Source organism: Spermophilus citellus, assembly GCF_964194105.1.
Source record: "Spermophilus citellus genome assembly, chromosome: 4".
Classification (NCBI taxonomy): Eukaryota; Metazoa; Chordata; class Mammalia; order Rodentia; family Sciuridae; genus Spermophilus; species Spermophilus citellus.
Genome location: NC_138185.1, coordinates 38548313 through 39037735, shown reverse-complemented (window position 1 = coordinate 39037735; position 489423 = coordinate 38548313). Strand labels below are relative to the sequence as shown.

General features: G+C 36.9%; 2 protein-coding genes across 4 annotated transcripts in view; one reads left to right on the top strand and one right to left on the bottom strand.

Annotated features, from left to right (window-relative positions):
* Positions 1-54251: 54251 nt before the first annotated feature.
* On the top strand, positions 54252-355464 carry TASP1 (taspase 1). Of its 2 annotated transcripts, XM_081289122.1 has the most exons (16): positions 54252-54851; positions 58368-58445; positions 59051-59091; positions 64196-64414; positions 68330-68397; positions 70541-70609; positions 91918-92038; positions 99092-99176; positions 108836-108915; positions 132440-132546; positions 165132-165251; positions 177059-177137; positions 222112-222222; positions 301773-301883; positions 324499-324572; positions 355005-355464. In XM_081289122.1, the coding sequence occupies exons 4-16, from the start codon at positions 64270-64272 to the stop codon at positions 355095-355097; spliced, it is 1263 nt and encodes a 420-aa protein (XP_081145248.1). In that variant the 5' UTR covers positions 54252-54851; positions 58368-58445; positions 59051-59091; positions 64196-64269; the 3' UTR covers positions 355098-355464. The 2 variants fall into 2 exon arrangements, with proteins under 2 accessions (XP_081145248.1, XP_081145249.1); XM_081289123.1 differs by lacking the exons at positions 54252-54851; positions 58368-58445; positions 59051-59091; positions 64196-64414 and adding an exon at positions 76345-76611.
* A 74739-nt stretch (positions 355465-430203) lies between these two features.
* Positions 430204-489423, bottom strand: part of ISM1 (isthmin 1) — a 72539-nt gene continuing 13319 nt past the window's right edge. Inside the window, exons 2-7 of one of the 2 annotated variants that reach the window (XM_081293191.1) lie at positions 471067-471150; positions 458363-458602; positions 449318-449582; positions 441749-441892; positions 438741-438830; positions 430204-431897 (exon numbers count right to left, since the gene is read on the bottom strand). In XM_081293191.1, coding sequence (XP_081149317.1) covers positions 431380-431897; positions 438741-438830; positions 441749-441892; positions 449318-449582; positions 458363-458602; positions 471067-471150 — 1341 coding nt within the window. In that variant the 3' untranslated portion in view covers positions 430204-431379. The remainder of the gene's footprint in view (positions 431898-438740; positions 438831-441748; positions 441893-449317; positions 449583-458362; positions 458603-471066; positions 471151-489423) is intronic. The other variant, XM_081293192.1, reaches the window with a different exon arrangement.

Here is a 489423-nt window from a genome sequence, read left to right as displayed (position 1 = left end):
CCCCAATGGATGATGGATAGACAAATGTGGCATAGCCCTACCATGGAATATTACTTGGCCATAAGAAGAAAAAAAGTAATGGTACATGCCATGACATGAATGAACACAGAAGACATTATGCTAAAGGTAATGAGCCAGACATAAAGGGACAAACATAATATGATTTAATTTATATGAAATATCCAGATTAAGCAAATTCTTAGAAACAGAAGACAAATTTCTAGAGATTGAGAGAAAAAATGGATGAGAAATAACGCTTAATAGGGCTTTCTTTTGGGATGATGAAAATGTTTTGGAACCAGATAGAAATGGAGGTTGCATAACATTGTAAAAATACTAAATGCCACTGAACTATTCATGTCAAAATGGTTAATTTTATGTTATGTGAATCTTGAGCCTCTGGATATGAAAAATAATGAACTATAGAAATGATTATAGGTGACTGTATGACCAATGTGATTCTGCAACCTGTACAATCAGCAAAATGAGAAATTATACCCCATTTGATTCAAATGTATGAATTGTTAAGATCATTGTACTGTCATGTGTAGCTAATTTAAAAAAAGAAAATGAAAAGGAAAGGAAAAGGAAACCTTTAAAAAATATTTTAGGTGTTCTACTCTTACAAACAACAGTAGGGTTTTTTTGGGGGGGGGTACCAGGGACCGAACTCAGGGGCACTCGACCATTGAGCCACATCCCTACCCCTATTTTGTATTTTATTAGAGACAGGGTCTCACTGAGTTGCTTAATGCCTCGCTAAATTGCTGAGGCTGATTTTGAACTCGAGAAGCTCCTGCCTCTGCCTCCCCGAGCCGCTGGGATTACAGGTGTGCGCCACCACATCAGATAACAATAGGTTTTTAACAATTTAAAAATACTGCCTAAATGTGGTCATAATCACAAATAATTACTATAGTGTTCTTATACTTGGTTTACATTTTCATTTTTTAATTTTAAATAATGTCAGACTACTAGTAAGTTTGCAAGAAGAATAAAGAACTTTCATATGCTCCTCACCCATCTTCCCCAATTGCTAAATTTGTGCTAAATTTGCTTGATTATTCCCTCCCTCAAGTGTGTGGCAGAGGGACAGAGATATAACTCAGGATCTTACACCTAAACTAAGCATGTGCTCTACATTCTTAGCTTCCTTCCTTCTTTTCCCTCCATTTCTACATATCTAGTGTGTGTTTGTTCATATTATCATTCTGTTTGTAAGGAAGCATATTTTAGGGTCAAAAAACAATAACTCAAAAGTCTGATGCTTTAACATGCTGAGCACTTGCCTAGCATGTGTGAGGACTTGGGTTCAATCCCTCGTACCCTCTTTTATGTATAAATATAGAAGACTTTAGAAGCCACCTGGGCAAAGAACTTTCTTTTTTCAATTTTATTTTTATTTTGTTTTATTGACACATAATATTTATACAAGCTTATGGGATCCGTAACAATAGTTCACTACATACACATATATATAATGATCAAATCAGAGGGATCAGCATTTCTATTTCCTCAAACATTCATCATTTCTAAGTGTTGGGAACTCTGAGTTTTTTTGTAACATATCATAAGTTGCTGTAGACTATAGTCATTCTACTGTGTTATAGAACACCACAATTAATCCTTCAGTTTAACTGCATCTTAAATACTTGTCATCTTACCTCTCTTATCCTCCTTATCCTTCCCAGCTTTTAAAACCAAGAAATCTCTAACCTTCTCCCATGAAGGGAGGGACTCCCTCTGGAATTCCCTTATCTGTCTTAAGACCATATCACCAAAGAGAACGCCCATTCCCTCCTTGAAATTTCCTTATCTATGAAGGAATAGGAGACAGAGGAATAGAAACATACCCCATAATCTTTATCATAAGATATCAATCATCAGTCTTTGAGGTTCATTCAAATTCCAAAGAGAATCATTTTCAAGGCAATTTCTGTTTCTTTGGTCCATTCAACTTTTCTAAAGTCATGTACTACTCCTTAAAGTCACCTACATTCCCCCATTTCCCACCACCTTTTAAAGAAAAATAGATAAACCTGTAATTCTCACTGGGTTGTCAAGTAATCACACTCATGATTTTTCTGTTTGCGAGTGTTAAATAGACTTCTATGCCTTTTTCTTTTATTAATCTGTTTATTGTCAGTTCATGCCAGTGAACCCTCAGAGGGAGATGGGGAAGCTTTCCCTTCAAACTTATATATGCAGCTTTCATATTCTATGAGTCCACGAATAATTGTGGAAATTGAGGCAAAGCAGCAAGAAAAATATAAATTATGGTGCAGGGGTTTTTTTTTTGTTCTTGTTTTGTTTTGTTTTTAGACAGAATAACACTAAGTTGCTGGTGCTGACCTCAAACTTGTGATCATCCTGCCTCAGCCTGGCTAAATTATGCTATAGTTTGAATGTACCCCCTCCAAAATGTTGCCAATGTGATAGTATTAAGACATGGGGATTTTAAGAGGTGATAAGGCCATGAGGTGCCTTTATGAAAGGAGTTCTACTCAGTTTTCAGCCAGCTTGCCTTTCTCCCTTCTGCCATTGAACACTATCACCAAAGCAAATGACAGTACATTGGTCTGGGACTTCCAGGCCTTCAGAACAGTGAGAAATAAATTTCTGTTCTTTAGAAATTACCCAGGTTTGGATCATTTGTTATAGAAATGCAAACAAACAATGAACAGACAATAATTCACTGCCTTGACTTAAGTAAAATCTAAATGCATCATTTGGGAGGAGAGTGGCAGAATGGGGGGTCAGAAGGTAGTGGTGAGGGAGAAAGTTCCCCGAAGACTGTGTGAAGAATGGGTGGCTGCCAAGATGAGTACTGGGGTCACCAGCACAGGAAACAGGGGGCAGGATGGCTCTAGTCCAACTCCTTAAGCAGGGAGCCTGCTCAGCAAGCTACCAACCCCATCTGCCCACATTTTTGGTTCTTCTTTTTACTGTATTTGCTGTCCTCTGCTTTTGAAGATAACACCACCAGTAATACTCCCCAGCTGGAAGTGCAGGTGTCATAAGACCAGTGGCACCCAGCAGACTTCTCACACTGGAAACATATGGATTTTCTCTTTGTTTCGGGCTGTGATTGCTACTCAGTCTGGTATTAGGTACAGTTGGTTTTCAGGCTCATTAAAATGAGTCATCTTCTCATTCTCACATGAGCAAAAGCCTCTCTAAGCCACAATAAATACTTATCCAGTTTCAAGAGAACATTTTCAGAGAGTTCTTTTTAAAATAAACACAATTGTATATTGAATAAGAGGAAGAGTTTAACAAGGTTATTTAGTCTTGCGTTATCACAGCTCTATACTGTATGCATTGATGATGAGGTTGGGTTTTTTTTAAAGGCATTAGAAAGGTCTAAATTTATTAATTTCAACTCCCCTAGAAACAGACCCTGAGACAAAAATCTATAGTCTATTTAGGATGTGATCCAGGAAAGGCTAATGTAGAGAGTGAGGCAGGGAAGGAAGTCTACAGGGTGTGTTTATTGATAGGCAGATTACAGCTCTGGATAACTGGAGTTTAATCCTACTGAGGTACTCTTGGGGAAAGCACACAATAGTCACTTTGAAGTGATCCTACCCAAAGGCTAAGAAAGAGTGGAGCAGAGTCTGGTCTAGCCAAGAAACTGTGATCAAAGAGGTTGAGATGCTGGTAGTTGGGATTTAGGTGGGCCTGTACTATGGTAGAAGTGCTCAAGGGGTTATGATTGAATCTGTTACATACAAGGTAGACAGGATTTATAGTTCTATCATTTTACTGTTTGGGAAGTAGGCTTCCAGACATTTAGTGAATTTCCCAAAGTTACATGATACACCAAATTCTTTTTAATTACAAGTTAATCTAAAACCCAATTCAAACTGGCACAAGCAAAATGGAGAACATATAGGCATCTAACTGAAAAGCTCAGGGATAGATCTTCAGGTCAAGGTGGGATCCAGGAACTCAAACCATGACTTTAGCATCATAGTCTGGTCATTTCCATCTATACACATTTATTCATTAAATTAAAAAAAATTGTTTCCAAAAACTAAACCAAAGAAATAATTTTTAGAACATTTTATGAACACTATAACTTAACTGAGGGAGTGAATTACCTATGGTCATATTGTAAATTAATTAAAATAATTAAATATCAGTGATAAAATAAATAGAGTCATGTGTCACATAACATTTTGGTCAAATATCACACATACAACAGTGATCCCATGAGATTGTATTGTGATTACCCCCACTTAAGCAAACATAATGGTTATTTCAGTATCTACCACTATAAATTCTTTGTGTGTGTGTGTGTGTGTGTGTGTGTGTGTGTGTGTGGAGGGAGAGGGTGTTATCAGGGACTGACCCTGGGCCACACATAGGCTTGGCAAGTGCTCTTCTTTGGAGCTGCAACCCCAGCCTTTGAAAAATTTTATTTTGTAGTCAGGATCTCGCTAAGTTGCCCAGAGTGGGCTTGAACTTGTGATCCTTCTGTCTCAGCCTCCCAAGTACTTAGCCTCCCAATCACCACCATGTATTCTTTTGGTTTGTCCAATCCAAATAGGAGAGTTAGTCCTCATTCTGTCCCAAGGTGGTAATGTCATGGACCAAGACTATAAAATCTAGGTAGAAGGATTCACTTGATAACTGAGGGTGTTTCCTGGTGTTGAGACCTACAGAGAATGACGTGTGAAAAGTTCTAGAAAATTCTGAACAAAAAAAAAGGGGTCAAGTTAGTTTTGGCAAAAATGGGATTAAGTGCCACAAGGCTGTAAGGAACCAGGGAAGATAGTCAGGAACCTAGGTGCATAGCCAAAACAAGAAGGAAATGACGGATCATTCCACAGTATGGGCTTTCTGGAAAGCAGTCTCTGAGATGGCGTTCAGTGTGCAGAATTTTATTAGGGGGTGTCCTTGCATTCAATGCCTGAGGAGAGAAGGGGAGAGGAGAAAATTGGGCAGAGAGAGCTGCAATGTGAAGTGTTATAATTTGGATCTAGAAAGTCCCCCTAAAGTCTTGTATTAAAAGCATGGTCCTCAATGTAGCAAGTTTTGAAGTGAGGCTTTTAGGCAGTGATTGTATCATGAAGGTTGTGACATCATCAGTGGATTAATCCTTTGAGTGGATTAATACATTGATACCTGAATGGACTACTGGAAAGTGGGATTTAGCTGGAGGAAGTAGATCATTGGGGGTGTGCTCTGTACAGGTTTATCTTCTTCCCAGTCTCTTCCTTTTTTCCTGTACTTCCCAGATGCCACGAGATGAGCAATTGTCCCTCAATTATGCCCTTCTGCCATGATGTTCTGTCTCACTTCAGGTTCATGGCAATGGAACCTTTTAACAATTAATTGAAACAATGAGCCAAAATAAACCTCCCCCCCCCTTTTTGTGTGTGTGTGTGTGTGTGTGTGTGTGTGTGTGTGTGTGTGACATATTTTGGTTATAACAACATAAAGTAGACTAGTACACAATACTAGTGACACACTCAGTCAGTCCATGGGAAATTCAGAAGCCAGAATGGGTTCTGAGTCTTCAGAGTTGTCCTGAGTCTTACCAAGATAGTGGATCTTTGATGAGTCATTGGATGTGAGCTGTCCTTGTAAGGAAATATCTGTTTCAAATTTCTATAACAAAATACCTAAGGCTGGATATTTTATAAAGAAAAGCAGTCTATTTAGTTCACAGTTTTGGAGGCAGAAAATCCAAGATCAGGTGGGACCCTGTATGAGAATGAGAGATCATATTGTGATATAGGAAGCCAGAAAATGGTAGGGCCAGGCTTATATTTATAAAAATTCTTCTCTTGGCAATGAACTCAGGGTCCCATGAGACCAAATGTGTTAGTCATCTTTGTGTCATTGTGACTAAAATACTTGACCAGAACAACTTATCGGGGAAAAGTTTATTTTGAGCTCACAGTTTCAGAGGTTCAGTTTGAGGACAATCCACTATGTAGCTCTGGCCCCAAGGTGATGCAGAATATCATGACAAAAGGGTATAGTGGAGGAAAGTCACTTAGTGCATGATAGCCAGGGGACACATAGAGGGGGTAGGGGGAGAGAGACATGCACCAGGGACAAAATCTAAACTCCAAAGTCATGTTCCCAGTGACCTACTGCCTCCAGCTACATTTTACCTTCCTGTAGTTACCACCCAATTAATCCATTCACATTTTTAATCCATCAAATGTTTAGGTTATAGATCTTGTGATCTAATCATTTAACCTCTGACCATTCCTACATTGTCTCACATATGAACTTTTGGAGCCAGGAGTGGGAACATAGACAGCAAGATTACAATGGCAGTAAAAAGATCACAGAAGACAGAGGCTAGAGTATCAAAGCCTGCATAACTTTCTTCACAATTTTAGTAAGGACTGGTCCTTCACCTGGAAGTGGTTCCATGAAGAGTGGACCCCCAGATCTTCAAACATTGCTATGAACTCCTCTCTTCCACCTAAATGCCCCCCAGTTAATGTACTCCTCACATTTCACACAGTTGTATGAATGTGTTTCCTTTTACTTTGAAAGTTGATTTCTTTCTTCTTTCATTATATAGTTCAGTATTTATGAAAAAGCCTTTAGGAATTAATACAAGACCAAGGTAATTTGAAGCCCTCAGAGCCAAAAGACTTTGGAAGAAAGGGTTTCAGGCCTTTGAAGCATAGATGGCAGCCAATGCCTTGAACTATTTAGATTTTCTGGGCAGAGAAACTCTGGAATACTGGAAAGAGAATTTCTTCTTTATACTCTCTCTACTTCCCTGTCTACAAATTGTTCCATAGGTCGAATATTGAAATGGAAGAGTCTTACATTTTGATCTCCAAAGCTACAATTCATCTCCAAAAATTTAGAGGAAGGGAAAACAAAGAGAAAAAACATCAGAAGAATAAAATTGTACATTTGTGGTACTGGAAAGACTACAGGATTAAAAGCCAAGCTACTTGGTTTTCTGGTCCCAAGTCTGCCACTAAAAGTAGCTGTGTGACTTTGAACAAGGAGCTGATATTTTCTTGGCTTCTTTGATGAAAGGAAGAGCCCTGAGCCCGGTCATATTTAAATCCCACTATTGTTTCCCCCACTTCACTACCACTACCCTCATCTCTTTTCAAACTTGTAAAACAGCTTTATCCTGGGTTCTCCATCATCCCTTTTTAAGTTTACTCGGTGGAACTCATTGTGTCCTGTCCCTGGGTGAAAATTAGGCAGCCAGAATGACTTTTTGATAACTCATAAGTAAGATGACTTCCCAGTCTAAGATTCCTTTTAAAACTAAGATTTATTATTTCCACACGTGTAACAATTGCTAGGTTGAAGTCAGCAATGTGCTTCCATATATAGTAACTCACTTGAGTCTCACTAATGTTAACAGGCCTATTGAGGTAGGTTGTGCTGATTATAATGGTTTTACCATTTTGCTGCTTGGGATTCTTCCTGGAAATCCAACTAAAAGTCAGCTCAGTCAAAAGTGAGAGCTTATTGTCTTGTGAAATCTCAAGCCCAAAGGTAGGTCTTCTGGTTCAGCTAAATCAAAAAGCTCAAATTATTAGTGCCTTGTCTCTCTCTAGAACCTACCATTGTTCTCTGTGTATTTATTAATTGTAAAAACAAATATTCATGGAACACCTGCTATGTGTGTTTTCAAAAAGATCTTAATTAGCTTTATTTTTGATTCTAGAATTGCACAAAATTGCATTCCATAAAACAGAATAAGTACTCCCACATTGTTCTAGGCAAAAGGGGTACAGTGAACAACATAATGTATTCAGAATAGTAACTAAACACATAACTGTGTTCCAAAAATACCCATGAAATTTACATTCTTACATTCATAGGAATATTCATAGAACTCACATTATACTGGAAAGGAGAAGGCAGAAGCAAACAGATGAATAAAATATGCTATTGCCATAATCCATTTTCATTCACTGGTTCTATCCCGCATGTGTTAAAGTTGTTCCCTTAGTTGTTGCCTCCATCACATATCGTTGAGTATCTATGCATGCAGAGCACTTAACAGATTTCTGTAAGCTTCCCAGCTTGCAGTGACATGGAAGCTCTGAGGTGGAAAGCAAGAGAAATATGTATAGCTGAAGTGAGTTATCTGCTGATGGTTGGTCGGCACAGGATTGACTGACATAAAATTGTGGAACGACAAATTATGAGATGAGACAAGGTATTTTGAGATAGCTAAGATTTCTTACACTTGACTGCCTGAGGACTCATACTTCAAATGATGCCAGATGTTGTCCCATATTACCAGAACATGCTTATGGGGACATATGTCTAACCAGCCACCAAAACCAATATTACACTGTAGCAGTTAAAACTGCCATTTCCCAGTATCTCTGCTGGATTTCTTCCATACTATGTTCTTTCTGACATTTTGTCTGAGTTCATCTTAACATTCATTAGGCACATAGAACAGACTTTCTTGCCCCTATATACACACTGTCTACACTATATAGTACCCATTTCTCTTTCCTTTCCTAAAAGCACATGTGAATTAGGTGACAGTAGTCTTATTCTCAGCTTAAGAGGTAAGTGATAATTGGTTTAAGGCAATCAGTGCAGCCCATCTTCCAGCTTTAATGACTGGGATAGAGACTACTATTCTCAATGATTTCTGGATGTGGATGAGAGTTCATGTTATACCCAGTTGTTTACTGGTAGCCACCTTGTGCCACATAGAGAACCAGCCTTGGGATGGTAGAGTCAATGTAGAAACACCCTGAGTTTAGCTTACCTATAGATTTCTCAGTTACATGTGCCAATCAATTTTCTCCATGGTTTAAACCAGTTTGAGTTTGGTTTTCTGTGTTTTTCAATTGATTGTATTCTACCTGGTTGCTTCTTTGAAAATGATGACCAAATTTCAAACTCAACTAATCACATAGGTTTATGAGATTAATTACCTTAGGCCTCATTTTTCAGGATGTCTCTAATCTGTGGAAGAAAATATAATTATTTATTTGGCATGATTTCACTATGTTTCTTCCCTAACATATATTTGCTCGCAAGTATAGAACCTCAACATCCTTCCAGAATTCTGGTTGAAGGAGTCTGTAAGACAGAGATCATTTCTCCTGCCCCAGTACTGGGGAGTTGAACCCGGGGTATTGGGGGTGGGGGCAGTATCACTAAGCTATATCCTCTCCCCTAAATTACTGAGGTTGAGCTTGCATTCCTTCTGTCCCAGGCTCCCAAGTTGCTGAGATTACATCCATGCACCACCATATCTGGCAAGAGATTTGCTAGGTTTGGTGGTCCATGCCTGTAATCCCAGTGACTCAAGAGCCTGAGGCAGGAGGATCAGAGTTCAAAGCCAGCTTCAGCAACTTAGCAAGACCCTGTGTCAAAGTAAAATATGAAAAGGGATGGAGATGTGGCTCAGTGGTTAAATGTTCATGGGTTCAATCCTCAATTTAAAAAAAAAAAAAAGGTTAGTTAAGAATATTGAATAAATTTTAATTTCCTGATTTTGGTCCTTGATCTATGGTTATATAAGTTGTACCTTTGGTGAAGCTGAGTGAAAGATATACAAGTATCTGTATACTATTTTTGCAATGGTTTTGAAAGTTGGAATTTATTTCAAAATAAAAAGCTAAAATGTTTTTTAAATTAAATAATAAAATGCAGGTTTGAAGTGGTCCTTTGTAGTACATTGATTAGAATTTTTCCTGCTATCATATTTCATGAATACAGAGAGGTTTGGGGTCTCCAAGACTTTCCTGGCAATTTATTCATTTATAAGATTCAGAATTCACAGTTCTGTCCTGGAAGACACCAAGCTGAAGGCAATCTGTTTATTTCTTTCATGATGCCTTATTAAGTGTATCTGACCTGGTCTTGGAAGAATGCGAAAAACATATTTGGTTTGAGAGTAAGATAGATGTCAATCCAGAAAAATTTAAAAGCAGGCAATTGTTCAAATAAGACATTCAGTTTCAGATTGGATAGTAAAATGATTTGACAGAGAAATGCAGAAGAGACTCATCTAAGAGGGTTGTTTTGGCACCAACGAATGAGCTGTAAGCCAGCATTTAGAATGGGTGAGCCTGGAAAATAGATTTGGTGGAAAAGGAGATGATTCACTCACTAATAATAATAATAATGATAAATACTGCTGACAAGGAACTTTTAATTAGCAAATGGAAAAATAGGCCCAAGACATGAGTGAAGTCAGAACAAAATCTCTTAAAAAAATGAACATTTGTTAAGTAGCTCCTAGACCTGGAATCTGCTGACTTTTTTTTCCCCCCCTGATGTGGGAGATATGTTCTTTCTTTCAGAGGAAATCTAATTACATTCCCACTGAGTTAACATGAAGATTACTCTGAAATGCATCAGAAAAGCACTTCACAGGATATTTGTTTCATTCTTCAAGAACAAAGAAACATCTTAAGTCTTATTTTTCAGAGTCATTAACTATGATTCTGATTCATATTTTGCAATTGGAAAAGAAGGCCAGGACCAAATTCTGGGAAGTGAGCTTAATCAGAAGCCTTAATGTGGAAAGTTTGGAGGACTTCCTGTCCCAGAATGAGGCATTGACTGGCAGTGAGACTATGTCACTCTCTGGGTATTCAGTGGGAGGAAGGGTTAAAGTTCTGTGCATGATGTTGTGGGTTTCTATGTCAGAAGCAGGCCATCCTATGTTTAACAGGATCATCTCTGGTTACTTTTTTCTACCATCTGAGAGAAAATTCCCTAAAATGTCTTCTTCTTTTTCATTTGGTCTACCTATTCCTTCTTTTCCTCTTCTTTTTTGTCATTTTACTTTTTCTCAGGTCCATACACACAGAATTTTTTGCCTCTAATTCTTTGTAAAATGAACTGCAGAGTTTCATTTTGCCTAATTCTAGGGGGCAAGATGTTGAAAACAGGAAAAAAAAACCACATGAAAATCTTCCCCCTCTTCAGACTTTCCAATTCCAACTTCAGTTCCTATTCATGGTTTGGTGGAATCATTAAAAAAAAAACTCATTTGATTAGTTTTATTGTGGGCCAATGCAGATCTCCATCATGGAACCACCACCAATATCTTTGATCTGTCTTGTATCTCCTGGAGGAGCTGGAGTTAATTGGATTATTGCTCCCGATTCTTCACTGCTTATAATAGCATTTATATGTTGATGTTTTAGCCAAGGGACTTTTCAGTGCCTCCAAGTAAAAGAGACAGGGACTCCTTGGTTTCCTGTCTAGCATGTAAAGATCATGGAAGTCACTACACCATCCTAACAGCAATTAAAAATCTGAAGAAACTAAAAAACCAACAACTCTTCTTAAACCTCTTATAAAATTGAGGTCAGAGGCTACAGCTCAATGGTAGATCATATGCCTATCATGGGTAAGGCTCTATCCCCAGCACAAAGAGGAAGAGAGGCAGGGGGAGAAAGAGAGAGAGAGAGAAACATTTAGTATATTTCAAAGTAGCTAGTAGAGAGGATTTTGAAAGTTTATAACACAAAGAAATGAAAAATGTTTGAGGTAATGGATATGCCAATTACCCTGAACTCATCATTGTGAAATATATATTAAAATACCATTCTTTCCCCTATAAATATGTACAGCTACTTTGTGTCAATTAAGAATAAAGAATACGTTTACAAGAAAGGAACCCCTGAAATGGAAATGCAAACAAACAAAAAGACAGAAAAAAACCCCAGAAAGGAATATCCAAGAACTGTGGTACTGGTACAAATGGAGAATATGTATAGTGGGAATAAAATAAGAAGAAAGAGAATGAAATGAAGCCATGTTGGAAGAAACAATGATTGAGTATTTCCTCAAATTAATGCCAGACACCAATCCATGAGTCCAGGAAGCTCAGTGAATACCAAGCAGGATAAATGACAAAAACAAATGAGCCAGTGTGGTGGCACATGCCTGTAATCCCAGAGGCTTGGGAGGCTGAGTTAGGAGGATTGCAAGTTCAAACCCAGCCTCAGCAACAACAAGGTTCTTAGCAACTCAGTGATACCCTGTCTCTAAATAAAAATACAAAATAAGGCTGGGAATGTGGCTCAGGGGATGAGTGCCCCTGAGTTCAATCTTCAGTACCAAAACCAAAACCAACCAAACAAAAAACCAAAAACAAATGAGACCATAATAATAATAATAATAATAATAATAATAATAATAATAATAATAATAATTTTAGGCATATTATATTCCAGTTTCAGAAAATCAAAGATAAAGAAAAAATATTTGAAATATACTAATGGACAAAATATCTGACCCATAGAGAAAAAAGATAAGAATTATATCCAACTTTTCTTCAGAAACTATGTAAGCAAGAAGAGAGTGAAGTGAGATACTTAATATTTGAGAGAAAAAGACCCCACCAAACTAGAACTCTGTACCCTATGAAATTATCTTTCAAAGGTGAAGGAGAAGCTGTGCATGGTGGCACACCACTGTAATCCCAGCAACTCAGGAAGCTGAGGCATTAGTATTTAAAGTTCAAGAACAGCCTGGGCAATTTAGCAAGACCTGGTCTCAAAAAAAAAAAAAAAAAAAAAAAAAAAAGTTAAAAAGGGTTGGGGATATAACTTGGTGGTAGAGCATCTCTGAGTTCAATTCCTAGTGGAAAAGAAAAAAGAAAAAGAAAAGAAATAAAGACTTTTTCAGACAAACAAAAATTGATGGAATTTGTTGCTGGTAGACCTGCCCTGTAAGAAATATTAAATTAAGTTCTTTAGAAAAAAGAAAATAAAAAGTGGTTTGAAACTTGCATCTACATAAAGAAAGAAAGAGCACCAAAGAATGAATAAGTAAAATAAAAATGTTCATTTTTCTTTTTCTTGATTGATCTAACAGATAACAACTTGCTCAAGATAATAATGGCAACAATGTATTTGATTATATATAAGTGAACCAAAGGACACAATGACATGAAGGACAGGAGGGAGGAACTAGGAATATTTTGTCATTGTAAAGTACTCGCACTGCCTGTGAAGCAGTATAGTATTATTTAAAAGTGGACCTGGGTTAGTTATGAATGTATATTGCAAATTTCAGAGTAATCACTAAAAAATTTTTAGAATCATAAATGATGTGCTAAGAAAGACAAAATAGAATCATAAAATGCTCAACTAAAACCACAAAATGCAGCAAAAGTGCAGAAGACAAAAAATAGGAATAAGGGCCACAAGTAAAAAACAGTAGCAAATATGGTAGATATTAATCCAGCTGTATCAATATCACTTTAAACATCAAAGGTCTAAATACACTAAACAAAAGAAAAAGATTGCCAGAATGGGGCACAAAACAAATGCCCAACTGTAACTTTCCTATAAGCAACCATTTTAAATATAAAGATTTATATATAGATAGATTAAAAGTAAAAAGGGTTACTGGTAGAGCTCAATGGTAGAGTGCTTGCGTAGCAGGTACAAGGTCCTGGGTTTAATCCCCAGCACTGCAAAACATATTTTTAAAAAGTTGACCAAATTGCTGGTGGAATTGCAAATTGGTGCAGCCAATATGGAAAGCAGTATGGAGATTCCTTGGAAAGCTGGGAGTGGAACCACCATTTGAACCAGCTATTCCTCTTCTCAGACTATACCCAAAGGACCTAAAAACAGTATACTACAGGGACACAGCCACATCAATGTTTATAGCAGCACAATAGCTAAAATGTGGAGCCAACCTAGATGTCCTTCAGTGGATGAATGGATAAAAAAAATTGTGGCATTTATACACAATGGAATATTACTCAGCATTAAAAAAGAACAAAATCATGGCATTTGCAGGTAAATGGATGGTGTTAGAGAAGACTATGCTAAGTGAAGTTAGCCAATCCCCCCCCAAAACAAATGCCAAATGTTTTCTCTGATATAAGGGAGGTGACTCAAAGTGGAGTAGGGAGGGAGAGCATGGGAGGAAGATTATTTCCAGATAGGGAAGAGGAGTGGGAGGGAAAGGAAGGGAGAAGGGGAATAGCAAGGATGGTGGAATGTGATGGTCATCATTATAAAAAATACATGTAGGAAGATTTGAATTTGGTGCCAACATACCTTATATACAAACAGAGATGTGAAAAATTGTAATTTATATATATATATATAAAGAATTGTAATGCAAAAAATAGTACATGCATAATAGCATAATTTGGCACAAACATACTTTATATATAGAGTTACAAAAAATTGTGCCGTAAATGGGTAATAATGAGTAATGCATTCCACTATTGTCATGTATGTAAAAAATAAATTAAAAAATTTTGATCAAAGATAAACTATACAAACATTAAACATAAAGTAGAAGAGTTACACTGATTTCAGACAAGGCCAACTTTGAGCAAGGAAAGACATCAGCAATAAAGAGGGGCATTGCATAAAGATAAGGGTTAGTACTCCAAGCAAATATAATATTCCTTAGTGTGTCTGCATCTAATAACGAACCTTCAAAATATGCAAGGCAAAAAATAATAGAGTAGCAGGGAAACAGATGAATCCACAATTATAGTTGGAGATTTCTACACCCCTCTGTTAGAAATGGACAAGTCCAGTAGCAGAAAATCAGTAAGAACATAGTTTAATGCAACAGCACCATCAATGTGACATCTATGGGTTACTCATCTAACAATAGCAAATTACACATTCTATTCAAGCTCATGTGGAATCTTCACCAAGACAGATCAAATTATAGACTATAAAACACATCTGAATAAATTTAAAAGAAATATAAATCATACAATGACTACTTTCAAACTTTAGTGGAATTATATTAGAAATTAATAATAGAAAGATAGCAGGAAAATCCCTATATACTTGGAGATTGAATAACACCCTTATGAGTAACACATGAATCAAACAATAAATGTCAAGATAAATTTAAAAATATTTTGAACTAAATGAAAAATACAACTCATCAAATGTTGTGGGGTGGACAATCAATAAATGGGCCAGGGAACTGAACAGTCACTTCTCAGAAGAGGATATACAATCAATCAACAAATATATGAAAAAATATTCAACATCTTTAGCAATCAGAGAAATGCAAATCAAAACTACTCTAAGATTTCATCTCATTCCAGCAAGAATGGCAGATATTAAGAATACAAACAACAATAAGTGTTGATGAGGATGTGGGGGAAAAGGCACACTCATACATTGCTGGTGGATCTGCAAATTGGTGCAGCATATATGGAAAGAAGTATGGAGATTCCTTGGAAAACTGGAATGGAACCATCATTTGACCCAGCTATCTGATCCCTTGGTCTATACCCAAAGGAAATAAAAACAGCAGACTATAGTGACGCAGCCTCATCAATGTTTATAGCAGCACAATTCACAATAGCTAAACTGTGTAACCAACCTAGATGCCCTTCATTAGATGAATGGATAAAGAAACTGTAGTATATATACATAATGAAATATTACTCAGCATTAAAAGAGAATAAAATCATGGCATTTGCAGGTAAATGGGATGGAGTTGGAGAATATTATGCTAAGTGAAGTAAGCCAATCCCCCAAAACCAAATGCTGAATGTTTTCTCTGATATGAGGATGCTGATCCATAATGGGTATGGGGGGGGGGAAGCATGGGAGGAAACTTTAGATAGGGCAAAGGGGATTGAGGGGAAGGGTAGGGGCATAGGAGTAGGAGAGATGGTGGAATGAGATGGACATCATTACCCAGTACATGTATGAAGACACGAATGGTGTAACTCTACTTTGTGTACAACCAGACAAAAAATTGTGTTCTATAGGTGTACTGTGAATTGAAATGCATTCTGTTGTCTTATATAACAAATTAGAATAAATAAATAAATAAATTTTTAAAAGTTGTGGGGTGGAGTCAAATCAGTCCTTATAGGGAAATCTATAGCAGCAAATAAATATGTTTGAAAAAAAGAGAAAGATTTAAAGTCAATCATCTAAGCTTTCATCTTAGGAAACTAGAAAAAAATAGAGCAAAGTAAATCCAAAGTAACTGGTAGAATCGATAGAATATACACCCTATTTCATTGTTTTTTGAGTTTGGTCATTTATCTTTCTTTAAAGAATGGAATGTCAGCAGGTACCATATAAATAAAGGTTTCAAATAGGCTTATATGGTTTGGTTTGGTCTCTTGTGCTTTTGCCATCTTCATGATCATGCCCTAGGTACCTGCTGTTTCTAGAATTAGAAGTCCATGGAGCAGTCTTGAACTTGACTTCCAGTTCTATAGCCAAGCCTAGTCAACTCAAAACATAAAGTGGAATTTCTGCCACCAATCTGAGAACCTATGCTTGTGAAAAATAAATGTTATTGTGAGTCAGTGAAATTTACTTGTTACACAGCACTGTTGCTGACTGTTCGAGGAGCCTCTTGCCTTAATATTCCCAGTAAAGAACACGTTTTTTAGTTTATACATTTTACCATTGTGTGGACTTTTAGGGGAAGCACGTCTTCTCTGCCATCCTTTCTCAAGAGTAACAAAGAGAGTCATGTGATCTGACTCAACCAAATGTTGCCTTCTCCCAGAAACTTGAAGTGATTCAAGTGATATAGAGAAGAGATTATCTCAAATTTATTTCCTTTAACTAAAATCAGCACACTGTAGTGATACATGCATACAAATGTTGATAGCAGTGCAATTCATAATAGCCAAGTTATGCGTTCAGCTTAGGTGCATGTAAACAGACAAATGGTAAAGAAAATGTGAGACACACACAGACACACACACACACACACACACATAAAATGGAATTTTATTTGGCCATACAGAAAAATGAAATTATGTCATTTGCTGGTAAATGGTTGGAACTGGAGAACACTATGCTAAGTGAAATAAGCCAGACCCAGAAAGTCAAAGGCTGAATATTTTCTCTCAATATGGAGGCTAGAGAGAAAAAAAAGAAAAGGAAAAAAATAAAGGGTAGGAGAATCTCACAAAAATAGAAGGGAGACCAATAGAGTAGAGGAAGATCAAGAGGGAGGGTGGATGGGAGGGTCTTAGGAAGTACTGGGGATCAAAATCTACCAAAGCATTCTATGTCCATGTATGAGTATATCACAATGAATCCCAACTATATATGTTAATAATATACTATTAAATTAATAATAATAGAAGGGAGGTAGGTCAGTAGAGTAAGCAGATGGAGGGAAGAGGGAAGAAAAAGGGAAGGTACTGGGGAATGAAACTCATTAAATTATGTTATGTGCATATTCAAATATGGCATAGTGAATCAAACTATTATGCATAATTATAATGCACCAATAAAAAACAAGAAAATATATTCAATTAAGTTACAATAAAAATTTAATTTTGGCAAAGAGTATCTTATTGGATTAATAGCATAACCAGACTTTTTCTTCAGTAAGACTATTATTCTTTTAGTTGTTGCCCATTTTCCACCTTTTCAATAAATTATGTAATCACCTAATTTTTGACTAATTTCTTGACTGCTATTGTTTGTAACCAAGAAAACTGACTGAACAGCTCTTCTGAGATGTAACTATTTAAGAATATAAAATACTTCTAAATTTATTTCTAAGATTCTAAAATCTCTGGAGCAAAGGGATATTTTCCCCCACTAAAACTATTTTTTGATATTTACATGAAACAATACCAAATTTCATTAACAATGAGTGTTAATCAGAACCATAATTCTGAAAAAAGTCTTTCTTCCTTTAACCTACATTAACATTATCTTTCTAGAAGGGACAATATTTTTCAACTCCAGAAGACACATATACCTTCATCTTTTTCCTTCATCTTTGGTAAACTGGAGGTAATGAAAACATCTGTTGTAGCCACATCACTGTTTATAGCAGCACAATTCACAATAGTTAAACTGTGGAGCCAACCTAGATGTCCTTCAGTGGATGAATGGATAAAAAAATGTGGCTTTTATACACAATGGGATATTACTCAGCAATAAAAAAGAATAAGATCATGGCATTTGCAGGGAAATGGATGGCAGACTATGATAAGTGAAGTTAGCCAATTCCCAAAAAAACAAATGCCGAATGTCTTCTCTGATATAAGCGGGGTGACTCAAAATGGGGTTGGGAGGGAGAGCAAGGGAGGAAGATTACCTCTAGATAGGGAATAGGAGTGGGAGGGAAGGGGAGGGAGAAGGGGAATAGCATGGATGGTGAAAGGAGACCCTCATCATTGTACAAAACACATGTATGAAGATGTGAATTTGGTGTCAACATACCTTATATACAAACAGAGATATGATAAATTGTGGTATAAAGGTGTATTAAGAATTGTAATGCAAAAATAAACAAATAAATAAATAAATAAGAAAATATCTGTTGTAAAAAAAAAGACCCTCTCTGAACTAGGTTATCATTGTGAAGTGATAAATTCTGAAATTAGTGAGTATGAAAATTGCTTACTCATATTACACGAACCAAATTAAGCTTAGCTAAGATAAAGACTGGCTCTAAAAGGATATTTGGATAAAGAATATTCCATCATTTGTAAGACTTGAGAGTTGGTGAAATGAATATCAGAAAGATAAAGGGAATGCTCAATATTATATGTTACTAGGGAATTACAATTAAAACATTGAGCTACTACTATATACATATTAGAACAGCTAAAATCAAAACACTGACAACATCAAATGCTGTCAAGAAAGTGGAGCAAAGAAACTCGGTGGTGGGAATGAAAAGTGGTATAAACACTTTGGAAAATGGTTTGGAAATTTCTCACATAATTAAACACTCACCATATGATCCAGCAATCATATTTCTTGCTCCTTGCTGTTTATCCAAATGAGATAAAAACATATGTGCACATAAAAGCCTGCACATGGATGTTTATAGCAGCTTTATTCATAATTATCAATATCTGGAAGAAACTAAGATGTCCTTCAGTAGGTGAATGGATAAACAAATTGTGTTAATTCATACAATGGAATATTATTCTACAACAATAAGAAATAGACTATTAAGCCATGAAAATAAATGCCTCCAAAGTAATTATAAACGTGTGTTAATAAATTAAAGAAGCCAAAGCCTATGAACTGTATAATTTCAACTATATGATTTTTTTGAAAAATACAAAACTACACACACAGTAAAAAGATCAATGATTGCCAGGGGGTAAGAGAGAAAGGGAGAAAAAATAGGTAGAGCACAGAGGACTTTTAGGACAGTGATACTATATAGTATCATTATGTCACTATAATGATGAATAAATACATTATATATTTGTCAAAGCCCATAGAATTATAACACAAAGAATGAAAATCAACTATGGATTTTAGTTAATAATGATGCACTAATATTGGTTCATTAATTGTAGTACACTAATAAAAGATGGAAAAAATAAAGAAAAATTGTGTGTGAAGGAGGAAAAAGTACACAGAAAACTTCAGTGCTTTTTGATCAATTTGTAATTTCTGATTTTTATCCAAACCTAATATTTCTCTAAAAAATACTTAAAGACAAAAAAAATCCATCCCAATCTATTCACCATGTCAAATTACATATTGAAATCTAGTTCAGCCAAACCAGATAATATTATCAATTAAAGTGAAGAGGTAGGGTAAAAGCTAACAGAGATAAGGTCTAGAAAGAATTGTATAAGATGGGCAATGGGTCAGTACATTCCAAAAGAGAGGCAAAGAACCGCTTACCTTTAATGTGTCTGTCATATGCCAAAGCAGAGGGCCTTGGAAGAACTATTCTGATCAGTATATGACAAAATAAATTTGAAATCTGGAAAGGATTTGAAAGACCCAAAATCCTTGTTCCACTGAGTTTGAAATCTCAAGACAATTAGTTTATCTTCTCTGAACCTCAGTTTCCTCATGCATAAAGTGAACATAATAAATTGATTGTGAAAAAATTTTAAATCCCAAAGGAGCACACAGAGGGAAGTTATTATTGTTATTGCATTCTGAATATGTATGTTGCTGTACCCATCTCCTAGATGAGAAATTTTAAAAAAATAGGAAAACTTTATGGAAAGATTGATTGCTAGTGGCTTTATCTGGCAAGAGATGAACATTACAATAAGGAAAAAAAAGGCTCAGGCTTCTTGGAGTTTTTGGCTGAGCCCTCAGTTAATCATAACTCCAAATTCTGGCCAGCACCACAACACAATCACATTTAGTTAGGCTCTTTTGCAATGTTATGGAACATGCATTGGAAAGAGCAGTCCTGGGGTGTGATGCACCTGGGACTCCCAAGAATGCTGTTGAGACTCTGCCAGGAGAGGCCACTGAGGTGTTCCAGTCATGTAAAGGAAGTGATTTTCGAACCAAGTGTTTCTACACTTGGCTGAACATCAGAAAAATGGCCCAGCCAGAAGGAGGTGAATACAGTGTGCTTGCAAACTTAGACACATCCTGAGTGACTTCTCACTGGAAGCTTTGCCATGCTTTTGGTGAATCATGTTCCAAAGATAGAGTATGCTAACTATTGTTTTTTTTCTTCTTGACTACATCTTTCCAAAATTAATCTTCATGGATAAATATGTATTTTAATGAATGAATCTGTTACTACAGATTAACACATGGACTCCTATTTAAAGCCAATACTCTCCTACATACTAGTGATTCTCACAAAGCATGATGCTTATACCAGCAGTATCAGAATTACTTCGGAGCTTGGAGAAATTCAAATTCTCCCCTGGTGTGTCTAGCTGCGCGCTGGCCACTGTGAAGCGTGGAGGCGAGCTGGCACGCAGGCGCGAAGCAGTAAAGGAGCAAGGAGCAGGAGCCAGGTCGGTCCCCAGGACGCCCCTCCGCACAGCTGACGCCCCGCTGCTCCGTGGATCCCGGCCTGTCCCCGAAGGAAGCGAGGCCCAGCCCAGCACCCGCACCGCCTGGCACCATGCCCAGGAAGGCGGCTGCCCTGGGCACCGCAGTGCTGCTGGTCACCACCAATGTGGGCTCGCTCTTCAAGGACCCAGAAAACCTGCAGAAGAACTGGCTTCGTAAATTTTACCAGCTAAGAAAGGGCCCAGGAATCACAGTTGGCCCCATAGGTTATAACGGAGCTGGAGAGTTCCTGTTGCCTTGTAAACTGAACAGGAGGCAAGAGAAGGGGAGGCTGCAAGAGGACAAAGAAGAGCCCCAAGAACACTCAACACGTGGGTAGCAGAAGCTCCTAAGGACCAGCCCTTTAAGCTCCTCTTTAAGAGGAGCCTTCCTGTGCCTGGTCTAGGAAGAAAGCAAGAAGCAAGCCAAGGAAGCCGCTTGGATGCGTTCTGAAGAGTGACAGCTCCCCAGAAGCGCCCAGGCGAGTCCCTAGGGAGGGATTGCAGAGGCAGCTCCTTCGTGTGGCTGCCCTGAAGACCTTCCAGAGGGGAAGTGGTACTGACGGACCTGGCGCTTGGCCGGCTGACGCTGTGTGTGTTTGTGCTTTAGGGTTTAACAAAAACTCTAAAACGTTAAAGCTGGCCCTAGTTCTCAGCACCGTTGCTCTGCTGGTTGTGCACATGCCCAAGCCACATTCCATGGCCTTGCACTGCCAGAAGTTCAGAGGAAAGAACTATGAGGCCTCCATGTCCTATGTGGACAAGTCCGTCAAGGAACTGCTCTCAAGCAGTGCAAAGAAACAACACAACAGGGCTCAAGAGGGCTTGAGTCTACCTGGATGAAAACTACAAGTCACAGGAGCATTTCACCGCACTAGGAAGCTTTTCTTTTCTTTATGAATCCTTAAAAAAAAAAAATCTTCCAGTTTGACTTTAAAGGAGCCCCAAGGAGAAGGAAATGATTTTCTATGTGTTCCCACTGAATGTGAGAAAATGAAGCACAATGAGAGAATTAGATACATCAAAAACAGAAGTGGGCAGGAGCATGTGTTTATGGCCACTGAAAATGCTGCCCTCATTTCACTGCCAGAGTCCCTTCTTGCACTGTGTCTGAGATGTTCCTGATGAGACACCTGCCACCTCTGGCACTCCTGAGGCAGAAGGGAGATCTCAGAGTGGGCCCATCAGGTATTGGATATATGTGTCACCATCTAGGCCATTTCCTCTATTCATATTGCACATGAACCTTCCTGAACCCCATGCAGGTCAGGAGCTAGCACATCAACCTGAAATGTCATTAGGTTGTGACAGCTGTAAGGATAACTAACTCTGTTAGTGGATTTAAGTTTGTGATTTCTGCTCCTCTCCCACCAGACAGTGGTCTAGTGGGAGTTTGAGGAGAATCCGCTGCATTGCTTGAGCTGCAGTCCCTTCACTGTCTAGAGAAGAAAGGTTTTTCACTGCCCTCTGCCTGTGGCTTTTCAGATATTTTTAAATATCAGCACCTGGTGCTCCCATGAGGCGTGTGGCTGGAGAGAAAGTGCTAGGGCTCTCACCTATGGCTCTGTAGGCACCAAGTCCTTAACAGCCGATATTCAGATACAGTGTGTCCTGGACAAAGCTGGGGGCAGACAGGGCTAGCTCCTGAGAAGGTTTTATGTCAAGCCGAAAGCGGTCCCAAACCCATAGAACTTACTTTTTTTTTTTTTAAGGAACCATCTGTATACCTATCTTACTACTAAATGAAATCAATCAATTTTTTTTTTAAGAGAGAGAGAGAAAGAAAGAGAGAGAGAGTTAGTTAGTTTTCGGCGGACACAACATCTTTGTTTGTATGTGGTGCTGAGGATCGAACCCGGGCGGCACACATGCCAGGCGAGCGCACTACCGCTTGAGCCACATCCCCAGCCCGAAATCAATGGATTAACGTAAACTTTGTTCAAAACTGCAGCACATAGATTGATGTGTAACTCAAGCAAAACCTTCCTGAGGGACTTCCACAGTGTTGGAAGAGCATCAGTGAGGTAGGACAGGACAGTGGGCACAAACTTAGCATTTGTGTACTTCCTGGGTGGCGTTTGTATTGCAGAAGCTCACAGTGGTCAGCCAAGCAGGTGTTGTGGCTGACACTTCACCAGAGAGGTGTCTTGTGGGGTCTCAGGCTGGTGTGAGCATGGCTGTCCCTGCTCCTCACAACTCTCATTCTTCTGGCTTTAACTGAGTTACAGCAGAGCAATTCGGAATTTGTGAAAAGTTTGAATAAACTTTTAAAAAGCAATATCCTGAATTAAAAAATAAGGACCTAGTTGAAATTAAGGAGTACCCAAAGATACAGATACAAGGATGTCAGAACTCCAGGTTCTGGCCAACATGTGAAGAGTTTGGAAGGCCTGGCTTCTGTTCTCAAAGGAAGTTAAACAAACCTCAAGTAGAACCTCAAGCCCTTTCCAGATCCACCAGAGATGTGGAAACAGGACCAACCCCTGCCCAGAACACACAGATGGGCACAGGATCACAGTTTCCTAGGAGCAGGAACTGCCCCTGGAGTCTGCAATTGTGGGAACTAAGGCTGAGTGTGGACTAACGTGGAGAGAAAAAAATCCCAGGACCCACACATTGTGAGTTCTACCAGGAGGACCCCACCACATTCTCATGGTCAAGACCAGGATGCTCTCTTCCTCTGCACAAGGTCTTCCCTCAAGAGGACTGTGTCGGGCTGGGGATGTGGCTCAAGCGGTAGCGCGCTCGCCTGGCATGCGTGCGGCCCGGGTTCGATCCTCAGCACCACATACCAACGAAGATGTTGTGTCTGCCGAGAACTAAAAAAAAATAAATAAATATTAAAAATTCTCTCTCTCTCTCTCTCTCTCCTCACTCTCTAAAAAAAAAAAAAAAAAAAAAAAAAAAAAAAAAAAAAAAAGAGGACTGTGTCACTGGGCCCAATCTGCTAGGAATATCTGTTATAAGAAACATGTACTGCTTATAAAGGAATTCAGTGGTTTTTAAAGGTGAACTTGAGCTGGACACAGTGGCTCATGGCTGTACTCTGTGCAACTCAGGAGGCCGAGGATCACAAGTTCAAAGCCAACTTCAGTAACTTAGCAAGGTCCTAAGCAACTTAACAAGACCCTCTCTCAAAATAATCATCGTCATCATCATCATCATCATCATATTGATTTGTTAACTATAGGCAAGTAGGGTATGGCTGGAGGAAGTAGGTGACTGGGGGCATAATTTGGGTTTATATTTTGTCCCTCATATCTCAGTAGTTCCCTGCTTCTTGGATGCCATGAGTTGAGCCGCTTTCCTCTGACATGCTCTTCTGCCATGACATTCTGTCTCACCTTGGGCCCAGAGCAGTGGAGTCTGCTGAGTAAGGACTGAACCTCTGAAACCATGAGCCAAAATAACCCCCACCCCCCAGGTTGTTCTTGTCAAGAATTTCAGTCACAGTGACAAAAAGCTGACTAACATACTGAATGAATCAAACTTGAAAGTGAGGTCCCAGCTATCTATGTTTTTATAGGCCTTATAGAGGATTCTGACCTAATCTCAAACTCGGTAGCCACTTCCCTCTACCATCGCCTTTCCCCGTTTAAGAACATAGCTCCAACAATTCTTCCCTCTGCTCTGACATCATTATTTTCTTTCTCCATTGGATTATCCCATTGGCACATTTATTCATGCTTCCATTTTCCCCATAAAACAGACATTTTTTGTTTTTGTTTTTGCTCTCTAACTATAGCTCTATTCTTTGCTTCACTGTAGTTTGGATAAATGATACTCTTCAAAACAACTTTTCTATGTTTTCCTCTCAATATCCTTTACATTTACTCAAGTTAGTTTTTACCACCAAAACTCCAAGAAATGGCTCCAGTCAAGTCACCTAATGAGCTCCATGCTGCCAAATCTAATGAATAATTCTCAGTTTACATGTTACTAGATAACTCTGTCTTCCTGAGGAATGCTTCCTCATTTGAGTTTTAGGATTCCACACTCCACTGCTTTGCCTCCTAACCTCTTAATTCCTCCTTTTCCTTCCTGGAGGGCTTTTCTATCTACTTGGCTTCAGTGATAAACGCCATAGAAATGAGTATCTGAACACTTTTTTCTTTACCTGAACTCACTCCCTTAGGTGATCTTATACTTATTCTCATAACTTCAAATATAAACTATATATTTAAGGCTCCCAAATACATATTTCCAATCTGTAAATATCCCTTGAACTCTAGACTCATAGTCCTACTACCTATAGCTTTGTTTGGATATCAATTAGCTGTATCAAAGTTAACATATCCTAATTTGGCCTTTAGATCTTCCCTTATCACACAAAGATTCTTCTATTCATATTTTTCCACATTTCAGTGATTAAAAATTCCATCTTTCCAGTTGCCAAGGATGAAGAACTTGGAGTCATCTTTTATCTTTCTATATATGACATACAACCAGAATTGTGCCTTGTGTCCCTGCTCTCTTCATTACTTCTCTATAGTTGATTTCTTAACAAGTGGGACAGTCCATTTAAACATGGAAAGATCATGGCACATATAATGTGATCCTTATTTCATTCAAAGTCAAGGTCCTTTCGTTAATTGCCTCTCTGCCTCATCTCCTGCCCCTCTCCTTCTTGCTCCTTCTCCAGTTACATAATTTACTCCATCTTTTTTTTTTTCTTTTGTGGTGCTGGAAATTAAACCCAGGACCCTGTGCATGCAAGGCATGCACTCTGCCAACTAAGCTATATCCCCAGTCCTAATCTACTCCATCTTGAGTATTCTGCTCTTTTTCTTTTTCTTACTGCACTTACCATCTTTAATCTTTTTCTACTATTTAACTGTGGCCTTATTCCATTCCTGATGCTATAACAAAATACCTTAAACTGACATTTTATAAATTATAGAAATTTATTTCTCACAGTTCTGGAGGCTGGGATGTCGAAGATGATGATGATGATGATGATGATGATGATGATGATGATGATCTTGCAGTACTGAGGTATTAAATTAAGGGGGATTCTACCACTGAGCTAACATCCCTAACCCTTCTTTATTTTTTATTTTCAGACAGGGTCTTGCTAAGTGGCTGAGGCTGGCCTTGAACTTGCTATCCTCCTGCCTCAGCCTCCTGAGTTGCTGGGATTACAGGTGTGTTTCAACTCACCAAGCTCTGAAACCTCTTATTTATTTATTTGTAGTGCTGGGGATCAAAAACAGGGCCTCATGCATGCTAGGCAAGCTCTCTACCACTGAGCCACATCTCCAGCCCTGAAACATCTTTAATAAGGGCATTAATCCCATTCAAGAAGAGACTCTTCTCTAATCACATCTGAAAAGGCCCCACCTCTTAATCACTACTTTGTGGTTTCAGTTCCAACATAGGAATTTTGGAGGGACATATACATTCAAAGTAGCACCAATCTAATTTCTTTCCTGTCTCCCCTTGCCAGAATATAAAATTATCTCAAGGACAGACATTGTTGTCATGGATGAATCCCCAGAAACCAGTGCAGTTCCCTGCGCATGGTCAGCACTCAACAAATATTTGTTCATGTTCAGTCAAATGAATAAGTGAATAAGTGCATGAATAAATGTATGTGGAGTTTTTGGGACTTTGGTGATACCGATGTCATCACTCTGTCTTTGATCTTAATGTATCTTGTCCAGAGGCATTGGTAAATTTCCTCCAGTTGTCATAAGGCCATCTGGATTTCATTTTTTATTGCTGTCTCCACTGAACATCATATCTTCAAAGTCTCAAATTAAACAGAATGGAAGAGGAAGCAAAAAAGGAAGCTGGACACCCCAAAGTGTAACTTGCAAGGAGGAACTAATATTTCTAACTTTGAAAATATCCATTATTGTGGATGTTAGTTTTGTAGTGAAGCCAGAAGAAAGTAATGACACTTCAAACATAACTACAGAAGAGTACAAATACAGAAGACCCTGGTGACAGCCTAGAAAAATGACAGGGCATTTCAAATACGGGTAGGGGAGTCAAAACTGAGTGAATGGAAAATGGATTATGTCTGCAACATATGAGAAGATTCTGTGATTTCTTTAGATGAAGCAATGTGCCTGTAAAGCAGATGGAATATCAGTTTCCTATGGTTGCTGTAACAAATTACCATAGTCTTACTGGCTATTGTATAATTCTGTAGTGTGAGATGAGTATCACTGAGTTATAATCAAAGTACTGGCAGGAACATGTTCTTTCTGGAGCATCTTTCTTGTCTTTAGGGGATACTTGGTTTTCTTGCCCTTTTCAGCTTCTAGAGGCTGCTTTCATTCTTTGGCTCACAGCCCCTTCCATCTTCAAAGCCAGCAGTGGTCACCCAAGCCTTTCTCATATCCCGTAACTCTGAAGTTTTTATTTCTGATTCATCTTTCACGTTAAAGAACCCTTCTATTTCCACTGTACTCACCTTGGTAATCTAGGATAATTACTTTACTTCAGGATCATCTAATTTACAACCTTAATTACAACTGCAACTTTAATTCCTTCTGGGCATTGGTATAGTTTGGATCTTAGGTTTCCTCCAAAGATCCATGTGGTAAATCTTGCTCACTAGGGGGGCACTGTTGGGAGGTGGTGGAGCCTTTAGGAGTAGGCATCAGGTGAGAGGTCTTTAGTTCATTAGGAGCATGAACTCAAAGGGGATAGTAGGACCTCAGCCTCTTCCTTTTCCTTGCTTTTGCTTCCTGGCCATGAAATGAGTGATTTTGTTTGGCTACATGCTCCTTCTATGATATACTGCCCCACAGCAGGCCCAAAAGCAAAAGGGCTAACCAACTACGGACTGAAACCTCTAAAACCATAAGCTAAAATTACCCCTTGCTATTTATAAGTTGATCATTCCAGGTGTTTATTATAATGATAGAAAACTGACTAAAATAGCCACATAAATTAACAAATTCATAGGTTCTGAGGATTAAGGCATAGAAATCTTTGGGAGAGCATTCTCCTGCCTACAATGGATAGTATCTGAGTCATAGTAGCTTTTTTTGCTTTTTAAGAAATGGGTTCTAGCAAAAAAGATGACTCCCTTTATTTCTGTTTTTCACTAGAAATTCAAAGTCTGAGCACTTAGGAGCCATGTAAAAACAAAACAACCCTCTTCCCCATCACCACCAAAACAAAGGCAACAACTTCTACTAATTAGAAACAAGACATTAGCAATGGCTCTCAATAAATATTTATTGGATCAAAGATTCATAAGGAGAGTTAAAATACAGATGCTTTTACTGGCAGCTTCCCACCTGACTGTTTAGGATCTTTTTGGGACAAATAAAACCACCAACTACAAAGAATTTCCTATCTCTCATTAAATTTTATATTAGGAAATCTTAGAGATAAGCAATATAAACAAAAAGGAAATGATATTTTTTTAAAGAGAGAGGGAGGGAGGGAGGGAGAGAGAGAGAGAGAGAGAGAGAGAGAGAGAGAGAGAGAGAGAATTTTAATATTTATTTTTTAGTTTTCGGCGGACACAACATCTTTGTTTGTATGTGGTGCTGAGGATTGAACCCAGGCGGCACGCATGCCAGGCAAGTGTGCTACCGCTTGAGCCACATCCCCAGCCCCAGGAAATGATATTAATAACCAAATAATAATGCTTAAAAGTTTTCCCTTTTGGACTCAGGAAAATTCATGGATATTTTTCCAATGGCCTACTTTAGTTGGTTTGGATGATTTACATAATTTTTCCAATCAATCTTTATTACATTTCTCTCTTTCCCATCTTCCATGAGTGTTAGTTAATAATGTCTGAATGAACACTGAAATGCATGAAGGAATTCACACACGGGACCCTGCCCTAGATTCTCAAACTGTCCCTGTCAGAAAATAACACAGAGCTTTGGGTTTAAGGACTGTGTCATTTCCACTTTCATAGAGATCCATACTTCAGGCCTAAACTGTGTCCAACATATAGTAGGTCTTCTACAAGTACATCTTAATAAATAGATCAGGTTAAACATTTATGAAATGAAAGCATTAGAGCAGATGATCTGTGTGCAAGTAACATGCTAAGGAGGACTTTTGGTAAAAACAGATAAGGGAGTTGGGGAGACAGTACAGAGAAGAAGTAGCCAAATGGAGTGCTTTCAGGCAGAACTCCAGTCTCTGCCTGATTCCAGAGGGATTCTTATACCTTCAAGTTTGTACTTCTTGAAGATAGGGAGCTGGACATTTATATTTCATTGCTAGCCATTGGATGATCAAAGGCCCCCTTATGGGGCTGTTAATACCCAGGCACTTACAGTTCTCAGAAAAGTGGGCAAAATGACTGTAGAAGCCCCAGTGATGGACTCCAAAGAGAGTCACAAGTGCTAGCTGTTAGAAGTAAATGCACAGAAGCCAAAGTAGGCATATAGAAATTGTTATAGTTTGGATCTTAAATATCCCACAAAGGCTGATGTATTGAAGGCCTAGCCCCCAGCCTGTGGTGCTGTTGGCAGGTGGTATAACTTTTAGAATGTGGGGCATAGTTGGAAAAAGTTAGGTAAGTAAGGGCATGAACTCAAAGGGGATTCCTGAACCCTGGCATCTTCCTCTTTTTCTTTCACACCCAGCTATGAGGTGAATGGACCTCCTGTACCAAGTGCTCCTACCATGATGCATTGTGCTGCCACAGGCACAAAGCAATGAGTTCACATGGGCATGGACTGAAACCTCTCAAAAGAAGATCCAAAATAAGCATATCCTCTGTTTTAGTTGATTTATGTCAGCTATTTATTAATCAAAAGCTGGCTAACACAAAATGGCCAAAGGGTCCCAAGATGATCTAGGTAGAACACTAATAGTACACATCATAATTTTTTCCAGCTCTACATTTGTAGAAATATTGCTATAAAAGTACAATGTAAAAAATTTGCATTTTGAAAATTCTAAGAGATACCTCTGTACTTGAGATACATTTGTTTTTAATAAATATGGCTTTGCTCCCAGGAAATAATTTTTTTCCAGTGGTAAATCTGGCTTTAAATGACCATGTTATATATATAATTTCTGCTTTTAAAAAATTCCATTTGGTTGTTCTAGGAATAGTTGGGACTTTTGGGTCCAATTGTACTATGCTTGTACAAAAGGACTAGAAAAATATGCAACTGACCACAGACTAGATCCAAACATTCTCTTGATCAGTTATGGTATTAATTTGGTTTAATATTGATGTTTTGGACATTATTCATGGCATGGTTAAAAAACCATAAAAATAAAACTTGAAGCATATGTTCTGTAGTTCATTTTTGAACAAATATCTCAACAATTAAAGAAAAGAGTTATTGAAAATAAAAGAAACCAAAGAGGCCTATCTCATGATCTTGGAACCACTGAAGGCAGAATGGTCCCTTAGAAGATTAAGACATTTCACTTATAAAGCTTTAAGTTAATCTAGTTTCCACTGAGGGCAGGTCAAAAAGGCACTTGAAAGCCATGTAAAGTGTTGGTTTTGGATCATTTTAATGCTAAAACACATATTTAAACCATTTACACAAGATAAACTAACAATGTTTTGGCCAACAGTCTGCCAATTATAATGTTAAAAGAGAAGCACAAGAAACCAAGAGTTGTTTGGGATGTAATCTGAGTCTGTTCTTTGGACCAGCAAAATTTGTGAAAGATCAACATGTTCCTATTTAGGACCAGTGTTTTTCTTAGGCCTATGGGGCTTCTGTGTGTCAAAACTACTCTTAGAGCTGTTCAAGTTTGTCTAGAGAGAACTGGCAGGATTACTGAGTTACCACTTGGCTGACAGAGGTAGGAGGAAGATGTAGAGTTTCTGCTCACCTTAAAACTTCAATGACTGATCATGAAATATTCCACAAGTTCTTCCCATCCTAATGAGGGCATTGATGATGATAGTGTGATTGTGATGAGGGAGAGAAGATGGAGGACACCTTGCCAAGCTTCTTTCTGTCACTAGAACATCCTGGGACCTTTGCATTTGCTCTTCCTTCTATCTGAATCTCGTTCCTCCAGATCTTGACTTGGCTAATACCTTTCCTCATTGAAATATAATTCAAATGTCACCTCTTTTATGTGACTGTCCCTGACTTGCTCTAAGATTATTTTTCCTGACACATATATATGTTCTACGACATCACTCCACTTTATTTTCTTCTTAATACTTATCGCTAACAAAAATTATCTTATCCATTTGTATTTTTACTTATTTATTGTGGAACTTCTTTAGGCTCACCACTATTATTTAGAGAGGCCCCTGAATCACAGCTCAACCCTCTTACATTTTTATGCTGACTACATCCTTTACCATGAAGGGTTCTCATATATTCTTGGGGACAAGCTAGCTTGTCCATCCAAGCTCCACCTGCATAACACTAAGCATATGAAGCTGAGATATGATACAACACAAAGGGAAATGGTTATAATTTATTTTGAAAAAATTTAGATTTATGGCTGAAAACAGAATGACTAAACTGATAGATGTGTGATAAAGCAAATACAGTTAAAATGGTAGAATCTAGGTGGCAGATATAAGGTATGCAAAGTTCATGTATTAGAAACTCACCCCCCCTCCCTCCCAAAATGTTGAGTGGTGGGAGCTTTAACAGGTCATTAGGTCATGAGGACTCTGGTCTCATACTAGGATTAATGCTGCTAACCTAGGAGTGGGTTAGTTATCAAGGGAGTGGGTTACTGATGAAAGGATGAATTGGACCTCTCTCTCTCTCTCTCTCTCTCTCTCTCTCTCTCTCTCTCTTTCTTTTCCTCTCTCTCCCACCTCCACCCTCCTGGCATGTGATCTTCCCTTTTCTCCATCTGTCATGGGATGACACAGTAGGAAGTCCCTCAACAGATGGGGCTCTGTGATCTTGAACATTCTAGGCCCCAGAGTCAAATAAATTGTTCATTATAAATTACCCAGTCTTAAATATTCTGTTATAGCAGTGAAAAATAGACTAAGATCATGTGCTTGCTCTTTTTAAAAATTTTTCAACTTGTTTGTATGTTTGAAAATTTTCATCAGATAAAGTTGGAAAGACCATGAAGATAAAGGAACTGGTTTGAAAGTTAGGAACTCTGTGACTAAGTCCCTGCTCTGTTACTCAATGAAATGCAACCTTAGATAATTCACAAACACTTTGAGAATTGGTTTCCTTATACTAAAACAAAAAGCTTATTTGAAGTCTTGGTTGAAATTAATGGGTAGCCTTCTTCTCAAACCAGGGCGGGGGGGGGGAGATAAGAGATACACATAACTGGATGGGAGGAAGGGAACTCCAAACAAGGTTATTACTAATTTCTCTTTTGGCTCTTCTTATTATGCATTGGCCTTAGTTTTTCCAGTTTCACATGGAATTTCTCCATGTAACAGGAAAAGACACTGGTCACAGATATTACCTCTTTCTGATTTAGGAACTCCACATGTGAAAGATGATTCTTTCTCCAAAAATTCAGGGAACAATTTGGATTGGGTCAGCATGAGTCATGAGCTGAGACAGCTGAGAGGTTGGTGTGTAATACTAGGCCTGGATCACCTGCTCATACATGGACACGCCTATCAGTGTGCTGTGACTGGAAGGCCCTGCAAAGTCACATAACATGGGAGTAGGAACCAGTTCCCAGGGTCCAGGGGACTGTTGTTACCAGGGAAAAAATAGAAAGGGACACTGGAGAAAGACCAGAAAACAGATGCCTACCATAGCCTGGGCTCTCTAAGGAACCTCCCAGTGCTTTTATTTTATAAGTGCATAATCAGATTGCTATGTACATAATAGATGATCATAAAATATTTGTCAAAGGAAAGGATATGGGGGCTGGGGTTGGGGCTCAATGGTAGAGTGCTTGCCTAGCATATGTGAGGCACTGGGTTTGATACTTAGCACCACATAAAAATAAATAAATAAATAAATAAATAAATAAATAAATAAATAAAGGTATATGTCCATTTACAACTAAAAAAATTAAATATTTTTTAAAAGGAAAGGATATGTATATGATTCATAAAAATGACAAGTTATATAAAGTATTAGTAATGAGAAAGTTTTTTTTAGAGATCAGCTAAATCTAATCCTTCATTTCACCTGTAAAAGAAAATGAGACCCAAACAGGTGAAGTGCTATTTCCAAGCACATGAGGTTACCTCTGGATTGTAAGCATCCAGGATCTCCCACCTTGACTCTCCATCTCTCTTTTAATGTATTCTTAATTCAAACAGATATCTGTTACCCCAATCTCAATAGATTAGCTACTAGCTAATACCACTGCAGGTATCCTGATAATAAAGAAATTAGAAGCTAAAAATTACAAAGGAAAGGAAAAGGAGGAAAAAAATCCACCTGAGTTTAATTGTTATGCTAATAAGTTAAACCTTGGAATCAACACAGTCAGGCTCTCTTAAGAGAAAAGAAGACAGATTTGGCTGCTCACATAGTCAAGCTTGTGGATAAAAGTTTGTTTATACAGCTGGATGGGTCTAGAAGGAGCCAGACCTGAAAACATTCAGTGAGCACAAAGATGGTAAGTGACAGTTGGGAGCACCTGTTTCCCATTAGAGACACTAGGCTATGATAGTTCTGGGACCTCTGAGCTCAGCTTCCCTGGGGGCCTCAGTGTGTTCCCAGGTCTCAATGTGCTCACAGCCAATTCACTTACTAACACCTCTTAAGAGTACCCATGGGTTAGAATGGCTGCAGTACAGGATTTGGAAGTAAAGCTTTGAATTCAGTTTAGGTGAGTGAAGTTATTTATGTTCAGCTTCTAAAGTACATTTTAGTTTTGTAGTAAAAACTGTCAGAAAGAACAGCTCATTCATTTCCCTCCCTCCCTCCCTTCCTCTCTCTCCCTTTTTCTTCCCTCCTTCCCTTTCTCTGTTCCACTCTTCTTTCCTTCTTTTCAGTTAAGCAGTATTAAACCAAAACTTTTGAGACCCGAGAGATCTCTGCAATAAAAAGATTTATTAAGTTGTGATAGATGCTAGCCAGAAAAAGGACGAGGTCCTAGGACAAGATTCCATGAACTACCGGCAGCAAGGCTAGATAAAAGTTGGAAAAATATCCACTGTACCAGAACTAAGAACATTTTATAATGAAAATATGGGGAGAGAAGACATATGTCATTTACATCAAATCTGTATTGGCAATAGATAACAGGGAAGGGTTTATGCCAAGTGGGGAAAGCTTTGGGATGGAAAGGGGGTTCAAAAAGAGAGGCATTAGTTGATTCTGGATTGGGTGGGGTTAACAGTCCTGAACAGTCCTATTTATATATGAAGAGGGTGAGGTGGTACTGGTGGCTATCAGTGATGGGATTCAAGTCAAGCTTTCTTTTGTTGGTTTTCCCTGTAGCCATTAACTGATTAACTTCCCTTAACTCTTCCCCTACCCGACTCCCATCCTCTGGGCTTTGGCATTACATTTGGGGGAGCTCAGAATTTTTTTTTTATCAGCAAGAATATTGAAAGAGAATGCTACTCATTTCTCCACAAAAGCAGAATAATACTGCTACTAACATCTCTACAGCAGTTATTCACATTGGATAGCATCTTGAAAAATGAGTCTTGTCTACAAAATGAGCATCAAGTAAATGAATATCACATTTGTTTTCTGTTTGTTTTTGCAGTATTGGGGATTGAACCTAGGGCCTCACACGTTAGTCAAATGTTTTGCCATTGCGCTATATCGCTGTCTTCATCCTCTTTATATATATATATATATTTTGTTTTGAGACACAATCTTGCTAAGTTGCAGAGTCTGGTGATTCTCCTGCCTCAACCTCACAAATAGCTGGATGAATACTGGATTTAATTTTTTTTTAGATGTTGATGTTTATTTCATTTGTTTATTTGTGTGTGGTGCTGAGAATTGAACCCAGTGCCTCACACATGCTAGGCAAGTGTTCTACCACTGAGCTATAGCCCCAGCCCTGAATACTGGATTTTCATGGTAACCAAAATTTATGATTGGTTAAGAAGATGCCAGTCATAGCTTGAGTCCCCCTAAATATAGACCCTGAGACAGGAACTTAGATGCAGGGAGTTTTTCTTTTTTTGAGGGGGGAGGCGGTGACTATAGGAAGCAAATGTGAGACTGTGAAGGGTAATGTAGGGAAGAAGGAAAAGTCAATGTAAGGATGCTCATTGATTGTGCAGGAACTCAATAGCCTGAGAACTGTGAGAAGTTGACAGGAGCCTCTCAGAACTGGCCTGAAGGACAGATGGCTGGAACTTTAAACCCCTCTTTGGTAGAAGGTTGACGTTAGGAAAATGTTAACTTTCATGCACCTCCAGGCTGTGCATGGGCATTGAGCAAAGGCATCCAACATTGAGCAAACTACTGCAAATAGGTGATAGCCCTGGGCCAGGAAACAGAAAGACAAGAAAGCTGACAGTCAGTGCAAGCTGGAGCAGCCTGCCAGGCCTGAAGCCAGAGACAGTCAAGATGTGATCTGGGCACCAGAGACATCTGCTAACAAAGTGAGGGCAGCTGAATAAAACCAAATAGACTATGGGTTAATAGGTGATTGGAACACAGAATTCCATCATACTATCCTCTCTTCTTTTATATTTTGTATATTTGAAATTTTCCAAATAAAAGTTAAAAATATATTATTTTAATATACAAATTATTTCCCTTCAGTGTCATCCTCACACTTAAGAGAAACATTAGAAAAGAAGTTGATTATTTTTTTCCCCAAATGCTATCAGGTGTACTCTTCCTTATAAATAGACTAAAAGGTGAAGAAATGTTATTAGTTCTAAGCTACATAAAATAACGAGGGCTAATAATTCCAAATTATATGTTGTAAATTTGCTGAAACTGCATTAAAATCACAGAAATAGACAATATAGCATAGGTAGGTGTTTGGAAAATAAAATTATAGGCAGGGGGAAAATTCTGACCAGACCTCTAATTTCAGGCAAATTTACACACAGAACATCCTGGAAAATAAATGTTTTCTGCCTATGCAGCCTAGCATTAAAGTCCTTCCTCTTGGAAATTGTCTCTAAATGATCTTCTCCCATTTTATGCAGTTTTATTGGGATTATGTTCTTTTGGATGAGATTTGAACACATTATCCAACTTATGTTGTAAATATTTTCACCTTAGAATTTGAATCTTGAGCAGTGAGACAAGTACCAGAAACAGATTAATCTGATTAATCCTGACATTTTGTCTTGAAAAGCCTGTCCATTAGTATGAGCTGCATAGCTTGAACTTCTCTGACTCCTATCTTTTCTGTGAGTTTTCCCTTTGATTTTGTAAGCTACCCACATCTTTTTAATAAAATCGTATTTTTCTTTATACTTAATCAAAGGGATCTTGGTCATATGTAACTTTTTTTTTTTTAAAATACTGGAATTGAACCCAGGTATGCTTTACCACTAAGCTACATCTCCAGTACTTTTTTTATTTTTTGAGATAGGGTCTTGCTAAATTTCTGAGGCTGGCTTCAAACTTGCAATCCTCCTGCCTCCACCTCCCAAGTCACTGGAATTACAGGCATGTGCTACCACATGCAACAACATGCAACTGTTAAACCCTTATTGAGTATGGCAGTTTGTCTCTAAGAATATCACTATTGATTATTTCCTCCCTGTAGATTCATGCTACTCCTCCCATCAACAGGTGGGCACCTTTTTCATCCCTTTAAATCTAAGTTGGTCTTTGACTTGACTTTCATGTGGTAAGAGTGACACTGCAAAATTTCAGTCAATTTTAAGAAAACTGACAATTTTCAATTATTTTTCCTTAGAATGCTCATGTTGGGGAAAGTCAGCTGCCATGTAAGAAGTCCAACTATGCTTGGCCTCCAGATTATGAGGAAGCCCAAGTCATATGAAGAGTCTGCATGGGGAGGGAGAGAGAGATGGGGTGGGGGAGATATGCCCAACCAACCCCCAAATTTTCTAGCTATTCTAGCTCAGGCTTCAAACATGTTAGTGAAGAAATCTTTGAGGGGACTTCAAACCCAGCTGCCATATAACTAGAAATGCTCATGAGAGACCCTAAGACAACACTGCTCACCTGAGCTTAGTCAACCTCTAGAATTGAGTATACAGAATGTATACATAGGAATAGCAAAAGACAGGCTCTAGAATATTCACAGCAGCACTATATAATAGCCCTATATTAGTTTGCTAAGGCTGTTATGATAAAGTACCACACACTGAATGGTTTAAAATAAGAGAAATTTATTCTGTCATAGTTCTGGGGGGCAGGGTCTAAATTCAAGGTATCAGTAGAGTCACAAATAAAGAGTCTCTTCCTAGTTTCTTGTGGTGGTTGTATATCCCTGGAGTTCCTTGGATTACCTGCTTCATTCCAGTCCTTGCCTCTGTTGTCACATATTGTTCTCTCTTTATGTGTCTTTGTCCAAATTTCCTTCTTCTTATATGATCATTAGTTATATTGAATTATAGGCCCAATCTGATGACCTCATTTTAACTTGATTATATCTGCAAAGACTCTGTCCTTGTCACAGGAACCTGGGGGTAGGACACCAACATATTTTACTGGGAGACACAATTCGAATCATAACAACCTTGAAACTGGATAACACCTAAGTGTAGAGAATAAATAGTCACAATGATGTACCACAAAGAATAAGAATGAACCCACAATATGGACTAATCTCAAAGCATGATATTGATGAACATGAGTTCATACTATAAAATTTTGTTTAAATGAAGTTTAAAACCAGAGAAAATTGATGTATTGTGTAAGAGTCAAGATTACCCTCGGGTGAAGTCATAATTTCTTTAATTTGATCTGAGAAGTAACTATCTACTGTGTATGTTTACTTTATTAAAGTGTCATCAAGATGAACTTTTCTGTATTTATGGTTTAACATCAGTTAAAAATATATAATTAGATCCCTGTCCTCATTGATCAACAATCAAAATAAGTGGGAAAAATTATAAACAGTTAGCTGGGGTTACATTCTACTGACAGAGATAAAGCAGGGAGAGCACTAGAGAAAGAGAAGGGGCTTGATTGAAAGGGTAAAGGCAGTAAAATGCTGACATTGCTTCTGGTTTAGTCAGGCTCATTTAATGACTCCTTTTATGAGAAAGTCTTATTTTATGAGAAAAGGTGACTATTTAAATAGTACAATAAAAAGTTAAGTGATAAGGATGCAAAGAAAGATGCTAAGTTAAACTACAAACAGGCAAGACAATTGCTGCTCAGGAAACTCACTTGTATTGCCCTATGAATGAGGGGCGGTGACATAGGCAGACAAATATGTGACAACCAGTCAGTCAAGGCCATCTTTGGCCTTATCAGTCTTTGTTAGGACTCTGAGGACTATGCATTTGTTATCATCAAGGCTTGAAGTGGGAGTCAAGTAATCTTTGGTTTATTTCTCCCGCTAAAAGTTTTACAAATTACAGAAAAAGAAAGGAATTTGTTGGAAGAACAGGGAATAGCTTATATAATTGAAAGAAAAACTAAAGAAAACTTTGGAAAAAGACAAGTACTGGAACAGCAAAGGGAATCCGGTAGCTATGTTGGATGAATATCAACTGCTTTTATCCTTTTTGTTATTCCTATCAAGATTCTAATTCTGGCAAGGAGTAGCATGAATCACTTGTCCACCCCTTGGTAAGGCAAATGTGGAGCAACCTGACAGTCTTGCTAACACTGGATGCAAATAATGAGGCAGGCAATGAAAGTGAAGTGTGGTTCCCTTAACAGAATAAGGAGGCTTTCATGCCAGGCAGTCAAGATAACATCTGTTTAACATAGGTTTGCTTATAGGATTGTTGTAGTCCATCTATTGTTGAAATTTTCTTTCATCCATTTAGTAGGTAAAGTTCTAAGATAATTGCCACCCTTGATGGTTATATATACCCTGCATGATATTCTCCCCTTAAACATAATACATATCACTCCTGAAACTACTAATCATTAACTTTATGTTTATTGATCCAACATGGCTGCCGGCGAGGAAGCAGCGATTCCAATGTCTCCACATTAACGGGATCAGAAAGACCCATTGGAACAGCTGCAGTCTACCTACTGAGGAACTTCTAGCAAAATTCCGTTAAGAGGGGACCTGCCGGGAATTGGTAGGTTTATTAGAAGTGTCAGTTTGTCCCAGACAAGTGGATCTTGGCCGGCCACGTGGGCGCAGAGGTCCAGTCCCGCAGCCACCAGCCGCTTCTGCAAGTGGCCGGCGGCCCAGAGCGGCGCGGCCCGCCCAAACCCGCAGACGGCACCCGCCATCCCTCTGTCCCGGCTCTCCCGGGAGGCCCTACTCTCGCTCTGCGAACGGCCACCCCGCCTGCCAGGCTCTTAGCCACGTGGCCGCAGCTGCCTGGCTCTATAGGCGGCCCCCCGGCGGGTGCAGAGGTCCAATCCCGCGGCCACCAGCCGCTTCTGCAAGTGGCCGGGGGCCCGGAGCGGCGCGGCCCGCCCGAACCCGCAGACGGCACCCGCCATCCCGCCGTCCCGGCTTTCCCGGGAGGCCCCGCTCTCGCTTAGCGAATGGCCACCCCACCCGCTCGGATCTTAGCCACGCGGTCACAGCTGCCCGGCTCTACAGACGCTCCCCGGTGGCCTGGCTCAGCAAAAGGGGTCCCCGCCTGGCCTGCAGACGGCCCCTGCCATCCCGGCTCTCCTGGCGGCCCCGCCCACTCTGCGAACAGCCACCCCACCCACCTGGCTCTTGGCCACGCCACCGCAGCTGCCTGGCTCTACAGGCGGCCCCCGGCGGCCCGGCGCAGCGAGTAGTGTCCCCGCCTGGCCCAGCAGACAGCCCGTGCCCTCCCGGCTCTACTAACAGCCCCGCCCACCCGGCGAACAGCTCCCCCCCGAGACAGCGTGAAGGGAATCTAACCAACCCTTTACGAAACAGCGAACTGAGAACTAAAACCAGAGATTGTGTCAGACCAGAGACAAGCCATTTCCACTCCTCCTTCAGACACTCTGGCAAGGAGCCAGGGGCCCGCCATAGCAGAGAGGGGAAGTCACCAAAGTTCGGCCAAAGAGATTCCTTCCCAGCAGAATCTACTTTAGCAGCTGTGTGACTCCCACCCACATCAGATACAAACAACCAGGAAACTTCAAAATCTCTCCGTGGGCATGACCGTAGGGCCAAAGGACTCTCGACCCCCAACTCCCCCTACTGCCAGTGACGTGGGCGTGACTGTAGGGGCAGAGGGAAGCAGAGAAGACTCCCCACCCCCAACTCCCCCAGCCGCGAACTGAGAGGGTGTGACGGTAGGGGCGGAGGGAAACAGAGGACACTCCAGACACCTAACTCCTCCTACCGCCAGCAGAGTGGTTGTGACTGTAGGGGCTGAGAGAAGTAGAGGGGATCCTCGCTCCGCAACTCCTATTACCACCAGCAGTGACACCAATGGTCTTAGCTGCCAGATTCCGAAGGTGTGCCCACCAAAGGGGTCCGGAAAAATTAAACAATTGACTCCCAGACCATAGCTCCACAGCACTGGGGCTTAGATGAATGACAGAGAGTGCTCAGTAGTTAGGGAAATAGAGCACTCGGTGGGGCTGAAAGTGTAACCAAATCCTTGGGGAACTGCCTCCGGTGAGCAGGACCTGGCTGGCTGGCAGGAGGAAGGGGAGGAGGGGCCATAGAAGTGAAACAGCTCTGGACCAACAGGACTGAGAGACTCCCAGGAACCGCCTTACAGGGATTGCTGTTGACACATTGAGGGCAAAACTCAGCCCGGAGGGCACAGCTTTGCCTACGGGAAGAGAAGAAAATGGATCTCTAAGACCTAATTTTATTTCCTATTACATTTTATTTTTTTTCTCTCCCTTTTCCCTCTCTCTCTCCCCTTCCAAGTTTTACTGCTCTTTCCATTCTCCTCTATGCTATCTATCTCCCTCTCCTTCTTTCTTTTCAAGAGCACCTACCTTCCCCTTCCCCCCAAATTTCATCCCAAGCATTACGTCCTCCATTTCGCGTAACTGTCTAAATGCAAATAGGTGTGCGCCCTCCCCCCGCGCCTGCAAGGTAGGTGGACCTGCAACACACTGGCAGGTCAAGCCCAGCAACCTGGGAATGGCAGAGCCGCCCCACGCGCCTGCAAGGTAGGTGGACCTGCGACCCACCAGCAGACCAGGCCCAGTGGCCTGCTGAGGGGCAGAGCTCTCCCCTCCCCCGATGCCAGCAAGGTAGGCGGAACTGTGACCACCAACAGAACAGGCTCAGTGGCCTGTGGAGGGGCAGAGCTGCCAACCACGCCTGTAAAGTAGGCAGACCTGCGACCCACCAGCAGAATAGGCCCAGCAACCCGCGGAGGGACAGAGTAGCCCCACATGCCTGCAAGGTAGGCGGACCTGCGACCCACCAGCAGATCAGGCCCAGTGGCCTGCTGAGGGGCAGAGCCGCACCCTCCACCCGCGCCTGCAAGGTAGGCGGACCTGTGACCCACCGGCAGGTCAGGCCCAGCAACCTGCGGAGTGGCAGAGCTGCCCCACGCGCCTGCAAGGTAGGCGGACCTGCGACCCACCAGCAGACCAGGCCCAGCAGCCTGCTGAGGGGCAGAGCTACCCCCTCCCCCCGCGCCAGCAAGGTAGGCGGAACTGTGACCACCAACAGAACAGGCTCAGTGGCCTGCGGAGGGGCAGAGCTGCCAACAACGCCTGAAAAGTAGGCGGACCTGCGACCCACCAGCAGAGTAGGCCCAGCAACCCGCGGAGGGACAGAGCCGCCCCACGTGCCTGCAAGGTAGGTGGACCTGCGACCCACCAGCAGATCAGGCCCAGCGGCCTGCTGAGGGGCAGAGCCGCGCCCTCCCCCCGTGCCTGCAAGGTAGGCAGATCTGCGACCCACCAGCAGAGCAGGCCCAGCGGCCTGCTGAGGGGCAGAGCTGCCCCCTCCCCCTGCGCCAGCAAGGTAAGTGGAACTGTGACCATCAAGAGAACAGGCCCAGTGGCCCACGGAGGGGCAGAGCTGCTAACCACACCTGCAAGGTAGGCAGACCTGCGACCCACTGGCAGAATAGGCCCAGGAGCCCGCAGAGGGGCAGAGCCACCACACTTGCCTGCAAGGTAGGCGGACCTGCGACCCACCAACAGAACAGTCCCAGTGGCCTACAGAAGGGCAGAGCCGCCTCCCGCGCCTGCAAGGTAGGCGGACCTGTGACCCACCAGCAGAACAGGCCCAGCGGCCTGCGGAGGGGCAGAGCTGCCCCCCCCCCCCGTGCCTGCAAGGTAGGCGGAACTGTGACCACTGACAGAACAGGCCCAGCGGCCCGCAGAGGGGCAGAGCCGCCGCCCTCGCCTGCAAGGTAGGTGGACCTGCCACCCACCGGCAGAACAGGCCCAGTCGCCTTCAGAGGGGCAGAGCCGCTGCCCGCGACTGCAAAGGAGGCGGAACTGCGACCACCGACAGGACAGGCCTAGCGGCCTACAGAGGGGCAGAGCCGCCGCCCGCGCCTGCAAGGTAGGCGCACCTGCTACCAACCAGCAGAACAGGCCCAGCAGCCTGCCGATGTGGTAGGCACATTGCCCCAATTGGAGGAGGAGCAGAGTCCCTGCCCGCGCCTGCGCCAGGAGACTTTGCAACTATACAAGAGTATTACAAATATATAGGGGGAAAATTCAATAACACAACAGTTTCAGTAAGCAGAAAGAAACGCGAACGGTATGAAGAGACAAGGAAAGAAAGGACCACAAGCAATGCAGGTCAACTCAACGTTAGAAGAGGTAATATCTGCAGCAGATGGAATGTCAGATAAAGAATTCAGGAGATACATGCTTCAGATGATCTGGAGTCTCAAGGAAGACATTAGACAGCAAAATCAGACAATGAAAGATCTCTTCAACAATGAATTACATAAACAAATCCAGGAAGCAAAAGATCAACTATACAGGGAGATAGAGGTTATAAAAAACAAACAAATAGAAATCCTAGAAATGCAGGAAGCAATAAAACAACTTAAAAACTCAATTGAGAATACTACCAGCAGAGTAGAACACTTAGAAGATAGAACATCAGACAATGAAGACAAAGTATTTCAACTTGAAAAGAACATAGACAGCTCAGCAAGACTGTTAAGAAACCATGAGCAGAACATCCAAGAAATATGGGATAACATAAAGAGACCAAACTTTAGAGTCATTGGGATACAGGAAGGTATAGAGGTCCAAACCAAAGGAATGAGCAATCTATTCAATGAAATAATTCGAGAAAACTTCCCAGACTTGAAGAACGAGACAGAATCCCAAATCCTAGAAGCCTACAGGACGCCGAATGTGCAAAATCATAAGAGATCCACACCTAGACACATTATAATGAAGATGCCCAGCATACAGAATAAGGAGAGAATTTTAAAAGCTACAAGAGAAAGGAAGCAGATTACATTTAGGGGTAAACCAATCAGGATAACAGCTGATCTCTCAACACAGACTTTGAAAGCTAGAAGATCCTGGAATAACATATTTCAAACACTGAAAGAAAATGGGTTCCAACCAAGAATTGTGTATCCAGCAAAATTAAGCTTCAGGATGGAAGATGAAATTAAAACCTTCCATAATAAACAAAAGTTAAAAGAAGTTGCAGCTAGAAAACCATCTCTCCAAAAAATCCTCGGAAAAACATTACAGGAAGAGGAAATGGAAAATAACAATGAAAACCAACAGTGGCAGGTAGTACAGTAAAGGGGGGAGAATAATCAAAGAGGAAAACAAACTATATTCAGTAACATAAATAAACAAATATGGCTGGAAGGATAACCCATATCTCAATAATAACCCTAAATGTTAATGGCTTAAACTCACCAATTAGGAAACACAGGCTAGTAGAATGGATCACAAAACATGACCCAGAAATATGCTGCCTACAGAAGACGCATTTGATAGGAAAAGACATACATAGACTGAAGGTGAAAGGTTGGGAAAAATCATATCACTCATATGGACTTCGGAAACAAGCAGGAGTGTCCATACTAATATCAAATAAAATAGATTTGAAACCAAAGTTAATCAAAAGGGATAAAGAGGGACACTACATACTGCTCAAAAGAACCATACACCAACAAGACATAACAATCATAAATATATATGCCCCAAACAATGGTGTAGCTATGTTCATCAAACAAACTCTTCTCAAGTTCAAGAGTCTAATAGACCACCATACAATAATCATGGGAGACTTCAACACACCTCTATCACCACTGGACAGATCTTCCAAACAAAAGTTGAACAAGGAAACTATAGAACTCAATAACACAATTAACAACCTAGACTTAATTGACATATATAGAATACACCACCCAACATCAAGCAGTTACACTTTTTTCTCAGCAGCACATGGATCCTTCTCAAAAATAGATCATATATTATGTCACAGGGCAACTCTTAGACAATATAAAGGAGTAGAGATAATACCATGCATCTTATCTGATCATAATGGAATGAAACTGAAAATCAACGATAAAAGAAGGAAGAAAAAATCATGCATCACTTGGAGAATGAACAATAGGTTACTGAATGATCAATGGGTTATAGAAGACATCAAGGAGGAAATTTAAAAAATCTTAGAGATAAATGAAAACAGAGACACAACATATAGGAATCTATGGGACACATTGAAAGCAGTTCTAAGAGGAAAATTCATTGCATGGAGTTCATTCCTTAAAAAAAAAAAACCAACAAATAAATGATCTCATACTTCATCTCAAAATCCTAGAAAAAGAAGAGCAAAACAACAGCAAAAGAAGTAGAAGGCAAGAAATAATTAAAATCAGAGCTGAAATTAATGAAATCTAAACAAAAGAAACAATTCAGAAAATTGATAAAACTAAAAGTTGGTTCTTTGAAAAAATAAATAAGATCGACAGACCCTTAGCCATGCTAACGAAGAGAAGAAGAGAGAGAACTCAAATTACTAGCATACAGGATGAAAAAGGCAATATCACAACAGACACTTCAGAAATACAGAAGATAATCAGAAATTATTTTGAATCCTTATACTGCAATAAAATAGAAGATAGTGAAGGCATCGATAAATTTCTTAAGTCATATGATCTGCCCAGATTGAGACAGGAGGATATAGACAACCTAAACAGACCAATATCAATTGAGGAAATAGAAGAAACCATCAAAAGATTACCAACTAAGAAAAGCCCAGGACCGGATGGGTATACAGCAGAGTTTTACAAAACCTTTAAAGAGGAACTAATACCAATACTTTTCAAGCTATTTCAGGAAATAGAAAAAGAGGGAGAACTTCCAAATTCATTCTATGAGGCCAACATCACCCTGATTCCTAAACCAGACAAAGACACTTCAAAGAAAGAAAACTACAGACCTATATCTCTAATGAACCTAGACGCAAAAATCCTCAATAAAATTCTGGCAAATCGGATACAAAATCATACCAAAAAAATTGTACACCATGATCAAGTAGGATTCATCCCTGGGATGCTAGGCTGGTTCAATATATGGAAATCAATAAATGTTATTCACCACATCAATAGACTTAAAAATAAGAACCATATGATCATCTCGATAGATGCGGAAAAAGCATTCGACAAAGTACAGCATCCCTTTATGTTCAAAACTCTAGAAAAAATAGGGATAACAGGAACATACCTCAACATTGTAAAAGCAATCTATGCTAAGCCTCAGGCTAGCATCATTCTGAATGGAGAAAAATTGAAGGCATTCCCTCTAAATTCTGGAACAAGACAGGGATGCCCTCTCTCACCACTTCTGTTCAACATAGTTCTCGAAACACTGGCCAGAGCAATTAGACAGACGAAAGAAATTAAAGGAATAAAAATAGGAAAAGAAGAACTTAAATTATCACTATTTCAGATGACATGATTCTATACCTAGCAGACCCAAAAGGGTCTACAAAGAAACTATTAGAGCTAATAAATGAATTCAGCAAAGTGGCAGGATATAAAATCAACACACATAAATCAAAGGCATTCCTGTATATCAGTGACAAACCCTCTGAAATGGAAATGAGGACAACCACTCCATTCACAATATCCTCAAAAATAATAAAATACTTGGGAATCAACCTAACAAAAGAGGTAAAAGACTTATACAATGAAAACTACAGAACCCTAAAGAGAGAAATTGAAGAAGATCTTAGAAGATGGAAAAATATACCCTGTTCATGGATAGGCAGAACTAACATCATCAAAATGGCGATATTACCAAAAGTTCTCTATAGGTTTAATGCAACGCCAATCGAAATCCCAATGGCATTTCTTGTAGAAATAGAGAAAGCAATCATGAAATTCATATGGAAAAATAAAAGACCCAGAATAGCAAAAACAATGCTAAGCAGGAAGTGTGAATCAGGTGGTATAGCGATACCAGACTTCAAACTATACTACAGAGCAATAGTAACAAAAACCAGCACGGTATTGGTACCAAAACAGGCGGGTGGACCAATGGTACAGAATAGAGGACACAGAAACCAACCCACAAAACTACAACTTTCTTATATTTGATAAAGGGGCTAAAAGCATGCAATGGAGGAAGGATATCATCTTCAACAAATGGTGCTGGGAAAACTGGAAATCCATATGCAACAAAATGAAACTGAATCCCTTTCTCTCACCATGCACAAAAGTTAACTCAAAATGGATCAAGGAGCTTGATATCAAGTCAGAGTCAAGGCATCTGATAGAAGAAAAAGTTGGCTACGACCTACATACTGTGGGGTCGGGCTCCAAATTCCTCAACAGGACACTCATAGCACAAGAGTTAATATCTAGAATCAACAAATGGGACTTGCTCAAACTAAAAAGTTTTTTCTCAGCAAAAGAAACAATAAGAGAGGTAAATAGGGAGCCTACATCATGGGAACAAATCTTTACTCCTCACACTTCAGATAGAGCCCTAATATCCAGAGTATATAAAGTACTCAAAAAATTAGACAATAAGATAACAAATAACCCAATCAACAAATGGGCCAAGGACCTAAACAGACACTTCTCGGAGGAGGACATACAATCAATCAACAAGTACATGAAAAAATGCTCACCATCTCTAGCAGTCAGAGAAATGCAAATCAAAACCACCCTAAGATACCATCTCACTCTAGTAAGATTGGCAGCCATTATGAAGTCAAAGAACAACAAGTGCTGGCGAGGATGTGGGGAAAAGGGTACACTTGTACATTGTTGGTGGGACTGCAAATTGGTGCAGCCAATTTGGAAAGCAGTATGGAGATTTCTTGGAAAGCTGGGAATGGAACCACCATTTGACCCAGCTATTCCCCTTCTGGGTCTATTCCCTAAAGACCTAAAAAGAGCATGCTACAGGGATACTGCTACATCGATGTTCATAGCAGCACAATTCACAATAGCAAGACTGTGGAAGCAACCTAGATGCCCTTCAATAGACGAATGGATAAAAAAAATGTGGCATTTATACACAATGGAGTATTACTCTGCATTAAAAAATGACAAAATTATTTCTGGCACAAATGTTAACATAGTGTTAAGAGACTGCTTTCAGGATTGTGCCCCTATCCCCAGCAGATAAAAAAAAAATCTGAGGATGCCCAGGTCCCTTAAGTAAAATGGTATGGAGGGAAATGGATGGCATTAGAGCAGATTATGCTAAGTGAAGCTAGCCAATCCCTAAAAAACAAATGCCAAATGTCTTCTTTGATATAAGGAGAGTAACTAAGAACAGAGTAGGGAAGAAGAGCATGAGAAGATGACTAACATTAAACAGGGATGAGAGGTGGGAGGGAAAGGGAGAGAGAAGGAAAATTGCTTGGAAATGGAAGGAGACCCTCAGGGTTATACAAAATTACATACAAGAGGAAGTGAGGGGAAAGGGAAAAATAATACAAGGGGGAGAAATGAATTACAGTAGATGGGGTAGAGAGAGAAGAGGGGAGGGGTGGGGAGGGGAGGGGGGATAGTAGATGACAGGAAAGGCAGCAGAATACAACAGACATGAGTATGTCAATATGTAAATCAGTGGAAGTGTAACTGATGTGATTCTGCAATCTGTATACGGGGTAAAAATGGGAGTTCATAATCCACTTGAATCAAAGTGTGAAATATGATATATCAAGAACTATGTAATGTTTTGAACAACCAATAAAAAAAAACTTTATGTTTATCAAAAGGGAAATTTATACTGTGGGGATTGACTTAATCAGGTGAGTCCCTTGGAAGGCAGAAAAGTCAGAGAGGCTTTTGCCTGCTGACCTTCAAGATGATCAAATCTGCTAGGAGTTCTACAGCTGGTCCTACCTGATACCCCAATTTCAGCCTTATAAGATCTGAGCAGAGACCTGGATAGTTGACCCATAGAAATTGTGAAAGATGAGCCAGTGTGGTGGTGCATACCTGAAATCCTACTTGGGAGGCTGCGGCAAGAGGAAGGCAAGTTTGAAGCCAGCCTGGGCAATTTAGCAAGACCCTGTCTCAAAATAAAAAGGACAGGTTCAGTGGTAGAGTGCCTCTACGATTAATTTCCAGTAAACACACACAGACACACACAAATTGTGATAGATGAAATTTGTGTTGTTTTAAGCAACTAAGTTTGTGGTTACTTGTTATGCAGCAACTGAAAACAAATATACCATGCTATCATCTTGTAGGATTTCTGGCACAAATGTTAACATAGTGTTAAGAGACTGCTTTCAGGATTGTGCCCCTATCCCCAGCAGATAAAAAAAAATCTGAGGATGCCCAGGTCCCTTAAGTAAAATGGTATACTTTTTGCATTTAACCTGTGCACATCTTCCTGCATATTTTAAATCATCTTTAAATAACTTACAATATCTAACACAGTATAAATGCTAGAAAAAATACAGAAGGCTGACTGAAATAGTGTTTTCCAGGATATAATACCTGGACGGAGGTTCCCAGAGAACTATGACAGAGGGGGCTGACCAAGGGTACAAGGATGGAGATGCAGCAGATGACATCATCACCATCACCATTAGCATCATCATTTGTGGTACTGGGGATTTAACCCAGTGGTGCTCTGCCACTAATTACATCCTCAGAACTTTTTAAAATTTTTATTTTGAGACAGGGTCTCACTATGTTGCCTGGGCAAGCCTTGGAATCGCAATCTTCCTGCCTCAGCTTCCTAAGTTGCTGGGGCTATACATGTATGCCACTATATCCAGCCTAAACATTATTGGAGATAAGGTAAGCAATTTTTTTCAGATGCCTACTAAGTAACAAGAAGGGGGGAGATAACAAGATATTTCCTGAGTGAGATTTGCTAATAGAGACATTTCAGATTTAATATTTTGAGTGAGTTGATTAGATAGATAACTGTTCATTCCTAATTTCATAAGACCCAGAGGTAGTGCGTCTAACACAGGTTAGAAATTTGAAAACTGAGTCTGAATGGGGGTTAGATAGAATTTTGTTACTTAACCATATTAAGCCACCAGAGGATGGCAAATGTGAAGAGCAGCATTGGGAGGTGATTATTAAAATGTAGATAAATTCTGAGAACACAGTTGGTTGTGATGTTGTCCAAGAAATGGAAGGGAAACCAGACAGGGTGGCATAACCCTAGTGTCTCAAGAGGCTGAGGTTGGAGAATCCAAGTTTGAGGCCAGCCTGGGAAACTTAGCAAGACCATCTTAAAATAAAAATAAAAGGTATGATGATATGGGTTTGGGGTTGTGGCTCAGTGGTAGAATGCTTGCCTAGCACGTGTGAGGCCCTGGGTTCGATCCTCAGTACCACATAAAAATAAATAAGTAAAATAAAAGTATTGTGTTCAACTACAACTAAAAAATAAATATTAAAGGAAAAAAAAAAGGGGTGAGGATGTAACTCAGTGGTAAAGTGACCCTGAGTTCAATCCCCAGTACTGCAAGAGAAAAAGAAAAAAAAAAAGAAAAAAAAGAAATGGAGATATGTATTTGTTTAAAACCCTTTCATTTTCTTTTATTCCTGTCTGTGCCTATTAATACTGCTGTGTAAGAAAATAATCCCAATGTAATGGCACAAAGGACCCCCCCCCCTCCCTTTTTTGTTAATGCTCATGGATTCTGGGGGTAATTCAGAAAAGTAACAATAGGAATGGTTTTTGTTTACTCCCTGTCCCTCAGAAGCCTGGGTCAGACTTTCTGGTACTACATAACAAGGGTATTTTCCTCCAGTTTCTAGCTTAGCTCTTTAATCCCTCATCGACAGCCTCCTGAACGCCTTTGAGACTTCTGCTAACATGCTCCTTTAGGTTCCCTTGGCATCCTTGCTACTTCACATGGTCCTAAAGCTGAAGTTACATCCTTCACTTTGTTATTTTGTTATGATATTCATCTCACTTCTAGGTAACAAAATCTGCTTCAGTTACTATTGCTAAATAACAACTTGTTACTATTTACTATGTAATAAATTTCCCCATTTCTCCCTTCCTGAAGTTAATAGCAGGGAAACAAAACAAAACAAAACAAAAAACCTCCAAGTTACCTCATAAAACTAGGAATCCAGGCTACGTATGAATGGGGGTGACTACAATGTTTTTCCAACATTTTGGTTTCAAGACATTTGTGTGTGTGTGTGTGTGTGTGTGTGTGTATGTGTGTGTTACTATGGATTGAACCAGGGGCTCATGCATTCTAGGCAAGCACTCCATAACTGAGCTACATCCCAAGCCCTAAATCCTTTTTAATTAGTTATTTTCTTTGGGGGGTAAGGGTACTAGGGATTGAACCCAGGGCTTCACAAATGCTGGGAAAGTGCTCTATCAACAAGCTATATCTCTAGCCCTTTTTATTTTATTTTGAAATAGGGTCTCACTAAGATGCCCAAGCTGGCTTTGAACTTGTAATTCTCCTTGCCTTAGCCTCCCAAGTAGTGGGGATTACAGGCATGTGTCAATGCATACCACCCAATTTTAATCTTTACTAAATTTACACACACAAATTTGCAAGATCATTAAGAAAAATTCCCATAGAACCTTCAGCCCAAATCACCAATTGCTAATGTGTCACATTTGCTTTATCATTTTTGTCTCCACTATAAAATCATAAGGGAATGTATTACAGAAATTTCCCCTTTTAAACTTTTAAAAATATAATTGCAAAGAAAAAGGACATTTTTATAATCAAGTACTATGTACTCAACAAAATTAGGAAATTAAACACTGATTCAGTGTTCTTATCTAATATGCAATCTACATTCAAATTATACCAAATTCTTCGATAATCTTCTATACCATTTTTTTTTCCTCAGCCACAATCCAATCCAGGATAACCTATTGCATTTAGTTGTCATGTGTCAGGACACCTACATACTCCTAAAAAAATAAGACAGTATGGCAATGCTTTTGTTATGTAGGTTATTCCTACCAGTATTTATTATATTCAAAGCTGAAATGTAAAAAAAAATTAAATAAGAGACAATTACATGCTAACATGAATAATATATTTTAATGAAGAATAAATATATTTTCCCCAAAACAAAATGTGAGAGAAGTGTTATTTTTTGCATTATGCAAATTCACTTAAAGAAACCAGCTAGATTCTCATTTCAGCTTCTGCATTCAATTTGATGTGATATCTTGTGCTGGTTGAAGTATAAAGAAATCTCATTCTCACAATTATAAGTGGAAAAGGAAGGAGTATTTTAACAGCTTTATTGGATAACTTTGAATATTCTTGTTTGATATAGTAAAACTTGTCGAGTGTCAGTTTCTCAAAGGTTAGCTGCAATATAAAATTTGAACTCCTATCTATGAACTTTTTGAACATTTTACTTTCATGAGAGAACAAAAAAGGCAAATGAGCATATTAGTATTTTAAAATGTAAATTTATCACCAAAGATCTCATGAAATGATCTGGGGATTCATACTCAACCTTAGCCCACACTTTGAGAATGGCTGCATTACATATTTATGTAGATAGTATGTCTTTCATCTAAACTTCGTACTTGAGGACAAGTTTTGCCTCTTTTGTCTTTATATGTACACCTGTGGCTGGTATACCTGTACTTTAGTGGTCCCATCTTGGGGCTGTGTGCTTGGCTTCTGGGATTGACTATGCTTTTTTATCCTCCAATCCTCTTTTCAAATTTTCATTTTTCCAGCACTTCTCACTATTGTGTAGTGTCTAATTATCTGTTGAATGAATAAACCCACATTTTATACAGAATTCACCTCCCAATAATACAATAATTTATTTTCCCAATTTTAATAATAATTATTCACAGAACTGGGCATTTTTTAAGTTAAATATTTGTGTGCTATTTATTTGAGAAGTTTGATTCTTTACAAATTTCAAGCTAATGAGTCTGCATTTAATGGAGATTTTGTATTTTAAAAGTAACATTAATTGATTACTATGTTAGCTTTCTGTGATGAAATACTTGAGAAAATCAACTTAAAGAAGGAAAGATTTATTTTGGCTCACAGTCTCATAGATTTCAGTCCACGGTCATATGGCACTGTTTCTGGGCCTCCAGAGGACAGTATATCATGGCAGAAGGGACTGGTGAAGGAAAAGTGCTCACCATATGGTGTCCAGGAAGAGAGAGAGACACAGAGAGAAAGACATAGAGAGGGAGAGGGAGAGAGGGAGGGGGGGGGAGAGAGAGAGAGAGAGAGAGAGAGAGAGAGAGAGAGAGAGAGAGAGAGATAGGTAGGTATGTGTGTGGGAGGAAGGAACAGCCAGGGTCTCAATACTTCTTTCAAGGGCACACCCCTAGTGATACTTCTTCCAATGAGGCTCCATTTCCTCAAGTTTCCACCCGGCTCCAATAGTGCCACAAGCTGAGGACCAACCCTTCAACACAGGAGCCTTTGGGGAACATTACAGATCCAAACTATTACAAATACTACTAAGGGTCTAATACTTTTCTAAGTACTTCTTATGTTTACTTATTTATTCCACACAACTTTTTGAAAGATACTATTATCATCCTCACTTTACAAATGTAGAAACTCAATCACAGAAAAAGTGTTCAAGGGGACAAAATTGGGGCAGGACTGTGATATGAACCCAGATTCTCTTGGCTCTAGAAGACTTTCTGTTAAGCTCCACAGTGCCTGCTATCTTTTTTTTGGTTTAAGTATGAGGACACTGTTTTAAAGTTAAACCATTTTCATACATTCCCTTTGAAATCTAAATTTGTTTTCATTGATAAATTTCACAATATACTATTTTATATATATTTTTTGCTCATAGAGAAAAATATTAGCAGAAAAACATCAGGTAATACAAAAATTATTAAATATAGATTTGTGATTATTAGTAGTTGAGAAATCTTTACAATTTGCAGATATTTTCATCTAGGAATACCAGAATGAAAATCAGTTCCAGGGACTCATTCCCATCTCAGTCCCAAACTACTTTCCTGGTGCCTTTTTGATCAGTGTAAGGATCAAAGTCTTGGTTGCTTCTCTCTCTTCAGTGGAGCTGTATTTATCACCCTCTCCAGCCCATTTCTATAACTTGGTTAAGCAGAAGCCCCTTTAGTTCAGTGGTTTTCAAAATTTTGGTGCATCAGAATCACCTAAAGAGCTTGAAAACAGATCCTTGGGTCCCAAACCCAAAGTTTTTGATTTGGATAAGTCTGAGATGAGGCACAAGAATTGCATTTTTTTTTTTTTTTTTTTTTTTTTTTTTTTTTTTTTAGTGAGAGTACAGAGGATGCTAAAGCTGCTGGTCTCATGTAGAAAAGTATATGTTGGGCATCCCTTATCTAAAAAGCAGAAATCTTAAATGTTTCAGAATCTTAACTTTTTTGAACACCAACAAGACATCACATGAAAGTTATTCCACATTATGAAATTTTGTTTTATGAATAAAATTATTTAAAGTAATATATAAAGAGATTTAGGCTATGTGCATAAGGTGCATTTGAAACATAAACGAATTTTGAGTTTAAATTTGTGTACTATCCCCAAATTGTCTCATTATGTACATGAAAATATTCTGAAATCCAAAATACTTGCAGTCCCAAGCATTTTGGATAAGGGGGACACAGCCTGACAGTCCCAACACTCCTTCCAAACAAACTCTGCTTCACCAAGACAAGCTTCAAGGTGGCTACATGTTAAAAAGATTCATGCTTATAGTTACAAAGAAACATTAATTGGATTATACAAATGTTACTGAGTCTTAGTATTAGACTCTAGACAGTAAAATTAAGGCCACCCACCCCTTCTTTTCCCTAGGGCAAGGTTGACTCCCTCCTTTCATACGCAATTCAGCAGTACCTTACTTTCCCGTACTGTATAAGTAAGCTGCAAAAATGGGAAAAAACGGAGTTCTTAAGTGACACCTCAATTAATGATGGTCAGTTTAATTTCACTTCCTATTATAGAGTTAATCAGATAACCACTCTACTCATATACACACACAGGCCTGCAAGTTTTAATCTTGGAGCGTAGTCACGAGAGACGTACAGAACGGCGCCTGCGCACCTCAAAAAACGAGGCCCAAAGCGGAGTTCAGATCGCACCTCTGAGGCCAGGTGAGCCGCTGTGGACCAGAAGACGGAATCAGAGCAGCGCGTGGTGCAGCTGCTTCCGGGACACGTGGTACTGCTAGCGACCAATGGGAAGGCTATACGTCACTCCCGCTTCCTCACCCTGGCAACGGGCGGGTGACTACTTCCGGTGCAGTGAGGGCTCTAGGCTGACACGGGTGAGTGTCCCTTTTTCTCACACTGTCCGCGCCGCTGTCGGCGCCGCGCAGCTGTCTGTGTGGGCCCCGCAGGCTAGCTGGGACGTCTCTCTCTGAGCTGGCGGGGCCGATGCGCAGGACGCCCCCTGCCCTGGGCTAGCGGAGGGGGCCCAGGATGTTCTTCATTCCCTAGTCTCGGTCGCGCGTGGGGCCCTTGCCAAGTACCTTTCCAGTCCCTTTCCAGCCTTGTCTCTTGCTTGGCGGTCTCAGCGCCTGTCCAGGGAAGACTGCGGGCTTCTCGCAGTCTTTTACCCACTTTGCACTCTCAGGCTGGAGGTGTCTCGGAGTCCCCAGAGAGTGGTAGAGACCTTAGAGGATGTGCTCTAGTGCTGATGGGCGGGTGGAGTTCTAGTAGCCCCGGGTAGAGGCCTGGTTAGAGTCCTGCGGGACATTAACATTTAACTGTTAAGGGGGATGAGAAGGAAGGGACTGAGTAGAGGAAACTGCTGGAGTGGAGAGTGAAAAGCAGGAGCTGGAGGTGTCTGAAAATAGAGGACATCGTGTTTCCGGAAGGAGGGAGTCTTTATTTCACTTCTGTAGGGAAAAGGAAGATATATTGGGGACGATGTGAGTGAGATCTTTGAATTGTAAGCTAAGGAATTTTTAATTATAGCCCTGGGAGTTCAATACTTTGTTGTTTGTTGCAAATAAAGATTCCCCCTCTCCGCAACTTACAAAAGGCAGTGGTTATTAAAGATTATATGGAAATGCAAAAATATTTTAAAAGAGATCACCTATAGTTACAGCAAACCAGCATTTTAATTCTTTTTAGTTTTTTTAAAATGAACATTAGCCTATTTATGATCATTGTATGTGTAAAATATGGTTATAACTAAAAAGGACAATTTATATATATTGTATCCATTGTATGGATAGATTATTGGTTTGGTTTTTTTCTTACTTAGATATAATTTACATACCATAAAATGCATCCTTTTACTTTATAAATTCCAATGTTTTTTAGTGTATTTAGAAAGCTGTACACACATCACTACTATTTAGTTCCAGAACATTTCTTCACTTCCAAAAGAAATCCTGTACCCATTATAGTCTTTAGAATATGCCTCCTTGTAACTGCTAATCTACTTTCTGTATGTATGTATTTTCCTTTTCTTGTCATTTGAAGTAAATAGATTCATATACTAGTTGTCCTTTTGTGCCTGGCTTCTTTCAGGTAACAATGTTTTCAGGGTTCATCCATGACTAGGTATCATTACTTCATTCCTTCTCTTTTTGGGAAGGATGGTGCTGGGAATAAAACCCATGGCCTCACAGAGGCAAAAGTGCTCTATCACTGAGCATCTCCAGTCCCATTCTTTTTTTATTGATGAATAGTATGCCATTATATGAACATACCAAACTTTGTTCGTGCTTCCTCAGTTGATGAATATTTGGGTTGTTTCCACTTTTTGGCTACTTTGAATAATTCTATAAACATCTTTGTACAAGATTTTGTGCAGGTATGTTTTTAGTTCTTTTGGGTATATACCTAGAAATGGAATTGTATGGTAATTCTGTTTAAATTTTTGAGCAGATTATGGAGGTTATGATTCTCCATATTCTTGCTAACATTTATCTGTCTTTTTGATTTTACACACCTTAGTGTTTATGAAATTATAGCTTATTGTAGTTTTGCTTTTCATTCCCCTGATGGCAAATAATCTTAAGTATCTTTTCATGTGCTTAGTGGCTCTTTGTATATCTATGGAGAAATCTTGTTTGTTGTCTTGTTTTAAAGTTGTATGAGTTCTTTAAAAAAAAATTTGTTCCAATTAGTTATACATAACATTAGAATGCATTTGACATATTGTACACAAATGGAGCTTAACTTCTCCTTCCTCTGGCTGAACACGGCGCAGTCACACCAGTAGTGTAATCTGTATGAATTCTTTCTATATTCTGTATAACAGTGCCTTACCAGATATCTGATTTGCAATATTAATATTTCCTCCCATATTGTGGATTGTCTTTTCACTTTTCAGATAGTATCCTTTGAAGTACAGAAGTTTAAAGTTTGGTGAAGTCCAATTTACATATTTTTGTCTCTTTGGTTGCTTATGGTTTTGGTGTCATATCTAATAAATAATTGCTAAATCCATGGTCACAAATATTTACCCCTGTGTTTCCTTCTAAGAATTTTATATCTCTTCATTCATGTTTAGATTTTGATCCATTTCTAATTAATTTTGGTATATAATATGAAATAGGAATTCAAAAAGTTTATTCTTTTTTAATTAATTTATTTTTTAAAAAATATTTTGTTTAGTTGTAAATGAATACAATACCTTTATTTTGTTTATTTATTTTTACATGGTGCTGAGGATCGAACCCAGTGCCTCACATGTGGGAGACAAACACTCTACCGCTGAGTCACTACCCCAGCCCTCTTTTTTTTTTTTCTTTTAGAGAGAGAGAGAATATCTTTTTTGTAGATGGACACAACACAATGCCTTTATTTTTTATGTGATGCTGAGGATCGAACCCGGGTCCCACCCGTGCTAGGTAAGCGCTCTACCACTGAGCCACAATCCCAGCCCCTCAGCCCTCTTTTTAAATTTAAATAATTTAGTTATCAAGATCATTCTTTTGGGCCTGGGATTGTAGCTCAGTGGTAAAGCACTTCCTAGCACATGTAAAGCACTGGGTTCGATCCTCAGCACCACATAAAAACAAATGAATAAAATAAAGGTATTGAGTCCATCTACAATCTTTTTAAAAATATTTTTTAAAAAAGATCATTCTTTTGCTGGTGGCTATCTAGTTTCCCCAACAGCATTTGTTGAAAAGAGTGCCATTTTCTATCAAATATCATAGCCCCATTGTTGAAAATTAATTGGCCATAAATATATGAATCATTGTTTTAACCATAACTCTGTGTTGAATTTTTAGGTTGCTCCCAGATTAAAAAAAATTGTATTCTATGTTAAACACAGCAAAGAAGACTTAAAATCCTTTCTGTGTTTAAAATTTTGGTAGAAAATATTCTCAGAAGTGGAATTAATGGGTCAGAGATGTTCTGGAGCTCATTTAATTAGGCATTAAACCTGCATTGACAACATCAACATCAACAACATCAACAACACTAGGTTCCTTATTCATCAGTTGAAATGGTTTAAGGGTTGAATTTCTGTAAAAGCTTTCTGCTGTGAGATGACGTCCTTCCTCCTTAGACCACTTCTGAAAGACTAAACACAGCTAGGGTGAAAAACCTGAACTCCAAACTAACATGACTTGGTAGTTTTCTTAATGGTTTAAAGAAAAAAGTGTTATCACATGCATTAGAAAAATAATAAACCATTGAGAGACATGAGGTCAAGATTTAAACCTTAAAGTAGTGCCATGTAGGTCTCTGGAGTTAAAAAAACAAAAACAAAACAATGTTTTATTATGATTTTATTTCCTGGCCTTGATGTTCAAGTTAGTTAACATTCATCTTGGTCTCAGAGATGTCAAAGTTAAATAGTCTCTATTCAATAGTTGATACTGAGCAAAATATTCAAATGCAAAACATTATTAGAAAATCAACTTTCCCCTTCATCCTTGCTCCTCAGTCTCCTAATTTTCCTTAGGGGTATCCATGGTACTATTAACTGTGTCTGTATAGACTAGTTCGTATATAGAGTATCTCTGGAAAGATAGTATATACAATATTATACATTTTAAGGCTCTTGCTACTTACTGACAAATTCCTTTTCAATGGTTACATTAGTTCATCCTGCCAGTACATTGTTAGTATTTCTTTGAATATTGTTTCTTAAATATTGAATATCCAGTTTATATTGCCTCTTTTATATAATGTCTACTCATGTCTTTTGGCATGGTATTTGTTTTAATTGGAATTATTCTTTATGAGATTTATTTTGGCAGCCTTTTATAGATAGTTGCTTTATGATAGCTTGTATTTGGGAAGAAAAGTACAAATGTTATAAAAATTATGCTAAAAAGTGTATAGGCTTAACAAGGGTCAAGATAAGAAAAATGCTGGAGGAAGCCTATAAGATTTGAAAACTTGGGTAGAGTCCAAAATGACTATAAGGGCTTTTTTTTTTTTTTTTTTTTTTTTTTTTTTTTTTTTTTTTGTAGTGCTGGGCATCCACCCAGGAACTAACTTGTTTATACTAGGCAAGTGCTCTACACTCCCAGACCCCAGAGGACTTTAAGGTGAGTTAGGAAAGGGTAATGCTAGTAAGAAAAATAGAATAATGTGGTAAAAAGACTAGATATTTGTGGGGAGGAGAAAAAGGAAAGTCAAGTTTGAGCTGTCCAGGAAAAAAAAAAAAGTGTTAGGAATCATCTGACTTGCTGAGAGGATACTTTTGAAATTTCCCCCAGTACATAAAATTTCTAAAAGAGATATTTGAGAATGAAGTCAGAGGGATCATAGAGAGCTAGTTTAGTAGATTGGTATGCTTGCCAAAGGAGAGCAGGTGATCTAGAGAATTGAAGGTTGCAAGCAGAAGATTAAGAAAAGAGTGACTGGGTTTAGTAATTTGGAAAAGATGTAATTTATGAAGAGCAAGAAGTTTGCTTTTTTATAAATAGCTTTATTAAGATATAATTTATCTGACAATTTAGTCATTTAAATTGTACAATTCAGTGATCTTTAGTGTATTCACAGAGTTGTACAGTCATCAGCACCCCAATTTTTGAACATTTCTTATTAGTACAAAAAGAAACTTTGCACTCATTAGCAGTTACTTCCATTTCCCCTTGATCCCTCCATTCCCAAGCAACTGATCTATTTTCTGGTTTTTTTTTTTTTTTAGATTTGCTTCTTCTGGATATTTCATATAAATGGGATCATATAGTAGGTGGCCTTTTGTGTCTCACCTCTTTCAGTGTTTCCAGTGTTCATTCACATTGTGGTGGTTATGTATCAACATTTCTTTCCTTTTTATAGGTGGCAAATGTTCCATTCTATGAATCTACTAGTCCGCCTCCCCAAACACATGGTCTTTTGATGGATATCTGAGTTTTTCATTTTTAGGGGGCTAGTTTGAATAATTCTATAAATATCTAGGTACAAGTTTTTGTGGATGGATATCTGTTTTCAGTTCTGAGTATGTACCTAGAAATGGAATTTTCTGGATCATATGAAACCTTTATATTTAACTTTTGAGTAACTATTGTGGTTTATGGACAAGCTGCCAGTGTTCAGAAATGATAATAATCATAATGAATTTTACTGCATTGCTTGTAGGAAATTGAGAAACTTTCATATTCAAACATATTATTCAGAAATGAAGGGATTATAAAAATGGTCTATAGATTTTTTTTTTTCTGTGTGTGTGGTTCTGAGGATCAAATTCAGGGCCTTTCATGCTTGGCAAGGGCTCTACCACTGCGCTAAACCCCCAACTCCTATATTGTTTTTTGTTTCACAAAACTATCAACTACTTTTGATTTCCTTTCATTAGAAACCTTCTATTTTGAGTGTTACCTAAAAGTGTTAGATGTCTTTCTTGTAGGTCAATGTGTTGGTGTGAGTATGTTGCAGCAGTTTCAAATAATGATTCCTAATAATGTTTATAAATATGATAAAACTGTACAGGGATATTTAATGTTAATCTACTGTCATTATATTATTATTTACTCTCTAATCTTAACTTTAGAGATTAAATAATGTGATTCCACCCTCTCCCTCCCAGTTTGACTTTTCTGTAGTTTATGTGTCCTGTAAGTTAAAGATCCACAAAACAAAACAAAACAAAACAACAACAACAACAACAACAGAAGACCCTTTGAGAATCTTTGGGCATGTTTTTGTGTATTTCTTAGGTAGGATAAGAGGCTTATGAATGTGGTATTTCCCTTTTTACTGCAGTTTTTAAGAGAAATCTTATAGGCTTGCCCTATTTTGGATGTTGGACTTAGCTCATTAATTAGTGTTTCCATGAAAATACATTTTTTTTTGTAACTATCACATTCAGATGGGCCAAGTTCAAAAGATATAAAAGGATGAACAGTGAAATTTTCATCCTGCTTTTGTTCATTGGTCACTGACATCTCCTTTTGATAACCATTCATAAGGAGGGAAAGGGAGGGGGCAAGGGATTAGCAAAGATGGTGGAATGTGATGGACATCATTATTCAAAGTACATGTATGAAGTCATGAATTGGTGTCAACATACTTTATATACAACCAGAGATATGAAAAATTGTGCTGTATATGTATAATAAGAATTGTAATGCACTTTGCTGTCATTTACTTTTTTTTAAAAAAATAAAAACCTTAAAAGATAACCATTCATAAATAAAGAAATATGTACATGTACATATATAATTTATATATTTGGTATACCCATCAATATTTATACATTGCATATATAGTTAGCTGATGTGCTTCCCCCCTCCACATGGCACCGCATATACTTCTGTAGCATGTCTTTGAAACAATTTAATTTGAATTATTTCCATGCCTTTTTAAATTTACCAAATGTCTTTGAGATTTTCATATCTGTATCAAGTACTTCCTCATTCTTTCCAGTGGTTGCTTTTATTTTTAACCACTTTCTTTTTTTTTAAATATTTTTTAGTTGTTGATGGACCTTTATTTTATTTGCTTATTTATATGTGGTGCTGGGAATTGAACTCAGTGCCTCACACAGAAGAGGCAAGCGCTCTACTGCTGAGCTACGACTCTAGCCCCTTATCCACTTTCATCAAGACATATTTTTGGTTCATATCTTAATTTTGCCAAATTGCCCATATTGAGTTGTACCAGTTTTTGCTGCCTCTAGCAATTTATGAATGCTTTGTTTCTTTGTTCTCTCAAGACCTGTTATCTTGTATTTTGAGGTTTGCCAATCTAAGTAAAAAATGGTATTTGAGTGTAGTTCTTTTTATTTGTATCTTTCTTTTGGTTTAAACCATTGTATAATTTTCCTGTAAACTAAGATTGACCATTTGCCCTTTTAAATTTTCTTTTTGTCATTTCTAGAAACTATTTATCAGATCTTTAATGAGTTCTGTGTTAAACAAAAACTGATGTTGGAGTTGAAGTTGCTTCATTTCTAACTGAATTAAAATACATTTCAGGAATCATTGAGAATTGGAGGCCAGAATTGCACATTGGATAGTACATTCACTCGAGTTCCTTATTTTTCAGTCCAGTAGAAGTTTGGGGGTGGCATTTGTGAAGGGGTTTGTTGAGATTATATCATTTGTTGAATAAATATATTTCAGATAGTCTCCGAGGGAGGTTAAATTGCTCATCAAATAGCATATTGGTTCATCTTCTGCCTTTTCTCTTTAGGCAACCTTGAGAAGCAATATTTTAAAATCTCTCATTCATTTAAAATGCCTATTACTTTTAACCTTATTACAAAATGTAGATGTTATAATTTATTACTATATTTGCATATTCATTATAAATTGTAAATGTTATAATTTGTTAGTTGTGAAATAATACATTAGATAACAGTGAGAATAGCTTGAGGGTTAATAATAATTCATACTTCCTGGATGTGTTTTTATTTAATCTGAAGCTCTTAGTTTTCCAAGATCTTAGTTTCACTCAGAAGTGTTTATGTTTTTAATTCCAGTGGGCCCAAGTTCATTTCGTAGCCAGGCCAGACATGATGGCATTTTTATGTTGACAGATGAACCACTAAATTCCAGTTTGTCAACTGCTGCATGTCAAATGGTAGCCTATCTCAGAGAAATATTGTAAGAAGTAAAATAAAATAATAATAAAAAGGTAATTGAGGGGCTGAGGCTGTGTCTCAGTGGTAGAGCCTTGCCTGGCATGTGTGAGGTACTGGGTTCAATTCTCAGCAGCACATACAAATAAATAAATTAAATAAATGTCTTTTAACAACTAAAAAAAATTTAAAAAAAAAGGGCTGGGATTGTGGCTCAGTGGTAGAGCGCTCGCCTAGCACGAGCGGGACCCGGGTTCGATTCTTAGCACCACATAAAAATAAAGGCATTGTGTTGTGTCCATCTACAAAAAAGATTCTCTTTCTCTCTCTCTCTCTCTCTCTCTCTCTCTCTCTCGCTATCTCTATCTCTTTCTCTTTAAAAAAAAGATGATTAAAGCATATTTTTGTGAAGTCATTCAAAGAAAAACATTGTTATGAAGATAGCTACTACCACAATCAGAAATAAAAATAGGCATTTTAATTTACTGTTAATTGAAAGCTCCACTTGAAATAAAATTTTTTCCTGTGCTTTGAATATATTTAAATATTTTAACATTTCAGTGTGTGTATACATATATTTGATTTTAAACTATTTGTCTTATAAGTGAAATATTATAAAATAAATACTAAATGAACTCTTTAACCAGGAATTAAAATAATTTAAAAATACCATATTGCAGTGCTTCTCAGACTATTTCTAGTATAAAGGACCTACTTAAAAAAATTTCAGTCTGTTGTTTATTAATACTGCTGGAATATTAAAAAACTAAGACAAATTGAAATATGAAAACATGAAAGATAAAAAAAGCTCAAAATTTTTGTTAGGATTTAGCAAATAAAATTGTTCAAAAATATAATTTTAATATGAAGGAAATAGAAGAGCATTGTGAAAACTGTACACATTTCTTATTGAAAATATCTATTTACAGTAATGAATATATTAATGAAATAATCTCATGTGCTCTGGTAACTAACAATGGGATACAGAATGTGCTTTGAATAGTAGCTGTTGTTTGGACTGGGTAGCAAAGTTACTTTTATGTTTCTATTTATGTTTTACACTGAAAAAGGAAGACTTCACCTCTTTTTTTTTTTTTTAAAGAGAGAGAGAGAATTTTTTAATATTTATTTTTTAGTTTTCGGCGGACATAACATCTTTATTTGTATGTGGTGCTGAGGATCGAACCCAGTCTGCGCGCATGCCAGGTGTGAGCATGCTACTGCTTGAGCCACATCCCCAGCCCCACTTCACCTCTTTTTTTAAAAAAAGATAATTGAAGGGGCTGAGGATATAGCTCAGTTGGTAGAGTGCACACACAAGGCCCTGGGTCTGATCCCCAACACCATCACCAAAAAAAAAAAAAAAAAAAAAAAAAAAAAAGATAATGGAGGCATATTTTTGTGAAGTCATTCAAAGAAAAACATTGTTATAAAGTTAGCTTCATAATCTTCACCTCCTTTTTTCAGTTTAACATCAGGTGCAGATTTTTACCTAACAGTGTAATTTAAAAAAATTCTCATTGTTGATTTTTAATTTTTTCCCTTAAATTGTAATATGTTCTTCCCTTGTTGTTAAGTCAGGATTGTTCAAAGTTTGTGAATTTGCAATGCATAGTGAGAAAAATTAGAAGCTTTGTGGCATAAGTTGCTTGAAAATTGTTTTATTAAATTTTATGTCTCATTTATCTCTGGAGAGCCTCAGAAATAATATTTTACGTGATACTTGCAGAAATGTTATTTTAATTTCTTGGTTTAATCATATAATTTTGTTAACATTTGTGTTTTAGAATTAAGCTGTGGAGCATTAAATTAGTTAGCTTAAGAATTTCTTACACGTAAGTTTCTTTCTTTTCTTTTGCTTTATTTCTTTAAGCAGAAATCTAGGCTTTATAGCAAGATTCAGTGATGTTGTCAGCAGCACTTGTGATTCCAAAATGTCCCAGTGATTATTAATATTGGATTTGGAGAAAGGAGAAAATGATATTTAAGTTATATTGAGGATTATTACTTCAGTGTGGCTAAAAGAAAGATAAAATATCTTTGGACTCAGTGTAAAGTCTTTTTATAATAGTTCTTTCGTTTATATGTCTTCAAGTAAATTCTGTAAATGGGCGGAGATTTAAATTCTAACCTTTTTATAGTCTTTGTGTTACCCAATTAAATAACTTTAAAAATAGTTTTTAAAAAAATTATATTTTCTGGATTTTTTAAGTAATGTACATATTGGTGGAAAGAAATCATACCATTTGTGCCTGTTTTTTTCTCTAGGGTAATTCATCTCCTACAATTGCTTTTGGATAGAATTATGCCCTTTTCCTAATAGAAGATGATAATGTTGGAGAATGACCATGGAGAAGGGGATGAGTTCTGGAGAAGGGCTGCCTTCCAGATCATCTCAGACTTCAGCTGTTAAAATAACAGCCAAAGAATTGGAAACAAAGCAGTCCCACAAGGAGAAACGTGGAGGCTTTGTGTTGGTACATGCAGGTAAGACCTTCATGGGTAAGTGGAAAGATGAAAATAGTGCTGATTTTCTTTTCTTGCCTTGAGTTACACTGATAGTTGCATTTCATCTGACAGAGGGGAGTTGGAACCAAAGAGACTGTTTGACTTCAATATAGTGAGAAGTTCCTCTATTCCCCAGTTGGAAGATCTTATAATGACAAATTTTCACTCCTTTCCCTTATTATTACTTTTACCCCAGATAATAGGTATATTTAGATTAGGTAATGTTAAAACCAATGTAATTTTTAAACTCTGGTTTTGATTTTTTTAAAATAATGCTGCAGAAAATGTTTTATTGATCCCTATTGCAGGACGGTCATCTTAGAGTAAAATACACCATCTTAGAATTAGTTCAGCTTCCTAGGGAAGTTTTCAATTTTCTCTTTCCTCTGAAGATTCAGTAATTCTCATCTATGAAATGAACTGACTATAGAAAGATCAAGAGGAGAAAAACTTGCAGATATGCACTATAGACAAACTATGGGATGGAAAGAAATGGACAGATGGTTGAAGCTTCAGTAGCACAATGAACTATGGAGAGGAATAGGGACTTGAGGCTTCTGAGGGGAGGTCAGGATAGGTTATGAAATGTACTATAGACAAATGTCTTATTCTGTAAATAAAGTTTCCCATGTAACAGTCATCTAGAAGTATATGTGATATGCTGTGCCATTCTCTGCGCAGGGATAATCTGATATGATCTCTCCTAAATCCGGGTGAGGGAGATAAGGAGACTTGAGAGAAAGCCTGCTCACTTCAGTAATATAGATGTTCTCTAGAAATACAAATCTCCCTGATAGAACAGCTTTTCAGAGTGTCTGTACCCACTCTGAATAGCCATCTTAAAATATGATAAACAAGTATATTTTAGGGTGGCATGTTTTACTTTCTTGGTATTATAAATGAGGAACCTTAAGACTAGAGAAATTAAGTGACTTAAGTGGTTTTTGTCACTTTGCTGGTTAATAACAGAGCTAGGCTGAGAAACCCTTAAGTGATTTTGGCACTGCATCAGCCTATGCTCTCTCTACTTCAGAGGACCTTGAGGTGCTGACACACCATTTTAAAGGTGAAAATCTGTCCAAGTTTACTCGGTAGGCTCTTCTTTTTTCTTTCTTTCTTTTTTTTTGGTGGTGCTGGGGAATTAACCAAGTGCCTTGTGCAAGCTAGGCAAGCACTCAACCATTTGAGCTATATCCCCAGCCCTTCAGCAGGCTCTTTATTCTTAAGTTATATTTGTTTTTCTGCATTCAGATTATAAACTGTATAATATCTGTGAGGAAAGAAGAGCTGGCAGGATTTCTTTTTAGCTTTCTTTTTATGAAACTGGTATCTTGTCTGCTCATTAACCTTTGGCTATATATAGATTGGACAGCTTGGAAAATCCTATAGAATCTAATCCAGAAAGGTCTAAAAAATATAACAGGTTCAATTCCTTTTTCTGATAGGTGCTTTTACAAAGAGATGAGGTAAGTTTATAGGAATTTCCCAGTTAAAAGTAGAGCAGGGGCCAGAAGTTCTGCCTTCAGATTCATAGTCCAGTGTTATTTCTACTGCACTGTTTTATTGGTGTACCTTCTGTAGTACTCAGTGAGTTATTGTGTTCAGAATGAGCATTTGGAAATGCACAAGTAAGGGCTGAAACTCATAACAAACAGTAGCATAGAGCTTTTAATTATTTGTAAAACATTGCTATCTGTGACTACCATGACTCCATTCCTCCTCTCCCAGGTGCATAATTGATTGTGATGGCTATAAGGTAAAGTTGGTGCTGAAGGCCAGTAGTAATAGGAGGAAATCTGGATTATGGCAGGAAATTTTGTTGTTTAAGGGTGATCCCCACTTCTAAATTATTACAAATTCAGATCAATTGGCTGATTTTGCGGAAGTTTGTATCTTGTATATTTAAGGAATGGAAATTCAAATTCTCATCTAGGACAGAACTGTTTCTTTCTTTTTCCTTCCTTCCTTCCTTCCTTCCTTCCTTCCTTCCTTCCTTCCTTCCTTCCTTGGTATGGGGGATTGAACTCAGGGATATTCGACCACTGAGCCACATCCCCAGCCCTATTTTGTATTTTCTTTAGAGACAGGGTCTCATTGAGTTGTTTTTTGCCTCGCAGTTGCTGAGGCTGGCTTTGAACTCGTGGCTCTCCTATCTCAGTCTCCCAAGCTGCTGGGATTACAGGCATGCACCACTGCGCCTGACTGTTTTTTTCTTTTTTTAACAACAGAGTAGACTTGGCCAAATTTTTGTCATTTGACTAGTAGATTCTTAATTTTTCCCAGATCTGTGTACTATCCATAATGGCCCATCTAATTTTGAAGAAAACAATAGAAACACTTTTACTTATAAAAATTGAAAGATGAAACTTATAAAGATGAAACTTATATTTACTTTAATGAAATATCAGTATCATTTGCAATTAAGAGAAAAATAACTTTGAATACAGAGTAACAATCAGTATAGTTAAATTTTAACTATATCTTATTGTGTGGCAGTGGTTTGAATCCTGATCCTTTCTTTCCTTTATTAAACAGGGAAGTTAGGAAGTGTTAGCCAGATATTAAATATAGTGTGGGGTGATGCTGAGACTTCCTCTCGTTCTAAGCAGAAGAATTACATGTTAGTACTATTTAATGCTGTCATCCGTACACTAGATTTATCTGGCTATAATATCCTGTGGCTTAGGAAACATTGATAAAAGACTAGGGCTTCAGGTCTCAGAATAGACCTGGGATGACTTGTTCCTATTATAGAGGCTGTATCAGTTTACTTGGACTACTTATAGGCAAGGGCTCTGATAGTTCAATGAAGCTAAAGTTGGCTTTTATTTTTCTACTATAGGTTCATGGTTCTTAGAGAACCATGAAGAGAAGTTTATTAAATATTGGCACAGGTTCTGTGAACATTCCAGACTTCTTTTGAGAAACAGAATTACTATTTGGATGCAATATGGAATCTGGTTGCTTGAGCATTGTTTTGTGGGCCAGTTCTTGGCTTTGCGAGAAGGTGGGCTAGGTTTGTGGCAGACTTAAAGGGGGAGTCTTGAGGCTTAAGGATGTAGATCTTAACCTTCCTTAGGGCGGAATTCTATGGGGTGTTGTGGGGGAAGGTCCGATGGTTCTGAGCTTTTTTAAAGAACTTTGATTAGAAGCCTAGTTATTAAGAGGATTTAAGGGCTTTTTCTTTCTTGTTTGGATTATTTTCAAGGCACAAAGCACGTATGAATCTTCTTAGGGAAACAAATTTATTCAGAGTCATTGTCTTGACTGAGTTCCTGGGTCACCAGGATTTCTCATAGATAGTCATGAATTTGCCATCACTGAGGTTTTAGAGATATTCTGAACTATATTCTAGGCTGTGAGAGGAAGTAAAATGGGTGGGAGTGTTGGTATTGGTGGTGATTGTAGACATATGGGAAGTAAGACCCCTTAGACAGATATTTCTTTTCCCCCAGAAACTACCTAGTTTTATGAAGTTATTCTTAAGAATTATATATTCTGAACAAATGGCAGGGCTTTCTTAAAGTCAATAGAGATGACTTTGAAGAGACTGTTCCTGACACCTCCCAAGCTAACAACTCCAGACCAAAAGAACTCCCAACTTTGGAGAGAGGTTCTTGAAAGGAGGAGGGGAAGTAACCTTGATGAAGGTTATTTGGGAACATGAGTTGTCTGTAGGGCTTCTGTCAGGAAGACATTTTGAATAAAGATAAAAGGCATAGTATTAAAAAGATTGATGTTGGAGAAAGAAGCTATTAAAATTTTAAAATTTCGTACAATTAGGGCAATAGTTTTATTTTCACTGGGACTGAGTCAGTCTGTATGGCCTACTTATACAGTCAAGTCTCTGATAGTTGAATGAAAACTAACAGATTTTTTCTTTTTCTATTATAGGTGCAGGTTATCATTCTGAATCCAAAGCCAAGGAATATAAACATGTATGCAAACGAGCTTGTCAGAAGGTATGAACAGAATATGTATAATTTAAAATTTTCTATTTTGAACATTAAAGTCGTTTTACCTTTATCAAAGATTTCAGGTGTCATTTACAGGACATTTTTTGGTTTGGACCATGAAATTATTTTGCTCATATTTGTAGGGTCTTCTTTTGCTTTTTTTTTTTTTCTTAAATTCTCTGAATGATGCTTAGCTCTTTTACCTCCTTTTCCAGATTAATCTATACTTTTGGAACTGTGAGCACATAATCATATCGTATTTCTTTTAATCTTTGCAAGGCAAAATACCCTGATAGAAGGGATAGAAAATGCTGCTTAAAAGAAGCCAATGTCTTTCCATGAAGGGGAGAAAAAAATCATAAAAAAATTAAAATGGATACTTTCTTAGATTATCTTGTTACTTTATCCTTCTGCTTTTCATCATGTAGTTATATGGTAGCAAATTCATTGGTTATTCCTGAGTATAGCTTTATCCTTGAACCTGGTTGTGCTTTTTTCTGCTTTGATTTTTAAGGTTTTGCTGAATTGCTTTGCTTAATATGGAAGCAGGAATGGTATCAAAAGAAATATTGTTTATTTTTATATTGATCCTGCCTGCATACTATTGTAGGCAAACTTTCTGTTACTTTTTTATGCAAATAAAATGTTAATTGGATATGCATATCAAGTCAACATAGGTCTCCATCTCTTTTACTTATATTTACATATCATTTAAAAGAAAGATAATGTTTTATTAGATATCTTTTTTCTTTTTTTTTTAAAAGAGGAAATTTAGCTTGTTTGTTTTATTTATTTTGAGACAGCGTCTCCATAATTCCTTAGGGTCTTGCTACGTTGCTGAGGCTAACCTCAAACATGTGATCCTCCTGCCTCAGCTTCCTGAGTCACCAGGATTACAGACATGTGCCACCACTCCTGGTTTAGAGATATTTTTCTTAGGAATGGAATCCCATAAGGAAATAAGACTATTTTATTATAAGAATTTTATTTCTTTACAATAATATGGCTAATGGGTCTCTAAGTTTTATATTTTTTTCTTATTTTTCAAAGTGTGAAATCTTTTAATTGTCTGAAAAGAATGTTTTATTTTTATACAACTATAGTTCTAAAAAAATCTAATTCATTTGGGCTGTATAATCAACCTCCTTGATCTATATAATTAACTAGCTTCTTAAAAATTTGATAATGTGGAATATATTTCTTGAGCTGTTTGTAAACTAAGTTGGAATGTTAGTATTTCATTTAGAAACTAGCTTCCCTTCATTCTCCTTCTTCTCTTAATTTATGGCCAAGAAAGCAGGTGATTTTTACAATTTTTTACTCTCTGTAGTTTATAAAAGTGATTCTGCTCTCATTGGCACATACCTGTAATCCCAGCTACTTAGGAGGCTGAGGCAGGAAAATTGCAAGTTTCTGTCTCAAAAATAAAATGAAAGGTCTGGGGTTGTAATTCACTGGTAGAGCACCCCTGGTTGCTCCAGTACTGCAAAAAAATTATTTTGATATAAAATATAGTATTAAAAATATTTGTTAAGTGTATACTTCCATCTGAGGATTTTGACATGCTGCTGCTGGGATTGAGACACTTCTTTTTTTAATGGGTGTGGGTGGGAAGAATAGTAACAGTGGGAGGTAAAATTGAAAATTATTAGCTTAGTCTGAGATTCAGTTACTTATATAAAATATGAATTGTCAGGATATTTTAACCAAACTACATTCACATAATTTCTGTGGCTGTTTTAAATTGTCTTATCATGAGTGAAGTAATTTCACTCACTAAATTTCTTGCATCTTAACATTTTGTGGCTGTACTTTATTCCTTGTTTTAATTTGGATGAGTGAGCTATATCAGAAATTAACCTGAACAGAACCATTACCTGTTTTAAATCTGAATATTTTATATCTTGAAGTATGGAATTTATTTAGTGTTCAAGTGCTTTTTTTTTTTTTTTTTTTTTTTGGTGCTAGGGATTGAACACAGGGCCTTGTGCATGTGAGGCAAGCACTCTACCAACTGAACTATATCTCCAGCCCAGTGTTCAATTTTTAACTCTGAACAACTCTTATACTTCTTTTAAGCCTTTATGAAGTTAAAGAGATCTTTGAGAAGTTGTGTTTTACAATGAATTATTTGTCCCCTTGGTTTCAGGCCATTGAAAAACTGCAGGCTGGTGCTCTGGCCACAGATGCAGTGACTGCAGCTCTGGTGGAACTTGAGGTATTGCTTTTCTCTGCTTATGTTTTATTTAAAATATTTGTGAGTTTATGTTTTTGTTCTCAAATGGCATGAAATTGCTCAGTTAGTCAACCATAAGTTACTTAACTGGTGCTTCCAAACAATATTAATGAAGTTATGAAAAGATTGTGATATTGTTAGGTTTTTTTTATTGGGGACTTTTCTGAGTAATAAAGTTGGTTATTTCCTTTATTTCTCATTTTTATAGATTCATGAGAACAAAAGTTGATGGTGACTGGATGTGTAAATTTTTTCAGTATTCTCAGTGGGAAAATTCTTAAAGTTGACTCCCTCAAAGTGATATATGTTTAAAAAATGAAAAAGTCTAACCACCCTGAAAGTGTCTGAAGTAGAAGAGCAAGTTTCACCATGCGCATAAACGATATATACCCTGGTATATCAATATATACTGTGAAGTGCCTTTGTCATAGTGTGATTTTTAGGTTTGTCCCCAGTTTACAGCGGACATCAAGGAACTGAGTGGTGAGGCTCTCGAGTTTGCTGTAATTTTTTGTATTCCAGAGTGAGGGTGTCTCATTTCTCCTAATATGGAACTTTGATGAGTATGTATAGGGACTACTGACACCTTCAGAAAACTCAAGACTTGTAGAAGATAGATTTGTGTCAGTCAGGATTATTTTTGATATATTTTTTTTTCTGGATAAGAAGACCATTTGAGGAATAAAATTAAGACATGAAGGTAAAAACAATAATGAATATGAGGGAAGAGACAGTAGTTAAAGGAGACATTCCTAAACTGAATGGACTGTAGCCCAGGGGATTGTTCAAATAAATGCCTTCCTTGTGAAAATTGCTAAAATTACTAAAAGTAATTAAGTTAAATAAATTAAGCTGTGTTATTTGTATATCCTTCCCCTTAACTGTGGAATCATACTTTTGATCATTGCTTTGTAAATTTTAATCTCTTTTAACATTTTCAACTTGATACTAATGCAGTCAAGGCAAGTGACTATGTAGTCAAGGTAGGTGGGCATCAGTTCTATTATAGTTTGGTCCCTCAGAGGATATGTGGTGCCTTCCCATTGTGACTGATTAATCTTCCAGCTCTACCAGTCATTAGCCAAATGTGCCTGAGGATATCACAGCCTATCCTTAGCTCAGTTTCCACATTTTAAATATGAGAATAATAATCCCTACTTCACAGAAGATTAAGTTAATATGCTAATCACTTCGAATACTCTGTGGCCCATAAATACTCTGTGGCTGGTAGCAATTATTACCGTTATCAGATGCTTTGGAAATAATAGATATGAAGATAATATTTATGGTAACTATTAATTATAAGTATTACAATATCAAAGGTTAATTATATGCTGTAGAAGAAAGGAAAAAAATGACATAAGAAAGAAGTTTGATGTATTTATTGTAAAATTTTACCTTTATTCAAAACACACACACAAGGAGGGCTTTATTTAACTTAATTTAATTTAATTCAATTGTTAGTTGAAACTTACCTTTGTGAAGAAGGTGATGTCCTGAGATTACCAGTGTATAGAGTCAGTGTGTGTCTGGGGAAAGTTAATGAGTATCTGGAGAATATAGTGTAACGGTAACTATGGTTACAAATTTGAGTAAAATTAAGTTTTTTAAAAAATACTTAGATTGGGAGGCTGAAACAGGAGGATTTCAAGTTCAAAACCAGCCTCAGCAACTTAAGCAACTCAGTGAGACCCTGTCTCTAAAACAAATACAAAATAGGGCTGGGGATGTGGCTCAGTGGTTAAGTTCCCCTGAGTTTAATTCCTGGTACCCCCTTTATTCCCCCCCCCCCCCAAATTACAATAATTTTGATTTTCTCAAGTCATACTTATATCATGTTGAATATTTTATTCCATTTCCCTCTACCTTTAAAGGGATTACATATTTATACTTAAAAATACATTTTGAAATAGTAAGTTATTCATGAGTAAGTAGGATTTATAGTTTTAAATAATGACCTGTTTTTGAGAGTGTGGGTATGAATTAAGAAAAAATGTGTTGTACTATGTTTAATTGTAATAATACATATTGATATAATGGTAGAATAGGGTATTGCCCTGATTGAGGTTTAGTGTACTCCCCAACCTTTTGAGTATTAAATTTGGGGAAGAATTTCAATTATTGTTATTATTATTCTTGGTACTGGGGATTGAACTCAGGGGTACTTGACCACTGACTCACATCCCCAACCCTAGTTTTGTATTTTATTTAGAGACAGGGTCTCACTGAGTTGCTTAATGCCTCACTGTTGCTGAGGCTGGCTTTGAACTTGAGATTCTCCTGTCTCAGCCTCCTGAGCCACTGGGATTACAGATGTGCACCACCATGCCTGGCTCAATTATTTTTATAGTTCATTTTTTATATCATATCTTTGATTTAATATATGTTAGTAGTTTAAAGCTACTCTAACTAGAAGAATTTTCCTGAATCTTAAGAATTATGTTGGAAGTCATGCTTATATTGCCCCCTGAAGTTTCTACCACCTTGTATAATTGTTCTCCACTGAATTAAGCCAGGATAGATTTTCAAATGAAAAGTTCAGTTGAAGAAATATTGTAATAGTTTGGGTCAATCAATAGTTTGGGTAAGAAAATTGGAATCTAATATTTTCTGTACTTAGAAGAATATTGAGTCCTTTCAGCCTATATAGAAAAGTGCTAAGAAAAATCCCAGAGAGCCTTATATGTTCTGTTTATGTTTAATTTGAGACTAATCACTTATCTTTAATTTTGGTGAATCTATTCAGTTGAGTTAAATCTAATTATTCAGTAGGTATGGATAGTCATCAGACCTTTCTCTTTTGACTTCATGATATATTATTTTGATTAAAGAAAAGACACTACTTAAACTTGCCTATTATATTATTACTTTGGCAGATACTAAAATTAGTGTGAAATCCTTGAACACTTTACTAACTGTGGAAATGACTGAATGTGATTTAATGGTCCTTATTGATTAGAAAAGATATCTGGCCTTGTATTTTTTAAAAAATATAATTTGTACATTCCCAAATGTTGAAAAATACACTGATATCAATTTAATGTATTGGAGGAGGAAGAGGCAAGGTGAAATAAAAGCAACTTTTCATATATCACTAATGCTGGTCACCAAGACACATCATTTTTGAGCTTTTCTTAGAAATATTTTTCTTGTCTGCCACAAAGGTGTTATCATTAGACTACCACTTCTTGACACCAGAGGGGGTGTTTTCTTCATTTAAATGAAGCAGGAGCAAGGGTACATAAGTCCCTAATTATTAATCTGACTATCTTCTCCCTTTAGAGTTTTTGGAGGGAAGGTGGCCATTCCTGTGAGAGGTGTTTAATGGTGTGAAAATGGAAATATAACTCCAAAGTGCGTTTTGTTTTTCTTCAAAATGTGGGGAAGGGAATGGAAAGGTCAGTTTACTCATATTTTCGTGATTTATTGTTAAATAGATTTGGCCCCATTGTTCTATAAATCTTTTTTTATGCCTTTTTTTTTTTTTTTAATGTAGTGCCAGGGACCAAACCCAGTGCTTTACTCATGCTAGGAAAGCGTTCTACCACAAAGCCACAATCCTGGCCCCTGTTTTATAAATCTTTTATAGATCATCCCTATAACTGATGAGAAGGTGAATTTTATTTATTGGGTAGTACAACTCTGATTTAACTCACAGCAGTAAAGATTAATTTTGTGAAACAATTTGGTCTTCATATCTGGGATTCTACATTTGGAAGACAGTTGCTTTCTTGGCTGCTTTTGAAAGAGTTTTGGTTCAGTCAATGTCAGTAGATTTATAATTCTAGACGGTAATTTTGCATACTTCACATAGTGTAGTTTCTGATGTGAATTTCTTCTGTGAGAAAATTGGACATAGATCTGGGTGAGTCATGTTGTTACCTTTTCTTAGGATTGTTCCTAAAGTAGAATGTTTTATTAATTCTGATTGAAAATGAACTATTCATAACACTGAAATTTCCTTTGCACATTGATATTTTTCTAAAAAAGTACTGAGATCTGGTTCAAAAAGATATAATAAAGAATAATAGGTGAAATATGAATTGCAAACCTTTGGGAATTGAGTCTTATGTGAGAAAACTGAGGAGTCAGGCAGAGATTTTGAAGATCATGTAACTTTTGGGAAATTTTGGACAATTCATTTTGAAACTGGGTTATTATAATAGGTAGAATTCTGTATGTTAAGAACAGTGATAGCTTTTAACTTTCATATGACAAATTACATAGTCTCCTCTTTAAAAATGATCTGTTAGGCTGAGGATGTAGCTGAAGGATACAGTACAAACTTGGCATGCACAAGGTCCTGCGTTTGATCCCTAGTGCTGTGAAGGAAAAAAAAATTATTGAACTTATGTATTCTAACTGAACCCTACAGTTTTTTGATGAATTGCATTCAACCTTGAAGGCTCCCTATGGTCAGGGGAGATTAGGTAATTAATGGTTGAAACTGATTACCATCCAAATTTTTAGTGTTTATAGAGCAGATTATATTGGGCATAAATTTTTATATCATTTTGCTGAATTAATAGTCTATCATTTTTTAAATCTTTATTTAATCCAATATAGTGATTACTTATAAACTGTTGGAAAGTCCTTTGAGAAGTCACTTATTTAGATGGCTGATATTTTGGGATGTAAGAAAGTAGGTATTTGCATTATTATATACTTACATTATTATATATAATATTGTTATATATTTTTATTTCTTTAATGCAAGCTTAGAATGTTGATCACTGTTGAGTAGCCTTCATAGGTGTACCCCACCCTAGGCCTCTGTTCAGTTTTAGAAACTGGCATACTTCCTTCCCTGGGCTTTTTTACTTCTGGGTGCAATTGTTTGTGTGCCAGAAGATGAAAAAAAAGAATACCTAAAGTTTGCCAGTCTTTGAAATGGTTAGAGATCATGAAGATGGTGTGGTGTGCCATTGGCATATGGGCGTATCTAAGTTGGAAAGAGACATTGAGCAGAGCTAATATATTCCTAGTTTCCCTCCCCAAACTTATAGCAAGTTTGCCTGTGGTTTCTCTGGGATCAGATGCCTTACCACACACACCCTGTACCCTGCCTCACTCTAGTTGTCTGGTTTTTATTGCAAAAAAAGGGGGGTATCGACTTTAAGCTTGTTTGTATTTATTCGGGAAGTCAGAAATTATTTAAATAAATGACTACTTTTATTCTCCTGTACAGTTTTTGTCTGCAGAAATCATCTTTTCATAAGCAGAGGGTAGCTGAGTATTTCAGCCGGCCTTTGCTCCTTCTTCCCCTCCCCTTCCCCACAGAGCTGAATCCTTTGGAAAGACAGCTTGATGCATTTAGTTCACATATATGTAAGTGCTCATTAACTAAAGTGTGGCTGGTGAGTCTAATTTTAGGCCTGCCACCTTTGGAAGTTTCAGTTTTCTCTTCCATTGATAATATCTTTTAATCTTTGTAATGGGTTGGGGGCAGTCCTGCTTTTATGTATGTGAAGTAGGAGATTACTTTTTTTCTTTGTAGTAGTCAAAATGTTTTCATTGCATGAAATTTGAGTTTTGACTTAGATACTCTTTCTCCTTTTTATTTTTATTTTTTAAACTTGGTATTGTCGATTATTTCAAAGACTCTATTTTGCCTGTCTGTTTAGCAGTATTTCCAGTGGTGGTTCAGTATTTCTGTGTATTCCAGCTGTTTATGGAGTCTTTATGTTTCTCTGCATTTTTTTGTTTTATTTTTTGAGGTGTACACACACAGTTACACTTCATGGAGTTGCATCCAGCCAAGTATCCATGTTCTTCTTGTGAAGAGGCAGAGAAAATCACCTCTCCCAAGAATTTCCACCTTCTGACCAAGGGAAATGTGTCCTGAAGAGCTGTACGCAGATGGGAGGCAACTTGTTTGCTTGTTCTGCTGCTAGAGCATTGATTTAATTAGAAGACAGGCTGTGGGTGGCCATGTGCAGACAAAGAAGCACCAGACAGAGCCCAGTTAGCCTGGGACAGTAAAAGTAAGTTACGCTCTTTTAAAACACTTTTTTTTTTTTTTTTTTTTTGAGTACTGATGCTGATTCTTGCCTTTAGTACTGAGGGGCAACTTGTAACTTACTGATTGTGTTTACACATTAGGTACATCTGTTCTTTTTCTAAGACCCTAGAGATAAAATGTGCTTTCTAGCACTGAGTACCTGCTTTAGTGGAAAAGCAGTGATCCCCACCCCCAATTTTTTTTTTTTAAGAATAAAAAGGAAACTCAATCATTACATTTTTAGATTAATTTTACACTGCACAAAAAGCCTGTATTAGTTTTTGACCAAGTGAAAATATGTTAAGTGCAGAGTTTGTCATGTTTATTTTGTTCTGATGGGAACATGAAGACTTGTTTTAGCCTTTTCTAGCCATTTCTTGATGAGCAGTGTTGACCTCATCAAATATATTCATCTTGACTAAATTTGGTAGGAGAGTTGGTCTAAGATTAGACTTAACAATTCCTGCAGACTATGTAGCTTTATGTGTGAGCCTTTATTTTTCTTTGGGAGTTGTTATTTTATTTATATATATATATATATATATATATATATATATATATATATATATATATATATATATATATATATTACATTTTGAAGTTCAGTTTTGAACTATTTAAAGTAACGTGATAGTATGATAGAGTTGGTAGTTTGACTTTGTTGTAATACTCAGAACTTTGGACTTCAGAGTAGAAAATATCTAATAATCCTCAATTCATAGGAATGTTACATAAAAGGGATTTAATTAGATTTAGTGTTTTTAGAATTTATAGTGTTGTGATTTTGGAGTCATTAGGTGTGTGTGTGTGTGTGTTGTGTGTATTTGGATCTATATCATTTGAGGCATCAATTTTATAGTCTAACAATGATTTTATTGTTGTTTTTGTTTTTTTGTTCTTGATAGTGAAAGGAGCTAGGCTAAGATTGAGTCCAGCAAAACCAAAGGCTGATACTAAGACACTTAATGTGAAAGGCCGCCTTTTGATTTTAAATTTTTGTGCTTCTCTCAAACCCAGGCCTTTATTCAGAATCTGGAAGAAAATGAAGAAGAATCTTAAGCTATATAATTTTTAAGAATCCCATCAAGATCATATTCTAAATCTTGCTTTAAAATAGAGCAAAACATTACTTAATTTTTTTTTCATTGTTTGTGCGTGTACATCTCTCTCTCTCTTTTATGTGTATAGCAGACTTTACCTAAGTGTTAGAGTAATGATGAATTGTAGATCACTTTAGGAAACAGCTAGCCAGGCATGATGGTGCACACCTTTAATTCCAACCATTCAGGAGGGGCTGAGGCAAGAGGATTAAAAGCTTAAGGCCAGCCTGTGCATTTTAGCAAGATCATGTCTCAAAATAAAAGTAAACTGGAGATATCGCTCAATGGTAAAGTACCCCTGGGTTCAATCCTTAGTACTGAGGGTTAGGGAGGGGGGAATCTTAAAATTTAGTTTTGGACATCCCAGTTCACAAAATGTCTTTGCCTATTTACACTGCCAGATAATTTTTTTATTCATTATTTATTGTTTTTAGTTTGGTAAAATATATGCAACAAAAATTTTATAGTTTCAACCATTTTTAAGTGTACATTTCAGTAGCATTAAATGCATTCATAATGTTACACAACCATCACTGCTGTGTATGTTCAGAACCTTTTCATCATCTCAAGCAGAAACTGTACCAACTAAACAACTTTTGCCAGGGAGGTTTTTACTGACTGATCACTCCCACTAAGTGTCCAGAATCTGGCATTGTGTACACATTTCTTGACAGTTCATGACATGCTGCATATACCTTAGCACAGGGCATCAACATTGTAACACATTAAGCTTCCCAGAAAATTCAGAGTGGGAAACACATTTGTTTTCCTCTCCTGGAATATATGCAGATGTTAACAACATTTTTTTAGTGGATTGGAAGTGTTTTTTAATAAGAAGGAGATATTTAGTAGAGGATTTGAAGGTTGGTAATAGCCACCCCCCCTTCAATTCTGACCCTGTCATATGATAGAAGGATGGTTTAAATTATTGTAATTCCATGATCTGTTAGGTTCTTTTTGAGTGATATTTCCATATTATTGTCAGCATGGTTAAAAGGTGTAATTATTTAGGTTGAAGGGAAGTATAAGTAGCTGCCAAATTTGGCAATATTGAAGAAACAGCTACATTTGTCTTTTCTATTGTAGCTCATGTGGAAAGGACAATTTCAGGTACTGTGTGTGCTAACTTCTTCCTGGACATCAGAAAGAATCCAACTAAAACAAAGTTTAAAACTATTTCAGATGTGCAAGTCTCTTGAAGCCAATATTTTATTTTAGAGGTTTGTGTTATGTTTGACAAGCAACTCTGTACCGCAATTCTATGACTTTCAATTAAAAAAGTGAAAACCAAACTGCTGTGATGTCGTTTTTCTGCTTAATTATGTTACATTCATTTGTAAAATTAGGTAGATTAATAAGTGAGTATAAATGTGCAGTGCTTTTTGCAAAAATATTTTAAATAATAAGATTAATGGTTCCATTTTTTGACAAAACATTTTATGCTATGCTAGATCAACAAATCCTCTAATGAACAGATATCAACATTTGTTTATTTATTTTTTTCTTCTGACATTTCCAGAAGATCTAAGAAAAACATGGAAGGGCTTTCTTAGTACATATATTTGTTGTGAGATCATATTAAAAATATACTTTTAAGAAATAAAGTATATTGTCTTTTGTATAATTTGAGCAGTTAAAAAATGAACTGTCACAGATACTAAAACTTGGTTCAGCATACTATATTTGACTCAAGTGTTCATAGACTGTGATACAAACAAATGTTCTCTCCACTTACATTCAGGATAACTAAAATATTACTTTAACACATGTTAAAAGTAGAACACTGTAACTATTTGGCTAGATATAATTCCAGGCTGTCTAAGTTGAGTAATTTCCTCAGGCATTCCAACTTTGATCAACCACAGCAAGAACTTTTAGCATGTCTGTAAAGCAGCCAGTGCATCTGTAAATATGTCCTGAGGAAGAGAGAAAAGAGGGAATGCCAAAAAAGAAAGAATATTTTGTGTCGTTAAGGAGCAGTTACAGAATGAAAATGGAAAGTATTTTATTTCCTTAGAAACCCTTTTTAGATAATTGAACCTCTGATTTCTAAGTATGCCCTGTGGTTCTGTATTAATGAATGAAAGATACTTCATTTGGGCCCAATAAAAATATTTTCTGACTAACTCTGCTGAAACTTATTAAAGTACATTGATTCTTGAACTTTCTACTCTTTATAAATGTAATAATTGAATAAAACCCAAATGTAATTAATAGTATGTGTTTCAGTAAAGTGTGTTTTAATGTTTATAATTGTTCAGTATTTGGGTGAAAATGTTTGCATATGGCTGAGTTTTCAAGAATAACTCTAAGAACAGGCAGTACTACTAAGAAACTTTTTTTTTTTCAACACATGGATGAATGTAGATTTTTTTGATTTTTATTTTCAGTGACCTAAAAATAAATGTGCAAATAGCTACTGGTTTCCATATGTAAACATGGACTTAAGAATATTAATAATGGTAAATCACCCTCTCCTGTATGGGAATTACATATTTTCTGTATTTTTGGATATAACTTGCTCATATCATGGATATAACTTCCTGGAGATATTTTAAGATACAGTTAACAATTACTTATAAACTGGATATTCAATTGGATGATCTATCTAGCTTTTTACTATGTTAACAACAGATACTATTACCTCAAATGAATTAGTTCCAGTTCTGAAAATTCTGCTTTATAGTATCAAAATTTAGGAGAAATTCCTAATCCTCTTTGGCTTTCATGTTGTGATCTCAGTTATTGTCCATATTCTTTAATTATTTATTCCTGAGAAATAAGGTTAACACAGTTAAATAAAATTTACTAATAAAAAACATTTGCCATAATTTCATTGAAAGTTTATTCAGAACAGAACAAATGGCGCTATAACTGATAGATTTATATCTTTCAAGTCCTTCTCCTGTACCTTAAAAGAAGTGTAGAGAAATGATGAATGGAAAAGCTGGGAGAGAAGGTAGAGGGGCAGGTTCATTAATTGTGGTGTTCATGGATGGGTGCTTGAATAGATATCTGAGTTGGTTACTGTATTAGTTTTATGTCATTATAGCAAAATACTTGAGGCAGATAACTTTATCAAAAGTTTATTAAGTTCACAGTCTTCAAGGTTCAATGGCATGGCACCTTCATTGGCTCAATTCCTGGTGAATAGTGGGTGGCAGTAGTAGGAATGCCTTTTGGATCAAGTGATCATATCTCAAGCCAGGAAGGAGGGAGAGCTGGGAGTAGGCGAACCCCAATTTTTAAAGCGACCCTCCCAGAGAAGTCCTGTGGGAACTCTCTTCTGAGGTAATACCACCAATGACCTAAGGATCTCCTCCCAGGCCCTACCTCCAAAGGTTTCATTACCTACCTTCCTGTAGTATCACCCTGCAAACTAAGCCTTCAATCATAATAGACCCTTGGGGAACACTCAAACCACATCCTGACTACAGCAGTTACCTTTTTAGTGTTTCTGTGTTTACCTGAGAATTTTTCTTCCTTCAAATATTGTTCATCTGAATGCCATAGTTTATTCAAAATATATTACTTATTTATCTTTTCTGCCTACTACCTTGTTTTTGAAGTCTCTAAAGTATACAGGGAGAACATAAGAGCCAACTTTTGCCTTTCGGGTGGCTGGTTCTCTAATTTATATATATATATATATATATATATATTTTTTTTTTTTTTTTAAATAATTGTTTTACCTGATTATTTCTTTGCCATTTTTTTGCATTCTACCATGCTTTTCCTTTATGTATGTATTCTTGTGTTTATTTATTTGCTACTAGTTTCAAAGAACATCATGTTTTATTTGTTATCTTGATGAAGACAGTCACAAGTTGTAGATGAAAGTTGTCTTACATTAATGGCATTTGAGAAAAAAATACCATTATATTTTGTCAGTCTTTTCCTGTAGATTTTGGGTAGTAGATTTTGGGTAGAAAGCCCATTTGACTCATTTTGAAGAGGCAGAAAAAGTATTATAGATTCTGTTTGTTGTAGTCAGAAGATATGTGACATTTCTGACCACTAACCTGGTTCTTCTTAGTAAAGCTTAATTAACATGGTATTTAGACTGCAACACAGATGAAATGACTCACTTCCCTCTTTTCTATTTTTTAGGTAGTTATATATATTCAATGTTTGAAATATTCAAGTAGCATGATAATGAAACCATGATCTGTTGTTACAAGTGGCATTTGTGTGAAAGAACTGTTTTGTCCAAAATCTGCATTGCATGGAGAATTTAGAATTTACCTGAGAAAAAAGCTCAGATTTTGCATTGCAGAAGCTTGAGACCTCCTTAACCTTTACAAAAAGATGTAAGCCAGAGGTTGCAAAGAGACAATTCACAGATGTGTGTGAATTGGCCCATATACTAGTTTTTAAAAGTTGGAATTTATTGTCATCCTTTAGTATTCAAGAGACATAAAAATATGGATTTCTGATTAAAAAAATAAAAGATCTGGCCACATGGAGCATGCATTCTTTTAGGGCTGCAGTTTGCCAGGGCTGAGTGACAGCTGGCCCTTGAGTGTAGGAGTTTTTGAGTATAACTTAACACTGTATTTCAGTTTAGGTATGACTGAAAATAAGTCTTGGACAGAGATGCCAACTTTTGCAATCTTGTGAGGGCCAAGAAAATGAGTTGATGGCTTAACTGACATTAGTTTAATGCTCTGGAGGTTGCAAATTGTTGTAACAGAGACTTCTATTTTTTTCCCTGCTCCGGGGCTGAGGTAGCGAACTTAGGGCCTTGTGCTTACTAGGCAAGTACTCTACCACTGAGCCACATTCCCAGTTATTAATAGGGATTTCTACCAGAACGTAAAACTGTAATAAGTTTTGATGTAATTTTTTTTAAAGTAGGAATTGGGTATTAGTGTTACTTTATCATTTTATTATATAGAATTATAATATTATATAGAATTTCTGGTGAAACTAAAAGACTTTTCAAAAAGTTTCTTATTGGAACAGTTGAACCAATACTAAAGCAGATCAAAATACCTTCTGACCCAAGTTAATTTACTAAATTGTTCCTTTGTTTACTTCTAGTCCCAGGAGTAAACTACTGTTTTCAGTGTTTATGATGAAGAACATAACATATGTCCAACCATGTTGCATTGATCTCCAAACTTTTGCTAACCTCCTTAATGATAGTTAACTTCCAACATCATTTATTTTATCTTGATTCCATTATTCCTCCTCCTCCTCCTCCCCCTCCTCCTTCTTCTTCTTCTTTTTTTTTGGTGATACTGGGGATTGAACCCAGGTCCTTGTGCATATTAGGCAAATGCTCTACCACTGAGCTACATCTTCACTTGTCTATTATTTCTTAATGGAAAACATACTAATAAAAATCATTGAGTTGCATATAATATTTATATAATGGTGGTGCGCACCTGTAATCCCAATAACTCAAGAGGCTGAGACAGGAGGATTGCAAGTTCGAGGCTAGTCTCAACAACTTAGCCAGACCCTGAGCAACTTAGTGACACCCTGTCTAAAAATAAAAAATAAAAACGGATATAGGTCAGTGGTAAAGTGTCCCTGGGTTCAATCCCCAGCACCAAGAAACCAAAAACCAGAAACACCCCCCCCCAAAAAAAAAAAAAACAAACAAAAAACCCCAACAACCCCAAATCTAGAACCAAAAAAGTCTGATAAGGCATCTCTGATGATTGCCCAGAAGCTTGCTATGTCCATTTACCAGTGACTCCCATTTTACTTATGTTTTTCCAACCCTTCTAATTTTTTTTTCCACTGAAAGGTGAATCCTAGTTTCAGAGCACTTAGCTTTTATATTTTCTCATAGCTCATTTGTAGCTTTTTATCCCTGTCACTGTCCTGATGTTAATAGATACCTTTACAAGCCTTCTCAAGATGTGGTTTGTGGAGAAAGTGAAATTAAACAGCTTGTGAAGTTCATTTAAATTTGGAGTTTCTCAAGAGGAGGAGCCTGGGCCAGCAGAATCATAATCATTTGTGGTAACTTATTGGCAAAAAAAAAAAAAGAATATCCTTTAGCTTCAACTCACATTACCAAAATCAGAATATTTAGGGGTATGAGAATGGGAATTTTCATTATTATTTTTTAAATGTTGAGTTAATTATAAATACCTGCAGTCATAAGAACTAATACAGAAATTCTTTGGACCCACAGCAGTAATAGTCTTTAAGAAATTTGCATTTTAAAAATTTTACATTATATTTTCGAAAGTTTTTGAGCATAGCATATATACAGAAAAATATAACGCCTTTTTTGTAAGGGGACAGACCCATGAGTTTTTCAGAGTGAACATAGCCCTGTGTCAGCAGCATCCCAGATCAGGAAACAGAACATTTCTGCTCTGTAAAAGATCCCTTGTTCCCTCTTCCAGTCACCCCAGGTGAGAACAGTGTTCCTACCTCTATTCCTGTATGTTAATATTGCCTGTTCTAGAACTTCACATAAATGAAATAATACAACATGTATTCTTTTGTTTCTGCTTTGTTAAATTGAGGTAAAGATCACAAAGCACAAAAATAACTATTTTAAAATAATTAAGTGATTTAAAAATTTCAGTGTTATGTAACCACCATCTCTCTCATTCCAAATATTCTCATTTCCTTAAAGGAATTCTCATAACTATTAAGCAGTTCCTCTCTGTTGCCCTCTTCTCTACCTCCTGGCAATCCCATTCTGCTTTTTGTCTTGATGGATTTACCTATTCTGGATATTTTATATAAATGCAATCATACATTTTTGTATGACCCCCCCCTTCTTAACTTAGCATAGTGTTTTTGAGGGTGAAGCACATTTTAACATGCATTCGCACTTTTTTTTTGAGGAGTATTCAGCATTATTTATGTGTATATGTTTATCCATTCATCCATTGATGAGCATTTGGGTTATTTCCACATTTTGGCTATTTTGAACAATATTGCTAATGAGTGATCTTGTACAAGTGTTTAAACACTTGTTTTCAATTCTTTTGGGGATATACCTATAGGTAGAATTGCTGGTAATTTTATGCTTAGCTTTGTGGAAGCACCAAATTATTTTCCACATGAACTGAATGAACCATTTTACATTCCCAGCAATAATGTTCAAGGATTATAATTTCTGTATATGCTTGCCATCCTTATTATTAATTTCTATTTTGTCCTTAGGCCATCCTTGTGGGTATAAAGTGGTATCTCATTGTGGTTTTGATTTTCATTTCCCCAATGATAATGAAGTTGAATATTTTTATAGGCTTGTTGGCCATTTGTATATCTTCTTTGAGTAAATGTATGTTCATCTCTAATCTGTTGCCTATTTTTTAAATTGGGGTTTTAAAAAAATTTTTGGATGTTGAAAGTTATAGGAACTCTTTATATATTCTGGATACTAGACTTTCTGGATATTACACTTTTATTTATTTATTTATTCATTAAATCTGAAGTTATATCAAAACAAACAAAAGTAAAAAATTATAAAACACTTGCAGTCTTTTTCTTCTCTTTTTAGCCCTCTGACTTTGTCTGGTTTTATGTTTCATCATCATATTTTCTGCTGTCTAATATGGCATCTAAGGCACAGTCAGTCTTCATATCCATGAGTTCTGCATCTTCAGATTCAACCAATTGCAAATTAAAGATACACCAAAAAATTGTATCTGTACTGAACATGTATAGATTTTTTTCTCTTTTCATTCCCTAAATAATAGAGTGTAACAACTATTTACATAGCAATTACATTGTATTTGGTATTGTAGATCATCTAGAGATGATTTGAAATATATGGGAGGATGTGCATAGATTATATACAAATGACGGACCATTTCATAGAAGGAACTTAAGCGCACGTGGATTTAGATGTGGGGGGATGTACTAAAACCAGTTATCCTTGGGTACACTGGACATCTGTATTTAATTTTCTTCCTTTCTTCTTCTTTGTCGTCGTCTTTTTTTTTTTTTTTTTTTTTTTTGTGCTGGGATCAAACCTAGGGACCAGTGAGCTGTATCCCCAGCCTCTGTATTGAATTCTTTATTATCTGTTGCCTTAGCTAGAATTGAGGCTCCATCTAGGCAAGGATTTTTTTTTCCTTCCTGTTTTGTTAACTGTTGTATCCTCATGATTTAGATCAAGGTTTGGCAAAGTGTGATCAGAAACCTAAACAGAACTTCTGCCTATTTTTGAATGGCTCATAAACTACTAATGGTTTTTATTTTTTAAAATAATTGAAACAAAATAAAAAAGAAGACCAATATTAAATTTCAGTGTCCAAATTAGAGTTTTAGTTGAACACAGCCATACCCAATCATTGGTGTATTATCTCTGGCTGCTTTTTTCCCATAGTCACAAAGTTGAGTGGCTGAAGCTTTATCTGTGTGATTCACAAAGCCTGAGTTATTTAATGTATACGATCCATTATAGAAAAGATTTGCCTGCACATAGGTGCTCAATAAATATTTGTTGAGTGAATGAATCCTAATCTGTACTGCTACAAGGAATTTAATTTGGGAAACTTTAAACCATATAATTCTTGAACATAATAGAGTATTCTTCTTCTTTTCTTTTTTTTCCTCTCAGGCCAATGCATATGCTTACGCAAATATTTTACCACTGAACTACTTCCCTAGCCTGTTTCTCTTATATAAAAATAATTCAATAAAGTTTGTTTCAAAGACTATCTTTCCCCTTCCTCATCATTTCTGATGCTGGTTTTCAGTGGAGGTCATAATTAAAATAATTTTGATAACATACTTAGTTTTGAGAAAGAAGCCATGTTATCATACATTTTTCTATATTTTATTCATCTAATGATGTGTTTGTTGAAGTTACACTTGAGTGACAGGGTATGAACAGGAACATATTAGTAATTTCCTGTTAATGTCTAACTTCTCTTTAATGGAAAATTGGAAATTGGACAAATAAATCATTTTATATAAAATGACTTTATAATGTGCCAGTCTAGTTTTTGTACAACATTTGAAAACTAAATTGTTTGCATCTGTAAGAGCTGTTAATAGAGGTTACATAATAGATCCCCAGAGGTACAGTATACTCTGTAGCTTTGCAAAAAGTTCTTATTTTGTTTTATGCTTTCAGCAAAGGACATTAAATGGGTAATACAGGTTGTGGGTTTATAGTAAAAGAGTAATGCTTTACAGATCTTTGCCTTGGCGTGGTGTTCCCAAATTTTATTAATAGGAAAGTGTTTCCATGTCATGGTGGGAGAGTAATTCCTGACTTGCCTCTTGGTCTTCCCTTCCTCTCCTTGGTAGATTAGTCAGTCAGAGGGATCTTATTTTTTAAAAGCATGTCTCCTTTAATAGTTATGAGTAAGCTTAAAATATATTTTGCTTTTAAAATGCCATCTTTTAGACACTTAAAACGCTATGGCATGAATTTATTTCATTTCTCTTGTTTTGATCAAGAGAAGATTAAATTGTTAACATTCCTTTGTATTTTCCTGGCATTTCTCTGTAGGAGTATCCTGTAAGAATTAGTATCATTTACTTTTGGGGTTTTAGTTCACAATAATAAATAATTATATTTGTACCTAATTGTGATTAACTTTTATTCAATTATTCTGCAAATATTTCTTGAGTGTCTACCAGGTGCCAAGCATTGCTTTAGACATTGACATGCAATACCTAAAAAAACATATTCGTGAGTTTATGGATCTCATATCCTGTGAGGAGGATTAGAAAAACAAAAATTATAATATCAGGAAATGCACCAAGAACAGTGTGATTCCTGTGTAGTATGGGATAAGAATAGGTGGGAGTAAGTTGGGAGAGGGAGAGAGAAGTCAGATTGTGGAACGCTGTAAACCTTAGAAATTTGGACATCAGGTTTTATTCTAAGTCTCATAGAACATCAACATAGAGTTTGAATAGCAGTGTAATAATGTCTGACCGATTTTAAAAGGATCGCTGGCTACATACTAATTCTATATAATGTCACATGAGAAAATCAACAAATGACTATTTAAAAAAGTTTATGTCTATTATTTATAAGGGGAAAGTTACTATATAGGGTGATTCATTTATATCAAGTATTGGTATGCTACTTTTTTATCAGCTTCATTGAAGTTTAATTTTTTTTCTCCTTGTAGTACTGAGGATTGAACCAGGGCCTACTCAATACTAGGCCATGCCCTACATCCCCACCCCTTTTTATTTTACTTTGAGTTGATCTCACTAAGTTGCCCAGGCTGGCCTTAATCTTGGAATTCTCCTGCTTTGGCCTCCTGAGTTTGCTGAGATTATAGGTGTGTTCCACCATGCCTGGCTTGAAGGTATAATTTATAGCAATTTACCAATTTTAGGTATACAATTTGATAAGTTTTGACAAATTTATATAATCATATAATCACCAATACAATCATAATATTTAATATTTTCATCAACACAGAAATTTTGTTGTACTTGTCTACAGTGATTCTCCCCTTAGCAACCATTTGGCAACCACTGTCTGCTTTTTTATCACTGTCAGTCGGCTTTTTTCTAGATTTTGTTTCAAATAGAATCATATAATTTGTGGTCTTTTATGTCTGGCTTCTTTTACTTAGGACAATGCTTTTGAGATTCCTCCATATTTTGAGGCATATTAGAAATTGTTCCATTTTTTTTTGCTCAGTAGTATTCAATTGTTTAAAATATCCCATTTTTTTATGCATTTACTGGTTAATGGAGTTTGGGTTGTTCCAGTTTTTGTATGTTATGAATAAAGCTGAAATGAATATTTAAATACAGGTGTTAATGTAGACATATGCTTTCATTTCTCTTGGATAAATACTTAGGAGTGGAGTTGCTGAGCCTATAGTAAATGCATGTTTAACTTTAACAAAAATGGCTAAACTGCATTTGTATTCCCATTAGCAATGTATAACAAAGTTGCTCCATATTCTTGCTAATACTCAATATGGTCCGTTTCTTTAACTTTAGCCATTTTAGTGCTTATAGAGTGATATCTGGTGGTTTTAATTTGCATTTCCCTAATGTCTGTTAAAAAGATTATGATTATGATTATGATTATGATGATGAAGATGATAAGGTAGACTTTATTTAAGGGGGAACTTTATTATAATGGATATAGGTCCATTGCTGTAGAATTTTGCACTGAGGGACAGAGATTAACTTTGAATTCAGCATGGGCATGTGGGAATTGATAGCCAAAGAGCAGAGTTGGGGTCAGTGGATGGAAAATTACTAAGAGGAAACGTAAGGGACAAGGGCAGATTCTAGCTAACCCAACATAATGGGATTCTTGCTGGAGGCTTTATTTTAAAGACCTCATGAAGCTTGTTGGTAATCCAAAATTTCCTGGTTTTGTAGATTATGTTGGTCTCACCTTAGAATGGACCCAGTTTTCTGGATTACTTCAAGTTTTTGGAATGTGAGATAGTGTTTTGCATATTAAACATATTACTTGTTATTTTGGAACAGACTCTATGTCTGTTCAGTGCCCTAAGGAGTGTTCAATCCAAACTTTCCTATCTTTCTTTTCTAAAGATTGACTCTTAGAACGAATGTCTCTAAGACATTTATTTTTATTGTAATATTTTACATTAGCTTTTTCCCACTCTTCTCTGGTTGAAGATCAAGTATGACATGGTCTTGAGCGACATGACTTGGTATATATTTTTTAGAACTATTCACAGTATTGGAACAAAAAAGTAGTGTTTTTCGTTAGACTTCATATAAGTTGCTGACCTCTAATTCCAGGCCTTTTTGTTCTGTTCAACATATTACCTTATTCTTTTCTTCTTTATAATATTTTAAAAAATTCAAAATTTGCCCTCTTTTAGTATACAGTTCAATTGTTTAATGTAAATTTTCAAAGTTTTATAACCATCACCACTATCTAGTTTGATTTATTTTCACCATGTCCAAATGAAATATTGTACCCATTAGCAGTTATTCTCCATTCTTCCTTCTCTTCAGTCCCTGGTCACCATTAATCTACATTATAAATTTGTCTATTCTGAACATTTCATTTAAATGGAATAATCTAATACATGGGTTGTTTTGTCTGGCTTCTATCACTTGGCATAATCTTTGTAAGGTTCTTCCATATTGTATCATGCATCATTACGTTTTAGTGCTAATTAATACTCCATTGTATAGATACATCACATTTTGTTTCTTCATTTATCAATTAATGAACATTTTTTGAGTTGTTTTCAGGTTTCGTTTATTATAATATTTAATTGCTTTAAATACCCATGTATTTGTTTTGGGTAGAAATGTTTTCATTTCTCTTGGGTATACATGCAATTGCTGGGTCAAATAGTAACTCTGTGTTTAATTTTGGGAGGAGCTGCAAGATGTTTTCCAAATTGACTGCATCATTTTACATTCCCCTCAGCAGTATATGAGGATTGTCATTTCTCTACATCCTTGCCTCCAGGTGTTATTATCTGTCTAATTATAGTTGTTCTTTTGGGTATGAAGTAGTATTTAATTGTGGTTTTATTTGCCTTTTTATGAAGACAAATGACATTGAACATCTTTTTATGTGCTTACTGGTTATTTATATATCATCTTTGGAGAAATGTTAATTGATATCCTTTGTACATTTTTATATTGTTTTTTTTTTATTTTTGTGTGACAAAGATTTGTTATACATTCTGAATACAGGTCACTTATTGGATATATGACTTGTAATTTTTTTCCCACTTTGTCAAGTTTTATAACTTCCTTTGAAATACAAACGATTTTAATTTTGATGAAGTTCCATTTATCTAGTTTTTTCTTTGGTTGCTTGTGCTTTTGATTACATATCTAAGAAACTATTGCCTAATTCAAGGTCATGAACACTTGTCCTTAAGTTTTCCTCTAAGAATTTTAGAGTTTTAGCTCTGAAGTTTTGACTTTTGATCCACTTTAGGTTAATTTTTGTGTATGGTCAGAGTTAGAGGTCCAATTTCATTTTCTTATATATAGATAACTAGTTGTACCAGAACCCTTTATTTAAATGACTATTCCTTTTTTTTTTATTGAGTTGTTTTTTCATTCTTATTGAATTAGCCGTAAATGAAGGGCTTATTTCTGGATTCTCAATTCAATTGCATTTGTCTAAATGTCTACCTATTACTGATTACTATAAGTTATAAACCTAGAAGTGTGAAACAGATCTGTCCTTTTCAAGATAGTTTTAGCAATTCTTGGTTCCTTGTATTTCTATATGAATTTTAGGATTAGCTTGTCAGTTTCTGCAAAAATGGCACCTAGGATTTGATAAGCAATTGTGTTGAATTAAATCAATTTAAAGAGTATTGTCATTGTAGCAATAATAAATCCTCTGCTCCATGTACATTGGATGTACTTCTATTTAGGTATTAAATTTTGTTGACATGTTTTAGAGTCATGTTTTATAATTTTTATGCTGCATAAAAATTATACTACTTTTGTTAATTCTCAACTATTTTATAGTTTTTTATGTTGTAAATTGATTCTTAATTTTATTTTTGGATTGTTCATTGCTACTATATAAAAGTCAATTTGAATTTTGTATAAATTGATTTTAGATCCTACAATCTTGCTGAACTTATTAGTTCTAATAGTATTTTTATGGAGTCCTTAGGACTTTTTATATACAAAAAATGTGTTATCTTCAAATGGAGATAATTTTACTTCATCCTTTATTTCATTTTCTTGCCTAATTATCTTACTAGATTGTTCAGGATATTGTTGAATGGAAGTGGTGAGATTGAGCATCCTGTCTTGTTCCTGATTTTAGGGGAAGTAGTTGGTCTTTCACTATTAATCATAATGTTAGCTTTGGACTTAGGTTCCCTTTATCATGTTAAGGAAGCTACTTTGTATTTCTAGTACATTGAGTGTTTTGGGTTTTGTCAGGTACTTTTTTTTTTTTTAATAGGGTTATGCTTTTTATCCTTTATTTTGTTAATATGAGGTATTATATTGATTTTCAGCTATTCAACCAATCTTTCTTTCCTGGTATTCTTCTTATTTATAGGATAATACCTTTTTGATATTGTGCTGGGTTTAGTTTGAGATTTTTGTGTCAATATTTACAAGATATATTAATGTATAGTTTTCTCATCATACATTTTTCTTGTTTTGGTATCAGGGTAGAACCGGCATCATACAATAAGTGAGGAAGTGTTTTCTCACTTTCTAGTTTTTAGAAGTTTATCAAAAATTGGCATTAATTCTATTTTAAGACTAACGGCATTTTAATTTTAATTTTTGTCTTTTAGGATTCTCCTTTTACAAATGCAGGAATGGGATCTAACCTAAATCTCTTAGGGGAAATTGAGTGTGATGCCAGCATAATGGATGGAAAATCCTTAAATTTTGGAGCAGTTGGAGCACTGAGTGGTATGTGGGCATTATGACATACTACCTCTATTTTTTGAAAAACTTCTGCATATTACCATTTCATACCTTCTAAAGATATTCCAGTCTTCTTTACCATTCTTGCTTGAAATAGTGTTGAAAACAAACATTTTTCTTCTTTAACTGAATTTAAAATATAAAATCTCGCTATGAATGATTTTAAAGAAAACAGCAAAGCAACCTGTATCCAAGTTTTTGGTTAAAGAATGAGATCATCATCCTCTATCCCTTCTAGAGATTACAGATATTTAAAACTTGATTTAGAATAATCTTATTAATTTTTCCATTTGAAATACACAAATATTCTTATCATAAAAAATGATGTAAATTAGGTTTATGTTTTATCTTCCAAATCCTTTCTTTTTATCCTCTTCTGCCCTCAAGTTTAACCAGTGAAGATCCAATGCATTTATCTATGTATTTATATAATAGAGACATAGTTTTATTTTGTGAATTAAAAAATGTATATATTATTACAAAACTTTTTTTTCTTTCAATAGGATGTCTTGGAGACTTTTTTCCATACCTTTACATAAAAGATATATTTAATGTTTTGTAATTCATTTAAATATATATGAAGTACACAGGTTTTAATTGTGCAGCTTCTTGAATATTTAAACGTATATATACCACATACAACTGAATAAATGTATACACCTTTACCAAGGAATTAGATGTTTTCATGTTAAGAAGTAGGACATTTCTATAATCCCAGAAGGACCCTTTATGCTTCTTAGCCCATACTTCTTGTGCTTCCCTCCCCTGTTCTGCTTTTAGACACCATGGACTAATTTGCCTGTTCCTGAAATTGGTGTGAATGGAATGAAATGACTGTACGTCTGGTTTTGTTTTTTGCTTAGCATTATGCCTGTGAGATTGATTTGCATTTTGTGTCACTATAGTTTTTTTCTATTGCTTAGTAGTATTTCATTGCATGAATATACCACAACTTATTTTATCCACTCTTCTTTTAGTCAATGTTTGAACAGTTTCTCGTGGTTTTTCAGTGTTCTGAATAAAGTTGCAATGAATATTCTTATGTACACGTTTTGATAGAAATATTTGCTGATTTCTCTTGGATATATACCTGGAGTTAGAATGCTAAATTTAGGTACATATATTCTTTGTTTTAGTAGATAGTGCCAGTTTTCAAGTTGTTACAGTTCATACTCTTACAATGTATGAGCATTTCAATTACTTATATCCTTCCAAATTTTGTATTGTTGTTATTTTTAAAATTCAGGCATTTTGACATGTATGCATTGATATTATTATTTTAGTTTGAGTTTTTCTGGTGACTCATGGTACTGACAACATTTACATAGGCCAGGTGAACTTGTTTTGAAGTGTGTGTCCACATCTTTTGCATATTTGTATGGTATCATCACTTTTATTGATTTGTCAGAGTATTTAAATATTTAGATACAAATCTATTGTCAGATATGTGTATTATGGATATCTCCTTCCAGCCTTTGGCTTTGCCTTTTCACTCTCTTGATGCTATCTTTTGGTGAATAGGTCTTAAAATTATGATGAAGTTTAGGTTATTAATCCTTTTGTGGTTGATTCTTCTGGCATTTTAAGAAAAATTCCCTATCTGTGGTTATAATGATAGTCTTGTTTTCTTTTAGTAATTTTATTATTTTTACCTTTCATGTTTAGCTTTCTAATCAAGTTCAAATTAACTTGTGTATGTGAGATGGGGATCAACATTTATTGTTTTTTTCACAAGGACTTCCAAATTGTTCATTGTCCTTTATTGAAAGGTCAATCCTTTCCTCAGAATTTCCTTGTCAAATCAGGTATTTGAATGTGTAATGGTTTGTTATGGCTGGCCTCATAAAATGAGTTGGGGGTTTCATTTTCTCTATTTTTTGAAAGGGTTTGTGTATGATTGGAATGATTTCTTTCTAGTTGTTTAGAAAATTTGTTAGCTATCCCAAATTAGTGGTATTTTCTTTGCAGGAAGTTTTAAACATGGGAGTCAATATCTTTAGCATTTAATAAGATTGTCTGTATTTACTTTTTCTCATGTATGTTTTTCAAGGAATATCTATTTCATATCACTTATCAAATTTACTTTCCTAAAGACAATTTAATTAGCTTTATTTATTGGATTTTAGTTTAATTCTACCGTGATCAAAGGTAATAATATGTATGCTTCCAATTCCTTGAAAGTTTTTGAGACTTGCTTTATGGCCCTGCTCATGGTGTGTTTTGATAAATATTTCATGTGAACTTCAAAAGAATGAGTATTCTGCAGTTGTTGAGCACAGTGCCTTATATATGTCAGGTTAATTTGGTTATTCATTTGTTCTTATTATTTATTCTCTTTTGTACTGTTATAATATGTAAGAAAAGATATTTCAATTAGTTTTAATTTTATTCATTATGAATTTTACTACTTGTGCTTAAAGGCTATTAATATTTCTCTGTAAATTCAGTGTTTAAACCTCTTTTTAAAAATTTTTAGTTATAGATGGACCCAATACCTTTATTTTATTTTTTAAATTTATTTATGTGGTGCTGAGTATCGAACACATTGCTCCACATATGCGAGGCAAGCACTCTACCACTGAGTCATAACCTCAGCCCTGTTCATACGTCTTGTATGGCTCACCTTGTGAAAGGTCTGTTCAGCATATTTTTTGTCATATTGGAATTTGAAAATTTTATTTGTCAAAATTATTACTTTACCCTTTATGGATTTTGTATTTTGCATTTCTTAAGTTTTCTCTCATGATTTCTAAGCAACAGTCACCTATATTTTCTTAGTATGTATAATTTATTTTTCATTCACCTCTTAAATACTTCACTTTTTTCCTAAGGTGATTAAAAACTGTCCCTATGTGATTTATTGAACAACAGTAATAATAACAAAAATATCACTTATTGTGTGACTATAATATACTAGGCATTATTATGTAGGAGTCTACACATATTTAATTATGTAATTCTCAAAGTAACTTTTTGGAGTTATTACTTTTATCCTTATTTTACAGGTGAGAAAACTGAGAACAAAGAAAGATTTTGTTTAAGATTATTGTCTGTATGAGTCTAAGTATAAGACAAAAATCATACAGTAATTTAAGCAAGAGAAATTTAACATAAAGAGTCATTAAGAAGAGATAGGAAAGGGTTGGCGTTGTAGCTCAGTGGTTGAGTACTTGCCTCGCAGGCATGAGGCACTGGGTTTAATCCTCAGCACCACACACACACATACACACACACACACACACACACACAAAAGAAGTAAAACAAAGATATTGTGTCCATTTACAACTAAAAAAAAAACTAAAAAAAAAAAAAAGAAGAATAGGAAAGTCACTACATAAAGATGGAAATAGGTTAGGTGTGGTAGCACATGCTTATAATCCCAGTAACTCAGGAGGCTTGGCAGGAGGATTCAAAGTTTGAGGCCAGCCCCAGTAATTTAACAAGACCCTAAGCAACTTAGTAAGATCCTGTCTCAAAATAAAAAATAAAAAGGGCTGGACATCAATGTTTATAGCAGCTCAATTCACAATAGCTAAGCTATGGAAGCAACCTAGGTGTTCTTCAACAGAGGAATGGATAAAGCAAATGCGGTATATATACACAATGGAATCTTATTTAGCCATAAATAAGAATGAAATTATGGCATTTGCTGGTAAATGGATGGAACTGGAGAATATCATGCCAAGTGAAATAAGCCAATACCAAAAACCCAAAGGTGGAATGTTGTCTCTGATATGTGGATACTAACCCAAAATAATGGGTTAGGGAGGGAAGAATAGAAGTTCATTTAATTAGACAAAGGGGAATGAAGGGAAGGAGAGGGAATGGGAATAGGAAAGATAGTGGAATGAATATGACATAACTTTCCTATGTTCATATATTAACCCACAACCAGTGAAACTGCACATCATGTATAACTGTAAGAATGGGATCCAAGTTAGAATAAGTTATACTCCATGTATGTATAATATGTCAAAATATACTCTACTGTCATGTACATCTAAAAAGAGCAAATAAAATAATAAAGGAAAAGGAAAAAATGCCACAATGAAACACATTTTTAAATTAAAATGCTATAGTAACATGCAACCCACATAGAAAAGTAAAAAATAAAAAAGGGCTGGGGATCTAGGTCAGTGGTAAAACTCCCCTGCGTTCAATTGCCAGTACCAAAAAAAAAAAAAAAAAAAAAAAAAAAAAAAAAAAAAAAAAGATGGAAAGAGAACTCAGTGTGTCCTAGGGCAGAGGGAGAATACTCAAGGAAGGATAAACTTGGAATTGGGTTTGGATCTTGTTCAACAATACCTTCAAGGTGTGGTTGCAGCCCACTAGAAGTTGATGAATTACCCAGGCTAGGGCTGGCCCAGACTCATTGTGTGCAGAACTAATCTTGTGATGCATAGGTGAACTCACACTGGTAGATGGGCACACTGAAGTTAAGAGGCTTTGAAATTAAACTCATTTATATAGGATAAAGGTTGGGTTTTTGGCTTAGTAGGCAACTATCCCCATTGAACATTTGTTATATATGCCTCTGGGACTAAGGACAGACTGTGGGTATCAGGGACAATGTTTAGGGTATAGTCATTCTTTCTGGGATTGTCTGCTGTGTGTGCTGCTGTGTCTGGACTCAGAAGCTGGACAAAACATGTGGTGAGCTAGAGAAAGCCGTGCATCCAGGGCACGTAGCACTATAGAATACCTTGTCAGGGCCAAATAGTGGAGACAAAATTGCAGAAGCCCTCCCAACAAGCTACCCTTTCCTACTACAATGTATCTCCACTGCCCTCTACTGACCATGACTACCACTGTGCCCTCTGGCAAGGGTAGTATATTTAAAGGGCCCATATTCGCTTTTGCAGATAGGCAACAGAGGGTGTAATTCCAGTTGAGAAGTAATAAACTGAAACTGGTAGAGTGACAAAGTAGTCTGATTCCTGTGCTTTTCACTTTGTGTTCTTTTTACCTCTCCCGTATAATTTATTATTTTCCCACTTGTTTTGAAATACTCTGTATATTATATATTAATTACCCAAATCCACACTTAATTTTACTCTATTCCATTGATATATTTGTCTATTTCTCAAACCACACTCTTTTTTTTGAGTCTTTCATTTTATTTTATTTTTTTTTTGCCATACCCTATTACAGTTTATTTATTTTTTTATTGGTTGTTCACAACTTTACAAAGCTCTTGACATATCATATTTCATACATTAGATTGAAGTGGATTATGAACTCCCAATTTTACCCCAAATGCAGATTGCAGCAAACCACACTCTTTTATTTTATTTTATTTTATTTTATTATTTTTTTTAAAGAGAGAGTGAGAGAGGAAAGAGAGAGAGAGAGAGAGAATTTTTATTATTTATTTTTTAGTTCTCGGCGGACACAACATCTTTGTTGGTATGTGGTGCTGAGGATCGAACCCGGGCCGCACGCATGCCAGGCGAGCGCGCTACCGCTTGAGCCACATCCCCAGCCCGCAAACCACACTCTTTTAAAAAATATTTTTAGTTGTAGATGGATACATACCTTTATTTTTATTTATTTATTTTTATGTGTTGCCAAGGGTGCAACCCAGTGCCTCACACGTCCTAGGCAAGTGCTCTACCACTGAGCCACAATCCCAGCCCTCAAACCACACTCTTAATTAGAGTAACTTTGAATAAAAAATTATATCTTGTAGGAGGAATAACTCTTCATTTTTCTTTCAGAGTTTTCCTGATCAATAGTCTGCTTGTCATGTATCATAGAAGTCCTTTTGAAGTTTTGATGGTGAATTTATAGATTTGAATTTATATGTTAATCATTAATGTCTTTACAATATTGAATCATTAGATCTAGCTAGAAATATATTAATGCCTTAAGAACTGCTATAGAGATCTTATCTGGGCTATTTCTTTTTTGATATTTCATACATCTTTTATTTATGGCAGAACTTCTGGTATTTAGCTAAATTTCTACAATTCATTTTATTTTGAGTCAGTCTGATAGTCTTAAGTTTTTGTAGTTTCTTTATATTCTGCTGCTACTGATTATTATTATTATTTACAAATAGTATATTGAGAAGCATCCATAGATTACTGGTTAAGGGCATGGTCTCTAGCACTAGCTGCCTGTGTTAAAATCTCAGTTCTGTGACCTTGGGCAGTAACTTAAACCCTTTGTACAAATGTTTCCTCATTAATCAGGGAGGGTTCCTAAGCATAGTTATGTGGTAGAATTCAGAGATCTGTTAAATAAATAACCTGACAAAAGAGTTTGGCACTGAACCTGATGTATACTAGGTACTGGTGCATATTCATTGCCTTGTATCATCATCATCATCATCATCATCATCATCATCATCATATTTGCTATTGTTGTTGTTATCCTGACAGTGTTTGTAATACTAAGCTGTCCTCTGAGATAAGATTATTGTATGATTAACATTGTTATCTCACTTTTACTTACAGTTTTACTTCCCAGAAACTGTCTAAACCACGTTTTAGGTTACAGTCTTGTCAATTTTTACCCAATGTGAAGATCTTCCTTTCTATTCTTTCTCTCTTATAGGTTAGGTTTTAAGATTTTGTCTCCATGGTAAAATTGAAACTGTTTATAATAGTATTTATTCCTTAAAGGTTTTATGGTCAATAAATGTCTAGGGCATTTATGTACTTTTGATAGTAGGTAAATGCACATTTTCAGTTCATTTTGTTCTTTTCTGTTGTGAAATCTATTAAAAAGAAACTTTATTTAAATATTTAAATAAACCTATTTAAATATTTGTATTCAATCTTTGTTGCTGTAATTTATGATACAACATGAGAATATTTATCATATATTTGTTTTTTCTTATATCTACTAGATATTCATCTATTTATAAATTTGAATTTTATTATCTGTGATAACTAAGTTTTCATTACAATATTTAATACCTTGAAAGAGAATGATTTCCAAGTTTTTAAAAAGTTTTTTATTGAAACAACATAAAACTGAGTAGGAAACTTGGTGACATTTCTGATTTTTTTTCCTGCCCATTTTACTTTATAGGAATCAAGAACCCAGTCTCAGTTGCAAACAGACTTTTGTGTGAAGGGCAGAAGGGCAAGCTGTCAGCTGGCAGGATTCCTCCTTGGTAACCACTTTGTTCATTCTGATTTTCCCTGGGCTTTGGTCTTTGGTGCATGCAGTGTGTAAAGGTTTTTTTTTTTTTTTTTTTTTTTATCCACAGAAGGTTATAGCTCTTGGTTATGCACCAGCAGTAGGATGCCTTTGAGATAACTTTGTTCTGTGATCTTGGAATGTTTTGTATACTTGATAAAACTCCAGATGGAATAGAATATTGTGGATTAAAGCAGAGAAGATCCAAGTTAATTTTTGGTTTTGTTTTTGATTATCAAGAGGTTTTGCTGTTACTAAGTCCTCAAGTAGGGCCATTTATTATGAAACTTTAGAAGTTTCTTACACATTCAAGTCCAGAGTTTAAAGTGTGCCACTTTGGGGTCATTTTATTGTGAAACTTAAGTATCTGACACAGTAGACTTTAGAGTCTAAATTAATTAACTTTGGGGGAAATTCTTAGAATAAAGTACATTGAACGTTGTAAATAACTTTCATGAATGTGTTATCCATCACTAATCATTAACAATGTTTTATCCTTGCATCTCACCAAAAAAAGATAAAAAGATTTGTAGGCCAGAACTACATATCCAGAAGCTCTCATTATGTGAGGGAATTTGATCTATGTAAATGGTGTCATCTCAAATTGTTGTGGAGAAAAAGAATGGTGCAACCAGTAAATTGTGTTGGAACAATTGGCTACCTAGTGAAAAAACATTGTATTAAATTCCTTTGTTACATCACTCAGAAAAATACAGTCTAAACATAAAAAGTATAATGTAAAATGTTGTTTGTGGAATATAAAATTATAAACAACCTAAATGTCCATCAATGGCAAAATAAATTGTTTTCTAGTCATGTTATTAGGTACTCTGTGGCATTAAAAAAAAAAAGAAAGAAAGAAAAAGGCAAGCTAGGGTATTGTGCTGCCTGTAATCCCAGCAACATGGAAGACTGAGGCAGGAAGATCACAAATTTGAGGCCAGCCTTTACAGCTTAGTGAGATCCTGAGCAACTTAGCATGACCCTATCTAAAAATAAAATAAAATAAAAATGATTAAAATAAAAAGCACTGGGGATGTAGCTCAGTGGTAAAGTGCCTCTGGGTTCAATCCCCAGTTACCCCCCTCCCCGTACTCCCCTTCCCCCACCAAAAAGAGGAAAACATTTGTATATATAGTAACATTGATTACTATTAACATTAATTTGTTTGGAATACCGTGACAAAATACCATAGATTTGGGTGGCTTAAATAGCAGCCACAAATCTAGAGGCTGGGAATACCAAGATCAGGGTTTCAGCCTGTTTGGTTTCTGGTGAGGGCTTTCTTTTCAGCTTGCAGATGGTTGCCTTCTTATTGTGTTCTCACATTTGAGATGAGATGGGGTGGAGTTTGAGAGAGGCAGGGAGGGAGAAAGAGATATTTTATTCTTCTAATGAGGACAATAATCTCATCATGAGAGCCCTACCTTCATGACCTCATCTTTTTAAATTTATCTCCCCAAAGCCCTATTCCCACATATTGCAGTGGGGATTAGGGCTTCAATCTATGGTTATTAGGGTACACAATTCAGTTCCTAGCAGTAGATCTCCACATTGTAGAGTTAAAAAAAATCAAATTGCTGATGATATGTTTAGATGAACATATATTTTCTTTAAAAATTACAAAATAATATGATTAAACTTTTTAATGAAATGTCAACAAAGGGTTTTAAATTGCTTATACTGAAAATTTTCTAATGGAATCCTCATCTTTCCCAGTGTCTCATGTCCTCATCCTGAACCTGTCTCTGTTATGTTCCTAGTAACAATTGACCTGATTTTAAGCTTTTCTCATTCTTATATATTCTTTATACTAGTATATAAATGTACAATAGATAGATGTACAATTAGTTTTGGAAAGAATATTACCAAAGTCACTGTGATTACCTCAGGGAAGCAAGAAAGAGGGAACAAGATAAGGCAGTTGTCAAAGGGAATGTTTAGCATTTCAATATTTTATAGGGAGAAGATATATGAGAAAAAGTGATGTCCATCTCTTCATTAAAATGAGATTATATAATAATGCTATACCTGCTTGTAACTAGCTCTCTGATTTTGTCAGATACCTAGTTCTTCATCTTTATTGTTTTCAAAATTATTTTCATGTTTTGCACTTTATATATTTTAGAAAATTTAAATTCATGTATTTTAGGATTAGCTCACTCATTTCCTTAAATGGCTTGCTGGAATTTTGATTAGGATTCCCATAAATCCATTTTTTAAGTTTTTTTTTTTTGTATCAGAGATTGAACCCAGGAGTGCTTAACCACTGAGTCGCTTCCCCAACCCTTTATTTTGAGACAGGGTCTTGCTAAGTTGCTTTGGGCCTAATTGCTGAGGCTGGCTTAGAATTTGGAGTTCTCCTGCTTCAGCTTCCCAAGTCATTGGGATTACAGACAGGTGCCACCATGCCCATCTATTAAGGTCTTTTTTTACCCTCTCTGAACAGGGTTTTATATTTTACAATGTCTATGTCTTATACAAGTTTTTCTGTACTTACACTGAGATATTTCATTCTTTTTTGACATTATGGTAAATGTGTATTTAATAAATATTAATTTTCAGTTCCTCATTGCCAGTATATAGGAATATAATTGATTTTATTATATTGAAGTTGCATTTGGGGAGTTTGCTAAAATCATATATTATGGTACCATTTTCATAGATTTTATAAAATTTTCTACATAGATATTATGTCTTCTGGGAATAAAGATGGTTTTACTTCTTTCTTTGTAAGGGTCCTTAAATTAATTTCTTTTTCTTGCTTTATTGCACTGACCAGAACCTTCAGTGCAGTGTAGAATACAATTTTGAGAGAGAACATTCTTGCCTTTAATGTGATCCTAGGGAAGAAGCATTTGAAGCATTTGATCTTTCACCATTAGGTATGATTGTTGTTGTAGGTTTATCATAGATCCTGTTTATTATGTTGAAAAAGTTTTCTTTTTTCTTAAGTATGCTGAGAGTTTTTAATGTGTCTTACTTTTTCAAGTGCTTTTCTGCATCTATTAAGATGATCTAACAATTTTTCTTATTTAGTCAATATAGCGATTGACTGATTTTTAACTATTAAAAGCAGTAGTTGTATTAGTGGAATAAACTCTACTTGGTTATAATGTATTATCATTTTTATGTTCCTGGTTGTAATTTACTAATTTGTGGAGAATTTGTATATTATGTTTATGTGTGATCTTGGTTTATATTTTTCTTGTAATTCTTTGGTTTGGTTTTCTGCTCCTTGGATGTATAGTTATGTATTTCATCAGATTTGGAGAAATTTAAGTCATTATTCTATCAGGTATATTTTTTTGTTACCCCCATCCTTTAGGACTCTGATTATATGTTTACAGACATACCCCCAATTTACTATGGTTCAACTTAGAATGTTTTGATTTTACAATGATGTGTCAGCAATTTGTATTCAGTCAAAACCATACTTTTGTCTGCAGTGGGCCTTGGCATCCAGTTAGCCACCTCACTAGTAAAGGTAAATAATCACTGCTCTGCAGTTGCTAATACTATGTTACTGAGCTATGATGTTCCGTAGATTAGCTGTATCAAATGTATTTTTGACTTAAAGGTATTTTCAATTATAATGGGTTTACTGGGGCATAACCCCGTTGTAAGTTGAGTAGCATCTATATCTGTAATAGTTTTACAGACCTTTGATGATTTGTTTACTTTTTTCATTCTTTTTTTGTTCCTTTGTTTCATTTTGAAGTTTCCAAGGTTACTGATTATTTTTCTGCAATATCTAATTATTTGCAAATCTCATTCAATTTAGTATTTAATTCTGACATTATGGTTTTTAATCTCCAGAAGTTTGATTTGCATTTTTTGAGCAATGTCTTCCATTTGTCTACTTAACATGTTTAATCTTTCTTCGACCTTCTTGAATATATGAATAGAGTTATAATAATTGTTTTAATATGTTTGTTGATTCTATTATCTTTGTTATTTCTGGCTTGCTTTCAATTAAGTGATTTTTCTCCTTTTTATAGTTCACATTTTTCTGCTTTTTTGTATGCTTGGTAATTTTTTAGTAAATTTCAAATATTGTGAGTTTTACTTTTTTTGGTGCTGAATATTTTTGTATTTTAACAAATATTCTTGAATTTTATACTAGGATGTGGTTAAACTATTTAAAACAGTTTGTGGTTAAATTATTTAAAACAGTTTCAGATCTTACTTTAAACTTTGTTGCATGGAGAAGAAGTGTTTAACCTTGAGTTAATTTTGCTTTACAATTGAGGCAAATCCTTTGGAGTAATAGAACTGATGTAGAGGCTTTTTACTCTTGCTGGTGGCAGCCAAAGCTGTTCCTGGCCCTGTGCAAATTTAGGGATCGTTTCTTTTAGAATAATCAGATTATTTGTTTCAAGGCTTTGGGTAATTTACTTTTTCACATGCACCAACCTCAGGCACTTGAAAATTGGAAGAGTACTCTGCAGATCTCTGGAATCTTTTCCCTATGCAGCTTTTTTTCTGCCACTCTGTCCCGAGAATTTTGACCTCTCTGGCCTGTCTGGTTGTCCATTCTGTCTCTTTAACTCAGAGACTGCTTTGCTCCTGTGCTATGGCCTGGAAACTGCTCACAGGAATGAAAGCAAACCCTATGAGTGCAGTAAGGTGAGGTTTATGGTATTTTTTTCAAAGATGGCAATCCTCTGTTGCCTCATATCCAATGTCTAACAGCTCTTGCTTTCTATATTTTGTCTGTTGTTTTATTCATTGGTTCAGACAAGAAGGTAAAATTCTTTCCTGTTATTCAGTTTGTTGAGAAGTAGAAACCTCTCAAATATCCTGAAGTTTGCTATATAACTCTAGTAGTTTAAAAACAAATTCTTTGAATATCCTAAATCAACATGACCAAACATCATGGTTTAACTTTGAACTTATAATAATAATAGTTAACATTTATTGTATTGGAATATTGTAGCAGGCACCATTTCATGTGATTTGCATGCATCATCTCATAAAAATTTTTACAATTTATGTAGGTTTCACACATTTTGCAGTTAAAGAACATGAATGCCCAGACTTGCCCAAGTTATATTGTTGGAAATTTGTGGAGTTCATTCATATCATGTTAGAAATAAATGTTTACACCCAGTCAGTTATTCATTTATTTATCCATTCACTCATTCAGCAAATATATATTGTTCATGCATGAAGGTAGAAAAACTATTAAAGGCAGATGGAAAGGAGGGCATGGCATTACATGCCTATATTCCCAGCAACTCAGAAGGCTGAGGCAGAAGGATTGTAAGTTTGAGGCCATTCTGGGCAGTTTAGTGAGACCTTGTCTTCAAACAAACAGAAGTACTGGGTAGCTCAGTGATAGGATGCCTTTGGGTTTAATTCTTCTTGGGTTTAATTTAATTCTTAGTATTGAAAAAAAGGGAAGAAGTTAAAAGCCATGCATCATCTGTTGAAGAAGCACACTCTTCTATGGGGTGGCAAGAAAACAGTGGATGTTTTCTAAGAAGTCTTACTATGTAAGATATTAATTTATTTATATAGGTAATTGGACAAGGCAGAAGGTATATGTTTGGTCTGTGTCTAAAATTGTAAAAACATTCAGCAGGATCATAGGTTCATTGAACAGTTCATTGCATTCATTCTTCTCTTGGCATCATTATATGTTGCACTATGTAAATAGTGGTGTTTGGTCAGACTACTGAAATGCTTGATATCTTAATAAAGTTGGTGGCATTGTCATCATAAACTCTCAAATCTCCTTGTTTCTTTATTTTACTTAATCTTTAATCCTTGCCCCTCTTATGATTGGAATGCAACTTTGGTAGCCATTACCATATAGATCAGGGATTGGAAGCCTATATAACCTGTGGGCCAAGTTGAGTCTGCTGTTTTGTAAATAAATTTTATTGGAACATAGCCATACCGATTTATTGTTAAGACAAAATTGTTGGAACAGAAACATTCTGACTCACAAAACCTAAACTATTGGCTACCTGGTCCTCTAGAAAAATTCATTGGCTTCTAATATAAATTATGGAAATTATGTGTTTTTTTTTGATGAAACAAGAAAGCTAGACAACTGTTTTTGTTTTATGTTTAGTATGAATAGGATCTGAATCTGAAGTGCTCATTAGACATTCAATTTTTTTGAGAGGCAAATATAATATTGTTTATTTTAAATTCTATTTTATCTATTATAGTTCATAAATTCATTCAGATTTACAGTACTTTGGTTATATGAGTGTGAAAATAAAATTTAAAAACCTAAAGGTTAAAAGAAACATATACCAACTGTGAATTAATCAGAAAGTATAGACTTCATGGGATTGTAATTCAACTAAATAGTTTAAAAAACCCAAATAATAATAGCAAACTTTTATAAGGCAAGTAGGGAAATGTAAACACTAAATATTTTTTGATTTTATTTTTTGTATCTAAATTTTAAGTGTTAAATATATATATATATATATATATATATATATATTAATATTCTTAGAAAGTCATTTTTGGGAGCTGGGGCTGTAGCTCAGTGGCAGAGTGCTTGCCTTGCAAGTGTGAGGCACTGGGTTCGATCCTCAGCACCACATGGGAGGAAGGGAGGGAGGAAGGGAGGGAGGGAGGGAGGAAGGAAGGAGAGAGAAAGACATTGTGTCCATCTACAACTAAAAAATATTTTAAAAAGTTATTTTTAGAGATGCATATTAAGATATTTATAGTTGAAATTTTATAATGTTGGGATTTGCTTCAAAAATCTTGGCATATTCATGAGTAAGATTAGCAATGTATTAATAATTATTAAAGAAAATTGATGATCTATTGGAGTTATCATGCTATTATTCTCTGTACTATTGTTGCCTTAATCAATTTGGGCTGGTATAACAAGATACCATAGTCTGGATAGCTTATAAATAACAAAAATTTATTTCTCATATTTTTGAAGTCTGAGAAGTCCAAGATCAAGAAACCAGCATATTTGGTTTGTATTTTGTGAGGGCTAATGTCACTTGCTGAGTCCTCCTTGCTGAGTCCTTATAAAGGTAGCTCTCTGGGACTTTTAACTCCATTCACAAGGGCTTTGCCTTCTTGACCTAATTACCTGCTCGAAAGACTCACCTCCTGATTCCCTCCTAAAACTTTGGGGGTTAGGGTTTTAAAATATGATTTTTTGCGGGGGTGGACATAAACATTCAGACCATAGCAATTATATATTTTGAAAATTTCTATAATAAAAAGTTAGAAGTCAATTTTTTATTATTTAATTTATTGTTTGCACTTTCTGTCTATCAGCTTTGACTAATCAATAGTCTAATTTGTCTTTCTTCAATTTCATATATTTATGATAAACAAAGAAATGATAGGTAAAATAAAAATCAGTTTTTAAGTTCAAAGAAATAGCTGTTTTTTTCTCCTATGTTTTTTCTTATCTAGAATAACCACTTTGATCATTGGGGTCCCAGAGGATCCTTGAGAGCTTTTTCAGTCACTTAATTACACTTTTTTAGCAATTATAGAATCAAGATGCTTTGAAATGGGTGGTTTCTTTTCATAACATTGTCATTCACATCACCATTTTTGCCCAGGTAGCCCATTTCAGGTGTTTTGCTCAGTAAGCATTTGCAGCAGTATTTTCACTCAGCTTATTGAGAGTTTTAATCATCCTACCTTAGTGCTGATCTCAGCTGATTGGTGCAGCTTTGTTTGATAACACTTTAGACCTACTTTGATGTAAATTAAGATGGGTGTAACATAAGGAAAGTGCTGTTTTCTAGTTGATTATTTAATACCTTTCCCATGTTTACTTAATGCTTAATATGCTTCAGACACTGTTCTAGATTGAGATTTATTGATGAAAAACAGATCTCTATCTTCATGAAGATTATAGTATATAAGAGGGAGACAGAAATAAACGGATGAATATGCAATGTCAATTACAAATTATATAGTATGTTAGAAAAATATGTAAAGCAGGATGAGGAAGATTGGGAGTACTGGGTAGGTGAGTGCACTGTGGAGAAGCATTTTTATTTTTTTATTTTTGCATAGTTTATTGTAGCAAATTTATTTGTCAAACATTGTAATGATGAATAAATGAAAAAAATATTTTATAAAATGCCACTGATTTGAGGTTTTGGGATTGAACTCAAAAGGACCAATAGGAGTAGTAAGACTACCAGATTCAACTCTGGACTGCCATATAGATCACTTAGTTTACTATTTCAGCATCTCTTTTACATCTTCACATTAACAGAAGTTATTTCTTTTATCAATCCTAGAAGAAGAAGATGCTAAAAATGCTATCAGAACAGTTTAAATTTATATCTAAGTTCTTATTTCAACATTTGAATTTTATTTGATTGTTTTTCTTTGTAGCAGTCTTCATTTGGTGTAAGAATAGGAGAAAAACTTTTCTATTCTCAGAATCCTTTGGAATTTTTAATTAAAAATCAAAACTTGAAGAGATAGAGGTACAAAATATCCTTGTTGGCTCTCTTTTCTTTTTTCGATGCTGTAAACTTCATGCCTACCTTTATATATATTAGAAAACAGTTACTGGGATTAACTGGTTTGTCATTGGAAACATCTGGATATGTTCTGAGTGTCTACTTAGTTTTTTGTTTTGTCAATCTGTTAGGGGTCTTATAAACAAGTAGATCTTAAAACTTTAATATGTGTGGGCTGGGGCTGTGGCTGTGGCTCAGTAGTAGTGCACTTGCTTGGCATGTGTGAGGCACTGGGGTCTATTCTTACCGCTCCATATAAATAAATAAAATAAAGGTCTATCAACAACTAAAAAAATATTAAAAATACTTCAATATGTGTTACTCTGAGTTTTTAGTGTTGAAATGATTAGAAGAATAGAAATAAAATATAGAAAATGAGGAATTAACAAGCAGGTACAAGTTCAAGGAATCCATTATTAGCTGACTGAGATCTTTAATAAATTGGTTATGGAAGAAGAAATGATTAATTATTATGCTTACTGCTTGCTATTGCTATTTGCTTAGCCAAATTTCTTGGGGAATGGGATAATTATCTTGCATGCTGTTTGAAATTTTGAAAATGAATCTTTCACAGTAATCTAGTAGTAACATATTAGTCACTTTGTTAGGTTAAAACTTGCAAAAGTAGTTTTGGGACAACAGTACTGTACTCACCACAGAAAAAATGATTCTGTGGGTTCTGTATTTTTGTTGCATCAAGACTTACAAATATAAGCTTATCTCATTGTGTTTTGGCATCACAAGATGTGTCTCCTTATTTGGGGTGTGTCTTGGTATTCTACTAGGCAAGAATACCAAATTTGAAGATTTTCTTAATCTTAGACTCTTAACCTGATTAAATAGATCTTGTGAAGTAAACTCAGAACCATGGTGATCCAAGATAAATCTTCATATTTTTTACTGGGAAGTCAACTATTTTAAATTTTATTATGTTGATTTTTTTCTGTTTTTTACTTGTTAATTATTGCAAATGAGCAAAAGTTTAAAAGAAATTTGAACATATAGCCATATTATTATTTTGAACTATATCAAGAACTAGATTAACATGCAAGACTTTTTTCAGTTAGCACACAGTATTACTTGTATTACTTTATAATATGTAGACAATGACACTATGAGTTTTTAAAAGAATATGTTTTTCTGTTGTTAGCTTTTTAGTTGGAGAAGGAGCCTACAGATGGGCAGTAGATCATGGAATACCCTCTTGCCCTCCTAACATCATGACCACAAGTGAGTAAAAACTTCAAAATTTAAGCTATATGAGCATACCTTCCTGAAAGTGTTACATTACTTCTGTTATGGCCCATGTAGTACAAATATTTAAGGAAGCATACTAACATGTTGAAATATTTATAATTAAAAGCTATGTGAAAAGTTATTTTAAGCTATCTTTGTATTCCTGAGGTCTCCCTGTTGCTTTCTCATGCTTTTAATAAAACCATAGCACCACCTGAGAGAGAAGAGAGAGAGAGAGAGGAGAGAGAGAGAGAGAGAGAGAGAGAGAGAGAGAGAGAGAGAGAGAGAGAATGTGTGCACACGCACAGGCAGAGACAGAGACAGAGACACAGACAGACAGAATAAGGCGGAAGAAAACATAGGTTAACATTTAACTGTCCTTAAGCTGAGGGAGGATTTTTAAAGTACAAATATAAGAAAAGAAAAACAAAGCTTTGACACATTAAGAATTAAAACTGAAAAATACTTGTCAAAAATATGACAAAAGGATATATATCTTTATGAAGAAGTTTACCAGATTCAAAACTACAGAAATACAAGTTAATAGCCCAATAGAAAAATGTTCAAAAGTCACAGGTATTTAATATAGCATAACCAATAGAGAAATTCAAATGAAAATGAGTACATGGTAAATTTGTTCTCTTTTAATTTTTGAAAGGGTTAAAAATATATTATTCCTAGTAAGTGTGTAGTGAAATGAACATAATACATTGTAGGTACAAATAAATGTAACTTGGCAGAGACTGCTAAGTAGAACTGTCTGGTGTGGTGGTACACACCTGTAATCCCAGCTGAGGCAGGAGGATAGCTAGTTGGAGGCCAGTCACAGCAACTCAGATAGACCCTGTCTCAAAACTTAAAAAAGGCCTGGGGTTGTAGCTCAGTGATAGAGTACTTGCTTAGCATGCATGAGGGTTCAATCTCTAGTACTTAAAAAAAATTGCATATATAAAAACTTAAAAGTAAATAATAAAAAATAAATAAATAAAAAGGGCTGGGGATGTACTCTAGTGGTAAAGTGCATTGCAAAGAGGGAAAAAAACACCTTAAATTAAATACACATTTGCATAAAATATTAAAATATATACTAATGGCTTTTTCAATTAAGTCTTTATTTTTGTCAAAGTATTCTGAAGCTAATTTAAATAACCAGTTGAAAAAACGAACCATTAGCTTGAAGGAAACCAAGCTTTATAAAAAGTACATGATTATATCTCATGGCAAGTCTATAATAAGTTTCAACTCTTACAAGTTGTAATATAGGGAAGTTGGAGGGAAGAAACCTGTGTGTGGCAGTAAAGCAGAATAGGAATTTCCATTTTTCCTTTTTTTTATATTTATTTTTTAGTTGTACACAATACCTTTATTTTGTTTATTTGTTTTTATGTGGTGCTGAGGATTGCACCCAGGGCCTTTCATGTGCTAGGCGAGCGCTCTACCGCTGAGCCACAACCCCAGCCCCTGTTTTTCCCTTCTTTGCAGTAGAATTATGTTAGAGTCATATGTCAGGCAAACAAATTAGGTCACTTGCTAGTCTATTGTTTTTTGTGGAGATATGCCACCTGGCATTTTCCAGTCTAGTCTCAACTAGATCTGCTGCATAGCTCTCATCCCTGGACTTTACTTCACTTTCACCTTGGGATTCCCTTTACCTCTCTCCAGTATCAGATTCTCTGTTTCCTGGATCTTATGTGTTTTTCTTTCTTGTTTTACTCTTTATTTGATACATGTGAGACTGGAAAGCATTTTCCCTTAGGTTTTTGAAGAAACTTATTCTCTTATTATCTGGATTCTAGTCTTGCTATTATGCAAGACTCTTAGTTTTTGTGGAAGGAAGCTCTTAATTTCATATTTAGATTATTGTTAACAAAAGCATCTTGAGATTTTTTTTTTCCTTTTCATTCTTAATGTTGAATACTCATTTTGCATTTTCAGTTTGGAAATTTGTGTGCTTCAGTTTTGGGGAAATTAGACAATGTGTAGTAACTTCTTCATATTTTCTCTATTCCTATTACTTTGTTTCTATTTCTGTGAATTAGATATTAACTCATGTGCTTCAATTCACTGTATCTTCCTGAGAAATTACTTTTTCTCCTTTTAAAAATACCTGTTTACTTTTGCTGTACTTCATGAAGATTTTTTTTCAATATTCTCTCACAAATCATCTACTTTTGATGAATTTATAATTTTAGTTTTCATAGTTTTAGTTTTTGAAGGACCAACTCTGATTACTACTTTTTTTTCCTTTTTAATACAATCTTGCTTTTGTCTCAATTATTCAATATTTTTGCTTATCTTTCTTAGGATATTATGGTTTGTTCTTTGTTCTTATCTAATGATTCCCCTTCTATTTTGTGTTTTTCGTTTGTTTGCTGTGGACCCTATCACATGTTGGCAAATTCTCTCAGCTATCTAGTACTGGTCCTCTGATTTATTTTTTTTTCTTTTCTTTTTTTTATTGGTTGTTCACAACATTACAAAGCTCTTGACATATCATATTTCATACATTAGAATCAAGTGGGTTATGAACTCCCATTTTTACCCCAAATACAGATTGCAGAATCGCATCGGTTACACATCCACATTTTTACATACTGCCATATTAGTGACTGTTGTATTCTGCTACCTTTCCTATCCTCTACTATCCCCCCTCCCCTCCCCTCCCATCTTCTCTCTCTACCCCATGGTCCTCTGATTTCATATTTAGGAATGAGCCACTTAAAAGCCACTGTCAAGCATTGTGTGTGAGGGAAGGTCTTGATGACCTCAAGGCAGTTGTGTGATCAGGTTTTTTTGTTGAGGAATCTCTTAGGTTTTGCTCCAACACAACATTCTATTTTCTTAGTTCTGACAGAGTAATAGCCAGTTTTCTGGTTACAAAAGAAGCGACGGGGCTGAAGTTTTAATCTTTCTTTTTGCAAGCTTTTATGTGAACTCTTTTCAGTAGAGCTCTTGATACCTGCCTCCAGCTGTACCTGATGTGCACTAACTAATTTGGGGCCTATGTGGTTCAGCCTTTCAAAAGAGTAAACCTCGTGTTTTCTGCTGCAAGCCTAAGGCAGGGATTCAATCATAGATATTCCTTATTGATAAAATCTTCCCAGTTCTCTTGTTTGTAGTCCCAACTTGACTGTCAGAGCTACCAGATACCTTATATTCTAAGCTCTTCTGATGTTTCTTGGTAAGAAATTAGTTTATTTTGTGATATTGTGCCTTTCAGGTATTAGAGTTCATATTCCTCTCCTCAGTTAGTTACTATTTGTCTACTTGCTTTTTATTTTCCAAGATTTTGTTTTTATTGCCTCCATCATCATCATACCAGTTTGTATTCCTTGTATATTTAACCCTCCCTTTAAATTTTGTTTTGATAGATTTTAATAGGGTGTGGAGATAAACTCAGCTATTTACCATGACAATTTTATTTTACTTTTGTTTACATAAAAGGGTATTATAAAATGGCTATTCCTAGATTTTGCAGGATGACAAAAATATTTTGGCTGTACATTAGTCTTTTGTGTTTGTAACAAGAAAAACACAATATGCTGTAGATTTCTTATGACTTGTTATAACTAATCAGCGAGAAAATTTCCCTGAATAAATAAGGTACTTAAATATTAAGTGATAAATTCTATTTTTCAAAATAGAATAGTATTTACCTATGGTGGATGCATTTAAAAGGAATGATTATAACGATTATTCACATTAAAAAAAAAAAACCCAGACATTGTCTGACATTACACCACTGTCTAGTGCTCAGTAAAAATTAGATTGTGTATTGATGTTGGCTAATGATATGCTATATACCAGATCACTTTTTTGAGGGGGATTATAATTTGTAGGTTTTTAATGCTCTTGAGTATTCCAAAAGATTTTGGGATGTTCTTGTAAGTTTTAGCCTGAATAAATTGACCAAACCTAATATTTTCACATTCACTTAAGATTTCATTCCTTCCTTCAAGTTTGAATTTCTAGCTCACTTCATTACCTTCAGGCCTAGATCTTCTTTTAACGTTTCTGGTAATGTGGGTATGCTGGTGAAGATATCTCTCAGTTTTTATTTTCTGAAAAATCTTTATTTTACCTTTACTTTTAAAAATAATTTTTCTTGGATATAGACTACTAGGTTGGTAGGTATTTTTCTTTTAGCCTATTTTTTTTCACAAGTTTTTCTTTATTGTGGTAAAATACACATAACTTAAAATTTACCATTTTAGCTATTTTTAAGTGTACAATTCAGTTGTGCTAAGTATATTCAGTGTTGTACAACTATCACCACTCTTTATTTCCATTATTTTATAGTTTTTATATTTCTCTTGAAATTCTTCAAGTATTTACCCATATACCCATTTATAACATATTCATTTGTATTTTAAAATCCTTGGCTTATATTCTAAAATCAAGACAATATTTGGGGTCAATTTTCCCCCTCTTGTATCTAAATCGCGTCTTCCTGTTTTAATGCATGTCTAATGCATGTTTTTGTCTAATGTATTTTTTAATTTTTAAATTTTTTATTATTTATTTTTAAATTTTTTGGTCTAATGTATTTTTAAAATGTTGCAAACCAGGCACTGTAGATGGTATATTTTAAAGACTATGGATTTGTTATCTTCCTTTGAAAAATGTTGAGTTTTGTTTTGGCATGTAATTAAATTATTTGTAGATCATCTTGATTTTTGTCACAGCTTGGTTTTAGACTTTCTTAAAGGGGGTCTATGTTAATTTAGCTTTTAGTTGTAGGCTTATGGTCTTCACCACTAAGATAGGACTTTTCTGTGGTTTCACTGGACACCTTAAACTTTGACTTTCCCACAGTGGAAATTTATCAAAATGCCCGTAAGTTTTTCAGCTGGTATTTTTCTCACTAGGCTTTATGGGTCTTGCATCCTACATGAACAGGACTTACTCAGTGATTTGGGGGATTTTCCTAGAGTTGGTATCTTACTTCTGTCTAGGATTTTGCCCTCCATTTCTAGCTGCTTTAGTAGCCCTGATTCTTCTTCTTTTTTCCCCCCTCAGAGCAATAAAATTGTAGTTTTCTGCTTGAATTCTTGTGTCTGTGTGTGTGCGTGCACATTTCGCAGGGGCCTATGGGAAAAGCTGCATGAAAGGGGTCTTACCCAGTAGTTGAATCCTCTCATAATTTTACCAACTTTTGGTCATTCTCCTTCATGAAGTTTTTATTTTCTTTTAAAAGTTTTGTCTAAAGTTTGTAATTATTAGGTTGGTCTGGTATAATCTACTGCTTCATTACCAGGAGCTGAAACCTGTCCTTTATAAATGCATGCTATTAGCAAATATCATACAAATAATAATAGAGTAATAACAAATGATATGCATTAGCAAATAAATTTATATTGCAGAAGTAGATTATTTAAACATATATATTACTTTATTATTACTACTATCATTATATCGTTATTAATGAATTATGTATTTTTTGGCAGTACTACGATTAAACCCAGGGCCTTGCAAATGCTAGGCAAGTACTCTACCACTGAGTGATATCCCTAGCTTTTTAAGTTTTATTTTGAGACAGGGTATTGCTAAGTTGCTCAGGCTGGCCTCAAGCTTGCAATCCTCTTGTTTCAGCCTCCTGACTAGCTGAAATGATAAGCATTTGCCACTATTCATTGCTAAACAATTTTTTTTTTTAGTTTTCAAAGTAAAAAAATTTTTTTTTATTGGTTGTTCACAACATTACAAAGCTCTTGACATATCATATTTCATACATTAGATTGAAGTGGGTTATGAACCCCCAATTTTACCCCAAATGCAGATTGCAGAATCATGTCGGTTACACATCCACAATTTTACATAATGCCCTATTAGTAACTGTTGTATTCTGCTACCTTTCCTATCCCCTACTATCCCCCCTCCCCTCCCCTTCCATCTTCTCTCTCTACCCCATCTACTGTAATTCATTTCTCTCCTTGTATATTTTCCCATTCCCCTCACAACCTCTTATATGTAATTTTGTATAGCAATGAGGGTCTCCCTTCATTTCCATGCAATTTCCCTTTTCTCTCCCTTTCCTCCCATCTCATGTCTCTGTTTAATGTTAATCTATTCTTCCTGCTCTTCCTCCCTGCTCTGTTCATAGTTGCTCTCATTATATCAAAGAAGACATTTGGTATTTGTTTTTTAGGGATTGGCTAGCTTCACGAAGCATAATCTGCTCTAGTGCCATCCATTTCCCAGCAAATTCTATGATTTTGTCATTTTTTATTGCTGCATAGTACTCCATTGTGTATAGATGCCACATTTTTTTATCCATTCATCTATTGAAGGGCATCTGGGTTGGTTCCACAGTCTAGCTATTGTGAATTGTGCTGCTATGAACATCGATGTGGCAGTATCCCTGTAGCATGCTCTTTTAAGGTCTTCAGGGAATAGTCTGAGAAGGGCAATAGCAGGGTTAAATGGTGGTTCCATTCTCAGCTTTCCCAGGAATCTCCAAACTGCTTTCCAAATTGGCCGCAGCAACTTGTAGTCCCACCAGGAATGTACAAGTGTACCCTTTTCTCCACATCCTCGCCAGCACTTGTTGTTGTTTGACTTCATAGTGGCTGCCAATCTTACTGGAGTGAGATGGTATCTTAGGGTGGTTTTGATTTGCATTTCTCTGCTAGAGATGGTGAGCATTTTTTCATGTACTTGTTGATTGATTGTATGTCCTCCTCTGAGAAGTGTCTGTTCAGGTCCTTGGCCCATTTGTTGATTGGGTTATTTGTTATCTTATTGTCTAATTTTTTGAGTTCTTTGTATACTCTGGATATTAGGGCTCTATCTGAAGTGTGAGGAGTAAAAATTTGTTCCCAGGATGCATGCTCCCTATTTACCTCTCTTATTGTTTCTCTTGCTGAAAAAAACTTTTTAGTTTAAGTAAGTCCCATTTATTGATTCTTGTTATTAACTCTTGTGCTATGGGTGTCCTATTAAGGAATTTGGAGCCCGACCCCACAATATGTAGATCGGAGCCAACTTTTTCTTCTATCAGACGCAGAGTCTCTGATTTGATATCAAGCTCCTTGATCCATTTTGAGTTAACTTTTGTGCATGGCGAGAGAAAGGGATTCAGTTTCATTTTGTTGCATATGGATTTCCAGTTTTCCCAACACCATTTGTTGAAGATGCTATCCTTCCTCCATTGCATGCTTTTAGCCCCTTTATCAAATATAAGATAGTTGTAACTTTGTGGATTAGTCTCTGTGTCCTCTATTCTATACCATTGGTCCACCCGCCTGTTTTGGTACCAGTACCATGCTGTTTTTGTCACTATTGCTCTGTAATATAGTTTGAAATCTGGTATTGCTATACCGCTTGATTCACACTTCCTGTTTAGAATTGCTTTTGCTATTCTGGGTCTTTTATTTTTCCATATGCATTTCATGATTGCTTTATCTATTTCTACAAGAAATGCCATTGGGATTTTGATTGGCATTGCATTAAACCTATAGAGAACTTTTGGTAATATCGCCATTTTGATGATGTTAGTTCTGCCTATCCATGAACAGGGTATATTTTTCCATCTTCTAAGATCTTCTTCTACTTCTCTCTTTAGGGTTCTGTAGTTTTCATTGTATAAATCTTTCACCTCTTTTGTTAGGTTGATTCCCGAGTATTTTATTTTTTTTGAGGATATTGTGAATGGAGTGTTTTTCCTCCTTTCCGTTTCAGAAGTTTTGTCGCTGATATACAGAAATGCCTTTGATTTATGCGTGTTGATTTTATATCCTGCCACTTTGCTGAATTCATTTATTAGTTCTAGTAGTTTCTTTGTAGACCCTTTTGGGTCTTCTAGGTATAGAATCATGTCATCTGCAAATAGTGATAATTTAAGTTCTTCTTTTCCTATTTTTATTCCTTTAATTTCTTTCGTCTGTCTAATTGCTCTGGCCAGTGTTTCGAGAACTATATTGAACAGAAGTGGTGATAGAGTGCATCCCTGTCTTGTTCCAGATTTTAGAGGGAATGCCTTTAACTTTTGTCCATTCAGAATGATGCTAGCCTGAGGCTTAGCATAGATAGCTTTTACAATGTCAAGGTAAGTTCCTGTTATCCCTAGTTTTTCTAATGTTTTGAACATAAAGGGATGCTGTACTTTGTCGAATGCTTTCTCTGCTTCTATCGAGATGATCATATGGTTCTTATCTTTATGTCTATTGATGTGGTGAATAACATTTATTGATTTCCGTATATTGAACCATCCTTGCATCCCAGGGATGAATCCTACTTGATCATGGTGCACAATTTTTTTCATGTGTTTTTGTATTCGATTCGCCAGAATTTTATTGAGGATTTTTGCATCTAGGTTCATTAGAGATATTGGTCTGTAGTTTTCTTTCTTTGAGGTGTCTTTGTCTAGTTTTGGAATCAGGGTGATGTTGGCCTCATAGAATGAATTTGGAAGAGCTCCCTCTTTTTCTATTTCCTGAAATAACTTGAAAAGTATTGGTATTAATTCTTCTTTAAAGGTTTTGTAAAACTCCACTGTATACCCATCCGGTCCTGGGCTTTTCTTGGTTGGTAGTCTTTTGATGGCTTCTTCAATTTCATCCATTGATATTGGTCTGTTTAAATTGTGTGTATCCTCCTGACTCAGTCTGGGCAAATCATATGACTTAAGAAATTTATCGATGTCTTCACTATCTTCTATTTTATTGGAATATAGGTTTTCAAAATAATTTCTAATGGTCTTCTGTATTTCTGTAGCATCTGTTGTGATATTGCCTTTTTCATCCCGTATGTTAGTAATTTGAGTTCTCTCTCTTCTTCTCTTCGTTAGCATGGCTAAAGGTCTGTCGATCTTATTTATTTTTTCAAAGAACCAACTTTTAGTTTTGTTAATTTTTTCTTTTTTTTTTATTGGATGTTCACAACATTACAAAGCTCTTGACAAATCATATTTCATACATTAGAATCAAGTGGGTTATGAACTCCCATTTTTACCCCAAATACAGATTGCAGAATCACATCGGTTACACATCACATTTTTACATACTGCCATATTAGTGACTGTTGTATTCTGCTACCTTTCCTATCCTCTACTATCCCCCCTCCCCTCCCCTCCCATCTTCTCTCTCTACCCCATCTACTGTAATTCATTTCCCTCCATGTTTGTTATCCCATTCCTCTCATAACCTCTTATATGTAATTTTGTATAACAATGAGGGTCTCCCTCCATTTCCATGTGATTTCCCTTTTTTTCTCCCTTTCCCTCCCGCCTCATGTCTCTGTTTAATGTTAATCAATAGTTTCTTTTGTTTCATTTTCATTGATTTCCGCTCTGATTTTAATTATTTCTTGCCTTCTGTTACATTTGCTGTTGTTTTGCTCTTCCTTTTCTAGGGCTTTGAGATATAGTGTGAGCTCATTTATTTGTTGGTTTTTTGTTTTTTTGAAGAATGACCACCAGGCGATGAATTTTCCTCTTAAAACTGCTTTCATTGTGTCCCATAGATTCCGATATGTTGTGTCTGTATTTTCATTTATCTCTAAGAATTTTTTGATTTTCTCCTTTATGTCTTCTGTAACCCATTGATCATTCAGTAACATATTGTTCATTTTCCATGTGATATAGGATTTTTCCTTCCTTCTTTTATCATTGATTTCCAGTTTCATTCCATTATGATCAGATAAAATGCAAGGTATTATCTCCACCCCTTTATATTTACTGAGGGTTGCCCTATGGCATAATATATGGTCTATTTTTGAGAAGCATCCATGTGCTGCTGAGAAAAAAGTATATCCATTTGATGATGGTTGATATATTCTATATATGTCAGTTAAGTCTAGGTTATTGATTGTGGTATTGAGTTCTATAGTTTCTTTATTCAACTTTTGTTTGGAGGATCTGTCCAATGGTGAGAGAGGTGTGTTGAAGTCACCCATAATTATTGTGTTGTGGTCTATTTGATTCTTGAACTTGAGGAGAATTTGTTTTATGAATGTCGCAGCACCATTATTTGGTGCATAAATATTGATAATTGTTATGTCTTGTTGGTGAATGGTTCCTTTTAACAGTATATAATGTCCTTCTTTATCCCTTTTGATTAACTTAGTCTTGAAGTCGATTTTATTCGATATGAGGATGGCCACCCCTGCTTGCTTACGAGGACCGTGTGCATGGTATATTTTTTCCCATCCTTTCACCTTCAACCTGTGTATGTCTTTTCCAATCAGATGTGTGTCCTGGAGGCAGCATATTGTTGGATTTGTTTTTTTAATCCATGATACCAGCCTATGTCGCTTTATTGGAGAGTTTAAGCCATGAACATTCAGAATTACTATTGATATATGGTTTGTACTTCCATCCATGTTTGATTATTTATCCTTTTTTAAAAAAATTTAGTTTGTTTCTCCATGATTATCTTTCCCCTCGCCCTCTGTCTTTACCGAGGCACTTCCTACTGATGGTTTTGGTTATTGTTTTTCATTTCTTCCTCGTGTATTGTTTTGCTCAAAATGCTTTGCAATGCTGGTTTTCTGGCTGCAAATTCTTTTAACTTTTGTTTATCATGAAAGATTTTTATTTCGTTGTCATACCTGAAGCTTAATTTTGCTGGATACAGAATTCTTGGTTGGCATCCATTGTCTTTCAGTGTTTGAAATACATTGTTCCATGACCTTCTTGCTTTCAGTGTCTGTGATGAAAAATCCGTTGTTAACCTTATTGGTTCACCCCTGAATGTAATCTGTCTCCTTTCTCTTGTAGCTTTTAATATTTTCTCTTTGTTCTGTATATTGGATATCTTCATAACAATGTGTCTTGGCGTTGGTCTACTGTGATTTTGTGTGCTCGGTGTCCTGTAGGCATCTTCAATTTGTATATCTGTTTCCTTTTTTATTTCTGGAAAGTTTTCTGTAATTATTTCATTCAGCAGGTTACTCATTCCCTTGGTTTGAATCTCTGTACCTTCTTCTATCCCGATGACTCGTAAGTTTGGTTTTTTTATGTTATCCCATAACTCTTGGATGTTTTTCTCGTGATTTTTTACCAGCCTTTCTGAGTTGGCTAGACTGTTTTCAAGATGATATATTTTGTCTTCATTATCTGATGTTCTGGCTTCTACTTGCATCACTCTGTTAGTGATACTCTCAATTGAGTTTTTAATTTGGTTTATCGTTTCCTTCATTTCTAGAATTATTGTTTGATTATTTTTTATAATCTCTATCTCCTGATAAAGATGCTTAACTTCTTCTCTTATCTGTTTATGTAATTCATTCTCAATGTGTTCTTTCGCTGCTTGAATTTGCTGTCTTGTATCCTCTTTAAGGTTCCATTCCATCTGTCTAAGGTGTTCCTTGAGTTCTTTATATGACCATTTTTCTGATGACTCTAGGTCTTCCTGAATATTTAGGCTGTCGCTGTCCTGCATTGTTTGTACTCCTTTTCTTCCTTGCTTTTTGAAGCTGCTCATGTTACTTCTTGTTCTGTTTGACTGCTGAGTTAGTGTTTACTCTTATAAATTTATTAGATGCTTGGGAGGAAAGGTATTAGAAGGGAAGGGAAGAAGTCACTAAAGAGAATGAGAGTAAGCAGGTAGAATTCAAGGAAGGGGGTTAAGATAATTGAAAAGAAATGAAAAGACAAAAGAATAAAAAAAAAGGAAATAAAAATTTTTTTTTAAAAAATAATAAAACAAAATTAAAATTAAAATTAAAATTAGAAGAAAAAAAATTTAAAAAAATTGTAAAAAATATTTAAAAAAACAACAAGAAAGAAAAATGAAAATGAAAGGAAAACCCAAATCAAAAAAAAAGAGAAAAGAAAAAAAAAACTAATAAATGCAGTCTTAGAGTTTGATTAACTTCTCTTCCAGTAGGTGGCACTGTGCCCACCAGGCCAAGTTTCTCCTGTCAATACGCGGGAACCAGTCACTGTGCAGCAGCTCCTCCCATACTGGGCGAGTCTCCAATCCTGAGTGCCTAGGGCCTCCTCTTGTGTCTAGTCACTTCCCACTTTTCCTCTAGCCAGGCCCCTCTCACGGGTGCCGCTCACCACAATACTGGCTACACGCCAGGTCTGCTGCTCCCGGGAGCCCTGTTTTCATGAACGACTGGGCACACTCTCCCAGTTTGCCATTCCCTCAGACCCTAAGTTTGTAGAGCTTGGGGCTGAGAATCCTCAGCGAATTTTACTTGCCCTCCGGTAGCCACGCCCCCGGTAGCTGGTGCAAGAGACCTCAGCTGTCAGCAGTGGTGGGAGCGGTAGTTCCGCGCCGTGGGTCCCGCGCCACCTCTGATTCCCTCGGTCTGGCTGTGTGCTCACGGGAGAGCTGGGAGGGGCCCTTAAGGTTTCCCCGATGTGTGGAGAGGGAAGGCTAGGGAATTACACACCTGTAGCCACAGGTTTCAATGAAGTTATCTCCTCTGCTGCAGTCTGATGACGTCAGTTCTCTGCCATGGTGGTATCTCTTGCAAATGGCGACAGTTTGTTTCCCTTTGCCGGGCGACCAATGCAACGGGTGGGTCCTTACTCTCTCTCCCAAGCCCCGTTTCAAACCTGTGGCCACTACCTATGAAGGCTCGGTAGGCATTTACCTCCGTAGGATGAGAAGGGCTGACCAGTTGTTTCAGCCGGATGGATTAGTGCTGAGTCACAGCTGTTTGTCTGCGGGAAGCAGGCGAACGGGAGCTTGAATTCAGCTGATCCAGGCTCAGAGTGTGTTCTGAGAGGCCCAGACTGTTCGCCCCAGATCCACGTCAGCTCAGCATTGCCTAGTGATCCTGAGCAAACAGATTTAGGTTGTTTACGACTCCCTATGCCTGCATAGCTGAAGAGGTCAGAGACTTGATCTCTTTGCGCCCGCCGCCATGTTCTCAAACATCCTAAACAATTTTTTTTGGTGGACACATATTTTTACATATTTATGAGGTACAATGTGATGTTTTGACTCATGTATACATTAGATAGTGACAAAGTGAGATAATTAGCATATTTATTAACTTAAACTTTTATGATTTCTTAATGGTGAGTGTATTCAAATTCTTTTATTCTAACTAATTTGGGATGTATAATGCATTATGTTAATACTATTCACCCTGCTGTGCCATATAACATCAGAACTTACTCCTTCTATCAAGTAATATCATTGTACCTGATAATTTTTCCCTCCTCTTCTCCCCATTCTCCCCAATCTTTGGTGACCACTATTCTACTCTAATCCTCTGTGAGATCCAGTTTTTTTTCTTTCTTTTATTGTAAGATTTCATTTATGAGTAAGATCATGCAGTGTTTATCTTTCTGTTTCTGACTTATTTCACTTAATGTAATGTTCTCCAGTCTATCATTTTGTTGCAAATGTCAGGATTTTCATATTTTTTATGACTCAATAATATTCCATTGAATAGACACAGGTAGACAGACAGACAGACACACACACACACACACACACACACACCATATTTTCTTTATCCATTTGTATGTTGATGGACATTGAGGTTGATTCCTTATCCTAACTATTATGAATAGTGAAGGTATCTTTTTGATATGTTACTTTCATACCCAGTAGTGGGATTACTAAATCAAATAGTAATGGTTTTATTTTTTGAACCTCCATTAATCTTCATAATGACTGTACTAATTTATATTCTCTCTACCAATATGTAATCATTTCTTTATCTTCATATACTTTCCAGTATTTATTACTTTTTAATTGTGTGGTATAAGAACATATTACCTTTTTAAAAATTGAAATGTTTCACATAAACCTAACCATGTCCTTTACTTCTGTTCCCAGTGTGCTGTCTCTGGTGACAGTTGTTGGTTTGATTAGCTTTTTTGTGTAATACCATACAACAGTATGTTTAGTAACTTTTTTAGATATATAGTATCATAGAATTCTAAATTTCTTTTTGTCAGTCAACAAAATATATTGTGGAATTGTCCATGTTGACACATATAGATTTATTTTTTTGGTACTATGGATTGAATCCAGGGGCACTTACCCACTGAACCACACTCCCAGCCTTTTTAATATTATATTTAGAGATAGGATTTTGCTGAGTTGCTTAGGGCCTTGCTAAGTTGCTGAGACTGGCTTTGAACTCTCGATCCTCCTGCTTCAGCTTCCCGAGTTGCTGAGATTATAGGTATGTACTACATGCCCAGCTAGATCAATTATTTTTTAAAAACTGATGCTGTTATATATAAATATAAATATATATCTATAAATATATATATATGTATGTGTGTGTGTGTATGTGTGTGTGTGTGTGTGTGTGTGTATATATATATATATATATATATATATATATATATATATACACATACACACCCTTTTCTTATTTATTAGTAGGATTCAGGATGTTTGTTTTTGCCATTAGCATTGATAATTCCAAAATACTCTTATGTACATCACTTTGTACATTTTGTTTTTTTTTTTTTAAATCAGGGTAGATAGGTAGAAATAGAACTGCCAATTCACAGAAGACATGCATACCATTTTCCTGTCTGTCGCTGGATTCTTTTCAGAGATTACTTTCTGTGTACTTTTTAAAATTTTTTTTCTTAGTTGTCAGTGGGCCTTTATTTTATTTATATGCAGTGCTGAGTATCGAACCCAGTGCCTCACACATGCTAGGGAAGCTGTCTACCACTGAGCCACAACCCTAGCCCTCTGTATGCTTTTGATAAGACTAGCTTCCGAAAGTCATGCTATTAGTGACCACATACCAGTTTAAAGCAAAGGCTTTAGAGGCATACACCTTTGTGTGTATATGGGCAAGTTGCTTCCAAGAAACTTTTATTATGGAGATGTTGTGTTTACTTAAATGTGGATAATATTTTTACCCCAACCTCTGACATATAGAAACACTTGGATGATAACTATTAACATCATTCTTACTGCTATTAAAATGTTGGATGTGAAACTAAGTCTAGTAATGATTTCACTAGATTTTTTATTTCTATCAGAAGGATTATTAAGTTGAAGTTGAAAGGGAAGTACGTTTGTTGCCCCTTGGTAAATAAAGTATGATCATACATAATTGACACTATGAAGGTGCTGTCTGCTAATTTATAGACATTTCTACTATAGGACTTCAATTTCTTATTTTCTATTAACTATATTTTTTGCTCTTGTATTTTTTCTTTTAACAGGATACTTTGAAAGATAATATGATCGATACAAAACACATTTATGGACTAATTCTAATTGTAGACTTTTATCATAGTTGTTATATAGTATATCAGCCCTTAATGTCATTTTATAACATGCCCAGTAACGGTGTTTTGCATTTTTTATTTTAAGATAATCGTAAATTTTCATGTAGTTGTAAAAAATAATATAAGGAAATCTCATGTTCCCTTTGTCTATTTTTCTTCAATGATAACAAAATTATAATACAATGTCATAATCAGAATATTGACATTGATACAATCTAAATACAGAATACTTCCATCTCCACAAAGGTCTCTCATGTTGCCCTTTTATGACTGTATCCACTTCTCTTCTACCTTAACCCCTGGCACACAACTATATCATATATATTTATAACATATATAACATATATGTAATATATGTGTTACATATATGTAACATATATGTTACATATGTAGCCATTTTCTTATTAGTAGGATTCAGGGTATTTGATTTTGCCATTAGCATTGATAATTCCACAAATATTCTTGTGTACATCACTTTGTACATTTTTTAAAAATCAGGGTAGATAGTTAGGAATAGAACTGCCAATTCACAGAAGACTTGCATACCTTTAACTATTAACATCATTCTTACTGCTATTAAAATGTTTAATGTGAAACTAAGCCTAGTAATGATTTCACTAGATTTTTTATTTCTATCAGAAGGATTATTAAGTTGAAGTTGAAAGGGAAGTACATAATTACATATATGTTACATATGTATGTATATGTTATATATGTATATATATTACATATGTTTTATATATATATTTCTATATATTCATTGATACATATTTTTTTTTCAAGATTATTATATAAAGGGTATTTTACAGTGTGTAACTCTTTGGGATCAGCTTTTTTTCTTTTCTTTTACACAGTGTAATTCTCTGGAGGTTCATCCAGGTGTTTGTGTTTATGGATAGGTTTTTTTCTCTGAGTATTCCAAGTATATTCTGGAGTATTCTATAGTATGAGTGTGCCTCTGTTTGTTTAGCCATTTACCTATTGAAATAAATCTATAAGATTTCATGTACATTTATTCTGTTTCTTTTTTAAAATTGTGAAATATATACCACATAAAACAGCATATTATATTTTTTAATCGTATAGTTCAGTAGCTTCAAATATATGTATTGCTGTGGGACCATCATTACCATTGTATATAGAATTCCTTTTATCTTGCAAATCTGAAACTGTACTAATTTAAGCAATAACTCCATATCCCCCCGCCCCCCCCCCACCTAGCTCATAGAATAGTCCATTTCTGTCTCTCTGACTTCTACTCTCTGTGTCTATGAATTTAAAATGATTTTAGGTACCTCATATTGTATAGTGGAATTATATAGTATTTGGGATTTTTTTTGGTAAATGGCTTATTTCCAGTAGCATGATATTCTCAAGGTTAGTTTATGTTGTAGCGTGTGTCAGAATTTCTTTATAAGGTCTGATAATATTCCATTGTGTGCATCTATACATTTTGTTTTGTTTACCCACTTGTCCATTGATAATTATTTGGTTTACTTCTTTTTGGCTATTAAGCATAATACTGCTGTGAACTTGGCATGTGTACAAATATCTGTTTGAGCCCCTACTTTCATTTATTTATTTATTTATTTATTTATTTATTTATTTAAAGAGAGAGTGAGAGAGAGAGAGAGAGAGAGAGAGAGAGAGAATTTTTAATATTTTATTTTTTAGTTCTCGGCGGACACAACATCTTTGTTGGTATGTGGTGCTGAGGATCGAACCCGGGTCGCACGCATGCCAGGCGAGCGCGCTACCGCTTGAGCCATATCCCCAGCCCCAACTTTCATTTAATTTAGATTTCTAGAAGTAGAAATTGGTGGATGATATAGTAATCATATTTTTCATTTTTTAAAGGAGCTGCCTGAAATACTATTTTCTGTGGTGATTGCATCATTTTATATTTCTACCATCACTGCACCAGGATTTCTCCATATCCTTACTAGCATTTTTTCTTTTCTTTTTAAAGGTAATAGTTATCTTAATGGGTGCAAGGCAATATCTTACTGTGGTTTTAATTTTAATTTTCATGATTGTGATGTTGCACATCTTTTCATGTACTTATTAACCACTTTTATGTGTGCCTTAGAGAATTTCTATTCATGTCCTTAGTCTGTGTTTTTTTATTGGATTTTGTTGTAGGGATATAGGAGTTCTTCATATGATCTGTGTTTCACTTTATTAAACACATGATTTGTGAATATCTTAACCCATTATGTGGGTTTTGCCTTTTTGTGCCCTTTGATGCACAGAAGTTTTACATTTCAAAGCAGTGTGATTTATCTGTTTTTTTTTTCTTTTGCTGCCTGCATTTTGGTATTATGTTCAATCTTTTCTGTTACTTTTAAAAAAGTTTTATAATTTTAGTTCTTACTCTTAGGTCTTTTATCCATTTTGATTTTTTTGCATATAATAACAGGAAATATCAGGAAATGGTTCAACTACATTCTTTTTCTTGTGGCTATCAAGTTTTTCAATATAATTTGTTGAAAAGACTGTCCTTTCCCTATTGAATAATGTTGGTGTCCTTATTGAAATTCATTTGAGCATATATGTAGGGTTTATTTCTGAACTCTCTTCTAATTGTCTTCTGCTTATAATCTTATTTTGAGGATCCCTAATGTGTGATGACAAGATTTAAGAATCTCTCTGTTGTTGGCTTTTGGACAATTAAAGATAAATTTAAAAATACTTTTCAAATGAATAATATTTGTACATTTTTGAGGGGCATAGTATGATGATTTGATACATGTATATAATGTGTAATGACTAAATCAGGGTAATTAGTATTTTCATCTGAAGAATTTATCATTTCTGTATGTTGGGGACATTTTGGACTCTTCTAGTTGTTACCCTGTTGTGGTGTAAAATACTAGAACAAATTCCTCCTATCTGACTATATTTTGGTACTCATTATTTAACCTCTATCCCTCCTCTATTCTTCATTCTAGCGACCACTCTTCTACTTTACTCTTCTCTGAGATCAACTTTTTAAATTTCTACATGCGTAAGAATTTCTGTGGTAATTTGCAATATTTGTCTTTCTGTGTCTGGTTTATTTCATCTAACATGATGGCTTCCAATTCCATCCATGTTCCTGCAAATGATAGGATCTTATTATTTTTTTATGACTGAATAATATTTTATATATACATCATATTTTCTTTATCCATCTATCCATTGCTTTGTATTTTGGTTAATTCTATATCTTGGCTATTGTGAATAGTGCCACAAAAAACATGAGGATACAGGATTTCTTTGATATAATGGTTTTTTTTCCTTTGGATATATATCCTCTATTGGGTTGCTGATTATATGGTAGTCACATTTTTAGTTTTTTGTGACCTCTGTACTATTTTACATAGTGACTATATTAACTTACATTCCTACCAATAGTGTATAATATTTCTCCATCTTCTACATATTTATCAGCATGTTTTTTTTTTGTCTTTTTGATAATAGCCATTTTAATTGGGGTGAGATAATATCTCATTGTGGTTTTGTTTTGTGTTTTTCTGATGATTATTGATATTATGCGTTTTTGTCATTTTTTTTGTTAATTTTAGTCTTATTCTGTTATAGCCAAAGAAAATATATGAGGTAATTTTAGTTTTTAAAATTTTTTTGAGACTTATTTTGTGTCCTAACATATGACCTAGACTAGAAGATGTTCCATGTGCTGATGAGAATTATGTGTATTCTTTCCTGTTAAATGAAAGGTTCTGTAGATGTCTGTTAGGTCCATTTGGTCTACAGAGTAGATTAACTCCAGTAATTTTTAGTTGATTTCCTGTCTGGGTGATCTATCATTCAAAATGGGGTACTGAAGTCCCTAACTATTATTGTATTGGAATCTATTTCTTCCTTTAGATAATATTTGCTGTATATATTTGGGTACTCAGTATTAGATGTATATGTATTTACAATTGTTATATCCTCTTGCTTAATTGATTCAGTTTTTATAGTATAATGTTATACTACTTTATCTCTTTTTCAACCTTTTTTTGTTTTTTCTTTTACAAATTTTGACTTAAAATCAATTACTTTCCCAAGGATAGCTTTTCCTGCTCACTTTTGTTTTCCATTTTTGTGGGATGCATTTTTAGTCTTTTTCACTTTGATTCTGAGTGTGTTATTACTGGTGAAGTGAGTTTCTAGTAGTCAGCCTGTCATTGGGTCTCGTATTTTTCTTCATTTGGCCAATCTATACATTTTGATTAGAAAATTTAATCCATTTGCATTAAAGGTTATTATTGATAGGTAAAAACTTATTCCTGTAATTTTTTGGTCTCCTGATTATTTTGTATATTGTTCCCTTCTTCCTCTTTTATTGTGTATCCTTATGGTGTGGTGGTTTTCTGTGGTGATAAGTTTTGTGTGTATGTGTGTGTGTGTGTGTGTGTCTGTTTTGCTAATGAGTTTTAGTCTTTTATATGTTTTTATGATGGTAATTATCATCCTTTTGCTCTTATATGTAGTAATCCCTTAAATCTTTCTTGGAAGACTGGTTTTGTAGTGATAATTTCCTCAGATTTTGCTCACTTGGTAAAGAAGCTCTCCTTCATTTCAGAAAGATGGGGTTTTTTGAGTATAGTATTCTTGGTTGGTAGCTTTTTTTCTTTAGGACTAACCATATTGTTCCATTTTCATCTGTCCTGTAGTGTTCCGAGAAAACTCTTGTTAGTCTAATGAGGATTCCCTTATTTGTGACTTGATGTTCTGCTCTTGCTATTTTTGTCTTTGACTTATTTTATGGCAGTTTAACTACAATAGCACTGTACCACTGATATATAGCCTCAAGCTTTATTTTTATTTTTTTGCAGTGCTGTGGATTGAACCAAGGGCCTTGTGCATGGTAGGCAAGTGCTTTACCACTAAACTACATCTCTAGCCCATGTATATATTTCTTTTTTAAAATGCAACTGAGTTATTTCAAAAGACCCATCTTTAATTCAGAAATTATTATTTTTAGTTGGTCTCGTCTTTTGTTGAGTGTGTGTGTGTGTGTGTGTGTGTGTGTGTGTGTGTGTGGTGGGAGGGCTTGGGATTGAGCCCAGAGCCTCTTGTTTTTTCATGATTCTTGCTCTATCACTGAGGGATCTATCTCTGTTGTTGAAACTTTCAATTGCATTTTTTATTTCATTGATTAAATTCTTCAGCTCCAAGATTTCCATTTTTTAGAAAAATGATTTCTTCTTTGTTAAATTTCTCATTCAGTCCATGAATTATTTTCCTTATTGTGTTGAATTGTCTACTTATATTCTCTTTTACTTAGGGTCATTATTTTAGATTCCTTTTCACGGCATTTAAGAAATTTCCTATATATTAGAGTTCATTTCTGGAAAGTTGTGTTCCTTTGGTAATGTCATGCTTCCTTGTTTTTTCATGATTTTTGTGTCCCTACATTGATGTCTGCACATCTGGTTTAACTGGCGCCTCTTCCAGTTTTCTGGAGTGGTTTTCATTGCAAAAGACCTTTTTGTTTAGATGCATTGTTGTTTGTCACTTGAGCAGATGCTTTGGCTTTGTTTCTAAGTATACTGAAGCTATAATTAAAGTATAGCTTCAGTATGATTTCTTCATCTGCATTCAACCTCAGTGGAGTCTGCAAGTGCCTCAATGATTTATATTACATGTGTTTCTGGAGGTGGTGGTATAACTCTGTATTGGTCCTGGACCATCAGGAATGCATGACCTCAGATCCTATGGAGGTGAATGTTGATGGCAGTTGCACTAGCCTTGACACAGAGGTTACCAACTGCAGAGGGGCATGTCTTGAGGCCCTGCAAAGGCAAGAATTGATGGTGGTTTACTCTCCAGCAGTGGCAGCTGTGATCCTGGGGTATAAGCATGACACTGAGGATACTGTCTGTGGAGGGGCACTTTGACAGGTTGATTATAATGTGAATAGGGGTAAGTCTCTCAAATTTTCCTACTTTGATTTCTTTCGAATCTCTTAGATGGTTATATTTTAACTTTCATCAAATTTGGCAAATTTTCAACCTCTATTTCTTCAAATTTACTGTCTTTTCTTTCATTCTCTTCTTTTGGGACTCCACAATATGTATATTTGCAAATCTATGCAAGGGCTTCAATCAGACCAAAACTTTCTCAGAGATTATGTTTTTTTCTTTCCATGCTCTTTTACTTCCTTCTCATCCTTTTTTATTTCCTTAACTTTCTCTTCCTCCTCTCCTCATGTTCTATGATCCAAGACAGTCTTGTCTGCAAAGCAGTAGCTAATATGATAGAGGAAGGGATGGACTTTTTTAGTTATAGTTCAGTCTTTCTATGAGGGTAAATAGCCCTTCAAATCCCCAGTTTAGTGCTGGGGTTGTGGCTCAGTGGTAGAGTGCTTACCTAGCATGTGTGAGGCACTGGGTTTGATTCTCAGCACTGCATATAAATAAATGAATAAAATAAAGGCCCATCAACATCTAATTTTTTTTTAAATCCCCAGTTTACTGTGAGGAGTTTCTACTATATTTCCACATTTGTTTAAACAAAAGTTTATTCTTAAAACTGCAAGACTCCAAAGTAATATTTCATTCTACTATAGATGGCAAAAGATGTTGAAGTAGGAAATTCTGATATTTAAATAGAAATGGAATCAGTGAGGGGCCCTTCCCCATGACCTTCAGTTTTAGCTCCTTAAGTTTCTTCTGCTCCTCTTTTTGTTTTTCTCATCCATTTCCTTGGACTGCTTTTTGGGCTGTTTCAGGGAGATTTTCTTACCACCTTTGTGGCCAGATATGATATCTGCTGCCCCTACCCTAAACCTTGCTACTCAAAATTCTCCACCTTTAATGTGTCCTAGATTTATTCTTTTCCCTAGTATTTAATGAAACATTAGTATGCTAGTGTTGGCAAGTGCTCACAGTACAAAAACAACTTTAGCCCTTAGTTTACCATCCAGAATTTAGCTGGATATTTTGTGTAAGGGTTTTAATGCTTCAAAAGTTGGTGTTTTCCATTTGTATCCACAGTTTTTAACAATATCCAAGGAGACATTTACTCTGAACAACTTAGTCTACTCTCATAAGAAAACTCCAGTAACCTCTTCAGTGTTATGTTCTTTTGAAAAATATATATTTATTAGTTGTAGTTGGACATAATACCTTTATTTTATTTATTTATTTTTATGTGGTGCTGATGATTGAACCCAGGGCCTCACACATGCTAGGTGAGTGCTATCACTGAGCCACAACCCCAGCACCAGTGTTATGTTCTTAATTGCATTTTCTCTTATCAACTGGGTCTAATTTGATGTTGAAATCTGCATACCAAATTTAAAATTTTTGATATATATGTTATATAATTTAACAAATGTAATTCACTGTTTTAGTAGAATACAGAATATTATATGATATATTGTTATATAATGCATTAACATATAATGCATTATATAACAAATATTTTATAGTTACAATTAGAAATCTATTTGCTGCATGGTCATTTGATCATTTTTTGCTCTTTAGGGATATTTTTAATATTGTCCTTTTAGTTTTCATGTTCTTTACTTTTTATCTGATTATTTTAGTATCTGAGGTCTTCTTAGATTATACTATACTTTCTAATATTTGTTTGGCTTATATTCATTTATTCTTGGTGGTTTATTTCTCATGTGTTTTGTGAATTTTTCTTTTTAAACTATGTTAAATGAAACATGGGAATTTTGTGAGATCTTGGTAATTTAAGGCATGTGTGTTTTTTTCAGGGCGTATTTGCACTTATAGGTGGAGGCCTTTTAAAGCACTGCCACACTGAGATCCTTTTCCAGGTCACATAGTATGAATTCTCCTCTAAACATGTCTGAATACTATCCTCACTTAAAAATTTTCTGAGGGAGACTTTTTCTCCCTTACATCTAGAGTCAAGGCTGAGACTTGAAATTTCTTATATCATAGTATATGATGGCTTTCCTCTTTCCCACTTTTTTGGGTATATCTTTTGGGGTTTCTTTCCTTTCTTGATGGATAAATCTCCAGTATGTTTCCTAATACTGCATGATCTTCAGGTTTTATCTCTTGTCTTCTATGTACAGATACATACAAAACCAGATTTGGAGATAACATGAATCAATAGATGCTGCTGGGTTGCATCTACCTTCAGGACTCACTTGTCTGTCCAGGCTTGATCTTTTTCTTAAATTTTGACCTATGTTATATTTCTTATTCTGTTACTATGTAAGGGTACATCAAAAAGACTTTTTTTAAAAACCCTTAATTCAACTTTCCTAAGTTTTTTTTTGTTGTTGTTTTTCTTCTGGAAATGCTGCTCAGGATATCTCATTTATTCCATTGCCCTAATAAATCTGAAATGTTATTTTTAATGTTTCTTTTATAGGATTCAGTTTAGCTGCATTTAAAAGAAACAAGAGGAAACTAGAACTGGCAGAAAGGGTGGAAACAGATTTCATTCAACTAAAGAAAAGAAGACAATCAAGTGAAAAGGTCAGGAGGTGTTTGAAATATTAATTAATGTATTAATTGCTAACCTGAATTTAGATATGTAAGCTTTAGAACAGTACTGTCCTGTATTACTGTTGCAACATAAGTACTTTTAAGCTTTACAGTAACTACATTATAAAAGTAAAAAAGAAACAAGTAAAATTAATTTTAATAATATTTTACTTAAATCAGTGAATCTAAAATATTAATTTGAATTATAATCAATGGAAAAATTAACAATGAGCTGTTATAACACATTTTATTAGGTAATAAGTTTTAAAAACTAGTTTGTCTATATTTTACACATTAAAATTTTGACCCGAGTTTTATTGGAAATATTTGACCTACATTTATATTTTGTAAGTATCAACTGTTGAAAATGTAGATTTACGTATCTAGTTATTCTGGACATACTTAAAATTTTCTGGTAGTTGAACTGAATGTTTAAAAAATTAAATTAATTACAATTTAATCAAATTAAAAATTCAGTATCTTATTTGCCCTTGTTTGATCTTAACTGATCAATAGCAACATGTTGCTTATGGCTACTGTTTTAGACCTTACAGTTTTAGATAAGTTTTAAGCTGTTATTCATTATTTTTAATTTTTTAAAATTTGTTTTACTTAGTTGTACATGACAGCAGAATGCATTTCAATTCATTGTATACAAATGGAGCATAACATTTCATTTATCGGGTTGTACATGATGTAGAGACTCACCATTCATGCAATCATACATGTACCTAGGGTAATGATGTTCATCTCATTCTACCACCTTTCCTACCTCTATAAGCCAACTTACCCTCCCCTTTGTCCAATACAAAGTTCTTCCATTTTAACCATCCTCCCTATCATAGATCAGCATCCACTAATCAGAGAAATCATTCAGCATTTGGTTTTTTTGGGATTGACTTACTTCCCTTAGCATGATATTCTCCAACTCCATCCATTTACCTGAAAATGCCATAATTTTATTCTCTTTTAATGCTGAATAATATTTCACTGTGTGTGTGTGTGTGTGTGAGATATATGTATCTCACAGTTTCTTTATCCATTCATCTATTGATGGGCATCTAGGTTGGTTCCACAGTTTAGCTATTGTGAATTGAGCTGCTATAAACATTGATGTGGCCGTGTCACTACAATATGCTGATTTTAAGTCCTTTAGGTATAGACTGAGAGGTGGATAGCTGAGTCAAATTGTGGTTCCATTCCAAGTTTTCTGAGGAATCTCCACACTGCTTTCCAAAGTGGTTGAACCAATTAGCAGTCCCACCAGCATGTATGAGTGTACCATTTCCCTTACATCCTCTCCAACACTTATTATTGTTTGTATTCTTGATAACTGCCATTCAAACTGGGGTGGGATGAAATTTTATAGTAGTTTTGATTTGCATTTATCTAATTATTAAAGATGTTGCACATTTTAAAATATATTTGTTGATCATTTGTATATCTTCTTCTGAGAAGTGTCTGTTCAGTTCCTTAGCCCATTTATTGATTGGGTTGTTTGTTTTTTTGGTATTAAGTTTTTTGAGTTCTTTACATATCCTGGAGATTAGTGCTCTATCTAATGTGCATGTGGTAAAAATTTGCTCTCAAAACATAGGCTATCTCTTCACCTTAGTGATTGTGTCTTTTGTTGAGAAGAAACTTTTTAGTTTGAATCCATCCCATTTATCGATTCTTGATTTTATTTCTTGTGCTTTAGGAGTCTTGTTAAGGAAGTCAAGGCCTAATCTAACATGATGAAGATTTGAACCTACTTTTTCTTTAATTAGCTGCAGGGTCTCTGATCTAATTCCTGGGTCCTTGATCCACTTTGAGTGGAGTTTTGTGTAGGGTGAGAGATAGAGGTTTAATTTCATTTTGTTACATCTGAATTTCCAGTTTTCGCAGAACCATTTGTTGCTTAGGCTCTCTTTTCTCCAATGAATATTTTTGGTGCCTTTGTCTAGTATGAAATAACTGTATTTATGTGGGTTTGTCTCTGTGTCTTTTAATCTGTACCATTGGTCTACATGTCTATTTTGGAGCCAAAACCATGCTGTTTTTGTTACTGTTGCTCTGTGGTATAGTTTAAGATCTGGTATTGTGATGCCTCTTGCGTCACTTTTCTTGCTAATGATTGCTTTCGCTATTCTGGATCTCTTATTTTTCCAAATGAATTTCATGATTGCCTTTTCTAGTTCTATGAAGAATATCATTAGGATTTTAATAGGAATCATATTAAATCTGTATAACAGTTTTGGTAGTATGGCTATTTTGACAATATTAACTTTGCCTATCCAAGAGCACAGGAGATCTTTCCATCTTCTAAGGTCTTCTTCCATTTCCTTCTTTACTGTTATATAGCTTTCATGGTAGAAGTCTTCCACCTTTTTTGTTAGATTGATTCCCAAATATTTTTTATTTTGAGGTTATTTTGAATGGGGGTAGTTTTCCTAATTTCTCTTTTAGTGGATTCATCACTTATGTATAGAAATGCATTTGATTTATGGGTATTGATTTTATATCCTGCTACTTTGCTAAATTCACTTATTCTAGAATTTTTCTTGTGGATTTTATCTTCTAAGTATAGAATTATGTCCTCAGCAATTAGCGATAGTTTGATTTCTTCTTTTCCTATGCATACCCCTTTAATATAATTGCTCTTGCTAAAATTTTAAGGACTATTTTGAATAGAAGTGGTGAAAGAGGGCTCCCCTTTCTTGTTCCAGTTTTTAGAGGTAATGTTTCCAATTTTTCTCTGTTTAGAATGATGTTGGCCTTGGGCTTAGAACAGATTGCTTTTATAATGTTCAGGTATGATCCTACTGTTCCTAGTATTTCTAGAGTTTTGGACAGGAAGAGGTGCTGTGTTTATTAACTGCTTTTTCACCATATATTGAGATAATCATATTGCCGCAGTCTGGCAGGGCACAAAATCACGAGCCACTCACACCTTGTAGATTCAAACAGCAACTCTTTATTCTCGAACTGTCACCGGTACTCTACACACAGGTTCTGGGCAAAATCCACGCTCTCCACTGGGCTCTGAATCCCAGATACTCTCTGAATCCCGCGAGAACTCAACGGGAACTCAAGGAGCGGGTGCCTGGAGGCAGCAGGATACGCCCTATTCCCAGCAGGATACACCTTAAACCTGGAACCGCCCTAACCCAAGGAGCGCCCTAAACCCTGATCCGCCCTGGTCCTTGAACAAGGTCACCTTACATGCAATGTCACTGCAAATGACCTGGGTCATGCCATGCGTCATTCCTACTTGGCAATGGCTCTCAGCATCATGTTATTCTTGTCTTCAATGTGATGTATTACATTTATTGATTTCTGTATGTTGAACCAACCTTGCATCCCTGGGATAAACTCCATTTGATCACGGTGCACTATCTTTTAAATATGTTTTTGTATTCAAGTTGCCAGGATTTTATTGAGAATTTTGTGTCTATGTTCATCAGGGATATTGGTCTGAAGTTTTCTTTCTTGATGTGTCTTTGTCTGATTTTGCTAGTAGGGTGATGCTAGCCTCATAGAATGAATTTGGAAGGGTTCCCTCCTTTTCTATTTTGTGGAATAATTTTAGGAGTATTGGTATTAGTTCTTCTTTGAAGGTCTTATCGAACTTGACTGAGAATCTGTCTGGTCCTGGGCTTTTCTTGGTTGGTAGACTTTTGATGGCGTCATCTATTTTCTTGCTTGAAATTTATTCGTTTAACTGGTGTATATCATCCTAATTCAGTTTGGGCACATCATATGACTCTAGAAATTTGTTGATGCTTTCAATATTTTCTCTTTTATTAGAGTACACATTTTCAAAATAATTTCTAATTATCTTCTGTATTTTTATAGTTTCCATCGTGATATTTCCTTTTTTATCATGGATGTTAGTTTTCTCTCTCCTCTTCATTAGCATGGCTAATGGTTTATTAATCTTATTTATTTTTTCAAAGAACCAGCTTTTTAATTTTGTCAACTTTTCTTTTGTTTTAATCTCATTAATTTCAGCTCTGACTTTAATTATTTTCTGTCTTCCACTACTTTTGGTGTTGATTTGTTCATCTTTTTCTAGGGCTTTGAGATGTAACATTAGGACATTTATTTTTGACTTTTTATTCTTTTAATGAATGAACTCCATGCAATGAAGTTTCCTCTTAGAACTGCTTTCATAGTGTCCCAAAGATTTTATATGTTGTATCAATGTTCTCATTTACCTCTAAGAATTTTTTTTTATGTTCTCTCTGATGTCTTCTGCTATCCATTGCTCATTCAATATCTTATTATTTAGTTTTAGGTGTAAGAGTAGCTTCTATTTTTTATTTTATCATTGATTTCGAATTTTATTCCATTATGATATGATAGAATACAGGGTACTATCTCTATTTTTTTCTGTATTTGCTGAGAGTTGCCTTGTGGCATAATATATGGTCTGTTTTAAAGAAGGATCCATGTGCTGCTGAGAAGAAGGCATATTTGCTTGATGATGGGTGGAATACTCTACATATGTCTGTTAAGTCTAAATCATTGATTGTATTATTATGTTCTATAGTTTCTTTGTTTGATTTTTGTTTGGAAGATCTATCCATTGGTGATAGAGGTTTGTTAAAGTCAACCAGTATTATTCCGTTGTTATATTTTTGCTTCTTAAAATTTAGAAGGGTTTGTTTGATATATGTAGATGCTCCATTGTTTGGGGCATAGATATTGTGATTGTTATGTCTTGTTGATGTATGGTTCCCTTACACAGTATGAAATGTCTTTCTTTATCCTTTCTGACTAACTTTTTGGTTTGAAGTCCACTTTATCTGATATTAGGATGGAATCCCCTGCTTGTTTACATGGCCCATGTGAGTGATATGTTTTATCCTATCCTTTCATCTTCATTCTGTGGATGTCTTTTCCTAAGAGATGAGTCTCTTTAAGGCAGCATATTGTTGGATCTTTTTTTTTAATGCATTTTGTCAGTCTATATCTTTTTATTGATGAATTTAGGCTGTTAACATTCAGGGTTATTATTGAGACATGGTTTGTATTCCCAGTCATTTTGGTTTATTTTTGGTTTTTAACTTGATATAGTTTCTCCTTCGATTGGATTGTCTTTTTGTGTAATGTCTCCCTTTGCTGATTATCATTGTTGTTTTTTATTTCCTCCTCATGGAATATTTTGCTGAGAATATTCTTTAGTGCAGGCTTCTCATTATAAATTTTTTTAACTTTTGCGTATCATGGAAGTTTTTTATTTTTTTCATCAAATCTCAAGCTTAATTTTGCTGGATATAAGATTCTTGGTTGACATCTATTTTCATTCAGAGCTTGGTGTATATTGTTACAGAGTCTCCTGGCTTTGATGGTCTGGTTTGAGAAATCTGCTGAGATACAAATTGGTTTCCCCTGATATGTAATCTGAAACTTTTCTCTGGCAACTTTTAAAATTCTATTCTTATTCTCTGTGGTAGGCATTTTCATTATAATGTGCCTTGGTGTGGATCTGTTTTAATTTTGTACATTTGGTGTCTTGTAAGTCTCTTGTATTTGATTTTACAATTCATTATTCATGCTTGGGAAATATTCTAATATTATTTCATTGAAGAGATTGTGCATTCCTTTGGTTTATATCTTTGTGCCTTACTCTATCCCGATAATTCTTAGATTTGGTCTTTTCATGTTGTCCCATAATTGTTGGAGGTTCTATTCATGGCTTCTCACCATCTTCACTGTGGTCAATTTTATTTTCAAGATTATATATTTTGTCTTCATTGCCTGAGGTTCTGTCTTTCTGTGATCTAGTCTGTTGTTGATGCTTTCTATTGAATTTTTTTATTTGGTTTATTGTTTCCTTCATTTCATGAATTTCTGTTTGGTTCTCTCTTTCTTGAAGTTATCTTTTGCCACCTGTATTTCCTCTTGTATCTCTTTGTTGGAGTGGTTAATTGTTGCCTGTATTTGCTCTCTTAATTAATTCTTTGCTTCACAGATCATTTTAATTATATACATTCTGAACTCCTTCTCTGACATTTCATCTACTGTGCTATTAGTGGAATCTATTATTGCATCAGCTTGGTTTGTTTAGGGCACTTTCTTTCTTCATGTTGTCCATCTGTCTTCCTCTCTAGCAGTGTGGATTCTAGGTATGACAGTTTCTACCTTATAATCTGTAGTGTCTCTTGTCTGCAGGGACCTGGATGATGGTTTTGTAGGTCCTGGCAGTTGTCACTAGATGGAAGCCACTGAGGAGAGCCACCCCATGCGTTGGTAGATGGGGGGGTTGCTGCACATGTGTGTGGGGTAAATCTGTTCCTTCTGTGCTGTGGCATGGGGTCATGGACTGCTCCTTCTCCTTCTGTGCAGCAGGCTGGGGTTGTGGTCTCTAGATAGTGATTCTTAATATGGTTGTTTAGAGGGTTGACCTTAAGTATAAGGAAATGTGTATATATTGGATTAATGTAGGTTATTTTTTAATATTTATTTTTTAGTTTTAGGTGGACACAACATCCTTATTTTATTTTTTTAATGTGGTGCTGAGGATCGAACCCAGTGCTCATCTGGCTCACACATGCCAGGTGAGCACGCTACAACTTGAACCACATCCCCAGCCCCTCATGTAGGTTGTTTTATATTCTTCAATATCATATCTCTGTTCTTGTTTCTGATACATTCTTTGTTTGTATTTCATATAAAAGTGTGCTATTATGAGTTCATGTATGGCATTCTTTAGATGCTTTTAAGAGTAGAAAGAAGTTGAAAATCTTAGCATTTTTTCTCATTCTATGGCTTGAAGGTTCATTAACATAGATCATGATGGGTGTCTGAGGTTATCTGGCCATTTGCTGTACCTTTGAATCTCATTAATAGAGATTCTGTATCATCCTGTATCAACTAGTTTTTCTATAATGGCTCATATAGTGATTTATGCTGTCATAGTTTTATATTATTTATCTGTATATAAATGAATAATAAGTCACTACTCATAGTGATAAGTATTTTCTCAGTATGTTGCCACATTGGACAATTAATCACTTCAGTCTGTATCTCTTTATTTTTCTGCTATAGAAAAGTAGGAATTTAGGAGGCACATGAACAAATTAGTAAGCAGATCCTGGTGAAAGTGCTTAGTAGTGTGGTTCTATTTCTTGGGTTTCTGCATACTATATGATATCCAGTTGAACAAAATTATGACTTTTTTGCCCTTTTGCATACAGTGATGTGTACATTCCATTGTATACATTTCATGTAACCCTAAAACCCGTGAAGATAGAGAGATTTCCTTTCAGTCCATTTCTAACCTCTATAGGCAGCCGTGCTTCTAATTTTTATCACTAATAGATGTTTTATACTGCTTTGAACTTTATATAAATGGAATCATAGTGATTTACTCTTTTCTGTTTGGCTTCTTTCAGAAAATGTTTTTGAGACATTGTATCACTGGTTTATTCTTTTTTATAATGAAGTAATATTTTCTAATGTGAATATACTGTAATTTGTTTATGTATTCTGTTGAAGGCTTGGTTTGTTTCTAGTTTTTCACTATTATGAATAAAGCTGCTACGAAACTTATAGTTTTGCGTGTGTGTGTGTGTGTGTGTGTGTGTGTGTGTATGTGTCTATCAGTTGAGGATTTTTTTTTTTTGGTACTGGGGATTGAACTCAGGGGTACTTGACCACTGAGCCACATCTCCAGTTCTATTTTGTATTTTTTATTTAGAGACAGTTTCACACTGAGTTGCTTAGTGCCTTGCTATTGCTGAGTCTAGCTTTGAACTTGTGATCTTCCTGTCTTAGCCTCCCAAGCCACTGGGATTACAGGGGTGCACCACCACACCTAGCTTCAGTTGAAGATTTTTTTAATACTTATTTTTTAGTTTTAGGTGGACACAATGTCTTTATTTTTTATCTATATGGTGCTGAGGATCAAACCCAGTGCCTCATGCATGCTAGGTGAGCGCTCTACCACTGAGCCACAACCCTAGCCCTTCAGTTGAAGATTTTTATGCATAGAAATATCACTATATTTAACCAAATCTCATACAGAATATCTTAAGCTGGTCTTAATTCAAATGGTTCATTTTTTTCCATTCAGAAATGATACTCTTTTGTATAGTAAGAAAACAATGCTGCACAAGATGGAGAAAGTTCATGCTCCAGTGAGATTTTATGTTTTATTGGACAGAGACATAAACATAAATTTTATGTTTAGTGGACAGAGACATAAACATAAAAGCACATAATTAAGATTGGTACTGTGTTTAGTAACTGTTATGAAGGGAGAAGAAAAAAAACAGAATAAAATCCGAAGTAACTTGGGTTTGAGAAAGTCTGAAGATAGACTTGCTTAGTGTGATCAACAGAATCTCCTTTGAGGGGTTAACATTTGTGGTGACATGTGAAAATTAGAACTGAATTTTACCAGACATGGTGACATGCAGATGTAATCACAGTAACTTAATAGGCTGAGGCAGGAGGATCACATGTTTGAGTCCAGACTCAACAACTTTTTGAAGCCCTGAGCAACCTAGTGAGATCCTGTCTCAAAATAAAAAATAAGGCTGAGAATATAACTCAGTGGCAGAGTGCCTCTGAGTTCAATACCCAGTATGTATGTGTGTATGTACATATGTATGCATACATGCATGTATGTATGTATAAGTATGTAACATAACTAACTAACTAACTAACTGACTGACTGACTAACTAAATACTGAGTTCTATGAAACCTCAGTGGAAGAAGGTTACAGGCAGAATTAGCTGCATGTATGGAGGCCCTGATGGGGATTTAGAATATTGAAGAAAAGGAGAGGACGGTTGATATGGCTAAAACATAGGGACAAATGAAGAATGGTATGAGATGAAACCAAAGAGATAGGTATGGGTTAGTTCTTTGAGATCTGGTAGTTCATGAGAAGGAGTTTCAGTCCTATTTAAAGAATAATGGATAGTAATTAAAAAGCTTAAAGCAGATAAGTAGTGCTATCTCATTCATGTTTTAGACAGTTCTCTGAGGCTGCTAATGGGAATCTGTCAAAGGGGGAGGCAGAATAGAAATTGGAGGACTAGTTAGGAAGTAATACTTTTGGGAGAAAATGGTAACTTGGACTGTGGATAATAGAGATAGGGATGGAGAGAAGCAAATGGATTCAGGTTATATTTTGAGGGTTTCTAGAAAGACAGAAATTATTAATACTTTAGATAATTTGTAAGAATGAGAAAAAGATTTTAGCTCTAGTAAGTTGGACATTACCATTTAGTAATGTAAGGAGGGCTGGAAAGTATGGCATATTGATAGAAAAGGGAAGTAGAAATAAAAAACTCAACTAATTTCCATTTAATCGACTCAGGTTTACAATTGCTTTCCATTTTCACATAAATCATATTACCTAATGCCAACAACACCTTAAATACCCAAAGCCAATAAGTTACCTTTTATTGTGCTGTGCTCTTTTGTTCCTTTCAGATGAATTAAATGCCATTGTGCTTGTTGCTTTTTATTAATGTAATTACACAATGCGTTAGGTCTTGTGTAAACTGTTAATAGTGAATTTAAAAACAGAGTTGTCTATCTGAAAACTAAGATTTATCTGAACATTAAAAAAGTAATCTGTTTGAAAAATAACTTGAAAAACTGAAGTTGGAATTTTAAAAATTACTATAGAATTAAGTATGGGCAATCCAGCTATAAAAAACTAAATCCTAAAAATCTGGATGCACACTGCATTTAGAGTACTTTATTAGTGTCTTTATCTTATTCTGTTTTAGGTAGTATGAAATTTGAAATCATAGGATGATTCTCAACAGTTATTTCTACCTTTTTTCTCCCTGATCAACCCATTCCATATCAGCCTACAGTCCATTATGTTATAGTTCATGCAAGAAAGATGATGTGGAACAATATCTGGAGGACCACATTCAAAGAAAAGGCTTGGTCCTATTAAAAAAGATTCACTCATAAATGATCTTGTATGTTTTAAACAATAAGAAAATGTTCAAGGTATTTTATTAGTTTAGCTATCCATCAGTGTGACAAAATACCTGAGAAAACTAACTTACAAGGAGTAGTGGTTAATTTTAGATCACAGTTTTAGAGGCTTCAGTCTATATTGAATTGTTGCTTTTGGTAGTACATTATGGTGGGGGCACATGGTAGGGGAAATAGCTTACCTCATGATAGCCAGGAAGTGAAGAGAAAGAAGAAGATGTCAGGGTCCCAATATCTCCTTTGAAGGCATGCTCCCAAATAACTTCCTTTTACTAGGGCCTACCTCTTAAAGGCTCTACTAACTCCCAGTAGTGCCACAAACGTTCAACCAAGTCTTTTTTATTGGTCCTAATTAGTTATACATGACAGCAGAATGCATTTCAATTCAAACAATTCTTTAACACCTGGGCCTTTGGAAGACATTTGTAAAAATCATGACAGGCATTTTATTTATTTATTTTTTTAATGATTCTCTGCTTCACCTAATAATTTTCGACTTCTGAAAAATTTAACCAAGCACCTATCATATTGGATAAAAGAATTTCTGACTGAAAGCTTGGTATGGCAGATAGAAATAAAGCATAAAGATAAAAATAAAGCATAAAGCTTGCTATGGCAGATAGAAATATTAGCTGTGGAGTTGGTTAATATGAACAGCTCCATGCTGATGGAAAGGAGCTTTTGTTTATGTGCAGAGTGAGAGGGTGTTATAATTTGGATGTGAGGTATCCCCCCAAAGCACAAGTGAGATAATACAAGAAGGTTCAGAGAGGAAATGATTGGGTTGTGAGAGCTCTAACCCAATCAATGAATTAATCCCCTGATAGGGATTAACTGAGTGGTAACTGAAGCCTGGTAGGATGTGCCTGGAGGAGTTGGGACATTGGGGGCATGGCTTTAGGGTATATATTTTGTATCTGGTGAATAGAGTCCTTCTCTGTCTGCTTCCTGATCATTATATAAGATGCTTCCCTCCATCATGCTTTCCAGCTGTGATGTTCCGCCTCATCTCAAGCCCTGAGGAATGAACCAGGTTTCTATGGGCTAATCCCTCTGAAACCTTGAGTCCCTAAATAAACCTTTCCTCCTCTACAATTATGCTGGTGGGGTCCTTTAGTCACAGAAGTGCAATAGCTGACTAAAACAAAGGGAGATTAGCTGACTAACACAAAAGGAGATACTTATTTGGAAATTATTGGAATATAAATCTATGTAACTACTTGAGCTCACTTAGTGAGAATAGATAGGGGATCAGAATATTGAATCCTGGGCCAGTTCAACATAAAGTTGGGAGGAGGAGGGACCAGCCAAGAAAAAAGAAGGATCAGCCAGTGAGAACAGGTATAATCAGAAAGAGTGTCTAGAAAGCTAATAGGGGAACATTATACAAAAAGTCATTACCTGGACCAGATGCTGCTGGAAAGATAACTAAACAGAAAGAGGACTGGCCATTGAATTTGGCACTTGGAGGCTGTTGATCTAGACAGGTATAATTTCTTTAACAAAGTGAATTGGAGACTGGTGTAGTGTGGAATGAGTTGATCAGGGAGATTAAAGGTGGAGATAACTCTTGAGAAGTTTTGCCATGGAGTACTAAGAGAGAGATGGGGTCAAGAATTAGCATCCTTGCCATTCTGTGAACTAACTGTCAGTTCTGTAAATTCAGTGAATGGTTTAATAATCAGAAGTCTCAGCTTTTTTATTTTTAAATGAAAATAGTGATATTCTGTTCCCAAACAAAAGAGTAGTTTTGTTATCAATGGAGGGAGATGGGAGTGGTTATTAGGTGGGTGATATACAGTGTATATATAGCATAAATGGAGACAGGTTTTGGTCATTTTCTTTCCCACAATAAATGTGTCCCTTATTACTACAAATTGATGTTTGGTTAAACAGTATTCATATAAAATGAATAAAACAAAATTTCTACTTTTGAGATATATACATTTTAAGGTATAGTATTAAAAAGAAGGAATTAAAATTCTTAGTAATCATCTAGTGTTAATAATTGGCATCTCTGTTTCATCCTTACTTATTTTTTGTGACTCAGAGGGAAGACATTCTAGAGGAGGAAGAAATTGCTATTTAACTCTTTTATTATATTTTTATATAAAAATAATAGTGTTAACTCTCTGTTCTATTCTCTTGGATAATCCAACTCTTCTGGGTTTTCTTTACACTTTTCTTTTCCTTACAGTGTATAAATAGTTTGTATACTTTGCATGGTAGTGGTGGACCCTGAGACTGACATAAGCTGAAACCATGCCAAGTGATCTTATGGGCAAAAAAATTATATTTCTTCCATGACATTTAAATATCTGTCAGAATGTTAAAAACTCTTTTACTTTTGGTTGTGAAAGTATAGAGGAATGGAAAAAAGTATGTAAAACCAATATTTGTTTACTTCATTAAAGCATTAGAAACATCAAGAAATTGTTTTTATTTCTTATTTTAAAAAATACCCCAAGAATAGTTTGAGCATTGCTTGTCATCTGCTTGACATAAAACTTAAGATATGGAGTGAGCATCATTTCTGTTGTGAATTTTCATACTTACTGCTAATTTTGGATCAGCTTTTAACATTTTACCTTTGCTCTTTCAATGTTATAAAATACCTCCCAAAGTTCCTTTAGTGTGGAACTTTTGCTAATGTCACTTTTTTGGGGACATTCTTTTCCCATTTAGAGTCTTGAATGGCAGTGTGATTTATTTCTTCTGTGACTGTTTATCATTCATTCAAATTGGACCTCTAGCATTATCACCTTTCATTTCTTTCCTTTCATCTTTTTTGGTCAGTCTCCTGTTTTAGTAATCAGTTTTTGTAAAATATTGTGTGGATTTATCACATTAAGACAAAGAAGCAACACAGCCATATGATTTGCTGTCTGTGTGCAGTGACACATCACAGACAGACTGGGAAAGAATCTGTGACATGATTGGTCACTGATCATGATGTGCATCGGATATTTTGTAGTGGTTGGTGAAATGAAGAGCTAGCAGTGAAGTCTGTATTTTATACATTTATATACGATTAATAGAACCTGGTAGCAGAAATTTGAACTATATGTTTGGGGTACTGGTATTATTCAATCAAACTGTCATGACTGAAATTCATATATACTATTAAAGCAAGAACTGTGTTTCTATAAAGGAACCTGGGCTGTTTGTACTACCAAGTTTCCTTCAATCTGAGTTTTATTGAAGGAAACTTTGTAGTACAAAGGACATGTTCCCATGTCCTTTTTAATTTCTACAGATTGACATTTGTACTGCTCCTGACAACATTGCTATAAACTCTCACTGTTGCTAGAATACTTATCAATAAGTTATGTGGTATGTGTGATGAGGTGATTACTTGTTTTAAATTTATTTTTTGTTTTGATACAAAAAGTAAAAGGTATTTGTGTTGATACTTTGTCATATTTGGAAGAAAACTTTCTTGAAATTAAGTGGTTAACTCATTGGGCAATTGCTTTACCTGGTTGATAACACAGGACTGGCAGAGTTGCTACATAACTGAGAATTTATTGATAAAAGCAGAGTTCCTCACATTTACAAAACAGACTCAATGAACACCATAACCTAGATTTCATAAATATCAGTTTCAAATAGCTACTCCTGAATATGACTGGAAGGGACTCTTAGAGTATTAAAGGAGGTTGGGGGTATTGTTTGATCTCAACATTTTTGATGTTGTAAGTCTCTTTTTCTCTTCATTTTTTCACAGGCATATTGCCTAAATAGTTTCCATCTCTTTTTCTTTAATAACAGATTTTACAGTTGAATATACATAGTTAGTCTTTGCCTCCCTCAACCACTTTTATGAAGTAATTTAAGTTTTCAATTAATTTTATTGGTTTTTAGGTAAAGAAGTACTTACATAGGATAGTGAAATGAAAGTTAATCATATCTTTTTGTATATATGTTAATATCTTTCAAATTCTTCAATTTCTAATAAACAAATTAAGAAATATTTGCAATGCTTTTGGTGCTCTTATACCATGTTGTGTGTTCAAAACCACTCTAAAGAGATGCTACAACTTTTAATTTTGTGTTCTTTAGCCACCACATAGAGACATCAAATTGGCCACATGTTTCAGAAAGGAAACGTTGGGCCTTGCTTTGTGCACTTCATATAAATATATTCTATTCTTTTGAAGTATATTGTGGGTAACATTTTTCCCTTTTATCCACCATCTTGAAATTATTATGTAAACGCTTAGCTGTATCATACTAAATCACTGTATTTTTTGGGTGAGAGGTAGGTTAAGATCAAAGAAAATAAATGCACACAAAAAAACATGTTTTCCTCAGATTGTTCCATTTGTACTTGTGTACATGTCTGTGCATTATGTGTGCATGGAAAAGAGTCATTTACTTTACTTGATCTTCAGTCCTCTTCAGTTACTTTACTTGATCTTCAGTTTTTCAAGATGATGGTTAGTATGTGGATATACAAATAAATAAAAGTAGGAAACTTTTTTGACTTCTCTTTTGTATAAAGAAATATACATAACATTTTTTCTTGTAAAACTGAAAGTTCTTCCAATGATTTGGTTATTTTCTGTTTGAAATTATTTATTTAATTATGGGTAATATATATTTTTCTCATCTAAAGCTATCTTGATTACTGGGTGAATGTATGGATTTGCATGTAGATAAGAAGGTAGGGCAATAGCTTAATTAAATGTATTATCACCTTATGCATTAGTGTAGGTTATAGAGCTTGATGATCAGTATTTCTTTTCATTATGATTCTTTAAATGTCCATGGTTTGCAGTACTTTGCATGTTCATTCATCAGTATCCGAATCTCAGATTTTTTAAACATAACAACTGGACAGTTGAAGCATATTTCAGGAAAAACTTCCAAGTTCTCATGTACGATTCAATAGCTAGTAGGTTGGTTTCTTCCCAGCTCTTTCTTAAGAGTTAGTTAGATAAAACTTAAATCTCTGGATCTTAAAGTTAGAGGCCAGATGAAATTCAGGCAAGAAGCCAGTGTTAACAAATCTTAACTGTTGTTTGAAGGTAACTCTGAAGGTTTTCCAGAATACTTGTTATAAGTTGATATCAGATATTGTCAGCTTTGGAAATCCTTCCTCATTTTTAGTATTTAACAGCTTTATAGAGCCTCTTGTAATTTTTAGTATTTAACAGAATCAATGGTGGGGAAAACAGAGCATTCTTTCCTTATCATTGGAATAGTCCTAGTTGATCTTGCATGTGATACAGAAATCACCATATTGTAGTTTTCCTAATAGGAAATACCCCCAGTTAATGGTATTTCTTTGGAGGTATAGATAGAAACTGGCATAAGCCATGGTGTTAAGAACCTGAAATTTTAAGGGAACTTTCAAATATGTCTTATTATGTTGTCATGATATGACCATGCACTATGACCTGAATTGACCCCTTATAGACATGCTGATCACTGACACGTGTATAACTAAAAAAAACTAGCAGAATAAACAATAAATGAAAAGACAAATGTACGTGTGTACACATGCCACAAACACAAGTTCACATTCAGAGATATTTACAAGAATGTTTTTAAATCAGAAGATGAGAACCAGTGCTTAATTAGCTTGAAGGAAAACTTAGTTTTTAAAGGCATGATTGTTTTTTTTCCTCCCAGGCAACCTCGGAGCAACTTTTTGATGGTTCAACTTACCTCCTGATGGACCCATTGCAAAAGTTTAACCCAACCTTGACCTAGGAGTCTTTTCTTTTTTTTTTTTTTTTTTTTTTTTTTTTTTTATTTTTTTATTTTTTTATTTATTTTTTTTTTTATTGGTTGTTCAAAACATTACACAGCTCTTGACATAGCATATTTCTTACATAAGCTTTGAGTGAGTTATGAACTCCCATATTTACCCCCAACGCAGATTTCAAAATCATATCATTTAAATATCCCCATTTTTACAAAATGCCATATTAGTAACTGTTGTATTCTGCTACCTTTCCTGTCCTATACTATCCCCCCTCCCCTCCCCTCCCCTCCCATCCTCTCTATCTACCCCATCCACTGTAGTTTATTTCTCTCCTTATTAATTTTCCCATTCCCCTCACAGCCTCTTATATGTATTTTTGTATAACAATGCGGCTCTCCCTAGGAGTCTTTTCTAATGTCTGAAAATGAAAAAAGTTCCCCCAAAGATTCAGTGACCCCTCATTTAGTCAGTTCAGAAATGCTAATAAAGCAGCTTCATAACTTGACACTAAATCCTCATGCTAAATGCAATTCCCCTCTGCCAGAAGGTCTACCCCAACCACAGGACAGAAGTGAGAAGATCTTTCAGGAAGTCAAAAGTGGTTTTTCCTACAGGCAGCAAGGAGTTTGTACATTGTTATTTGCACGAAAAGAATGTGTGGCAAATGAAGATATCTCCTAAGTATAAGATTTTTCCCAGCTTGAAAGAGAACAACAAAAAGATAGCAATCTTAAGGGAAGTTCAGAGTGAATCACAAAGTGTTATCATTCAAATGTACCTGCAGTTACTGCATATATCATGGATGGGATCCTTCTGAGAATGCTAGAATAGGGAATGATTATGACACAGAGTCAATATAGGCATAAATTTTATCTTGTTCTTCATGATGGTAATTTTAGGCATGTTTCTCTATGCTTAGATCACATACCAGTGATTTTGATTAGCTTATGTATGATGTCTTTATTCTTTTGCATCTCTTTCTCCTTTTTTAAATTTTTGTGTTGAGGATCTCTTCATGCCTTAATGCCAGTAATTTATAAGGAATGTGTGCAGTTAAAATGTATATAAATAATTTTATTATACTTTAGTTTTACTTTTCTGTTTGACCCAAAGAAGTACCAATAGGTCTCAAGTCTTCCTGTGGATTTTAGAAGCCTGAAATCCATGAAATAAAACTCAGGAACTGGAAGAGATATAAATAGAATATTGAGTAGTTTGATTAGAGTGTAATAATTAGAGTGGAGAATTAGGTTTTCTGGTTTTCAAAAACTCGAGTTGCAATAAAAGGAAATTTTGATGTGCTATTTTAATTTTCAGTAGCAAATAAATATGGACACAGAGGAAAAACAATAAAGGCATGGTTGAGTTAGTTACCACTTATTTAATTGGCCTAGAAGATTTTGAATAAATAGTCAGATGTGAGGAACTATTTAAAATTAAACTATAGAGGGCTGGGGTGTGGCTCAGTTGTTGAGCGCTTGCCTTGCACACATGTGAGGCACTGGGTTTGATCCTCAGCACCACATAAAAAAATAAAATTAGGGCTGGGGATGTGGCTCAAGCGGTAGCGCGCTTGCCTGGCATGCGTGCGGCCCGGGTTCGATCCTCAGCACCACATACCAACAAAGATGTTGTGTCCGCCGAGAACTAAAAAATAAATATTAAAAAATTCTCTCTCTCTCTCTCTCTCTCTCTCTCTCTCTCACTCTCTCTTTAAAAAAAAATAAAATTAAACTATAGAAATACTTGAGAAGTTGAGGGGATATTGTAGGGTATAAGTTGAGGTATAGGAGACCAAGAGTTCTACCTAGGGCAAACATTGAACTTGGCTTTAATTTCCTCTGGGCAAAGTTGGCATGTTGAATTTTCATGGTGCTTTTTAGTTTAATAACTATCTATTACATTTTCATTGGCAATATGGAGTTTGTCCATACTCTTTATTCTCTCATTAAGGGATTCTTTATTCTAGTGCATCCTAAACCTAACTGACATTAGATGCTTTGAGGAATCAGATTCTTAGAGACTCTACCATTTTTCTGGATGAGTAAGCTATTGGGCCATTATTGAAGTTGGTTATTTATCTGTCGTTTATCTATCCATTTATTTATTTATTTTTGGTACCAGGGATTGAACCCAGGGACACTTAAACACATCCCCAGCTCTTCTTTATATTTTATTTTGAGATAGGGCCTCACTAAGTTACTGAGGCTGGCTTTGAACTTGTGATTCTCTTGCCTCGGCCTCCTGAGCTGCTGGGATTACAAGTGTGTGCCACAGGTCATTGCTTTATTCTAGTATGTCATGGTGGGCTTAGAAAAGCACCCATGTAGTAATTATTTAAATAAACACAACATTGTAGAAGAAATTGGGAATTACATGACTGAGTTCAGTTAACTGTATGTCCAGTCTCACTCATTTAGCTCTTCTCTGGGTACAATACAACTCCTTGCAGTTGTAGCTCTTTCTCCTTGCTCCAGGATTTGGCTCCTGTTCATTTTCATTGTCCAGAGGTCAAGTTTTCACCAAGCAGCCAGAATCCTCAAGTCAAGTGCCTTCTTCTTATATTCTCCCTGTTTAGCAGAGCACCTGCCAACAGCTATGAAGCTTTGTTTGAACTGATGCATCTAAATCCCACTGCTTTTTTTTTCATTTTTCAAATTGTTCCCATTTTCTATTTCTACCTACTTTTTATACCCTTTCACTTGTTAACTCTATCATAGACTAATTCAGCCCCTCTAAAGTTGAGCTTTATCATTTTCTTCTAGATGATTGTGATAGCTTTCTAATCCATCTGCCCATAACTGCTTTTGTACATTGTAGTCAGTTCTCACCCAGCATCTTCTGAGTCATTCAAAAAGGCAGTTTGGTTTTATCATCTTCCTGCTGGAACTCAATCATTTCCAGCTGCTCTTAAGATTAAGAATGAAGTATTGTTTTTGAACAGAGCCTATAGACCCTACAGAAGCAGGCATTGTCCTTCTTTGTAATCTTTTGCCCTCTCACTCTCAATCTGGTCACATTCTTTGCCAAGATTCCACCTGGGTCAAGGCTTTGATGCCTGTGATTTCAGATCCAGGGGTTGTTGTTGCTCTCTTTTCTCTCCTTGTTAAGCTATTATGCTGCTCCAATCATCTCTTATTGTTTGTTTGTAAGTGTGTGTGTGTGTGTGTGTGTGTGTGTTTAATTTTTATTTGTTTTAATTAATTATACATAGTAGAATGCATTTATGTACTTTGATATACATAGATGGGGTATAATTCTCATTTTTCTGAGTGTATATGTTGCAGAATCATATTGGTCATGTAGTCACATATATGCACACAGTAATAATGTCTGTTTAATTCTACTATCTTTCCTATCCCCACATCCCCTGCCCGCTCCCATCACTTCCCTCTACCTAATCTAAGATAACACTGTTCTTCCCTAGTGCTCCCCTGCCATATAGTGAATTAGCATCCACATATTAGAGAAAACATTCAGCTTTTGGTTTTGTGGGATTGCCTTATTTCACTTAGCATGATATTCTCCAACTCCAACCATTTACTGGCAAATGCCATAATTTCACTCTTCTTTAAAGCTGAGTAATATTCCATTGAGTATATATACCACATTTTGTTTATCTATTCATCTATTGAGGGACACCTAGGTTAGTTCCATAGTCTAGCTATTGTGAATTGAGCTGCTATAAACATTGATGTGGCTGCATCACTATAGTATGCTGATTTCAAGTCCTTTGGATATAAACCAAGGAGTGGGATAGTTGGGACTAATGGTGGTTCCATTCCCAGTTTTCTGAGGAATCTCCATACTGCTTTCCATAGTGGTTGCACCAATTTTCAGACCACCAGCAATTCTTGATGATTGCCATTCTGACAGGAGTGAGATGAAATCTTAGAGTAGTTTTGATTTGCATTTCTCTAATTGCTAGAGATGTTGAACACTTTTTCATATATTTGTTGATAAAAGTTGTATTTCTTCTTCTGTGAAATGTCTGTTCAGTTCCTTAGCCCATTTATTGGTTGAGTTATTTTTTTTTTTGGTGTTTTTTTGAGTTCTTTATATATCCTGGAGATTAATGCTTTATCGGAGGTGCATGTGGTAAAGATTTTCTCCCAATTTGTAGGCTCTCCTCACGTTATTGTTTCCTTTGCTGAGAAGAAGCTTTTTAATTTGAATCCATCCAATAGATTGATTCTTTATTTTACTTCTTGTACTTTAGGAGTCTTGTTAAGGAAGTCAGATCCTAGGCTGAGGTGGTGAAGATTTGGGCCTACTTTTTCCTCTATTAGGCGCTGTGTGTGTGTGTGTGTGTGTGTGTGTGTGTGTGTGTTTAATGTTTTTCTTTTTCAGTAGAGTTGGGGTCGAGGAGGATGGGATTATATGTTTTATTTATCGTAGTTTTTCATCTTGACATGTAATAAGTGCTCAAGGAACCTTTGATTTATGAATATACTGCTAATTTCTTTTGGTTTATTTCCCACCATTGAGTCCCCCCCCCCTTTTTTTTAAGCCTGATGGCTTGAGTGTTGCAGTACCTTCACAACTAGCTCCTCTGTTTCTTGTCTTGCTCCATTTCTCTTTAATTCTGTTTGTTATCCCAAGATACATTTCCTTTAAGAAATATGGGCATTCGTCTTGTTGCTTTCCGGAGAGAAACTTTAACAGAACCTTTATTGTCTGTAGATTAAACCCAACATTTTATCCTGACTTTTATGTACCATCTTGAAACTTAGCCTCCAGAATTTTTATTATTTCTATTCTTAAATAGTTTTTTCTCTTGCCAAATATTCAGTTTTCCATGAATTTATTGAAAGTTTTCAATTCTAAGTTTTTTGCTCATTTATCTTTCCCTTCATGGTATAAATAATAATAATGGAATATCAGCAACTTATTTGCCTTATGAAATTCTAATCCAAGTCCTATTTTAAGGGCTAGCTCCAATGCCACTCAAATTAGAATAGAATTCTTTCATCTACTTAGCATATGTAATAGGCACTCAATAAGTGTTGAACTGAATTGTCTTCTTTGTACATTTGCCCTTTTGAGATTGGTATGAGTAATAATTTTCTCATATTTTAGTTGACTCATGGAGGCAAGAGCATTTTATTTATTTTTTATTCCTTATTACAGTCTCTAGAAATAGTGCTGTTTTTACTCAGTTAACATTACTAGCTTAAACTTCTACAAATGACAAATTATACTATTAATAAAGAACAAATAGGACTGGGGATGTAGATGTAGCTCAGTAGTAAAGAGCCCCTGAGTTCAATCCATAGTAGCAAAAAAATTAAATTTGAATGAGAAACACATAATGTTATTCATTAGTCTTATGGTCTGTTGTTGAAATGCTTCAAACATGCTAGTCTAAAAGCTATGCTTAAGTTATTGACAATAAGCTTTTAAATTGGGATAAAGACTGACTGTAGACTGTCCAAAATATTATTAAGTAATATTATTGCTTCCTCAATATTATAGGTATTTAAAAAAATATGTTAGTAAGCAAAGGAAATGAATGCTGGGAAATATAGAAATAGTCTTGACCTACCATTTGGAAGAGGTGGTGAGTCAGAAAGTGCCCACAAGGGGGCGTGCTCATCTAGATAAACTTGACCAAGGGCTTTTCTTGTTATGCAGGTAAAAATGCCACTTTTACAAATGTATTTCCAGACATGTCTCTTCCCTTCCCCTAGGAAAAAGAGTGGACACTCACCAAAACAACAATTCCTACCCATTTTCTAGTACATTTATTTTGGATGTGTGGTTTTTTTTTTTTCCAAAGGGGAACAGAGCTTTTATAGAATGTGAATTGCCTTGCAAGCTCAGACAAATTTATGATTGAGTGCAGACACAAATCACAAATATATCATTGTGTGTGTGTGTGTGTGTGTGTGTGTGTGTGTGTGTTTGGTTTTGTCAAAAGCATTTTCATTTTTTTAAGCATTGTCATCTTTTTGTGAGGAAATGTTAAATTTTGCAAAATATTCTTTTTGGATCATTAGTTCCAGGGACAGGCAGTGCTGCATTTTTTATTGCTTCATTAATCCCTGTAGCCTGAGGTTATGAGAAATTCCCCAGCCTTGAGATTTGAACAGACTTCACTGGTCTTTCCACTACAGGTCATGGCCTCATGTAACCTGCAGTTTTCTTATCGAGTACCTGTTTTACTTTTGGCCTCAACATTATCACTAGCAAACACTTATAGAGTGCTCCTTTATGTGAAGTTTTAAAAATAGTTTTAGGGAGTAAAGAGAGCATATGGGGTTCAGGTCCTAGCCTTAATGTATTTGACTCAGGGGAATTAAACATTAAAGGAAATCATATCATTTGGAGTATGCTAAAGCAGTGAAATCATCATTGAGAGCTATGGGATAAACTGAATGGAGAAATCCTTCTAAACTCTTCTCAGTTTTTCATGGCAGGCTTTATGGAAAGAGAAGAATTAAAACTAAAAGGATAAAAGTCCTAGGTTTAGTGGCTGGGCCTGTAGCTCAGTGGCAGAGCACTTGCCTAGCATGTGTGAGGCTCTGGCTTCGATCCTCAGCACCACATTGAAATAAACAAATAAAATAAGGCATTCTGTCCATCTATAACTATAAAATTTTTTTTAAAGTTTTTAAATCTGTAAATGGATGAACTTCTTTGTGCCATAGCTTTTTATATGAAGAGGTGGACAAGCAGAAGATACTAGGGCTGAATGTAATATTTGCTCTATTTTAGGGTATTTAGAATATAAAACTTGTTAACAACAAAACTACACTTTGCTGGTCAAATCAAACTCTTGGTATTAACAGTTTATAATCCCCAGTGGAGGAATATTATAAGTTGATATAGTTAAAACGTGTACAGAATTTAACAAAGTAAAGTAGGCCTTAGAGAAATTAAGTACATAGCCAGAGTTTCTCCCTGAACCCCTTGCTACACTAATTTGTACTAACTGTGTTTAGGACCAAATGAAAAGAATGTTTTGAAGTACGGTGCCTGTTCCATATTTGGATTCATCACAGGCTTTTAAGTGTTGGGAATCTCTGAAGACATTATTGAAGTTAATTTGAATGATATTAAATTTTCTAGGATATAGTGCTATCATAATTAGATTATATTTTATATCCTAGAATATACTTAGCTCTTTTCCTACTCTTTCAATTCTTTTATTTATCTCTACTTTCTAATAAGATTTTATCAATTGGGCTGAGGTTGTGGCTCAGTGGCATAGCACTTGCCTAGCATGGGTGAAGCACTAGGTTCTATTCTCAGCACCACATATAAATAAAAAAAATAAAGGTCCATTTGCGGGGAGGGAGATTTTATCAATTGAGGGAAAGGAAAAAGAATATATAGGCATTTTTCTTCCCTCTTGGCTGTTTTTTAAAAAAATTATTTCCCTTTGCTTTTAATATGTTTATTTAGTTGAATATAGTTGTGATTCAACAATTTCTAATTTTATGGTTTACTCATAATTATGTAGCCAGATAGATGTGATGTGCTTTAAACATCTCACATCAAATTAAGTAACTTATTACTGTATTATTAAGTCAGTATCAAATATTGTTCTTCAGTCTAGAGAGGGTCCAATTTAAATCCAGGTTAAGTGATCCATCCTAATTCTCATGGTGTTTCATTGGCAGGAATAAAATCCAGATTGTCCGTGTTACCTTCTAGTCCTTTATCTGTTATTCCCCACTGCTTTAAGACTTAGTTCAAAGGCCAGTGGAGCTCTGGCATTTAAAAGAAAAAGTGTAATTTTATCCAGAGAAGGTAAATGTATGCCCTAAAATGAAAGAAAGACCAGAGGTCCAGACCATGGCCAGGTGTTCCTAGAAAGAGCTAAATTGGACTACTAAATTGAAAAAGGTTGCCTGCTCTTATAAAGAGTTTGTTGCTGTCTATTTAATTAGCAAAGTCTTAGCTTGTTTATTTATGTGTTTTTAAATATACCCAAGTAATGAATTCATATTCTGTTAGTGAGTTTGTTGGTAACTTTATTGTGTTATTTCTGACATTGAAGTACTATTATAAACATGCTTCTGTGAAATAAAACTTCCAAATAGCCTTGATTTTCATTCTCTCTGGAATATATTTCCCAGATGGTGATGACTGATTGTGGTAAAGGATGACCAGCTCTCCAGTGGATAAAACAAAAGTAGAGTATGAGTATTAAAAAAAAATTTAAAGAAAACTGAATTAGTCAAAATTGAGAAGAGTGTGATGCCAAATGACTGTAGAGGATGAGAAGACAGTAAGGAAGTATTACTAATTAAAGCATCAAATGTGACCAATATCAAGATGTATAATTTCTTTATAGATAAAGTAAGAGGCTTCATGTTTCATAGTTAGAGCCTTAGAAGTGTGTTTTTTTGAACAGTAGGCCAAAGAACATGAAAAAATTCCTGAAAGAGAGATCACTCATATTGTGAGAAATGAATCTTGACTTCAGTTCAGTTTTCATAGAGACCAGCCAAAGATTTATCAGCAGTTGTTTAAAGACTTGTTTTGGGGAAAGAACTCACTTAGGAGTGATGTGCGGAAGAATTACATTTAGGGAAGAACTAAATATGAAAGAACTGTGTGTAATAGCAGGGAAACTGCTTGTAGATAGGCTAGGTTTGGATCATGCATACAAATTGAGTGAGATGTCATTTCAGAGGGTACAAAGCTTGAGTTATTGATAAGGTTCTAATAAAAACATTAATTTCATTTCTTTACAAATAACTTTGTTATTTATTGCTTCCAGGTACATGAGGGGCAAGATAAACTACAAAAGATCCCAGAACAAGCGAATGTATAGTCTTCTTAGAGTGAGATGAAGAGAATGTTTTAGGAGTTTAAAGGCAAAAAAGCTTCCACTGTGTTTGGGAAGACTCAGGAAACCTTTTATGTAGTTATTTGAGGTCACAGGACTTGAGGATGGGTGGTATTTTAATGTGTGTATGTGTGCTGGGGAATGAGGATTAGTGTGGAAAGTGACATTTTACTGGATGGAGTACAAATGAAGCAGAGAAAGCACTGGCTAGTGTTGAAGGCGTAGACAGGAGGGACAGACCTCTGCTGGAATTTTAGTGATACACAGAGAGAACAATTGTGTGTCATGTTGAATTCATTCAGTTTATTCATTCAGCAAGTAGTTTTTTCACAGACCCAGCTTTGTCTTTTCTGATCTCTTTATATTTCTCCCTTGTTGATATTTTATTTCCATTTTTTTCTTTTTCTAGATTTTGTATTTACCTTGTTCTTTAACTTGTTTTTGTAACATTTGTTTTTTATTGCTGCATTATTATTATACATATTAGGGGATTCATTGTGCCATATTTATATCTGCACATAAAATAATAAATCTCACATAAATGATCAATCTCATTCCCTTGCACTTTCTCTTCCCTCCTCCCTCCCCCATCTCTGTCTTATTTAGTTGGTCATTTAACTTACTAATTTTCTGTTCTTTTGATATCAATATTTTGGTTATAATTTTCCCCTTTTATTATATCCTACAAGTTTTGAAGTATTATATTGTTATTACTCATTATTAAATGGTTTTGTTTCCATGTAGATATTTAATCCATAAATTATTTAGAAGTGTCTTGTTTTTTAATTTTCTACTTTTATTGAATTCTAAGTTGATTGTTTAATAGAGAGTGTGTCCTATTTGATATTGTTTCTTGAAATTTGATGTGATTTAGTTTATATCTTAATGTGTGGTTCATTTGTTATAAATGTTCATATGAGATTATAAGTAATATTTTCCCTCTTATTGTTGAGTTCATAGTTCTATAATGCTTATCAACTCAAGTGTTTATAATGTGCTTTTCACAAATATTTCTTAATGTTTTTGCTTCCTTGACCTATTCAGAAATGAGAGAAATATGTTGAAATGTCTCATTATAGAGTATGGGTTTATTGATTTTTTCCTTTTTGCTCTGTTTTTGTTTTGCTTTTTAAATTTGAGGCAGTTTTTAAAGTAGATACAAATTTAGAATTGTTATGTTTTCTTGGTAAATCTAAACTTTCAACATATAACATGTAGAAACCATTTATCTGTCTTAAAAGCTTGATATTGATATATCTTCAATGTTCCTCTTGTTTTTGTGTAGCTTACAGTGTTGTAGGGGAGATAGAAGATTAAAATGCTATGAAAGTAAAAATATGCTATTTGCATGATACAAAAATTAATATTGTAGAAAGAGATATGAGACATTATGGGGGAAAAAGATACAGTTGAGCAAAGAAAGGGGGATTAGGTGTGTTCACAAATGGTTGGTAGGAAGGATCTAGGAGGAGGTCAGGTCAGGTTGCAGTACTAAATAGAATGGCCCTATGAGACTTCTTTAAATGAAGGTCTTTTGGTGGTAAAATTGCTTTGGTTATATACTTACAAATGTCTTTAATTAATTTCTATCCCTAAAAGGAAGTTTTGTTGATTAATCATTTCTTTAAAGAAATCATACTAACCACTCTCTTCTGCAAATTGAGCTTTTGGGATTTTAGCTGTCATTTTGGTGATCTTTCTTTTCTGTCTGGCTCCTTTCCTTTAACTTCTTGGAGATAGATTCTTGTTTTCCATCAGTTCTGGAAAATTTTGAGCCATTTTTTCTTTAAATATTCCCCCCTTTGTTATGCCTATTTTCTCTAAGTAGACATGGTATATTCTTTCATCCATATCTCGTCACATTTATTTTGTATTTCCCATTACCTTTTTTCTCTTGCTTAGAATTATAATAAAATGTGTATTAAATGTCTTTTATGTACATAAAAAATATTGGAAAATTGTTCAGGGTCTGATGTTTTAAATTCTTTGTTGTGTTCTTTAAATTTATATAACTGTTATTTTTTTTCTTATTTTTAAATGTAAGATTTCCATAGAGTAAAATGCATACATTTATTTGTACAGTTTAATGAGTTTTGACAGGTGTATATAATCAAATAACCCACACTTCTATCAGATACAGAATATGTCCATTATTCCAGAAAGTTTCTTTATGTCCCTCTATCATTAAAGCTCCTCCATCCCAAGGAAACCCTTCCCCAATTCTTTTCACCACAGTTTTACCTGTTGTCATACTTCATATAAATGAAAACATATATTATGTATTATTTTTTATCCAGCTTCTTTTAATCAGCATATGTCTAAAACATTATCCATGTTGTTGTATGTATTATTAGTTCCTTTTTATTGCTGAACAATCCTCCACTATTGGTGATATCATAGTTTTTTTTTTTTAATTTGTTCTTCTGTTGATAGACACCTGAGTTATTTCCAGGTTTTGGCAATTGCAAATAAAGGTGTTATGGACATTCTTCACAAATCTTTGTATTATATATACACATTTAGATTTCTCTTAGTTAATACAATTTAGTTGCTAGGTCATAGCTAGATTTATGTTTAATGTTGAATTTTAAAATTTTGATTTAGAATTAGAAAGCTGTGATTGACATTTATTCCATAAAAATTCCAGAAGCTAAATTGGATATATTTATTATTAAATGTTTAAACTGATTTTTGAAGTCTTTGAGATGTGTTATTTTAAGTATTTTGATAGGATAAATGCAGTTTAGATCTAGTTCATATCATCCCAGTACTTCATTGTGGGTATAAATTAAATAAAATCAGCATCTGATTAAGAATAAAAATGATTTAAAGCTGCATAAAACTACTTATGGTGGTTTTACTATTCACTTGTGGAATAATCTATGTTATGAGTGTATTCATCTGGTCTGTGCCATCACTTATACATATTCACTAGACGTATACACTAAAACTTTCCAACTATTCTGTTTTAAAGAGAAAAAACCCTAAAATTCACATTTGAAAGATTTTCTTTAAAAACAATATTAATACCATTACCTTTTCTACCTGTAATGATGTAAGCCCCAGAATACTGGATAAAAATTCTACCAGTTGAATAGCATTATCCTTTGCTGTCTTTAAGCATTTGAGTTTTTTAGGTAATCCCCCAGAAATTTGTTATGGTATAAATTTATAACTCAAGCTATAATACAGATCACATGAAATCCCCAATAAAAGCATGGTTCATACACTTTATTTTTATGTTAAGCTGAAAGATTCTAACTTTTCGTAACTTAAGAAATAAATAAGGGGTTTTATGTAGTATGAAGTTTTATTCTCCGTTCTAAATATGTTTGGTAGTCATTTGAACTGTACTGCAAAAATGATTAATGCATACCTACTGCAGAAAGATTCTTATAGCTTACAAGAATCATTGTTTGTGGTTTTGGTCAGCAGAGGATGATTTTCTATAGAGGAAAGGGAAAAATCATTGGATATTTCTACATCCAGATTTTCCCTGGTTTTAGTCAATCCAGACACAGAAGAGAATGCTGATAATTCTAGCTAAATTAGACTTTGTTTACCCATAGTTGATATGCTTTAGCCCACAGTGGCTCCATTGTCAGGGGCTGATTTGTGGGAGTTAAACAGAACCAGGTTAGGTCTCCTGTGTCTAGAGCCATCTTTCCTTGTTTCAGATACTCAGGTATATTAAAGCTTTATGGAGATATTATTGTATTGTCATGTAGGGCACACTGATCTGCATAAGTGGAGGCTTATGCTGGTTATAATGCTGCTCTTAAACTTAATAAAAGTATATAAGAAAGCTTGGCATATTTTTTTTAAAAAAGTATCATTTCCTTTTTTATTATTATATTAGGATAATACCATGACATCAATTTTAAGATGCACTCATACTTTTAATATTAATTCTTGTATTTTAGCTATTTGATATTTGAGTAATTCTGTGCAAAGGAAAGACCATGTTAATGAGGCAAGTGATGACAAGTGATAGAATGGTGTGTTGTGGCATATTTCAGTTAGAAAGCAGACTAGAGGTGTACTTTTTGGTGGGAAGTATCTTGTTTCAAGAAATTCATTCTTTGTAGTGTAGTTTACATATGTTACTTCCTTTGATTCTTACAATAACTGTGTAATTGCTATCTCTATTTTGGAGTAGAGAAAATCAGAAGTGATTACCATTATTTTATTTGTTACATTAAGAGAATTTTATTTCTATATTTTCTACAACACTTATATTTTCTATGTGAGCTTTATATACATGTGTTTGTTCTGCAGGGAACTATAGTTTATACAGTTGCTTTTTAGTCACAATTTTATCACAAAAGTAATATAAATAGCATGTTTCAGTCAGGGACAATAGGCACATGTGTATCTGTGTGGTGAAGTATTTTTAAGTATTTATGGAGTGTAAGGGTGTAATGGTAGCTCTATATAGTAACAGTCATTGTGTGTTTTTTAACCCAAGATTTCATTCCCATAAAAATGAGCTCTGTGAAATTATTATAGAAAAACAACCAATGTTTGTCTTTCACTTAATTTATCTGCACTTCATAAAAATGCTTAAATATTACTTCATCATCCTTAAATTTGCTTTGCAGTATGTGAAGTCTATGAAATAATTCTTGAATATTTATGAAGTAATTCTGAATTTTGCAGGTGTTACATACCCTTAGGAATATGTAGCTTTATTTGGAACAGAATCCTCTGTTTTTTGCATGATTTTTCATTTTTTTAAAACCAAGTTAAATAAATTCATCTATTTATTCATAATCCAGTTATATTGACATCAGTTTTTGTATCTCTCTGCAGTAGTTTTGTTAGGCATGAAAGTTCCAGTGGTTTACTATGTCCTAATTGAAATGCTAGGAGAATTGTTTTATAGGTAATATATGTGTATCAATATATATATGTTGTGTATCCCCACTGTAAAGTTCTATTTTGCAGAATGCTTGGATAAAATCAGCAGCTGCAGTTGATAAAAAAGAACTAATCCTTAAATGAGTAGATTTTAGGGACTATGGGTATAGCACAGTTATAGAGTGCTTGCTTAGCATGCATTAGGCCCTGAATTTGATCCCTAGCACCACTAAGAAATGGAGTCGGGGTGGATATTAAGGATCCATACCCCACTTTACATACAAAACACAGAAAATTATATATGTGAGATTATACATCTGTTAATTATCTTGATTTTGCAATTCTGCAACCTATACTTACATTAAAACATGTTGTACAGTGTATGTTTGTATGTGTGTATGTGTGTGTGTGTACATATGTATATATATAAAACTTTTTTGGTCAATTAAAAAGTAAGAGAAGTGACATTACTCCATAGAACAGAGGGTGAAATAGGAAAGCTATAATTTGATTATTCACTAGAAGCAATTACCCTTATCTGCAGGGATAGATGAAGATAGTAACCTTTATTTTACATTGTACCTGGACTAGAAGAAAAATAGTATGTAAATGTTTCCAGAACTTTATAACTGGGAAAAAAGGCAATAAGTGATTTCTGATATATATCCCTCAATAAAACATTTCCAAAAATAATCTTAAGCAACTTTATTTTATTTTTCCTGGTGCTGGAATTCAGGGTGTTATGCACTCTGTGATTGAACTACATCTCCACCTCTACAAAATAATTTTAGGGAAAAAAATACCCTTTCTTAACTTTTATGTTGTTGTTCTTGAGAAAAGTTAAGTATGGGAGTTATCTATTTCAACAAAGAAAACTGTGCAGCATCAGTGCAGGATCAATACTTTATATGCCTGGTGGTATAATAGTGGTGATAGGCTACCAATTTGAAGGTTGTACAAGTTAGAACTCAAATCTTTTTTTATTGGCATAATGTTCATTTTAGGTGATCTAAGTTTCTCCTTCAGTACTTTTGTGCCTATGATATTGTTTTCCTCAGACTGGAGCAGGTGTTTGGCTGATGAGGAGCCTATGGGATGGGGTGCTATCACACCTTGTTTCTCAAAGTAGGATCTATGGATGAGCATCAGCATTATCTGGAAAGTTGTTAGTATACAGTTTTGGCCAGCTCTGAGATTACTTCATCAGAATCTGCTTTTAAACAAATTCTCCAGATGATATGCATGCATATTAAAGTTTAAGAAGTTCTGCTATAGAAGTCATATGACTTGGCCTCTGGATGATGGACAGACACTTCTGTACCCAATGTTGTAAGGAGATAAAGTCTTAGAAATTATTAGAATAATAAAACAAATATTCACCTTTAAGGCATATTTCTCTTTAGAGATTATCCAATTTCTGTAGTAAAATGTTTTTAATGCATTTCTGTACTTTGTTTTTAATCTTATCCACAAAAGAATATAAACTGTGATTGTTCAGTGAGATAGTGGATCAAACTTTTCTCAATGAGTTTATGGTCAGGGACCTATCCTTGAAATTTAGGTTCCTGCCATAAGCAAAATTGTTATTCTGGGATGTGACCATGCAAATTTATTATCTAGAGGGCCCCCATGTGTGGTTAAAAGAGAGATTAAGAATATGGTGCTCATTTCAGCTAGTTAACCTTTTTCTATCAAAGTAAATACATCATAGTGTTTCAGTATATTTAGTGGATGCTAGAATTTAGACCAAGAAATGTCTAGATATAAGTACCTTCCCCTGTCAAATTTAATGTTAATTTTTTTTGTTGCATACTCTACCTTCATTTTGTTTAAGGAAAACTTTTTTGTTTGCCTTTTGCTTCCAATATTTAAAACCACCCTTCAATGTCACTCAACTTCTGAAATGACTCCAGGAGTGAATTGACATTTCTGGTGGTTGCCTTGGTGTGTCACTTTGTTTTTAGGCAGGGATCCCTCAGTACAGAGTTTTGCTCAGCAGTATAAACAGTAAACCACACAGGAAAGGGAACTATTCTTGTTGAACCTGGGGTTGTGCCTTTCACATATGCTGGGAAGGGGAGTACGGTAGGGTCTAGGGTTTGAAAATCACTGTCAGCCTAAGAACACTACTGTAACTACTATTAACCTAAAGACCTTCTGTAACCTTCCTTTGTAAAATATAAGAAAAAGATTACTTTTTCACAAAATTTTTTCTTGTCCCCACCATACAATTTTGATTTTTTATCCAATAATTTGTATGGCAAACGTGACCCAGAAACCTCTGTGGTAGGAGACAGCTGCACATAGTCACTAAATGTAAAATGTCTTCAACATGTGGGACCTGGGACAAGAAACAGATACACAAAGCTACCTCCTAAGAACATAGAACTTTCTGGCCATACACGTGAATGATATATCAAACATATTAATGATATAGCAGAGAAGGGACCATACCATAAAGTTTATTGCAGACAAGGAATTATAAGAGAAAATGATGATGTAGTTCAAGGTTGTAAATGTCATTTTCTTCATTTACCATGCTGAATATATTACTTTTTGAAGTTTGTATATAACATATTTTAAAAATACTGATGTTAGAGGTGGGATTGTGGCTCAGTGATAGAGTGCTTGCCTAGTGTGTGTGAGGCACTGGGTTCGATTCTCAGCACATTTTTTTAAAAAAATAAGGTCCCCCAACAACTAATAAAGTATTAAAAAATACTAATAGTGGGATTTATTGGCTCACTTATGCCACAGATCTTTTTCTCTATAAATTCTCAGTCACAGACTTAATTCCTGAGTTTGGGAGGTACTGCTATGTATTTTATATTGATTTGATAGTTTTTCCCTATTATTGGGCTGGGGTTGTGGCTCAGTAGTAGAGCGATTGCCTCACATGTGTGAGGCACTTGGTTCAATTTTCAGTACTGCATATAAATAAATCAATCAACAACTAATATACACACACAATATGTATATATATATATACACACATACATATATATGTACATAATTAGTCTTATTAAAGGAAAATAAAATATTGTTAGAGACCCCTTGCTTTCAGGATGTTTTAGGGGAAAATACATTTTGACTTACACAGGATTTAAATGGCAACTTGCTAATAGATAATTTTAGGAGATTATTTAAGTTTCCACTTAGGATGAGTTCAGATATAGTTGTGATTTTACTGAGAAGTGCTATGTAGTCACATCAGATTGCTCCACACTCATGCCCCTTTTGCCCTACAGGAAAATGACTCAGGCACTTTGGACACGGTGGGCGCTGTGGTTGTGGACCACGAAGGGAATGTTGCTGCTGCTGTCTCCAGTGGAGGCTTGGCCTTGAAACATCCAGGAAGAGTTGGGCAGGTAATTAATTACAGGATTCTTACACTAGCTTTCCAAAATGAAGCATGAAATTTTCTAGTTCACAATTTTTTAACCACTAGGGATATATTTTTTCCCATTAGGAAAAGTAAATATCATTATTCTTTAACTTTTGTCTAATATAAATTAAAAAAACTTTTCAAAAATAATTTCTTAAAAAAATTCTGTCTAATATTGATAGGGATCTTTCTTATCTTTACAACTGGTAATCTTAGTTTTAATACTTTCAGTGGGCTGAGTACTGACCTGAATATTTAGTAGATATTTAATAGATGTGTATTGATTTTCATTGTCAATTTTGTGTGTGTATGTGTGTGTGTGTGTGTGTGTGTGTGTGTATCACTCTCTTTAAGACCAAGCTTTGTCTGCTTGCTTTTTAGTTAAAAAAATGATTTTAGAGTTATATTTTTTAATTTTTTCCATTCAAGTAATGCTAACATTTTGTTTGACATTCTATATCTCTCTTCTGATTAATCATTTTAAGCATTTTGTAGAATAACTAGAATTTCAGGTCACTAACACATGAAATCTAGAAATGAGGATGGTCTGATTTGTGTGAAATTTGCTTATTTCCAGTTCTTTTACATCTTCTTCGCCCCATCCTCCCCATCTCCAACCTTCAGTTTTATATTGAGAATAAAATTTAAAAATTCATTTGATTGTTCTAAGCATTCTGAGTATAACCAATTTGGCCCATTACTTAGGGGCTTAATTAATAAGTGTTGAGTATTGAGTGAACAAATTAATTATTCTCATGGAGTCTTTTAAACTAGTTGCGTGGAGGTATTTTTTAAAACTAAGTATTTGAATTTTGTCTTGTGTATGCAGTATGGCTTATCATGCTGTGTGCCCCTCACATCTGAGGAAGAGTGAGTGTCACAGTTGCTATGGTTTTGATGGTTAGTGATACTTGAAGCAGTATGTCTGATTCAGGGAAGATACCTTTGCAAAGCCCCTAGGAATATTCCTTGATCTTCCCTTTATGTGGGCAAGTCACTTACAGTTCAATACTAGGGGGAAGTGGAAGGGAAGAGTAATTACTTTTGTGCTACACTTTGCCTTTCATATAGGGGACTTATGGAGAATGATTACCCAACAGTGCTATGAACTCACGACAGAAGTCTTTGTATATCCATGGTATTTGTCCACATTATATAACCTGTATATTTTTCTTTTTTTTAATTGGTTGTTCAAAACATTACATAGTTCTTGATATATCATATTTCACAGTTTGATTCAAGTGGGTTATGAGCTCCCATTTTTACCCCATATACAGATTGCAGAATCACATCAGTTACACTTCCACTGATTTACATATTGACATACTCATGTCTGTTGTATTTGCTGCCTTTCCTATCCTCTACTGTCCCCCCTCCCCTCCCCTCTTCTCTCTCTACTCCCTCTACTGTAATTCATTTCTCCCCCTTGTATTATTTTTCCCTTTCCCCTCACTTCCTCTTGTATGTAATTTTGTATAACCCTGAGGGTCTCCTTCCATTTCCAAGCAGTTTCCCTTCTCTCTCCCTTTCCCTCCCACCTCTCATCCCTGTTTAATGTTAGTCATCTTCTCATGCTCTTCTTCCCTACTCTGTTCTTAGTTACTCTCCTTATATCAAAGAAGACATTTGGCATTTGTTTTTTAGGGATTGGCTAGCTTTACTTAGCATAATCTGCTCTAATGCCATCCATTTCCCTCCAAATTCTATGATTTTGTCATTTTTTAATGCAGAGTAATACTCCATTGTGTATAAATGCCACATTTTTTTTTATCCTTTCGTCTATTGAAGGGAATCTAGGTTGCTTCCACAGTCTTGCTATTGTGAATTGTGCTGCTATGAACATCGATGTAGCAGTGTCCCTGTAGCATGCTGTTTTTAGGTCTTTAGGGAATAGACCCAGAAGGGGAATAGCTGGGTCAAATGGTGGTTCCATTCCCAGCTTTCCAAGAAATCTCCATACTGCTTTCCAAATTGGCCACACCAATTTGCAATCCCACCAACAATGTACAAGTGTACCCTTTTCCCCACATCCTCGCCAGCACTTGTTGTTGTTTGACTTCATAATGGCTGCCAATCTTACTGGAGTGAGATGATATCTTAGGGTGGTTTTGATTTGCATTTCTCTGACTGCTAGAGATGGTGAGCATTTTTTCATGTATTGTTGATTGATTGTATGTCCTTCTCTGAGAAGTGTCTGTTTAGGTCCTTGGCCCATTTGTTGATTGGGTTATTTGTTATCTTATTGTCTAATTTTTTGAGTTCTTTATATACTCTGGATATTACGGCTCTATCTGAAGTGTGAGGAGTAAAGATTTGTTCCCATGATGTAGGCTCCCTATTTACCTCTCTTATTGTTTCTTTTGCTGAGAAAAAACTTTTTAGTTTGAGCAAGTCCCATTTGTTGATTCTAGATATTAACTCTTGTGCTATTCGTGTCCTATTGAGGAATTTGGAGCCCGACCCCACAGTATGTAGGTCGTAGCCAACTTTTTCTTCTATCAGACGCAGAGTCTCTGATTTGATATCAAGCTCCTTGATCCATTTTGAGTTAACTTTTGTGCATGGCGAGAGAAAGGGATTCAGTTTCATTTTGTTGCATATGGATTTCCAGTTTTCCCAACACCATTTGTTGAAGATGCTATCCTTCTTCCATTGCATGCTTTTAGCCCCTTTATCAAATATAAGATAGTTGTAGTTTTATGGATTTGTTTCTGTGTCCTCTATTCTATACCATTGGTCCACCCGCCTGTTTTGGTACCAGTACCATGCTGTTTTTGTTACTATTGCTCTGTAGTATAGTTTGAAGTCTGGTATTGCTATACCGCCTGATTCACACTTCCTGCTTAGCATTGTTTTTGCTATTCTGGGTCTTTTATTTTTCCATATGAATTTCATGATTGCTTTCTCTATTTCTACAAGAAATGCCATTGGGATTTTGATTGGCATTGCATTAAACCTATAGAGAACTTTTGGTAATATCGCCATTTTGATGCTGTTAGTCCTGCCTATCCATGAACAGGGTATATTTTTCCATCTTCTAAGATCTTCTTCTACTTCTCTCTTTAGGGTTCTGTAGTTTTCATTGTATAAATCTTTCACCTCTTTTGTTAGGTTGATTCCCGAGTATTTTATTTTTTTTGAGGATATTGTGAATGGAGTATTTTTCCTCCTTTCCGTTTCAGAAGTTTTGTCGCTGATATACAGAAATGCCTTTGATTTATGCGTGTTGATTTTATATCCTGCCACTTTGCTGAATTCATTTATTAGCTCTAATAGTTTCTTTGTAGACCCTTTTGGGTCTGCTAGGTATAGAATCATGTCATCTGCAAATAGTGATAATTTAAGTTCTTCTTTTCCTATTTTTATTCCTTTAATTTCTTTCGTCTGTCTAATTGCTCTGGCCAGGGTTTTGAGAACTATGTTGAACAGAAGTGGTGAGAGAGGGCATCCCTGTCTTGTTCCAGATTTTAGAGGGAATGCCTTCAATTTTTCTCCATTCAGAATGATGCTAGCCTGAGGCTTAGCGTAGATTGCTTTTACAATGTTGAGGTATGTTCCTGTTATCCCTATTTTTTCTAGAGTTTTGAACATAAAGGGATGGTGTACTTTGTTGAATGCTTTTTCCGCATCTATCGAGATGATCATATGGTTCTTATTTTTAAGTCTATTGATGTGGTGAATAACATTTATTGATTTCCGTATATTGAACCAGCCTTGCATCCCAGGGATGAATCCTACTTGATCATGGTGTACAATTTTTTTGATATGATTTTGTATCCGATTCGCCAGAATTTTATTGAGGATTTTTGCGTCTAGGTTCATTAGAGATGTAGGTCTGTAGTTTTCTTTCTTTGAAGTGTCTTTGTCTGGTTTAGGAATCAGGGTGATGTTGGCCTCGTAGAATGAATTTGGAAGTTCTCCCTCTTTTTCTATTTCCTGAAATAGCTTGAAAAGTATTGGTATTAGTTCCTCTTTAAAGGTTTTGTAAAACTCTGCTGTATACCCATCCGGTCCTGGGCTTTTCTTAGTTGGTAATCTTTTGATGGTTTCTTCTATTTCCTCAATTGATATTGGTCTGTTTAGGTTGTCTATATCCTCCTGTCTCAATCTGGGCTGATCATATGACTTAAGAAATTTATCGATGCCTTCACTATCTTCTATTTTATTGGAGTATAAGGATTCAAAATAATTTCTGATTATGTTCTGTATTTCTGAAGTGTCTGTTGTGATATTGCCTTTTTCATCCTGTATGCTAGTAATTTGAGTTCTCTCTCTTCTTCTCTTCGTTAGCATGGCTAAGGGTCTGTCGATCTTATTTATTTTTTCAAAGAACCAACTTTTAGTTTTATCAGTTTTTTCAATTGTTTCTTTTGTTTCGATTTCATTAATTTCAGCTCTGATTTTAATTATTTCTTGCCTTCTACTTCTTTTGCTGTTGTTTTGCTCTTCTTTTTCTAGGATTTTGAGATGAATTATGAGATCATTTATTTGTTGGTTTTTTCTTTTTTTAAGGAATGAACTCCATGCAATGAATTTTCTTCTTAGAACTGCTTTCAGTGTGTCCCATAGATTCCGATATGTTGTGTCTGTGTTTTCATTCATCTCTAAGAATTTTTTAATTTCCTCCTTGATGTCTTCTATAACCCATTGATCATTCAGTAACCTATTGTTCATTCTCCAAGTGATGCATGATTTTTCTTTCCTTCTTTTATCGTTGATTTTCAGTTTCATTCCATTATGGTCAGATAAGATGCATGGTATTATCTCTACTCCTTTATATTGTCTAAGAGTTGCCCTGTGACATAATATATGATCTATTTTTGAGAAGGATCCATGTGCTGCTGAGAAAAACGTGTAACTGCTTGATGTTGGGTGGTATATTTTATATATGTCAATTAAGTCTAGGTTGTTAATTGTGTTATTGAGTTCTATAGTTTCCTTATTCAACTTTTGTTTGGAAGATCTGTCCAGTGGTGAGAGAGGTGTGTTGAAGTCTCCCATGATTATTGTATGGTGGTCTATTAGACTCTTGAACTTGAGAAGAGTTTGTTTGATGAACATAGCTACACCATTGTTTGGGGCATATATATTTATGATTGTTATGTCTTGTTGGTGTATGGTTCCCTTGAGCAGTATGTAGTGTCCCTCTTTATCCCTTTTGATTAACTTTGGCTTGAAATCTATTTTATTTGATATGAGTATGGACACTCCTGCTTGTTTCCGAAGTCCATATGAGTGGTATGATTTTTCCCAACCTTTCACCTTCAGTCTGTGTATGTCTTTTCCTATCAAATGTGTCTCCTGTAGGCAGCATATTGTTGGGTCATGTTTTGTGATCCATTCTACTACCCTGTGTCTCTTAACTGGTGAGTTTAAGCCATTAACATTTAGGGTTATTATTGAGATATGGGTTATCCTTCCAGCCATATTTTTTTATTATGTTACTGAATATGGTTTGTTTTCCTCTTTGATTATTTTCCCCCCTTTACTGTCCTACTTCCCACTGTTGGTTTTCATTGTTATTTTCCATTTCCTCTTCCTGTAATGTTTTGCCGAGGATTTTTTTGAGAGATGGTTTTCTAGCTGCAAATTCTTTTAACTTTTGTTTATCGTGGAAGGTTTTAATTTCATCTTCCATCCTGAAGCTTAATTTTGCTGAATACACAATTCTTGGTTGGAACCCATTTTCTTTCAGTGTTTGAAATATGTTATTCCAGGATATTCTAGCTTTCAAAGTCTGTGTTGAGAGATCAGCTGTTATCCTGATTGGTTTACCCCTAAATGTAATCTGCTTCCTTTCTCTTGTAGCTTTTAAAATTCTCTCCTTATTCTGTATGTTGGGCATCTTCATTATAATGTGTCTAGGTGTGGATCTCTTATGATTTTGCACATTCGGCGTCCTGTAGGCTTCTAAGATTTGGGATTCTGTCTCGTTCTTCAAGTCTGCGAAGTTTTCTCGAATTATTTCATTGAATAGATTGCTCATTCCTTTGGTTTGGACCTCTATACCTTCCTGTATCCCAATGACTCTTAAGTTTGGTCTCTTTATGTTAACCCATATTTCTTGGATGTTCTGCTCATGGTTTCTTAACAGTCTTGCTGAGCTGTCTATGTTCTTTTCAAGTTGAAATACTTTGTCTTCATTGTCTGATGTTCTATCTTCTAAGTGTTCTACTCTGCTGGTAGTATTCTCAATTGAGTTTTTAAGTTGGTTTATTGCTTCCTGCATTTCTAGGATTTCTGTTTGTTTGTTTTTAATAACCTCTATCTCCCTGTATAGTTGATCTTTTGCTTCTTGGATTTGTTTATGTAATTCATTGTTGAAGAGATCTTTCATTGTCTGATTTTGCTGTCTAATGTCTTCCTTGAGACTCCAGATCATCTGAAGCATGTATCTCCTGAATTCTTTATCTGACATTCCATCTGCTGCAGATATCACCTCTTCTAACGTTGAGTTGACCTGCATTGCTTGTGGTCCTTTCTTTCCTTGTCTCTTCATACTGTTCATGTTTCTTTCTGATTACTGAGACTGTTGTGTTATTCAATTTTCTCCCTATATATTTGTATTACTCTTGTATAGTTGCAAAGTCTCCCACGCAGGCACGGGCAGGGGCTCTGCTCCTCCTCCAATTGGGGCAATGTGCCTACCACATAGGCAGGCCGCTGGGCCTGTTCTGTTGGTTGGTGGCAGGTGCGCCTACTTTGTAGGCGCGGGCGGCGGGTCTGCCCCTCTGCGGGCCACTAGGCCTGTCCTGTCGGTGGTCGTAGTTCCGCCTCCTTTGCAGTCGCGGGCAGCGGCTTTGCCCCTCTGAAGGCCACTGGGCCTGTTCTGCCGGTGGGTCGCAGGTCCACCTACCTTGCAGGCATGGGCGGCGGCTCTGCCCCTCTGCGGGTCGCTGGGCCTGTTCCGTCAGTGGTCACAGTTCCGCCTACCTTGCAGGCACGGGGGGGGGGCAGCTCTGCCCCTCCGCACGCCGCTGGGCCTGTTCTGCTGGTGTGTCACAGGTCCGCCTACCTTGCAGGCGCGGGAGGCGGCTCTGCTCTTCTGCAGGCCACTGGGACTGTTCTGTTGGTGGGTCGCAGGTCCGCCTACCTTGCAGGCAAGTGTGGTGGCTCTGCCCCTCTGCAGGTTCCTGGGCCTATTCTGCCGGTGGGTCGCAGGTCCGCCTACCTTGCAGGCGTGTGGGGCGGCTCTGTCCCTCCGCGGGTTGCTGGGCCTACTCTGCTGGTGGGTCGTAGGTCCGCCTACTTTTCAGGCGTTGTTGGCAGCTCTGCCCCTCCGTGGGCCACTGGGCCTGTTTTGTTGATGGTCACAGTTCCGCTTACCTTGCTGGTGCGGGGGGGGCAGCTCTGCCCCTCAGCAGGCCGCTGGGCCTGGTCTGCTGGTGGGTCGCAGGTCCGCCTTCCTTGCTGGCGTGTGGGGCGGCTCTGTCCCTCCGCGGGTTGCTGGGCCTACTCTGCTGGTGGGTCGCAGGTCCGCCTACTTTTCAGGCGTTGTTGGCAGCTCTGCCCCTCTGCAGGCCACTGAGCCTGTTCTGTTGGTGGTCACAGTTCCGTCTACCTTGCTGGCGCGGGGGGAGGGGGTAGCTCTGCCCCTCAGCAGGCCGCTGGGCCTGGTCTGCTGGTGGGTCGCAGGTCTGCCTACCTTGCAGGCACGTTAACCTGTGTATTTTTCAAGTTTGGAATAATATACTCAATCTTGGCATATCGGATTTGGATGCCCTCGTGGAGGAGAGAGAAAAGCCAACAGAGTTGCCTTCATTGCCTGGTAATTCCCATGATTTTCTCATTGTTTTCTGTTTGTTTTAGTTAGCAAGTAGCAACAACAGAACCAAAGATAGTTCTGGACTATGTTACCAGGCTATAACATTTAAAAATCTTGAAGCCATTCTACTACCACACATGGGACTATTCTGGAAAAAGAATACTTCTGTAAAATTTATGTGTTTATTTGCTCCACTTGGCTAATTTATGAATATACAACTGTGAGAGCTGAACAAAAAATCCGAAAAGGACATGGAGGAAAGGAGTCAAGGTACTTACAGGAGATGAAGCTGTTTAATTGGATTATATTGCTGGATAAAGGAGATGTAATAAGCCTGAAAATATGAATCATCAGATGAGAGGTAAAGAAGAGTTTTTCACAGAATGAAACAAAATACAAAAGCAAATTGTATCAAAGGTTAATTATTTTTTCAAAATGTGTTGAATTCAGTGCACTTTAAATGCTTAAATTAACTACTTAAAATTTTAGCGTATTACCCTGTACTGAAAGCACTGCAGATGAAAAAATAGCAATTTGGATTAGAACTTCCTTCTTTAGTTCACTATAATGATTACACTCACAATTTGGACACAAGAAAGGAATTATTACATTCCACTCCCACTTCCCCTCATGAGTTTAGTGGGTAAGAGTATGGACTTTAAATTCAAGTAAACCTTTATTCTAATCCCATCTCTCGCTTTCCTTTCTCCATACCTTGAGTAAATTACTCAACATCTCTAAGCTCCACTCTCTCTAAGTATAAAATGAGGATACTAGCTACCTTACCAAGTACTAGAAGATTATATGATGTAACACTTTTAAACTGTGTATCGTAGCCCCTGGTTATAACATCCATAGCTACTGTTTATGAAGCACTTGCTTTGTGTAATAGGTTGTTAATTTATGTGATCCTTTGGCAAAACTATGATAGTGTATTTTTATCATCTTTATTTTATTGAAGGAGAAACAATGGCTGTTTAGTAATAATAATCACTTATATGACCTACTTTTACTCCACAATAATAACTTTAATAAAATTTTACTACCAGAAAGAAGGAAACTTTTAAAAATGTATTTTATTTTTTTATTAGTTGTTCAAAAACATTACAAAGCTCATGACATATCATCTTTCATACATTTAATTCAAGTGGGTTATGAACTCCCATTTTTACCCCAAACACAAGTTGCAGAATCGCATCGGTTACACATCCACATTTTTACATAATGCCATATTAGTGACTGTTGTATTCTGCTACCTTTCCTATCCCCTACTATCCCCCCCCCTCATCTTCCCTCTCTACCCCATCTGCTGTTATTCAATTCTCTCCCTTGTTTTTTTTTCCCCCTTTCCCCTCACAAACTCTTATATGTAATTTTGTGTAACAATGAGGGTCTCCTTCCATTTCCATACAGTTTCCCTTCTCTCTCCCTTTCTCTCCCCCTAAAAATGTATTTTAAAGTCCTGCTTAAAGTTGATGTGTTTTCAGCAAAGAAGTAGATAAGAGAGAGATAACATCTTGTTCTTTCTCTCATCTTACCTATGACTGCCTCAGCCTAACCAATTTCAGAAGGTTAAGAAGGAAGACAACTCGAATTCATGATACTAAGGGAGGGCATTCTAAAGGGAATTTGCTTAGAAGAAACAGAGGGAAGCATAAATATTCTTACTTTCCTAGGGAGATAACTTCCACTGGCTTACTAAGGGGTATTCTTGTAGATTTTTGTACTAGTTTTTTTGAGTGCAGACTCCTGGTCAAAGTAATTAAGAGGGATGGAAATGATGATGGGAAAATGTTCAGAGTTTTCAATAAAGAATGATGAACCTTTCCACTAGGGTCTTGTGTTCTCTTGGGACTTTGTCTGCCCTAGCACCTGCTGCAAAGAGTACCAGCTGAATGGTTACTGTACAGATCTGCCAGTATTATTCTGAACTCCATGTGCTAAATCACTTCTAAAGGGCTTTCAGTTGCTACACTGGCCCAGCAGTTTTGGGAAATGAAACTAAGGCATGTATTTTAGAATCATAGTGTTTTCAAAGCCTGTAACAGATTTCCCACTGTCTGTCATATTTGAAGTGTCCTGTTGAGTTCTTGGTTCTATTTTTTTTAACAAGACTTTTGTTAGTAAAAACTAGAAAGGGCAACTGTAGGTCACATGAATAAATATCCTGGATTCTGAATTATTTCTCAAGGAAAGTGATTAAGAGAGGAGGGGAGGTTGTTTGTCTGAAAATCTTGGGGAATAGCTAAAAATTATATGGAAGTTAAGGTATTTCCAGAAATTAGAACCAAGACTAGTAGGTAGAAGTTATAATTAAGCAGATATTTGTTCAATCCAAGGAGGAACTTTCCATGGAAAATGTGCAATAGGGGAATATGTTGTCACATTAGGTAGTGAGATCCTATGCCTGGGATGTTTCATAGAGATTCCTACTCTGGGTAGAATATTGGAGCAACTGAGTTGTAAGGTCCTTGTGAAAAATAACAGAATATCAAAGAAAGCTGAAATCTTCCTGGCCACCAGTCCAAGTCTTAGCCTAGACCCTAGAAGTGAGTTCCCAGAAGATAGCAGTACTTTTCATGGGAGTATCTTTTTCTCTATCAGTGACAGTGAATACTGAATGTATTATTGTAACTTGCTTTTTTTTAAATTCAACAATATTTTTGGAGATATTTCCGTATCCATTCCTAAAGATTTTTAAAAATTTACTTGTTTTATTTTTAACCTGTGCAACAAATTCCATGTATTTCTCTGCCAAAGTTTATTTAGCCTTTCTTTATGGGTAGAAATTTAATTTTTTCCCCCTGTATTTCATTCTTACTAAGCATGTGGTAATGAACTCGTTGAGTTGGCTCCTTGTATTTCTGCAATAGCTAGCCAAGGGTTTTACTAATTCTCTTCTGAGGAGTGAAAAAGTTATTAGTTATGAGTCCCCTCTCAAAGACAGAGAAGTCATTGTGGATGTTGTGGTGATGAATGTAGACATTCTGTATAGGATTATTGGAAGCAAAATAGAAATGATTGTTAAAATCTTTTATATAAATCATAATAGCTTACTGTGTTCCTGGTCATTTTAGACTGATAATCTGTTCTACCACCTAACAAAGTGATTAGCTTAAACAGGCCTTTTTCATTCCTTTCTTTTCATATGGCAGAATCTAGCACAGTGATGAACATATACTGAGCCCTGTGGTATAGAGTGGTGTGAAGTTCCTATTGTGCTACCCAAATAGAGGCATGGAATAGGACTCCTGAAACAGGATTTCCTAGACGGTGGTTAGAAGGACCATCTGCATTCCTGTACTCCAAGCCATGTCTCAGACACTGAACCAGACAGAATCTCTAGAAATTAGGGTTCTTATTAGCAAGTTGCCCAAGTAATTCAACATGCACTGAGTTTAAAAACCACCTGTTTTAAGGCAACCACACTGATTTCAAGAGACCAGAAGAGCAACTAGCTAACGAACTACAAAAGGAAAAAGTATTTTCAGGGAAGGAATACATTGCTGATGAGACCAAAAAGACTGTATTTTGCTATTTTCTGAGAATGTTTGGATAGGTAGAATAGCTGCAAATGTATTATTTATTTTAATTAATTTTAGTGTTATTTTTTGATTTGCATATAATATTTGTACATATTTATGAGGCATAACATGATATTTTGATTTATGTATACTCTGGGGTTATCAGAGACTGAGGAGAATAGGGAGGAGATGGATGGGGAGAGGTTGGTCAATAAGTACCATATTACAGTTAGAGAGGAAGAATAACTTATGGTGTTCTGTATCACAGTGGAAGAAATATAATTAATACTATTGTATTGTATATCTCAAAACAGAAGAAAATGTGGTTTTGAAAGTGTTAAAACCATTGCATAGTTTGCATAGACTCTTTGGCATTATCATTAAGTTGTCCTTAAAACCAGACTTTATTAGATGGGCATGACTTTGTTTCTTCTGTTGAAATCTGATAATTACATATAATATTTCTGAAATATTATATCTCCCCATTTCCTTTTTTCCTAGGCTGCTCTTTATGGATGTGGCTGCTGGGCTGAAAATACTGGAGTTCATAATCCCTACTCCACAGCTGTGAGTACCTCAGGTATTTGCTGATTTCATGACCATTTTTCATAACTGCAACCCTGTCAGTCATTTAATGACTAAAAGCAATATTTTTAGGGAAACATAAAATATGTTGTAAGACACTACATATACAAAAGCTTTGATGTGTGTAAAAAAGTTCTTGAGTTTTGGGGAGGTTTTAAGGATTGTTTAGTATCACAGTGTAAATGGTTTGCTAACATTTTTAGTACAACTCTGGAGTTAAGTATAACTTAATTATTTGTATATCAATGTATTTTTTTCTGTAATAGCCCACAACAATGTCAAATGGATGAAAATGATATATAAACACCAAATAATTTACAAAATTAACAGATCTTTTATTGTATTAATTTTTTTTTTAGTTGTTGATGGACTTTTATTTTGTTTATTTATATGCAGTGCTTAGAATTGAAGCCAGTGCCTCTCACATACTAGGCATGCTTTCTACCACTGAGCTACAACCCCAGCCAGCAAGAGATAATCCTTGAGTAAAATGTTGACATAAAACATAAAAGGTTATATTTCAAAATGTATAGTTTATAACACCCACTACTCCTCTCACTACACTTTTAATAAAATATACTCTTTTTGTGCTATATTAGAAAGTCATTATTATTTTATGAGAAAGAGAGAGAGAGAGAGAGAGAGAGAGAGAGAGAGAGAGAGAGAGTGTGTGTGTGTGTGTGTGTAGGGGTGGGAAATAGGGGGCTTCAGGGAGTTTTAATGGGCAGAACAATTTTCTATTTCCAAATTTTCATAACACTTGTACCAGCTATACTCAATAGCTTTTCTTTTTATATGATGATGCTGCCGCTTAAAATTATATTAGTTCCTCGAATTACCATGTTATCCTTCAAGTTATAGTTCTGTTCTTTTCTCCCCAGTATTCTCAGCTTTATCAGCTAGGTGGACAGATGTGACTGCTTTCACTTCCTTTTTTTTCTTCTATTTCTTTCCACATTGATTTCTGCCCAACATAGTGATAAACTGCCCACTGGGTCCAGTAGCCCACCTCTGCTTACTGCTTATTCTTTCTGTGGTCTTTGATGCAGTTATTGCCTGTAGCATAGAACCTGAAACTCTCTTGGTTTGTTCTGCTTCTCTGACCTGCTGCACTTTGGCCTTCTTCACAGATTCTTCTTTTCAGTCCTTCTTCGATAATAACCTCATCTTGGGCCTCTACTAGAGTCTCTCTTCTCCCCTCTTGATGACTTATTGTTACTATAGTTGTTCTCATAATTTCAGTTGGTCTCTCTTTGATATTGCTTTCCACATCTGTGTCTACTCTGGACATTACTCTTGTTTTTTTTTTTTTTTTGTGGGGGGGGGTGTACCAGGGACTGAACTCAGGGACACTTGGCCACTGAGTCACATTCCCAGCCCTATTTTGTATTTTATTTAAAGACAGGGTCTCACTGAGTTGCTTAGTACCTCAATTTTATGAGGCTGGCTTTGAACTTGTGATCTTCCTACCTCAGCCTCTTGAGCCGCTGAGATTATAGTTGTGTACCACTGTGCCTGGTATGGACATTACTATTGAAGTCCATATGAGTTCTTTCATGAGTCCTCCTTGTTGTACGTGCCCCTGTGAATATCATATGTGTATGTCAGACTCCGTAGGTTGAACAGAACAACTTATTCTTTATCCTCAACCCATGGCCACCTTTTACCTGAATTTCCTAGGTTTTTAATTGCCGCTTACTAACCTATTTTTTGCTTAGCTTGAAATATTGCCACAATTCTCATGTTTGTTGCTTCTTTCCATTTCTACTGACCTGATCCTGCTATTTCAGACCTGTGTTCCCCTGCCCACCTGTTGTGGCTGCCTCCTGACTTCGCTTCTTTCCTTGCATCAGTGAAACAATAAGATTATGAGCCACTGGCCTACTGGGTGAAGTTTGGACACAAAGTAATGTTGAATTTAAACCATTCTAATATAATTGGGAAAAATTTTGTTTTTAGTCTTTTATTTAGAGAAGATAAGCAGAATGTAATGAGTTAATTTCTAAATTTAATATTAATGGAATCTGAAAATTTTGATGTGTAATATTTATGAATTAGCCAGTGTACACAATTAAGTTTGCTCCTGTGTGTATGGAAAATAGTTGTATGTGAAAAAACTGTAGTCTAATACATATAATTCTTTATTTCATTTTTTATTTTCTCAAAGAGATTTCAGTTGGTATCATATATTGTGTCAATTTTTTTTGGTTAATATGTATTTCTGTGAGTTAAGTTTATTGTCTAGATGTTGCTCTTATATATAGGTGTGAGGAACAGAAGTATATTTTAAATCAAGATTCTGAGTACCTGCCTGTGCTCCTTTGAGATTACATTCCCTTGAGTTTATGTACCTCCATAGACCAACACACTTTTTAAAAATTAGTGTCATAGAAGTTGGAATAAAAGCTTCCTTTGTCAATTCTATTAAGAGGAGTGTAATTTAAAGCTAAAATTATAAAAATGAGGTCTTTCCTTTTTCGTCTTGGATATTTTCTCATTTGTCCAACTGCATTAGTTGAGATAGTTCCATATGACTAAAGATACTTTTGAGTTACCAGATTATGACATCCAGAGTAGCCTTTTAATTTTGATATCCAGCTTATCATATTGCATCTTTGCAGGACTGGTGAGACGTTAGGGTCATGTGTTTATGCTCAGAATTCTCTATCCCTGGGAGTTGATGCCTGAATTGAAGGCCTCAACTGATAACTGCTGTCTGCCTTTGCAAATAGCCTCCCAGGTCGGCATCACCATAGCAACTGGGCCATCTTGACCTGTACCTTTGCACAGGTAGTTCACAGGAGAGTGCAGACATGAGAAAGTCAGAGGCCATGATTCAAATCATCATTCCCCACAAAGACTTGTGCCTCAGACTATTGTAGAAAATCCAGAAAACTGATCAGCATTTTGGGTTTATATATCTTGGAAAGTGATAATTGAAAAGCAGGATAAGCAGGATAGGACTCTATTGAGGCCAGAAAGGTGATTTGGTCATTAGCTTAGGGGATAAACTCCAGCATCTTTTTCTCATTGCTGGTTGGGAAGGAATAGGTTGAGGGGTAGAGTGACAGGAGCTGATCTTGTAAACTCTTGACTAATGTTCTGGTGTCAAGGGAATTTGCCTCATTAGGGATGGAGCAGAGCAAACACCTTGGTTCTTGTCCAGACTTACTAACTGTCGAACCTGAGCAGGGCATTATTTGTACAATAATGTGCAATATTATTTGCACATTATTTGGAATAATATCTACCAGTGCTATGAGAACTGAATGAGCTGACATATGGAAGATACTTAGTGTACTTCTTCTTCCAGTGTTCCATTGAATCTCAGTCACTATCTTTTATAAAACACACTATTATTTTTGTACCTCTAAGAAAAGGAAAAATGCAGCCAATTGAAGCATGACACACTGCTTTCTCATCACTTAATTTTTTAAAATATTTTTTATACCTTTATTTTTATATGGTGTTGAGGATTGAATGAAGTGCCTCACACATGCTAGGTAAGCACTCTATCATTGAGCTATAACCACAGCCCCTCATATCTTAATTTTTGGTTGTTACTTTATAAGTAAGTATAGAATTGGGTAATGAGAATTTTTTACTTCACTGATAATAAATTCACACCCCATTGCTATTTCCATGCCTTCCTATAGACATAATCATTTTAAATTTCAGTTCTATATCATACTGTAATTATTTGAAACACATCTTAAATGGCAACTACTCATGTAGTTCTAACATGGAACATACTGAACGGTCAACAAACAGGAGCAGCTTGCATCATGAGGCAGTGGCAACCCATCACCACTGCAGCCCATAGGCAGCATGGGAGGATGCCATCAATTGTAATGAACTCCTGATACCAGAACTTTTAAATATGAAAAAAAGTGGAATTTAGAATTGACAGTCTAAAGTTTTTCTTATTTTCAGCTTTTTTGTGTGTGTGTGAAAATGAAAAAATGATTCAGGCCCTTTGAAAAGCAGAAAGATAAATGCTTGAGGAAAGAAGGGCCATGGGTACATTTGTGTCTCCTATGTGTCTGGCACAGAACCTTGCACATGGTAAAGAGTCTAATATACAAATAAAAATTACTAAATGCATGTGTGATTCCAACCTCTTCTAGGATGCTTACTTTTTCTAAAAGATTATCTACCATAAAATTTTTAAAAATAGTATTTAAAATATGATTCAATTTTGCCAACTTTGTATTCACACATAATTTTTCAGTAGCACATCAGATGCATGCTCTAAGATAATATCTGTGCTTTGTCTCTGGCTATGGAAAGGCAGAGCAAATAATCAGGATTAGAAGATCAGAGGAGGAAAAAATCAGATTAAATTTATGCTCTGGTTGACCTTAATTTTGGTCTTCTGTTATTTGTCTGTCCGTCTGTCCCTCCCTCCCTCCCTCCCTTCCTTCCTTCCTTTCTTCCTTCCTTCCTTCCTTCCCTTAAAGAGAAATAGTGAGTCCAGAGGGTATTAATGGTATCTGATTGGAGGTCAAAAGATGTAAGCTTCAATCTGTTTCTTAAAGGGTTCTGGTGTGAAGACAGATAGGCTACCTGGTTTCTGTTATGAGGCCCAGTGATTTATGATTTTCTAGATCCTTGGCTTTTTTAGGTCTTGGTTCTGGACAGTCCTAGGAACCTGAGGGCTGTGAGAGCTATTACTGTGATTGCTAGGAATTGCTTTAGAGCTGAATGGGATTTTTAAAAATGCAAAAATTAAGAACAACCTTATACCTTAATATCTTTGAGCTCATGCTTCAGGTCTTCTCCTGAAGGACTAGAAGAGTTTTCCACTGTTTTTTTTTGTTTGTTTTGTTTTGTTTTGTTTTTTTGTTTCTCAATATAAGGAGCTACCAAATGTCTCTTGCTCCTCTATAGAAGATTGTTCAATGGGTCTGTGCTCCAAAACTCCCTCAAGGGACTTTTCTCAGAAGGGGAAGAGGCACCTTCCTGTGAGAGGGAATTTAAATGACAGCAGGAGCCAACATGAGAGTGTTGCTGAGATGTCTATAAGTGCTATGTGGTCATTGCTTTTTAGGGAGGGGGAGAAGACAGGCAGGAATCCATACTTCAGCTTCTTTCTCTGTGCAAAAGACACCATTGGTGAATAAAAGCCTAATTATACTCAGGACTCTGTGCATGTCACCTAGGGATTCATTTTTCCTTCTGGTTCTTTACACATTTCTTAACATCTTCAAGGTGAAACTTCAAGGAATTGTCAGCACTTGAGATTTGTTATTTTTTCTAGTTTTTTCATTTACTCCCCAGTCCCCATTTTTTTGTACTTGGGGTTGAACCCAAGGGCAATTAACCACTGAGCTACATCACTAGCCCTTCTTATTTTTTATTTTGAGACATGGCCTTGTTAAGTTGCTGAGGTTGGCTTTGAACTTTCCATACTCCTGCCTCACCCACCTGAGCTGCTGTGATTACAGGCATGAACCACCATGCCCCGCTTCATTATTTTTTTGTGGGGGCAGGGTACCAGAGCTTGAACTAAGGGACATTCGACCACTGAGCAACATCCTCAGGCCTATTTTGTATTTATATTTTATTTAGAGTCTCACTGAGTTGCTTATCACCTTGCTTTTGCTAAAGCTGGCTTTGAACTCATGATCCTCTTGCCTCAGCCTCCTGAGCCTCTGGGATTACAGGTGTGTGTCACTGTGCCTGTCTTTGTTTATTCTTTTCTTTTTTTTGGTACTGGGATTGAACTCAGGGGCACTCGACCACTGATTCATATTCTCAGCCCTATTTTGTATTTTATTTAGAGACAGGGTCTCACTGAGTTGTTTAGCACCTCGCTTTTTACTGAGACTGGCTTTGAACTCATGATCCTCCTGCCTCAGCCTCCTGAGCCGATGGAATTACAGGCGTGTGCCACCGCACCGAATAGCTATATTCTTATAGCTACTTTAGTCAGGCCTTCTCCTCGACCACTCCACCAGTCTTCTCTTGTCAAGATTAACAATTAGCTTTCAAAATCCAGTTCATCTTTTAGTCCTGTGAATACCATTTGACACGTTGTTTGAATGATTTGCTTCTCCTGAAAATACTGTTCTTGATAGACTTCAGGGGGCACACTTTCCTGGTATTCCACCTCTCTGGCTACTCATTCTGTCTCCTTTGTTACTGTTTTTCATCTCTTTTACTGCTTTGTGTTGCAGTGCTCCAAGGACTAGTGGTCCCTGAACCTCTTCCTTCTTTGTGTATGTACTCCCATGGTCTGTCATTTAATCTAATGGTTAAGTATCACCTATATATGCTGACAACTCCCATATTTTTATCTTCAATTTGGGCCTCTCCCTAGAACTTAGTTATAATTCAATTTCTTGTAAAAAGTCTCCACTCATATTTCTAATGAACATCTCAAATTTAGCATGTCCAATATGAGCTCTTGATATTGCTCACCTCTCCCTCTCAAAAACGTGTTCTTTTGAAATGTTTTTCACACAACATGTGGCAACTTGGTTGTCCCAGTAACTTCCATTAAAACCTTGGAGCCATCCTTGGTCCTCTTTTGTATCTTACTCTCACCTAATCTCTGGCTAAATATATTTTAAACAAATCACTTCTTAGCATCTGCGCTGCTACTAACAGATCCAAGATGCTGTTGCCTCTTCTCTGGTCTATGGCAATAATACCCTTGCTGTTCTTTTGCTTTTGCTTAATCTTCCTTTATTCAATTCTCAACATGAAGGTTTTTGATCACCCTAACTGAAATTATGTCTTTCTCTCCTTTGAACTGTCCAATTGCTTCCCATCTTTTAAAAATTTTTTTTAGTTGTAGATGAACACATATCTTTATTTATTTATTTTTAATGTGGTGCTGAGGATCAACCCAGTGCTTTATATGTGCTAGGCAAGCCTTTACCACTGAGCCGCAACCCCCTTCCCCCTTCCCATCTTATTCAATGGAAAAGCTAAAGTCCTTACTAAGGACCCAACTTCCCTTCATATTTCAGCTCTTACCTTGTTCTTCCTTTGTTCATTCAATTCCAGCTGTGATGGTTGCCTTGCTTTATTCCAAACATGCCATATACATTCCCACCTAAGGACCTGTGCCTGAGTTGCTTTCTATCCTTTAACTCTCTACCCTTAGGAACTCATACCTCAGGCTCCACTCTTTAGGTCTTTATTCACATGATTTGATTTGTTGCTGAGATCTTCTTTGACCATCCTTTAATAAACATGTAACTGTTCTTACTCTCCTTCAATGTTTTATTTTTTCCATTGTATGTATCATCATCTAACATTTTATATCTTATATCTTTATTTTCTATTCACTCTAAATTCCATGAGAGTCAGGGTTTCCAACAGTTTTGTTTACTGATGTGCAAATGGTGCTCATCACGTATAATTCCTGATGTTGGTTGAATGAATGAATGTGAATGAGAAATAAATACATTGGGCTGGGATGAGGGAGGCAAGCTCAGGGGAGTCAGGGCTGAGAGAAAGGTAAGTGCGGGGTTGGGAGTGATACATTCTAACGACCGAAGAGGATGCCTGAGGAAGCTGCACAATGATAAAGTATCTGGAGTTTAATTTAATATCTTAGATGATAGTCTCTGGAAGACTTTGAATAGTAATTTTTTTTGTATGATGTGGGGATCCTTTTGAATTGTAGGATGCTTATACTGTTAGAAGCACATGAAGATAGATATTTAATTTCTCAGGTTGTTCTGGAAAAATGAGCAATGATTCAGACACTAAGAAGCAAGACTAGTCAAGAAGTAAAAGTACACAGCTGTTAGTCCTGTTGGTAGAATCCAGACTCTTCAGCCCACTCTGGTTCTTTAATCTGCCTTATTAGGAAGTGCTATTTCTCTCTACAGGGGTGACACTTGGCTTCTTAGAAGCTTCTTGTACTTATGAAATAAAAAACTTCCATAAGCTTGTCATATTTGTCAGGATTCTTAGAATACTCGGGTTAAGGAGCAGCCACTTACGCTTAAAAAATTTGAGACACAATACGTAGAATTGGGAATAATGCCGAGAAATCTTTTGTGAATTATGACTTCTAGATGTGAGTGTAGATAAAACCTTCATACTTGTAAACATCATCATCTTAAAAGCAGTTGACTTTTTGGTCTGTTTGGTTATTGGGGGAGGGGAAAGATACCATTCATGTATAGATAGCAGAGTATATGAACTGCCAGCACATTTCCAAGAACTAAAGTAATTATCTGGGGTGGGAATTCTATTCTGAGACTGTTGCCTATTGTTAATTAGATCACTTCATATCTGATGAACTATTAATATATTATTTCCTGCCTTTTAAATAACTAAAGTCACTGATGGATCAAAATAAAATAGAATTCTGAATTATGTCAGATCATTTTCTCAGAAGCTAGTTAAACGTCGATGGCTTTTTTTTCTTTCTTTTTTTTTATTGTTGGTTGTTCAAAACATTACATAGTTCTTGACATATCATATTTCACATTTTGATTCAAGTGGGTTATGAACTCCCATTTTTACCCCGTATACAGATTGCAGAATCACATCAGTTACACTTCCATTGATTTACATATTGCCATACTAGTGTCTGTTGTATTCTGCTGCCTTTCCTATCCTCTACTATCCCCCCTCCCCTCCCCTCCCCTCCCCTCCCCTCCCCTCCCCTCCCCTCTTCTCTCTCTACCCGCTCTACTGTGATTCATTTCTCCCCCTTGTATTATTTTTCCCTTTCCCCTCACTTCCTCTTGTATGTAATTTTGTATAACCATGAGGGTCTCCTTCCATTTCCATGCAATTTCCCTTCCCTCTCGCTTTCCCTCCCACCTCTCATCCCTGTTTAATGTTAATCTTCTTCTCATGCTCTTCATCCCTACTCTGTTCTTAGTTACTCTCCTTATATCAAAGAAGACATTTGGCATTTGTTTTTTAGGGATTGGCTGGCTTCACTTAGCATAATCTGCTCTAATGCCATCCATTTCCCTCCAAATTCTATGATTTTGTCATTTTTTAATGCAGAGTAATACTCCATTGTGTATAGATGCCACATTTTTTTTTTATCCATTCATCTATTGAAGGGCATCTAGGTTGGTTCCACAGTCTTGCTATTGTGAATTGTGCTGCTATGAACATGTAGATGGCTTTTGTTATCATGTATCTTAGAGGTTTTAAATGAGTGGATTTTTTTCCCCATTGTGAAATAATGCATACTCATTGAAGATAATTTGGAAATGAAACTGATAATTTTACCTTCCTGTGATAGTCATTATTAATATTTTTGGTGGATTTTTGCCATGAAACAAAGGGGGGAATGCCATTAACTTGTAATGTGCTTTATTTTTCAAATATTGTGTAAGGAACATTTTAACATATAATTAGACATCATTCAAACAATTTAAAGGATATGAAGGCTGTCTTTGCATGTATACATAAATTCAGGTATTTTGCTCCTCAGTAAGATGAATTGTAGTTGTTCCAATGCAATAAAGTAACAGCTCTTTTAGAGGCTATACTCTAGTCTGGATATGAAAGAAGTAAAGACATAGTCCTTGTCCTCAAAGGGCTTGAAAACTGTGGCTTTACTTGGTAACCTAACGAAGTTTCTTGCCAATATATGTTGATACATTGAGAGTTTGCTAGCTCTTAATGAGGCTCTATTGCATCTATTCATGTAGGTAATGTACACTACAGTGACTCCCTAAGGGCGGTGTGTGGACACCTTTGTTTGTGTACCTAATGACTTGACCACTGTAGCCATTAGTACATTCCCTTTCTGCCCCTGTCTTGCCCCCAAATTGCTCCAAACCAGTGTTGGTTAGTGTAACACTACTTGTGACACTCTTAAACTGACTGAAATGTCACCATCTCCCTGAGCTCCAGAGAACTCAGAACATCATGGAGGAAGATGTTTTTCTCTGAAATTGTCGACCTGGGTTACAGTAGATCAGGTGATCCCCAAAGATTTTTTTTTTATGTTTGCAATTTCTAAGACTTTTTCCTTCTAGATTCTTAGTTTGCATTTCTTGTTGTCATTTTGCTTTGTTGTTGTTTTGTGAAAGAACAGACTTCTAATTTTGAAATACAAGGTGAAGAAATAGTAAAAACAGAGGCATAAGATCAAGTGATGGGTTAAAACGCTAACGCTGTGATCCTTAATGTAATTCTCCCTTTGATTGTTCTCACTTGAAATAATGCTTTTTCCTTCCTATTGTCGAGTACTACCTGCTGTCAGTTGGAGAGGAGTAAGTAGAGCAACTCCTCAAAAGATTTTCTAAGCTCCCATCATATGGTTCGCAGAAACAGAGCTGGATTTTCATTTCTTCTTTCATTCAACAGGAGTCCCTTTCATGTTTGAAAATTGAAAACGCGTGTTTTTTCAGTGTGGAGCAAGGATGTGTGCGCCCTCTGGCACACCTGTTTCTAATTTCCTGACTTGAAAGCATAACCCATCAAAAGGAGCAGAAAAACAATTTCTTTCTGACACGCTGCTTCGTGGCCCTTACTGGACTGAAGGCCTTCATGGCTTTGCCTTCTTGGTTCCCTCTGTAGAAGGTTCTTGTTAGAGACAGAATTCACTTAATTCAGCCAGTGCCTTTTATAGCACAAGGCCATTTTTGGTATTATTCTGTTGGAGTGGTGGTTCTTTTTAGCTCAGGAGATTTGCTTGAAATAAGGTTTACTTAAAAAAGTACACAGAAAGATCTTTAAAATTTTTAAGCATTAAATTTAGCCAGGCAATGTGTTGGAAAGTTAGATGTAAGCTAATCAGTAAGCCGATTGGCCAGGAGAAGGGTTTGGTTGAACCTATGAATGTTTAAATTCCATAGTGCTGTTTAACATAAATCAAATATTTCCAATGTGATACTTCAGATTTTGTGTACTTTCAAGTCTTGCCAGCTTAAATGACTGGGAGGCACAATGTGTTGACTTTAAATTTTGTAAATTGATAATTTGTTGCTACGAAAGTTGTACATGGTATAACTCATCACTTTCTGAAGGTACATAGTATGTCTGATGCTAGCAAGCAGTTACAAAAAAATTGATGCTGAGGGAATTTGAGGCTTTGTTTTCAAATGCTTGAAGTATGGATCTTCAGTTCCTTTTATGGTTTCCCTGAACATTTTCAGCATAAGGTACTTGGTTCTTTAGACATACACTTTGGTTTGGGCTTTCTGCTTCTAAGAGTTCTTTGGGATAATAATCTCAATGGTGTATCCTAAAAACAGTTTCTCAGGTTGTTATTATTATTATTATTATTATTATTATTATTTTATTTCTTCTTCTCCTTCTTTTTTTTTTTTTTTTTGTACTTGGGATTAAACCCAGGAATGCTTTGCCACTGAGCTGCATCCCCAGCCCTTTTCTTATCTTTTTGTTTTGTGATAGGGTTTCACTAAGTTGTTCAGACTGGCCTTGAACTCATGATCACCTGCCTCAGCCTCCCGAGGTACTGGGATTACAGATGTGCATCACCAGGGTGATGATGATGATGATTGTTGTTATTTTAAAACTAACTCTTCTCAAACTTTGGTTTGTATGAATCACATGGGGGTTTTGTTAAACATGCAGAACATGATCCAGTAAGTCTGAGATAAGTCCTGGGATTCTTCCTTTTTCACAAGTTCCCAGGTGATGTCAGTGCTGTTGGTTCGTAATAATCGGTTCATAGATAGTACTTTAGACAATAAGACTTTTCACTGGGCAAAGTGATACTGTCCCCTAGTTGTGTCTCACATACAATATCTGGTACATACAATTTACCAGTCTCTCTTTTCATTGTATTTGGTGAATATTAAGAAGATTTGACTCAGCTAGAATCACACCTGTGATCCCAGCTACTTGGGAGTCTGATGTAAAAGGATAAGTTCAGGGCTAGTCTGGGAAACTTAGTGAGACCCTGTCTCAAAATAAAATAATAAAAGGACTGGGGTGGTGGGAAGTGCTGGGGATATAGCTCAGTAGTAGAGCACTTGCCTAGCATGCATAGGGCCCTGAGTTTAATTCCCAGTACTAAGAAAAGAAAAAGAAAGGAAAAAAAAAGGAGGAGGAAAAGGAGAAGATCAAACTGTAGGGTATTGTTGCAAGTATGAATGAATAGTTTAAGTTCCATTGAGCTAGCATGGATAAGGACTACCAAAATGGGATTATTGTGCTGGAAGTAGTAATATCTATGCTTCCTGACTCTCATGGGCTACACCTAGCCTTGTAAATTAGCAAAGATTCTTGTTATAAATAGAAGTGTATAAAACAAAGTGCTAGTTCTAAAAATTGAGAGAGGAGTTATAAAGCCACAATTGCTGAATCAAATATATTTTATTTTAATCAGCTTTGCCCATGATGACTGGTTAATTTGGGCAAAGATATTTATTAGTGAGTCATAGGGAAGAAGTAGGGACATGTACAAGCAAAAATGTAGCAACCATCAGTTTTCATTCTTATTACCTCGTTTTTGGAATACTACCTTGTTATTGAATATACATTGTGATTTTCATTAGTGAATTGTAGCATGATCCAGATCATAGTATAAAATGTCATGACCGAAAGATACCTTGCATTGTTTTAGAATATTTTGTTCATATCATGAAAAGTATATTTAGTTTTATTTATTTGTAATTTTTTTAACCTTTGATGACATATAATTGAAATAAGTGCTGACTAATTGAAGCATGGATAGTTGTTTGTAAAAAGTCTGAGTTGGGGGCTGGGGTTGTAGCTGAATGTAGAGTGCTTGCCTTGCAAGTGTAAGGCACTGAGTTCGAGCCTCAGCACCACATACAAATAAATAAATATAGGTAATATGTCTGTATACAAATAAAAAATATTTAAAAATTAATAGTTAAAAAAATCTGAGTTGGGCATTGTAGAATTGAAGACTTCAATTAAAATTCCACAGTGGTATTTTAGCTCCACATGTACCCACATTGAATGGAAGCACGTTGAGGTGGGGAACGATTATGGGATTTGGAAACAGACTTGGGTTGGAATCCTAATGGAGGAGGCAGATTGGATAGATGTGTTCACCAGTCCCAGGATCAGGACATCTTTCCTTATGGAGGAAAGACCTATAGATATACTAATTAGCAATGATTGTTTTCACCTGGCACTATTGCATTTCCTGTTAGTTGGGACTCAGGGTTATTGCTGTTTAGTAATCCTGAGGATTTCTGTTTTTTGTATTTTTCCTCTCTTCTAGTTTTAAATTTAAGAATATTTTTACTGTTTCTTCATAATTATAAGAAATTATGTATTTTGTAATCTATCATGTTTATCACTTTTTCTTAACATTGATGATAGAATGATAAGCTATTGATTGTATTCTGCTGTGATGATGTGGTATTGGGTTCTTAGAAATGTAAAAAGATAATCTGTTTTAATATAGCTAAGGTAGCTAGTAAAATTCATGTCAGAGGATCATAAAGATTGGAATATTTATTAAGCATTTGTTTCATCTGAGTTCTTCTTTGTCCTTAAAATTTAGATTTGCCTCTGCTTTACATATTATGCCTTATTTCTCATGCTATAGTAAATGGGATATACAGATATAATATTCTCAACTTTTTCATGTTTTTGTTTTATATATTCTTATTAGTCTGATTGGCCTTATCTGCTTTGATTTCGTTCTGCATCTAAGTAGGAGTTTCTTTCTTGTAGTTTTTCTCACTAGAATTATAATCTGTTTGGATCTAGAGTAAACATAAACAATATAATTCTGAGCTTTCCTCAGAACAACCTTTGCAGGCTAAACCCTGCCTATGCCATCAAGTTCATGCCATCAAGTTCATGGATAGTTTTTAGCAGCTCATTGTGTGAATTTCACAGGTAATTTTTATTTTAACCTACAAGCATGGATGACTCTTTTTAACAGGAAACCTTAGTTACCATTGTTCACTCTTTATTGCTGTTGTTGCAATGTAAACATGTTAGCACAGTTTCTTGAGGAGGAGTGAGTAATTTTGCATCTCCACCTAGTTAGAATCCCTTCCTTCCTTATCTATCTGATGGGTGAGGCCTGGTTTATCCTTCAAGACTGAGTCCAAATGTCTTTTCTTTTGTGCAGTTTTTCTTCCTTTCTTTTCCCCTCTCTTCTTTCCCTTCCTCTCCTTTCCTCCCTCTCTTCCTACTTTTTCTCCTTGCCCAACTCCAAAGATTTACTTCCTCTGAAGTCAGTGGTGCCGTAATATGACACATATATCACTTGTATCATTGTTCTTCAACACAAAGCCTTCGATCTCCTTGAGGAAGAGGCTGGTAGGTAAAGAATACAGAAAGTGCTTAATAAATATCTGTTGAATTGAATTCAGGAGCTCTTTGCCTGTTTTGAAGCACTGTCAAAGAGATTCTGATGGGCAACTTAATTGCTTGTTTTACATTGAAAAGCCAGAGCTAGCACTCATGTTCAAGTACTTAGTTATTCATGGTAGAGGCTGTTGGTTTATTTATAAAATGGAGCTTTTGCTTTAGTTTGGTTTAGTTTTGGTAAAGTGTATTACTTTTAAATTTCTTTTCCCTTAATGTAATACATTGGGATCCCTGAGTTAAGATGATCAGCTTAAAATTTTCTGACATAATAATAGTGTGAAAGTGGTATATAATTCAATAGGAACTGTGCTTTGAATTTTAATAGTTTTGAGCCAGTGGTACTTGGTATGATACTCTCTAGGTAGTGGCATTGAGTGGCAGCTCACAGTCAGCTGCATAATCATAAAGGTAAATAACTGATACTCTAGAGTAGATTGTGTTGCTGATGTGTATTAAATTAATTTTTGACTCATGATATTTTCAACTTGTGATGGGTTTAGTTGGGTATAACTCCATTGTAAGTTGAGGAGTATTTGTGATTATATGCTTTGGGTTGCAAGTGATAGAAATCACAACTCCAGGGGCTGGGGATATAGCTCAGTTGGTAGAGTGCTTGCCTCACATGCACAAGGCCCTGGGTTCAACCCCAGCACCACAAAAAAAGAAAAAAAATTACAACTCCAATTGGCTTCAGTGAGGAAATATATGATTTCACATAAGAGGAAGTTTAGAGGCAGACAGGCTCTAGGGTTGGTTGGTTCAGGAGTTTCATTGATAACTTCATGAACCTACTTCTCCCTTCCCTTGTTTGCTCTGTTGTCATCATTGTTGGCCTCTTTCTTGGACTGATATCAGAGTAGTTACTTCATTGCCAGAAAACTCATCACAAAAATGTCCAGAGGAAGGCAGGTAGGTGGTGGTGAACAATCTTTTGTAGTTCTTTTCTAGAAGTGAAAAATACGTTCCTCAGAAGCACTCCAGCAGACTTCTCTACATATTTCATTGATGGGTTTTTGTTGCATGCCTTTTCCTAAACCAATCACTGATCAAGGGGAATGATATTACTCGTGAACCAGTGATGGGCACAGGACATGTGTGTAGTTTATATACATAATGGTGGATGGGGAGAGTAGAAAGCAAAATAAAATCAGGATTATGTTAGGAAGAGGGAAGGGAATAAATGTTGTGGTGGTAACCATGAGTATCTTACTTATCATCATTTTATGATGAATAATAAGGATGATAATACCTAGCATTTGTTGAGATTTTGAAATGGTCAGGCATTGTACTAAGTATTTTAATGTAATTATTCTCATTTTCAAATGTGAAATTTGAAATTTAGAAAGGTTAAATAGTACCCGAGGAATATAAAGAAGAATTCTTACTTGATGATGGTAGAAAAATGTGAGAAAGAAAAAGAAAGGTTGAATTTAAATTTAATCAGATTTTTAAAACTAGAAATATTATAGATGAAGTAGAAGATAGTTAAAAAAACAAACATGTAGTTGTCATTTAAATCTGTCCTTACCAAAGTCATGTCTGTTGCCATTGTTTTTGGCTTACAGAACTGGCTGTGGAAAATGGATGTTTTTGTTTTGAAAAATCAAATACAGTAGATTAAAAAAAATACCACCACAAAGTTTGTTTGTATCTTCATTTCACGTAAGTTGAATAGAAGAAATGGGATCTGGCTTCTTTCATATTGTTTATGTTCTGCTTTGCTTCTTGATTCTGGGGCAGGATTCCTAGTTCTCTTTGAATTTATTTTCCACTCAGGTATCATTTGCAAGATTATTGTAGAAATTAATAAATAGAAAGTAGTTCTGAGCATTATAATTGGGCTAATATGACACAATATGATGATGTTTCATTAGCATTATAAAATACTTTGAAACATCTGTTCCCTTAGCTTTAATCTATGTTAAGTTTTTTTTTTTTTTTAATTCCAGAAGGAAGAAAGGCACTTTGCATAACTTACCACTGTAATATTTTAAATGGAGGGTCATTTGAAGGTCTCACTCTTTCATCTTTTTTAATATAAGGGCAAATATAGATGCTTGGTCTATATTTCACTTCTGTGTAATAAAATGGCCTATATAAATAAAGTACATAAAATCAAAGTGACTAAAGTTGTTTTTGTTCAATGAAACTGTTATAAAAGTGACATCACTGTGTGCTTATATGCATACATGAATGCATTCATGGATAGAGATTTCACAGGAATTTAAGTGTAAGATTATATGCCCTGATGGTTAGTTTTTGATTATTATTTCAGCCACTATATTATAAAATATTAGGTTCTTAATTAGTTGATGGTAGTCAGTTTAAACAAGTCTGCAACTGTTTGGTTAACCTGTTGTGATCCCCAAGTTTATGGCTTAATACAATTACCATTTTCTTATATCTCATTATATTTTGTGTTAACTTGGTCTCATGTGGCTAGTTCTTTGCTGGTCATGCTTGAAGATTCTCGTGACTGCAGTCACTTGGTAGCCTGACTAGATCTCCATGATAGTTTCACTCACCTGGCTGGCATCTTTGTGGAACAACTAGAAGGCTGAGCTCAGCTGGTATGTTGGGATGCTTTGGCCTTACATTCCTCCCATGCAGCATTAGGGATTATCCCTGTCTCATGTGGCCTCTCCAGCCAGGTAGTGAGATGTTTTACATGATAGCTCTGCACTCTCAAAAGTACAAAAGTGAAACCTGTTAGCCCTCTGTAAGGCTTGTGTCTGAGGGTAGCATTATATTTGTTAGTATGAATCACAGGGCTAATCCAGATTCATTGTAGGAGGAAATTACATAAAAGTGTGAATTCTAGCACTTGGTTCACTAAGTCCCATCTTCGGAGACTAGCTAACAGTAAATTTTTCTTTTGTGAATAATTGTTCTCCCTCTGAGAATCTAAAAACTATGGATTTACTCCCTGGAAGTATGACTGTGAACACAATTGCCTACATAAATGTGCACATGATTTTACTAAAATTTCATAGGATTCTTAGTTGTGGCTTGTCAGCTTAAGTACCCCTTGTTTAATGCATAAATTTAGTAACTACTAAGTTTGTTATTTAAATGATAACTTTATTGTTTTAAACTAACTGCATAAGATTTCATTGTATGGTTGTACTAGTCCCTTGGAATGACCATTGGGTATTTCTTGGGTTTTGTTTTTATTTTATTTGCTTGTTCTAATAGAAGTAATTTTCTTTTATATATCTATTATATATATTTATTTCCTTACCATAAATTCTTAGAAATGTACTTTCTGACTTAAAAGGACTGGATATTTTAAAGGATTTTGTTAGATATTGACTATTAACTGTTTTCCTCTGAAAGTTTTCAATTTTTAGATAGCAAGTTTTAATCTTTAGCAGTTGATTGTTGAGTATGGTAAGATAAGATAGAATTTCACTTTTTTCTTTCTTTCTTTTTTTTTGGACTTCTGGATACTTTTTTTCTTATTAAGAACATGACCATATACTGACATTTTGGTCAATGATGGATCACATATTCGAGGGTGATCCTGTAAGAATATATTGCCTAGTGATGTTATTGTCATCTTAGTTTATGTAACTATGATCTGTGAGGTTTACAGAACAACAAAATTGACTAATGACACATTTATCAGAATGTACACCTCTAGTTAAGTGAATGTGACTGTTTTTTAAAAATTGCATTATTGAAAGCATATAAAAATATCTAAATTATATATGTAATTTATAAAACAAAAACATAATCAAACACCTTGAAACTACCATCACCTTAACATGAACACTTGTAGCATTTTTCTGGCTTTACTAAGATATAATTAACAAAGAAAAATTGTATGTATTTTAGACATATAATGTGATGTTTTGATATATATATACACATGGTGAGATGATTAGCACATCAAGCTAATGAATGTATTCATTAATTCACATGGGTATCTTTTTTATGATAAGAATAATTAAGATTTACTCTCTTGGCAAATTTAAAATATATAGTACATTATTAGTAAGTATTAGTTATTAATTACCTTGCTATACTTTAGGTCCCCAGGGCTTACTCATTTACTAACTGCAAGTTTATGGCATTTGACCATTTTCCCCTTTCTTGGTAACCACCCTTCTGTTTTATATTTCTGTGAGCTTAGCTGTTTCAGATTCTGTATATATGTGAGAGAATACAGCATTTGCCTTTCTGATTCTGACTTATTTCACTTAGCAGAATGTCATCCATTTTATCACAAATAGGAGAGAAAGAGAGAGAGAGAGAGAGAGAGAGAGAGAGAGAGAGAGAGAGAGAGAGAGAGAGAGAGAGAGATATTACATCCAAGCAAGAGAAAGCTCGAGTCTGCACACGAGCATTTTCTTTATTCTTTTATCTATCAGTAGTTACTTAGATTGTTTCCATATCTTGGCTATTGTGCATAATACTACATTGAACATAAGCATGCAAACATATCTTTAAGCTAAGATTTTGTTTTCTGTGTACACCAAAGGTGGGATTGTGGGATTATGATCCTATGAGGTAGTTCTATATTTAGTTTTTTGAGGAATCACTATATCATTTTCCATAATGGCGGTGTCAATTTACATCCTCACTAATTGTGTAAAAGGGCTCCCTTTTCTCCATATCCTCACCAATATTTTTTATCTTTGAACTTTTTGAAATAGCTATTCTAAAAGGTGTGAAGTATTACCTCTTTAAGGTTTTCATTTTTATTTCCCTATTATGTGCTTATTGGTCATTTTTATATCTTTGTTGGGAGAACACCTACTTAGGTACTTTGCTCATTTATTATTCAGGTCCCCCCCCAAAAAAAAACTATTCACTTGTTTGAATTTCTTTTGTATTTTGCTTATTAACCCCTTACCAGATATATGGTTTACATACATTTTCTCTCAGTGTCTTTGCATTTTGTTGATTTTTTCCCCCTTTGTTATACAGAACTATTTTTATTTATGTAGTTCTACTTGTTTATTTTTGCTTTGGTTGTCTGTATTTTTGTTGTTGTATCCCCAAATAATTTTTAAACTAATATTTTGGAACTTTTCCACTGTATTTTCTTCTAGGCATTTCATAGTTTTACATCTTATGTTTAAATCTTTATTTTGAATTTATTTTTATGTATTGTATAAAGATCCAACTTTATTTTTTACATATACATATCAAGTTTTCTCAGCTTCATTTATTGGAGAGACTATCTTTCTCACATTGTGTATTTTTGTGCCCTTGTCAAGGATCAGTTGACCTTGTAAATGTGAGTTTATTTCCATACTCTCTGTTCAGCTGGTCTATGTGTCCAGGTTTTTTTCTTTTCTTCTTTCTTTCTTTCTTTTTTTTTTTTTTGCCAGTATTGTGCTGTTTTGATTGGTATAGTGTTGAAATATAATTTAAAATTAGGAAGTATTATGGCTTTGTCCTTTTTACTTGTCATTTTGGTATATTGTAAATTTAAGGATTAATTTTTCTGCTTCTATGGAAAATGGCATTGAAATTTCAAGAAAGGTTATATTGGATCTCTAAATTGCTTTGATGTGACAACATTGAGATTCTTCCAGTGCATGAATAGAGATATCTTTGCATTTATCTTTGTCTTTACTTTTTTTCATCAACGTTTTATAATTTCACTGTATGGGTCTCCTTGGTTAAATTTGTTACTGTTTTTTTTTCATTTGTATGTTTTAAACTTTTGATGCTATTGTAAGTGGAATTTTTTTAGTTTCTATTTCAGACAGTTTATTGTTAGCATATGGAAACACAACTGATTTTGTGTTATTTCACAATTTTACCGAATTTGTTTATTTGCCTTAACAAGATTTTGTTGAAAATTTGAGGATTTTCTGTAAATAAGATCTTGTCATCTGTAAACAGATATATCTTCAAACTCTGTCTTGTCATCTGCAAACTCCTAGCTTTTGGATTTGGTTCCTATTTATTTATTTTCTTGCCTAATTGCTGTAGCCAAAACTTCTGGTACTATGTTGAATGGAAATGATGAAAGTGGCCATCCTTGTCTTGTTTCTGACTTTAGAGGAAACCTTTTCAAAATTTCACCATTGAGTATGATGTTAGCTTTGGTCTGTCACAAATGGCCATTACTGTGTTGAGGTACATTCCTTCTATACCTAATTTGTTGAGAGATTTTATCATGAAAGGATGTTGAATTTTGGTAAATTCTTTTACATCACTGATATGATCTTATTGTTTTTGTCATTCATTATGTTAATGTGTGACTCACATTTATAGATTTAAATTTTGTATAAACCATCCTGGCATTCCAGGGATAAATACCACTTCATGACATCATGGTGAATGATTCTTTTAATTTTCTATTGAATTTTATTTGTTAGTATTTTGATGAGAATTTTTGTATTCATGTTCATCAGAGATATGGCCTTTATTTTTCTTTTCTTGTAATGTCCTTATCTGATTTTTGTATGAGGGCAATGCCTTGTAAAATTAGTTTAGAAATATTCCCTTCTCTTCAGTTTTTCATAAGATTTTGAGATTTAGAATTTAAAAAATTTAAAGAAATGTTTGGTAGAATTAATAAAATCACTAGGTCCTGGGCTTTCTTGCATGGAAGACTTTTTGATTACTCATTTTATCTTATTTATTATTGGTCTTTTGAGATTTTCTATTTCCTTATGATTCAGTCCCATTAGGTTTTATTTTTTTTTAAGAGGGGGGGGGGAAGAGAGAGAGAGAGAGAGAGAGAGAGAGAGAGAATTTTAAAATATTTATTTATTTATTTATTTTAGTTCTCGGCGGACACAACATCTTTGTTGGTATGTGGTGCTGAGGATCGAACCTGGGCCGCACACATGCCAGGCGAGCGCGCTACCGCTTGAGCCACATCTCCAGCCCCAGTCCATTAGGTTTTATGTTTCTTGAAATCCATTACTTTCTTCTGTGTTATTCAATTTTCTGGTTTATAGTTATTCATAGTGTTATGATCCTTTATATTCAGTTATAATATCTCTTCTTTCATTTCTGATATATAATTTGTCAATTTTGTATATCTTTTCAAAACATAACTCATAAGTTCATTTACCTACTCTATTGTTTTTCTCATTTCAATTTCATTTATTTCTGTTGTCATCTATATTATTTCCTTCTTTCTACTAATATTGGGCTTAGTTTTTTTTTCTTTTTTATTTCTACTTCCTTAAGGTATAAAGCTAGGTTGTTTGAGATCTTTCTTTCTTTCATGTAGATATTTATTACTGTAAACTTCCCCCTTAGAACTGCTTTCCCCGCATCTCATGTGTTTTGATATTTGTGTGTATGTGTGGGTGTGTTTGGCATCATGACACACACACACACACACACACACACACAAACATATACATAGACACTTATACATACATACTGGAACTTGAACCTAGGGCCTCATACATGCTAGGCAAGTGCTCTTCTACTGAGCTACATCCCCTGATCTTTTTCAAATTTATTTTGGGACAGGGCCTTGTTAAATTGCCCAAACTGGCCTTGAACTTGTGATCTTCCTGCTTCAACCTCCAAAGTAAATGAGATTACAGGCATGTGCCACTGCACCTGCAGCATCATATTTTCAAATTTTCCTTTAAGTTCAGATTTTTGGACTTGTTGCTTGCTCAGAAGCATGTTGTTTAATTTCCATTGATTTGCAAGTTTTCATTTTTTCTTCCCTTTATTGATTTCTAGTTTCACATAGTTATGGTTAGAAAAATGTTTGATGTGATTTCAGTCTTCTTAAATTTTTAACACTTGTTTGTAACCTAGCATATGATCTTACTGTAGAATGTTCTGTGTGTATCTAAGAAGTATGTGTATTTTTCTGTTGTTGGATGCAATGTTCTATATGTATCTGTTAGGTCAATTTGGTCAAAAGTATAGTTTAAAAGTCCAATATTTCCTTATTGACTTTCTGTCTTGATGATCTATCTATCCATTGTTGAGAGTGAGACATTGAATTTCTCTACTATATTACTGTCTATATTTGCCATCAGATCTTACTGAGTTACTTAGGGCCTCACTAAGTTGCTGAGGCTGACTTTGAACTAAAATCTTCCTGCCTGAGCCTCTGGGATAATAGGCGTGCACTGCCAGGCCTGGTCTGAGTTTCTCATTTTGTCCTTTGTGTCTATATATTCTTTTGCAGCTTGCTTAGTTTCTGAAAACATTATTATTTTGAATTCTTGTCAAAGAATTTTCATATTTCTTAATCTTTAGAGAAACATCTTTATCATTCAGGTCAGATAGGAATTCTGAGTCTCTCTCTTAGACCTTAGATCCATGACTCATGATCCCATTTTTTGGGTGAATAGTAATTCTCAAGATTGTATGCCTGTCTTGATCCCTCAGAGTTGAGCCATCTGTTTTTATGCAATGCTTGTTTTTGTTATCTGTGAAGGCATGCTTGGGAAGTTGGCCTAGTAGGTAGTAAAATTTATAAAGCATTTGGGGGTGTTTTAAAGTTGAGGCATCCCAAGAAGTTTGAGTGTAGGCTTCATGAAGAAGTTATAGAGTGGTTAATAGCATCTATAACCTCTCTTTTCTTCTTCCCTCCTCCTCTAACTACTCAACCATGCTGATTACTTTGTATTCTAAGTGAGATAACAAAGAAATCAGATTCTTGGGTAGTATCTCTCTTGGCTGGGGGACCCAGGTACTTACTACTACACACTTACTTCCTACTGTAGCATAAATAGTTAGCCAGGGTATCTCTCTTGGCATTGATGTCTGCGACCTTGGGGGAGGGGTGATGAGGGTTAACTAAAATCATTCCTCATCTCTTGAATGTGTCTGCCCTGAGACTTTTGTGATGTATCTATAGGTATGAAATGTCTGTTGAACACTTGGAGTTCTGGATTCTCATAAAGGTATTGTCATTCATAGATAGTTGTCAAAATTTTTGATTCTATAGAGGGATGACAGTGGAAAGTTTCTATACTACCATGTTGCTTATGACTCTGATTAGTAATACTGTTTTATCTTCTTCTATCAAGTTACAATCCTTGTCTTTCCACAGTCACTATTCTGAAATTTGTGTATTACTACCTTGTTCTTTTATAAAAAGTTTAATCACATATGTATGTATCCCTAAATAATATATTGTTTGATTTTATGGTTTTTTTTTACTTGTAGTAGCATGGTATCATATGATATGTGGTTCTCTGTCTTGCTTCTTTTACTATTATATTTCCATAGTGTTTTGTAAATATAATTGTTTGGGCATACTAGTACATTTATGTTATTTTCTTCTATTTTTATTTTATATTATTTTGTTAGTACCAGGGATTGAACCAAAGGGTGCTTAACCACTGAGCCACAATGCCAGCCCTTCTATTTTTTATTTTGAGACAGGGTCTCGCTAAGGTACTTAGGGCCTTGCTAAGTTGCTGAGACTGGCTTTGAACTTTTGATCATCCTGCCTCAACCTCCTACATTTCTGGGATTATAGGCATGAGCCACCAAACCTGGCTAATACATTTATTTTAATTTTTGTATAATATTCCATTGGATACCATTGGATAACATTGGATAGTAATTCTCAGAATTCTGAATTGTCTTCTGAGCTTATTAACTATAATTCTTCTAAAAAAAAGACCTTTCATTTATCATCAATGTGATATAGTTCACTTATCATTAATGTGATATATACAGAGGTATAGTTCTTATAGGAAAGATAGGAAAGATGTTTAATTCTTTTTATTTTTATATTAATTTTCAAAATAATGAGATGATACAAGGCAGTCCCAAGATATTCAATTAAGTAGTATTTTATGTATTTACATTTTTTTGCTGTTTATTTGTAAATTTGTGAAATTATCAAATTTTGAATTTTCAAATATTTTATATGTTTGTACCCATCATGTCCATTTTTATCTTCCCACGTATTTAAATGCTCTGTTTATTAGGTGTATACATATTTAGGATTGTTATCTCTAAATTGTCATTTTTATCATTATTAAATAAATTATAAAATTTTTAGATGAGTCTTTGTTTTGATATCTAATTTGTTTAACATTAATGGAGGCAACAAAAGCTTTCCTATGCTTGGTATTCATCTGGTGTATAATTTTCCATCCAGCCTATCTTTACTTTATATTAAAGTATGTTTCTTATAAACAAATCACAGTTGGGATCCCCATTTAAAAAATTAGTCCAGATTGAAAACCTTTGCCTTTAAATGGAGGTTCGTTTATGTTTAATGTAAGTATTGATAAGATAGGACTAAATCTGCCATCTTGCTTTTTATTTTCTATTTGTTCCTCTTTACTTTCTTCTTTTCCTATTATCCTTTGGTATAATTGACTAATTTTTTTAGTTTTTCTCCTTTAATAATAGTTTTCTATTATTCTGTCCATTGTGTTTTCTGTAGTTACTCTATTGATTACAATATTTATGAATAATACAGGAACCTTTTAACAGTATAAATCTATTATTTCCTTCCACTCTTGTTCTGGGCATGGATTTTAATGCTCATACATAATATATAGTTATCAGTTATTAATTTTTAAAAATGTATCCATTTTATTTTTGTTTGTTTGTTTAAGATGGACATAATATCTTTATTTTATTTGTTTATTTTTATGTGGTTACAGGGATTGGACTCAGTGCCTCAGGCATACTAGGCAAGCACTCTACCACTGAGCCACAACCCCGGCCCATCAATTATTTTTAAAAGGAATTTCTCCCCTTTCTCCTTCTCTCAATATTTTTTTCAGTTTTTTAATTTGTTCTAATGAGTTATACATTACAGTAGAATGTACTCTGACATATTATACATAAATGGAGCATAATTTCTCATTCTTCTGGTTGTATATGATGTAGAATCATACCAGTCATGCAGTCATATATGTACATAGGCTAATAATGTCTGACTCATTCTATGATTATTTTTACCCCCATGCTGCTGCCCCTCTCTTTACTCCCATTTACCTAATCTAAAGTAACTCTGTTCTTCTCTAGCCTCCCCCAATGTGAATTAGCATTCACATAGAGAGAAAACAACCAGCCTTTGATTTTGGGGGGATTGGCTATTTCGCTTAGCATGATATTCTCCAGCTCCATCCATTTATTAGCAAATGCCATAATTTCATTTTTCTTTAAGGCTGAGTAATATTCCAGTGTGTGTGTGTGTGTGTGTGTGTGTGTGTGTGTGTGTTTCTTTATCCATTTGTCTGTTGAAGGGCACCTATGTTGGTTCCATATTTTAGCTATTGTGAGTTGAGCTGCTATAAACATTGATGTGGCTGTGTTACTATAGTATGATGATTTTAAATCCTTTGTGTATAAACCAAGGAGTGGGATAGCTGGGTCAAATGGTGATTACATTCCTAGTTTTCTGAGGAATCTCCATACCCACTTTCCATAATGGTTGTACTAATTTGCATCCTACTTGCAATGTATGAGTGTACCTTTCCCCCTACATCCTTGTTAACATTTATTATTGCTTGTATTCTTGATAATTGCCATTCTGAGTGGAATGAGATGAAATCTTAGTTTTGATTTGCATTTCTCTAATTGCTAGAGATGTTGAACATTTTTTCATATATTTATTGACCAATTGTATTTCTTCTCTGAAATGTCTGCTCATTTCCTTTGCCCATTTATTGATTAGATTATTTGGGGTTTTTGGTGTTTAGCTTTTTGAGTTCTTTATATATCCTGGAGATAATTGTTCTATCACCTTTTCTGCTGTGCTCCATGTTTTTGGAACTCATGGTGGAGGTCTTTTGGAAAGAGTTGGTGAATGGATTTAGACTTACTTAGTGAGTGGGGCTTCTCTTGATTCCAATTTACCATGTTAGATGACACATGGTAACTTAAAGTTTGTTCATGTTCAACTAGTTTCTCATTATCCTCATCTAATGCGTATCTTTTTTTCTCACTGCTTCTTATGGGGGAAAAAGGGGGCAATAGACCTCTTTTCTCATAGGAAAGTTTCCTGCCTTTTAGGAATTATATTCATCAAGTTTTATTTCATTAGTATCCTATGTCTTTTAGGTTTTTAATTTTTAATTTTTATTTATTTATTTTTAACTGTGCTTTTGTAACTTTTCTGTATTGCTCGTTATGGTGGTAGTGACAAACTCTTGTTTATTTCTTTATCCTGAGTAGAAGTAGAAATTCCAGGTATTATTTTTGGGAGTTTGAAAGGTATATCCAGTAATCTGGAGCCATTATTCTTTTGACTGGTGAATTTGTCCCCTCTGTTATTAATGAAACCCCTTTATGTTGACTCATGTGGCTTTTGACATGGCTATCTTTGATGGTTTCCTTTTTTAAAAGCAGGACAGTATGCTCTAGACTCCTCTCAGAGACTTCTTTAGCTAGAACCTAAACTAGTTATTTCTCTGAGGATCCTTCTTTCTCTTCAACAGGAAAATAGTCTGATTTTAATATGATATTCTAATTTTAGAATTTTTACATTAGTATCTAGATTATGATAGTGTCGCCGTTGCCTGTGTTACACAGAGCTCATGGTCGTAGTATTTTTTTCCTTTTAAAAATTTATTTATTTTTAAAATTATAATTAGTTATACATGACAGTAGAATGCACTTTGACATATTGTATACAAATGGAGCATAACTTCTCTTTCCTTTAGCTATACATGGTGCTGAGTCATACCAGTAGTATAATCATATATGTATATATGGTAATAATGTCTGTCTCATTCTACCATCCTTCCCATCCCCACAGCCTCACCCCTCCCCTCACTCCCCTCTGCACAATCCAAAGTTTCTTCATTCTTCCCTCCCCGCCCCCACTATCCTCAGCCCTTTTTATTTTAATTTTAGTTTATTTATTTTTTATTTATATATGACAGTGGAATGCATTACAATTCTTATTACACATATAGAGCACAATTTTTCATATCCCTGGTTGTATACATAATATATTCACACCAATTTGTGTCTTCATACCTGTACTTGGATAATAATGATCATCACATTCCATCATCATTAATAACCCCTTGCCCCCTCCCTTACCCTCCAATCCCTCTGCCCTATCTAGAGTTCATCTATTCTTCCCATGCTCCCTCTCCCTATCATCCCACTATGAATCAGCCTCCTTATATCAAAGAAAACGTTCAGCATTTGGTTTTTTGGGATTGGCTAACTTCACTTAGCATTATCTTCTCTAACTCCATCCATTTACCTGCAAGTGCCATGATTTTATTCTCTTTTATTGCTGAGTAATATTCCATTGTGTATATATGCCACATTTTTTAATACATTCATCTATTGAATGGCATCTAGGTTGGTTCCACAGTTTAGCTATTGTGAATTGTGCTGCTACAAACATTGATGTGGCTATGTCCCTGTAGTATGCTGTTTTTAAGTCCTTTGGGTATAGACTGAGGAGAGGGATAGCTGGATCAAATACTGGTTCCATTCCCAATTTTCCAAGAAATCTCCATACTGCTTTCCATATTGGCTGCACCAATCTGTTTTTTTTTTTAAATTGAAAATCAAAATGAAAACTTACCCTAGTGGTTTAATACCATAGATTTTTACATAAAATTATAGCCTCATGGGTTCTTAATTGGGGTTTGTGGATCCTGTGGAATTTGTACATGGATTTCCATGGGGGCATCTTGTAAATTTCCTTAGTCTTTATGGAAAATTGTAGGCAAAGATATACTGTTTTCTCACAATCTGGGAGAGATTAGGAAGCACAATTTTAGATAATTTTAAATAAAATTGTTAATAAATTTATAGGCCAGCATAAATCTTAAAAGTAATACATGTATTTTATTCATTTACTAGAATTGCTTCTTAATGATAGTGTCAACTACAAACTTTATAGAGTGCTAAATTTTATATTGTCTATTTGCCTTTTGCTATATAACTTATTTTAGGTGTCCTACCTAAATTTTGCTTTTCTTTGTCATATCTTCTCATATGTTTGTTTTACCAGTTGGTGCAAAGACAAGTTTTGGATAATTCTATGTTGGTATTTTTACCATTTTCCTTTCCTCTCTCTGAATAGTTGTGTCTTTTTACACCTTCAAAACCAGCTTAGATGCTATATTGAATAGAGAAAGGAATAAAGTAGTGAGCATATTTAAGACGTTTTTCCATTGTACTTTATGTGGCCTCTAAATACTCAATGTTGTTTTAAAACTATAAATACAGCTTTAAACATAATAAAATGATTTGTATTGCTGCTCCTTTCTACAGAGGAAATTATTGAGAAGCAACATTAAATTGAACTTCCTTATTTAGTTTTTAAGGAGCCTCTGGCCATTCAAATTACTGCCATAAATCACTTCTAAATTTTAAGTCATTAAGAAAATTATTAATTGAATATATACTATATGATTGGCTTAGTAGTTATAGGTTAAATTAATGGCATAGTATGGGTCTTATATTTCTTCTGCTTGTGGACTTTATACAATGTGTATGATCAATATATATTATGAAATATTTATTCTACATTATATGTACATACTTGTAGATGTTTATAATTGGATCTTGGCATTTTGGCAGATGAAATGCACACTGTGGCTTTGAATTTAAATGAAATCTCAGTTTTAACATTACTCCTTTGGGATATATTTGGTGACTTACTCTTTCTAGAACTTTGTGGTCAAAATTTGGGACTATCTATAGTTTTAAAGAGATTTAAGGAACAGATCTGTTGAACTACTTACCTATAGATAATTATTAATATTGACCATGGACTCAGATTTTCAAGGCTTTGGGCTTTTCTTCATTTGTTTCTCCTTTATTTACTTGATGACACAGTAGCTGACTACTGTGGAACATCCATATTTCTTGGAGTCACAAAACATGAATCTTAGAATATTAGTTTTCAAAACTCACTTTTCTTATTTATCGACTAGAGATGATAGTACCTTATTTACAAGTTAATTGTAAAGCCTAATGGAATGTGAAAGCCTCATTATATAATATTTGATCAATTAATACTGAAGCCAAGAGCAATGACCTTTTTTCTTTCTCCTTAAAAAACTGAGTTCTCTCAATGGTCAGATGTTTTCTCTCATATGTGGAAGCTACAGTAAAATAATGGAAAGTGGGAGGAAAGGGTAAGATTATATAAAGAGCCAGTCCAACACAAATTAATAGATGAGTAAAAAAGAAGTCTAGTACAGTAGTGGAAGGAGAATGGGAAAAGGGAGGAAGGATGTAAGGGAAAAGCGGAAGGGGAAAAGGAGAAAGGAAAAAGGATGAGTCATGAACTGAAATTGATTCCCATGTATGTATGTTTGTCAGGATGAACCCAACTATTATGTGTAACTATAAAGCTCTAATAAAAAAATGAGAAACAAAAACACATATGTTATAAAACGTTGAAGAAAAGCTCAAATAAAATAAAAACATAATAATAAAAATTTGAGTTCTCTATAGTTCAATCTAAATATCCTGTTTCACTGATTAAAAAATTTAAAAAAAGAGTTTTCTCATAAGTAGTCTACCCACTGTGACCCTTTATGTAAACTCTTATCAGAAAATTATTGAAGTTGTAAAGTACTTCCAGTCATAAATATTTTATGTTGTGCGGAGTTTAAAACTAATTAAGAAAAAAACATTTAATTTTTAAATGAGGAAACTGAGGCACAGAGATCCTAAGTGACTCATATATAGCTGGTTCTCCTTGTCTGTGGTTCCTCTTTAAAGGTACAGGAATCTAGTTAGAAGATTGGCAAGATCACCAACTGAACATTACAAACAGTATTACTTGTATTATTTGTTGCTGTCTCTGTAGTTTGTTTTATTCCCTCTCTGAGGTCCAACATTTTGAGCATATTGAGTGGATGCTCTGCTACTGAGCTATACTCCCAGCCCAACTAAGAGAAATTTCATCTTATTCCACTTATGACCCAGCTATGCTAGAGCCTTGCTGGATACTTCAACTTAAAGAATAGGGGAGATTAAAAAAAATTCTGTAGAAAATCTTACCAGTAGACTCAACCAGTGGAAGAAAGAAAGAATATAAGGACTTGAAGATAAAGTAGATGAATTATCACATTCTAACAGTAGTTAAAAAATAAGAATGAACAGAACATATAAGATATATGGGATAGCATTAAAAGACCAAACATACATATAATTGGGACAGAAGAGAGAAGAGAACAATAAATTAAAGTCATAGAAAGTCTATTCACTGAAATAATAGCTGAAAATGTCTCAAATCTTGGGAAAGATTCTGACATCCAGGTACTGGAGGCATTTCAGATCTCAAATAGACATGAAGAGAAAATAACTTCTTCATGACATAGTAAAGTTAACCTGCCCAAAGCACAGAACAAAGAGAGACTCTTAAAAGTTACCCAAGAGAGGAGCTGTGGTTGTAGCTCAGTGGCACAGTGCTTGCCTCATACATGTTAGGCACTGGGTTCAATCCTCAACATCACATAAGAATAAATAAACAAAATAAAGATATTGTGTCCATCTATAGCTTAAAAAAAAGTTTCCCAAGAGAACTATCAAGTCATAGTTAAGTCAAACCCATTAGGATAACAGCATATTTTTCAACAGCAACTGTAAAGTCTGGAGGGCAAAGGATATGTTTTAATATTTCAAGTCCTGAGAGACAATGGTTGCCAATTTAGATTACTATACCCAGCAAAGTTATCCTTCAGAATCAAAGAAGAAATAAAGAACATCCAAGATAAGTATAAATGAAGGGAATTCATGACTGCTAAATCAACATTACAGAAGATACTTTAAGGAATCCTGCACCTAGAAAAGAAAAAAAAAATATAAAGACAATTATGAGAGCATGGAAAAGAACAAATCTCTGTAAAATAGTAGGTAAGCAAATGAGAATTAGGAAAGAATCAAACATTACTGATATATTAAACCATCAAACCTCTAAGATGAACAAGGAAGGAAGAAATGAACATAGAATAATCAAAACACCAGAAAGAAAAAACAACAAAATAGAAGGAACAAGTACATATTTTTCAATAATAACCCTGAATTTAAATGGTTTCTATTCGACATAGACTGACTGACTGGATTGAAAAACAAGACCTAACACTATTCTGCCTTGAAGATACTTACATAAGTAACAAAGACAAGCACAGACTTAAAGTGATGGGATGGAAATGTGAAATCGTAGCAGACTAGCTGTATTCATGTCTGACAGGTCATACTTTAAGCTAAAATGTATCAGAAGAGTCAAGGGAACAATTCATCTTTAAATATGTATGCACTGCACATTGAATCACCCAATTATATAAAAAAAGCACTACTGGACATAAAGAGATAGGTATTTATTAATTACCCCAATTCTCACCAATAGATAGAAAATCCAGACCAAAAAAAAAAAGTCAATACAGAAATCTCAGTGTTAAATTAAACTATAGTTAATGGACTTAATAGATATCTATTGTATATGCCATTCAATAGCTGCATATTATACATTCTTTTCATTAGCACATGGAACTTTCTCCAAAATAGATTATATAGTAGGTCATAAAGCAAGCCTTAAAAAACTCCATGCATGATACCATATTATAATGGAATTATACTTCCATGCATGATACCATATTATAATGGAATTACAACAAGAATAATTGCAGAAATTATGCAATCATGTTCAGATTGAACAATAGGATCTGAAATGATAAATGAGCCATTGAAGAAATAAAAAAGGAAATTTAAAAATTTCTAGAATTAAATGATAATGGAAACAACATACCAGAACTTGTGGGATATAGTGAAAGTAGTACTCAGTGAAGTTTATAGCTAAAAGTCCCTATGGGGGGGGGGAATAAAAAAATCTAATGATGCATCTCAAGAACTTAAAAAAAATAAAGAAATAAATTAAAACCCAAATCAGGAAAAGGAAATTAATAATAAGGATTAGAGCAGAATAAAAGAAAATAGAGACTAATAGAACAATAAAAGGATCAATGAACATATAGTTAGTTCTTTAAAAAGATAAACTAAATTGACAAACCCTTAGCTAAACTAAAGGAAGGGAAAATCTAAGTGGATAAAATTAAAGATGAAAAAAGGGATATTATAATAAACACCTTTTAAATAAATTCATTGAATTATTAAGAATATTTTGAAAATCTTTACATCAATATATTTGAAAGTCAAATTGAATGAAGAGGATATTAAAAACCTAAATAAGGCATAACAAGGAATGAGATTGAAGTAGTAATAGAAATTATACCGGGGCTGGGGATGTGGCTCAAGCGGTAGCGCTCTCGCCTGTCATGCGTGCGGCCTGGGTTGGATCCTCAGCACCACATACAAACAAAGATGTTGTGTCCACTGAAAACTAAAAAAATTAATATTAAAATTCTCTCTCTCTCTCTCTCTCTCTCTCTCTCTCTCTCTCTTAAAAAAAAAAGAAATTATACCAACAAATAAAAGCCCCAGACTGGAGAAATTTACTGCTGAATTTTACCAGACTTTTAAAGAAAAACTCATTAATGCTTCTCAAACTATTCCATAAAATAAAAATGGAAAGACTTTTTTTTCAGACTCATTCTACAAAGATAGTATTACTTTGCGACCAAAACCTGATAAGAATACAGCAAAAATCTGTAGACCAATGTCCTTGGTGAAAATGGATACAGAAATCCTCAATAAAATACTTGCAAATTAAATTTAATAGTATTTTTTAAACCTCACACAGTTTGATCAAGTTGATTTTATTCCAAGGATGCAAAAGGGACTGCTGTCATAATTTCTTTCTTCCGGAGTTAATTAAACCTCATTAAGCCTAAATAAATTAGGTATAGGGAAATCATACCTCAACATAAAAGGGCTGCATATGACAAATCTATAGCCATCATCACACTAATGGGGAAGAATGAAAGCATTTCCTCTAAAATCAGGAACAAGTCAAGGATGTCCACTTTCTTCACTTTTATTTAATGTAGTAATTTGAAATTTTAACCGGAGCAATTAGGCAAGAGAAGGAAAACAAAAAGTGATAAAAGGAGGAAGTCAAATCATTCTTGTTTGCAGATGATATAATTCTATACTTAGAACACATGAGTTCACATAGAGACTTAGAACTTACAAATTAAGCAAGGTAGCAGGATGCAAAACCAACATATAAAAATCACTAGCCTTAAGTCAAACTCGGAAAGTCAAGAGTTGTATGTTTATGTTTTTTTCTCATATGTGGAAGGAAACTAGAGAGGAAAAAGGAAAAGAAAGGTGTGTATGCTGATGCATGGAGTAGCGGGCACCTCATGAAAATCAAAGGGAGATCAGTAGAGGAAAGGGACAAAGGGATGAGAGGCTAGGAAGGCATGAGGAAGTGCTAGAGAATGATATTGGCCAAATTATATTGTTATATTATGTGCATGTGTAAATATGTAACAACAAATCCTATCATTATGTACCACTATAATGCACCAATAAAAAATGTGGGGAAAAAGCAGCAACAACAACAACAAAAAATCAGTGGCCTTTTTATACACTGATAATTAAATTCCTGAGAAAGAAATTAGGACAGCAGTCCCTTTTGCAGTAGCCTCAAAAGAAAACAAAACAAGAAGAAAAATAAAAGAAATTGTAAATAATTATAAATTGTTTTTGAAGAATCAATATTGTTAAAATGGCCAAACTACTGAAATGGATCTACAGAATCAATGTAATTTCCATCTTCTGAGACACATCTCAGAAGAATATATGAAAATGCTCAATTCCTTAGCCATTAGGAAAATGTAAATTAAAACTACATTAAGATTCTGTCTAAGATTCTGTCTTATCCCAATCAGAATGGCTATTATAAAAATTTTAAAAATACCAAATTTTAGAAAGTATGTGGAGGAAAATGAACCCTTATACATGGTTTGTGACAATGTAAATTAGTATAGCTAGTACAGAGAACAGTGTAGAGGTTCCATTAAAATCTAAAACTAGAACTACCATGTGATCCAGCTTCCCACTGCTGGGTATATCTTGGAAGGGAATAAGTCAGCATAAAATAGAGATAACCTACATACCTTTGTTTATTGTAGGACTATTCATAATAGTTAGGATATAGAATCATTCTATCTTCCTGTCAAAAGATGAATAAAGAAAATATGATTTATATACTCCACAATAGAGTGTTAGTCAGCCATAAAGAAAAATGATTTTTTTTAATTTGCAGGAAAATGAAAGAATTTGAGGTCATGATGTTAAGTGAAATACAAATATCACTTTTTCTCTCAAATGTGAAAACTTTATCAGGGAAAGGGAAGAAATTGGATTAAGGGAGAGAGAAGAGTGGGCAAGAGAGGGTGGAAGGAAGGATAGATATGATCTAAGCATGATTAATGCTTATATGGAAAAGTCACAGTGAAACTGATTGATTTGTATAATTAATATGCATTAATAATTATAATAAAATGAGATAGAAGTGATAGAAATTTAGGGGAACCATAAGAATATGTGATAGAAATTTAGGGGAACCATAAGAATACATGTCTACTGGGGAAGGTTGTCTCTGATTTTTTTTATCTACCTTTGTCTATTTGTCCCTGATGCTCTAATTACAATATTGTAATTTAGATAACTAAACAGAAAGCAGTACCCTTTCATTATTTGTATTGGCTCTCAAAATGAATGTTGGCTAAATTCCAATGTTGAGAAAGAGGGGCAAGGGAAAGAAGGAGTGGCTCAAGATTTAGGAGGAGGGAAGTACTGTGTGGTTTGAACCCAGACTTTCTCTGACATGAAGGATTGGATGAAGGGTTTTCACAACTTAGTTTTGTTGAAAAAATTTTTTTGTTATGTTTTAGCTTCTTTGAATATTGCATTTACAAAAATATTGCATTTACAAAACTGAAAATTTGCTCATTTCTCTGGATACTTGTTTAGACAATGAAAACTTTTGTCGTTTGGTTTTATCCTCTCTATAAAATTGGCAATAATGATATAAGCCAATTAACATCAAATATATAATATATATGCTATATGCCCAGCCCTGTGATTCAGATATTTTTGTGTTAAATTGTAACTATTCTAATATATTTTTATATTATAACTAATCATGAAATTCTGAAGAATATATTAATCACATCCTAGTTTTTAAGAGATGATACCTCTAGGTGTCAATTATGAAATTGGTTTTGTTTTGGTTATTATTTCTCAAAGGAAAAAAATGAAAAAGCCTGAGTTGTTTTTATTATGTTACTGTAAATAACTAAAGTGTGATGATAATCATGGTTTAGAAAGAACTGAATATGTATTTGAGAAACACTAAATGTGTGTTGGTGAGCTCTAACCTTTGGACTTGACTGGATTAGACATCTTTACCACTTAACTCCATCTCTTTATAAAACTCTTTATGTTTTCCTCTTGTATGTAATAGGTTCCAGGTTTGATAACCATGGGGACACTGTGAAGACTGAAATCATGTGTGTTCTATCACTTTTAAGGCAGCCCTCTCTTTAATTTCACAAGACAGGCTTGAAAACCAGAAGTAACCCAACTCCAAAATTGGCAGTAAATCCTCCGACAGGGAAAAGGTGACGTACTGTGTAATAAATTCCTTTGTTGAAAAGGAGATGTTGCAATACTGGAAACTGAAGTACCAAATGTTTCCTTTTAAATTTGGAAAGGTCTTTCTTCATTACTTATCTGTCCCAATGGACTTCTAACAGGGGATGTGTTGAAAGAGTTTTCAGATGCCCACTAGCCACAGTGAGAGTGAATGGCAGCGTTTATAAGATGACACAATTACTTCAAAATCATCAGTGATCCTTGGAGATGTGTGGTGTGCCAGTAGTACTTACTGAATGTGGGCTTTTGTTGCTGCTGATCCTGAGCTCTTGTGTGCAGCCACCTGGAACTATGGATGTATCTCTTCTATGAATGCAATTTCACTTTTTTCCCCCTTTGGGGCTCTTTGAATCAGAATTAAAGTTAGAGTGGTTTGTGGAAGAAATAAAGTCTGCCAAAGAGGAGAAAGATCTGTGAGATTATGAGTTATTCTTTAAAATCCTAATCTCATTTTGAGGTCCTGTGGAGGAATTATATCATACTTCTTAACCATTTTAACACTAAATTAAAATCTTGACACAATAGGAACTTTTATTTTTTATTTTGTAATAGTGTGACTGATACCACCACTGATATTATCATGACATGAAATAAAGATAAAAATGACTGAAAATGATTAATGAGGATAAATGTTAGCCAAAAGTTGCTAATTTTTGTTGCTCTATCTTTATTCAAAAGCTTTTCAGTTATTTTTACCTTTTAGACCTATACATGACTTGACAGTATGATTTTACTATGCTACTCCATTACCTATATTTAAATGTCTTAATTTAAAGATTTTGTCATTAGCCCTGAAGTAGAAAGACCAATTCCCAGTGAAAGTCAGATGAGGGAAAGCCCTTTGGCATCGGTTCACAGTCACTGTCACAAACTCATGCCCTCCAGATACAAATAAAGTACATGGGACCACACCATTATGCACATCCTGCCTCACCCCTTCCTGTTTTGCCTTAAGAGAAAATATTGTGAATGCAAGAGTGTCTTATTAAAGTTGGGCATTAAACCTGTTAGGAATAAACTACAAGCAAAAATCATGTATCCATAATCCCTGAATAACCTCAGTTAACAATTTTTGTTGCTAGACTAAAAGAAATCTTTATCATATTATTCATTTCATTTTGGTAATGGGAGGTTTATCCAGGTAGTCCTTTTGACCTTCACATAAAAGCTTTGTTTGCTTTGTAGCAAGGCCTTCAAAATTACAGTCAAGGAATAAACTCCTTATCAATTCTGTTCTAAGATCTCAGGAATGATTTTTAGGCTAGTTGGGAATCACCTTGTGCTAATAAAAGGAAAATACAGAGATTATGATGAGGAAAGAAAGGAAAATAATAGAAAATAATTATCATTAGGTAGCCATTATCCTCTTTATAATATTTATTTGGTACTTACTATGTAACCAGTCCCATGCTAAATGCTTTATTTGCATTGTTTCATGACAACCCTATGAGGTAGTTGATACCCCTAACTCCATTTTATAGCTGGGATGTTAAGTAAAGAGTCCCAAAGTCACTCAGTGAAATTCAAACAATGCCTAAGCTATCTTCTAAATAGAACCCTGCTGCTTGACTCAGGTATTTCAGATTTCTTCTTTATTGAATATTCAAAAGCTTTTTGTAATGTAAGCCCATGTATTCACTAGAAAAATGATGACATTTTTGGAAACATCTAGATGAGAAGAATAAAGATATTCTTTTAACTTTTAGGGTTTCTTTAGGGTGTTGCTGACTTTTTTTTTTTTTTCTAGATTCTAAAACAAACCCACAAACAGATGTTCTAAAGATGGCCTCCCTGAAGTGGTATCACATGCCTTAGAGAAGCAGTCATTCTTTAGATGGATAAAAAACTCTCTTAAATATGTAAGACTCCCTTTTTCAGACAACCTAAAGTATTTATTTTAACCAAATTATTCTCTTTCATTCAAACAAATTAAAAATAAATTGTGTTGTCATAAGCAATTAAAATGTATCTTGAGTACTCCCTTACCTCCCCAAAAAACCTCAGTAAAATTAAATGTTCTCAGACCAAATGATCTTTTTCATTTATTGCTATGAATACATGATCTATTTCGTGTATTTATGTTAAGTACATCTACCTACATAAGCTTATAAAAATTATATTTTACTCAACACAAAGTTGCATATTTGAGCTGGATGAAGTAGCTAAAATGAAGTAGCTAGAAAGAACCTTCCTTTAGTATAAAGTTTTCTGAGACATATTGTTTCACTAGCAAAAAGCTAGTGAAATAGATTTAGAACGCATTTGGCCCCAAATGTTCACTGAAGGATGAATGGATAAAGAATATGTGATACATACATATAATGGAATATTTTTTTAGCCTAAAAAAGTCAGGAAATTTGGATAGATTCTAGAGCATAGATGAGCTTTGAAAACATTGTGCCAAGTGAATTAAGGAAGTTACAAAAGGAAAAATACTGTATAATTTATTTTATCTGAGGGACCTACGTAAAGTAGTCAAATTCGTAAAGACAGAAAGAATGGTGGCTGCCACAAATGAGGAAGAGAGAAATGAGAAATTAGTGTTCAATGGGCACAGTGAGAAGATGGTTTCCTAAAGATGTGAATTTATTAAATGCCACTGAACTGTATACTTAAAAAATGATTAAATGGTAATCTTGTATTATGCGCTATAAGAATACATGTGGCCTTAAAAAGAATTCAGTTAGAGTGGCAAAACCAATGGGATTTTTAAATTAAAACCAATGTCATGGGGCTGGGGTTGTGGCTCAGTGGTAGATCACTGGCCTAGCACATGTGAGGCAATGGCTTCGATCCTCAGCACCACATACAAAACAAAACAAACAAAAACACAATGTCATGTAGCAAGATACCTGGAAAAAGATTGAGGCTACCCAGCAATTTGGTCTAGTCCCTATGTCTGTGTGGTTTTGTCCTGCCTTCCTCACAGGGGAATCCTTTAGATTTATGTGTACTATCACTTGATCACAGGATGGCTGTTGTGCTGTTTAGCTATGCAAGTACGGGCATGGAGATTTGGATTTGGACAGATATGGCAGACATTAATTTAATGTTCCCTAAATATCCATGTACTCCCTCAAATATTTCACTGCTCCTTTGCAGTTGCCTCAGTACATATAGCGCTATTTTTGCTTAGGCCTAGATTAGAAATAAAATGTGTCACTTCCAGGCTAAATTATCAAAATAGCCCTGGGGGTCCCTTGTTCTCTTGGAGAAGTATATAATCCAAGTAGTGCATTTACAAGATGTTGGAACTTTAGTCTCCCTAGATTTGTTTCTGAGTACGTATGTGGAGCAAATCTGTCAGGTGACCCATGTGTGACCTATAGCATTAATCAGAATATTTATATTTTTGTTATGTTAAGTCATTGAGGTTTTGAAGTTGTTTGTTTTTGCTACTGAGTATAGATATTCTGATTGATACTCTTTTGCCTGGGCACTCAACTACTGAGCCACATCCCAAGCCCTATTTTGTATTTTATTTAGAGACAGGATCTCACTGAGTTGCTTAGTGTCTCGCTTTCACTGAAGCTGGCTTTGAACTCATGACCCTCCTGCCTTAGCTTCCTGAGCCTCTGGGATTACAGGTGTGCACCACTGCTGGCCAGACAGGTTTGATGAAATTTGGGAATATGGAACCTTTCAGGAGTAGAGGAATAGATGTAAATTGAAGAAACGTGGAATTTTAGCTGGATAAGAACAGAGGTGAGGATCAAAGTAGGGCAAGGAGTAGTTAGAAAGCAGTAGAATATACTGAACTACAGTTTTTGGTGAGGTGGAGGCAATGTCAGGGTTTGATTGCTAAAAAGGGTAATAATGATAGAGAGGAGCAGTAGAATGATTGCATTTGAGATTACAAGGAATTAATGTTACTGTCAATGACATTGTTTTGGAAGTGAATTTATGAGGTAGTGTGGCTAATTTGAGAAGACATCAGAGAACCTATAAAACAAAGTATTGGGAAAATCATCTAAATGAATATTAAAATAAGCAGGAGTTATGACAAGGAGTAGTATTAGGTGGAATAAAAGTGAGCCAGTAGCTAAAATCTCTAAAAAATTAGTTTTTCTTTATTAGTCTGAAACTATCTATAGTCACCTTCATTCTAGAATGTTGTTTAACTGATTCCAGGTTGACACTTTTTTTTTCTGTTTGTTTTTTGCCTTTGTATCTTTAAGATTTTGGTCTTTTGGCTTCTTTTGTTGCTTGGAGATACTGAGTTATCAGTTTCACTAAATTTTTTTTGCACTTCTTTGGAGATTTCTTTTCTTTATGATTAGTTTTTAATATTTTTCTTGTTATCTTTGGTCTAGAGCTTCACTAGGATACATCTAAGAATGTATTTGTTTTTATTTGTCTCCTTTGGAATTCTGTGTGGATCTTCAGTTTAAGGGTTTACTGATAAATTCTGGAAAATTCTTATTCATTACCTCTTAAGTGTTAGTGTCCCCTTCTCCATTTATTTTCTTCTCTCTTTAAAAATAACTATTAATACATTAGACATTCTCATTTTGTACTTAAGGGCTCTTAACTACTTATTTTCCTTTTATCATTCCAAACTGCTTCTTAGCATTTCTTTCATAGAACTATCTTCTAGTTCTTTTCTTGAGCTCCATCTAATTTAATGCTTGGTACATGCATTGAGTTTTAAACAATCTATGTATTTTTAAATTTGAGGAGATCTATTAGATGTCTTGAAAAATCTAGACACCTCCTATGCCCTTACCTGTTTTGAGGCTTTGTTTTTAAAATTATGATCATGCTTCTTCTTCTTTTTTTAAAAAAATTGCAATGCAGATTATTTAATTATAGGGAAACTATGATCTATGGGCCAAATCTGGCACAGGGCACTGATGCTTTTCATTTTTAAGTTGTAATTGTTATTACATATTGATTGTACAAAATAATGGGTTTTGTGACAATTTAATACATGTTTAACATACTTTGTGTCTACCCTCCCTTTTACCTTTAATTACCCCCCTCCTCTATCCACGAATGACCCATGAGCTAGGATTGATTTTTAAATTTTAAAAGATTTGTTACAAAGAGAAGGGGACAGAGAGAAGATTTGACAAACATAGATCACATATAACTGAAAAAAGTTAAATATTTACTATTTAGCCCTTTACAGAGTAGTTTGCTGTTATTTGCAATTATGGGTATAATAATCCTTTTTTTTCATATGCTCATTCTCTCATATTGGGTGTGTGTGTATGTGTTTTGGACAGTGTGTTGGAGAGTGTTGCAATATTTTATTGAAAGTTCATCTTCAGTGTGGGCTATGAAAGGTTATGGATCCCCACAAACAATGATATGGGATATAACGGCATTTTTAACAACAGGAAGCACATTGGAAGAGAGCGAGCTATGAAACTGGGCTGAGTTGCAATTAAGAGGAAGTGTCTTGGCTGTAGAGAATGTTTCTTAGAGTTCTGTGATAATAATGTCTAGGGTTCTTGCTGAGTTCAGGGTTTTCATCTGAATCCCTGAATCAGGGAACTAGCATCTGGGCTGGCCAGAATTAAGAGTTGTGTGAGTACTCAGTAGCCAAACAGGTCTGATATCTTTGGGGAGGTCTAACAATATGTAGGAGCATGCCTGCGAACTACTTTGGGCCTAGTATAGAGTTGGAGCTCAATAACGGATTGTTGAATGAATGAATAGGGGAAGAAATGAAGGTTAGACACACATTTTGGGGACTGGCAAGTACCAGACTGGTGTCCATAGCCAATCTTTGTCATAGACTACTATCCAGATATGAAGAATGTGGAGAAATACCTCTAGTAGTTATTCTATAGAACTCCTAGGATTTTCTACATAAACAATTATATCATCTGCAAATAGGAATCGTTTTATTTCTTCCTTTCTAATCTTTATGCCTTTTATTTATTTTTCTTGGCTTACTACAGTGGCTCCAATCTCTAGTATATTGTTGAAGAGATAAAGCAGGGAGCATTACCTTGTTTTTGATATTAGGGAGAAACAAATAATTAAATATGATGTTAACTGCGGGAGTTTATTCTTTATTTCTTTAGTACTTCATTTTAGAGACTTGTTCAGATTCAACTGTAATCATTTTTGTAGTTGACAAGACTATATAGGTTCAATTGTGTAGATCCATGAAGCCAGGTTGTATCCTTTTATAATATTAGCAATCATTAATATTTGTTGTCTATATCAATTATTACATTACAGGTTACAAATACTTATTCTGTTGATTTATGCTTCATATATTACCTGGGATATTTCTGTAGAGGAAATTTTCTTTCATAAACTCTTTGGTTACCTGGCTGTGTAGTTCCTATAGGAAGGACATAGAAGTGCTTGATTATTTTCTTTAATTTAACAATTTTCAGAATGGTCAGTTGGTTCTATAGCATCCTCCAAAGATAACTAAGGCTTTTAAAAACACAAATTATGAATTTGCTGTCTGTTTCAATTCATTAGTTTGTCATTCAAACAAGTGTGTACTTTTCTAAGTGCTTTCAGAACTTGGTTTTCATCACTTTTTCTCTAGATTTGTTTTCAGATCTTTGTTACATGTATAATCCATGTTTCCTGCTAGTATGTAAGAATATAAACATACTTCATCCTATATAAATAAAGACAAAAAGAGGATGTAATAAAATATTTCTAATATCTGTGAATAAAGAATGAGATTTTTTGCCTTTCAGTCACATTTCAATTCTGTGTTAACATATTTTAACAAACTTTGGAATTTTGTGGGTAAAACCACAGAAGTCAAATTTTTTTTGCTTGAAATCTGTAGGAGAATAAGGTTTTGGTGTCTTGGCTGTTACGTTAAAAGTAATATATTTCAGAGAACGTAAGTCATAATTTTAAGAGTTTATTAGTAAAAGTTAATCATTGGAAAACCCTATATATTCCTATGTACCAACAGGGGAAAAATGTCTCCCTGACATACATTGTGTAGTTTTATGTAATGTTAACTTCATGTAGTTTAGCTGTTTGACTTGAAGCATGTGTACATAACCTTCTGAACATTCATTTAACGTGTAGTATGCCAATTTCCTAACAGTTATTATTGTCTTAAAGTATAACATTTCACTGTTCAAAATTTGTGGAGTTTCATGAGCTTCACATATGTCTCTATGTAGTAAGTGTCAAACATGTTTTTTTCCTATTAGCTTTATTGTCATATTTTTCTTGTTTATATAAATAATATTCTAAAAATTAACAAAATATCAATTGCTATAATTCTTGCCATAAAGTTATGTATTAAATTACATATTAGATCTTCATCTAAGTGTAGATATACACAAAGAAATATTTAGATCTTTAGGTGATTAAAAAAAACCTTTGCACTTTTATGAACTGTTGGTATTTTTGGTAATGAGTGTATGTGGTGTATATGCATAATATACACACGTGTGTCTGTATATGGGCATGTATATATAGGGAAGGAGATAAAGGAAGAGAAGGGGAGGATATATATATATATAAAGAAAATTTCTGAAATGAAAGGCTTAACAATTACAGATAATATTTCTTGTGGAAAACTGTTGTTGGTGCCTAAAGTCCATCACAATACATGCTATCTAAAGACAGTACTAGTATCATATCAGTTTGTGTTTGTTTAAATATATGAAATTAAGAATTTTTAGCCATTTAAAAAAATAGGTTGTTTTATTTAATAATCTTAGTTCACATTTCTTTTTGATTGCTAAGAACACTCTCTCACATTTGTGTGTGTATGTATGTGTGTGGGGGGGGTACATATGTGAAGATCAGTGACTTGGATAAATACTATATTGTCTCTGGTCCTGTTTGGGAATCTGAGTGGATCTTGGAAATACTCTTATCTTTTGCTGTGATTTTTTTTAAAGGATAGATCTGAGACATGTTTCTCTTATAGTCTTCTTAGATGCTTAGATCATTTGTTGCCTTTGTTAGGTGAATAGTGGAGGACTTGATTTTCTAATACACTAACAATACTTTGGACAGGAATCATTTTTAATGGAAAAACACTTTAAAAGAAAGAAAACTTTGTAAAGATCTTATGCATCTATTGCTCTTGTTTGGGTCAGAGAATACTGATACTTTAATTAGTGAAATTTTGTATGTAAGAAGTCTTTCAAGTGGCATTCAATATTTCTTTTAAAGTCTTGTTCCCCCAATATTTTTCAAAGTAAACTTTTAAAAATTTGTATTTTTAGGAGCAAGAAAGGCTCTTTTTTCATAAATCTTTAATTATAACTCATAATCTATAAATTCTTTTGTCTTTATGTTAAGGTAGTTTCTATTTTAACAGGTAGAAATTGTACTGGAATTCTAGGCAGCAACACCCTCATCCCTATACCTGCCCTTACTTAAGTGTCTGAATGGTCCAAGTTCATCTCAGGGTTAAAATGTACTTTTTTCTTTAGAACTACAGAGAGAATCCCAGAAAGCTATGTAAATCACTGTAAGAAAGATATAAAAGTGCTCTTTTATTGCATCCACTCTATTGCTATTGATGTGTGATGGCATTGTAGTAAAAAGTAGGTGGGGGTGGGATTCAGACTGCCCCTGGCTGCCTACATCTCTCCCTTTACACCCTGGCAAGTGGGGTATTAGAGGGAAAATGACTGATGGCCATAGTGACCATTTACTGACTATGAGACAAAGGCCAACTGAATGCAAACAAATAAATATAAAATGGGGGCTGGGGATGTGGCTCAAGTGGTAGCGCGCTCGCCTGGCATGCGTGCGGCCCGGGTTCGATCCTCAGCACCACATACAAACAAAGATGTTGTGTCCGCCAAAAACTAAAAAATAAATATTAAAAAAAATTCTCTCTCTCTCTCTCTCCCTCTCTCTCTCTCACTCTATCTTAAAAAAAAAAAATATATATATATATATATATATATATATATATATATATATATATATATATGGATCATTTTAGTCACCCAAGAGTGGGAATGAGACAAAACTCTAGGAAATTTCTAGATGGAGAATCTGTGTTCCTGTATTATGCAAATTATTGCTATGAAAAGAGTTTTCCTTTATTTTCTTTTGAGATTAGACAATCATGTGTTTCTTTAATTTCTTCTGGTTCTCATTACTGAAATTACCAGGCTCCTCATAGACATCATTTCATCCCTCACTGAGTTGTTCTACAATGTGACTACTTCTTAAGTGGTGTACAAGGTTGTTTTAATGCTAGTGAGACAAGCAGGGTGTTCAGTGCTACTTTTCTTCAACTGTTGTTGGTTTCCTTGGACTTCTAGGATGTGGAGAGCATCTTGTGCGCACCATACTGGCTAGAGAATGTTCACACGCTTTACAAGCTGAAGATGCTCACCAAGCTCTGTTGGAGACTATGCAAAACAAGTTTATCAGTAAGTATAATGTTAAGAAATGATATTCTTCTAGGAGACTCTTAGAGAAGAGAAAGGGGATCCGGCAGAGTGGGAAGGGGAGGGTAACGGGAAGGGGAAAGATATGTTCAGAATATGTTCTGTGCATGAACAAATATGCCACAATGAAACCCGTTATTCTTATAATTAAAATCCACTAATTAAAAAAAGAAAAGAAAATGACATCCTTCTAAATGTGGAACATTTCTCTAAGATTTAAGCATCATGAATCAGGTATCCCATTTATATCTCTAGACTTAGCTTCAGGGCCTCGAATAATTAGATCTTGAGTTAATATTGGCCATGAATAGAAATTCTACCACAATAGCTACTACAGCATGAAATCTTCTGTGTAGCTAATTTAATGCTCAACCTATAAGACATTGTCCTGGATTAGAATAATATATGGTAGAATAAAATTCCAAAGGAAATGTAAGAGATAATCACTTTTAAAGGTTTTTGTAATACAGTTGACTCTTCTTAAAATCAGTGTTATATTCATGCATCCAGCACTTCTATGTACAGTTTCATGGGGTTGAAATGAAATTCTCCCTGGACACCATTTGCCATGACATGTAACTGGGTGTGAAACTGCATCTGTCTGGAGGAAGGGGTGCCTTTTTCTAATCTGTAGAAAAGTTTTACATAGCTTAGTCATGGCCCTCTATGTAACTGTTACTTTGAATTAAACCATTTAACTTAGTCTGATTTTCCCATCATTGAACATTGAGCTTAATACTATGCAAGACCTGTGAGAGTTGCATAAGAAATATAAGGCATAATTAAAAATAAGTCAGAGAAGTACATTGTGAACACGTTAATTAGTGAGAATGTGTCATAGGGTTAAGCCTGGAGGGTGTAGGAAACTAAAACAGATATAATAAGATGTTAATTATGTGATAAGGACATAACAGACAAAAATATAGGAAGAATTACCCTCAAAGGACTTGTAGAGACTTTTATTCATTTTTATTTTATTTTACTCATTTTTATTTTATTGGGGATTGAAACCAGGTGTGCTTTGCCACTGAGCTGCATCCCCAGTGCTTCTTATTTGTTATTTTTGAGTCAAGATATCACTAAGTTGCTGAGGCTGAACTTGAACTTGCAATCCTCTTGCTTCAGCTTCCCAAATTTCTGGGATTATAGCTGTGTGCCACAGATGTGGACCCACCCTGACTAGAAGCTTTTAAAACTGGGTCCAGAGGCCCTTGGGATAAGTGGGCAAAAAGGGGAAATGAACATGAACACAGACACACAGCAATGGGATTAGGCCTGGTGAGGGAGGGATACTACATTATTTTGACCAGAGGCTAAGAGCAGGGCTGGATTAGACACATGAGGTCAGGGGAGACCAGATCATGAAGGCCCGTAACATTTTGGGGAAGGAGTTCATCTTCAGTCTGATAGAAATGAAAGAAACTGTATGTGTTCTTGAGTTGACAAATTAAATGGTGTTTTAAAGAAGGGTTTATAGAGTAGATCTAAGGTTGCCCAAAATCTTCTATGTAAACAAGAGATACTAGTGGTTGGAAATGGTCCAGGAATAGAAAATATATGGTGATTTTTAAGGAACACATTGGTGCAGAAAATGGAAATAGTGACGGACTTAGATTTTGAGATGAGGTGAATGTGACATTCATGGTCTAATCAGGAGACAGGAACCATCCAGTAGATTAAGAAGGTGACGTTTAACATAAAAATTATTTATTGTGATAAAGAGTAACAATAAGTTATAAGGAAACTCTTTTTGGTAACATAGGGTTGAGAGAGTGTCCATGGAAGGACATTGGAGAAGATGTGGTTTGATCACCAAGTTGCAGACACATTGCTGGTTGGGTCAGGCTGAGCTTGTCTGGAATCAAATAATAGGTAACCCTCTGCAGTGCAGATAGGGGAGCAGATGATCAGCAATGGGTAACTGGTGTGCAGTTGAAGCCCTGCTCTATGAAGGACTCGGGTTTTCAGAGCATGATTGGATTCCATATTGAGAGGGTTGTGGAAAGATTATTGTTGGGCCTAGGCTGCAAGTCACAAAGGGATCACATCCTGGACACATGACTGAGATAGACTTTGTTAGATGTGCACACGCCCATATGCCAACTCAGCCTCTCGCCCCAAGCCCAGATTGGAAATGGCAGAAAGGGTATATAAGTTTTTATTTTCTCTAATTAGGTTTAAATTATGACTTCTTGACTTATACAAATATGAATATTCATATAAATATTTGTATTTGTTTATTATTTTTATATTTATATTTTCCTTCCCTTTTAATTAGTAGCACCTGAGTTGCAGCAAACTTCTGTGTAGCATGGTGCTATAGGAGGAATAGTTTGGTTCATAGTCACCCTCTTTGGACTCTTGGCCTCTGCTAAGATGTGACTTACCTTCTACCTTTTGGGTTATTGGCCTCTATTGCCACTGAATTCACTGTTATATTCATGGACTTATTGCAGCTTTTGGCCTCTTCAGTACACGAGTATTCACAGCAAATGCTAAGATGACAGGTACCCTTCCCAGGTGTCAACTGCCTGTTAACTTCAGTGGCCTTTGGTCACAGGGTCAGGCAGCCCTAAAACTCTGGGATAGTCTATGGGATAGTGTTTTAGTTAGCTTTCTTTTTTTTGTTGCTGTGATTAAAAGACCTGACAAGAACAATTTTAGAGGAGGAAAAATTTATTTTCGGCTCACAGTTTCAGAAGTCTCAGTCCATAGACAGCCAGCTCCATTGCTCAGTGATTGAGGTGAGGCAGAACATCATGGCAGAAGAGTGTGGTGGAGATATGTCCCCAAAACACAACCCCAATGCCTACCTCCTGTAGCCGCATTCTACCCACCTTCAGCTACCACTCAGTTAATCCCTATTTGGGGATTAATTCACAGAAGGGATTATGGTTCTCATAAGCCAATAATTTCACCTCTAAATATTTTTGCATTGCCTCACAAATGAGCTCTTAGGGGACACCTAATATGCAAACCATAAAAGATAGTGAGGTCCTCATTACCTAGGCACATTGGTGACTTTTTCTCCTTTATTTCTAGAGCACCTTGCTGGCATGGCAGTGGAGAACTTCCCTACTTGTCTTTCTTTTTATCTTCATCTGTAAACTAGGGCACAAGTCTCTTCAGTTCTTTGGTCCTCCAAATCTTCCTATGGCTATTTATTTTTTGTCTCCTCTTTTTCTGCATCCCTCCCAACTTGGGAAGAAGGACAGAGATTCTTACTAGTCTTTTCCTCTAGTCTTTACACAAATGTTTTGTGTCTAGCCATACCCCATCTCCCTGGATACTTGTGGGTACCTGGTTAGGCAAGTATTTCTCCAAACTATCGATTTTACCAAAATTTAGCATTTACCTACTCAAAACACATCTTATTCTAAAACTGTCTCAAAGTAGAATTTACAAACTAGATAAGCATATACTAATGGGATGAATGGAAGGTTACAGGTGTGGGGATGAAACTTGAATTACTTTATCAGAATCATAAGCATTGTTGTCCAGTATTGTTTAATGAAGTATCATGCTCTGTTTAAATAGATACATCATCTAGGTCACAAACAGAAAGAAGATTATCAGGAAAGAATTACATATATTTATATGAAGAAAAAACAGTGACTAACTATAGAAAAATTATTATCATATACAGAGAATTTGTAAAGGTACTTTCTTACATTTATTAGTGCTGAGGATTTTTTTTTGTTTTTGTTTTTGTTTTCATTTTTGGTGCTGGGGATTGAACTCAGGGGCACTCGACCACTGAGCCACATCCCCAGCCCTATTTTTTATATTTTATTTAGAGACAGGGTTTCACAGAGTTGCTTAGTTCCTCACTTTTGCTGAGGCTGGCTTTGAACTAATACTCCTGCCTCACCCTCCCAACTTGCTGGGATTTTTATGAGGTTTTAATGGATATAGAATAGACAAGAAATTGCCTGAAATCAACTGTATAATGGTCTTAACTATATTTATGTTAATAAGAGCTGTGCAATGGCAAATATAAACCTAGGGATATATTATGAATAGGACTTGAAGTCTACCAATGATGATTCTTCAGAAAAAGATTACTATAATCATGTTAGTACTTCCTCAATATATATTGGAATCAGACTTAGATCTTGTTGTTGATTTAACAATTATCACTGTTGAATATTGTTTTAAATAAAATCAAATTCTTTGCTTTAATAACATGTGATTTATGTAGTTTGTTATTTAGTTATACAGATATAGTAGATGCATGCTCAGGACATCAATGAGAAAGAATAACAAGAGTTGAAAGCTAGATGCTCATGATAAGTTAATTTCTTAGAAATCCTGTGATGGGTGTTTAATTATAACATGTGGCAGTTTTATGCTTTTTAATAATGTCCAGAAGGACTTTACTGATTTGCTAGCTAGTTGCATTTCTCTAGGTTTAGATCCTTCTGAGGAGTTCCTGAACTTTACTCTTTTTTGTTGCTTTGTTGTACTTTCTTTTATTTAGCTCTTTTAAATTTCTTATAGAGTTGGGCTGTAGTGTTTCATTTTGCCTTTGGGACCCTTTATCTAATGCATATTGAACCCCACTTTTACAAAACTCAGACTCATGGAAAGAAATAGGAAACTTCAGAGCTCATCTAATTGACCCTGCTCATTTAATAGTTAAAGACACTTAGTTTACAAGAGTTTACTGACTTGCCCAAAGTTATCTTGTTAACCTCTGGGGGTCATTCTGTAAAATTTTGGTGAAATACAGAAGAATAATATCCTGGAGGTCAGAACAGCTGGGTTCCACTGTCAACTCAGTGTCTGACTCATTGTATAGAGCAAGTCACTTAAGCTGTTTTATTTTATTTATTTATTTTTTAATATTTATTTTTTAACTTTAGGTGGACACAATATCTTTATTCTATTTTTATGTGGTGCTGAGGATTGAACCCTGTGCCCCATGCATGCTAGATGATCGTGCTACTACTTGAGTCACATCCCCAGCCCATGTTTTATTTTTTTTTAAAGCAAGATGACTGGATGAGGAAAAGTTTCTAAATTCCTTGACCATGCTAAATTCTGTTAAATCTTTACTGGATTCAGCCCATAACTGTGAAGTTCTTTTTAATCAGATGATTAGAAATGGGAATAGAAAATGAAAATTTTCAGGAACTACTTAGGAAGCACAAATGATATTTACAGAGTACTTGAAATGAGATAAATTGCATTTACTAGAGGCCTGGACTAAGAGCAAGGGGGTTGGGTTCTTTCCTTTTTTAACATACTGATGGTGTAATTAATTATCTGTCTAAAACAGAAAAGTCCCTTTATTCTCAATTTCATCTTGTGTAAAGTGAGGGGAAGATCTAGATGAGCTCTAAAATTCCTTGTAGCTCCCAAATTCTGTTTAATCCTTGAACTAGTTTACAGATCAATCGAAACTACTTGTAAAAGTTCAGTTGTAAATCAAATTAACCATTAATTTAAATTATAAATTAAAACTGTTGGTGGTGATCTCAAGCTTCTATTTGAAGTGATTTTCTCAAAATCCTTTCAGACAGTGATTGAGATAAGCCAGCAGCCACTTGTGGTTTTATGGAAACAATGATATTCTTCCTTTTTTGTTTCATTTTTTTCTTTTAAAAAAAGATTTGTAAAAATGAGGTATCTAGGGATTCTTACTGCAATGTATATGTAGGGAAAAAATAAACTCATACAATACAGTCACATACCCAGTTTTCTTTTATCTGAATCTCATTCTTTTCCAGAAAGAACCATTGCTATCAATTTGATATGCATCTTTATAGTCTATCTCTCTTCTCTATCATCTTTTAAAATGATTGTATAGAAGATATTTCTAATACTGTTTGAAACATACTTTCCACTTAAAATACCTGGATGCTCTTAATATATCAGTGTATATAGATTTATAGCCGAGTATTCCATGGTCTCATAATTTATTCTTTCCTTTATTGAAATAAATTTAAGTTGTCCATAATTTTTTATCATTTTACTATGTATGAATTCTGAATTCTTATTTCTTCAGATTCTATTAATTAAGCATTTTATATGATTCCACTGTCTCTCCTTTCTTAGCATATCAGTTATACTTTTTTTTTTTTTCTATTTTGCATGGTTGCTCTAGAGTTTGGAATGTATATTTACAAGTAATCTATTTTCAAATAACACCCTACCACTTTACAAGCAATACAAGGACCTCATGGTAACAAAATATTATTAATTCTTCCTTCTGTTCCTTAAATCATTGCATTCATTTTATTTATACATATGTGTATATTATCAAATACATTGTTACTGTTTTACTATTATTATTTTTTATTTATATATGACAGCAGAATGAATTACAATTCTTATTACACATATGGTGCAAAATTTTTCATATCTCTGGTTGTATATAAAGTATATTCACACCAATTCATGTATTCATACATGTACTTTGGAATCAAGGACCTAGGAATATAACCAGAGACCCTGCGTCTAATAGTAGAAAAAGTAGGCCCTAATCTCCTTCATGTGGGATTAGGCCCCACCTTCCTTAATAAGACTCCTTTGGCATAAGAATTAAAATCAAGAATCAATAAATGGGATGAACTCAAACTAAAAAGTTTCTTCTCAGCAAAAGAAACAATCTGTGAGGTAAATAGAGAGCCTACATCTTGGGAGTAAATCTTTACCCCTCACACATCAGATAGAGCACTAATCTCTAGAGTATTATTTTCAATAAATTATTATATATCTGATGAATTATAAATAAGAAAAATGAATATTTTTTCTTCTCTAATTCTTTTTTAAAATTATCTTCCTTTCTTTATGTAGATTTGAGTTTCTGATCTAATATAACATCTTTCTCTTTCTGAAGAATTATTTAACCTTGTTGCAGGTCTACAACAGAAGTGTGGTCATTTTAGAAAGCCTTTATTTCCCTTTCATTTTTGAAGGATACTTTCAAAAGGTTCAGAATTCTAGTTTGACCCCCTCAATATATAACTATTAGTTAAATATGTAACTGCTTGATTGGTTAGCATGGTTGATAAGGAGATGTCAGATGTAATTAATTTTTTTGCTTAATTCTGGTAAGGTGTTTTCTTCCTCTGACTTCTTTCAAGGTTTTTTCTCCTTCCTTACTCCCTTCCTTCCTTCCTTCCTTCCTTCCTTCCTTCCTTCCTTCCTTCCTTCCAGAGAGTGAACTCAGGGGCATTCAACCGCTGAGCCACATCCCCAATTCTATTTTGTATTTTTATTTAGAGACAGGGTCGCACTGAGTTGCTTAGTGCTTCACTTTTGCTGAGGCTGGCTTTGAACTTGAAATCCTTTTCTGAAGTTTGTATATAATATACCTAGCTGTAGTTGTGAAAATTTATCCTGTCTGCTGTTCTTCAAGGTTCCTATTTCTTTGATTTGGTGTCTGACATTGCTCTGGGGAAATTCACAGACATTATTGCTTTAAAAATTTTTTTGTTTTTTTTTCTCTTATTCTCTTTCTGAATTCTTATTATGTGTATGTCAGTCTTTTGTAGTTGTGACACAGTTTTTGGATGTTATGTTCTGGGTTTCCCCCCTCCCATTCTTTTTTCTATTTACTTTTCAATTTGGGAGATTTATTTCAAGATATTGTCCAGGTCAGAAATTATTTCCCTAGTTAATCTAGTGTATTAATGAGGGATATTGGTCTGAAATTTTGTTTCCTTGATATGTCTTTGTTTGGTTTTGATAGCAGGGTGACACTAGCTTCAAAGAATGATTTTGGAAGGGTTCCCTCCTTTTCTATTTCATGGAGCAATTTAAGGAGGATTGATGTTAGTTCTTTTTTGAAGGTCTGGTAGAACTTGGCTGAGAGTCTGTCTGGTCCTGAGCTTTTCTTTGTTGGTAGTCTTTTGATGGCATCTTTAATTTCATTGCTTGAAATTGATCTGTTTAAATTATGTATGTCCTCCTGATTCAATTTGGGTAGGTCATATATCTCTAAAAATTTGTAGATGTCTTCAAGATTTTCTATTTTATTAGAGTATTAATTTGCAAAATAGTTTCTGATTATCTTAGGTATTTTATTAATGTTCATTGTTGTGTTATTTCTTTTTTCATCATGAATTTTAGTAATTTGAGCTTTTTTCTTTTTCTTTTTTAGCTTGGCTATGGGTTTATCAATTTTATTTATTTTTTCAAAGAACCAACTTTTTGTTTTGTCAATTTTTTGAATTATTTGTTTCAATTTCTTTTATTTCAGCGCCAATTTTAATTATTTCTTGTTTTCTACTGTTTTAGTGTTGGTTTGTTCTTTTTCTAGGGCCTTGAGATATAATATTAGGTCATTTATTTATTGACTTTCTATTCTTTTATTGAATGAGCTCAATGCAATGAACTTTACTCTTAGCACTGTCTTTATAGTGTCCCAGAGATTTTGATATGTTGTATCACTATTCTCATTTACCTCTCAGTATTTTTTATTTCATCCCCAATTTCTTCAGCTGTCCATGGGTCTTTCAATAGCATATTATTTAGTATCCAGGTGTTAGAGTAGCTTTTATTTTTTTATTTTATTGATTTTTAAGTTCATATCATTTTGATCTGATAGAATGCAAGGTACTATCTCTATTTTTTTTGTATTTGCTAAGAGTTGCTTTGTGGCATAAGATATGGTCTATTTTAGAGAAGAATGCATGTGCTGCTGATGAGAAAGTGTATTTGCTCATTGATGGGTAAATTATTCTATATATGTCTCTTAAGACTAAATTATTGGTTATAGTTTTTATTTCTATAGTTTATTTAGATTTTTTTTTGGATGTGTATTCAGTGGTAAGAGAGGTGTGTTAAATTCACCAACTATTATTGTATTGTGGTGTATTTGATTCTTGTAGTTGAGAAGGATTTGTTTGATATACATAGACGCTCTATTGTTTGGGGCATAAATATTTATGATTATTATGTCCTTCTGAAGTTTAATTCCCTTAAGCAGTATGAAATGACCTTTTTTGTCCCTTCTGATTAACTTTGGCTTGAAATCCACTTTATCTGATAAGAGGATGAAAACCTCTGCTTATTTGCAAGATCCATGCAAGTGATATGTTTTTTTGCCCCATCCTTTTACTTTTAGTCTGTGGATGTTTTTGCCTGCTAGGTGAGTCTTTTGGAGACAGCATGTTGTTGGGTCTTGTTTTTTAATCCAGTCTGCCAATCTGTGTCTTTTGAATGATGAGTTTAGGCTATTAATGTGCAAGGTTATTATTGAGATATGATTTATTTTCCCTCTTTTTGGTTTATTTCTAGTTTTTAATTTGAATTAGTTTATCCTTTGATTGCCTATTCTTCTAATGTAGTTCTTCCCTTTGTTGGTTTTCACTTTTATTTTTCATTTCTTCTTCATGAAATATCTTATTGAGTATGTTTTGTAGTGCAGGTTTTCAGTTTGTTAATTTTTTAAACTTTGGTTTATAATGGAAGGTTTTCATTTCATTGCGAATTCCAAAACTTAATTTTCCTGTGTATAGTATTCTTGGCTGGCATTCATTTTCTTTCAGAACTTGGTATATATTATTCTAACTCTCATAGCTTTGAGGTTCTTGGTTGAGAAATCAGGTGAGATTCATATTGGTTTCCCTTAAGTGTTACCTGTCATTTTTAAAAATTCTATCCTTATTCTGTTTGTTAGGCATTTTCATAATAATGTATTGCCCATGGCCTGCATGCGCACGAAGGAATGGGTTTCCCTTCGGTGGGATGGGCTGATGGAGAAATAAAAGCTAAGAAAAGTAGTACAGCAAAATGACCACAGAACACAGAAAGTAGTTAAGAGGGGCCGGAGATGGGCAAAGCTGACCAGATGGGTCCAGCTTCTAACAAAGAAAGGAGCCCACAATCGCTTTATTTATATTGGAACACAACAAAGAAATTCTATGGAAAATTCTTCACTCAAACAGGATAGAAGTGGGGGCAGGTAGGGTACTTCGCTCGGAGTGGGTCACACCATTTCCTATGCTCCCTGAGAACTCTTAGCAGAGCTGAGGAGTTTTCTTGCATTTGGGCAATCTATCCTGGTGGGATAGCAATGGAAAGTTCCCAATGCCAGATCTACCCCCTCACAGGCTACAATGCTGAAGAAGGTCCATCCATTTCACGGATGGCTTCTCGAAATGTTGTGTCTTTGTGTGGGTTTATTGTAATTTTGTAAATTTGGGGTCTTTTAAGCCTCCTGTATTTGATTTCCATTTCATTCTTTAGGTTTGGGAAATTTTATGATATTGCTTCATGGAAAAGATTGTGCATTCCTTTGGTTTGTATATCTGCACCTTCATTTATCCCCATACATCTTAAATTTGGTCTTTTAAGTTTATCCCATATTTCTTGGAAGTTCTGTTCATGGTCTCTTAACATTTTTTCCTCCATGGTCAACTTTGTTTTCAAGATTATATATTTTGCCTTCATTGCCTGGAACTGGGTCTTCTGAGTAATCTAATCTATTAGTGACATTTTCAATTGAATTTTTAATTTGGTTTATTAATTCCTTCATATGAAGGGTCAATTGAATTTTTAATTTGGTTTATTAATTCTTTCATTTCAAGGATTTTTGTTTGAGTTTTTTTCAGAATCTCTTTCTTTTTGTTGATTGATCTTTCGCTTCCTGTATTTTCTTTTTGATTTCACTCCTTATATCATCCTTTACCTCACAGATCAGTTCATGTATATCCTAAACTCCTTCTCTGACATTTCTTCTACTGTGATGTTGATGGATTTTGTTATTGGAGTATCTTAGTTTGTTTGGGGCAATTTTTTCCCTTGCTTTTTAATGTTGTTTGTGTGTCTACTCATGTAACAGTATGGATCTGAGGCAGTAGAGTTTCCACCCTGTGGACTTATATTGTCCCTGAAGATTTCCCATACCTCACCTTTGGGGGTAGGGGAGACAAATAAAGACAACAAACAATGCTAACGATATACAGCATTAAACTGAATAATTCCTGCTATGATGTCTATAATGTTAATTGTCACAATAAACAGAAATCATATGATCTTTTATTGACTACAATAAAAACAATAGTTTGCAGAGGATTTACAGTTATGTATGGTGAACAGGGAGAGAACAGAGTAATATAGGATGTGCTGATTTTGAGGGAGGAGAGAAGATAAAAGTAAAAAATTGAAGGAATTGTTAAAGAGAGAACAATAGAGATTAGCTATTAGCTGAAGAAAACAGAAGAATCATGGGAGACAGGTGTAAGAAAAAATATATATATAAAATAAAATTTTTTAAAAATTAAGTAAAATGAAAAGGAAAGTATATAATACAAAACTGAAATATACTAATCAAGCATCCTAGTCCTCAAAAAGCTGGTCCTTGAAAAATAACTGGCTTAAAAAAATGCTAGAAATGAGAGGGAAAAAAAACAAATATGAGAATGTATAAATGTTCATGAACAATTATGGTCACAATTAAACAGAGAAAAAAAAGGAAAAAAGAAAAAAGAGAGAGAGAAAAAAATCTTGAGGAATAGTTAAAATTTTTATTCATGGGAGTTCAAAAGATTCTCCTGTTCTCTTCTCAGTAGTAGGTGGGGTCCACTGGAACATGATGCTCCACCTTCTGTATTGCTGGAGTGAGACAGGTAATCCTGGAGGCAGAATTCCTTGGGGCAGGGTTTAGGTATAGGTGAGCTTCAGGCCCTTCACTGTATGCCAGTTGGCCTGGAGATTTTAAATCAGTGCATCTCCAGTGCCCAGTACTTGCTGGTCCATGCTGGAAGACTGTACCCCAGCAATCTCTCTCGGGTTCCACTCATGTGGTGGAGGAGCCAATTCTTAGTCCCCTGTATGGCTTGTGGACCTTACGTTTCCTGGTCTTGTGTTCTGTCTCCAAACTCTCCTGCCCCCATTCTTCCAAATTCCTGGCTAGATAACTTCTCTCCCAGTAGGTCCTGTAAGCAGCCAGATTGGAGGTGAAGGGGAAAGCTAAATGGGTTTCCACAACAAGTTGTCCCCTGTGTAAACCTCTCTCCATGTTTGATTTTCTCTTGGTCACTTAGGCACATTCTATGTCATGCACTATGAGTTTTCCAGGCCTGTATTTTGGGCCAAAGTCAGGTTTGCCAGAAATTAGCTCTTCTAGGTGGCAGCCCCTGCACTGCCTCTGCAATATGGTTCCTTTCTCTGTTCTGGGCTTGCCTCTGGGAGAGACGGCAACTTCTCTCCCCCTCAAGGATATTGTACAACATGCCTTTCAGTTTAGTTGGACATTGTCTTAGAGCTCTAAACTCACTGTACCCAGACAAACCTCAGGCCTCCTAAAAACTTGGGTTCCTTTATTTCCCTTATCCCTCTACTTTTCTCACAGAGGGACCACTCTGGCTGCTGTCTCCAGCCAAAGCAGTGACTGTGGCACTGGGGAGTTCTTCCTTATTTTATTGTATCCAACCTCCTGAGGTCCCCTATGTGCTTTGAATGTCCAGTTTTAAATTCCAGTAAAGTAACCTTCTCTATCCTGCCATCTTGAAATTCTTCTATTGCTCATTTTAAACTAATTTTGTTTCTATTATCAAATACACAAAAGATAACAAGAGCTGGTGAAGATATGGAGGAAAGGGAACTTATACACATTGTTGGAGGGAATGTAAATTAGCACAGCCATAATGGAAAACTATGGAGGTTGCTGCAAAAATGATTTAGCAATTTCAGTATTGGGTATATATCCAGAAGAAATGAAAATGTCATGTTGAAGAGACACCTGCACTTCTATGTTTGTTGCATTACTATTCACAATTGCAATGATAGGGAATCAACCTAAGTGTCTATCACCTGATGAATGGATAATGAACATGTGAGATACACACACACACACACACACACACACACACACATAATGGATTACTATTCAGCCATAAAAAGTATGAAATCCTGCCATTTGTGACAATATGAATGAAACTGGAGATTACTATGTTAGTCAGGCACAGCAAAACAAGAACCATATTATCTCATCCATACATGGAATATAAAAAAGTGAAAAGGAGATTGTGGTTTTCAGAGCTGGGAAGAATAGGAGGGAAATGAGGGGATTTTTTATTCCATCTTCACTGTGAGAACCTAGTCCATCTCCTTGAAGTAAAATTCATAAAAGTGTAGAGGTTCTTCTGTGACTGGAGTTTTAACTGTTATGCTTGTACACAATGAGCCTCCAGCATTCATCCAGTTGAACTTTTCCTACCTTTGTACTGGTTTCCAAGGAGGTTTCTTCTCCAATAAATTGATATTCTCTGTGTTGTGGGGGCAGCAGTTCTGTGACCTCATTTCCTTTAGAGAGCTAAAGTTCGTTGATTTTTTAGTTTATCTGCTTTCTACTTGTTGTTAGGACAGGGTAATGACTTCCAAACTCCTGTGTGTCTATATCCTTTTCCAATGGTTACGATCACTTTTTTTTAAACATCCAAAATTAAGGATGGAAAATTGGTTTCTAGATTTGCTTTTTTTCTGACAAGTGAGGTTGAGAAACTTTTTGAATATAACTGGACCTTTTGTATTTTTTCTTAAATTTTCTACTCATTGCTTTTGCCCAGTGATTTTTGTTGATTTTCTTTGAATTTAGCATTTAAATTTTATTAATTGTAAAATTATCTCAAGTGAAACATTCAAAAAAGGCATGGTACTATTTATGTAGAATTGAAAAATAATCCTAAATGTCTTTTTTAGATAAATGGCATGTTTGTTATTTCTGATCCTCCCCCAATAATAAGGAATTTAAAAATAAGAATAAACTAATTTTATGATTTGTCTCAGATACTTTCTTTTTATGTATTTTTTCTAAAGTACTCAGTGACTTATTAAAATAAGGTTTCCTTGTCCCCCAAAGGTAATTTGAAACAAACTCTGAAATTACTTTAAATGTGGGGTTTCTTTAAATCTATTTTTGACAAACATGACTTTAGTATAATAGAATGAATATAAGTAAAATTTAAAGACATTTCAGAGATTGAAATAGTTGGGTTTCCACTTGGGTTAACATAATGCCAATATCCAGAGCTTTGGTTTGACTTAATATAGGAAACATAAAAGAGAATAACCAATTTGTGCATTTTTTAAAATACCACTGTTCGTGTAACATAAAAAACTCATAAAAATGGGTACTGTAAAAATAGTTCCTTAATAATACTTCATGATAACTAGCTGATTATAGACTAAATGCTTAGTTAAGTAGGGGAAGAAATAGATTTTGTTTTTAGTTCTTCTAAAATGATTGCACTTACATAGATGTATAAAAAGCTCTTCCATAATTCAGATGTGACTTTTCCCTATTTATGGTTGTTGTTGAGTGAATGTGGTTTCATAAATTATTCTTTTTTATGCAAACTGTGGCTGTACAGTATCATATATGAAGTTCAGGTTAGCAGTATAGGATTCTTTTCCAGTACTGAGCACGTAACATCACATTATGTTTTCAGTTGGTTTCTACTTACTTCTAAATATAATAGTTGATAAAATGTTATCTGTGAAAATTGTTCTTTTCTTTGAATTTATGAACTAAATTTTACTAATGTTATCAACCTACATTCTGTGTAACTATTGTTGAAAAATTCCACATGGTTTAGTATTATGATTAACAAAAACCCCACAATTTTTGTTTCATGTTTTATTCTTTTGAAGACATAATCTTCCACTGTCACTGACCTCAGATGTTCATTTTCAAATGTAGAATGCTATCAACAATTGAAATCAAAGGGAGTCTCCTCTCATTATTTTACACCAAATAAGGAAATTATATTGGATAAATAAGTTCTTTAAATAACCAAATTCTTAGCAAAAATCCTAATAACTCATGAACTTTTACTCTCGTAGGAAGAACAAAAGTACATTGTTATTACATGTTTTGAAAGGAAAGCCAGGAATCAGCAGATGGACCAGCTAGAAATGAAAGACTGAGTGAGAACAGGCAGAGATACACAGGAGAGAGTTTATTTGTCAGAGCTGACAAATAAAGGCACATCTCTTTATAGACAGAGAGAAGCAAAACAGGCTTGGGGTTCTGGACTTTTATGGGGCAGGCTCAGGGATTAGAGCCAGGTGGGTCCTAATGCTGGTGGTCAAGGGTGGGGTTGGTATGAGGGAGTGGTGATACTCCCTTGGGTGGGAAGGAATGCAGATGGTGAAGATTTGGGTTGTATGAGGGAGTGGTGAGCCTTTCTCAGAAAAAAAAATTTTTTTTTAAATGACAGCTGTCACTTAAGATGGCCATCCAAATGCTAAGCAAGGACCTTACACGTTTTAACCTCTTACTCAAGATAATTCACGATGTTTCATGCATTTCTTTCTTCTCTAGTGCATTTTTGAATTTTTCTAAGATTTTTTTCCCCAAGTCACATTCTTTATTTCCTTTCTTCCTCTTTCTAGAAAAAAAGGAAAAATAAGAAACACAGGGGACTTCTCTCCTGAGGCTGTGATTCTGCCCATCAGCAGGAACAGAGGATTTTAAAGAGGTCCTGGTCATCTGCCAGGATGAATCAGTGTCTTGCTGACTGTTGGTTTCTCTTGGAAATATCAGGGATATTGACTTCCTGTTCTCTTTTGTCCTCTTGATCTCCCTGATTGGCATATCAGGTGACTTACCAGATTTGCAGGACCCAGAGAGGGGTTCTGTCATTCTCTGTGTCTTGACTGACCTTAGAGGATAAGGGCCAAAATGTTGGTTGTTTTTTTCTTGGCCCTTTTACTTCCTTGACTTTGGTCTTCAAGTTTTTGGTTTTAAATATCCGACAAGCCAGTTTTACCAGTCTTTAAGTGGGATTAAGAGGTTATATTCAATATCTATAATTTTACAGTTACCCCTTTTATTTAAATGGGATTAGTATTAGTATAGGAAGTCAGTATTTTATACACCTAGCCTATAGGTGGTGGTTTATTACCTCAAATTAACTCAAGTTGTTTTATTAGAAGCAGTACCTCTGCAAAACACTTTACAGGCAACACTTATAAAGTTTACAAGAAAAATACAAAATGGGATTAACAGAGAAAAAAATTCAGTTTGTATAATAGCTATGAAACAAGAAAAATGATTTTTATAATCTTAAACCTTTACTTAGTTATATATTCCCCATTTATTTTGAGATCACAGTAATCTTTACCATAAAAAATCAACCTTTTGAACACAACTTTAAATTAGCTGAAGTCTGGCCTATTTTGTAGCCATTCTAACATGGAGTAAGGTGAAAGGCATACAATATAACATTACATCTGAAAAATGAATCAAACATAGGCTCAGAGAGCTTTTAACTTTTTTGTGTGGAAAAGTGGCAGAATGCTTCTGTGTTTTCCAATGTCACCTCTAGATGGATCAGGTTGGCCTTGTTACCTTCTAAAAATACATTTAATTTCCTATTCTGGTGTGAAGATTAACACAAAATTATATATGTAACTTATTGGCAACAGGTTACTTTATCCAGCTATAAAATATCAAATGACAAGAAAAAAATACGAACAAAATTTCTTGTTTCTATACAAATCTGACTGTTGCTACAGATAACTTTAGGTTGGAGTACATCAACTTGGTAAAGTGCTCTCCCCTAAGCTTTACATTTAATTAAATTTAATTTTTAAAGTACAATTTAGAACCTAACATGTATGGTAACAATAATCACAGGTCTGCATGGGTTAGCAGTACTAGCAAAAATCAAAGGATAGCCTTAAATCTCTTATACATTTATGAAACAGTCTTAATGATCAGAAATAGATTTAGTCAAAGCAAACAGAAGACAAGTCTTCAAATGACAGTGTAGACCTTCTATGTCAGGTACAATGTATAAAAGAGACACTTATTGGTTACCTTGCCAGTAAACCTAGATAAACTTTCATTTTATAAACTTTTACATAACATGTAGACCAGGCTCAGATAGATGTAATTCTCTTGTATACTTATATCTAGTCACATATATTTAGGGAATGAACTATATTGTTGTGTCCTAATATAAAAGTTGCTCATCTTACCAAAGTAATTATTTTAAAGACTTTAAAAGAGGTACAAAACCTATTTCCTTTAAGACTTAGTTTATTTTCCCTAATAATAAAACCTAACAGATAAAAGAAAATTATCTTAAAAGAGCAGATGAATGTTTTAGACTTCTCTTCATGTCAGTACATTAATGGTCAAATAACTTTGATTTATTTTGCTAATTATAGCCAATTTAATCACAACCACAAACTTTTAAGATTTACCTTCCACAAACCTTTTGAGACTTACTTACACATTCACAACTTGTTTAAATCCTTAGTTTTGTCCTCTCTTTTACCTTGGACTTTAGCACAAGAATATTACTTTATCAGACAAAATACTTTCTCATCCAGAAAGATTTCTTTTAACCTTCTAATTTTTTGTACTAAAATATATTACCATACCTATAACTTTCTTTTATCTTTTGTAGTTTTGGACTCTTTCTTAAATTCATATTCTGAAACAATTCTTATGAATGTTATCTGTGTATTTAATTTACATAGCAAATTTCATACCAGGAGAGGATTTGAAAATCCAGCATATACAAAAAACCATGCCTTAATTGTTTTTCCTCTCAGGTTGCATTCAAAGGGTTGCAGAACATGATATATTTTTGTTTTTAAAAAATTTTTATTGATTTTAAAAAAGTGACAGTGGAATGTATTATAATTCTTATTACATGTATACAACACAATTTTTCATATATCTGGTTGTATATAAAGTATGTTGACACCAATTCCTGTCTTCATACGTGTATTTGGATAGTGAAGTCTATCACATTCCACCATCCTTGCTAATCCCCTGCCCCCTCCCCTTCCCTCTGCCCTATCTAGAATTAATCTATTCCTCCCATGCTCACCCTTCCTACCCCACTATGAGTCAGCCTCCTTATATCAGAGAAAACTTTGGCATTTTTTTGGGTGGGGGACTGGCTAACTTCACTTATCATTACCTTCTCCAAGGCCATCCATTTACCTGCAAATGCCATGATTTTGTTCTCTTTTATTGCTGAGTAAAATTTCGTTGTCTATATATGCCACATTTTTTTTTTATCCATTCATCCACTGAAGGGCATTTAGGTTGGCTCCACAGTTTAGCTATTGTGAATTGTGCTGCTATAAACATTGATGTCGCTGTGTCCCTGTAGTAATGCTATTTTTAAGTCTCTGGGGTACAGTCTAAGGAGAGGGAGAGCTGGGTCAAATGGTGGTTCCATTCCCAGATTTCCAAGGAATCTCCATACTGCTTTACATATTGGCTGCACCAATTTGCAGTCCCACCACCAATGTATGAGTGTACCTTTTTCTCCACATCCTCGACAACACTTACTGTTGTTTGTCTTCATAATAGCTGCCATTCTGACTGGAGTGAGATGATATCTTAGAGTAGTTTTGATTTGCATTTCTCTAATTGCTAGAGATGATGAGCTTTTTTTTAATATATTTGTTGATTGATTTTATATCCTTTTCTCTGAGAAGTGTCTGTTCAGGTCCTCGGCCCATTTGTTGATTGGGTTATTAGATTTTTGGTGCTTAACTTTTTGAGTTCTTTATATACCCTATAGATTAGTGCTCTATCTGATGTGTGAGGGGTAAAAATTTGCTCCCAGGATGTAGGCTCTCTGTTCACCTCACCGGTTGTTTCTTTTGCTGAGAAGAAACTTTTTAGTTTGTATCCATCCTATTTATTGATTCTTGGTTTTAATTCTTACACTATAGGAGTCTTATTAAGGAAGTTGGGGCCTAATCCCACTTGACGAAGATTAGGGCCTACTTTTTCTTCTATTAGACGCAGAGTCTCTGGTTTAATTCCTAGGTCCTTGATCCACTTTGTGTTGCGTTTTGTACATTGTGAGAGATAGGGTTTAACTTCATTTTGTTGCATATAGATTTCCAGTTTTCCCAGCACCATTTGTTGAAGATGCTATCTTTTCTCCAGCGTATGTTTTTGGCACCTTTGTCTAATATAAGATAATTGTAATTTTGAGGGTTAGTCTCTGAGCATAGGATATTTTTGAGCCTGACCTCAACTTTGAGTTTTTCACTGTCAGTTATACCCAGCAGCTCCTTTTGGGTCTTTTTCTTATAATAGAAATATTGAATATACAATGAAGAAAGCCCTTTTCATCCTTTTTTTAGGCTTCCTTGAAGATCCCTATGCAGAGGTTGTCTACAAAACATGGGTTGGCCTTAGTTTCTTTATTTTTCTTTTCTGGGTGCAATTTATTCTGCCAGCCTCCTCAGGTATTTAGTTCTGATGAGATACTGTTATAGCAAAAATTGCTTTGCCCCAGTAATGGAAATCTCCTGGCCAAATGGGGTATTCTCTTAGATCTTAAAAGGGAGACTATTTCCTTCACCGAGTCATACACTGACAGTGCTGGAACTTACTGTGACATCCTTTATGGCCAGCTGGAAGGCAGGGCAGAGGCCAGGTTCTCTTTGGCTATTTTTCTACAATCCAGGCAAATTTTCTTGGATCCCCCTCCCCCCACCACCACCAGTTTAGGCATAGTGTCCTTGACCCACAGTGAGATGATCTGTGGCTGCCTGGGACCAGTCTGAGAAATAGTGCTGGGAGTACCCGCACTAGGTTTAAAATATTTAAAATCTGTTCTGATCTTAGTTGCTCTCTTTATATAAAAGAAGACATTTGGCATTTGTTTTTTAAGGATTGGCTAGCTTCACTTAGCATTATCTGCTCTAATGCCATCCATTTCCCTGCAAAATCCATGATTTTGTCATTTTTTAGTGCTGCATAATACTCCATTGTGTATAAATGCCACAGTTTTTTAATCCATTCATCTATTGAAGGGCATCTAGGTTGATTCCAAAGTCTAGCTATTGTGAATTGTGCTGCTATGATCATTGATGTGTCAGTATCCCTGTAGAAGAGCATGAGGAAAAGATTAACATTAAACAGAGATGAGTGGGGTGGGAGAAAGGGAGAGAGAAGGGAAAATGTATGGAAATGGAAGGAGACCCTCATTGTTACACAAAATTATATATAAGAGTTTGTGAGGGGAAAGGGGAAAAAAAACAAGGGAGAGAATTAAACAACAGCAGATGGGGTAGAGAGGGAAAATGAGAGGGAAGGGGAGGGGGGATAGTAGGGGATAGGAAAGGTAGCAGAATACAACAGTCATTAATATGGTATTATGTAAAAATGTGGATGTGTAACCGATGTGATTCTGCAACTTGTATTTGGGGTAAAAAAGGGGAGTTCATAACCCACTTGAATCAAATGTATGGAAGATGATATGTCATGAGCTTTGTAATATTTTGAACAACCAATAAAAAAAAATATTTAAAATCTTTCTTAACCTGTTCTTCTGGTGTCCTGCTATCCTTGCACACCAGAAGCAGTATATTTTGGTACCTTCATCTTGTGACTGTTCAGATGCCTTATTATGCAACTGCATAAATGCCTGTACATTTAAACAAAGTGTTGTTTAGCACTAATTCTTGGGCTCTAGGTATTTATATTTTCAAAATTTTGTTTATCTTAACAAATATTCATTGAAAGCCATGAATGTTCAAGATACTTTGTTGGCTTCTATTAGAGATTCTCAGATAGATAAAACAAAATAGCGGTTCGGCGGATTGCCCCGTGGCCGGAGTCTGCGGCGCGAGCTGGGAAGCGGCGAGGTGGTGGCGAGGAGGTGCAGCGCTGTGGATTCTGTGGGCTCCTGCCAGCGGTGCAATGGCTGCGCTCAGTGCTTAGTTCTGGGTTTGAGACGGAGGAGGTAAGCGGTCCAGTTCGGTTCTCCACAACGGTCGGTCCACAGAGGAGGCCAGCGGCCACCATCTTGGAGAGCTGACGTAATCATCCCTGTTTTCTACTGATCTCAGCTCATTCAGCTACAGAACAGGTGATTTCAGGCTGTTATTTGCCTGCGTCTCACAGACAGATAGCTCAGGCTCAGGGCTAGAGAACCCGTGGAGACGGCTTCTTGGAGCTCGCCCCTAGCAGAGCGTGCACCGAGCTCTGAGCAGCTGGGTTCTGGCTCCCGGAGCTGCTTTGGCCCAGGGCTGGGGAACCCGCGGAGACTGCTTCTTGGAGCCTGCTCCTAGCGGACCGTGCACCGAGCTCTGAGCAGCCGGGTTCTGGCTCCCGGAACTGTTTTGGCCCAGGGCTGGGGGAACCCGCGGAGTCTGCTTCTTGGAGCCCGCTCCCAGCAGAGCGTGCACCAAGCTCGGGGCGGCCGGGTTCTGGCTCCCGGAGCTGCTTTGGCCCAGGGCTGGGGATCTCGCAGAAACTGCTTCTCGGTCCGGGTCCTGCTGGGTGCTGTGGGGGCCAGAGGGGCAGAGTGGAGCTGCCGCCTGCGCCCAGAACAGGCCAAGCGACCTGCCGGCGTGGTATCACATCACCCCAACTGCAGCTGGGGCCGAAGAGAGCAGCCGCCCCCGCCTGGATCAGGTCCAGCAACCCAATGGTGTGGTAGTCAAGTCACCCCATTTGGAGTAGGAGCCGAGCAGAGCCGCCACCCGAGCCTGCAAGCTAGGCAGACCTGCGACCAACCGGCGGGACAGGCCCGGTGGCCTGCCAGCGTGGGGGACACGTCGCACCGATTGGAGTGGGGGCTGAGCGGGGCCACTGCCTGTGCCCGGAAAAGGCCCAGCGACCCACCGGCGTGGCAGTCAAGTCACCCCATTTGGAGTGGGGGACGAGTAGAGCCGCCGCCCGAGCTTGCAAGGTAGGCAGACCAGTGGCCCACAGGCAGAATGGGTTTAGCGGCCGGCCGGCGAGGCAAATACACATCACACTGGTTGGAGTGGGGGCGGAGCAGAGCCGCCGCCCGTGTCCGGAAAAGGCCCAGCAACCCGCCGGAGTGGCAGTCAGGTAGCCCCATTTGGAGTGGGGGCCGAGCAGAGCTGCCGCCCGAGCCCGCAAGGTAGGCAGACCTGCGACCCACTGGCGGAATAGGCCCAGAGGCCTGCCAGCGTAGTAGACATGTCACACCAATTGGAGTAGGGGCCGAGCAGAGCTGCCGCCCGCATCCAGATCAGGCCCAACGACCCGTGGGCGTGGTAGTCACATCACCACAATTGGTGTGGGGCCAGAGCCACCCGTGCCCGCAGGGTGGGCAGACCTGCGACCGACCGGCAGAGCAGGCCTAGCGGCCCGCCAGCGTGATAGACAGATCACCCCAATTGGAGGAGGAGCACAGCCACTACCCGCCCTGCAAGGGAGATTTTTCAACTATACAAGAGCAATATAAATAAATAGGGGGAAAATTTCAAAAACACAACAGTTTTACCAAGCAGAAAGAAACGCAAGCAGTATGAAAAGACAAGGCAAGAAAGGACCACAAGCAATGCAGGTCAACTCAACTTTAGAAGAGGTAGTAGCTGCAACAGATGGAATGTCAGATAAAGAGTTCAGGATATACATGCTTCAGATGCTCTGGAGTCTCAAGGAAGACATGAGACAGCAAAATCAGACAATGAAAGATCACTTTGACAAGGAATTACATAAACAAATCCAGGAAGCAAAGGATTAATTATACAGGGAGATAGAGGTAATAAAAAACAAACAAATAGAAATCCTAGAAATGCAGGAAGCAATAAACCAACTTAAAAACTCAATTGAGAATACTACCAGCAGAGTAGAACACTTAGAAGATAGAACATCAGACAATGAAGACAAAGTATTTCAACTTGAAAAGAACATAGACAGCTCAGCAAGACAGTTAAGAAACCATGAGCAGAATATCCAAGAGATATGGGATAACATAAAGAGACCAAACTTAAGAGTCATTGGGATACAGGAAGGCATGGAGGTCCAAACCAAAGGAATAAACAACCTATTCAATGAAATAATATGAGAAAACTTCCCAGACTTGAAGAATGAGACAGAATCCCAAATCCTAGAAGCCTACAGGACGCCGAATATGCAAAATCATAAGAGATCCACACCTAGACACATTATAATGAAGATGCCCAACATACAGAATAAGGAGAAAATTTTAAAAGCTACAAGAGAAAGGAAGCAGATTACATTTAGGGGTAAACCAATCAGGATAACAGCTGATCTCTCAACACAGACTCTGAAAGCTAGAAGATCCTGGAATAACATATTTCAAACACTGAAAGAAAATGGGTTCCAACCAAGAATCGTGTATCCGGCGAAATTAAGCTTCAGGATGGAAGATGAAATTAAAACCTTCCACGATAAACAAAAGTTAAAAGAATTTGCAGCTAGAAAACCATCTCTTCAAAAAATCCTTGGCAAAACATTACAGGAAGAGGAAATGGAAAATAACAATGAAAACCAACAGTGGGAGGTAGGACAGTAAAGGGGGGAAAGTAATCAAAGAGGAAAACAAATCAGGTTTAATAACATTAATAAACAAATATGGCTGGAAGAACAAACCATATCTCAATAATAACCCTAAATGTTAATGGCTTAAACTCACCAATTAAGAGACACAGGCTAGTTGAATGGATCACAAAACAAGACTCAACAATATGTTGCCTACAGGAGACGCATTTGATAGGAAAAGATATACATAGACTGAAGGTGAAAGGTTGGGAAAAATCATATCACTCATATGGACTTCGGAAACAAGCAGGAGTGTCCATACTCATATCAAATAAAATAGATTTCAAGCCAAAGTTAATCAAAAGGGATAAAGAGGGACACTACATACTGCTCAAGGGAACCATACACCAACAAGACATAACAATTGCAGCAGTCTTGGCTGGGCACAGAATCACGAGCCACTCAAGCAGGAACAAAACTTTATTTTGAAAAAGCCGCCAATACTCCGTAGGCGCCGGCAAGCCAAACCCGGTCCTCCCACGCGGGCGTCTGCCGGACCCGCGCGTTCCCCCGGAACTGGGGGGCCCGGACCTCCCCCGGAATTTCCTCCTACTATCCTTCCCCAACCAATGGGAACTCTCCAGGAGTCCCGTAACTTGAGTCTGTTAGCAGGCCAAGGTGAACAGCAGGAGCCCAATTTGCATATGAATGCAAATCTTAACATAATCATATCATCTCAGTGGCTAGCTGGCGTCACTTTACAAGCAAAGGTGCCATGCATCATTTATCTGCTTGTGGTTCCTAGCAAACAATCATAAATATATATGCCCCAAACAATGTAGCAGCTATGTTCATCAAGCAACCTCTTCTCAAGTTCAAGAGTCTAATAGACCACCATACAATAATCATGGGAGACTTCAACACACCTCTCTCACCATTGGACAGATCTTCCAAACAAAAGTTGAATAAGGAAAGTATAGAACTCAATAACACAATTAACAACCTAGACTTAATTGACATATATAGAATATACCACCCAACATCAAGCAGTTACACGTTTTTCTCAGCAGCACATGGATCCTTCTCAAAAATAGATCATATATTATGTCACAGGGCAACTCTTAGACAATATAAAGGAGTAGAGATAATACCATGCATCTTATCTGATCATAATGCAATGATACTTAAAATCAACGATAAAAGAAGGAAGGAAAAATCATGCATCACTTGGAGAATGAACAATAGGTTACTGAATGATCAATGGGTTTTAGAAGACATCAAGGAGGAAATTAAAAACTTCTTAGAGTTAAATGAAAACTCAGACACAACATATCGGAATCTATGGGACACATTGAAAGCAGTTCTAAGAGGAAAATTCATTGCTTGGAGTTCATTCCTTAAAAAAAGAAAAAACCAACAAATAAATGATCTCATACTTCATCTCAAAATCCTAGAAAAAGAAGAGCAAAACAACAGCAAAAGAAGTAGAAGGCAAGAAATAATTAAAACCAGGGCTGAAATTAATGAAATCGAAACAAAAGAAACAATTGAAAAAATTGACAAAACTAAAAGTTGGTTCTTTGAAAAAATAAATAAAATCGACAGACCCTTAGCCATGCTAACGAAGAGAAGAAGAGAGAGAACTCAAATTACTAGCATATGGGATGAAAAAGGCAATAACACAACAGACACTTCAGAAATACAGAAGATAATCAGAAATTATTTTGAATCCTTATACTCCAATAAAACAGAAGATAGTGAAGTCATTGATAAATTTCTTAAGTCATATGATCTGCCCAGATTTAGTCAGGAGGATATAGACAACCTAAACAGACCAATAACAATTGAGGAACTAGAAGAAACCATCAAAAGACTACCAACCAAGAAAAGCCCAGGACCGGATGGGTATACAGCAGAGTTTTAGAAAACCTTTAAAGAGGAACTAATACCAATACTTTTCAAGCTATTTCAGGAAATAGAAAAAGAGGGAGAACTTCCAAATTCATTCTATGAGGCCAACATCACCCTGATGCCTAAACCAGACAAAGACACTTCAAAGAAAGAAAACTACAGACCTATATCTCTAATGAACCTAGATGCAAAAATCCTCAATAAAATTCTGGCGAATCGGATTCAAAAACATATCAAAAAAATTATACACCATGATCAAGTAGGATTCATCCCTGGGATGCAAGGCTGGTTCAATATACGGAAATCAATAAATGTTTTTCACCACATCAATAGACTTAAAAATAAGAACCGTATGATCATCTCGATAGATGCAGGAAAAGCATTCGACAAAGTACAGCATCCCTTTATGTTCAAAACTCTAGAAAAATTAGGGATAACAGGATCATACCTCAACATAGTAAAAGCAATCTATGATAAGCCACAGGCTAGCATCATTTTGAATGGAGAAAAATTGAAGGCATTCCCTCTAAAATCTGGAACAAGACAGGGATGCCCTCTCTCACCACTTCTGTTCAACATAGTTCTCGAAACACTGGCCAGAGCAATTAGACAGACGAAAGAAATTAAAGGCATAAAAATAGGAAAAGAAGAACTTAAATTATCACTATTTACAGATGACATGATTCTATACCTAGCAGACCCCAAAGGGTCTACATAGAAACTATTAGAGCTAATAAATGAATTCAGCAAAGTGGCAGGATATAAAATCAACACGCCTAAATCAAAGGCATTCCTGTATATCAGCGACAAATCCTCTGAAATGGAAATGAGGACAATTACTCCATTCACAATATCCTCAAAAAAAATAAAATACTTGGGAATCAACCTAACAAAAGAGGTGAAAGACTTATACAATGAAAACTACAGAACCCTAAAGAGAGAAATTGAAGAAGATCTTAGAAGATGGAAAAATATACCCTGTTCATGGATAGGCAGAAGTAACATCATCAAAATGGCGATATTACCAAAAGTTCTCTATAAGTTCAATGCAATGACAATCAAAATCCCAACGGCATTGTTTCTTGTAGAAATAGAGAAAGCAATCATTAAATTCATATGGAAAAATAAAAGACCCAGAATAGCAAAAACAATGCTAAGCAGGAAGTGTGAATCAGGCGGTATAGCGATACCAGACTTCAAACTATACTACAGAGCAATAGTAACAAAAACAGCATGGTACTGGTACCAAAACAGGCGGGTGGACCAATGGTATAGAATAGAGGACACAGAAACCAATCCATAAAACTACAACTATCTTATATTTGATAAAGGGGCTAAAAGCATGCAATGGAGGAAGGATAGCATCTTCAACAAATGGTGCTGGGAAAACTGGAAATCCATTTGCATCACAATGAAACTGAATCCCTTTCTCTCGCCATGCACAAAAGTTAACTCAAAATGGATCAAGGAGCTTGATATTAAATCAGAGACACGGCGTCTGATAGAAGAAAGTTGGCTATGATCTACATACTGTGGGGTCGGGCTCCAAATTCCTCAATAGGACACCCATAGCACAAGAGTTAATATCTAGAATCAACAAATGGGACTTGCTGAAACTAAAAAGTGTTTTCTCAGCAAAAGAAACAATAAGAGAGGTAAATAGGGAGCCTACATCCTGGGAACAAATCTTTACTCCTCTCACTTCAGATAGAGCCCTAATATACAAAATATGCAAAGAACTCAAAAAATTAGACAATAAGATAACAAATAACCTAATCAACAAATGGGCCAAGGACCTGAACAGACACTTCTCAGAGGAGGACATACAATCAATCAACAAGTTCATGAAAAAATGCTCACCATCGCTAGTAGTCAGAGAAATGCAAATCAAAACCACCCTAAGATACCATCTCACTCCAGTAAGATTGGCAGCCATTACGAAGTCAAACAACAACAAGTGCTGTCGAGGATGTGGGGAAAAGGGTACACTTGTTCATTGTTGGTGGGACTGCAAATTGGTGCAGCCAATTTGGGAAGCAGTATGGAGATTTCTTGGAAAGCTGGGAATGGAACCACCATTTGACCCAGCTATTCCCCTTCTCCGTCTATTCCCTAAAGACCTAATAAGAGCATGCTACAGGGACACTGGTACATTGATGTTCATAGCAGCAAAATTCACGGTAGCAAGATTGTGGAACCAACCTAGATGCCCTTCAATAGATGAATGGATAAAAAAATGTGGCATTTATACACAATGGAGTACTACTCTGCATTAAAAAATGACAAAATCATAGAATTTGGAGGGAAATGGATGGCATTAGAGCAGATTATGCTAAGTGAAGCCAGCCAATCCCTAAAAAACAAATGCCAAATGTCTTCTTTGATATAAGGGGAGTAACTAAGGACAGAGTAGGGACGAAGAGCATGAGAAGAAGATTAACATTAAACAGGGATGAGAGGTGGGAGGGAAAGGGAGAGAGAAGGGAAATTTCATGGAAATGGAAGGTGATCCTCAGGGTTATACAAAATTACATACAAGAGGAAGTGAGGGGTAAGCGAAGAATAATACAGGTGGAAGAAATGATTTACAGTAGAGCGGGTAGAGAGAGAAGAGGGGAGAGGAGGGGAGGGGACGGGGGATAGTAGAGGATAGGAAAGGCAGCAGAATACAACAGACACTAGAATGGCAATGTGTAAATCAATGGAAGTGTAAATGATGTGATTCAGCAATCTGTATACGGGGTAAAAATGGGAGTTCATAACCCACTTGAATCAAACTGTGAAATATGATATATTAAGAACTATGTAATGTTTTGAACGACCAACAATAAAACAAACAAACAAAACAAAAAAACAAAATAGCTTTGTTACCAAGGAATTTGCATTCCAGAAAAGAAAAGGCCAATGCATAGTGAATAATGTGTTACATGCAACAAGAACTTTACTAATGTTTAGGGAACACTCACATTTCCCTTCTGGTCAGTTTTGTGAAATTGAGATTCTGAACTATTCTGACTACACATAATCTAAAAATGCTAGGCAAAATGTTAAAGGCAAAAAATAACACTTTGAAGTTAATGGGTGAAATTTCTTTTATTTATTTCATAGATGTATGCAGATCTCAGGAACTTGTCAGAAAGAAATGGAAAACCTCAAGGAATCTACCCTTAGTTCATATTGCAAAGATTCCCTTATATATGAATCTAAAATAGAAGCACAAAACAAATAAAAACATCAATAAGGGAGAGTTACTATGAGAAAGAACAAGTATGCCCATGGGAGCTTTAGCCAGACTACGTAAAAATTTAGATATTACTTTTACTACATACAGAGTATGAAACAGGTTATGCTTTAGACACTATTATTTTTAAATAGGTACAATTATTTTAGAATTTTTTTTGTAATATTCATGAAAAGTAGAACATGAGCCTGCCCCATAGCCGTGAAATTATGGTCCTAGATATGTTTAGTGTACCAGATAATATACAAAAGAATATTTTTAGCATTGTTATTCTTTGTTTTCCACATTTTTTAATTGATGCATTATTAATCCCATAATGATGGGAGTTTTTGTTACATATTCATTCTTTTTTTTTAAACAGAAAAAGTAGAAACAACTCTCTATCAGTAAGAGATACTATGTGGGAGTGAAAAATTAAAGCATTACAGTTATATAAATCAGTATGAGTGAACCTTAAACTCATAATACCAAATTTAAAAATGCAGTTTTCAAAGGACTACCACCAGTGTGCTACCATTAATATAATTTTTCAAAATCAAGCATTTATATTTTTGCCATTTTAATGTTTTATTTTATTTATTTAACTACAATAACATTTTTAAAAATTTTGTTGTTTTTAGTTATACATCATGGTAGAATGTTTTTTGACATATCATACGTATATGGAGTATAGCTTCCCATTCTTGTGGTTATACCTGATGTGGAGTTATACTGGTTGTATATTCATATATAAACACAGGTAAATTATGTTGGATTTGTTTTGTTGTCTTTCCCATTCCCATCTCCCTTTCCCATCTGGTGAACCTATACTCCTCACTACCCCTCACCTATTATGCGTCAGCATCTGGGTATCAGAGAGAACATTCCCTTTTGATTTTTTGGTATTGGCTTATTTCACTTAGTATGGTAGTCTTTAGTTTCATTCATTCACTGGTAAATGCCATTATTTCATTTTTTTATTGCTGAGTAATATTCCATTATGTATATATACCATATTTTCTTTATTCATTCATCTATTGAAGGGCACCAAGATTAGTTCCATAGCTTAGCTATTGTGAATGGATCTGCTATGAACATTGATGTGTCTGCAGCATTATTGTATGCTGATTTTAAGTCCTTTGGGTATATGCCAAGGAGTGGGATAACTGGGTCAAATGGTGGTTCTGTTCCAAGTTTTCTGAAGAATCTCCATACTGCTTTTCAGAATGTTTAAACCAATTTGTAGTCCTACCACCAATATGTAAATGTACTTTTCCCTCACATCCTTGCCAACATTTATTGTTACTTGTGTTTGTGATAATTACCATTCTAACTGGAGATGAAATCTCATTGTAGTTTTAATTTGCATTTCTCTAATTGCTAGTGATGTTGAAAATTTTGGCATGTATTCATTGATCATTGATATTTCTCCTTCTGTGAAGTGTCTGTTTTTTTTCCCCATTTATTGATTGGGTTACTTGGGGTTCTTTGGAAAAATTAGGCATTTAATTGTATACACACATACAATAAAACTATAAAGGATAGTAAGAAGTTATCAAGAGGAGGGAGGACTAGGAAGTCTTAATAATATTGGTAATGTCTCCTTTTTTCAAATTTTTTTTATTAATGGGTTTTTGTTCTATTAAAATGCTTAATAAACTATGTGTCACGTATATTCTTATGTTTTATGAAGTTCACAGTTCAATTCTTTTAATATGATTAGGCAAGAAAGGAAGATGAGTTGAAAAGAAGCAGGAAAAGGTGTCATATATGGTAGATCAAGGAAGTATTAGGAATCAGGTGCCTTTAGGAGGGAAATTTTTAGATTTTTCATGTACAGAAAGACATCTAATTTAAGATATGGGCAGAATATTGTTCATGGAACTTGTATAATAATTACACGTGGAAAAGACCCCAAATAATTGGATTTAATGTAGTGGATGACCACATAGTACTTTTGGCAGAAGATTTGTATGTTAGGATGTGGGATGGATTGAAGAAAGGAACCCTTGGAGATTGAATTACTAATCTATAGTCTATTAGTAATCTGAATTATTAATCTGTAGCCCATGACAGTTTGAGAACTGGGTTGGATAGAAAGGAGGATAATGTATTAAAGACTTTCAACTAGAGAATCTCTGAGGCTTGGTGCCTAATATAATGTAACAGGTATAGGAAAAAGAGGCATCAAAATAGCTAGAATTTTGATTCTCAAAGATATGGAATTGTATGCCAATAAGAACTTATGAGACTGTTATGTATGAAATATTGAACACAAAGACAGAATGTGATTGGATTGGATTTGATGGTATAGATGTATTTGTAGGCAACATACTTATTTGAATATGTGAATTTGGACCTTGAGAGGGGAATTGAGATTTTGGAGTTGACTTCATTTCTGGGATCTTCCTTAGAACAGATGATCCAGCTGAGAGACCAGATCTGTTCATATACCATTTCCTCAAAGAGGTCTACTCCTTTTCATACTTACACACTTTGGTTTATGTTTCTTCTTAGCTCCTTCTTGGTTTATTCTTTATCTAGTTGTCTGTGTGTCTTTCTCTGTCTCTCTCTTCAGGAGGGTATGAACTCTGAGAAGAGAGATTTTGACTCTTATTTTCCTTTAGTTCTAATTCCATGGCAGCGAGAACAGTGTTTAGAAAATACAAATGAGTGACAGTAGAACTGTGGGTGAAAATTTTAGAGGATGCCTAACTTCAAGGGTGAGTGGGAGAGTAACTTGTGAAGAGAATACAACAGAGAAGGAGAATAGGAGAAGAGAAGATACTGTGATTTAGAAGCTGGAAATATAAGGAATTTTAAAAATATAACTGAAGGATTGCCATGTGTTAAACCATGCAAATGAATATGGAGTAAAGATACTGGTTTAGGCATTAAGATGCTTGAGGTAAATCAACTTTTAAGTTGTATAGTGGTCAAGGTAAGAAAAGAACTCCATGAATAACCAAGAGCAAAAGAGAATCAGAAATGATGAAGTTCTTTAGAGACAATTTCTTTGGTGACAAGTTACAACATTTCAAGCTCAATATATGACTCATATATACAACTTCTAAACTATGTACAAATATAATATAAACTTATTGAAAAATAAAACTATGCTCTTCATTAGTTTTTTCTTTAACTGGAGTACATCTCATAGATGGTCACAGAGTTGCAAAATGATCACATTTTTCTTCCTTCATGACATAAAACACATGTAGAATTCTAGAATATTGTTAAGTGTATAGAAATTTCAAAACTAAGAATGCATTTAAGTGAGTGGGTGGAATAGGGATAGTAGGAACAAACATGAGATGAGAAGTTTCCATTAAGTATGTCAGTCATTTTAGAAAAGAGTGTGCTTTTCTAAGGACCTTCAAGAATGTTTGTTAGAAATCTCATGGCAGAATTTAATGTCATTTGCTCATCTTTTTCTGGGGAGTTTTGTGGTGAGTTCTGAAATACTTCTTAGAATGGCCTCTTTTTCATTGTTTTGAAGCAGAGGCTTAAAATATCTCATGTAGAACAAGTTGCGTACACATACACCAAAAAAAAAAAAAAAAAAAAAAAAAAGCAAGCAAGCAAAAACAAGCTGTGTGGTCATGTAGTCATCTGATCCTTGACAAAGGTGGCAAAAGCATACATTGGAGAAAAGCAGCCTGTTTAACAGTGGTTATGGGAAAACTGGTTATCTATATGTAGAAGAATCAGTCTAGACCCTTATCTCTCACCTTATATAAAAGTCAAATCAAAATGGAATGGAGACCTAGGAATTAGACCAGAAACTGTACAATTCCTAGAAGAAAACATTCCCTATAGATATGGGCAACAGCTTTCTTGGGAAATGGATGGCATTAGAGCAGATTATGCTAAGTGAAGTTAGCCAATCCCTAAAAAACAAATGCCGAATGTTTTCTCTGATTATAGGGGGGGGGTAACTCAAAATGGGGTAGGGAGGAAGAGCATGAGAAGAAGATTACCTCTACACAGGGAAGAGGGATGGGATGGAAAGGGAGGGAGAAGGGGAATTGCACAGAAGATGGAAGGAGACCCTCATCATTATACAGAATACATGTATGAAGGTGTGAGGAAAAAAAAAGAAGTGTGTCACATTAGATTGGGTAGAGAGAAGTGATGGGAGGGGAAAGGTGGGGAAGAGGGGAAAGGAAGGACAGCAGAATAAAACAGACATTATTATTGCTGTGTGTATATATGTGACTGCATGACCAATGTGATTCTGCAACCTGTACACTCAGAAAAATGAGAAATTATATCCCATTGATTCAAATGTATGATATGTCAAGATCATTGTACTGTCATGTGTAACTAATTAAAACAAATAAAAATTATATATATATATATATATATATATATATATATATATATATATATATATATATATATAAAGAATTCCTAAAGCTCAGGAAATAATGCCAAGTGTTTAAAAATGTGATGGCATCAAATTAAAAAAAATTGTTTGCCCAGCAAAGGAAACATTTAAGAATGTAAAGAGAGAATCTGTAGACTGTAATAAAATCTTTCTAGTTATTCTTCTGACCAAGGATTAATATCTAGAATATATGAAGAACTCAAAAAACTTAAAAAAAAAAAACAAACAATAAGTGGGCAAGTGAATTAAACAGATACTTCTCAAAAGAAGAGATACAAATTGCTAACAAATACATGAAAAAATGTTTAACATCATTAGCAGTTAGATAAATATAAAATAAGAGAGAGAGATTTCATCTCACACCAGTCAGAATGGCAGTCATCAAGAATACAAAGAATAGTAAATGCTGGAGAGGATAGGGGAAAAAGGGAACACTTTTACACTTTTGGTGGTGTAAATTAGTACAACCATTATGGAAATCAGTATGGAGGTTCCTCAAAAGACTAGACATGGAACCACCACATGTCCCAACTGTATCACTCCTCAGTATTTATCCTAAAGAATTAAAGTTAACATAGTAAACAACACATGCAAACCTATGTTTACCACAGCACAATTCACAATAGCCAAACCATGGAACAACCTAGGTATCCATCAATGGATTAATAAAGAAAATGTGGTATATACACACAATGGAGTTTTATTCAGCCATAAAGAAAAAAGAAATTATGTTATTTGCAGGAAAATGCATGGAACTAGAGACCTACATCATACTACACAAAGTAAGTCAAACTCAAAAACATAAGGATCATACATTTTCTCTCATAGAGGAAAACTTAAGAGGAAAAAGGAAAACAAAGGTAGGGATGGATTTCCTAAAACTCAAAGGGAGATCAGTACAGGAAAGGGACCAAGGATTGGGAGGCAGGGAGAGGGCAGAAAGTGCTGGGGAGTGATAGTGGCCAAATTATATGGTTATATTGTGTACATGTTTGAATATGTAGCAACAAATCCCACGATTATGTACAACTATGCACCAATATAAAAATGTAGAGGAGAAACAACAACAACAAACAAACAAATAAACAACAAACAACAAACAAAGAAAGCTGTGTGGTAGTGCCAGTAGGCTGAAGAATAGTGTGATTATATGGATTCCCAGTGGAATTGTTGAAAGTAGTAAAAAATTGAGACTTTTCCCCTTTTGGCTAGAATGGATGATTAAAAGCCACATTTTCTCACTCAAACAACTATCATTTTAAAATAAGTCTATCTACTTACTGAGTACTACCGAAATTTTATCTTTTACATTATGTTGAGTCTAAGAATAGAATGATGACAATTTCCAGGGAGGCTAGAAGTTGCCTATTGCCATGACTGATGCATTTTTATCTTTGGATAAAATGGGTCAGCCTGTTTTGAGCAGGTCAGTCATTTTTGGCTTTTTCCTCTTTTCTTTCTTTTTTTTTTTTTTTTTTTTTGAATTTTAGTTATAGATGGGCACAATGACTTTATTTTATTTATTTATTTTTATGTGGTGCTGAGGTTCAAACTTAGTGTCTCACATGTATTAGGCATGTGCTCTACCACTGAGCTACAACTCCAGAATTTTTTTTTTTTTTTTAAAGGCAAGATTTGGGGCTGGAGTTGTGGCTCATGGTAGAGTGCTCGCCTAGCATGTGTGAGGCCCTGGGTTCGATCCTCAGCACCACATATAAATAAAGGTATTGTGTGCAACTACAACTAAAAAATAAATAAATGTTTTAAAAAATAAAAATAAAAGGCAAGTCTTTGTTATTGTATTAAATTAATAACAGGATTGATCAGCAGCAGACTAACAAACAGACTTATTGGAATCAGCCAGCAGTAGGAAACTAATGTCAGTGTTTTGTGCTCTCAAAACATAAAACAAACAAAAACAAAAACAGAAGTTGGTTTACTCCCTGTGGTTAAAGTTTCCTCCTGTTTACTGGAGCTCTGGTCTTCCACATCCTGGAAATCCCATATATTTTGGACACTTTGTGCTTTTTAAGTAGCAGAAGGTGACTATATCAACAGAATATGTGTTTTCCCTCAACTCGGGTTTTTGGGAAACAAACCAAAAATCTGTTTAAAATAGCTAGAAAATTTTGATAACTGGAAATAATTTGATAATATTATTTGGTTGGAAAGCAAATAGTAAGCATAGCATTAAAAAGAAAACAAATAATCAAGCACACATACAAACTCAAAACTTTGTAAACAGTCTCATGTTACTTTAAAAAGTATCAGTTTTGTTGCTCTTCTGTTTGATTTCAAAGGTAGATAAACTTGGAGACCATGAACTTGGTTGATTGTAAAAGTTGGTATTATGACACAACTGGAGCTGCTGAACTATTCATGATAGTTATTTCATTATGAATTTTCCGTTAAAAGATATTTATGAAGTATTAGGATGTAATTAAAACCAAAAATGGAATTTGTTTCATTCCATTCAGAAAAAATAAAAATAAAGATATTCCTTCTATATTAGTAATTATTTTCCTACTAAGGGTACTGATTAGGTGATCAGAAAGTTTTTTTTTTCTTTTTTTAGGGGGGAGGGGGGCGTTTCAAGTTTGTGAGCATGTGGAGAAAACCACTAATATTAGTTATAGTAAATTCAAAGCACATAATTATAATGTTGCAGAAAGAAAAGGAAAATTAAATCCTAAGAAGCTGAAGACTGAGTTCCATAGTCGATTGAGTTTGAGTAGGGTCTGTGCTATATTTGGTGGATTGGGTGATAAATATATAAATATGTCCATAATTATTGCAATGCTTATAATAGAAAAGCTTTTTTAAGGTTGCGAAGTTGCTTCTATTTACTTTAATTTTCAAAAAACATCAGATATTTGAAAATATCTATGATTTTTAAGCCTGTGAAAACCACATATTTATGAGGGAAGAATTGAGCGTATGTACATAACATTATTCTTAACCTTTCGTAAATATGGTAAAATCTAAGCCATTCATTGACTTTAATAATGGGCAGTTTAAGATGAGTGTACTGAGACTCAAGGATATTGATGATTTTCTGGTATTTTACTTTGGTCTTAGGTTGATTTTTCAGTTTAAAATTGTGTAACTTCAGAGTATCTTCTTTGTTTATTTTATTAAAATTTTTTTTGTTTTTTTCTAGTTAAGCGTGACAGAATTCATTTTAATATAGTTGCATTTATTTGTTTTTAATAACACAATTTCTATTTATTTAAGAACATTTAAATCAAGTAGCAGTCTTCAATATTTGAATTTGTGATTAGGAAAATTACGTGATTAGGAATTTTGTAATTGTATTTGTTGCAAAATTTTTTGACTGCTTACTTTTTTTTTTAATGTGTGTTAGGGACTTTTTTTTTAAGGTAAAAAATAACACTGCCTATATTCTTCCCTTCTTTCTCTTCCTGTAAAATATAATGTTCCAAAGTGCTTTTTGTATTCTTTAATATTCAAATTTAAAGTTTCAAAATAAGTGCCTGTCTTATAAATATGGAAACTTATTTATAAGGAATCTAACCCAAATATCAATGAGCTGACAACCAGTAAAAATTATCTCTTTGGATGATTGAGGTTGAAAACATTGATACTTTAAGCCATAATATTTGAAAGCAACTAGCCTTAAAAATATTTTTAAGACAATTGGAATTTTTAATAGATTAGATATGATAATTGTAATTACTAATAATAGTCTTAGACATAATAATAACATTGTAATTTATGTAGTAAAATGTCTTTATTCCTAAATGTCCTCTATAGCATTTAGGATGAAGGATTATAATATTTGAAACTTCCTTTCAAGTGGCTCAGGAAAAAAGATACATGTGTGTGAGTGTGTGCACGCGCGCATCTGTATGTATTCCTATATTTTTGAGCACACACAAATGCAGCAAGATATTAATTTGAGAATCCAGGCTAGGAGTACATAAATTTTTATTATGATTTAAGCTCCTCTGATAATTTGAAACTTTGAAAAGCTGAGGGAGGGGGACCCGGATTGTGGCTCAGTGGTTGAGTGCTTGCCTCCCATGTGTGAGGCACTGGGTTTGATTCTGAGCACCACATTAAAAAAAATAAATAAATAAACGAAATTATTGTGTCCATCTACAACTAAAAAAAAAAAAAAAGGAGGGCTGAGAACATAGCTCTGTGTTAGAGCACTTGCTTAACATGCATAAGGTCCTGGGTTCAATCCCCTGCACTAAAATAAATAGATAAACAGCCAAGGGAAAATTGACTTGAAAAAGTAATAGTAACGACTCTGAACATTTTTAATTTTTATTTTTTCTTTGAAGTCATTCTTGTGTCTCCTTATTGTTATTTATTTATTTAGATGCTAGGAATGGAACTGAGGGTCTTATGCATGCTGGGCAAGTGCTTTACCACTGAGCTAAATCCCCAACCCATTCTACTGTCTTAAAAAAGCATAGATGAGTCTAATTTGTATACTTCACAAAATTACTGTTGATAATATGAGATTAGGCATATAAATGTAAAAATTCTATATTCATATGAACTATCTGTTATTTTTCATAAGATGGACATATCTGTATTAAGGTTGTATGATGTCCTGATTTCAGTTTCTGATGACAACTGAGAATGGTTCTTTTTATAAAGAAGACTTATATAATTTGTTTTCTATAGAATAATAAAAAAATGGAGTTAACTGATTCCTTGCATCCTTGCTGTGATGAGTGCCAAAATATATATTCAGAGGTTTTATTTTATTGTACCCAAAATTTGGTCTCACAAATTTTTATTTGTATTTTTATTAGCTTTCTTCATTCATTTCTTTTCTTATATTAATCTGAAAAATACTTAGTACAGATTCAGATTTTCAATTTAAAATTTTTAAACTTTTAATTTTTATATTATTATAGACTCACACACAGTTGTAAAAAATAATGAAATCCTTGTATCAGTTACCCAGTTTCCTCCAAAGTTAACATTTTGCAAAACTATAATACCACAATAAATGTATTAATATTAATAAAATCTACCAGTGTTATTTAGCTTTCCCCAATTTTATTTGTTTGTGCATGTTTAATTCTGTTCAATTTTATCATGTTGATAGTCATGTATCTACTGCTATGCTCAAGACACAGAGCACCTTCATCATCACAGGACTTCCTCATGTTGCCCCTCTATAACTACATCTACCTCACTGTCATACACCCTAAGCCTGGCAACCAATAATCATCTCTCCTTTTCTACAATTTTGATATTTTAAAATGTTATATAAAGGAATTCATGCAGTAGATAACCTTTTGGGATCATCTCTTTACACTTGGCAAAATTATCTGAAAATTCGTCCAAGTTGTTTTGTTTATCAGTAGTTCATTTCTTTTTATTACTGAGCATTATTTAGTTGTAAAAATGTGCCATAATTTGTTGAACCATTCACTCACTGAAGGTCATCTGGGTTGTTCCTTATAAAGTTGCTATAAACACTAATATACTTTTTATTTTTCTAGAATAAATACTTAAAATTATTTTTTTCTGGGTCTTATGGTGTTTGAATTTTAATTTTATAATAAACTGCCAAACTCTTTTCTAAAGTGACTGTAAAATATTTCATTTCTACTAGCAAGGTATGAGTGACCCACTTTGGTAGCATTTGGTGTTGTCACTATTTTTTATTTTAGACATTCTGATAGATAATGATATTGTATTTTCCCCAGTTATTTGCTTTTTAAAGAAATTGTGGTAAACTTCATCTGACATAAAATTTACCATCTTAACCATTTTTAAATATACCACGCGGTAGTGTTAAGTACAGTCACAATGTTGTGCATCAAATCTCCAGGCTCTTTTCATGTTGTAAAACTGAAGCTCTGTATCTATAAACAACAAGTCCTCTTTTTCCCCTCTCCATAGCCCTTGGTAAATATGAATTTGTCTTTATGAATTTGACTACTGTAGGTACTTCTTTAAGTGGAATTATGTAGCATTTGTCTTTTTGTGAGTGGCTTATTTTAACTTCATGTTGTACATGAGTCAGAATTTCATTTGTCTTTGTGTCTAAGTAATACCTAATGCATTGTATGTATAAACCACATTTAAAATTTGTTTTGCATTATAATTCTTATTATGCATATATACCACAGTTTTTCATATCTCTCTTTGTATATAAAGTATTTTGACACCCAATTCATGTCTTCATAATATACTGTGGATAGTGATGTCTGTCACATTCCACTATCCTTGCTACTCCCCTGCTCCCTCCCTTTGCCTCCCGCCTCTCTTCCCTATCTAGAATTCATCTATTCCTCCCATTCTCTCCCTCCCTACTCAACTATGAGGCTGCCTCCTTATATAAGAGAAAACATTCGGTATTTGTTTTTTGGGGATTGGCTAACTTAGCATTATCTTCTCCAACGCCATCCATTTACCTGCAAATGCCACGATTTTATTCTCTTTTATTGCTGAGTAAAATTCCATTGTCTATATATGTCACATTTTTTTTTTATCCACTCATTTACCGAAGGCCATCAAGGTTGGCTTCACAGTTTAGCTATTGTGAATTGTGCTGGTATAAACATTGATGTGGCTGTGTCCCTGGAATATGCTGTTTTTAAGTCCTTTGGGTATAGTCCGGTCTGTCAATGATACATGATTTGTTTCCATCTTATAGCTTGCTGGAGCTTCCATAATAAAGTAGAGCAGTCTGGGTAGTTTAAATAACAGACATTTATTTCCTTAAAGTTTTAGGGGTTACAAGTCTGAGATCAAGAAACTGGCAGAATTGATTTTTTCAGAGGTCTCTCTATTTAGCATGTCTTTTCTCTAGGTCTTCACATGCTCTTTCCTTTGTGCATTTCTGTATACTAATTTCCTCTTTAAGAACACAAGACATATGGGATTAGGACTCACTAATGAATTTCTTTAACATTAATTACATCTTTAAAGACCTGTTTCCAAATATAGTCACATTTTAAGGTACTAAGTATTAGGACATCAAATATGAATTTGGGGATGCAGAGGAGAGGGACACAATTGAGCCCATAAAACTGACCTTTGGATCTTGTAAATAATGCTGCAATGAATATGGGTATACTGGTATTTCTTCAAGGCCTAGCTTTAAGTTCTTTGGGGTATATACCCAGAATTGTGATTGTTGGACCATATAGTAATTCTCTTTAGTTTTTTGAGGAATTGCCATACTGTTTTCCATAGCAGCTGTACAATTTTACATTCCTACTAGTATCACGAAATTTCTTATTTCTCTAAATTCTTGCTAATACTTGTCATTTTGTGTTTTGTTGTGTGTATATGCATGTACACGTGTTTGGTATTAGGTACTAGGAATTGAAAGTACAGGCTTTCACACACTGAACTGCGTCTTAGCTCTTCTTATTTTTTTTAATTGTTAAATATTCTTTTAGTTTAGATGAACACAATACCTTTATTTTTATGTATTTATTTTTATGTTGTGCTGAAGATCGAACCCAGTGCCTCAAACATGCTAGGCAAGTGCTCTACCACTGAGCCACAACCCTGGCCCTCAGACCTTTTTATTTTTATATTGAGACATGGTTTTGCTAAATTGTCCAGCTGGCTTTAAATCTGGAATCCTCCTGCCTCAGCCTCCTGTGTAGCTGGTATTACAGTTGTGCACCCTCATACTTGTGGTTTTGATTTGCGTTCCCCTATTGATTAGTGATGTTGAGCTTTGGGTGTTTGTATATCTTCTTTGGAGAAGGTTTATTCAAGTCCTTTGCCTATTTTTTGCTTGGGTTGTTTCAGTTGGGTTTTTTTTTTTCCTTTTAATTGCTGAGTTGTAAGTGGTTATATATACTGAGTATTAATCCCTTATCAGATATACATCTTGCACATGTTTTCTCCCATTTCATAGATTGTGTCCTTTGTCACATAGAAGTTTTTAATTGTGATGTGGTCCCCTTTGTCTGTTTTTAATTTTGTTGCCTGTGTTTTGGGTATCATATCTAAGAAATCATTACCACACCAAATGTCATGGAGCTTTCCTCAGGTCTTTTCTTGTAGCATTTTTATAGCTTTAGCTTTTTACTTTAGGCCTTGGATTCATTTTTTTTAAGTTCATTTTGTAAATATGGTATAGAAAGGGTCCAACCTCATTCTTTTTTACGTGCAGTTTTCCTAGTGCCATTTGATGAAAATGGCTCTCCTTCCCCCATAGAATTATGTTGATACCTTTGTTGAAAATCATTTGACCGTATGTGCAAGGGTTTATTTCTAGGCTTTCCATTCAGTTTTATTGGGCTATATATCTGTCTTTATGCCAGTATCACATTGTTTGGATTTGAAGTCAGGGAGTGTGAAGCTTCCAAGTTTTTTTTTTTTTAAGATTGTTTTAGCAATTTAGGATCCCTTGAGATTCCATGTGAATTTTAGGATGGATTTTTTTGTTTGTTTCTATAAAGCAATGCATTGGTATTTTGATAGGAATTGCATTAAATATAGATTTTTTGGAGGTATTGACATCTTAACAATATTGTCTTCTGTATGTGAATATAGATTGTCTTTCTATTTATTTTTGTCTTTAATTTCTTAGTATTGTTTTATAGTTTCCAATGTACAGATCTTTTGTCTTCTTGGCTAACTTCATTCCTAAGTATTTTATTCTTTTTAATGATATTATAAGTAGGTTTTCCCCTTAGTTTCTGTTTGTGTTGTCAATTGTTAGTATATAAAATTTCAGTTCAGAGTTTTGAAAACAGGTGTGTATAAGCTCAACATCTCTTGTAATTCCTAGAGAATTCCTAAACCAGAACCATTGCTAGTGTTGCTACTGAATGTGTGTAGGAACTCGGTAGGAACATGGGAAAAGCAACTGTTCCCTTTTTACCATGCTTAGGCCTTTGAACTATCTTAAAAATGAATGTTCATGCCTTATTATATTCTGCTTTTCCTTAACAAATAGTCTAGATCTGGTGCTTTTCCAGATGGTAGTCACTAGCCGCATATAATTATTAAAATTATATAAAGTTAAAAATTCAGTTTCTCAGTAAGCCGCATTTCAAGTGCTCTGTAGGCACATGTGGCTAGTGAATAATGAAATGGACTATGCAAATTTAGGACCTTTTCATCATTGCAGTTCCATTGAACAGAGTTGATCTAGAAATTCTCAGCAGAACAATGATACTTGATGAAATTAAACACATATACGGTTGGTTTGTTTTCAGTTTCTCTGTCTCTCTCTCTATATATATTGTGCTCCAGCACTATATATATATATATATATATATATATATATATATATATATATATATATAGAGAGAGAGAGAGAGAGAGAGAGAGAGAGAGAGAGAGAATGTGTGTGTTTGTGTGTACATATACATAAATGGAAAGGATGCTGGGGAAGGAAGAAGAAAATATACTTGGACATACTCTTTTGAATACATAATTGGTCACCTCATTCTGTCCATATTTTGATAATAGAACCAAGGATTTACTCAAATATAGGATGATTGTTACATTTCAACCATTATTCTTTGTCATCACAGCTGCTGAACAGTTGAACTGTCAGATTTAGAGAAGATTATTCAGGCAGCCAAGAGAATCATCCTCAGGGTTTGGTTCTTAGATATCACTATGACCTGGTGGTATGTTTCTGTCTGCAGAAGGTTCATGTGGTATTATACTATCCTTCTGTTATTTACTTAGTGTATAGGTAATATATTTACATATATGACATTCAAAAGATACAAAATGATAAACAGTATCTACAGCTTGTCTCAGTCAAGGTAGTTCCTCTTTGTAGAGAAAACCAAAGTTATTGACTTCTTTGTGTCCATTCAGAGATAGCCCATGCATTTATGTGTGTGTGATATGGTGTGGTATATGTGTTCTTTTCTTGCCCTTTACACAAATAGTACCAATACTATCCCAGTCCTTTACTTTGCTTTTATCACTGACTATAGTTGCCACTCCAATCTAAATTAGTATATAAAGAGTTTTTAATTTATTAATCTTAACAGATACATTGTATTCCATTGTATGTTGTACCCTTGTTTATTTATCCAGTCTCCTCTTAGTGAATGTTTATGTCATTCTACTCTTTTGCTATTAAAAAGAGGTATATATGTTAATTCATTAAAGTTATTTATAAATACAATGTGTATGTTTTTCTGTTAAAATTTTAATTCTTTTTAAAAAATTTATTTATTCTAATTAGGTATGTATGATAGCAGAATGCATTTTGATTCATTTATACAATTGCAGCACAACTTTTCATTTCTCTGTTTGGACATGATGTAGCATTGCACCATATGCACAGCCATATATGTATCTAGGGTAATAATGTCCATCTCATTCCACCATCTTTCCTACTCCCATGCCTCCTCCCTTCCTCCCCTTTGCCCAATTACAGTTTCTCCATTTTTCCTGTGTGCCTCCCCCACATTACGGATCAGCATCCATTTATTGGAGAGAACATTTAGCCTTTGTTTTTTTGGGGGGGATTGGCTTAGTTTGCTCAGCATGATATTCTCTAACTCCATCCATTTACTTGAAAACCTAAATAATATTCCAGTGTTTGCATGTACCATAGTTTCTTTATCCATTCATCTATTGAAGGACATCCAGGTTGGTTCCACAGTTTAGCTATTGTGAATTGAGCTTCTATAAACATTGATGTGGCTGAGTTACTATAATACACTGTTTTTAAGTCCTTTGGGTATAAACCCGGGAGTGGGATAGCTGGGTCAATGGTGGTTCCATTTGAAGTTTTCTAAGGAATCTCCATACTGCTTTTCAGGTTGGTTGCACCAATTTGCAGTCCCACCAGCAATGAACCAGTGTGCCTTTCCCCCCATATCCTCACCAACATTTATTGTTGTTTGTATTTTTGATAACTGCCATTCTGACTAGAGTGAGATGAAATCTTAGAGTAGTTTTGATTTGCATTTCTTTGATTACTAGAGATGTTCAGCATTTTTTCATATACTTGTTGATTGATTGTATATCTTCTTCTGAGAAGTGTCTGTTCAGCTCCTTAGCCCATTTATTAATTGGGTTGTTTGTTTTTTGAGTGTTAAGTTTTTTGAGTTCTTTATTTATTCTGGAGATTTTAGTGAGTGAGGAAGTATAACTAGAACAGGGATGTGGAGTAAATGAGATAAGTCATTTTTGAGAAGGACATTATGGAGTCCTGTGAGGTGGTGCACAGAAGTCACTGTCTGTTGCCTGGGATGATTGAGAACGTGGATCTTTATGGTGCTTATCACAGTAACAGGTGTTTTAAAGATCTGAGATATAAGTTTGGGTGAAATGTTGAAGAAACTCTTCCCAATTCCTTTTATTAAATTAATTTACCTATTAAAATAATCTTATATAATCATTGCTAGGAGCCACAAGCAAATATACGATGTATGGCACCTTTGGTTGTAAAGTGACGCCAGCTAGCCACTGAGATATGATTATGTTAAGATTTACATTCATATGGAAATTGGACTCCCGCTGTTCACCCTGGCCTGCTACTGGACTCATGTTACGGGACTCATGGAGAGTTCCCATTGGTTGGGGAACGATAGTAGGAGGAAATTCCGGGGGAGGTCCGGGGGACCCCCGGTTCCGGGGGACGGGAGGTTCCGGTAGACGCCCACGTGGGAGGACCGGGTTTGGCTTGCCGGCGCCTACAGAGTATTGGCGGCTTTTTCAAAATAAAGTTTTGTTCCTGCTTGAGTGGCTCGTGATTCTGTGCCCAGCCAAGACTGCGGCATTTGGCGGCCCGTGCGGGGAATGCCTGAAGCTTAGAGGTGAGTAAAATTGCTCGCCCCTGAGGGAAGGCGACAGGATGGGTGCCCATCTCAAAAAACAATGTGTTCTTGTTTTGATTTATTTTGTTTTTATTTCGAGCTCCCTAGCCCTAGAATTTTCTCAGGCGAACTGGGAAAAATGGTTGGCTCAAGGTTTGAAGTTATTCGGCCCTGAGAAAGAGAAAATCGATACAACCATTCTCTGCTCCGTTTTTGTTTCATTCTGTTTCGGCTTTGTTTTATCCTATCTTATTGGGTTACGTTACCTTTATAGTAGATTAGAATCCAGTAAAAAACAAACCGAAAAACTGTTAAGTAAATTGTTAGAGGTCCAGACTATGGTAGAAAAAACGCTAGGTCAAGCAAAAGAGAAGGTCTCTCAAGCTAGTCAGACAGAGGAAAATTTAAAGAAAGCAAGCTTAGAGGAAAAGCAGCCATCAGGTGGAGAATTACAACAGGAGGTTGCTACTAACTCCGTTCTATCACCAGAGGGCATAATTCAACCAACAGCTCCATCTACCGCTGAGCGGCCCTCAACTCCCGTAGTTGATGGACGGAATTCTGAGACAGAACCCCAAAGATTAGCATGCCCTGTACTTGAGCAGGCAGGAGGGCAACGAATTCACCGTACTTTAGATTTCAAAACAATAAGGCAATTAAAGGAGGCTGTAACAACCTATGGGCCACAAGCTCCCTTCACAATAAGCATGGTCGAATCTGTTACCAACTTGGACATGACACCAGCAGATTGGGCTAACATGTGTTGATCTGTGCTAAACGGAGGACAATATTTGTTATGGAAGGTTGCCAATGAGGAATTTTGCATGGAGACAGCTAGGCGAAATGCAGAAGCTGGTTACCCTCAAAGAAATATAGATATGCTATTGGGAAAGGGACCTTATGAGGGTCAAAGACAGCAAATTGAATATGACCCTGGCGTATACGCACAAATTGCTGTAGATGCAGTTAGGGCATGGAAAACTTTACAGGGGCATGGAGACTTACAAGGTCAATTATCTAAGGTAATACAAGGAACTAATGAACCTTACGCTGAATTTGTAGATAGACTTATTCAGTCAGCCTCTAGGATATTTGGTAATACAGAACAGGTAATGCCATTTATAAAACAACTGGCTTATGACCAAGCAAATCGTTGCTTCAGAGAGGTCATTAGACCATGGAGACATGAAGATTTAAACACATATATTAAATTATGTAGAGACATTAATGAACAAGGGCAAGTCTTAGCAGCAGTACAACAGGCTTTAGATACCAGGCCAAAAACATGCTATAATTGTAATCAAACAGGACATTTTAAAAGGAGTTGCCCCATAAGAGGAGGGTTTAACAAAGCTGGGTATCAAAGGAATAGAATACCGGGTATTTGCCCACGATGCCATAGAGGGAAACATTGGGCTAACGAATGCCGTTCTCAAACCACCATAGAGGGTATTCCATTATCAAAAAACGGACAAGGACCAAGTGTTTACCCACGATATCGTGGAGAAAGGTATCAGGCTCCATTGCCAAAAAACGGACTAGAGGGCCCAATGCCCCGGGGCCCAAAACCACAAATATATGGGGCAATGGAGGAACCCAACAGCACCATCAAGGTAGTGCCCAGGACGCATTATCCATTAAATCCCTCATCAGACAAACTAGAGGGAGCGCAGGGCTGGACATCTGCGCCTCTGCCAGAGCAGTACTAACTCCAGAGATGGGAGTTCAAATCATTCCCACAGGAGTAAAAGGACCTCTTCCCCAGGGAACAGTAGGCTTATTATTGGGACGCAGTTCTTCTACACTAAAAGGACTTATGATAAGTCCTGGGGTAATTGATCCCGATTATGAGGGTGAAATAAAAATTATAGCTAGTTCTCCAAGAGGTATATCAGTAATTTCACCAGGAGATAGAATAGCACAGTTATTAATAATACCCAGCCTGCATGATAAATTTTCCAGTTGTAATGTAGAAAGAGGTTCCAAGGGATTAGGCTCCACAGGTGTAGATTGGGCTATGCTGTCTTTAAATTTAGATTCTCGCCCAATGCTAAAATTAAATATTCAAGGACATGACTTTAATGGGCTGCTGGACACAGGAGCTGACCTTAGTGTCATCTCTCGTCAAGAATGGCCAAAACATTGGCCATTACAACAAGCCACTCAAACGCTTCGAGGCCTAGGAGTGGCGACTAATCCCGATAGAAGCGCAATGGTATTAGATTGGAGGGATCCTGAAGGATGTGAAGGAACTATACAGCCCTATGTATTAGATCATCTTCCTGTAAATTTATGGGGACGAGATGTCCTAGATCAATTAGGATTGACATTAACAAATAACATCAATCCTAACGCGCCCACTACTAGGGCTAAACAAGGCTTTAGGAAAGAAAAAAGATTAAGAGAACAAGAACAAGGTATGACAGCACCTATTCAAATAGATCAAGAAATAAATAGACATGAATTGGGTTTTCAGAAAGGGCCACTGAGACAATCAAAATTACTTGGAAATCAGAAAGACCAGTGTGGGTTCCTCAGTGGCCCCTGACTAAAGAAAAGATACAAGTAGCCCATGACTTGGTCAGACAACAATTAGCGGAAGGACATATACAACCTTCTGTATCCCCCCATAATACTCCCATTTTTGTCATTAAAAAGAAATCTGGTAAATGGAGATTATTACAAGATTTAAGAGCCATTAATAATGAGATGGTTATTATGGGACCTGCTCAATCAGGGATTCCTCAATTGTCTGCTTTACCAAAAACCTGGCATGTTTTAGCTATAGATATTAAAGATTGTTTCTTTTCAATTCCAATTCATCCCGAGGATAGTCCACATTTTGCATTTACTATCCCTGCACTGACATATCATACATTTGAATCAGATGGGGTATCATTTCTCATTTTTCTGATTGTACAGGTTGCAGAATCACATTGGTCATACAGTCACATATATACATACAGCATGAATATGAACTTTCCTATACAGGGGAATAAAATGGAGCAAATTAGGTGCATGTATGTATTTGTCACAATGAATCTTACTATTGTGTATACTTGAAATATTCATTCATGCTGTTATGTGAGTTGATAGCTTATTTCTCTTCATTGTTGAATAGCAGTTATCCATTGCATGGATATACCACCATTTATTCATTCAACTGATGTTACTTTGTTTTTAGTTGTGGTAGATGATAAGTAAAGTTAACATAAACTTTTAAAAATGCACTTTTAAAAACATAATAGACAAATAAGGACTTTTCCATGCCCCTCCAAATGTTTAGTTTATTTCTTATTGGTCAGAACTGTGTCCCATGGTCACCTCTAGTTAAAGAGAGATTGAGAAGTAATCTCTTACCCAGTCAATCACTGTCACCTCAATAAAAAATGGAATTCTTTTAGTTAGAAAGGAGGAGAAAATAAATTCTGGGTTAGCACCTGCTGTCTGCCATGGGGATTGGACCAGGTGGTTCTTGGAGTAGACAGTGCCCTACCTGGAGAAAATCCAGGAATTTTTAAAGTCCTGGAAGTCAAGTAAGTTCTTCAAAGCAGTAAAGAGTAGTCAACAGGTCAGATTGTTGGTGTAAGATGAGGACTGGTGAGCTGATCATTGACTTTTTAACACCTTATGGAAGTGATGTGGTAATTTTGCAAAAGGGTTCAAATGGAGTGAAAGGTATAAAAATCCCAAGTTGAGTGAGTAATGTAAGAGAGTGAGTATAGGCAAAACTTTCAAGAAATCTTTACTTTTTAAAAATGAAGACGATAATGGGTGATAGCTGGAGAAGGAAGTGTTATTGGTTATCTATGTAGTAGACAAACAGTAGGCTCATTTTTCTGTATAGGAGAAATCAGAGCAAATGATCTGGGAGAATGATCCAGGGGAAATATAAATTAATGGTATATGTATATAGGGAGAGGTGAAGATTCTTGATTAAGAAGAATGTATGGATCCAGTGAACAGGTAGAGGAGCTGACCTTGAAGGAATGTGAGTGACTCATCTGCAGTACTGAAGGGAAGACAAAGACCCTGTGCATGAATCAAGATGTGGTGGGGACAAATAGAAGCAACCAGAAAGACAGCTGTAGAGTTAGGATGGAGAAGGAGATAATTGGTGATAGGACAAAAAATTGAAAAGTATAGATCAGTACTTGGGAAATGGATGGTGATTTCCAGAAATATTAAGGATCCAAACTTAAATTAGTAACCACGAATTTAAAGAGTGTGGCTGACGTGGTAGTATGATTTTCTTCACATATTTGGGTGTAGGCATGGAGTAGGATTTAATTATACTTGGAGTTTTCCAGATGAATCTGATGGAGCAAGAACAGGCCAGTTTATCTGCTAGTTTCTGCAAATAATTTATTATAATGACAGACCATGAACCTTAGCCTACTAAGTACCAAAGAGAAGACTCAAGATGAGTGAGGGACCAGTTGAAGAATTGTTACAGTCTGGGTATTATAGAATGTTCTCTGTAAAAAGTTAGGGGATACTTGCAAGTGAGGCTTATAAAAGGAACAAAGTTATACCCTAGTCAATCGCAAGGACTAGGGTATGAGAAGGAGAATGAGTGACTGTCATTGACAGGATCCTTCAGAGAGAAGATGTCAAGGAGTTGAGAAGTCATAAAGTTGGAAGGATAATCTCCAAGGATTGTGGAATCTGTAAGAATTATGGATGTCACAGGGACAATGACCAATGGCATAAATCTTTAAAGAGATGATGGGCAGTGCCCTCTTCGGGCCAGTAGAGGAACTGCCACCCAGACATGTCTGATAACCATGAAGTATGAACAGCCCTAAGAGAAGGAAGATACAGCTCCACCTCAGCACAACATGAATATTGTTTCTGGGAATTCATTTACATTACCAGAAATTTCAAACCAAGCATAAAACTGCCAACTCTTCATCATAATTAAAATATGAAAGAAAAGTGCTCCGTACTCTGAACCTTCAAGTACTGTCCTTGTGTGCTGACAAGTCAACAAACAGGGCCCCAAATCTGCTTATTTTGCTGAGCTGTGACACTAATTGACATGAAAATAAAAGAGCCACAGGACTCAGGAGTCCTGAGAAGGAGCTGGAAGGGTAAAGAAAGTGAACAATTCTTTTCTTTAGCATAGATGTAGATTCATGAATTTTAACTATAGAAATGAAAAGTTTTGATTTAACAGTACTTCCCTTTTTTCTGTGGCACTTTCACCATTAAAGCACCACCATTCACTTGACTGTATGTATAGATCTTGGTCTTTTAAAAAATGGCTCTTTTAAAAGGTGTGTACTATTTTGAAATGGGTTTAAATTGACTGCTATTTTGAACATTAACTTTTTTGGTTGCACACTAGATCAAGGTTTTGTGTGCCACCACTGTCGGGGCTATATTTAGTTGTCTCTTTTGGTGGTGATGTAGTAATTGAAAACTTGCAAATGAAAACATCCCACTTCTAATTTAGAATTTTATGAGTCTCAGAATGATGCCGCATTTGATTTCCATGTTGTCAGACAATCTGTGGGTACAGGGTCTTTTTATCCTTTAATTAGTCCCTAATGGGATATAAGTCTAAAAAAAAATCTGGCTTATATGGAATTCCCAAAACTCTTTGAGTGGTTTTACAGTGTTTACCTCAACTTATTAACTAATAATTCCTTTTATAAATTTATGAATCTCTGTGTTTCTGCATTTCTGGATAAACGTCTTAATCTGTAGGTGGAGTTCCCAGCATTATCTCAGATGATTAATGGCCGTTTCTGAAATTGTGAGAGTCATATATTCATGTGCATGTATATATACAGAAAGAAATCTATAAAATATTTGCTTTATATAAATTTAGATTAATTATATCTATAATAAGGGTTTTTGTGGTTATATTTTTTAACAGAAATTCTATGAAGTTAAAAGTTTGTTTTGAGTATAAAGCATTACTTATTGGTTTATGATTTCCTAAAGCCATCTTATTACATACAAAACATTCTGTTTTTTAAATTATATTTACTTGAATGATTGGGTTTTTTTTTTTTTAAAAGAGAGAGCGAGGAGACAGACAGAGAGAGAGAGAATTTTTAATATTTATTTTTTAGTTCTCGGTGGATACAACATCTTTGTATGTGGTGCTGAGGATCGAACCCGGGCCGCACGCATGCCAGTTGAGCGCGCTACCGCTTGAGCCACATCCCCAGCCCCTGATTGGGTTTTTTATAATATCTGTAATTCATAGGATCAATTATCAGTGCTTTTGGATTATTTTGCCCCCCTTTTTTTTTTCGTAAGATAACCTGCTCTTGCTTTTAGTCCGTTTCTCATTATAAGCATTTTTATTTTATCTTATTTTATTTTTCCTTAGAGTTGCTTGAGTCTGGCTGTCTACTGCTCATCCTTCTATAAGTTATCAAAAGTGACTAACAGATCAATTTGGTATTTTGTTACCACTGATGTCATAGTAATTCTAGTAGATATACTTTTATCAGTAGAAATAAAGAAAATAATTTATAACTTTCAGTTGTATTTTGCTATATTTGTAGCTAATCTCTAAATATGATTTCACTCATTTAACACTTTAAAAATCTTTTAAAATTTTAAAAAATTCTTGGCTCATGATTTTTTCCTATCACCTGCTTTTATGCAGACATTAATGGTTTAATTCTGTAGTTTCTTCCTTTCATTTTATTTACTAGATATAGTAAGCAGATTTCTACAGTTTTATGTTTCTAGGCACATGCAGAATATAAAAATATGCAATTAAATCAAATAGGGCAGCTAAAATTCCACAAGAAAAGTGAAAGAAAGGTTTAGGATGTTATTAAAAATTGAGGGACCAAAAAAATAGGTCCTCCTCAGAGGTCTAAGGTTGACAAACTAGAGCTTTGGTGGATTAGGTCAAGAAGGAAATTCCAGAGCTAAATAAGGTCATGATGGACCAACAAGGAGGAGGAATTCAGAGCCTTGGACCAGTGAAGGAATTTCATGGGAAGCAGTTGAGCCTGCTATGCCCAGAATTTTGACATCTATACTCAGGGCACTGCACTGATATTATGTAATGAGGGACTTATAAATAACCTGATTAAAATGACAGCTTGAGGTCAGTAACCCCTTGCACACATTCTGATGTGGCATGTGGGCCTTCAGAAGGGGAGCTGTCTTCAGTACAGCACGTAGGTAGCTTCAGTCGCCACTTGATCTTCTTATTCCACTTCTACTCTAAACAGAATCTGCTGCAGCATATGTTTAGTAGCATGGGGAGGGATATGGTTCATTCGCCTACACTGGGAAGTCTTGCTGAGCATAGGGAAAGGGAGGCCATCCAAGGAACATGGAAATTCTCCACATTCATGGAGGAACTCTGACTTAGACTACCACAGCCATTTCCTTGGCAGTCTTCCTGCATCTTCCTTTGACTACTACTCTCAACCCTATATATTCTCCACAGAATAGCCTATTCCAATCACTTCTGTAAAGGTTTTTATTCTTAAAATATGAATCAAATTTTTTACCCCTTTGATGGCCCTCTACTATAAGGAAAATAAAATGCAGGTATTGCCTCATGGTCTCTGAAATGTGATTACTGCCTGTCCTCTCAATTTCATCCCAGGTCACTCTCCTTTCTTGCTCATTATTTTGGTCTTCTTGATCTTCTTTTTGTTTTGCCAAATTGGTAGGTACTTTCATACCCCCAGGACCTGGGCATATGCTGTTTCCTTAGTCTGTAATGGTCTCCTGTCCAATCTTTATCTTAATCCTTTTTCTTCTTATAATAAAAATTTATATGTCACCCTCTCAGAAAGTTCTGTCAACGGTGAATTCAGGCTGGCTGGGCAAAATAGCCCGGTGGGGGGAGGGGGGTAACGAGGAACTTGTGTACATTGATACAGCAGGCGTAGGAGCCGTTTGTTGTAGGACCGGAGCAGTATATATACATTCCACACAGCTTATCTTAATTAACACAAACTAGATACAGCAGTCAACCAATAAGGAATCTCCACACTTAATGGCTCACTGGTGCCACCTCACAAACCACTCCCCCCTGGCAAAATGCCAGGCGCCATCCAGACTTGTTTACAGACTCTAACAGCTCCGTAGTATATAGTTTAACATCTGGAATAGTAATGCCACCAGCTTCACTCTTCTTACTAAGGATTTCTTTGGCTTATTTATCCAGATGAATTTCATGATTGCTTTTTCTATTTCTATAAGGAATGTCATTGGGATTTTGATTGGGATTGTATTGAATCTGTATAGTGCTTTTGGAAGTATGGTCATTCTGACAATATTAATTCTGCCTATCCAAGAACAAGGTAGATATTTCCATCTTCTAAGGTCATCTTTAATTTCTTTCTTTAGCATGTTGCAGTTTTCATTGTAGAGGTCTTTCACCTCTTTTGTTAAATTTATTCCCAATTTTACTTTATTTTTAAGGCCACTGTAAATGGGGTGGTTTTTCTAGTTTCTCTTTCAGTGGATTTGTCACTGATGTACAGAAATGCCTTTATGGGTATTGATTTTATATCCAACCACTTTGCTGAACTCATTTATTAGTTCTTGGAGATTTCTGGTGGAATGTTTTGGGTCTTCTAGGTATAGAATCATATGGTCTCCAAATAGTGATAATTTTAGTTCTTCTTTTCCTATGTGTATCCCTTTAATTTCTTTCATCTGTCTGATTGCTCTGGCTAGAGTTTCAAGAATTATATTAAATAGAAGTGATGAAGAGGGCGTCCCTGTCTTTTTCCAGTTTTTAGAGGGAATACTTTCAATTTTTCTCCATTTAGAATGATGTTGGCCTGGGGCTTAACATAGATAGTCTTTGCAATGTTGAGGTATGTTCCTGTTATCCCTAGTTTTTCTAACATTTTGAAGATGAAGGGGTGCTGTATTTTATTATATGCTCTCTCAGCATCTATTGAGCTGATCATATGATTTTTATCTTTGATTCTATTGATATGGTGAATTACATTTATTCATTTCTGTATGTTGAACCAACCTTGCATCCCTGGGATGAGCCCCACTTGACTATGGTGCACTATCTTTTTGATATGTTTTGTATTAGATTTGCCAGAATTTTATAGAGAATTTTTTCATCTATATTCCTTAGAGATATAGGTCTGAAGTTTTCTTTCTTTAATGTGTCTTTGTCTAGTTTTGGAATCAGGGTGATATTGGCCTCATAGAATGTGTTTGGAAGTGTTCTCTCTTTTTCTGTTTCATGAAATAGTTTGAGAAGTATTGGTGTTAGTTCTTTTTTAAAGGACTTGTAGAACACAGTTGTGTATCCATCTGGTCCTGAGCTTTTCTTGGTTGGTAGGATTCTGATGGTGTCCTCTATTTCCTTGCTTGAAACTGATCTGTTTAAATTGTGCATGTCTTCTGATTTAGTTTGGGCATATCATATGCTTCTAGAAATTTGTTTATGTCTTTGATATTTTCTATTTTATTGGAGTGTACATTTTTAAGATAATTTCTAAATATCTTCTGTATTTATGTAGTGTCTGTTGTAATATTTCATTTTTCATCATAGATGTCAGTAATCTGAGTTTTCTCTCCTCTTCTCTTCATTAGCATGGCTAATGGTTTATCAATTTTATTTATTTTTTAAAAGAAACAACTTTTTGTTTTTCCAAATTTTTTCAGTTGTTTCTTTTGTTTCAATTTCTTTTTTTTTTAATTTTCTTTTTTATTTTTTAAATACATGACAGCGGAATGCATTACAATTTTTATTACACATATAGAACACAATATCTCTGTTTGTATATAAAGTATGTTCACACCAATTCATGTCTTTATACATGTACTTTGGATAATGATGTCCATCACATTCCTCCATCATTGCTAACCCCCTGCCCCTCCCTTCCCTTCCCACCCTCTGCCCTATCTAGAGTTCATCTATTCCTCCCATGCTCCCTCTCCCTACCCCACTATGAGTCATTCACCTTATATCAGAGAAAACATTTGCCATTTGTTTTTTGGGGGGATTGGCTAATTTCACTTCTTCAACTGCATCCATTTACCTGAAAATGCCATGATTTTATTCTCTTTTATTGCTGAGTAATATTCCATTGTGTGTGTGTGTGTGTGTGTGTGTGTGTGTGTGTGCCACATTTTTTAATCCATTCATCTATTGAAGGGCATCTAGGTTGGTTCCACAGTTTAGCTATTGTGAATTGTGCTGCTATAAAAATTAATGTGGCTGTAGTATGCTGTTTTTAAGTCCTTTGGGTATAGACTGAGGAGAGAGATAGCTGGGTCAAATGGTGGTTCCATTCTCAGATTTCCAAGGAATCTCCATACTGCTTTCCATATTGGCTGCACCAATTTGCAGTCTCACCACCAATGTATGAGTGTGCCTTTTCTCCCACATCCTCGCCAATGCTTATTGTTAAATGAATTCAACAAAATAGCATGTTATAAAATCAACATCCATAATTCAAAGGCATTTCTGTATATCAGTGACAAATCCTCTGAGAGGGGAATGATGAAAACTACCTCATTTACAATAGCCTCAAAAAAAAAAAAAAAAACAACTTTGGAATCAACTTAATGAAAGAGGTCAAAGTTCTATACAATTGAAACTACAGAACCCTAAAGAAATCAAAGAAGACCTTAGAAGATGGAAAAATTGACCTTGCTCTTGGATAGGCAGAATTAATATTATCAAAATGACCATACTACCAAAAGCACTATACAGATTTAATGTAATTCTGATCAAAATCCCAATGGCATTCCTCATAGAAATAGAAAAAGCAATCATAAAATTCATCTGGAAAAATAAAAGAACCAGAATAGCTAAAGCAATCCTTAGCAGGAAGAGTGAAGCAGGTAGCATCACTATGCCAGAACTTATACTATACTATAGAGCAATAGTAACAAAAACAGCATGGTATTGGTACCAAAACAGACTGGTAGACCAACGGTACAGAATAGAGGACCCAGAGACTAACCCACAAAATTACAATTATCTTATATTAGACAAAGGTGCCAAAAACATGCATTGGAGAAAAGATAGTCTCTTCAACAAATGGTGCTGGGAAAACTGGAAATACATGTGCAACAAAATGAAATTAAACTTCTGTCTTTCACCATGCACAAAACTCAACTCAAAATGGATCAAGGACCTAGGAATTAAATCAGAGACTCTCTGCATCTAATAGAAGAAAAAATAGGCCCTAATCTTCATCATGTGGGATTAGGCCCCAACTTCCTTAATAAGACTCTTATAGCTCAAGAATTAAAACTAAGAATCAATAAATGGGATGGACTCAAACTCAAAAAAGTTTTTTCTCAGCAAAAGAAGCAATCTGTGAAGTGAATAGAGAGCCTACATCTTTTGAGCAAATTTTTACCTCTCACACATCAGATAGAGCACTAACCTCTAGGGTATTTTGTTTCAATTTCATTGATTTCAGCTCTGATTTTAATTATTTTCTGTTTCCTACTGCTTTTGGGGTTGATTTGTTCCTCTTTTTCTAGGGCTTTGAGATTTAATGTTAGGTCATTTATTTGTTGACTTTTTCTTTGAAGGAATGAACTTCATGAATGAAGGAATGAACTTTCCTCTTAGAACTGCCTTCATAGTGTCCCAGAGATTTTGATATGTTGTATCAGTGTTCTCATTTACCTCTAAGAATTTTTTAATCTCCTCCTTGATATCTTTTACAACTCATTGTTCATTCAATAGTATATTATTTAGTTTCCAGGTGTTGAAGTATATTTTATTTTTATTTTATCATTGATTTCTAATTTCATTCCATTGTGGTCTGATCAATTGCAGGGTAGTATACCTACTTTTTTGTACTAAGATTTGTTTTGCAGCATAATATATGGTCTGTTTTAGAGAAGGATTCATGTGCTGCTGAGAAGAAAGTATGTTTGCTTGTTGGTAGATAATATACTCTCTATATATCAGTTATTGATTATATTGTTGAGTTCTGTAGTTTCTGTTTAGCTTTTGTTTGGAAGCTCTGTCTAGTGGTGAAAGAGGGGTGTTAAAGTCACCCGGAATTATTGTGTTATGGTCTGTTTGACTCTTGAACTTGAGAAGAGTTTGACTGATGAATGTAGATGCTCCAGTGTTTGGGGCATTTATATTTATAATTTTATGTCTTGTTGATATATGGTTCCCTTAAGCAGTATGAAATGTCCATCTTTATCCCTTTTGATTAACTTTGGCTTGAAGTCTACTTTATTTCATATGAGGATGGAAACCACTGCTTGCTTATGTAGATCATGTCAATGGTATATTTTATCCCAATCTTTCACCTTCAATCTGTGGGTGTCTTTTCCTATGAGATGAGTCTCTTGAAGGCAGCATCTTGTTGGTCTTTTTAAAAAATCTAATCTACCAGCCTATGTCTTTTGATTGGTGAGTTTAGGCCATTAATATTTAGGGTTATTATTGAGACATGATTTGTGTTACCAGTCATTTTTGTTTATTTTTGGTATTTAGCTTGACCTAGTTTCTCTTTTGGTTGGCTTTTCCTTTATTGTAGAATTGCATTGTTGTTTTTATTTCCTCCTCGTGGAATATTTTGCCAAGAATGTTTTGTAGTGCAGGCTTTCTTGCTGTAAATTCTTTTAGCTTTTGTTTATTATGGAAGGTTTTTATTTCATCAACAAATTTGAAGCTTAATTTTACAGGATATAAGATTCTTGGTTGACATCCATTATCTTTCAGAGCTTGGTATATGTTGTTCCAGGATCTCCTGGATTTGAGAGTTTGGGTTAAAAATCTGCTGGAATTCTAATTGGTCTTCCCTTATAGGTAATCTGATTTTTCTCTCTTGAGGCCTTTAAAATTCTATCTGTATTCTGTATGGTAGGCATTTTCATTATAATGTGTCTTGATGTAGATCTGTTGTAATTTTGTACATTTGGTGTCCTATAGGCCTCTTGTATTTGATTTTTCCAATTCATTCTTCAGGCTTAGATACTATTTCATTGAAGAGATTGTGCATTCCTTTGGTTTGAATCTCTGAAACTTCCTCTATACCAATAAATCTTAAATTTGTTCCTTTGATGGTATCCAATAATTCATGGATTTTCTGTTTATGGTTTCTTACCATCTTCACTATAAGGTCAACTTTATTTTCAAGATTGTATATTTTGTCTTCATTGTCTGAAATCCTGTCTTGAAATCCTGTCTTCTAAGTGCTCTAGTTTGTTGGTGATGCTATCTATCGAGTATTTTACTTGTCATATTGTTTCTTTCATTTCAAGGATTTCTCTTTGTTTTTTTTTCCAGTATCTGTATCTCTTTCTTGAAGTAATCTCTTGCAACCTGTATGTGCTCTCTTATCTCTTTGTTGGAGTGATCGAGTTTTGCTTGTATCTGCTCACTTAGGTCGTTCTTTAATTCCCAAATTATTTTAATTATGTATATTCTGAACTCCTTCTCTGATATTTTACCTACTGTGCTATCTATGGATTCTATTGTTGTAGTGTCTTGGTTTGTTTGGGTCACTTTCCTCCGTTGTTTTTTCATGATGTCTAGGTGCCTTCCTCTCTTGCAGTGTAGATCTGAGGTATTACATCTTCTGTCCTGTTGTCTTATAGTGTCCCTACAGGTTATCCACACTTTTAAGGTAGAGATCCATATTACAGCACTCATTGTACCCAGTGTGCAGCTATATGTCAGTTAGCTTCTGTTTTTACATTTACAGTTTTGTCACTATAATCAGAAATGATGAGTTCATTATTCTTCTACCATATAGTCAATAGGTTTGCATAATGGTTTACAATTTCTGGGCTTGGAGGATTGGCTGAGATTTTTATGAGGTAGGGTGTGAAAATATGGAGGAATTAGATTATATGACTAGTGAGAGGGTAATCATAAGAAGTTGGCTATTAGTATGAGAAATAAGAGATGGGCAACCCCATGCAAGACTCTCTGTTACCTCAGCAACAGGATAACTGTTAGCACCCTTAGTAGAGAAACTTTTGGTGCAGCTAGGCCCACAGAGACCTTGGTGGCTTCTTACCAGGTCATTATTGTTGTCCCTTGATAGAAGGGGTGCTATTCTAGTTTCATGTCTGTGGCAGCCTTAAGCCTATATGTACCCTGATATGTTGGACTGTGGAGCCAGGTTTTGATGAATAAGGAACCCCAGTGTGGGGCCACTTTCCATACTGGTGCCGGGTGGCTCTTTGCATGGGCGTGGAGTGGCTCTCCTTCTGAAATTTCAAACTGCAGTGGCACAGGGTAGTCGGGCTTTCCCTTATGTGCTTGACTTTTGAGACAACTAATACTCTTGTTGAAACTCTATTAGGAAATTAAGTCCATAATTAAAGTCATCACCGTGTCATCAACTTTCTAAGTACAACATCTGGGAGTCGATGTCACCCTCTTGGCCTGCTTAGTCACAGTTGCTGTCTTAAAATCTCATCCTTTTCTTTTACACAAGTTTTCTCAGTTTCTTCCTTTGCTGTTCCCATATCAGCAAGTTAACCATTAGTTCCACAGTGTTTCTCTCTCTTATGAGTTTGGTCAAAATTGGTCTGTTTCTTCTCATGGTGATTTTCCTCCTTCATAGTTTTAGGTGTTCTCTATATTATTGTTCTTTGGCTCTCTAGAATTTGCTCATGTTCTTTTTCTTCTTCATTCAAGTTCTAAACTACTTGATTTGACAAAACTAGCCCCTGTACTGAAACTCAGTTGTCTCTTCTCCTAGTGCTGCTTGTGCTGGGGAAATCATGACTTCACATGTCCACCATGTAGCAAATATTAAATGCCTGACATATCCAGTCACTGTGTACTCTTTTATGTGACCTTTCTCAAGGTTCACCTTCTCCAAATACCAAGAGCTGTGACTGCTTATTCTAGTGCCTTTTCAGTTCAACCTATTATCCAAGGGCAGATTTTCCTTCTTTCCTCCATGGAGGAATATTTCCCTAATAAAGTGAGTATGCCCTTCCTAAGTAAGTCCAAAAACACTTAACAGAAGATGGGCTGTTGGACTTTTCATATCTAACAAATATTTATTGATTATATAGTGTGACACTGTTCTAGGTGTTGGGTGATGAACACACATTCTGATTGCCTGTATATTCTGCTGGGACACATTCATGTGGATAATATATGTATATGTAAAATTGTATATATAAAAATTTAATATATTACTATATTCTGGTTTTCTAGCTTTAATGTAATTAAATTTTGTCTGGTCAACAGACTTGTAAGTTTTTCAGGAACAATTTAAAAAGAATTAGAGCTGGGGTTGTAGTTCAGTGGTAGGTAGAACACCTAGTTAACATGCCTGAGGTCCTGGGTTCAATACTCAGAACCCCTCAAAAGTTTATCAGTAAATTATAATTATACATAAAAGTATAATTCATTATGACATATTTGTACATGCATACAACATAATTTGATCAATCTCATCTCCCAGTACTCTCCCTTTCCCTTTCCTCCTCCCTCCCCGATCCTCTTGCTCTATTCCACTGATCTCCCTTCTATTTTTATTATTATTTCAGTTAGTTCATTATAATTATATACAAGCAGGATTCATTGTAGTGTATTCACATATGGACATAGCATATTCTGGTAAATTTTATTTCCCAGGACTTTCCCATGTCCTCCCTTTTTCTCTTCCTCTCAGTCCCCTTCCTCTACTTTGTTTCTTTCTCTTCAGTTTTCATGGGATTTCCCTTTCAACTCCTTTTTTATTATCCACCCCCCCTTCTAGCTCCTGCATATGAGATGAAACATTAAATTATTCACTTTTTGAATCTTGCTTATTTTACTTAGCAAAATATTCTCCAGTTCCAGCAAATGACATAATTTTATTCTTCTTTATCACTGGATAAAACTCCATTGTTGCATATATAGCACATTTTCTTTATTCATTCATCTGTTGATGGGCTCCTCAGCTAGTTCTATAACTTGGCTGTTGTGAATTGTGCTGCTATAAACATTGGTATTTGTGTATCACTGTATTATGCTGTTTTTGTTTCAGGGGAGATAAATACCAAGTAGTGGGATCTGAGTCATATGGTGGATCCATTCCTAGTTTTTTGAGGAATCTCCATATTGCTTTCCATAATGGTTGTACTAATTTGCAGTCTCATCAGCAGTGTATAAGTATATCTCCCCACCCCACATCTTCACCAGTATTTATTGTTATTTGTATTCTTTATGATTGCCATTTTAAATGGGGTGAGATGAAATCTCAGTATAGTTTTTTTAAAATATTTTTATTAGTTGTTGATGAACTTTTTAAATTTTATTTATTTATTTGTATGTGGTGCTGAGAATTTAATGCAGTACCTCACACATGCCAGGCAACGCTCTACCACTGAGTCACAATCCCAGGCCCTCAGTATAATTTTGATTTCTACTTCCCTGATTGCTAAAGGTATTCAATATTTTTTCATATGGTTGTTGGCCATTTGTATTTCTTCTTTTGAGAAATATCTGTTTAGTTTATTGCCCATTTATTGATTGGATTATTTGGGTTTTTCTTTCTTATTTTTGGTGTTAAGTTTTTTTTTTTTGTTCTTTGTTTTTTTTTTTTATTGTTGGTCATTCAAAACATTACATAGTTCTTAATATATCATATTTCACAGTTTGATTCAAGTGGGTTATGAACTCCCATTTTTACCCCGTATACAGATTGCTTTATCACATCAGTTACACTTCCATTGTTACATATTGCCATTCTAGTGTCTGATGTATTCTGCTGTCTATCCTATTCTCTACTATCCCCCTCCCCTCCCTTCCCCTCCCCTCTTCTCTCTCTACCCCCTCTACTGTAAATCATTTCTTCCACTTGTATTATTCTTCTCTTACCCCTCATTTCCTCTTATATGTAATTTTGTATAACCCTGAGGATCACCTTCCATTTCCATGCAATTTCCCTTCTCTCTCCCTTTCCCTCCCACCTCTCATCCCTGTTTAATGTTGATCTTCTTCTCAAGCTCTTCGTCCCTACCCTGTCCTTGGTTACTCCCCTTATATCAAAGAAGTCATTTGGCATTTGTTTTTTAGGGATTGGCTGGCTTCACTTAGCATAATCTGCTCTAATGCCATCCATTTCCCTCCAAATTCTATGATTTTGTCATTTTTTAATGCAGAGTAATACTCCATTGTGTATAAATGCCCCATTTTTTTATCCATTCATCTATTGAAGGGCATCTAGGTTGGTTCCACAATCTTGCTACCGTGAATTGTGCTGCTATGAACATTGATGTAGCAGTGTGCCTGTAGCATGCTCTTATTAGGTCTTTAGGGAATAGACAGAGAAGGGGAATAGCTGGGTCAAATGGTGGTTCCATTCCCAGCTTTCCAAGAAATCTCCATACTGCTTTCCAAATTGGCTGCACCAATTTGCAGTCCCACCAACAATGAACAAGTGTACCCTTTTCCCCACATCCTCGCCAGCACTTGTTGTTGTTTGACTTCGTAATGGCTGCCAATCTTACTGGAGTGAGATGGTATCTTAGGGTGGTTTTGATTTGCATTTCTCTGACTACTAGCGATGGTGAGCATTTTTTCATGAACTTGTTGATTGATTGTATGTCCTCCTCTGAGAAGTGTCTGTTCAGGTCCTTGGCCCATTTGTTGATTAGGTTATTTGTTATCTTATTGTCTAATTTTTTGAGTTCTTTGCATATTTTGTATATTAGGGCTCTATCTGAAGTGTGAGGAGTAAAGATTTGTTCCCAGGATGTAGGCTCCCTATTTACCTCTCTTATTTCTTTTGCTGAGAAAACACTTTTTAGTTTGAGCAAGTCCCATTTGTTGATTCTAGATATTAACTCTTGTGCTATGGGTGTCCTATTGAGGAATTTGGAGCCCGACCCCACAGTATGTAGATCGTAGCCAACTTTTTCTTCTATCAGACGCCGTGTCTCTGATTTAATATCAAGCTCCTTGATCCATTTTGAGTTAACTTTTGTGCATGGCGAGAGAAAGGGATTCAGTTTCATTGTGATGCAAATGGATTTCCAGTTTTCCCAGCACCATTTGTTGAAGATGCTATCCTTCCTCCATTGCATGCTTTTAGCCCCTTTATCAAATATAAGATAGTTGTAGTTTTATGGATTGGTTTCTGTGTCCTCTATTCTATACCATTGGTCCACCCGCCTGTTTTGGTACCAGTACCATGCTGTTTTTGTTACTATTGCTCTGTAGTATAGTTTGAAGTCTGGTATCGCTATACCGCCTGATTCACACTTCCTGCTTAGCATTGTTTTTGCTATTCTGGGTCTTTTATTTTTCCATATGAATTTAATGATTGCTTTCTCTATTTCTACAAGAAACAATGCCGTTGGGATTTTGATTGGCATTGCATTGAACTTATAGAGAACTTTTGGTAATATCGCCATTTTGATGATGTTACTTCTGCCTATCCATGAACAGGGTATATTTTTCCATCTTCTTCAATTTCTCTCTTTAGGGTTCTGTAGTTTTCATTGTATAAGTCTTTCACCTCTTTTGTTAGGTTGATTCCCAAGTATTTTATTTTTTTTGAGGATATTGTGAATGGAGTAATTGTCCTCATTTCCATTTCAGAGGATTTGTCGCTGATATACAGGAATGCCTTTGATTTAGGCGTGTTGATTTTATATCCTGCCACTTTGCTGAATTCATTTATTAGCTCTAATAGTTTCTTTGTAGACCTTTTTGGGTCTGCTAGGTATAGAATCATGTCATCTGCAAATAGTGATAATTTAAGTTCTTCTTTTCCTATTTTTATGCCTTTAATTTCTTTCTTCTGTCTAATTGCTCTGGCCAGTGTTTCGAGAACTATATTGAATAGAAGTGGTGATAGAGGGCATCCCTGTCTTGTTCCAGATTTTAGAGGGAATGCCTTTAACTTTTGTCCATTCAGAATGATGCTAGCCTGAGGCTTAGCATAGATAGCTTTTACAATATTGAGGTATGTTCCTGTTATCCCTAGTTTTTCTAGAGTTTTGAACATAAAGGGATGCTGTACTTTGTCGAATGCTTTTTCTGCATCTATCGAGATGATCATATGGTTCTTATTTTTAAGTCTATTGATGTGGTGAATAACATTTATTGTTTTCTGTATATTGAACCAGCCTTGCATCCCAGGAATGAATCCTACTTGATCATGGTGTACAATTTTTTTGATATGTTTTTGAATCCAATTCGCCAGAATTTTATTGAGGATTTTTGCATCTAGGTTCATTAGAGATATAGGTCTGTAGTTTTCTTTCTTTGAAGTGTCTTTGTCTGGTTTAGGAATCAGGGTGATGTGGGCCTCGTAGAATGAATTTGGAAGTTCTCCCTCTTTTTCTATTTCCTGAAATAGCTTGAAAAGTATTGGTATTAGTTCCTCTTTAAAGGTTTTGTAAAACTCTGCTGTATACCCATCCAGTCCTGGGCTTTTCTTAGTTGGTAATCTTTTGATGGTTTCTTCTATTTCCTCAATTGATATTGGTCTGTTTAGGTTGTCTATATCCTCCTGACTCAATCTGGGCAGATCATATGACTTAAGAAATTTATCGATGCCTTCACTATCTTCTATTTTATTGGAGTATAAGGATTCAAAATAATTTCTGATTATCTTCTGTATTTCTGAAGTGTCTGTTGTGATATTGCCTTTTTCATCCCGTATGCTAGTAATTTGAGTTCTCTCTCCTCTTCTCTTCGTTAGCATGGCTAAGGGTCTGTCGATTTTATTTATTTTTTCAAAGAACCAACTTTTAGTTTTGTCAATTTTTTCAATTGTTTCTTTTGTTTCGATTTCATTAATTTCAGCTCTGATTTTAATTATTTCTTGCCTTCTACTTCTTTTGCTGTTGTTTTGCTCTTCTTTTTCTAGGATTTTGAGATGAAGTATGAGATCATTTATTTGTTGGTTTTTCCTTTTTTTTAAGTAATGAACTCCAAGCAATGAATTTTCCTCTTAGAACTGCTTTCAATGTGTCCCATAGATTCCGATATGTTGTGTCTGTGTTTTCATTTATCTCTAAGAATTTTTTAATTTCCTCCTTGATGTCTTCTATAACCCATTGATCATTCAGTAACCTATTGTTCATTCTCCAAATGATGCATGATTTTTCCTTCCTTCTTTTATCGTTGATTTTAAGTATCATTGCATTATGATCAGATAAGATGCATGGTATTATCTCTACTCCTTTATATTGTCTAAGAGTTGCCCTGTGACATAATATGTGATCTATTTTTGAGAAGGATCCATGTGCTGCTGAGAAAAAAAGTGTAACTGCTTGATGTTGTGTGGTATATTCTATATATGTCAATTAAGTCTAGGTTGTTAATTGTGTTATTGAGTTCTATAGTCTCCTTATTCAACTTTTGTTTGGAAGATCTGTCCAGTGGTGAGAGAGGTGTGTTGAAGTCTCCCATGATTATTGTATGGTGGTCTATTAGACTCTTGAACTTGAGAAGAGTTTGTTTGATGAACATAGCTGCACCATTGTTTGGGGCATATATATTTATGATTGTTATGTCTTGTTGGTGTATGGTTCCCTTGAGCAGTATGTAGTGTCCCTCTTGATCCCTTTTGATTAACTTTGCCTTGAAATCTATTTTATTTGATATGAGTATGGACACTCCTGCTTGTTTCCGCAGTCCATATGAGTGATATGATTTTTCCCAACCTTTCACCTTCAGTCTCTGTATGCCTTTTCCTATCAAATGCTTCTCCTGTAGGCAGCATATTGTTGTATCTTGTTTTGTGATCCATTCTACTAGCCTGTGTCTCTTAATTGGTGAGTTTAAGCCATTAACATTTAGGGTTATTATTGAGATATGGGTTGTTCTTCCAGCCATATTTGTTTATTTATGTTACTAAACATGGTTTGTTTTCCTCTTTGATTATTTTTCCCTCCTTTACTGTACTACCTCCCACTGTTGGTTTTCATTGTTATTTTCCATTTCCTCTTCCTGTAATGTTTTGCCGAGGATTTTTTGGAGAGATGGTTTTCTAGCTGCAAATTCTTTTAACTTTTGTTTATCGTGGAAGGTTTTAATTTCATCTTCCATCCTGAAGCTTAATTTCGCTGGATACACAATTCTTGGTTGGAACCCATTCTCTTTCAGTGTTTGAAATATGTTATTCCAGGATCTTCTAGCTTTCAAAGTCTGTGTTGAGAGATCAGCTGTTATCCTGATTGGTTTACCCCTAAATGTAATCTGCTTCCTTTCTCTTGTAGCTTTTAAAATTCTCTCCTTATTCTGTATGTTGGGCATCTTCATTATAATGTGTCCAGGTGTGGATCTCATGATTTTGCACATTCGGTGTCCTGTAGGCTTCTAGGATTTGGGATTCTGTCTCATTCTTCAAGTCTGGGAAGTTTTCTCGTATTATTTCATTGAATAGTTGCTCATTCCTTTGGTTTGGACCTCTATACCTTCCTGTATCCCAATGACTCTTAAGTTTGGTCTCTTTATGTTATCCCATATTTCTTGGATGTTCTGCTCATGGTTTCTTAGCAGTCTTGCTGAGCTGTCTATGTTCTTTTCAAGTTGAAATACTTTGTCTTCATTGTCTGATGTTCTATCTTCTAAGTGATCTACTCTGCTGATAGTATTCTCAATTGAGTTTTTAAGTTGGTTTATTGCTTCCTGCATTTCTAGGATTTCTATTTGTTTGTTTTTTATTACCTCTATCTCCCTGTGTAATTGATCTTTTGCTTCCTGGACTTGTTTATGTAGTTCCTTGTCAAAGTGATCTTTCATTGTCTGATTTTGCTGTCTCATGTCTTCCTTGAGACCCCAGATCATCTGAAGCATGTATATCCTGAACTCTTTATCTGACATTCCATCTGTTGCAGCTATTACCTCTTCTAAAGTTGAGTTGACCTGCATTGCTTGTGGTCCTTTCTTGCCTTGTCTTTTCATACTGCTCGCGTTTCTTTCTGCTTGGTGAAGCTGTGTTTTTGAAATTTTCCCCCTATTTATTTATATTGCTCTTGTATAGTTGGAAAATCTCCCTTGCAGGGCGGGTAGTGGCTGTGCTCCTCCTCTAATTAGGGTGATCTGTCTACCACGCTGGTCGGTCGCAGGTCTGCCCACCTTGCGGGCGCGGGTGGCAGCTCTGCTCTGCCCCCACTCCAATTGTGGTGACGTAACTACCACGCCCTCGGGTCGTTGGTCCTGATCCGGATGTGGGCGGTGGCTTTGCTCGGCCCTTTCTCCAATTGGTGTGACGTGTCTACCACGGTGGCAGGCCTCTAGGCCTGTTCCGCCGGTGGGTCGCAGGTCTGCCTACCTTGCGGGCTCGGGTGGCAGTTCTGCTCAGCCCCCACTTCAAATGGGTCTACCTGATTGCCTCTCCAATGGGTCGCTGGGCCTTTTCTGGACACGGGCGGCGGCTCTGCTCCACCCCCACTCCAACCAGTATGACGTGACTGCCTCGGTGCTACGTGTCCACCACGCTGGCAGGCTACCGGGCCTGTCCTGCCAGTGGGTCGCAGGTCTGCCTACCTTGCAGGCTCAGACGGAGGTTCTACACAGCCCCTACTCCAAATGGGGTGACTTGGCTACTGCGCCGTCGGGTCGCTGGTCCTGTTCCAGGTGTAGGCGTCTACTCTCTTCGGCCCCAGCTGCAGTTGGGGTGTCGTGATACCACGCCGGCGGGTCACTTGGCCTGTTCTGGGCGCAGGCGGCAGCTCCACTCTGCCCCTCTGGCCCCCACTGCATCCAGCAGGACCTGGTCCGAGAAGCAGTTACCGCGGGGTCCCTGTCCCTGGGCCAAAGCCGCTCCGGGAGCCAGAACCCGGCCTCCCCGAGCCCGGTGCACGCTCCGCCAGGAGCAGGCTCCAAGGAGAGATCTCCGCGGGTTCCCCAACCCTAGGCCAAAGCAGCTCCGGGAGCCAGAGCCCGGCCGCTCCAAGCTCTCTGAGCTCTGTGCACACTCTGCTGAGAGCAGGCTCAAAGATGCAGTGCCCGCGTGTTCCCCAGCCCTGGGCCAAAACTGTTCCCGGGGTCAGAACCCAGCTGCTTCGAGCTCGATGCACGCTCCACTAGGAGCTGGCTTCAATACGCAGTCTCCGCTGGTTCCCCAGTCCTGGGCCAAAGCAGCTGCGGGAACCAGAACCCGGCCGCTCAGAGCTCGGTGCACGCTTTGCTAGGAGCGAGCCCCAAGGAGTATTCTCCACAGGTTCTCTAGCCGTGAGCCTGAGCGATCTGTCTCCGAGACGCAGGCAAATGCCAGCCTGAAATCACCTGTTCCGTAGCTAAATGAGCTGAGATCAGTAGAAAACAGGGATGATTCCATCAGCTCTCCAAGATGGCGGCCGCTGTCCTCCTCCGTGGTCCGACCGGTGTCGAGGACCGAACTGGACCGCTTCTCTCCTCCTTCTCAAAGTCAGAACTCAGCACTAAGCACGGCCATTGTACCGCTGGCAGGAGCCCCCAGAATCCGCATCGCTGCACCCCCACTCCGGCACCTCGCCACTTCCCAGTGCGCGCCGCAGACTCCAGCCGTGGGGCGATCCGTCGATCAGGCAATGCGACCTTCCGTGCGGAGAAATCGCCCGCGTCTGAGCCCCCGCAGCCGAACCTCGCGCGATGGAAATCCCTCTACTAGATTCTGGAGCACCTCAATTTCGCTGGAATTTCCCAACAAGACAGCCTTCAGCTGTTTCACCTCGTCTTTCTCCCGCACAGTGACGCGGCACACGGGGGTGATGCACTCCCTTTGCCGCCATCTTCCACAACCAACTGGTGTTAAGTTTTTTGAGTTCTTTATATAGTCTGGATATTAATCACCTGTTGAAAGAGTAGCTGGCAAATATTTTCTCCTGTTGTGTAGACTCTCCACAATTTTAATGGTTTCCTTGGCTGTACAAAAGCCTTTTAATTTGATATTATATCACTTATTAATTCTTAGTTTTATTTCTTGAGGTTTGGAATTCTTATTAAGAAAATCAATGTTAAAATGTTAGCATGTTGACCCTATTTTTCTTCTAGCAGTTGCAATAGGAACAACTTTTTTGGTGTCTATGTACACATTGTCTGGGAGAGTGCTGAGTCTACAGCAGGGATTTAATATGTTCAGTGACTTCACTAAGAATGGAATACATAGAGAAGTATATTCAAATGAAATACAAAATCCTATATATCATAGCATTAAAACACTGTCTAGTTAAAGTCTTATCTTCTGTATAAATATCCTCCTGCATTAATAGGTAATTCCCTTTTATCAATTTGGGATATAGTAACTCATTATATGGAATACATAACAATTTTGTTAAGTTTGTAATATAAAGGGTGTACATTCTACATCTATAGTTGTAAGCTCAAGCATTGATAATAAATTTTTGTAATTACTTGACTGTACTCTTAATAGAGTAACAAAAGTAAAAAATGTCACATCTAGAAACTCAATAGGAAGTAGAATGTCAATAATTGTTATTTTATCAAGCTTTCCAGACAGAAACTATGAAAAACTTTTTGTCGCAGTTGAAGGCAAAATTCATGAGAACACCCAAAGCTCCCTTAAACTGACTGTACATTGGAATGAGAAGCATGCTGGAAGGTGTCAGAGTCATGTGTTTCTGTGCAGTGAACTGACCTTAAAAAGTGAAAGTGAGTCAAGTCTGCACACATGGCAAAATATGAGATATGCAAGGAAACAATTCAGAGAAGGGAAAACCTAGAAGAAGCAGCAACAGAGGAGTGTATAATGTTCTTAAAGTCCAATGTTGTTTGAAAGTCTTTGTGCAGTGATTGGTGGAGACTCTCTAGTGTACTCTCAGCTGCTTATCTGTACTACTTGATCATATTGACTGTGTTTACCAAGTCCAGATTAAAAACACCAGCAGTCCTCCAGAAGCAAGAGGCATTGCTCATAAACACTGGTCTCTTGAACTGTATTGTAAATACCATAAGGTTTTTAACACACATGGAATCTAAAGCAAAGCCTCATTTCCTCAGAATTTTAATGGTTTATGTTTTAAAGATGGTATCAGGGAGTCTTTCATATACTTATGACTAGGTGACCTAAAAATTTTCCAATCCAGAGTATTTTCACTTCATTCACAGAAAACTTGCTATCCAACCTCTCTTGGAAATAAGAGGTTTTTGTTTTGGTTTGTTTTTGCCCTGTTTTGTGTGAATAGGTTGAAGGTTGTTGCTATTATGAATACTGATTATAGGCTATGGTAAACAAAATAAGATAGATCAGAACTGAGCATAGGAAAAATATTTTATAAAACTAAGTTTATATCTCAGGGTATTCTAGAAGATACTTATTTCATTGAAGGCAGAAAGATCATTTTAAATTATGTAGAGGTATTCTTGTATATTTTATTTTAGGAGTACCATATCATATTTCTTTAAAAATCCACATGGCCCCAGGATTTTGGTGTGTCAAAGATATAACTGACTATCTTTAGGCTTTTCTAGATAAAATTTATCAGAATTTCCTGACTCTTAAGCAAAGTCACAATTAACTTAAGTAACTTATGTCCATACAAAAATTCCAGTGAGAGTAGAAGCCAAGAATATTTTTTAAACAAGTCTATTTTTTAAATCATATGAAAGTAGCAAATATTACAAATAATCAATAAGTACAGGAAACTGGCCCAGTCAGAATATACTTATAAAGCTCTAATAATTAAATTAATTTATTATCTGTATGGTAGTAGTTTTATCATTGGAACAGTTTATATATTCAAATGCATATGAAAATTTAATATGTCATAAAAAAGATTTCAAGTCTGTGGGTAAAAGATGAATTTTTCAACAGATTTATGATGTGCAATTGGCTGACCATTTAGTAAAAACAAAACAAAACAAAATACCACAGGATCTCCACTACAGTCTTAACAGCAAAATTAATTTCAGAAGGACTGACCTTTTAAAATTAAAAACTACAATTGTAAAAGTGCCAGTAGAAAACATGGACAAATTATTTGCCTGGTTTTTCATTAGGGAATGCCTTTCCAGTAAAACTCCCAACACAGAAACCTTAAAGGAAAAGATTGATAATTCAGCCACATAAGCATTAAAAATATTTCTATTCCAAAAAAGCAAGAAAAGGAATCATAAGGAAAAATCAAAAGATATTGACAAACTGTAGAAAAATATTTGCAAAAAATGTTGTCAAGGACTTATAGCTTTAATATAAAGAGTATAGCAAATTAGTAAGGAGAAAACCCAAGGACCCAATAAAGAAGTGGATAAATACATTTTTAATTTGGGATTATGTTTGATTGATATGACAGATCTAGTTATAAAGGCTTAACTAAACAAGGACTTTTTTTTTTCTCACATAAGAAGTCTGAAAAAAAGAAGCCTGAAAGCCTGGAGTGCTTTTAGGCTGGTACAGTGACTCCACAGTGTATCAGGGGCTTAGACTCTCAATCTGTTTGGCTATCTTTAGAGGGTGACTATATTCTTCATGACCACAAGATGCTGTTCCACTTCTAGGCTGTACATCTGAGTCAAATGATAGCTGCCTATAAGATGTACACTAGTCAAGTCTTTCTTTTAACAATCTCTGGTAGAAACTCTTCCACTTTACAGAGAGATAAATAACAACATGATCTCAGAATGTGAAATCTAAAAAAAAGCTGATCTCATTGAAATTGAGAGTAGGATGGTGACCACCAGAGCTGGGGAGAGTCATGGGTGGTATTGGTTAGCTTTCTTTTACAGTAACAAATACCTGAGATAATCAACTTCTAAACATAAAATGTTCACTTTGGTTCACTGGGAGATTTTAGTTCATGGTTAGTTGACACAGTTGCTTTGGTGGCCATGGCCAGGCAGCATGTCATGACAGGGAGTATTTGGCAAAGCAGTTGTTCACTTTATGGCCAGGACATGAAAGAAAAGGAGACTGGAGTTCCACATTACCCTTCAAGGGCATGCAAAAAGACCTCCCACTAGGCCACACCTCTTAAGGTTTCCACCACCTCCAAATAGCTTCAATCTGAGGCTTACACATTTTACACACAGGCTTTTGGTATAAACTTGAAGATCCCAAACTATAGCAGGAGGAGGGAGTAGAGGGGAAAGTGTTTGAATAATAAGTTACAATTAGATAAGTCTAGGTGCTGCAGATGGGCACTGAGTCCTTAGCATTTAAGCATTTGGGAGACATTTAAAATCCAAACCATAATATAAACATTTAACTTTATTCATAATTAAGAAATGCAAACCAAGATAACAGTGAAAGTTTTAGATTTTGGTAGATAAACTGTTTTAAAATTGTCACTAGTCAAACTTAACTCTCATTCAAGTCTTCTATTTGAAAAGTTACATTGCAGTTCTTAAGATTATGCTTATCAACACATAATAATGACATCTACAAGCTGTGACCAGGGTAGATTCTTGAGGAGGAGGTATAGTCCTTATAGTTTATAGATAGAGGACTTGGGCCAGGGGTTTGGTGTCCAGCTCTTCATTTCCTCTTTGTTCCCTAGGCCTGTCACTTACTTCCCTGTGTCTTAGGTACTTTCTTTCCCTTTGTTTTTTATCTATAAAATGAATGTAGTCAGGCTCATTCCCTTTGGGATTTTTGTATGAGCAGCAAATGATAGAATCTAGTTAAATTAAAACACCTTTTATAGGATACTGGAGGCAACCTCTTGGATTTCCCCTCAAATGCAGAATGCAGTGTCATCTTATTAATGGAACTAATACTTGAGAAATTAGTGATCCACTCCTGTTGTTGTGTCCTATGGACTTCCTGCCATTCTGTTTATATTTCACATGGAAGATAAGTTAACAAACTTGTGACTTAAGTGCATCTTTAGAGAAAAAGTTCTGATCTCTGAGGAAGTGTAGACTGTTATCCTGCTTCTGAGTGTAAAGGATATTTATATCTCTCTAGTTCTTTTGAAGTTAGGATTTTGTGTTCTAAGTAGAGAATAATCAATATTTCCAGTCTTCATATTCTTGCTCATCAGATCTCCAAACTCCCTCTGTGTGTGTGTGTGTGTGTGTGTGTGTGTGTGTGTGTGTGTATTCAATATATGAGTTTTTCTTCCAAGAGAAAAATGACATTCAAACAATTGGCATATAGACATTAAAAAGAAGATAGTGCAAAAAATGTATTTTTAAAAGACAGAAGTTCTTTGTTAAGTGTGTTGGGAAGATGGAACACTTGTAGCTGCCTTCTAGCCATACAACACTTTCTTGATATGTTCTCACATGTTGAAGAGGAATGTTAGGCTTTGCAAAAGAACTCTGTCTTTGCTTCTCTGGCACCAGGTAATGCTAATTGCTGCTGTGAGTAGAGATGAAGCTCCATAACTGAAAATACTTTTAGGACTGTGCATATCAGAGTCCAGTGTCCCAATTTTTCAGACAAGGTGGGGAAAAGCAAGAGAGGTAAAAATGACTGGCCTCAAATTCAAGAATACAGCAGCAAATCTTGGATCCTAATTTCCCATATATTTGACCCTGTATTATATCCATTGTCTTTCCAGTCACCCCACTCCACTGGCTTGTGGTCACAGTTGATCATTTCAGGCTTAGTTTTGTTGTTTTCCCCTACCCCCATTGGATTTTATGAGCCAGTGAATTCCCACTTTTTTTTCTTGAAATTATTTTAATTGGGAGTTTGTTATTAGCAATCAAAAGGCAATGGATTAATATTCTTGTTGAGTTCTCTAATACTTGAAGTGATTTTCCTCTCATATTGCTTCACCTTCTTCATCCTTAAAGGCAATAGCACATATAGGGTAAGTAGGTGTCTTATTTATATTCAGTCTAGATTTGCAACCTAAATGAATGTCCAGATTACACACATTTGAATGTGTCCCTTATAATCTGTAATTACAGTGTCATTCCATAGCAGTTACAGACTTAGGTCTTTAAAGGAGCTATTTAAGACTTATTTTATTATGGTGAATAAAGTTTCACCTTCTTATTTCTTTATTTATCTCTTAAATCTATCCAATTGCTTTGTACATATATTAATAGAACATTGAATTGTCTTAAGTTTATTCATTTTGCCCACAGTTCGTATATGGGGTATGCAAAGCACCTAGCATCCAGTATGTCATTCTATGTTAATTTTTGTTTTCTTATCAGTAGGATTAAGAATTAGCTTTTTATTTTCAGAGACTATTTAGTGTTTTTAACTTGTGAAACTAATACCCATTAGAACCACCATCCTATCACCGAGTGCAAATTGAGCACTGGTTCTAGCTGTTGTAGAAGATTACCCAGGCAGATACAGTGACAGACCTATTCAATATGATGATCTTTGAAACACCAGCAAAATTCTGAAATGTCTTCCTACTACCAATATTACTATCACCAAAGAAAGTTCATGTATATAAATTCAGTTCTCATACCAGTCCTCAAAGGTAGCTAAAAGATGTCTTTTAATATCTATGATTTATAATAGAACAAACTGAGGCATGGGATTAAAAAATGATTTATTCCTTGCTTAATAATACATAGTTGCTACCCTGAGACTTAACAAGATCTTCTGCCTGAGTCAGTGTTTTGTTTTTTTTTTTCTTATGTGACAATAACAATCTAAGTATTTTCCATGGAAAATTTGGAATTTTCGGATATACCCTAATCAGTCTTTTGTTTAATTATTGAATGTGCACATATCAAAGCTAAAGACCTCTGTTACAAGTTTCCATGGTAGCCTGAGGCCCTGCCCCCTTTCAGAGCATTCACATACTATCCTTTTTTTTTTTTTTTTTTTTTTTTTTTTTTGGTACTGGGGATTGAACCCAGGGATGCTTTATCACTGAGCTACATCCCCAGTCCTTTTTATTTTTATTTTGGTTTTGAGATCTTTTACAAGATCTCACAAAGTTGCTTAGGATCTCACTAATTTGCTGAGACTGTCCTCAAAACTGTGATCGATCCTTCTGCCTCAGCCTCCTGAGTTTCTGGGAGTACAGATATGCGCCACCACATCTTGCTGAGTTGCTGGGAGTACAGCCAGAAAGGGCTGTCCCCAACAGTGATCCCAGATGAAATTCTACAGGAGTAGAGTATAGAAAATTTAATTTGGCTGAAACATCTGAATTGTAAAAATAAATAGGAAGATAAGGAGTGTGGATATCATTTATAGGCAGTAGGGAACCACTGAAGGTTTTGGGGTTGTTTAATGATGTGATCACATATAGGATGCATATCTCTTCTGGGACTGAACTTGGTTCTTTCTGTTTCCCATGCTCCCCACTCCCATGTCTGTTCTGTGAACTACCCTGCTAGTTCTACTTGCAGAATATATCCCAGACTTAACCTCTGCAGATAGTTTCTACTGTCACAAGACTCACCCAAGCCACTATTATCTCTCAGCCAAAGACTTGCTGCTTTAATACTTGCCCTGCCAGTTCATTTCACACAGCCCAGTAACCTTTTACAGGTACACATAAAATCTATCACTGTCCATAACCTGGCGCCCCCTACCCTCAGCTCATATTCTATTCTCTTCTCCTTCCCTCCTTCAGTTCCTGTCACCTATACAATTTTTATTTCCTGAGCACACTGAGCTCTGCCTACCTTAGAGCCTCTGGTTCATCTGGTTGGAATATTTTTTTTTTCCAGATTGTCCCGTGGTGGTTAGCACCTTTCCAAAAAAGGTTTCCTCTGATCCTCCATGCTCCACTGATGCCCTCCGTTATTTATTTTCTTGACAGTTCTCCCTCCTATCTGGATGGATTTCCTTATTGCTTTGGGTGTATTACTTTTTCCCCATCCTATTCAACCAGATATATGTTTTGTTCATTGCTGTATTCCCAGTGCCTAGAAGTGTCCTGGCACCTGGTATACATTTCTTGGATTATTAATTTAGAGATTGACTGGGGCAGGGAGGGCAGATTAGAGCCTACTGCAGTATTTGCAGTACAGTGAGAGTTCACAGAGGGTATCTACAGTGAAATGAAGAGACAGAGGCAGGTGCAATTACAATCACAGAACTGACAGGGTTTGACTTGGTTTGAAGTGTTCAGTTATTGGAGAGGGAAGAGGCAAAGAGCTTTGAACTTGAGTAAACTATAAGAAGCTTAGGAAAAGTTGCTGGATTTGATGGGAAAAGAAACAGTTCCAAAAGTGCTGAGTTTGAGTAGTAACCACCTGGCAGTTAGAATGTGAGATTGTCTAGAGTTTTTTTTTCCCCTAAAAAAGGAACAAATAAAAAGGAAGAGGAAGTGCTACAAAAGAAGCAAGGATCATAAGTTCAGAGAAGGTGGGGGGATGTGGCATTCCCTACGAACTTTGGCATGGCTATGGGAAAGTCATTGACCCTCTCCGGACCTCAGGTTATTCATCTCTAAAATGTTAATAAAACACCTCATGGCAGTGTATTTCTGAAAATTCAACTTCAGACATGACAACATGGAACCAAGGCCCAATGCAGAGTCATTTGTCAAACGAGTTCCCTACCTCCTTTCCCCTTCTCTAAGAAGTAGAGGATTAAGAAATTTACTCTAGTTACCGGTTTCAATTTATGTTGTTTTTCTTTCCAAGCAATGGTCTGAAAGGAGTATCACTGATTTATAATAAAATTGAGTACTTCCCTATTCCAACCTATCTGCTTCCCTGTTTTCTCTCCCTAGAGGCTACTACTTTTAACTCCCTTAGCTTTTTCTTCTAAAACTTACATCTGTACTTCAACATAACATGCCGATAGTAGTATTTCTTTTTTTTTATTGGTTGTTCACAACATTACAAAGCTCTTGACATATCATATTTCATACATTAGATTGAAGTGGGTTATGAACTCCCAATTTTACCCCAAATGCAGATTGCAGAATCATGTCGGTTACACATCCACATTTTTACATACTGCCATATTAGTGACTGTTGTATTCTGCTACCTTTCCTATCCCCTACTATCCCCCCCCCTTCCCTCACATCTTCTCTCTCTACCCCATCTACTGTAATTCATTTCTCTCCTTGTTAATTTTTCGATTTTAGATATTATTTATCAGATTTAGTCATTATCATCTTCACACTCAGAGAAGGCAATGATTTAGTTCTCTTATTCTTCTAATCTCAGTTCTATGAACCTGTACTTGCCCCTCCTCCTTTCAGTGTGTTATATCTCTATTTTGTATTTCACTAATGTTGAGAGTTTATATATTTTTACTATAGCTATTCACATGAGCTACATACTATACTATGGTTCCATCTCCTTGAGGTGCTGGGGATTGAACCTAGGGCCTCACATGTGTTAGGCAAGGGCTGCACCGCTGAGGTACCCTTAACCCTCTCCTTTCCTTTCTTGTACCAAGACTTATCTTTTTTTCATAGATAACATTTGCCTCATTATTTTTTAGTTTTTTTTTAATAACAACCACTCTTCCATACTCTCACTTCCCTCAAAATCTGAAACATTTCCTCGCAATAATTTAAAATCCAATACGTATTTGGTCAGTTTATTTATTTTTTTGCTCCCCTTGGAAATTCCTTCCTGGCCTTCTCTGTCTTCCTGCTCCAATTTGGACTGTTTGCTCTCTAAGCTTGCTCTGTAGCTGTGTGTCATCTGGGAATCCGTTTTTCTTTTATGTTTTAAATCTCTTGTTTTCAGAAACAATTTCCTTTCTCGTTATTTACTTCCTCCTTCATTTTGCCATGGTCCTTTTATCCTGTAATTCTCTGAGAAGGAATGCATGGGAGATACACTCTAACACTTTGTAGAATTTCATTCTGCTTTTACACTTGATTGGCATTTTGTCTTAATATAGAATTCGAGGTTGGAAATCTTTTCACAGCATTTTGAAGACAGTGCCATAATTTATTATCTTCTAGTATTGCTGTTGAGAAATCTGATGCCATTATGATCCCCTTGTAATCTTTTTTTTCCTTGTAATCTTCTCCCTACCCCCCACCCCCAACTTGGAAACTTTGCTTTCCTTTTCTCTCTCTTTCTTTCTTTCTTTCTTTGGTAGTGGGGATTGAACTCTGGAGCACTCAACCACTGAGGCCCATCCCCAGCCCTATTTTGTATTTTGTTTAGAGACAGGGTCTCATTGAGTTGCTCAATGCCTTGCTGTTGCTGAGGCTGGCTTTGAACTCAAGATCTTCCTGTCTCAGCCTCCCAAGCCTCTGGGATTACAGGTGTGTGCCACTGTGCCCAGCCTATTTTTCTTTCAGTTTTAATGCTTTTAAAAATACATTATAGTCATATGTAATAGTGAGGTTCATTTTGACATAATCATAAATGCATATAACATAGTTTACTCATTCACAATCCCCAGCTCATCCTGTTTTCCTCTTTTACTCCCTTCCCTGATCCCTGGCTTATACTCTACTGATCTTTTATTTATTTATGTGTTTATTATTTTAAATTGATACATTATAGTTATACATAAACATAGAATTCATTATGATGTATATGTACATATGTGTAGCATAAGTTGGTCAATTTCATTCTGCAGTTCCTCCTCTTGCCCACCCTTCCACCTTTCCTCTCAATCCCCTTCTTCTACTGTACTGTTCTTTAATTTTTCAGGATATCCTCTACCCCTTTATTTCTCTCCTTATTTTTTCTAACATTCCCAAAGGAGAAAAAATATTTAGCCCTTGACATTCTGAATCTAGCTTATTTCACTTAGCATGATGTTCATAAGTTCCTTTCATTTACCAGCAAATGACATAATTTCATTCTTCTTTATGGCTGAATACAATTTATTTGTGTATAGACACCACATTTTCTTTATTCATTCATCTGTTGACAATACCTAGGCTAGTTTCGTAACTTGGCTGAATTGTGCTGCTATAAACATGGATATGCCTATATCACTATAGTATGCTGATTTTAGTTCTCTTGAATCAGGGAGTGGGACAGCTGGGTCATATAGTGGTTCCATTCCTATTCTTATGAGGAATCTCCATACTGCTTTCCAAAGTGATTGTTCTAATTTACAGTCTCATCAGTGTGTAAGTGTATCTTTTATCTTGCTTTTTTTTTTTTTTTAACTTCTGCTCAGTCCATTTGCCTGTTTTCCCTGTGTTGCATTTTTGTTTGTTTTGGTCTCTCTTTCCTGAGACAGGGGCCTAATTGAAACAACTTAGTGATCTCAGCAGGTCTTAATTTGTTGTCTTCATTTCATCCCTGGCCTCTATCCCTGCCTTCAGTTCCAAGTCTCCAATTTCTGATCCTTTCAGTTTTATGGCAAAACTAGAAGGTTCCTTGTGGATGTCCCTCACTCTAAGTTCCTTCTATCCTATAGAAAATTAGATTTCAGCTTCCGTAGGTCTGTTAGGTGAACAATTGCTTGTCTATCTCCTTTCCATTTACTAAAAGGTCCCTTCCTCTCCCCTCCACTTCCTCTTTCTCTGCCCTTTTTGAGTCATGCCTTTTTCCTTCCTTTCCCACCAATTCACTGGATTTAGGGAGAGAGTGGCGATAAATGCATGTATTTAATCTACTAAGTTTAACCAGAAGCTTCCCCCCCCCAATCCAATTTGGTTGGTTTTTATTTTTACTACTTTCTTTGATAGTTCTTAGGTTAATTTTGCATTTGTTCTCCACGTGCTCACTTGCTATGCCAGATGTTTGAAGAAGATGTCCTTGGGGAAGAAAAATGAGGGGTTTTAAAATGTAATGTTCTTGAAATGCTTACAATGGTTCAGTGTGTGAGATCTCAAAGAGGCTGGGCTGTTTCTAACTACCAGACAATCATAATAGAAATATAGTTTCACCCTTATTTGTGTAAACCATCAGGAGCATTTTTAAATGTTTGTAATAAAGTTTGTGGCTTATTGTTTAAAATTGAATTTAAGGTAGTAAATCAAAGCTTTTGGTGGTATATCCCTGACATCAGGGAGAGCCTGGTAAGTAGTCTCTAAGAGTTGATCAAAGGGAGTTGTTGAACATTTTTTCATGTATTTGTGTTTTGGTCCTTTAATCTGGTAGTGTTTCCAATTCCATTCTGAATACAGTAATGCACACTCCATTCCCCACTCAAGTCATCTTGGCGGCATCTGGCAATGTCTTTGCCAAATGGCTCCTGTTCAGGCATAAGCCTGCCTTTGCCATCAAGTCTATACGAAGTATGAACAATGATGACTGTCAGAAAATGGGCATCTTCCAAGCTCTTATTCATAGCACATTTTTGTTCTGGTAATCAAATGAAAACTGAAAAATCAAAAAAGTAAAATTCCCTGAAAAATGACCTGTAATCCCTTGTGCCTAGGTTCACCTTTCCTAGCCAGTGAAGATGGTGTACTTGGTGGAGTGATTGTTCTCCGATCATGTAGATGTTCTGCAGAGCCCGACTCCTCCCAAAATAAACAGACACTTCTAGGTAAGTTGGACACATACATATTGTGTCTTTTTCACTTTTTCAAAACATAAAAAGGCTTATATCCTTCAGTCAATAATTTTAAGCTATGGGAAGGCCAGAGTACACTATTGACATCTAGACATCTCTATTCTACTGATCCTTATCCACAGGTAAACATGCAAAAGATGAATGTTTATTTTAAAGTACATGCTCAATGCACATTTTCCAAGTGGGCTCAGAACCTGGGAGCTTTGGTAAAGTCCAGTATTAAGAATATTAGATAATGTATTGCTCTTCTGCCTTATTACACAAAGCATTTGAGGTGACCCATAACAGTATACACAGTAACAGAAGATTTCTTCCTGTCCCCGCTCCTGAAAAGGAATCAGAACCATGTGAAGAGCTGCTGGTCTAGAAGTTAGTCCTGGCTCCATGGCTTATTAGTTCTTACACCTTTGTGCGTTGGTCTTACTGTTCCATGCCACTTCCTCATCTGTAAAATAAGGATGCCTGCCCTGCCCTCCTCATAAAACTATGGTTGAGGGAGGGTCAAATGAGTGTTTTTGCAGATTTGCAGACATCCATGTAGATGTGTGGTTTTGTGTTTAGCCATGCCCATCAGTGAGTATGAAACCCAACCCACCCTCCACTTACCAAGGCATAGACTTCTGGAGTTGCCACTACTCACTTTTTCATGCACCCAGGGAGGTACTTCTTAAAAATCCATGTAAATGTGGCACATAAACTAGCAGGGTCCTATTATTTTATTTTATGAATTAACTTTTTATTTAGGCATACATACACTTAGAAAAGTACACAAATTATAATTTCTTGACAGATTATCACAAAGTAAACCCACCTCATGTCATCAGCATTCAAATTAAAAAGATTGAATTTCACTGTAGTCCCCCAGACCCCTGCTAGTCCCTGCCTTTCTACAAAGTTAAACAATATGCTCATTTCTCTCTCTCTCTCTCTCTCTCTCTCTCTCTCTCTCTCTCTCTCTCTCTCTCTTCCCCTCTCCCTCCCTCCCCCCCCCTCTATTTTTTTTGTACCAGAGATTAAACCAAGAGAGCACTTAACCACTGAGCCATATCCCCAGCCCTTTCTTATATTTAATTTAGAGACAGAGTCTTGCTAAGTTGCTGAGGCTGGTTTTGAATTGCAGATGTACGCCACCACTCATGGCTCCAAATATGCTCATTTCTAACACCATGGTTAGTTTTGCCTGGTTTCCTGTATTCTAAAACTAGAATCATAGAATATGCATTATTTTCAGAAAAGAATGGTCTGGTCTTCAGTCAACATTAAGCCCCATTAGATTTATTATTACATGTGACAGGAATGGTTCATTTTCATTGTTACATAGTATTCTATTGTATGAATTTTGTACTGTGTTTTGATATATTCTTCTGTATTTTTTCAATATACAAGCATAATATTTATCCACAGAGGCTGTGGTAGTTCAAACCTTTATATAAATTTGTATACAGAAAATGTGGATGATACCTGATTATACTGTATGATTATTGTTAATTGTTATAGTACAGGTCTTTTCCTACCCTGAGTTTCTGTGAGTCTATAAAATAGAAGACTCAGTATTTCTTAATGGGTATAAAAAGTATTTTTCTACAGAAGCCCGAAACATTTTCATAAAATCTTCTCATTCATTCCTTAAAAAAAAAGCTCTTTAATCTAAAAGACCTTTCTCAGAGTCAACTGGACTCTGATCATCAATCTCACCGTTATTCTTTTTGTTATCATCTCTCTTTACCTACCCTACTCCAAACATACATATTTTTAAATTGTCATCTCTGATTAAACCATGACAAATGGTGGTTTGCTTCTTTGATATCCTAATTATTTTTTTAAATTTGTTTTTTAATTTTAGGTGGACACAACACCTTTATTTTATTTATTTATATGTGTCACTTAGGATTGAACCCAGGGCCTCACACATGTTAGACGAGTGTTCTACTGCTGAGCCCCAGCCCCAGCCCTTGATATCCTAATTGTTGTTTAATATTTTGAATAGTCTTCCATAGTTAGAAAGGAAGGAATTGATTTTAAACATATGCAGAAGATTTATCTGGGCCTTCAATAAAAACTCAGAAAACTAACCCTTGGTATTTGGGAGGTGAGAATTATTAAAATTGTTTGTTGGATTATTCCTAGTTTGTTTCCTTCCAGAAAGGAGTATCCCACTTTACTGATCCTGAACTCTGGTCCATTTGAGTCAGTCCTGAGGATTATTAGGGCCTTTTGGTTGTCTTTCAGTTTTTCAGGTTCATTGTAAAAATACATATTTAAGGATAAGTCATAGAATTTTATCTCATGTTGAATTCTATTACCAAGGTAGTTATTTGTAAACTAATTTATTTTATCTCAAAAGAAGCATTAAATATATGGAGCCAATTTAGTGAATAAGAAGTAAAAGCCATCTTTGCCACCCCATTCCCAGAGTCACCAGTCAGCCTCTGGTTCTGGTTATTCTTATGGGAAACACTTTTACTCTTTAGAATGCACTCATGTTTCTGTTTCTTGATGAGTCAGTAACTTGTGGCTTCATGTTCTGAAAAAATAAAAACAAAAACAAAAACGCAACTCACACCACATCCCACTCCCCTTCTCTTCTGACTTTGGTTGGACTTCTGCTCTAACTTGAAATAATATATTTTAATTTTATGTGCAAGTTTAGCACACTATCTCTTGATTTATCAACCTAATATAATTTGTATCAACCATCCCTCATCCCTTCAACTACATAAGTTGAGGGAAGTTCCTGCACATTTCTTTTCCTCTCTCATTGTATCTCATCTCTAGCAATCATTGTTATTGTTATTGTTATCCATGCTTCTCTTCTATACTTTGATTCGAGTTTGATTCAAAACAGTGACAATCAGTAACCAGCATTGACAGCGTCAGGATTATTTAAATATTTCTCATTGCATATCCTTGTAATGGAAGGTTGGACCTGTAAAGAGGAGAAGCATCTCCTGTGTGGACAGTTGAGCCAGAGTTCTTCTATGTGGAGTATGCTGGTGGTGAGATAAAGCTAAGAAAAAGGAAGGCCACGAAAAGACAACACGATCAGGAAGCAATTTTGAAAAGCAGGCATAGGAAGGTGCCAGGATTTTAGCCGTGGAGCTTTCACACTGGGAGTGTGGGAGGTGGGGTGGGGAGAGAAGCCCACATTTGCTTTATTATATATGAGGGAAACTTCAAAGGTATTCCATAGAATGTTCTGCCACATAAGGTAGGAGGTGAGCTGTCCAAGCCCAATGGAGCTAGCTGGAGACTGAAGTCACATGCATTGCATAATCCATTAAGTGGGAGTGGCCCACGAAATAGTGTGCAGTGCCAGACCAAAATCTCCTTGGCTCAAGGCTGAAATAGCTCAGGAGTGGCTTCCTGCAAGCATCTGTAATAAACTTCTGCACACTATTTCAGACATGGAGATCAAGTGGGTTCTTACGTGCTATATCCTATCAATTCTTTCAAATCAGGCCACAACTTAATTTTTGAAGATTTGAACTGTGATTTCTCATTGATTGCTTTTTCAAATTCTCATGAAAATATAACTTCATAAACTCATGGCTACTTAATTCCCAATAATGTCCAGGATAAACCAAGAAGTTTTTTCCCCCTATATATTCAAATAAAATAAAACAGTTCCCCAAATTTAAAACAATACCTGAATACTATATATTGTTTGATTTCTTTTTGTTTCAAGAATAGTACTATCAAAACAATCTCTAACTTTAGCTTTTTCAGTGTCTACATTCTTTTCTGAAAATCATAAAAAATGTTCTCATTACATCACAAAAGCAGTTTTAGTCAAACCCCATTGCCACTTGGAGTTTCCAGGAAGCCTGACTGGGTGTCTCTTCACAACCAAATATATCAATCACAAGAGCCCTGGTGAGCTGCTTCAAGGGTGATAAGACTCAAGTACAGGACATTTTTGAAGTTTACCCTTTGTTTCCTCTTCATCCATAGATGGTGACGATGCTGTATACAAATGAAAAGCCACCTGGGTACATGCTTAGCAGTCAGCCCCACATTTGGTTCCTGACATTACCCCTTTCTAGGGATGTGACATTTAACTTGTTATTTGACATCCTTAAGTCTCCATTTTCTCATTTTAAATAGAGAGAGAGTGGAAAATATCAGATAGGAAGGAACTTTCAAGGTCCCTTGTGTGACCTTGTTACAGGTGTTTTATCTGTAAATTGTTTGCTACTTTTCCCTTCAAGAGGTAGAACTTAGTTTTATTCCCCTCCAGCATGACTTAGACATTAGAGACTTGCTTCCAATGAATAAGAAGAAAACAGAAGTGATAGTATGTGACTTCTGAGACTAGGTCAAAAAAAGTCATTGTGGCTTCCTCCTTGCTCTTTCTGTTGGGACACCAATTGCCATATTGGGAGTATACTCAAGCAGAACTTTGGAGAGGTCCATGTACCAAAAAATTTTGATCTCCTTTCAACAGCCAATGAGGCGCTTCAAGTAGCTCAGATCTGAATGAGCCTTAAGAGGACTACACAGCTAGACAACATCTTAACTGAAATATCATCAGAGATCCTGAGATAGAATCATCCAACAAAGTCACTACTAAATTCCTTTGCCGTTTTAGTTTTATTTTTAAATTTTGTGGTTCTGATAATTGAACCCAATCCTGAATTCCTGATCCACAGAAACTATGGGATAATAAATGTTTGTTTTCTTACATCACTACATTTTGGGGTAATTTATTATGCATCAATAGATAACTAATAAGCCTTTAAACCCTCTCACCAACAAGTGGCCCTCTGGCTTATAAATGACTGCAATGACAAATGAGGATTCTCTCTGGAACTTGAGACAGTTCTTTCAGACTTAAGTTTCTATCAGCGGATCTTGGTTCTCTGGGATCCTCTGGGACAAATCTGATCAGTTCCTAATCACTCTTTTCTAGATCATCTCTTTAGCCTCCCCATATCTAGGCTCCAGTACTTTATTTTTCATGTCACACCTGCAGAATTCCTCTAGAGTGTTCTTTCTACAACAAATCTCCAGTTGGTCAAAGAATCTCACCATGGTCCGCATACCGGGGGTGAACAGGAGAGAATTGACAACAGCGCTGAAGCAGAAAGGGAAGAAATAAAAACATGTCCAGGAGAGCCACACTAACTCAGGATTAGAAGACTAATGATCAAAACAAGAGTGTCATAAGTATATGTAATTAGTTTGTTGTATGTGTAAGCTACATGTTGAATAAATTTATACATATGCTAAAATAAAACAAAACATGTATCTTTTACTGTTACTCCCTTACACTCTGCTTTTTTATGTTTGTTTTTGATTGACACATAATTGTACATACTTATGTGGTACAATGTATTTTAGTTTACCTAGCCATTGTATAATATGCAAATCAAGATAATTGGCATATTTATCACCTTAAATTTGTATTATTTATTTGTGGTGAAAACATTAAAACTCCTGTCTTCTATATTGAAATGTTCAATGCATTAATGTTAACCATATTTATCCTACTGTGCAACAGAATATCAGAATTTATTCCAACTGTCTAATAGTTATATTTGTCCATTGACCAACCTCTCTATATCCCCCAACCTGTCCTGTCTTCTCCTTTCCCTCTTTTCCCCACTATTCTAGTCTCAGCTTCTATAAGATCAGGTCTTTAGATTCCACTTATCATATGCTCAACTTTTAATTTTTCTATAAGGATACACACACACACACACACACACACACACACAATACCCACCTCTGCTGGTCAGTTCTTTACAGGATAGATTGAAACTACCTATTTTGGTGGGAAAATCCCTTCCCACATCTGACCCCAGGATATGTTTTCAGTTATCATTTGCAACTAGTCCTTTTCCTTCCTTCATCTCCAATATTTCAAGTTCTAAACTCCAAATCACATCTTTCAAAGGATCATGTTATTTCCCCCACAAACTTGCAAATGTTGCATTTGCTGAGAATGCCCTTGCCCAATAATATTCCCTCTTTAATACCTGGATCAAATGTAAATCTTCTTAGAATTTTCTGGAAGCCCTCCCCACCAGAAGATTTACACCTTCTTTGTGCTCTGTTAGCACTGTGCAGTGGACATCCCTTATAAACATCACAACCTCATCAAATATCAAAGTATTTGCCTCTCTTCCTAGGCCAGCAATTCTTAATGCTTTTTCTGAACCCAGTTGTTTGAGAAGATTAGATCACAGGTCCTAGAGCCCTAGTGACACACTGGGGTATAGGGATTTAAAATGTATTTCTAGGCATTAAAAAATTCCTCCTTTCAGGATGAAAAACCTCTACTATACAAATTAAAAAACACTGAAGGAATTAAAGAATACATCAGAAGATGGAAAGACCTCTCATGTTCCTGGATAGGCAGAATTAATATAGTTAAAATGGTCATATTACCCCAAGTGATTTACATATTCAGTGCAATCCGCATCAAAATACCAATGCCATTCTTCACAGAACTAGAAAAAAAGTCCTAAATTCATATCAAATAACAAAAGACCCAGAATAGCCAAAGCAGTACTGAATAAAAAGAGCAATGCTTTTAGTATCACAATGCCCAATTTCAAATCATACTACAGAGTCATAATAACAAAACCAGCATGGTACTGGCACAAAAACAGACATGTAGAGCAATAGAATAGAATAGAAGACACAGAAATAACCTCACCCAGTTACAGTTATCTGATTATTGACAGATGTGCCAAAAACATACATTAGGAAACACGATAGCCTTTTCAAGCAGTGGTGCTGGGGAAACTGGTTATCCATATGTAACAGATCCCTATCTCTCACCCTATACAAAAGTTGGATCAAAAACTCAGGAATTAGATCATAAACTTTGCAACTATTGGAAGAAAAAAATAGAGGAAAATATATAGGTGTAGGCAAAGACTTCCTGAATAGACCTTATGTAACTCAGGAAATAAAAATCAACAAATGGGATGGCATTAAATTAAAAAGCTTCTGCACAGTGAATGATTGATATACAGAATCTTTAAAGAACAAAAGTCTTCACTCTAACCTGCCCAATCCTCATATCTGTATCCTGTGTCACATCCAGCCTCACAGTTTCTATATTCAAGAACTGTCTATGTGGGGCAGGTGGCACACACCTGTAATCCTAGTAGCTCAGGAGGATCCAGAGTTCAAAGTCAGCCTCAACAAAAGCGAGGTGCTAAGCAACTCAGTGAGACCCTATCTCTAAATAAAATACAAATCACTGAGGATGTGGCTCAGTGATTTAGTACCCCTGAGTGGACCCGCCACCCCCCATGAAAGAACTGTGAATTCCTGCATGCACTGCAATTTCTACTCAATGTCCTTGTTCCTGCTGTGAGGCTTCTCAGGAATTCCTTTCCTTCCCATCTTTATCTGGCTAACTGCTATGGCATCTTCAAGGTTTAGTTATTTTACCTAGCCTTTTCTTTAAAATGCCCCTATGAAAACAAAGTAAAAATAACACCCTCAGCTGTCCAGGGGGACCTAATACCACAGTCTGGGGACTGTCAAGAGAAAAAAAAGCATTTGGGAGCTTTTTGCACTCAATCTGAGCAGTAGTCACCCTTTCCATCTGAAAGCAGGGAGGGCGACACATCTGACCTTTCCATATACCCAGTCCATAGGTGTACACTACTGGTCCTCTGAAGCTTTCCTTGAGATAATCAGGATACTTGCTAGTACTATCCTTTCTCATACAACCCTTGGGAAATTGCAAATCCTAAAAACAACAGAGAGGTTCAGGAGGCACGAGCAGTATTAGCAATAAGTTGTGTGCTGGGAGGTGATGCTTCCACAGGTACATGCTATAAGCAGGTGTGGGAAATAAGCACTTTGGATAAGAATTAGATATAAGGCTGTTCAGAGCAGATTATTTACAATATCAAGTAATTGGGAAAGTGAAGCCTAATAGTATAATATAATAATGTTTATAAATTATTATATATCCATAAGATGTAACATATTCGATCACACAGCTTTTGGTCATGTTTTTGAATTTTTAAAGACTGTTGTCATAAAATGTGAGATTTGTAGCAATGATGAAGTAAAAGCAATGTATAAAAAAATCTCCACAATAAAAAACTCAATATCCCAATTAATAAATGGGCAAATGAACTGAACAGACTTCTCAAAAGGAAGTAATGATAAGCAGTTCTGTGAAGAAATTGCCAATAATTGTTTGAGGAAACATTCAACATCCTTAGCCATCAAGGAAATGCAAGTCAAAACTACAATGAGATTCATCTCACTACAGTCAGAATGGCAGTCATCAAGAATACAAACAGTATATGTTTTTTTTTTTAAAAAAAGAATACAAACAGTAAATGCTGGTACAGAGGTGAGAATGCAGGGAAAAGGAACTCTTAAATTCTTAAACATTGTTGGTGGGAATGTAAATTAGTGTAGCCACTGTGAAAATCAGTATAGAGGTTCCTGAAAAAGTTAAAAACAGAACTGTCATATGATCCAGCTATACCATTTCTTGGTATTTATCCAAAAGAATTAAAAGTCAGCCTACCCATATTTTTTTAATATTTATTTTTTTTAGTTGTAGTTGGACACAATACCTTTGTTTTATTCATTTATTTTTTTATGTGGTTCTGAGGATCCAATCCAGGGCCTTGCACACTCTAGGCAAGCACTCTACCACTAAGCCACAACCCCAGCCAAGCATACCCATATTTTTACTGAAGCATAATTCACAATAGCCAAGTTATGAAATCAGCCTAGGTGTCTGTCAAGTGATGAATGAATTAAGAAAATGTGGTATATACACACAATGAAGTTTTAATTCTGCTTTAAAGAAGAGAGAAATTATGTCATTTGCAAGAAAATGGGTGAAACTAGAGATCATAATGTTAAGTGAAATAAATCAGACTCAGAAAAGTATCCTGTGTTTTCTTTATATATGGAAGCTAGAGGGAAACAAACAAACAGGAAAAATTAAAAAGAAACGATGCCATGAAAGTAGAAGGAAGATCTTATAGTAGAAGATTGAGTTGGGGAGGGAGATGGGTAGAGTGGAGGAAGTACTGGGGAGTGACGTTGATCAAATTTGTTATTATGTAAGTACATATATGCCACAATGAAAAACACCGTTTTGTGTAATTAATATGCACTAATTAAAAATAAAGAAAATTCCTCCTGATAATCATACCACCATATAGTGAGCCATTTGAGGACAGGGATTGTGGGGTTTCCAATAATTTGGGGGTAAATGAATTAAGTGAAAAATCAAGGTTTGTTATTATCTAACAGAACATTTTTTAAAAGTCAACTACTCTCCCAGAAAGATGAAATGTTGCATAAAATATCCTCATTTACTCTAAAAAACAAACAATATGGGTTGGGAATTTGGATAACGAATGTCTAGGAACAAGATTTGGAGACAGTTTAAATGGATTGCAGAAGACAGCCTCTTCAGACAGCCTTGTGTAAGGACAGTTTGGATGTGAACACTTTTGCAACACTCATCCTACCACCTCCCACTCCCCAGATCATGAGATGCTGACAATGCCCAGCCTACAAATCACAGATTTAACACAAAGCAAATGCTTGTCCCTGGATGCAGCAGCTGAAAAGAATTAATTTTCTCTCTGCTTTTAGGGGGGAAAAGCCAATATATTTTTACCTGCTAAAGTATAATTGCATGTGCTTTCCAGGCGGTCTACAGAAGTGCTTTATGGGAGCTGTTGTATATAGCAAGGTTAGGAAATGTGCAAATAAAGGCTCATCAAGCCTTTCAGTGAAAGCAGTCAGTTCTTTGCCATGTTAAGCTTGTGATTAGATACAGGTGATCAAAATATATGCAAATATGTGGCATAAACAACTATTCTTATTAAAGGGGTACATTTTTTCCTTTGTATCCTGTACACCATCGATTGATTGGAGCCTGGTTGACCCTATGAAGTTCAGAAGTTCCTGCTGTGGAGTGGTTAGTAGGAAGCAGTGAGTATTAGGGCCAATTGGAAACAGACTGTATATATTAGGAAACTCTTAAGCAATCCAGGATAGACGTATATGGGCTTCTAGGAGTAAAAAAGTTTGTGCATTTGGCCAGTGGCCAGTGGCCACTGAGCCAAGCCTATGTTGAAATCCCACATTCTAAACAGATTTTAGGCCCACAGTTTATGCAGAGTCTGACTATCTGATGAGCACACATGCTATTACTTTGCCATTAACTTAATCCCACCTGATTCAGAGAATAACTTTAGGTTCTTTTCATTCTGGGAATATGTTTATGGTGCTGATAATGAAGTTTTGTGTATGATACTGCTTCCATCTGTCCAGCTACCACTTTTCCCCTTGTCTCTTTTATTTCATCTTTTACTATGGAATGTTTCATATATTTTTAAAAGAAGGGCATCATAAATTTGTAAGTTATAAAGGGTAATAATAAAATGAACACCTGTGGGCTTGCCAATAGCCTAAAAATTGCCCATCATTCTTATCTTTGAAGCCCATGTGTGGGCTTCTTTGATCTTCCTACTTTGTTTCCCCCATTTTTTATTTTGTGTTTACCCCTTGGTTTTTCTTAAAGCCTTTTCACTTCTCTTCATCTCCTCAAAAACTGTCGTTTTTGTTGCTTGATTTTGAACTTTATATAAATGATATGTAATTTATTCTATGAGAATTTTTGCTTTTTCTTACATAATTACCTGGAAGGATAATGAATTCGTTTATCATTTTAGGCCTGATGTTATCAAATGAAACTGTTCTATTTTTTGCCAACTAGAACTTAAATATGGTGTCCACCCCTCTCTGAACTTTCTTAGAATAGGCAAAAAATTTTTTTATCCAATACTTTTGTTTTTATTGTTGTTGCTGGTACCAAAACATGCTGTGGTTTAAAAATAAAAAATGTGAGATTGAATTGATGCTTCCTGAAACATTAAAAAAAATAAAAGGTCATTTTACTGTAAGTTAAAATCCCAACTGCCTTTTGGTTTTACTGGCATTAAAAATTTGGCGAGCCCATATAAACACATGTACTTCAAAAGAGCTTCATTCTCCAGGCACCAGCAATATCACTTCTTTCCATTACATGGGACACGCCACTGTGAGCACTTATGACTAGGCATTTCTGCAAGGCTTCGGGAGCAAAAAACTAGTCGTCAAAGAGAAGGCAAATTATCTTTTAGGCTAGTAGGGAGAAAGAGGCCTTGTGGATGTTTGTCTTATGTTGATAATTTATCTGAAAAATTGGATTAAAACTTTGTTCTATGTGAGGGTCCAGTGATCATAGGAAGCTCGTTTGTTTATTGCCTGCTTTGGAATTGATACATCTTCACTGCAGCTCTAACAGATAAGCTGGCATTTTAATTCGTACTTAAGGGTCAGATAGAAAGATGCAAATTAAATAACTTAGATGCCAGATGAATAAGGCAGATATGACATTTAAACTTGACAATGACTGAGAGTAGCATTAATCTGTTGAGGTAGTTCTGTAAGACTGTTATTTTCAGAGTAGCTTTTGTTTTTAAAATACAAAGATATTGATTACAAGTAGCTATCATCTTCTTTATATATTCCTTTAAATATAATTAAAATGCTTTTCAAAAATTAGGGATAGATTTTCATTTGCAATTTTCTTTTCCATCATAAGAAGTAGAGTTCTATCTATATTTAACCAGAAGTTTTGGGGTTTTTGTTTTTTGGCTATGAAATTTTCTATCTGAAATATAAAGATTTTAAAATAGCCTTGTAGTAGTAATTAAGTAATTCTTATGGTAGTTCTTCTAAAACCTCAGGAAAGCATTTTGGCAATTTTTTAAGTCAATTTTCATCTATTTAGAGGGTAATAGAGATCACTGTGGTATAAAATAAAGACTAAAACATTGTTGAATGAATAAAATTGTGTTTCAGTAAAAGTCATTTACTGTTTTCTGTTCACCAGAGAACTTGTGAGTCACAGCCTGTGGCCCCCTATTTCCGGCAGTTTCTAATACAATAAGATGATAAAACAGGAAGAGAACTAAAAATGTCCTTTAGGGCTTATATTACTATTTGATTCACATCCCTGTCATTTCAACCAGCATCCTTATTTATTCTTGAACAAACCTGAATGAGCCTTGGAAAGAAAGCGAGAATGATTATTTTCTTGGCTTAGTGTAACTGGGATTCTATAGAACTCAGTCCCCATTGCTCCCTAGACAGTTCAGTGGTGAAAGTTTTTCAGGGAAGTGTGCCAACTCAGTTACTTCATGACCATAATGGGACATGCATTGTATGAATCTTAAGGATTCCATGTCAGAACAGTAAAGCATTTTTGTACCTTAAAAGAAAAAAAAAAGATGAACTCTCTATTGGGTTATAAAGAACCTTACAACCAGGGAGTGAAATCTACAGAGATAAGAGAAGTCTGTTCTGTTTACAGTTCCTCATTCTTCCCGTTTAAATTTTTTTTTCTTTATTCATTAAGGAGTAACTTAAACACTGTGCAAAATGTCCTAGGGTATGCCATTCGACCTAAGGCTAAGGAGCGGTGGTTGACTTGGCAACTGCCCAGCCCAAGAAGGTTCTGATTTTAGAGTTCTGTTTTCCTTGCAAGAAAGTCTGGGATGTGAAGCCAAGCAGAGAGGTTTTAAATGGGTGCGGGAGCCAGTGCAGCTGGGGATTGTTAACAATTGTAGGACTTTTTTTTTTTTTTAAACCAGTGGCTGAGAGCTTCTTTCTGGTTAGAAAAGATAATTCATTTGGATAGAAAAAACTTGCTTGCAACCTGGTAAGGAAACTTTTATTTTGTTTAATTTGAACAGGATGTCATTGTGGGTGATATTGAAGGAGAAAGAAGTATCCTGAGAGAAGCATTATGCAAGGGGTAGCTTGTTGCTCTAATATTAACCAGTGAGGTGGTCATTTAAATGCCACTAGGAGGCAAAGCACTGTAATTGAGCTTAGGGCAGCCTCATATAGCAGAGTACCATTAAGACTGAAATAGAGCCACGCTTGAGCATTATATTCAATAGTTAAGTTGCTTGCTCCAAAGCACTAATACAACTTGCTGGAAAGACTGGCTTCTAAGATTATATACAGATTCATTCTGAATGTCCCTGTAATGCCATTAACCTATTATTATTAAGGAACACATGTATGCCTCATCTCTACCAAAACCGTTCTCTGGCACTGGCACAAAATCATGATGTGGACCTTTTTTCATATCATTCTTTGTATGACATAATGGTGAAAAGTCACTTGGTGGAGAAGAATCCTGCCAAATCCCTATGTCCATTTTTCACATATTAAGTATACTCAGGAACTTACTGTAACATGTTCTTAATGTGGGGTCTTTTCATGTGTGGGTTTTTCTAGTAGACTCACAAATCTAAGGACTTTGGCCTTAAAAACAGTGATCCTTTTTGAATCAGGAGTTGAGGTTGTAAACAGTCACTGGCTGTTATCAAAGAAAATAATCATTAGTGAAAGGCTGGGAGCTTCTCTAAAAGGAAATAAACTTGAGCCTGATCACACCAAAGACCATATAGCTAGAACTTCCACAGGCCCAGACATACCACTCCAGGCCACTCATTTGCACTGTGAGTTGTGTGAGTTCACAGTCTCTCTCCTTCATGCAACAATTGCATGGAGAAGAATGCCGGTGCTATCAAGTTGCATTTCCCAGATTCAATTAGAGTCCGTTTTTAATATTCTGTGGGACAATATAATCTCCCAATCAGGAAACTAACCTAGATGTCTAAATATCATTAATGTTAAGAAATGCTACTCTTTTATTGACATATTGATTTCTGTCTATGTAACTGTAGTTTAACAACTACATTTGCTGCATTTTAATTATAAACCAGGAATTTACTAATAATGGAACAGTTTTGACAGAGGTAAACTTTACCTTTGAGACAAATAAATGTTTGTTACTTATTTTAAAAAATGTATGATTTTGGCTTTTTTTCCTTCTTCTTTTTCTAATGGAAAAGCAGTTTGGGGAAGTTGCCTGATAAATTTTTTTTGTTTTATTTTGATTGCTGTTTGAACATAATAGATTTTGTCCTAAATATGTGTACTTAGTATGAATAAATAGGGATTTATTAACGTACCCTCATAGGATTTGATTATCTTTTTATATAATTATGAGACAAGAAACATTTTGAAAACATTTGATGAGCTTCACATTATGATAAAACATCTTAGGAAAGACAATTAAAAGTATACGGGAGGGCTGGAGTTGTGGCTCAGTGATAGAGCACTTTGCCTTGTGTGTGAGGCTCTGGGTTTGATTCTCAGCACCACATAATGATAAATAAATAAAATAAAGGTCCATCGACAACTAAATATATGTATAAAAAAGAAGTATACTGGAATAGGCTGGGGTTATAGTTCAGTGTTAGAGAGCTTGCCTAGCACATGTGAGCCACTGGGTTAGATCCTCAGTACTACACAAAAATAAATAAATAAAATAAAGGCATAAAAATGTATATGGGAACATCTTATTAAATCAAATTTCAGTAGTTCAATCATGGTAAACAAAATAAGCCAGACTCAAAAGTCAAAGGATGGATGTTCTCTTTCATATGTGAAAGCTAGAGAAAGAAAAGATTAAAAAGGAATCTCATGAAAATAGAAGGGAGACCAGTAGTGTAGAGAGGAAGGAGATGAGGGGGAGGTAGAAGAGGCTAAGGGCAGTGGGTAACTAGTGAATGAAATTGACCAAATTATCTTTTGTGCACATATGAATATGTCACATGAATTCCACTAACATGCATAATTATTATGCACCAATAAATTTTTTTTAAATTTAGTAGTTCATATTGTCTTAATCTAAACTGAGAAGAAATTAATTCTTTATAGATAATGTAGACAAACAGGGTAATCAAAATTCCTAGGAGCATTTTTTAAAAAGGAAGATAAATAAAAATGGGACAAAATTCTGAAGTTTTAGAAGGGATGTATGGTGAAAGATGGGTTGACCTCTGCATAAGCCTCTTAGTTAACCATTTTGCAGTAGCAATCACTGTTGCTAGTTTCTAAAATATTTATGCACAGAGACTGTGTGGATTTACTATCATGTTCATGTATGTTTCTCTTTAATTTTTTTTCACAAATTGGCAGTGTCATCTCTATAGATTATTTTCCACCTTACCTTTTTTTCCAGCCAAACTATCTTGTAGATTATTGTTTTTTGAAACTGATTATGTCACATTAATGAGTTCTAAAGTCAATTTAGTGAGTCAGAAGCAGAATATCTTAAATACAAGTAGCCTATTAAGAACCCAGTAGACTGAGTACACTGCAAGTAAAAAGGCTAGTTTGTAAAATTTCAGTTATAAATCAATGTGTATCTTAAGTGCCAACGTGTAGTTTTTTAATATCATTTTATTTTGGTTTTGGATTTGTTTCATTTTATTTTGGTTTTGGATTTGTTTCATTTTATTTTGGTTTTGGAATTTTATTTTGGTTTTGTTTCATAGTCAAAACATTTGAAAAAAAAGTATATCAGTGATTTTATATCACCCACATAGAACTTCCTCATTCATTTTTTATTGTTGCATAGTAAATATTCCATTGTATAGGTTATCATAGCTATTCCTATATCCATCTACCGGTAAGCAATTGATCTGTTTCCAGTTTCTTACTAATTAAAACTGTTTCAGTGAATATTCTTTGAAATATTTTATGCATATAGAAACACATCTCTAAAATAAATACCTTGAAGTGAAATTTCTAGATCAAATGGTTAATTATCATTATTCCTGAATTCCATATTTGTTAATTTGCATAACTGCTAAAATTTATTTATAACCCCCAAATCAGAATTTCAGTACTTTCATAGACTTTTTTTTTGCCCAAATGGTGAAAATTTGGTGTCATCTGATGCACATATTCCCAGTTGAGGTGAACAAAGAAACCTTGTGCCTTCTTGTTTCAAGCTCTTATACTGGAAATGTCTTTTTCAAATCTTTTTAGTGCCATACTTTCTTCATTTGCCTTTTGTTGATGATTTAGTTGTTCAAAATGTCCCCCAAACATAGTGCTAAAGTGTTTCTAGTGTTCCGGAGTGCAAGAAGGTAGTGTTGTCTTACAGAGAAACCTCCATGCATGTTAGATAATCTCTCTCGGGCTCAAGCTACAGTACTCATGGCTGTGGAGTCATTGTTAATGAACAAACAACATAGTTCATCTAGAAAAAGAAGGGAGAAATTCACCAATCTGTATGTGAGGCTGCTTCAGAAAATGCTGAAGTAACATCTATGTTTAAAGATATGGGAAAGAAGCTGATTGCGTGGATTCATGAAATGATAACCACCAATTTAAAAAGCATAGAGGACAGTATTGTTATGAGACTTTTTAGAGCCAAAGAAATTTACAGGCACATTACATAAGGCCAAGAAAATGTTAAGCCATTCTTAGGTGGTGTTATTATAAAGAAATGCTGTGTTAAATTAATTATTTGTAAGAAATGTATGTTAAGGCAAATTATATTATTATTTGTGTATTGTGTGCATGTATGAATATGTAACAACAAATCCCATCAGTATGTACAATGATAATGCACCAATACAAAAATGTGGAGAAAAAAATTTTTAAAGGTTTCTTTAAATAAAAACATACATAAAATAAGGGTATTTATTAATAAGTTGTTGAAAATGTGACTAGGGGCCAACAGGAACTTATTTATCCCTTTGTTTCTCTTAAAAGCAATGAGTCAGTATTTGTAAATTCAGTGTTAATTACAACCTTATAGAACATAACTACCCTGAATTATGAATGTATATTTCTAAATGGTCGTATTCTCACCACCATATGAGACTGCTATCTTCTTCACTCTCAACTAACTATGTTATTTTAAGCCTTTTGATATGTGAAGACTAATAGTTGAATAATGGTATCTAGTGATTATAATTACTTTTTATTTAGTATAAATAATGTAGAGCATCTTTTCATATGTTTTAGAGTTATCCCTGATAACCTTTTTGTTTTTTCTTTGGATATTTGTCTTTTCTTATTGATTTGGAATAAATATTTTAGTACTCAAAAGAATTAACCCTTTGTGCTATGAATTAATTGCCAATATTTTCCTAGATTTGTCATTCATCTCTTGAGTTTTTTCCACATGGTAAAATGCTATATATACATATGTATTTTAAAAATGTAATTAAATTTATTGATCTTAAAAAGCCTTCCTTAAGAGTAAAATGATTTAAGAATTGTGTTTGATGTCTTATGGTCCTTTGGTGTTTGTAAAGATTTTAATCTTCTTAATATGTAATGCTAATTATAAATACTTTTTATAAAAAATTATATTATAAAAATGATTAATTTTCAGAGTAATAGAATGTAGGTTTGAGGATCCAAGAATTTAGCTTGACTTTCATTTTGTGCACTTATTAAATGACCTAAGCCATACTATGTCCCTTTCCTGAGGCCCATATTTTGAACTAGTTTCTGCATATCAGAAAACATTCAACCTTTGACTTTCTATGTCTGGTCCATTTCACTTAACATGAGAGTCTCCAATTCCATCCATTTACCAGCAGATGCCATAATTTCACTCTTTTTTATGGCTGACTCATACTCCATCATGTATATAAATCATATTTTCTTTTAAAAAAAATTTTTTTTGTAGTTGTAGATAGACAATATGGCTTTATTTTGTTTATTTTTATATGGTGATAAGGATTGAACCAAGTGCCTCACACATGCTAGGCAAGTGCTCTGCCCCTGGACTATATATCTCTAGCCCACCACATTTTCTTTATTCATTCATCTGTCAAAGGTTGGTTCCAAAGCTTGGCTATTGTGAATTGTGCTGCTATAAACACTGATGTGACTGTATCCCTATAGTATGCTGATTTTAGATCTTTTGGATATATAACAAGGGGTTGGGTAGCTGGGTCATATGGTGGTTTCATTCCCAGTTTTTGGAAGAATCTCCATATTGCTTTCCTGAGTGATTGCACTGATTTTCGTTACCATCGACAATGTATGACTGTCCTGTTGTCTCCACATCCTCACCAATGCTTATTATTTGTTTTCTTGATAATTGCCATTGTGACTGGAGTGAGATGAAATCTCAATGTAGTTTTGATTTGCATTTCCCTAATTGCCAGAGATATTGAACATTTTTTCATATATTTGTTGGTCATTTGTATTTTATCTCTTGAGAAGGTGTCTGTTTAATTCTTCTGCCCATTTATTAATTATTTGTGGCATTGGGGGTTGGTGTTAAGTTTTTTGAGTTCTTTCTTTATTCTGGGCATTAAAAGCAAGTGACAAAAATCTTCTTCTCTGTAGGATTTGTCTTCACACTATTAATCATTTCCTTTGTTTGGCAGGTTTTTAAATTGATGCCATCCCACTTAATTGATTTTTGGTTTTCTTTTTTGCACATTAGGAGTCTTGTTAAGGAAGTTGGTATATATGGTTCCTATACCAACTTCCTTATTGGAGTGTTGGGCCTACATTTTCTCTTAGCAGTTGCAGAGTTTCTGGTCTAATTCCTAGGTCTTTTGGTCCACTTTGAGTTGACTTTTATACAGGGCAAGAGACAGGGGTCAAGTTTCATTTCTCTACAAATGGATTTCCAGTTTTCCCAGTACCATTTGTTGAAAAGGTTATCTTTTCTCCAACATATGTTTGGCAACTTTGTCTAGTATCAGGTAACTGTATTTATGTAGGTTTGTCTCTGTGTCTTCTATTGTATTCCATTGCTCTTCATGACTGTTTTGGTGCCAGTGCCATCCTGTTTTGCTTACTATAGCCCTTTAGCATAATTTGAGGCCCAATATTATGATGCCTATAGCATTGTTCTTTTTACTCAGGATTTCTTTAACTATTCTGGGTCTCTTATTTTTCCATATGAATTTTACTGCTACTTTTTCTAGTTCTGTGAAGAATATCATTCGTATTTTGTAGGGACTGTATTGAATCTGTATACTGCTTTTGGTATTATGTCCATTTTGATGATATTAATTCTGCCAGTCTAAGAGCATTGAGAGGTCTTTCCATTCTCTAAGGTCTTCTTCAGTCTCTTTCTTTAGTGTTCTGTAGTTTTCATTTTAGAAGTCCTCTACCTCCTTCATTAGATTAATTCTAAAGTATTTTATTTTATTTTTTGAGGTTATTGTGAATAGGACAGTTTTCCTAATTTCTTTTTCAGCAGGTTTATTATTGGAGTATAAGAAAGCAATTGATTAATATATGTTGATTCTGTGTCCTGCTTCTTTACTAAATATGTTTATTAGCTCTAGAAGTCTTTTGGTGGAGTTTTGGGGTCTTTTAAATATAGGATCATATTATTTGCAGATAGTTTTCATATTTCTATCTCTTTAATTTCTTTCTCTTGCCTGATTGCTTTGTATAGAGTTTCAAGGACTATCTTGAATAGGTGAGAGTGAACATTCCTTTCTTGTTCCTGCTTTTAGAGGAAATGTTTTCAGTTTTTCTCCATTCAGTATGATGTTGGCCTTGGGTTTGTCACAAATAGCCTTTACAACGTTGTAGTAAGTTCTTTCTATCCTTAGTTTCTCTAGTGTTTTAAACATGAGTGGGTGTTGAACTTTTTAAAATGTTTTTTCTGCATCTATTGAGATAATCATGTGATTCTTGTCCTTAGCTCTATTTATGTGGTGAATTACATTTATTGATCTGTGTATGTTGAACCAGCCTTGCATCCTTATAACTAAATCCACTTGATCATGGTACACTATCTTTTAAACATATTTTGTATGTGATTTGCCTATATTTTATTAAGATTTTTTGCAACTATGTTCATCAAGGATACTAGCCTGAAGTTTTCTTTCCTTGATATGTATCTGTCTGATTTTGGTATCAGGGTGACACTGGCTTCATAGAATGAATTTGGCAGTGTTCTTTCTTTTTCTATTACTTGGAATAATTTGAGGAGGATTTTGTATTAGTTTTTCTTTAAAGGTCTGGTAAAATTTAGCTGAGAATCCATCCAGTCCTGGGCTTTACTTGGTTGGAAGGCTTTTGATAGCTGCTACAATTTCATTGCTTGATTAAAAAAAAAATCGTCTTTTTATCCTCTGCTTTCATGATTTTATTGACTACATTTCCAGGCATTTTTTTGTTTGTTTCTTTTTGTCTACCTCCTGAGCAGTTTTCACCTTAATATTTGCAACAAAATAAGAAATTATAATTTTAGAAATGCCTTAATATTGTATTTGAATACAGTTCGTTATTACTACTCTATGAGGAGCTTCAGTTAAGACTTGAGTGCCTTTACTCTATTAGGCAATTTAAAATATCCCAGACCTTGCTCTGGACTTTAAGATTTTTGAAGTTCAAAGCAGATGTGTGTGGAAGAAAAACATCTGGTGAGGAGAACTTGCTTCATTGCGTGATGCTGTTTTCCTGCACTCCTCTGACGAGCGTCTGTTGAGCACGTTGGCAGGTTTGATAATTAATTAATGATGAGGGAATGAACCATCTATCTGAGGAACTCAGTTTTGCCTCACACTGCTTCTTTCTTCCCCACATGTCTGGCAAAGCCTTCAGAGTCTAGGACTGCTAATCCCACAGTTGTGTCTCAACTCAAACACTTGTCTTAGGCATAATTAGCTTAGAAATAAACAGATGGATGGCCTGGGACAGAGAGGGCTTAGTGTTGAGCAATTTAGTTTTATTATCAGTAACTTCAGAAACTTTTGTTGGAAAGTACATCAAAACTTTAAAAATTTAGTATTTTGAAAGAATATACTTGAAGTTCACAATTTCATGTGGATTTCTGTGTTTGCATTTTTCTTTTTGTAACATTTTATTTAAATATAATTTCTTACTTACATTTAAGTTGCAAGAATAGAACAGAAGGCACCCATGATTTTTTTCCCCAGATTTACCTAACATTCTCATTTCTCCCCATTCATTCCCTTTTTCCCTTCCTCTACACACACACACACACACACACACACACACACGCACACACACACACACACATGCACACACACACACACAGAGGTGAGGGGAGGGAGAGGGAGCAGGGTAGGGAGGTAGGGAGAAAGAGAGAAAGAAGAAGACAGGCATTTTTTTTCCTTAATTATTTCAGAGTGAAATGGCAATTTTGACTCCTTTATTCCTAATACTTCAGTGTGTATTTCTTAAGGCCATTCTTCTAGATAATCACAATGCACATATCAAAATCATAACATTTAATATTGATTGATTCCACACTACTATCTAGCCATTTCAAATACCAGCCATGTTCTCAAAAATGTCCATTCTAATGTCTGCTACATTACCCTGGTCCAGGATATAATCCATTACTGCATTTTGCATTTAGTGTCATGTTGTCTTTAAACTAGGGCAGCTTCTCATCCTCCTTTGTATTTTTTGATTTTGACAATTTTGAGGAGTTAAAACGAGATATTGAGTAGAGTGTTGCTAGATCAGGTTATTGGATGTTTCCTCATTCAAATTCTGGTTCTGTGTTCTTGGCAGAACACCATGTGTCTCAATGTGTCTTTTCTAAAGGCACATTTGTGCCTTAATTGGCCAAATTAGCTTTGATCATTTGGTTAAGTTGGAATCCACTGGTTTTTTTCACAGTGAATTTACAGTTTGCCACTTTATATTTAATATGAATTTTGTGAAGAGATATTTTGGTGTAAATAACCTCTCCCTCTTCAAATCTTTACCCACTAGTTTTAGCAACCATGATGATTTTTCTAACTCTGTTATTTCTTCTGTATTTATTTATTAGTTGGCTTTCTTCTGCCAGGAAGAGCTTATCTTTGCCATTTTTTCATTTATTTGCTTGGACCAATGTGGGCTCTTTGGTTCTTATTTTGAACAGTGATTATAATACATTATTCTCTTTCTTTTTTTAATTTAAAAACATTTTTTGGTAGTAGGGATTGAGCCCAGTGGCACTTTACCACTGAGCTACATCCCCAGACCTTTCTAATTTTTATTTTGAGACAGGTTCTTGCTAAATTGCTGAAGCTGGCCTAGAATGTGTGATCCTGCCTCAGCTTCCAGAGTTGCTGGGATTACAGGCGTGTGCCACTACACCTGGTTCACATTTATTTTCATAGACATAGATTTGGCCGGTGGGAGCCCTTTAAGCTGACCCTTGTTTCTTTTTGATGAGTCTCTTTCATTCTTTGAGGATTTTTTTACTTTCTACAACAAGATGGTTAAAATTCATTTTACATTTTCTCTGTCCCAGCTCTGGAAACAGCCTTTCTCCAGGAATCCTGGTTTCTTTTCCTACAGAATGATATTAGAAACCTAGACCTGGTGTGTGTGTGCATATGTGTGTGTGTGTGTGTGTGTGTGTGTGTTTTAAAAGAATCTATGCTATGGAATATTACATTTACTAAATCATTGTGTATAGTATATATGATTGTATATATGTTTAATGTTATGTTTCAAACAGAAGAGCATTTATTTTACATGTAATAATCATAATTTTTGACAAGAAAAAAATACATTTTTCATTTCACATAAATGGCATTACACAGTTTTGAGCACTAAATCATCTTGACATTTATGAAGGAGCAAATGGAAAGTGGGGAACTGAGTGTGTTAAATATAAAGCTATCTTTAACTGTTCTATTAAAAAGCAAAGATTTATTTTCCATCTGTGATCTGAATGTGCCTATTTGTGGTCTCTTTCACACAGTGGAATTTCTATGGAGCCACACAACAGAGAGCATGTGTGTTGGATATATGTCAGCCCAGGATGGGAAAGCCAAGGTAAGTGGGAAAAACTGGGCCACAACCTGAAAGCCTGATAGCCACTGTATAAACCTTTAACCAGTTAAGTTGATATAGATGAATTTTTTTTCACCTCTTGTGGGCAATAGCTCTGTGAACTTTATACAAATCATATTAAGATCACTTAATGATTCAAAAGAAAAACAGCAGATCTTTTTTACTTTCAGTAATGGAGAAAGGGGGATTAAAAAAACCCTGTCTTTTTCCACTTTGCTCCTCTTTGCCCATTGTGAATAGTTGGCAAAGAGGAAACTGGGAATTAGGAAAAGAAAATAAAAAATAAAACTGATGAACTGACATAGATGGATGATTCCGCAGAGTGTTGGAATAGATAAAGGAAACTGGGGCAATGTAAGATTAGCCCCTGGAAAGCCTCTCTGCATGTTGATAGCAGAGGTGGCTGACATGCTTCAAATTACCACATAGCTTATGCTCTGGTGTCTTCAGGGATGACCTGGAATGGTTTCTTTGTGTGAAGTCAAAGGGCTTTGCCTCTGTGCACCATATGCCTCAGAGAGTCGTAACAATTACATAGGTATCCATGTATCAATTCTTGAGTTGCTTGGCTTCTCTGGACTCATGACGGTTGAGCCTGTGAGTAAAATACATAATTTGTGGAATTTATTTTATATCAGTTTCATATTCTTCTTGTAAATAACATTTTTAGAAACAGCTGTGACACATGCCATTTACTTAACATTAAATGCCTCGGTTGCAAAACTATGAAGTCAGGCAGCCTCTTTTTAAAAGAAATGATTTACTCTACATATTTCGAAAGATCAAGTAAGGAAACCTCTGATATAAGCCATCTGAAACAGATGGAATCATTAACAAATAAAGAATAAATGTATAGTCATGCACCATATAAGGTTATTTTGGTAAAAAATGGGTTGTACATATAATGGTGATCTCATAAGATTTATATTGAACAAGCCTGATTAACAACACAAGTGGTTTATCAGGCATATGAATGATTTGCAGCCATTTAAGTTTCTCTCATACTTAACATATTGATCCTGATTAGATTTTAGAACATGCATGAGATATGCTTCAGCACCAAGGCCAGTCTGCTGGAGTACCTGCTGGTGGTCTGTGGAAGACACCTTATCATTTAACATGAAATACTATAAAGAAATTGGAGAGAACAGTGAACCCAAACATGTTTGACCTCCAGTTGTATCATTTGACATCTGGTAGATGTAGTTTTTATATTGTTGGTAAAGTCTTCAGCTGTGATAGTCTTGATTGGGCCAGCAGATACAGCTGTTTCCCTTGCCTCACTTGTAAATTATGTTTTTGACCTTCCTTTCAGAGAGTTAATCCCTCTCTCTTTTTTCCTCCTTTGGACTAGTGGACTACAAATGCTTTCCAGAAAAACAAAATAATTTTAATTCTAATGCTTTGGCTGCTGACTTCTGCTAATTTAAAAAAATAAAATCCTTTTTTTCCCCATAAACACTGGAATGTTATTGTATTATGAGTAAGACAAACTTATAGATGATAAGCTAGACTCGAAAGAGATAGGGAGCTATAGCAGAATTCGTTTTCCTTTTAAGAGAATAAGACTTGGACTTACCCCTTTGTTTTCTATATCTGAGACTCCTGGCTTCTCTGAAAGAATTGTTGTTTTGGAGGCTTTGTGAAATATGCTCTTCCATAAGATAGTCATGATAGCAAAATGAGTAAGGAAATATCTTTAAAAGTTATCTTTTTTTAAATTTAAAAACTATTTTTAAAGTTCAAAACACCACAAACAAGAGCAACAACTCCCCCCACCCCCAGTTTTCTAAAAATTCCCTGCTTTATCCTTGCTTCCAAACTCAGAAACTAAAGCTACTTGGCCACTTGAGTATTTTATATAAGTTAGTTGTTTGTAATTCAAGTTAAAAGCCTTGAATTAAAGCTCATCTCAAAATCATGCTGCTCAGAAAAGAATGAGTAATAATCAATATTATTTTGACCAGAATCCATATAGAATTTGAAGACAGCTAGATTCTTCCTCAAATTTCTTTTTCTAAAAAGAATATTCTTTTTTATGTAAATTTTTAAAAACTTATATATGACAGTAGAATGCATTACAATTCTACATATATATATGTATATAAAGCACAATTTTTCATATCTCTGGTTGTATACACAGTATATTCACACCAATTCCTGTCTTCATACCTGTACTTTGAATAATAATGATTGTCACATTCCAACATCATTAATTATCCCATGCCTCCTACTTTCCCCTCCAACCCCTCTGTCCTATCTAGAGTTCATCTATTCCTCCCATGGTCCCCTTATCCCACTATAAATCAGCCTCCTTATATCAAAGAAAACATTTGGCATTTGGTTTTTTGGATTGGCTAACTTCACTTAGCTTCATCTTCTCTAACTCCATCCATTTACCTGCAAATGCCATGATTTTATTCTCTTTTATTGCTGAGTAATATTCCATTGTGTATATATGCCACATTTTTTAATCCATTCATCTACTGAAGGGCATCTAGGTTGGTTCCACAGCAGTTTAGCTATTGTGAATTGTGTTGCTATAAACATTGGTGTGGCTGTGTCCCTGTAGTATAGTGTTTTTAAGTCCTTTGAGTATAGACCGAGGAGAGGGACAGCTGGGTCAAATGGTGGTTCCATTCCCAATTTTCTAAGAAATCTCCATACTGCTTTCCATATTGGCTGCACCAATTTTCAGTCCCACCAGCAGTGTATGAGTGTACCTTTTTCCCCCACATCCTTGCCAACATTTATTGTTGTTTGTATGCATAATAGGTGCCATTCTGACTGGAGTGAGATGAAATCGCAGAGTGGTTTTGATTTACATTTCTCTATTTGCTAGTGATGATGAAGATTTTTTCATGTATTTGTTGATTGATTTTATATAATCTTCTGAAAAGTGTCTGTTCAGGTCCTTGGCCCATTTATTGAGTGGGTTATTTGGTTTTTTTTTTTTTTTTTGGGGTGTTTAGCTTTTTGAGTTCTTTATATACCCTCGTGATTTGTGCTCTATCTGATGTGTGAGGGGTAAAGATTTGCACCCAAGATGTAGGTTCTCTATTCACCTCACAGATTGCTTCTTTTGCTGAGAAGAAGCTTTTTAGTTTGAGTCCATCCCATTTATTGATTCTTGATTTTAATTCTTGTGACACCGGAGTCTTATTAAGGAAGTTGTGGCCTAATCCCACATGATGGAGATTAGGGCCTACTTTTTCTTCTATTAGACACAGGGTCTCTGGTTTTATTCCTAAGTCCTTGATCTATTTTGAGTTGAGTTTTGTGCATGGTGACAGATAGGGGTTTAATCTCATTTTGTTGAAAAAGAATATTCTTATAATTATATAATTTAATTTAGTTTCTATAGCATAAGGCAAAGAAATTTATTTTTAATGGAACCAAAATTAAGGCTTTGATACTAGTTGGATTTAAAAACTATATTGCCCCATATCCTAGATAGTAGATGGTTTAATGAACAGTTTTTCATAAATGCTCAGTGTATGTGAACTACTGGAATAAAATAGATTTTTTAAATGGCATGGAACTTATTCAAGTATAATAAGTGAAATTAGATTTTTTAAAAATATGTAGAGGCCACTCTTTATAACAAGAGTAAAAATGTAATAATAAAAATTCCTCAAGAAGGAATAGTCTGTTTTATAGTTTTATCTCTAGAGATTTATTATTAGTTGTGGGGAAAATAAGAACTATATAATGGAGAATCCAGGCAACAAACAACTCAATTGTGTGATCAAAATACCACCATTGAGGGGCAGATGGATAGTATGTACCTCTGAATGTGATAACCTGAGAAGGATACAACATAATTTATACATAGTATTCTGTCTGGATGTACATAACCTGAACATAATCATGAGAAAACATCAAATAAATCAGAAATGAGGAACATGCTGAAAAGAAAGAAAAAAGGGACTATTCACCAAAAATGTCAGTGCCATAAAGACAAAGGCTGCACAAATATTTCAGATTATACAATACTGAAGCAACAATGACAACTAATGGCAATAACTGATCTTAGACTGGATTACATATGAGAGGGGGGAATGTCATAAACACATTATTAACTCAGCTTGAATACTGGAACATGAGTAGTAAAAATGAATTATATAATCATTAAATTTACTAAGGCTGATAACTGTATTGGGATGAATAGGGAAATATCTTATTTTTTGAAAAATTACACTGAGGTTTCTAAGGGTAAAAGGCCATAATATATATAATGTCTTCTCAATGGTTTAGAAAAAATATTATGTGTATGTGTGTATGAATGAATGAATGTGTGGATAGATAGTACATTATAAAGCAAATGGAGCAAAATGTTTACAATAGGTGAATCTTAGTAAAGGATGCATTGTTTCTTCAACTGTTCTGTAAGAGAAAAATTATTTTCAAATGAAAATTTTCAAAATATATCATTCTTGCATATTATGGCATATTTGATTATTTCTTTGGGCCTCACACTTGAAATGATATAGTTCAAAAAATATCATCCTTGGTTTATAACCAATTCTGCATTTAATGAATGAACACATTACTCCAAACTCCTGCCTTTATTTCACTTGGAGTTATTCACTGAATTAACCAAAAAATATTTAAACAACAATACATTTTTTTAAAAATTTGTTATAATTAGTTATACATGACAGTAGAACGCACTTATATACTTTGATGTATCATACATAGATGGGATATAATTTCTCATTTTTCTGAGTATACATATTGTAGAATCACATTGGTCATACAGTCACATACATACAGTAATAATGTCTGTTTCATTCTACTATTTTTCTTATCCCCACATCCCCTTCCTTCCCCTCCTCTCACTTCCCTCTACCTAATCTAAGGTAACATTATTTTTTTTCTTTTGCATTACAATTTTTAATACACATAAATACCACACTTTTTGTATTTCTGTTTGTATATAAAGTATGTTGACATCCAATTCAAGTCTTCATATATGTACTTTGTATAATGATGACCATCACGTTCCACCATCCTTGTTACTCCCCTACCCCCTCCTTTCCCTCCACCCCTCTTCCCTATCGGGAATTCCTCTATTCATCCCATGCTTTCCCTCCCTATCCCCAAAATGCTCATTATCTCTAGCAATCAGAGAAATGCAAATCAAAACCACTCTAAGATATCATCTCACTCCAGCTATTATGAAGACAAACAACAATAAGTGTTGGCGAGGACGTGGGGAAAAATGTACACTCATACATTGCTGGTGGGACTGCAACAGTTTGTGCAGCCAATTTGAAAAGCAGTATGTAGATTCCTTGGAAAACTGGGTATGGAACCACCATTTGACCCAGCTATTCCTCTCCTTGGACTATATCCAAAGGACTTAAAAATAGCATACTACAGGGACACAGCCACTTCAATGTTTATAGCAGCACAATTCACAATAGCTAAACTGAGGAGCCAACCTAGAAGTCCTTCAGTGGATGAATGGATTTTAAAAAATGTGGCATTTATACACAATGAAATTTTACTCAGCATTAAAAAGAACAAAACCATGGCATTTGCAGGTAAATGGATGGTGTAGGAGAAGATAATGCTAAGTGAAGTCAACCAATCCCCCCAAAAAAATACCAAATGTTTTTTCTGATATAGAGAGGTTGACTCAACAATACATTTCTTAAAAATACTTTGTGAGCTCTTTCTATAGTAGTAATGATTGTTTTCTGTCTGGATCTATGAGAGATTAAGCTTTCATTATGAAAGTTCTATCACATTAGGGTACCTTTCAGAACATTACTCAGCTTTTTGTTTTAAACAAAAATATCAACAAATATTTATTCATGATATTCCTCTGTTCTGTGTGTCAAGACCTATGACATACTTTGACATATGTTAATGAAACAGGATGAATGTTGCCCATGCTATTATTTCCTTTTGATCAGGCAATGGTTTCTTAGATATGACCCCAAAAGTACAAGCAACAAAAGAAAAATTAAATGTGACATCATAAAATTAAAAACTTGGTGCTTCAAGGAACACCATCAAGAAAGTTCACACCTATAATCCCAGTGGCTCCTGAGTCTGGGGCAGGAGGATTGTGAGTTCAAAGCCAGCCTCAGCAACTTAGTCCCTAAGCAACTCAGTGAGACCCTTTCTCTAAATAAAATATAGAAAAGGGCTGGGGATGTGGGATTCAGTAATTAAATGCACCTGGGTTCAACCCTGATTATAAATAAAAAAAGGAAAAGAAAAGAAAAGAAAGAAAATGAAAAGGCAAGCCACAGAATAAGAAAAAATAGGGCTGGGGTTATGGCTCAGCAGTAGAGTGCTTGCCTAGTACATGTGAAGCACTGCTTCGATCCTTAGCACCACATAAAAATAAATTAAAAAATAAAGGTATTGTTTTCATCAAAAAAAGAAGAAAGAAAAATATTTGCAAATTATATACTTAGTAAAGACTTGTATCCCTTGAGAATATATTTTAACTTAATAATAAGAAAAATGGGCAAAGGATTTAAAAGACATTTCTCCAAAGAAGATATACAAGTAGCAAATAAGTATATGAAAATATTCTCAACATCAGAAGTCATTAGGGTAATACAATCAAAACCACAATGATATCCTACTTTCCATCCAACTAGCTGGCTATATAATCAAAAAGATGAACAAAATAACAAGTGTTAGTAAGGATGTGGAGAAATTGAAACCCTTAGGAATTTCTGTTGGGAAGGTAAAAACAGTGCACCCCTGCTTTGAAAAAGAGTTTGTCAGTTCCTAAAAAAGTTAGATATAAGAGTTGCCATATTGCCCAGCAATTCCATACCTCTTAAGGATATACCCAGGAAAATTTAAAAAGATGTGTTCACACAAAAATTTATACATAGATGTTGATAGCAGTATTATTTATATTAGTTAAAAAGCCAGATAACCCAAATGCCCATCCAGTGATGAATGGATAAAAAATGTGATATGCTATGTCTTTTGAAAACTATAGAAGGTATTTCTCCCATCTGATTTAGTATTCAGATTACTTATATTCTCAAAGTTCAAGTATGTAAAATAATTATAGGTATCTGCAAATCAGATGTAATTTGTGTGGCCTTTTAACCCCTATTGTATTAATAACATTTTCAATGACAACCTTACTACTTGCATATGTGCTTGCATATATTTATATAGATTGATCACATTCTAAAATTTAAATATATCAGTAATAGTTTCAGAAATGTGATATATTTATACAATGGAACATTATTCAGCTATAAAAAGGAAGGGAATACTGATACATACTGTAGCCTGCATGAACTTTGGAAACCTAAGTGAAAGAAGATAGACACAAAAGGCTAAATATTGTATGATTCCATTTATATTAAGTGCCTGGAATTGGAAATCCATAGAGACAGAAAGTGGATTAGTGGTTGCAAGTGAAAAGGGGGAAGGATATGGGGAGTGACTACTAATGAGTATGGGGTTTCTTTTTGAGGTAATGAAAATATTCTGAAATTAGAAAGTTGCACACTTTGTAAATATACTAAAAGCCACTGAATTGAACACTTGATTTAAATGAGTAAATGTTATGGCATATGAATTATGTCAGTAAAGTTGTTAAACTATCAACCAATATAATTTACTGTATTACCAAAATAAGGAGAAAAAATATATTTGTTCCGATACCATAGATTTTTTAATTTTTTAATTTGTTTTAATTTAGCCATATGATTTTTTTCAACTTCTATTTATTATAAAAACTTCAAAATAACAGAAATGGGAGGAACTTCCTCAATCCAATAAAAGGGCAATTGCCAAAAACCTATGACTAAAATCATACTTATTGGTGAAACATGGAATATTTTTTCTAACACTTAGAACAGGAAAATACAGTTTCATTCACATTACCTCCATTCAGTATTTTACTGGAATTCCAAATTAGTACAATAAAATAAGTAAAAGAAATAAAAGACAAAAGTTGGAAAGGAAGCAATAAAAAACTACAGTTTTTCTCAGATTATATGGAATGAATCTAACAAATGATGTACTAGACCTTTCTCCTGGAAACTACAAAACCTTGCTGGAAGAAAAAAATTAAGAAAACCTAAATAAATGGAGATATTATTCATGAAATATAAAACTCACAGTAATGCTAAGATAATCATTCTTTCCAAATTTATTCATAGATTCAAAGCAGTCCTAATCAAATTTCAGCAGTTTTTTGTTCTATAACTAAGCTGGCTTTAAAATTTATATATGGAAATTTAGAGGACCTATAATTGTAAAAATCAACTTTAAAAGAGAAGATGAAACTTAGAGGGCTTATCCTACTGGACTTTTATGACTTACCACAGGGTTACTATAGTTAAGACAGTGTTCCCCAATAGAAGACAACCCTGAACTCAGTGTATCAGAAGTTCTGAGATCAGCAGGAATACCACTTTAGTCTTCTGCAGTTTAAAGGAAGGAGATTACCAGATATGCTGATGCAGCAAGATCCAACAGAAACCGCAGATATTATACAATCACTATATTAGAAATATAGATGGGAACTTGTGACTCAAGAATTAGGATTTATCCAGTGCTGGAAGTCCAGAATAATCACTGGCAGTGTAGATGCCATTTTTCATCAAAGGAAGGAGCTGTCTTTACAATAAAGAATTTCACATTACAAATGAAAAATTATATACCCAACTGTAATAAAATATTATTTAAAAAGTGAAGGAGATACTTTAAATGAACACTTGTATCTCATAATAGATGGATCTTAGTTTCTTCACAAACTTACCTATTATTTATGTACTCTATACTGTACTTCAAGTAAGATTATGTTTTAAAAGTTAGTCTATTAATGTTTTCTTGATTACCAAGCATTCCCAGGATTGAAATGTTAAGAGCATACTATTACTAGTAAACTATCACAGGTTTCTCATAATTTCACTTTTATTTCAGTCTGCTTGGGGATGGAAATAATTTGCCAGACAATTGCTGTTTTGAAAGTGAATGAGAGTCAGTGAAATGATGACCCCATTATTTATTCTTAATTCTCTTATTAAATTATAAGGTTATGTAAATATAATTAGCTTAATAAATGTTTCCTATTCTTTAAGAGTGAAAATATAACCTAGGTAAAACAGGTAACTTTGTGATATTTTGATCTGGAAGATAATGAAAGATTATTTGTAAATAATAAAAGATTATACTCAGAAAACAAATTAAAAGATCACAATGAATATAAAATAGGAATAAACAGTGGGCTAGCAATTATAATTGTTTGAGGAATGTAACAAGAAGTCATTTATTATTTGATTGTTTTACCATTTTGATTGTGATTATGTGTCTTTTTTTTTGCAGTGTAGAGTATTGACCAGGGACTCAAGCATACCAGGCAAAGTGCTCTACCACTGAGCATATCATCAGCCCTGTATATCTTGGTGACCATTAACTTTCTCAAATTTAATGTCCAAAAACTTCACAAAATCATCCTAAATATTTACCTAAGTAAAGCAGTTTATAAAACATTAATAAGGTCTTCCTGTGCCAAGGGTAAAAGCCTCACAGAGCTAAATAAATTCTCTTCTATATCTTTAAAAGAACCCAGAAGCATTGTGTTTCATGAATAAAGCCAGATACAAAAGAGTGCTGGGTGGATTATTCCATTTGTACCAAGTTCTGGCATAACTAAGATATGGTTATACAAACCCAGAAATGCTTATAAAAGGAACATGAAGGAATTTGGGGGCATAATAGAAATAGTCTTTACAGAAAACTTTCTATTTATATTTTGGTTTTGTGGTTATACAAATTGTCAGAAGTCATCAAACCATTCAGTGAATGTCTATACATTTCATAGAATGTAGGCTATGACTATTTTTTGGAAGTCTGAAAATAAGTATTAGCAAGACCATACAGAGGTAGTGTGGTGGAATGATTAAAAGAATGGGTTTGGGACTTAGTCATGCTTGGATTTAGATCCCAGAGTCCATGCTTTAAAACTCAGGGCATATTCTTGGTTTCCTTATCTTTAAAGAGGGACTATCACTACTTGTTTGATAGCATTCTGAAAATTAATTGAATGTTATAAGTGAAGTGTATGTAATAGAAACTTCATTAATTATGATGGTCATTGATGGTGATGATAGTTGTAAAGGATGTGGAAATTGTGAAGGATATCAGAGTCATTACACCACACAGCTCCCCAATACCCATTTACACTATAGTTGTGCTCTTGAAGGTGTCATTTACATGTACTCAGATGATCAATATTTCCTGGATTTTCACCCTGTTTCCTAGGTGGAGATGGTAGGTTTGGATAAAACCTTACTAACATGTAAGTATAAATGAACTGACAATAAATTCAGAGGTCCCAGGACAGGGGAAAAAAAGGGAAGGATGGGGGGAATTGAAGAAACCAGAATGGATACCCACCCCCATATCTGTAGTTTAGGTCAATATGGTGGTAATGAAGCCTTTTCAAAAACTATTCGACTGGAGGTTTATCAGCTTAACAGTATAACAACTTAGTTTTTTCTTTCTTTTTGAAATCTAAGGTTTGCCTGTAATATTTCTTATAAACTCACCTAAAATAATACTTCTTTTAAAAGTAAAAGGGGAAAATGTTGCTTACTAGCTACTTTTAAATTTGTCTTACATGAGCCTTGAGCAGACTGGCAGTCTTCTTGGATTCCATTTAGCATTGGTCAGTGGAGTGCCTTTGAGTTATATTGATGATGCATACCTTAAAAGAGTCTTCAGTTCAGATGGTAGCAGCTGGTGACACTGGGTCAGCCAATGGATTTATTGGGCTATATGGATTTATTAGTACTTATGGATTTGTTGGATTATATTTTAGATTTATCAGAGTCATCTAGATGCAAGTTTGGCTTTATCCTAAACCAAATTTTAGTTGCTTTTGATAATGTAGTCCTCATATTACCCAACAACTGAAGGCATCTGATTCCTGGCAGGAAGCCAGCTGCCTCAAGATAGTAGGTTAGGTACCACCAAAAAGCTATGTACTAAGAAAACATACCAGACAGCTAAATTTGGCAAATGTACTAATAGACCACAGGAAAAGTGGCTAATCAATGATTTCAACTTATACCTTTTAAGTTTGCCCAGAATTTCAAATGTAGAAAATTTTATTTCTTTTCCATGCTCTCAGAGCTGTCAGTAGGATCCCACTGGGTCTATTTAGAAAGTCCTTTAGACAATCAGAAGATTGCAGAAAATTGAATATGTGAAAAGCAAACTGTAAGACAGAACTTTCCTCAAGTTCTGAGGAAAAACAAGTTAATTTCTAAGAGTAGTTGGTAACTTTAGTTTTGCCTAATTAGTCTTACACCATCAACTTCTTCCAAATGATTCATCTGACATTGCTCCAAAGCAATAAATAGAATAACCACAAAGAGGGAATTCACTGTGTTGGCAAAAGCATAAATCTTCTCAGAGTTACGAACCATATTTGTTCAAGTAAATCTCATTTTAACCATGGTATTTGGTTAGATCTGTGCAAAGATAAATATCTAGTACTTGGACTAGTAGAATTTCCATGTTAGTTGAAAAGAGGGAATAAACTTTTATTTTGGTTATAGCAACATGAAAAATAATGAAAACACAAATTCCTCTACATAGTTACATGGTTTTCAATCATAATTGTGAACTTAACATTAGAGTGTCACTTTGTTATCTTCTAGTACCCAACATTTTAGACAGATATGTACTGTTGCAGGCAGAAGGGTGCCTGCTGTTTTCCCACAGGACATATACCATGGCATGTAAATTAGACAAGTGTACTTGAGAATGATTACCCTTAATACCTATAGTGAGTGAGTAATGATTACATAATGGTGTTTTCTTTCTTTTAGTTGGGAAGTGGTAGACAAGTGATGAAAGAAATCTTTTCTTGTGTGTGTGTGTGTGGTTTTTTTTTGTTTTTTTTTTTGCCGGGTAGGGGTAATCTCAAGCAAAGACGGTAATCTTGGTCTTGTTGTTCTTATTTTGTATAAGTAATTTCCTAACCTGAAGCAAGGTTTTGGTTTCTATGATTGTAAATATTCAGGATCCTCCATTGACTTTATGCTATAACAACTTTTATTACATTATTTTATTAAATACATGAATAACAATAATAGAATTGACTAAGGATATAGTATATGTGGTAGTACCAATGGCCACACAGGGTCTAGCACATAGTAGGCCTTTTGTAAATATATCTTTAATAAGTGACTCCATGTTGGGATTTAGGGGAGAACTGCTATGGACACAAGATTTTGTCCCCACGGTCCTTCCTTTTCAGTAATCTCTAGATTTGAGATAAAAAAAGCTGGATAAATCAAATCAGTTTTTAAACATTTTTTAAAATTATATAAACATTTTAAATTTACATAAAATACTAAATTTAACATATGGTTTAAACATTTTAAATTTTATTTAAAAACTGATTTATTTCCTCCTATAAGAGCAGAAGACTTGACAATGAAGCAAACAAGTGGTCATCATTCTGGTGAGGCCTGGGTACTTCTTTGACAGTCCTATACCTGGTCTGCCTGCCTTACAGGCATGTAAGAGTGACCCCTGTTGTAGATTTTGAGCCCTAAACAAAGTCTGTCTGCTAGAATACATATTCATCCCCATATCATTCACCCAACAAAGATAGTTTCTGTATTTTTTAAGGTCTTCATGTTGGAATGCCCATTCTATTTAATCCTAAGGACTAAAAATTCTTTTGTGATAGAAACTATGTGTGTTTTATGTCTTGTATATAAAGCAGTAATGTAAATTGGTGAAAACATTACATTTTAGTATTAACTAATTGAGACATTTGGCTATGGTTAAGCTATTCTATTTACATTCCTTTCAAATACTTCTGGATACAATAAATGGTAGGTACTGACAATTTACTTTTATGCTCTTGAGCTGTCATCACTGTACTTACATGTTTGGATTGTACTGTCTGCTGCAGTGTTGAAGGGATGAAAAGAAACTTAATTAAGGATGGGGATTATATTAACACTGCTGTTATGAGATGCTCAAAATACTTGCACACAGCTTTTTCTTGAAATAGAAAGAGTAATAGTATTTTAAATGTGCCCTCTGTAATAGGTGAGAAAGCCAATAATTTCCAATTTCTTCCATTGATGGTTCTTAGAGATAAAAGTTTGAATAGTTAGAATGTACTAACTATACTGCTCCATTAAAAATGTCTATGATACATATTTTTTTAAATTTCTACAAGTTTTCAAAGGTTCATAGTCAGACAGGAAGTCTTTAAATTGAAGACCTCTGAGGTATGATAAGTTCCTTAATCTAGAAATTTATGGTTTTTGTTCAGTATGCCATATTTTTGGAAAAAAATAAAATTTATAAGATTTTTCACCATCAAAGATGACAAAAATGCATTTCTTTAAAACTTCATTTAACCAGCAAGAACTTATTACAGAGGCTAGTAATGACTGACTAGCAAGGATATCTGAGTTATTTGACTTTTCAATTTTTTGCTATTAAAAAAAAAACTCAGTTTGCTTAGGAGAAGAATTTTGACAAAAAAAAAACAATCTCTCTTCTTTTTCATGAATTATTTTTTAAATAAACACTACTGATTACCTTCGATATTTAGGTGCTTTTCTGGGGATATAAAAATGGGAGAAATAGACAAGGATCCCTGTGCTAGCAGATTTAGATGCTTATGGAGGAAACAATAAACAAGATAAATCATGGCATATACTTGGCAAGGAGATGGAAGCTGGATGGATTAAGACAGTATTAGGTAGGCTTCACTGAGAAGGTGACATTTAAATAGTGTTGGAAGATTTATGGGAGTGAGGCAGGAACATTCCAGGCATAGGGAACAGCAAGTGCAAAGACCCTCAAGTAGGAGTGTGCCTGCTATGTTGTAGGAGCAGTGAAGAAGTCAGTTTTAATGGGTTGTAATAGCGGTGGAGGACCAGATCATGTAGTCATTGTCAGAATTTTGACTTTTCCTTTGAGATGGTAGCCGGAAACATGATTTTACTTGCATTTTAAGGGACCACTCTAGAGCTGAGAGTGGTAACGAAGACCTGTAATCCTGGCTACTCACAAGGCTGACACAGGGGTATTAAAAGTTCAAGGCCTGCCTGGGCAATGTAGTGAGATCCTGTCTCAAAATAAAATTTTAAAAAAGGGCTGGAGCTATAGCTCATTGGTAAAGCACTTGCCTAGCATGTGTGAGGTACTGGGTATGATCCTCAGTACCACCAAAAAAAATAAAAAGAGGCTAGTCCTGCTGAAAGAGAGGCAGGTAGGAGGTCATTGTCAGGTAAGTGATGATAATGACTGGACTTGAGCATTAGCCATACAGATGATGCGAAGCTGTTGTCTTCTGTGTATTTTTTAAGATAAGGCAATTAGAATTTGCTGATAGGTTGAATGGAAATATGAGGGAAATAGAAAAGGCTCCTAAGATTTGGGTCTAAATAGTTAGAAGAGTAGGGTTGCCATTTACTTAGGTGGAAGGGAGGAAAATTTGAGGGAAAGAAGTGGGAATCTTGTTAGACATGTTAATTCTGAGATACCTGTTAAGTATTGAGTGGGCATGTCCAGAAGATAGTTGGATGCATATGTCTGGAGAGAAGACTAAACTGGGGATATATATACATTTGGGAATCTTGGATGATATCACCAAGGGAGTAAATACGGACAAGAGAAGAGAGACTTGAAGAACTCCTTTAATTTGGAGAACCAATCAAGGGGACTAAGAAGTCATGATAGAGGTAAGAAGAGAGGAAAAATGAGCATAATATTTTAAACACTGAAGGAAGAACTATTTTCAGGGAGGAGAGTGTGATCAACTTTACCACATGATTGTTGCTGGGCCTCTTGAAATTAGGGAAGTTGAATTTGACATTGGAAACCATTTTGTTAAGAGGGGAATAGTACAGAGGTCAAGGTAAAAACCATGACGGTAGAGGTTTACAAGAGAAAGAAAGGAAAGAATTTGAGGTCACAAGTGTGAACAACTTTTTCAAAGAACTTAAATGGAAGTAAAGAAAGAGAGTGGTAACTAGAAGAGGAGGTAGAATTGATACTTCACTATACACACTACAGATATTTTTCTATGAAGTAAATGGAAAACAAGTGGTTCAACTTACTGAGATACCTGGAACACTCCAACATGTACTGGTTGGGGAGGTGAGAAAAAACCAGCACAGGAAACTGAGATTCAGTTTTGGAGTCAAATAAAGGGAAGTCTGAGAATATTTGTTGTAATAATTGCAGGTATGACTGGTATTAAAGGATGCCATGCCTTCACATTCAGGATGAATTGGCTTAAACAGATTTCTTGATTGTAGTATGTCTGAATTTTTTGTGCTCCTGTACCTAACTATGTCTAAGAATGGAATGAGGCAGAGCAGTAAGTTTGCCACACTGCCCTCCCCTCCTTTCCTCTCCTCTCCTCTCTTCTTCCTCCAGAGAGTACCTCCCAGGACCCAGCAGAAGTCAGCTAGGGAAATTTAGGTCACAGTGTCTTAACAGTTCTTTGAAGTTGCATGGGTCTGGTCGATAAGAAGTCAAAAAGCAGGTGATTTTGACAAGGAAAACTTTCTTTAAAGAATTTGTTTGGTTTTTAATTTTACTCCTCCTAAATTCCTCACTGACAGATCAACTGAGATTCTCAGGAAATAGTCCATTACACAAATAGTAGTTTTACTCTTTATGATTGTTTAAACATTAGCCTTTCATTTCATTTCAAATACCAGATGCTCTTGAAAAGAGTAATATCAATGTTATCTGGTAGCTTACCAACCAGAAGACTGTAACTGATGTTTTGGATTTTCACCTACTACAAACAATGAGGATGTTTCGACCTCCCCAGAAAGTTATTTACAAAGAGGAGACTAGGCAGCTCTCTTTACCAAGAAAATGGTGGCCTAGAACCTCCCCTATGGACCTTAGGGGAAGCCCCCAGCATCTGCGTAGAAGTTGGGATCAACTGAACCCTCATTCTGCAGAGCCCAGATAGATTATTTCCTTTTAGCTTAGTATCTCCCTGCCCCTTCAGAGAAGAAATGCCTGAGTCAAGTTACAGATCTAAGGTCTCACAGTTACAAAGTTGTGGAGCTAAGTGAGTCCAGACACACAATCTTTTTTTTTTAAATTTTTTTAGTTGTTGATGGACCTTTATTTATTTATATGTGGTGTAGAGAATTGAACCCAATGTCTTATACATGCTAGGAAAGTGCTCTACCACTGAGCTACTACCCCAGCCCTAGACACACAATCTTAACTCCAGAACTCAAGCTTCTAATCACTTAAAACCTCATGACTTTGGGAGTCACAAACTAGGAAGTGACTTAATTAGAGAGGTATATTTGAGAATTTCAGCATGTAAATGCTATACAAAACAAAACTGGATAAGATCACCAATGGAGAGAATATAAACAGGGAGAAAAAGAAAAGAAGAAGAAGAAGAGGCCCAACTTCGAGGAACTCCCATCTTTATAAATTGGGGAGGTGAAGAAGAGCCATCAAAGGATCCTGAGGAGTTGTGGCTAGAGATGTTGAAGGAGAACCTGGTGAGCATGGGCTAGAAATCAAGGAAAGAATGTGTTTAAGGGAGAAGAGTGTCACCTTTTTCAGATGCTGTTGCTGGATCTTGTGTGGACATCAGTTACCATGTTCATTCTTTTTTTTTTTTAAGTAGTCTTAAAGAGTAGAGTGGAGACATAGTCATACCGTCCCAGATGAGTCTAGAGCCATAAGGAAAGTAAGAAAAATATATAGATTAGTTAATCAATTAGTTATGATCATATTGCTTTATTAAACACTCACTAAATCATACTGCTACATAATTGAGAAAAGGAAAGAAATGACAAGGAAAAAAATTCCAATCCTGGTACTAAATGAATTCCCCTGGGATACAGTGAGCTATTCCACATTATCTACTATTAATATTTTGTAACTGATTTTTTTTTGGTATGTTTTCTTTTCTTTTTTTCATTTTTTATTTATTTTATTATTTTTTAAAATACACGACAACAGTGGAATGCATTACAATCCTTATTATACATATAGAGCACAATTTTTCATATCTCTATAAATAGAGTATGTTCACGCCAATTTATGTCATTATACATGTACTTTTTTGCATTACAATTCTTAATACACATATATACCACAATTTTTCATATCTCTGTTTGTATATAAGGTATGTTGACACCCAATTCAAGTCTTCATACATGTTCTTTGTATAATGATGACCATCACATTCCACCATCCTTTTACATGAAATCACATATACTGATTTTTTGTTTCACTATTTTACATAAAATAGCACATGTTATTAAATAATATTTTAAAAATCAGAGTTTTAAATGTCTCTACCATCTCAGTGTGCACCATTAACATTATGGAATCACAGATGTATTTTCATAGAGGCTTTGCCCTGGTAGAAGTGGAAGTACAGGTCCCCAAGGAAGGCTGAAAAATCTAGCCTCCTGGGATACTTTGGTATGGTGAGCTTTGGTAGGTGGTCTTCAGATTACCCTCTCAGAACACTGCTTTTTAGGGTTAGGTTGAATCTAAGAAGGTGGGACAGATTTCCAAGACCAAGTGAGACTCTAATTAGTTATTAGAAGGGCTAATAAAAAAATGCAATATCTAGATTCTAGGAAAATTTAGAGACATGAACTTTTTAAAAATTATTTAAACATTTATAGGGACATTCTAAGATAAAACTATGTAGTATGTCACAATCAGAAAGGACCCTGGATATAATTAAGTCCAAGTTTTTATTTTTACCTGTAAGAATGCCAAGATCCAAAGCTAGTGAATTTCTTGTCTAGAGATTATTCAGTCCATTAGCAGCAGATTTCAGGCTTAAACCTAGAGTTCTTCTGTTAGATTTAGATATGAGATCTATCCCAAAAGCTGATGTGTAAGACAATGCAAGAAAAAAGGTGAAGTAATTAGGTTATGAGAGCCTTAACCTATTCAGTGCATTAATCCCCTGATAGGGATTAATTGGGTGGTAACTGAAGGCAGGTAGGGTGTGGCTGGAGGAGGTAAATCCCTGGGGGCCTTTGGGGTATATATTTTGTCTTTGTTGGGTAGAGTTCTCACTCTGCTTCCTGGTGTGATGTCCTGAACTACTTTCCTCTGCCATATCTTGGGCCCTGAGGAATGAATTAGCCATCTGTGGACTGAAACTTCTGAAACTGTGAAGCCCAAATAAACTTTTTCTACTTAAAATTGTTCTTAAGAGAGGTAAATAGGGAGCCTACATCATGGGAACAAATTTTTACTCCTCACACTTCAGATAGAGCCCTAATATCCAGAGTATACAAAGAACTCAAAAAATTAAACAATAAGATAACAAATAACCCAATCAACAAATGGGCCAAGGACCTGAACAGACACTTCTCAGAGGAGGACATACAATCAATCAATAAGTACATGAAAAAATGCTCACCATCTCTAGCAGTCAGAGAAATGCAAATCAAAACCACCCTAAGATACCATCTCACTCCAGTAAGATTGGCAGCCATTATGAAGTCAAACAACAAGTGCTGGCGAGGATGTGGGGAAAAGGGTACACTTGTACATTGCTGGTGGGACTGCAAATTGGTGTGGCCAATTTGGAAAGCAGTATGGAGATTCCTGGAAAAGCTGGGAATGGAACCACCATTTGACCCAGCTATTCCCCTTCTCGGACTATTCCCTGAAGACCTTAAAAGAGCGTACTATAGGGATACTGCTACATCGATGTTCATAGCAGCACAATTCACAATAGCTAGACTGTGGAACCAACCTAGATGCCCTTCAATAGATGAATGGATTAAAAAATGTGGCATTTATACACAATGGAGTATTACTCTGCACTAAAAAATGACAAAATCGTGGAATTTGCAGAGAAATGGATGGCACTAGAGCAGATTATGCTAAGTGAAGCTAGCCAATCCCTAAAAAACAAATGCCAAATGTCATCTTTGATATAAGGAGAGCAACTAAGAACAGAATAGGGAGGAAGAGCAAGAGAAGAAGATCACCATTAAACAGGGTCGAGAGGGGGAGGGAAAGAGAGAGAGAAGGGAAATTGCATGGTAAAGGAAGGAGACCCTCATTGTTATACAAAATTACATATAAGAGGAAGTGAGGGGAAAGGGGAAAAAAATAAGAGAGAGAAATGAATTACAGTAGATGGGGTAGAGAGAGAAGAAGGGAGGGGAGGGGATGGGGGATAGTAGAGGATAGGAAGGGCAGCAGAATACAACAGACACTAGTATGGCAGTATGTAAAAAAGTGGATGTGGAACTGATGTGAATCTGCAGTATGTATACGGGGTAAAAATGGGAGTTCATAATCTACTTGAATCAAATGTATGAAATATGATATGTCAAGAGCTTTGTAATGTTTTGAACAACTAATAATAAAAAAAGGCATGTAGTCCAATAAAGATATCTTAACAAAGACTAAAAAAAAAATTGTTCTTGTCAGGTCTTTTAGTCACAGCAGCAAGAAACTGACTAAAACTCATTCTGAAATTGGTTATTAAAATCTGCGACACTAGCTTTTTTGAGCATGCTTTATTTTACCCTGAAAAACTGCTTCATCATAGGCCACCTGCAGTGAAAGGGGAAACAGAGCTCAATTTAACATCCTTCTTCAAAGTAAGGCTTTGTGGGCATAAAGAAAACCCTAAATTTGGAGTCCAGAGGCATTCATTCATATCTCGGTTTTTCCATTTCCTCTTTGACCATAGTAAACCACGTAACCATTCTATGACTTGCCTTTTGTGTGTGTGTGTGTTTTTTCCAGTTGAACAATAGGTATAGAATACATCCTTCTACCTGATAGGGTATTTTGAGATCTCATCAATGTAAAAGTACTGTGGAAACTAAAGCATGTAAAGATGGGGACTTGTTATTTTATTAAGATTTCACAAGGACCTAGTTTCTATATTCTACAAAGACATTTATTGCCTTTACAGAAAGATCCATGTGTGTTTCATTCTTCTGTTCTTCTATAAGAAGTGAAGAATAAATATGTGCTAAATAGTGGAGAGCTTTTATCACCTTTAGCAAAGGGAATATTCATGATAATTCTCCATGTGAGAGGTGGGATAATAGTTACTGTTAGGCTTGCAGTGTTTATGTGGGTTCACTCATAGGGCTTTTAAGCTAAAAATAGGAGGGAACTCTTGTCTGATGTTCCCTCTAACTGAAATGTGGTGTCAGTAGGCATGGTACAAGAAGAAACAAAAGTGACCGTGAGCCTGAGACAACATGCTGTTCTCATCAGAGAGTATTTTAATCTTATTTTAAGGCTCCTTGGACATGATATTTTTATTTGAGAACAATAGAACTTTTTGCCCTTTATATAGCCCTGTTTTGGTGCTAACACTGAAATTTACCATAGTGCTGTCATTGTGTTTTTTTCCACATTTGCCAATGGATCTTTTATGGCATACTTGTTTTAAATGTGGAAAACAAGGTAGGGGTTGCATACAGTAAAATGACAAACATATGGAATTGATTCTTCATGTTGTTGATATCTCTGATATGTTAGGTTGAACTTGAGAATCTTCAGATTGCTCCGGCCTATTTACTTTTAATGTAAGACAGTGGTGGAATAGAAATAAATACTCATTTTTTTTATTTATTAACAATATATGCGAAAGTTAAATAAAATCAGCATTAGGGATCTCAAAACTCAGAAAGGATCCTCTAGAGATCATCTGACCCACAGTCCTTATTTCACATTGCCCCAAAGTTATCCAGGCTTAGAAAGCAATTACTAGATCTTTTGGGCAATAATTAATGGCTTTTTATTTTGTAAAAATATATAGTATTCCAGACAATATTAAGAAGGTTCATGAAAATTGTCAGCTCATAGAATACATCTGCTTTCAGGATGAGGTCTGAAGACCAGGCTATTTTTAGAGCAGTTACTACATTCCAAATTTAATGCCGCACACAGAGAATGCTCAGAATATACTTATTCACAAAATGTGTGTCCTTGAAAGACTGCTTTTGAAAGCTGTGGGCAGGAACTTCTGGGAAATGGATGGGGGTGGCAATATATTCTGATTCCACTCTTTAAAGAGAAAAAATAAAATCCCCAATAAAAACAAGGCATTAAATCTAGCCAGACACACTTCCCCAGCCTATCTTTATGAAATTGGCTGCTTAAGGTCTATCATGTTTGTACCAGTAAAAGGACTGATGAAGAATTTACTTTGTGAGAATGTAAGGTGTGCTCAGCCCACAGTATCATCTCACAGAACCAAATTTTCATTGCCCAAGTCACATAATGATAAACACAAAAGAGACACTTAACCTATAGTTAAATGGATTTTTATTCTATAAAACATGCACATTATTGTAGATTGTATTTAGAAAATGCATGTGACACTGCCAGTGTATGAAAAAAGTAGAAGTTGTCTAGGACTCAACAATTTGAAAAATAAAGTAGAATTAACAGAAGAAGAGAAAATAGTAGAGAAAAGAGGTGTCTCCTCTGAAGTACATACTAATGTAAAATTGAGGTTAGCACATTAGCATTTTACTGGGCTGCAGTCCTGCATTTCAGAAGGGAACATGCCAATATAACAAATTTGCCCTGGTATTGTTCATATTTTTTCTAGGTTTGAACTCATCAAAGCTTCATTATTACAGTATAACACAACAGATGCAGAAAGCTTACAGTCTGTGCTTGACTAATATTTAGATTGCTGACGCCTCTAATGATCTCCTTCTGAAAGAAGTAATAGGTGTACTGAAGCACAATTGTGTATGATAAATGAACAGCTAATAATCAGATTACACTATTTCTATGTTTTATAATAGTCTTGGAAAACATGTAGGTTATTATTTTCAGAGATCTAATGTCCACAACTTTAATATCATTTTGATGATTTAATTGACACAAATCTCTTCAAAAATTTATAGCAAACTTAAAAACTACAAAATATAAAAGTTAAAAAAAATTAATAATTTTTAAAATGTCTAATATAAATTAAACATTTTATAAAATGCCGAATGTCTTCTCTGATATAAGGGGGGGTGACTCAAAATGGGGTTGGGAGGGAGAGCAAGGGAGGAAGATTAGATAGGGAATAGGGGTGGGAGGGAAAGGGAGGGAGAAGGGGAATATCATGGATGGTGAAAGGAGACCCTCATCATTATACAAAATACATGTATGAAGATGTGAATTTTGTGTCAACATGCCTTATATCTAATCAGAGATATGATAAATTATTGTATAATGGTATATTAAGAATCGTAATGCAAAAATAAATAAATAAATATTTAAAAAATAAAATGTCTAATTTGTAGTTTTCTTTCAATTATTCTCCCTCCCCAACATCTTCTGTCCATGAATCCTTCATTCACTTAACAAATATACTGAACTCCTATCATGTGCAGGCTGTCTTTTGGGTGCTGAAGAAGAAATAGTGAACCAGCAGATGAAACTCTGTCCTCAGGAATTTTATGTTCCAGTGGGGAAAGACAGGCAATGAATGAGAGAAATAAACAAAATAGGTTGATGGGTACATGATGGTAGGATATATGAAACACTGGAGTGGAAAGGCTAGTGGGTAGTGAAACACAGGTGGGTAGCCAGGATAAATCTTCATGAGAAGGGACCTTTTGAGTAAGAATCCATCAGAAGTGATTAAGTGGGCCACACTGATGCTGAAAGAACTTTCTGTAGTGAGAAGACATGTGTAATATAGTCCGAAGGCTGGAGCATGCTGTGAGGTTGAGGAATGGCAAGGAGGTAAGTAGACAGGGAGAAGAAGGGGCAAAGGACACAGCAGGAGATATTTCAACTCAGAACTAATGGAAACCAGAGCTTATGGGGCAATGTAGACTTAATTCGGTGTCACTTTGAGGTCTCTACATGTTACGGTATGAATTAAATCCCCCCAAATTTGTATTTTTGCATTCATGGTTTTCTAATCATTTCATATGGTTTTATTTGTCTTCCCAACAATGTTACATGTTATTAGAAGGCAGTGTCTCAGCATTCTACCACTTTGGTTTTGTCAGTAGCATCCAAGCATATTGAGCTTATTGTTTTTGAGCCTTTAAGATTCATGATACAGCATACTAGTATACGCAAAGCCTTTAGTAATAATCAGCAATTATTTTGTTGGTAGTAGCAAAACAGTAGCATCAAAAGTATTGGCTTAAAAATATTAGTATCTTCAGCTATGCAACTAATTTTTTTAAATACTTTTTACTTGTTCTAATTAATTATATATGACAACAGAATGCACTTTGATACATCATATATAGAAGGAGTATAATTTCTTATTCTTTTGGTTGTACATGAAGTAGAATCCCACTGGTCATATAGTTATATATGTACATAGGGTAATAATGTCTGATCATTCTACTATCCTTCCTACCCCCATACTCCCTCCCCTAATATCTTGTTCTATTTTTGCAGACTGACAAACTTTTGAAACAGTTTCCTAATTCTGGGATATATAATAATCTGTACTAGAGATTGTGCTGTACAATATTTATGCTAGGGCTGTGTGTGTTTTGAGCAGCAATATTTACATTTATTGAGATATACTTTCTTTGCATGTATTTTCTCATATAGTCTTTATCAACCTTATGATAAATGCTACTGTTTTATCCACAGATGTAGGGTCCTGTTAAGGAACCAGCAGAGTTCACACAACTAATAAACACAGAACCCTGGAATAAACCAGTAATGGTTAAGATAACAGCAATTGCTACAACAAGCAAATTCTCAAATGCATAGTTGATCACACACAATAGTAGTGTAGTTCTCATTCACATTGAGAACTCACCTCATACACAAAATTGAGGTTTCTGATTGGCAAAGGACTCTCCTCTAGATGATGATATGGGATCTCAGGCTCCTCCTATCTCATAAGCCTTTGGATCATTAGAAAGAGTCTGGAGAATGGTGCATAGAATGATATTGTGCCAGATCTTCTATCGTGCTGGCTTTAGTCCATTGACCTGATGTCAGTCACATAGCCATACCTAACTGCAAAGGAGGCTGGGAAATGTAGCTTTCCGCTCCCCCCCCACTACCACCACCACCCCAGAAAGAAGAATAGGTAACCAAGAACTCCAGGTATTCTGATTCTGTAGCTCATGCTCATGGCCATTATGATGCCTCTGTAGATTAATTTTAGAAATGGACATAATATGTGGAATACATAAAGCATTTGTTTAGCCACTGGTTGATGAGTACACCTCTACTCTGTTTTGCAATGCCGTTTTGTAAATCTCTCCACTGCTAAGTGTTTTGCCAGTGTAATTTATTCTATTTGTAAATGCCTGCATTGTTTTGACTTTAGTATCTTTCTTTCAAGTTTTCTACATTAAAAAAAGAAAACCAAACCCTCATAATTATGAAACTAGTGAACAAAATATTTCCAAGAGATTATTTTGGATGATGTCTGTCTAGATTTTGTTTTTCTAACTCCACCAAAGTAGGATAATGACTTGTTTAAGAGAGTCTTCCTTTGATTTTTATGGAAGATCTCAAACAAATCTCCCAAAGTGGAAAAATGGTCATATGTTGAGTAGAGAGGCAGAGGATTAAAATATAACCACTAAATAAGGCTTTAGACTTTTAAATAGTGTATTTCAATTTTCCTTAAAACCACAGAAGAGCAGTCCCTAAGGTGGTCTTAAAGAATTTTATCATGTGAATGTGAATGCTAGGAAATACTTAGATTCAATATCAAGAAATTATATAATTAATTTTTTCTTTATTTTTAACTTTATTATTTTGAAATCCTCAAGCTAAATGTATTTGGTTTTTAAGAGAGACATAGCCCTAAGAATATTGGTTTTTGAATAGTCAGTTTAGTTTATAATCTATAGTTCTTCAGGAGTGTTAACCTCAAGGATCTATAAGGAATTAGCAAGAAAGCAGAGAGTTCCAACTATAAGATCATTTTATTCCACTGGTGTAGAGCTGTTAGCATCTGAGAAATATAAAGCTCTGACTCTATTCATAAATAGTATAATCAATTGAAAATGGAAACATTTAGTCAGTCTATTCTTTAAAAATCTAAGAAGGATCTTTACTCTGACAATGTAGTTTGATTGGCTTTTTATCTGAAATAAGTGATCGTGCTAGTTACACACTTTATACTTTTTGTGTATATAAACACAATCCTAGAGGGTATATTATAGTCATCTATTCTCCGTTTCCTATACTTTAAAAGTTCTAGGGAATACCAAGGTATATGTAAGACAACCTAAAAACTGAAAAGCAAATCAAAACCAAGATGTCACCAGTGAGAAATTCTCAGATGGTTGCTATAGAACTAGGAGAAGAGCTTCTAGATTGAATTGTGTCCTGGAAGTCTTTCCTTGAGAAAGATCCAGAAAAGGATATTAAAGGTATGGAATCATGGATAGAGAGCTGTACAACTGGGGTATGTAGCAGGATGACTCCAAATGGATTATTCTCCTGCATTTCATGTGTTATTTCTCATGAATTCTAAATTACAATAAAATTGCACTGCTGCACTCAAATATTGCTGGTGGGTCTGCAAATTGGTGCCACCACTCTGGAAAGCAGTATGGAGACTCCTTACAAAACTTGGTATGGAACCACCATTTGACCTAGCTATCCCACTCCTCAGTCTATACCTAAAGGACTTAAAATCAGTGTACTATAGTAACACAGCCACATCAATGTTTATAGCAGCTCAATTCACAATAACTAAACTGTGAAACCAAGCTAGATGCCCTTCAATAGAAAAATGGATAAAGAAAATGTGGTATATATACACAATGGAATATTACTTAGCATTAAAAGAGAATAAAATTATGGCATTTGCATAATGCATGGAGTTGGAGAATATCATTCTAAGCAAAGTAAGCCAATCCCCAAAAAACCAAAGGCCAAATGTTCTCTCCAATAAGTGGATGCTAATCCATAATGGGGGGCAGGGGCATGGGAAAAAATGGAGGAACTTTGGGCAAACTCTGGGAGGTGGGAGAGAGGAGGGAGTATGGGGGCAGGAAAGATGGTGGAATGAGATGGACATTATTACCCTAGGTACATGTATGACTGCACATATGGTGTGACACTACATTGTGTACAATCAGAGAAATGAAAAGTTTTGCTGCAGTTGTGTATATGAATCAAAATGAATTCTGCTGTCATATATACCTAATTAAAATAAATAAATAAATTTTTAAAAAATTGCACTGCTGTTTAAATAGTTGTAGGCTCCTTGTTAAGTTCCTCTGCTGATAGGATACCATTGAATCTATTTAGTCCTTAAACACTCAATATAAAATACTTTATTGAATTTTTAAATGTTGATTTCTAAATTCATTGTAGAAAGTGGTCAAGAGAAATTCAAACCCATTTCTCTAAAGAAGTGTTTGGAGATAAACACTCATGTAAAACATTTTCTTAAACATCTCCCACTATTTATATGACTTGATGCCCCATTGAAATCCCCACAGAAACCTGGAAGTATCTGTGACTTAAACTTTTTCAAACCAAGGTCACTTATTTTCTTTTTTTTTTTTAAATTTTTTTATTGGTTGTTCACAACATTACAAAGCTCTTGACATATCATATTTCATACATTAGATTGAAGTGGGTTATGAACCCCCAAGGGTCACTTATTTTCTAATGAGTCAGAAGATCATGTTGATGGATGAAACTGGTGAAGAATTGACATATGAATAATTAACCATTTTATTCTCCTCAACACCAACATTGTTCCCACATGTTTTATAATTGGGAAATCTTCCTGGACTAGATGGTGATTTAGGGAAGAGACCATCTTGAGAAATTAATCATAACAACTAATTTGTCTAGTTTTTTTATTTTGAATATTTATGTTTTTTTCAAACAGTTCAATTTATAAAAATCTAAATGTATGTGTAATATTTTGCCCAAGTATAGTTGATAAACATCTCAAGATCATTGCCAACTTTTCTAATCTCACCCCTTTTTTTCCTTCCTAACTTTCCTTGATACTTTGTGGCTTACTTCAGCTTATTTAGATAATCTGCTATCATAAGCTTGGCAAGGGTGGGAGTGTTAGAAATAATTTTTGATTGGCCATCTGTGTTTTTGTAAACCTCAGGAGATTGCTGTCAAGTCCCCTGGTCGATGGAACAGGAGTTCCCTCCTTTGATGCTGATCTTTTCTGTGGTCAGCAGGAAATCCATTGCTTTAATACCACCATTCCCAAGACAATTTTTAAATTATCTGCTTTGAAATGTTGGAACTCTTCAATCTTTTTTAAACACTCCATTTATTCTCTTTGTCCTCTGATGCCTGAACCATCATGACTTCCAGGTGATCCCTTTAGATTCTCCCTGAATTGCTGGGAAGTCTGAGAACAGATTTTCCTGTGAGCATCTCTGTTAAGAATAGATATTTTGGCTAATCTACTTGGAAAAGTCCAATCTATTTATGAATAGAATAGTGGTGTTGATGTTTCTCCTATGCGATCTCCACCATGGATTAATTTCTTGTGAGTTCCTTCTCTTATGAATAGCTATATGGATCAGGTAGTAATTTGTCATTTCTGCTTTATGCTTTCTTTCTTTCTTTTTTGTAATTGTGTAAAACATACATGAGTTGGCTTTACCATTTTAACCAATTTTAAGGGTATATAGTTCAGTGGTATTAAGTATATTCACATTGAATGAAACCATTACCACTTTCATCTCTGGAGCTTTTTCATCATCCCAAATGGAAAATTTGAACCCATTAAAAAGTATCTCCCATCCTATTCTCCCCCAAGCCGATGGCAACCACATTGCACTTTATAGCTATGAATTTGACTAATAGGTGCCTGTTATGGTTTAAATAGAAGATGTCTCCCAAAAGTTTCTGCATTAATACAGGAGTGTTTGATGGTAAAGTGATTGGAATGTGAGAACTTTAACCTAATCAGTCCATCCTACTTTGAATGGACTGAGTGAGTGATAACTGTGTGCAGATGGGGTGTGGCTGGAGAAGGGGTTCTATCCTGGAGGGATTATTCCGTCTCTTTCTCTGCTTCTTTGCTGCCATGAGGGGAGCAGCTTTTCTCCACCATGCTCTTCCACCATGATACTCTACCTCACCTTGGACCCAGAGCAATAGAGTTGGTCATCTATAGATTGAGACCTCTGAAAACATGAGCCCCAAATAAACTTTCCCTCCTCTAAGTTGTTTTTGTCACAGATTTTGGTCACCATGAAAAGCTGACTAAAACAGTACCTCATATAAATAGAACCATACTATTTTTGTCCTTTTCTGTCTGGCTTATTTTACTTAGCAGGTTTTCAAGATTCACTCATGTTGTAGCATGGGTCAGAATTTCATTCATTTTTAAGGCTGAACAATATTCCATCATATGTATATACCACATTTTGGGTTACTTCCATCTTTTGCCTATTGTGAATAATCTGGTGTGAACATTGGTGTACAAATATCTGAGTCATTGCTTTCACTTTTGTGGGGGTAAGAGTATATTTCCAGAAGTGGAATTGTTACATGATAATGCTATGTGTGAGCTTTTGAGGAACCACCATCCCATCTTTTATTCTTGATCCATGTCATAGCTGCATGCCTGTATTCCTGACTAAAGGATGAGATTAGAGATGGAACTGACTGAGGGACTCAGGATTTTTTGTTTGTTACTTTAGGAAGACCTTAAATAAACGTTCTGATGGTTGATGACTTGGAAAAAATTCTCAATCCATGGTACAAATGACTAAAAGTAAAAATAGTCTCACCAATGTTGAACTCCAGGAATTGTGGGATTTGAGATGTTTGTGCATGGAGTGACAATGTGTGCTGATCAGCAGGACAAAAAAAAAAAAAAAAAAAAAAACAAACAACCTTCCTCTTTTAATTTCCCTCCCCACACACAGATTAATGAGGCATCACAAGAAACAAAAGTTCCATAAGTTTGTTTTACTAGAACTTCTTAGGTTTGATATACTTATGTGGTGAGACCCAAATTTGGCTATCAGCTACAATAATGAGAACAGATTCTGAGGCATGATTCTTGGTGGCCTGAGTCAGGTGAATGAATTGAAGGATACTTGGATTCTAAGAGGTATCATAGAGACCTCCTTGCCCACCTTCACCTCCAAATTCAACCCACCTCACCCTTGTACATTATAGATTGCTTCCTGGCTTGCACACAGAAAAACTAAGTACCAAAAACCATTCCCTATTCTTCATTATTTTCCAGATTATTGACTTGTGTCAGCTACTCTCATTGGACTTGTGTGGTCAGCCTCTGAGGAGTGTCTGCCCTCACACTATAAACCAAATGGCTTGTTATTCCACATAAACTTATACCTGCTTCATTTTTGGTTGCATAGAAGCATGTAGTCCTACCCTGGGTGTAGCCTAACAATCTTATTCCATGGACTTGAACTCACTGTGGTTCAGTCCTTAGGAAAAGCTGTTTAGAGAAACAAAATTAAAGAGGATTAACTGAATGTTATGCCACTCCTTCGTTCTTCCTGATATTTTTCTGTCCCTGGATTAAGCCAGATATCTCTCTCTCTCTCTCTCTCTCTCTCTCTCTCTCTCTCTCTCTCTCTCACTCTCTCTCTCTCTCTCTCACACACACACACACACACACACACACACACACACATACACACACACACAAAAAAAAAGGAATTCCTGGCTGATACTGCCCTGACCTCTGTGGAATAGCATTTACTGTCTTCCACTTGGGCCTCAGCCTCCTTTGAGTGACATTGTTACAATCAGCAGGGCACAGCTTGTCTTCACTCATCCACTCTACCCAGCACCCTTTTTATGTATACCCAGAGGAGAAATGTCTCCTTGGCCCTAGAGCTGAGAACAGATGCTCTCATCTGAGCAATTGGTTGCTGTGATCCTGTATACTACATGACCCATCTACCTGATCTTGGCCTGAAGGAAACTGAGAAGCACAGCAGCATCCTGCCTCCCACATGGATACAGAACTCCTGAGTCTAGATTTTATGTGTTAACCTCACTTTTGTCCGTCCCTTGTTTTGTAAGTTCTTAGTTTTGTTTTACCTCATTTCCTCATTCACTTTAGGTTATTGAATCATCTTAATTCTTGTAAGCTACTTAAATCTTTTAAGGAATTGGGATATAAACATGGATTAAGCATTCTCAGTTGTTTTGAATATTTAAAGGACAAAAGGTAAATAAATTATTAGTCTTTAGATAACTAGAATATGTTCAGTATTGTTGGCATTAAAACCATTACTGTTGTGGATATGATTAAACTGTACATTGGGCACTGTCAGGGGCCTTGGCTGTCTTGATCACATCTGTGTGTCTACTGACTGGTGCTGTGCTTGGCTTGTAGCAGATGCTCAGGAGCAAAGTGAATGTCACTTGGAGTTCACTCCACCTTTCTCAGAAGTGGAGGGACACTGTTGGCACCTCTGACCTCTGCTTTCTGCTTTCCCTTTTCTGCAGACTCACATTTCAAGACTCCCTCCTGGTGCAGTTGCAGGACAGTCGGTTGCAATCGAAGGTGGGGTTTGCCGCCTGGAGAGCCCAGTGAACTGACCCTTCAGGCCAAGCATGAAGTGTCTGAAAAGTGTTTCAGAAGCTGAGCTTTTGGAGTTTTTAATGAAGTTGGATGTTTTATCTTCCTTGTTTTATAATTCCTATTCAACCTCATGCACCACTCGAGACACAAGTGCTGCTGCAGTTAGCGCTTAGTAACAAGTGGTCCTTTGGTGGGTGAGTGTGTGTGGGTGCTGGGTGTGGGTGCCTGTGGGTATGTAGATATGCGTGTGCGCACGCATACATGTATGTATCTGCAGAGTGTGTGCTTGCTTCTCCCTTAATGAAATAGAAACTCCTCATTGTGTAACCTAAGACCAGGAATGATTAAATCATCTTTACAAAATGTGTGCTTTAACTGTTTACAATAAAACCTAAAGTTACAGGAAACATTTTTTTATTATATAAAGAGGTACCAGCTGTCATTGATGTAGTGTGTCTGATTTGTAGAGTAAATCTATTTGTTTAAATGATTTGACAGTGGTAGTGCTCCATTTAATAACAGTAATAAGTAATAAGGTGTTTTTATTTGTTAACCAGTTTAAGTGGATCCTGTGGTAACTTAAACTGTTGTTTTCATCCCTCATATGGGGCATTTTTCTTTAACAAAGAATGGTTTCAGTGAAACAATCTAGCAGAGAATTAAGGTCAGAGCCTTTTTAAATAATAGTCTTATTTGAGAAAGTTTGTACTTCTTTCCTCAGCTTTTCTAAGCTTAAATATTGCATAGCTTCGAGCTATATGTACTATATTATGAAAGAATATGTAAAGAGAACATACAGTAATGCACAGTCCTTAATTTGTGTATAATGGAATGTTATTTACAATGTAACACTGTAAATAAGAAAGCAAAGTTTATGGGAAAATTCAATATTTGTTTCTTGTTTAAATATATTTTTAAGATAAAGGCACAAAAATAAAAGAAGCGTATTACTGGGTATAGTGTGTGACTTCTCTTCTCAGACTAATAAATTATCTTTTGAACCCTAGATCAGAGCCCTGTTTTGTATTGTGTTTGTCAAAAGTTACTTCTTCCAGAAGTCATACCATCATCTATTTTGCTGCTGTTATGATTGTTCAAAATCCAGTTTTATCTCTGTGCAGATTTGGTAGACACTACCAAGATGAACTTGCTACATGATTGAATCTTCAATATGGAGACCCCTAAAACACTTTGCTTTGAAAAATGGCAGTGGCAGCTGAAAGCTGAAAGTTGATAAATTGCTTCTAAATGCTATATTTGGGGAGTTTGGAGCCACATACACACACACAAAAAAAAACCCAAGACTTTCCTTTTGATTTTTTTTTTTTTTTTTTGTAAGAAGTGGTTATCAAGAAGATACTAAAGATAGACTCGCTCAGGGGAAGGAAGTTTCCCTGTACCATATAATCATGGCTCTGGGCGGTAACTGATAAAGCCCCAGATGAAATTATACACTTGACGTGGACATATGGCCAAATTATAAAGGAAAGACAACCAAAATGGGGTGGGTGTAGATATGAATGATTTGAGAGTGGCTGATTTATATTTCTTGTACAGGCAATTACATTTGTCTCGCTGCACTCTCGTAGACAGGTTGGTGCCGTGGTATCTGTTTCTCATTCTTATGAGACTGAGAACTGGGTAAGGGATGGGCTGGCTGGTTGGGAGCCTTTGGCTTCAAAAGCTTTCAAAGACCTGTTACCTGTTGTCAGGATTTTTTCAGGAACTGGAGTGGATCATGTAAAACTATCAGGACACTTTAGAGTCTGAAAAACCATCTGACCTCTTTCACCAGGAATGGCATTTCTTTCATCTCTTTTTGGCTTTATTTTATTCATATTTAAAAGTTTGAGCTTGTTAAAGAACACTTTTATGAAGAATTTAAAAATGGGTATGTATAAAAGTGTACCACCTCTCTAAGAACAAGTTTGTTCAGACTTTATTCTCCAATTTTCTAAATATTTTTAAAGGAATTCTGTGAATCTAGAAAGGAAAAAAAGTGATATATAAAATCATGGGGGCACAAATATAAAAATCAATATAAGTTGCTTCATTATAAGAGCAGATATTAAAGATCAGATGCTGGAGTCAAATATCAATAGATACAAAATAATTTCATTTCACAGAAAAGTAGAAAAGATAGAAACAGATAAGAAGATAATCTTATTCTCTAGTCCGGCTTATGTCACCTAGATTCTGAAGATTTATTTTAAGGTAGTAACATGAGTGATTTTGATTTCAATTTAAGGGCTGAGCCCTGGATGTTTGGTTCTCAAATATAATTAAGCCTGGTCTGACCCCGCCATGGCTATCACTATGACCCTGTTCTGGGTTTTGAAGTGTGTTGTCTTCAGGGTTTGGTGAGGAGCACAGAGGTGTGTGCTCTTCTTCCAGGTAACGAGAGCACCTGTGCTGAGGACGGTAGTCTGGTAAGAGTCTTTGTCCTCTCTTGTCAGTTCTGCCACTTCTCCCCATCCTCACTTTTTTTGCCTATGCCAAACCCATTCTCTTAATTACCACTTCTAAATATGAACTTGAATTCAGATATCTGTTGATATACCTGTTGGAACTGTGTATAAAGTAGGGATGAACAAATCTCTAATGCTAATCTGAGGTGCTTTTGAGCAAAATGAATGAGTTTGGTTTATAGAATTAGAGACATCCATTCTGGGCTGCTCCTAACCCTTTTTTGCTTACTTCTTCATTTTCTCCTGTGTTTGAGAATGGTAATGTTGCATGCCAATTACCTGCAGATTACTACAGAACCAATATTGTTCTATTTTGACACACTAAATGGAGGGAGTAAAGAAATTAAGGAGTGACTGGAGAATATTTTTGAAGGTGGTTGGGTTTTTCCTTAATATTTAGATTATACTTAATTATTGTGGCATCTTTTTTTAAACTGGTCATTATTATTATAAAAGCAAACCATGCTTAGTATGAAAAAAGTCAGAAAATAGATAAGGGAAATCAAGAAAAAAAATTAACTCATAGCCCCACTTTCCTAGAGACAACAGTTAACACCTCATAGACTCTTTATGCATGAATTTTCATGTGTTTTTAACACAGAAATAGTGTGATGTTGAAGACCCCAAAGGGGATTATGTAACATGTACTTTTCGTTTAAGAATATCATGAAAAGATACCCATGATTTTACATAGTATGTCACTTACTGCCTCCTCCATATATTGCTGGTTCAGCCTAATGCTGGTCAATACATATTTTTTTATCTTAAAGCTTTTATAGAAATCCATGATATGATACTACTGAAGTACATAGTCAAAATTCATTTTCTGAGGCTACATGTGTGTGTGCAGTGAAAACTGTGATAAGGTCTTAGCCAATGAAAGCCAATTTAGCAGACATCCCAGAGAAGTCCATCTTCATTGCGCTTGGACCTTCTGTGTGTTAGACAACTGAAGGCTAATATCTGTACTTCTGTGCTTGAGAACGCCTCTGGAACCATGGAAAGCTGCCCTATTGCTGCACACAGCAAGCCACAAGTGAAGAATCATAAGGAAGAATCATCATTTCCCAGAAGTAACTCTGCATGTGCCACAAAAGTCTGAGAACTTTGTAACTAACTCAATGTTGATAGGCACCAGACTGCTGGAGACACACGGGCACTTTTAAGAAGCTGATGAAGAGCAGCATTTCATCAAGAATCTTCTCAGGGAATGATAAATGTCCTTGACCTGGAATGGTGTGAATAGTAGTTATCAGAAATAGCCAAAGGCTTCTCATTACTTTAAGACATTTGAATATAACAGTGTCCTTTACCATGGACACATTTCCATATGATACATCTCCATAACAATCTCATATGAAGCCCATTTCCAGAATTCTGTCTTCCAAGGCTGGATGCCCAACCATAACATAATTTTATGGTTAATTTGTTTTTCAAAAAAAAACAAAAAACCTCCCTAGACTTTCTTAAAGCAAACTGTGTATTAGGTCAAGTATATCGACTTTGTTCTGACATAAATCGTATAAACACTCAAAACTCTGACTCCCTTTTTGCTGTGAAGCCCAGTCTCCTTGTCCAACATAAGGTTGCAGTGGCTAGTTCCAGGATGGAGCGCCTCCAAAGGCAGTTTATGCAGAAGCCACTCCTCCCTCTTAGGAACACTGGACCAAGAAAACACTAAGCCATAAAGAGATGAGCCCATGTGTACAATTTATTTGTTTTACTTTAATTCTATTCTAAATCCTTTTCTGAGGCTGAGTAACCAAGAGAATTAGGTATGGGTGGGTGAATATAGAAGGCTATTGATGAGACTGAATGGGAGGTTAGCAACATAAAAGTAATCATTTTATATTAATATTTGTCCCAAGACATTAAGGAACACACTGCTTTCCCCAATACTCAGTTTGGCTTCAAGTCCATAAGGTATGAGTCCAGATATCTGTGATCAGAGACCCATAGGCAAACCAGATTGACCAGGCAGTTTTTCATTTTCAACATGCAGCTGTCTCAAGTATGTGGCCACAGGAAGGATTAAATCTAAAACTGGCAAGGACTTCCCTCCAGGGTGGCGCACTCAGCTTCCAGAATACCATCAGCCAAGCCCAAGGTGGTTCACCGTAACCAGTTGTGGAAAGCTGGGAGGGAATGTGAGCTCAGTGGTTTCTCCTTTACATGGTGCAGTCACCAAAGCTCTGAAACCACAGTGGGAAAAGCCAGGAGAACTGGGCGAGGGTTTCCCTGCCTTAGACTGTCATGGGGATTTCTCCGTTGTTAGAAGAGCCTCAAGAGCTGGGAAGGGAATAAGAAAATCAAAATAATTCCTTTAAAAAGCTGGGAATGGAACCACCATTTGACCCAGCTATTGCACTTCTCGGACTATTCCCTGAGGACCTTAAAAGAGCGCACTATAGGGATACGGCTGCATCAATGATTATAGCGGCACAATTCACAATAGCTAGACTGTGGAACCAACCTAGATGCCCTTCAATTGATGAATGGATAAAAAAAATGTGGCATCTATATACAATGGAGTATTATGCAGCACTAAGAAATGACAAAATCATAGAATTTGCAGGGAAATGGATGGCATTAGAGCAGATTATGCTAAGCGAAGCTAGCCAAGCCCTAAAAAACAAATGCCAAATGTCTGCTTTGATATAAAGAGAAAAACTAAGAACAGAACAGGAAGAAAGAGCATGTGGAAAAGACTACAGTAAACAAAGATGAATGGGGGGAGAGAAACGGAGAGAGAAGGGAAAGCATATGGAAATGGTAGGAGACCTTCAAGGATACATAAAATTATAAGAGGCTATGAGGGGCAAGGGGGAGGGAAAAAAAAGGGAGAGAATTGAACAACAGCAGGGGAGATAGAGAGGGAAGATGGGAGGGGAGGGGAGGGGAGGGGGGATAGTAGGGGTTAGGAAAGGTAGCAGAATACAACAGACACTAATATGGCATTATGTAAAAATGTGAATATGTAACAGATGTGATTCTGCAATCTATATTTGGGGTGAAAATGGGAGTTCAAAACACAATTTGAGTCTAATGTATGAAAGATGATATATCATGAGCTATGTAATGCTTTAAATAATCAATAAAAAATTTAAAAAAAATAATTCCTTTAACCCTTACTATTGCTGTTACGTTAGAGATACTACTCCTAAACGTCTCCTAAAAGTCTGTCCTAACCTTGGAAAATCTAGCAATGTTTGAGATAGAGGACTTCTAATATAGTAAGAAAAACGTGCTGCTTTCCATGTAGAAGTAGTGAGATTTTAAGTTCTTTCCTAAAACATATTAACTAAGTCTTCCCATTAGGTTAATGTTAACTCCATCCTTCTGGATCTCAAGCCAAAACTCTTGGGGTCATCTGTTTCACAGACCTATGGCTGAGTAGCAAATAACCCAAAACCTTTATGGTTTAAACTATAAGTATTTTATTTGCTCACAATGCTGTAAGCTAGATTTGGCTTCCATTGGTGTTTTTCTTCCCTTTTCTGCCGCTCTTGCTGGTAGTCCCTGGTGAGGTGTGTCCAGTGGAGGGTGACCTGGAGACTGGGCTCAGCTGGGACACTGGGATGGCTGAGCTTTCTCCTTTCTCCATACAAACTCAGAGCTTCTACATATGGACTTTCCATGCCACCTCCCTGAAAGACATGGAAGTTCAAGGTTTCCAGGAGCACAAAAGTAGAAACTGACAGAACGTCTTAAGGTTTCAGTCTGAACTGGCTTGCATCATTTTTGTCACATTTATTGCTTAAATTAAGTCACTTTTTTTCAGTCTAGGTTCAAGAGCAAGGAGCTGTAAAAGGGCATTCGTACCAGAGGAAAAGTTCACTACAGGCACCACTCTGACACCCTTGAATCTTTACCTTCTTTCTATTCTTCAATCAGTCCATCAACAAATCCCATAGGCTCTCCTCTGCAGTGTATGGTGAGTCCAACCACCTCCACTCCTGTCTTCCTGCTCATCTTCTTCTCTCATTTATAGCAATAGACTCCTCTTTGGTCTCCCTGCTTCCACTCTTGCCTTGATAGGCCCTTGTCCACTGGCACCCTGAAAGAGTAAGATCAGGCTGCCCCTCTTCTCAAAACCATTCTGTACAACTTGCCCCAGAGTCCTTCCAGGACCCAGGGATCTGTTCCTTCTAATTCTCTGACCTACTTCCTAGTATTCTTGCTAACTCTGCACCAGCCATCCGGGCCTCCTTTCTGTCTTTGAGCACCCAGACATCCTTTCATCTCAGAGTCATCGCACATGCTTCTACCCCACTTCACACTTTCCAGATAAATCCTCACCGCTTGCTTCTCTATTTCTTCAACTCTTGCTTCAATGTTACCTTCTTAGCAAGGTTGCCCCTGAGCACCACCCTCCTTAACACACTCCTCCCAGCACCCTAAATGCCCTTTCTATCTGGTCTCTGGCATTTATCATTTTCTAATCTACCATACAACCAACTGATGTATTTCTTTGGTCCATATGTCTCTATTTGAAATTAATCTCCCTGAAAACAAGGAGTTTTGTGTCATTCATGCTAAACTTCCAGCACCTATTTTTCCTGGTACTCAACACATAGTAGGTCCTCAACAAATGTTTCTTGAATATATAAACGAAGGTTTCTCATGGTGACATGGAAGAAACATGTGGAGATGTGTATTGGTTGCCTATTTCTGATGTAAAAAAAAAAATTACCACCATCAGTTAAGAAAAACACAAATTTTATTGTCTTACAATTTTTTCAAGTAAGAACTGTGGCTGGCTTCTCTACTATAACTTCCACAAGGCAAAATCAACATGGCTTCATTTCTTTAGGAGGTACCAGGAGAGAATCTATTTCTGGTTCATTCACATTGTTGGCAGAACTCAATTCCATGAGATTGCAAGACAGATCTCCATTCCCTTTCTGTCTGTTGGCTGAGGGTTGTTTACAGCTTTCACCCACATCCCCTGTGTACTGGCTCCTGTCCTCCATCTTCCAAACCAGTTACAGAATTCTTCTTGTGCTTCTTGGCTCCTTTGCCTCATCTTTCCCATCAATCTCTTCTGACTACAACAGGGAAAGGTTCTTCATTTTTAAGGGCTCATGAGATTGTGTTGGACCCACCTGGACAATTCAGGAGAATCTCCTCAACCTCAAGGTCCAAAACTTATCACAAACACAAAAGTTCCTTCTGCATGTAGCCAACACGTTCACCAGCATCTTTGAGGGCTGTCATTTGTGGTAGTTCAGTGAACCAAAGGCAGAATATCAAGTGCTAACTCTGGCCCTGCCCCTAACCTGTGTATCCTTGAAAAAGTTCTTTACATTCCTGGGATCTCAGTTTCTACATGTGCCAAATTACAGGGTTTTGGTTATATTAGAGATCCCTAGAGCCTAGGCTTAGGTAATGTTGGGCACACAATGAGCCAGAGTTTCAGTTTGCCAGAGAAATGCCAAAGTTCTTTTGGCCTCTGTCAGGCCTTTATGTTACTTATTCTGAGACACTTTTTTTTTCTTGGTTAAGCAAATGTCTAAAATTTTGATATACTGTATTCAAATGGGTTCTCTCAAATATTACTTGTAAAGTGTATAATAAAGCACTTATGGGAACAACTTGGCAATAACTATCAAAATTATATGTGTATTTACCCACTAACTCAGCACCAAGATACTGAGAGTTTATCTTAATAGAGATATGCCTATGTACATACAAAACCAATATATGTACAAAGATATTTGTTGTAGTCTGTCTGTAATAGTAGATCACTGAGGATGACCAATACTTATCAGGGGGGGAGATGTAAAATAAAACTATGATTTATCCATTCCATGGAATAAAGCATTAAAAAGGAGGATGAATTTCCCTTTGTGCTGTCATGAAAAGATATTCAGGATATTTTAAGTGAAAAAAGCATAATAAATATCAGCATGTATGGCATACTGTCTTTGGGATAAGAATTTTAAGACAAAGACTATGTATTTTAAGTTTCTTATATAAAGAAACATAAGAAGGAAGGAAACATAAGAAAAATGTTTTTATCTATAAGGACTGCTACTTCTAACAGCTCTTGGGGATGAGGAATGAAGTAAAGGGGAGGGAATTGAGCAAACTCATCAGTGTAATCATCATCTATTGCTCTAGTCTCAGGAAGATCTCTTGCTCTTCTATCTGTTCTTAGATTTGTCCAGTGTAAAGCAACTGAATGAGGATTAAAGATTGCAATCAGCCCTCATTGTGTTCCTCTACCCAAGTCAGATGTCCAGGCCAAACCAGGTTCCTTATCAGAGGCAAAGAGTAGATTCAGAAACACCAACCAAGGGCACTCTTGCCCCTCCCAGGTACATTTCGAGTCATGAGTTCTGAATCTTTTACCCTCTTTTAAAATAAAATCCCTGCTTGCTTTCTAAAAAAAAAAAAAAAAAGATCACCAACCAAGAATCACCAACCAAGATCTCTTCCACTGTCTCAATAATGCCTATAATGTTAATATTTTTGTGTTAACATTTTATTTGCTTTCTGTTTCCAATTGAGTGGCTACAGGCAGATAGACTCCAAGATCATGAAATTGTATTATTTTAAGGCAATGCTGGGTGCAATCATAGATAAACCTCCAAATCTTAAAGTCTTAGTATGATAAAATTTTCTCATATCCAAGAAGTCCAAACAATATCTATCCGCCAAGCAGTGATTCGGGAACTCAGGCTCTATCCATCTTGTGGCTCCAATCATCTTCCACACATGGTTTCAAGGTCTTTTCAGAAAAGGAAAAGAAGAGAAAAGGGGACATGAGAAGAAAGAGTCTGAACTGCATGTGAAGCTGCAGGAGATGTACTTCAGCCTGGTTCTTCTGTGTCTTCTACCCTTTTAGACACTTTTTATCAGATGTTGACTTATAGTTTTGGAGTTTTAAAACTGCAGACCTAGAGAAAACAACAAAGATAATGAAGTCAACACCACCATTTTATAAAAGCAAAACCTCACAGAGGGGAAGCAATGTGACACTGGAAGAGCTTGATAGACTGGAACAATCTCAAGCACTTGGTAGTCAGTTAACATCCATCTGTCAGATGCTTCTCATTATAAATGTTCATTTGATGGTCTCCATTTCTTACCTGGGTCCCGAGTACAGTGAGGGAGTGGGTAGTGGTTGCAGGTGTGAGTTGGCTGTGAACTAAAAGCTATGGAACTTGTATTACAAAATAAACACAGAAAGCCACAATTATTTTAGAAGCAGGGGCATGATGGATTGAGCTAACCAAATGGGTCTGACTTCTAACAAAGAAAAAGCCCACACTTGCTTTATATCAGTACAGACCAAAGAGGATCAATAGAGATCTCCTTCGGGGGAACAGGATGAGAGTGGAGATAAAAAGGTTGTTTGTGCTTGGCAGGTTACGCCCATCTCCAGAAGCTGTGCTTGAATTTGGAGCTGTGAGCTAGGTCAGGGTGCCAGCATGATCTGGGCTTACTCGAACCTGAGAATTTCACTCAGGATTTGGTAGAAGAGTGAAGGGAAGGCCTTAATGGCTCAAACATTGCCCGGAGTTCACACATATGGGCACACATGGCTCCCAACAGCCCCCTCTCTCATATCATAGAATTAAGAAATTATATAAATTATATATTATATAAGTTAATAATAGTAAGTTTTTCTTTCTTCTAATTCAAGCATGCGTTTAATGGACAACCCCATTTTCAAGGTTACTATTAAGTGGCCATCTAGTTTCTACCTGAATAGTTCTAAAGATAGAAAATCCACTGCATTATAAGGTAGTCCATTGTACTTTAAAAAATAATTTAGGTTAAGAAAAATCTTGCTTAAATTGCCTCCCTATAACTTCTATCCACTGGAATTCCCCTTTCTTTACCACATAGAAGGTAGCTCTATATTTTTTATCAGGATGGTATCTCCATAACACCTGGACCATGACCAACCCCCACTGTTGAGTCCAGGAACGATTTAATAGCCAGACATGAAGATTTCCTACAGAGCCAGGATTGCCTTCACAATATTCAGTCTAACACGTCACACAACCAATAAGAATTGACCAGTCTTTGCATCCAAGAGGAAATCTACTTACCATTTCTGCTCTTAAACATCTTCTATGTGACAATTCATTTACCTACAATAGCACAAAAGTTATCAACTACTTAGAAATAAATTTAATGAAAGATATTCAACAGCTATATAAAGAAAATTATGAAGAATAATTTAGATAAGTTAAAGAAAACCTAAACAAGTGAAGGATATATCAGATTCACAGAATAAAAGACTCAAAGTTATAAAGATGCCACTCTTCAAAATGTATAAATTCAGTGCAAGCCTAGTAGAAATACTAACAACAGATGCTAGTATTTTTATAGAAAACAACAAGTTAATTCTAAAATGTATATGGAAATACAAAGGGCCTATAATAGTCAAAACATTCTTTGAAGAACACTAATGAATATGCACTATAAGATGCCAACACTTAATATAAAGCATTTTAATTAAGATTATTTCTTGGTATTAGGACAAATACAGAAAAATCAGACAATAAAAAGAATAGAGGGCCTAGAAACAAACTTGACAATATATAAACATTTAATTTTCAACAAATATAGCATAACGAATCAGAAGGGGAAGTAGAGTCTAATATATTCCAAGAAAATTGTATAGCTAAGTATGAAAGAAAAACACAGACTTTTAGAAAATAATTTAAAGGAGCTTTACTTCTGGGATGTTAGCATGAGGAGCTCCATACACCCACTCCCCAGTGAAACGAGCAATGCTGGTGAAAACTAACTAACTAAATAAATAAATAAATAACACTTAAGTCTCTGCAAAATTCCCTAAGAATATACACAAATTTTAAAAAAAACTTTTTTTCCTACTAAAACTGGAGAAGAGTAACTAAAGTCTGTGGTATTTGAACTACAACCCACTTCTTCCCTTTATATTCTTGATAGAAGATTCACTCTAAATAGGTGTGGTCAAGAAAATTCTCTCTCCCCTCATTTTCCAATCAGTTCCTTTTGTATCTCACCAGAAGGGGCAGGATGTCAGCATTTCTCAACCCCTCCAACTCCAAGTTAAAGAGGCTAAATTCCTCATAAGTGCATCTGAGATATTGGAAGTTACTGTTCTCTCCTCAGTTCCTACACATACATGGAGACTCTACCCAGGTGAGACAGGTCAAGAAAACTAGGATCTCCATTACCATTGGTCTCAATTCATGTGAGGTCAAAGGTTATGTGCTGGGGGTGGCAAACAAAGACCACCAGAGGTTACTGCCCTGCCCAGCATCCAGTCATGGTTTAAAGAGCCTGCCCAGAGGAGAGGTCATCCATAAAAAAGAGCAATGATGCTCTCCCCAAAGGAACTGAATTTATTTGAAACAGGTGTGGAGAAATTCAAGCCTAAGATTGTCCCTGAAAACAATAGCATCTCTTAATTAAGAGCAATATGCTAAACTACAGGCCATCTAGTTTGACAGAGACAGCCAGGAAAGAGACATCTAAGAGGAACCCTTTGTGGATCAGAACAAACCTCAGAACTGATATTGAAAACTACTCCAGCTCAGTTCTATGGGAATCATACTACTGAGCAATTTATACCTCAGAACATTGTCCAAAACAATAGAACAACTAGTGGTAATTAGTGGAGTCTAATTTCTGGGTATAAAACAAAACAACAACAAAAAAATAGCTTAAACAGAGAGGTCAGAGAAAAGACAATCAAAGAAAGCTCTGCTAAAATTACCATAATTCTAGGGTGCATGTTCAAGGCTGCATCCTATAAGAAGTAACATCAAAGTCTTTATACTATGGGCAAAGTAAACTTTGCTAAAATAACCTAGCAAATTCACAAAACAAATAAGCAAGCAAGCAACAACAAAAATAAGACCCAGAAATGAAAGTGGGGAAGAGGAATTCATAGCCAAAGTTTCTATACTACATCACCTAAAATATCCAGCAGTGAACAAAAAATTAGAAGACAGTAAAACACAAAACAAAGCATAAAACAGGAATATGTGACTCATTCACAAGAAAGAAAGAAACAACAGAAAATGCCTCAGAGAAAGTAAAGATGCTAGTTTAGCAAAGACTTTAGACATAATATACATACTCGGAAAACTTGGACTGTGCTTAAAGAAGTGAAGTAAGGTATGAAGATATTATATCTCAATAAAAAGATAAAAACTACTTAAAAATGTAAATTCTTAGGTTGAAAATACAGTTGAGATGAAAGATTCACTAGAGGGATTCAACAGGATATTTGAAATGGCAGAAAAAAAGAATACACAAATTTGACAGATTGATAGAGATTATACAATCTGAAGAGCTAAGAGAAGATAAAATGAAGATGAAAAAAGCCTTACAGAAATATGGGACACTTTCAAGTACACGGAAATATACATAATGGAAGTAATAGAAAGAGAAAGGAGCAGGAAAAAATATTTGAAGAAATAACAGCTGAAAATTTCCCCCAGTTGCTGAAATGCATCAATCTACACACTCAGGAATCTTAAGAAACTCCAAATAGGACAAACACAAATAGACAGATCAGAGCAAAAACACTGAAAGCTAAAGGTGAGAACACTTTGAAAGTAGAAAGAGAAAAATGACTTTCCCTTACAAGGGAACCCTAATAAAATTAACAGCTGACATCTCAACAGAAATCATGGAGGTCAGAAAGCAGTGGAATAACATTTAAAGTGCTGAAATAATGAGCAATAACAACTATCAATCAGGAATCTTATATCTAGCAAATTTGTCATTAAAAATGAAGGAAAATGTGTTTCCAGAAGAAAACAACAACAACAGGAGAATTCATTGATAGCATGACTGCTTTACAGCAAACACTAAAGGAAGTTCTTCAGGCTAAAAACAAGTAAATGCAAGTCAAAATTAAAATCTATATGAAAAAACATAGAGCACTGGCAAATGTAATTATAAAAGACAGTAGAAATACATATTTTCCTTTATTCTTTTAATTAACTTTAAAAGCACAGTATTACATCTTGTATGGCTGGGCCTAAAATATGTAGAAATGTAATATATTTGGTGCTAAATGAAAGGAGAAAAGATTAGAAATGCAATATATTTGACAATGACAGCACTTAGGAGATGGGTGGTAGCAGAGTTGTTTTGGAGTTGGAAAATGACATCAAATGACAACTTGAACCCACAGGAACAAGTGAAGAGCACCAGAAATGATAAACAAGAAAGTGAATATAACAAATGTCACAAATACATGTTTGTTCCCCTTTTTTGTCTCAGCTTCATTAATAGACATAAAATTATACTGAGTAATAATTATAATGATGTCAGGTTTTTAGCATCTATACAGGTAATATATAAGACAAGAAAAATAGCACAAAAAGGGAGAAGCGTGAATAGAGTTGTATAAGAATAACATTTCTGTTTCTTGATGGGATTAAGCTAGCACAAATCTAAATAAATTCTGATCAATTAAGATGTATTTGGTAAAAATCTGGGGATGTAGCTCAGTGGTAGAGCACATGTCTAGCATTACGCACAAGGACCTGAGCTCAGTCTCCAGCAAGAAACACACACACACACACACACACACACACACACACACACACACAATCTACCTATATGGTAAACCACAGAGCAACCACTAAGAAAAGAATCATTAAAGGAATTTAAATGGTACACTAGAAGTATTCACTTAAGGTAAATATATTTATAAAGAAGGAATGGAGGGACAAAATAGACTTACAGAAACAAAAAAACTAAATGACAGGAATAATCCTAACTCTAGCTATCTGATAGCAACTCTAGATGTCTAAGAGTAACATTAGATGTTATGTTATGTTATGTTATGTTAGAATTCTAACTAGAGTAAAAGAGCTGACTTGAGACTCAGGAGAGCCAGTGGTACATTTCTAAGATCTGAGGCAGTTTGTTGGAGAATTCCCTCTTGCTCAGGGAGGTTGACTTTTTTTTTCTAGTCAGACTGTGCACTCAGTGTTTTTAAAATTGTATAAATATCACTGAATTCATGAATTTTGGAAGTTAAAATCAGTAGACCCACATGAGTCCACTAACTTCAATTTGAAAAACTCAGGGATAGATTATTTCCAGATTTAGATGTTCAGTGAGAAGAGTTACTGATATGCTGCTGGTAAAGATTGGGTCACATGGGTCAGGGAAGGGGACAGGCAGGCACCATTTAACTGCTGTAGTAGTGATAACCATTGGTTTGTTATTCGCATGTCTGTATTATTTACTGCCAGTCCCTTTCCAAAGCCTTTGGTCCCTACTATTTTTAGTGTGTTCCAGCCCACTTCCAACTACCAGTATTTGCATCTGTGCCTTAGGGTTCTCTCCAAAACTGCAATAAACTACTGTTTCATTTGACCAAACAGAAATTCTGGAAGGAAAAGGACATACCTCGCAACACCTACAATGGAACAAAATCCCCATCTATTTTGCATTCTCATGTATCCCAAGAAAACCACCTGGCACATTATAGATGCACAATAAATAACTGACAAATAAAGGAAGAAACTAATGGTCCTGGAAGCAATTTGATTAAACTTCCAGTGATACATCCAGGACTTTAATGATTCCAAGCACAGTGATCTCTCTATTGTACATGCATTCAGGTTCCTGTTCCCAACCCTGTGGTCTCACATCATGGTTTGCGGAGGAAATTAAAGATTATTTAAGTCTACCAAATGTCATCAGTCAACTCTAAACCATAGCAAGGTCAGTGGTTTCACAATCTATGGAAAGAAATATTTGTGAAAATATTGAAGATATTTATAGCTCATGTTGTAAAGTGTTCTTGCTTATGTCACACAGACATTTGGTAGTCACAGTAGCCATTTAGAGATGCAGGGCCTCATAAAATGAGGCAACTAAGTTTTCTTAGCTGTGAGGTATTCACAACACATCCTAGCCCAGCCTTGTCCTCATGTTTTCCTTCTCCTCATCAGTGTTGTGAACATTGAAAAGTCCATTTTCTTGAAGGAATCTCATTCTTTATCATTCCAAAATGGGCTTTAAAAATTTCATACATCCCATAAGGATTCTAAGGAGTTCTTCAATAAATGGAAACTTGTAGATAAAACCATATTTAGCAATATGAACAAAGACATGATATCCACTGCAGTTAGCTATCAGAGTAGATAATAACTCATTAGTCATATTTTACATGAGTCATGCATCTTCCCTAAATGGATGATTATTTGTGAAGCCATTTTGATGCTGGAGAACTGCTTCCCCTGAACTCCTCAAAGTCATCAGGCACATTAAAGGATATCCAGTTTCATTGGTCTAAGCTGAGTGATCGCAATTCATCAAGGCATGAAAAGTCTGTCCAGTCTTCTGGAATATCATTAAATGGTTCAGGGACATTTCTAATCTTAATGATGGCCAAGGGGGAGCAACTATTATGATGATGAATGGGAATGAATATCTGGAAAAAGTTCAAGGCATGTTATACTTCCAAAGACTAATACATGTTGTTTATCTAAATCATCCAACTGATTAAAGAAACACACAAAGCCCAAGACAGTTAAAAGCAGAGAACCAAATAGGGTTTGACCTACCCTGGTATATTTATCGCTGACCATGTCATGCATGTAAAATGTATTGCTCTACCAAGATGCTGTGTATATAAATCGGGAGGGTCTTTTGAGGCTGATGTTGAGTAATATAGGCTGTCCAGTTTATTGCCTGGCTAAATATTTACATAAAATGGGTTTATTGATGGTGGGGAAGCCTCCATAAAAGGAGTCTTTCAATGTTACTAACTGATTAGCTACAACGCCTAGGCTTAGCAAGAGCTGGGTGGTAGTAATGTTTGATACTTCTCCTAAAACCAATTGCTGATCTGCTTAAGGTTTTTAATCCCTGATATGAATTAGATGTGTGTGTGTGTGTGTGTGTGTGTGTGTGTGTGTGTGTGGAGCTTAATAAGGCAAAACACTTTTGGTCCCCAAAGCAATGCAGAGTCTGCAAGGAAAGGGGAATTTTGGTACACACCTAAAAGTATGCTTTGGAGTCCATCTTTTATCTGGGAAAATATCTCTATTAAATGCATCCTTCAGACAGGGAAATCAAGGCTACAGTAAATGGGAAATAAATGCTAGGTAAATCAGAATGCTAGGCTTTTGCATTGTAAAGGCCAGACAACAAACCCTTATGCAGGGCACTTGTTTTTGGTTGTCCTTTCTCCGGGTAGGTAGAGGAAAACTCAACTGCACAGGCAGCTGGGAGGATGCTGGGTGATGGTCCAAAGACATAGTCATAGTAAATACCTTTCCAATAGATCTGGGAGTGGCATATTGTTGGCTTGAAATAGTGCAGACACTGCTTAAATGATTGTTTATAGATAAAAAGTAGAAGTAAGAAGCAAGTAAAAAAGTAGCAGAAGACTTAGAATTATAGAAATTTTTTTGCTTGATTCTTAGACACTTCATGCTTCTGGTTCTCCTTATATCTCCCTGGTTTCCCCTCTCAGTATCCTTTGATGGTTTTTCATTCTCTTCCTGACCCTTGCACAGTCGTGGTCTCAGGGCTTGGTTTTCAGCCTTCCTGCCTCCACAGATGATCTTGAATCTGATGGTTTTAATTATTATGCCTTTCCAAACTACAGTCTAAATTGCACTGAAACTCCAAGTTATCTATTTGGCATCTCCACCATGACACCAAATAAAGCATTCTCAATTTAATATGTCCAAAACAGAATCCTTAGTGCCTATCTCCCCATTCCCTATTCCCATCCTCCTCTGTCCCCAGAATTCACCATTTCAATTGATGTTACCATTTACCCAACCAATTGTTCATCTAAAAATACAAAGATATTCCCTTGAGAGAACAATACTAATCCTCCTCAAATTATTCCATGAAATAGAAAAGGAGGGAACCCTTCCAAACTCATTCTATGAAACTAGTGTCACCTTGATACCAAAACCAGGCATCAAGGAAAGAAAACTTCAGACCAATATCCTTGATGAACATGGATGCAAAAATTATTAATAAAATTCTGGCAAATGGCATACAAAAACACTAAAAAGATGGTGCACCAAGATCAAGTGGGGTTCATCCTAGGGATGCAAAGTTGGTTCAACATACCAAAATCAATAAATGTAATTCATCAGATCAATAGACTTCAAAACAAGAATCACATGTTTATCTCAATAGATGCAGAAAAAGCATTTGACAAAATATAGCATTCATTCATGTTCAAAATACTAGAAACCTAGGGACAGTAGGAACATATCTCAACATTGTAAAAGATACATACATAAACCCAAGGCCCACATCATTCTAAGTGGAGAAAAACTGAAAACATTCCCTCTAAAAACTGGAACAAGACAGGGTAGCCCTCTTTCATCACTTCTAATCAACTTAGTGCTTGAAACTCTAGCCAGAGCAATTAGGCAAAATAAAAATATTAAAGGGATACAAATAGGAAAAGAAGAGTTGAAACTATCCTTATTTGCCCACAACATGATTCTATATTTATAAGACCCAAAACACTCCACCAGAAAACTTGTAGAACTCATAAATGAATTCAACAAAGTAGCAGGATATAAAATGAACGACCCATAAATCAATTGTGTTCATATACACCAATGATGAATTGGCTGAAAGTGAAATTAGGAAACCTTTCCCAATTCACAATATTCTCAAAATAAAAATAAACCAAAAAGAAAAGAAAAGAAAACAACAACAAAAGCTTGGGAATCAATCTTAACAACAGAGGTGAAAGACCTCTACAATGAAAACTGTAGAACACTAAAGAAAGAAATTGAAGAAGAACTTAGAAGATGGAAAGATCTCAGATAGGCAATTAATGTTGTCAAAATGGCCATACTACCTACTGCAAATATATCTGGAATCCCAGTATTTCCCAACATATCCACCAACGCCATTTTAGCATGAGCTACCATCTGATGTTGCCTAGACTTTCACCTTCTCATTGATCTTCATACCCTTCCCACCTGCATAGTAGTCATCTCTCCACAGTCAGAAAGAGCTTTGTAAGACATAAGTCATCACCTCTTTTCCCTATTCAGCACCTTCCAGCAGCTTCTCAATCAAAATGAAATTAGAACTTCTTACGATGACCTACAAGGTCCCCATGGCCTGTCCATCTCTTCAAATTCATCTCTCCTCTCTCCCTCTTGTTGACTCTGTCCTGGCCACAGCAGCCTTTTCTATGTTCCCTCAATGCATCAAGCTTATTCCTGTTTTGTAGATCTTGCACATGTCATCGTCTTTGCCAAGACTGATGCACCCATCTCCTTCAATCATTCAGGCCTGTACTCAGCTATTAAAGAGGCCTTTGATGGCACAACAAACTAAAATACACCCCACACATTACAATTCTTCTCTATCTCCTTACCTTGCTTTTTTTTTAATCAGAACATTTTCAACTATTTAACATCATTATTTTTATTTACCTGCTCATTTTCAGTTTTTTATATTAGTATGTAAGTTCCATGAAGTTTGAAACCAAATCTGTCTCATTCATGACTCTATTCCTAATGTCTAGAAAAATGCCTCATATGGAGTAATCACTCAATATTTACTGAATGAAAATAGAAAAATAGAGAAGTGTAAAAGATCCCAGTGGAATAACTAGAAAAATTCTGAAAATAAAATTGATTTTGAAATAAAGCATATGCTGTTTGTTGAGACTAGTGATGGCAGAAATTATAGCCAAAGATAATGTGAAAGTGAGAGACAAAGTTTATCTTTTTGTCAAACTGAGTTCTCCATCATCAATTATGTTTAGTGAAGCTAAATTGACCCATTTGATCTGGAAAAAAAAATCAGTCAAAAATTAATCTTTTAACTTGTTCACTCTTATCCTATTTAAGGTACCTAATCATTTTAACTGAATTTAGGAAAAAACAAAAAGTAGTCCAATGGTACACATGTGTGGCTACCACCTGAATTGAAAACAGAAGAAACATTTAGTTTAGTGGTTTCTTTTACCTATGATGTCAGTTTCCCAGGTTTTAGTTACTTATGGTCAGTTATCAAGATCCCAAAATATTAACTGGAAAATTCCAGAAATAAAAATTTATGTTTTAATAACCCTCATTACACTCTATGGTTGAAATTATTTTGTTTTGTTACTGTTGTTCACTTCTTCTTGTGCTGAATTTATAAATCAAACTTTATGATAGTAAATATGTATAAAAGAAAACATCGTACTTACAGGTTTCAGTGCTATCTGCTATTCTGAACATTTATTGAGAATTACTGTAAAGGTGAATGGAAACATGCTGTGAGGAAGACATGAGGAAGAGACCAACTTAGAAAAAAGTACATTCTAACTTGTTCTTGGGAGGTGCATGTGTAGGGCATGTAGTGAATGGCAAACTACTCCAGGTCACTAAAGTTCTCTTGTCTTTCGATGGAAGCAGGTTTTCCAGTGGAGATACCAAGTTGGTCCATCTCAGGGATTAGACACGTAGACCTGAAATTCTGAGTGAGTTTCAGCCCAACTACCTTAGGCCCACAGACAGGAGCAAAGAGCTGGCTGCTGTAGTTCAGGTGGACCTGTGCTCTCTGCCTATCTCAGGTCACTTCAGGCAATAAAAGGTTGGAATACCTGACGAGACCACATCAGCTTCTGTGTGGTGGAATTGGTCTCCAGGTGTTACTTCTCTTAAGAAACTGTCTCATTCCATAATCTCAATTCACTCCTCAGCTCAGGGCTCTTGAGACACCATGGACATGCCTTCCACAGTCTTCCAGAACTGGATTTTCGTTTTTGTTTGTTTGTTTGTTTGTTTTTTGTAATCAAACATTTTATAATTCAAAAATAAACTTCTTATTTAAATGAAAATAAAAGATTTTGCCCAGAACGTGGATTTTGCCCAGAATGTGGATTTCCCCAGAACGTGTGTAGAGTGCCGGTGTGAGTTCGGCAATAAAGAATTGCTGTTTGAATCTACAAGGCTGTGAGTGGCTCGTGATTTTGTGCCCAGCCAGACTGCGGCATTTGGTGGCCTGTACGCGGAACGTCTGAAACTTGGAGTGTCTGACTTAGTAGAAGAAAGCTGGATTCTCATAGCTCCTCTGCATCCAGTCTGTTGGGTTGTTCTTTCAGGTAAAAATGATATGTCGTGAAAAAAACAGCTAGTGTGACTCAGAACTTGAATAACCATACAGTGCTTTACCTTGAGTTACCTTGATGACTAGGAAGGGGACAACCTGCACCAATTACTGTCTTAGCTTCCCCACATATAAATAAGAAATAACAATAGGCAGAGCCGCCCCCCCGCACCTGCAAGGTAGGCAGACCTGTGACCCACTGGCAGAACAGGACCAGTGGCCCGCCAGTGTGGTAGACACATCGCCCCGGTTTGGGGAGGGGCAGAGCCGCCCCCCTCTCCTGCAAGGTAGGCGGAACTGCGACCACTGACAGAACAGGCCCAGTGGCCCACGGAGGGGCAGAGCCGCCACCCGTGCCTGCAAGGTAGGTGGACCTACAACCCACCAGCAGAACAGGCCCAGCGGCCTGCAGAGGGGTGGAGCCGCCAACCGCACCTGCAAGGTAGACAGAACTGCGACCACTGACAGAACAGGCCCAGCTGCCTGCGGAGGGGCAGAGCCGCCCCCCACCCCACCCCCGCGCCTGCAAGGTAGGCGGAACTTCAACCCACCAGCAGAACAGGCCCAGCGGCCCACAGAGGGGCAGAGCCGGCGCCCCCACCTGCAAGGTAGGTGGACCTGCTACCGACCGGCAGAACAGGCCCAGCAGCCTGCCGGCGTGGTAGGCACATTGCCCCAATTGGAGGAGGGGCAGAGCTGCCGCCCGCGCCTGCGAGGAAGACTTTGCAACTATACAAGAGCAATATAAATATATAGGGGGAAAATTCAATAACACAACAGTTTCACCAAGCAGAAAGAAACACGAACAGTATGAAAAGACAAGGAAAGAAAGGACCACAAGCAATGCAGGTCAACTCAACTTTAGAATAGGTAATATCTGCAGCAGATGGAATATCAGATAAAGAATTCAGGATATACATGCTTCAGATGATCTGGAGTCTCAAGGAAGACATTAGACAGCAAAATCAGACAATGAAAGATCACTTTGACAAGGAATTACATAAACAAATCCAAGAAGCAAAAAATCAACTATACAGGGAGATAGAGGTTATAAAAAACAAACAGAAATCCTAGAAATGCAGGAAGCAATAAACCAACTTAAAAACTCAATTGAGAATACTACCAGCAGAGTAGAACACTTAGAAGATAGAACATCAGACAATGAAGACAAAGTATTTCAACTTGAAAAGAACATAGACAGCTCAGCAAGACTGTTAAGAAACCATGAGCAGAACATCCAAGAGATATGGGATAACATAAAGAGACCAAACTTAAGAGTCATTGGGATACAGGAAGGCATGGAGGTCCAAACCAAAGGAATGAGAAATCTATTCAATGAAATAATACGAGAAAACTTCCCAGACTTGAAGAATGAGTCAGAATCCCAAATCCTAGAAGCCTACAGGACACTGAATGTGCAAAATCATGAGATCCACACCTGGACACATTATAATGAAGATGCCCAACATACAGAATAAGGAGAGAATTTTAAAAGCTACAAGAGAAAGGAAGCAGATTACATTTAGGGGTAAACCAATCAGGATAATAGCTGATCTCTCAACACAGACTTTGAAAGCTAGAAGATCCTGGAATAACATATTTCAAACACTGAAAGAGAATGGGTTCCAACCAAGAATTGTGTATCCAGCAAAATTAAGCTTCAGGATGGAAGATGAAATTAAAACCTTCCACGATAAACAAAAGTTAAAAGAATTTGCAGCTAGAAAACCATCTCTCCAAAAAATCCTCGGCAAAACATTACAGGAAGAGGAAATGGAAAATAACAATGAAAACCAACAGTGGGAGGTAGTACAGTAAAGGGGGGAAAAATAATCAAAGAGGAAAACAAACCATGTTTAGTAACATAAATAAACAAATATGGCTGGAAGAACAACCCATATCTCAATAATAACCCTAAATGTTAATGGCTTAAACTCACCAATTAAGAGACACAGGCTAGTTGAATGGATCACAAAACAAGATACAACAATATGCTGCCTACAGGAGACGCATTTGATAGGAAAAGGCATACATAGACTGAAGGTGAAAGGTTGGGAAAAATCATATCACTCATATGGACTTCGGAAACAAGCAGGAGTGTCCATACTCATATCAAATAAAATAGATTTCAAGGCAAAGTTAATCAAAAGGGATCAAGAGGGACACTACATACTGCTCAAGGGAACCATACACCAACAAGACATAACAATCATAAATATATATGCCCCAAACAATGGTGCAGCTATGTTCATCAAACGAACTCTTCTCAAGTTCAAGAGTCTAATAGAACACCATACAATAATCATGGGAGACTTCAACACACCTCTCTCACCACTGGACAGATCTTCCAAACAAAAGTTGAATAAGGAGACTATAGAACTCAATAACACAATTAACAACCTAGACTTAATTGACATATATAGAATATACCACACAACATCAAGCAGTTACACTTTTTTTCTCAGCAGCACACGGATCCTTCTCAAAAATAGATCATATATTATGTCACAGGGCAACTCTTAGACAATATAAAGGAGTAGAGATAATACCATGCATCTTATCTGATCATAATGCAATGATACTTAAAATCAACGATAAAAGAAGGAAGGAAAAATCATGCATCACTTGGAGAATGAACAATAGGTTACTGAATGATCAATGGGTTATAGAAGACATCAAGGAGGAAATTAAAAAATTCTTAGAGATAAATGAAAACACAGACACAACATATCGGAATCTATGGGACACATTGAAAGCAGTTCTAAGAGGAAAATTCATTGCTTGGAGTTCATTCCTTAAAAAAAAGAAAAAACCAACAAATAAATGATCTCATACTTCATCTCAAAATCCTAGAAAAAGAAGAGCAAAACAACAGCAAAAGAAGTAGAAGGCAAGAAATAATTAAAATCAGAGCTGAAATTAATGAAATCGAAACAAAAGAAACAATTGAAAAAATTGACAAAACTAAAAGTTGGTTCTTTGAAAAAATAAATAAAATCGACAGACCCTTAGCCATGCTAACGAAGAGAAGAAGAGAGAGAACTCAAATTACTAGCATACGGGATGAAAAAGGCAATATCACAACAGACACTTCAGAAATACAGAAGATAATCAGAAATTATTTTGAATCCTTATACTCCAATAAAATAGAAGATAGTGAAGGCATCGGTAAATTTCTTAAGTCATATGATCTGCCCAGATTGAGTCAGGAGGATATAGACAACCTAAACAGACCAATATCAATTGAGGAAATAGAAGAAACCATCAAAAGATTACCAACTAAGAAAAGCCCAGGACCTGGAGGGGTATACAGCAGAGTTTTACAAAACCTTTAAAGAGGAACGAATACCAATACTTTTCAAGCTATTTCAGGAAATAGAAAAAGAGGGAGAACTTCCAAATTCATTCTACGAGGCCCACATCACCCTGATTCCTAAACCAGACAAAGACACTTCAAAGAAAGAAAACTACAGACCAATATCTCTAATGAACATAGATGCAAAAATCCTCAATAAAATTCTGGCAAATTGGATTCAAAAACATATCAAAAAAATTGTACACCATGATCAAGTAGGATTCATTCCTGGGATGCAAGGCTGGTTCAATATACAGAAATCAATAAATGTTATTCACCACATCAATAGACTTAAAAATAAGAACCATATGATCATCTCGATAGATGCAGAAAAAGCATTCGACAAAGTACAGCATCCCTTTATGTTCAAAACTCTAGAAAAACTAGGGATAACAGGAACATACCTCAACATTGTAAAAGCTATCTATGCTAAGCCTCAGGCTAGCATCATTCTGAATGGACAAAAGTTAAAGGCATTCCCTCTAAAATCTGGAACAAGATAGGGATGCCCTCTATCACCACTTCTATTCAATATAGTTCTCGAAACACTGGCCAGAGCAATTAGACAGACGAAAGAAATTAAAGGCATAAAAATAGGAAAAGAAGAACTTAAATTATCACTATTTGCAGATGACATGATTCTATACCTAGCAGACCCAAAAGGGTCTACAAAGAAACTATTAGAGCTAATAAATGAATTCAGCAAAGTGGCAGGATATAAAATCAACATGCATAAATCAAAGGCATTCCTGTATATCAGCGACAAATCCTCTGAAATGGAAATGAGGACAACTACTCCATTCACAATATCCTCAAAAAAAATAAAATAAAATACTTGGGAATCAACCTAACAAAAGAGGTGAAAGACTTATACAATGAAAACTACATTTTTAAAAATGTTTTTTTATTGGTTGTTCACAACATTACAAAGCTCTTGACATATCATATTTCATACATTAGATTGAAGTGGGTTATGAACCCCTAATTTTACCCCAAATGCAGATTGCAGAATCATGTCGGTTACACATCCACAATTTTACATAATGCCCTATTAGTAACTGTTGTATTCTGCTACCTTTCCTATCCCCTACTATCCCCCCTCCCCTCCCCTCCCATCTTCTCTCTCTACCCCATCTACTGTAATTCATTTCTCTCCTTGTTTATTTTCCCATTCCTCTCACAACCTCTTATATGTAATTTTGTATAGCAATGAGGGTCTCCCTTCATTTTTATGCAATTTCCCTTTTCTCTCCCTTTCCCTCCCATCTCATGTCTCTGTTTAATGTTAATCTTTTCTTCCTGCTCTTCCTTCCTGCTCTGTTCATAGTTACTCTCATTATATCAAAGAAGACATTTGGTATTTGTTTTTTAGGGATTGGCTAGCTTCACTAAGCATAATCTGCTCTAGTGCCATCCATTTCCCTGCAAATTCTATGATTGTTTTTTAGGGATTGGCTAGCTTCACTAAGCATAATCTGCTCTAGTGCCATCCATTTCCCTGCAAATTCTATGATTTTGTCATTTTTTATTGCTGCATAGTACTCCATTGTGTATAGATGCCACATTTTTTTATCCATTCATCTATTGAAGGGCATCTGGGTTGGTTCCACAGTCTAGCTATTGTGACTACAGAACCCTAAAGAGAGAAATAGAAGAAGATCTTAGAAGATGGAAAAATATACCCTGTTCATGGATAGGCAGAACTAACATTATCAAAATGGCCATATTACCAAAAGTTCTCTATAGGTTTAATGAAATGCCAATCAAAATCCCAACGGCATTTCTTGTAGAAATAGATAAAGCAATCATGAAATTCATATGGAAAAATAAAAGACCCAGAATAGCAAAAGCAATTCTAAGCAGGAAGTGTGAATCAGGCGGTATAGCGATACCAGATTTCAAACTATATTACAGAGCAATAGTGACAAAAACAGCATGGTACTGGTACCAAAACAGGTGGGTGGACTAATGGTATAGAATAGAGGACACAGAGACTAATCCACAAAGTTACAACTATCTTATATTTGATAAAGGGGCTAAAAGCATGCAATGGAGGAAGGATAGCATCTTCAACAAATGGTGTTGGGAAAACTGGAAATCCATATGCAACAAAATGAAACTGAATCCCTTTCTCTTGCCATGCACAAACGTTAACTCAAAATGGATCAAGGAGCTTGATATCAAATCAGAGACAAGGTGTCTGATACAATAAAAAGTTGGCTACGATCTACATACTGTGGGGTCGGGCTCCAAATTCCTCAATAGGACACCCATAGCACAAGAGTTAATAACTAGAATCAACAAATGGGACTTACTCAAACTAAAAAGTTTTTACTCATCAAGAGAAACAATAAGAGAGGTAAATAGGGAGCCTACATCCTGGGAACAAATTTTTACTCCTCACACTTCAGATAGAGCCCTAATATCCAGAGTATACAAAGAACTCAAAAAATTAGACAATAAGATAACAAATAACCCAATCAACAAATGGGCCAAGGACCTGAACAGACACTTCTCAGAGGAGGACATACAATCAATCAATAAGTACATGAAAAAATGCTCACCATCGCTAGCAGTCAGAGAAATGCAAATCAAAACCACCCTAAGATACCATCTCACTCCAGTAAGATTGGCAGCCATTAGGAAGTCAAACAACAACAAGTTCTGGCGAGGATGTGGGGAAAAGGGTACACTTGTACATTGCTGGTGGGACTGCAAATTGGTGTGTCCAATTTGGAAAGCAGTATGGAGATTCCTGGGAAAGCTGGGAATGGAACCACCATTTGACCCAGCTATTGCCCTTCTCGGACTATTCCTTAAAGACCTAAAAAGAGCATGCTACAGTGATACTGCTACATCGATGTTCATAGCAGCCCAATTCACAATAGCAAGACTGTGAAACCAACCTAGATTCCCTTCAATAGACGAAAGGATAAAAAAAATGTGGCATTTATACACAATGGAGTACTACTCTGCATTAAAAAATGACAAAATCATAGAATTTGCAGGGAAATGGATGGCATTAGAACAGATTATGCTAAGTGAAGCTATCCAATCCCTAAAAAACAAATGCCAAATGTTTTCTTTGATATAAGGAGAGTAACTAAGAACAGAGTTGGGAGGAAGAGCGTGAGAAGAAGATTAACATTAAACAGGGGTGAGAGGTGGGAGGGAAAAGGAAAGAGAAGGGAAATTGCATGGAAATGGAAGGAGACCCTCATGGTTATACAAAATTACATACAAGAGGAAGTGAGGGGAAAGGGGAAAAAAACAAGGGGGAGAAATGAATTACAGTAGATGGGGTAGAGAGAGAAGATGGGAGGGGAGAGGATGGGGGATAGTAGAGGATAGGAAAAGCAGCAGAATACAACAGACACTAGTATAGCAATATGTAAAACAGTGGATGTGTAACTGATGTGTTGCTGCAATCTGTATACGGGGTAAAAATGGGAGTTCATAACCCACTTGAATCAAAGTGTGAAATATGATATGTCAAGAACTATGTAATGTTTTGAACAACCAACAATAAAAATTAAAGGAAAAAAATAAATGAAAATAAAAGCCTTTTTTATCACTAGAACTACAAAAGTAATGCATTGACATACTAGAAAAAAATTTAAATACAATTAACAAAATAAAATTTCCTTAAAATCCTATTACTGAAAATAATTACAGCATATAACATTTAAAGTGACTATTTCTTCCATCATTTTTAGTGTATGTATATTTGGGAGAAAAAAAAATGATTCCAAACCTTATTTGGGAGTGAAATGTTTTTGTGAGTTATTATATAAAACTCTCCTCATAGGAAGAAATTGTCATTGTTGCTGTAGTTAATTACGTAAGCAATTTTCTGATGGATTCTGATGGTATGGAGCCCACATGTGAGAAACAAGATACTCATCTTTCCAGTTGACTTTCAGATGATTATCAGTAAACATTCTAAAGATCTATAACTAGACAATGTTTTTTCTCTTTGTATTCAATTGAACAATGATTATCTGACTATTTCATTCCCCTATAAGATGTTCCTGCTGAGAGTAAATCCTTGGATTAAGCTGGCTGTAGTTTCTCTGTACTAAGGTTGTCAGAAAGCTTTGACAGGTACTTTTTTTTTTTTAATGGTGCTGGGGATGGAACCCAGGGCCTTGTGCATGTGAGGCAAGCACTCTACCAACTAAGCTATATCCCCTGTCCTTGACATGTACTCTTAACCAAATTATTTTAGAATAGGTTTTGTTGTTTTTTTGAAATTATGATAAATGGGATCTTATTGTTTTGCAATAAGGATATATAACTTTAATATCATGTATGTACTCCCTAAATTCTCTGCCTCAAAAATCTGGATTCCTTTAAGTGGAGATACCTCTAGTAGATTCTGTTTTGAAAAGTTTCAGGAAATTTTTACCAAAAATTTTGTAGATCATACATACTCTAAGAAAGAGCAGGCTGCTGTATTACACTTCTGTTTCATAGAAAGTAAAACACTGCTAGGTCAGTAAGTTTAAGCATTAATGACTAATTAGCATTACCAGAAGCAGGATAACCAAATTGGTTGAATGACCACAGCCAACACTTACGACGTACATCTTAGTATGTGCCAAAGCCCTTTATACACAGTAATTCAATCTCACAACAACCCTTAAAGAAGAAAAAGAGGTACAGAAAGATTATATTACTTTTTTAAGGTCACACAGATGATGGCCAAACCAGAATTTGAACCCTGGTAGTTGAGTTCCAGTGTCCCAAACCTTGTACTTAACTTCTCTTGACAATATGGAGATAAAGGCCAGTAGGTCTGCATTCTTGTTCTGCTTTAACTCTTTTTTTTTTCTGGGCAGCTGTGGGCCCTGGGGTTGGCCATTCATCTACTAATTCCACAAGTATCTACGAGTACCTGTCGGGTAGATCATTTTCAAAAATGTCTGCCATCAATTCCTTCCTCCCCTGTGGGCTATTATGACTCACTCCTCTTTTTGACCAGTGGCAGTCTGGTCAATGCTTTGGCCAATAGGATGCAACAGAAGCAAATTATGGGTCTTCTGAGCCCAGGACATAGGAGGACTGGAAGTTTCTGTTTCCTTCCTCTTGAAACATTTCTTCTGGGAGCCCGGCTGCCTGCTTGAGCAAGCACAAGCAATAACAGGGGGAAGCCCTGGTGATGATACCTCACCCAGGCTACAAGCCAGCAACCAACATCATGTGCTAGCTAAGTGAACAAGGCCATTTTGGACCGTCCTGTAATCCATTGTCCCAGCCATTACCATGTTAAAAAGAAGAACCAAATGGTGAACCCACAGACTCATGAACGGTTACGCAGCCATTGATAACTTAGACAGCTTAGTATGTGTATATGGTATCACTTTATCTTGAAAATATAGACATCTGGACCTATGTCACTGGTCTTTCAGGAAACAGAGGACACAGAAAGTACTAAGTACTACTGGCACCAAGAAAATACGGAAATTTCAGTTTAGTGTTTTAATAAGTACTTTTAATTATACTCAAGGAATACTAGGGAAGTACACATTATCATTTCTACTTCTCACTTGGCATAATCCTAATTATACTTAGCAACAACTGTAGACTATTTATTATGATTATTATTACCAATGTTGAAGACAAGAATTAGGACATTTGTCCACAAGCCTAACTCACATGCATCTGTCCCATGGAGATTAGTACACCACCCTCTGGGTTATGGAGATGTATGTCAACCCAGAAGCTGTCTGAAACCCATAGTTCAGGGATTTTGTTTTTTAGAGGCCTAATTACAAAGCATGATTGATTATTGACTCCAGTTCCATTCTTTCTCCCCTCTATGAAGAATGAGAGGTGGGGATAAAATGCCAAGCATACAACCATAGCTTATTTCTGGTCACCCTACCCATCCCAGGATCCCACCAATGGTTACTTCGTTAGAACACTTCTTATTGTCGTGGGAGAAGACTTGTTTCTGAAGAAGGATCCCAGGAGTTCTCAGAGAGAAGGGGGAATTCCATTAAAGTCCAGTGGGGTCCTTTGTATATGAGATGGAAAAAAAATTTTCAGCACACACCAGATAGAGGCATAGGCAGAGATTTATTTAGGTGGTAGATACACATTCAGGAGAGAATGCAGGGTGTCCAGAGAGTGAGAAAAACATGTGATTGGGGCTCCAGTATTAATAGAGGGGCAGTAGTGGGGGACAGGGCACTGGATTGGAGCCAGATTAGAGCTACACAATTTTGCATCAGTTTTTCCTGTGCCTGCCTAGTTCCCTCATTTTAAAAGAGTGCCAGCCAAGGGCCTGTTGCTCAGGAGTTATAATTGTTCCTATGTGCTTTTTGCATCTCAATGGCTCATGGGCATTTTCTTTTGAGAAGTTTCTCTCTCTCTATCCTAAATGCTTATCTTACTCTTACCCAGGAAATTCCAAGGGGGTTAGGAGCTCTGTATAATATGCTCTTATTACTCAGGAAATAATAAAGGTCTATAGAACTTTATGTCAGCAACTGGGGGTCAAAGACCAACTATTAGAACAAAAGATTCTCCTAACACCTCTGTCTCTCAGAAAGTTACAAAGGTTTTAGGAGCTTTGTGTCACATTGTGTTTATAAGATACCCTCATGTTGGTATATGTAGAAGATCATTAATTTTCTCTGTTATATAGTATTCAATCAAATGAATGTACCATAATTTACTTACTCATTCTAGTGTTCATGAACACTGTGTTGTTTTCAGTTTGGGGATATTAAGAATGATAGTACTAAATAATGCCACTATATTATTATAGTAGACTCTCTATAAATCTTTGTGCGGTTATTTTTTTCATCCCTCTTGGGTAAATATCTAGAAGCAAAAATTCTGGGTTATCTGGTACTTCAAGTGCATATAAGAATATAAGAAGCTGCCAAACTGTTTTGCAATGTTTTATTCTCTTCCATTTTTATTACAACTACTTACAGTGAGTACAAAGGATGTCAGGAAAAAGAAAGTTAATAATGAGAAACATAAATTTGTTTTCTTCTCTAATTCTCTTCTTATTTGAAACAGACTTATTTAATTAATTAGTTAATGTGGTTTTGGTACCAAGGATGGAATCCATAGGCACTTAACCACTGAGCCACATTCCCAGCTCTTTTTATTTTTCTATTTGGATATAGGATCTTACTAAATTGCTTAGTTGAACTTGCAATCCTCCTGCCTCAGCCTCCCAGGCTGCTAGGATTACAGGCAGGCACCAAAGAATATCATTCTTTTTCAATTCTATGAAGGACAGATAAAGGGATTGAGGAGAATGCTGATGAATTTGTAGCTTTTCAAGGATAAATTGGCCTTCCTAGTAGTATCCTGGAAGAAGTCAAGGGCAGACACTATAGAATTTCAGGTCCGGTTTTGAGTGGTTTGAAGTAGGTCTTCCTTCTCCTTTTCAGTCTCTTACCTGGTAATTGCTCAGCTTTAATGTCCTAATCCTGTGCAGATTTCTCACAGTAGAACTATCAACCATGCCTTCTTCTATACTGCTGAGCACCGTTTACAATCATTTGTTTGTGCCATTAGTTGATTAGTGTCTCTCTCCTTTACACCATGTAATGAGGAACCAAGCCTTTTATATCCTCTGGCTCACAGTAGATCTCAAAAAAAAAATTTTTTTTTGAATAAGGATGTAAATAAATCAAAGAACTAGAAAATGGGTTGACAGAACAAGAATGCCAAGCCAACAGCTGTGATTCTATAAGAGTGAAAAATCTGTGTCTGTCAATTGCCAGCTCCCCCAAAAGACAAGGGTGGTACTCTGTTGATCAATCAAAGCTGAGTTTATTACGTATTACCATAAGGGGAGAACCCACTTTGACAGCTTTGTAGCAGTATCCTGGAAGAAGCTGAGGGCAAATATTATAGAATTATAGATCTTGTTCTGAGTGGTTTGAGGTAGGTTTTTCAACGTGGGGATTTTAAGTGGGCCAAGTTCATGATTTAATAGCTTGGGACTGAAGGACACAGATGAGGCTTCTAGAGCAAGTCATGCTCTGCCCCAGGGAACAAGCTCTTACCTGAGAAAGGGGGCTGATTGAATGGCTCATTGTTTGAAAACAACAGATTTTTAGGAAGCTCCCAGAGGACACATTGGAGTTATTTACTGGGAAAGAATTTTAGGGAACAAACAGTGAAGCTCTGTTGATGTCGGCTTAGTTCTGTAGTTGTGAAGCTGCGGCTTAATCCCCAAACCCAGTTCCCTAAAGCTGTAGAAAGGGCAGACTAACTCTCTGACATTTACATGCTGAATGAAGTGATTGTGTTTTATGACAATTACTCATATGGGTAATTATTCAATCTGAGAAACTGGTAGACATTCTGAGATATCAACTGCTGTATATCATCTCTTGAGGTTAAGCCATAAAACTAAAACCTCTTCTATAAAATGTTAACATCTCAACAGCACATCCTGGAATCAGTATATAGAATTCTGATGCTGCTGTCTTTTTATCTTTTCTCTAAATTTATTTATTAAGACTGCTTTACTAGACAAACCTCAGCTCTCCTGTCCCAACTCCATTGGGAAGGAAGAATGGAAGTGCCAACAGCATGCTCGTATAACAGCAGATGACTCTGGTGGGTCTCACCATTAGGAAGAAGCAGTGGTTGAATGACAAGCAAGTTGCCCATGGTGTCAAAACAGCTATTTTTCTGCCCGTAGGAGGAATGGTGAGGTCTCCATAGGACTTTTCAGGCTTGAGGTAGACCTTTAACCAAGATAAACAAGACCGGAGGCTTGGGGAAAAGGGGAGCAGAAAGAATTACACAGGGGTAATTAAGTGTAATTAAATTAAGTTGTCATTTCCCCACCAATCAGCACCTCAGCTGCATCATGAACTGTTCACCTGGCTGAAATGGAAGACAGAGCCAGTCCATAAAGCATTCCAAAGCCACCATCACCATCATGTTACACGTAATTGGCAGTCATGGTTTGGCACACCAGTGTTGGAGGAAGCATGCAAAGGCTTGTGCAATTCCTGAGAGCCGTATGTACGATGGGTAGGGTTGTAGGAAACTTCCTAGCCATGGAAAATAAACATCTCACCTCCGAAAGGGTACAGTCCTGCAAACACCATGGAACAAAGACTCAGTATTGTGAGCTGAGCCAAGAATTTCCCAAAAGGGAGGGTGGAACTTGGGCATGGCTTTCCTTCTCTTCCCTTGCATAATATAGTCATATCATCCGGGGGTGGTATGTGCAGAAGGGACCCTTTAGAAAGATGGCTGTGCCACAATTTATGGCTCCCCTCAGCAACTAAATCTTTGTTCTCTGATCGTATCCCAGTAACCATAATTTCTCTCTTCTTTTTGAAGTTTCTTTTTAAAAAATATGGCCATAATTTTAAAATAAGTAAATGCCCCAAAGTAGCAGGAACCTTTCCCTTTCCTACCTTTAAGCCCTATTGCCTAAGACCCTCTTTCATCTCTTTCAACTTTTTCTTCTGCTATTTATAATCATTTGCTCATACATTTTCTGGATTTCTCCATTTGGGACTTCCTGTATATTAAATTAGATCATAGTACCTTTATACATCTCCTCCTCTTTTCCTTTCTTACTATTCTCCTAAGATATTACACCATAATTGTCATCTAAATCCATTGTCATTATTCCAATTATGATTGGCAAACATAGTTTACACCAGAACCAAGTAGGGAACTGTAGTTATCTTTCTTTACAATGATTCATTTTGTTACTGTTTTTTTACTTGGAGATTCTTCTGTGTCATATCTTAGTTTTTTCCGTTAGATCAGCTAATACTCATTTATATCTCCTCCAAAACCTCAAACTTATCAGATAATTTATTATTCTATTTTTGTCTCCACAGATCTCATGGATGGACCTTTCTGTCATCTAGTTTGCTTCAATCTTTTGGCTGCAGTTGTTATCCCCACATTTTTATCATTACCCTTTCTGAATGTCTTCTACCTCCTCAGCTTACTCCTTCCTGTTGTAGGATTATATAGGCTAGCAGTTTCCTAAGAAAAATCATATGGGAACCAATGGTTCTTTAGTTTAAGAACAAAAATGTTTTCATTTTCACCCTCAGAATCATTTATAATTTGGCAATATATGGATTCCTTGTTGAAAGTCAATTGCTTCATTGTCTTTCAGCACATGTTGCTTTGACTACTCCCATGTACATCTCATTTCCAACCATAGGACATTTCTCTGACCTTTGTGGTAGTTTTTATAATCTCTTTATTCCAGTTAGCCTTGGAGTGCTGTCATTCATTGGATGCTGTCAATCTCCTCACACCGTTCAATTACAGAATTTTTCTTTTATTATTTCTTTGATGATTTCTTTCCTTCTCTTCTGTAAATCTCTGAAATAACTGCAATTGAGTCTTAAATTTTCTAGATTGTTTCTCCAAGACTCTTATCACTTTCTCAAGAAAAATCTTGGTTTATTTCTTCTACCTCTGAGAGGGTTCATCTACTTTATTTTACAAAACTTCTACTGATTAAAAAAAAATTAGCCATTCTTTTTAAAATTCATGAGTTCTTACTACCTGATCCACTATTATTCATAGTCGTCTGTTCTTGTCTCATGAAGGGAACATTTTTTTTTTCAATTTGAAGACTTTAATTTTATTGGGATTTTGAAGTTTTCATCTTATCTCCACATTATATTTGTGTCCTGCGTGTTCCTTTTTCTTTCTTTGTCTGTCTTCTATGAAAAAGGCATTTCCTCAAATGTCTAGTGGTCTTTGGCTCTTTATGTGTGTGTGTGTGTGTGTGTGTGTGTGTATGTGTGTGTATGTATATATATATATATATACACACATATATATATATATACACACACACATACACACACACACATATATATACACACATATATATAGTATAAATATACATAAGTAAATATATATTATATATAACACACACAGAGTGTGTGCAGTTCTGAGTTTTAGTGTAAGTATAGATAAAAGTAACCACCACCACAATCATGTGAAGAATAATTTCACACCTCCCTCAAGTTTCCCAGTGTTATTCCTTCAGAGGCAAATACTCTTTCCACCCCAAACAACCACTGATCTGTTTTCATAGTATTATCTTTTCAAGAATATTATATAGATAAAATCATATATATTCTCATTGAGACTGATTCATTTCTGTAACTTAGTACCTTTAAGATTCATCCAAGTTTTAGGGCTGGGGATGTAGTTCAGTTGGTAGAGTGCTTGCAAAGATTCATCCAAGTGGTCACATGGACCTTCTTTATTGATGAACAGTTTTCTATTATATGGTTATTCCTTGATTTATTTGCCTAGTAACCCAATAAAAGACATGTAGTATTCTCCTAATTTTTGGAGTACATGAGTAAGAATGCTAAAATAGTTGTGATCAGCTTCTGTATAAAGAAAATTATTTTTCTAGGATAAGTATCCCGTAGGTTTTTTGGGCCATATGGTAAGTGTATGTTTAGTTTTAAAAATTGTTCCCATTTCCCAGACTGGCTATATTATCTTGCATTCCCACCAAAAAATGAATGGCAGTTCTAATAGATCTGCATTTTTGTCAACACATGGTGTTGTCAAATTTTTTTAGTCATTCTAATGTGTGTATGGGTAATTTGCTGTGAATATAGTAAGCTATTCCTTAATGGCTAGTGATATTTAACTTTTTTTTCATGTGCTTATTTGTCATCTTTGTATCTATTTTGGAGAGATTCTTGTTCCAATATTTCTCTTGTTTTAAAATTAGGTTGTTTGTTTACTTATTGTTCAGGTTCTTAGAGTTCTTTATATATTTATCACATATGTGATTTACAAATATTTCTCTAAGTCTGTGGCTTGATTTTCCTTCTATTTTACAAAGCAAATTTTTTTCTATTTTGATGGTTCTGATTAGTTGCTTTATAGAAAGTTTTGAAATTGGATGAAATATTTTATTCATTTTCAAAATTATTTTGGTTGTTTTAGTTCTTTGATTTTTTCATATAAATTTGAAACCAGCATTACCATAAAAAGAATACTCTATTGAATTGACAATGAAATTAAGATTCTTAGGTCATTTTGGGGGAAAATTAACATCTCAATGTGGATGTTAGTCCATGGATATTGGATGTCTCTCTACTTATTTACATATTACTTTATTTGTTTCATTATTTTGTAATTTTTATCATATAAATTCTGCATACATTTTTAGATTTGTGATTATGTAATTTTGTAGTTATTATGATTGTGTTTTTTAAAATTTAATTTCTAGTTGTTGATTCTTGTCTATAAAAATATGACTGATTTCTTTTAGGTTTAAATTATATCCTGTGACCTTGATAAACATTTTTGTAGTTCTATGAGTTTTATTTTTGTAGATTTCTTGAAAATTTCTTACATAAACTATCATGTTATATGTGCACAGGCAGAGAAAGCCTTCTTTCCAATACCAGGATTTTGGTAACAATCTACCAAGAGATCAGATAAAAATGCCCAGTCATGTAATACAAAACTAGATATTCTGGTCCCTTTCTTTTTTTTTTTATTTCTAACTTTCTGATGTAAACACCTTGTAGGTTATATGCATGCTTTCCCTCTTCTATCTCCAGTCATAAGGACTTTGGTGTAAATAGTTTCCTAATGAAATAGTCTGTAACAAGATTATTTTTGGTGACTTGGTTCTTTTGAAATGTTCACTACTGTAAAATCAAAATCAACTTTTTAAAATATCCTCAAGGATTTATAACTTCATGAACCCCTTCAGCAACCCCTTGAATAAGTTATTCCATATAGCTGCTTGGGGGTACATATTGTCCCTTTTTAGTGCTTATAATGATAAAATAAAGCCACACAGCTTTGTGGTTCCGAAGCCTCCTCAGGGTCTTCTGATAATGAAATAGGGAGCATCAGTCCCAGCAAAAAGAGGCCACAGAACCTAAGAGGAAGAGGGTTGACATTTCTGCCCCCCCTCAAAAGGAACCAAACCACAGTGTCTTCCAGACATTGAGTTTCCATCATTTGTTTATCGGAAAAAAGGTCCTCCCACCACTGGCTGATCTGTCAAAGATTTTTCAAACAGCTTAGCCCACACAAATGACAGGCTGAAGTTAACCATACTGCTCTAATTGAGGACTGTCAAAAATAGCAATATGCAGGAGGTGCAGGACATGGGTGTTTTGCACGTCAGAGATGCTGGCTCTCGTATGATGCACTCAATCTTCTGTGGGTCCACAGTTGTCCTAGAGAATAAGAAGAAAGGTTAGGGAAATATTCCTCTTGGACTGTCTTAGCTCACATGCAGTATGTCATGAATGTGGCAACAAACAGGAAGCAACATGAATGTTCAGAACCAAAAATAAGGTTCAGGCTCCACCACCAGAAGTCTTGAAGACAAGACAAAAGGAGTCTTTTAATTAGGACTGAGCCATAATAAACCTATGGAAACAGAACAGGATGTTCCCTGGCAGGCAGTATACCACCCAACAGCAGTTTCAGTAGCTAAAAAGTCATACCATTTGATTGAAAAGGAAAAAAAATACACCAACATAAAATTTACTACATCCCTAGGGGTGGGTTCTTTTCTAAGTTTCTTTTCTAATAATGCATATGTATGAATGAATTCTACCAAATCCAATCTCTTTGCCTCTCAGTCACCAGTTCCACTCTAAGGCAGCTTCCAAAGAGTGCTGGCAGCTTTTGTAAGGAATCATGTTTATTATTTTCTTCATTAATAAAACCAACATTTGGCCACATTCTACATTTTTGATAACCTACAGTCATTTTGTCTTAAAATTTAAAGTAACTTCTATTGATTTCCCTGTAATAAAGCAACATACAAATATTGTAGAAAAAACAGAAATGCAAAAATTATAGAAGAAATTTTCATTAACATTTTGGTGTATATCCCCAAGACCATAATTTCTCAACGTTGCTCTTACCATAACCTTTTGGGCTGGGCTATTCTCTGCTGTGGAGAACTGCCATGTGCATTGTAGGGTGTGTATTTAGCAGGGTCTCTGGTCCCTACCCACTAAATACCAGTAACAACTCCACCTTTCCTCCCCACTCCTGTTGAGGCAAACCAAAATGACTCCAGACGGTGCCAAATATCTCCTGGGGCTGGGAGCAAATAACTCTCAGAACCACTACCTGTATCATTCCAGGTTCAGTAAGGGTTTGTTTATTGAATTCTGCTTCTCATTCTTTTTTCCCTCTAGAACTCCAGATGAGACTTACAAATAAATACAAGAAATTGAGGCAACCAGAATGTAATTTATAAGCTTAATTAATCTCAAATTGAGGCAACTGGGGCTTAGGGTAAGCCTGGCTGGTTTCACGCACCTTAGGCAATCTGAGAAGCTGGAACCAGGAAAGAGACATGGTTGAACCTGTCTTTGGCAGGAAAAGAGACCATGGCCTTGGGGAAGTTGTTCTAAGAGGCCAGGAGAGGAGGAGATTCTGTTTAAGGTTTAGGAATGGAATTATTCTCATCTACTTGGATGCCAGCATTGCCAATTAAGATGGGTACTCTGTCTAGGCCAGAGGGCCAGCTTCAAAAGTGGTCACCTCTTTGGTACCCTTCAGAGAGTCAAGGATTTGGAAAAAGATCCCGTTTCACAAATGAAGGGAGGAATGTGGGGAACAGGTCAAGAGGGGCTCCCCGACATAGAGTTTTTTCCTATGAATATATAAATACACGTAGGTATTTTATGTCAGTAACAACTCCCTAATCCCATAGATGTAGCATAATATACATATTTTACAGTCTTTTCAGTATTACTTTGCACATACTCTAACCCTTTTTCAGTTACCATATCAATACTCCTCACATTAAATTATTTAAAACATAATTTCATATGGTGGTGTACTGCTTGCTTGTGCCTAATGTATGTAGCCGATTCATTCACTTTTATGAACACATGTGAACATCTAAGTGGTAAAGACTTCAGGGCATCCTGGATTATTGTCTAATGGCAAATTATTAGAAACAAAATGATTAGTTCAAATGGAGTGTATTGAAATTCCCTTCTAGAAAGAGGCCCTGAAGTATATGTAGAAGGAGGAACGAAAGACAACGCTGGCATAAACAATGAGTGGCTTTAACAGATGTATTTTTCTGACTTTATTCTGAAGTTCAGATGACTGTTGAAGTCAGAGCCTCCCAGTTTCAAAAGATTCTGTGCTGATGTGAGTTTTACCATGCTGACAACTCTGAGGTCCCCAGTCAGACTGGCCTCTTTCATCCTTGGGTATACCTGATAACTCCTGGCACACCCTGTGTGGATTGCCACTCACACAGTGCTGTGGACAGAGCTTCCACCACCTTCTGGACTTGGCCTCACTGATAAGGTTGGATGTGTGTTCACCGGCCCTGCATTCTCCCTTCATTTGTGAAACAGGATCTTTTTCCAAATTCTCCTAGGAAAGGTATGGTGCAAAAAAATCTTCAGGCTCTGTAAAGTTGATTCCTGAGTCTTCCAGTCACGAGTTGTGGGTGTCAGTGGTCACTTGAGTGCCTTTGCATCTTTACCAAGAATCCAAAGGTTAACATTTTCATTTTTTGCATTCCCAGCCTGAGAACCTCATGAGAAAGAGCTTCTGGGATATACCTACACAATCCCTTCAACCCAAGAACTTCATAGAAAATTAGGTTTTAACTGGGGTAGATTTTAAACACCAATACCAGTTAAATACTATTGGGAAATCAGATGCTCACTATGTTCCAGAAGAATTTGTTTCTTTTTTTCTTTTTCCTTCATCCCTTTTCTTCCCAACTTAAACATGACCCCAAAAAGCACCGTCTAAGTCATGAAGCAGGAGACAGCCAGATGGCCAAGGTTAATATTTGTATTTGGAAGCCAGCCTTCTGTCAAATGGGCAGTAGCTCCCGAGCTGCCTCCAAGGTTTCTTGTAGCCAGTGTGTTGTCCAAACAATCATGTTCTTTGGTTTTTATGATTTGGGAGGGAGCTGAGTGTTTTCATGGGAAGAGACTAACTGGGTGTGAAGAAGCTATGACAGTAGTGGGGGTCAGTCCCTTGGGTCCTTCTCAAAATCACAGCTACACCCTCCAACCTCAGCCCAAGTTAGGAAAGCCCACTAAGTTTGGGGAAGCCATAGAACTGGTGGGGTTGGCTCAGCTAACAAACCCCCAGTGTTCTACTCACTCTGAACCCCATGCCAAGGTCCATTCTCCAGAGACACTGCCGACTCTGTTCTTTGAGGCACCAGCCTTGCATCACTCAACTGGAAAAATGTGCTAGATCTCCCTCCCTCTAGCAAAATGAATCCCTGCCAGATAGCAGGGCCAGAGCCATGGCTTTGGACACAGGCAACGTGTTCAACTCTCTCTTTCCCTGGCACCTTGTGGAGGTTAGGGATGCTTAGTCTTGCTGGTGGATGGATGGAGAAGCTGTAGTGTTAGCCCTCTGACAGCACCTTGTAAGCCAACTCTGTGAGCTTGCTGCTGGGATGTGGCCCTTCCTGGACACTGGTGGACTCCAGTACCTGAAGCCTTATGAGTCAAGAAGCACAACTGATGTGGAGAAAAATATCAGCCAACAAAATTCCCTATGTTCTGATTACTGCTATAAAATTAATATGCATGCAAATAAGGATTAAAGAGGAGTAAAAATATTTGAATAAGAGTGGATGGATTGGGAATGATTATTTTTAATTACAGTTTCTTTGATCTCCTGTAACATGGCTACATTGTTCTTATGATTTCTGTTTTAGTCAGCTTTTTCACCACTGTTGACTAAAGGACCCAAACAAAACAACTGTAGAGGAGGAAAAGTTTATTTGAGGGCTTATGGTTTCAGAGCTCTTAGTTCATAGAAGTCTAGTTTTGTTCCTTGGGGCTTGGGGCTCAAGGTGAGGCAGAACATAATGGTGGGAGAGTGTGGTGGAGGGAAGCAGCTCACATCATGATCAGGATGCAGAGAAAGAGAGAAAAAAACTCTACTCTCCAGATACAAAACATGTACCCCATAGCCATGCCCCCAATTAACCACTTCCTCCAGTCACACCCCCCCCCAACCTCCAGGGATTAATTCCCTGATTGGGTTAAGACTCTCACAATCCAATCGTTTCTCCTCTGAACCTCTTTGCATTGTCTCACAGGTGTGCTTTTGGGGGACACCTCATGTCCAAACCATAACAATGATATAAAAAAAAAAAAACAAGGAAAAAAAACAACTCTAAAACTTCCAAGGTTCTAAGAGGTGTAATGTGCAGGTGAATATTTCTAGGCATCCAGCTTGATGATTGTGTGTACGCTTGCATGAGCTTGGGGAGGTGGGGGTATTGGGGGTGGGTGGGAACAGTTTAACTGGATGCTTACCTGTGTGGGCCCAATTTCCTTATGTGAAGGTGAGTTCAACAGAATCCTTGAGGACTTAGGGCTTCTGCTTTACCTGAAGCCAAAGACACCTTAGAGGCCACAGAGCTGATTTCTGGGCCTGCTACAGCCATTAATCATGTCACCTAGTTGAGTGAGCCCACGTGGAGTGAACATATGGTCTGCAGAGACAGAGGTCTGCAGTGTCTGGGCAAAGGGTATGGGGCGCATCAGGAGTCCAAGGCCCTGAGGACAGGAGGCCCGCAAAGGGTGCTTGATAACTTGGCCTCAGGGGCCTTCCTCCCTCGGGTTTGGGAGAGACCTCATGGACCAACCTCACATTTTCTCTGCAGGAGTTTGATGTTATCAAGTATAGTCAGATTTTGGAGAGAATAAAGAGATCTTTCCAGAAACCCTCCCTCGAGTACAGATATCTTTATAGGCAGATCTTTCTGAAAAATTCTGAGAATCTTTGATTTTAGATTTCTTTTCTCAATGAAGATGAAAACTGGAATCTTCCCTCCAAACTTGCTGTTCCATTATATAGACCCACAGCACTTCCCTTTCCTTCCACTCCATAAAGTTAACTAGCTAGTTCCTGTTACTGGCATCTCAAAAGTTTGAGTCTAAATCTCTTGCTGAAGAAGCACTTGGGCTTGGGATTTCAGTCTGGGCAGGTGTGTGTGTGTGTGTGTGTGTGTGTGTGTGTGTGTGTGTGTGTGAATATTACAGACAGTCTGTGACCTTGAGGTCATCCCCAAGATCTGTGCCCCCAAACCTGAAGGTCAAGACCTGGGTACTTCCTGGCTTCTATCGGTCACACTTCTCAGTTCATAATGAGATTCCTTGTGATGTCACACAACCAAAAAGTCAATTGAATACCAGGAAGAGAATATTCTTAAAAACAAACAAAATTCACTCACTCACACACACACACACACATACACACACACACACACACAAAACCCACCAAAACCCCACAAAGAATCAGTCTGGAGCAATTGAGAAAAGAACGAAGGCAGGACATCCATCCACAAGTTGTGGGGCTACCAGTGATAGCATTCCTTGGAAGGGGGATGGGTATTGATATGGAAGCCAGCAGGAGCAAGGTCGTTTAGAAGGACCAAAGGAGGGGCTTGCCTTGTCCTACTGGTGGGCCTTGGAAATGGGGCTACAAGTTAGGCTTGGGAATCCTGCCAAGTTCTGGATTCTGCAGGGATGGACTCTATTTGGTGGGCTTCCTACAGGCTGGTCAAAACCATCTGCTGGGAGACCCAGAGCAGATACTCTACAAATAGGAATCAGAGGTGAAAGAAAGGGGCATGGAGCTGGAAGGGGCTGGAAGTACAATAGCAAGAGGCCTGAACTGAACCCCACATTGTGAGACAAGTGTGGACAGGGAGGACATTCCTGAGGAAATCAGGAACCTCAATGCTTGACCCTGACTTGACTGTTCCCCCCCACCCCAAGTAATGGAACTGACCCAGCAGATGGAAATGAAAAGAAAGAAAGTAGATCTATTTCTTTTGTTTGTCCTTTGGTCTAGATATAGTTCAGGGAATCTCCTTGGCTTTTGAAGTTGGAAACTTTCACATGGGGGAGAACTGAACTCAGCATTGTCTCTGAAGCCAAAACAAGTCCCTGGGGAATGAGGGCCCATTGGGCCATTTTTTTACTAGAGCCAAATTGTGCTTCCCTAAGGCACTGTTGAATCTCTGCTCTCCTGGAGAGTGGTGGGTAAGCTGGCCATGGCTTGTTTGGTGGAGACTCTGGCCTCACCATGGAGGCCTCTGGGCATATCTGATACTGGCCTCTTGCCGGACCTCATTTAATACCTGCATGTGGGCGGTGGGGATTGAACAAGGAATTGCTCATTTTATCCCACTCACTGAGGAATGCCACTGAGCAGGTAAGAGAGGCCAATGAAGGAATGTTGCCCCCACTGGCTAGGACCCTTTCCTGACCCTTCTATATCTGAGCCATGTTGCAATACTTCCCCAGGAGAAGGCTCTGTTCCCAGAGGCTCAGCCAGAAAAGTGTATGAGAACAAGTTTTTGCTCTTTTTCAGACAATCTTTCCTGCATCTCTGCCAGCCATATCCTCTATTTTCTCCTTGTCCCAGCCCTAGATGGGTTTTGGAAAGGGGCAGGAAGTGATCAGAGCTGGGTCACAGCCCACTGGTTAAGCCCCTAAGGAGGCACCCTGTTAAACCCTTCCTTGTCCTTGTCCACAGGGGACAATGTGCTTCCCACAAAGAGATGTCCCAAGTACCTTTACAACTTTTTGTCTTGTGTGAAAACAGGAGTTACATAAATTCCTCAGTCTGGGCTTGTCTACCATTAACTGGTGAGGCGAGCTTACCCCGTCACCCTTGGAGTGCTGGGAACTATGGTCATGCCTTTGGCCTGTACCATGTTGGCTGTTGAGTGGCTCTGCGCAGCTAAGAAGGAAGATCGTCTTATATAAAAGTGGCCTCTTGTGCTCCAAGGGCCCATCACAGTCTCCACTGTCTGTCTCCATCAGGTTCCAGGGCCTCTAATGCCTGGCCACACTCCCTCATAGCCCATCTTAGTGCACATGGTAAACAGAACGGAATCATTCTCTTCTATGAAAGAAACATCCTGGAAATAGCTAAAAGTCAAAAGAAACACAAAAACAAACAATCATGCAGATCTGTAGCATGGACACTGCTGAAAAAACAAACTTTGGGTTTTTGATATAGAAGACTTGGGAAGACCAGCCCACATGTGTGGCTTTGGAAAACTGACTGAGTATTGTGATTGATCACTAAAATGGCTGCACAGTCTTTTGGGCCTTGCATGTGACTTGGCAACTCCTCTCATCAAGAGGTGGAGTCGATTTCCTCACTTGCTCAACCTGAGCTGACCTTCAACTTTCTGTGATTAGTAGGATGTGGCACAAGTGAGCAGGTGCTGGCTCTGAGCCTGGGCCTCCAGGAGTGCTGCACTCACTTGTGACCAACAACTGTACAAGCCCAAGCTAGCTTGCTGGAGGATGACAGACCTGTGGCGAACATTCTCTTGTGTCCACTGACAGCCACCCAATCAGAAGATATGTGATTGCAGTCATCCAGAACAGCCAAGGCACCAGATGACCCTTCATTTAACCACAAACACACAGGAGACCATCTAGATGAGCATCTCAGATGAAAGAAACCATCCAACCCATCCAAGAATGTTGGAGGAAAAAAATGAATCATGGTTGTTTGGGGCCATTAAGTTGGGGTGTAGTTTGGGGGATTATATCTAAATCCATAGAGTTACTCTGAGGATCATGCAAAATAAATCAGCAAAAAAAAAAAATGTAGTTGAATCCTGCCATAGAATTGGAAAAGAACACAGAGATCATAAAAATATGCAAAAAATAATATGTATATGAGCTTCCCTTTATCAAGCTTATGCTCTCTATTATTCCTTAAGACTCTTAATCCTTGAAATATTTTAAGTATATATTACCACTATGTCACAGAAGGGAGACTGAAATCTTAAGAGATTAACTTGCCACGAATCTTACCTTGTAATGGTGTAGCTAGATATGAATTCAGCTCCGTGTGATACTGAAGGCCATGTTCTTATTTATTGGGATAAAAAAAGGTTCATATATTTAAAATCTAGATTTGAGCCCTGTTCACCTAAATAGATAAAAGATATCAGAAAAGATGAAAGTATCCTGTTTCTAGAGGACTAGGGAAAGTTTGCAGTCTTTTTCTCTAGTACTGTGATGACGTGAGAGGAAGGGAGTCCTGTTGGTAGCACTATTATGAGCCCTGAGGCCACGAGGCTTAGTCAGGGTGACTTTCTTGGGAAATGACCTTCGTTTGATTTTAGTTAATAGCTCAGTGACTTTTTAAAGGAGAGCATCTGCTTTCTCATTCTCCAAGCTGTAGGTGTGTATTTGCTAAAACTCAATGGAGAAGATTAACTATGACTACAAGAGAGAAGTACTTATAGTCATGATATTTGAATTTAAACCCCAACCACTTGCTGGGCAACTTCAATCTCTTTGTGCTTCAGTTTTCTTACTTTCAAAGTGGTAATCAGAGTAATGAGATAATGAAAGCTGAGATGCCAGAAGGATATCAGATTGTTGTTGTTGTTGTTCTTATTATTATTTACAAGGGTCAAATAATTACCGAATTTTTATTAAAAAGTTTTCAGTTATACAAATGACATGTATTTAACTTTCTTGAAAGGCCAAAAACCCTTGGAACAATGTACGCTGGTATGATAGGGGGTTTTGCTAGATGACTGGGTGTATCTGTTAAGAATATTGCATATAACAGAAAACTCAATTAGATGCGGTTGAAATAAATTGGCATTATTTTCTCCCTTGGAGGTAGGAGATTGCTGACATTGATTCAGTTGTACATGATGCCCCAGTGCCCACTCTGTCATATTGATCACGTTGGCTCTTGTTTTCATGCTTTGTGTCTCATGGTCTCAAGATAGCTGCAGTTCTAATCAAGGAAGGAGGAAAAGAGAATCTAGAATTTTCCTAGAGATCTTTTTTTCTCTTTTTTAGGTCTCATCAAAAAGAAATGTGTCTTATATCTACCTAAACTGCTAGATAATATTTACCTTTTTCAGACAATAGTAGAGAGACTGAAGGGAAAAAAAATATTTGGGAATGGGTTGGCCTAACTAACCAATCATGATCCTCTTATAGGAGAAATTTGATATCTAAGTTGTTTTTGTTTTTTCACTTTTTGCTTGCTTGTGGTTCTTGACACTTCTGTAATAGAAATATTTTGTGTTTTTAGAATAAGAAAAAAAACAGTAAGTCTGTTATTTCTAAAGAAATCAAACAAAATACTTCAAACTACTGTTTTTGTATTGAGCATGATCCATGCCCTGCTTGATTACACATGTGTGATGTCTGGCCATTGCGTCTCCTCTTATCTTCAAAACCAAGCAGAAGATTGATGTGCAACACTTATGAGAAGTTCACACACTGTCCCCTGTGATGTGCAGGGGAAGGAAAACCATGCCTTACTCAAGTTCTGTATTATACCCTATGCAGATCCCTAGTTCAATTGTCCATCTCTACAAAATACAATCATGTATAAAGAAAGAACAAAGCCCTGGTAAAAATGAGAAAAGTTCAAAATGGGTAAGGGCCACATGTCGCAGTTTAGAGGAAACGTTATAATCAAAATTTCTGTCCTCTGAGTCTAGGAGAAAAATCACCAGCTGTTATTGACAAAGTGGCTGTTAAGTAAATAAAGAAGGTGGAAAAAAAAAAGGACAGTACCAGGAGATGTTGCAATCTGCAACATGTTACAGATTAGCTGGTGTTATCCTCACCACTGAGACCCGTTTTAGGCAAGGGGTAAAAATGTGGCTTGATTTAAAGCTAATGATATCATGTGTCTAGTCACTGGAGATCAAAAGAAAGCTTTCCTGTAAAACATTGCTAAAGCAATGAGAGCGAAGGCTACACTCCTCTTGGGTGTGTTAAAGGGAAGAATTGCTCTGCAGCAGGCCGATAGGATGTGAGCCCCAGCATATTCTCTGGGGTGTAGGCTGTGGCCATATGACCTCATCTTCACCCCCCCACACACCAGTCCCCAACACTGCAGATTTATCAGTTGTGTGTAATCCCCTTTAATACCTGATGACTTGATGGCCAATGACTCTTTTCTATTCCAAGTCCTCATGACTAGAGACTATAGGTACTTTGTTTTGTATTTTCTTACAAAGTAGTTATTGTAGATGTGTGTGTGTATGTGTGCGTGCATGCATGTGTGTGTGTGCTGCTGGTGGTGGTGGGGAGTGTGGAAAAGTAATTAACTTTCACATTCTCTCTCCATAAAGTTAGATTTTTTACAGTCTCTTGTGATGACTAAGTATCATTTTTCTGAGAGTAGAAATCAATACTTGGAAGGTAAGCTACATCTTCCTTGGATAACTTTGAGGAATGCTGAGGGTGCTGCAAATCCAAGCAAATCCAAGAAGGGAATGTCACACTCTTGGCAATGAGAAATTAATGTGGAGGAGGATAAAACATCCTTAGCATGAAACATCACTGAAAGAAATTTTCTAGCAACCTACTGTATTTGGGGGCTTGGAATGACTCACAGTAAGAGTCATTATACCATGCAAGGACACATTCTTTCTTAAATACAATAGAAACCACTGGCCTTGCTCCACTCCCTTCTGCAAGTTCCACGTGTACCAAATTTCCACAGAATTCCTATTTATGCACATGACTGAGGTGCTGAAGACCTGTCAGAGCCACGCTCAAAGCTGAGCTGAAGCACTCACATTTCCTTTCCTTCTGGCCTCTGGTTACTGAAAACATTTGCTGAAAATTGCTGTCCCACTCAAGAACTGTCAAAGGTAATTGTGTTGCACAAAAGTTACCAAGAAGCATGAAATAATATGGTTACCACCTGGCGACCAAGTTAATAGAACCTGTCTGATGAGCCGCCAAGGCTGCCACATGTGAACTTGCCGGTTTCTGTCTGAAAACCCCGACAGCATAAATTGGTGAGGAAGATGTGGATCAGGAGCCTCTTAGTGGCAACTTATGATATAAATCCCTATGTAAAGGGCAGTTGTCAGGTCACCAAATCCAGTGAGGTCTATGGCTCTGGGAATGGAGGCGAGGGGGAAGGTGGAGGTGGAGACTAAGATGCTTGGGGGATGTGGACCTGTTTGAAGCAAGGTCTGGACTCGGCTATTCTCACAGCTTGCAATGACCTTGGTGTCTAAGAAAATAAAAATCATTCACGGGGTGGCAGGGGCTTAGAGTATGTCTGTGTACCTCTCATCCCTCTGCCACTGGCCAAAACTGTGCCCTTTCAGAGGAGCTGTAATCATTTTTTTCCTTTTAAAACTCTCCTAAGAAGGAAATCCTCCTTATTCCTGGGAGGCGGTGTTCAAAGTCTCATGTTCTCCTTGAGATGATTTTGCTTCAACTTGAACTTAGAAGACCCTAAATAACCCTCCAAATACAGGTGCCTCTGCTCATATGGCTAAAAATCCACTAAGCCCTCTTGGATGCGTCTAGCTGTGTCTGAAATTGTCCTCTTTGGTCAGAAATCATGGCTGGTTGGCTGTGATTCCAATAGCTGCTGTCAGTGCTCTAATCCAGTAGTAAAGGTATGGCTCAAAAGAGAAGCCTGGGGATCAGGAATTCCAACCATGGGATCTGGGATCCATATTGAAACCATCCTGGCCTAGTTATAAAATCAGCTATTGTCAGGAGTCCTTGCTCTTTTTTTTTTTTTTTTTTAATCTTTGGTGATATTCATGGTATTTGAGATTAAAATTTTTTTTCTTTTCATATACTCATTAGATTGAAATCAGGGTTGATTACATAATTTGTGAAGCCCACTACAAAATCAAAATGTGAGGTCTTTATTTTATTTTATTTTATTGTCAAAAAGCAATGGGAAAAATCCTCTCCCTTTTGATTTTGGATCTCTCTTAGCCTTTTGAGGTGTTTTGTTTTTGTTACTCTTTGTTTTTTTGCAGTGCTGCCCTTTGAATTCAGAGTCCTGCCAAACAAGTGCACAACCACTGAGCTACCCCCTTCCTCCCATTCCCTTTCATTGTGTTTGAAATTTGTTGTTTAATGACACACTTCCTTTGGTTCAGGTGTATTTGAGGGGCGAATCTAGACCTTCATAGTCACCAACATCCTAATTTGCAACTAAGTGTGGTGTTTGCCCGACCCCAATCTTCCCACAGGGGCAGAGGGCAGTTGTGGGAAGCCATTCTCGCACGTGATTGGGCACCTCCCTGATTGGGTGTGAGGCGTTCTGGCTAAACTGTGTCGGAACTAATCCCCACCCTCTCTAGGTGCGAGAGCCCTTCCATGTGGGGGTGTGACTCACCATTGACCCTGAGACCAATCACTGACCCTGACCTTGGAATGCTGCCCCCCTCGACCTTCATTGGATGGAATTTTCCCCTGAATTTCTTGTTCCCCAATAAAAGGCCATCTTCTGGCGTGCTCTCTCTCTCTCTCTCTCCTGCTAGTCTGTGTAAACCTTGCTTGCCCCGCCGGGTGGCTCGAGGCAGGAGCCAGAGGGGAGAGCCGTCTCAGACCTAGTCAAAGAAAAAGGTAAATTGAGTCTGTGTGTTTATTTTGATCTCACTAGTTAACTTCTATGCTACGAACCTCTTGTATGAAACTGCGTGCTGGTCACGTGGTGGAGGCAGTGGTATTCTCTGGGGATGGTTGGGCATGCAAGTCGTAAAGAACTCGTGCCAGAAAGACAAGAGGCAGCACGGGGAGCAGGATGTGCAGGAGCCAAAGTTGCCCAATGCTTCTACCATTGTCCTGTTGGACTTCACTTACAAAATACAAATCCAAAGATAAAATGATTAAGAATTTCAAAATGACAACCATGAAGTCCAAATGTAAAGTCTTCTTCCAAGTGTGGGAGGCTGAAACTCATTTTCTCTCAGCATTGTGAAAGCACAGCTCAGTGGCCATCTGGAGCTTCTTGTTAATGAGAAGCCTGATGACGTTTTTGTTTTCTTTTTTAAAAAATATTTTATTAGTTGTTGATGGATATTTATTTGTTTATATGTGGTGCTGAGGATCGAACCCAGTGCCTCACACATACCAGCCAAGTGCTCTATCACTGAGTCACAACCTCACCCTCCCACCCCACCCCATGACATTTTGATTCCTATTTTTCTACGTATTTGATTTTTCTTCCCATAAGCATTAAAGATATTCTCTTTAACCCTGGTGTTCTGAGATTTCTCAATTGTTTACTCTGGTGTAAATTTTTCATTATTTATAGTTTTGGACTCTCAAAGAACCCTTTCAATATTGGAACGCATTCTTACAGTTCTGGGAAATTTTCTTGAATGAGTTCTTTAATATATCTCTCTCTGTCTTTTGATTTTCTCTGCATTATTTCTTTAACTCTTACTGGTAGCTATTGCATCAGTCTTCTAGTTTGCTTTCTGAATTAGTTTTCGGTTACTGTAAAAAATACCTGAGATAATTATAAAGAAAAAAATGTTTGTTTTGGCTCACAGTTTTGTAGGTTCTAATACATGATTGATTGTCCCCATTGCTTTTAGCCTTCTGGCAAAGCAGCATAACATGTGGCAAACCAAAGCCACTTACCTCATGGTGGAAAAAAAACAAAAAGAATAAGGAGGGGGCAAGAGTCCCACTATCCCTTTGGAAGGCATCAATCTCCCACTGGGCCCCTCCTCTTAAAGGTTCTACCACCTCCCAGTAGAGCCACCCTGAGAAGCAAAGCTTTAACATAAGCTTTTAGGAGCTATTTGAGATCCAGACGATACCAATTTCCTTTTATTTATAGCTTCTTTGCTTTGTCTTTGTTTTGCTCTTTAATTCTTCTCTTCAGGAATCTCCCTCAACTATGTCAACTGCATACTAAATTTTAAAACATTAGGAATCATATTTTTTATTTCTAAGAGCTCTTTTATTTTCCCCTTTGCTCATTTTTCATAACAACCTATTCTTGTTTGGATGTAATATGTTTTCCTATCTATTTAAGAATACTAGCAATATTTTTTATAACTCTGATTAATTCTCATATTAACTTTTTTTCTCTTTGATTGAATTCATTCTCGCTGTAGACGCTTCAAACATGTCTGGTGATTGTTTATATTGAGGTGTGGTTAGGTGCTCTAAGATCACGGACAGGGCATTTGTCTACACTACACCACTGGGTGAACAAGAAGTGAATTACTAGTGCATTGAAGCACGCTCAGATATCTTCAGGAATTTCATCTGGACTATTTAGAGGGGAATCTCAAGCTCCTGTCAGAGTAGTGTGTGCATGTGCATACGGGGAATTCTGGAAGGAGGTTGTGGGAAGGGACTTGAGAAGTCCATTGTAGACTTTTACTTCACTTTTGTTTTGTCTCTGTTTTTCTTTGGTCTTCCTCCTCAAATACAGTAACTCTAAAGAACAGATCTCCAACTTTTTGCCATGGAGCAGAGAGAGGGTTGTTGTGGATGCACATGATAATTAAGAAGACTGGATGAGCTTACCCACCACAGGCAGACCTTCCACAAAAGCCCTTTCACAGGTGGGCCTTACTCTCACTTTCCTGCTGGAACACTCACTGCTTGTAAGGACTGAGCATCTCAGAGCTTCTCTGGGGTGAACCGGCTCTGCTTCTACTTGCCCACAAATATTTGGCTTTCCTTTCCTTCCCTCTGCCAAGATAATTACCATTCTTCCATCCATGTCTCACCTTTCAAAAATTTATTGAAAGAATTTATGGCAAATGATTTCTCATTCTCTTTGACCTTGTCTAATAATTTTATTTATTTATTTTTAAATTCCTCCACTATCATTTTAAATGAGGTTTTGGTAATAAGAAAAGATAGTTGTGCTCAATTCTATTTTCAACCAGAAGTTCCTTTAGAACTTTTAATCTTTATTGGAATCCAGCCCGATGCATTTTACTGTTAGGTGAATCCTTGCCTTTTTTTTTTTTTTTTTTTTTTGGTAAGTGAAACAGTAAAAAATCTAGGGAAAGAGTAACTTTCAGTCTATTGATGTTTATTTAAGTACAATTCTAATAATGTGGGTTAGTTTCCAAACTTTTAGTAGACTTGAAGCAGAATTTTCATAGAAAGTCAGATATAGATGTGGCTGGAGTCCTGCTTGCACTAAGAAGAGAGAGTTGGCAGATCAAAAGAGAAAGATGATACAGAACTTATAATCAGCTAAGAGGACACATGATAGTACAACAGTTTATAAGGGTGTGAACAATTCTACACATTTTGAAAGGCATTGCTGCAAACAAGTATAATTCAGATACCTTCCCCACCCCCTTACAAATCTGGTATGGATCCCATTGTTTGTAGATGTATGTTTCATGCTCTCTCCCTGTTCCCTCCACTGTCAAACATGGAACCTGTGGTTTCAATGAAGTAACACATGCTCTTTCACATCCACAAATTTCTGCTTCAGATATGTGAATTTATTATCACAGCACACTTTTTATTACCATTACAAGTCATCCCTCGAAACCCATTTGAAGCCAGGTATAGTGGTATACACCTGTAATCTCAGTGATTCCAAATACCAAGAGGCCAAAACTAGAGGATTACAAGTTGGGGGCCAGCCTCAGCAATTTAGTGAGACTCTCAGAAACTTAGCAAGACCCTATCTCAACATAAAAAATAAAAGGGTTTGGGAACACAGCTCAGTGGTAAAGCACCCCTGTTCTTAATCCCCAGTACCTACCAACCAATCAACCAACAACAAAACCACCATCAACAACAAAAACAACCCATTTGAATTCCCCAAAAGGAATTTCTTTTTCCCTCTTGTGTATTCCCACAGTATTTTAGATTTATATAATAATCCTAAGGAAAGTTTGAATAGAAATCTGTATACTCTGTTGAAGAAAGTTAACTGTATGATGTTGTTTTTATAAGATTTTGAAACTAATAAAAATGAAACAAATTTTATCCTGTGTAAAGGTCATATTACCTTTATTTATCATAGCATGCATTTGTTAATTTAGCATAAAATATGTCATAAGATATATGTTGATAGAACAATGAGGTGTTATTTTTTACACAGACAACAATCCTATTATATTACCAAGCTGTTTAAGTTTCAGTATCATAGCTTAGATATTAAACATTGTCTTCATACTTTAAAAAGGAAGCAATGTCAAGTGTTTCAGGGAGAAGGGGAAAATGTGAACATTTTTGTTTCAGAATGTTTTGGAGTGAACAGCTCTGTGTGTTCCTTGACATAACTGACCTATTCCCAAATGTTCAGGCTCAAATCCTATCTTGCTATTGACTCATGTTGCAATTTCCAACATGCTTTTATCTTTGCTCTGGATTGATCTTTAATCAGGTGTGACTTCTGACACATTTGCTTTAAATCTCTCTTTCCTCCCCTGCCAAGTAGTTAATGATCTCAAAATGTCACACTGGATTCTGCAGATTTCCCAGAGAGTCAAGTATGGACAGATGACAAAATACATGAAATATGGAGAATCACCTGATTGTTTTCTCTGCAATTGTGCCAGGATGGTTTCACGTGACCCCGGGGACCATGCTCAGAGCTTAGCTGAATGCTTTGCTCTGTTGTGGACATTCCTAATCATTTTATCTTCTAATCTGTATGAGGTCTGATGGATCAATGGAGCATGTACAGGAGCAAGAAGACCTGGGCACAATATGTGTGTCTGTGGTCATGTTCTACTCATTTGCATAGACTGTTCACGATGACCCATGTGCTCAGAATTCTGTCTGGATGCCTGATGCATGGGAGTTCAGTAAGACTCAAATTATGTTATGTCTGCAAAATAGGAAGCAAGCAACAGCATCGATGACCTTCAAGGGATGCACTCTCCACTCAAAACTAAACTGGCTTTGAATTTAGGAAGAAGAAAAAGACATTGAATGAAACACGAAAGACCAAGAAACCTTGTCATATCCGTTACTAGTTAGTCACATAGGACAACCTATAGTTTGTTTTCCTTTTGGCCCTTCCTTATTCACCATGGAACCCATCATAGAGATGTTGGTTGAAAGGAAGTATGTGAAGAAGTAAAGTAAACACAGTCCAGTTAATTTTGTACAGTGTTTCCATTGTTCTCACAAGAATGAAGTACATATGTATAAGTAAAATACAAATTGTATAATTTTAGTGAGCCCTTACACAAGTTAAATACTCTTATACTTGCATTTAAAAATGGTATGCACAATGATAAAATTCATGCTAGCACCTTATAATTTAATTTTCCTTGACTTAGAATAACATTAAATAGAAAAATTACAAAACACTATTACAAGATGTGAGAAAGACTGTTAAAGAGAGAAGAAAGCCTTCTATTTTCATATCTTCCATGGCTTTTGCCTCTGCTTTGGAACGAGAGCCCCACATTTTCATTTTGTGCTGGGTCCCACAAATGATGTAGTGGGACCTACACACCCATATGGACTACAATAGATGAAAATTACATGTTAGAACAATTTTGCCATAAGGGCTCTGTATTTCAAAAACTGCGAAGATTGACTTTTCAGAAATTGTTCATGAGGGGTTGAAGGTTTTTGTGGTCTCCAGAGACATAACCATTGCATGCCCTTATGATAACCATGTCCCATGGGAATTCCTGTGGGATTTACTTGAGGATCAGGCCCTGTAAGGTTATTTCCCCTCCAATGTGAATAGAACAATAAAACATATTTTGGCTTCATTATATTCAATAAGTCAATCAGTCCTTTTGTACCCTGACACAACCAACCCCAGCTGAAGACCAGAGCCCCTTCATTCATTCACAAACATGTATGAGCCACAAAATTTTGCATGGAGTACATGGACAGGCACAGTCCTTATCTTTGTGGAATTCCACAGGCCAGTGTCGTGGAAAGTAGCAAATAAAGTGAACCTTAAGATAAAACCTAAAGATAACAAAAAAATCCTTAAAATCTCCATGAAAATTTCACATCATAGGAATTTGCATTAGTTAACAGGAATATTTCATTACAACTGGAAGAAATAACAGTCATTTAAAATGCCAAACAAGTAAAAAGCTTTCCTCCTCAAACTAAATTCAACAAAAAATAAAGTACAAATTCATATAATTATACAAACCATATGAACTATTAATGGGGTAGAAGTAATTTCCCAAAAGAAAGCTATACCATTTTTATCAGAGAGGGGGGCTAGATGCTTCACTACTGTTTCATCAGTATTTTGATGATGTGAAGAATCACTCCTGTTGCTATTGGAGTATTGACTGTAAGATATCAGTGTGATTTTCTTAAAGTAGAAACTTCTGAACGCTTTTGTTATTTTGAGCTGTGTCTTCAATCTAGAGGATATGACCTAGTTCATTAGAAATGTAAGACTTACATGTCTTAGACTATTAAAAAAAAAAGGTTCAATATCTCCCCTTTCCTCACCTCCAAAGGAAAGAAAGTGGAAATTGAACATCAAGGAGACAGGAATGGTGAAACAGAGGGAAAAAAATAAGGATTTAGGAAATATTTAAAACTGAACAAAAATGAAAAACAACATATCAAAATTGCAAGATGCAGATAAAACAGTGCTTAGAAGGAAATTTAAAGTATTAAATGGTTATGCTATGTAACGGGAAAAGGTATCAAATCAGTCTGAACTTCAACCTTAAAAAAACTAGAAAAAAAAAAGGAGATCAAACAAATTCAAAGCAAGCAGAAGTAAAGAAACCATCAAAGTATGAGCAGAAATTGATGGAATTTAAAACATGGAAAGCAATAGAGAAAATCCATTGAACCAAAAGCTAGTTCTTTGTTAATCTTCGAGAAGATCAACAAAACTTACAAAACTAGCAAGACTGCAAAGAAAAAAGATAAGACAGAAATTATGAATGTTAGCGGAAAAAAAGCAGATTCTGCAAACATTAGAAAGGCCAAAAGAAATACTATAAACAGCTCAATGTATATGAATTCTACAACCTAGATGAAATGAAGTAATTCCCCAAAAACACAAACTATCAAAACTAACGACAAAATTCATGCCTAAATCATCCTATAAATTATTAAAGAAATTGAATTTATAGTTAAATGCTTCCACAAAAAACAGTTCTATCAGTGATTAGATTGGTTCATTGCATATTCTCCTATTTAAGAGACAATCTTACCAATGTAGTGTTGGGGCAGTGTGAACTAAATCCACACAAATATGGTTAACTGATTATTTTTTTGCATTTAAATTTTTTTTAAATTTTTTTTCTGGACACAAAGGACAATAAAATGTATTTTGATATTATACATATAATGGGAATAAAACTTCCCATTCTTGTGGTGGAGTTACACTGGTTGTGTATTCATATATGAACATAGGAAAGTTATATATGATTCATTTTACTGTCTTTCCTATTCCCCTCCCTCTTCCCTTCCCTTCATTCTCTTTTGTCTAACCCAATGAACTTCTATTCTACACCCACATTGTCAACTGATTAACACGTATATATGTTGTAGTTAGACACAATAACCTTTATTTTATTTTTGTATGGTGCTGAGGGTCAAACCCAGTGTCTCAAGCATGCTAGGCAAGTGCTCTACTGCTGAGCTACAACTCCAGCCCTATCAACTGATTTTTGATAAAGGTTGAAGGCAACTCAAAGCAGAATGGTATTGGAATAATTAATTAGACATCCTATGTGAAAAATGTGAAACTTGACCTACAACTCACACTTTATACAAAAATTAATTCAAAATAAATCCTGGATTTTTTTTTTTTTTTTTGGTGGTTCTGGGGATTGAACCCAGGGCCTTATGCATGCACAGCAAGTACTCTGCCAACTGAGCTATATTCCCAGCCCATGCCTTTTTTTTTTTTTTTTTTTAACCAGGGATTGAACCCAGGGTGCTTAACCACCAAGCCACACCCCCAGCCATTTTTAAATTTTTATTTAGAGACAGGGTCTCACTAAGTTGTTTATAACCTTGCTAAATTGCTGAGGCTGGGCTTTGAATCTACAATCCTTCTGCCTCAGCCTCTCAAACTTCTGGGATTACAGGTGTGCCTGGAATAAATCTTAATATAAAAGTCAGAACTATAAAATTTAAAAAAGAAAGGAGAAAATTTTCCTGCAGTGGGGTTTGATGAAGGGGTCTTTGTTATGGTTTGGATGTGAGGTGTACCCCAAAAGCTCAAGTGTGAAACATTGTAAGAAGCTCAGAGGAGAAATGATTGGGTTGTAAGAGTCTTAGCCCAATCAGCGAATTAATCCCCTGATAAGGATTGACTAAGTGGTAATTGAAGTGGTAGGGTGTGGCTAGAGGTAGTGGGAATTGGGGTGTGGTTTTGGAGTATGTATTTGTATCTGGCAAATGGAGTCTTTCTGTTTCCTGATTACTGTGACGTGAGCTGCTTCCCTCTGTCACCCTTTCCCGCCACAATGTTCAGCCCCACGTGGAGCCCCAAGGAACAGAGCCAGCCTTCTATGGACTAAGACCTCTGAAACCATGAACCTTCAAATAAACTCTTCCTCCTCCATAATTGTGCTGGTTGTGTCCTTTAGTCACAGCAGTGAAAAGGCTGACTAAAACAGTTTTAAATATGACACTAAAATGATGAGGGATAAGAGAAAAATATTGATAAATTGGAATTTTTAAAAATCAAAAACCTTTGCTGTGAGAAAGACATTTTCAAGGAAATGAAAGAAAAAGCCAAATTCTGAGAGAAAATATTCCCAAACAACCTGTATCCAGAGTATATAAAGAACTCTCAAAACTCAACAATAAGATAATAAACAACCAATTTTAAAAATAGTTGGAAAACTTGGACATCCTACCAAAGAGGAAATATCTGAAAGGCAAATAAACACATTTAAAAAAGGCTCAGTATTGTCAATGATTAAGGAAAGTCAAACAACATGACAGATATCATTATGTAACTATTAGGATGGCTAAAGTAAAAAATACTGACATGTGAAGGGTTGGTAAAGATGTGTAGTAACTGAAACAGATGTTGCTGGTAAGAAGACAAAAATGGTAGAGCAACTCTGAAAACCATTTGGTAGTGTCTTTAAAAGTCAAGTATACTCAGCCTAGGTATTTAGAGAAATCAAATGTGCACAGAAAATCCATGCATAAATGTATATAATAGTTCTTTTCATAATTTCCCCAATCTTACAAAAAATTTAAATGTTCTTTAGTGGATAAATGGATTTAAAAACTCTGGTACATCCATATAATGGACTAGTATTGATCCATAAAAAAGAATAAAGTACAGGTACAACAACTTGGATGAATTTCAAAGAAAAGAGTAACCAGTTACAAACTGGTTAACACATTACAAAATTATAGTGATTAAAATAGATCCATGGGTTCTAGGTGTGGAGAGAGTGACACTGTGACTGCAGAGATGTAATTATCTAGGACCACGTCTTTTCAGATACCTCTTTATTTGGCAAGTGGGTTAAAAACAGTTCTGTATCCATAAGGAAGCCACCATTTTGAATTACTAGGGTTAAAGGACAAGGTTTTCTTTCAAGGTAAATGTTAGGTACTCTCCTTTGAACATTTTTCTTTCAACAATCAGGTTGCAGAATAGTTAATGACGTGTATGAGAAAAACCAGGTCTCAGTTAGTGAAACCAGTTCATCAGATGGAAATTATGAATGGATGAATATTACCCACATTTCAGAATTTTGATACATCTGGGATTCATTGAAGATCTGATAATCCTGGGTCCAGCTTCTTTCTAAAGAGAGTTTGTCTTCTGAAGGGAGCAACAGGGCTTTGTTCAAACCCATGGTCAAACCCCTGTGGACAACCAGGCCATAGTTTCAGGAAGCAGGTTGAGGAGGGTGAGTATTAGAATCCCCCTTACTACCTTTCTTGTAACAACAATTTGGGGCCTTCTCATGAAATCTAATCACAACTGGCTTCTGTCTGGGTTTGGAAATCAAAGTGACATGTTTCTCTCCATTTTACTTCTGGATTCAGAGAGCCAGTAAGCAAGAGCTCTAAACAAATACATCTTCAGCACAAGGTCAGCACATGTTGGAGACTTTCTGGCCCGGTACAGATGTGCTTGCTTTTCAGAAGGGACCCAAGACCTCTAAACCCTTGCTTAAGAACAAAAGATAATAGTCTCAGTTGTGGTATCACATTTGTTTCCCATGAGAGTGGAAGTCTCTCTCCAGGGTCACCTCCTCGTTTGTCAGGCTATACTGTGGACACCCCTTTGGGTTATGTTGGTTGGCTTCTTTCTGTTCCTTTCATCCAGGAGCTCCGTGGCTGCCTGGAACACTCTGTGTAAAGTAAACAGAAACATTTGGATGCCTTTCTTTGGAGCAACAATAAAGAAATAGCTGACCACCAAGATGAGAAGGAGCAGAAAGTAAAGTATTTCTGATTAAGTGGTGTTAAAGTGTGATCATCAGAGCTATGGATCCTTGAAGTAGTTTTCTTCAGTTGCATGAGTAAGTCTCTTTGCCTCCCTGTGCTTGCATTTTTCTCATCTGGAAAATAAGAACCTTAAACTAGGTTTTTTTTTTTTTTCCTAAGGGTGCTCTCAGCTTTAACCTTATTTAATAATAAATTTAGTGGGTGTTTTTTTACAGCTGTGTTAGATATAGTTTCTGCCACCTGACTTGACACCAGTTTTGAGAAGGGTATTCATCCATATGATGTTGCTATAATAAAACACCTGAGGTTGGGTTAATGTATAAAGAAGAGAAGTTATTTGGCTTACAGTTCTGGAGGTTCAAGGACATAGCACTAGTATCTGCTCTGCTCTAGTGAAGGCCTCCTTGGTGGCATCACTGCATGGCAGATGGCATCATGACAGGAGGGGGATGGATCACATGACAAGATAGTAAACCAGAGAGTGAGAAAGGATCAATATTGATTGGACCCAGTGCCTCACACATGCCAGGCAAGCGCTCCACCACTGAGCCATAACCCCAGCCCCCCAATATTGCTCTTTTTATAACAATCCACTATCTCAGCCACTAACTGTGGTCCCACTAAACCCCATTAATCCCTGCTATAGTTTAGATCAGGAGTGTTCTCCAAAGGCCTGTGTGCTAAAGGTCTGGTTCTTTGCTGATAGTGCTAATGGGAGGTGGTAAAACCTTCCAGAGGTAGGGTTAGGTCTTGGGTCATTGTGGATTTGCCCTCAAAGGGCACTGTGTGATCCTGGTCCTTCCATACTCTTCCATGTTCATTGCTTTCTGGCTTCCATGTGGTAGATGGAAAAACTCTCCAAGGATTCACAGCTCTCATGATCACACGGTAACACAACTTGATCATAAATATTTTATTTTCTCCTTCTTTTATTCTTGGTGGTCACAATATGTTCCCACCAAAATGTACTGTGCTGCCACAGCCCCAAACTAAGAGACCAATTGGTCATGGGCTAGAGCCTTCAAAACTCTTAGCCAAAACACACCTTTCCTCTTTAAAGTAGATTATCTCAGATGTTTTGTTATAGCAATGGAAGATGAACAACACGATCCCTTTCAAAAGTGATCCCCACAGTGGCCTAACCACTTTCCACTAGGACCTCCTCTTACAGATGTCACCACCTCGACACAACTCCATCGGGGATCAAGCCTCCAGCACAAAAACTGTTGGAGGACAAACCACATCCAAACCATAGCAAGAAAAGATTGTGCCTGGGAGTTGAAAAAAACGTAGACATTTTGTAGACACATCCTTGTCCTCTGTCTCCCAGTCCTTTCCATGTCTGCCAGTGCGAGCTTTCTTAATATTTGAAATGGATGATCATGATTAGTGCCTCATTAAAACCAATAGAAACATAGCTTAGTTTCTTCCCAAAAGGCTCACGTCCAACCACAACGAAGACCCGCTAGTTTTCTGTGAGATGTAAGAATGTAAATTTAAATATTCGTCTCCTGCATCTTTGGGTCCTATCCATCATTTAAAAACCTGTGCCTGGGAGCACATTTCTGCCTTATTCCCCTGGAGCTTTTGGTATTTCCCAGAAGTGACTTTCCTCTATTTGGACAAGTCCTGGTCTTGTCTCCTCAGCCCTTGTCCTTTATTCAACATGTTTCTTTACTGTGTTTCTCCCGCCAACCCTGTCCACCATCTCATCCCGAGGACCAAGGAAAGTTGGGGATCATGGCTCAATGCTTTTGCCCTCCTCGGTTCCTTGTTCCGATTGCTCTTCTTTGGAGCTTGCTTTTTTTCTAAGTTGCCCTGACAGGGTGTCTGGCAGGTTGGGGAAAATGCTTGTGACAAGTGCCTGTGTGCCTTCCTTCCCAGGGACTCCTCTTGCCCTCAAGGGGAGGGCAGGTGGTGCAGAAATGCCAACAGTAGTCCCTTCCTCGGGAGCACAGGCACCCTTGTACTGGGAAGCCAGGAAGGACTGAAGCATATATATATATATATATATATTTTTTTTGGCTTTGCTCTGTCCAAGGTTGTCTCTTCCTACAGTAATCCCAGGGACTCTTTTCATCCCAGGTTTTATTCCAAATGGAATGTTAAGAGGGTTCAGATGCTGAGACGCAGGTCAGGGCGGTGGGGGTGGGGAGAGGTGTGAGCTTGTCCAGATCTGTGGCTTTGCCAGAACTGTTTTTAAGTTGACACAGTGCTAAATAAAAAAGCTCCCTGCTTTGATCTGGGGGACTTCCTGGGTAGACTGTCTGATTAGATAAAGATCATGTATCTCTGCACCGCGCCCCCCCATCCCCATCCTTTAGGAAGTAACCTAAGCTTTGCAACCATTCCTAGCACTGCGGTTCCTGTCTCCTTCTCAATGAGTGCCTCTCTGTCTCACTGGGTCCCTTCCTAGGTCTTGGGTTTTTCTCTGCGCTTCAGCAGGAAAGAGGAGACTGAGAAAATAGTCCTCTTTGACTTCTTCTTGTTTAAAAACAAAGCAAAAGCTTTGTTTGGGAACCTCATATGGACTTCGTCTGGCCCTGTGCATCAAAGGGAACAGATCTCTGTTTGCAACATGGTCAGCCGCTGGGAAGCTCTGAAGCCAGCAAGCTGGCAGGTGGAGGGTTTGGAGAGAGAAATACAGTCAGTGCCTGCACTGGGTCCCTCAGCCAAGAAAACAGGGTGGGGGCATGTTTCTCTTAGAGCACACTGAATCTCTTTAAGCTAGATCCAGGCACCCATGAGATGCACCACAAGCTGTCTTTGATGACATTGAACTAACTCATTCTTGGGAGTGAGACAATTTTAAGGGATGCTTGAACCCAAACAGATGCCAAATTAAAAATCTTTCAGGCTAGTTGCAGCTTTCAGCTCTGTTCAAGAGGAGTATCTCTTTATGACAATAATAAAAAAAAATGACTTTGCAAAAAGATACTTGTACTTTTATTTGGAGACAGGGTGTAGCTATGCTGCCTAGGCTGGTCTCTTGGGCTCAAAGGATCTTCCTGCCTCAGCCTCCCAAGCCGCTGGGACTACAGTTGTACATCATCATTCCTCACTGGCAATTATACTTTTAATATTCATTTAATTTAATTAGCACTCTCTGTGCTAATCCTTGTTCTGTGTACATATTTGCATTAACATTTTGTAAATGTTAATTAGTTAACTCTTCAAGACAATCCTAATGAGGAACAGTACCACTTACTAACCCTATTTTACAATTGAGGGAACTAAGGCTCAGAGAAGTTAAGTACCTTGCTCAAAGTCACACAGCTAGCCTATGGACAATTAGAGATTAAATATCAAGCAGTCTAGTGCAAGAATCTGACTTGGCTGCCTTTACCCCTCCACACACACTTAGAAGTTCACAAAGAAAATACACATGGAAAGAAAAGATGCGAATTCAATATTTTAAAAAATATTTACATACATATGAAAAATAGTCATGTGCTTATGTGGGAGGTAGTTGAATGTAGTGGTTCATTCATTGATTTCACAAACACTTCTTTGAGAGCTGACTGTGTGTGCCAGGCCCTGGGGTAGATCCTAGGGGTTGAGAAATGGAGAAAATACACTAAGTCCCTGTGCGTGGGCTGAGGTTCAAAGCACCAGGCCTGGGCTGGGAGACAGAGGAGCGTGCTTCACTGTGATGCTAGTGAAGGCTTTAGGTGGTGTGTGGCTGAGCTCTGGAACTCCCTCTTCCCCCTGTGGATCTAAGCAGTGACAGCCACTTACCCGAGATGCAAAGCCCTGCTTGAGACAGTGGGCTGCAGTGAGCGCCTGGGCTGACTACACGTGACTTAAGAATTTGGCTACAATTCAGGATCATATGAATTTATCAGGATCCATATGGTTTAGGTCCTTGTGAAAGAAAACTGCTAAATTTGTCCCAGAAATTTCTTTATTCATTATATAATAATAATAATAATAAATCATAATTAATAATAATACTATAATACTAATTTAATTATAATATAATAATAATTATTTTATTATTATTTTAACCCGGAACCCATGGCTATTTCACAAAAGGTGATTTTTCATATCATCTCTTGCAACTGGTTTTGACCATATGATCACATTTTGGCCAACAGGATGTATGGGAAAAAATAGTGTCAGCTTCTGAGATATCCTTTTCCACTTCTTCCTTTTATTTGCTGCTCGACTATGAATGTGATGGCTGGGGCGTGGGCAGTCACTTCAGACCATGAGTTGGAAACCGCTTGAAGAGTAATGTGAAACAGTGAGACTGAAGGAACTGGATTCCCCTCCAACCTGGGACTGTCACCCTCTAGGCTTCTTTTTTCATGAGAGAACAATAAATTTCTATCTTATTTAAGCTCTGGTTACCTTGTTTCCCCCTCTCTTATTCTAGCCAAACCTTATCCTAGTTGACATAACATCCCCTTTTGTGGTTTCATTACTTTGGGCCTTTCTAAAGCCACCCAATATCCACCCAATGAACTTCTTTTCTCTTTTAATTAAGCAGAGTTAAGTTATCTCGGTTCAGCCTTGAGCCCTGCGGGTACCTTTCATCTGTGAGTCCTGCTCTTGGGTTTGCAACCCAGGATGATCGCGGTGACGTCACACTCCTCAAACGCAAACCTTGTACACCACACATGGAACGTGGCTGATAAATAAACTCTGGGCAGTCTAGGAAGTGTCTTTGTGCAACTCACATTCTCCCACCCTTTCCGTGGATCATGTCTCTGTTCTTCCAGGACCAAAGAGCTCAGAGCTGCTCAGCTCCTCCCTGGAGGAGTGGGACTGGGAGGCTCTCACCACAGGTCATGGTCACGAGGGCCAGTGGTAAGGCTTATTGGTAAGTTCCCATAGGAGGACTCCACCCGTTGCCCCCCAACCTCTGACTTTGGGATCTGGAGTCACTTCCTGGAAGCATCCTGGGCAGACTATTGGGCTTCTCAGAACTGCCGATGCTTCCCTTGCTCCTTGAGGTGCCAAAAGTGCTGGTCACCTCCCCGCTCTCCAGAAGAGCCCTGTGCAGTCTCGGTGGGACCCATGTTGCAGCTAATTAAACTGCAGCTATAGTCACGTGCCAGGTTCCCCGCTAGAGAGGAGGTCATCCATGTGTCCTAGAGAGGAGGTCATCCATGTGTCCTTGGGTCCCTCACTGTCTGGAGTGTGTGTGTGTGTGTGTGTGTGTGTGTGTGTGTGTATGTGTGGAGTTAGCTTTGAAAAGATATAAATCTTTCCCTGTAGACAAAAAATACGCCATTCATATCTTCAGGCATCTCAGGAAACTTTGAAAAAAAAAAAAAAGCTTTGTTTTTTCCTGACAAATAAATGAGATAGGATGTGGGATATATTTTTTTCAAGCTACGATTTTGCCTTTCCTCTTTACCTTTTGTAATCTCTTTAATCTGTAACTTCTCTAGTGCTTGTCTCTTGTTCTCTGGTGACTGTTAGGATTAAGTCAGGATCATTCCTCGATCCTTGGCCTCTGTGAAAGTCAGACGTGGTGTGGACCAGTGGACCCCTTGCCTGAGCTCTGTCTTCTGTAGCTCCCAGTTGCTAACTAGGAGTAGAAACACCTGGGCTGACAGGCACACATGACCAGAGGTGGTGTGTCTACTTCACGTGGCGGAAGCTACCACTTGCTCATACTCCAGTTGTTCTCTTATCTTATTGGGTGTTCTGCAATTAGGACCTTTTCCCCGCTATGTAATATGCACTTTTCAAAGAAATAGACTGGATTGTTAGAGCAGTTTTAGGTTCCCAAGAAAACTGAGCAGAATGTACAGAGGTCCCCCATATGTCCCTTGCCCCCATGTGTGCACAGCCCCCCATCATCAATATGCTCTGCCAACATGGTACATTTAATGCCATCAGCGTAGGAACACTGACTCCTTATTGCCCACAGTCCAAAGTTTGCCCTGAGGTTCACTCTTTATGTTGTACATTCTGTGGGTTTGTATAATGTAGAATGGCATATGTCCACCATGAGAACGTCATATAGAGGGTAGTTTCATTGTTCTAAAATTCCTTTGTGCATGACCTACTTACCCTTCTTTCCCTCTGATATCTGGCAACCCATTGATGTTTTTTACTCTCTCCATAGTGTTGTCTTTTCCAGAATGTCATACAGCTGGAGTCATTCAGTATGTAAACTTTTCAGATTGGCTTCTTTCACTTGGTAAGGAACATGGAAGATTCCCCATGTTCTTTCATGGCTTGATAGTACATCTCTTTTTTAGTGCTTGTCCATTTTCTGTTGCTATAGCAAAATACCAGAGACCAGGAAATTTCTAAAGAATGGAGGTATATTTATTTAATTCACAGTTCTTGAGGCTGGAAAGTCCAAGAACGTGGTGTAAGCATCTGCTCAGAGCCTTTGTGTTGCATCCTAACATGGTTGAAGGCATCACATGGAGAGACACAGCACACATGCTAGAGATCTTGTTTTCTAATAAGGTCAGTGCCATGAGAAACCTTTAATTTATTAATACCTGAGTGCATTAGTCCATTCGTCAAGGGAAGCTCTTATGACACAACCACCTTCCAAAGATGGTTGTCCTAAAAATCATTTCTGCTTCACTTACTTACCATTTACCTAATACCATATAAGAATTTAGTGATTAAGTTTCCAGCATACAAGTTTGGGGACACATTCAAACCACAACATCGCTCAATGACATTTTATTGTCTAGATGTACAAAAGTTTATTGTTAATCCATTCATCTCTCCAAGGATATTACCACAGCAGTGCTGAATGACATTTTATTGTCTAGATGTACAAAAGTTTATTATTAATCCATTCATCTATCCAAGGATATTTTCTTAGCTTCCAAGTTTGGACAATTATAAATAAAGTTTCTATAAATATCTGTATAAAGGTTTTTGTGTGGACATGTTTCATATGCTTATTTGCTATTTGTATATCTTTGTTGTGGTGAGTTTTCTGGCTCATTTTATAATTGAGTTGTTTGTGTTCTTGTTGAATTTTAAGAATTCTTCACATGTTTTGGAGAATAGCCCTTTACCTGATACCGCATTTCACTGCGTAACTATTGCCACTGCATTAATGTATATTCATGGATATTCTAGGCATCCTAATCTTGCACCAAAGACAGTTTTTAGTAATGAATTATTTTTAAGTAATACTGGCATAATATTTTAAAGAAAAATCTTTATATAATGGTTGCACTCCACTTTTTTGCAAAAAATAAATTGACATAAAATCTGTGATGATTATGTGGTGAAATATGGTATGGGTGTATAATTATTTTTATTTTTTCCTTTGACAAAGATCAGTTGACTCTGGGTAGATTCTTAGGCTGCCTATTTTGTTCCATTATTTTTTTTTGTCTAGTTTTTGCAAATAGCACCGTACCTTGATTTTGATGGCTTTATAGTAATTCTTGAAATAGGGTGATATTGATCTTCTAATTTTGTTCTTTTCGTTCAATATTGTATAGGCTGTTCTGGGTTTTTGTCTTTCCATAGAAACTTCAGAATCAGTTTGTTGATAATCCACAAAATGACTTGCTATAATTTTATTAAGATCATATCAAATCTATACATCAAGTAGGGAAGAACTGACATGGTGATGGTTTGGATGTGAGGTATCCCACGAAAGCTCAAGTATAAGACAATGCAAGAAGGTTTGGAGAAGAAATGAGAACCTTAACCCAATCAGTGGATTAATCACCTGATGAGATTAATTGAGTGGAAATAGGCTGAGGCTAGAGGAGGTGGGGCTTTGGGGGCATAGCTTTGGGGTATATATTTGTATCTGGCAAGTGAAGATCTCTCTCTTTGCTTTCTGATCATCATGTGAGCTGCTTCCTTCTACCATATTCTTCTGCCTTGTTCAAGACCAGCCTGGGAAACATAATAAGACCTTGACTCAAAAAAAATTATTACATCTAAAGATTTTCCTTTTTTACTCACTCACTGTCATCCATTCCCAGAGATAACTATTACCTTGAAGTTGTTAGTTTGTTTTCCCATACATAGTATTTTGTTATATATTTCAGAGTTCAGAGATAAAAAAAGTCTTGTATTTGTGAGTTTTCAAATTATTGAAATTGAATAGTACTTTACACACTGATGTAGCAAATTACCAAAGACTTTTTAAAAGGCTCAAAGGCTTTTAAAACAGGAAATTCACTTTTTTCCAAATATTTTTTAGTTGTCAATGGACCTTTATTTTATTTATTTATATGTGTGCTGAGAATCAAACCCAGTGCCCTATACATGCTAGGCAAGTGCTTTACCACTGAGCCACAACCCCAGCCCCATAAAACAGAAAATTCTTTTCTATAGTTCTGGAGACTAAATGCCTATGATCGTAGCAGCAGGATGGTCAGGTTCTTTTAAGAGCCCTATTCTGGGTTGCAGACTGCTGTTTTCTCACTTTGTCCCTACATGGCAGAAATGTTGGTAATGCCTTATTTATTGATTTTGTGTTGAGGTAAATTTTAAAGCATACAGTGATGAGTTTTGACAATCGAGCTGCACAAGTAGGGCAACTGTATAGCAGTGTGGGTCAGAGAAGAGCTGTGGGGAAGCCCATTGGAATGAGGTGGTGTGGAAACAGCCGACTAGAGAGAAGGCAGGAAGTGGGTCTGCCAGTGTGGTCAAGCTTCAGCTTTCTACATTTGCAGCTAGTCAGTCATGTGCACCAGCCTTTATCTTCCTGCCACTCAATCCCTGTTTTTTCCTTCTTTTTTTTTCTCCTTACAATATCCTATGATAGTAGGAGAGAGCACTGGAGAGGAGCTCAATGGTGGGCTTTTTCCTAAGAAAGGAAGCAGGTGACCTGCTACATGCACTGTGAGTCCAGATGAGGATCTTGAAATGTTCTTGACAGAAAGTGCCATCCTCCGTGGCAACCAGCATAGAATACTTAGCTCTCTTTGGATGAGAGGAACCCGGGCATGTTTCTAATACTTAGGCCTTTGGAAATCCCTTCCCTGTCTTCACTGGCAGGACCAGATCCTCTGAGAGGATTTGGAGGCTCCACGGGGAAAGGTGTGGCAGTGATGTGTGTCTCTCCTGTCTCCCCTTTGCAAGGACCGCACTTTGCTTGTGTTGCCAACACAGCTGGTAAGTCACTTTGGAAGCCCCCAAGACAGTTCCTTCTGGAAGATCTTGGCTTTTTATTTTTCTTCAGCACACCCCATCCCACTTTCTCCTTCTCCATTTGTTGAGCTCTCCAAAGACGAAAGAAAAATTTAGAAACAAAAAATGAGTAAGAAATCAAAAACAAAAACAAACCCCCAAACCCCAAACACCAGAAAAGCCAGGTGTAGAGGGACATAAAGGAGGATACAACTAGACAAAGCGAAACTATGTGTCTGGTGGTGTAAAAATTTAAACTGGTGCTAGCATTCCCTTTCACTAAGCAATTAAAGGTCTGCTTCATTTAGTCAGTTCCCTCCCATAGCAAATAAACTGAAGATTTAGCCATGACCTTTGTGAAAAATAAACTTAACTACATAGAAAAAAATTCCTTTTTCTTTTTTAAAAAGTCAGGCTTGAAATTTTTATATCCTTTGAGTCATATTCTTGAAGCAATTGGATGATTAATTCAAGAAACGTTACTTTCCCAATTCAAACAAGACATTTTGAAATTCATCCATGAATCACATGCCTCAAGAATGAAAAGCTTTTCTGTGCCATTTGAAAGTTTTTTTTTCATTTTGAGGGCAATCATGAATATCTATCTATAAGGGCCCATTTATTACTCCCAGAACAGATAGAAAATTAGCAAAGTCATAAAATTCTTACCCAGCTTTGCTATTGCAGCTGTGTCTTAACCCAATCCCTCGATGATTCCCCTGTCACTAAAATGGTTAAGGATGATGTTATTTTTGCCATTACAGGCAAGGCACTGGTATTTGTATGTTGGTTTTCCAGATCTCCACATAGAGATCTAAACAACAGAAAATTATCTGTATCTAAGCTTTGTTGTTCTGGTGGGGTTCAATGAAGAGTTGCTAGTGGCATAAATTTGTTCCAGAAAATCTTATCTTCTGATCCCAGAAAATATCCTTCTTCTTCTGGTGCCATATGGCCAACCAACTCTAATCCTCGGAAAAGTAACTGACTGTGAGTTTGTGCTTTAATTTACACTACTGTACATAGGACCTGAACACACGGATGTATGTTTCCACATATACCCACCCAGCAATTACCAAGGCAAGCCTTTAATTTGTCTGAAATTGCGCAGGCATAATGGCAAGGACCCACACATTTTTCCATTGGAAATTGTAAATGGATGACAAAGAGAGAACCCCACCCCTGTCCCCTCCCCACACTTCCTGGGAAGCCTTTTCATAGTTCATCTGCCAGGACAGAGTTGATGCTTAGGGGGATTTTGATCACTGTCACTCAGTTGTTTTGAGCAATGCTACTCAAATTGTGGCCTTTGGTAGGATACTGGTCCATCTATATAGTAAGCAAGAAAATGAATTCTAAAACTAGGGAAAGATTTTTAAAAACTTATACAGAAAAAAAATGCAGATATTTGGGAAAGTAATTCTCTTGCTGCCGAATCTAATCACAAAAACTGGGGTTTATTTTGATTGGGTAAAAATATGGTGGTATTGAAATCTAGTAGAGCTTCCATCTCCAACCAGAATGAGATTGATTTTTCTTTTTTGGTAGATCTATCATCTACAGTAAAACCCCATCTTCAAATGCTCATGACGAAAATAATAAGCTTATATTTGATTACATTATATTTGAATTATATACTCAATAAGTACTAAAGCATGAAGTGATGTCTCAGTTTGGGATTCCCCAGAAGCACATCCTGAGAGAAGGATCTGAGTGAGCTAATTTGGGAAATACTTAGGAAAGGGGAGGAACTAAAAAAACCTGTGTTACCAAGCAGGTTACCACCATGAAAGCTAGAATTCAGCCCAACAAGGAGTACTGAGAATGATATGAAATATGATTCATAATTGTGCCACTGGTGAGGGAGCTGGGATGTTCATCCACCAAGTGCCTGCCGGTCAACTGTTGAGTGCTCCTGGGGGTTTCTGTTATGGGTGGGGGTACTGTTAACTTCCTGGCACTTCCAATCTGCTTCTATGTAAGACAAGTGGGCTCCAGTGGCCGGAGAGAGCTGTCAGACAAAGACTTGCAGAAGCTTCTAGCTGAAAGTTGGACTAAGCTGAACAGATGGGGACGGTGCCGAGTGGAACTCCAGGTTATCAAAAGCACCCTCCAATATATATAGGTAGGACAGGTGATTAATCCCAATTTACAGATCAGGGAACTGAGACATAGCTGAGCCCTATAATAGAATATGAAAGACAGTGGAGAGGTGAGAAGGATCTCTCCCTTTGGCCACCTGCTTTTGGGCTCTCTGAGAGATCCTTCTGTTGCTTCTGCTTCTTGACATATGTAATCGGGTGATCCGTGGTGAACCTCTGTGACAGTGATTGGCTGGGTGGTCACATTTTTGCTTCCCGGACTCCCAACTAGATTCCCTAGTCACGCTTGCAAAGTGGTGTGGTATGTAGCAGAGCTGTGGGGAATAAGTAGTACTCACAGTACTCTGTGGCCTGATTTACAAAGGCTTTATACACAATCTCCCTGTGTTTCACCCATCAAGCAGTCTGCAGTAGAGAGGACCCCCATGCCATCATAGAATGTCATTTCTTGATGACAGCAGAGCCACAAAATAGAAGGAACCCAGGTCTCCAAGTCATCACTTAGATTAGAGCCACTTCGCCAGAATCATACTGTTTAGACTTTTATTGTGTTAAGCCACTGGCTTTTGAGGATCACCAATTACAACAACTAGCACCACCTCAACATCATACATGTGTAATCAAATATTTGTTTGTCTTCATATGACTTAGTATTAGCTCATATTATGAATTTATTAGTCATTTGTCAATCCTTGAAGAGGAGGGACTTTGAAAAGTACACTGCTGAATCTTTGGTAACTGGAACTATGTTCAGCATCTAATATCTGCTCAATGAGTATTTGTCAAATGGCTCAATTGCTCACGGTTCATGACAGGCCCTGTGCTAGGAGCCTCATGTACCTTATTCAGTTGTCACAACAACCGTATGAGGAAACTGAAATTTAGACAGGCTGATTAACTTCTCCAATGATACTCAGCAAGTGAGGGAGGCAAGTGAGGGATCCAGTACTGGAATCCAGGTGGTCTGACGTAACTCTCACTCTGAAGCCTTCTGCACATTGTCTGAATGTGTATGCCTCATGCAGTACTGGGAGAGCTCTGGGTGCAGGAAGGCATGAGACACAGCACCTGTCCTGGAAATCTACCCAGCGGGAGCAGCACGGGCCTTATGTGCTATGGGAGGAACAGATCAGTCTCTGTTCTTGTCCAGGAAGCAGGCTATTATCTAGAAGTGTGTTGCTTAATTCAACTTGACTCAGCTACACAACTGGAAAATCCTCTTAGGGGATAGAGAGAACTAAACAGAATACATTGGTAAAGCTACATCTTTTTTGAGCCATTTGAATAAAGGCAACGTGAGTCACAGAAGGGAACTGATCCTACATATCTTAGGAAGAGTTAGGAAGAGATAGGGTAAGGTGTTGAATTTAAGGATGTGTGCTTGGTGATCAGACAAAACTGACTTCAAATAAATCTTGTATCTACCAAGCCGTATGACGCTGGGCAAGTTAGCTAGCCTTGTTGGGTTTATTCCCTCCTCTGAAAAATGAAGTGATTAGCAAATTGTGTGCTCAGAAGATGGTGGCTGGTATATTACCTAATCTTTAATTCCTGGTCTTTGCACAGGGAACTTAACCATCTTGGCTACTGAAATGGAAAGACAGAAACGCTTCTGAGAATATAATCTCAGTGGACACTAGTACTGGAGTGGAAGAGAAACCTATGAACTTTCTCCATTTAGAATGATGTTGGCCTGGGGCTGAGCCTTTACAATGTTGAGATATGTTCCTGTTATCCCTAGTTCTTCTAGTGTTTTGAACATAAAGAGGTGCTGGATGTATTTTGTCAAATGCTTTTTCTGCATCTATTGAGATGATCATATGATTCTTATCTTTGAGTCTATTGATGTGATGAATTACATTTATTGATTTCCATATGTTGAACCAACCTTGCATCCCTGGGATGAATCCCACTTGATCATGGTGCACAATCTTTTTGAAGTTTTTGTATTTGATTTGCCAGAGTTTTATTGAGAGTTTTTGCATTTATGTTCACTAGAGAGATTGGTCTAAAATTTTCTTTCTTTGATGTGTCTTTGCCTGGTTTTGGAATCAGGGTTATATTGGCCTCATAGGATGAGTTTGGAAATGCTGCCTTTTTTTCTATTTCCTGAAATAAATTGAAGATTTATTAGTTCTTCTTTAAAGGTCTTGTAGAACTCAGCTGTGTATTCATCCAGTCCTGGGCTTTTCTTGGTTAGTAGGCGTCTTCTATTTCATCACTTGATATTGGTCTGTTTAAATTGTGTATATCTTCCTGACTCAATCTGGGCAAATTGTATGACTTAAGAAATTTGTGGATGCCTTTGATGTCTTCTATTTTATTGGAGTATAAGATTTCAAAATAATTTCTAATTATCCTCTGTATTTCTGTAGTGTCTGTTGTGATATTACCTTTTTCATCACGTATGCTGGTAATTTGAGTTTTCTCTCTCCTTTTCTTCATTAGCATAGCTAAGGATCTGTCAATTTTATTTATTTTTTCAAAGAACTAACTTTTTGTTTTGTCATTTTTTTCTTTTGTTTCAATTTCATTGATTTTAGCTCTAATTTCAATGATTTCTTGCCTTATAGTGCTTTTGCTGTTGATTTGTTCTTCTTTTTCTAGGGCTTTGAGATATAGTGTGAGGTCATTTATTGACTTTTTCTTCTTTTACGGAATGAACTCGATGCAATGAACTTTCCTCTTAGAAATGCTTTCATAGTGTCCAAGAGATTTCAATATGTTTTATATGTGTTCTCATTCACTTTTAAAAATTTTCTAATCTCCTCCTTGATGTCTTCTGTAACCCATTGTTCATTCAGTAGCATATTATTTAGTTTCCAGGTGATGGAGTGGATTTTATTTCTTATTTTATCATTGATTTCTAATTTCATTCCATTATAATCTGATAGAATTCAGGGTAGTATCTCTAGTTTTTTATATTTGCTAAGAGTTGCTTTGTGGCATAGTATATGGTCTATTTTACAGAAGGATCCATGTGCTGCTGAGAAGAAAGTGTATCCACTTGATGCAGGGTAAATATTCTATATATGTCAGTTAAGTCTGTTATTGATTGTATTATTGAGTTCTATAGTTTCTTTATTCAGCTTTTGTTTGGAAGATCTATCCAGTGGTGAGAGAGGTGTGTTAAAGTCACCCAAGATTATTGTGTTGTTGTCAATTTGACTCTTAAACTTGAGAAGAATTTGTTTGATGAACATAGCTGCACCATTGTTTGGGGCATATATATTTATGATTGTTATGTCTTGTTGGGGTATGGTTCCCTTGAGCAGTATGTAATGTTCCCAGCCTCTCCTTCTTTCTTCCCATGTGCAGCCACTACACATCCCAGGTCATCTCTGCCACTGTTGGTGTGTTCAGATGGAGCACTCAGGAGACCCAGTGGATAATTAAAAAGAGGGTTTTCTTTCTAGAGGGAGGCAAAGGAGCAAGGTATTTGAGGAGGGACATTTGAGAAGCTGACAATGAGTCATTTTCACAAATTCTGCAGTGAGGCTTTGGACATCCTGCTCTGCTGATGGCAAAGTTGGCCCTTGAACACATGAACCACCACCTACTAAGGGAACTAGTTGGGGTTGCTCTGGGGTCAACTTGGGAGTCTGGTACTGAATGAGATAGGGGTCTTCTTGTCTTATTGGATAGCCTGGGAGTTTCTGAGGATTGCTCATTGGTCCTCTGGAACTTTATAGTTTAGCAAATAATGTAGCAAATTTCCACAGGTATGGAACCATCCCAGTAAGACATGAAAGGCCAGTATGTTCTCAATGGGCAAAGATCCCAGGAGCCTCTCCTGTTCCTAATTATTCCCACCTTCCAACTTTGAGTTTATTAGGTCAGCAAGGTCTGATACTAAAAGACAAATCACTCATGTAAAACATTGCTCTTATCAGTCATTCTTATTCAGCACGAAAGATCTCTGTTCTTAGCTCCATGTTAAATCTCTAACAAAAACTCAACAGATATGGCTCCAGTTCTCACCAATCTTGTCTCTTCACTCATTACTCTAAACATCTGAATTTTCAGAAAACACCCTTCTCTTTCCTCTTTCCTAGTTCCTTTTATTACTCCTTACTCATTTCTGCTTTGTAAAAATACCACTCCTCCATTGGAACCAACAGATTCTTTCCTGATTCCTAACACTATATTCCACGATGCTGTACACTTACTCTAGAAAACCACTTTTCAGAGGTTCTTGGTGCTATTCATTTTGTCTTTCTTTATTACTCATTTGAGATGCCCATGTGCCTTACCAACAGCCTCTGCTTGAATGGATATCCTGACATAGAAAGCATCACCTTAAAAGCAGTGCAGCCCATTGCCAGTGAATTCTCTTTGCATAACTTGTTTTCCTACTATTAGAAGTCAGACTATCCATTCTCTCTGTACTAGTTCAGATGTGAATAAGGCTTCTCATTCCATACTTGGACATAGATCCTAGATACAAATATCCCGATGGGCAATACGTTCTGAAGTGTAATTGTTTAATGCTAAAATGTAAATGATAGTAAATAATTTACACGATGAGTAGTTCTACCTATTAGTATAATTGCAGAGTTTTGTCTAGAAGTGATCTTGCTCATCTGAGCTGTCTTAAACTTTTGCTTGGCTTGGCTTTCTTATCTAGAGAGGTGGGCAAAAAGTTACATGTGTTTTAATGGGCTTCAGTCACTTAGGGGCTGGGTGGATGCTGTTGATGCCAAAGCTGCTTTGAGTTACACCAGCCACCAATATATCAGTCAATGAGCCTTTTGTTCCCACTTGGGTTGAAGTTTTCTCTTCCCCTTCCTGGATGCCTGGCTTCACTAGGGCTACTTATGGCATTTGTATTATGAATCAAAGATGCAAGTAACACATTTTATTATGATTTTATTATATATATTCTCTTTTCCTGGAGCTTTGCAAGTAAAAGATGGCATAAGAACCAACTCTTTATTCATCCTAAGTTCCACCCTACAGAACCAGGTCATATTACAATTGCTTGATGTACAAGACCCAATAACTCAATAAATACTTTACAAAAATAATGCAGTTTTTTTCTTTCTTTAAACATAAGAAAATTAAGATTTCCCAGACTTCAGCCCCTCTCCCTTTTAATATTTATTTATTAGAAATACACTGGTGGTGAAAAATTAATATAGCATTAAAATAAAATAGATGATGAGGGTTGTATTCTTTTCCCATTTGTTATGCTTTTTCCTTTGGAAAAGTGCTACTCCTTGTTTTTATGTCTGAACTGTAATCTTCTGAACCTACTAAGCTAAGAGCAGAAATTCTACTGTTTGGGGGCCTTTTGTAGAATAATAGCATTATGCTAACATTGATCTTTTATTTTAAAGCCTATTTAAAACCAGGCCTCAGATGTGCTCCTAAAAAATATTGATTTACCTCCTTACCCCCTACCCAGTCTGAGGCAAGAGAATTTTGGAATCTGAGACTCCAACAAGGTGCCTTATGACTACATAACATTTGGCTTAAGGTGGGCGATCTCATGTTTTGATACATTTCCACTGAGCTATTTATTTTTAAGGAAATCATTGCAAAATTCCCTTTCTCTTCCACTTCACCAAGCCCCTTTCTTTCTGAACTCTCTCAGAAGTGATTAAATAGTTTCACCATGACAACTCTAGAGAAAAAGTTAAGCTTAAGTCAATTTGTATTAAATAAGTTATATATAAAAACTGCTTATAATGTTTACAACTTCAGTCTGTTCCCTCCTTTGCTTCTCTTGACCACCCTGGATCCAGGTGTGAATGGAATCACACCCATCCTGGCTTCCAGGCTCCTCTTCTGGTTGCTGGGTTGCTCCTTCCAATCCTCCCGCCCACATGGCCCCTAGGAGGACTTCCAAGGAGGTTTGTAGGCACTGTACATGGCAAGGGTGGCTTCAAATGGCAGCCATCCTGGCCTGGTGCATACCCCTAGTGTAACTTATAAAAAATACTCCTGTGGTATATATACAAATATACACCTAGGCAGATAAAAAGAACCAGGCGCCAGGTGGCAGATCAGTGCAGTGTGTTTGTGTCACGAAACCAGAGGTGGCCTTCCGCCACCTCACCCTCGTCTCTTTAATACTCTCTGGCTTCTTGGAACTGTTTAATGTAGTCCTCGTCCGAAGGGCTTTCTGTGCACTTCTGTCCATTGTTGGGAGGCCGAGCCTCATTATACCTGCTCCAGTCGCCCTTGCAAATAATCCAGGGTAGGATGTCCACTTTGTAGTGGAGCTCAGCTGAGAACTCGGTGCTGATGAGGTTGGGTGTCCCCGCCCCTTTGCCCCTGGTGATGAGTTGCATGTTGTCACCATAGCAACAGTGCTGGGCGGCCAGCGTGGTGCTCTCCAGGGACAGCATGGAGCGGATGCAGTACCGGGCTGTGGGTTTGTAGATCTCCAGCTTCTCCTTGGGCCCACTGGCATCTTTCCAACGGAAGTCCTTGCGCTTGATTCGATCGAAGATGTCAGCCGTACTGTAAGCCACCTCGGTGGGATAGAAGCAGGGGCAGCTGGGCAGGTCATTGATCACCTTGTGCATGTATTTCTTTAAAAATTCGCTTTTGCAGCTCATCCATCGCTCACAGCTATCTGTGTCTGGAAAAGGCCAGAAAGAAACTCTCTTACCACATGTAAAACTGGCTGGCGGAATGAAACCGAAGTCCACAACTCCCTTCCTGCAGTCAGAGACCTCTGCAGGCACCTGGAACCACCAAGGTGGGGGATTCTCCTCTCCCTTGAACTTGGGAACATCTTTGTTTATAAGACATACTTCCAATCCCCCACTTTATGTAATGAAAGAAATTCAAGACACATCGAAAAGCAAAGGGACTATATTTATCTAATGACTACCCCATATTCTATTATCTAAATTTAACTATCATTGTATTTGCTCTATCTTTTAAATAATTATGCAGACATATGTAATTTTTTTACTCCCCAAATTTTATAGGGACCATAAAAACAAACAAACAAACAAACAAAAAACAAACAAACCACAAAGCAAAAGAAAATAAGAGTTGCTCTCCAAGTGTATTTTCCTAAGTAACAATAGCTCCATTATCAATCCTAACAAAATTAACAATAATTCAGAGAGTTGCATTTGACCTCTTTAAATAAGTGGTGATGTGATGGTTTAAAAGGACTTGATGAAACATTTATAGGACTGAATTTTATTTCTGCTACTCACTGACTGGTTTAAAGTAGATTTAGTCTCCCAACCTATTAACCTGAGGCCTTTATGCAAATTCATATGATGATAACGCCTTAAGGAGGAAAAGAGGCTTAACAAATAGGTCAGAGGCCAGTGACCCGTAGGCTTGAGTCAGAATCTGCCCTCACAAGTCTTATGTTTGGTTTTCATAATATTAAAAATGTTGATCAGTAGCAAATACTTAAGAATTAGCTGGTTCCAGTTATAATTGTAGATTGATTCCTAGCTTCTTTCGAAAAGCCAAAATATGTATCAACACTGGGCCTGCATTGTCCATGGGAATAAGCAGCTCCAAGAACATGGGAATAACTGGCCCCATGAACAAGGCATTCACTTGGTCCCTCAGTCAGCTGAGTGTGACCTTTGGTTTAGTGAATGTCTCAATTTGGGTTCTCTCAGATCCTGAGGCAGAGAGTCCAGTGAAAATGGTTCTTCTGGAGGTATCCTAGGCCACACCAGCAGGGAGTGGGGGAGTGAGACAGGGGAAAGGGCAGCCAGTAAAAGGTGTAAATTCAAACAGGTGTTGAATCCTGCAGAGAACAAGATTTTCCCATTCAATGACAATGTTTAACTTTACAGAAGAAATTTATCCTGGAAAATAGCCACAGTCAAGAAGTCAAGAATCTACCCCCCATCCCAGCCTCCCTGGACCCTTTTGTGTTTTGGACAAGGGATTCCTGCAAAGAACCCTATAAGACTCATAGATACCTACTCCCCATAGCTTCACTGTGACAAACTCAGACATAGCCTTCCAAATTCCTGTCTTCGCTTTATAAATGATTAGCTGAAGTGACTATGCTCATTGAGGGGTCAGAATAAAATTTTGAGGAAGACTCTCTTCTTTCATCAATACCCTGGACTTTGACCTATCAGCTTCTCCTTAAAGGTCCCTTCTGGAAAATCGACTAGCCTTAGAGTAAAACATTCTCTGTTATACTGTCCTATCTCACCATGCTTTCTTCCTATTTCTCCTCTGTTATGGTTTTGATCTTAAATGTTTCTCAAAGATCCATGAGTTAAAGACTTGGTGGCCAGCAGGTGGCACTCCCAATAGGGAGGTGCTGCCACTTTTAGGAGGTGAGGCCTAGTGGAAGGAAGTTAGATCACTGGACAGTATGTCTCTGAAGGGGATATTGAGACCTCAGCACCTTCCTCTCCTCCTTCTGTTCTTGGCCAGCCTCACCCACAATGCACTTCCCACCATGATGTTCTGCTTCACCACAGGCCCAACCAACCGTGGACAGAAATGTCTGAAACCATGAGCCAAAAATAATCTTTTGTCCTTTTAAGTTGATTTTCTCAGCTATTTTGTTACAGTGAGGGAAATCCAACTAACACACCCACCCTAGGTTCTTCATAGCTTTATTTTCTCCTTTATAAAAGAAAACTCCCTTTTCTGGCCTAACCCTTGATGCACTTGCAGGCCATATGGCCACAGCATTCTTCCTATTGCAAGAATAGGGAGATAATATCTGCCCCGTCTCCCAAGCAATGATTCTGTGAATAAAGTCCCTCCTTACTGCATCTGGATTTGTTTTTATTTAATGGGGATCTGGGTAATGTATTCATCAGCTCCTGACTTATAGCCTGCTCTTCAGCAGTGGGCAGGGGGCTTGAGAGAACCCCTCACACCAAGAAATACAGGGGCTGCCAGTTGGTAAGGCCCCATATGACATGCAGGGACACAGTGTGACTAGAGGGACATAGGTGGGTCACCGATAGCATCTGACTCAGGGAGCTGCCATGGGTAAGATGAGGCACATCTGAGGAAGCCATCATCCATGAGGGGATACGGAAATGCAAGAAGGGAAGCAAAGGTTAAAAAAACACACACACACATCAGGTAAATCAAGGGTACTTTAGGAAGCATGAGGCACTGCACTGGTCCTGGGGCATAGCAGGGCTTTGTGATGGCCACAAGTGTTCTGCTCAGAATTCCTACAAGAGGAACTGCCACGGGCACTTAGCTGACTGGCAGCCTCCAGCTATAGCACCTTTGGGTCCACCATTGGTTCCCATCAAGACATGTTCTCCTGGCCTGCTTCTGGTCAATGACCAAGCCCAGTGGGGGTGCCTCCAACAGACAACCTTTGTTGGGCAATGCTGATTGGCATGGCTGAGGCTGTGCCTCCCTAGTTCTTTCTCTTCCTTCCCAGGGGTAAAGCTGTCATCTCATTTTGAAAGCCTTCTCTGCCTAGTGCTGTTGTCTCCTTTTTTTTTTAATCATTATTTTGCTAAATCTCATGCACATCTAATTCCACCTGGTATCTGCTACTCAAAAGACCCAAACTGACACAGACTGCAATCACAGAGATGGGGGGAAAGCATCTCAGGGAGAACATTCAGATAATCAAAAAAATCTGGGGCTGAGGACACTTTCCCTTCCATTGGAACAGAAGGAATAGGGAAATGAAATAATTGGTGTGAGATCATGGGAATGTTGTTCAGTTTAGGCCTGTTCAGAGGGCACTAGGGAGTCTCTGAAGGTTTGTGAGTGACAGTTGTTAACTGAGCTGTGCAGCAAGGAAGGAATTCAGTCGTAAGGGCTCAGGTCAGATACCCTGGGAGGGAACAGGAGGTAGGATCAAAAGTGGTGAGAAAGTTAGAGCAACCAGATCTTGGCAACTTCTGGGCTTGGGGGTAAAGAAAGGAAAGCAGAAAAAGTGATCCCCAACTTCAACCCAGGTGCCTAGGAGGCTGGTGGCATTATGAATGGGAATCAAGTGGTCAGGACAAGGGGCAGCCTAGAAGGGTAGCTCAGGGCTCTTGTGTGTAAAATGAGGAAGAGAAAGATGGGGCATCTCTCATGAGCCCATGAAGCCCTGGCAGAAGTTCATGAGTGTGGGCTCTTACGTTAAACTGCATGGGATTAAACCCAACTCAATTATGTTATGTGACCATGAGCAAGACTTTTTTCCCTTGCTGTGTGTCAGTTTTCTCATTTTTAAATTGGGCATAGTAATAATACATCTCTCATAAATTAGGGAAGGAGATTAAATGGGAGGGACATGTAGAGAGTTCACAGAGTCGAGTCCAGGGTGCACCCACTTGGGATGTGCTGTCAGGTCCTTTCAGCTTTGAGTTCTATTTTAGTCACTGTTCTTGCTGCTGTGACTAAAAAGACCCAACCAGAAGAACTGTAAAGGAGGAAAAGTTTATTTGAGGGCTCACGGTTTTAGAGGTCTCAGTCCATTGACAATCAGCTTTATTCCTCAGATCTCCAGGTAAGATAGAACAACGTGGCGGAAGAATATGTCGGAGGGAAGTGGCTCACATGATGATCAGAATGCAGAGAAAGAGATTCTACTTGCCAGATACAAATATATCCTCCAAAACCAAGCTGCCAATGCCTGGTCTTCTCCAGTCACATCCCAGCCTTCAGTTACCACTCAATTAATCCCATCAGGAAATTAATTCACTGGGTTAAGGCTCTCGTAACCCAATCATTTCTTCTCTGAACCTTCTTGCATGGTCTCATACATGAGATTTTGGAGGAAATCTCACATCCAAACCAAGTTCTATGGTTCTGTGACTGTGACCCTCTGACTGAGCAGTCACTGAGGAAACAAAAGTTATGTCCTAGGCAGTTGCAAAGTCTAAAAGGTCTCCTTGGAGAAACAAAATTTAAGAGGTCCCATAAAATGGTGTTATATTTTCCCTTCAGGACACAATGTCATTATAATGTATGTACCTATAGGATATCCAATGACTTATTTTTTAATCCAATTTATAATGGGTGTTCAGTGTGGTGGGCACCATAATGGTTTGGATATGAGGTGTCCCCCCAATGATCCTGTTAATGCAGGGATGTTCAGATGTGAAATAATTGGATTATGAGAACTGTAACCTAATCAGTGTTTCCTAGTTTTTCAATGGACTCACTGGGTGGTAATCATAGGCAGGTCGGGTGTGGCTGGAGGAGGTGGTCACTAGGGATATGCCATGGAAAGGTGTATCTTCCTTGTGGTCTTCCCCCTACTGTGGCTTCCTGATCCTGCCATGACTTGAACAGCCTCCCTATGCTGGGGCTTTCCCTCACCTTGGGTCCAGAGCAATGCAGTCATCCATTTATGGACTGAGATCTTCTGATATTTTGAGCTCCTAATAAAATTTCCCTCTGCTTAGTTATTCTCATTGGGCATTTTGGTCACAGTAATGAAAGGCTGACCAAAGCAGACATGTTATAAATGTTTTACAAATATGTAACTCATTGAATTCCATAATAGCTCTGTGAGGTGGGCGCTTACTCACTATGCTATTTTGTAGGAAATTTGAGACTGTACTAGATGAGGCAACTTGACCTTGTGCAAGTCAATCTTTTCCCATCTCTGCTTTTATGATCTTTGGTTTGCCTGTCTATATCCTTACTCCACATCTCCCCTTCCCTGGAAGGTTGATGGATGCGCAACATATCAACAGGCCCCTGTACCCCTGAGTTCTAGTTGGGTTGGGTCAATGAGAGTACGCCAAAGGGGAGGAGAGTGAGGTTAGAGTATTTACTTCTTCAGCTCCTTCTCATGGTTGCCTATTTTCTGCATCCTCCTGAGAGCCAGTACTGCTATCAGGCAGGCTTCTCTGTGGGCTCTAGCCATTGCTCCTTAGAAGGTCATTTCAGGCCAACAATGGGTCAAGGTTCCCCACTGTTCCCAGTTTTGGGATTCTGTGCAATCCCTTCTTGGTTTTCAACCACCCTGCTCATGCCTTTGCAAACAGTTTTTCACCAAATGCTCCCCAGTTACCTAATTTGCATGTGCCATGTTCTTTCTTGCCTGGATCCTGGCTGAAACCCTATGTCTATGCAGCCCTTGCGTCCTTAGCTACATACTGAATGTGACCTTGTGCATCTGGACTCACTGCAAAAAGGCAAGGGGCTGCCTGCTGTGGGGTGTGATATGAAGAGGCCTGAGAAAAATCTCTCCCCCCGCCCAAGTCCATCCTAACTCCTCTTCCATTTTATATAAAATCCACACCTCTAAAGTCATTTTTTTAAAAAGTCAAATGCATTGTTTGCAGAAGCCTTCTGTTCAATGCAACTCAACTGTGTGATTAGGATGAAGTGGAGGCCCTAGTAACACAGAATTTCCAAACTGCCTGTAGCTTGGCTCATGGAAATATTTGTAATTAAAATAAATTATTACCAAATATTGTAAAAATCAAGATATGCTCTAGCAAAAACCCATATTTGGGGCCTCTCTCGAAAAAACAACACCTGACAGTATTATGACTGACATTCATTACATGATGGTCCAGTCACAGTCTGATCCCTTTGGATGAAACCGAGTTTTTCATTTTGTCACAGTCCTTATCACTCTCTACTGCCCCCTGCTGTTTCTGTTTATTTTCACTATAGGGCCAGCACCCTTGTTCCTTATTAGTCATCCACCCCCCTACCCCCCCACCCCCGGCCCCCATCTCTAGGCAGTTCTACTTAGATCCTTGCCTGACCCCTATAGTTCTTTCAGGAATGTATTTGTTCACCAAACAACGTCCTGAAAAGCTGGGCTATAAAACACAAAGGGACTTAGGACCTCATAATTTTTGGATGAGGAGGCACAGCCTCAGTGAAGAGGTTAAGAAAGAATTTAAGGCAAAAAAGAAAAAAGAAAACAGAAAAAAAAAGAGAAAAAATTGGAAAATATAGGACTGTATCTAGAAGCACATAAAACTATTTTTAAAAAGCAAACTCGCAACTAAGTAGTTACTTTCAGTTTAGTTTGCTCTGCTTATTATATTTGTGCTAATACTTTCCAACAGACAAATAAGCATAGCAGAGTGTTCCAAAGATTTATGAAAAATCCTTGCAGGGGAAGGGAGTGTATAATATTGAACAAATGTCCTCTTTCCCTCCCTCTGCAGGAGAACTGATTTTATTGGGGACACTCAACGGAAGCTGAGTGAGAACTGATTCTGTGGGACTTGAGCTCCTACTATGCGCAGAGCCTATGCTCAGGGAAGAAGGTTGTTCCCTCCTGTCTCTCACTGTGGAGGCTCTGCAGTGAGCAGGGCGCCCACAGAAATGTTGTGTGGCTCAGTCTGCTGCAGAAGGGACAGGATTACTCTCTCTTGCTTGGACTATATTCAATGAGCAAGAAAAATGCTGAAAGAATTGGACCCCAGAAGAGGAAAATGAAACATTACATGAATCCAAGGATGGCATTGCAAAGGCAAAAGGAATTTCTAAGGCACTAAATCAATATTTGGATAAAAGATGAAAAAAATCTTCTTACCAACTTCAAACAGCTTGGTGGCATTAAAATCCTCACTTCCCGCAAGCAGACTCACTTCGGTGGCAGCTGTCCTGAAAGTGTCTTCAATTCCTAAACATAGACAAGAGCTCATTTTCCCCTAGTTTTTATGGAAAAAGTCACCCCCTCAAAAATAAATAACAAATACACCTGAACAAAGCCTTTTTTGTGTTCATTACTACTCATGGGCAGAAACCTGCCAACAGAGGAAACAGTAAAAAGCAGGTAGCAGCGCATAAAATATATTAAAACCCCAGATACCATTCACAGCATGAAATCAGATCCAAATGTGCCTGAATGAGTCCTAGTGAACTCCCTTACTCAGCCCGGGGGGGGGGGGATGAGGGTAGGCAGTGGGTGGGGAGGGAGGACATGTCAGTGTGGCTGTCTGCTGGCCTCAGGGTGACAAACTAAATCAGAAGCAGGAGAGTGTAATGGTTAATACTTCATCTTTAATAGACTGACTGTCTGAGTTCCAGTCACTACTAGCTTTTGAACTTGGGCAAGTCACTTTGTCTTTGTGTGCCTCAGTCCTCACATCTCTAAAATGGGGAGAATTAAAGGACACCCCCCTACCCTGTACAGTTGAATGAACTGAATGAGTTATGTGTAAAGAGAGCCCAGAGAGCAGTAGGAAAAGTAGTGTTAGCCAATGTTTTCCCTTCAATATTTATCTAGCTCTGCTTGAAGATGCAGCAGTCCATAATCAAAGACCAGAAGCTGTCTCATATTTTAAAACTTTTAGCACTGCTGTTGATGCTTCAGAAGGAATGAGTTGGGCCATCCATTACTTGCTCTGAGGAAATGAACCCAGCTTGCCTCAAACTTACCAGTTTTCTTCAAAACTACTATCTACATCTTGGTTTCCTTTACAAGGTAAAGAAGAGGAAGAAATGGGGGCTCGTGGAAACTTAGCTTCCGTGCTGGGCATGACTTGATTTCCTTGTAGGGGAGTTTTCTGATTTTATATGAGGCTTCTCAAAGACATTTGTGAGGTTGGCCTCACAATTGGACATATTTTACAGCGTAATCACTGCCAGGCCAGGGAGACCCTGTCTGCTTCATGATTCTTTCCAGTAAAGCTGCGAATCAACAAACCAAATAAGGCAAGAGGTCCTATCAAAGGAAATCTCTTCTTTTCCAAAGGAGTCCTGGAAAGCTGGAATCAGGAGGAGCAGAGAGACAGGAAGAATGGAAGGAGAGCAGACTTTAGAAAAGAAATAGGTGAACAGAGGGCTGTTGGCCATGCTGCTCTCAGTGGTACCAGAAAACAAGAAAGAAATATTCAAAATGGTGGCAGGGAAGAGGCTTCCTCTGACAAGAAATCCAAATCTAACACCTTAGGTCTGGGTGACATTAAGATCTTTCTCTGTCCATGTGTGGCTGAGTATAATACTCTTCTTTCTAGAGAAGTGGAAAGGTTTAGTGGTTCAGAACATGGAATTCTGGATTCAGACTACTTGGATTCAAATTCCTGATAGATCACTTGCTGCTGGTTGTGCCTTAGTCTCCAAAATGGGTACAATAATAAATTCCTGTTTCATGAGACTCTTGTAAGGAGTCGATGAAATAATGCACATAAAAATCATGGAAATTTGCTTGATACTTAAGTACACAAAAACTCCTGTTTATCACCATCTTTTTCTCCTTCAACTCCATCTTATTTTCATTCATGGAAATTTGCTTGATACTTAAGTACACAAAAACTCCTGTTTATCACCATCTTTTTCTCCTTCAACTCCATCTTATTTTCATTTTCTTTTCTTTATTTCTTTTAAAAATGTGTGTGTGTGTGTGTGTGTGTGTGTGTGCGCGCGCGCGCGCGCACGCGCAAGCACACATGTGCTGGGAATGAACCCAGTGCTATGGGCATATTAGGTAAGTCTGTACCACTGAGCTATATACCCAGCCAATCTCATTTTTTTCTTGCTTTATCTCCTTATTTCCATCAACATCTTCTTTATCTTTTTCTTCCTATTCTCCTTCTCTTCCTTCTTCAAGTTACATGTCTGTAATCTCAATGAGACAGGAGCCTGAGGCAGGAGGATATCAAGTTTGAGATCAGCCTGGGCAATTTAGGGAGACCCCATCTCAAAATAAAAGTAAAAAGGTCTGAGGATGTAGCTCAGTAGTAAAGTGCCCCTGGGTTCAATCCCTAGTACAAAAATGAATGAATGAATGAATGAATTAAATAAAGGTCAGAGAGTACAAATTTTAGGCTTTTGTGGTCACTTATGGTCTTGGTTGCTACTGTCCCCTCCTCCTCTTCTTTTCAACCATTTAAAAATGTCTGGGCCATTTAGAAACAGGTCCTAGGCTGGACTTGGTCCATTGGCCACAATTTAACAACCACCATTAGAGTCAATCACGATTATTTTTCATTCCCAATATGATCTTTCACCAAGTTTGCAATTGGCTTAATTTTCAAAGTACTAATGTGGTATAAAACCATAATTAAATGCTACGTTTCCCCAGTGTGCTCTCTGGGTAAGCCCTGGGCAACTCTCAGGTGTTACCAACGCTCTGTGGTTTTTCTGTGGATGGCTACCGACGCTCTCATCCTGGCTTCCTTATCATACCATATATGTCTATTTTCATGTGCCTCTTCACTTCATAACAAATCCTACATCCAAGGTCCAAACCAACCAGAGTCCCCCTTTAAATTAAGTAGTACAAGCTGGCATTATCCTTTAGGTCATGGCTGCTCCCACTGTGTATACGACTCAGAAAGTCCATCTTTTCATCCTTTAAGCTCATTAATAATCTCCTGTTGTCTCACTTTGTCAGAAGTCTTTCTTTTATTGAGGCGCTAGGGATCAAACCCAGACTTTCATGCATGTTAGGTAAGCACTCCAACCCTGCCCTGCGCAGAAGTCTGATTAGGGAAATGGCTGTTTGTTTTGTTTTGTTTTTAACAATTTAAAAATATATGTTTAAGGAAGTTAAAATTTTTCCCTTGAACTTGAACCCAGAGCCCTGCATGAACTTACCCGGGCAGTTTGGACGGTCACAGGTTCTAGACTCGGTCGCAGTGCATGCGTAGCCACAAGACCGGGTTCGTTTCTGGTTGCCATTCCCACAGGTGACGCTGCAGACAGACCAAAGACTCCAGTCACCCTCACCATCTGTGGAATCTGGAAGGGAGCCACAGAGATGGTCATCAACCTTGCCCAGGGTTCCCAAATCTCCTCTGTCCAACCATCTGCCAATTGTCTACCAGTGGAGGGGACAGATGCCAGCTGGAGCCAAGAGGCTTACAGCTCCAGGGACCATTTTAGGACTCAGCTTTGTGAGGACAGAGAGGTTCAGGGCACTGTGGTGATCAATACATGGCTAAGACCCAACCCCTGGAACATGCCTGGGGAGATTCTTATTGAGAATACATACATCCTGCAGACCATGAGATCACAGAATAATATGCTAAGCAATTTCCACAGATGACTATCATCAATTCCTTCCTACCCTTTGGGGAGAAGGAGAGGGAAGATAGATAGATAGACAGATAGATAGATGAAGAAGGAGGAAGAGGAGGAGGCGAAGGAGAAGAAGAAGGAGGGGGAGGGGGAGTGGAGAAGGGGAGGGGGAGGAGGAGGGGGAGCGGGGAAGGAAGGAGGAAGGGAGGAAATAAGGAAGGAAAAGGAGAGTCTATGTTCTCTTTTCCTCTTTTTTTTTTTTTTTTTTAAATCTGGCCTGGTCTTGACCTTATTTCCTGGCAGCTTCCTGTTTTTACCCTGGGGAATGTTGTCACTGTTAAGAAGCCCAAGCAAAACCTACGAATGGGACACTGCCTGGAAAGAGAAAAATCTACCTGAAGGACCACAAAGGACACAGACATGTGTGTGAAGCTTTTTGGACCCTTCTAGACCCTCCCAGTGCACAGCTGAATGCAGCTGATGCCATCAGAAGTAGAGGAACTGCCCAGAATTCCTACCTGAACTCCTGAACCAGTAAGTTATAAGAAATAATAAGCTGTATTTTATTTAGAGACAGGGTCTCACTGAGTTGTTTAGTGCCTTGCTTTAGCTGAAGCTGGCTTTGAATTCACAATCCTCCTGCCTCAGCCTCTCCAGCTGCCAGGATTACAGGTGTGCAACACCACACCTCACTGTTGCTATTTATTAAGCAGCAAGTTTGGGATGGTTTGTTATACAGCAATAAATAACAGACATATTAAAGGTAAAGCTAGAAATGTCCTTTGAGGTCATTACTCAACATCCATTCACAAATATTAATTGGTCCCTCATTATATATCAGGCACAATTTTAGATATTCATGAAGAAAAAATTTCAAAAACCCCCACTATGGGGGAACTAATATTTTAATAAGAAAAGGAAGTCAATATTAAATAACACAAAAATGAATAACTTATATAGTATATTAGAATTGATGAAAGGCGTGGGAAAAGAAAGAGTGGATCAGGTTAATGGGACCATGTGAGTGGGAGAGGATGGTGCATCATCAACACTTTCTCTTATCAGTAGTAAAAAGTCTGAGATGGCTGGGGACTCGTCCAGAGTCGTCAGGTTAACAGAAAGGAAAGCTTGGGCTCTAGCCCCAAGCCCTTGCTCTCAAAAGCACGACTCTTTCTGCTGCACCTCCAATCTGTGTAACAGTCTCTCCTGGTTTACCCACATCTTCCAATAGCCCTGGGGCCTTCTGGGTGCCAAGCACAAGGCTACAAGTATGTAGGTTGCAGGAAAGAGATACCTTCCATTCATAACAGGTCATGGTGATTGTTCGTTCCTATGTAGGCCCAGCAACCAAGACTGTTCTGATCACATGTATCTACCTGAGCTGTGGCCTTTGCTGGCTCCCAGGCTGTTATTGACAAGTTAATTCACTCTGAACACTCCTCAGGCAAACTCAGGGCTGGTAAGCCTCCTCCACCCATTAACCAGACCATAGTGTGTGGGTAGGGAAGGTGCTTCATAGTTGTATCCTCTTCCCTGACTCAATAGAGAGTTTGCTCATACCTCATCTGCTCTCAGAGGCACCATCCATTTTTCTTTCCTCCCCCCGCAAAGATTTTTTTCTGAACTTAGATTTTCTTTTAAAAATGGTTTCTCAACTGCATGGCCAACCAGATATTTGAAACTATTGCTTTGTGTTTAGGAACTGAGCCTCATCTCTCAGGATTAGTATCTTTCATCTCTACCATCTCTTATTAAGCATCCATCCAGAGGAGGAAGCCACCAAGGGGAGCGGACACTGCTGCTTCTGAGATCTGTATATTCTTATATCTCTTCAAAATCTCCCAAAGAACACCAGAGATGGACCTGGATGATCACACAATCACAGGCTTGTTGGTGAGTTCACCCAGGTGCAACGGGTTACACCATACATCACATACTCCATCACTTCCTGCACAAACCAATGAGGCCAGGTTTTGTTCAAGAGCACCAAGAAATGTCATAAGTAATTTTATAATGTTTTTATACTCATAAAAGGGGGGAGCAAACAAGTTAAAAATAGCCTATTAAGGGCTAGGGGTTGTAGCTCAGTGATAGAGTGCTTGCCTGCATGTGTGAGGCACTGGGTTTGATCCTCAGCACCACATAGAAATAAACAAATAAATAAAATTAAAGTATTGTGTTCATATACAACTAAAAATTTTTTAAAAATAGCCTTTTAATCATACACACACACACACACACACACACACACACACATACACAAATTCATGATACTTGTGAAGTGGGTATCAGCATGTGACATAATTCAGTGATGCCAAGCAGTGTTTTTCCTGATTTCACAAAAGCAAAGGGGCCTCAACTATCCAGAAATCTCAGGTAGCCTTTCCTTTCCATTGCAGCAATGTAGAGAGATAATTTGGGGACTTATCTCTAAACATTAAGAGTTTAGCCTTAAACTCACTGTGAGGCTTGTTTTAGAATCTTTGGGTGAAGTTTGTTTCTTGCTTTGGTTTCTTGATCTAAGTGATTACATGCTAATACTGTATACGATTATATGGAAAATGATGCCCTTAATTCCTCTCTCCATGTCCACTCCCTTGGTTAGTCCTCCTGCGTGCTGATCCCAGACTGGACCACAGTGACATGCTTTGGCCAATGGGAAAACAGGAAATATGATATAAATGGAGATTTGCAAAATGTCCATATGAAGACTTGCCACCACCATGTGAAAAGCACAGAAGCCTTCTGGAGGCTGAGGGGTCAGGTGGGGAGAGACTCCAGCCCTCCATCTGAGCATCTCAGCTGTCTAGCTGGGGCCCTATCATTGTGAATGAGGCCTTTGGAGACCATCCAGCCCCATCCAAACCAGCCCAGACCAGATAAATAGTATAGACAACCCACAGATGCATAAGGAAGGAACTTTTGTTCTTTAAAGTTGCTGAAATCAGGGATTTCTTTAAGCAGCAAAAACCAATGATTACAAATATATCACAAAATCTTCCCAAAATATGTTATATAGGCATCTGTCAGATACTGGAGCCATCAAGGATATATCTCCCATTAAGTGGCTTCTCCATGTCTTTATTTGTAATGCTCACAAAACTATTTTAGTTTTAAACATTTTTGAACGGATTCTTTAAAGCTAGGTATAGAACTTAGATCTATTAGATTAATCAGTGTCATCAAGGCTAGCAATGAAGTGGAGTGATCTTCCAGGAGGAGGTGTGCGTGTGTCAGCTACTCCCCTGAAGCCTTCATCACATACCAGTTCAGACCAACATCCCAGCAAAGATGTTTTATGTGGTTGAAGGACAGAAAGAGGATTTCTGATAGGGACAAAGCTTGAGGGTAGTAGTCCTATCTTCTATAGTAAAACAAACTTGTTCTTATTTGTTCATCTATCAGAGAGTATTGTTCAGAGCAGAACATGAGTGACTGAGCAATAATCACAAAGATAACAATGACAGGACTAAAAAAAAAAAAAAAAAAACAGTTCCAAGGAAAATTTATATGGCGTTTTGACAGTCCCTAGCATTGATAGTCCTGTCTGTGTCATCCTCAAGGAGGGAATAAAATGATTCACAGTATTGTGGACTGAGAACTTGGTTTCAAGGAGGCCATTGGAAATTATAAAATAGTTCTTTTACAGTTTCAGAGCATTAGAGTTCTGTGGTTCAGTAAAGTGTCACGGCAACGGAATATACTTGGATCATGACAGTCGTTGGCAAACCTGGACCACTAATGCTATTGATAGTGGCTACACTTAACTCATAATAGCTCTGAGAGGTAAATGGAAACATCTTTATTTAATTGACAAGAAAACAGGCTCAGAGAAGTTAAGGCGCTTGCCCAAGGTTACACAGCTCAAACTCAGCAGAGCTCAGTTTAGATCAGAGCTCTCTTTGCTTCCACCTTATCCAATTACCCTGTCCTGGTATTCCAGCAGCTTTGATTCTGGTCCAAGTTGGCCACCCCTCTTTTATGCACTCACTGATGTGATCGTAATTCAAGATGACAAAAAAAAAAATGCATGAAAAAAATCACTGTGAAACCTATTAAACTGGGACATGATCATTTAGAGAATTTCAATAAACTGAGTCCTAATTCAGGTACCAATAATCAGTGCCTACCTAATTGCATTGTAAACAAGTTTGAGAATGACATGCTATCATTAGACAGAGAAATATTTATTGAGTTCCCTGTGCTCTGTACCTGGCAAAAACACAAGTTCCTGGAGCTGTTCTGAGAAGTACTAATGTGCACTAGTTCTGCTGGTGCTACAGAAAGCCTACAATGTCCACAGACTAAGGGAGGTTCCAGGGCCAGTGGGTCCAGTTCCACCTGGGCTCTTGCACATTTCCTACACATACTCCATTAAAAATTACACTAAATAAAAGACTGAAGGCCACGTGCAGTCTGAGGCGCAATGCTTGAGAGACGTGGGAAAGGACAAGATTTTCTTTAGAAAAATAGCAATATCCTGATATCTAAGGAGGCAGAAGTGTTAACTGAGATACTCCAAAATCATAGAATATCAGAGCTTCTGATGGCCCAGGAATACTGTAAGATCCTGATGTATGGACCTCAAAGGGAACTTCCAGTAGAGGCAGCCTGGGTGAGGATGGTGGAGGCAGCCCAAGCTACTGCTCTGGTAGGAGCAAATTCTATCCTCAAGATTGAAAGTGAAGGGATACTTTTTAATGATCATGAATTCAGCAAAGTAGACTCTGCAAAAGTTTGAGATGAAAAAGTTGTTTCTAGCAGTGGCCTTCAAACTTGAATTAGCATTGAGGATCACCTGGTGACCTTGAAAGGAAAAATAACGAAGATTGGACAGATGCCAGGTCTCATTTCCTATACCTTCCAATTCAGTACATGGAGAATAGTGGCTTTCAACCTGGTCTGCACCCATGGAGCTTTAAGTGACAATATGTTCTGGACCCACCCCAAGAAATCACAATGTAAATGAGTTGGTGAGAGGGCTAACCATCACGATTTTTTTTTAAGTGAGTATAATGAGCAAGAAGGTTGAGAACTACTAATTTCACATAGTAGTGCTCAAGGCTCATATCCCCCCTGCAGGTTTCTTTTAACATAAATTTCTGAACCTGCCCTAGAATGTCTGACTTAGTAGATCTTGGGGAGAGCTTGAAGATTTGAATTTTTATCACATTCATGGGTGCTTCTGATTTGGAGGCCACACTTGGAGTATCATTGGTTTATAGGGAAGAAGTTAGGACCCAGAATTGGCATTCTGATGTCCAGCATCTGAGCCCCCCTCCTTTTAGAAACAATATTCTTTGTTGGTTTGGCTTGCAGTTAACCCAAAAATTCTCTGCAACAGAGAATTCCCAAATTCTCTGTTTCTCTTATTCAACAGCACAGGCCTTTTCTTCCTCTTTCTGTCTTCCAGTTTAAGCATTCATAATGAGATCTACTCTACTGTCTTAAGAGATGTGCTGCTTTTCCCCTAGAGAGTATAATGATATAGTAGTTAAGAGACAGATACTGGATTAAGAATGTCTGAGTTGAATCCCAAGTCTTGAACCTTGAAGCTGAGTTGCTTAACACCTTCAAGCTTTATTTTCCCATCTGTACAATGGAGCATGTACCTTAGAGAACTCACTAAATAAAATAGTATGTGTGAAATCCCATGAAGAGGGACTAGTGCATGGTGAGTACTTATAAACACTGGCGACTGTCCCCAATCCTTTCTCTTGGAAATGGATAAATTAGATATCCTTTGGGAAAAGCAAAGTTTTTGTGAGCTTCCTGGATGGAAGGGGTGTGTATTCTCTTTCTGCTCCCTTAGCATTTGATGTATAATTCTATCATGGTACTATTTTGCCCTATCAGTTATTTTTTTCCCTTTGTCCATAGATAGGTAACATCCTCTTTAGGGAAGGACTATATCTTACTTATATTGGACTCCCAGCACCTAGCCTAGTGTTAGATATAATTCATGCCCTTAGTGAATATTGACTGAATAATGGAATTAGGTAGCTGGAAAAAAGGCTGTCTTAATATTTTGGAAGTTGCCAAAATTATCTCCTAGCAAATAAAAATGACTCTCCAATATATAACTTGTCTTTCTGTAGAAAAATGGGGTAAAGGTAATAGTGAAAATGGTGCAAGTCATCCTGGTCATATACTAATCATGCAAGTCACAAGAATATCATGAGGATGGGTGCATTTGTAAAACATCAAATATTCTTATAACATGCTACCTGAATTCCCCAGATCAGTAAAATCTGTTTCCTCCTTTCATTGGATACACAGAATATCTTTCCTATGAGGGGTCATAAGACTAGATCTTTCCAGTAGATTTGAGTAGTAGATGTGATGTGCTGAAAGGTTAAGAGCATATGTGCCCTCTCCAGGATCCCACTTATTCCTTGGATATCAACTGGTTGCAGAGCATCTTGGGAATAACTCTCAGGACCTATCAGTTGGCGGAGTTCCAGGATGGAAGGAGGAGGCTGGATACTTGAATGACTGAATGGAGCTGAATTCCCTCTACCTTTTATCCCATCTCAATTTAAGTGAGAAATGAACTTTTACTATTTGAAGTCACTGAACTTGGAAATTGTTTGCAAACTCACTTATCCTATTCTAAAAACTAGGAAAACTAGAACTCTCAACTTAGGGGTCTTAAAACTTATTAGGGGAGGGCCTACTTTGACAACCTGTGACACACATGTTCATGTGGATTCCCAAGGGCCACTCCACTGGTGATATCAAACATAACACAGTTTCTTGGTCAAAGGAAGCAGCCATCTACATCTCTTTTATTAAATTGATTTTAATTTGAAATTTTACAGTAAAAAATAAAAGGAAGTTAATTTAATGATTTGTTTTTAGAAATAAAACCAAAATTTGGGGGAAGACAGAAAGAACTCCAAAGACCCTAAAAAAGTTCTCTCCTAGGATAGTTGGGATGATTTTAAAATTATAGTCCTTTTAGAAAAATGTGGCTGCTGGTGACTCCTTGGACCTTCTCAGAACAAATCCTTTTTGAGGTATGCCTCGTAGAAGGCTAAGAGCCACATACTATAAACTGGGTTTTGCTTGGCTCCACATCTGTTAGGCCTCATCATCCTCATTTATTCTCCCCACCAATTTTATATTACTGGGTGGTAAACTCACCATATTCTGGCTGCTCTTTGGTTTCAAGTGTCCGGTGGCCTGGGGCCGGACGGTCCCACCCTCTGGGGGGGTTGAGGAAGTTGCTGTCGTCTGAGGTACTGTCATACTTGTAGTCCTGGTCCCCGCTGTTTGCCCTCGCCAAGGACAAGGACCTCTGCCACCAGGCCTGCCAGTCAGGGGACGGGACTGACCAGCTGGGCTTATTCTCCGGATGTTGATCTTTATCTGCTTCAGAGTCAGGACCGTCGACCACCTCTATGGTGACCTGAGGAATTCAGAATAGGTCAGGGTCAATGTGGAGTCAATAGCCTCCAAGCTATGTGACCCTTGGAAGAAAGTCTGAGAGAGTTGAGGGAAATGATTGTTTTATCTCTTGTGAGATTGTCTGGTGAGAGACAACGGGAAACACCCAGGGATGGCCAACATGATTCCACAACTAGATGGAACATGGCCTTAGGTTAGGTGAAACAAGGCCTTAGTCAGGCTCCTGATTTGCTGGTGACTAATGATAGAAGAATAATCATAATAAAACACAACACTCACTGAGCCTTAACTCTGTATCAGGCACTGTTCCAAGTATTCTGCCTATATGAGTTTATTAAATCTTCATAGCAACCTTCTCTCCCTCTATGTGGCACACTGTACATCAACTGGTGGAGTCTGTTTCCCCTCCCATCCAACTTGAGCTGGCTTTATGACTCATTTTCCAGTTGAATGGATAGGAGTGATACTGGTAGGTTTAAGGGGTCTTATAACTTCAGCTTTCCTTCTCCTGGAATGTCCCTACTGGTATGTAATGAAGTCCAGCCCAAATCACTACCTGTGTTTAAGCCACGTAAAGAGAGAGATTATGTGGATGAGAACTGAGCCACCTCAGCCAAATTCTAGCTCCAAGTGTGATTGGGGCCATCTTGGATCAGTCCCAGTTGTATCACCCCTAGTGATACCACATGGAACCCAGGCAAGCTTTTCCAGCTGAGCCTCGCTCAAATTCCTGACCCACATGAGCATGAGCAATCCAGTGGTCATTGTTTCAAGCTGTTAATTTTTGGAGTGGTTGCTAGACAGCAATGGATAGCTTGTGTGTGTGTGTGTGTGTGTGTGTGTGTGTTGCTGGGGTCGAACCCAGGGTCTCATGCATATTAGGCAAGCACTCTACCACTGAGCAACATCCCAAGCTTCTTATAGACAGAGAAGACTGGCACACATAGACATTAACAAAATGTGTAAGTTCCTAGAGTGAGGAAATGGCAGACACGGGAGTCAGGCTCCAGAGCCCATGCTCTTACCAACTTTGCACACTGCCTCTCAAAAACTAAAGGATACAAGTACACTCTCATGAGACCGATGGAACTGGTGGTGGGCTGGAAGCTACAGGGTGTGCAGAGATATAAGCACCAGATCCTCAAGATCAGGCTTCCCCAATTACAATTTTTACTCTTCCTGTAGTTTAACACCAGCCCCAGGGTCAAAGCAGATACTCTCAGAGCTAAGGTTAGAACTTGTTCTTTGAATTGACAGAGCCTAGTTTTGAGGTCTGTCACGGGGCTGGAAGAATGCAGTTTCTTGGCTCCGAGAGACAATCAACATAGAGAAACTTGTTTAAAAATATAATAAAAGACTCATTGGGTTCCTTTGGCCATCGCATAGCTCTTGCAACACCCACTGGATGAGTTATGTCCAAATGAATCAGAAACATGCACTTCAAGTAATCAGCGCAAGATGTACTGGGCAGATGCATTCCCAATTTCACCCTGACCCAATGTCTGAAGGGTTTCTTGAGATGCTCTGCCAAATTGCACTGGGGTGTGCCCATCCCTGAGACAAACAGCCCCTTCCTTTTGTGAAACGCGGAGGTTTGAATCCTGTTCACGTTGACATACGAAGGAAGCTACCCAGCCAGTGGTGGTCCTGGTCTGTGATTCTTAAGGTCCAGACACAAGGTTAAGAGTATACTTGGGTGGCAGACAATCAAATGCAACTTTCACTCCTGTTGCAGGATGTCTACAAGATACCGTGAGCTTTATTCCATGCCACCACCATTACTATAGTCTTGTAGGCACCCCTTGCATATTTATAAATAATTACACAGCTTTTCAAGTAATTACAGAAAAGAAAAATAAAGAAATAGGAAAACATCACATCTGTTATATCATTGCTATTTGCTAGGATGGATGGCCAAGGGAGAGTTAAGGTCACTGGGACCCACATGGAACCCAGTGAAGAAGAAATGCATAGCTGGGTGATGCAGAACTGACCAGGGCAGGGATGAGCAATGCTGAGTCTTTGAACACAACCTTTCTCCTTTGCAGCTCTGAGTGCACTGCTTGCAGACAGAACAAGTGAATAGTAACCATCATCTGCAAGGCTATTAAGGGTCGTGGAGGGGAGAGGCTGCCAAGAGCCAGGCAAACCTGCAATTATGGTAATGAAATCAGTCTCTGGGTAGGAGATAAGGGGGAATGTGCCCAACAGTTTTGGTATTCCATTTGTACTCAAACTGGAGTCAAAAGGATTGCTTAAACAAAATGTGCCCTGCAATTTCTCCAAGCTAGGAATAAAAATAATTTCATGTTTCAAGCTGTTACCGTCAATACGATATTTTTTTTCCCCAAATTGCTGCTCAGATCCAAACAAAATAGATTTCTTGCCTGGCCAGGCAATGAGTAGCAAAATACAAATTTACTCCAAAAACTATATCAATGACTAAATTTCAACAGCTTAGAGGTTTCTTTTTTCCCTTTAATTTCTAGCCACTGCCCAAAATGAATTACAAAACAAAACAAAAAACAAATCTTAGGATACACTCTTCTTTACAGTTAACAATGTGGAAACCTCATACTGATATCAAAAGAAGAAATCTAAATTGAACCTGAAATTTCATAGGCATCCAATTAAGAAGACAATGAGCATGCTAAATCACTTCTCAAATGGTAGGAACTAGTTTTACTTCCTTGACGCTCTTACTCTGTTTGCATGTTTTTTAGTATCAAGGAATCCTTTTGTAAAGATGTCTTAAAAAATGATCAGTGTGAAAGAGCTGGAGACATGGAGTGGGCAGATTTTCCAGCTGACTCTAGGTATCTCTATTCTTTCTGATCCTTAATACATATATTGAACTTAGTATGTTTGTTTCTTCTGGACTTTTCTACTCTGCCAATCAAAATGGCAAAAGAAAGAAAACTCTTTCAAAAGCTCCAGGTCTAACTTTTGGCAAAACCTCCCTAGCTCCAAGAAAGAGAATCCAAAATAAATGCCAGTTTGGAGAATTCTATCCAAAATCAGAAAAATGAGGATAAGGTCCTAGGCACTTTGATCAACTTTTCTTCTTTTGATAGTTAAAACTATCCTCTGATTGTATCTTGTGGCACCTATGGCCATGCAAACATATCTGTTCAAGGAGAAAAAAGAATCTTTCTTTACATGACTGTTTTTAAGTCCCTCTCAATAGAAGAAAAAAAAAAGTAAGTATATTGGTTGAAATGAATACTAACCTCAGTTTGATCCAGAGTTGAGAAATGGTTGTGAATAGCAACTATGGTAATGAATTGGTGCAGTACGCCTAATATAAGGAGTTTAGTTTGACTCTTTACTCTTGTTCTGAAAAACACTTTCCATAGAGAAACTAAGACAATTCTCAGTCTAACTGGTGCCACTGAGTCTACAGAAGCCATGAGAGCCATCCAAGACCTGGAAGAGTCTTCTTGCTTGTTGGCTGAGAGGACTGGGTGGGTGCATCAGTATTTTCCACAAAGAGAAACAATTTCCATGTGAATACAGAGCATCCAGGGGCATGTCTGCAGCAAAGGATTATGCTAGCCTTCATTCCTTGATCATGACATGAACCAGGAAGATTTTAATCCTCTTGTCTCAAACCCACAGATGCTCTAAAGACCACTGCGGCACCCTCAGACAATTGTGATCAGTGCTTTGAGATCTGTAGCAGCATGCTTACCCAGACATTATCGCCTGTTTTATGCAATTTAGACCCAATTTCCAGGCACAGAAACTGCTTGGAGCATTCAGATTTCTCAGGGAAACAGCAAGGAAGGTGTAGAGCTGGTCTTAAACTAGGCCTTCTGACTCTTGATTAGATTTATAGTTTTTGTTTTTCTCATCCCCATTATCCTCATCAATCAGCATCTCTCAGTTCTGAGAAGTTTACCAGGTACAAAGCCCTGAGCTAAGTGTTTCATATGGATGATCTGATGTAATCCTCAGAGATAACCATACTTAAGTGTAGCTTTACACTACAGAGGTATTCATAGGTATTCATATTTCAATTTTATAGACAAGGGAATAGAAGCACAGAGAGGTTAAAGAACCTACAGAAAGTTACAGAGCCCCAGTCTGGCTTACTAACTGGTGGTGCCAGGTCCCCAAAGCAGGTTAGTCAGACTCCATAATTCATGCTTATCGATGGCAACTCCCCATGAGAATCTGAACAAGACAGGCCTTTCCCATGGTTGTGTGGGTCAGTATCTTGGACTCAGACATTTCTTGAGTTTTATTCAGCCAGATCCACCATCCCAAAAGTATTTGGAGAGAAAGGAGAAGAGAGAATCAGAAGTAGGAGCATGAATGACATTTGTAGCCCTGGCCAACTCCTCTGATTGTATCTTATGGCACTAACAGGCCTAAGACCATGTAAATAAAACTGTGCAACAACCAAAAAAAAAAAAAAAAACCCTCTCAATGGAAGAAAAGAAATAAGGATATGCTAAAATGAATACTAACCTGGGTTGGATCCAGAAAAGAGAAATAATTGGTGGTAAATAGCTACTGTAGTAATGAATTGTGCAGCAAGCATAATAATGAGTTTATTTTTGAGATTTTTATCTTTGCTATCTGACCATCAGCTGAAAACCAAATATTCAGCCAAAGATACTAAAGTTCAAGTCTAACTTGTCCTGGGGGATTTACTTTATTTCCTGAAATGTTTTTGTTTTGTTTTGTTTTTTAACAAAACCCAACTTCTTGTATTGTTTTAAATTTAACATGGAGATGAAATTCATTTCAGGAGTTTGATGTCGTTTTTCCCCTATTTTAGTTTCCCCCACTCACTTCCACAGCCCAAAGCTAGGCTTATAATGGAGAATCTGATTTACTTAAGATAGAAGCTCCCTGACTTATAGGGGTTAAAAATCCTCCCCAGAAGCAGATGTTGGGGCTTTTATACAGATTCCCCACACTAAAAATCAAGAGGCCTGAGCAACTCTGCCCTTTGCAAGGACTCAGCAATGTCACTTGGGAAAGGTAAATGCTGTTTTCCTGGGAGGGATGGGAGACCTGGTCCTGGAGTGTGGGAAACAATTCCAGAGCTTGGAGTGGTGGTGGGGTTCAGAGAGAGGGGTATTGAATTCCTGTTCAGCTCCTTGGCTCCAGCTAGGGATAACTAGGTGGGGCAGGGGCAGGGGCAGGTTGCCAACGGAGGGAGCAGATGAGGCCAGAGGCCCTGGCAGAGGAAGCCCACCCACTGGTGTGCCCCTCACCTGTCTTCACTCCACTACCCAGGGAGAGAAAATGCTTTGATGACAGCAGGGCTGTCTGCTTGGCTGAATTGGCCCTGTGTCAAACCAGTGGACTGCAACCAAAGAGCAGTCCTCGAAGAAAGGGGTAAGGGCTGCCAACAGAGAAACCATCACCCTCTTTTAGAAAGCACCTCATGTTTTAAAGGACCACCAGGGAACTGGTTTACTCAAGTGCAATGGTGCATGGGACTGCAGTTGCTTGTGCGTGCACACACACAAACTCTTACACGCAGGCGTAGGACTGCAGCTCCAAGGGGTAGCAGCTGCTTCATTCTTTCTTTGTCCCAACACTAGCTAGCACAGTTCAGTTTTACTTAGGGCCAACAAGTCATCAGATCCATAAAACACTGGTCACCCGTAGTACCTGTATTGCCTGAAGAATGTGCGCAGATGCAGGGGTTGTCTAAAGCGGAAATGGAAAACCCAGCTGGCAGTATGCAAAAAAAGTGGTATCAGCCAAAACTTCTTGGATAGTATGTACATTGGGACTGCAAAAATTTCAAATCCATCCTGTTGATAACTCTGGTATTTGGAGCTGTGGTGAAACCTTTACTCTTGGGAATTATGGTAGTCTTTGATATTCAAAAGGTACCTCCAAAAAATATGGAGACCTCCTAAGAGCAGCCTTGTTCCTCTTTCTCCACTCTATCCTCCAAAGCACCTCTCTTGGAAGTACCTAGAGGTAAACTTCTTCTTCCTATGCTGGGATTGGATAAGACAAAGTGAAAACAAAGCATCAATTATGACTTTTTACCTTATAAGTCTACATAAGTAGATGGCGTGGAGTCTCAGAGGATATGAAGGCGAATGATTTCCACTTGTAACCATATTTTTGTGACAGCACAGGGAGATGCTGCATTTTATTTTATTTTATTTATTTATTTGTTATTTTTGCAGTGCTGGTGCTCATGGAGGTTAGGCAAGCACTCTACCACGAATTACAACCCCAACCCAGAAGCTGCATCTTATAAAAATCCAAGAGGCTTTGCCAGACAGAACCCCATGCTGTGAGTATCCATGGCCCAGTGTGGCCTTCTCATAATTCATCCTACATTTATTTTCTGACCCCATGCCTCACTCTTTTCACACCCAGCGACTCCAGGCAGCTCCCTCTTCCTTCAGGAAGCTGGACAGAACTATTCCAAAGTGTTCCTTACTTCTCATCTGCTAAATGACACAGCTTTGTACAATGAATGATGAATTACAATCTCGGTTGCTCTACTAGCCCATGTACAAATCTATCAGTAGCAACCATGAGGTTGCCCACTTTCTTTTTTTTTCCCACTGTTCTTCCTTAACACTTAGGAAATATTTTTAAAATGGCCAAGTGGGGTCTGGGGAGGGGATAGGCATTTCCACATTGATGCATTTATCTGGGAGAAAGAAAAAGGATAAGAATTGTTCTGCCTCCAAACTGAGTTCATAACTAGAGCACAGGTACCCAATAACTTTGGGGTAAGGGAAGAGTTGAAAAGCCTGCAGCCTTCCATTCTCCATGTGTCCAGGCATTTCCTGTAACTCGACATTAATAATTTTTAAAACCTATTACTCTCATAGCTCAGTTTTTAGCATCCAGCCCCATAGTGGCATTTCTACCTCTAGCAAAATGCTAACCATAAGAAGCTTAAGATTGTTTTGGGTGTGGTCTAAGCATTCTTGGGGTGAGGGCTATTTGGTCCTGGAAGCATAAAATCTATAAATAAGTTACCTCATATGGGTAAGCCATGATAGGGAGCAACAGTATGAAGATGCCTATGCTTTATTTATTTATTTTATTTGGGTGAATCTATACCTCCCCCAAGTGGATCCATTATTCTTTACCAGAAAGCCATGTGGCAATTTCCCAGAGAAGGATCACTGTAACAAAAGCCTCATTTTTCCAGTTATTTAATTATAAGACTCATCAAAAATATTAATCAGAGCAGGCAGTCTTTCTTCTGCATAGGTTGTCAAGCGGTGACCTCTTAAATGTTTATTTTTCACTTGTCTAGCATCCAGAGCCCTGCCCTGCTTCTTCTCATCTGTTGGCATCTGTCCCCCTTGGAACGCTGTGCTTTTTCCTGCTCTGTTCTCATGATCCTTCTGGCACTGTCTTATGTGGTAGCTGGGATGTTGACACCTATGTCATTTCGTGAAAAGAACAGGACTTGAATTTCTTAATTTCCCATAACCTGATACTATGTTTTATACCCGGCAGGGGCTGGTTGATGTATTCTAATGAAGTTGTGCTCTCAGCGACATTCATCAGCCATCACGACACCGGTGTTTATGAGTAGAACAACTTTGTTCAAGGAAACTGGTTTAAAACTGTATCATACAAAGAATGTTGAAGGGGGAGGAGAGAAAGGGAGAGAGAGCGATAACATCATTAAAGATCAATTGCTCTGATTTCAAGTTCGTGAACTTTTAGTCATATAAGCCAGTTGGCATTTGGTGCAGAGGAAAAGCTGTTCCTACATAAATGAAAAGAATCAGTAAAAAAAAAAAAAAGCTTAAAATAATGAAAGCAGGCATATTAGGATAGGACAGAAAAAAAGTAGGGGCTAGACTGCCTAGGGGGTGGCTTCCCTCAGCCATCAGGGGACTCCCATTGGGGAATAAATAGATAAGTAACATTAAAAACACAGGAGTTTGTCTCTGAAGCATGGATTAGTGGGGTAAATATTCTTGAGGGCCTGGATTTCAGCCGACAACTACTATTTAGTACCTATGTAACTGTGGTAAACCAAATAGTCATTTCCTGGGTCTGTTGCATTACTTAGAGTGTTGGAAAAATGACATTTGCTTTTGTTTCTTTCTTGAGGGTGTCTGGAGGGTCAGATCAGATCACCATTTGCTTTGCAAAAGATACTAGACTATTTCAGTGTAGATGAGCATTCTTATTTTCAATCCCAGGAACCCTTTCTTCCTCTCACCACCACTTCTCCCTATTTCATCCAATCACAGTGGTGCATATTTATATTTCTCTTAGGAACTTCCATTCTCATCTTCCTTCCTCTCATTTTTAAGGTTTTTTTTTTAATCAGTTATTTACACTGTAGAACACCTGGAGGTTGTTCCCTCTTGAAGGAGTTCCTCATGCTAGAAAGGCACCAAAAGGAAGTGCTGTCCTGAATGCTACCAAACTGTTTGCCCACTCTATTCACAAGATACACTAGTTCTTTCCTACAGCTACCACTTTTCATCAATTTTAGGGTGTACTATTCTGTTTTGTCTTTTTGATACTTCATGCCTCAGAAATCAGAATGTGTCTTATAGTCCTTGTTATGTCAAACTTTGACAATTTTTTTTGTGGCAGGTGTTGGTTCATAAAATAATGGTATATCTCACAATGAAGGGTTTTGCAGAGAAGAAAATCAACAGTGTTCTTAGGGAGATAACGTTATCATAGGCAAGAGTGGCTAAGGGGTTAAGAAGAAAAGTGAGGTCAGGCAGCAGTTTCCATTAGAGTCAGATCAGGAAACAAAATATGGACTGTTTGATTTTCTTCCACCTTCCAGCTGCCAAGAATTACCTGGATATTTGGATTCTGCCCATTGATATCAGCTTTGGAAAGATCCGGAAAGTTTGGTAGATCAAGGAGAAAGGATCTGGGGCCATCTCTTTGCAGTGAAGGGTGCCCAGTCTCTTGTGGGAACCGCTGTCTAGGAAAGGGCTGATGTGCAGCCTGGTGCTCCAGAGGGTCCCCTGGTACTTCTTTGGGGAGAGCAAAGTTGGTTTCTGATGTGGAGTCACTTTCCAGGTTGAGGTTATTCTGAAACAAAAAACAAGCAAACAAACAACTAATTAGGAGGCACCTGATTAAAAATACCATTCTTAACAGTCCCTTAAATTCAGGAGCAAGGACAATTCCAGTGGCTGGAATTAAGCCAGAATAGTATTTCTAACTCATTTTACTATCTCATTAAGTTTAAAAAGCCAAAGCATCAGGAAATTTCTCCCAGTCTGCTACTTGGGGATTTTCTGAGGGTTAATGGGTTATTGACTATTTACTAAGCACCAAAATACATCAAAACAAAAGCATTATTTTGAAGAAAAAATAAGTGCTCCTTTAAAACTGGAACCAAATTATAGTTTCTTTTTCACACCTTCGATCGATTAACTGCCCTGGCTTGAGTTAAAGTACTAGCATCCAGTTTGGTTTCTTTGTTGTGAGCCATGAAGCAAAAGATTTGACCAAACTGGATGAAAAACTTAAACCAAATTATTATACCCATTTATCCATTTGTCCATCCATCCATTCATCTATCCATCTGTGTTCATCCCTTCAACCATCCATCCATCCATATCCATCCATGTATCCACCTACCTATCTATCCCTCTATCCAATCAACAAACGCCAACTACTTGCAAAGCAGAGGAGATACAGCAATGAACAAGATAGACCTGGGGCCTATTCATTTAAAATACACATATAATTGAGGGCAAGAAACCATAAACACACAGATACATAAATAAGATCAGATCAGAGACTTCCACAAATAAAAGAAAGACAGGATGACAAAAAAAAAAAAAAAACCCACAAAACATTGACTAGATGGCCAGGGGAAAAACCCTCTCTGAGAAGGTGACAATTAAGACCAAGATCTGAGCAAGAGATGGAAGCACCCTGCCATGATCTGGGGGGAAGAAACTTTAGTAAAGGAAACAGCAAAGAAGATAACCCTTCTCTGGCAGAAGTCACTTGGCTAATTTGAAGAACAGAAGCTAATGGGGCTGGGTACAGGGAAGTGGCTGAAGAACCATCTAAAGAGAGAGAAGTGTCGGGAGCCAAAGTAAAGGGGACCAAAAGGCATTCTGAAATGGGATGGCTTCATTCTGGAAAGGGCAAGTCCACTTCTTTTCCCAGCTAGTGAAAAATGTCACTATTTACTTGCCACCGGGGGGACCAGTTTTTCCTAGTGATTGGAGCGCATAGAAAGTTGTTGGACTCCTTTCCCAAACCAGCCCTTCTCCTCTTCCTTGCTCACCCTGGACCTCTCTTTGGGGGCTTCCTCTGAGCCTTCAGGGATGGCAGCATTTTCATGTTTACTGGTAGAAGGAGGTATGAAGATAGAATTTCATCAGGGTTTGGGTCAGTGGTTAATGTTCTTGTTATTCTTGGGCATGTTTTGGGGTCTGGGAGTTATATTTCAGCACACTGTTTCCACACGCACTCCCTGCCCCCCACCGCAGAGCCTATAACCCAGCCAAAGGGGTTACATCTGGTATCAAAACACTCACGACTCGGAGTACCAAGGTCAAGAACAACCCCAGAAAGAAACATACAAAGACTACCTTTGTGAATGTTTGAAGAGGCCAAGTGGGGGACTCAGACAGCAGGTCTGCCTCCTCTGTAAGACAAGGAGTAATGGAGGGGGAAGCTGGGTGCTCTTCGTGTTTTCACTTGCCCTTTCTTTTCACTCAGATGTGGCCAGGGGCCGTGTCTTTGTTCACCTTTCCAGCCACCTCTGTCGTGGTTTTTCTCTCTTGGCGCATCCCTGTAGAGGGAGTTGCCCTGGCATCCTGAGGCATTGCTCAATGCAACAGAGACCAGATCTATTATTCTTTGATTGAGTCCAACACACAGAGAACAAGTGGGGGGCTAGGGGTGGTGGGAAGAAGTGGGTGGGGGGAGAGAGAAAGAGAAGAAAGCATGCAGAACATTTCCCCAGCATAAGAGCTCTTGATCACACTCCAAAGAGAACATAACAGAATGCAATTAGTTTCTGAATTGTCTTCCTCTGATCCCTGGACACCCAACCTAAAACTTCCCTAGTGGTGTTAGGGAGGACAGCTGGATTCTCCTGGAGAATTTGTGCTCAGAACTCAGGAATATAAGTCACAGAAAGAGCCCAGTGTGTTTGTTCAGTTCCTTTCAGGATCCATGCAAATCAAGCCCTAACTTCTTTGCACCAAGACACACTCTTCATAGGGTTAAAAATGGTGTGCTTTTTTACTTCTCCCTTTAATGAAGTATTCTTTCTACATTTTAGAAGAAGAGGTAGGAAATGTATTTTTGCTGCTGTTTAACATTTTGCTAATGTCTGAAAAAAGAGAGGAGGATGCAAAATTGAGTCCAGGCTGGGCAACATGAGGAGACCCTGTCTCAAAAATAAAATAAAAAGGGCTGGGGATGAAGCTCAGTGGTTGAGTTCCTGGATGGCATGTGAAAGCCCCTGGGTTCAATCCCCAGTACAAAACCAACACACACCCAAAACAAAAACAACAAACCAAACACACACACACACACACACACACACACACACACACGAGTTTGATTGATTACTTGATCTGGTTTTTAAAATTTTTCCTGATAGGAAATCTACCAGCACAGGGATCCAGCTTAGCCTTAGACCAAACAGACTCCTTAAACTCTCCGTGACTCAATGACCCTTCATGTAAAGCAGAGCAGATAATAACCTTCCTGTACCCTTTCTCCCAGCAGGAGTTCAAGCTAACTGGGCTGGGTTGGGTTGTGTCTACACAATAAAAGAAAAGTGTAGAGCTAGGGCCACTGGCTGGGTAAATCAGGCCACAAGTGCCTCTGCCGGGAATAGTTTGAGGACTGGGACTCAAGTGTGTTTTGGCTTGAGTTTTGCACACAATTGTGGCATTGATCCATATGTCCCAACAATGCTGACACCAGACACCAGCTCAGAGTTTGAAAACTATTTGGAAGATGGTAAATCATAAAGCAATGCTCATCATGATCTTTGAATATCTGAATTATTCTTCTTAAAAGAATTCCACTGGAGACCTTGGTTCCCCGAAACACCATGCCTCAAAACCCTGGATGGCATTGAGAAGCTAGGAGCTCCAGGATGGGGAAGGGTATCTAAGAATGGGCCCCACAAATTGAAACTCCATGTTATTCAATTGATAATAAGATTTGGGAGTAGCTATTATTTGGGTAATCTAGATGTTAAATCTGGGGTCAGAGATGAGAGACAAGATCTGCTAACAATGCCGGAAAAGGTCTTTTTCAACTTTTCTCAAAATGACATGCTGTACATCTTCCGTGCAGAGTTTCCCTCAGAGGTCCTGATTGAGGACATCACTCTGTCATTCTGGCTGTCACCAAGCTCACTCACTGAGGACCCTACTTAAAATTATCCTAGTAGCATAAACATTCTCAGAAAGTGTGGGTCTCAAAGCAACAATTTAAATAGTGTGTGTTTTATTTAGACAAGCAAACACTCTGCTCTGAAGATGATAGATCAGGGATGTCTGGGAATTTTTGAAAAGAGACAACACCGTTCTTTCTGAGATACCACAGGATTCGTTTTGCCTGTGACATTAAGGAGGCTTGCACAGTTTGGGAAAATATGTCTTTCCCCACAATATTGTCCTTGAGTTGATCTTTAGTCTGTGCGTTCACATTGGCGGTGCTACAGCACAGCACCAGTAGCAATATTCCCCCTTAGGATGCCAATTTTAGAACTGCAACTCCCAATGAAAAGAGAACAGAGTGACTTGGTTTACATGGTTTATGCACAAGTACCGTTCAGCTACCAAGGCAAGAGATCTAGGTCAGTCAGATTATCCAGCTACTGCATGATGCTTCCTAACTCTGTGCACAGCCCCTACTCCTTCATTATTTTACAACTTATCATCACCCAAAATAGCAATACTCCTAAAAACTCTGTGTTCTGGCAACCTAGTATTTTGCCTCTGGTAGCAGTATTGTGGCAGACATTGCAATTGCCTACCCTTTAAAAAAATTCACTGTTTCAGAAGGGAATATGGCTAGGTAAAGCTGTATTTCCCAGCATTCATTGCAGCTGGGGGTGACCAGTGACATACTTCTGCTCATGGAGGGGTAAGTAGAACAGGTTGACTGAAACTGCTGAAAAGGAGGTAGATTCAGTTTTGCCTTCTGCCTTTCTTTCTTCTACCATTTCTGGTCAGAAGTGAGGACACAGAACTTGAAGTGAAATGGGGCAGCTGGCAGACATGCAGATGAAAGCCGTATTTAAATATGGCTGCTTATAAAGATGAATGGAGCCAGGTTTCTGATAGCATGGTGGAGCTGTGATATCCAACCTAGAGTGGTGACCTGAGCGTCTTTTACCATCATCATTATCACTATTGCTAACATTGACAGTGCTGTCGCATCATTCCTAATGCTCCTGATTGTGATTCTAATTTTAGAGCTGTGATAATAAAAACAAAGTGAAACTCTCTATTCTAGTCTATTGGTTTATGCATTGATTTTTATGCCAGTACCAGGCTGTTTTGTTTACTATGGTGAATATGCAACCATTAAAAAATTAACTCCTAGTGCTGGGGATATAGCTCAGTTGGTAGAGCGCTTGCTTCACATGCACAAGTCCCTAGGTCCAGTCCTCAGCACCACACACACACACACACACACACACACACACACAAATTAACTCCTGTCATTTGTGGCAATATGGATGGAATTGGAGGACATCACATTAAGTGAAATAAACTAAATATAGAAAAACAAACACATACACTCACTCATTTGTGGAAGTTAAAAAAAATTATCTCAATGAAGAAGAGATTAGAATGTGGTCACTAGAGATTGAGAAAGGATAGGGAAAGAGGGACACAGAGAGTATTGAAATGTAGCTAGATGGGGGGGGGAAGTAATTGTGGTATTCCATTGCACAGTAGGGTATCTATAGTCTACAACAATTTGTGGCACATCTCACAACAACTTGAAGAGTCCAAAGATTTCTAAAACATAGAAATGACAAACATTTGAAGAGATGGAAATACTGATTATCTTGGTTTGATCATTACACATTTATACATGTATTACCTACCGTACCCCACAAAGATGCAACATATTATGTGTCAATAAAAATAATAATTAAAAATCTGAAACCTTTATTTAGCTTAATTGACTATTTGTTGAATTTTCTGACTTGCAATTGAACTCAATCCCCTACCAACCAAAGTACCAGAAGGCATTTGATGAAACATGATGATGAACGTCACAGTGGCAGCCAGGCTTCAGATGCTGTGTTCTGGGGCTAACTTTCCTAATATCCTATTCTAAATCTATGTTTCTACTCTATGCATATATTTACAAAATCTTTTCACCATTTCAATATTAACACATCACTTCCCTCAAATCTACTGCTCACTGTGTAATGTAGTATTTCCTTTGAACTGTCCTAAAGCACTATCAGTAAGTTTCAAGGGGTTGTCCTCACTAAAAGAGAGATTCTTGAACAAATGGTTAAGTTCAGTGCTTAGGCAGGAAAGGTACAGATGAATTTGGGATACCTCTCTGTGACAGAGAGCAAAGACGTTTTCAATGAGTGACAAGATCCTCTCAAAAGAACCAACTCGAATGGCCCTCATTGCTCAAAGATTAGATGATTTGGGCACTTAAAAAAAATTGAATGATGTACATTGACATTGACTCTTTGAAAATCCATGAGCTTATGATGATGCTTAGAAAAGAGAAAAAAACAGAAAAGCTATTGACACTATTTGAGGTAGGTATTATAAACTTCCCTACTTTGAAAACCTGGTATTAAAAAGAAAGAAATTTTTTTTTTCTGAGGAAGTAATGAATGAGCTAAGTAAGTCTGAGCTGAAACAAAAGGCAAGTAAAAGTTAAGCAGGTGGATCAGGTGAAGAGAACCAGGGAGGTGGGTCAGGATGATTGCAATCCTACAAAGGACTCCTAAGACCTGACAACTTGGTTTGTAAAACCAAAGGAACTTTAGAACTGCAATGGGGTGGGAATGATGGTCAGAGACATTTTGTGTTCTTGTTATAAAATAATTGAGATACTGATATAAATGTCAGGTCTAACATCCAGAGGTCTCTGCCCACCAGCCTTTGGTCTGTGAGCTTCCTGTCATACCGTGTTGTGAATTGTCCACTATACCACCACTTCCCTGGTGGAATCCTACAGAACATTTGGAAGCTTGCTGAAGCTGTATGGTGCAAGGATCTTCTCTTTCCTTCTTTGTTCTCATCACCTAGCCCTGAATATCCCTGGAAGAGCTCTGCTGAGATGAACTGAGACATGCAATTTCTAAGATGATAAATACAGATGCTTTTATAATCTGTGCTTCATGCTGAATACACCTCTGGTCTAAGATGTACAACCACTGCCTCCAACCACTGCAAGGGTACAGTTGCTCATTTTGGCTGCCCTTGTAACCAAGGTGGATTACCACAACCACTTCAAGAGTTAGAGTGGTCAGAATGGCCAGTCTCGCAGCTGGTCATTTGGCCCAGGCAAGTGAATACAAGGGAGAGAAGGAATGGGGTTCTTTGAATAACTGAGCTACGGGACAAATTAGGATGATTGTCTGGAGGGGGAAGATCAAGGTGTGGAAATGGGCGATGGATCCACTTGTGGAAAAAATGTGCTAAGCATTGTTGTTCTGGCTTACAAATAGCCACCTGTCTATTCTGTAAAGACCAGCTAAAGGCTGGCATGTGAAAAACAGAGCTGGTTTGACCTCTTCCAAAGCCTCCAGAAGAGGCACAAGCTAGTAACAAATTGTGTCTGTCTATCACAATCTTAGTGCTTTTTCTTTTTAAGGCGGTGGTAACTATTCCCAGATTAACACAACCAGGCAGACTTCTTGGAGGCAGACTGGATGGCAAATTCCTGGAGGGCAAAGAACAGGCCATATCTGCAGTCTCCAAATCCCACACTCCCCAATTCCACAAGCTTAGGGGGCACCCAATAAGTACTAGTTGATGATAATGATGGCTATGGGCCTTGTTAGATTTTGTTTTAATTAGGCTCAGGCTACAGGCTTCATTACCCCTAATGTGGCTTTTATGTGGGATTCTAAAAGAAAAAAAAATCCAGGAATCTTCTATTGAAGATATTAAAGAAGATATTATTAGCAATGCATTTGGTCTCATAGACTTTGAACAACAAACAGCAGAGATTATAATTAACGTCACTACAGTCTCTCCCCTTAAAACATACTAACAATATAGCTAATTAGCAATATGTCCTCATTTGGAACTGGACATCTGCATATTATTATCGACAATGCTTGTTTCCTTTTTCCAGATTAAAGGAAGCCATACTGCACCCGGCATATGGCTGTGCTCCTTCCACATTAAAACACTTGGTTTTCTTCTACCCACCATAAACATATTGAGGGTTTTATCTGTGCTGGGCATCGATTTTGTCTGGAAAACTCCACACGTCTAAAAATAAATTCAACAATGCCACTGGTAGGATTTCAAAGGGGAGAGCAAAAGTTTCCTTATTTGGAGAGATAAAAGAATAAAGGGCACGCTGATTATCTTTACACATGATTGAGGACCAAGCACTCCTAGGAAGAGAAAAGCAGGAGAATGAATAAGATGGGCTTCAGATCTTAACATGTTTTCTCAAGGGTCATGCTTCTTCTTAGCTCTCAGGAGGATGAGATGGAGATCTACACCCTAGTAATGGCAGCAGGGAATGGCAGAGGTTTTCCTGTGAAGTACTGGAAAGAGGTAACCAGGATCCATTGGGGAGAAAATGTACATTGTGAATATGTGGATGGCACAGTTGGCCACCTTCTGCTCTTGTGTAATACACCTGTGTGTGGTAGTAATCCCTCTCCCTCAGGCAGCTAGAACAGAGTAGATATCCATAGTTCTATTTTACAACAAGCACAGAAATGCAATGTCCTTTAGGATCAGGGCAGAGAGTAAATGGCCAGGCATATGTTTCAATCTTCATTTGGGGATACCAAAGACAAACCTCGGGGATAGACAGAGGATCATCATGTTTCAAGAATGCTGGAGTATTGCAGTTCTGGGTGGGAACCAAGGAGCCTTCTGTTGAAGGTCTGACTAATAGCTGGGGAATCTCTCATTATGGTGGCAGAATGTATCATGATGATGTTTACTTTAGGGCATGGGAGTGACCTTACTTATGATCTCAGGCGATGCCTTAGAAGCTCATTGCACTTGGGCAAGGGAGCTGGCTCTGTGGGGGAGGGGGCCATCCATCCTGTGCATCTTTCCTAATGAAGCCTCTTGGGACCGGCTGACAAATGGAAGTCAACACTTCACTGCTTCATCTCAAATCCTTCTGTAAATTGCTTTGATCTTGAAACTGTGTGGATTACTGGTGATTTTTCAAGTTGTGCTTTCTCCATTGCTAGCAAAGAAAACAGAGGTAACTTTCCAAGACACATTTCTTTTATGTCCTGTTTAGCTAAGGAATGAACTAAAATGAAGCTTGGCTTATTCTTTCAAGTCTAAGATAACATGTAAGAAGTTGAGTACAAGGGTTTTGTGCCAGTTTGGCCAAAAAAAAAAAAAATCTTGAATCCATCATTTGAAACATCCCTGCAAATGTAAGGAGATGAAGAAACTGTACTTTTCAAAATACTTTTCAGGAAGGTAGCCTGGTCCAGAAGGAATATTTTTGATAAACCCCTTGGGGGTGTGAGGCCAGCTCACCTCAGGATGAAGTTAAGGGCAAAGTTTTGTCTCTAGGTTTTTGAATTTGAAACCAGAGCTCATCTGCCAAGTGCTATAACAGATAGGCCAAGGGTGGCCACCAGGGGGCTTCAGTCCCTGCTCTTTGGCTACATTAGCGCTCAGCATTCCCTGGAAGACAAACTGAGCAAATATTTAATGAGTATGGATTACTGGTGATTTTTCAAGTTGTGCTTTCTCCATTGATGGCAAAGAAAACAAAGTAGTGATTATCTGGGACCCATTTTCCAGGACCCAGTTTGAAGAAGCACCAAATCATCAGTATGCTTATTAGGCTCAACTGTCTAAGTCCTCCCTTGAGCAGGAGAGGGTGTCCAGCAGGACAAGGAAAGCTGGAAGATGAATATTCCTTGCAGTGATTCTGTATCTCCCCATGTTGACTGAAAGGGACCCAAAGTCCAGGTCAAGGATGGTGTTGTTTTATTGGAAGAAAGACCCTAGAAGACAAGTCAAAAAACATGGGATGGCAGAGTTCAGAGGCTGAGGCCTGGGGTAGGAGTGACTTGGGAAGCTTTTGCTAGTTTTTATTCAAATTAAGGAGATGCATTCTCTTAACACCTAACGTCAAAGCTCTCTGTTCCAAGTACCTCTAAAATAGGTTTGAAAAGGAAAATGATCTTAACCTTGGAATCCTAGAAATGGGCTCCTGGTACCACGAAGGGGACAGGACAATCAGGAGTCATGAGGCCTGGGTTTGGGTCCCATCATTGCCTTTATCTAGTTTTGGTAAGTTACTGTACCTTTGCATCTATGATAGATGTAAAAATGCCCACAAAGTCTGTCTCTCTAAAAATCTGTGTCTTGGGTAGTTGCCTCTAACACAGTCTTTGAGCTTGACCATGCTACTCACTGTGGCTAAAAGGACAATAATGAAGAGAGACTTAACAGATGCTTGTGCCTTGGGGCTTGCTTATCTTTGTTGCTCTTTGGAATCCTGTGAAGAAGCTTGAGCTGGCCTGTTAAATGGTGAGAGACATGTGCAGCAGAAACCATCCATCCCAGATCAACCAGCCTACGAATGGCCAATCACTGAGATCTTTCTGGGCCATCTAGCTTCAACTGAACCAACCCAAACAAGAAGAGCCACAGCTGAGCCAGAGAATCATGAGGAATTATAAATGTTTGTGTATAAATGAATCTAGAGTGATGTGTTACACAGCTAAAGCTAACTGACACAGGATCTCAGCTATTTCTTCTACAAAATGTTCATGGTGAGATAGGATGGGAAATGTAGAAAATCTCTCAGTCTATTCAGTTCTGAAATTCTGGGAGTGAAATCCTCAAGAGACACTTATTCTAGAGAAATCATGCCACAACAATATTTTTAAAAAGTCTTATTCCAAATACTGAACAAACTCTGGAGTGGAAAACCAAAAATCTGATGGTTCTAAATACATAAAATGCAGATACTATCTTCAATGAATAGAACACCTTCCCCTTTTCTTATCCTACCTGCTCACTCAAAACTAGGTTAAATGTCTTGGAAAATTCCAACCCCCTGCCTGTTACTTCCTTAATTTACATGTGATTCTGTGTTAACAGCTCCATTGCCAGTTTTTCAAAGATTTAGAGCTAATACTTAACAGTTCTCCCTTGCACTTTCATGATGCACCTGTACGGCTCTGTGGACTGCCAGAAACTAGTAATGCTCATTTATTGGGGAACCCCTACTGACACTATAAACAATTATAGAGCTATCACAGATCAAATATGGCCTAAAGTAAAGAGAAAGCTATAAGCCACCAGGACTGGGTCTCTCTCCCACCTGCCTATCCAGATTGTTCTTATTTGCACTGCTGTTCTGTTTCCCCTCCAGGGAAATGGTTTGATCCTTGCTTGGAGAATTGACAGCCAACGTAATTGTGGGCCCTTGACTTAGCTTTCTCTAGTTGGGATGTTTATTCTCTTCATGGATTCATTCAACAAACACTTCTTGGATATCTGTTATGTACAGGTATCAGGATCAGATAATTTCAATAGCATGTGGCTTGCTAAGCCAAATTATCCACATCTTGGAAATACAGCAAAAAAATGACTACAAGCTTATCAGTTCATTCTGGGACACAGTATGACATGACTGTCCAAGATTCATTAATTCTCTAGGAGAATGCATCTTTGTTTGTTTTGTTATTTACTATTGATTAGGGCTAATCTTAAAAGTTACATGCTAGCTTGTAGAAATGCAAATGTTTTCAGCCTGATAGAAATAATAACTCAAAGCTTACTGTGTTATGGCCCTTTGGGACATTAACCAATTTTGTTTATGTCTAAAAATTTACTTCATCAAGATTTTCCCAACTAACTTTATAAATAAATGATCTTCAATTGCTTTGAACTGGCATTACTGTCTTCTTAGTTTCATCATAAATTGGATAAATCTTTGACATGTGTTTATTCTATACTGGTATGAGACTCATGTTCTTAAGATTATGAAAACTGTATTTGGATAGATTTTTGTCTTCAATTATTGAAGGAATTCTCAAACACATATAAAATGCAAGACAGAAAGTGGGGCATTCTTAGGTGGTGGAAGTTTTCAATAGGAGGGAGTAAAATTACCCAGATTCCTAGTAATGACCCCAAAACTCCCTATATATTGGCTCTTTTACATCTCCATCCTATGCTTTTTCATCTTCTCTAATGATTCCTTCCTTATTTCCGGTCTAAGACACTAATAAGCTGAAATAAGACTGGTGGATCATGCCTCGTGAGCAGGACTTTCCTTGGGTGTCACCTCTCATGTAGAGACCCAAGGGGAGGGCAGAGAGTCAACCGTGAGGGGTACCCAACCTACTTTCAACCTCCCTGCCCCTATACAGTTTCCTACTCTCATCCTTGAGAAACAAAGCATCTCCCATTTTTTTCTCACCAAGGATAATTCTTCAATTAGCTGAAGTTCACAAGAAGAGCTTTTCAGACGTTGTCTTTTAGGAGGTAATCATTAGGGGTAGCATTTGAAACAGAGACCATGTTTACTATTCTCCCCAGTATAAACATCACCGTATTAGGATATATCAGTGTGAGGTAAAGGAGGAAAAGCATAGTACTTTCAAACTTGGTAAATGAGGAAAGTTTAATAAAGGAACGATTTACACATTTTAGGGGAAAGTAACTGGAAAGTACCAAGTATGCTTCAGTACCTACAGCAGTGAGATCAGGGAGACCTTACATCCCCAGACCCGAAGCTGTAAGGAAAAGGAAAGGATACTGTTATCCAAAGGAAAGCAAGAGTTGTATGTGTACATAAGGGGTGGGAAAGGGAAATAGGGGATTTACCAAATCCTGCAACCTCCCTTTCCTCTTCTTCTCTTCCCCTGCCATGTATAATACTGGCCAAACCCAATCAGAAGCCAGGAATCAAGGGATTCTATTGATGTAATGCATGTATACTAGGTACCCAAGGCAAAGATTAGAATGAAGAAGGGTGAAAAAAATGGACCTACAGAGACAAACAGAAGATTTTTTGGAAAATAGGACACATGTTAAATCTGATCTTCACAACATCCATTTGATATAGACATGAGAATTCCAAATCCACAGAGGAAATTGAGGCTGAGTGGCTGGCTCCTCATTGGTAAACAGATTCCAAGGCTCTTGTTCCTTTCACCTCCCTGGAGGTGTTGTCTATAATAAGAGAATCTGAAGCCACCTTGAATTTCCCATCTTCTGCCAAAATGTAGCTTTACACACATGATCTGTGTCCCCTCTACATGAAAGTTACCTCTGCACAGAACTTACATAACTACCAAAACCACAAAAGAAAATAGAAGAGGAATTACCCACCTTGTCTAAACATTTTTCTGCATCATTCCAGCCAATTTCTCCAAAGATCCCCACCAGAAGGATACAATTACCATCAACTCCACTCTAAAGATGAGAAAACTGAAGTTTAGAATCTTACCAAAGTTGTCCCTTCACAGGACCTTAGATCCCTGAACTCCAGGGAGCTGAAGGCAGAACCCTGACTAGCAAACATCCCAGAAGGCATCCTGTGTTGATGGAAATTATGGAAAGTAAAAAACCCACTTCCAATAGCCCCAGAGTAAACATGGTGGTAAGAATGTAGAGAAAGAACTAGATCACTGGTTGGCCCACCTTCAGGATATTGGGGATGCTCAGTGCTTTAGTCATTTTAGTTTTAAAGCCATTTTTGCCTCCATGATCCCCCATTAAAATGCAACTAGTCCTAAGTACAATCATACCAGACTTGCTTGGCAGGAGCAGGGAAAATTGGGTTTTGAGATTCAAGTCCCTACTTTTTTATACTCTGTGTATAAACCAGGAGTTCACTGGGGAGGAAAGAGGCACAGAATAGAAGATTACTAACTCCAAGTCTGAGGCTGTAGCCCTCACTGCTTCAGTGGCACTGCCTGGTTGCCCTCTGTGGTTTTACAGGAATGACAAGTAATCTTTCCTTCTTATAACTGAAGTTTTACCTCCCACCCCCAAATCTGAACTGCACTAAATATCCTTTGAATGAATGAATGGGATGGGATGCGATGGGAGGGGAGAGGATGGGAGGGGGTGAGATGGCTCTACTTGAACCAGGAGAAGATGAGGAATGAGGAACAGGTTGCCTAGAAGCAGTAAAGGCATTGTTCTTCCAAGGATCATGTTAGTAAAAGAAAATGGCATATAAGAAAGGAAGGGCTCCCAGAGAGTTGGTGTATTCTATCCTGCTAAAATGTGGTCAGGTAAATAGCAAATGAACTCCAAGGAATCCAGTCCAGCTTGGGGAGAGCCTCCGAGCAATCACCCACTACTTGGAGATCTCTGTTTGACAAGAACATCAGGAGGGGAAGGGAAGAACTCTTCATCTTGCTGGGTTTCTGGGTTTAGTGACATTAGAGAACACCACGCAAAGTGAAAAGATAAAAATATGTGAAGATGGAGGGAGAATTCTAGGATGGGGCTCACTTCCTGCTTTCCCCTGGTGTCAATATGTCAATATGTTGTAGCCTCCTCAGACTTTCTTAGCAAGTACTCTAAACGTGGCCTCCAACTGATTTCTCCCTCACCATGCAATCTGACTCTAAACAAGACAGATAGGTCCATGGGGAAGGCCAGGATTGAGTCCACATTGACTATTGGATAGGATAAATTTTCTTGCTCAGAGAGAACAGATTAAGGAAGAACTGAGGGGGTCTGGGGGCCTTGGGCAGGTCTAAGAAAGAGGGGAAACCTTCATCAGGGAGTGAGTGAAGTGGGAAGAAAGCAGATGGGAGACTGAGAAGAGAGTTGGAGAAAAGGTTTCTGTAGACTTTCTCCTTATTTTCCAGGGAGATCTTCCTGGAAACAGAGGCCTGATACACCTATGAGGCTGAAGGCTCCATAGACAGGGCCTAATTCTGCCAAGAATTCAACACCAGGAATTGCTTTTGTTAAAACAATTGCACAGGCCCTAACTAGAAAGCTCATGTAGCAACTGGAGCTTCACCTTCTTCCAGAAAACTTATATACTGTCCTGTGAAAGTGCCATTTGCTGGCTTCAGCTTGGACTCTCCCACTTACTCCTCAAGTCTGCAGATATAAAGACTGGCCTTTTAGATAGAGCCAAACTCATTTTTTTAAAACAAGTTTTGGGTATTCAGTTACTAAGAGCCTGACTCCCAGCTCCAAATCCTCACCCTCCCTAGTGGTCTACAGAGAAGTCACACGGTCAGCAAAAAGTGCTCCAACATGGTGTGTTACACACACTTATGAATGGCTTCTTTCAAAATCCTGGCTTTTGAAAGCAGACTTGAGAAGGTCAGAAGATAGAGTTTGTTACAAGTGAATTTACTTGCTCTCTGACCAAAGGAAATATGTTTCTAGCTTTTCAAAAGAGAAAGAATGTCTTATGATCCCTGCCTCCCACATCCCCTGCCAGTCTCCTCACTCCCTGTCCCTCACTTTCTCTCATGCCAGGTCATGATCTCAGGCCTTGAGCTCGACTAAGAGAGGATCCCATTCCCCAGAATTCCACACTCCCCCTCCAAAGTGGAATTTCTCCCATTCCGGGTCTTGAACAAAGATTCCACGACGCATGTTTGATCTCTTCACGCTCCATTTTCATTAGTCCTTCACACTCTCCATCACTTGGAAAAATACAAACAGCATGGTTCAGTTTCAAGGTTAAGGACTGACAGTCTCCATAAACATTTTTACAATAAAGGCTGACTTATCCACTGCCAGAATTTGGTGTCTGTAGAAGGGGGGGTGAGATGGGATGGAAGCAGTGAGTGGGAAATGGAAACCTTCCCTGTCTGAACAAGGGAACAAGTGCTGCCCATGGAACTGCTGGATAAAAGATGCCTCCAGGGATTCACTGGTGAAGAACCACTGTGTTGATCTACCAACGAGTAATTAAAGTATGATAGAGAGGGCTAAGACAACCCCAGGAACAGAGGAGCTCAGGTCTAAGTCCTGACTTAAGGAAAATGCAAAGCAATCTATAGGCACAAATGATAAAGTTGCCAGGTCATGAATATTAAAAGTGATCCAGACAGGGGATTATAGAATCATTCTTAGGATATTGTAAGTAAAGAGAAGCAGAAGGTAAAATAAAGGGGGCAGGGAAAGGAAAATCTGAAACTTAAGTCACACTTTACCCTAAACAACCCAAAATATTTAAGAGCTGAAATCACCTAATTATCTGGGATTTGTTTGGATGGTGTGTGGGTAGATGAGCTACAAGACTTTTATTCATGTATCTGTTTAACATAATTACTGAGAGTCAATTACTCTGTTGCAGGGGCTGGAAATTCAAAGGGGAGCAAGACAGAGATGGTCCCTATCCTCACAGAGCTTATAGATTGCAGCAGGAGTACCCAGATTTTGCTGTATGTCTGATATTCTGCATTCACCCCCAACCTATTTAAATCAGGAGTGACTGGGGTAAGACTCAGATATCAGAACTTTTAAAAAAGATCTCCAGAGGATTTCAAAATGCTGCAAAGTTTGGAAACTTCTCAGGGTTCTTAACAGCATTGCCATGATTTGCCCCTTCAATGAGCACTGAAGCCTTGCCCATTACTCACTTCAGTCATCTGCTTTCCTGCTCTGCTTTCTAAAACTCCACAGGCCTACCAAGGACTTCATTCTCCTGTCCTCAGTATGAGTGTGAATTTCTCTGCAATCTTAATCTACTCTGAGCCCTATTGAGGGATTTTCCTAACTGCAAGTACCTAGACACATACTGGAAAGCTGGTAGGAGAACTTTTTTTATTCTAAACCTAAATCTGGACATTGTACCCAGCAACCTCATCTGATAATGGTATAAAATATTTGAAACCCCAGACCATCCCAGAAACCATAAGCCTCCTAGCTGCTATATCTCCAGGGTCATTTCATAGCATGAATCCTGGGAGCAGTCTCCCAGCAGGTTAAATCACCAGATTTCTTTGTTAAGGTAGAAAAAGAGAACATACTTCATAGCCCTTCTTCTCTGTTCTCTCTAAGCTTTTTATATTCAACACCCCTTCAAGGAATCAATGGAAATCCATTATAGACTTTCTTGGGCCTACTCCTGGATTTCTGTCCATTTAGAAAGGACACATTATATTAAGCCTTTTTCTGGAAGGCCCCAGGAATTTTAAAAAATGAGAATAAAAGGAAAGAAAAAGAAGAAAGGAGTCGGCTTTGAAGTTGCAATGAACATGCCAAAAAAAAAAAAAAAAGAGAGAGAGAAAAAAAAGCCAATGGATCCTCAGAAAAACATTTCAGGAGAAGTACTTCCCTTTGCTTCCCATTGTGTGCTCCTCAGGGTGAAGAGGTTCCCACTCAAACCACCAGAGCCTGCCAGTTGGCCAACCCAATGGCATTCCACTGCAGAGATTAAAACCAACTTTATGATTGTGGTGCAAATAATAAAGAACCTGGCAGGGTTTCCTTCCAAAATGAAAGCTCATTTATTTTCCGAGGTGTATAATTTGGTTGTAAATGTTTCCTTTGGGCCAAAACATCCCCTATTGGGTTTTTGCCTGGAACACATCACTACTTTGCTGGAGAAGAATGGACTCCGTGTGGTCCTGCTGCGCCTGTCTACGCGGAGCATGAAGGGGTTTCAGTGGGCCTGCACTTGCTTTGTATCTGGTGGCAGCAGTCCACTGGGCAGAGGCAGGAGGCACTATGCCTGGACTGGCTGAACCAGCTCCCAAGCCCTGGACCATATGTAAAATGGGCAGACTTATATGTCAGGCCTTACTCCAATCTCACCTGCTTTTGGCATTTCTCAGTGGCAAAGAGAGTAGAAGATCATTAGAATACGTGCTCCCTGGGATACATGGCTTTTATTCCTGTTCTTTGTGTCCTTATTTTGTTTATATTTTCAAAAATCATACTTAAAAAAAAATCCATCCAACAATGACTAATACTTGGATCAAAACAAAGCCAGATTCTCTTCAGGACTCCTGAGCTGACTGCACGTACTTGGGGTCAGAATTCAGCCCATGATGTTTAGCCAATCTCACCCAAACATAAACATCTTTTTCTCCTATACTACTTTTCCTCTTTTACATCATATACTTTGTCTTCCATTTGCATCCTCAGGATAATTCAAAGCCAGTGCTAGGTTTTACAGATAAAATACATTTATGCCACTGTTATTCCCACCTCTAAGCACATCATACCAAACAAACAAGCAAACAAACAAACAAACAAACATTTGGTGGAATCAAGGAAATGCCATCAAAAGTACTCATGTACCATCCCTATGGGATATTTCAGGTTATTACTTTTAACACTGGGATTAGGGTAAAGGGGAAGAAAAGAAATGGATTGAAAGGAGAAAACAAAATTAGCACAATTCAACCAGGGCACATTAGAAAAAAACTGATAGAAATTAATGTTATGGGACCTGGTTCAACAGGTGAAGTTCAATGGTCTTAATTATTCTGAAATCACTTGCTGAGAAATGAAGAATTATGGGGCTGGGGTTATGGCTTAGCAATGGAGTGCTTGCCTCACATGAGCAAGGCCCTGGGTTTGATCCTCAGCACCACATATAAATAAATAAAATAAAGTAAAAAAGAAAAAGAGAGAAATGAAGAGGTATCTTTAGCTAAACCCAAGGACCTCCCAAGATTGACTCTGAAGCAGTATGTTAAGTGAAATGTGGCTTTAAAATTTTTTTCCTATAGCATCTAGATATCTCATGGCTAAGGTGAATGACTGATCAAATTGTCAAAATTATATCAGCCCATGGCCCCTTGGAGACCGTTCACACACTAGCTACACAGTTCATGCTCAGGGTTTTTTATTTTTTTTATTTTTATTTTTTTTAATAAACACCTATGTCAGTCCCCTAATTCAAGTAGAAAAACAAGAAATGTCCTTAAAGGAGGACCAAGCGAGGAAATGCCAAAGGAAAAAAAAAAAGATTTCTATGATTTGTGCATAAAGAAACACACTAAAATGAAATGAGCAAGCCATAGCCTTGGTCACCAAGTAACTTGCTGGCTGAAACGAATTTCTTTGGCATTTCTGGCTGGGGCCATCACCCACTTAGCTCACCTGGAGCTTAGAAAACCAGGTTCACACAGCATTTGGAAGCCACAATACTGACATAGGATGGATAGATCATAAAGAAAAGTCTGACTTTCATATGTATCGGACCCACAAAAGCAAGAAATTAGGGATCATGTTTGCACAGTGGCTAGAGGATTTTGTCCAAGGACACACACACATCCTACTGAGTTAAAAGAGAAACTGAGATCCGATTTCTCTTTGAAAACCATAATTTCCTACTTTAGTACCTTATGTCAATACATCTGCACCTGTAGGGCTGTAGGTCACTTCCTGTCGTCATCAAGTTTCATCTCCTTTATGAAGCTTTCAGTACTTCTTACAGTTTCCAGGTGCAAACATGACTTGGCCGAAAGTAATTTTGAATGCTGAATATTGCCTAAGGAGGTCTGGACAATGGATTTTGAGAAATAATCATCCTTCATGCCTAAGTCTCCCAAACTCACAGGTTGACACACACCCAAACACACCACTGTGCTGACAGAAATGTTTGTGGTTCCAGCCATGGCATCCTGCCAACATGTCCTGGGTCATTGGAACCGTCTTGATCTGTGCAGGCTATGAGTTGTATGATAATATCATCACATGGTCAGAAGTGAATCAGGGGACAGCAAAAGGCACACTGACATTTAAGAACACAATGTTTCCTGGTGCTGTTTTTTTTTTTTTGGTAATTTGAAAAGATTAATTCCCAGAGCAACAAGAAATTGTAGTCCCAGGCTCTCCTTCTGCTTATGAAGCTCTTTTTATTCTTTTAAATCTCTACCCTACTGCCTCCTTTCTCCTGGGATGGTTTTCAAAAAAAGCAAAGAGGACATTTATTACAAAGCAAGAGTTGGAAAGTGATTGAACTACAATATTAAAACTCAAACCAAGTTAGGTGCTTTTTATATTTAAAAGGGAAGGGAAAAGAGCCCAGTATGAATGGAGGATCCCAAATCGCTCACTTTTTTCTTATAGGTCAGGATGCTGGGGAATTGAATGTGGCCTTGGAACTTGGGAACATAATCAGGGCTCTGCCATTGCCTGATGTCAGACAAGTAGCTAAACTTTCCGGGTCTCAGTTTTCTCATGCTTTCCTAATGGGGACGAGGGAGGCACTTCAGAAAGCACAGCACTCCCTGATGTTCCAGACTTTATGGAACACTTGTGATATGCTAGGTGCTACCCTGCATGCCATGGGGAATAACAGAGAAGTCAGCTACTATTCCTGCTCTCCAGACCCTCCCCCAAATTGGCAGGCAGAGTTGGGAGTAAGGAAGGGCATCCATATCTCATCCATAGATAGTTATATAGGATAAGAATGTAATAATCACTAAATAGATCAATAATGCCAAGAGGTTCAACAATGAGGTCATTTTCATTTTGGCAGTTCACAGAAAAGCTTCTGTCACTTGTCTACAATTTTCCCAACTGGAAAGAGGGAGAAAGGCATTGTTAGCTAATGGAATAGCATGAGTTGAGAGGCCAAAGAGTGTGCAGAGGGCCCAAAGAATAGCAAGAGTCCATTTGGCTACAAATGCAGCCTCTACAGAGAAGGGAAGGAAGAGTTAATTAAATCTAGATTTAGAGTTTCTCATTTTTTTGTATTGAGGCAAGGAATGGGGAGCCATTCCTTGAAGTTCTTGAGCAGGGGAGAAGAGCTATTTAGAATAGGATGAAACTGGGTATTATATTTTGAATGGACTTGGAAGAAAAGTAGAAATGAAGGAAATCTGCAAAAGCAAGGAGCCAGGTAACCACACCAGAGGATGTAGAGGAACTCACTATTGGAACAAACAGGCATGGGCATGTACCTTGGTACAAACTTGTGCATGGGAGTTTGAAAGACAGCTTCTGAAACAGCTCAATCTTCCCATCTCTTGGAATGCACAGACTTGTGCAATCCCTTCCCTTTGAGTGTGGGATGGAGCAAGAGACTTGCTTTGAACAAACAGAATCTAACTACAGTGATGAGGGGTTGCTGAGATTAGGTTGCAAAAGACCATAAACTTTATCTTGCTCACTCTCTCTTTTTGGCTCTATTCACTGTTTTCTCTGAAAACAAAAACAAAAACAAAAAACGGCTGCCATCTGTGAGCTGCTATATGGAGAGGCCCACATGGCAAGGAACTGAGGGCTCTCTGCAGCCAACAGCCCATGGGAAACTACCTTATCAGTGCCCATATGAGTGATGTTGGAAGCTGGTCCTTCTCCAGCCAGGACCTGAGACCACAATGCTCCTCTTTGATACCTTTATTGTAGTTTGTGAGAAACCACAAACCAGAGATGCCCAGCTAAGCTGTGACTGAATTTCTACCCAATGGAAATTCTGAGATAAAAATTATGAGGGCAATTTGTTACATAGCAATAGATAACTAATACATAAAGGAAGAAACTTAACTCACATGGGGATGGCAGAGAACATAAGTTCTTTGAGAATCAAATCACAGAATCATGGCCCAAAATTGTTCACACTTCTAGGCTTTATTGATATTAGGAACATTTTATAAAAAGAAACCTCTGTACTACTTCTTTCACTATTTCCTGGAGCTGATTAAAGAAACATGACTCAATTTGCAATGTCAAATGACTCAGGAGGCTATTCCAATAGAATACAGGAATGAAATCAATGCTACATATTGGATAAGGCAGATGCTTCTGAAGAGACACACCTTTCCTTTTTATAGATTTTCCTCATTTATGATTTTGTATTGGCATTTTTTTTCCCTAGAGGAATAGGAAAGGAGAAATATAAAGTGGGTCATCCTGTGGATGTGTCAGCAGTACTAAAAATACCTGAATGATGGGTAACAACAACAACAAAGCAAAACAAAACAAAAGCCCTCGGCCAAAGGAATTTTAAGAAGCCACATTATTTCTGCATTTATGTTTGAGTTGTGAAGTTGTATAGCAGAGTAATGCCATGCCCGTGAATTATGCAATAAACCTCTGTGCTAAATCTCTAACATGGTTCTATAAGCAACATGACTGCTTGCAATTAAATTCTTTTCACTGTTCTTGCTATGTGAAAAAACAATTATAAAACTGCTTTATCACACAGCTTATAGGACTTTAGGTCACATAATGTTCACATAAGCAACCAAAGTATATTTTCGTGTGTGTGTGTGTGTGTGTGTGTGTGTGTGTGTGTGTGTTGGACATCTTCCACAACAGTGGTAAGCAGAAACTTCCATACTTGAGCTCAACACCTGTTCAGAATTGGGGTCATCATGATGGTTAGAGATCTCCCCTCTGCCCACAAGCAAACTAGTCAAAGATGAGCTGTTCTGAATCAAGTCTCCTGTTCTTGTAGACTTTTAATTCAACCTTTGAAGGTGCAAACAGACCCCTGCATTTTATCCAACCTTGGTCCTTTTGAGTGAATAGAAGATAGCAAATTACACTGTGTGTCTATAGGTATAGCCTTTTGAAACTGGCTAATGGGTTTCTCTCTTTCTCCTTCTCTCTCCAGATGAATCAGCAGCATCCATGTTGCAGATGTAGAAGTAGATGAACATTTAAATTCTCCAAGTATCTTAAGCACTGGCAAATATATTCTCTAGAAAATTGACAAATAAGTTCATCTTACCTTTAAATATTTAACTATTTAATAGAAACTGTGCCTGAATTTCACTCCTTTTCAGCTTTTTCCTGTTTTAATTTCTTCTTATCCAGCATGTGTGCGACCCTTAATATAGCCACCCTATTGCAACACCTCTCAACCCTGCTTGCCCCCTTCTCTCTCTCAGGTCTATGTGGCTGTTGAAACCTCAGTTTTGATTGACCACAATGATCCAACTTCTGTAGGTTAGTAGCCAAGCAGATGAGTGATGAAAAAAATAAAACTGCCCCACCTGACAACTTGCTTCATGTTAGATTCATGTTCTCAAACCTCAAATGTTCCAAAACATGACTACTCTTCCCCCATAACCTTACCTCCTACAGTATCCAAGATGACTATTTCAGATTTTCTTGCCTCAGATTTTCTACTCATGGTCCTTGCTCTCCCCTCACATTTCACTGATAGAACAGGAGCCCCTGGTTGATAACCCATATATTCTCACCTTATAGCTACATTCCCATCTGCAGAGCTTTTCTCTTCCTTCCCAACTGTTATATGGAATGAGGATTCTTGCTTCTATCAAAGGCCAATTCTCACACTTAGGCTCTTGCCTTCTGAAGGAATTTACTCCTTGGTCCCCTTCATTCAATAGAACATCCTTAATCTCCATTTCTGCTGGATCTTTCTCATCAGCCTCCAAGATGTACAAGCATTCCTGATCTTAAATGAACCAAAAAACCCTTCCAGGAGCCCCATATTCATAATGTCTCCCTCTCACAGTAAAACTTCCCTAAGATGTACCTATGTACATCTCCACTTCCTTACCTCCCGTTTACTCCTTTACCAAGGCAACACCCATAATGCCTATGACTCTGCTCTCAATAAGGCCGCCAACAAACAACATGTGGTCAAGTTGGCATTTCTCTGTCCTCATCTTTGCTCTCACAGTAGCAGCTGTTGATAAGGGGGCCTCTCTGCTTAAGGCACTCTCTTCCCATAGTATTTCTGTGACACCACAACTCTTGGTTCTCTACCTGCCCCTTTGGTTATGTCACCTAAGTCTCAGCTCCTGGTGCATTCGACCACCTCCCTGCTTATTATCTTCATGTAGATGTCCTAATGGCATCTCATGTTCTACAGTTCAATGAAAATCCACCAGCATGTATCCTTCCTCTTAAAATTGAAAGCCATCTTTGATTCTTCACTTCTTTTTAATTCTGAAATTCAATCATCAAGACACCCTTGTCTCTGTCTTCAAACTCTGTGTACCCATCCATTCCTCTCTACCCTGATCCATATCCCATCATTTCTTGCCTGGATTATTGTGAAACTTTCTAACATGTTTGTGTCCTTCCTTTATACTCTCTATAATTTAGAGGAATAATTCAAAATCTCTTCACTGGATCCTTCATCATCAATCTTAAAATAGTCAGATTCTTTATTATGACCTACAAAGTCCCTGCCTTTCTCTCTTACTGTCTGGTCTCCAGTCTTTTTTTCTGTTTTTAGTCAAGCCAAAGTCCTTCTCACCTCAACACTTTGGTGCTTGTGATTGCATCTACCTCACCAGCTCTCTCTAGACCTTTGTAGAACTGGCCTTTTCTTATCTTTCAGTTCAGGACTCACATGTCAGTTTTCCAGCCAGTCCTTCCTTGATATCACCCTATTTTAATAATTAGCTCTTATTATTACACTTGTTCCCTATTTATGTCTTGCTAAGCACCAACAACAAGCACCAATAACAATCTATAATAGTGACTTTCTATATAAATTACTTATTTTCAGTCTTCCCTTCTAGAACGTAAGCTTGCTCCCAGTAGAGTCTCCAGTATCCAGCACAATGCTTGCTTATAACAGCCACGTGATATGTAAGTACTGAATGAACTGATGGAATGGTGAAATGCCAACTATGTAGTTGGGCAATGGTCTATATTTATATATACATTATTTCATTTACTTGACTGGTTTGTCTATGAAATAAAAAAGACACACTTGATGCTCTTTTAATTACCTAAAACAAATTAACAAAGATTGTAATGTTATAGAATCCAGGTACTTTAGAGTTATGTTTGCTCTAATTTTCTTCAGCTAAGTAGGACCATGAAAACTCTTTAAGATGTTCAGAAATGTGACTTTGAGAACGAGGACTTACTAGGATTCAGTCAACCTGGATTCCGGTGCTGGCTCTATGATGAATGTGTGGCATGGTCTTGGGAAAATCCTTTCATTTCTCTAGATTTGGATTCTTCATTAGTAAAATGTGATGTTGGGTCTTTCTTGCCAATAACCCAATTTAAAGATTTAGTAAGTGCCTGCAACCTGCCTTCTAACCAGTGCCTCAACAAGGTTATGGTGGGTTGAAGCTCTGATGAAGCCTTGGTTCAACCCAGTGAGCAGAGTGGTGACCTTGCCTGAAGCCACATGCACAGGAGCACCTGTTACGTGTCCACGTATGCTGGACATACAATCAAACGCAGTACACGTAGATGGTGAGGACCAAGACACGGAATTCTCTGGGGGCACCACTTTCCCACCAGCATCTACCTTAAGATGAAATCACCAAGTAAAATCTTTCCTCAGATATCGGGGAAAGCCTGCAGATGGCCTCCTGATGTCACGTCAGGCTGAACAGTGGAGGTTTGTGGGTTACTGAGTTTTTCTTTTAAAGGGAGCCTGTATAGCCTGTGGACAGCTCCTCCCATCTGGGAAGGCTCCATCTTACTGGCTGGTTTCCATGACACTTCTATTTATACTGCATCCTGAGTGGTATGAAAAGCACCAACCCAAAGGAACAACAGACACACAAGAGCCCTCAAAGTAAAGTAAATTGAGTTAATGGTCTGAGCAATCTTGGAGCAACCATTGAGACCCAGAGAAAAGATGCAACCTCATAATTAGAGGGTAGCTCTTTGGAGTTGTGATTCCATCTCTTTGTTTTCCCTTCTCTTCACATAAGGAAGGTGGGGATCTGCTCTTCTTGGTTCCGTGGTATGCAATTTTCCCTTTATTTGGAGCCATATCATTCTATAATTGAATTAGCTAGGTCTGGTTCAGGCCACTTCCTTTCTTTTCTCCCCCCTTGTCTCCCTATTATTTATGAGAGAATGTGAGGCCAAAACTGATGTTCATTTTGGAGTTATCTCAGACCTCAACAGAATGCCAAGCCTTGGAGAATAAGCAGTAAAACAATCACTGTGAGGCATGGGAACTGCACCAGAGTGAGCTTCAGGGCAATTCGGCTGATGGGAAGAATTTGGAAGGAAAAAACCTGTTTCTGGCAGACAGGTACCTTTCTAAAAACCCAACTTATAATTTCTACCTGCTATTCAATAGTTAGTGCCCATCTCCTTGTGATTCCATAGCTCTCTGTAACTATTTCCAGTTTTCTCTAATTGATACTTGCCCCCAGATTTATCTTATTTCACCAGTGTCTTTCAAATTGTTTTGCCTCCATCAAAATCTCAGCAGAGGACCTTCAGTTCTCAATGTGGTTTATGCATCTTCCTCAATGGACCAAGCAGGGGAGCAGAGAGGAAAGAACCCACTCAGTACTCAGCCATTTTCCAGCAAAGTGGAGAGCTCGGCCTTTTCAGGAGTAATGGATTAAACAGAATGGATGCCATGGTCATCTCCTGTGGGCTAACTGCTATAATAATGATCATATATTGAAAAAAGCCATTCTGGATTTATGCAGTTTTAAGCCGACTAGTAATTTTTACTGTAGATGCCTCTTTCTCCACCACCTGGGCTGGATTCCATGTTAACCAAAGACATCCTTTTTGTTATAAGTAACTCTACTTTTTTTCTCTTGTGAAAAGTTAATAATACTCTTCATTTTCTGATAGGCATAAAATACATCTGTTCTTTTCTAATCCAGTTCTCATGTCTGCAAATGATAATAACTCCATGAGATTTCCACACCAGGATTTTTTGGAATGCTGTCCACGTGGACATTGAGAGGAAGCATATAATTGATATGGAGTTTAGTTTGGACATAATTGATAGGAGTTTAGTTTGGACTCAACCCCTAATAAAGGTTTACTTCACCGATGGGTGGCTTCAAATAAGTTAGTGAGTAATGTGATATGAACTTTGCCATTTTGCCTGATTTTAGTAAGGTGACCCTCTGGTTTGAAGGAGACATCCTTGCTCTAATGACTTTTCCCAAGACCTTGTAGAGTCTAGGGAAAGGGCTGGGGGCATAAATATATAACTCAATTAGCTCAAAATAGCCATCATGTCAAGTAGAAGGCTCTCAAGCCAATGGTGTGACTTCTGACAGGGTCTGGGCATGTGTAACCACAGTGATATTTATTAAATGGAATGTCCATCTCGCAGCACTCTCAAAGGTATTCTTTTTTATCTTAAGTTACTGCTTCTCTTTATTGAACACAATGTCCTATAAAAAAGATATATGTCTACAATTGAGCTTTGAAAGAGGTCCATGGGGCCAGTTCCATTTAAAGGGAATGAAGTCAAGCAGTAAATTTGCTGGTCACTCTTTTCATATGGACTCTATCGTAGCCAGCAGTTGGTCTTTGATGTCCTAACAATAGCACTGGGCCCCAGAAGCAGAGGAGCACCTCCATAACACCAAAACTACTCCACATTCATTAAAATTTGGAGACCAGTTTGCAGAGAAGCAAACATCACAGAGCATAGAGTGCAGGCCTCTGGGCTGCAGGTTACTTTTCCCAGTGAAAAATAGTCATCTTCTCTATACTATCTTCTCTGCCTGCTGCATTTTGTACTATATTTTTAATTGGGGGTGACAGTCATAGAGGAATATGCACATTTATAGCTATACAGATCAGTGAAATTTCACACACTGAGACACCTGTGTAGCCAACATTCAGATTAAGAAACAGATCTCCCACCATGCTCCGTTCTAGTCATTTCCTGGACAAGGTGGTAACCAGTGTCCTCATTTCCAACAGCAGAGATTCATTCTTTCTGGTTTTGATTTTTATATAAACAGTATTATCCATCTGGTAGTCCTCTGAGCCTGGCTTCTTTCACTCAACATTGCATTTGTGAAACTACCTGTTGCATGTAGTTACCATTGGTTCCTTCCCACTGTGTGCTTTTAATTTTTTTTTTTTTTTATCCATTTGACTGCTGATGGGCATTTGGGCTGTTTCAAGGTTGGGACTATTTCAAATAATGCTGCCATGATTATTCTTTGAACAAGCCTTTGAGTGCATAGATGAATACATTTCTGTTGGGTACATACCCAGGGTGGAACTGATGGGTCAGTGGAATATACCTATTTCATTTTAGTTGGTACTCTGGATGAACAGTTTTTCCAGTTCATATTCCCATGAGGCTGCTCAGTGTTCTCACCAACACTTGGTACCCCCAGGTCTTGATTTTTTTTATTATTTTAATTTTGACATTCCAATGGCAAAATGTAGTATTTTCACATGTTTAGTGATCACACATTCTTTTAAAAGTCATTTTTCCTTTCTATGTTAGCTATCTACCCAATTGATGCTCAATTTTGTGGCTTCTGGCAAAAAAAAAAAAAAAAACTAAATTATTTAAATTGCGAGAATGAGATTGGTTCCAACTCAACATTTGAGGCACAAAGAAAGAAGAAAAAAGATACGCTATGATGGAGTCCAAGAGGTTGTGCTCAATAAATGACAGACATGGTCTATTAAAAACAACAACAACAATAAAAAAAACAAAAAAACAAAAAACAAAACAGAACAAAGGATAAACTTCTTTGGGGATAGAGGGACCTGGAAAATATAACAGAAAAAGATCAGGAATCAGAGTTGCCCACAAGCTGTTAGATATTAGCAAAGTCATGACATAACTAAAAAAAGCAAATGTGATACAAACTATTCTCAGTAGGGGAAACTTTGAAACTGTTTCCACTTGTTCCCCAAGAGACCATGAGAAGATGAACTTTGTGACACACTAAGGAAAAAAAAAAAAAAAAGAAAATCTGATTAGTCACAAGGAAGAACTTCTTCTGGCCAGAAACAGTAATTAAAAAGTAGAATATACAACTCACAGAGCTTGTGGAACTCCTGTCCCCAGGCATGTCCTGTTTCTCTTGTTATGTCTGGGAAAGGAAGGTAGGAAAAGGCGCCCTTCATCAGGGAAAGTGGTTGCAGGCTGAAACTGTTTAAGCCCCATGAGTGATGAGTAACATATTTGCGGGCACAGTTCCACTCCTACCATATAGCACATGATTTTTTAGCAGTGAAAGGGCAAAGGAAGATGGGAAGAGATGGACCCGTATATCTTGATTCAGAACAGCATATGTTACGGGGTGGGGGCAAAATCTCATGCTAGCACTACAACCATGCAACCAGAAGGATGGCTTAAAGAGGAGCCCGTTCCAGCTCTCATTTCTCAGAGACAATTACCCTGAGGCTTGTCCTTCCCCTCAGATTAACTCTGGATGTACAGCCAGGCTGAGCAACTTTACACCACAGCCCTTGTGGATAGTGGAGCCCACTGGAAATGACATCCCCCGGGCCTCTGCTCCCCTGGATTTTGCCATGTGATAGGCAGAGAGAGCAGGAGATTTTGTTTGACCAGGAGGCCAGCTGCTTCCCATGCCTCTCCTCTGGACCTCCCCTTGGTCCTTTCTTTCTTTCTCCCACATGAGAAAAGACAAAATTTGCCTTTTTAGAAGCATCACCAATGGACACGAGGCAGAATGTGCACTCTCTCTATAGAAAGTGGTGATATGGAACCAACTGGTATCACATTGGTTTTGTGAGGTTTCCCTCTCCTCGAGGTGCTCAGAAGAATCCCATGCTAAATCTCAATTTCCTAACATTGCTCTATCTCAGTTTCTTGAACTGCAAAATGGGGATGACCCTTACTGGTCAATTATGAGAGTGAAAGGAATAGACACATACAAAATCCTAACAGCAAGTGTCTGTTGCACTCAGTGTTGGCTTCTGTATCATCACCATCACCATCATCATCACCACCACCAGTTTTGAAGATGCAATTCAAAAATTAATAGCATTCTCCCCTGGGATGTCTATTCTTAGATAGGGAAAATGAAATTCAGAGAGTTGAAATGAATTGCCCAAGGTCATGCAATATCAATAAGTTAAAATATTATATGTGCCATGGGAAGTCCTTACAGAATTTTTATAATCTTCCAGTGATATAGCTGTTATTATTTGATTTTACTGACTAGAATACAGAAGCACAGATTTTTCATAGGGTACAAACTTAGAAGCAGAACTGGAATCTAAACAACTACAAAGCCCATGTCCACTCTTTGGAAGCTCTTTTGGAGTTCATGACTTATTTTGGTTGATGGGAGGTATGACCAAGGCATGATCCAGCAAATGGATAAGTGTATTTTTGCATTTGAATCCACCTTTGTCCTTCTGTACTTTTTCATCGTCATGAGAGAAAGGTGTGGCAGACAGCCTCCTGGTTGCAGAAGAGTGAAAGATGTACTGAGCAAATCCAGACCTAACCCACAGCTTGGGAGTCAGACTCCACCCAGATCTTCTGAATTCTAGCTGACCCACTGACCCATGAAGGTATGAGAACATGCTTATCATCATAAGTCTCTGAGTTTTAGGTATAGTTTGTCCTATAACATTATTAGGCAACAGCTGAATAACATAGGGCTTAGAGTAAGTGATATCTGAGACATGCAAGGTACAAGAAAAGTTTCTTAATCTGTGACCTCCCTACGCACAATCTTGGGAATCTTATCAAAATTCTTATTTTGATTTAGTAGTTCTGGATGAGGCCTAACACTTCTTTTCCTTCCTTTTTCTTTCTTTATTTTTTCTTGGTACTGGGGATTGAATTTGGGTGTTTTGCCACTGAGCTACCCGCCCCCCCCACTCCAGCCTTTTTTAGTTTTAATTTTGGGACAGGGTCCCACTAAGTTGCTCAGGCTGGTATTGAACTTGTGGTCCTCCTGCTTCATCTCCTCAGCAGCTAGAATTACAAGTGTGCACCACTGCGCCTCATCTAAGACTTATTTATTTATGTATCTATTATTTGTACCAGAGATTAGACCCAGAGATTGGACTCACTTAGCCACTGAGCCCCATCCCTAATCCTTTTTATTATTATTATTTTTTGAGACAGAGTCTCATTAAGTTACTTGGGGCCTCACTAAGTTGCTGAAGCCAACTTTGAATTGCAATCCTCCTGCCTCAGCCTCCTGAACCACTGGTATTACAGTTGTTCACCACTGGACCCAGCTAAGACTTATTTTTTAAAAAGTTCCCAGGAGATACTGCTGGTCCACAGACAGAATTCTGGATACAAGGGCTGATATGCCATCCTGGGCTTTTTAATCTGTTTTTCTGGGCCACAACTGTACCTGGTGAACATTTGAGAAATGAATGGGTTACCTTATGTGCAAGGGAAGGACAATCCTTGTTCTCATAATGAGAATCCTCTTTGGATACTTTCTGCACACCCCTACTGTCATGTATGGCAAGAAGGGCAGCTCATGTTAATGTGTCCTCAGCCCATTTTATGGACTCAGAATTAGAAACACATAATGGAATCCATTCCTCTTTTAAAGTTTTGCTCTGTTTCCTGAAATTTAAAGATTCCCAGCAATAAACCTGGCTTCCAATCCATTTGGGACTCATAACCCATATCAGCCTTCCAAGTCATAATGTAACTGAGGTGACAGAAGACAAAGTCTATTTCTGGTTTTCTTAACTTGCTTGCAGAAATGAAATGGGAAGTGGCACAGACCTGTAATCCCAGTGACTCGAGAAGATGAAGCAGGAGGATGGCAGGTTCAAAGTCAGCATCAGCAACTTAGCAAGGCCCCAAGCAACTTAGTGAAACCCTGTTTCAAATTTTGAATATAAATAAAAATGGCTGGGATGTAGCTCAGTGGTTAAGCATCCCAGGGGTCAATCCCTCGTACAAAATAAAATAATAAAAAAAAATAAAAATCCTAGTATAAAAAATAAAGAAATGGGAAAAAGACAGTGAAGGGACATGAGAGGGCAGCAGCACAGAAAAGTTAGGACACTTTTCTAATTGGGTTTTTTGTCTAGTACCCAGTTTTCACCCCCAATTCCTACCCCCACCATAACCACCCCCTTCACTACCACCACACTGGAAGA

What these genes read in the sequence shown, in the direction of transcription:
- TASP1 (XM_081289122.1), top strand. Translation starts at nt 64,270, where the DNA reads ATGACCATGGAGAAGGGGATGAGTTCTGGAGAAGGGCTGCCTTCCAGA. An exon ending in CAGCTCTGGTGGAACTTGAG is followed by an intron (nt 70,610 to 91,917) that starts GTATTGCTTTTC and finishes TTTGTCTTTTAG; the next exon opens with GATTCTCCTTTTACAAATGC. An exon ending in AGCAGTTGGAGCACTGAGTG is followed by an intron (nt 92,039 to 99,091) that starts GTATGTGGGCAT and finishes TTTACTTTATAG; the next exon opens with GAATCAAGAACCCAGTCTCA.